A 576,716-nucleotide genomic window follows, 5' to 3' on the forward strand; every position below is an offset into this window, starting at 1 on the left:
GGACTGGGCACCCCCACCCCTGTTAGCACACCTCCCCCAACCCCACCAGCGCACCCCCGCCAGCATAGACTCCATGTAGCCCAGCCAGGCAGATGGAATTGGGTGGGAGTCCCTGGGGTTTGGAGGGCTCCCTACGAGCCTACAGGACTGCTGAATAGTCCCGAGGACTGTACCCTTGGGCAGAGGGCCAGGAACAGCCCGTATAACCCACTAAGCTAATTACTCTCTCTGCAGATGGTGTCCCCCACTAATCCTCTTTGGGTGTATAATAATCCAGCCCTGTTTTGGGAGATGTGAGGTGTCTGGCCTCAGTGCAAATGGCCTGTCTGCTTGGGCTGAGAAGGCAGGGTGGGCTGGAGTTCTGGGCTCTGGAGCCAAGGAGAGTGGCTGTGAGGACCATCCAGAGGAGGGCCCCAAGACCTGCGGCTCCTGGAAGTAGGGCCCGCTGCAGGGGGAGAGGTGACATTCAAAGCAGCCAGACATCCCCCTTGGACTCAAGGGGGCTCAGGAAGCTGGGCATGTCCTTGCCCTCCCTAGAAGACGGCGAGCCTGTGTCCTGTGGGTCACCCACCTGAGGACAGTGTCTACTGGTGCTGGGAAGTCACAGCCAGCAGGGCGGCATTCCAGTCGGCGACTCTGGGAGGTATGTCTTGAGTGGGATGCTCGATGTGATGCAAGACTGGAGCTCTTCTGTCAGTCTGCCGGGCTGTTTGGTGTTAGGTCATGTTTGAACATGGCGCGCCCTAGATCAGGCTCCTGCTCGCTGGTTTATGGGATATTAATATTACAGCCTGTCTGGTTCTCCTATTGTGCACCTGGAGGGTGAACATTACACCCAGAGAGGCAGAAGTCCCTCCTGAAGACCTCCTCCATTTCTTGGTGTGGTGGGGATGGAAGAAGGATTCCACACCTACAGGGTGAGACCAGAATGGGAGGGGTTTAGGTTGGGGGTGACATTGGCTTCTGAGAGGATGAAGACTTCAGGGAAAGCTATCAGGGACTGGGGTGAACATACAGCATGTAGTGAGGTCGGCAGTCCCTGGGAATGACCTCATAGTTTTTTCTCTACTGGCCTGAAGTTTGAGGTCACTGAGCCCATTTCTCCAAAAGAAGAAAGAGAGGCACCAGAGATTAATTTATGGGAGGTCTGCAAAGTCAAACTCGGGTCTGCCTCAAACCTCTTCTTCTTTGCTGCTCTTTTTTTGTTTGTTCCTGGGCAAGGCAAATGCCATCTTCCTGCTCAGGGCTGACTGGCCAAGAGGCCAAGGATTGGGGGCAGGTGACTCTCAGAGGGCACACAGCCAGTGAGACCACAGCCATGTCCGGTGTGATTGCCGATCACTGTCTCTGTGCCTTGCAAGGCCCTGTACTTTCCGTACCCCACTGCCAGCTCGCCTCACACTGGAGGCTCCCTCCACAGCGGAGGGAGTTCATCCCGTAGGGATGAAGAAGGGGGCAAAGCCACTGCCTCTTAGAGATATAACCATGGAGGTGGCCCTAGAAGAGACTTTGGTCCCCTCCCACAGCCCAGAGTGTACCTCAGGCAGCGAGAACACCCCTTGCTCAGGGCGACCTCCAGAGAAGCAGAACCCACACCCTACTCCCTTTACCCTCTTAGATACAGAAACATCATCCAGAAGTCCTCTTATGAATTCTGCTGACCCGGGCCTGCTCTCCGAGGCTAACCCTGGGGGAGAGAGAAGAGCTGGCTGCCATCTGCAGCACCTTAGTGCTTATGTATGTTTGGGTATGTGCGTGTCAGAGTGTGTGCCTGCAGGTGTGCGTATGCGCGTGGGTGCTTGTATGGGAGTGTGTTGACACACACGCTGGTTAGGGAGACCCGGGGCTGGAGAGACACCACTGCACCTGCAGTCACAGTGCGTAGGCTGGCTCTGGTTCTGCTCTGTGGGCCTTGGTTTCCCAGGCGGGATGTGAGCAGGTTGGACTAAAGAGGCCATAGCCTCTCTCCAGCGCGATAGCCTATGCATGCAACGTTCAGCAGCTTTCTTTGCTCCAGGTTAAATAACCCCAGTCCCGAGAACCTTTCCCTGTAAAGCACATTTTCCAATCCTTTAATCATCTTGGTTATTTTTCTCTGAACTCCCTCCAAGATGCCTATGTCATTGGATAAGTATGTTGTATAAATTAGTCAGTAAATCAATCTGTCAACAATATCTCTTGTGCAACTACCCTGTGGCTTGCGGGAGGTACCAGGCTGATACAACCCAACCACACAGGAACAAAAAGAGTTTTCACTCTGGCTCACACGAAGAGTTTGCTTGACCAGCAGTGGCCCAAGACGCTGGGGTCGTGCTGGGAAAACAGGGTTCCTTTCAATGCCATCATCCTCCAAAGATCGGGGCTTTCCCCCAGCATCAGTGTCTGAATGGTTCTAAGTAAACACGTAAGGGCGCCTGCTCTGTTCAGAGCCCTGTGTGAGGCTCTTTGAGGGTTACAAGAATAAGTGTGATGCAGACCCTGGCCCGCAGGAGGAGAGGCAGGTGCACGAAGTGGAGAGTCGGGGTACAGAAGCAGAGAGGACCCTGGGTGGGGAACTAGCCAATCTCAAGGCTGCAGAGGGGCTGCTGCTGTTAGAGGGGGGCTGCTGCCGTTAGAGGGGGGCTGCTGCCGTTAGAGGGGGGCTGCTTTGAGAGGTTTTCTGCCAGAGGCAGCATGATCAGTCATAAAGGGAAGTAGCCAAAAGAATTCAGAATTTGGAGGACACTATTTCTTTATTTGAGTAATGGTTTCATCGTTCATTAGCCGGGTGGATCTTGGGTGAGCTATTTAAGCTTTCTGAACCCCACGTTCTTTAAGAATATCATGGTAGGATTACACCCACCTGGAAGGACTGTTTAAGCTTTGATGATGTCACATTTGTAAGTAACCGGTGCATCGTGGGTGACTCATATGCATAATCTCTCTTCTCAACAAAAATTGCAGATGAGTTTCAGGAGAGTCCTCAGCTCATGTGGATGGATGGATGGTATTGACCACCTACTAGTGTGGGTTCTAAGTTCTGTTAGGCAACTGTGATGTGCACAGTGGTACCGTCTCTGCTTATTGACCCTGTTTTCTTTAAGATCAAAGGATAATCTATTATCCATGGTATAGTGTATGCTTCATGACTGTATAGTCTTAGAGCAACAGCTATAATTTTGTCTCTGGGCTTTTATCTTCATGGTTGGCCTTTTTCAATTTAGCCTCCGTTTTCCGTATTAGGGAGAGCACTTGGCCCTTGATTGGACCTCTGGCTAACTGGGCAGGGTAACTTTGGAGAAGTCACCGAAGAGCCAGCTTGGTCCACAGCAAATGCTTCTCCAACAAGCTTGTGTATCAGAATCATCTGGGAGTCTTACCGAGGTACAGACTATTGGAACCCACCCCAGAGTTTCTGATTCAGTGAGTCTGGGTGGAGCCCAGTAATTTGCATTTCTAAGCAGCTCCCAGGTGATGCTGAGGCTGTGGGTTCTGCACCGTGAGAACTGCTGGTGTAGGAGAACCAGCCCTGGAGCTTCCTGGAGCTCAACCAAGTGAGTGGACCTTCTGAGCCTGCTGTTTGTTTCGTAAGCCTCTGCCTTACAGATTAGATTCAAAAGGAATAATTAAATACATTATGATGTAGAAAGCACTTTGGATACTATAAAACACAAGATAGCTATTAATAGCTTAATATTGTCCAATTTATAGGTAAATTACCTATAAAATGGGAATAAAGATAGTGCTTTTTATTAAGATTAAGTGAGATGGTCTATATAAAAGCAATATGTGAAATATGAAGAACTATAGAGTCTTATTCTTATCAGTTCCCTGAGCCTCAATTTCCTTGTCCACAACATGACAGGATAGCCAGTGGGCTCACCTTGTGTGCCCCTCTCGGTCATGTGGCAGTTTATTATTTCAAATGTGAATGCAAGTTTGTATTTTACACACTGCTGTTTCTGCCCTGTGTCCTGTTAGCCCTTTTGGTCGGAGCTGCATGTCAGATCACTTCTGTTAGACTGCCTCGGGCTGTAAGACATAGAATTCCCAGCTAAAAGTAGCTCTAGGGTATGGGGTTTGTTGTCTTATCTAACAGGTCTAGAGGCAGGTGGTTTCAGAGTTGTTTAACTCAATGGCTTGACCAAGGTCAGATTCTGGAATTCTCTTGGCTTTCTCCTCATGGTCACAGGGTGGCTGCAGCCGTGCCAAGCATTACATCCACATACAACAATAGTCAAAAGCAGAAAGAGGTGAATTTCTAACTTGTATTCCTTTTAATGGATAAAAATACTTTCTTAGAGGCACTTATTGACCAGTATTGTATCACATGCCCTATGACAAGGGAAATGGAATTACATGATTGTGTTAGACTAATCAATACTCAACCTGTATGGCCTCTATGGGGAAGAGGCTCAAGAAACACAAGGTCACCCAATTAAACCTCTGTCAGCAAGTGAGACAGTGGTGCAGGCATGTCCATGCAGAGGGTGGGGGGCGGGGACCAGCAGCCTCTGCTGCACTCCAGTGTCTCTTTCCAGGAGGAATCCCATCCATAAGGGCTTTACTTACATATCAACTCTCCAACGCTGTGAGATCTTCCTGTAGCTGGGAGCACAGCTAGAAGGCGCCCCCAGCAGAGTCTTGAATTAGTATTTTAATGTTTAGATGAGTATTTGTGAACCTTTGCAAGAGAAACTGAGCTCTCTAGGAAAATCCAATCCCCCATCCTGGCAAGGCAGGTCTACAAGGTCAGGGCAAGACCACAGCCTAGAGGACTCAGAGGCCATAGGATTTTTCCCAGGCAAAGTGCTTGACCCTGAACACAATCCAACAACATAGCATGACTCTTGTGTGTGGCGTTTCCTCCTGAATCTAGCATAGTGCTGGAACCCCAGCAGGTGCCTGACAAATACCCACTTTTTCTCAAGAAAGAAGCTCTCACTGCCATGACCAAAGGAGCAAGTGAGCAAGTGAGGATGGGGAGAGTGAGAGAGAGTGAGGAAGGCTTTTGCAATGGCACAGGTTTTGCTGGCATTCTCAGAAATCCATGTCTGTGGGTTGTTCCAACCTCATTCTTTCTCCTCTGTCGGACCCCTGTGAATCCATTCAGGGGTTTTCTAAGGGAAGGGAAGAGCCCTACTGAGGGTTTGTTTTTTTTTTCTGAGGAGCAGGCTCCACTCTAGGCTCAGGGATGGCCACTAGGTTCAAAAAGAAGTGGGGTGAGGAGAGGAGGGGATGGCTGAGGCCTCACTGTCCTGAGTACCCACAGGGCGGTGATGGTAGCATGACAATGTGAATGTGCTCAATGCCACTGAACTATACACTTAACAGTGCTTAAGATGGCAAATGTTATGTTACGAGCAGTGCGCCTCAATTAAAAAGAAAAACAGCAACAGCTACAAAGCACACTGTCCACTGTCACAGGTTGGGTTACCCAGAAAGCAGACCCCAAGTGGGAGGTCAGGGTGTCAAGGGTTATTAGGGGGTGCCCGTGGGCCCAGTCCCTGCAGAGGGAAGAGAAAGAAGCCGGACCAGCAGAGCAGAAGCCTAGCCACCCTGTTGTCTTAGTGGAGACTCAGCCAATTTCACAGGGAGCTCCGAAGGTGGGACAGCTCTTCACTTTTGTCCCAACTTGGGGTGAGGTGACCAGGCCATTGGAGCTGGGCCTGGAGTTTTTGGACGTGCACTGCCTTGCAAGAGTGGGGCCTTGGGGACAAGGCTGCCTTCTGCTGAAGCGTCCTGGGGGCGGCAGGGCTGGGGGACAGCTGAGGGCTGCCACTTGTGGCAAATGGGTACAAAGTGCACAAGAACAGAGGAACATGAAGGGGGCCGTCAATGTCTGCGCTTTAGTCTTCACTTCGACAATGGCAGCCGGTTCTGAGGAGAGTGGCATATCCTCACTTTGCATGTAAAGCACTGAACACTAAAGCCACTCGCTGGCCACACAGCTAGTGGTAGATGAGCTGGTTGAGAGCTCTAACCTTCCTGTCTGAATCCAGGCCCCTTCCACACCTGCCACCCTAAGTGTGGGCAACAGAGGCTCTGCCTTGGGTCCTGGACATTAGAGGGGCCTCCTCTGACCCTCCTCCAACTACATCCCTTCCTAGGGGCTAAGAAGTGCAGAAGGGTATGGGATGCCCCCCACCCAAAGCTCATATCCTTCCCTCTCTTCTTATCCACCCACTGGGGACCCAGAATTTCCTGGAAGGTTCTAAGACCTGCAAAAGCTCTTCTCTTGGTCCATCGTCCCTGGTAAGGTATGCAAAGTCCTTCAGCAGCTCAGAAATGAAAGATGGTCTTAACATAACACAGAAACCAGCACTGGTGTCCACACTCTGGGTTTGAACCCAGCTTCACTCCTGAGCTGCTGCTTGCCTGGAGGTAGTTTCAATCTCTGAACCTCCATCTCTTCCATCACAACGTGGAGAGGATGACAGTGGGTCCTGCAGGGTGTGTGGGGAGCAGGCTGGCAGGGAACACGGCCCCCACACCGTGCTGATGCTCTGAGATGCTCATCGCCATGGGCTCTCAGCAACATCCTCCAGCCCGATGCCCATGGTGCTGTTTGCATGGCACCTTATGCTTTTCCTGACATGGTGTGGTCCTCACCTGTCTCCCAGACCAGACGCTAAGTTCTGGGCTCAGTCTGGGCCTGCTGAGTGAGGGAATGAAGATGGGACAGCTCACAGGGCGTTGCAGGACCAGGGCTTCCTGGGTAAGGCAAAGGGCAAGTGCGGGGGAGGAGAAAGCCAGTGTCATCAAGTGCCTCCCACGTGCACAGTGTGGAGTCTGAGTGCACTGGTGGCCCACATATGACGGGACCTGTCCTCTGCCTGGCCTGGTTGTGACATGGGGCTGCCCTTCCTGCAGGACAGGAAACAGTCTGCAGGGTGTGTCTCTGAGCACCCCCAGAGCCCATCATTTCCAGATGTCCCATTTCACAGTTGGGAATGAGGGGACCCAGGAAGCGGGAGCCGAATGCTCAAGGTCACGGAACTTCTTCCCTTTCTGGAGGCCTTTCTTGGCAGGATGTGTCCAGCCTGGAATGCGTTAGCCATGGTTCTCCAACCTGGCTGGACTTCTGAGTCACCAGCAGCCATAGCTCCTCCCCGTCCCCCATCACAGAGGTTTGCATTCAGTCTTGTGGCGTTGGCAAAATCTGTGACTTCAACCAAAACCTCATAGTTGGCATATACTAGGTGTTGAAGACTGGTGTTTGGGAACCACTGGCTGGGAGATCTTTACAGACATTAATTGAAGATTTCATTCTTTTCTATTTATTTATTTACTTACTTACTTTCTCATTCCAGTTATTTTTTCTCTCATTCCCACAAGAATCTGAAGAATTATAAAAAGCCAAGAGAGCACCGTATGGGGTCACTTGGTGTAAAAATTGAACAACATAAAGATAAATGGTCATTAGCACAAAAATCAGCCAAACTGGTTGTTATATAAGCTAACTACTGACCTGGCTGGACTTCTCCTCTTTGGTGGCGATAACAGCCCCGTGTTTACGCAGAGCGCTAGTTCAGTACAAGCAGGGGGCAGCTCAGGTGGGTCCTCACATGCAGCCGGGTTCAGAATTGCCGCTCTGGTCTCCACAGAACTCCCCCTAGTCACGGGCTTCGTGACATCCTTCGGGCAAGTCAGTAAAAGAGGTGGAGATTTTTTTATTTGAGTGGTGAAAAATGATGGGAAGGCTGAGGCCCAGAGTGGTAAGTGGACCAGCCAAAAGCTAGAGAGGGAAAGGGCTGCCTATGTGTTCGAGATGAGGTAGCCCCATTGGAGGAGACGCTGTTGTCACTGCTCTCCACGTGGTCGAGAACAGGGGTGAGTCAGACCCGTGTGGACACCAGCGCACCTGCAAAGGGCAGGGGTGCGGTCGGAGTGGGTGGGAGTGCTGTGGGCTGCCCAGCAGTGCAGTGCTGAGAGCGACAATTCAGAAGGCCACTGGCTTCCTGCGGAAGCATCACACACTTCCAAGATCAGCAGGCTCTTTAGGGGCCACCTTGTCTGGATTCTTCATTCTTTGAAGAAGAAATCAGAGTCCAGAGCAGGGGTATGAAGTACCCGAGTCATCACGGCCCAGTGAGACAGTGTCCAGCCACCTGGCCCCAGTCCTGAGCACTCCCTACGATGCCGTTGCCTGGTCCGTGAGTGGAGCCTGGGGCCTGCTGGGGAAGAGAGCCAGGGAGCAGCTGCAAGCTTCCCCAGGGTGCAGAATTAGGCCGGGTGCTCTCAGGACCCAACAGGGCCTCCTCACCTCTCAATCTACTTCCCTTATGATATACTTCCTTGTTGACAGATGCTGGAAGGTTCTACCCTCCATGACCACCACCCACTCTCCTTCTGCCCACCCCTGGCTCTGTTTTCCAGAATGACATGGACTGTACTCAGTTTTATTGCTTCATCTTGTAAGTCAGTTTCTTTAACATTCTAGCTGTTTCCATTCTCTGAATTTCCATGGACCTATCGACATGTTCCTGGAACTGGGTGCTCTGCACACTGCACCACCTGCCCAGGTGAGAGGTGGCCCGCAGGCCCCCGGGGGAGGAAGGACTGTTTTTCCAGCGCCCACATCAGGTTGTCAGCGGAACCAGGATCTCCTCTTTCCTGGTGCCAGCACCCCTTTCCTCTCCCAGGCAGGAAAGACCACATTCCAGCTTTTTCCCTTTTTTCACCTAGAAAAAGGGACAGGTGGGAAGGCAGTATTGATGTTTTTCTAGGACATTACTGTATGTGTAAATGCTTCCCCCCCTTTCTGAGAAGCCGGGAATGTGCCTCTCAACGCTGATCTCCAAGTCTCACAGCTAGCCCCACGCAGAGTGGCCATGCCTATGGAAGAAGTCAGGTTAGGAGCTGTCAGAAGGGGAAGATCTAACAAGAGCACCCACTGTGTCCAGGCATTGTCAAACACGTGCTCCCGTGTAGATCTTGGGGTCGCTGTTATCTTCTTTTTCAGCTGAGCAGACTGAGGCTTGAGGACCTTAGTTAATGTACCCAAGTTACATAACTACCAAGGGGGAGAAAAGCCAACCTTTGACTGCATGTGGCATCTCTCAGCTTCATTGTGCTTTGATTGAAGCTCTGGAAAAAAAGAAAAGAAGGGAAAAGGGAAATGAAAGACAAAGAACTTACCAAAATTTCCTCGTAAAAACCGATTTTTGTACTTTTTAAAAGTTGAGCATAGTTTTTCTAGCAGATGTTCTCTTGCTTATGCCTCCTAAAAGCACTCTGATTTCTTCTTAGCTTTCACTCAATTTATTGGGCACCTAGCTCAGGAGACCCGGGGCGCAGACCAGCCTTGTGTGACCCAGAGGTGCCTGGGCTGCCTGCTGGCACTTCCCGGCATGCTGTCAGAGTCTGAGAAACACTGTGCTGACATTTGAAAAATACTTCTCCAAAAACCAGATCTTTACTAAAACCTACCTAGAAGGAGTAATTTCATGGCAAAACCACCAACAGAACTTCTTCATCAATCTTTTCTCCCCATATTTTCCTAGAAGCTTTTCAAAAATTTTCTCTCTGGATCTTCACCAACTACATTCATTATTCTCTCTTCTTTTCCCTCACTTTCAACTTCCTAATTATTTCTGTTCCTTTTTAAATTTCTTGAGAGCTTTCTAACATAGATAAATCTAGGGTTTGTCTGTTCTTTCCATTCTGTAAACTTATTCCCTGCCCCTGAAGCACAAGCAACCCCCAGGCTGACAAATCACCTTTCTTCTCTCTTTGTGGGAGGGTGGGGATGTGGGGGTGGTAGGCACTATCTGGGAAATGAGCAGAGAAGTGTACTGGATTCCACTGTGGTGGCAAAATGGTGTCTGTAGCACCAGCCATCATGTATGTATTCCAGGCAGCTAGGAAGNATAAATCTAGGGTTTGTCTGTTCTTTCCATTCTGTAAACTTATTCCCTGCCCCTGAAGCACAAGCAACCCCCAGGCTGACAAATCACCTTTCTTCTCTCTTTGTGGGAGGGTGGGGATGTGGGGGTGGTAGGCACTATCTGGGAAATGAGCAGAGAAGTGTACTGGATTCCACTGTGGTGGCAAAATGGTGTCTGTAGCACCAGCCATCATGTACGTATTCCAGGCAGCTAAGAAGAGAAAAGAGCAAGAGGAAAGGGTTTTTAGCAACCTTGAAAGAGATTTCCTAGAAGCCCCTCCAAAAAACTTCTGCTTAAAACTCATTGGTTATCCTGATGTGAAAAGAAATTTGGGAAATATAATTTTATTTACTAGATATACTGCAGCTCTCAATAAATAGGATTTCTGTGAGCAAGAGAAAAATAAAGGGACAATGGGTATTAATAGTCCCTGCCACATATGGCAAATAAAATTAGTAAATAATAATTTTTGTCTTTGTCACTTTTGGGACTCTTTTTAGACCTCTGTAAAGAAAATTAAACCTTTTTTTCTGAGATAATTGTAGATGTATATGCAGATGTAAAAAATGGCACAGAGAGATCTCTTGTACTCTTTATCCAATTTCCCCCAATTGTAACATCTCATAAAACTAGAGTGCAATATCACAACCAAAATATTGACATTGATCAGTCACGGTACAGAGCACAGAGCACATTCACCACCATAGGGGTTCCTCATTCTGCCCTTTTACAGCTGCACCCACTTCCTTCCCTCACCGAGGTACTATTCATCCATTCTCCATTTCCATAGTTTTGACATTTCAAGGGTGTTCTATAAATGGGTCATAGAGCAAGCAACATTTTGCATCGTCATTTGTTGTGTGCATGAATGCTTTGTTCCTTTTTTATTGCTGAATAGTATTCCATTGTAAGGATGGCCCACGGTGTGTTTAACTGTTCAGTCATTGAAGGACATCTGGGTTATTTCTAGTCTTTGGCTATCACAAATAAACTTGTGCACAGGTTTTTGCGTGAACCTTAATTTTCATATCTCTGGGATAAATGTCCAAGAGAACACTGCTGGGTCACATGGTAGTTACATGTTTAGTTGGTAAGAAACTTCCAAACTTTTTAAAAATATATTTTATTTTTTTGCTTTTTTAAGATTTTATTTATTTATCTTAAGAGGGGAAGGGAAGGAGAGAAGGAGAGAAATATCAATGTGTGGTTGCCTCTCATGTGTCCCCTGCTGAGAACTGGCCCACAACCCAGGCATGTGTCCTGAAGGAATTGAACCGTGATCCTTTGGTTCGCAGGCCAATGCTCAATCCACTGAGCTACACCAGCCAGGGCCCAACCTGTTTTTTAAAGTGACTGTACTGTTTTATATTCCCACCAGCAGTGTGTGAGTGGCCCAGCTTCTCCACATCCTTGCCAGCCTTTAATGGGGTCAGTCACAGTTTTTTTATTTTGGTCATCCTAATGGGTAGGTAAAGATGATCTCATTGTGATTTCAATTGCATTTGCCAATGGCTGATGCTGTTAAACATCTTTTTACCTGCTTAGTTGCCATTCATATTTCATCTTCGGTGAAGTGTCTGCTTGTGACTTTTGCCCATTTTCCAACTGCTGTGTCTCGAGACTTCACTATGTAGTCTAGACACTAATTCTTTGTTAGACATACGGTTTGTCATTTTTCTCTTCCATTCTGTAGCTTGTCCTAGCATCCTCTTAACAGGGTCTTTTGCAGAACAAATGTTTTAGATTTTGATAAGGTTTGATTTAATCAAGTTTTTTTTCCCAGATCATGTGTTTGAGTCTGAGAACTTTTAAGTAGCCCTAGATCCTGACAGTTTTCTATACTTTTTTAAACGTTTAATTTTTTATGTTTTACAGTTAATTCTGTGATTCACTTTGCATTAATTTTGTAGAAGATAAGAAGTCGAGGGTAATTTTTTTACTATGGATGTCCAATTGGTCCAGTACCTTTTACTGAGAAAGTTTTCTTTTTTCATTTTGCATCTTTGTCAAAATCAGTTGAATGTATTTCTGTGAGTTTATTTGGGGGGATTTTATTTTGTTTCATTCGTATATGTGTCCATGCCTCCAACAATCCATTCTTGGGCTTTTAAAAGAAAATTGTTTCTACGACTTAGAGTGATATAGTACATTATAGAATATTGAAAATATATTGAAAAGCTTTTAAAAAAATTACCTACAGGTACCATCATTGAAAAAACAGAATTATAAGCACTTTGGAGTGTTTTATTCATACATTTTTAAATTTTAATTTTTAATTAAAAAATTTTTATTTACTTATTTTTAAAAAGAGGGCAAGGGAAGGAGAAAGAGAGGGGGAGAAACATCGATGTGTGGTTGCCTCTTGCACATACCCTGAAAGGGAACCAAACTTTCAACCCAGGCATGTGCCCTGACTGGGAATTGAACTGGCAGCCCTTTGGTTTGCAGGCCCACACTCAATCCACTGAGCCACACTAACCCAGGCACATGCATATTCTTTAAAATGTGTCCTTTTCCTTTGTTATTCTCATGTTTATACAGTGTATTAGTATGGATAAGCTAGGTAATGCTACAAATCTCAGTGGCTTAACCCAACAGAAATTTACTTCTCTTTTGCACAGGCTCGTTGGCAATCCAGGCCTCCCACTGCGGCTATTGTCCTACAGGTGGTGACTCAGGCATCCAAGCTGCTTTAATTGACTCTGCTGTGCCAGCCTGAGACATCCGCATTCACTGCCTCAGTAGAGTAATGACAGGGGTCACATCTGCTCACATTTCATTGTCTAGAGCTGGTCACGTGGCCCCCTCACTGTAGGGAACAGAAAGACTGGTCATGTACCAGGAAAGAGGAATATAGTGCAGGGTAGAACATACGGCCTTGCATTGGCTCCATATTGGATGAAAAATGTTGTGTTTCATTTTATAGGTTAACATAACAATTTCTTTCCTACTGCTTCTTCAGAAAATTTTAGAATGGTTTACAGCCTAGAAAAAAATCTTGGCATTTGAAGAAATAAATCTTTTGTTATCTGGAAAGTTGATTTACGTAAAATGGCTTGTTCTCTAACCGTCTGAGCTATATGAGGCCTCACTGTGGGAACAGCATCATTGCCGAGACGAGAAGGACTGAGTGGAGCACTGGTATCACGCGGCTGTACTTCCTGGACCAGTCTGCGGCTCCTCACTCTAGAGTCTCCCACTTCACATGCTGTCTTTCCTACGGCCCGCCTCATTTCGTGGTAGAGTTGTTTGTTTTTAACTAGAATAAAGTAAAATTGAAAGGCAAATAAGGAAAAGACCCAGACCATTTAGCACCCTGTAGTAAATACACTCCATGTGACATTCTACCAACACCATCCCCTAAGAGGAGAAAAATGTCATAGGGTCTTTGCTCATGCTGTTCCTTCTACTTAAAATGCTTTTCATTCTGCCTTTGCCCAGTTAAATGCCATTCATCTTTTGGATTTGTTGTGTGAGGATACCTTGAAACGTTGGTAGTCTAAGTCAGTTCAGGTAAGCTTTCCTTAGGGTCATGAAACAGAAATGGGCATGCTAAGATGCACAGTTTATTAAATAAATTGAAAACATCAGTGGGAAGCAAAGGGAAAGAGGTGGATAGGTGAACACAACTGCATTACCTGAATCCTAGGTTACACAGTGGCCATGGTCATGTTCTCTCTCTCTGTGTCTCTCTCTCTTTCCTCCTCTCCCACCCTTTCCCACTCCTCTCTCTTTCTTATATTACCTTTCCTGCTGCTGATGGGGTTACAAAGACCAGAACTAAGGGCAAAGGGCCTCTGCAGACAAAATGTGTGCTTGCTCTGTCGTGAGCACAGGTGAGAGCAGCTGGCCCCAGCTGCCCAGCTGTGGCTCCTCCATTAATCTTTTGAGCATCTACTGGGTTTATTTGTGTCTTTCTGTCTGGTCAGCCCCCTTATTTGTCCTCAGCTGTGGTCCTAACAATTCCAACCCTCAGACAATCTGAGTAGGAATTCTTATCTGAGTTTGTAAGAAAAAAATATCAAAGGAATGAATTATTGCAATTCTTTCTTTAACTTTCTTCCTTTGTGATACACTCAAATTCCTGTTTAAGTAGCCAGCATCCACGGAAAGTTCCTACTCCATCCTCCCCAAGTGCCTGTGGATAAATGGAAGTGTGTTGGCATGCATGCTTAATTTGCATAGGCCAAGTTTAGCCTGCTTTGTGTTCACATATTTAATCCACATAAGGCATACCTGAAACTGGCAAAATATTGCAAAGCAGGTATTTTCCAATTGTTCTTTCCCATCGTGGATTTAGGGCATGTTCCCTGGGCCTGTATCTGTACCTCTTAGGTTGCCCTGTCCTCTCAGGCCATCATCTCCAGGAGTGGGTGCCATTGCCACTCTGCAGAGGGCACTGGCCCTGGGGCTGCCGACGAGAGGGTGGGGCCATCCCAAGAACTAGTTCCTTATCAGGAGGATACAGAGCCCTGAAAATCCCCCCACCCCCGGAGCCTGTGTTTCCTTTTGGATCTCTGAGCATCTTTGATCTTGAAACTAATCCATTTTTCCTCTCTCTCTTCCTATTTCCCCCTTCTCTTCCCCCTCCTGTCTCAACCAATTTAGGGAAATAAGAGCCTATGTGGGAGATAAGTTCCCACAAATAACAGCTGCATTAACTCCTTCCTTGCAGGAAAGCCTAGCCAAGTTGTAATTAGCTGGAGCATCTCATATGGATCGACAAGAGTGCTTAACTACAGGGGACATTCTTTTGACTATATTTTTATTGATATGATATTTTCTCTATTTATTGCCAAAAAGACCTAGGAGAGTCTTCTGGTTGCCATATGACATCACACACAGTAAGTGCTCATCTTAAATTTATCATCCAATTGGCTTGATTTCAGTGTATTAGATAAAGAGCTCCACTCCAGGGCAAGAGGACCCTGTCACTCAGCAGATTCTGTGACAAGCTGCAAGGTTGGGGACTACAAAGCTGATGCCTCCTGAGTTGTGTGAGCACTGACTCTGGGTCCTGAAACCTGACCCAGAAAGTTCTACTCTCTCCTTACCTGCTCCATGGACCTTTCTCCTCTCCAGGTCTCAAGGTCTTGTGCACTAAAATGCTCTGTCTCAGTTACAAGGTTGCTGTGGGGTCTGCTGAGAGTAGGTGAAGGAGCTTTGTATTCTTCAAAGGGCTCCCCCAAACAGGGCCTTTGTCACAGCCTCAGGTCCCACAGCTGGGCTAGCTTGTAAGCTGTTTCCAGGATCTGTGCAGACAGACTGCCCTTCGCCCTGCTCACTCTGACTCCCCTGGCAGCTTCCCGAGGGGCATCTGTGCCCAGCCAGCCTCAGTGACAGCAAGGGTGAGCTGGTTCCGACCTGCTGCAGCATCAGGCCCAGCTCTGAATCACCCAATCCCAACTAAGAGCATTTCTGATTGCTTGACCGCTGACCTCCTGCAGCTGGATTATCAGATGTGGCTTTGGGGAATAGGCTTGTTTATAATGCCAGAGACAAAGGGAGGAAACACAGAGCAGTTAAAACAACAGTCCTTCCTGTTGCTCCAGCGCCTTTCATCCGAGGAGGTCATTTTGAAGCAGCTCCTGGGGCTGGCGGAGCCCTGAAATGCCATTCCAGGGGGAAGAGGAAGAAGGAAGGCACTGACTGCAGGAAGGGTGCAGGTAATCCTGCTACGGCCCTGCAGGGCAGGTGTCGATGTGTCTACTGTATGCGGGAGTGGTGTCAGGGTCACTCATGAGTCTAAGTTCAACTTTCTGCAGCTGCCATAGGGTAGTACCAGGGCTTTGAGGGGGTCTGGCTGACTCCAAACCCATTTCTCCTCTCTTTGCCTCATTTTGCCATCCTTATGCTGAACAAAGCAAGCTTTAAGCTACCCCACATGCCCCCAGAACCCCTCTTCAGTGCCCAGGCATGAAGTGTCCTGGAGTCTTTGTCACAGACTCAAAAATGGAGACTATTGGAAGGATCCATAATCATCACTGAGTCCAAGTAACTGGTTTTTCGGATGAAGGGATCGAGGGCCAGAGAGGTGCAGCAACTCACCCACACTCACACAGCACTCCACACCTCACCGGCAGGAGGCAGGTCATCCACACAGAGCTGCTGAAAATGTGAGGGAATTAGTGGCAGAGCTGCACGTAAGCCCAAGACCCCCTCTCCCAGTCTGGACTCAGCCTGTGTCAGCCCTGTCAGTGGGGGCAGTGCTGTCCACAGGTCAATGAGGTGGCCTGACCTGGGGTCTCTACTTGAGCCTGCTGCCTCCAAGCATTCCACCTACTGACCACCAGCTGATCTTGAGTCACCGCTATTCATGTTTTTAAAGTAACCAATACTCATTTTGAAGTAGTTCCAAACTGCTGAAAAGTTGCAAAAGCTGAACCAAGAATTCCCACCTCCTGCATCATCTCTGCGAGCGCCCATTATCCTCCCCACCTGCCTCCTTCACCAGCAGCCCTGGGCAGGGAGGGGAAGGGACGAGAAGACTGGAGGAGGTGGGGTGCTATTAGTGTTGTTTAAATCAGAAGGTTTTCCCTTTCTCTGTTTCACGGTTGCCTGGAGAGTAGAACATTAAAGAACTCTGTCCTGAGAAGTCTTCTTTCTTGTAAATGCCAAGGACCCAGTTGGTACCCAGTAGGTAATTGTAGAATGAACTGTTCTCATATAATACCACAGTTCCACTAGTTATGGTCCCTTAATACTCCCAAGAGGGAACAGGAGGTACGTGAAACATTGGATCTCAAGGGCTGGGTGGGAATGACAAGGCTTGGTGGTAGGGTGAGAAAACCCATGGGTTAACTTGGGAAGCTGCTAGATGCCTAGAAGGCGATCCTCTTAGAGGAGGTGATGGGATCACAGTCCACTGAAGCTCCAAGGTCACTTGGAAAGCGCCTGGGCCTTTGTCTCCTCCCCCACTTTCCCAGTGAGACAAAGTGACATCTTCAGGACAAGCAATGGTCATGGCAAAATTGGATGCAGAGCTAGTCTTCTGGCTCTCAAGCTTTTCTTGTCCCCCTCACCCCCAGTTCAATTGTTCTGTCCACTTATTACCATTGGCCCATGTTAATGTAGCAGAGAGGGGACAAAAAGCTCACAAATGGTGCACACTTTCACCCAGGCATGGCAGGGAAAAGCTGGCTAAGGAGGCTCAACACCACCCAGGGCCTGGGCGGATGCATTCCTGAGGGAGGTGGGCCTCTAATTCCCAGTGAGGAGGGTCTCAAGGAGCCTGGAGAGGCCGTGCCTATTGGTGTCTCTTGAGAAGGGGAAATCCCAGTTGGGGGTGGCAGGCTCATACCAGACAGAAGAGTCATAATGTCTAGAGGTGGATTTGCTCCCCCCATGGGTGGGGGTGGGGAGCCACTGGCCTGGTGGCTTCTGTGTGTGGCTCCAAGAATGCTGGAGCAACTATGCCTGCAGATTGCATTCCGATTGGGATGTCCACTAAACCCTTGGGCAGTTTCCTAATTCAGCAAGAGCCCGGGGACTGGGTACTCTCCTGCCATCTGCTCTGTCAAGTCTAGGGTCTCCTTTAGCTCCAGCCAGGAGTACCTGAGCAATACCAGTAACTTTGGAGTGACCCTGGACAATCATGAAAACCAAGTTCCCCGTGACGCAGCAGCACACTCAGTATCCACCTTCTATATGCCGACTGTCTTTGCTTCCTTTGATTTGATCTTCCTCAACTAGTCACAATCACAGAGAATGCGTTCATGTGCTGGTCAAAGCCTCAAAGATGCTGGTGAAGATAAGGTTGCCCTGTAGGGTGCCTCTTGTCCTGCAGTCCAGGTGCTGAGCATCTTGCTGTTCTTGTCAGCAGCCTCAGTTGCTGCTCCCTGTTAGATCCTGGGAGAGCGTGGATTCTGAACTGTTTGCAGAAGAGACGGGTAGACCTGTGTTTGAGCCCGTGTAGGAAGTGAGTGAGCAGAGTTGTGTCAGATAGGAGCCAAGGGTAACCTCCCCCTCAGCAGGTGCCTCCATCACTTCTTTTTTGCTCAGACAGCTGTGCTGGGGTCCAGCCTGACCCTCTGAGCCCTGTCTGCTCTGCTTCAGAACCCGAGGCTGCCTCTACCCTGCAGCTGGGACTGTGTGAGGATTTTTTACAATAATAGGAATATGCCTGTAGCAGTGGCCCACCATGAATTAGTGGTTACTACATGATTTGACATGGGTCTGGAGAACTTTTCAGAGTAATCTGGGTCACAGACTGCAGGTTTGGGGCCCCTCCTGGTGCTTTGAGATTGACACCAGATTCAAAAAGGATAAAAATGGTGGCATTTTACTTCTCTCCCAGGACTGCAGGCAACTCTGGGTAGGCTGTTGACTCCCCAGTGCCTCCCCAGAGTATGGCATATAGTAGGGTGATGGAGAGTATTTATGGAGCTGAAATACACTTAAGGTTTCAGAGCTGTTGCTGGTGCCCCTGCCCACGGTTTCCTGTGGCTGGAAGCGGAACTCATGAGGGGCATTTGGCTTGTTCAATCTCTGTTTGACTCTCCACATCTATTCTTAGTCCTTGACCTAGGAGTTTGACCTCTGTGGATTGCCTCATGGTCTCCCTCACCCTCTGGTTTCTTATTGGGTTTGCCAATGGGAGACACTGGCTGGAAATCAGAGGGCAAGAGGAGAGAGAAGGTGGGGTATGTGTTTGTTTCCTCAGCCCCTGCCAGGCCATAACTTCGGCAGCATCTGCATTCCTTTACTCAATTGGGTGGCTGTTCTGTAGCTTCAGCTCTCACTGGTCCAGCAATGCTGCTCCCCACCCCCGTCCCTTCAGGGCCAGGGGCAGTAGCAGCTCCCCACTGTTGCTGTCTCCTAGTTGGAGACAACTAGTTGTCTCCTAGTTGGCCATTCCTTGTTGGACACAGAGTGTTGGACACTCTGCCATGTTTCTTATCTAACCTCTCTCCAATTAACCTTGTGGCTGTGCCCCGTGTTTCCCACAGGCAGATGCCACCAAATGCTGACTCTCACCCTCAGAGTGACTCCTGGGGGCCAGTGGCTCCAGGCCCTGTGCTTCTGTGTGGGAGGTGGAGCCCAGCAGCATAGATAAGTGAGGGCAGTGGCTGAGGTACCACTGTAGATCCCACAGTCTCAGCCTAAGGAGGAGTGAGTAGAAGCTAATGACTAAGAGGTAGGCTGAGCCATCTCAAGGGACAGGTAGGTCAGTTTGGCCCCAAATATGGACAGATCATCAAAGGGTCCTCAAAGGCTTTTAAATCCTGACATGGACCACATTGACCCTATATCAGGTCAGCCTCAGACTAAGAACCACACGGCCATTCTTTCTAATGAATGTTCATTCACTTACTCATCCAGACAATCAACACATATTCCCTGAGCCCCTACTATGTGCTGTGCACTGTACTATGCACTGGGGACCCCAAAATAAATGGCCTAACTATATCCTAGCGTACTAGAAGAAATAAGCTGTATATGCACATGACAATTACACAGCCGGCATGAGAATGAGAGAGAAAGCGATAAAGTACTGTACAAGTTCAGGGGAGAAAGAGGACATCAGGATGAACTAGGGCATCCCCTCCCCTGATTTCGGGTGGAGAAAGCCACATAAATCAGTCAGTTGGGTCATATAGCCAAGAGCTGAGTGTTTACCAATGAACTACACCACATGGGAGACCCGATCATTATTGCTGTCTCACTATGGCCCATGTACTTCACAACCATCATTTCAAACCTGGTAAATACTTTTATCCCCAGTGTGCCCAGCAAGCTCCAAACTCCAGGTGAGGCTCCCCACCGTCTCTCCTACATGCACACATCACAGACAAACTGCTTCCACCCATCTCCCAGAGGAGAAAAGGCTGATAGAATGCTTGGTCTCCATCCCAGTGGAGGGCCATGGAGGAGAGGGCCAGCCAGCTATAACTAAACCTAAATGGGGGAACAGGGATTTCCTGCCAGGGTTACACTTCATGGTTGTAGCCCCAGGTTCTTTTTTACAGCATTTGTTAGAATCAGGATGTGGCAGTTAACTTTATGCTTTAACACGACTGGGCTAAAGGATGCCCAGGTAGCTGGTGATACGTTATTTCTGGTTTATCCATGAGTCTGGTGTTTCTGAGATCAACACTGATTCAGTAAACTGGGTAAACAAAGAAGATTGCTTTCCCAATGTGGGTGGCCTCGTCCAGTCCACTGAGGGACCAAGTGGAACAAAAGGATAGAGGAAGGGAGAATTCTCTCTCTGTTTGAGCTGAGACCTTTGTGTTTTTCTGTCCCCGGACATCAGCACCCCTGTCCTTGGGCCTTCAGACGCTAGGAGGACCTACAACAGCTCGCTTGGTTCTCAGACCTGTGGACTCCCTGGGCCCCCGCTTACAGAAGGTGGATCTAGACTTCTCAGCCTCCATAATCACATGATTCAATTCCTCATAATGAGTCTTCTGTGTATCCCTATATATCTTATTGGTTGTTTCTCTGAAGAGCCCTGATGAATACACAGAGACAGTTGTGAAAACATCACCCCCTCCCCAAGCCTTCATCTCTGCCTTGTATTTGGACAAGGTCTGTTCCCATCTTTGCTTCCTTTCCTTCCCCAACAGGACCTGGCCTCTGGTGCCCCCCCCCCCCCCACCGCAGGCCCCTCCCCCACCATCTTCCACTGTGTGAAGCATGATGACAAAATGACAAAAACATTCTCAAGGAAACGAGCTGCCCCGCTCACGGAGGCCACCGTAAGTGTCGGAGAAAGCAGGGTTTGGAGTTATTCATTCTGCTTCCATGGAATGAGTCCAAATCTGTGCTGGGCCGGTTCCCCCCTTCCTGTTTTTCAATCCAGACACTTGTCGTCACAGCATGGTTCTCGCGGCGGCGCAGAATCTTGACGGGTCGGTTATCCTTGGGTTTTATTTCATCATGAACAGGCTGTTTCTCTTCTGCCTTCAACCGGTCTTCATCCACAGAAGCAACCCCACAGGGTTGGGATGGGGGAGTGCAGGGGGAAAGAGCATGGCATTTGCAGTCTGAAGGGCCGCTGAGTCTTGCCTATCATTCATGACCCTGAGGGCAAGAGACAAACAAACCCTGGAACTATGCCAGCCCTTGGACTTCTCCTTTGTTCAGTGGGGTTCCCAGCCTCCCCTCTCCTTGTAGGTTAGCCGTCCTCAAGCATGCTCCCAGTCTTGAATCCCATGAACAGAACCATTTTCCTCTCCTGTAACAGCATAGATTCATTCTGCCTGTTTAGAACTATGTGAAAGATTACATACTGTATGATTTCTTATGGATAGTTAAGGATTCTTTAGGTGCTGGGAACTCTTGCTGAGCTGTGGTTGTGCATCCATTATATATTTCAAAGAAGTGCCCTCTCCCTATTGTGTGTGTGTGTGTGCTCATGTGTTTGGTACTGTTGCCATGACAACATCCCCACTTGGGCCTTACTCTCCTTAGACCCTCCAACCCACCCTGCTGCTTGATCTCAGGTGATCACTGTTTTCGTGGCATCATGCCCCTGCTCAGAAGTCCTCCAGGGCTCCCAACTGCAGTGTCTGCTTCATGTGTGACACATTCTCCCCCACACCAGGCAGTGCCATCACGTCTGAGATTCAGGCATCTGCTCCATCAAGCGGGGCTCCATTCCCATAGCTGCCGCAGGCCTCACCCTGCTCTGTCAGTCAGTGCACAGCTCTGCACCCCCCAAAGGCTTACCTGGAGGTTCCAGTCAAATTCTCTGGATGCCATGACCAGTCTCTCCCTTTAGGACCTTCTGTTGGACTTGGACTTGACATCACACGGGCTGGTGTGCGGTTGAGGCCAGGCGTGGCTTTAGCTCCGTGGTTTTCAGCACTGGCTGAGAGTCAGCTGGGAAGCTTTTGAAAGAAACTGAAAACATTTTTAAATACTAAAAATTGCTTGGGCCTCAGGCCAACCAAAGACTCTGAAGGTAAAGTCTGGGTGTCAGTACTTCCAAAGGCTTTCCAGGAGTCATGGGCTGAATTGTGTCCCTGTCCCCACTACACCCCACCCTGCCACGTTCATACGTACATTGAAATCCTAGTCTCCAGTCCCCAGTGCCTCCACATGGGATGGTATTTGGACATAGAACTTTTAAAGAGGTAATTAAGTTAAATGAGGTCATTTATCAAGGTGGGCCCTTATCCAATATGCCTAACTGGGTAAGAAGAGGAAATTAGGACACAGACACACACAGAGGTTCGAACCTGTAAAGACACAGGGAGAAGATGGTCATTTACAAGCCAAAGACAGAGGCCTCAGAAGAAACCAACCAACCCTCTGACACCTTGATCTTGGACTCCCAGCCTCTAGCACTGTGAGGAAATATGTCTGTTCTTGAAATGACCACACGATTCCACTGCACGTCCAGAAAGCAGCCCTTCCTCCAGCCGCCCTGATCTCCCCGACCCCACCTCCCAGCTACATCATAATCGTCCTGAGGGCTGGAGGGAGCTGTGCCTTTTGAGTCCCCCTGTCTCTAGTTGGTTATTGTCCCACTGGGGACTAATGACCTGTTCTGCCACAGTCCGTGGCCTCTACGCCCCTCTCTCCATGGTCCTTTACTCCTGATATCCTCGTTGTCCTTGGAGATGCTCCAGACTTCTTTTTCCCCAGTGTGTTTTACGCTTATCATCTTGGCCAATTTGGCATCATAAAAAATTTGTATCATTTTCTGTTAAAGGCCTTTCTCTTGCTCCAGGGATCCCAGACTTAGTTGGCATGCCTAGTATTTTCTCTTATGTTGTGTAAACAATGAGGAAACTTCAGGAAAATTAGCAGTGAGGCTACCAGGGCAGACACATGGAAGGTGCCAAAACATTGGTGACATCATGGAGCTTCTGTACCAGCTCAGAATGTCTATTTCTAGAATTCTTTTATGTGAGAAGATAAATAAAGGTCTACCTGGTTTGAGTCATTTTGGGAGCAGAGTCCCTGTTACCCGCAGTTAAGCAGTTTCTGACCCAGCAGTCATCTTGGGATCACTCTAGTTGTTTGAAATTTGTTTAATTTTTTAAAAAATTTATTTCTTTAACTGTTGTTCAAGTACAGTTCTCTGTTTTTTACTCCCATCCCAGCCCACCTCCCCCCCATGCTCCCTACTCCCTCCCATTTCCACCCCGCTTAGTTTTTGCCCACGTGTCCTTTATACTAGTTCCTGTAAACCCTTCCCCTTTCCCCCTGGAATCCCCTGCCCTCCCCCCTCTGGTCCCTGTCAGCCTGTTCTCTATTTCAGTGTCCTTGGTTTTATTTTGCTTGCTTGTTTGTTTTGTTGTTTAGGTTCCTGTTAAAGGTGAGATCATATGGTATTTGTCTTTTCCCGCCTGGCTTATTTGTTTTCTAAGTTGAGCTGAGATCAGCCTCAGTGTCCTAGGAAAAGCCTGGCCATTCTTTACTCCAAGTTCTGCCCTCTAGGGTCACCCCAAAGAAACCCAGTCCCTTCCTCCTGTCCAGCATTGACTTTTTTCATCTTGATGAAAAAAAGTCTGTACTTCATATCTTTGATGTAATGTCTTTACTTCGTATCTTCCACTTGCAATTAATTGTATATTTGTTGGACCACAGGACCCCTAGTTGCTTCCTCAGCTGCTCAGGCCCATGGGCAACCCACGGGTATGCATCCTGCTTGTGCCTTCACAGAGCATCTCAGCTACCTCCCGCCCATGGCATGTGCTGGACTTCCACTTTCCTTGGCTGTTTATATGTTCCCTCTAGACACTAGCCCATGGTCAGGCAAGAGAGCTCTCTGCCTTTGGGTTATCCTGTCCCCATGTTATTATTGTCTTATTCTTTGCTGAGCTGCTCCTCACCTTATTCTTAGCAATGCATGGTCTCCCAAGCATTATTTATTCAGCAGCAGGGACAGAACCAGAAGCACTTACAGCTTACAAGGAGCTCAGACAGCCCGCTTTGCACATTCTACACTGCATTTTCAGCCCTGTAAATTCAGGCCATCTTATTAGCCTACTTCCCCTGTTGATAAGAGCTATCTAGAGAATATTAGTAAGTGGGGGTAGGGAGGGGAAGACAGGAAGGTACTGTAATGCTGGTTTTGTTTTTGTTTTTGTTTTTTTGGACACAGTTTCCAAGGACTCTAGTTCCTGTGTCAATCTCAGGGTTCTTCCAGACTTAAGTCTCTTTTCCTGAGGTGTAATGAATGTCCCCTTCCTTTATCACCAGAAAGACAGGGAGCCATTTTTGGAAAACTTTTCCCGGCAGCTACAGGTTGAACAAGGGAGTCTATATTCACAAACACGACCTCTTTTCTTCTTTCTAAGCCACACCATCAGCACATACCGGTCAGCTCAGAGCTCCGTGGTCTTTCTCCCTGGTGTCCCTTCTTTGTTTTCTCATTTCCGAGGACTACATCAAAGGTTCTTTTCTGTGTTGTTGAAAACATTTAAGTTCTACTCTCTCAGCAAACTTCTGTTATACAGCACGGTGTTATTCACTACAGTCACCACCTGTTATTGCACGTCAGATCTTCAGACCTAGATCAGGTTTTCACCCAAGCTTTGTGGGTGTCTGGGGGAGCTCCTACCGGTGGGCCTCAGAGGTCCGTGAAGTTGTATGCAATATTTTGTGCATGCGGGAATGCGTTCATTTTTCTGCATGGGGGCATTCCTCATGGTTTTCACACCACGATTTGGAAAGTGGATAGTTTTACCTGGAGAATTTTAAGAACGGCTGCCTTTGGTATTTTCTCAAGAGGTCTTCCAGAGTCAAGGGTAATTATTCACAGTACAGCATCGTGTGCTCCCTTTTCCCACAAACTCCAACTGAGGACAGCCCTTTCATTGAGAACCTTTGCTTTATGGTTAAAGTAACTGAAGCTCAGAGAAGTTAAGTCGATTGCCCACAGCCATCAGCTATTTCCTGGCAGAGTCAGGGTGGGGGCTCCTGGCCCTGGGGCCCTCCAGAAGCCTCGGGGACATTCATGTGCCAAAGGGTGAGGAGTTCTGTTTTCGTCCCTGGATTTTAAATTCCGTGAGGCATGAGCCCACCTCACTGCATGAGACTCATTCCCTGCCTCTCGCCAAATGTCCATCCCACAATCGGTCTGTGGCTAGATTGCTTCATACCTATTAATCAGGAGTCCACTGTCATTAGCCCCACTTTGCTCTCACCGTTTATTCTGATCCCGAATCCCCCGCTCAGAGCCTCGGGCCCGAGGGTGGCTGCTGTGCCATACGGAGCCCGCGTGGTGTTTCCCGCACCCGGCCCCACTCGGTTTGGGGAGGTCTTCTTCCACCAAACTGCCTTTCTCAGAGGACAGTGCATTCCACTTGTTCTTTTTTTATTTTTCTGTTATTTTATGTTACATTTGTTAGTCTGGTAAAATATACATAACGTAAAATGTACCATTTTTAACCATTTTAGGGCACAGTCCAGTGACATTAAGCCCACACACATTGCCGTGCAGCCATTACCGACATCCACCTCCAGAACTTGACCTTCCCAAAGGGAAACTCTGTGCCCATCGAAACCCTAACTCCCCATCCCCCCCCCAGCTCCTGGCAGTTGCCATGCTACTTCCTGTCTCTGAATGTAACTACGGAGATACCTCACATAAATGGAATCACACAATATTTGTCCCCTTTTGTCTGGCTTATTTCACTTAGGATAATGTCTTTAAGATGCGGCTGTTGTAGTCTGGGTCAGAATTCCCTTCCTTTCCAAGACTGAATAATAGTCATTGGGTGGCTATCCCACATTTGGCTTCTCCACTCATCCCTCCGGGGGAACTAGGGTAGCATCTACCCTTTGGCTTCGTGCATAATGCTGCTGTGGGAACAGGTGTGCAAAAATCTGTTTGAGAGCCTGCTTTCAGCTCTTTCGTGTGTACTCCCAGAGCGGAATTCCTGGGTCATATGGTAGTTCTTTGTCTAGTTTCTTTGAAGAACTGCTACACCATTCTCCACAGCAGCCCCAGCATTTTATATTCCCGTGAGCAAAATTCCCATATCCTTATCAATATTTGTTGCTTTCTGGTTTTTTTTTCATGGTAGCTATCCTGATGGGTGTACCGTGGTATATTATGGTCCCCTCCTTTTTCTCAGGAGTCACGGTTACCCATTTGATCACAAGACAGGACTACCAGGTTGTAGCACACTGGCCCCTGGTACTGCCGTATACACAAGTCACTCAAATCAAACTTGAATAAGTGCTGTGGCTTTGTCACGGATATGTGCCCAACCTAGACTTGGCTCTTTGTCATACTGCATTTCACCGACTTTGATACATACAAGTCCCCCTCACTGCACCCGGACACCATGTTTTAATAGCTCTGAAATCAGGATGAATATTGCAACCAGTAGTACGCTTTTGTCTTAGTTTATCACTAAATGGTGGGGCTGAAAATGGCTGTAGACCCTGTGAAGCCTGTGTAGACCCATGTGGTGCTGGCGGAGCCTATGAAGGGCCAGCCACCTGCTGAATGACAGCAGCTCCTGTGCTTTCTGGGGGCTCTGCGCCACGAGCGTTTTCTTCTGGGGACACGTGCTAGTCACATGATGGCCGCTTCTCTCAGCTGTTTCCATGTAATATCAATCAACCCTTCAAGGTCTCGGCCACCACTGCGTTCCTCCCGCCCCCCTCCTGCTCACTTACTCTTAGGTTTAGCGCTGGTGTCCCTGCCTCACAGACTGTCTTTTGCAGAGCCCAGCCCCAGTCCCGCCCGCAGACTGCTCTCACCCACTTCATCCTTTTCCTGAGCCCATTGCTCTAGCTGCCTGCTCTGGCCTGCAGCTCCTCACCCTGGCCTAGCTCACTTCCAGGGCTGGTGACACAACTGCTTCTGCCCCTCAGGCCACCCTGCTCCATCCCTCCCACCACGCTGTCACCTTTTGGAGCGTTTCCTGCGACTTCTATTTTTTTCTTCTTTTGCCCCTTAATCTGTTTTTGTCTACTTCCCTCCCCACCCCCGAACAGCTGGAATGCCTCCTCTGCTTTCTTGCCCTACTTCCTCCTGAAATCCCCTGGCAACCCTTCCCCCTCCTTGGCGAGCGACATCAATCCCAGGGTGCTCTGACCGGACCCCGGGGTTTGCCAGGACCCATTTAGCAGTAGTGATTCACCCCCAGTCTCAGTGTTCCTCAGTGACTCAGGACAGCTGGACCTCAAAGCTTCCTCTAATCCACTCTACCCAGCACACCGGGATGAGGCCCTGTCCTGAGTGGGAGCAGGAGTGGTGTGGGGAGTCCACAGGGAGGTCTCCTTCAGAGCTCAGTCGTGGGGGAGGGGGCTGAATAAGAGCCTCCTGCTGTGCAAGTGTCTCCTGCCTTCTCTAGACTTTCCCCACCAGCCGCAGGGCCCCGCAGACCCCACACTGGGAGTGGAGAGCGGGGAGTGGGGACCCAGCCCCAGCTGCTCTCCTCCTGCTCCTCACCCTTCTCCCCTCCGCCTTTCTCCGGGCTCCTCGCACCCCCGACTCAGGCCTCGCCTTTCCCTCACAGCGTCTCTTGCTGTCCATACTCCCCCTAAATGTGAATGGAGGAGGGGCTGTCTCCCCTCTGCTGTGAGGGGGCCCACAACCGCGTGGCCGGCCTGGTTCATGATACGAGATATGTGGATTCTGGTGTCCTCTCTCCAGGCCAGGCCCCCTATTCAACGTAGCTTGTCTTGTCAAAGAGCTCACCCCCTCTCCTGCTCCTGATTAGGGAGAGGAACCTCATGCCTTTGGAAGGAGAAAAGCAGGGCGGGGAAAACCGATCCCCATGACTTTATGTATGAGCTGACCATTAATCTTCGTTCTGCATCTGAGGGCAGGTGTCATACCCTCCCCTTCTCCAACCTGACTGGCATGTAGGAGTAGGAGAATTGTCCCTTTAGGGGCAAAAGGGGAGGATTTGGCAGCGGCTTCAGAGCTGCATCCCCTCCCCTCTGTTCTGTCCCCAGAGACCTTCCCAACTCAGAAAAGCAGCTTGGGAATCTGGGAAAGGCAGGACACTTAGCGGTGTGCTGCCTGGGGGTCTGTGTCCTCTCCTGCCTCAGTCATATCCGTTGAGCTGAGGCGAGAATTGTCGGCTCCCGTAACTGAAGAGTCAGCTTTCCGGTTTGGGTTCTCGTCTCAGGCCTTACTGCTCCCGGCGGCTGAACTGGGTCATCGGGACTTGGCGTCCTATCCTTTGTAGTTGCATATTTTTCTGGTTCTATGAAGCAACCCCTGGCAGTGCCAAACTATCTCAGCCTCACTGCCAGCAGGGCCATTGCCAAACAGAGGCCACCTGATCCTATGAACCCACCTGGACCCATGGCAAAGGTATCCAGGTGGGGTGACTGCAACCGACCCTTTGCAGTTAGCTGGGAGGTAGCAGGAGCCGTGGGTCCTGGCTCACGGGCTTCTCAGCGCTAACCCTTGGGCAGTCCTGGACCTACCGGGTCAGCCTGACCTGCAATGACTCCTGCTTCACCTGCTTCCTGTTTCCCCTGCCTTTCCCCCTCCTCTGTTTCCAGCCTCCTCTTTTTCATTTACCTGTTCTTGGACCAGATGTAGAGACTCACCCGAGTTTGCTTTTGTTAGTCATGAGCCTTGCAGGCTTCAGTGAAGAAGGGTTTGGGGTCCTGCTGCTGGGGTACCTGGGGCCAGAGCTGATCTGATTGTGTCTGTGCTATGCCCTCCTCCCCGCAGGGACATTCATCTGTCCTCTTAACAACTCTGCATCAGGTACACTCACGTGTGTGTGCCCACCCTACGGGGAGGGGGCCTTTCCCACGATGCCCTCATGTCTGCCTCCAGAACTGTTCCCCACTCCACTCTCCTGCTGGGTGAGGAGCGAGTGCCACCTTGCCTCCAGGTCCAGAGGCTGAAGCCCCAGGACCGTGCTGTACCTCCATCTCGCCCACAGCTCCTTCCCACTGGCCCATTGGTTGGTCACCTAGCCGCACTGGTGGCTTCTTCTCAGCCTCTGCCGGATCAGTACCCCGATCTTCCTTCCGCTACAGTTGTCCTTGTTCACCAATAACTTTCCCGTTCTCCGAGGCCCAATCCTCCCTGTCGCTGTGAGGGGACCTTCTAAAATACCAGGGTGACACCCATGGAGAAGGCCCTTACTGAACGCCCACACTTGGATCCTTTGCTGCCCTTTTGCATATATGTCCCCCTCCTGAACACCCTGAGTGGAGCAAGGACAGCAAATGCCTGGCATCTGTGTGGTCCTCCTCTGCTCTGACGCTATGGTAGCGCTGCTAGCTGACCACAGCGTGCAGGGAGCGCGGGTACCTTTTCCTCCTATCCTTCCAACCCACCCCACTCCATCAGAGTGGGCTCCCAGGCCATACCTATTTCCCATGCCGGTCCTGACTTCTTCCTTCTCTGGCTAATCCCAGAATTGTCCTTTAGGTCTCTGTTTCTGCCACCTCCTTCAGGAAGTCTTCCCTGACTTACCATTTCTCTCAATTTGCTTTCAGTTATGTCCTGTATATATTATATCTCTATTTCTATTTTTATATTTCTATCTCAGAACATTTCTTATGCTGCCTTTTAATAATGTACCTACTTGTCACACAAGAACGTGAAGTTTTAGAAGGTGGGTGTATTTCCAGGATCCAGCATAGAGCTTGGTACACAATAGCTGCTCAGAAATGTTTGTGTGGCACCCAAACAAGTAAATGAGTGAGTGCGTGGATACATGAATGACCTGTTTTGAGAGTGAAAGGATGAGAAGTGTATTCGGCCTCTTTGACAAAGAAGATCAACAGGCTTCCCCTTTCTACATAGTGACAAGAGGAGGTCATACTGCTCAGGGACTCATCGTGGGGCTGAAGTTGAACCTGTTGGTTTCTAGCAATGAAGCTGGAGGGCAAGCCGCCGCCCCAGCCTCCCGCGAGGAGCGGGGTGATCTTGAACTCCCTCCCCTTCCACAGTTGATGCGCCCAGGCCATCTTGGATCCTTCAGCTCCTTCCTCTATGTCCTAAACTTTTCCCAGTTTTTGTGCATACGTGTGAGTCTCCCTGTATGTGTGTGTGCAGGTGCACCGGCCGCCTAAAGTCAATGCAGAATCTTGGCAGCTGAATGAGTGCAGGTGCATTTAGCAGCGAGGTGACCAGCAGCTTCTCTTGGGGCCATGTGCTTGGCCTCATGTTGGGAGGGAGCCTTCGTGGTGGCCCCTGGCTGTTATCAGCCTGATTTTTGGTACTTAGAATTCCTCAGGAGACATTTTTAATTTCAAAAGTCCAGGTGGAGATAGAGAATTCCAATCCAGAAAGACGTTATTTTCTAGAAGAATGCCAGGAGGGGATAGTTGGCCGCTTGAGCATGTGTTGTGTGATGTTGTGCTTTGCCTGGGTCCCCGGTGGACAGCGAAATGGCCTTGGCCTTTGCTTCAGGCCAGGTTCCTGCTCTGCCCTTGAACATGCCCCTTCACCCTGCAGACCTGCTGTCAGAGAGGCTCTAGAGAGATCAATCCTCTCCCCCCGAAAATGGGCTGTAAGGAGCAGAAACCCTGGAGGCAGCAGGGAGGCTGGGGTCCTGGGGATGCTGGGAGACACAGGGACACTGGGGGTCCTGATGACATTAAAGGACACAGCAACATTGGGAGACACCATGATGCAGGGGAATATGGTGATTGTCAGGGGCACAGTGTTGCTGTGTCCCCCCGTTGTCACTGTGCCTCCCCCACCATGTTCCCCAGCATCACTGCATGCCCCGGTGTCCCTTAGTTTTTCTCTTAGTTCCTCGGGGAGGGCCAAGAAGGATGCGCATTGTCACAAGTGAAAGTGAAAATCAAGTGGGAAGAAAAGTTAGCCCTTCAGGAAGGCACACGGAGGAACAGCACAGGCAGCTGCTGCTGTTAGTGGGAGCCCTGAAAAAGCAGCTTAAAGGGATTAGTTGAGAGGGAGGAGGCTGGAGAAGCTAATTATAAAGTTTGTGCCAGAGATGAGAGGATTATGAGGCCTCTTTGTGTATGAAGGTTTTTTAAATTTCATTATTGTTCAGGTACAGTTTTCTGTCTTTTACCCCCATCCCAGCCCACCCCCTTCAACAGTGTATGAAGATTTTGAAAACTAAGAGAACAATCCCTTCCCCTAAGAGGAACGGGGTAGATGGGAAGGCGAGGTGAGGGAGGGAGATGCGGGCGCTGGAGGAACTGTAGGCAGGGGGCAGGGCTGCGGCAAGGAAGGCCATGGTCACCTGCAGGGAGCACGCCCGTTCATGAGGGTCCTGCCTGGTCTGAACTGCACGGGAACAGGGACAACTCTTCGCCTGATCATCATTACTCAAGGGTCCGCTTATTGACAGGCCTGGGCTCTGTTATTCGGCTCTGAGAAATATCTGCCTTATTAATCAGTATGGATTTTCCGAGCCCCTGCTGTGTACCAAGCTTGGGGCTGGTGCCCCAGGAGCACAGGTTCTGCCTCCTATGCCCGGGGGTAGTTGACCAGGAAGGATACAGCTCAGGATGTGGGAAATGTCAGGGAACCATGCTGAAAGCGGGGGTTGCCCCAGACTTGGGAGCTGCAGGAGGCTCGCAAAGGAGGGAAGCCAAGGCAGGGTGCAGAAGGATGGGGGTCACCATGCAGGGGAGCCTGAGCCAGGCAGCCTCATTGGAGTGGAGAATGCCTACAAGAAAGAGCAGGAGCAGGACTTGTGGGATAAGGGACCTGGATTTTTTCTGTAGACACTGGGAACCACTTGAAGGGTTCTGCTTGGAGCAGAGGAATTATTTTCGGGGGGGTGGGGGGGGTGGGCGGGAATGGATTTCAGGACAACTTAGCCAGCAGGTACACAGAACAGAGCATGGCATGGTGGCCTGGACAGAGTCAGGCTTCTGCAAGAGTCCCAGGTGCGGCAGTGAGCGCCACCATGGTGGGAACAGAAATGAAGAGCTGGATGAACAGCTGGGTGGCTGGCCTGAACCCCCAACCTCCCATGTCAATGAGAACAGGCGGGGGGACTCTTTGGCAGGGTGCACTATGCATCTTCCAAAGACTTGGGAGGGATGTAAGGAGGAGCATTTTTTCATATGAAAGCAAACATCACTGTACATGGAGAAAGCACACAACACCCTCTTTGGGTTACAAGTGTCCTTGTCTGTACTTTGGTCCCTGAGGGGTTTGAGACTGAAGGATTCTACTCCAGCCCTCTCACCTCGTAGTCGAAGGATGCAAGTCCAGAGACCTGGGCATTCCCCAGGCCACATGTAAGTCTTGGCACTAAGAGAGACAGTGGGCAAGGGGCCCAGGCCTCCCGACTGCCTACCCTGTCTTCTTGCACTTGCATTCCATGGTCTCCCCTTTATTTACTCATCTCTTTAGGAAATAAACCCTAAGGTGTTCAAAGGCATTCAGGTGGTAGAAATGGGTCAGAGAAACAGCAAGAGGAAGAAAAGGAATCAAGAGGTATCAGTGCTTGCTCTTTGCCCAGAACTGTATACGCATAAACTCGTTTACACGTTATAATCACTCTGCAGAGTGAATATGGCTGCATTTGGCAGGTGCGTCTTCCAAACACAAAGCATGTCATTCACCTCCTGGGTCATATGGTGTAAGGCAGAATGTGAACTCAGAACTGTCTGATGCCAAACCTTTGGGCATTCCTTCTATTCCATTAACATAGATGAGCCTGCCTCTCCAGAGCTGAGTGGATCAAGTTTGGAGTGGGCAGGGAACACCTCTATAATGAGGAGCAGGGAGGAAATCTTCTGCCTGCTCTCTGACCCTCCTCCTTCGATTGGTTTCAGCTGCCTGGGCCTCCTCCACGCCATGAACAGCACCCCAAGGGATGCCCAGGCCCCCAGCTACCGTGAGTGCCTCCTGCCTTCTGTGGCCCGGACCCCCTCTGTCACTCAGGTCACGCCAGCCAAGAAGATAACTTTCCTCAAGCGAGGGGATCCCCGATTTTCCGGGGTTCGTCTAGCTGTCCACCAACGCACCTTCAAGAGCTTCGGGACACTGATGGATGAGCTCTCTCAGCGCGTGCCCCTCTCCTTTGGGGTACGCTCTGTCACCACGCCCCGGGGCCTGCACGGCCTCAGTGCCCTGGAACAGCTGGAGGATGGTGGGTGCTACCTCTGCTCCGATAAGAAGCCCCCCGAGACCTCCAGCGGGCCAGGCCGGCCACAAGGGGGAAGCCCCTCTACTCAGCAGTCTCAAGATGTTGAAGGCCAGGGCGAGGCGCCAGGGACGTCCTCTTCCCGGAAGAACCCTAAAGCCCCAAAGAGGATAATGCTGGTTAAGAATGGGGACCCTCGATTCCAGCAGACAGTGGTGCTCAGTCATAGAAACACCAGGAGCCTGTCGACCTTTCTCAGCAAGGCCTCGGACCTCCTGCACTTTCCCGTGAGGCAGGTGTACACAACCAACGGGAAAAAGGTAGGCTGTCGGGCAGGGTGTGGCATTTTCTTTAAGAAGTCCTCTGGACATCAGGTCAAAAAGCTTGGATGGCATGGGGAAGTCATGCCTTAAAAAAGGCACTGGTTGCCCCGCCCTGCTACCAATTAAAGGTGGGTAGAGTGGAGACACTGAGTCAGTTAATCAAACAATCCTTATTCATATTTTTAGCTGCCATTTAGCAAGCACTTAGTGAGCCCAGACACCACTGCCTTGGACGCTTTCATTCTTTTCTCAACCAATTCTTCTCTTATTTAACCCACTGTGGGGAGAGTTCAGTGCAGGAAACAGAAACCGCTCGCAGAACCTTACACAGAAAGTGGTTAAATACAGGGCATTCGGGGCTCCCTTTGGACATGTGGGGGCATGAAGGCGGGGTTTGCAGGGATGGGCCCCAGCATTCTGCAGAGAAGCTACTACCCCCGCCTGCAGCCTCTGTGATTATTGAGTTCGAGCAGACTTCTCGGTCGTGGAATCCAGGCCTGTACAGCTGAGACTGGGGAACTGCCACATCTGTACCTCGACACACAGGAGCAGGAACGTTGGGGCCCTGGGCCTGGCACTGCTGCCTGAGCTGCCGTGTCTCCTGAAGCCTGTTTAGGGCTTTCTAAGCCCCGGGGTCCTGGAACGTGCACTAGAAAAAGAGTGGAATTGACCTCGACAGACCAAGGGCATAGCCTCTGCCACACAAACCCATGAAGCAGTTAATATTATGCCATGTGTAGAGCTAAGAAAAACAAGGCAAAGAGGTCAAGTAATTTGCTCGTAGCTGTGTGGTTGGCAAATGGCAGGGCCAGCCTTAGTGGTTTCGGAGTTGTGACAGGAGAACCTTTCCAAACTGTGGTGCATTTGCTACGTAGCAGCATGTGCCGCCTGCAGATTTTACAGACAAATAAGCTAGGTCCCACCTGCGGTCAGTTGGCTACAGTTCAGTGGGTGGGGTGAGAGGGACAGAGCGGGTGCAATATAAAGTAATTGGAGGAAATATTAGCATATCTTCAGATAGACTTACTGCAGGGCCATGAGCGTTTCTGTAAACACTGTGGCACATCACTTCCTGGCACCAGCTGTGTCACGATTATTCGCCTGCGGGTCCTCAACTGGACGGACACTCTCACTATTGCTCTTATGTTTCCATGGGTCCCAGACCCCTAGCTCTTTGTACAAAGGGAGCATCACTGAGCCTTCAGTTCTATTTTCTCCCTTGGAAAATCCTGGTTCTCTAGAAGCATGGCTGCATCTATAAATTGATACACTTGGTCACATTTGCGTTTTTACAATGGACCAAAGATCTAACTCAAAGGAGGAATAGACCTGGTCGTTTGAAACAAACTTTTAATTAACCAGGTTGAAAGATCTGGTGGACGGCAAACTTCGTGTCATTTGGGGAGGAGAAGATGCAAGCTCTTGTTCTCTCTCTTTTCCATTCCCTTGTTCATGGAACATACCCTTCTAATTTGAGAAAATGAAAAAGAACAGATTCAGCACTTTAAAGATGGAACTGAAGTCCCGGACAGTGCTCATTATGACTTCATGCTATAAATAGGGCACACCTTCACGGAGGCAGGGGCCTCGGGGCCGGGCGAGATTTTTCTGAAAGCAGGAACCTGTTTTCTGGAACGCAACCCAGCACTGATGTCGCCTGCGCCACTCAGCCCCAGACATCCTGCTGGGGTGTGTATGTGTGCAGAGGGGTGGCCACTGTCTGGGCACGAGCTTAGAGAGCCCCTGGAGGAGGCTGGGGTGGAAGGGTCACTGGTGCAGAGAACAGTGCCTTGCCCTTCTCCACTCTACTAGGGGCAGAAGAAGAGGCAATGGGCCCAGATTATGCTGGAAAACATGCATCCAACCCAGGAGAGGATGTGCTTGGGCAAAGGGTGAGACAATGAACCTGATCTCCCTATGGAAGCTGGTTGCTTTGAAAAAAAAATGCCTGTCCTGGAGGGTACAAGTGTGGGCAGGGAAGCAGACCATAGGCTTCATGAAGTCTTTTGCACCTGAGGCCTCCAGAATAACCCCTAAACCACAGGCCTCACGCCAGGATGGTGTAGTTAGGGAGGAAGATCACAGTGGTAGGACCGCAGTCCCAAAATGGTTATGGTATTATGGCAATTGGGTCAGAAATTTGGAATGAGATGGACAAGCAGGGCCGGCGCGAGTCGATGCTTCCTCTACTGCGTCTTCCTAAGCAGAAGGGAGGTTCTGCAGACCAGGCCTCCAGACTCACACCCTCCTTCTTCAGGTGGACTCTCTGAAGGCTCTACTGCACAGCCCCCCGGTGCTGGTGTGCGCTGGTCCTGAGTCCTTCAGACCTCCGGCAGCGGAAGGTGTGAGAAGAAGTGGGACTGAGACCTTGTCGGGGCAGACTTCACAGAGCAAAAACGGTGAGCTGGTTTTTGGGTTTCCCCAATGTTATGTGCATGGGATGGTGGTTCAGGAGAGCTGGGAAGATAGTCTTTCTAGATAACTTAGGAAACCCGTCTTTGGTTCCAGTTCTTGGGAAGCCAGTTGTTTGGGGTCTGTCTTGCCTCTTCTCACCACCATCAGCCTTCACTGGGTTGAACATCTGGGGTATGAGAGAGGAGAGTCTGGTACTTAGAGAATAGGGATCAGGAGATCCTGACCTCTAAGTTTCTAGGACCTAACATAAGCTTTACTAAGGACCAGGGCCATGTGGCATTTCCATCTTTCAAGGGTCATGGCTCTCTTAGATTGTCTAAGTGGGGCCAAATGATCTAACCCTAAAGATAACTGTCGATCATTCATCCAGGAGAATGGATGGGTCATCCATCCATTGGACGGGTCATCCAACCCATCAGCCTAAACATCCAACTGTATTTTTATCCAAAGCCTACTATGTGCCAGAGTTTAGGATTTGTTATTTTTAAAAAAAGCACTTTAAAAGTACAATTAACAACCATAGAATAAGAGTTTCAGCAAAATTATTGGAATGACAATGGGCAAACTTGGGCAAGTAAACAAAATCTTATCCTCTGTGCAAAGCTGGTAAGAAACCACAATAGTTGTGTCAGTGATTGCCGCGCGCCAGGTGCTGCCGATCCAGGAGCCCGTCAGCCGCAGCCGAAGGAGCCCTGGTCTCATTTGGGGCTTACGAAGGAGCAGAGCTTCGGGAAACTTCCTCATGCTGAGACGGACTCAGGGTGTCCATTCTGTTGCTGGCCACAGGCTCACCCTCCGCTAGCTCCTCCCCCTTGTCAAGTACTAGCTAAGGAGAGGAAATGAGACAGTACTAGGGGTCTTCGTTCTTTTTTAAGGTCATTTTTTCTACCCCCAGCAGCCCCTTCTTCTCTTTTTCATGGGGCTTGATGATCAGGACCTGCTACTGTGTGTCCGGGTCCGTCCTTACAATCATTTATCAACCCCAAAGCTTGATGAGTATTAGGATGATAAATCACCACTAATAGCTGCAAAGCATTTTACAGTTTACGATCAGGTGCGTGTGCAGCAGCTTATTGATTTTGCTTCCTGTGCCGGGGGTGGGCGTGAGCAGGGCGAGGACGAGTTTGCTCTGGGTGCTGCGGCCCTGCCCGCCGCCTCTGCTGCCGTGGAGAACCCACTTTGTGCTAGCAACTTTGCAGGAAGTTTTCCTGTTTTTTAGGAAGTTTTATACACATTGCCTTGCATTTCCAAATACGTATCGTTATTTTTATTTTACAGCTCAGGAAAGAGGCTCTGCCCAAAGCTACGCAGGGTAGGGAATGTCAGGGTTCAGACTCAATTCAGACTTCAAGTTCCTCTCGCTCCGCTCTGCTGGTTCATAAACAGCCGACTGTAGATATTTGTCCCAGAGTGGTTCTGCCCTTGCTGTGTGGTTTTGGAGGTGACACGGGTGTTGAGGCTCATGACCAGCCTTTTTCTCCTGCCCTGAAGCTCCCCCAGTAGCTCACTGACTTTTCCTCTTTCCTCTTACTCTTTCTTGCCTGCCAGGGAGCTGGGGCCCAAAGGCCAAGCAGAGTGTGATCCACTCGAGATCCAGGTCGGGCAGCAGGCCTCAGCAGTTTCCCTTGCTGTCAGAGAGGTCTGGCCTCAGCGATCCCCAGGTGTCCCTGCACCATTCCTGGATGGGTCCTGATCCCAACATGCACCCTCAGGACACACCTGCCCAGCTTGGCCCGCTGGTGGCCAGTGATGACATTGAGAAGAAGGTCCACGTGAATGAGGATGGCAGCCTGTCTGTGGAGATGAAAGTCCGCTTCCACCTACTGGGCAACGACATGCTTCTGTGGTCCAGGAGGGTCAGCAGGGCCAGCGCCCTCACAGCAGCCACTGGGGAGGGCCACCCTGGGGGCTCCTTGGAGCCTGGGACACAAGCAGTGGGGACCCAAGAGGCAGCATGCAAGGAAGCCTTTGAACGAGGCAGGTGGCAGCCAGGGTCCAGATATGAGCTCTGGATGAACCCCCTGTACGCCGCCCAGGGAGAGGGGACAGCAGCTCAGAGTAGGGCCAGGCCAGCCCCCCATGGCGGGGGCCACTGGAGCAGAGGGGTTGCTGGCAGGAAAAGCAGCTGCAAGGACAGCGACAGCCCTGCCTCCAGTGACAGACCCCCCGAAGGCTCAGAGCCAAACTCCTCCTGCTGCTCCAGGTCCCCCGAGGGCAGCATGGGCAGCTGTGACCTGTATCTGTCCTCCAGGGCCACCTCCCAGAGAGGACCCGGGTGGGCAGCTGGTGGTACTCCCCAGGCCAGTGGGGGCCCAGGTCCAGAGAGAGGAGAGCTGGGCAGCAGGGACCCCTGCTGCCTGAAACCCAGGACCCGACGTGTGACAGGTGCTCTCTCGGACTCCTCAGCCAGTGCCGGGTCTCACGAGGAGCCCAGTGAAGGGAGTGAGCAGCACCAGGGCTGCCGCAGCAAGACAAGGGCCATGACTTCCCCACGGAAGGCCACCCATGCGGGAGGCCCCCATTCCTCCACCATGCACCTCTCATCTCTGGGGAATGAGGACCCATGGGCAGAAGGGAACGTACCAGGCCCGGGACATATGCAGGCCAGGGATGCGTGTGGGACGAGACAACCTCTGGCTTCAGGTCATTTTGGCTCTGGGGACACTGCAGAAGGTTGCTCCCTGTCTTCCACCTGCATCTCAGCCACAGGCGGGAGAAGAAAGCAGGAGAGCAGAGGTAGTGCTGTGGCCTCACCCAGCATTTCTGGGCTTGGCCAAAGGCCCCAGAGAGGCCACCCCAGGCAGCACAGCAGCCAAAGGGACGCCCACTGCCCACTCGACTCACCTGTGTGCAGGCAAACACAGGGGCCTCCCAGCACAGGCAGGGGCTGCCCAGTCAGCCCAGCACCGCACTTTCCTGGAAGCTCATCTAGCGCCAGAAACCCCGTGTCCCGGGACCCAGAGCTCCCCTGCTCTACCTCTCTTCCTTCCCAGGGTGCACGGGGGGTCAGCAGTGCCCCCCTCACTGCTGTGAGCAATTCAGACTGTGCTTCTGATCTCTGCCCTGCCCACTCTCCCTTTATTGAGATGGAAGGGAACCCTGAGTTCAGGGCGCACTCACCTTGCAATTCATGGGACTCTTTCAGCTCCCAAGCCAACGGCCAGGGTGAAAATGCAGGGGGCAACGTCCCCAAGCCTTCCTGGCCCTTGCCTCTGCCAGTTGGACAGCACGAGGTGGGGAAGTCAAGAGCCCAGCAAGAGGGCTACTGCTCAGAGATGGGCATATCCGGGGTCTGCAGGACCCCCTGTGTGGAGACGCACACCCAGCCTCAGGGCAGCCCGGAGCCGATCTCTGAGGCCCACCTGGTATGCATCAGGCACTGTCCCACTCCCCCCAGGGCACAGTCCTCTGTCCAGAAACATGGTCTCCCACGCAGCAGCAATGGAAACCACAGTGCAGCTTCGGGGTCTGGGGGCACTGCCCTGGGAGAGGAACAGTTTGATGCACAGCGCCCACGCCACCCCGGCTCTCAGTCAGGGGGCCCTGGTAGAGCAGTCAGAGCAGCGAGGAGGGGCAGCCCGGGGGCCAGGCCTGGGAGGATGTGCCAGGGTCGGGCTGCTGGTGGAGGGGCGGGTCTGGAGGAGCAAGAGGACAAGGGCAGTGTCACACTGGGTTCCCTGCCCCGAGCCTCTCCGGAAGCCGTGGTCCGTGAATGGCTGAGCAACATCCCAGAGGAGCCTGAGCCTGTGAAGTATGAGACAGTGGATGACAGGTTGGGTATGGCCAGGGGCGGCCTGGAAGGCTCCACGGACGCCCCCGCAGACAGACATTCCCCCCAAAGCCTGGGGGAGCCAACTCAGGCCAGACACCCATCCCTGGAAAGGGCAACCAGTGAGAAAGCAGAACCCGAGGGACCCCTCCCAGTGACTGGTGATGCTGGTCCCCAGCCAGGAGAGGGTCTTCCTCACAGCAGAGTTTCAGAAGCCCCCATGGAAGACAGAGCAGGTGAAGTGGCAGCTGGGGACTGTGCTGTGGGCCAGTGCGTGCTTCCCCGCAGGGTCTCTGCCTCCGTACAGGTCATGAAAGCACTGATGGGCTCTAAGCAGGGCCGGCCCAGCAGCCTGCCCGAAGTGTCCAGCCCGGTGGGCAGGAGGCTCAGCCACTCTGCCCAGGCCCTCATCATGTGTCTCACCAAGCTCCACTTCTTTGATGAAGAGCTTGGGTCTTCCACCAGCAAAGTGAGGTTCACAGACTCTCCTCGGTACCAGGAGCTCCTGAGCACCTTTCAGGCCTTGTGGCCCAGGTATGGCCTCAGGCCAGGTGAGCAGGACTCAGGCCTCCGGGAGCTCAGCAGGTTCCAGGCTCTGCCAGGCCTCAGGTCCCAGGCTGTGACTGAGAACTTCACACCAACATCCTCTTCTGGTGTGGATGTCGGAAGTGGTTCTGGAGGCTCGGGGGAGGGCAGGGGACCCTGTGCCGTGGACTGTGCCCTGGTCTCTGAGAGAATAGACCTGCCCTTGAAAATCCCCCACCAGAGGCCTGATTCCAGAACCTCAGAGAACCCAGAGGAACTGGGAAGGCTGCAGCTGAGTGGTTGCATGGCCTCCTCAAGTTCTCAAGAACAAGCTTGTGCCACCAGGAAGGGCAAGGCCAAGGGAAGCAGTGGGGAGCAGAGGCTGGATGGCAACTTGGACCAAGTAGTTGAGAGCACGATGCAAGAAGAAGCAGTGCAGTTAGCAAAAATAATAGAAGAAGAAGAAAGAGCAGAACTACAAGGGGAGGCTGTCAGTGGATTTCCAGAAGAGGAAAGGGCCGTGGGACAGGAATTATCAGGGGCTGGCCCTCAGGAAGGGGAGGGTGCACGGGACGATGAGAGTGTGCAGGAAGAGGAAGCAGGAAGAGACCTTGTCTCTACCATGCTTCGCCCTGCAAGGAGGGGAGAGACAAGGGCAGAGACCCTTGGGAGCCTCGTTGAGAGGGACTCAAATGCCAGAGGGAGTCAAAGCGGTCCTAACACTGAGCCCTGTTTGGAGGAGCTGCCCAGAGCCACTGGGACAAGCCACGAGCAAACCCAGGCCAAGTCCAGCCAGCAGGCTGGACAGAAGGGCTCTTCTGTGGCTCACAGGGTGTCTCTGGACCCTGACCCCCTCTGGGTGTCCAGTCTGCTGAGGAAGATGGAGAAGGCCTTCATGGCCCACCTGGCCGGCGCCACGGCCTCGCTTCGAGCCCGCTGGAGCCTGCAGGGCCACAGGCTGCTGGACCAGATGGTGGCTGAGCTGCAGCAGGATGTTGGCCAGCGGCTCCAAGACAGCACCACAAGGGAGCTGCAAAAGGTCCAGAGCCGGGCTGGGAGGAAGGCACCGGGGCCTCCCAGGGTAGCCCTCAGGTGGGAGGCGTCCCAGCAGACAGAGCAGCGCAGGCATCGCCTCCGGGGCCTGCGCAAACTCTCGGCCTTCTCAGAGCAGACCTGGGCCAGGGACACCCCCTCCCTCTCCCTGGAGGACATGCCAAACCTCAGTGGAGCCCTGGGGACCCAGCTGGGTGGCAAGGCCGAGGAGGAGGAGTTCTGTCCCTGTGAGGCCTGCCTGAGGAAGAAAGTGATCTTTGCATCCCCAAAGGACACAGTGGGCATAGCCAGTCTACCCATCAGAGAGGCCTTTGACCTACAGCAAATTCTACAGAAGAAAAAAGGAGGGTGTACTAGTGGGGAGACAGCAGACACAGCCCCCGAGAAGACAGGGGTGGAGCTGTATCAGAGGGACCCCTCGGGGACTAGGACTGTCCAGGGAGCTGATGGAGGCCCGGAGCTGGAGTTAGGTTGGGGTGCCGCAGCCATGGAGGGGGATGAGGACAAGGGCAGCCAGGCCCTCAGCAGCGGTGAAGATCCAGGAGGAGCAGAAGAAGGTGCAGCTGCTCGGAAGAGAGGAGGGAACACAGGCCCCCGTGCAGGCCACCACCCACAGGCGTCGGAGTGGGAGGACCGGGGTGTGGGGCACAAGGAAGGGAACCCAGAGGAGGGCTCCGGGGCCCGAAGTCCAGGGGGACAGAATAATGGTGCCAACACCGTAGAGGTCCAGGAAACTGAAGGAGAGGGACAGCCAGCATGGAGAAGAGGAAGTCAAGGTGAGAAACAGGCTGGCCCAAGGCAGGGCCAGTTGGGCGGGGCTTCTGGACACAGCAGCCCAGACCAAGAGAGGAGGCCCCCACCAGCCCCTGCTGTAGGTGGAGACACCCACAGCCAAAGGCCAGGCCGGAAAACAAGCCTCTCCTCGTCCAGAACATCGTCTCTAGGAAACTGCTCTCAGCTCTCCCAGAAAGGCTCCGAAGGGGGGCCTTCAAATGGAGGTATGAGGACCTTCAGCGATGAGCCCCAGGGAGTCCCTGGTTCAGAGAGAAAAGTCACAGCCATGTATCCAGGAAGCTCCTCCTCTGAGGAAGAAGGGCCCTCTTCGGGCTCAAGGACTCCAGAGCAAGGGACTGGTGAAGGTCTGACCCCTGAGCCCAGAGCAGGCCAAGGCTCTGACTTAGAAGCTGAGAAGGTGGTTAAACATCTCTCTGGTGCAGAAAGGAAGCTTAGAAACCTCACCATTGACAGGACAGATGGCTTTGGCCAAGACGATTTAGATTTCTAGAGATCCAGCTGTGACGTGCTCATGAGTCCAGAGCTCTGTTTTGTCTCATATTTTGTCTACAAACCTGAGTGTGGCTCAGCCCCCTGGTGATGTATGGACGTGGGGGAAAGATCAAAGGCGTTCGAAGGACGCGGCCACCCCATGGTGTCTGGGAGCTTCAGAGGGCCAGCTGGCCCACCAGCCTGCCCCACACTCTGTGTGAAAGAGCTTATCTCAGATCTGCCCTGTTATCGTGTTATCGTAGGTCAGTCGGCCCCGCCATCTCCCTGCAAAGCCCAGGAGGATGGGACTGACTGGAAATGTTCCAGGAGAGTTTTTGTTTGTGTCGGGTTTTTTTTTGTTTTTTTGGGTTTTGTTTTTTTTTGCTAGCAAATGTTTCTCATTCTTTTGCCTATTGATCTCCTGTTATTTTTCTCCTTGGCCTCTCTTGGCACTCACCTCGTTCGACTTTGAGGTACTTTTCTGTAGTCTTGAATATATTTGGTGAATCTGCAGACGTGAAAAAATTCAGGGAGAAGCAGATAAATTCAGGGTCACTGGGCAAAGTTTGCTGTCAGCCCCAAAGTCCAAGTGTATTTCCTTAATTTGTGTATATATTTTGGGAGTAACAGAAACACCTGGAAAAATGCATGCAGAAAAGCAGAAAGACGGAAAACTGGCCACCCGTGATCCCATCACTCAGAGACGACTTGTGTTAGGGATTTGGTGTTTCTTCTAACAAATGGTTTTCTATCCACGTGATGGGGGATGTCTCCCTTATACACTTTTTTCTAACTTTACAATGTAAGAGTTTCCCCTCTTTATCTTCAGATCTTCATAAAGCTATTTTTAATAACTGAATAATACATCATGACAATATAAAACACTCTACCATGGTACTCTTGTTGACCATTTAGATGGTTTTCATCATTTATTTAAAAACTTTTTTCTCCTGAACTGCAGATGATTTCTTTAGGGTAGAGGCCTAGGCATGGAATTTTTTTAAGGTTCTGGCTTTCTTGCTGCCACACTATTTTTCTAAAGGCCTGTCCTAATCGGCACGCCTGGCTCAACACCCTCCCATCAGTGTTTGGTCGGGTCACTAAAACGAGAAGTTTTTTGCTAATGCTATGGACAAAAACTATATCTCCTTTTCACGGGGTGCTGTTTTAGATATATTTGATCACTAGTGAGATCACAGAGTTTTCTAGGTTTTTTGGAAAGCTATGTGCAGATAAAGTACATGTGCATGCCTTTTGCCCATTTTTCAACAGCAATCCTACTTTTTTTTAAATGAATTGATTTCCGTGTGCCCTTGAAAATATTTTTGATGTTTCATTTGTTATTTTTGAGCTGTCAAAATTGCCCATTCTCTGCATCCCTCTTCAGCCAGCCTTGGCCTGGGTCCTGTGGGCTAGGGAGCTTCCTGGCCGGACAGGACGTCTCGTGCACGACCATTTGGTGTGTTCAGACTGATGGAAATGGAACTCTATGCTACACAAACAGGTGCCGTTCACTGGTTCTTTAAATGTGAATGTTAATAGTAAAAATAAAGCAGATGCTGGGCCTGGGCTGTGTCCTCAGGCCTGTAGTCATTGTTATGCTCGGTTTCTGAGTGCTGGAGGTGTTCTTAATAAAATTACACATTTGTAAAATTTCCATGGAGGTGGTATGTTAATGTTTTTACAGTAAAAGTCTCTCTCTATATATAGGAATTAGTATCTTAGCCAGACAGGGCTTAGCCATTGTGCGCTTGGTTCAGAAGTGGTGATGTGCAGAGGTGTCCTGAACTTGTCACTCTTTGTTGACATGGGACTTCCACTGTGTGTCTCTTCCATGACTTAAGTCACAGGTCATCCCCTAAGAGATGTTCCAACCGTAATCTGCAACCTCCCCAAGTGACAGAGACAACCAACTCTGGCACCTCCAATATGGCAGTTAATGGAGTGGTATTGCCCATCTCTGGCTGAGAGAATGCAGTGCAAAGAGCATGGGACTTGGGGTTAGATGACCAAGGCTCCAGTTCAATGATGGTCCCTCAGTTACGTGGGCACCTGTGACGTGGGCACAGCAATGTGTTCTTCACTGCACTGTTGAGAACTAGGTCAGATCCTATACGAAACTTCATTACACACCTGTTGGGAAAATATCAAAATTTGCATTAGAACTGCCGGTTTTTGAGGCCTGTTACGTGTCAGGCACCATATCAGACATAAGCGATCCCATTTAGTCTCTCCAGCATATCTGGGAAGTAGGCGAATGGACCTCGTCATCCCAGTTTCACGAAGGAAGCGCCCGAGATGAGGTAGCCTTACATCGGTGTGTCCAAGCTCACGCAGCTCGGTAGGGGCAGAGCGGGAACTGAGACCAGGGTGCTGCAGACTCCAAAGTCCACGTCCTTTTCCTTGTATCTCATTTTCTTCCTTTCGATTCAGGTCCTGTAAATCAGTAACTTGACTAGACGTGATCAACGCTTTGTTCAAAGAATGAATTTACTGCAAAATAGTGAAGACTTAGGAAAGTAAATACACTGGGATTTTTTGCTCAACTGACTGCATTTTGTTCTTAGTAATTGTCTGCTTATGTGCAGATATCAGGAGCTGGAGATAACTCGGTCTCATAAAGGAGAAACTTAAACTGAAGGTTATCTCCCCAGGGGATTCTCCTTCAGTTACAAACTCAACTGCTTTAAGCCCTCAAATATTTCTGAACTTTATATACATTAAAAAAACTTTTTTTGCTATTAATAACCAACTCTGTGTTTTCCTCTGATTTGGCCATAAAGAATTTCAGGGCCATCAGCTAAGGTGAGGATTTTTGTCTACCCCCCCACCCCCAGACTTTTCTATAGCAACCATATTGCACAGCCTAGCACAGGCCTCTGAAATTTAGCCCTGCTTGAACATGTTGGTGTTCCTGTCACCTCAGCCTGTCCCTGATTCCAAACTCAATTCATCTGTCCCTTCGAATGCTGGCCAAGTACTTTCGGTATCGAGAGTCATGCCAACGTCCTCAGCCAGTGCTCCTTGAAGTGGAACAGGGGAGTAAGTGGTGGTGGAAAGAAACCAAGCTCTTCCGCTGTAGCCTCTAAGCTGGGGGGGGATCAGAGATGCCAGCTCAGAAGCACTGTACTTCAGTGGCCGAGAACTGAGGCACAGGGGCAGCAGCCAGTCCCGGAGCTTCTGACCTTATTGGTCTGAATTAAGGCCCCAGCACAGCTACTTGGTCGAATTCCCAGATGTGTCCGCCGAGGTGGCCCATCACTGATGCGGCCCAGCTTCCTCTTCCCAGGTGAGGAAGCAGACCCATCTTGCACAAGAGAATTGCCCAAGTGGCCCAGCTGGATAGGTGGCCAGGCTGAGGCCAGAGAGCGGGTCTTTTTCTCTATCTCGGTTTGTAGCCCTCCTTCCCAAAGCGCAGGGCAGCCCTGCAGAGAAACGCAGCAAGCGGCACACCTGCTCCTTGGTCATCAGCCCCGAGCTCCCTCACCTGCATGCCCGCCTACCTTCTTCGTCACCCCAGTTTGCTGCTTTCACGTCTGTCCCTGAGTCCCAGGCACTGTCTCCAGAAGGCCCACCTGAGGTGTCCAGTGGAGAAGCCACCTGCCTTCAGTCCATGAAGCCCTCGTTACAGTGTAGCTTGAAAGGGGATGGTCCTGAGAGGTTTCCAAACCAAGCGTGGGCCAGGTTTTTCCCTTTACTTTAATGAACATATAAACCACCTGGAGAGCTTTGTTAACATGGACATTTCTACTCAGGAAATTTTGGCTCAGTGCATCTGTGGGTGGGCCCAGGAATATGTTTCAATGAGCACGTGGGAGAAAAAAAGCATACCCCCTACCTGGTTGCCGGCCAAACCATTATGTTCTCCCTCATTATACAGTCTCCCCGGGGGGCAGTGCAGGTCAGTCACAGCCAGCCTCTCTCTCTGCTTCCCTCTCCTGAGATGCAATTAGAGCAGGTAAAGAGAAATCGCTGTTTGCTGGTCCTCCTACCCACTCCCAGTGTCCACTCCCAGTTGGCACCCCCGGCCCCTTGCTGTCCATGTGACTCTCCTGGGGTAGACATGAACCTGGGCCACCGAAGTCCTCAAGCTCATGCCCCTACTTGCCCACCTACTCGGGCAGAGTGACCCAAACCTGATTCATGACTTTGATGAAATAAGTCAGGCATAGCCTCCTGGGGTGATAGGCCCAGGGTTTGACCCTCCATCTGCTGATCCTGCCCAGTGTCTGAGCTGAGCCCTGGCATGCAGGAGGAGAAGGCAGCTCCCCTGGTCCAGGTGTCCATTGCTTACACACCCTCACTCCAGACCTCCACCCATTCCTCCGGGGTTTATGAGGCCAACCTATGTCCTCCTGGGTTCTACATTTTTAGACCTGGTTCCATAGCCCAAGACACCAAGGGAATCAAGGAGAAGACCCGCTGAACCTCCACAGGTCAAGAAAACGCCCCACTGCCCACCCCTGCTGCCGCCCCTCTCCATTTCCCTCTGCATCCCCTTCCCTCTCAATGCACCGCTCCCACCACCCTCTCGACCATGAAATCACTGCTGGTTGCTTATTTCCACACACTGGGGCTTTGTTTTAGTCATCATCTCCCTGGATGGTGGTGGCCTACACCCCTAATGACACCTCTCTGGCCCTGGGACAACGTCCCTCCTCGTGCCCCTCACTAGCCCGGCTCTGGCTCCTCATTCTTTGCCTGCACTTTGAACCTGAAACACTGGCATCTCCACACCCTCAGCCCATTCCTCTCCTCTCCCCTTCATCTCCCTGGGTGAGTCCACCCACTCCTGCTGTTTCTGCTGTTACTTTTCAGCTCGTGACTCCTGACTCCAGGGCTCCAGCTCTCAACCACTACGTTTCCTCAAGAGCAACACACCCAGAGCAGAACCCATCCTCCTTCCCCAGCCTGTTCCCCTCCCCACACACTCACCGGCACCACCAGCATCCATCCTAACCTAATATCTGCCCCACCCCAGCACAGCAGCACGATGTGGATGTAACACTGGGGACACTTGAAATGGGCCAGGCTCTCTTCCGGTTTGGTGTCCAGGAGAGCGCCCGGTGGACAGGGACCCTGGGCTGAGTCTTGCCTAGTAAGCTTTGGTGTGAGATGACGGGAAGAGCGTTCCAAGTGGAGGTGATGGGCAATAGGAGCAAAGAAGCAGAGAGGTCAAGCATGGGCTTGCATGGTGAATAGTGAATAGTCAGAGTCCCCAGAGCCAAGGGCATGTGAACAGGAGTGTGGACACATGCGAGAACCCATAGCAAAAGGCACTTGAACCCCTAGGCTTCAGGATAGCCCCAACCTTTGACCAGAGGCATTGACACAGTCCTGGGATGAATCAGGGCTGCTGCCTTTCCTCTGGCCCGGAGTCCTTGCCTTGGGAATTCAGCTCTGCCGAGAGTGCCCTTTCGTGGAGGGACTACTTTGTTCTAGAAGCTGCCATTGCCTCCTCTCCACAAGAAAACCAGTGATCTCTAAAAATCAGCACTCCTAAGGTATATCTGGAAGAGGTTTTTATGTTCATTTTTACCTTTAATTCTTGCCACAACCTTACAAGGTTGTCTGATCGCCACTTTATGGAGGCTGAAATGGGTTCAGAGGTGAGTCACCCAAGGATGTATGAATGGTGGATGCTGAAACCAGGGTTTAACACAAGCTTGACTCTCCTGGACCTGGGGTCTTCTTCTCCACACCCTGGCACCAAGCCACACACTCCGAAGGTCCTATCATCTTGCATCACTGGGCTGGGCTTCGAGCCCCACCCCATGTACCCTGGGAGCCCCACCGCCACATGCCGGCCTGGGGGGCAGCGATCAACTGGGCTGCACCTCCGGCCACAGTGCAGTGCTGTCCTTGATCCGCTTGGCTGAGCCTTCCAGGTTCTCTCGTCTCGTCCCAGCCGCTGTCTCCTAATCCCAGGACCCACCCCACTAGGGGCCATCCCTTATCATGGAAGATGTCTCTATGTGATAAGGAACGGGGAACTGGTGGCTTTCCAACTTGGGGCAGCCTTGGGAAAACACTGAATGTCTTTGCCACAAGAACGGGGGGCATCAGTGATATTTGGCACGCAGGGACGGGCCAGGCTGCTGCATCTTGCAATACCCTGCATCTTGTGGGCCAGTCTCTCTCAGGGAGGGGTAGTCCCACCCCAAATGCCACTGGTGTTACTACTGCTGCATTTTATAATTGAGGAGATTGAAATTCAGGAGCATAGTGGCTTCCCCACAGGCACAGGACTAAGGAGCAAATAAGCATCACCTCCTGATTTCCGGCTCTTCTCAACGTACCCCAGAAACAATGAGGCTATCACAGAAAGAATGTTCCTAACATTCTAGCCGCAGGGCAAAGGGATGAACAGGCAACCTATCAAAGCTGCATCAATTGAGGTAGTTCCAGGAAAGGACAAACCCAGAGACAGACACCCTCCAGGTGTGGTGGGTGAAAGGGTGAAAGTTGGAAAGTGACTCATTTCTTGGAAAAAGCTGAATCCCACATCCTATCTTGTTCCACCCCAACACCGGGAGCTTTACCTGGGCCAGGAGACAGGCCCCAACAGGACAGGTAGCTCCCGAAAATGTTGGGGACCCGGGGGTAAAGAGAATGCTTTACGGCTCTTTTGTTCCACCATTGAGGAGCGATGATTTTTCTTCCCCTTCCGTGCACACCTGACCTTCCCAAATATATCGGAAGCAACCCCTCAGAGAGCTCTGGATTTAAGGGCTGAGGGTGAAGAGATAAAATGCATACATGGTAAACTGAGTCCATTCCTTCCTAGGTCCAGGGCTCTTTGTTAACCCCACCATGACACGAGAGAGTGTCCAGTTCATCCTTGTCCTGAAGATGGAGGTTATGAGTTCTGCCAATTTGTTCATCGCAATTGGATGTCACAACAGCACCAGGAAGTCTGGTTAGCATAAGGTTTCCCTGCGTTACTTGGACCCGCATGTCAGGGACCCTATTCGCCAGGAAGACTGACGCTTGTTAGCACTTTCATCCAACACAGGCTGAGCGGCTGTTTGCTGCCAGGCACTGAGCCAGCTGCTGAGGACACAGGGATGAACCCACTGGCCCTGACGCACCCCATTTCCTGTACCTGCCTGTGTGGCCCTCCCCGGGGTTCCCTGGTTCCTCCCCTCCTGACATGTAGGAGAAATAGTAGAGCCGTGTTCTCGGGCTCCAAGTGCCCGTTGATGGCGTGGATGGCAGAAGCTCCAGGTGGTGGCTGAGAAAACTGAGAGGCGCAGTGGAGGTGGCCTCAGCAGCCACCACAGCAGCAGAAGGCCAGGCTATAAGAGCTGTTCGGTGGGCAGTGGTACAGTCAGGCTGGGGTGAGTTTGTCATGAGTGGAGACAGAGGGTCAGGGGGCTGTAGGATGGGGTGACCGTCATTAGGAGAAACCATAGAAAGCTACTTGGTGCGGTGGCCGGGGGTGGAGGGTGACCTGTGGGTAGTGGATGTAGGGCAGAGGGGAGCTAAAACGCCGATTGGTTGAGAATGCACGCTGATGGCGCCCCAGGCCGGTGACCTGAGAGATACTCCTTCTGGAAGGCAAAAGTGTTGTGATGGAAGGAAGGTAGACAGCAGTGGGGATGGCGCTCTGGCCAATGAGGGGGCAGGCCAGTGTGGGGGTGTCCCCAGGAGGCTCAGACTTCAGCCAGCCCAGCTGGCCGCTCAGCGGTGGCCCCGTCTCAGAGCCCCAACTGGTCTTCGGGTCCCAAAGACGCAGGAAGGACTGACTGGGAGGCTAACTGAGGGGAGGGTTGCCGTCAGGCTGGGGAGCAGCCTGGTGAGGAGAGGAGCCAGGATTACCAGGACCCCCAGGTTCCAGAAGGCGGGGTCCAGCCACCACGTGGGGTGTGGCCTTCTCTGTTGCAGGTGCTTCTGCCTGAGGCCATGCACCCTGACACCAGTGGCCTTCTCCACTGCAGTCGGCTTCCAGGCCTGGCTGTGTCCCTAACCAGAATGACCCACGCCGCCCATGTCCTTACTTCCTAAGGAGCCAAGGACTCGAGAGGCCCTCCCTGTAGTTAGCGGCCATGACGCAGGAGCCAGAACAGGAAAGTGTGACGTCCCGACTTACCCAGAAACACATGGCTTTTAGGGCTGCTGACAGTGAACTGTTCAAAAAAAATCACTGCTGTTTTTCACTTCTCTTTGTCATGGAAGTGCGAGGCTTTCAGACCAGGAGGGCCATGTACCTGCTCCATTTTGGCTCTTCCATTTATATCTCTGTGTTACTGGAACTTAGCGCCTCATTTGACAGAGGTCAGGAGAGGTGGAGCCCTGGCCCAAGGTCACAGAGCAAGTCAAGCCTAGAAACCGGGGTTCCGGATTTTCAGGCCCACATCGGCCCCGCAAGCCCCGAGCGGAAGCCTCAGAGCCCAGGCTGCCTGCTCTGCTCCCGTGGTGGAGAGCGCAGGCCGGGAGGGCAGTGTCCCAGCCTAATTAGAAGCTGTAGAGGATTGGGGACATGGGGGGCCGTGCTCGCAGATTAGTGCACCCTCCATAGATCATAGGCATGCCAAGGACATAATAAATAATCTGCCCAAAGGTTTTAAAGGTAAAAATCAGCAAACCATTAATAACGTTCCCAGCACCATACATCACGCTGAAATCTTCCCATTACCGCACCCTGAGCCGATTCCCATTTTTCTAGGCTGTTTTTTTCCTCTCTCTTCCCTTTCCAGTGTGTTCCACTGCAGCCTTGACGCCCCTCCCTGCAGCCTGCCTGAGCCTGGAAGGATAGGAGTGTGAAACCTGTTCAGACTCACCGTGGAGGTTCTATCCAGGTGTGTGGCTGTGGGGGCAGGGGAAGTAGGGGTGTCCCTCCATTTCCCTTTCTTGGGACCCACGATTCTGTCTCTACTTTTCCCTTCAGTGGGAGGTATGGAGCTTGCCTACCTCTCCCTCTGGCTTTAAGTAAAAATAACTCGGTGGCCCCCTCTCTGAGAGGCTAAGGAGGTTCAGTTAATTAATGCAAAGGGGTCACTTTAAATTTAAAAAGTGCTCAGGGCTGCACTCTGCAATTCCTCCTGTCCCAGAGCTCTGAGGCGATGGCAGGGGGCCGGGGCTCAGGCTCTGAGATTTGGGGGCACTGGACGCAGTTTACAATTTTGAGGGTCGCTTGAGGTATCAAGCGAATCGAGAACCGGGATGAGGAGAGGAGGAAGGGAGAAGCCAGGGCAGCAGACTGATGGCCTGAGTGCAGCACGGGCGGCACCGGGATGTGGCGATGAGGCAACGTGGCAGAAAGCCAGGGAGTTACACCGAGTCTCCTCCCCAGCACGAGTGAGAGGCTTGGCCACTGCGGCACCCCCTTTTGGCCTCGGCCTCCTCAGGGAGCCCTTTGCCTCAGCCACGTGTCACCCTCGGTAAGTCTTTGAGGGGCACGCGGAGGAGCAGCTCCAGCCCATGCCGCAGTAACACAGTTTATTGGCTGCAGAGTCCACACCGAGGACCGAAGGATTCCACGCTGGCTCCTGCCTACAAAGGCCCCCTTAGGAGGCCACCACAGGGGGACTCTCCTGGAAGCGTGGAGAAGGGGGTGCCATCTCAGCTCTTTTGTCCTGAGCTGGGTGACCTCAGACCAGCCCTTTCACCCCTCTGGGCCTGTTCCCTCACCTACAACATTCCCAGAGTCCCGTCCCACTCTGACTACGAGGCTGAGTCCCCCCCTGACTTTCTATCCTGGAGTCGGGTTATGTGCTGGTGGTTGTGCGAAACCTCTGGTGTAGCCCTGGGTCGGGGCTTGGGACCTGCCGGCCTCAGCCCCTTTTGGCCTTGACTAAGGCATGTACCTCTCCATGCTCAGGGCTCTGTTCCCGTCCCCCGACCCCAAATCCAGCTGACCACACCTCCCACGTGAGTGCCACGGCACATTTTACAAAGCCCAGCTGGTTTCCTTTGGCCTTCAGCATGGTCCAGTGAAAAAGCAAGGTAAAAAGTAGCTCTACCCATTCGATGGACGGGCAAATCGATGTGGAAGGATAAGCCGGAGGATGGAGAAACCCTCGGTAAAAACCCTCAGGTGGTGCCCGGCAGCAGCAGAGGTTCTCCGGGAGCCCAAGGAGACAGGCCTGCTAGACAAGGACAGTCCCTCTCCCCGGATGAAGGACCTGTTGCTTGAGCATCTTGGGGTGTGATGCAAACCACACACACTGTGAACCAGAACTCACCCGGGAATCACATTTCACAAGACAGACCCCCATGCCCCAGGCCTGGGAGATCCATCCCAGGGTGACTGTGCAGGATATGTTGAAGAAGGGGCCCCACAGTCAGAGAGGAGCTTGGGCCCCAAGACCACCAAAGGTGCTGGCTTCTCTCTCTGCTGCCAGGTACTGGGGAAAGCCCAGCGCCCTCCCAGGCTGGAGGGGTGTCCCAGGGGCACATCACCTCAGCCGCCATGTCCCGAGGGCAGCCTCCCTCCGGAGGAGGGGCCCCGGGCGTACATCGGTAGATCTGGAAGGCCCCTTTGGCAGACGCCCTCTGTGGTGCCTTCTTTGTGCCTGCAGTGTGCCCATCGGCCACACCCTACTGACCAGGTGTGGCATTTGGGACGAGTTACCCCTGCCTGTGAGCCTCAGTTGACCCACCGATGAGAGTGGGCCTAACGCCCTCCCGATCAGGCAGTTGTGAGAATGAGACGGCGTAATAAATAAGTTATCGCTGTGACAGGGAGGGAATCATCTGCCTGAGAGCTGTAGAAAGCCCATTCTAACTGGGGCGGGGGGGGAGGGGGAGGGTGCTTGGGAAGGGTTTCCCAGGAGAGGTAGGCTCTTACCAGCACTTGGAAGGAAAGGTAGGGGTTTGACCTGGAGGGGTTGGGAACTGGGTGGGGAGACTCTAGGGAGGGGCCAGAAGGTCAAAAGCCCAGAGGCTGAGAAGGCAGGGAGGGTCCAGCTTGACCAGACACAGGAATATCTGGGGAGGGGTGGGTGTTTTGGCCTTGATGTTGGGCTCCAGAAGACCTCCCCTCACACTGGGCTGGGCTCCACAGCCCAGGTATCAATGCGGATGATAGAATGTACTTTGCCACCAGCTGTCCTGAGGGACTCTGGCCTCCCTCAACTCCCTGTCACTGTGACAGACCCTCGGCCCCCTCTCGGGCCTTGATGGATGGCCCCCACACTGGATTGCATACATCTCCGTCTGCCCCAGAAGCTGTGACACAAGTAATTGGTGTCATCTCTGTGGATTGCGTGCCAAATGCTGACAAGACAGTCCATAACAGGGAGCTTGTGCACTCACTGCCCTTGACTGTGTGGGCAAGGGAGCTGCTGGGAACTGACCCGGCGTGGCCCCCAGCCCTCCAGGGGCAACCAGGGAGAGGCGGCTGGCCCTGCTGGACCAGCTGTGAGCCAATGCAAAGCTCCCTTGGCCCCAACCTGGAGGATGTGCTAGAACCTTCCTAAACCGACGCAGCTCAGGGCTCGGTGTCTAGGGCCTGCCTCCAAGGCTGCACCCAGTGTCTGACACACCGCGCTGCTCAGTGCAGTCTGTATCTGCTCTGCACCCTGGGGACCTGGGGGTGGAGACCTTGCAACGTCCCCGGCTCCTGCCAGCAAGGCTGCCGCTGCCTTTCCCCTACACAGACGATGCAGCCGAGGTTAGATGAGTTTACCTACAAACACAGGTTGAGGTGTGGGCAAGGGGCAGTACTTGGGGGTGTGGTGGGGGGCACTTAGGAGGGTAAAAGCCAGGTCGCCAGCTCATGACCAGGTAGAGCTTGCATTGTGCCAGGCCCTGTTTGGCTGCTCCAGGGCCTTGACCCCTCTGACCTCCAGGGTGGAGAGGGTGGAGTGGCCTCTCAAACCTCTGATCTCTCACAAAAGGAACGCAGCCCCACCCACCCACACACAGCTCAGCGGAGAGGCCTGCCTCGACCCAGGAATACAAACCAGGTTCCTCCCAGGTGTTGCAGAGACACCTCCTACTCCCTGCGGCCCTCGCCCGATTGCAACCAGAGCTCAACCGAGAGAAACAGGGTCCTTTGGGGGTTGCCCGGGGACTGTGCAAAAAGCCTAATTCTCTTCATAACTAGAATCCTCCCCTTAAATTTTTGCCTTACAATTAAGCCAAAACAGCTGGACCGATGGGATCTATCCCAGTGGCTCCCTTCTCGGGCCTTCCATAACCAGCCCCTGTCTGACCTGCAGACGTGGTCTGGGAAGCAGGCTCCCCTCGCTGGGGACAGGGGGCCCACTCCTCATGCCGAATTCGCTCCGTGAGGACTCTGGACAAGAATTGCTCTTCGGAGTTACAATAAAAAGTAACTGTTTGGTGGCTTTGTTTGGTTTTGCTGGTCCGTGTGTTTGGTTTTTGCTCCCTGGCGATGGCTGCCTCTGCGGCCAGTGTGCGGGCTCCACGACAGGCCCTCCCTCCAGACTCTGTTGTTTTCTTTTCTTCCATGTTTTGTGTTATCCTCTTACATTCTCTGCATCCTTCCAGTGGCTTTGAGTCCCTTTCAGCATAAGGTGGGCTAAGCAATGAATCCGCAGACACGGTCTCAGTACCATCGGTCTGAGTCTCACACGGGAAGTGGCTCCCTGGTCTCCAGCTGCGGCCGGGGTGGGCTGGAGTACGCAGGGTTGGCAAGAGTCGGCTCACAGTGTTTGTATGGAAAATAGCACAGTAATTGATACACAATACTACAAGCATCCACTCTGTGTTTCGCGCGCTCGAAACTGTAACCAGGGCTACTTTGGCCCTGCCCCGTGCGTTCTCCATGCGCTTGTTCCAGACTGAACACATGCCATGTGCCACAGATAACATGCTGGTGGCACTTGGGGCACCTCAGGCAGAAAGATGATTGTGTCTGATGTTTGGCTGAATCCCAAGATATCTGTCTATCTGCTGCCTCCAACTCCCTGGCCACCAGAGTGATGGGCAGGCCCACCTGGGTATCCTGTGTGCACCCAGTTGCTCTGCACCTCCTCGGAGGTGTCCGCAAGCCCACCTGCTTGGCACAGGGCCGGCAGGGAAACAGGAGAGTGAGGTCGCAGGGCCTCCTGGAGTCAGCTCTGAGGTCATTCCAGGAGCCACTCTCTCATTCTAGCTGTGGGCACTTGCCCTCCTGACCAGGGAGGGCTGCAAGGTCCCTTCTCAGGTTAACGGTTCCCTGCCGCACCCATGGAGAGAGAGGGTTGTAAGCAATGGGACGGCTGCCCTGGGGTGGGACAGCCGCAGCCCAGCCCTCCTTCCTGGGGCCCTGGGCACCCCCCTCACCGCCCCGACACACAGCCGTCTCCAGCCAGGCCCCTGGGACCTGCAGATCCTTCCTCGATCCCGCCTGGCCTGGGAGAGTCCCTGCAGCCGGCTCATTGTCCCATTCCTGCCACTTTTCCTCTGCCGCATTGTTCCCGTTATCAGCATCCTACACGCAGCAGCGGCTGCACAGGAAAGCGTGGCTGCCGCCGAGGCCGCTGCTGAGGCCGCTGACGGGCCCAGGTGTCCTGCTGGCGGGGGCTGCCTGCACAATCAGGTCCTCCCACGCCTGTCTCAGAGTCCCGGCCTTCTGCCAGGGTGACGGAGTGCAGGGTGCATGATCTGTTTGGGCTCCCTTGGTTCTTGGTGCTTGAGACTCTGGGCCCAGGCCTCTGCTTTCCAGCTGTGGTAACAGGAGGCGAGGCACGCGCAGTTTCTCCGAGTCTCTCCATTAAGGGCCCTGCTCAAGCCAGAACCTCTGTGTCACAGTTTCCTTCTCCCTCAAGCGCAGGGCTGATTATTTTATTGACAGGACCAAATAAGGCTGAGGAAATGAAAGTGTGAAGGGCACCTTCACCCACAATTCCCGGGCCCTTTCCGAAGCGCAGGGTTTAGATCAGCGTGGGCCTAATAAAGCAGTCCCTTCACAGAGTTTTGGGGGAGGATGATCTGAGGGAAGGGGGAAGGAACCCCGTTTTGGGCCTGCACTGGGCTAGAACATTTTAGATGTCTGAGGAGAGCTGGGTGATACAGAGTTAGCAAATAAAAGGACACCAACTTCCATTTGAATTTCAGGTAAACAAAGAATGATTTGTCCAGTGTAAGTATATCCAATGCATTATTTGGGACAGACTTATACTAAAATAGAATTATTCTTTGTTTATCTGAGATTCAAAATGAATCTGCCTCCTAGGTAAGACCCCCTTGTGTGGTCCAGAATGCTGCAGAGTGGGGGGGGGGGTCTTTGGGATGTTCAGATGGGATTAGGGAGATGGGGGGAGGGGTTGTCTCCCTAGATCTGTTTTTATTTCCTAGAGTTTCTCTGAAGCACCTTTTCTAGACTCTCCTAGAGAACACCTGTGGGCTGGAGGTGGCCCTCCGTCTAAGGCATGAGAGATGCTCCAGAGTGGCCCAGGCCAGACGTTTAGGCCCAGCTCTCTTTGCAGCCTCCCCAGGTAGGACCACCTCCTTCAGAGGTGCGGGTACCCAGGGGGAAGTCTGCAGCACTGCCCTGGTGATCCCGGTGGACCAAGAACTGAACACTGGCCTTGGAGCTCTCTTCTTACCAGCGGGGATGTCCCGCCCTCTGGTGGCAGAGGGAGATATGACAGGGTTTCCCCTTCAGCAATGATCTCTGGAAGGAGCACCAGCTAAATCTCCTTTACCGCCCATCCATCTTCAACTCGTCCTTCCCTGCTCTGGGAGAGTCAGAATTGTGGCCCTGTCTGCGAAGAATAAGTTTATCCTCGTGACTCCTTGTTGTTGAAAACCCCAGTTTCATTTGCTCTAGCCAAGCAGTAACTCAGAGAAAGCAAAATATAAAGTTCACTAATCGAGTCTTCCAGGAGTCAACTCAGAAACTTTCCGAGGGAGAAAAGTACAGGACAGCCCCTGAGTGATGTCACTCCGCGTCATTAATAATGGCAGGGGCATCGGGGTGGGATGACCTCGCTGAAGGGCCTCTTAGCACCTCTTGACCCTGAGCCCCAGGGCAGACGATGCCACTGGGCCAAGAACTCAGCGCTGAAGTCACTGGTCTGCCTGGTTCACTGTTGGCATCTTTATTCTAAGACATAGATATTCAGGTGCATCCTGTGATCCCCTTCTGCTCCAGCTCAAGACCACTCCAAGGGACCAGAAATCTCAGGACAAAAGTCTCTGCACTCTACTCAGGAGGTCAGGGACACATTTCTACAGGTTTCAGCCAATGGAGTGTGAGGAGAGGGGTCTGTGCCCTCCAGCCAGGGACAGTTTCATTCTGTGTGCGTGAATACAAGAAACAGGAGACACTTCTTCACCATCAAGATATTTATCATCTGAGTGGACAATGACATAGGTATGAGTTGATAGAGCTGCAAGGATTTACTGCGTATAAACAGGTCAGACCCATGTTTTGTGGGACCTTAATAATTTGGGAGTTTCTTTAAAAACAATACACAATGGTGAATACATAACTGGGCTCAAAAGTGAATATTTATTTGAAATGAATTACAACAGATGGCTTTTTAATAGACTTGATTTTTAGAGCAGTTTTAGATGCATAGCAACATTGAGCAGAAAGTAGAGATTTCCCAAACACACCCCCCCAGGCACCACCTCCCCCATTGTCAACACCCCCACCAGAGGGCTGCTTGTGGTACAGTCAGTGAACCTTCACGGACACATCACTATCACCCAAAGTCCACAGCTTACATCAGCGTCACTCTTGGTCTTGTACATTCTGTGGGTTTAGACAAATGCAGAAAGACGTGGACCCACCACTAGAGTATCATACAGGATGGGTTCACCTCCCTGGTCGTTCTCTGTGCTCCACCCACCCACCCCTCTCTCCTCCTAACCCTAGCAACCAATGGTCCTCTGACGCTGTCCATAGTATTGCCCCAATAATAGAATTTTTAAAAGATGAAAACTCCACAAATATCACAAAATCAGAAAACTCATGCAGTCAAGCTTCCGTATATCTCAAATCTTGTGTCTCCTCTGCTTGGTATATGCTCCCATCTCTGGGAGCTCTAAGACGTGCTTCTGGCCTTGAACTTTCATCTCATGGCACCGGTGGGCCACTGGGCTGTGCCTGCAAGCCATGTCGCCACCAGGACAGTTAGAAATGCTTAACTACACAGAAGTGACCCAAGTATATATACCCAGGGCAAGTGTGATGGAGGGGAAGTCAGAGTGGAAGCAAACAGCCATCTTGACCAACTTGTCACTGAAACATCTTACTCTCGCAGACTTCACCCAAACATAATGCCTTTGGAACACATTGTCAGGGCACTACGGCCAATGATGAGGGGCCCCAGGCCTGACCTTCACTGGCCTCAGGGTAAACCTCCCCCTGTACATAAACCAAAGCCAAATCTCAGCGCTAATAAAGTTAACACTATCCACAGAAATGTGGCTACATATTTAGAGAGTAGCACTATGGACCTCTGGTTATTTTGAGTGTTTCCTGTGTCTTGGGGGCTTTTCCCAAGAAGCACAGCCTGCAAGAGTGATTCTGATTTTTGCCTGTGTTTTACAGAAACTAAGCTCTTGGCCTATAAGCCCAATAAATAATTAAATGCTCTTTATTTATTGTTTGTAAGATCTAGCTTTCTCTTGCACTCTCAGAAATGGTCAATTTAATCTGCTAATGTTCAAAGGAAGCCCAATTTTTACTGTCCCAACCCTGCCCCGGGCCCCACCCCAGGGACATTAGCTTGGTAGGGAATGCCGGGTAAACAAGAATAATAGAGGGAAGGCATCTCGGGGAAGTAACCGGATCGCTGCAACACGAACACGAGGTTCAAAGTCCGTGGAACAGAACAGAGGAAATGTAACACAATGGGTGCAGGTCAGTCTAAGGATTTCTTGAGAAGAACAACGGCTACAACGGGACTGAGTTCCCGAGTGAGACAAGGGAGTGCTTGTGAACTTATGACCTTTCCATCTACTGCGCTGGCATGGACATGTTTTGGGGGAGCCAAGAGAACCAGTTAGATGACCAGAACTAGGGCATCCAAATTCTCTTGTCCTAGGTTCATGCTTGGCTTTTAGGTAAAGAGCGCCCTCTACTGCTAAACAGCTTCCATGACAGCTCCCGGTACACTCTTCCCTGGGAACCCCTAAATGGAGTGGAACAAGGTGGAAACGACGGTTCGACGGTTCGATTCATAGGACACCAAGAGTCTTCAACCAAAACAGAGGTTTTGGAATCCTATTTAAATTCTCCGGAATCCCAGGAGACCTCACCCTAAAGAATCCAGGATGGTTTCTTGTCCGTAACTGCATCCCCAGGTCTGCAAGCTCACAGGGTCCTAAAAGTTCAGGCGGACAGGCATTCACCCCTCCAGGCACTAGGCCGGCGGAGCCGAGCTCTACGCACCCGATTCTCTGGCGCTCCAAGTCTTCGCTCTGAAGGAGGCAGCTCTCCAAGGGAGATCTCAGATTATGCCAAGTGCTCTCCATTTGATTTTTTGTCTAAGCTCCTTGGCATCTGAGGATGGAAGGGGAAGTGAGTCCATGTATTTGACCACACGCCCAGTGGCGTCCTTGAAAGTGCCTGTGGGCATGGAAGCCACCTCAGGAGATCAGGGCCAAAGGCCTCCCCTGCGACCTTCTGTTCCCTCTGTAGGGTCCTGGAGTCTGGCTTCCACGCTGACTTGAGTGTTCTGTTCTGTTGTGGGGCCTTGGTATGGAAATACAAACGCCAACTTCCTTCTCTGAACGCAAGGCACCTGGATGGCAACCGGGAGGAAACTCCCCAGGGACAGGGCCCTGGATGTCCCCCCACCTCCCACTGCAATGGGCCAGATCTCTGTCTGGGGGTTCTGAGCACCCTGATCTGTTGCTGAGGTTTAGATGGGAAACTTGGAAAGTGAAAAGCCAGGTTTAACATCCTGTGCATGTGCACGCACACACACACACCCACACGCACACACACACCCTCCTGACTGTAAGTACAGGATTCAGCCTATAAAAGAAACAATGAAGACTGGATTCAATGAGGTTCCCCGGACAAATGGAGTGTTTAGGGTTTTGTTGGGATTCTATTGTGTAGACTGGAGTTTCTTAACACAGTAAGACAGCAAGCGGCTTCCTGTTATGGAAACAGCCAAACCCTGACATTCAGAAAGTCAATCTATACAGCAACTGGATAAACAACCGAGATAATGATCAGCCATATCGGCACAATGGCCAAAATGGGATTGCTTGGAGAAAAGGGGCTGGCGCAGGCCCAAGCAATGCGGATGAATACAAGCCATCTCCTGCGTAACAATCCCCATTCAGTGCGCCCTGGGCTGGTGCGCACCACCCCGTCCTCGGCGCTGGTGCAGGGACAGGTCCTAGCGGTATTTCTAGGCGACTGGCCTGGAGCCTTGGGTCTGGCTCCCTGGTTGACCTTTGGAAGATCTGGGGCATTGTGCCAGGACTGGTGTCCCCTGTCTTTGTCACCAGCCAGACTAGTGTCACGCTCTAGGTCCTGTCACTCATGGGGGGGGTGAGCTCATCCAAGCTGGTTTTTTTTAGTCTGGGTCTTAGTTTCCCCATCATTGTAGGGCCATCCTCGTAATACGCCCAGACCACTCGCTGTTTGCTTGGAGGCTGCAAGGAGGACAGTGCCTTTGGGTTACAGGAGAAAGGACCACAGACAAGGCTCTGGTTAGCAAAGTGTTTAAGCACAGGGCTCTCCCCTTTGGCAACTGCAGCACTGGATGCAGTGAGACCCACCTGCTGCTCTCCAAGCTGCTCTGTACTGAGGGGACCCTGGTCCCCCAGGAGCCATTACTCAGACTGCATCCAGCTAGTTAACCCAATGTGGTGTCATCAAACCGGCACGGAGAGCAACTCAGTCTCTCTCACTAGGTGGGCTGGGGGGCAGCCATGTGGTCTGACCTGGAGGGCCCTGGAAGATCCTGCCGACTCCCAGAGCTGCCAGCCAGCTTCCTCCTGAAAGGAAGTGCCCGCCGTTTTACTCACTGCTGCGGGTAAAACTAAAAGCTGGTGGGCACCGCAGGTGGGCCGTGGTGGCAGGAGAGTCCCCGCCAGCTCTGACATAGCCCAGGAGGGAGCCTCGGCCATCAGGGTGCTGCATGGCATTCTCCCTGCCTGAATAGTTTTGTTTGGGAAAAGATGGCAGGTCAAACGAGGCCCAGGAGGTTGGAGGGTGGCCACTGCCAGGATCTGGGTAGGTCATTCTGGTGTCAGGGGGGACAGAGGAGCCTAGCCCAGCGTGATGGGGACTCTTAGGACTTACCCAGTGGGACAGAGGGGAGTAAGGAAAGTAATCAAGAGTTTTCTTGCCTGTAGCATTAAATTCTGAAATCTAAGAACAAAAGGTTCATAAAACGTGTAGAGTTTTTCCAAAGGGTCGGAACTTATTTTTCAGAGCTAGTATTTCGGAACCAAGACAGAGGTCCCCTGTCTTTGCCAGCACTCACACTGGTGTCCCACTTCGGGTCCTGTCACTCATGAAGATCTTCGAGATCATTCCAGGCCAAAAACAGAGGCTCAGAGGGAGGGTGTGACATTCCCAAGTTTGCAGAGAATGTAAACGTGGGGCTGGAATGAGAACCCCTCTTTTCTGAGCTTGTCCTTCTTCCCACCAGGTCTCATTGCTTCCGTCCACTGGAGACTGGGATGATGGCAGATGCCCTGGGAGCCACTGAGCTTCTGAACCCCAGAGAGGGGCCTGACCAAGGAATCTCTGCATTCAGGATTCCCAGATGCCCCCCGCACCCCCCTCCCCNCCCCCCCCCCCCCCCCCCCCCCCCGCCACCCAGCGTTTCCTGCCTCTGTGTGGGAAGGAGGAGAGCCTGGCTCCCTGGATGCTCCCTCCAACCCCTGCCCGGGAACAAGGCCTAGCCTGGGCTACAAGCAGCCCATGACCTACTGTTGGACCTCAGTCTCAGCAGCGCCTTTCCTGCCCCCCGGGGGTTGTGGGAGAGGCTGCAGCAAAGGCCAATGGATGACGCCCTTGAGCAGGAGTCTTCAGGTCAAGAAAACCAATCCTAGGACTCAAAAAGCATGGCACTCACCACTTGCACAGCGCTTTGCACTGTATAATCTCTTTCATGTTCATATCCAGTTCCACGGTGACAAGTTCCCTTTGGACCTAGTATCCCATTGTCCCATTTTACAAGTGAGAAAAACTAATGCCCACGGCCAAACATCCCCGAACCTGTGTGCCCTGTGAGTCCTGGAGTCAGGACTCCGTCAGGCCCCTCGGCTCCAAGCCCAGAGCTCATCCCACTAAATCTCCCGAACCCAAATCCACAAACCCTCCCCTTCAACACAACAGTGTCCACTGATACCAGGCTGGGGGTTTCTTTTGTTTACCTGTGTCCTTCACAATGGGTAACTTCAAACTTCTACTAGACACCACCGTTCAACTTCCATGGGTTCAGATGGACTGTCCTGTCCATCTGGAGTCCTTGAGAGTAAAATAAACGTCTGTGCTGTCTCGATTCTCAGACAAGGTGAATTTGGCTCAGCCCACTGTAGTCCACATTTCTCCGTGGTGGAGAAGGCAGCTGCCTTCAGGTATACAGAATAATAAAAACGCGACCTGAGCAAGGGGTCGGAGCAAAAGGACACCCCTCTGTCCACCAGAGGGGTACGCTCCCCAGCAGGGTATTTGCTGGACTCCGGCTTCCAACTCCTTGTGGACCACACTCAGCTCTGTGACTTGGGTGACAGATTAAGCAGTTTTTGCCCTAGGACTGGGTGTCACAGTCCTATTCTCTCTTTCCTTACAGGGCTCCTGGCCAGGCAGGGCCTAGACTTGTGACTGTGCCCTCCTCCTTTTCTTGCTGATGATCATAGACCTCGAGTCCAGTTCTCCATCCTGCCCGTGTTCTCCTGTGGTGTCATACCAGGTGTCATACCAACCTGTCTTACCAGGGGTTGAAATCAGCACCTTCGACGGCAGGCAAGTGGTGTGTTTGAGCGTGCCCAGGGGGTGATAGCATTAATACATGCAGCAGCAGGCTAAACCTCGTAAAGCTTAACTCTTCTGTTTTGTACTCTGATTCCACGGCTCATCGGTGGCTGGAAAAGAAGCTGAGCCAGGAGTGCTGGACTCCAGGTCTGGTGCTCTTTCTCCCACACTATGTGGCCCATCCTGGTCTTGACCCAAGGGCACTGCCCGCCCTCAGGCTCAGCCTGACCTACGGCCTGGGCTACAGCCTGGGCTTCTGCCCTGCTGGCCTTTGGTGCCCATCTCTCAGAATGACCAGATTTTACATTGTGGATTTCCACTCTGACTAAGACTCCACTTGCTCATCCCTCATAAGCAGTCTCTGCGCACTCTCAGGGCCACAACTTGCAGGGACTTCTCCTGCCTCCCTCTGCTTTCCTTGGCATGGGCAATGTGGGGAGAGTAATAAGAAGACCCCAGCCAGCCAAGTTCACGTCCAAGCTGCAAATACCTGTAGAGAAGTAAGAGCAAACACGAGACAACCAGGCTCCCGATTCACTCTGTGAAGAATGGACCCCCCCCCCTTGCAGGTGCTACAGGCGGGACCCTTCCCCCCAGAGCCCACAGCATGACCTGCAGTGTCACGAGGACCCTCCCAATGCAGCTAGCCTCCCTGCCCCTCAAACCTTCTGTGATTCTTTCTTGCCCACAGAGAAGTCCTGCCTGCCTGGCAGTCAAGCCTTCCGTGACGTGGCTCCCTCGGGCCTCTGACTGGCCAGGCCGCTGTGCCTCCCTCCTCTGCCCCGTCTGCCTGCAGCAGCTGCCGTTTATTGAGACCCAACTACGTATGGAGAACTCTTCTCATTTTCAATGCATCGCCCCATTTCATGCTTGTCCCCACACCCCACGTTAGGTATTATTGCCATCGAGCTAGGCATTTTCCCCACTAGGTCACCCCACAGCCATGTGAAATGTGGATAGTTATTTCTATGTTAGAGATGGCAAATTGGGGCTCAAAGGATTGCAGCTACTGACCATTGCATGTGGGGGAGCTGGGTGAGAGCCCAGGGCTGGTCATTGTTCCCACGCGGCCACTCTGCCCTGGGTGATGGGAGGTGAGCTGGAGACCCTCCGGACAAGAGTACTGTACTGGTAACTGTGACCTTGGTCGCACCTGAGTGCGTTTCCACTGTTTAACTGATAGAGGACAAGAGGAAGGAGCAGAGGAAGGCACGGCGCCCATTCCCAAGGGGATAGAGAGTACTGAGGAAGGCCCCACGCGGACAGATGGGCAAAGCCTATGTGTCCACATAGGCCCAGGGGCCCAGTCTCCAGTGCTCAGTCCATGGAATAGTCTAGAGGGAGGGAGGCTGGAGGAGAAGAGGGGCGTCCCCTCATCTAGGAACTTTCACCACCTCCTCTTCCCAGGCTTGGCATCTAAAAGTCAGGGGCCCTGACTGGACCCCGGCGACCAATCTCCAGCCTCTGCTCCCTGGAAAGAGAGACAGCCTGGAGGAAGGAAGTCTCCTCTCTGTACTTCCCTTAAAGCAGCCACAAGCTCTGCCTTGGGCCTGCAGAAAAGGGGGAATATTGTTGTCACAGGAAATAGGCTCAGGATGGGACCAGCCGAGGACCCACTGCAGAGGGAAACGACTAGGCAGGCGAGGCACCCATAAAGGAAGCAGAAGATTAAGTTCAATTCCACACAGGTCCTGAGTGGGGATGAGAGAGGCACAGACCCTGCCCCAAAGGTCTGACTCTCAGGGAGGTCCAGGGAGCCAGCCACAGCTGGGCCCAGTTAAGTAAAAAAGTTCTATTATGTGTGTGTGTTGATCTCAACAATTGTTTACTGAACTGGGTTCAAAATAGGGAGGAAAACAAGACGGCAAACTTGTAACTGAACGCAGGGCATCGGTGGTAGACACTAAGCCACGGGTAGTGCAGCCCCCTAGACTCCATTGGGCTCAGGAGAGCTAAGCAAGCTTCCGGGAGCAGGAGCGTCTGACCTGGGCCTGCCACTGCTTTCAGGGACAGTGAAGCAAGTCCCATGATGCGCGGGACATGATGCATGAGACTAGAGTTCCCAAGACCTGGGGTGGGATCTTGCCTCTGTTATTAGCTGTGTGTCATGGGCAAGTAACTTGACCTCTCTGAGCCTCCATTTCCTTTACTTGGGGATAATGATAACAAGGGTTTATTTCTTCATTCAGCAAATCATCTACTGAGTGCCTACTAGTGCCCTTCGAGGTCTGGAAACACAGCGGCCGACATGACAAGCAAGGACATGCTCCTGTGGCACTTTCTCTCTGGTGAGAAGAAGCCAGAAGTGAAACCGTGAAGGAATAATAGGCAAGATCCCTTCAGGTGGTGATAACCTGATAACTGTTATGAAGACCATGAACAAAGGAGAGGGAGAGAGAGAAACAGAGAGAATACGGTGTGGGTTTGCCTCGCCAGGCCGGAACTTTCTCACCTCTACCACTTTGATGAGTTGTTTGCCTCTCTGTGTCTCCCACTGATTCACAGGTTGAAATCCTACACCCCAAGGAGATGGTATTGGGGTGGGGCCTTTGGGAGGTGGCTAGGTCGTGAGGGTGGAGCCCTTCTGATGGGATTAGAGCCCTTTAGAAAAGGAAGCAGAGACATGAGGGCGCTGGCTTCCTCTCTCTTCCCCTCCGTGTGAAGGTGCTGCAGGGAGGCCTCTGTCTGCAAACCGGGAAGCGGATTCTTTCCAGGCCTGAGATCTGTCAAGCACTTCCATCTTGGGCTTCCCAGCCTCCAGAGCTCAGAGAACTTTGTTTAAGCCGCCAGGTCTATGGTAACTTGTGAGAGCCACACAAATGGACTAAGGCACTGATTCTTCTATCTGTCTACTCCTTCCCCCTGCCCCGAAGGCATGAAAGCAGTGGTCTCACTGGTGGCCATACTCTTGTCCTCTTTCCAAGGGGATTCCATGACTGAATTCTCAGCCTTGGGGTGGTTGGTTCGTTGCCAGCCACCTCGCAGCCCTGGCAGCCACCACAGGCCAAGTCAGAAACCCAGGTGCAAAATTACATCCGCCTGAACCCATGGTGACTCCAACTCACCTGTCCTCCCCGCCTCCCATCCTCAACTTCCAAAAGCAAGCAGATCAGAAGGAAACCCACAGCCAATGCAGCCGTACTTGAAGTGTGGTAAGTTCTAGCTGGGCCAAGGGGAGCCTGGGAGCGACAGGGGGCAGGGCTTTTCTGGTTTGTGCCTGTGAGCTTTCTGGAAAGCAAGAGTCTGAGTTCGGTTTGGAAATGGCAATAGTACAGGTGATGCGGTTTGGCAATAGAAAGGGCAGGGGAGACAGTGCTCTGGGGAAGGAGAGAGCATGGCCATACCAGCCAGCAGGAACGTGTGGGTGGTACTGGCAGGCCACAGCTGCCGCATTTGCTGCTCCGACCCTGAGTCTTGACCTGAATGGGATGTGGATGCCCAAGTGCCGATGGGAGAGACCTACTCCACACAGAGCAGCACCTGCTTCCTGCTCTTTATGTTTTCTTCTTCCAGGTGAGGGGATGGCTTCTTAGCAGCCTCCGCTGGGCTTCTGGAAGGTGTAAGTGGGCCCCCAAGGGCACTTGAGCTATTGTAGAATCATCCAATAAAAAAACTGGAAGAAACATAAAGAGTATTCAACTTAATTGCCTCGTTTTACAGATGAGGAGACTGAGGGTCAGAGGGAAGGGGCTCACCTAGAACCACACAACTAGTGAGGGGCTGCCTTGTAATACGACACTGGTTTTTGAGTGCCTCTGGCTTGCACTTCTTCCTACCATGCTCCTCATCTGCTCTGTGCCTGGTGGCCCTGGGCCCAGCCTGTGCATACAGACCGAAGGGCGGAGCAGCGAGGGTGTTAGCACAAAGCTTCGGGTCCAGCTCAGCTTCTCGGGGAGCTGGAGGAAGACCAGCATTCCCATGTTTGTTGTAAGAAGCACTGAAGTCATTCAACCTTGGGGCGGGAGCGTGTTTAGAGCCCAAAAGATTCCCCCGGTGTGGACAGCAGCATTCAGCCCAAATAGCATGTTCTGGGTGATGCCCCTGTGGTGGACAGTCCTTTGCAGACCTTTCTTGGTGGAAGAGAAAAGGATCGTGTCTGCCACTCCCTAGTGATGAGACCTCTGACGAACATACGGCCCTCCTGCCTGTACCGTGATACACAACCTTCTTGCATCAGGTAGCTGTTAGACCCCAAACAGGATATCTGATACCAAAAAGCATTCACTCTGAAGCTGTTCATCTTTGCATCATCACTGCTGCCTGGAGGAAGTGGGGTTGGGCGTTATCTTGGATATTGTGATGCATAACTCTACTTGCTGATTATCAAAGGCCTTCGGTGATGAATAAAGATAGGCTGCTCTCCTCCCCATTGGTTCTTAGCACATGTTTATTGCCCGGCTCACCGACCTGTCCTGTGGATGGAACCAAGGGAGGCTAGAAGGGGTAGGAGTTAGGGTTTCCAGTGGAGGGTCTTCTGCCCGCCATGGTGATACGGACAGAATGGAGAGATTCTGACTAATACGTTCTAGTGACCATGGGGTCAGCTATCCTTGGAGTCCAGGTAGTGAGCCCCCGGGCTGGGCAGGTATGATAGACTTCCTGAAGGGGGTGGGCCTTCCTATTTGTGATGGGGGAGGAGTAACTGATTCCCTGTGCCGGGGTCCAAGATGTCTCGTCCATCCAGTTAGCGTGTATTGTAAAACCATTCTACTGTGTAGATAGCCAACTTATTTATTTACTTACTTACTTTTAGAGAGAGGGAAAGGGAGGGACAAAGAGAAGGAGAGAAATGTTGATGTGAGAGAGAAACATCAATTGGTCGCCTCTTGCACATGCCCCGATGGGAGACCGAGCCAGCAACCCTGGCATGTGCCCTAACTGGGAATTGAACCAGCGACCATTCGACCAGCAACTAGCCCTTGTTCATTGCAGGACAATGGCCAACCAACTGAGCCACACCGATCAGGACCAACCAAGACATTTAGCATACATTTTCTACCCCAGGAGAATAAGTCCCCTGAACTCTCCCCACGCCATTTCAGAACTGAAACAGTTAAAACATGCAGCTTTGCCATTCCAGTGGCTTCCCTAGCATCTGGTGACAGGAAGGCTGCCTGGGTGGGGTCCCCCACCAGACAGCAGGCAGGTGTGTGCTCTGTGGCCTTTGTCAGGTTGGAATACACAGTCCCTCTTCTTACACCAGGTCAGCCTCATTTATCTGTGCTCCTGCCTGGTTTCTGTGGGCATTTGAGACCACAGCCTCCTTTTCTCTTTTGGTTAGAAGCATTCCTGTCTTACAATCTAACTTCCTATCACAGAAAATAGCCCTGGATGGGCAGCATGTTCCAACCTTCCCTTTGGGGAGCTAAAGGGTGGGCTTGGTGAGGAAGCAACACACCCAAGATCACAGAGAAAGTTAGTATCAGGTGAGGGGGAGGCCTCCAAGCTCCTGCCTGCGGCTGTCTCCACGCGCACCAGTGTGGCCGTGTCTCAGCCCTCCCTCACAGATGGAGTCCTTCTCAGCTTCTAGCCCAATCCTCCTTGTTGCTGGGGCTGCCTGGTTCCTGGCCCAAGTCCCACCAGTGCCTCTGTCACCCGTAGCTCACGACCACATGTCTCCACGGGCAGCTGGGTCTTCTCTCAGGAGCCTCTCTTACCAAGCTGGGTGGGGCCTGTAATCTGGGGGCCCCTCTCTTGTCCCCTGCCCTCTCCTTCACTCTAGAGCAAAGCTCACAGAGGCAGGATCCCAAGGGTGAAAGCGTGTCTATTGCTGAGATCCAGAGTCTAGGCCCGGGCAGCCTGTCGTGGAGACGGTGAGGTCAGGGGGTGCAGCAAGGGGCCGGGGTCAGGGGCAGTTTTTGGCCCCCGTGGTCATCCCCGAGCCTGAATGAATAGAAGTCCCGGCGGAAACACCTGGTGGTAACGGAAATCCAGGACAACTTTTATTATCCCTGTTCACAGGTCCATTCAGACTCCATTGGGGGCTTCCTATTTCCTCTGCTGGCACTTCACACTCATTCATAACAAGAAGAGCCATTGTACTCCTGAGTTATGGGCCGAGGATCCCCACGGGGCAGGCATTAAACGCACTGGCCCCAAGGCTTATTTTTAAAATTGTATTCCCTGCTGAGTTGCAGGGTCTTATTTTTTCCTCCTCCCACAAAGAAAACTTCGGCAAAGGGTACTTTTCTTCCAAGTCCGAAGGCGAAAAATAGCTGTGAAATCCATTTCTGGGCCCCCTCGGCCACAGCAATGGGGGCCCCGCTACCTGGAACTGGGAGCTGACCTTCACGCCAGTTCCAAGTTCTGGTCCTGGCTTTGCTCATGTCTTCACTGGCTGGTGTTGAGCGAGGGATTCCACCCAATGCTTCTGTTTCCGACACTGAAATGAGGGTGTGGGCTAGAGAGTGAGGGGTTCTTTTAGTTCCCAAGTGTCGTGAATACAAATGGATGGCGCTGCAGAGTCAAACCCTCCTCTTGGATGTGGCCCGTGGAGAGGAGCCCTTGTCTGGAGAAGGCAAGATCAGATCTACCCATGTGGTTCTCATCCCCAGGCAGGCGCCAACCAGAGCTCCTGACAGCAAAGGTTCCACAACGGCTCTTGGCCTCTGCCCCATAGTGACAGGAGAGGGTGCGGGTGGGTGGCTGTGGGCTCAGGCTCCATTGTTAAGTCCTCAGGGATCAGGTATCTGGAGCCACTGACAGACGGGTGGTCCACCTCCGCCAAGGCATCAGCAGCAAGGCCGGGACCTGGAGCTGCCGAGACTTCTGTCCGTGCCCCTGGATTCTTCTCCCTGAAAGGGAAGTCCAGCAGCCTGGAATCTTCCACCTGGTCATGACCCCGTGCATTGGTAACAATCCTCATGATGGTTCTCCAAAAACTGGCCAGCTAGATAGCTCAGAAAACTCATCTGCAAACAGCTACATTCAGCAGAGCCCCCTTACAGAGCAGATATGTTTCTTTGCCTGCTGTTAATACTCCCTGTTAAAGGGAGAATGGTCCTGACACTTGTCCAAACAGTAAGGAAGACTTCAGGACGATCACGATCAGTATCAGAAGGCCTGAGATCGGGGGGAGAGACGGGGCTGAATTCTGAACACAGCAAAGACAAGCAGGGCCAGCGGATGGGAATTACCAAGAGCAGACATGGAGAGTAGGGGACACTTGCATAAACAAACGAAGAGGATGCCGGCAGAAGGCAGGCCAGGGTGATTGGGTACCAGCTAAAGGATGGGGGGCATGAGGATCTGGGTTGGAGATGGAGGCTAATCAGACACCAAGGAGGGGGGCTCTCTCTCAACTGACGTAATGGGACTAAAACTTGCTAAAAGTGCACTCTGGAAGGGTGGGCACAGAAGCCCAAGGAGGAGGTCTAGCTGAAAAGAGGGCTCAGAGGAGCTTGTCTAGTGTGGTCAGAGAGACAGTCTTTGTCATACCTGGGAAATGGAGTCGCCATGGGAAAAACGATAACTTTCTCTTCTGGTCTCAAAGACTTGCCTCCCGGGACATGCCCTTGGTGAGTTCTACCCCTCTACCTTCTCCTGGAGGGAGGGGGCGCTGCCTCGGTGGCAGCTGGGTCTGGGTCCTGACTCAGTTACCTTCTGATCCCGAGTCCAGGATCGAAGACATGCTTTGGAAACAACACAGAGGGCTGCTGGGTTCTGCCCAGAGCCGCTTGCAGGAACTTGGCCTTTCTCACTTTGTCTCTTTCCTCTCGCTTCCTCAGTTGCTTGTAGCTGGTGTGTGTGGGGTGAATAGTGAGGGGACATGGACGATGGACAGTGGGGGGACATGGACAGTCTACTCTGTGAGAAACAGGAAGGTGGGGACTATTCACTTCGTGCCAGGCCCTGCCACCCATCCCCATAGGGACTCAGTAAGTGTGAATGAATGCCTGGGTGAAATGCGGGGAGAGAGGGAGGGGAGGAGCAGGGCAGCAGGCCATTCGCAGCCTCTGCACCATTGTTTGGCAGACCCCTGGGGATATGAAGCTCCGTGAGGCTGGGAGACCACTGGCCCACCGTGGGTTCTGAGAAGGGGCCCCATTACCCTGTATTTGTCTTCTTAGTTCTGACCTGGGATTTTGCTAGTTTGGGGCCACTGGAAGTGGAAAATGAGAAACAAAATATGCCGATTCCACCAACTTCCTCTTAGTCCAACACTTTGGAGTGTTGATAAGTGACAGACTTGAGAAAAAAACGGCTGAGCGGAGTCCAACACTTTGGAGTGTTGATAAGAGACAGACAGAGGGTGGGTGGAGAAAACGTGTTCCTGAGTGTGTCCCAGCTCCGTACTCTGCGACCCTGAGCCAGGCATGAGCCATCTTTGAAAGGGCAGGAGAGGAGGGACTGTCACACTGCAGCAAACTCCACTTCATGTTTCCTATTCCTCATTTCATCAGCCACCACAGAACTCCGGCAGGTATTAACACCCCCCATTTTACATCTCAGGAAATGGGGTTCAGAGAGGTCAACTTGACCCTAAGCCACACACCACTAAGCGGCTGAGCCAGGGACCCAGCCCTGGTCTCTCCAGCTCCCAAGCCTGAAGGGCAGCACTCCCAGCCCAGCGGCAACGGGACGATTTTCCCCTGCATTTTCAGTGCCATTGTGAGACTCACACGAAGGAACTCACGGGAGTGTGTCTTCGAGCCCCAGAGCAGCAAGGGCGTAAGGGCTTCTCGGGATTCCTCAGGATGAGCCCAGGCAAAAAGACACCCCTTTCCTCAAACCCTGATGGTCTCCATCACTCTAAAGCAAGGGCTTCCTGGGGAAAAGCAATCAGACCAACAATGAGCCCAAAGGAAGGTCTGGAAGAAGAGCGCGTTGTGGAGAGGGGTGGGTGCCCCCACCTGTTCCTGGGGGAGACTGGGGGCTCAGTGTGCTGTGGCCACTCACTGGCAAGAAGCCTATGGGCTGAATGGCAGCCTCCCCACTCTGGCTGAGCTCAAGTCCTTTCCTCACTTCTGCCACTTGCAGTGCATGAGGGCACACACATGCACACTCATGCATGCACACACAAACATGCATGGGTGTATGCACCCGCGAACACACAAGAATGTGTAGTGCACTGTGCATACACAAACATGTGTGTACAAGTGCAAACACACAGGCATGTACGTTCGTTCATACAGAGGTAAACACGCATGTGCCTGTGTCCACACACCTGTGAACACTTGGCAGGGGAGTTTGGGGTGGGTGCTGGCTTGCCTTCAGCAGCCCTGGCATACCCAGGAAGGCCTTTGCTCACCCCCCTCCTTGTGTGGGCCCTGGGGGTCAGGATTGGCAGCCTTTCTGGGCATCAGCAATCCCTAAGTGTCCCAAAGCCGTGCATCGCTTTCTGTTCTCAGTTAAAACATTGTCTCCATGTACTGTCCACCTTCCACAAACAGACATGCAGCCCATTTCTGTCATTGTCACAAATCTCATTCATTATCCTTGTGCCCAAGCCTGACCTTAATCAAAAGCCCGTAGATGACCATGAATTGGCTTTAAGTTACCCAGAATGCAAACGGGTTTTTTTCTGAGGCTGGCGGAGGGGGAGGGACACGCTTCTCCAGGGAAGGTTCCCGGGCTTTCCAGATGCTGGACTTTACCCTGTCTTTAATTTCGGACCCCACTGTTCTTCCTTTCTGTGTCTTGCTGAAGCCCTAAACCCCCACAATATTTGGAGATAGGTCCTTTCAAGGGGTCATCAGGGTAAAATGAGGCCATGCAGGCGGGCCCTCATCCAATCTGACTCGTGTCTGTATAAGAAGAGGAGATCAGGACATGCGCGCACAGAGGGAAGGCCAGGGGACAGCGAAGAGCCATCTCCAGGCCAAGGAGGGAGGCGTCAGCAGAACCCAACCCTGCTGATACCTTGGTCTGGGACTTTCAGGCCCCAGGGCTCTGAGAAAATGAACATCTTTTGTTTAAGACCCCAGTTGGTGGTACTTTGTACAACAAATACATCCAAGCCGACTTCTACACCCCAACACACAGACAAGTCAGGCCTCTCAGCCCACCGTGTGAGCAAACAGGTCGCAGGGAGCAAGCTCCGTGTGGCACTGGCTGCTGCCAAAGCACAGAGGATGCTGCTGACCTGTGGGCTCCGTGAGGGCGGGGCCTCCATCTTCCCTGCTCCCTGTCCTAGCGCAGAGCGCAGGAGCACAAGTGAGGCTTTGTCTTTGGAAAACTTGCCACGGTAACTGGAGCAGAGCTCTGAATGTCAGAAACTGCTGGGAAATGCCGGGGCCACAGCGCATCCATCTGTGGGGACAAAGGGTGCATTTCGAAGGGAGGCGTGATTGCTGCAGGCCAGGACCCCTTGGAGCCTCTAGGACCCACCAGGGAAGATTCCTTGGGGCAGGTAAGCTGTGACAAAGTTAGCAGGGGGCCTCAGTGGGGTGTGGGGGGCGTGGGGGGCGTGGGGGTGTGGGCGTAGCCGACTGGGAGAGGAAGGTGGTTCCAGAGAGGGGAATGACAGCTCATTCTGGGAGCCCCGAGCAGCCCGTGGACTTCCTGAGCCGGAGCCAGGGTGCAAGCAGAGAAGGTGTGAGGTCTGAGGGAGCAGGTCAGGAAGAAATGGGCCTGAAGGTGCAGGGTGTCAGGAAGGAAGAGCAGGCAGAGCAGCGGACAGAAGTCAGAGTTCTCAAAGCTTTAGATCTCAGAGCAGGAGGAGCCTTAAGCCCCCTCGGGATTGCCTTTTGTCTGCAGGCTTGCACCCTGGGGAAGGGGCAGGCAGCTGGGGATGGGCAGCCCTCCTCAGCGGGAACACACAGGTGGGAGAGCGCTTCCTGGGAGCCTGGGTTCTGGTCCTGGCCTGCCCTGGTGGCCCTGGGTTTGTCATAAGGTAAGCCACAGCTCCCCAGCCTTGTGGCACCTGGGCAACCTCTGGCTCAGCCACGCCAGGTTCCACTTCCAGGGCTGGGGTCACTGTTTCCAAAGGCTGCCTATTCCACCTCCAACATGGGAAGCCTCCCTTATGGATGAGAACTAGGCCTGCACTGCCTCCACCCTGAGCCCAGTTCTGCCCTTTAGTGACTCAGAGTAAACACCTCTGCTCCGTCACAGCCCTGGATAGACCAGGGAGTCCCCGTCATGGCCCCCTGGTCCTCTGCAGGGGGGAACCACCCAAATGCACTTACAGGCCCTGCTTTGACACCACTTCCAGGCCTTCATCAGCTTGTGGTCCCTGCCACACTCGCCCTGGTTTGTCAGTGCTCCTTGGAAAATGTGTTTGCTCAGGGGGCAGGAGTGTCCTTTGGCTGGTGGGAAGACTGGCCTTCTTCAGGATGGCCCCAGTTCCTGTCACTCCATTCTCTTGGCCTGGAACCTGTCCCCACCCCCTAGTACTCAGGCATTTCAGTGTCTACATTTCTGATTCCAAACTGCTTCTCACCCAAGCCCTTCCCGGGTCCTGTTTCTCTCCCCAGCAAATGCTGGGGTGGTGGAGCTGAGCCGGGACCTGTGCTGTTAGACCAGGGCCCTGTTCCCTCTCTTCCAAGGGTTAATGGCTTCAGGAGCCAACACGGCCAGGGATAGGAAGCTGGCTTCAGGAAAGGGGAAGGATATCTTGCTTTTCTCCGGGTGACAATGCTGAAAGTGAGCCAGTGGGAGGAGGGGCTGGAGGCCGACAAACAACCACCCCCAAATAAAATTATGAATGGGCCACTCCGTGACAATACCCCGGTAGGTTGTGGGCAGAGGAGGGAGCCCGGGTCCGTTGACAAGCAGCAAGGTCACGGCCCCACCAGAGCTGTAAACAAGGGCTCACAATGCCCTCCTTTCCTCCAAAAGAGCCGGCTCCTCTCCTGGCCCTGGTCCCAGGGGTCCCAGCCTGCCCTGTCCCTCATCCTTGCCGGAGTCTGTCACTGAGGAGCCCTGCTGCTTCCTCAGGGAAAACCCGGCCTTTTGTGCCTCCTACTTCCTCCTCCTGTGGGAACCACGCTGGGCCCACGACATCTGCTTCAAGGCGCCTTTCTCAGGGGGCCGAGGTGGGAAAAGAGGAGGGGCGCTGGCTGCAGGGCAGGGGGGCAGCAGCCTGTCCCGGGCTGGGATTGTCATCACTGGGCCCAGGGAGGGAGAACAATGAGGGGACCCCCAGCCCCCGCTCGGGGTCGCTGCTGGTGGGAGCTTCCTCTTCCCACAGGCTGCTCTTTTGTGTGTGTGTTTATTGGGGGGTCAGGGGAATTCTTTTGTTTGCTTTTTTCCCCTTTTTTTTTGGTTTGGCCTTTGGCTAGCCCCAGGTTCTGGAGTATGGAGGGGTGGTGATGCCGGCAGGGTGGGCATGGAGGAGCCGAGAGGGAACAGGGAAGAGCAGCTGTGGGGTTGGTGGGGACCGTGTGTGAGGGGACGCTTGGGGCTTTGTGAAGCAAAGGGATGCTGGGCCGAGATCGTCAGATGGGCCACTGCCGCGTGGCCGCAGCCACACGTGTGACAGGTGCTCGAGCTGCAGGGAGGGACGAGGGGTGCGGGGTCAAGAGCTCTATCTGGAGTGGAATCTTGAAGCGCCTTGGAGACTATGACACAGTCACACCTGCTTCCACGATGGCCTTCCAGGCAGCGGCTCCGAGGCAGCCCTGCCGATGTTTTAACACGACCACTGCCCTGCACAGGCCCAGTGGATTCATCCCAGGACACCTAAGGGAGCCCAGAAGGGTCACCCTTTCGGGAGAGAAGCCCCCCTGACTTCAGTTCTCTCGAGAGGTCCAGGGTGAGGCTCAGGACCCTGAAGGCCCGGCTGCACCGGCAGGCAGCCTCTGTCTGTAGAAGGACTCTTAGTCCCCAGGGAGGGTGGCAGGGGTCGGAGGGCACTGCACGCGGCCCGGCTGAGTCCCCAGCGAGTTGCACGTCTGCTAGTTTTCTTCCACTCGCGGAGCCTGTGTAGATGTCAGGTGGACACTCGGGGATCTGGGAGGGCCACAGGGCAGGTGGAGGAAGCCGGCCCTCGGGCATGACTCCAAAAGCCTCCCCTGGAGTTGTCCTTAAAGAAACCGGAGTGGGAGACCCGGACTCTGCCAGCCAAAGTGTTGTAGCTTCTGGGAACAGCTCAGCTGGGCTTCCAGAGCCGCAGATCTGAGCCCTGTGCTCAGCAGATCAGACGAGAGTGAAACCCGATGTCAGCCCACCGCTCTGGAAAGGGGCTTTACGGTCCTTTCTCAGAAGACTGAACGTGCACCTACCATACCGCCCAGCTAACAGCCCGCGTGGGCATTTATCCCAGGGAATAGCACTCAGGAAACTGTCCGTGACTGTTCCTAGCAGCTCCACTCGCCATAGCCGCAAACCGGAACCAGCTCGGACGTCCTCCGGTGGGTGAGTGATTAACACACTGCTGTTCGTCCACACTGCAGGCGACCGCTCAGCGACAAAACCGAGGCACCTATACACGCCTCAGCTGGCAGGGATCTCTAGGGAACTGTGCCCAGTGAAGGAAGCCAATCTCAAAAGGTTCCAGACTGCCTGGTTTTATTTCTATCCCATTCTTGAAATATTTAGATTGTGGAGGTGGCAAACAAGTCACTGGGTGTCACAGGCAGCGATGGGGTGGTAGGTGGTGCAGGCCGGATGGGGTGGCATGAAGCAGCCTCGTGGCGAAGGGACAGTTCTACGTCTCGATCTCAGGGGGAGCTGCACCAGTCTGCAGGTGGGACAGAACGGCACACACGCGTGCACTCACCAGTCCGCACAACGCTGGTGACGTCTGAGGTTTGGTGGGCCGCACCAATGTCAGCGCCTTGGTGTCGGTGTTGTCCTGCCATTCCCCGTGATAGTTTCATTGGGGGAAGCTGGATGAAGGACACATGGGACCTCTTCTGCATTACTTTGCAGCTTCCTGTGATTTTATAATGGCTTCAAAATAAAAAGTAAAAGCCATACTCAAAAATGAAACATTCCGGGCTTTATATCCATCACTCAATCAGATTCTTGTCTAGCTCACACACAAGACAAGCTCAAGACCAAGTACGATGAGTTAGTGAGTTTATTTCACACAGTGACAGTGAAGAAAAGAGCAAGCCCAGGCCATCTCCCCTCGAGCTTTGTCCCACACACCAGAAAGGACAACACAGAGACAATGGGGCCAGATGACCACACACAGGAAGTGTGACAAGACCTCAGGCAACTCATCTCAGGCTCCTGCCCATACCCCGCCCCCTGCATCCCCGCCCCCTCCAGGCTCTGGACTGTCAATCACAAGCTGCCTTGCCAAGGCCCAAACTGTGCCTCACACCTTTGCCCACGTGTCCTGCGTGGATCTGTCTGTGTAAGCTCTCAGGGCACTGTGGCAGACTCCTTTCCTTCCTACNAAGTCACTGGGTGTCACAGGCAGCGATGGGGTGGTAGGTGGTGCAGGCCGGATGGGGTGGCATGAAGCAGCCTCGTGGCGAAGGGACAGTTCTACGTCTCGATCTCAGGGGGAGCTGCACCAGTCTGCAGGTGGGACAGAACGGCACACACGCGTGCACTCACCAGTCCGCACAACGCTGGTGACGTCTGAGGTTTGGTGGGCCGCACCAATGTCAGCGCCTTGGTGTCGGTGTTGTCCTGCCATTCCCCGTGATAGTTTCATTGGGGGAAGCTGGATGAAGGACACATGGGACCTCTTCTGCATTACTTTGCAGCTTCCTGTGATTTTATAATGGCTTCAAAATAAAAAGTAAAAGCCATACTCAAAAATGAAACATTCCGGGCTTTATATCCATCACTCAATCAGATTCTTGTCTAGCTCACACACAAGACAAGCTCAAGACCGAGTAGGATGAGTTAGTTAGTTTATTTCACACAGTGACAGTGAAGAAAAGAGCAAGCCCAGGCCATCTCCCCGCGAGCTTCGTCCCACACACCAGAAAGGACAACACAGAGACAATGGGGCCAGATGACCGCACACAGGAAGTGTGACAAGACCTCAGGCAACTCGTCTCAGGCTCCTGCCCATACCCTGCCCCCTGCACCCCCCCCGACCCCCCAGGCTCTGGACTGTCAATCACAAGCTGCCTTGCCAAGGCCCAAACTGTGCCTCACACCTTTGCCCACGTATCCTGCGTGGATCTGTCTGTGTAAGCTCTCAGGGCACTGTGGCAGACTCCTTTCCCTCCTACTCTCCCAGAATGGGCTTGGGCATCAGTCACTGGACAAAAGCCTCCCTATAATCCTGCCGGGAAGCTGGGGTTGGAAGCCCAGTTGAGGGCTTCTGCCAGTGAGGAGCCGCAGGTTTGCCTCTGAGTCTGCCAGCGGCTCCCCCACAGGCGATCCAGCAGCTCTGGTGGGACCTCGGCTCCCTCACCTGTGAAAGTGGGGACAGACGCCTTCCAAGGGAAGCTGCCCGTGTAGCATTTCAGACCTGCGCCCGCTGTTACGTCTCTTCATTGCCAGAGAAGCACTTAGGATACCCAAAGGCACATTCCACAGCCGCAGGTCCCGGTGAGCCTTTCTCCCAGAAGTGAGTAGGAAAGTGAAAAAGCGTGAAGCGAGGGGGTGCTTTGGAGAGAGCAGGACGGCTGCTGAAATACGGCACAGCTGTCTGTCCACACAGAGGTTCTGGTGCAATGCTGCTCTTAGGCCACAGTCTTCGCACACATACCTCCATAAAGGGAAGAACACCACGGTCCTCACTTACACACGGAGATCAGCCAGAACGGTGCCCCGGTGCTTAGCTCAGTCGCTTCTCCTTCCTTCATTCAGCCAGTTCATTCATTCATTTCATCATTCATTCATTCATTCAACCCACAAACATTTTGAATAGGTCTCATGATTATTTGGCACTGCTTAAAGCAACTTTCAACGTCTGATTTGGAACTGCATGCTTGGGCTTGAACTCTGGGCCTCCTAGAAAGCTCTAGACATGTACTTAACATTAGTTATCAGAACAAAGATAGGCCTGGGGTCTTGGTGAAGGAGCGCGGGGAGTTGGGCATGAGGTACCTAAAAAGAAAGATCCGTATGTATGCCTGTGGCCAACCTCCCTGAGCTCGGCGGGGGCAGCACCTGTTTTTGTTTAAATCCTCACCTGATATGTTTATCAATTTCAGAGAGAGAAACATCAATCAACTTCCTCCCACATGTGCCCCGACCAGGGATCGAACCCATAACCTAGGTGTATGCCCTGACTGGGAATTGAACTCATAATCTTTCAGCGTCAGGATGATGCTCCAGCCAACTGAGTCCCACCGGCCAGGGCGGGGCTTCCAGGTTTTTGTTCTGGGCCAGCGCATTTGAAGCCATTGTCTGTGGTTCACCATCCTGGGAGGTGACTCTTCTCCTTGGTGTTATCACCGGTGCCACGCCATAGAGTGAACTTCTAGCCAGTGAGAGGGACGCACCTCTTCACCTGCTAGCTGGACCTCAGAACAGCACCTGCTCCTCCGCTTCTGCCCCAACCTACAGCATTCCATCCATGTATTCTTACAGGCAGTAGTAGTTCCAGGGAAGTTCAGTGTCTGCCTCCCCCTCGAGGTGGGCAGGACAGAAACCATGTGCTCTTGGGGACCCCTTCTCAAGTTCCTCTTGTTCCAGTTGCCTGTGGGGGTCTGCTGTGCCAGGCTGCAGGTGTGTGGCCCACCCACAGCTGGGGTGGAACTCCCCAGGCTGAAGGAAGCTTGCAGAGGTAACCTGTTGGGTCCCCAGTGCCTGGCAGAGGCCAACCCTCTGTCTGTGGGAATTTTGACCTTGTTCTCAGAGGCTCCAGTGAGTAAGTGGGGTACCCAGGGTAGCGGATGTGCAGAAGTTGTCCTGGCTTGGATCCTTGCTGACATTCCTCCGAGTCACCTTCTGGCCTTCTGTCAGGCAACAGACATGAATTCCTGTAGCCTGTGGGCAAAAGCTCTTGGAAATGGGCAGGAGGGGTGCACAGAGTGAGATTTATCTTTAGTGAGTCAGGGAAGCAGACTGACCCTCCACAGAACAGAAGGAGGTTCTAGAACTCCAGGCTAGCTTGGATCTAACTCCTGAATCCCGGTGGGCACCCTGGAATCTGTCTCGTGGTTCTGGAGGTCTTGCTTGCGAAACACTGTGGCCCCCCGGATGCAAGTGAGCCCCGGTGTGGGGTTGCTAGGACAGATGACCTTAATTCTGACAATTCCAGCCTCAGCCAGGAACCCCCACAGCAATCCGCAGGGGCTGCCCATCCCCCAGCCCAGGTTCTGCGTATTCCTGGCCTTTCCTTTCAACATGGAGAGAACCCAGAGTGATGAGATTTCAGATAGATTTCAACAAATTTGATAAAAGTCCAGAAACTCTCCAAAAATAAAAGATTTTCTGCTTGTAATATCTGCCTTTATTTTGAACATGTTGTTTTGTTTCCTGTGCATGGTTGTGGTACAGGGTGGGTTGGTTAGGAGCAACGAGAAGATTTTAAAGGTCACAGAAGTAGACCAAGCAGCTGTGGGTGGCATCTGGTCAGCGGAGACCTCAGCAGTGGCCAGGCGAACTTGCACTTGCTTCAGTGTGCAGGCCATCTGCTTCCAGCCTAGCTGACTCCTTCATCTGTCTCAAGGAACTGCAGTCTCCTCTATCCAGTAATCTAGATTGCTTCCTTGCCCCACTGACCCTTGTCCAGTCCATCAAGTCCTACAATATGACCTCTGAACTAGGTCCTGAGCCTATCAACTTCTCTGCACCCCAGAATGTTCTCCTCCCACCTACCCACCCACACCATCGACCTCTCCCCTGAACCAGGTCACAGCGCCTGACTGGTCCACAGGCATCCTCTCTACTCCTGAACCTCCTCAGTATGGCCAAGGGAGCCTCTCCCAAAATGCAGACATGATCACGTCACCCTCTGCGAGCTCCATCCCTGGCTCCACTGGCTCATACGAAGAGGGCGAAGCTGTCCGAGCCACGGCCTCTTTCATCAGTCTGCTCTGCCCCGCCCAGCTCTCCAGCCCTGTCTGTACCAGGCACACCCCTGAATTCTCTCTCCATGGCCATGTGACCCTCTTTCAGCCTCTTGTATTCACCACCTTTTCTCTTGCTGAGGCCTTTGCACAGGCTGTTCCCTTTGCCTGGAATGTCCTTTCCTTCCTCGTTCTCCTGTCTTCCTAGCTCAGCTCCTATGCCCCTTGCGCAGGAAGCCCTCCAGGACAAACCGTACAGGCCAGACCCTCATCTGGCTTCCATTTTCCCACCAGTTCCACCTCCTGCATCACACTGGTCGCAGCTGCAGCTTCCTCTCAGACGCTTCTCTCCTGCACCGTCTGTACAGAGCTCCCCCACGCATTGTCTGCTTCTTTTTGCTGGCTGCCTAATGCCCCAGAGCCTGGCCCTGGGGAAGCTCTCTCAGAAGACATCTGTTAAATGGATGAAAGACAGAACAGAGGCTTCAAGTACACAGAAAACGGGGGGTGTAGACAAGGGTGGCCATTTACAGCAAACGGATCCTCACTAGAACTTAGAGCCTTCTTTTAAATAACTTGATTTCCCCCCCTCAGGCAGTGCAGTGATATGCACTAATTTTTTTAAATGTGTGCATCTCATTTGGAAGGTCTGGCGGTCTGGAGGGTGGCCATGGGGCAAAGGCCATGAGCAAGGGCAAAAGAGGCCTCAGAGTCCCCAGAGAGGAGACCACATGGAACCCAGAACCAAAGCCAGGCTGGCTCTCTGGGGCGAGCACTTTTCGGGGGAGTTCTCAGGGTGGCCTGGAAGCGGGAAGTCTGCCACTGGCTCCCGTGTGCCCTTGGACAAGCTCCTTCCACCCCCAGGGGTCTCATTTTGTTTCCATCTGTCAAATGAAGGCAAAGAGCCGGTCGTGTGGACTGGAGATGAGATTTCACAGTACACAGTGGGTTTAACATAAATGCGTTCAGTGAATGTCAGGACTACATTCATCCTTATCCAAGGGTTCATCGAGACATGGAGGAAAGCCAATAGTGTGGCCAGAGGCCTAATTCTCCTTATCAGTGTAACTTGTTCCTTTTCCTAGCAATTGCCTGAATTTTCATGATCAGGCAGGAAAAATGGCCCTTTAACAGCACTTTGTGGCTATTTCTACCACGAAGCAAGAAGATTATCAAAATAGAAAGGCTTATCTTGATTTCTCCATTCATTTGGACAGAATAAGCCCTTGAAGATTTTCAACTTGAGACGATGCCCAAGAAATGTGTTTTCTGTCTAAAAAAAAAAAAAAAAAAAAACCTGGCTCGTGTGGAAGAAAAAGAAAAGCACAGATTTTGCCAATGAAAGCGTGAGATCCACGTGGCCCCTGTGGGCTATCTTCCTGGGCTCAGTCCTTGTCAAGTGGGAAAACAGCTTTGCTTTTCAACCCAGTGCCCAGGAGACTAGGGTTGGGGGAGGCTGTTGGGAGGAACGACCCCCCTCCCCGCCACCCCACCCATCGCAGGCTTTGCCATTATTAACACTCCTGTGACCTTACTCTCTCAAAGGAGGGGATTTCTCAAAAGTTCCAACTTCAGGGTACCTGTGAGCTATAAGTGGGGTCTCTGGCTTCAATCTAACGTTCCCTAACCTTCACACTGGGAGGAAAATGCCAGGCTGCTTCATAACCAGCAGCTCCCACCACGTGAAGATTCTCCCTTTCGGCATTCTCATGGAGGCTGACTGAGGCGAGGCAGGAGACTGAGCCCCCCCCCCCCCCCCCCCCCCCCCCCCCCCCCCCCCCCCCGCCCCGTCCCCCTGCCATTATCTCCAGTCATGTCCTGCAGCGCTTTTCACTCCCCACTGCCTTCGTCCAAACTCGCGATGGTTCTGCTGTTTGGGCAGGGACATTTAGAAGCAGCAATTTTGCAAAAGTCCTGCTTTGGGAAGTGGCTTGTTGGCCCCCACGAAACAGGTCCATGGAAAGAAAAGGGAACTGGGAAGGCTTTATAAGAGGGTCAAGTTTGAGGCTTGACCCAGCACAAAGCAATACGTGATGACTTGTTTGTTCCTTAGAAGGATGGGCTGGGGCCTTCACGCTCGTCACCAAGAACCTCTGGGGCAGTGCGGGATGAGGAGACACTGTTCCACGCTTCTCTGCTGCCCTCTTCCTTCCCTCCTGCGGATCCACTGCTCAGCGTTGCCAGGGTTAGGAAGTGAAGCCTCTCTGTCGTTCCTGAATTTTGAACCAGGTTATCTACACAGAATAAGTCACAGGAAAGCTTGTCCTCAGTCCTCTGGGACACTTGGCCTTCAGTTCATCCCTCCAATTGGGGCACTTTTATTACTGCATCCATCGACCTCCTGTTGGGAGCTTAGCCCCCCCAACAGACACCAAGCTCCCCCAAGACGGCAGCCGTGCACTGCCTGTCCACACAGAGAAGGCCCTTAACACTTACTGGAATCAATACCAAAATGAAGGGATGAATACGTGAGTGAATGAGTGGATGACTACATCTTAAAGCCAAGAGTGTTCCTGCCTCACAAGGTCATTGTCTTGTGAGAAAAGAAGGCAACTGGGAAGGAGGTCAGTGAGAAGTCCGGCGTGCAGGATTGCTTCCTGTGCCTTTTGACCTTCAGCTATGAAGCATGACCTTTGCTGCTTGTTGAGCACAGACAGCTTTTAAAGGATATCCTTCCACTGCCCTCCCAGAAGGAAGGGGAAATTGGATGAGGCTCAGAGCTCACTACTTTTAGGCTCTTCTGAGCATGCTCAGAAATAGAAGACAATAAGGGGAGGTAGCACCTGAAGGGAATTTCAAAGCATCCTGGAGGGAGGCTGGGTCCATTTTGGTTGATGGAGTAGGAAAAGTCTTAGTGGAACTAGTTGATTTATTGAGAGTCATCTGAATGTGAAAAATAGAAGATAACTGGACATCCTTCCCTCAGTCCCTCCCTCTACCCTATACAAATGTGTGTGTGCATATGCAAGTGCACACACATGCTCACATGCACACATACACACTCGTGTGTGTACATACATGGTCACATGCATACACCCATACACAGACACACCACACACATGCTCATGCACATACACATGCACACAGATCCAGTCCTTTGGGAAGTAGATCACGTGGTAGACAGAGGTATCTAATGGAAAGCTGCTTCTTTAGAAGAAGTAATCTCAATACAATAAAAACCGAAGATAACATCCTTGGCTGGTGTGGCTCAGTGGATTGAGTGCCAACCTGCAAAGCAAAAGGTTGCCAGTTCAATTCCCAGTCAGGGCACATGCCTGGGTTGTGGACCAGGTCCCCAGTTAGAGGCGTACGAGAGGCAGCCAGTCGATGTATCTCTTACACATTGATGTTTCCCTTTCTTTCTCCCTCCCCTCCCCTCTCTCTAAAAATAAATAAAATCTTAACAAGATAACACAGGACAGGATAACAGGAATTCTGATATAACAGAGTTGGCCTCAAATATTCCCATGGTGTGGGGCAGGCTGGGAGGCGGGGGCAAAGCTGGGTGAAGAAACTGCAGGCAATCCTAATCAAGACATGGGGATGCAGAGGATGGGTCCTGTGCCCCAGCTTTCTCCCAAAAGGCCAACAAAATGGCACCAATTAGGGGAGTCTTAGAATCTGCCTCTGTGTTGGGAAGTCTAGGCAGAAGTCCTAGGACCCAGAATCACCGTTGAGATTTAAGCTGGAGCAGACAGCTGCCACCAGATGGCGCCAAGCAAGAACCTGGGCTGGGACTTGTAACACGCAAACCTTTCGTTTTAGAAACTTAGATTTCTTAGCCCTCCTTTGGCACCACGGCAAGATTTTTCTACAGTGATTCTCGGTGGAATAATGATGATCCTTCGGGTATCTAAAACGGCCTGTAGTTTACCAAGCGCTTGCCGTATTGTTGATCTGGGGGTGGCAGCCATTGGGAAGATGAGGAAACACAGTGACTGTCAGAAAGTTCCAACCAGTTTTTAGGCAAGTAATTTCTTCTACCTTCTCACCCTTCAGGGATGTATGTGCTGTTCCCCTAGCCTTTCGGGCATCTTGGGGGTCCTCATTTGGAGGACAAAAGGACTTTGCTCCCAGACACCTGGTGGACCTTTTGCCTGAAGTCACTCTGCCACCTGGTGGTGAGATTTAAGAATTGCAGCACCGTCCTGGCCCATCCCATATGCGGCTTATCCAAGTGGAGAGACTGTTACTCCGATGAGATTGTGGGGGAGGTTACCTTGCAGTGTTGGCAGAGGCAAAGGGCCTGTGGTCGGCAGAAAAGATGACTCTTCAGCATTCCTCCCCCCCGCTGTGTGATCTTGGCTGCCACACTAAAGTACCAAATTGGAGGCTTAAAAACAACAGAAATGTATTTTCTCACTGATCTTGAGGTTGCAAGTTAAGGTATCAGCAGGGACGGTGTCTTCTGAGGCCTCTCCTTTTGGCTTGTCGGTGGCCACATTCTTCTCACTGTGCCCTCATCTGGGCTTCCTTCTGTGTCCTGATTTCCTCACTTTATAAGAACACCAGTCACACTGGATGAGAGCCCACCCAAATGACCTTGTTCTACCCTCATTGCTTCTTTAAAGGCCCCACGTTTAAACAAAGTCACGTTCTGAGGTGCTGGGGGTTAGAGTGTAAGCATATGAACTTTGGGGAACATGATTTAGCTATAACACTCTGCCCCATCCTTGCCCCCACCAGACAAATGTCACCTTCTTTCCCCACGGGCCAGTGCCCTCCTTGGAAAGCATCTGGGTGTCTCTCCACCTGGTCAGAACTGCCAGCGGGTGGGCCGATGGAAAGGCAAGGTGCTAGGCCAGCAGTGACTGAGAAGGTGGAAAATTCCAGAAGCCACAGAGATGCTTGCAGGCAAAGCAGCTCACATACACAGCTCATGCATGACCCCTTTGTCTGGCAACAAATTCAAATCCCGAGCAAGTGGCAGGGGACTTCCCTTCAAGGGGAAAGTTGGCTTTAGGGCCAACATCTAGGGGAACTTTCTGTTCACAAGTCTCTTGTCTCAATTCAAATGATGACTCTTGAGTCACAGTGATGTCTTCATTCCGATCCGATCTGTGTTCCTAATGTGACCCTCCTACACTTCGCCGAGCCTAGGCTTGGCACCGGGTCTCCTATTTCTTGGCTATCGAAATTTGAATCTTTTAGGGAAATACTTTTCAAAGTATGACACAATGACCACCACCGGTCTGCCGCTCTTTGTTCCTGGTCCAGGCAGAGACAAGCAGAGAAACAGAGGGTGGGTGCTCAGGAGACTTTATTGCCATTTAATGGTGTCTTTATGAGGGTTGAGTCTAATTATGAAAGTTTGTGCTCAAATATTGTATGATCATTTTTCCAGTAATTCAGTTTTCTGTTTATGAAAGTATTGGTTTGCAACTGGTTGGAAATTTAAAGCAGCAAACCAAAGGCCACCATCCTGTTTCTAATGGCAGCGTCCACAGGGCACGCAGTCGGCTTCCTGACGCCCAGTCCCAGTTACAGCAGAGCGGCAGGCAGCGATTGGGTAAAGGGGATTAAACTTTGCTGGAGATTCCTTTCACCGAGGAGGCTGCATGGTTTGACCAAGTTTGACCAAGTCGCTCAGAAAGTAAATACCAACCGATTCCCTGAACCTAGGTAGACCCAGGGCCGGTGTCCTGGCCTGAGAGTGTCCGGAGGCAGTGTTGTCCAGTGGTTAGACCCGCTGCCTCTCACTCCAGATGATCTGGGTGTGAATACCAACCCTGTCACTTTGCAGCTGCGTGACCTTGGGCCAGTCACCTCCCCTCTTGGGGCCTTAGTTTCCTCAATCTGTAAATGAGACAAAGTACTAACACTTTACAGGGTTCTTCTGCGGATCGATGTGGATCTTAATTCATATTGTTTAGAAGAGTGTTTGGCATTAGGAAGCATGATGCAAATGTTAGTTGTTATTAACAAAGAGGGCTGCATGGCATCTCCCATGTCTGCTCAAAGCCACTCAGTCATGTGATTGGAGGGAACCGAATCTGGGACATTCCTGACGTTTGCCGTGAGGGGTTGAGTCAGAACTCAGGCCACTGGGGCCAGGAGGTGTTTCAGGGGCTTCAACACATTCCTCTCCCACGGATCCTGGTTCTCAGCACTGATCGCTGTGGGTCAGTGTGTTCCGCTCTCCAAGCCTCAGTTTCCTCATCTGAACAAAGGGAGCGGCCATCTCTCCTCTGCTGCTGCTAAGGGCAACAGGGATGAGTGACAGGGTGCTTTTAAACGGGAGGAAGAAACGTTTTCACAATTAGTTTCCAAGCAAGTGAGTTGTCAGGGGTCACGGCCGCACAGTCTTGTGCTGGGAATGCTCCTCCTGCAAGAAATGGCCTGGAATCTTCTTCTTGGGAAAGCAGGTGACCTCCGGGGGCGAGCCAGCAGTTCATTTCAGTGACTCCATCTGTGCTTGCGGCAGGCACCCCCAGCGGGGGTGGCAGGCAGCCCAGGCCTGCCACCAGGACACTCGGCCGCCGGCAAGAAGCAGTGGCATCTGCGTGGGGGTGGAAGCGGATGCAGCATTTAGAGTTGGAAAACAATATGCGTTTGTCAGGGTTTTGCTCTTTCTTTTCTAAATTCAGAACATTTGGGGAGAGAACAAAGAGGGAGGAATACTGCTTTCCCCTCCAGGAAAGGATGATGGATGGCAGGAGCTGGCAGGAAACATGGACACTTCCTCCCCACCCTCCCCACCCTCCCCACCCACCCCACCCACCCCACCCTCCCCACCCCAGCGAGTCTCTTCCCTGGCTCCTGCCTGCCTTCTCTCCCTCACCGCTCCCTGCCTCCCTCTGCCTCTGTCTCTCACTCTCTCCCTTTCCCAACCAAAATGAAGATGCTGCCTGCATATGAGATTCCACCACATACCCCAGAAGGAGTTAGTCCCCCTCCCCCTCCCACCCCTACTGTGCATAATGGAATCTCTGTGATGAGAGACGTGCAGACCCCAGCACGCATCATTTGTGAGGCCCGAGAGTGGGGCGGGTGTTCCTAGGTGGACATGAGGGCCAGGTCTGTGCTGTGAGCAGCAGCAGAAGCTGAACAAGGGCAATACCGAGCTCTCCCCTGCCTGCTCACAGCCAGTACGTGGCTGGGGGGAAGGAAGTGTGAAGGCTGGAGTCTGGGGGTGGGAGTCAATGCCAGGAGGTAGTACAAAGAGAGAAGGCAGAGGAGGGGGAATGGGAAGGGGAGGGGAGGTGGGAGGAGATTTCAACCCGTAGGTTGTCAGGAGCCCTGGAACAAAGCCTGGTCTGAAATCTAGCTCCAACATCGCCTACCTGAACTTGAAGGGCCGCTCCACCAGTCCAGTGCTCAGGTAAGTGCCCGGAGTGCCTGAACCTTGCATTTCTAATGTTGGGGGCTGGATGGGTCTTTGCTGTGGGGGAAGGGGCTTGTCCGGTGCATCTCGGCATTTTTAACAGCACTCGGCCCTCGATTCCCCAGATGGGTGCCACAAAGTGCCCCAGCCCCCACTCCCAGCTGGGACAACTACGGGGGGGCTCCAGGCATTGCCAAGGGTGTCCTGGGGGGAGGGGCGGGGGGCAAAACTCCCACCTGCTTGAGAGTCTCGGAAAACAATTTCCCTTTGGAATTTTCCCCCAGCGAGACAGTGCACCTTTAATATTTTATCTATAAACATTCGAATTCTGATTCTAGGAAGAGTAATTCTGAGATTTCTGTTGTCCTTAATTCTGCACCTAAGAGCAGGTGAGAGGCCTGGCTGCCCCCGGGTGCCCACTGGGCACCATGATACATGGTTAGACCCACCCAACCATGGGTGGGGCTGCTCACATTTTGCCATTTTATTTTGTTGTTTCCTTCATACCAACTCATGTTCTAGAACTAATTCAGAAAATCAACCACAAAGCTCGTGAAGGTTGTCCGCCATCCAGGTAAACTGAGGCACAGAAGAGGAAGAGCTTTCAGCAGTCCTCGTCAGAACCAGCCTCGGGTTTCTGCCGCAGACCTCAGCCCTGTGCTGGGGGAGGGACAGACAGAAGGGGTGCTGCCCCCAGGCCCGTGTCACACAAGCCAAACATACTCAGACACCTGGTCCCAGAGAGTTAAGACAATGGAGCAGGAAGATTAAAGGGATCTGGGTGTCTGGGAGCCTCGCTGCCAGGAGCTGCCTCTCTCCAGACTTCCTTTACATATCTGGGACCATTCTGCTAACTGATGCAGTCACAGAAGCTCAGCTCGGTCCTTCATGATGGTCCTGAAGATCTTGTCTGAATGTTACCGCCTCAGCTCAGCGCTCCCTTCGGTCCTCGCAGCCCAGGGCAGGCTCCCTGTCTCCTTCTACCTCTCGAGGCCTTTGGCTGGGTCCGCTCTCACAGCTCCTTCCCCAAATGCACTGCGGTCCACACCCACAGTTCAGTTGTCCCTCTGTCCTTCGGTCTTACCTGCCACCAAAGTCCCAACCGTGGACCAGTTCAACTATGTCCTCCCTGCCTCCCTCCCTCCTGCCCTTCCTTCCTTTCTCCTCCCCCTTCTCGCTTCCTTTATCTTTGACTTAGTCATTTAGTCAACAAATATTTAGTGAGTGTAACACGTGTACTCACACACACACACACACACACACACATTAACAGGGGTGTGTCAAAGGGGCACAGGAGACAGCAGAGAGCCCCCCAGTGACTAAAACTGGCAAAGTTGACCAATACAATTAAAAAATAGTTTTGCATTATAACCCAAACTGAATATAAGTATCCATGAGTCCATATTGACCTAGGTGATTCAATAAAGTAATGTGAGAAAGAGGAGACAAATATTTCGTGAAGAAGAATTCCAGACAAATACACTCTACCCTAGGGGAGGTGCAGCATGACGCAGCACTCCTTGAGAGGGGGCTGGACACGGTGGCTTCCTTCCAAAGAGGGCAGCACGGAAAGGGGGTGAAAAGGCAACTTCTCCGTGGAGAAACCCAAGGGACTCTGCCTCGGCCAGGCAATCCGAGCCTGTGTCACAAATCCCACAAATGCTGTGTACTCGGTGTGATCAAAACGGGGCTTAAGCTCTGTGGTCTTCCTCCCCGAACCCACAACTCCAGTCTGGCCGTGAGAAACATGCCCGCCTCCAGCTGAGTGGCACTCAACAGTAGACTTGACTGGCACTTCTACAAACGGCCAAGTTCATGACCGCCCTCGTCACAGCCCAGGTGCACAGTCACTACTAGAGCCCACGCTTTGTTCTTAAATACAAAGTATTAACATCAGCCATCACCCACCAGGTCAAAGGCTCCCAGAACTTCTTGGTTTGTGGGCCCTTAGTGTCCTAGGAATTTTCTTCAGTGCACTTTGTCCCAAAGAAACACTTCAAGACTGCGTCTAGTAAGTAAGTTAAGTCCAAATAACTTAATGGTAGTTGCCCACTCAGTGTCCTAGATGCTGCTGCTTCCCTCTCCGTCCAACAGATGTCTCTGTGTCTCCATTGTGTCCCCTGAATTTGCTCGGTGCCCTGGGACACAGTCCAGGACCTGCAGCTCTGGGTATTAAAACTCTGGTGGGACGTCCGTGACTGTCCTCTGGCATGACCCAGTCATAAGTGAACTGACTGGGTGACTTTTCGCCTCGGTTTCCATATCGTGACCAAGCACAGCACAGCTCCGTGTGAGGCTGAACGGCAACGCTGCCTCCAGCTCATTATTGCAGCAGCCCCCTTCGCTGCGGCGAAGATTCTCCTCGCAGCACTCACCAGGGCTTCCGGAGAAACAGACCCGACAGAATGCATGTGTGTACACACAAAGAGATTCATCGTGAGGAATTGGCCGGGGAGGTCACGGAGACTGACAAGTCCAAGCCCGCAGGGTGGAGGTCCGCAGCCTCCAGCCCCGGGGGAGCCGACGGTGCAGACGAAGTTCAGAGGCCGTCTGCTGGAGAATTTCTTCTTGCTCAGGGTGGCTGGTCCTTTTGTTTTGTTCAGGACTCCAGCTGATTGGATGAGGCCCACCCACAGTGTGGAAGGAAATCGGCTTACTCAAAGTTTAACCATTTAAGTGTTAATTTTACTTAAAAATACCCTCCACATCGAAACATGAAATGAATCATTGCAAGTTCACCCCTTGCCTGTATACATCTCCTTAAACCAACTTGACCTCCAAACAAAGGTGATAATAAGGTCACACTTCTATCTAATGTGATATAATGATCCTGTATACAATCGAAAAGGCACTCCCCCTCCCCCCAGAAGAGGATGCAATGTCAATGTCCTTGGCTGCTGTTCGGCCATCTCGGTATCCTGCAACTTGAGTCTTATTCCACATAAAGTCCCTTACAAAGTTAACAATACTTACCTTACGTTACATGTTCAGAAGAAAAGAAAGGCAAGATGTTTAATATATCCATACACTAACATCCATAACAAAATAAGAAAAAAATGTAACAATCAACACGCCCTGTTTCTGTAACTGGTCGCGTGGTCACAGCTGGCGCTTATAGCGACCTCCTTCCACTCCCTGCTCAGCACTTCCTGTGCCCTCAGCAAGCACCCGAGCCGGTCCCGGTCCTTTCCCTGGCGGGTGGCCTAGCAACTCCACCGATGGTGGAAGGACCCGGAAACCTGTCAGATTCGTTTCCCAGCCCCTGGCATGTAAATGCATGACCAACATATCCAGAGTAGTCGCGGCTTCTTGCCGCCTTGCTGTCCCCTCTGCACCAGCGCGATGGACCAGCACCGTATCCTGCAGAAGAAAAAGGGATCTCATGACCAAGATCCCCAAAAAACTGAACTGTGACCTGGGCCTGAGAGCTGATAGACCCCTGAGGTCAAGCACTGAAGGTGTCAGTGCTGGCCCTGTCAGCTGAAAGGTAACTGTTCCTAGTGGACCTTAGGGTCAGGGATTGAGAATAAGGCATTTTCTAGATCAGTAGCTACACAGCCAGTCTGAGGAGGCGTGGTCATTTGCTCAGGCCGTGAAACCACGCCTGGCACAGCAGCCACAGTGGGTCTCACCGCCCGGTGAAGCTCACAGAAACCTTCTGTCTTTCTCAAATCCGTGTCACTCTCCTGCCCAGGCCAGAGAGGAGAGGTGGGCGGGGTCACTGTGCCTGCGTCTGTGAGGTCCTGATGGTGGCTCTGATCCCTGTGGCCCTTCCAGGAACATGCTGTCACTTGCGTTCACTAATCTCCTGGATAGGGACAGTTCTGCCTCCCACAAGGTCTTTCCCACATACTATCCCTCCTGACATCGGCCAGGGGACCAGTGTGGCGATTCTGCCGGCTGCTCGGCACGTCTGTTCCAGTTACACAAGGTCCAGCACTGGGGGTATCACCCAGGGTGGCGTTGGGGACTCAGGGGGCCCACTGTGAGATGGACTTGAGCCAATGCTCCATCGGTCACCTGATCTCCATGACCCCTGCCCTGCCTGGGGGCACAGTGACTTTGGGTGTCCCCAGGTCAGTGTCAGCTCAGAGCCAGGGTCCAGCAGCCCTCCAAGGCCTGATTATTTCCTTTTCCCCAGTATGGTGACCCCAGGGACTGCTCATAGGCCCCTTTGGGGAAGGCTGGAGGAAGAGTCACAGTGTAAATATCTGGTGGTGTCCTGGGCTCCTTTGTCAGGGGACCCACTTCCCTTTTGTTCAACGTGTGCTGGGTCAGATACAGGGTACAGCCAAGAGGGGGGCCCCAAATAGGGATTTGGAATGGAGTCCAGAACTCAGGGTGTCTAGGAAATATTAGAAAGACATGTAAGATGTCCTCACCCCTTCCCCCCACAACAGGTGTGAATTGGGGGAAGGGACACATGGATCAGGAACATGCAGAGCTGTTTTGTACACACACAGCTTTACAGCTAATCCATGGCACGGTCATTTAACATATCTATAACCTTTAACTTGTTCCACAGATATGCTAAATAGCTATGGTCATGCTCTGAGCCAGGGGGATGGAAGGGACTGCCCACCAAGGTGTAACTGGGGGCAGGTCCCCCAGGTCACGGTGCCTGCGTGAGAGCTTGGAGATGATTGGCTCCATGACGTGGGGCCACACCTGCCCAGACTCACGATGGCAGCCCAGTAAACTTGGAATAATACAGGAATGCTGGCAGGTGTAACCGATTGTAGGAGTGGGAAATGGGGGTACAGAGGAAGGTGGGCTCGGGGATTTAAACCCAGACTTGGCAGCCATGAGAGAGAGAACCACAAGGCTTTGCCAGAGTGGGGACACCCCCAGCTTTGGTGGAAAGAAGAGCCATGCGGTTTTGGCCAGAATGGGGACCCCTGCAGCTTTGGTAGAAGAGGACCATGTGACTTTTGGGTGCTCCCTTTGGCCACGCACGTGGCCTGGGAAGCAGGACTTTGCCTGGAAGAAGGTGAAAGAACTCTTGCCAGTAGGCCAAGAGAAGGTGCCACATGACTTTGGATTAATTAGAGATCCTGCCTGGACGGCGACACAGCTGATGGTGCTGGGAGCCTGAATCCTGGACGTTTGCTTCTTTTCCTGATAGGGTACCCTGAATTAGGGCAGGGGGGAAGGAAGCACTGTGGGCATCTGTGGGTATCCAAAAGGACTTTGATATTTTAATGAAGACATTAGGTCACTACTTTAAGTCTGTATAGCTTTAAATAAACACTTTCTTTCCTTGTCACAAATCTCTGGCATTGAGAGACATCTTCTCTATGGCAACGAACAACCGAACTAGTGGGGGGTCCCTTTGGTAATAGTACACGTAGCCCCTTGGCCCTGTGTGTGTGAGTGTTCTGTAACAGGTCTGCAAAGTGGTTCAGGTCGGAGAACGGACCGAGGGCCACGACTCCGTGTTTGCGGTTCAGACTGGACTTTATTCACGTGACCTAGAGCTGTTCTACTTACACAGAGCAAGTGAGACTTCAGTCGGGTGCCTTTCCATTTCAGCCCCGGGAACACCACGACCAGCGAGCTGACCCGTCGTTCCGCACACGTCACACTGTTCTGGGTGCTGCTTTGACTCTGGTCATTCGGTGACCACACCCACCTTGCCTCTGGTGGTCGAGTGCCGTCACTTGTCCCCACCCCCCTAGGGCTCCATTTACCCCACTGCACTCAGGTTTCCGAATTCAGTGCCTGCCGTTCCCACTGCGAGGTCTGGCCCACAGAGAAGGGTGATCCTGGCTCTCCCAGGACACTGGGTCCCCTTGCAGACTCACTCCCTCACAGCCGTGTGTCCCAGGGTGGGTGCCTCGGTCTCAAACGACAAACCCCCTCTGACATTCCAATCCCCCTGAGTCTTCGAATCCCTTCCTCTACCTGCACCAACCCCACGGGGTGCAGATTTCTCACCCCCTCTCTGTGGGTCTCCCTGAGGCCCACGTGTCAGCCCACCGACCACCGACTCGTCAGAGCCCTTCCTGGCTGTGGGAACAGCAACTCAGAGGCAACGTGATGCGTGACATTGGACATGGAGCTCCTCTCAGTAACTTCGCCCAAACCAAATCCACGTTCCTGCCACCACTGTCCTGCCCTTAATATCCATTCCCACGCATTGCCCGCATTTCTTTCTGTATGAGCTAGAAAACTCAAGTAGTTCTTTGTGAGTGTAGTGCTGTCCTCGCTGGCCACACTTTGTACTTCGCCTTTGGGGGTCAGCTGGGACTGGAGTCGTTACAGAAGCAGAGAGGGCAGTGGGTTGGTCCCGAGGAGAATCAGCGTGGCCTTGTTTGGCAGCTGCCTGGGGCAAGGCCACTCACCTCTCCTCAGGCAATGCAGGGTGAGTACCCTCGGAGGGGTAAAGAGGTCACTTTTCCTGAGGGTGGAGGGACTGTTGCCTCTGGCAAAGACGACTCATCAGAATTTAGGGTCCCCCCACCCATCCCCAGCTCCACGAGGGTCTTTTCACACATCCTCATTCCAGTTGTCAGGACCTCGTTTCTTCTCAGCCAACACCTTTACCAGCAGAACCCCCCGGGAGGCGGGGGGTGCGGCTCACACATTTGACTCAGCCAGTCACCAGCTGAGACTGTGACTTTGCCGTTGCAGCCCCGTGTCCTGCTAGGCAGACGTGCAAGTTTTCGGGTCACTTATGAAGCTGATGAGTCAGAAGAGTTGGACCAGAGACTTGTGCTGGAATTATCAGGAACCTGGCTCTGTTTCCATGGAGCCTGCTCGGCCAGTGGGACGCAAACGGGATGTACCGGTGGTCACGAAGACCACTGCGGGGAAGCCCTGTTTGAGAAAAGGTCCCTCTCAGCATGTGCTGAGCTCCTGGATTCAGCCACGACTGAAGCCAACACACCAGTCCTGGCTCTTCCGTCACCTACTTCTACAAACAACCCTCTGGGCTTTGGTGATGTGAGCACGGGGACTCACCTGCGGTGGAGAGGGTCCTGACTCACGCAGAGCCCAACGCCCCGTCCCAGAGCCTGGGCTCAGGGCTGCCTGAGTTTCTGGTCCTGCTTTCTTCTTATTTTTTAAATTTTATTTATTTTTATTGTTGACACTGTTATACACGTCTCCGTTCTCCCCCTCTGCCCACCTCCGCACAGCCTGCATACACCCTCTTCTCTCCATTCCCCACTGTTGTCTGTGTCCGTGGGTCACTCATGTATGTTCTTTGATCCCTTTACCTTGCATTCAGTCTCTCCCTTCCCCTTCCTTCTGACAGCTGTCAGTCTGTTCCATGTGTCCATATGGGCTTCTTTTTCTCTTTCATTTGTCACTTTATTTTATTTATTTGATTCCACATATAAGTGAAATCATAGGATATCTGACTTTCTCTGACTGGCTCATTTCACTTAATGTAATAATCTCCAGGTCCATCCACGCTGTCACAAAGGGTAAGGTTTTCTTCATTTTTAGGGCTGTGTAGTATTCCACTGTGTTACCAACCTTCGTTTCAGGCCCTCAGCTCCGAACTGCAGCCAGCCCCACTGCCGGCTGCACACTCTCGCACACCTCCCTTGGTGAAGGAACAGCCCCTCTTTTATTACCAGTAGAAAATGGCCTAGAACAGCATGTAGGCTAGAAGGCAGAGCAGGAGCCGGAGTCTGGGGCTGCCTGGCTCTGGGGACTCCGGGGCCTGGGACGCCATCGGTTTCCGTGGGGAAGGAACTCTCATCATGGGAGTTTTGTAGGGCCTTCCCTCCACCTCAGTCACCTTCTTGATCCAGGGGCTATAGTTTTCTAACAAGGTGTAGACTCCGGGAATGTCCTTCTTTCCGCAGCTCCTTCCCCAGCTGACGATGCCCACCTGGTACCACTTCTTGTCAGATTCTGTGGTACAGACGAGAGGCCCCCCACTGTCACCCTGTGGGCAGAGAACACAGTTCAGTGGCAAGTCCCATTCTACACTGTCCATTTGTCCATTAACTGTCATTGATGGAGGAGGACCCGCTGGCCTCCCCTACTCCAGGCTGCCAGAGGGACCTGTCGCTGCTGACCATCACCTGCCCCATCCCACACCCACGGGAGAAGGGCGGCTGCCAGGCTGGCTCCAGGAACCTCGGGCTGCAGGGCGTGGGCAGTGGATGGGACAGACTGAAGAGGGAGGAGGAGGAGGAGGAAGAGCCCGGTAAAAATACCTCCACCTGCAGAGGGAGCTAGGAGATGAGTGAATATGCAGAGGCTGAGAGAAGAGGGGGACTTGTTCTGTGAGTCTTAGCAAGACAGAAGCTCTGAAATCTAAAACAAAACAAGTAAAGCAAAACAAGACAAAAACAGACTCAGCAACAGAGACCACAGGGTTGGTTATCAGAAGAGGGGGTGGGACAAGGGTGAAAAGGGAGAGGGAATAGTCAACCATGTCATGACACATTTACACAGTGACAGATGGCTGCTAGAAGCAGTGGGTGGTCACACTATAAGGTTTAAAAATGTGGAGTTCCTGCCCTGGCTGGTGTAGCTCAGTGGATTGAGCGTGGGTCTGCGAACCAGAGGACCACGGTTCGATTCCCAGTCAAGGCACGTGCCTGGGTTGCAGGCCAGTTCCCAGCAAGGGACGCACGAGAGAGGCAACCATACATTGACGTTTCTCTCCTTCTCCTCTTCCCTTCCTCTCTCAAGATAAATAAATAAGTAATTTTTTTAAAAAGTTAAAAAATGTGGAGTTACTGTATTGTACACCTGAAACCGATATATCTAATATAAGGCTGTACACCAACTATACTTACATAAAAAAATAAACTTGAGAAAATCATAAAGTGCTGTATAAAATCAATGATTTATCTCAGTATATTTATTAACTAGAAGTCTAGTAGCTGTGTATGAAACATTAGGCATGGTAGGCAAAGAAAAAAGGGCCAGAGAGAGAAGGAGATAAAAACAGAGAGGAGGAGTGTTGTTAGGGCTGTGGGTGTGAATTTGTCGGGCTTCCCGAGGCACGAGGGGGTGGTTTAGCTCCCTATGTGTGCGCCCTCCAGGGCAGAATCGTGCGGGCCTGACTCACACAATGTATACAGAAAATATGAACCGGCCCTACACTGCGGCGCACACACAGGGCTTCCTTCTGTCCGTCTGATACAGGGATATGACGCTTTGGGGGTCCAGGGCTTGGGCTTCCCCAGTAGCCAGGCCAGAGTTGGAACCAGGGCTTCCTGACGCCAAAGCACGTGTTCCCTCCACCTTGCCACTCACTTCGCAGGGAAGTCCTGGTGCGGCTGCAGTCACTCGGGCAGCCTGCCCTCAGTGGACAGATGACCCCTGCCCTGGTCACACCAGGTGCCCAGGACGACTGGAGAGCTGTAACAGCTCTAACGGGGGGACGGGGGGCTAACATTTCCTGGACATTCGCAAAGCATGTGTTAGCCCTTCATTTTTCCCCTCTCGTCAACCCCATCACCTTACATTTCTGTGAGGTAGGTGTCTTGATTCTCATTTTATAATTACAAAAGTGAAGGTCCAAAAAGGCTGATTACTCCAACCTCACAAATTTTCATCGAGGGAAAACTGACTGTGAGGCAACTGCGATACAAGACCTTATGGTCTAGTTTGGGGGGGGGATGTAAACAAATAGGATTCACTGTGTTTGATGAGGCAGGAGAGGTAAGAACAAAGATAGAAGTGAGCGGGGCCGGGGGGGGGGGGAGTTCATTCTGTTGGGGAAACGTTCCGTCAGAACAGGCGTCAAGGATGCCTCTCATCTGAAGGATGAACAGGAATTTGACCGCGTTTGTAGAACCATTTAGAAGAGTTTGACAGGCGGTAGAGAGGCTGGTTAAGGGAAGGTGAAATGATGCGGGTCTGAAGGTCAGGGTGGGGCGGGATGGACTGAAACCCATACAGTCTGATGACTGGTGACACGGGACGTGGATGGTGGTCACTAGTTCCAAGGTCATGGAGTGTGGTTAGGAGAGATTCAAGTGCAGAGGAAGGTAAAGAAATTGTATTCAAGGGAGTTTGGGTTGACAGTGGAACGAATGCAGCCCCAATGGAGGGTTAAACAGAGCGGAATGTACAGAGAAGTCAGAGCTCAGGGACACCCGGTCAGCGTGGGCCAGAACCCAAATGCCATTTCCCAGTACACAGCTCCATCTCTGACCCTCATCTGTTCCCATAGGTGAGTGTTTTCCCCCACAGTAGCTCTGTCTCGGAGTCATAGGGCAAGAACCGAGTCAACTCAGATAGCTTCTTCCACATATGAGGTTGTTATCTTTTCCTTCTATTTGACAAAGGCATGATTGTTATACAATTATTATTAATATGTTGTGTTGACTACGTCCTTACTTAACAAGGACAGCACTGTCCTTGGGCAAACAATCTTTTATAAACCTCGATTTCCATGTCATTAAAATAGAGATAATTCCAACTACTTTCCCAAGATTGTCGGCAGGTGAAATTTAAAAATCTATAAATCGCTCGGCACGGACCAAACGCTATGTAGTAAGTGCTCCAGGAGTGCATTAGTGTTATTGCTTCACCCGTGCATATCACAAACGTTACTAGTACATTCAGGGAACAGAGATTCCCTCCACAGACTGCTGAGGCCCAAGGGGAGCATCTACAAGAACATGTCCCTTTACCCACAAAACCTTGACATTTTTTCTCTTCCTCTTAAAAAAAGCAAGGATTGTCCCAAAGGAGGAGCTGGTCCCAGCCAGTAAGGACCCAATACTGATGACAGTAAACCCTGTCCTCCAAGGACTAAGGCTGGTTAGAAACACACTGACCACAAGAGTCTCCCAAGTTCACGGCTGTGAGCTACTCACACCATGTGGTCATTCCTGGGTTTTGAGGGGGTGGGGGCTTGGATGGAAGCAGAACATTTGGCTTCCAGCCTGGGCCTGCCCTTCCCTAGACCGAGGGGCAATCACTTAAATCCTACGTCCCTGTTTTCTCATCTGTTTGAACAGGGAGGGTGAGACCTGCCTCGCAGCCAATCTTGCAGGACAGCGGGGAAATGAAATCTGTCACCCATATTCAGGGTGACAGAGCTCTGGAGTGATCACACCGCTTCAGATCCATTCGGGTAGGGAAGGAAATGATTGTTGATGAAAACAGCCATGTGTTCTCATCTGTGAAACAGAGTTTTCATTACATACTTTTCTATACCCCTTTCCAGCTCTGAACGTCTGTGATTCTGAAAGTCTAAGACTCTGTGGGGTGAGGTAAGACTTCATGCGAGTGTTTTGAGGGAGGCTCAGGAGACAACACCGTGGCGAGTAGCCGGGACAGTGAAGCTACCCTCTGTGGCACTGTCATTAATGATGAATACACGCCATTATACAGGTGTGTGTCAGTGTAGGTTCACCAGCTGCAACACAGGCAGCCTCTCTGGTGGCGATGCTGACCGTGGCGGTGGTACCTGCGTGGGAGCAGGAGGTCCACGGGAAAGCTCTGTACCTCCCTCTCAATTTTGCAATGAACCTAAAACTGCCCTTAAAAAAAGTAGCTCAGCTCTAAATCCAACTCGGCTTGACAGCCCCAACACCAAACTGCCCAACAGCCCGGTTGGGGGCCGGCTCGTGGCCCCTGCTGTCCCTGCAGGCCTCCACTTCCTTCAGACATCTCTCTGTGTCCTCTCCGCTGGGACTGGCTGGCCAACAGGGTGTGTTGCTGGCTTCCTTGGAGAGGTCGTATTTTCGACAAACATTTGTTGAGCATCTTTAACATGCCGAGGGCTGCAATAGGCCTCGGGAATTCACACATGGACAAGACAACATTTCTGGGAGGGCTGGGGGCAGGAAACAGACAGCACTGTCCCTCCTAGAGCCTGCTGTCCCAGAGGGCTGCTGGTCCTTCACCAAAGTGTCACGTTACCCGCTAGGGTGTGGGAGTATGTCTGATTTTACATTTTGCTCAACTATGCCACTTAAAATGAGTTATTTTTAAAACCGAAAGTTCCTTCTCATAGTATAACCTTAGTCAGGGGATTATAAGGAAGAAAAAGTTCTGGGAAAAGTAAATAATAAAAATAATCCAATTGTTTTTCATTTCTGCATTTACTTTTAATTTGTATTTTAAGCATAGCATAATCTTCCTGCCATTATTTTGAACACAGTTAAATGCCATCATTATAAAATGATCATTTCCCTTAATTATGTGATTCATGGTTTTTTAAAGTTTGCTAAATTTAAAAGTGTGATTTTACTTTTAAGGGCAATTATTTTTTAACCCTGGGAGACTTTCTGCTTGGTTCCTTTGTTTTTAAGTGATGATAATATTGAATAACTTCAGAAAAATTCCCTGGATGGGATCGCTGTCAGCTTATTGTTGACACTAGGAAGCTTTCTAAACAAGGAGCAAAGCTTTTCATTTCACAACTTAAAAAAAAAAAGGCTTACGCCTGTAACAGCACATTTACTTACAGCACTCTTGAGTCATAGAGGATTAATTTTAGAAGCTTGCATTGAAGCTTGCATTTTCCTACTGTTGAGTTTGGGAGTTCATTATATGTTGCATCATTCCCGTGGATACTACCTCACAATCTGTAGCTGGTCTTTTCATGCTCCCAATAGGGTCGCAGAGAAGAAGTTTTCATTTTAATGAGGTCCAGTTTGTCGATTTTTCCTTTTCCGGTTGCGTTTTGGTGTTGCTTTACATCCGAAAGATTTCCTATGTTTTTTTTTTTTCTCTAAGAGTTCTTAGTTTTACATTTAAGTGCGTGATCCATTTTGAGTTAAGTTTTAATTGAACTTATTCTAGGAATTAGGGTTCTCAATTTTTTTTTCTTAAAAAAAGGATTATTTACTCAAATTTTCAGCTTTATTTTTCCTTATTTTGTGCCTTTATAAATTGAATCCACATATGTTAGTGCAACTCTCTACTCTGGTTAAGACAGACACTATCTCGAGCATTGCCTTGAGTAAATTATGAGACTCTGGTTCTCATTTAAACCTTGTTTTGACAGGCCTCTTATGAAACTGGAGTGGGGGGTGGGGGTACCAACTCTGAACCATCGGGGTCGGGGTGGATGTTCAGGCTGCCCACTCAGGCCAGTGGTGACACCAAGGGGAGAGGCAGGAGGACCCAGTGACACCTGAGTGTGGTGGAGGCCCAAGGTCCTCAGGGACACCAGGCAGGGCAGAGGATGGATCATCACTCTGAGAGGGCGGTCGAAGTCCTGCTCTCCACCCGGACGGCACCGTGGCAGGCAGCAAAAGGGGGAAGTCAAGGCTGCCAACTTGACCTTGGTGGATGGGGTGGAGGGCTGTGGGGCTTCCCTGGCATTTTGCCGGAACAGAAGGTTTATTGTCAGAAAGCTCCACCCGGCTAGGTTGCCTGCTCCTGGTCCAGAAAGGGCTGCTCCTGCGTTCATTCTGTTTGGGTTGTGTTCTGCCCGTGCCCATGGGCGTTTCCGGGATGCGGGTTCCTCTGGCATCCAGTCTGCTACATAGAAGAGGCGAAAGGAAAACCCAGGGAACTCAGCACTCAGGTCATTCCTTATATATTAGGTGTCCAGGCAGTCCATCTTCTCTCCACCTTCCAGAGCCTTTGTCTTTGTCTTACGATGTAAGGTCTAGTGTTTTAGCTGTTCTTCATGGGACAGATTGTCAGAAATGTGTTTACTCCGTCTTGTCTAGAACCAGAAGTTCCCAATTCTCCTTTCTGCTTTGCAATGTTCGAATTGTCCAGAATGTGAGAAAAATACAAGGCTCCTGAGATGTCGAGTCCATCTCTCCGTTTGGTCCTCACAGCAGTCACCACATGGGGACTCCTTCTGAGCCTGGTGCCTTTGCTGTGAAAGCCCACTCCCTCTTCTCAGAGCCCCTTCTCCATTCTCCTCTCCCTCCATGCCCCACCCCCACCCCACAGTTCCCTCCAAGGCCCCGTCTCCTGGGCTGCCAGGGAACGTGACAATCTGCTGTCATTAAACGGGGGTGGATACTCTCCCTTCCACCACCCGGCCTTCCCATCACCCCACAGAACAGTGAACACCTGCACCCGCAGTTCTACGCCCACCGCCAGGTCCACCGTCCGTCAGCGAGCAGGACGGAGTGGGCTCATCAGGGCGATCCCTCCCAAGGTGACGAAGGCATCTTCGAACTTTGAAGATAAACTCCATCAATCTTCTTTAGGGCCAGAGGGAGCTAATTGCTGAAGTTTTTCTATTTTTTTTCCTAGCATCAACCAAAAAATGTTTTTTGTTTCTGATGTTTGTGACTGTGGTTCAATGAAACACTCATACATTATCCAAGACATCGCAGCTGTTTACCCACCTGCCTACCCAGGAGACTGTGGGCTCCCTGAGGTGAGAAACCCTGTCTCATCCACCGCTGAATCCCCTGGGCTTATTGTGCCCAACAAAGATCGCTAAATTAGTGAGTAAAAATGATTCTCTGTACGGATCTCAAATGCTCCTGGGCTTTTTGTTTAAGAAGTCCCCGTAATGGGAAAAGTCTTGCAGCTCTACTTATGTGGTGTACCTGGAGAAGACCCCAAATACGGACTGCTGCATACAGACTCCCAGCACACACTGATATCCTGAGAACCCGGCAAGGAGCACCCCCCACCCCATGTCCCCGTTCCCATGGCCACGCCCTGTCTCCCACACATTTCCCAGGCTACTACTCATTTATTCCCAGTGGGGAGAGGACACCCTTGCACTGGCAGCCCAGGGGCCGGGTGGGGGTGGGGAGCCCATAGAGTGAGAGAGGAGAGATCCCTTAGTTACCTGGCAGGAATCATAGCTCGCATTCTCATACCCGGCACACAGCATGTTTCTGGTAAGTTTTGGAAACACCTTTGAACATTTCTCCCAATCCATGATGGTCATTGGCACCTTCATCAGGTCAGTTCCCATAGAGTTTTTATCATCTGGCCCACAGAGAAAGCACATTGGGAGAGTCACTGGACAGCATTCTCCCCCCTCCTTGCCCCCTGCCCCCACCCCATCCATTATGCAATGACCCTACACTTGACCACCCCGAACACCTCTGTGTCCCACCAGCCCCTCCCTCTCCTTCATCCTGGTCATCCCATGCAGCTAGTTCTCAGTCGACACCCTAGGCTCTTCTGGAACAATTCTGTACCTACTCAAATTAGTCCTCTCATTCTAAATCTTATCCCTGCTTCTGAGAAGACATCTTGCTTGACTCTAACCAGCCCTACAGACTTGACCTCTTGGAACTGGCTCTGGGTCCTTTCCCAGCACCATCCTGCCGCTTCATCCTATCTTCCTATTTCCACTGTTTTGGGGGGAGTACGGCCCTTCCCTCACACACTCGCAGGGGGAAAGCATTCGCGTCCTTCAGGAGAGGGGAGGTTGGCTGTGAGCCTTTCCAGGGGATCTGCCAAGGCCCTTTCCAGCCGGCTTCCAGGATTTCTCTCCCTCTCATTAACGGTGACCACACAGACATTTCAAAATTCTTCTCCTTGTTGAGTATTTTTCATTTGGGAGGCTTCCTCCTCCACCTCCCACTTTCGAGAGGTGCCTGGAGCCCCAACCAGTCAGATGCCAGTTGCTCTCTAGCTACTGAGCTCCTGAAATACTGGCCATTCTCCAGACCCCACCTCGCTGCCAAGCATCCCTGTGGACCTAGAGTCTCCCCCAGGTCTGAGAGAGTGCGGGCCATTTCTGTCCCCCTCCTATTTGCTCTTGGTTTTGTTGTGTTTTCTTAGGGACAGTCCGGGGAGGCTTTCATAACCCCCTTCTGCCCTGGTACTGTTCCTCCTATTGGGCTCAGTAAGGATGTAGCAACAGGTAACAAGTAACAACAGATTCATTTCTAAGAGCTGCTGGGCAGCACTCCAGGGCCACCCATCCCGGCCAGGGCAGGCGTCTTGAAAGCCTATAGAAACCAAGTGGGAAACATCAATGTGTGAATCAAGGGGGGCGTGAAAGAATACAGAGCTCCTGGCAAACTGGAGGGTTGAAGTTCAATGAAACAGACAAACACGGCTGCTCGGTGCTGGCTGGATACCACCACGCTCAGGGGCTGACACGCTCGGGGCCTGTCTGAGACCTGGCCTCACAGCCTGGGGCTCCCGGGAGACCCTTCCTCGGCCCTCCGACGAGTCTGAGATCGGGCCCCTGCGGGGTCTGCTCCGACGCAAGTCTTTTTCTTGCCGTGCCCCCCAGCCCCTCTCTCTCACCCTCCCGTCTCCTTTACATCAAATGGCTCCTCCTCAGAGCCCGCCACGAGGCTGCTCCTCAGCAGGTCTCAGAAGATGCTGTGCGGTCACGTACCGGCTTTGGTCTGTCCCCATCCTGCCACCCAACATTCGCTCCACGTGGAGGGGCCGGGCCGCCTGGGCATGCAGATGGGTTCTTTCAGGCCGCTGAACGTGATGTACGAGCTCAACAGCAGCAAGGCGATGTCATTGTTCACGCTCGACCTTTCGTAGTCCTTGTGGACGACTATGCTGGTGACCTCCTTTACCTCCAGGGATGGACTCTGTAAGTCGTTGGTCCCCAGCACAACATTCAGGTCTCTTGGTCTGGTAGGAGAGAACCAGAGAGGGAAGGTGGGAGGGGAAGGAAAGCCACAAAGCACCCAGAAGTCGCTGTGCCCCCGAAACCTCCATCCCATAGGGTTCTAGGGGCTGTGCGATGTGTTCTGCTGGGGCTGTTGCTAGGAAGACGGGAGGATTTGAGGAAGGTAGAAAAGGAGGGCGACCTTGCCGCCCAGCTCTGTCCCAGAGCCATGAGGGAGGCGCCTCTGCCCACTGGTACAAAGGCGGGACTCAGCTTCGGCCGCTCCGAGGAGCCCACAGAAAACCACTTGGCACAAATCAAACCAGCCCTCAGGTAGGTCGGGTGTTATCACATCGATTTGCCTACCAGCAACTTAGAGACCCCAGAGCAAAATTTAATCTGGACATGTCCCAGATGAAACAGAAAGAATCTTCAGTATTAATTCCGAATTCCCTCCAAGCAGAAGGGCCAGGGACTGCCCAACAGCCACGGGGGCAGGCGCACCAAGCTTCCCTGGTTGCACCAGGGCGAAACGGTCTCCAGGTATTTGATTTACTCGGTAACGCCAGTCTTGCTGTGTAGGTGAAACTGTCCTGAGGTGGTGCAGTGGGGGTAGCAGAAGGCACAAGGGCTGGGCTCGGGACTCACACCCTGTTCCTGCCCTGCCAGGTGTGCACCTTGGGGGAGCCACCCAGCCCTGCTGGACCCCAGTTTCCTTCTCTGCAAAGTGTGGTTGTGCATCCTCCCTGCCTCAGGGTATCAGTCAGGCTCTCAGGATTAGGAAAAATTTCCTCCTAGAAGGACTTGCCTGTCCTGGGAGAGGTTAATGGACCAAGTCCTTTAGCTCCACAGGCCACTGCTGTTCCTGGAGAGGGCAGAGGGTGATTTCTGGGAAACCGTAGTTATTGGCCCTGGGTGACCACGAGGAGGGCACAGCAGAGTGCCGGCCTCAGGTTCACTGGCCGCTCATCCCCCCAGGGCCACCATGTCTGACGGAGGACAGCCCAGCCCAAGGATTTCCCTTAGCAGTCAGGTCTGGCTGAGTGTGGGGGTGCTCCGGGGGCAGACCGTGTCAGAAGCAACAGAGGTGGGCTCTTGATACTTACTCCAGTTTCCCACTATGTACGCAGTGAGCAGCAGTGACAATCCACCACTCGTTGATGATGGCGCCGCCACAAAAATGTTCATTTCCCGCCTGAATACTCACCAGCCACGGGAACTCACCCACCTTAGCCTCCTTCCCCTCTATGATTCTGGAGTACTGAGGTCCCGCCTCAAAAACGGGTCTTTCGCCGCATTCTGGCAGAATGGAAGCAGAAGGGAGGGAAACGACGAAACACTTAGTCAGGGGGCTTCTAAGTAGCTATCACTATGCCCATTCTAGACATAAAGAACCTAAGGCTGGCCCTGGGAGGTGCAGGACTAAGCCAACAGAGGCTTTATTTTGTCGCACAGAGCCTGGGGTGTGGGTCGAGGTTGGCTCTGTCCCCCTCCAGCACTGTGATGTCAGGCAGGCCACTTCACGGAGCTTTTGTCTGTGGTCACCCAAGAGCAATCAAAGGACAACATCTATCCAACATCAACTGTGGAGAGGTAGGCAGAGTACCACTCCCCAAAAGATGTCCGTTTCCTAACGGACTGTCTTAACGGATATCGCCTTATACAGAAAGGGGATTTTGGAGATGGAATTAAAGTGCTAATGAGCTGACTTTAAAATGGGCAGATTGCCCTGAACAATCTGAGTGGGCCCCGTGTCATCCTGAGGGTCCCTAACAGTAGTAGGGGAAGAAGGAGAGATGTGACTACAGGGGAAAAGCACAGAGGTGCAATGTCACTGGCTTTGTAGATGGAAGAAGGAACCACAGCTGAGGAACATGGATGACCCCTAGAAGCTAGAAGCTGCAAGGCAAAAACTCTCCCCAGAGCCTTGGTCAGAGATGGGGTCCTGCTGACACCTTGGTCCCCGCCCCGTGAGACACAGGTTGTATTCGTATCCAGCAGAACTAACAGTGAGGTGAGATATTTGTGTTGATTAAGCCATTACATTTGTGGTGGTTGGTTATAGCAGCCATAGGAAACTAGAACTTGAGGGAAGCCACAGGAGTCCCCAGCAAGGGTCTGAACCTTCCAGAAGCCCTGAATTGTTCTAGAACATTCTTTTCCAGGCAGAGAAGCTCCATTTTTTAAGAGGCTGAGAGCAAAGGCCACGGCTGCCTGTGCAAAGAGGAGAAATCTGCCCTCTGGACAGAGCCCCCAGCCCAGCTCCCAGGGGAGGAGACTCTGTTAATACACTTTGAGCCAACCCCCTAGTGGCCAATTAGTGAATTAATGAGCTCATTAACTGAATCTCTCCTTTGGTCCCTAATTCTCACCACTGACTGGGCGAAGGGGACAAGAGCAGGGCCACCATCACGCCTGGCTCCGCCTGGGAGAGCTGCTCTGGCCACTGTGGGAAGGGACAACCTACCGGGATATACACCCTGGGCTCGGGACAGAAGCAGCAAAACTGACAATAGGAGCATGACCTTGGCTCCGCTGTTGGCCTAGGAGGTGACGGAGGCCAGGGCTGAGGGGAGTGACACCGCCGAAGCCTCTCTTCTTATAGCCACGCAGCTGGCGATGTCACAATGGACTGTGTGTGCTTGGGAACTCAGGTCAGGCAGGCTGCTCTCCTTGCCATTCGTTTCTAATGGTTGCACAGAGGGATCTCGCCCTTGAAGTCATCCGGTCCACGATTCCCTTCCCGCTGACCTGGGCACAGCCCGCCCTTCGCCAGGTCCTTGGTGGGCACCTTTCTTTTGGTTCCTGTTGCAAGAAGCCTATTGTAGGGCTCCGTCCAATGCCTCCTCTTTCACCGAGCTTGTCATGTCACCGGTCCTCTGGGAACATAGGCCATGGGCCAAGCGAGGGGCGGCCAGGCTGGCCGCCGGAGCTGGGGAGCCACTCTGGAGGCCTGTCCCAGCACTGCCACCCACAGTGGTGGGGCTGCCTTGTATCTGCCTGGGGCTGCCGCTGCCATGGGCCTCACAGGCTGGGTTTCGAGGCTCCTGCTTCCTTCGTGCCCAGCCCAGCAGGTGACAATCCCTGCTCCCACCGGTTTCTTGGGTTATTCCACAGGACTCCCACATCTCCAGAGAAGCCCTTGACCATTTCTAAAGATGCAAAGATCAGACTCACAGATGTAAATGCCTGGCCCACGGCTTCCCCTCACATCAGTGGGTTTGGTTGGCGGTCATGAATTTGGACCTTCCAGCGTACCTCGCACTTCCAGCGCGCTGACTGGATCCAGCAGACCTCAGGACATCTGCAGGAAGGCTCTCCCGGCCACCAGGCAGGCCCAGAGGTGGGAAGTGAGTCACACGCTCCTTCCAGTTCCCAAAGTCATGTCCAGACTGCCCTGTGGGCCTCGCTGGCCTCTCTCTCTGGGGTTCCTCACTGGCAGAAAAGGCAACAACATTCACAAGTGAAGTTATGAAACTCAAAACAAGATCACGTGACTTAGGCGTGGCTACGCCAAGGGTGTGGCCCCAGCCACTTTCTCCTCACCGCGTCCCCTCCCCGCAGCCTGGTGTCCCATAAAAGGGTGGGGCACCTGTTGTGTGGCCTTGGACAGTGCCATCCATGCCTATTCTGAGTAATACCCATGTGCCTTCTCAAATAGAACACCCCAGCCCTGACAAAGGCCAAGCCTCTCTTTAACAGCATGGGGGTACAGGTCCCAAAGCACACCAGGTCACCTGGCCTAGTCCCGTGACCAGGAAGCTCGGGGCTTTCCCTCTGTGCTTCCTTAGGACTCAGTTCTCTCCCTCCCTGGCCCTACTACCCACACCATCCCCAGCTCAATGCCTGCAGCTTCTCCTTTACTCATGTTCTGTTGGTTCTGGGGGTGTGGAGGGGGGCAGAAGCCTGGGCCCAGGTCTGGTTGGGAGGATGGGGGATGATAGCTCATCTCACCCGTCAGGATGTAGGGACAGGCATGGCCACTCTAAATTGCTGCTAATATTCTGGAAAAGCTTCTGGACAAAATCCCAGCCCACCTCTAGGAAGATCCATCTCCTGCTGGGTGTGTACCTCTCCTGTTAACATGACTTGGGCCCTATTGATTGTGAAATATTCATTCACAGCCCAGCATTTCTTTGCCGAGCTTCTTCACAATAACAATGGACTGCCCCATGACTGAACCCATGTGGAGGGATGGATGGGTGGGGACAAAGCACCATGCCCAGCCACAACTCCAGAGGGCGCCATTCCTGTAGACTACAATGGGAATGGCTCCCCCTGGAATTGGGAAGACCCAGGGGCCTGGATGTGGAGAGAAGCTCTATAAGGAATCTGCAGGAATGCAAAAAGAAAAGGAGGCACGCATAACATAGGTTGCCCAGGACTGCTGCCTGGCTGGTGGTCCAGAGGCCCCCATGGTGGCATTATTATGGTGACTTTAGTTACCACCATCTGGCCAGGAATTCTGTAACTTTGGTGTCAGACTAGGAAGCTTGCTCAGTGCAGATGAAGATTGCCAGATGTAGCAAATAAATACACAGGATGTCCAGTTGCATGTGAGTTTCAGATCAAGGACACATTTTTAGTATACGTGTGCCCCATGCAACATTTGGGAGTAGATCTGCCTACTCATCCTGTATAGCTTGTCAATCACACTATTTCTACATTCACCATCTTCGTTATCTTTTAATTACATCTGTTTCTCTGCAACTTCATCGTTATGGGCTGAATTGGGTTTCCCTTAAAATTCATAACTTAAAGCCCCAACCCCTAGTACCTCCGAATGTGCCATATGTGGAGATAGGTCTTTAAAGAGGTGATGTAGCTAACAGGAGACCCTCGGGGCAGGGCCCTGATTCAATACGACTTGTGTCCGTATGAGAAGAGGCAGACGCCAGGTGTGTGTGTGTGCAGAGCACCGTGTGCAGAGGCAGCAGGAGGCATCCATCTGCCTGCCACAGGGAGAAGCCTGGAACCCACCCCTCCATCCTGGCTCTCAGAAGGAATCCAACCCTGTCAGCACCTTGATCTTGGGCTTGCCAGCCTCCAGAACTAGGAAACGCCTGTTGTTTGAGCCACCCCATGTGTGGTGTTTTGTTATAGCAGCCTTGGACATTGAAGACCCCCACCCACCCCACTCTAGGCCACCACCATCTTTCATCCGTGTTAGTGGAGCCACTTCCACTATGTGATATTCTCTTTTCTCAATCCATCTGAAAACAATCTCCATGCTACCCCCAGAATAATCTGTTAATGCACATGCGGCTGTGTGACCTGCTTTCATTGCACTGCTCTCCCTGTTCACCTCACAGTGAAATCCGAGTCTCTTAACAAGTCACCGCAGTCTGTGAGACCTGGTTCCAGAGCCTGGAAACTTGCCCAAAGACCCAGAGCTCTTTAATGCCGAAGCGGATGACAGAATGCATGACTCCTCAGGAGGCTAAGGGGAGCGTGCCGACAGACGCTTGCCTGCAATGGTGTGCACTCAGTGCCCCCCAGACTCTGCTCAGCCAGGCTACCTTGCACCCCCTGCTTCCTCTCTAACCCCAAGCTTACTATGATGTCACGCAGGGACAGCTCTGCCGTGTGTTTGTGACAGCCCCAGCGGAAGCAGCTGCAGCTGGCATTTATTTATTTTTAGAGGAGGGGAAGGAAGGGAGACAGGGAGAGAAACATCAATGCATGGTTGCCTCTCACGGGGCCCCCACTGGGAGACCTGACCCGTAACCCAGGCATGTGTCCTGACCAGGAATCAAACCAGTGGCCCTTTGATTTGCAGCCTGTGCTCAATCCACTGAGCTACACCAGCCAGGGCTACAGCTGGCATTTTATCTGCTTCGGTTGGAAGCACAGGATGGGCGATTCCAGACTGGAATGAAAAGAAGATGCTCCAGCTTCTCATTTCCACTTGCTCATGGCACTCAAGGGACCACCCAGGAGGAGCCAGGTCTGGGCCAGACACATCCGGGGCAGTGGACAGGGAAGGGCCTCAGCCTCCCCGGGGCTCCTACAGAGCTCACTGAGAGCTCAACGGGGTGCTGAGTTAGAGCAACAGACTCTGCAAACGAGGACCTTACAATCAATTTATCAAAGTAAATGTACTCAGCCAGTGAATACGTCATTTAAAAAGAGAATTACCATATTGTTTCACTCATGTGGAATCTAATGAACAATCTGAATAAGCAAAGTAGAAACAGAGTCATAGGGAGTAGGCTGACAGCTCTTGGTGGGGGGCTGGGGGTTGGAAGAGATTGAGCAAAGAAGGAAAAGAGGGAAAGAACTCATGGACTGGGACAGCAGTGTGGTGATTGTGGAGGGTAGGGAGGCGGGTGGAGGTGGAAGAGGGTATGGGGGGATATATGGTGCTGGAAAAAATGTATATATAAATTTAAAAAACAAATATATAAATAAATAAAACATAATAAAGATAAGAAATAAAATATACATTTAAAACTGAATGAAATACAGTAAAGGTGAAAAGTAAAATGATCCCCCAGGGCCTATATCCACAGTTCTGGAAGTACAGGGGCCTTGGAACGATAATTCGGCAACTGCGTCTGCTTCTCCAGCCTCCACCTCCCTCTTTGTCAAGGCATTACACTCGAGGAGAAGCAGTGGCATTGTGGTAGCATAAGGAACTTAACTTCATTTAGGCCACCGGTAGCAGATTACGTAACTTCATTCAGCGGGAAAGTGGGAGGGCTGTGCGTTACCGCGGCATTTTGCCACATGTGCTCCGGAGCCTCTGTCCTGTCGGAAGCTGCCCAGAGAAAAGCTCTGTGATTGGACAAGAGCTGGAGGGCCCCGTTCGCAAAGTCACAGTGGATACCCACCTATTAACGATTCTGAGAACTCTCACTGCAAGGCAGTAAGGAACGTGGTTCAATCATACTTAATTCGCTATTTCTGAAATGCATCTGGGCACAAGACCACCCTTTACCCCCACCCCTAGCCTTATTTGTAACATTTTCTATTTACTTGTTACCTGTTCCTATAGTTTCCCCCCCTTTTTTTTCTGGTTTGAATGGGTGTTGTAAATTGATTTGCAGAACCTTTCAAAAAATTATGACATCAGCCCTCTCTAACGTGTGCTGCCAAATCTTTTCCCCCATTGTTTAATGTTCTTCCTACTGTATTTTGGACACATAGAAATTGAAATTTGATATATGAGAAGGGCCTTATCATCCCACGATTATAAACACCATCACGCCTGTAGCACAGTGTGGACTCTAAGATCAGGAACAAGACACGGGTGGCCACTCACCCACTCAGTACAGTGTGGAAGTCCAAGCTGGAGACAAGACAAAGAGATAAAGCACATCCCCCCCACCCCAAGAAGGAAGAGGTCAAACTGCTGCCATTTGCAGATAAAATGATTCTGTGTGCAGACACATCCCAAAGGCTCACCCCAAAATTGCCTGAGTTAATCAATGACTTCAGTCAAGTTCGCAGGATACGAAATCAACATACAGAAATCGGTTCCACTTCTATAAATTAAGGATGAAACTTCTGAAAAAGAAATAAAGAAAACAATCCCATCCACAATAGCATCACAGGCAATAAAACACTTGGGAGTAAGACTAACCAAAGAAGTAGACATTTTAGACAATGAAAACTACCAGGTGTTGCTCAAGGAAATTGAAAACACAGGCAAGTGGAAAGAAAGACATCCCTTGTCTGATTTCAAACTATACTACAAAGCTCCAGTAATACAAACACTATGGCACTGCCATGAACAGAGACCTCGAGACCAATGGAACAGAATGCAGATACTAGAACCAAAGCCCTGCTTGTATGGCCGACTGATATTGGACAAGGGATCCAAGAGCATGCCATGGGGAAAAGATAGTGCCTTCAACAAATTATGTTGGGAGAACGGGATAAACACATGAAGAGCAATGAAATTGGACCCCTGTCTCATACCGCTTACAAAATTAACTCAAAATGGATCAAAGACTTCAACACAAGCCCTGTTACCAAAAAGTAAAACCCAGGGAAGAAGCTGTTTGACATTGATCATGGTAGTGATTTTTTTTGTTTGATGTGGCAACAAAAAAAGAAAAGAAAAGCAAAAACCAACAAATGAGACTACATCAAACTTACAAGCTTTTTGACAGGGTAAGAAACATTTAACAAAATTAAAAAGGCAACCTACAGAATGGAAAACATTTTTAAAAAATGGGCAGAATAACTAAATAGACATTTTTTCCAAAGAACACATACAAATGGCTAACAGGTCATGTCACAATGTCTAATTATCAGGGAAACCAAGCCACAATGAGGCATCACCTCACACCTGCTGGAATGGCTGTCATCAAGACAAGCAATAACAAGTGCTGGCGAGGATGTGGAGAAAAGGGATCTCTCTCTGCACCGTTGGTGGGAATGTAAATTGGTGGGAAATCCTATGGAGGTCCCTTAAAAAACTGAAGACTGGGACTACCATATGACCCAATAGTCCTACTTCTGGGTAGATACATTTACAAAAGAAGTGAAAACAGGATCTTAAGAGAGGGAGAGAAAGAAACATCTGTGCGCAAAAGATACTCCTGTTGCTTGTCTCTCACATGCCCCCAACTGGGACCTGGCCCACGACCTAGCCATGTGGCCCAACCAGGAACTGAACCAGAGACCTTCTGGTTGGCAAGCCAGTGCTCAGTCCACTGAGCCACACCAGCCAGGGCTGAAATTGGATCTTGAAGAGATATCTATATTTTCATATTGCAGTATTATTCACCATAGCCAAGATATGGAAATAACGTTAAGTGTCCACAAATGGGTGAGTGAAGAAGGTGGGTCCCTTTAAAAAGCCCACAACTCTTAGTCCCTTCATGAAAGGAACCCCATTTACACCTTCTCAGTGAAATTCTATTTCTTCCAGGACCTTTCATCATTGAGGTGCTCAGGGTCATCTTAACACCCGGGCCTGCGGCTCCAGAGTTATATCTCCTTGATTCGGCCCCAGAGAGCCTGGTGGAAGTTCAGAAAGTCGCGACAGGGCTCAGCAGAAGGCTGGGCAGTGGATAATGCTGCCCAGGAAGACAAGGCCAGCCCTTCTCTGCGATGTGGACTAATGGACAGTCAGAGATGGGTCAGGTCCCCACGGAACCCAAGTCCCCGGCCCCACCTTGCACCCCTGTCCAGAGTGCAGTCAGTGAAACCAGGGCCGAGTCTCTGTAGCCTTGTGCTCAAACGCTGCCAGCAGCCTGGAACAGGGAAGAATTAGGGCACAGCTGAAAGCCAAAAGGGAAAGGAAATGCACTGAGATCCATGGGGAACAGTGTCTGTTTCTTAATCCGTCTCCTGCCCCAAATAGCTCAGCTCTCCTCCCCCAACCTGTGTTTACGTGTCTGTTTCTCTCCCTGGCAGCAGATGCCACCAGGCCTTCAAGTAGGTCACAGAGGGCTGTGATGAGCCCACACGCGCCCTCAGGCCCATCCTGTGCTCACCTCACTCCCCAGGAGCCCAGGCCTGGAGTCACAAAGCCCTGACCCCAAATGACCTTTTGCTCCTCAGGGCATCCTGGCAGGGTCCCGGCATGCTGGAACCCCAGGGAGCACGTGGGGAACCGACCCTCTGTCCTGCCTGTGAGTGGGCAGGGGGCCCGCCCCTGAGCTGGAGGCAGAGGGGGCAGCCCTGGGTGGTGCTGCAGCCTCCCTGCCCCGTCCCGCCAGAGCCCCTGCATCCCCTCCCGCTGCAGCCCTGCTGAGTGCGCCCATTCTTCCCAGGGCAGCCGGGAGCCACGCGTCCCTGCTGTTTCCAAGTGCACATAGCACAAAGACATTTTTAGAAGTTCAGGTTTGAGATATGATTTGTATTTATTAAATCACCTTTCTGAGGTATACAGTTCTGTGAATTCTGACATATACAAATGGCTGTGTCCACCACCATGGTCCAGACATGACTGCGCCCCTTGAGAGCAGAGCCTTTCCACCACCCCAGAAAGTTGTCCTGTGCCCCTTGAAGCCCATCCCCTTCCCCAAACCCCAGCCCTGGGCAATGAGTGACGTGTCCTCTGTGCCTGTTGTTTTGTCTTCTCCAGAAGGTCATCTAAATGGCATCATACAGTCTGTAGTTGTGTCTGGCTTCTTTGACCTAGCCCGATGCATTTGACATTCACACTGCTGAGGGTATCTCTAGTTTTCTTTTCTTTTGCTGAATACTATTGCTGTTGTCTAATGTGCCACTGTTTATCCATGCACTTGATGTTGGACATGTAGGTTGTCACCAGTTATTAGCAATTAAGAATAGTTACTACAAGCATGTGTACTGGTTTTGGTGTCTTCATGCAATGGTATTTTGATAAAATGTGAATTCATCTCCTGATGTTCTAGGACATTCGGGGATTCTTGGGGGTCTGAATGAAGATATGGGTACACTGTGGCCCCATTCTGGACTTTGGGGTTGGTCATGGAAGCCATGAGGATAAGCAGGGCAGGCTGTGGGTGGTGTGGGATGCTTTATCTACACCTCACCCCACCGCATATGAACACACGTCCCCCAGGTCTGCAAATGCTTATAGCCACAAGGAAACGCTTTGCTCCACTGAGCTCAAATTCATGCTGTTTTCCAAAGAATGGAGGTCAAAAGGCTTGCCCTCTCGTTTCAGGTCCCTCCTCACAGAGAAAACATAAGAGTTACATAGATGAACTCTAATGCTTCGCTTACAGCTATGAGAAGTATAGTAAATATTCGCTTTATCTAATATCTAATTACATTTATTCTATATCTAATTACATGAACTAACTTCCTAATATTTCATCTGCCTTTCACTTATCTGATGGGATACTTCCAAGAGTTTTTAAGATAAATTTTAAAGCTTCAAAATAGCTAGAGAAAGAAAATTTCCATAGTCATCTCCCCTAAAATGTAAATATACTATGTTAAAAAAAAACAATTTCCCTGATAGCTCCTTGCCAATCTTCAGTAATTATACCTTTTCTCCACACATCTGTCCCATCCATGGTGATTTCATATGAGGATTACTCAGCAGCTACATAGGAGGGAAGACTATTTAGACTCAAGCTTTATTCCATAACCTGGCTCCCATTCAACCTCAAACAATATTCCAATTCAATATTTAAGTTTGAACTATCTGTATTTTCCAGTATCAGACTAAAACAGCAATCCTGCATGGTTTAACTTAGATGTTAATTTACACCTCGGCATGTTTGCACGTTACCTGTCCATCTAGAATGCCAGGTTAGTTGCCTGGGTCTGTCATAACAAAATACCAGAAAATGGGTGGCGTAGAACAACAGAAGTTTATTGTCTGTAGTTTCTGATGCTGTAAGACCAAAGCCAAGGTGTTAGCAGGGTCATGCTGCCCCCTCCTGAAGGTGTGGGGTGCAGGAGAGCTGGACCCAGGATTCTCTCCCAGCTTCTGGAAGTTCCTTGGCTTGTAGCAGTGTAACGCCAATCATCGCATGGCATTTTACCTGCATGGATGTGGCTGTATGTCCAAAATGTCCCTCCTTATAAAGACACTAGCCATGTGGGATTAGGTGTTCCAATATGACCTCGTCTTAACAAATTATATTTGTTACAACCTTGTTTCCAAACAAGTTACATTCTGAGGTACTATGGATTATGACTTCCACTGCAGACCACTGTGCCTGGTTCTAGGGATGGTATCTCGACCCCTTGTGGCTAAGGGTGAGGGATGACCTCTGGGATGTGAGCTTCAGGAGACAAAGCTTGTCTCTGGTAGCAAATGCTGCCTCAGTTTCCTCTCCCTGCCCCCAAAGCTTGGTCAGAGATCAATGACAGGTAAGACCCCTCACAGCGGGGGACAACCTAAGCCAGACTCCATCACTTGGAAGGCCTTCATAGAAGGACTCGGGGGGAGGCTGCAACAAAGAGCAATGGACTCTTGCCCCCCAGCTTTGACATAGCTCGAGTCCCCATGCCCTCTGGGAGAAGCACTTCCTGGCTCTAATCCCCTTAAACCTGAATACCTGTTGGGGAGAGGCGCAGCTCCTTGCCTTGCTAGAGCGTGTCCTGGGGAAAAACCTGGCATCACAAAGACTTCCTGATAAACCTGCTCTGCTAAGAGTGCTTTCATTCATACATTAAGGGTTCGAGCAGGAAACCCTAAAACTCTGTTCCTGACAGACTGACTCATAGTAAGTCCTCAGATTTCTTTGAAATGTTATCTACTGTTTGATCCTTGTCACCCTGTATTAGAATCCAATAAAAGGCCCTGGAGGAGGGGGCTCAAGACCTTTTTCTCCTCAGAGAAACTGGCCGCTGTTGGCCTTTTTCCCCTGTGAAACTGGCCACTGCTCACTTCTCCTCCCCAAGCAGATCACATATGTCTCGGCCACATTCATTCTCATTCATGGCACTTGGGGGGACTTGTGAGGGAAGTTGCCCCCACAGACTTCAACAGATGAATTTTGGGAGGGCACCACTCAACCCATAGCAAATGCCGTCCTGCTTACCAATGCCATTTCTCTATAGATGGACTCAGCCCAGACAGAGCTTATTTCCTCTACAGAATCCTCCCTGATGGCCTCTCCTGCCCGCCCCCCCCCCCCAGTAACCACACACCTGCGCCCTTCCCAGATGGCGTTGGACATCCCTCCACAACTCCCAATGGTACTAATACTTTATCCCACTGGATGAAGTGGTGTCTTTGCCTACATGTCTCTCCCAGATGGATGAGAGCTTCTAGGAGACAGAGGACAAATACTGTTCATTTGCACACCATCCCCCAAGCCTGTCATATAGAAAGGGCTCCATTAAAGTGCCAATTAACCTGGCAGACAAACGAATGAATGAACCGCACCAACAGAAACCACCCTGCAGCTGGTCTCTGAGTGGATCTGCACTTCATGCATCTCTTATTCACAGGGGCTGCTGATCAATGCGCCTTCCGTTGCTGGAAGCAGACATTGGCAGCGACGCGATTCGTACAGAGACGTTAAGAGAGATGAAATAAGTAGAGAATTAAAGTGATGGGCTATCACTTTATCCATCCCCCCAGTACTGTAATGGCACATTATCGCTGTCCCCATTTCCCAGGTGAGTAATCTGAGGCTCACAATGCAGTAGCTTCCCTAAGGTACCCACTGGTGACGTGAGCTCTCTTCTGTGGGGGACTGAGTCTGTGCTCACTCTACAGTATCTAACCAGACCTGTTTGGACCATCATCCTCTGACCCTCTCTCCTGGGGGTGCCTTCATCTCTTTTGTCCTGGGGCACTGTGCCCCATCTCACAGGAACCCACCTGCTGCTGCATCCTCCCACTCTGCTCCCTCTGGCCCCCAGTTCCACACCAACCTCCAAATCCCAGAGGACTGGCTCATGGAAACCATCATGCCCTGGGTCCAGGACACCAGCTGGCTGCTTCGTCTCCCCATCACCCTATTCTTTGCCTCCCCAATGGGGAGGGAGAGCTGGCATGTCCTCATTGCCCTATTGTGACCTCAGTGGTCAGGCTGGGCTGTGAGATGGCAAGCACGGAGAGCTAAGCCATGGCTCAGTCCCCCTGAATTGACTGTGCACGGTCTCAGTGGCAAATGTGGCCAACGACAGGATGGACAGCAGAAGGGCAGTGTTTCTGCTGCCAGTCACCCTGCTGCTGTCCTGGGCACACGGCTCCCTGGCACGTAGGTGTCTCATGGTGTCCCTGTGTCTGGGCCTCACGGTGCAGAAGAATCACCTGGGAGTTTTGCTCACGAGGTCGAGTCCTAGGATTCCGATTCAGTAGCTCGGGGAGGGGTCTGAGGAACTGCCCTTTTAATAAGCCCCTCGGGTGACTGTGATGTTGGGGGAGGGGGTACTGGACCAGACTTTTACGTCGTCGCTCCCACCACACCCCCAACTTCAAAGCTATTTGTGGAGGAGCCTGGTGTGTGAGTATGAGGGTTGAGTACCAGGACGAATGGCCAGATAAGTGGACCCTTTGAGAGGGGTAGCCAGAGATCAGGCTGGAGATGCCCCCCAGCCATGTCCTGCAGCCTTAAGGCCATGAATGACCCTAAAAAAGGTATTTCCCTGCTGTTTTCTCTTCAGATACGTTCTGAAGGATCCATTCACACCGACTATGCTCCGTTTCCCCGGGTCCTGAGAATTTATGGAGCCTTGTGTTACATTCAATTTGCTGATGACAAATATCAAACTTCTAACACATGCCTGGGGCTGTTTTAGGAGGTGGGCTCACAACAGAGAACAACGTATTCATTTCCTACTCTGAAGCAGTTTTACTATCTAGTGAGGGGAAGAAAGTATTAAACATATAAATGAGTCGATAAATAAGGTAATGTCAGCTCCTGTTAAATAGCGTGAAGCAGACAAAATAGGCTAGTGTGAAGGAAGGTCTGCAGGGGGTTGTCAAGGCTGTTCTAGTAAGAGGCCACAGAAAGCCTTCCTAAGGTGACGAGGCCCATCCGATGAGGAGCCATATTTCCAAGCAGAAGTGACAGGAAGTGCAAAGTCCCTGCGTGATGAATGAGCTCGGCAAGCGTTGGAGGCAGGCCCAGGCGGCACGCTTTTGCCTGATGGATCTCCCCACCTGGAGCTCACCTGGCCAAGCCACGGCTCTCTGTGTGCCCAGGGCTGGCAGCGGGCAGGAGAAGGGGCCGCTCTCCTCAAGTTACTTCCAAGCCACCCAACCATGGCTGTTGGGCCCTGGCCCTCTCTTCCCTCTTTCTTCTTTCTGCTTTTAGTGACGTGTGGTCAAATATTAGGTTCCAGATCTGAGAACTCATACAGTCTGAAAATCATGGGCGGGGAACCCGCACGCATTACGGAGTTCCCGTGGCAGGTGGACATTTTTCACCAAGGGAGCCATCTCTGTGGAGGATCGATTCTCAGTGAGTGGTGGGTTCTAACTGCGTCCCATTGCTTTATAAACAAAACTAAGTAAGTACTGCAAACAGATTTTTTTAACCCAGTGTGGTAGAGTACTTGCCCCTATATGCTTATTATTCTCCCAGAACCTCCACCCAGCCTTTCGGCCGTAGAACAAAGTACCAGGGGGCTAAATATGGGCCCACATGGCTGAATGGCACCTTTGCAGGTGGGAGAGGTGCTGCTCTCCTTCCAGGACCTTTTCCTTTGTTGTGTAGGACCCAAATGGGAGCACAGAGGTCCCCTGGACTTCTCAGCATCCTGCCGAGTGCATGGAATCCTGGTCCAAACCTCTGCAAAGTACTTTCCTAAGCATTTGCTCACACCCAAGGAGAGAATAGGTTGACGGTGGCCACAGAGGGGGAGAGTCCTATGAGGGGTCAGAACCCCAGGGCAGGGTGCTAGGCCTGGCTGATGACAGAAGCTCCTGAGGTGCTATCTTAGCCCAAGTCTTCAGTACTTTTGAAACACTTCCCAGGTGCTGGTTACATAGCTAGTCCAGTGTTTCTTACAAATCAAGAGTCAATTCCCTCAGCTACATGTGCATAGCATGGCTTCCCAGATATTTGTTGAGGGAATTTACAAGTAAATGTGCCCAAGAGAGAGGCCATCAAGTCAAGAGCTGTTGCCAACAGGGCAGAGTTGGAATGCAAGTCTGTCTCCTCGTGCCTGGTCCAGGCTCTTTGCCCGGCTCAATGCCAAGTGCATGGCCCCAGATGCTTCCATCCTCCAAGCTCTCAGGATCACAGCCTCAGACTGTTGGAATTATTTTCTCATACAGCTCACCTTTTGCTCTTGCACTACTTACCATTTTTATCCTTTTGTTTTGAATTAAGATCTACCTTGGAGATCATATATGATGATGGAAACTTTGGCACCAAGAACTTGACCAAGGTGAAAGTGGACAAGCTAATTATTCATCCCTATTTTGACAGCTGGATCTTGGATAATGACATTGCTTTGCTCTTGCTCAAATCCCCATTTAGCTTGGGTGTCACAAAAGTCCCCATCTGCCTTTCAGCGGTCACTGACCTATGGAGATGGAGAAACTGCTGGGTGTCTGGATGGGGCACTACCAGTGAGTTACTATAGCCCAACCCAGTGAGGGGTGGTACCCTGGCTGATGTTTGCCATGGGAAGCAAAAAGCTAGAGGTACTGCTGGCCCCAGGAAGTCTGCCTGGTGGATTTGGGGACTTTAAATTATTCAAGGTCCCATGATGAACCATCTCCTCAGTTCACAGGGGAGCTGTCCTTCCTGATTTCCTGTAGCAAGTTTTACGTCTATGTTGTGGAACAAGAACCATAAACAGGGCCTCAGGAATGACCCAGGCAGAAGATTTCAGAGTCCAGGGCTGGGGGTAACTTAGAGAAATTTTTGAGGGACATATGGATGGGCAAAGGAGTGGCAAAATAGATTGGGCTCCAGGAAATCCATACCAATGTCATCCAGAGCAGTTCTGCTCCAGTTGCTGGTGTCAGTTCTGTTCCCCTGGGATAAGGGCTCTGTGGCCAAATTATCTAAAAACCACAGGCCAAGAAGAAAGGGATACACTGAAAATAAACTTGACCTTATAGAGTCAACCTGCAAACTATTCCCACCACTGTTCCCAGCCAACGCACAGGATGATGACCTTTTGTCTTTCATCTTGGTACATGTGTCTTGCCTTGTAATCAGCAGAACAGAAAAAGACACAGTCCGTTTAGTACTGCTCTTCCCAGCAGGCATATGAATGGCTATACATGGATTCCCACATGGGCCCAAAGCTCAGCGCTGTTTCAGAATTCCTCATTGGGAATTGCCCTTAGAGGTCTGTCGTGAGCTCCAAAAAGGGCCACCTTCTTAACTTAGAATTTCTCACGCCTCATTCAGCACGTATTCACCAAACCTCTTCAATGGTCTAGGCCAGGTTCTAGGCTCCAGAGAGTCAGCAATACAGTCCAATGAGAACACTATCCTCATCTTTGGGGAATGAGCATCCTAGGGGTTGGGTTTACCTCCTCTACTGGCAGGGAGTTCCTCAAAGGCCCTGACCTAATTCAAGCCCATCTATATGTGTGGCAGGCCCCAGGGCAGAACTTGTCATCATGGGCACTCTGACTGAAATCCAGTAGGGGTCCGGATCTGGGGACCTATGGATTCAGAGAGAGTGGGCTTGAAAGTCTCCTGGTGGTCCCATCTACCCCTCCTCACTCAGTTCAAATTTGGGTTGTTCTCTGGATCATAAGGAAGTTCCCTTGCCATTAAGGTGAAAAGACATGATGTGGATGGGTGCTTGACCTCCACTCAAAGGGACTAGTTTGAACTCAGAGTCCTCTCCCCATCTGCTTCTTCTTTGAGTCAGTTCCTATGCAAAGTATGAGTCAAGGGCTGCAGAAAGTCAGTGTCAAGCTGGTCAAGTGGAGAACATGTTCCAATGTTTTGCCTCTGGTCACCAAGAACATGCTGTGTGCCGGTAGCCTTCAAGAAGGGAAAGATGCCTGCCAGGTAATGGGACTCATCTTTTGCTGGGAGAAGAGCTACCACAGGGGGTTGGCAAACATTCCCAGCACAGTTGGCTCCCCTCTTCGTCCTCTGGAGAGGTTTCCTAAGGCTGCTGTGAGAAGTCACCACAAACGGGGTGGACTAAAACAACTGTGGATTCTCTCACAGTTCTTGAGGCCAAAAGTTCAAAATCAAAGTATCAGCAGGACCACGCTCCCTTTGGAGGCTCTAAGGGGAAGATCCTTCCTTGCCTTTTCTGGCTTCTGGTGGTTGATGACAATCTTTGGTGTTCCTCCACTTACAGGTGCATCACTCCGATCTCTGCCTCTGTTTTCACATGGACTGTATGTGTGTGTGTGTCTTCTGTTTTCTCTTCTTAAGAAGATATTGTTGGATTAGGACCTACCCTAATCCAGGAGGCCTTCCTCTTTGTAAAAAATTATATTTTATCAATTATGCTATTATAGTTGTCCCAGTTTTCCCCCCTTTGCTTTCCTCCACCCAGGACCCCCATTGTCTCAGGCAATCCTTACATCATGGGTCATGCATATAAGTTCTTAGGCTATTCCATCTCCTATACCATACTTTGTATCTCCATGGCTGTTCTGTAATTAACTATTTGTACTTCTTAATCCATTCACCTCTTCACCCATTCCCCCACAGCCCTCTTCCATCTGGCAACCATCAAAATGCTCTTCATATCCATGATTCTGTCTCTGTTCTTTTTGTTTGCTTAATTTGTTTTTTATATTAAATCATTGATAGATATGTACTTATTGTCATTTTATTGTTCATATTTATGATCATTTTTTAATTCAGTAAGTCCTTTTAACATTTCATATAATAATGGTTTGGTAATGATGAACTCTTTTTTATTTTTCTTGGCTGGGAAGCTCTTTATTTGCCCTTCAATTTTAAATGATATCTTTGCTGGGTAGAACAGTCTTGGCTATAGGTCTCTGCTTTTCATAACTTTGAGTTTTTCTTGCCAATCTCTTTGAGCCTACAAAGTTTCTTTTGAGCAATCAGCTGACAGTCTTATTGAAACTCCCCTGAATTTCTTTTCTTTTGCTACTTTTAAGATTCTCTCTTTATCTTTAACATTTAGCATTTTAATGATGATGTGTCTTGGAATGGCTTTGCATCTATCTTGTTTGGGACTCTCTGTGCTTCCTGGACTTGCATGTCTAATTCCTTGACCAAATTAGGGAAGTTTTCTTTTATTATTTTTTCAAATACATTTCCAGGTTCTTCTCCTTCTGGCATCCCTATGACACAAATGTTGGAAGGGGTCTTCAATGTCTTGAAGTTGTCTCACTTTTTAAGTTCTTTTTTCTTATTGTTCTTATGATTTGTTTTTCGTTTCCTTATGTTCCAAATCACTGATTTGACCCTCGGCTTCTTTCAGTCTACTGCTGTTTCCCTAAAAATTGCTCTTTATTTCAATTAGTGTATCCTTTGTTTCTGACTGGATCTCTTTTATGCTGTTGAGCAACTCACTAAGTTCCTTGAGCACCCTTATAACCAGCGTTTTGAACTCTTCATCTGATAGATTGCTTATCTCTATTTTATTTAGTTCTTTTTCTAGAGCTTTTATCTTTTCTCTCATTTGCGCTATGTTCCTTTGTATCTTCATTTTGGCAGCCTCCCTGTATTTTTTTCTATGTATTAGGTAGAGCTGCCATGGCTCCCTGTCTTGGTAGCGTGGTCTAATGTAGTAGGTGTCCTGTAGGGTCCAGTGGCACAGCCTCCCTGTGTACCTCCTCTTGTAGTTGAGTCTTGGTTGCTGTTGGCAGGTCAATAGGAGGGATTTACCTAGGCCATTCAGCTGCAAGGATTGGCTGTGACCATTGACCACCAGCCTCCACCTTCTGTGGAGGATCTGCTGTGAAAGGGTAGGGTAGTAGTGCTCTGATGTGGTCTGTAGCTGCCCACAGGGTGTGCAGGTACTGGGGTTTCCTGGACGGTGCAGGCCAAGGCCAGTCCCCACTTGTGTTTTGCCCAGGGCCACCCCTGCCTGAGCCATAAAGCAATTTGAGATGGCTGCTAGTTGTGCTGGGCTTGGAGATTCCCAGGTAAAGCCAAGCTGTGAATCTAGACTGGCAACTGCTAGTGCTGGGCCTAGGGCCACTTAGCAAGAGATATGGGGGCTGGAGGCTCACTGAGGCAAGCTGTTGTTTGTTTGAGAGGATCTAGAAAGTTGTGAAGCTTGAGCCAAGACCAGCCATTCATATGAAAAAGTTCCTGTTAACAGCTGTAAGTTGTATGGAATGGAGCCTCGGAATCCTCAGGGCAGAGAAAACAGTGTTAGCTGGGTTGATGGAGTCTCAGATACGGTACCTGTGTGCTGGCTCTGTGGCTCTGTGGCTCTGTGGCTCTGTGGCTCTGCTTGCCTTTCTGTCTGGAGAAAGCTGTCCCCAGCTCTGCCTCGATGCCAGACACTTCAGTTCCTCCCTGTGTGCCACTGGTGCCTTTCAAGCTGCTACCCTGGTGCTGGAGCTCAGAGGGAATGAGTTTGAGAAAGTCCACATGTGGGTTCTTTAAGGGTAACTGCTTGGGACTCCAGAAGTTTCTTCCACTGACTCAGTCCCCTCTGGTTGCAGCCAAAAGTTATTTGGACTTATCTTCCTGAAACTGGAATCCTGGGCTGGGGTCCTGGTGTGGGGCTGGGACTCCTCACTCCTGAGATATCACCTCCTGAATTTTTATCCACCACATGTAGGTGTGCGGCCAGCCCATTCCACATCTCTGTGCCTCCTACCTGTCTGGGTGGATGCAGTTTCTCGAATTCCATAGTTGTCAAATTTCCATTCAACTCAATTTCTGATGGTTCTGAGTGATAGTTGTTCTGTAATTTAGTTGTAATTTTGATGTGGTTGTGTGAGGAGGCAAGCCATGTTTACCCATGCTGCCATTTTGACTAGATGTTAGACTCCTCTTAATCAAGCTAACTACATCTGCAAAGACCCTATTTCCAAATAAGGTCACAGCCTGGAGTTCCAGGGAGCATGCATTTGGGAGAGATGTTTGTTCAACCCAGGACAGATGCACTGTAACCAAAGACAGGCTGTGAGCAGCTTCTCTCCTTACTGCCCGTGACTTGGCTCTGTGCCCATGCCCTTTCCGATTTCATCATCTGTAAAGTGGGAACTAAGAGTTCCTACCTTTTATAACTGTGGTGGAAATTAAGTCATCACACTTAGAACAGCACACAGTGGACGAGGGTCACAGTAAATGCCATGAATATCATTCTCTCCACCACCATCTCGTACACCCGTTCAGTGCTCTGTAGCGTACAAACTGCTTCCACAAATACGTGAAAGGGTGATGAACTAGCCCTCCCTATTTCAGATGGGGAAACTCGGGATCAGGGAAGCTGCAGAGGGCACACCAGCGAGGTAAATCCCAGACCCAGAATCCTAAGGAAGGCACGCTGACCACAGGGTCAGAGCCATGGTCAGGGTGGCAGCAGAAATGGGGCCCCAACTCCAGCTTGTTTTGTTCACTCACCATCACTTCGGTGTTAGCGCATCCTGCCTGAAATATCCTTCTTAGACACAGTCATGCATATTTATGTGTAAATCTACTTATTTACACAATTATGAGTATTTTCTGGACTTTTTGAATTGAATACACATTATTCTTTGATAGAATTTTAAAAGTGATCCGAAAGGGTTGGGTAGGGGCATGTAAAGGTAGGGTAGGCCTCATTTTCAGTCAGTGAAGGCTGTTTCTTTCATCTGCTGGATTCACCAATCTTTTTCGTGATATTTCAAGATATGGAAGTTGTTTAAAATTTCATGCTTTAAACTACAATGTAACATTCTGACACAATTGGTGTACTTTATGCATTTTATGTGTACATCACTTTGTATGCCTGCTATATTTAAACCAATGACTTATTATGAGTCATAATTGTGTTTTATGTTGTTTTTTTTTTTTTTTTTTTTACTCTTTGCTATGGGGAACAATACAGAAAGGGCAAAATGGGCTGGCTGAAAGTGGATATGAAGTAAAAAGGCAGTGGATTTGAATTCTGAAAAAAGAAAAGTGCTTAGAGGCAAAACAGATTACAAAATCACATCTTCGTACATCCACAGGACCCCAACTGGATGACGATGGATATTCCTTTTTTGACTACTTTGTCATTCATCATCATTGCTTTTGACCAAATTGCTTACTACCTTTCTGACAGTCACAGATGTGAAGGCAGAGTCATGTATTTGGGAAGACTAATTAAAATTTGAAATGTCTACTCATCAATAAGACATCATAAATGCTTTTTGCGTTTTACCAGGTGCTTACACCTCAACAGGCTATAGGAGTAACTTGTCACTGTCCCTTCCATTCCCAAACAACTTTTTTCTCCTAGGGTGACAGTGGGGGTCCTCTGGTTTGCCAGAAATTTAACAGAAACACATGGTATCAGCTGGGAATTGTCAGCTGGGGAGTGGGCTGTGGCCAGAAGAACCTGCCTGGAGTGTACACCAAGGTGTCCAATTATCTGCAGTGGATGGACAGGGAGACCACGCTGTCAGGAAGGCCCTACATGAATGAGACAGACTCTGGGTATGGTTTGCTTCTATCCCCATGGGCCATCTTGTTACTCTATGCTGTGGTGCTTCTATTAACCCTGTGACTAAATACTGATGGCCTCAAAATCAAGTGTCCTTCTCAGTTTGTGGAGTACAGTCAAGGGCCGGCTGAAGGTTGTGAGTGGGGATTCTCATATGGTTAGTTGTACCTGAAATAATCACACACCTAAAAGGGTGCTTAGTATCCCTGGGGAACACAGCGCTAACTATGGCCCCCTGGAACCTGGGGGTAAGTTATCCATTTCAGCTTGAGTCCTCTCCAAAGGTTTGGATGGAACATTCTTTCAAGGCGAAGGCCACAGCAGGGATCTCTGAAACAGAAAGCCTATTCTTTCCTCATACAAACAGGTGTCCTTCCAGAGCTTATTTCATCTTCCAAAGGGATGAACAGCTCTCAATTTTCTTTTGCTACTGAAGTTAAAAAGCATTCCAATTCCTCTCTGTTCATTTGTAGCTCATCCCTGAGACCCACAGATTTGGTTTCCAGAATGATCCTTGTTCTTCACCCACCTTTGCCTCCATATCTATCACCTTGTCCAGAGACCCCATAAATACTGCTTTGGGCTTCCAGAGATCATGCACAATGATGCCAAGATTCAGAGTCAGGAAATCACTGAAGTAGAAATGTCCTAGAAGTGAGGCAGGAAAAATGCACCGTGAATGGGTTGCAGCGACCAAGGCACCTGTGCTTGCAAGGATCAGAAACTCGATCTGAAGCAAAAAAGGAAACAAATGTACTGGGTAGCACAGAATCAAAGAAATTTGTCCTGCTGCACAGACGCAGAGGCTGTTCTAGCAAACGGCTCTCAGTTTGATTTAACCCGGGCGCATTTGGGGCCACCTGGAAGAATTGGTGGACTCTCCATCCTTCATACAATCACCGGTGAGCATAATTCTCCCACCCAGGCAAGACATTATCGGTGGCATTCTTTTCTGAGGCAATGCAGCACACTTTTAAAGAGAGGTGGAAAAGCTGTAGAGTATTTAAGAAGATGTGTGTTTCTATGTGTTTGACTTTAGTGGAATTCCTTGAGCTGTGAATGGCATAAAAGAAAAAGGAGTAATCAACTTTTGTGCATATGCATTCTGAGAGGGAAGAAAAGAGAATGATATTTGTCTTTCTCTGACTTATTTCACTCAACATAATAGCCTCTAGGTCCACCCATGCTGATGCAGATGGCAAGATTTCATTCTTTTTTAGGGCTAAGTAACATTCCATGGTATATAGGAACCACAACTTATTTTTCTACTTGTCTACTGATGGCCACTTGGGTCGTTTCCATATCTTGGCTATTGTAAGTAATGTTGCAATAAACATAGGGGTACATACGTGTTTTTGAATGAGTGTTTTAGATTTTGGATTCATACCCAGAAGTAGAATTGCTGGGTCACATGGTAGTTCTACTTTTAATTTTTCGAGGAACTTCCATACCGTTTATCATGGGGATTGTACCAATTTGTAATCCCACTACTCGATGGGTACTAGAATTATCAGGGGGATTACTTCATAAATTATATAAATTTCTAACAAATGCTATACACCTGAACCTAACACAAAATAATATTAAATGCCAACTGTAACTGAAAAACTAAAAAAAGAGAGGATGAAAAGTCAGTTTCTCTATATTGGTCTTCATCAGCTGCATCAGAACAGGACAGTTTGGCTATCCTTTGAATCTAGAGGGAGAGCGGGTGCAGAAGGTGGGTGAGAGCAGGAAGAATCCGTCTATAGTTGAGTTCTGCCCAGTCTGCAGTTACCGCAGGGATTTCAGCTGTTAGTGAGCAAGGAAATGTTTCTCCAAGTAGATGGGTTAGGGTCCTGGACAAAGGTTTAGAAAGAGGCAGCAAAGGCAGCCTGGCCTTCCAGTTGAGAAGGCAGAGGCTAGAGCAGACTGAGGCCACTGCCCTTGACCTTGTCTCAGGACTATGGCTGACAGAGAAGCTGAACAGCCAGGCCACTCCACCCGGCTCCTCAGAGCAGGAGTTTGTGCAAGAAGGGGGCTGTTTGCCTCCACCACAAAGCGTGTCATCAAACTTTGCTTTTGCCAGTCCTGTAAGAGAGAAATGAGAGGCTAGAGTGGGGTTCTTTTCTTTTTTTCTCTTCAAATTGAGGTATAATTTAAATAGAAATGCCTTGATCTTAAGTATATTTTTTGATGAGTTCTTTAAAATGCTTATAGCTGTGTAAACCCACTCTCAGATCAAGGTATAGAACATTTCCATCACCACAGAAAGGCCCCTCAAGCCCTTCCCCTACCAATCCCAACTTGCTTCCACACTCCATCCATTCTGCTGGGGACCACACCATCTTGCTTTTTCACTGTATATTAGTTTTGCCTGTTACAGAATTTGCTACTGGTGGAATAACATAGACTGTACTTTTTCATGTCTGTTTTCCTAAGTTTAACAATATTTTTAAGGTTCATCTGTGTTGTTGCTCATGTCAGCAGCCCTCTCCTTGTTACTGCAGAGTGGTATTCCACACACCTCTTGATGAACCTGAACCGTGTCCAGGTGGGAGCTATTTTTTTTTAAAAAAAGGAAAACTACTATGAAATTTCTTGTAACAAATCTTTTTGTATATATTTTTTCATTTTTCGGGGGTGAATTTGAGGGTCATATGGAAGTAACCAACCATTAAGTAGGGATGTCCACATTGGAATGTTACTTGAACAACCAAATTTTTGTTGAATCAGGCTATTAAACTTTGAAGTTTGTGTTAGAGCAGTCAGTGTTGTCGTATTTACCAAACACAGCACACCTGACACCCCGTCTCGTAACTGTCCTCTGAAAACGGGGGAGGACGGTGTTAGATGCTTGGGTTGAAGTGATATTTGTTGACTAATACACAGGGAATCCTTAAAAATCAAAATCACCCTGGACACTCAAAGGCCACCTTCTGGCCTTTGACAGTTAGAAATAGGATGACCATGGCAGCTAGGGTAAGCGACAGGACCGGCAAAATCACTGTGGTGGCGTGAACAGCAGGATCTTTGGCCGTGGCAGCTAATCACGGGATCCCTAAGACTGGAATAGAACCTGCTAAGTCTTAATTAATCTGTTTAACCAAAAAATGAAGACTACATGTGAGTAGAGGCCTCCTTCAGCACAAGTCTTGAACAGACACTGAAAAAATATATCTTCGAATAGTTGATACACCTATATAAAGTGTTTTATATCTATTATTTAGGACATAGAAACTAAAACCACAATGAACTAACTAACTATAACTTTCCAGAAGAGCCAACAGGAAAAACATTGGTAACACTGAGTGTGGGCGGAAAGCGAAGACACGGGACCTCTCCTTCTCTGCTGCTGAGAGGACAAACCGGCCCGGCCCCCTTTGGAAACAGCTTTGGCTGTATCCAAAGATGAAGATAGCAGGAAGCCAACGCTGCCTCTTCTGCCCCAGGACAGAAGGCCTCGTCTACCTCTGCCTTTCCAGAGGGGGCTTGTATACCTGCCTCTAGCCAAGTTCAATGTTCTTGTCTAGAAGAACATTGAATGTTCTTCTAAAAGGGGTCCCCTTGACCAGCTCAAAGCTAAGTTAGAAAGTACGGTGTATTTGGGCTGCTGAACCTTTTCCACATGCACATTGGCCTTGACTCCTGTCTTTTCCAGGGGGACCAAAACCATCTGCTGAGGGGGATTCCAATATGTAGGCTAAGACCCCCTTGACCCGTATTTCAACAATTTCAATTGCTATGTTTGAATGATCACAAAGATGATTTGAAGATAGTCTCTCCTGGACAGTTTCAGGGTTGTGATGCTGATTAATGACAGAGATGGAAAAAGGCAAAACCCTGTGCTCTGCACTTGCTGTCCAGGCCCAGGGTGCTTCAGCAGGCTGTGGGCACAGCTGAAGCCAAGGCCAGGCCCAGGGCAAGAACTGCTGGCCTTGTGGGAGTCACCACCTGTGCCTGCCCCCAACACACAGGTTGAGAGGGACAACAGGTCTTGAGACAATGGACAATTTAATCACTGGTGTATGCAAATACCAGAGTGACAGATACAAATGGTGCTGGTGTGTGATGGCAACCACAGAGCATCATGGAGGGAGATTAAAGAAGACCTACATATAGGGAGAGACGCTTCACAGACTGGAAGGTTCAAAATGATCAAGATAGCAATTCTCCCTAAATTGATCTGTAATTTCAGTGTAATCCGTATCAACATCCCAGCAGGTTATTTTGATAGAAATTGGCAAGCTGGTGCTAAAATATATACGGAAATGCAAAGGACCTAGAAAAACAAAAACAATTTTGAAATAGGAGAACAAAGTTGGGGGCCTTATAGTACCCAATGTCAAAACTCACTATAAAATGATCAGACAGGGTAGTATTGGCACAAGAATAGAAGTATGGATCAAAAGAACAAAATTGGGAGCTCTCAAGTGTATGGTTTTTTTTTTAAGAAGGATGCTAAGATCATTCAATGAGGCAAAAGATAGGATTTTCAACAAATGGCCCTGGGACAACTGAATAGCATTAAGTAAAAAACAAAACGAAACAAAGCAAAAATATTAACATAGATCCTTAACTCACACCATGTAAACAATTAACTCAAAATGACGAAAAGGCCTAAATGTTAAAGTTAAGCCTACAAAACTTCTAAAAGAAACATGCAAAAAAATTTTCATGACCTGGTTAGGCCAAACTTTTTAGGGTCAACACCAAAAGTATAATCCATTAAAAATTGATAAATTGAATTTCATCAAAATTTAAAACTATTTTGCTTCAAAAGTCACCATGAAGAAAATAAAAAGTCAAGCCATAGACTGATATAAACTTTCGTAAATCATGTATCTGATAAGGGAATTATATCGAGAATATATGCTCTCCAACTCAATAATAAGGCAAACAATCCAACTCCAAAGAAAAAACTGACAAATTCTTTAAATAGACATTCCACTAGAGAAGACAAATGAATGGCTAATAAGCATATGAAAATATATTCAACATCATTCGTGATTAGGGAAATGCAAATTAAACCCATGACAAGATACCACTACACACCCATCAGAAGAACTATAATGAAGAAAGACAATTATTGGCAACATGTACAAGTACTGGAATGTTCCTTCCCTGCTGGTGCTAATATAATAGTTTGGTGTTTCTTAAAATATTAAAAACTTATCATGCAACACAGCAATTCTACTCCCCAGAATCGACCCAAGATAAATGTGAATCTATGTTCATACAAAGACATGCACCTGAATGTTCTTAGCACCATGATTCACTATAGCCCCAGTCTGGAAATGACCCAGGCTTTCATGAACGGGTGGCAAATGGAAAAACAAAACATTGCATGGCCATGCAATGGAATAGTATGCAGCAACATAATGGAACGAAGCTCTGACACATTGTGCACCATCGATGAATGTCAAGACCATGGCGCCAGGTGAAAGAAGCCAGACAGATAACACTGCCGACTGTATAAGTCAGTTTACACAAACTATTCAGAAAAGGCACATTAATGGACAGAAATCAGATCAGAAGCTGAGGTGGGAGCAGTGACTGGCTAACTACCAAGGAGCGTGAAGAATCTTTTCGGGTGCCAGACACATTCCCAAGCCGAACTGTGGTGACGGCTGCACCTCTACGAACCTACTAAAATTAAAAAACAAAAACAAAACATTGGGCACTTACAATGAGTAGGTATTATGGTATGTAAGTCATACCTTAATGAAGTTGTCAAAAAATGTAAAAGCTAAAATTCTCACGAGGAGATGACAATTCAGACACTGCTATACACATTTAACGGTTAACTGTCATTGAAAATTACATTAAATTTGTGCTGTCCTCCCAAATTTGAGAGCTGCGGTTGTTGTCATCCTTAGGGGCTTCCCAGGGAGCCCAAATACGAGGAGATTCTAAGCAGCAGGTGAGACCATGGATGGACCCACCCGCATCACGGGACACAGAGGAGTCACAGACCCTCCTAATGCCCTGCCATGGGAGACATAAAATGCTTCTTCCAGGCAAAATCCAAGTGCCTCTAGAATTAGACAATTTCAGAGCACAGACTTTTCCCAAATGGCCATCCAGCCAGAACGAGGGAAGCATCAGAGCAGATGGTTCGAGCCCGGGAGGTCTCACATCAGCTTTTGAATCCAGTTGGCTTCCTCCGTCAGTGCTGTCTCGGAAACTTTTATTCCCCGAAGTTCTCACTATTGGCTGCTGACTGCTAGTTGAAGAAATACTTGCAGAAATGAGAATGAGAAAAGCAGAACTCAAGTCTGCAGCAGCCAGTGTGATTTGAGCCTGGAAATGACGGGCTCTGGCTTTGCTCTCAGGGAACTTGGTGTAATTTAGTCGGAAGTCCCAGATTTGTGTACTGGTTCTGACCGTGTCATTTGCAAGCTGTGTGACGTTGGGCCAGTTAACTTCTCTAAGTCTCAGCTTTCTGACTTTCAGCATAAAGACAGGTAATAATGAGGCCTTCCTCATATTTATCCCCAACAAGTTCATTTAGAGGGTTCACATGTCAGTTCTGCTTTGACAAAGGAGAGTGAAGTCAGACAGTCTTGAGTTCTGCCCCAAATCGTGGTACAACCTAGGGTGTGTCTTTGCTTTGTTTTTGCTGGGACAACACACTTCCCTGATGCTGGTAGAAGCTTAGAATCTTTACATTTTATTAACCAAACCCCACCTTTCATGTCACTGTTGTTAGGCATTTTAGCTCTCTGTATATTTTAAATTCCAAAAGACATTAGAGTTGTCGCTTTGTAACACTACAAATTCATTTACATTTACCCACACATTTACTCTATCTATCTCGTATTTTGTATTTGCATCATTTTCCTGCCGCCGGATGTACTCCCTTTCACCATTCTTTTCATGCAGGCCCATCGGCAACAGATTCTCTCAGTTCATTTGCTTCAAAACATTTTTATTTTACCATCACTTTTGAAGGATATTTTACTGGGTTAGGATTCTAGGTTGTCTCTTGTTTTTCCTTTGTCAGTTGAGAGATGTCGTTTTTTTCTGGTTTCCATCGTTTCCACTGAGAAATCCTCTGCGTTTTTTGTTGTTGCTCTCCTGAAGGTAATATGTCTTTTTCCCCCTCTGGCAACTTTGAAGACTTTGTCTTTGGTTTACACTAGTTTCACTACAAAAGGCCGAGTTGTGCTACTTTTGCATTTCTTTTGCTTGAGGTTCTCTGAGCTTCCTGAAGATGGGGATTGACGTTCATAAGTTTGAAAAATGCCCATTCAGTACTTCTTGAATACTAATTTTGCCTCATCCTTTACTTTCCCTCTCCTTCTCAAATTGCACTTGTACACACGATAGACACTCTGAAGGTGTCCTGTGTGACTCAAATGTTATGCAGGTCCCCTTTCTCTTGTCTTGGCACGTGATTGTCTTTCCAGTTCACTAATTCTGTGTCCTGCTGTGCCTAATATGCTATGCAAAGTACCCATTTCATTATTAATTCAAGATATTGCATTTTATGAGTTCTGTAAGAGCCAGTGATTCTTTATAAATTACAATTAGTTTAAACATTTTTAATTGAATTTATTAGGATGACATTAGTTAATAAATTATAATTATAGGTTTTATTATAGGTTTCAAGTGTACTATTCTATAATACATCATCTGTATATTGTATTGTGTGTTTACTACCTCAAGTCAATTCACCTTGTGTCTATGAGTTTTTTAGGTTTTTTTTGTTGGTTTGTTTAATCCCTTCACCAAGTTTTGAATCTTTTCATTCATTCTGTCTTTCTTACCTCCACTTTATTTAACATATTAATGATTATTAATCTAAAGCTCTATATCTGGTACCTCCACTATCCAAATCCTACGTGAGACTGTCTCTATTCATACCTTAAAGTCTACTCTGATGTAAGTATAGCCTGGCCAGCCATCTTTTGGTTAATGGTTCCATAATTTCTTTCCTATTATTTTACTTTCAACTTTTCTGCATTCTTCTATTTAACACATGTAAGAAGCCTATAGTTGGCTTGCTTTTAAATCTATATTGGCAATGTTAATGTCTAGATTTTGGAGTTATATTTTCTTGCTTCTTTGCATGGTTAGTAATTCCACTTTTGAAATTTTAATTAAATGTAATTAATTCAAACTCGCAGACTTGTGTATTTAGAAAAAGAAAAGGAAAAGAGGTTCCACATGGGAAGACCCCATCCTCTGTTGCGTGATAGACTAAAGGGTTGACGGCACTGGTCCAGTCAGGGCTGGAGCTGGGTTGGGGCTGCGTCTTCAGTCAAACCTCAGACAGACACAGCCTTTCTCTCCCTTATTTTCTGGGCATTGGTTTTGCAGGTCTCAATTTAAGAGCCTGGCAGGTCTTAAACATCTCGGCCTTGAGAGTCTTCAGGAGACTGGAGCTCCCAATCTCCATCTCTAGCTTCTCAGCTCAGGCAGCTTCAGCCTGGCCCCTGCCTGGAGGACACAAGTGGTGAGCTCGTGAGCTCTTGAGTTCCCTGTTTCTCCTCCAGGCCCATGACCACTGAAAGCTTCACAGCTTCTCTCTGTTCCTGCAGATGAGCTTTTTCTGAACCAAGTCTGATCCTCAGCCTGTTCTCAGCATCAGCAAATGCCCCCAGAGAAGAGGGGAAAAAAACCTGCTGGCAATTTCAGCTCACTTCAAAAGTGTTGTTGTTGATTCTCTGAAATTTTTAGTTCATTTTTGTCTTCACTGCTCTCATAGCTTTCCTATGCTGTGATTTTTTAAAAATTATCAAGTTTTTCTGTTGATACAGTGGGAGCACTGGTCTACCACAACTTACAGCACTCTATCCAGAAGTGAAAATTGAAAGACTATCTTCTTAGTACATTGGAAAATTCCCTGCTCTCCACCCCAGTCCCCAGTGTCCATCAGGCTTTTTGCTTCAACACAGCTGATGATAATCTTCAGCATAATATAATGCTTTTCCTCTCAAATATTGGTAACAGCATGTCTTTGCTATTCTCTTAAAGGACATCTTGAGGAAAAGAAAAAAATACTGGACCTAGAGTCTTAAGAGAGGTTAGCAAGGAAGGAGAGAGGTACTTATGGGTAATGCATGTTTTAAATGAGGCAGTAGAAAGTGGGATTGTTAGGTAGTAGTTTGACCTTGGACTCTGCCCCTCACTGGGTTACACTGGGAAAGCCACGCATCTCCTGTCTTGGTCTCCTGGAATTTGACACAAGATTCACCTGGCGCCACAAACCTACTCCTTGCTCACTCACCAAGGCTGTCACAATTGCACACAGGGGACCCCGCACTTAGATCTCACCTGCCTGTTTGAAACTGCCCCCAATGTGGCGGAAGTACTAGAAAGGAAGTGGTTCACCAGCTGCTTATGTGAAAAACACATAACTGTCCTCTGACACCATTTGATCAGAGCTAGAATGGGATGAGAGGACTCAGGATTCAGGAGAGGCAAAAAGTGCTGAGGAGAGAAAAGATCTGCTTTTACTCTCTCCTCCCAGCCTAAGACGGCTGAAAGTCTGTGAGTCAACACTCCTGAAGCCTGACCAAGGATTCCCCAAGGCCAGGGTCCTGGGGCACAGAGACTGCCCTGAGAGGCCAGGGAAGGCAGACCCAGGAGATGAAGGGGTGTGAGGAGAAGGCTCGACACAGCCTGGGGGCCTGGGTCAATTCATCACCACTCTCCTGACCTACTTCAGAGACCGTCAGTCTGGTGGCGTCTACTGCAAGGGGAAGAAACCTAACACATAAACACAAATTGGGCGAGGAGAGCTAAGCTATTTGGGGCAGGAGACATTAAGAAATAGAAAGTTCTCCCTGTGGATTTTATCCCGTTCCTTTTTCTACTTTTGCATTTGAGCTATGTCCTGATTCTTTCTGCTACCAGCCAACGAGGGTAGCTGAGCACAAGATGACAGAAACTCGACTCCCATTTCATTAATTCCAGCGGGGACAGAGTAGGTAAGGCGGGTCCAGGGCTCGTGCCTTCACACAGGAATTAATTAGACTCTGATTCAGTTTAGAGTGAAGACCCAAAGTCTTCTAAGACGGCTAGATCTAGTCTCGATATTGATCTTGTTATTAATTCATTCTTTTTTCCCTGAGCACTCACATGGAATTCTAAATCTCCATTTGCCCTCTGAGCTTGACTAAAGGAGACTGACGGTCCCGAAACCAGGCAGGCCTAGGGTTATGAAACAAGGCATCTGATCGAGGCCCAAATGGGTTGAAACAAATCAGCTGGTTCCCCGGCAGGGGTTAGAAATGAGGTTGAGGAGTCAGTCATTCTAAGTGTGCCTTGACAAAAGTGTCTTTGCAGGCTGGCAAATTCTGAGGACTGAGGACTTCCCAAGGGTTCTATCATTTTTACCTCTGAGCAGCCAAACAGGGGAGGTACTAAATGGCCATCCACGTTTCACTCTCTCTGCCAGGTGCAGGTGTTGATACTCAGCACCATGCCGCCCCCCTAACCCCTCCCGGGATTTAGTGACTGACATCTTAGAAAGCTCATTTCCCGGACTCTTTCTGTAGCAGTTTCATATCAACGTCCCTGATGTCTCGGACGCCTCGGTTTCTCCCTGTGCGGAGGTCGGATTAAGTGGCCCCCAAAGGCCTCTCCGACGTGTGCCATTCAGTGACTCTAATACCACCATCTCTCCGTAACCTTGGTCTCCCCTACTCAGAGCTTCCTAGTTTCTTCAATAAGAAACACATGCAGGAAAGTGTTGTCCTTTCCACAAAACTTTCACGTAGATATCCTTGAATTCTCCCAGGCCCTTGCGAAGCTGCAGCACTAGCTCCTTTTCAGAAATGAGTAAGCGCAGGTCAAGAACCTGCCCTGGGCGTGCTTACCTTAAAGGCCTGCTGTCCACGCCACAGTCTCTCTCACTGCCTTTCTTCCTCAACCACTCCACCTCGGACCAAACCCAGAGCTCAAGCTTTGCTCTCCGCTCGTTTCCTAGGAAACCAGCTCCATCAGGGAGCTCGCTAAATTACATGGTTTCAATTACTACCTGTTGAGAGAGATAATCTCCACCGCCAGCTCTTACCTATGCGCGAGGCCACTGGTGATTTTTGTGGGCCCTCGTCACTTTTGCCTCCCTGGTCCCATGCCAATCCAGTACGCCTTCATCTTAACTCGGCTCATCTGCAAAGTCTCTATTTTTGCATAAGGTCACATTGACAGATATCAGGGATTAGGATTTAAACATTTTATTTGGAGGGAACACAATTTTACAGACTATAATAATCAACTTACTTAAAACTAGTAAGTACAGAAAATTTTGAAAGCAGCCAAATGGGTGAAAAAAGTATGTACAAGAGGGTAATAGATTTTTCACTGGAAACAACACAAACCAAAAAAGGACAAGGAAGCAGCATCTTTATACAGTCCTGGGGAACAAGGTGTCAGTCCAGCATTTTACACACTGCAAATATATGTCCCATGAACAAAGGTGGAATAAAGACTTTCTCAGGCATTCAAGAGCTGAAAGAACCTGCCATTAGTAGACACGCAGTACAAGAAACATCAAGGGGGCCCTTGGAGCAAGAGGACTCTAATCCTAGATGGAAGTATGAGTCAGCCGAAGGGGGGATGGAGACTAGAGATGGTGACTATGTGGGTAAATACACAGCATTTTCCCTATTATTTAAATAAACATAACTGACTGTTGAAAATAAAAATAATAACAATGTATTGTGAAGTTTACAACATGCATAGAATAAAATGTATGATAATAGCATAATGACCAGAAGGGGAGATATGGAAGTATACTGTGTGAGGGCACTTACAGTACACATTTCAGTGAGGTAACAGCAATTCAGTGGATGGCGGCCGATTAAAGATGTATACTGTAGACCTTAAAGCGGCACTAAGGTAATATAACAAAGAGATGGGGCTAATGAGCCAAAAAGGGAGATAAAATGGAAGAAAAAAATGCTCAATATCCCAAAAAAAAAGTGAGAAAAAGCAAGAAGAGAAACAAAGAACAGGTAGGACAAGTTGAAAACAAATAAAAATATAGGAGATTTAAACCTAACCATATAAATCACCACATCAAATTTAATGGTCTAAACACTCCAATTAAAGTCAGATTAACTGAAAAAGCACAACTCAAAGATACGCTGCATACAAATTCACTTTAAGTATGAACGTATAAATTGATTAAAAGCAAAATAATATCAAATTACTAGTATATATACCATGAACAGTAATCTGAAGAAAGCTGGAGTGACTATATTAACATGACAGTGGATTTCATAATAAAGATTACTAAAAATAAAAAGTCATTTTTAGTGAAAGGCTCAGCTCATCAAGAGAATATAAAAATCTTAAATGTTTATGTATTTAGCACAGAATTCTCAAACGCATGAAGTAAAACTGCAAGGAGAAATGGACAAATCCACAATCATAGTTGACGATTTCAAAAACACTCTTTCAATATTGATGGAAAAAGTAGACAGGATATCAGTAAGAATATAGAAAACTGAAACAACATGATCATCCAACTTGAATGATTGTCAATTACAAAACATTCCATCCAACAACAGCAAGACATATGTTCTTCTCAAGTGCACTTAAAACACTTACAATGGACTATATTCTGAGTATAAAGTAAGTCTCAGACTTCCAGCCAAGATGGAGGCATAGGTAGACACACTGTGCCTCCTTGCACAACTAAAAGAAGGACAACACATTGAAAAAACAGTCAGAACTGACAGAAAATTGAACTGTATGGAAGTCTGACAGCCAAGGAGTTAAAGAAGAAACATTCATCCAGACTGGTAGGAGGGGCGGAGATGGGCAGCCTGGACGAAGAGGACTCTCGGCAAGGCAGCTACTGGACGACCAGGGCAGGCAAGGTGAGGGCTGGTGGAGCAGGCGGTCCCACATTCACGTGCAGATAAACCAGGAGGAACTACTGCGGAGCGAGACAGACCACACAACCCAGGGTTCCAGCTTGGGAAAATAAAGCCTCAAAACCTCTGACTGAAAACACCTGTGGGGGTTGAGGCAGCAGGAGAAACTCCCAGCCCCACAGGGGAGTTTGTTGGAGAGGCCCACAGGGTCCTAGAACGTACACAAACCCACCCACCTGGGAATCAGCACCAGAAGGGCCAGATTTGATTGTGGGTAGCCAGAGGAGGAACTGAAAGCAGCCAGAAAGCGGAGCAAGTGGCACAGTTCCCTCTCGGACCCCTCCCTCACATACAGCGTCACAATGCAGTGACGTGAGTTGCCCCCCCTGGTAAATACCTAAGGCTCCACCCCTTACTACATAACAGGTATGTATGCCAAGACAAGAAAAAAAATGGCCCAAATGAAAGAACAAATCAAAGCTCCAGAGAAAATACAACTAAGCGATGAAGAGATAGCCAACCTACCAGATGCAGAGTTCAAAACACTGGTGATCAGGATGCTCACAGAACTGATTGAGGTTGGTTGCAAAATGAAGTAACAAATGAAGGTCACCAAAAGTGAAATAAAGCAAAATATACGGCGAACCAACAGTGATGGGAAGGAAAGTGGGACTCAAATCAATGGTGTGGACCACAAGAAAAAAAGAAACATTCAACCAGAGCAGAATGAAGAAACAAGAATTCAAAAAAATGAGGAGAGGCTTAGGAACCTCCAGGATATCTTTAAATGTTCCAACATCCAAATCATAGGGGTACCAGAAGGAGAAGTACAACAGCAAGAAATTGAAAACTTATTTGAAACCATAATGAAGAAGAACTTCCCCAATCTGGCCAAAAAAAAAAAAAAAAAAAACCCCTTCCAGGAAGGCCAGGAAGCTCAGAGAGTCCCAAAGAAGTTGGACCCAAGGAGGAACACACCAAGGCACATCATAATTATATTACCCAAGACTAAAGATAAAGAGAAAATCTTAAAAGCAGCAAGAGAAAAGAAGACAGTTACCTACAAAAGAGTGCCTGTGACTATCAGCTGATTTCTCAAAAGAAACCTTATAGGCAAGAAAGGGCTGGAAAGAAGTATCCCAAGTCATGAAAGGCAAGGACCTACACCCAAGATTATTCTATCCAGCAAAGCTTTCATTTAGAATGGAAGGGCAAATAAAGTGCTTCTCAGATAAGGTCAAGTCAAAGGAGTTAATCACCACCCAGCTCTTATTATATGAAATCTTAAAGGGACTTATCTAAGAAAAAGAAGATCAAAACTATGAACAGTAAAATGACAACAAACTCACATTTATTAACAACCAAACCTAAAACAAAAACAAACTAAGCAAACAACTAGAACAGGAACAGAATCACAGAAATGGAGATCACATGGAGAAGTTATCAGCGGGGGAGTGGGAAAAAGTACAGAGAATAAGTAGCATAAATGGTAGGTACAAAATAAACAGGGGGTGGTGGTGGTTAAGAATAGTTTAGGAAATGTAGAAGCCAAAGAACTTACATGTACAACCCATGGACATGAACTAAAGTGGGGGAATGCAGGTAGGAAAGAATGTGCAAGGTGGAGGGGAATAAAAGGGGGAAAATGGGACAACTATAATAGCATAATCAATAAAGTATAGTTAAGAAAATAAAAAAATAAGGCTCAATAATTTCCAAAACATTGGCAATATCTAAAGTATAAGTTTTGACAACAATGGAATTAAATTAGAAATTGCAAACAGATCTCTGGAAAATCTCCATATAGTTGGAAACTACATAACACACTTATAAATAACCCATAAGTCAAAGAAAAAATTTTAAAAAGTTTAAATAATTTTGGGCTAAGTGAGAATGAAAACACAGTATATCAAAACTCGTGAGGTTCCACAAAGGTGGCAGGACCTTTACAGCACTAAATACCTATATGAGGAAAGAAAAATGGTCTCAAACCGATGACCTTAGCTTCCAACTAGAGACCACTAAAATGGAGAGAAAAGCAAAGCTAATACAAGCAGAAGGAAGAAAATAATAAGGATCAGAGCAGAAATCAATGAGATAGAAAATATTGCGGGGGAAAATCAATGAAACCAAGAGTTGGTTCAGTAAGAAGATCAATAACATTGATAAACCTGTAGAAAGAAAGACTGATTAGGGAAAAGGAGAGAAGAAACAGCACTAGAGACTCTGTGGTTATTAAGAAGAGAAGGGACTATTAAGTCAATAATGTTGATGACTTCAATGAAATAAACTATGTTGTGTAAAAAAAAAAAAACTACCAAGCCTCATGCAGGAAGAAATAGATCATCTTAATAGTTCTATGTCTATTAAACAAATTGAATTTGCTATGAAAAACCCTCTCACAAAGAAAACTAAAAATGTAATGGTTTCACTAGCAAATTTTAGGAAATATTTAAAGAAAAACTCATACCAATTCTAAAAACTTTTCTAGAAAACCAAAAAGGGAATGCCTTCCGAATGATTCCATGAGGCCAGCATTACCTTGATACCAAAAATCAGACAAAGACATTACAAGAAAACTCAGACCAAAATCCCTCATAAACGTGGATGCAAAGGTTCTTAAGGAAACTTTTGCGGCTCAAACCCAACATTATATAAAAGGGACACCATGTCATGACCAAATAAATCTACCCCAGGAATACGAGGTCAATTTAACAAGTCAAAAATCAATGTAATTCACCATAGTCACAGGCTCGTGAAGAACATCCATACGATCATCTCCTTGTTTCAGATAATCATTGGCAAAAATCCAACATCCATTCCTGATTTAGAAAAAAACTTTCCACAAACTACGAATAGAGGGGACTGGACCAAGAGTTTGTATGAAATATCTTACATCAGACTAAACACTGCTCTGAGCAGAGCATGTCTGCTCTTACTGCTTCCATTCAACACCGTACAGGAGATCCAGTTCTCCATAAGGAACGGCGGGGAGGGAAGGCGCACAGGTTGGAAATGAAGTGTAATTGTCTCTATTTGCAGATGACACGATCACCTATGTAGGAAATCCCATAGAAGCTACACAAAAGGGACTAGAATGAACATTTTCCAAGGTGGCAGCACAGAGACTTGATGTGCAAAAACCAACTGTGTGTGTATGGACTGGCAGTGAATGATGAGAAAGTGAAACTTAACAACAATACTACAACAGCTCCACAAAAATATAAAGTACCTGGGGAAAATCGGAAAAAGTGTATGCGCAAGACCTATACACTGAAAACTACCAAATATTATTGAGAGAAATTAAATGATAAATACATAAATTAACTAACCTGAAAACTGTATTGTGTTCATAGATTGCAGACACGATATTTTTAAGCTGTAAATTCTCCCCAGATTGATTTTCTGAGTAAATGTAATCTCAGTTGAAATCCCAGCAGGAATCTTTTCTATAGAAATTGACAGGCTGATTCTAAAATTCAAGAGCAAGCCCTGGCTGGTGTAGCTCAGTGGATGGAGTGCGGGCTTGTGAACCACACGATTGCAGTTCGATTCCCAGTCAGGGCACATGCCTGGGTTGCAGGCCAGTTCCCAACAGGGGACTCATGAGAGGCAACCATACATTGATATTTCTCTCCTTCTCTCCTTTCCTTCCCCTCTAAAGATAAAGAAATAAATTTAAAAAATAAAATAAAATTCAAGAGCAACATTAAAAGAGAACAAAGTTGGAGAACTTATACTACCTGATTTTGCTTAATAGTATACACTGATTTAATACACTTGGGTAGTGTATTTATCTTTAATAAACTATTAAAGATTTTTTAAATTTAATCTTTATTGTATTTTTCCCCATTAACTTTTAGTCCCCTGATACCCTTATTAAAGCTTACATTTCCAAAGAGAGATTTAAAAACAGCTCTGTTGCCACCCGAGTTTTTATGGAGATCAGATCTCCTGGCATGCCTTCCCTAGGCCCAGGGCGCTCCTCTTCCCAGGGCTGTGAGCCGCTCCCGGTGACGGGCCCTGTGAAGCCTGCTTGGAAAATCCAGTCTCTGTGTCATGGTTTTACGTGAACTTGTCAGGGCCAGAAACAAATAGGTTCTGACTGTTCATAGCACTTTTTTTTCTTGAAATAAAGAACAAAATCAACCTTGAGAGAATATTCATGCTGAATGATAGACAAGATCATTTAAGTGCCTCATTTGAAACTAGAGAGGAGCTTGAATTTCAGAACTTTCCGTGATTTTCACCGGTCACACTCCCCGATTCTAAGACTGACCTAGCAGTTAGCATGATTGGTCAGGGAATTTCAACCACATCATCACACGACAAGGGTGTGAATGATTTTTAAAAGTCTGATTTTTCATCACTTTATTTAAAAATCAACGCATTTCTTGAGTACAAATGCTGAAATAGGTTTTACTGTTATGATGAATTTACTAAACAGAATAAAAATGTGTATTATAACATATTAATTGTGTATTAAACTAACCCAGTGACTGATCATAGCAGGCCAACAATTAATGTTTGACCACTGAGTGGAAAAAGAGACTTATCTAGTAATCTATACTAATCAAGACAGTGTAGTTCTGGTATAAAGATAGAAAAGTAATTAATAAAACAGAATAGTCAGCCCACTTGTATATTACACAACTTGTTATTTAAGTACTTGATCAGTATCAAATGGTCCGACTCCATATCCTCCCCCCGACTCGGTCCCGAGGCAATCTGCTTTCGGTCCGTACAGATTAGTTTGCACCTTGAGCATTGCAAGTGACTGGACTCATACAGCATTTACTCTCTCTGTCTTTCCCTTTCTTCTCACACTCAGCATGAGCATATTGAGATGCACTCACGTTGTTGCATGTCTTAGTGATTCATTCCTGTTTATCGCTAAGTAGTGCTTCATTGTGAAAATGCACCGCAACATGTCTATTTTCCATTGCCTGTTGATGGATTTTCAGTCGGTGACCACAGCACACGAAGCTCCCATGGAATTCAGGTACAAGTCTTTGCATGGACATGCGTTTCCGTTTTGCTTGCATAAATATCTAGGCATAAAATGGCCAGCTCATCCGAAAGGGGCATGTTTAATTTTTTAAGAAGATGACAGGCTCTCTGCCCGAGTGGTCGTAACATTTTACGTTACCATCAGCAGCACATGAAACTCCCGGTTCCTCCACATCCTTACCAAACACTTGGCCCAGCCAGTCTTTCTGATTTTAGACATTGCAACCAGTGTGGTGTGGTATCTCACTGGGATTTCACACTCTGAGAAACTGAGTCTCGGAGAGATCGCGGGACCTTTCTGATGCCATTCAACCCATAAGGGGCAGGTCTAGCATTTTCAGTCAGGTCTGCCTCACTCCAGTTGATCCCTCCATTGGCTTCCGTGGCGTTTCTAGATGTCAACCAAGCATCTGCCCCATTCTCTGATTACTCTGTTGTGGCTAAAATAATTCTGTTTAAATATTGCTCTTTTAGGTGAATTTACAACTGGCTGAAAGATTGTAACCCAAGCATTAGTCAAAGATTTGGCGTTTGCCCGGAAGAAAAGGGGTTTCACCTGGAATACCACGTCTGGTTGGTTGGCAGGGGCTGACCAGAGTCCTATGTGGAGAAGAATTCCGAAGGCATATCTGGGCTCAGCAGGAACAGGCAGGAAATCCAGCAGCAATTTCTGGTAGAGACTGAGGAGGAGGGTCAGGAGTGGCAGCAGAGTGACAAGGCGGGCCACGTGCAATAGATGCTCTAAGACCTTAAACAAGTGACATGTCTTTCTGAGTGAACTGCCTGGTTCAATATTTTGCATAATGACTTTCAAGAAGATTTTGAGGAGATGCTAATGAAGCCCATACATGACACAGAACTAGGAGAGGAAAGCAAGTATTTCAGATGTCAGACTCTAAATTAAACTATGTTAACAAACTGGAATGCAAGGCCTGAGTAAACAAAAGAAAGAGCGAAAGTACATTCCTGTAACAAAGGTTAAAATGATGCTAGATTGAGGGTCTCAGAATGGGATTGGAGAGCTCTGTCTCAGTCCATATGAAAAACACTTAGGCTTTTATTCGTCCTACGGGCCAGTGAGACGACCTGACTGCAGTAGTAACAGGAAAGCAGGAAGTCAGAGGACTACACGCCCCATCAAGCCCCTTCTTGCCCTAGTGCTGCCCAATAGAACTTTCTGTGACCGTGGAAACGGTCCACATCTGCAAATCCAATATGGCAGCTACTAGCCGCTTGCGACTGTCTATTGAATCCTTGAAACTAGATAGTGCAACTGAGGGCTTGGATTTTTAATTATATTTAATGGCAATTCATTTAAATCTAGAGTAGCCACTTGTGGCTAGTGGCTCCCATGTTGGACAACACAACTTTAGACAAATGGCCTTCATTTGGGGGCCCAGAGCACATCGCCTTGACGGCCAGCAGCTGTGAATTAGGATTTTAGCAGGAAACTAGAAAGCTGTTTAGCCTGGAAAAGGTTATTTGTGGAAAGCAAGTTCTGTCTTTACATATTCTCTAGTCTCTGTCTCCTAAAGACGAGGGTCAGGCTTCCCTGGTGGCCCTGGAGGCCAGCGGCCAGGAGACCACAGGAGGGGGTCTCCCTCTGACATGCCCGTGGGGCTCGTGGCACTTGGGTCCTCAGCTCCCTCACCTACAGAGTGAGGGCAGTCACCCGAATTATCAATAAAAGCCCTTCCAGCTCGAAACCCTGCATTTTTATATACAAAAATACAGTATTTTAAAAGTACTTTTACCTAACTGACATGAACTTAGAACAAGAGCATCTTCTCATAATAATTTTTGAAATTAATTATGGAAGAACGTTTGCCCTTCCCCTGGGTGTCTGTGAGGTCTCTCCAGGAAACCAAAGGCACACACAAAGTAGATCATCAAGGAGAGACTCGCTTGCACAGGGAGTGAGTACGAAGTCCCGGTAAACCTCGGAGAGATGGCGTTGTAGGTCACCAGGAGCAGCAGTATGGAGCAGTATGGAGACTCACCCCCATACACAGCCAGCCCACGGGGACCTGCAGGGACAGCAAATGCCTTGACCTCATCCATCTCCCACCCTCAGCCTCCCGCCAGAGCTTCCTGCTGGCCAGATCCAAGTTCAAGCCGTAGGAGCCAGATGAAGAAGAGCTGAGTTTGGATCTGGAGGCAAAAAAGAGGTATCAGCACGAGCTGCCTGTCTTTGTCAGCTTGAGCTGCTGTAACAAAAATACAATCAACTAAGTGGCTTAAATAGCATATATTTGTTTCTCACCACGCTGGAGGCTCGGAAGTCCAAGATCAAGGTGCCAACCCAAGCGGTGTGTGGTGAGGGTTTCCTGGGTCGTGGACACACCTTCTTGCTGTGTCCTCCCATGACCAAGAGAGGGAGCTCCTGTCTCTTTCTATGAGGGTTCCCAGCCTCTGGGCTGCAGACCGGGCTGCACTGAAGGAGGCGAGCTTGCATGTAAAGTGCTTGAGTCATTCCCAAACCATTCCCCCTCCCCCCGACCAGGGAAAAACTGTCTTCTACAAAACCAGTCCTTGGTGCCCAAAAGGTTGGGGACCGCTCATATTAGGCACTAATATTATAGGGGCTTCACCCTCCTGACTTCACACTATTCCAGCCCCTGGCCTTTCTGTTTCTCCATCAACACACATTTCTTGCTGTCTTCAGCCATTTTTATACCCTGGTCCTTCTACTCAGAAAGCAGCTCCTTCCAGCAACCCAAGGGGGGATGCAGACAGTGACAGACCCACCTGTGCTTAGGGCGCAGCAGAAATCCAAGAGGGAAAAGAAACAGGCCAACTACAAGGGCAGTCGTGTGTTTCCTAGCCTGTCTCCTGTACCAAGTAGCTCTGCTCTCTCCCCGCAACCTGTGTTTACGTGTCTCTTTTGCCACTTTAAGATATTCAATTCTCCAATTAAGTCTCACCACCTCACCGAGGCCTCTTCTGACCAATGCAGCTAAACTGGCCCTAGGGCGGCCCCACAGGCCCAGACACCACTAACTACCATATCCTACTGGTTACCTCCTCCTCATTTCTCAGGGCCTGCAATTATTTATTTGTGTGTTTACATGTTTATGGCTTCTGTCCCCCACCCTTGTCTGACAGGCAGGGGCTGCACACGTTTGCCCTCTCTGACTGGAACGGCCCCTGATGTGACAGCTGGAACATGCGTGTGAGAAAGTTATTATTTTTAAAGTTGCAAGGCATCAGAGGTGCACATGTTTTCCAAAGATTTCAATCTTATTTCCCATTTGGGGGAGAATGACTCTGAGGCTTTTATCTTACAATACTTAGACATATCCTACCTAAACAAGTAGAAGAGGGACGAGACATCACACAGTTTGTATTATTAGACTGTAGACTTTTATTAGAACAAGCGTTTCTCATAGCTGTGAGCAACACACTGGAATTGATTAAGCTAACTCCCATTTTCTCTGCCACAGGAAGGCTGCAGAGAGAGAGAGAGAGAGAGAGAGAGAGAGAGAGAGAGAGAGAGCCCCTTATCCAGGGACAGGGTTAAAGAACAAAGAACTTCAGTGAGTGATTCACTGAGGCTACAAATGTCTTCGCATTTTAAGGCACTGGCGGGCACAGGGCGTGTGAGGCGGGACGGGCTCCGAGGAAGGATTCCCAGCATGTTGCAGCCGGCCGACAGCCACCGCCCTCCTTCCCCAGCTTCCAGGGCAGGCTCCCAGACCAGAGAAAAGCCGACAGAGCGTATTCATTATATTTATTCAGAACCCAAATGATCCAAAAAATCTCACAGGTCTCCTCCCACCACAACTAATTAGAAGGTAAATTCCATGTGATCAATCTGCCACTTTATTCACTCCGGGTGAATTACACCTCCACACAGCAGATTTTAAGGACACCTATATGCTGTGTATGCTTCCAAAAGCCTCCGGCGCGAGCTACGAAAGAACCGCCCAATGCAGTGAAAGTGTTTCTGCCGTGACTGCAAGGGCCAAGCACGTGGGCAGAAATTACTTTCTAACGCCCAGGGGACAGGACACTCCGGTGCCCCCGAGGCCACAGTAGCCGTGGGGGTTCTTGCTCAGGTACTGCTGGTGGTAATCCTCTGCGTAGTAGAACGTCTGTTCCCCCTGGATGTCGGTGGTGATCTGGCCATAGCCATGCTTGGACAGAACCTGTGGAGAGAAAGGCACTGTCAGGACCCACTCCTGGGTAGAGATGGTCCCCAGAAGGAGGCAACAGGGGTGTCGGGGGCTGGAGGGAGGCCCACACAGGTGGCTGGAGATGTGCGGTGCGTCCTTGCTACCCGAGCTTTGCTGCCCTCCAGCTGGGCTGTTTTGGGTAAGCTATAATGTCCTCGATTTTCCAGGGGAAACAGCAGGGACTCCTGGCTTCCAGCTGCCCTGGGAAGAATGGGCGCACTCAGCAGGGCTGCAGCGGGAGGGGATGCAGGGGCTCTGGTGGGACGGGGCAGGGAGGCTGCAGCACCACCCAGGGCTGCCCCCTCTGCCTCCAGCTCAGGGGCGGGCCCTCTACCCATTCACAGGCAGGACAGAGGGTGGGTCCCCCATGTGCTCCCTGGGGTTCCAGCATGCAGGGACCCTGCCAGGATGCCCTGAGGAGCAAAAGGTCACTCAGGGTCAGGGCTTTGTGACTCCAGGCCTGGGCTCCTGGGGAGTGAGGTGAGCACAGGATGGGCCTGAGGGCGCATGTGGGCTCATCACAGCCCTCTGTGACCTACTTGAAGGCCTGGTGGCATCTGCTGCCAGGGAGAGAAACAGACACGTAAACACAGGTTGGGGGAGGAGAGCTGAGCTATTTGGGGCAGGAGACGGATTAAGAAACAGACACTGTTCCCCGTGGATCTCAGCGCATTTCCTTTCCCTTTTGGCTTTCAGCTGTGCCCTAATTCTTCCTGTTCCAGGCTGCTGGCAGCGTTTGAGCACAAGGCTACAGAGACTCGGCCCTGGTTTCACTGACTGCACTCTGGACAGGGGTGCAAGGTGGGGCCGGGGACTTGGGTTCCATGGGGACCTGACCCATCTCTGACTGCCCGTAGGTCCCCTCGAGAGAACGTCCTCACTCACGTCTGCAGAGTGTCAGGACCCCAATCCTAGTATTCAGCATGAATCACTGCCATGGCTTTTCCCCCGAGAATTTTCACCCTTCCCCTGAATCTCCACCCGGCCTCAGAGCCCGAACAAGACCGATGGAGGATCTGACCAGCAGGCTGGGATCCGGCCAGGGACAGGATCCTCGCCACAGTGGGCAGCTCGGACCTGCACGCTCAGAAGCAGCCAGTTTCCTTACAGGGGTTAGAAATAACAATGAGGCGCCATTCTGATTTGAGTTTTGACACTTTTTGGTAAACTAGCAGTTAGGGAGGGCTTACCGTGTGCTGCACTCTGCACCAAGACTTCACCCTGTCGATTTGAGCCCCACAGCAGCCCCCCAAAGGAAGCGCTGCTGCTATCACCTGTCCTCACCAGTTTGCCAGATAGTGCGTCTCATCCCCAGCATTCTCAGTGCACCCGGGGGTGGCACAGGCTGAAAGCGTTCTGCCAGCAGCGCTCGGGTGACATGCCACCCGTGGGAGAGGCGCACATGGAACCTGGCGGGCTGGGTCGCAGGAGCGGCCGCTGTTCCCCAGGCACATCTGTGAGGATGTGCACCGGTGGGTTTCGGGGGGCAGGCCTGAGGCTGCCGGCTGCTCCCGAGAACTGTCCACTCTCACGCTGTGGGCAACGAGAGTCCGCAACAATGGCTTCTAGCAATTCCTGTAACTTCTCGACACCCTGAAGTCCAGGGGTGCTTTCCCCGGGCCTTTCCTCCAACAACCTTGCTAACGATTCTGCAGGCAGGCACCAAATTCCCTTTGTCAGGTCCACCCGGCTTGGAACAGCTCGCATGCTTTCTGTTTCCGTGACGGAACGCCGGCTGGCACAGCGTTTGGTGCCAGCGTGGTTCTGAGGACGCAGAACCTCAGTGAGAACGAGAACCTGGGACAGGTTACTGTCCTGGTTACAGTCAGAGTCAGAAATGGCCTCACTGTGAAGGACAATGGAGGGCAACACATTCACCGATCACTAGTATCTGCTGTGAAGAAATGCCACTGCAGGGAGGCTTGGGGACACCTGGGGGCTGTGGCAGTGGGACATTCTGATAAAGAGGGTAAGCGAGAGGTCCAGGGGGTGTCCAGGCCAAGAGTGTGCGGACAGAAAAACGAGGCCAGGTGGGGACTTGGCATGCCTGGCCCCAGTTCAGAGAGCCAGGGAATGTTTGGGGCTGATTTAAAATCATCTCCTATTTTTGTAGCTGTGTCCAAATGCCAAATAAAAGGTTAGCTCTTAAGGTTTCTGGTTTACAAGTGCAGTTCACACCCTCACTGGGTCTGTCCACCCACACTGCTGCGGGTGCACCCACGGGGCAGGGTGGCCCTCGGAGGCGCTCTGCGGGTGGCAACAGAAGCCTTCTGCCGTCTGAAGCGACACTGGATGTTGACCTCAAAAGCCTCCCCGCCCCCGCCAACCACACTACCTGGGGGCTTGCCCGCTGCTGAGGTCCTCCACCCTCCCCTGTCTCTGTCACCCTCTGGGCCAGGGCCGACTCCCAGGTGTGCACACTGCACGCTCACACACCTCCTGTGGGCTCTGACCGCTCTGAGGGTGACCTCTTCACACTGCCCGCGGGACCTCTCTTTCTGAGATGGCCCTCCTCTGTGTTTGAAGTAGGATGGCCTTCCAGAAACGTGTCTACCTGAGGCAGGGAGGCCAGTGCCTGTGACACTACTACCCAGACTCCCCTCATGGCCCCCCCTCCAGTCCATCTCTCCCAGACCCCGTGCACCCAGCGGCCCAGATGGGCAGTACTGCCTTGAGCAGCAGCAGTCAGGGAGGCATGACGGAGAGGTCCGGGCAGTACCAGGCCTCTGCCACAAGATGGCAGACAGTTCTCTTTTATTTGAGAGGAAAACACTTAACAGTGATAAAAAACCCACAGAAACATTGCTACGCGGCCCTCCTCCACCTCCCCTTGGCCTGGGACCTTCTGGACAGGTCTTGTCCCTGTGGCAGACAGAGGCCAGAGCCACTGGGCCTGTGGTTGGTATCAGCCCCTCCCCACTGGCCGGCCAGCCCCCAGGCTGAGGCCACCGCTCAGCACAGTGCTGGTGGCTCTCAAACAGAGGGACAGAACAAAACTGCATGAAAGAAACTGGATGAAAAAGGAGAGGAAGGAGAAAAATAAAAAATCCCACCTGGCCCCTATTTTTCCTTCTTCCCCCCAGCCTGGCCCCAAGTTCTCGCTTGACCAGAGCCAGTCACTGCCCTCAGTCGCCTCCCAGGGCCCGTGGCTCAGACACCACAGCAGCTGCAGCTGGGAGGGACCCCAGTGCGGCCCTTTCTGTCTGTGTAGCTCTTGTTTGCAATGGTCAGTTCTGCAGTTGTCCTCCCTCCCACTGTGTGTGCCCTCCCTCACTGGTCAACCCCCAGGCCCAGGGCTGCCTCCCTCCCCTGCCAGCCCTCCCGGGCCCTCCCTCTGCTGGGCTCCTCGCCACCCAGGACCGGCTCCCCGGGCGGAGCTCTCAGGGGCCTCACTACCCCCTCACTCTTCTGTCTCCCATTCCTACTGACTCCAAAACAACGGAAGCTTCTGGTTTGTGGTGTATTTTTTCTAGCTGATTTTTTAAAATCCTCAACTGAGGATACTTTTTTTTCATTTCAGAGAGACAGAGACATTGACATGAGAGAGAAACATCAACCGACCACCTCCCAAATGCACCCTGACCAGGAATCAGACTCACATCCTTGAGGTGCACGTAATGATGCTCCAACCCAGCCACCTGGCCAGAGCTCTTGCTGATTTTTTAGAGGGTGTGCCACCTGGCTCAAGAAATCTCTGGAAGGTCACCCTGTGGAGTCGATCATGCTTTTCTCACAGACCCATGCCTCACCTTTTTCTTAGATGGCCCCAGGAATATGTCTTTATTCTCTTACCACTTTCTTTCCAAAAGCAGGTTTTCTATCTGTGAGGCACATACCTCACTCACTGAGCTCCTATGAAAAACCAACACACAATACACAAAGCGCACGGCGCCCTGCCATAGTGTAGCCACACAGTAGCACTGGCTCCCTTTCCCACCAACGCCCAGGCTGGAGGGGAGCTAGCCCCCCCGCCCTGCGCCCCCGCCCTGCCCTCCTTACGTAGGCCTCCATCTACATGCCCAGGCTCCCCCTGCTTCTGCAGCTTCAGAGCCAGTCTCTGTGGGGCAGGAAAAAGAGGTGAAGAGGTGGTCACCCATAAGCTGCGGCAAAGCTCCCAGGCCCCCCGACAGGCACCTGTAGCCCCAGCCACTCCTGCCGGATGCCACGCAAGCCTGAGGGAGGGGCCGGGCCACTTCATTACAGATGCTCTGCCTGTTGAAGGGCCCTGGGCCCAAGCCAGCCTTCCAGGTCTGCTGGCAAGAAACCTTTCTTTTAATAAAATTAATGACCGCGTGGCCGTTCTGCCTACTGCAACCTGCTAACAAGCTTATTATTAGCTTTGCTGAGCTTCCCCAGCGCCCACGTGCACTCAGCCCCCTGAGTGGCAGTGATACACTCTGCGTCACCCAGAGAAGGCGCAGCATGGCGGTCCCAGCAGAGCACGTGATGGTGGAGCGTCAGCAGGTAACATCAGGGGTGCGTGAAGGCCGGGAAGCCAGCCCTCGTGCTGTCCCAAACTGCAGTGTCCCCGAAAGAGTTTCCCAAAGTGTGCGACTCCCCTGCACGGGAGGCTTTGACTGGCTGCAGAGTGGGGAATTAGTGTTCTCGTTTCTCAGTGGAGAGCAGTGGAGCCCAGGGAGACGGAGGCGTGTCCTGGTCACTCTCCAGGAAGCCGCAGAGCCAGGACCAGAGCCCCCGCCCCCACTATTTCCATTGCTACTGCAAGACCCCTGTCCTAGGGAGCCAGATACAGATGCCGCCTTTCCCTTAGAGAGGGAGGGCTTATTACTTCCAAACATCCCAGAGTTCTAGACACAGATCACCCTATATTTCGATCACATCTGTCCCCATCCCTGCTCACGTCCCTGGAACACAAAATGTGTAACATCTATTTCTCAGGTCATCTCATTGATTTTTTTTTATTGTGGTTAAATACACATAACTCCAAATTTTTCATCTTAACCATTTTTAGGGCTACAGTTCAGTAGTGTCAAGGACCTTCACATTGTTGTGTTACCACTCTCCAGAACGTCCAGTTTGCAAAACTAGAACCCTGTACCCATTAAGTAACAACTCTCCACTCCTCCGCCCCCACAGCCCCTGGCAGCCCCCAGTCTATTTCCTGTGCCTGTGAATCTGACTACTCTGGGCAGGTCATGTAAGTGCAATCACATAGTATTATAGTATTACAATACTATATACTAATATATTATTGTATACTAATACTGTAGTATATAGTATATATATTAATACTGCATACTAACACAGTATTACTTCTCTGTGTCTGGCTCCTTTCAATGAGCATAATGTTCTCAAGGTTCTTCCACGTTGTGGCACGTGCCAGAATGTCTATATGTACAACACATTTTGCTCAGCCATTCAGCTATGGGTTGCTTCTCATTTTTTTTTTAGCTGTCAGAATCATCTTGCCACATGACAAGCACACATCGCAACAGTTACTTAGATACTTCATGTCAGGAGCCTCCTATCAGGATGCGAAGCTCCCTGAAGAAATGCAGAGTTCGGCGCTGAAAACACTTGCCCCAGACCTGTGGTTCGGTTATTCTTTCTCTGGTCTCACCCGAACTGATCCCACGCACCGATGACTGCATTACAACGGTAGGAGACAAACACTGAGGCCCGCCTAAGGTCACCTAACAGAGCTGGGACTGACTGCTTCCTCTCTATCCAGAGGGACAAAGGCCCCCCGACCACCAAATTCCATGTGCTTCCCAAGGACCCCTGATGCCAAGAGATGACAGAAGTGTCATGAAGTGTCATGAAGCAGAGTCTGATTTTCAGGGCCAGAGTCCACATCAAATTTGTCATGGATGTCAGAGGAGGAGTTGGCAGAGTCCCTCCAATGGGGCACATGTAGGCTGCAGGGGGCTCTGCCTTCGATTATTTTCTCATTTCATCATGCCAGCAATCCGACAGGGGCGGGCATCATTATTCTGACTTTACCCAAAAGGAAAGGCAAAGAGGTTAAGAATTACGCTCAAAGTCATGTGCCTGGAGAGTTAGTGTGGGCCTGGGGCAGGAATCCAGGTCTGTGGGATTTGGGTTTCATGTTCCTTCCCACATTCAGGCTGTCCCTGGGAGAGCAGGGTAAGGGAGACCCAGGATGCCGAGCCTGCACTAACAGCGTGTTCAGTGCGTGAAAAGATCATAGGAGCCCACCAGGAACCTCGTATTGGAATTCTACAGAGCAGGGCAGGGAGGGAGGAGAGAAGGTTGATTCTGGAGACACTGACACGTGTGCACACGTGTGTGGGAGAGGCGTGAGTGTGCACACTTGCAATGTATGCATTTCCAACCACACGAGGCTGTTGTGTGATATCCCTTCAACTCTCGCTGCAGATGGAGTGACCTATAGACACTTTCCACTTTTTAAAAAATGAAAAGAAAGAAAAACTTTCTTCTTCTTCTTTCATCAAAAGAAACTTGAATTTCTAATAGTGGTTCTTAACCTCTTGGTGGAGATCACAGTCCCTTGAGAATCCAATAAACACTATGAACACGTTTATATGTGACATCAAGCCACAATAAAATACTGGCTCACAATTTCAAAGATTTTATGACCCTGTGAAGTTTATCCATGGGCCTTCAGACAGGGAGGGCCACCAAGTCCAAAGTTACCACGACAACCACCCGTTCCCCATTCATAGGGTTCTGGAAACAGGTAGGCCTATCTAATGGGCAACGAACACTTTCACGACAGATGACCTTAATTCAACCACAGATTGAAGGCCCAGTGAGAAATGGCTGTGTCACCAATGGGAGCATCGGCAGGAAGGAAGAAGGCCTCTCATGTGCCAACCTCACCAGACTCTTGTCTTTTAACACCTCATTCGTCTAGCCCAGGCTAACTGCATTCCCTCTACACAGTGAAGGGGTTTTTAGCCTTATCTTGGGTGTTGGGTTTTTAGATAATTATTTGTCAAGTGTAAATATGTGTTTTCATTTTATGTTAGGATCACTTTTAACAAATATTTTAATGGTAAGAAATTTGTTTCCTAGAACTGAAATCCAACTTATGAGATGGCGCCCACATAAAACTGGGGTTTGACTTTTAAGAACTCAACAGGAAACTTGCCCAGGGGCCAACCAGGCTGGCTTGAGAGAGAGAGGCTCTGGGGTAGGGCCTCAGAGAAACGGATTCTGTCGCTCACTACGCCCTCTGGTGGCAGCAGAAAGCATGTACCAGGCATAGTTCACTCCTTGGTTCCTACTTTCCCAGTGTGAGCTGAGAAACCACTTCAGTTCCTTCCAGATCTAATTGCACGGAATCCCACGCTATGCCTTTATACTGCACGTGCACACACACCCCATTCAGGCTTAACAAGCTCAGCCAATGCCAGTGCCCAAGTCAGCAATTTCATTCAACTGGCAGCTTCTGGCTGACCAGATTGCCATCAATCAAAACTTCTGGGAAAGGACATAAAATGGCTGGCACGGCTTTTAAAGAAAACCACTAGAAAGAAAATCAGCGTCAATTCTGAGCTGAGCTGAGGCTCATGTGTATCGAGCTCAGGGCAGCATGAAACCACAAGTGCAAAGGGACCTCCAGGCTCTGGAACCATAGAATCGCAGTGTGAGTCAATCGGTGACTCGGCACAGCGAGGGGGACAAATCAGGTGAGGGAAAGACCCCGGGACAACTCCGCAACACCCACAGGGATAGTGCTCAAAGGGGCCGAGGCCTGTACGAGGCCCAGGCAGAGCTGAGCTGACCCTTCACAGCTTTGTGGAGCTGAGGGAGGCAAGGCAGGAGCAGAGCCAACCCAGTCAGATCTGATTTCGTCCATTTACGAAACCTGCTTATGCCCATGGTGTCCTCCAGATGGAATGGCTTTGGCTTCTACTTATGCTCTGTCCTTCCCCAGTGCAGCTCAACGCTTCCATTACCTATTCCTTTGTGTCCTCCTCACCCTCCATGTAAATCCCAAGTGTCTTCTGACCAGCGAGGATATTCTTCTTGATTTGCAACACAGAATGGCAGCTGCGAGCTGAGCTGCACGTCTGCAGAGAAGGGGGAAGAGTTCAGTTTGGCCGCAAAGGATGTGAAGCTTCACCCCTGTTCTTCAGAGTGCGGACAACGGGCCATCAGCTTGTTAGAAACGCAAGATCTGGCCCCTCCTCAGAACGACTGAATCAGAATCCTTATTTCCGAATCATTTCGAGGCAATCCGTGAGCATGTTAGAATTTGAGAAACTCTGCTTGCAGATCAGCGTGGCAGACTGTGCTGGTGGTCACCTCCATCCCTGCTCCCCCCGTTGAAGTCAGGTGGCCACGTGACTTGGTCTGGTCCCCAGGCTGTGAGTGGAAGGGGCTGCATCTTTTCAGGGCGGGAGCTGTCCAGCACCCGCCTGGGTTTCATACTTTCCTCCTCGGCCACAGTGGCCAGGGCTGCTCTAGCTAGTGAGGGCTCCATCACCTTGGTCCTGGTGTGAGGGCAATGACAACTGGCAGCAGTGCCCTCACACAGAGTGGCCTCGTTTCCTCTCCTGTAGTTCCCCAGTTTTCCCTGGTTTGGGCGTGATGCTGAAAGATCACAGGAGACGGGCACAGCTCAGTGTACGCCGATCTGGAGACTTCTGTGCAGAACTTTAACTCTCCACCTTCACACTTAATCAACTGACTTTAGTAATTGTTGCAGGGCACTTGCCATGCACCACGCACGGGGCTAGGCAGGCAGGGTGCTGGGTGCCGGAGAAAGACTTCCCTGGTTAAAGGAGTTTATGGTTTAGAGAGGGAGGCAACATGATGAGGACCCGATGGCCTGAGGGTGCAGAGTGATAGTTAAAATGTGAGAAAATGGGAGCCACACCCATACATGAGGAGTGAAGACCACTGCCCATCTATCCAGAGGCCAGAATTCAGCTAGAGGAGACAGGACAGACACGCACATGCAAGGCCAGAATATTGGAGGTGCAAACAGAGTCCTTTGAGGCCACGGAGGAAGGAAAGACTAATCCAGCTGGGGAGATAGGTCCCGAAGAAGGTGGATGTTGAACTGGGAGTGTTATAACTGGTGGTTGTGAGGACAGTGAGGGGCCTGTTCCAAGCACGTGGAGGGAGTGAGGGAGACAGAGAGAGAAAGGTAAGGAGGCATATTTGAGGAGTGCTCGAAGTCCTGGATTGGCAGGGTGGGGACAGCTGAGGGCTCGGGCGGACAGTGGGTGAGGCCTTAGAAAGCATCAGGTTTGTGGTCTGGTTGTCGTTTGCCCCCACGCAAGGTAGCCCAGCTGCACCCTCCGTGCTCACCCTCTGCCCTGTCACAGTGACATGCGAGAGGCCTTTATGCGATCCAAGGAACCACCTGAGCCCACGCAAAGCTGGCAGATGCCGCTGAGGTTCACCTCTTGCCTGTAGTAGCGTCTCTCAGACCAGCTGGGCCAGATGAAGAGGCTTAGTTATCAAGCTTTACCTCCCCGTACTTTACAAATTCCAACATGATTTCATGGGTGTAAGAAGAACAGGGCCCTTTCTTCTGCTCTGCTGCACGCCTTGAAAGGCAGAGCCCCCCCTCCACCCCCAGGCTGGGCTGGGGACCCTGCCTCGGAGCAGGAAAGGCTGCTCGGGCTCCTGCAGCTGAAAGGCGCCGATGCCCAACTGCTCTGGCCTCAGGGTGCTCCCTGCACCCGCGAGGAGGCTCAGGCCAATCACATGTTTGGGGGCTGCTGGTTTCTCCGGATTCGACCTTCTCTTTGAGGACTGTGGTTTTGAAAAAGAATTCAGATGACTTTTCCTGTATATGACTTTTCCTTCCATGGCTTTCAGTTTTACTGAAAAGGGGCTCAGTTTTACTGAGGAAGTGGGTCTCTCTCTCCTACCCCTTTGTATGTCTCTGGGGGGTCATAATCTGCTTTTTCATATCTGAAATCAATTAACTTATTTCTCAGATCTGAAATAAAAAACATTAACTGTTTTTGTTATATCCTTTGCATTTAGTGTACAAAAGAACCCACTTGTTACTTTTCAGAGGAAGCCAAGGACATGGGCTCTCACCTTGGGGATGAAATGCAGGTTTCGATAAAAGGAACGCTCCTTCAATCCAAAAGGTTGAATAGAAAGGGCTTAAAGCAAACGCCTGCGGCTCCAGGTCGGCGCCCTGACTTTGGCGAGCTACAGAAACTCCTCTGACTTCCACTGCTTCTCCTTTATGCACGCGTTTTGGGGAGAGCCTCGGGGAAGAGGATTCACCCCGATTTGAACCGCAGGCCGAGTGGGCGACCGCCCTGACTTGCCCAGGGACTAGGGGCAAAGTCACCACCTCTCGGTGATCAAAGGAGGGCTGCGGGGTCCTGGGCACAGTCCTCACTGCCTTTGTGGGGCAGCTGCAGCAGTCTGCGTCTGTCCCCGGCGGTCATCCTGCCACCCGGGCCTGGCTCTCCTCCACTGTGAAAGGAGCGGCCAGGCTAGGGGCTCGCCCTCCTGCTAATCAGGTCCTTTTGAGCCTTGTGATCCAGGGCCTTTCTACACTGTGCTGCTTTTTTTCAGACAACTGTGTTATTGAGTTTACTTATCACACCATAAAATAACAAGCGTACATGGTAATGGCTTTGAGCATAGTCTCAGAGTTGGGCAAACTTTACCGTTTCTTCTTGTGTCTGTTCCTCAGACTGAATGATCTCAAATAACTTACCCTCACTCACTCGTTCTTCCTCCTGCCAAGACAGCTCCTTCACTGACTGTTTTCTAAGTGATTGTACCTTCGAATTTCTAATATTTAGTTTTGCTTAGTCCAGAATTTCTATTTCATTCTTTTCTAAAAAAATAATTTCTATCTCCTTGTTCATATTTTTAATTTGGCGAGACACTGTTCTCGCTGTTCCTTTAATTCTGTAGACATGGGTTCCTTTAGTTCTTTCAGCATACTCACATGGCTGAAAGTCTTTGTCTAGTAAGTTTTACTTTCATGTTTCTTTGTCTCATGATTTTTTCTTGAAAAATGGGCATTTAAAATAATATTGCGTAAATCTGAAAATTGGTCCATCACTGTTGCGGCCACCACCCATTACTTAGTGGCATCCTTGGATGCAGTCTGCGGGGTTTGTCCTCCCCTGCACGTGTGGGCACCGAGGGCTCTGCCTGACCAGCAAACAGCCGACCACTGGCTGGGCGAGGGGGCCCGTCAGCTCCATGAAGCAATGCCTTTCACCCGTGGGCCCCGTGCGTGCGCTGGAGCGAACCCAGCTTCATCGCTACAGCGGCTTTTCACTCTGCCTCATCTTTCTCTCCTTACCTGCACAGGGCCTCAAGGCCGGCCAGAGGTGAGAGGTTAGGGCCTGCCTAGGTGTATACATCCACAGCTTGGACAGCCATTCGCCAGCTGAAGGACATTTGGGTTGCTTCCAGTTTGCAGCTATTATGAATAAAGCTGTTTATAAAGATTAGGGTTGAGCTATTTGTGTGAACATAAGCCTCAGTTCTCTTAGGTAAAAACTAGGAGTGGGATGGCTGGGTCACAAGACAAGTGCATATTAAACTTGACGAGACATGTCCACACGGTTTCCCAAACCATGTACTGCGCCGCACTCCCCCACGCCATCTGGGACCCCCCGCTGCTCCGCACGCCGGTCACCACCTCTGATTCAGCCACTCCAACTGGAGAGCGGTCGTCTTTCAGTGGGGCTGTGACATGCACTTTCCTAGTGGCATGTCATCTTTGCCAAAGCATCTTTCAATGTTCTCACCTGACTTCTAGATACCGTCTTTGGGGAAGTGTTTGTTCAAATCTGTTCCCTATCTCTAAATTAATTTGTTTGCTGTTATTGTTGAGTTTGGACGATTCTTTATAGATTCCACAGCTGTATTCTGATTTCAAATGCTAAACCCCTGCCCAGAGACACTGATACTGAGCATCTTGTCTTTGTACCTGTGACATAACGTTTTGTATTTTACATTGAATATAATATCTTTAGATGTCCACACAGACACACATGCAGCTCCTTAAGCAATTTTCTTTTACGGTTCTGTACGGGACGTGCTTAACCTGTCCCCACTGAGGCGTGACAGAGGTACCAGGGAGCCAGAACTGGAGAGCCCGTGGTTCCTGCAGCTGAGGAACTTTCAGTTGTAAGAAATGTGGCTTTCAATCAGATTAAATATGCAAGAATGACCGCATGCAACACACCAGCTCTTTGTGCACAGGGTGATTTGCTCAGACCCGTGGCTGAAATGCGCTCTCGAGGACTGTATCAAGGCCACTCATTAGCATCAGTAAATCCTTCCTTTACTCAGGAAAACATCCCTCGATACAACCTAAGGGAGCACATGTTCTGAAAGAGGGCAGCTCACATCAGGGTTTCTGGTGCAGTGTTGAGCGGATACTCCTGCGTCTGGGCTCGTGCGATGTGACCAGACACAAGTCGAGTTCTCTTCGAACAGGGAGCACCCCTGCTCTGTACACATCTCAGCACGCACCTCCACCCGCCCAGCACCGGGGTCTACGGACAGCTCCGCGGAGTTTCACGTCACCACCCTGCCACCACGGATCTGCAGAACCTCGGGGAGAACCTTCCTGAGCTCAGCAAAGCTTGACTGTTGGCAGTCACTGAAACGGGCGTTGCAGTTCCTTCAAATTCTCTTACACTGAGTTTAAAACATGAGACTCAGCATCCTTATGGTTTTTTTTACTCACTGATTAAGACGAGGGAAGTTGTGCTCATTCCGACATTAATAAATGCAAGCCTCCCCCATCAGCCGGCGTCACCACCCTTCCTAAGCAACATCACGGGGGGGGGGGGGGGCTCGCCTCCATGGTGCTTCTAATGGCAATAACAGAGGGAAAAGTCAAACCCATGTGGAGACAGGAGGCAGGGGGCCTGGACGAGCGAAGACTCCATCCTGGCTGCCCAAGCTTCTGAGCAATGAAGTACAGTCGGGATTTTTCTAGAGAAGAGAGGAAGGCAGGGAAGGAGGGAGGGGAAAATGGAAAAGTAAAAAGAAAGTATCCAAAACGGGCTATGGGTGCTCCTTGCCAAGGCATAATTTTAAGTTTTCTTCAAGGCTCAGAACCCGTGGAACAACTAGAACTCCCTAGAGAGATGGCAGGAATGTAAGCTAATGATACAGCTTCAATTTGATAACACAGTGTGACTGGCATGGTTACCAGTTAACAATCTACGTCCTTGTTAACTGGAGTTAGGACAATGGCACCACATGTGTCAAGTAGCACTTTGCATCGCTAAGGGTCAAAAACTCCTTACACTATCTCCAGGGGTTCTCAGGTAAGTCACGTTGGTACAGAGGTAAGCAACAGGAGGGGTCCAAGTTCTACCGCTGGTTCTACCAAACTGCACAACCTTGAGACCTGGGCTTCTCTTCTGCAAAATGGGGATAAGAGACCTACCTCTCAGCACTGTTTTAAGGAATAGATGAGATTACCCACTCAGGGTAGTATGTTCAGTTTCAGAGGCACTGCTCATCCTGCGTTAGTTATTTTTGAAGGTGTTAGGGTCTTTCTGAGCCCTTGGGATGTCACACTGGGAACCTGAGGGGGCAGGGGTTACACCCAGAGAAGGTGGGGAGACTGAGGCTCACCAGCTAAGCACTCACACTGCCCTTTCTTGGTTTTCCCCAGCACACCCAGTTGTTCACATGGCACAGATTTTTGGTGCTTTGAAGATGCAGGCTGTGGACCAGACTTCCCACACCAGAGTGCAGGCAGCCCGTGGCCCAGCTCTCAACCCGAACACAAGTCCCCAGTGTCAGGCTCATTTATTTCACTGTGGAGGGGACTGGCAGTGCCATTGAGGAGAATCGAGACACAGGTCTCAGAGGACAACCTTTTTTCCTTTGATTTTCTTCATGAAGAAATACCTTGATCATTGTCAATTAAGACCTCAGTGAAAATCCGTGTCCCTGGAAGACCGGGCGGGGTGGGGATGGAGAGGAGCGAACAGGTGGCCTTGCCTGAGCGCTTGCTCACTCCGTGCCAGGCACCGTCCTGAACGCACTAACTTACGTGACCCTCCTAACAGCCCCACTGATGAAAGAGTCACGGTTATTTCCATTTCTGTAACAAGGACATTCAGCACAGAGAAGAGGGGTGCCAGGGTTTGGACCCAGGCAGCCCAAAGCTGCCTTCTTAACTAAAAAGTATTTCATGTCCATTATGTGACAAGATACCTGGCCCATGGCAGGTAATTCACTCACATTATTCATTTGCAATATGATGAAAGAGATTAGCTTCATCTAAACACTTGGATGTTTCAATTACATATTCCCCTTTGAATATCACTATAAAGAAGTAAAATAAGACTGGTCCCAGTTAATGATGCTGACTGCCTTGATTTTTATACCTCCCATGTCTCCCCCAAAGAGATGTGGTCATTCATCTCTGGCTTTGGTTCCTGTCAGTACCCTGGCTCCCTGTTTGCGATGACACAGACTTTGCCGTGCTCCTGATCTCCTTACTCTTGAAACAAAACTAGAACTTGGTGTAGAAACTCGTCAGCCTGCCCACTGCTTTTTACTGAAAGTCTAAGAAGATCTTATCTGTTGGTTCTCTTTGCGTCCTATCAATGCACCCAGAGAATCTCTGCATTTTGCCAGAGTAGCTTCGAGATGGAAGTGATCCTGGACAAAATTCTCAGGGCTGACATCTGATCAGGATTCAGACTGCAGTCACCCTAGGATGCAGAATGGGCACTCAAATACACACACACAGAGCAAATAAGAAACACAGTAACAATGCGAACTCCATCTGGGTGCTGCACTGTTCAGCCCAGTGCTGACTCGGACTCCAGATTTTGTGGGTCCGAGCCCCTTCTCTCTATCTGCTCACCAAAACCTGCCTCTCACCCTTCCCCCACCCCACCCCCAGTCAAGCTTCAGACTTGGCACATCCAAAATTGTGCCAGGAGAAGAGGTCTTCTTCCTCTTCTCCTGCCCCCTTCTCGGTACACAGCATCGTCAGCTACATATCCCCCGAGCTATGCGTCTATACTGCCAACCCTCCCCTGTCTCAGGGCTCATAACAAATCCTGTCTGTCAAGCAAATCACGAGACTGCATCCTGAATGGTGCACGGACCAGCCCCATCCTCACTGACCCTTCCCGGGCTCAGCCATCACCGGCCTTTGCCTTGGCTGTTGCCACAACCCTCCATCTGGTCTTGCTGACTCATTTATTTCATGGCCCCAAAATCTGTCCCTGACCCTGACCATGGACCAAGAGGGGGCTGATGAAAGGCTGCCTGTGAGAGCATGGGGGTGTTACATCACCTTTACATGGTGAAATATATGTCTTGTTTATCACATTCACAAACGACACAAAGAAAATGTCACATCCGACAAGGCAAGACTCAAGGCCATCCTCAGCATGCATCTCACCTTGGTTCCCTGAACTGGATATATTTCAAGGGATTCTCAGCTGGCCCTGCAAGTGGATCCAAACAAGACGCTGCAAAGAGATAAAGAAACCCCCGCGCACTTCAAAGCCATCAAAGGAACAAGCACAGAGCATGGAAGACAGAGGTCACATGTGAAAAAAATAACACATTTTTGTGTTTAGAAGTAGGCTGCCAGCTTTATTTCCACCAAGAAGGCAAACTGGATGCCTTGAAGGTAAGTAAGCAGCGTGTGGTGGCGGACGTGGAGGAGAGAATGCCAACATGCCCCAGGCCTACTGCCCGTGGCCGCTGACTGACGTTCCTGAAGTAAGTTCTGGCCTGCCTGCCTGCTCTCGGGCATCCACCGTGACGCATCTCCCCTGGCAGGACACCCCACGTACCTGTGTGACCTTGGCCAAGTCACTTAACCTCCCTGGACTTCAATTCCTCATCTCTAAAATTAAAATGACACTATTACCTTGGAGCAGCATTTGTTGAAAGTTCACAAAACACTCTTTAAAAGGCCATCATTCTCCAGATGACCAACAGAGGCTCAGAGAAGCTAAGTAACTTTCCCGAGGTCACACAGCTGCCAAGCTGCCCTGGCACACTTGGCCTGCCCATTGGACATTCTCTCAGTCCCTCTAGCCGAGCACAGATGCCCCCGATCCTCCTGGCCAACACAAGTGGATGAGTCTGGATGGATCGGTCTGGCTGATCCATCCTGGCCCACAGGCAACAGGCTGTGCCTGTCACTGCAAAAAATCGGATACAATGACAATCGTCACTACTTCTCCTCCACACTTGGAAAGAGCAGAAAACATGGCACTTGGTTCCTGTGGTCACATTCTGGTCTTATTCAGCTCACTAGACATGCGCCCACTACAGAGGGTCTTACCCACAGCCCCCCGCCCCTCCTAACCCGTCATCATGTACGCGTGTGTGCACACCTGTGTGTGTCTTCCCTCAGAGTTTGCCCCTGCACCCTGCCACTCTGCCCCACGCAAATGTTTACTCCAATGCTTTGATCACCACTGGGTAGTGGAGTCGGCTCCCAGGCAGTTGCAGATGTTGGGCCCTTATGGTGTCCAAGTTCCAGGGAAGGAACAGTGACAGCTGAGGAGACAGGGTAAAAAGAAAAAAATGTGGGGCGTGGAACACACGTTTTTATTCCCTCTCCCTCTTTAAGAATCTGGCATGAGGACCGCACCTCCTTCCTGCCAGGGATCAAACAGGAGCGACTTGGCAACAGTCTCAAGCCAGATGTCACCCTCATCTGGTTGCCTTGGCTGCTGAGTTGTGCGTTGTGAGCAGACCAAACACAGTGGGGGTGGGGCTCCTGCGTGGCTGCAGGCACCAAGCTGGGCAATAGCCCCCGCAACACCTGATCCTCTGGGGGTGGGGGGACGAGCCAGGTCAGGAGCAGGGTTGGCAGGGGCAAAGGAGCTCACTGAAAGGGCCTGCCTGCTTATTCCGTCCTCTCTCCCAGGAGTGTGCCCGAGATCCCAGTTCCCCTGGCATGGGGGCACAGCGGCATCTGAGTGTTTGACAAAGACAGGCTCCCAGTGCATTTGGGATCCAGGCCACAGTGAAACAGCCCCTGCTCCCCAGGGTCTTTGCATCCAACATGTACAAGGCCACACTCAGGGAAACAGATGGTGGGAGCAGAGCACGGTGCCACCTCTGCACCTGGAGCCCTGTGACCCCAGCCCACTGCAGCTGGGCCTTCACCGCCTTCATCCAGGCCACCCCCACAGCTGTCGGGAAGCACTCAGGGGCACAGCCACGCTCCTGGGCAAACGCCACCGAGGAGATACACAGTCTCAGGGCAGAAGACGCAGAGAGCTGTGCCTGGGAGCAGGCACATGCCTCACTCACAGTCTGGTGGCCACATACTGCAAGGTCTCAGACTGAGGAGAATGGCCTCGGGGACCAAGCATGTCCGCCGGATTCCCGGGCATCACCTGAAACCCAAAGCAGGCGCCTTTACGACAAAGCCGAGCGTTCCGATGTGCATTTTTGCAGGCACATTGATGTGTGTGACGGGAGGGCGGCGTGTGGCCCAACCTGCCAACAAGCCCATTTTGGTCGCCATCTGCCGTGGAGAGCCCGAGCACCTGTCGCAAACAGCTGCTGATGGCAGAGCGTAGGTGAGGGAGGGGGAGACAGCCTCGCCCCTGGGTGGCCCATTGCAGGGAGCACGGGGCCTGTCCCCGCAGGAATGCCAACTGTTCACTTCGAAGCCTGCCCCACCAAGGAGTGGGTGGGGTGAAATCCTGGCTGTTCTGGCCCTCCCTCAAGGGAAGTGGGAAGAACGGCACTGTCCTTGCCTCCCAGTACCAGGTACGAGAGGTGCTTGCCCTAGGAGCTGAGGAGAAACACACTCAGTAGTCCCAGTTGGGAAGAGAAAAACTCCAGGGCAACCCCTCTCTGCAGGCGGGAGCCCAGACCCTCCCACGGTGAGCCCCCCGCCTCGCTGTCTGTGGAGGAAGGACCGTAACACCCCACTCTCTTGGCCTCGCTAGGAACGAGACACCCCCTCTGTGTCAGTGGGTGAGGTCGAGGGTCAGCATGAACACCAGACGGTGACGTGACTCAGGGCTGGGTCCTCTGAGGCACTTTGTTTTAGGAAAACAAGTTTACTTCATTATGATAAAATAGAGACCTTGAGTAGTGTAATAACTTTTAATGGAAAAACTTTCTCCTGTGAGGTATGCACTTTCCTGCCCAGTGTGTTTTCAAGTAGCCGTCACGTATTAAATTCTCATCAGCTGTATTTTACCACCTTATTTTTTTTAAGTCCTGACGGGAATCCTAGGTGAGAGGTTCAGCTTTTGTCCCCACGCACCGCCTTGGTGGACAAAGGCTCACGGAGGTAATTCAACTTGCCAGGCACACCCGGCTGGTAAGGCAAAGCTGGGGCTCCAGCCCCTGAACTTGAGACCAGTCGGCCGTGTTCCTGCTGCCTCCCAATTGTGTCCCCCAAGCAATTTCAACTGCATGAGCACTTAATGAACAGCCACAATTGTGTAAAGCACACACACACTGGGCCTCAATGGGCCACCCGAGGCACACACTGTGGGCTCTTTTGGACAGCTTTTCTGCACAGAGCTGCCTGACAGCCTTTCCATGAGTGTCAAAGCCAACCCAAAGCTCCCCTTCCCCAGTGAGCACTTTCAGAGTCTCACCCAGAAGTCCTCATTGCCAGGCTCACTAAGCCCCCACCGGGGCTTCTATATCCCAGCGCCACCCAGTCGACCTTGGGGCTGAGCCAGCCCGGTATCCACAGAACTCTTCCCCTGGCTGCAGGTTCTGGGTAGGCAGGGACCATTATCCCCACTTCTAGCCGGTGTACCCCAAGTTTCCTGGATCTCATGAGCCATCATGCCTGCCTTCTTGCACAGCACAAGGGGACTTCTGTGTGTGTGTTGGCTGGGTCACTGCCATCCTGGGACGTCACTCAGCGAAGCACCTTGGTTCTGGAATCTTTACATCTGCTTTTCCACGTCAGCTGGCTGGTATTTCCTTCCTCTCAGGCTGGCCAACTTCCAGAAGCTTCACGGGTACCTTCAGAAGGCCTTCCTGAAACCAGCCCTGAGACATTTTAATCTGTGGCTTCTACTTGCAGAGGTTGGTGAACGAGAAGCTCAAGCTTCATACGTGCGTGTGACTGAAGCCAGTGCCACACGGGGGTGGAGTGTCCTGACCTTAGTGCAGGCACTTGGTGACTTAACTTTTGGCTGCTCAGAAGCTCTTTCCTCTTCTGGTTTTCAGGTAGTTAAAACCACTCTGTTACTTGGGACAGATGTGCTTTGGCCGTGGGTTCAGTGGCCAAGGACATGGTGGGCACAGTGTCCTCTCTTTGCTTCTTAGAAATAAACTCCTCTGAATAGGTCCCTCAGGCTCCTTCCCAATGCTTCAGTTCTTGGGGACATCTAGGGTAGGAGTTGCTGGAGCATGTGGTAATTCTGCCTTTACTTGTTTGAGAATCTGCCACACTGCTTTCCACGGTGCAGCAATGTTTTCCATTTTTTGGAAAATATCCATCCTAATGGGGATAAAGTCATATCTCACTGTGGCTTGGATTTGCATTTCCCTGGTGCCTAACAATATTGAGCATCTTTTCATGTGCTTATTGGCCATTGCATATCTTCTTTGGAGAAATGTCTAGACAAGTTCTTTGCCCGTTTTTTAATTGACTGTTTTATTGTTACTGAGTTGTAGAAGTTCTTTTTATATTCTGAATATAAATTCCTTATCAGACATATAATTTGCAAATATTCTCTTCCATTCTGTGGGTTGTCTTTTCACTCTCTCAATAGTGTTTTCTGATGCACAGGAGTTTTTAATTTTGATGAAGTCTAATTTATTTTTCTTTTGCTGCCGTGCTTTTCATGTTGTATCCACAGAACCATTGCCAAATCCAATGTAGATCTGCAAGAACCCTGCTGCGAACCCAGTGAAGATTTTCTTCTACATTTTCGTCTAAGAGTCTTATAGTTCTAGCATTTAAGTTTAGGCCTTTAATTCATTTTGAGTTAATTTTTTTATATGTGGTATAAAGTGAGGGTCCAACTTCATTCTGCTGCACTTACATTCAGCCATAAAGCTGTATATCCACTTCTCCCAGCACCACTTGTTGAAAGACTATCTTTTCTCCCATTGAGCAGTCTTGGCTAAAATTGTCAAAAATCAATTGACCATATATGTGAGGGTCCAGCCTTCCTCTTTAACACTACCCCTCTCTTTCTGCCTCGTGGCACAGCCTGTTCTCAGCAGGTCACTTCCCCAAAAGGCTGGCAGCTGCCCATCCCCTACATCCCCCAACCAAGATCCTTATGGCCTCTAGTCAGCAGCCCAAAAGGCAGGTTCACGGTTCAGAGTCAGCACAGGTCACCACAATTCTCTCTCCGCTCCCCTGCACCTGTCCCCACTCCTGTCTCCCCTCTTCCAGTCCCAGCACCAACCACGCGGGGGGAAGCCAGATGCTATTCTCAGCTCCAGCCCTCACTCAGTTATTACTCACAACTACTGCCCCCCACGCACAGAGACTGAAGAGGGCATAGGCCATGAAGCCCCCGTATCTTACTTTCTCTTTAAGTCTACTTCTCCCTCCCATCCGCTCCACCACTGCCTTAATCCAGTGTCTCGTTCATCGTTTTCTTATCTTTAGCCCATCTCCTGCCCCTAAGTCCACCTGGGTCCAGCCCAGTCTCCACAGGTCCTCCAGAGGGATTTTGTAAGATGCCCATCTGCCTCTGCCTCTATTGCTTAGTTCCTCAAAGATGCCCCATTTCCAGGAGCACAGTTCACCCTCCCTATTCCCCCAATACCTTCGATACACTGAAACTGTTTCTGGTCTTGAAATAATCGACTGTGATCCTCATTCTTTTGTGTGTTCCTTTCCCCTTGCCAGGAAAGCCCTCACTTCCTGTGGTCCACATTACTGTCCCAAAGCAGCTCACCCATCACCTCCTTTGTGACAAGTCTGGATGATTCCCCAGGACCACCTGAAGCAGAACAGGTTGTTCCTTCCTACCTGCTGCATTGTGCATCCTTTGCAACTCAACGATATAGGAATGCTACTGCCACCACCACGTTCACAGGTATTTCTTGCAGGCTTCCTGTGTCCCGGCACTTTGGGGGAGACCCACAGAACTTATCCTGGTAATATCATACTCATTCATTTCCTGGCCCATTTCTTCCCCTAGAAAGTGAGAGAGCTGAGCACAGGGCATGCCCTCAGTTCATCTCTGCAGCCCCAGCACAGTATCTGGCACCCAGCAGGGGGTAACATGCATTTGCTTAAATAAAGGAATGACTTCAAGCCCCTCCTTTAAGTTTTTCAGCCTCTGGAAAATTCCACAGCTTGGGCAGCTGCTCATGTCCTCTGTGCAAACAGGCAGCTTATCAGTCCAAAGGCTGGCAGCAGATCTGCTGGGCTGAACTCAGTCCCCGGGCTTTTTCCCAGAGCTGTCCCTCCGCTCAAGGGGGCCGCACCTGACGCTCTCGATAGGAGCTTCTGCCAGGGAGCCCGGAAAGGCTCCGCACAGCCCTGCCATTTCTCACGCTATTTTAAAAGTGAACTCAGAAGCAAGGGTGCTATTTTTTTTGCCCTTAAAAGCAAGATAACTCCTTTGACATAATAAGGTTAGAAAAGAAAGGAAAGCCTGGTACTGCTTTTCCTTTCAGCTGGAATGAAAAAAACACCAAACAAAAACTCCCCAATCTCCCGGTTCCAGCTGGCAGACCACTGGGCTCCCAGCTTCCGAGAAGAAGGGGAGCAGAGAGCTCAGCCCTCCGCAGCTGAGAACTTATTTTTGGCTGAACATCTGGTGGAGGAGTTGCTGGCACCAGGCAGCGTCTCTCCCACACAGCGTGCAGGGACCAACACGATCTGGGCAGGACGCCCCTGCCTAGGCCAGGCACCCTCCTCTTACACTGTCAGTGATGAGTCTGACTCTCTCAGGGCCAAGGCCACCCCAGAGGTCAAGGACCTGCTGAGGGACCCCTCAAGGAAGAAGGCCTGCTCAACCCCATCAGACAGGATGCTCCGGGGGGTCCTTCCTGCTGCCCTCAAAGGACGTTGTCCTTTGGAAAGGGGGGAAAGGCCTGTCCTGCTCCAAACCGGAAATGAAGACCTGCAAGTGGAACAACCCAGAGGCAGAACCTGGCCATTTCATCCCACAGAAAACTTCTCTACTCCGAGGTCTCTGGTGGTGGAGGGACTGCTTCAGGCCCAGTCACATCCAGGCTGTCTGTCTGACTATTTGCCAGGAATTTTATAAGAGGCAGCCCTGGATGGAGTGAAAAAAAACCCCCAAAACTTAGCTTCTTAGAGTCAGGAAGGCCAGGGGAGACCAGTTAAGAGGGGATGAAAGCTGCCGCCATAGACAGGCAACAGGACGGAGGATGCCAAAATGTTAACAGACTCCAAGGTGGGTTTTTAGGTCACATCACGAATTTGTTGATTTGTTCTGATTAAAGCCACAGAGTAATCGGCAATCTTCTCACTTTGTGCTGAATCCACGTAACCTTTTGTAATGTTGATATTATAACTCAAGTTCAAGGCTTTCCACATTGACACAAGAGAGAACAGAGGGCCTCTACCCACTGCTCTCCTTCACCAAGCTGTCATAACGGGCTCACTTCTTTACTTCTGCCTTTCTCTCTCTCTCTCTTTTTTTTTTTAGTAATTTAGAACAACAAGAATAAAAAGTCCTAAAGACCATGAGGGAACAGAGTGTTCTTCAAAGAAAGCGTTTTCTTTTATATTCAATCCAGATAACCAGCACTCCAAAAACATCTTCATGTTCAATGTGGAATATTTTTCCATGGAAATCTAAAGCAAGAAAACATGAAGTTGGTAAAAGGAAAAAAAGAACTTTAATTTGTGCAGAGCCTTCCAGGTCAAAGTCAGAGACCACGATCTATTGTGTGCCTGGTGCCGCCTTAGCTTCCATCACAGATGAGGAAAAAGATGCGGCCCTGCCCTCCAGGGACCTTGGGCCAGCACACTGAAGCNGCCCCCCCCCCCCCCCCCCCCCCCCCCCCGAGGAGCACAAACACTCTGGGCAGCCCCTCCAGACTCTCTGAAGGTCAACAGGCTTGTTCTCTGGCTGCTTTTATTTCAAAGGAGCTCACTCCAGGAAACATTGGTTAAATTCCCACAAAGTACAAGGGTCAAGGTCAGGGCCTTGGAGGAGTAGCTTCTAAATATGTGTCTATTTGCTTGTTTATGCCTCTGCTTTATTCCCCAAGCCTTAAAGATGGCTTGCAAAAAGAAAACGAGGCCACATTCTAGGGGAAGGGCCAGGGCACAAAGGCGGAAGGCTCACATGCAGGTCAGGGAGTCCGACACAGTTGCTCAAAGAGAACCGCAGACCTGACTCCACGATGAATAGGATGCCGTCTCCAAGCTGTCTGGGGATGCGGAGCGGTCCTCATACTACTCCCTGGAGGCTGGTGCACGGTAGACGCTCTCAACGCTCACTGTTGGACCCGCAAGAATTCAAGCTTCGGAGCATGAACATCATCAGTTGAAAAACTCGGGCTGGGAGGGTACGGGAAGGCTTCACCCAAGAGGTCTCATCTAAATTAGGCTACTTTGATGGGGAGATTGCCAAATGTCCCCAAGCCAAAAATCGCTGCTGCCACTAACAGCAGAATAAAAGTAGTCCTATAATGAAAAATGCCACCTAATTCCTCAAGCAATGGTGGCCCCCTACTAAACAAGGCAGGCTGAGAGCACAGGGGTTGAAACCTCACTTTGGGGGCCACGTCCATGACCTTCAAATTCCTTTGGCTCAGGCAATTCCATTCATTGGACAACCTTGAGGTTCTAAATGGAGGCATTGGTCTTGAAAGATTTCTAATGGCAGTTCCTTTGAGTAAAGAAACAATGTCATTCAATAGTCAAAAATATGTCATCCTTCTAGAAAGTTCTAATCCACAAATTACCTTCAACCCACATGTGAAGTCCTTGTACTCTGGGGAATCTGAAATGACTTGTAATCATTCCCAAAAGGTTTAACGGACAGGACACTTTCAGGGGATCACGAGGTGAGTTCTCAATGCATCATCTCTAAACACTAATCCCATTTTCACTAGAACTCTTATCTGGTTTTTCCTCCAACAGCATTTTCCTTTAATGATACAGCCTCTTATCACACTGAAGCCCCAAATATAGGAGCGTGAGAACTTACGCAAGGGCTAGTACATCTTCTTCCACTGAAATGCTGTCTCCTTTCACAGGCTTTGCTACTCAATGTGCAAAGAAAAGGGTGTGTGGAGAGGAGAGGACTTCAGAGGTAAAGAAGGGCAGCATTGGCTCCGTGCATTAATGCTTCTTCCTGGAGGTCTGGTACTGCTACCGTCAATAGCAACACCTTCTTGTTCCTGTAATTCAACTGGCTGCAGGCACCAGTTAGTGAATGGAAAAAACACCCCGAAGGAAAAGAAGGTTGGGGGGACTGGGCCAGCCTGAGAGATGAAAGGCTGTAGCTAAGGGCCCTTGTGGGAAGGGAGTGGGGAGTGAGCAGCATCAGACACAGGTTATTTCAACAAAAACTGTGCGATACAAAGTGTAGGTGAGACATGGCCCCCTTGAGCTGGACCTCACTTGCAGGGCCTAGTGAAGATGGACAGAAACGCGAATCTTTGTGAAATGTCAATTCAGGTTTCAGCTTTGACAGAGAAAGAGGCTGTGTGCTCAGGAGCACCACTTAATATTTTTGCTCAAGATATTTGCCCCTGAGAGTCACAGAGGACACATCTTCTACAACCACAAGGGCTTCAGCATTTTCCAGGGATGCAGGCGCAGAGAAGATGAAAAACACTCTCAGAAGTAGGCAAATCCATTTTTACCGGATCAGACTGGTTTTCAAACTGTCCTGGGCCGAAAGGTAATTTCTGCAGCCAGGGTGAACCGAGGGTCAGCAGACATGGGGACATTCTTGTCTCATGGACATGGACCACTGTGTGGTGATGGCCGGGGGGTGGGGGTGGGGGTGGGGTAAATCGTAACGGGAGAAAACACAATAAAAGTATTTCATCTTTTCTGGTGGCTGAGTCGATTTCCCTTGTATATGTGCACCACATCTTTATATAGTCCTCTGTTCAAGGTCATTTCGGCTGTTTCCATGTCTGGGCCACTGCGAATAATGCCACAGTGAACACAGGGGTACATATATCTTTATGACTACATGTTTTCAAATTTTTCGGGAAGACACCCAGAGGAGGGATTGACCTCGGTGGAGCTCCTCCACCCCCTCCTCTTTTCTACAAACACCCTGTGGGTCTGCCCTGACGAACACACTGTCTTCCAGATGCAGCGGCTAAGGTCATTCCTTCTTCCTCGGATGCATCCTTTCTCTCCTGCCCATCACAGTTCTTCGTACGTGTATGTGTGCGTGAGCACTTCCACGTCTGGCTGAAAATCCTACTCATCTTTGAAGTCACAGGGCCACCCTCTCACCCCCGGGAGGCAGTCCTGGTTTCTCCCTGTCAGAACTCCACACTCCCTTCTGTGAGCTCCTCGAACCCCCTGAGATCACCTGCTGTCACACTTATCACACCTACCACACTGTTCTAGGTGGCTGTGTGTGCTGGTTTCCTCCACCTGACTGCAAGCCAACTCGAAGGCAGAGACTGAGCGCTGATCATATTTATTGGTTCCTACTCCCTACACCACACTCCAGGGCCTAAGACGGTCTCATAAACGTGGTAGATGCTCAGCTCATGTGTTGACTGAATGGAATATATTATCACAGGTGATTACTTTATCATTGATAAGTATAGACAATATTGAAAAAAAATCTGGATCCAATGCACACAGACAACCTGCTATGATGTTATACAGAAATTAGACCAGCCAATTCACATTTGTACCTCCTGGTATAGGTACAAATGATTTGGTAATGAGCTGATGTCACTTGCTGGAGTAGACTGGGGAAAGAAAGAGTCCCTAGTTCACTTACTGAGGGCAGTGGAAGGTGCAAAATGTGACCAGGTTGCAATTAACTCCATCTTGTAGCTGCTGGGTGGCTTCAGGCAGGTTACACACCTCCTGAGCCTCACTTTCCTCCTCTGTAAAATGGACGTGAGAATTCTGCTAATCTCACAAGGCTATTCAGAGAATCAGTGAGATGATACACATGAAAGAAATTTAAGAAGTAAAAATACACTATTCAAATGAGAAAACTTACATGGATATTTATGTAAATCTTACTGTGATAAGCAAATTTTTGCAGTTAATTACTTTTTGCTGCTAATCTAGGTTTTTTGGACTGTGTAAGGGAAGAATGGGGATGGGAAGGGTGGGGAGCTCTGTCATGTGCTGGCAAAGGGTCTGATACTTTGGGACAGTTTCCCTGAAAATTAAAACCATTATCTGTGAGGACCATAGGGTTGCAGCTGCCCAAAACGCAGACACATACTGCCTCGGCGTTAACTTCAGTTTCTCTATGACAAAAAGATTGAACAGCCTTTGGTTTTGCAAAGGTCAATGAGCAAAAACTTCATAACAAGATGAAGAGACTGGTAAAATATTTAAATGTGATTATAAATGTACAAGATGCAGATGCCATGTAGTAAACAGTCTGTATCCTAAGCCTAGCACCCCGACGCTAGCGCTGGACGTGCCGTCTCAGGTCCTTCCCATGTGCTGTGCACTTTGCCACCGACCGCAGAAAGCCTGCACGACACAAGGCCTGTGGGCTGGCCACGTGGCCACGCATACATTACACTGTCTTCAGACCACGTAACCGCCCCCGTGGTGTCTCCATGTGAAAACAGGAAACCTGCACAGTGGCCGTGCAGAAAGGCGCACATGATGCCCAGGGACCAGACAGAACTGTCTGCATTCAATGCCTGCACACGCCTGCCCATTGCCACGACACTGTCCGTGCACGCTGCCCACGTGCTGACCCCACAATCCGAGTCATGCTGCCCACGCGCAGGCCATAAACTATATAGGACAACACCATGCTAGTTGTAAATACTCTGGAGTGTTTACAATTTCCATGCTGCCACCAAATGCACAGTTATTTCCACATACATTCTGTGCTTCCATAACTACTAATTCTACGTGTGACTGCCACATTAGGCATCTGTGATACCTAGGTGCCGGTCCCTCACCGTGTTCACAATAGCACCCAGGAGCGCGTCGTGTCACATGGTGACCATGTGCCAGGTGCAGAATTATTGTGCCAATGCCCTACAAGATGGCATCTTTTTGCCTAGAACACAAGGCCCATTTTCACTAAAAGCTGAGAAATAACTCTCAGCTATACAGCAGGATTGCTGTAATTACTTTGGATTCAAGTCTGAAAACCCCATTATGGCTAGTTAAGTGGAAAAATAAACAGAAAAATGTATCCAACAAAGGTTAAAGAAACAAACATCAAGCTGGTGTCGTATCCACTTTAAAAGCAGAAGAGTGAGGAGAGGCTTAGGAACCTCCAGGACATCTTTAAACATTCCAACATCTGGATTATAGGGGTACCAGAAGGGGGAAAGAAACAGCCACGAGTGGAAAACATATTTGAACAAATAATAAAGGAGAACTTCCCCAGTCTGGCAAAAAAAATAGACTTCCAGGAAATCCAGGAAGCTCAGAGAGTCCCAAAGAAGGTGGACCCAAGGAGGAACACACCAAGGCACTTCATCATTACATTAGCCAAGATTAAAATGAAGGAGAGAACCCTAGAAGCAGCAAGAGATAAGGGGACAGTCACCTACAAAGGAGTTCCCATCAGACTGTCAGCAGATTTCTTAAAAGAGACCTTACAGGCAAGAAGGAGCTGAAAAGAAGTATTCCAAGTCATGAAATCCAAAGACCTACATCCAAGACTGCTCTATCCAGCAAAGCTTTCATTTAGAATGGAAGGACAGATAAAGTGCTTCTCAGATAAGGTCAAATTCAAGGAGTTCATCATCACCAAGCCCTTATTATATGAAATGTTAAAGGGACTTATCTAAGGAAAAGAAGATAAAAAATATGAACAGTGAAAGGACAGCAAACTCACAGTTATTAACAACCACACCTAAAACAAAAGCAAACCAAGAGGGCAGCTAGATCAGGGGCGGGACCATAGAAATGAAGATCACATGGAGGGTTGGCCAACAGGGGAGTGGGAGGAGGAGAAGGTACAAAGAATAAGTAGAATAGATGGTAGGTAGAAAATAGATAGGGGGAGGGCAAGAATAGTAGGGGAAATATAGAATCTAAAGAACTTGAGACACGTGGTTATAAACTAAAGAGGGGGAATGGTGGGGGAGGCGGTGTGCAGGGTGGAGGGGAATAAAGGGGGGAATAGAACAACTGTAATGGTATAATCAATAAAATATATTTTTTAAAAAGGGGGAACTAAAATAAAAGCAGAAGAGGCCTTGTCTCCTCTTCACACACTGGGGGTGGGGTGGGGCGGGGCCAGCTCTGCTCTGCATCTTCCCGTACCCTCCTATAGCCACAGGTAGCTGAGGTGGTTCTGTTCTCACTGTATAACTCCGAGCATAGGGACTACAGGACGGTTCTCTAGTGTAGGGATGTTCCTTCGAGGTTAGTTAATTCAACCCTCCTAATATCAGAGATGAAAAAGCTGGAGGCCCAGGGGTAAAGTGATGGCTATGGGCCACACTGCTGATTAAAGGATGCAGTGTGTTCACAGTGACACACTTAGCCACCAGATTAATTTTTAATTACAGAATATACTTGGCTACGGAGCACATTTACTGATAACAAAAAGAGCATCGCGACCAGATCCAGAGAGAGAGGTGGAAGCAGAGACGAGGGTGGAATGTGGAGCTCAGGACCCAGAGGAGGCTGGAGGTGGGGACCAGCAGGGAGGGACACTGAACCGTGCTGGCTCTGACACTGACCAGGCATTTGGTCTCAGAAATGCCACCTTCCCACTGTGGCTGACAACTCCTGAATGTAAATATGAGGAGTCGGCCTCCACACTCTCTTCTAACATTCATAATTCAAATGTAGGCAGTATAAGCATCACTCAATGTACGAGGAAGCCCTGACACTCAGGCTGCTGAAATTTAAGAGAGAAGGAAATGGACATCCAGCCAGCCAGCAATGGCCCACCTGGACGGTGCATCCTCATTCCCCCTCCCTCCCTGTGAGCGTCTCAGGTTAACTGTCGTAATCACAGAAGAATAAACCTTCACTGTCCCCTTCCCTTCACAGAGGTGAACCTTCTTCTGTGAAGCCAGCGGGGGAGGCTGTGACTCATCAAAGCTGCTGGCTTTGTTTTCTGAGCACTCCATGTTCATGCAGGGGGTGCTTTTGAACCTAAAAGTCCAAAAACTAAACCTAAAATGCCAACTTTTAGAAATGTAGAGAAATGTTTCAGACACTACGGCAAAACTAGGCCAGTGACCCAAGTCCCTAGTAAGTGGAGTGCAGTATTTTAAGGAAGATGCTGCCATCTGCCCACCCACTAATCCCTCACTTCCTTCTACATGGGCCACAGGAAGCCACGCACAAACGAGCCCACAAATTACTCTTCTTGGACTCAAGGGCAGACGTGTTGGCTGCGGTTGTGTAGAAGAAGAACCCGGTTCGCCAACGGTCAGATGGCCCAATGTGTGACCCTGGAAACACATCCACCTCTTGGGCCTCAGCATCCTCATCTGTATCACGTCACTGCTGGCTTTACGTGACCTCCATCAAACCCTCTTGGGCTCACTCATTGGATTTAATATTAGTGAAATGCCCACAGGATTATCAATGAGTAATGGAAATTATCTGAATAGAGTTTAATTAAAGATGTGAATTTGGTTTAATCACCCAGAATGCTTCAGATATAGTTGTGAGGCAGTGCACAAGACACCTCGTACGCAGTCTAGTGCCCTCGGAGCGGAACCATAGAAATGAAGGGCCGATCTAAATGGTCGAGTCCTTTTCAGATGGAGAAACTGGAACTGAAGCTGCCGAGAGGAGAAGCAGGCCCAGTGCTGGGGCAGGGCTGAGACCCAGCTCTCCGGCTGTCACGACAGCCTCTTTCTAACTGGGTAAGGCTGGGCTGTGTTACGACTCAAGGGTTTATGGGGGAAATAAAAGTCAAGGTAAAATTGGCTTCATATTTTTATAAAAGCGTTCCTCCTACAGAGTCAGAATATGGATCTATAAGTTCGAGAAATACTTCCCCTGCGTTTGCTTTTTGAAACCCCCCGGAACATGCGCTACATTTGAGAATGGGCAGAATTCACCGTTAAAATCTCAGAGCACAAGACATCGTGCGATTTTTAAAATGTAATTTTATGTCCTTCATTTCTGCACCTTCAAAATGGAGCCAATGCATGTCCCACACCTCTCAGGATGCCCAAGTAAAGGTAATATGTACAAAAACAGTATGATGACATAATTCACTGAATAAACATTGGGTGTCATTCTCATTGCTGTAATAACTGCTTTGACTTGGTAAATATCTATGAAGTTTCCCAAATCATGTGACCACAGTGAGACATGTAATAACGTGTTTTAACTAGAAGTTTTCGCTTTGCTTTCTTTTATGCCCTCTGTGCCCCCAGCTCAGAGCTGACAGCTAACCAGACTGGTCCTGCGGGTCACCTGCCCTTGGTGGGCCCCTTAACCAGGCCCTGGCGAGGAGCCCCTGTTTTGCACAAGGAAACAAAAGGTTGCCAACCCAAAAGGAGCCCGCCACTCAACCTGGACATGCCCACTCCACGGGGACACCTCTGTCCCCTCAGCAAGACCCTGCGCTGGGCCGACGCTGAGCCGACACTGGGCGCAGGGGCGCAGGGCTGTCTTCAGTGGGGCTGACAGCGGGAAAGTCCGCGAGTGCCCAGCTGGGAGCCACAGGACAACACAAGGAGAGATTCGATCTCACCAGGGGACACAGCAGAGGTGGCAGCTGAGCTGGCTCTGCAGCAGGAAGGGCAATGGCAGCGAAGTGACAGGGGGCAGTTTGCTACCCCACAATATGCCTTTTGGGCGCATATTGATTATTTTAAGCTGGGAAAACCCGGACCTTCCCTATAACTGCCGAAAAGCCTTTACACAGAGGACCTGCCCGGGGAAGGGAGCCGTCACCGCCGAGAACCGGAGTTTAACGTGAACCAGGTTCGAATGACAGGAGGGACCCCGCAAGGCCATCCTAGTCGGAGACCTCTCTGTGTCTCCTTGTTAAAGACGGCCCGGCAAACACCTTGTAAAGGCAAATACTTGCTTTTCCATTTCTGTGTGAATCGCCCTCCTGCCCTTTGAAACCCTTCCCCACCTTCCCCTTACCTCAAAATAACCTATAAGCTTCACCTACCGATTGGCCCTTCAGCTCCATATTCTGATGAAACCCCCCGAATGTACTCTGTAACTAAATCTGGTTCTTTTCTCCTGTTAATCTACCTCATGTTAATGTTATTATTAAATTGGCTGGAAGAACTAAGAGGAAAAGAAGCAAAAATTTTCCTCCCCTACACGGAGTAGGCACAGGTGAGTCAGAACACCAGACTCACCTGGCTTCAGCTTAGGTTTGCACACAGGGGCCTACACTGTGAGTGACCTTGAATTTCAGGCAGGTATCTGGTTGTGGGCAATGGACATGACTGAAGTCTTCTGAAAAAAGAGTAAAAGCACCAGGAGGTAGAGGAAGGTCAACGGGCAGCTGAGCCGGAGGACCCTGGAGGACAGAGGCGGGCAGACCGGGGGTTGGGGGTGGGGTCTGCTGCGACCTTCCCAGGTGAGGCAGGAAGAGAGGGAAGACAAGTTCAGAAGAAATCCCTCAGGAGCCCTTGTAACCACCTCCCACCCCATTTATTTTGAAAGAATAACTGGATTACTGAAGTAGTAACGAGAAAGTTGCAATTGGATGGGAAAACAAACAATGATACATTGATTTCACTGTTTTTGAAAGCATAATAACTCTTTAAAAAAAACACTGCAGAGGGAACCAAATCCTTTTCTTTTTAGCCCCTCACATTATCATTGTACTGTCCTCTCTCCTCTTACCACGCCTCGAAAATAACCTAAAATACTTCTGCTACAAGTATATCACTCCGCAGTTTAAAAAACTCCCTACTGGTTCTGAAGCCTGGCCACACTGGGAAACTTAACAAAAATACAAAGGCCAGGGTCCTTTTCCTCAGGGAAACAAGGATGGACTGTGTGGGGTAGGGCCCTGGGGCTTGTCGTTTTTAAAGCATACAGGGAATTTGAAAACACTGCCTGCGTTCTGAACCAGCGCTCCAGTTCAGCGGTTCTCAAATGGAGCTGAGCTGGGGACATTTGGTAACGTCTGGGGACACTTCATGGCCAGAGTGGTGGTGTGGGGGTGGGGACTGACCTTCTGGCATGGAACACATAGTAGCCAGAACAGCTGCTAAACAGCCTGTAGCACACAGGGCAGTGCCCGCCTCCCTGACCAAGAAGGGCCCAAAGTGTCAGCCGCTGCACAGAGACCCTGCCTCTGACACAGGAGATCCAGGGTTGTGCCGCATGTGCCATTCGGAGCTTGATGAATGGAAAATGGGAGGATTTGGACCCTGAGCTAATTCTTCCTCCTCTCCTATCTCCAGAAAGCCACCTGTCCTCTCCGGGTTTCCACCGCACACTACTCCCTTCTGTCACTCCGTGCTCTCTCTTGGTCTCTTTTGCAAGCTCTTCTTCTCCTCTCTCCTCAGGGGCTGATGCTCTGTCCTTCGCCTGATTTTAGAGAACACCTCCCCTGGATGGGGGATACACATCATGGTGCACCCCCCTGTTTGAAAGAACCATCTCAGCCTTCTTTAAATGCTAATGCACCCGACCCTTTGTATCTCCTCCACTTGCACCCCCAGCTTCAGACTTTCATTCTATAAAAAATACTGTGAGTAGAGCCATTTCAACACGGGGCTGGAGCAGCTGCGACTGTCTTGCACAAACTTTTTGGCAGGGCTGGAATGCCAACATTCCAAGACGTGAGCAAGGATGAAATTTTCCTGTCCAAGGGACTATTACAAGTGAACTTTCACTCTGGTTCACTCTGCCTCACCACTGAAGTACGAATCCAGCTTTGTAAAACCAGTGAACTTTTCTTAAAAACAATTTACCAAGTCTTTCTTTTTTCCCCACTAAAATCCAATTCTGTCTCCTTTGATCAGGACACAGTTTGGATTTCTACCTAAATCTGTGCAACCTGAATTGCAGTTCTTTGATCCCGAGTAAACGATTTGCCCCTTGAATGCACCCTTGTTTTTTAAGACTGACATTTCCTCTGTCTCCCAGAAACCTCCTCTGGGACTGTGCACTGAAGGCATCAGGTGCTCTCTCCCATGCCACACTCAGTCCCTTTCCCGACAGCCAGCCCCGCCAGCCCAAGGGAGAATAATCTCTGAATCACCACTGGGTCTCACTCCCCGGCCTCTGCCCGCACCAGTCACAGAGGTCCAGCCCACCCCGCCCCACCTCCCACCCTCCCCTCTGCCATACCCAGGACATACCCCCCACCCCCAATGCACCACCCACCATTCTGACAGATCCTCTCCTGGATCAAACTCTACTTTGGCTCCTCTGAACTCTTCCTTCTCAACTGGGCCCTGACTCTCGGCCTTCCATGCTTGTCTCTGCATCGTCTCGTTTTAGCAAGAATTCTGCTCAGTCGGGCCAAGCAGAGCCCTGTCCCCACCCCGGTATCTGATCACCCTCGACAACTGACTGGTTCCTCATCGCCCACCATCACCAGCTGATGTCTGATCATCCCGGCCTGCCTTTAGCGAGAATCCTGTTAGGGTGGTTTACCGGTATTTCCTCTTAGTAATTCTCCATCCACAGCCCACCCCCATCCTACTCCTTGACTGTAAATCCCACTTTCTCGTTATGAGTTGGGCACTGAGCCCCATTTCTCCTCCTGCAAAACCCCGCTGTCGTAGTCCCCCCAGAATACAGTCTTCCTTACACATTAACAGGGGTCATGAATGGTTTTATGTTTTTCTTTAACAAGTGTGAGCTTTCTACCTAGCCAGCAGTTCTCCATCCCGGCAGCATCCAGGAAACAATGGTAAGTGTCTAAAAAACCCTAAAAACCAAACCAAACCCTTCTTAGGCCTGGGTCCCCCCTCAGGAGGCCAGCTAAACACCAAGAGGCAGTAGAGGAGGAGTGACCCCACTGAGCAGCCAGACTCGAGGACCTGGGCCCTGGCGTCTATCCCTGCACCACCTAAAGCAAGCGAGCAGTTCTGTCACTGTCCCCAGAGGCTTCCCAGTGACTGTCAGCAGGGCGGTTATCACGCAGCGCTGCCGTGATGTGGGGCAGCCGCTCTGGTCTTCATGCTGTGGGTCCCCAGTACTGGCAGGGAGCCTGGCAGGATGTGGGAACCGCTCTGAGGGAGTCAGAGCCTGAAGGCTGGGGCAGAGGGAGAGTGTCCCGTGGGGCACTCAGGCGGGGGCCATGCCTCCTCCCCCTTCTCTACTCTCGGCAGGAAGCACAGGCCTTGTCACGCCGTTCTCCAGGGTTACGCGGCCCCAGCTGTCAGGGGTTTCTCATTTAAGGAACAAGCTCCGGGCTCATAGCTGCCCTAAAACTGGCAGGTAAATGTCACAGTTAGCATTTTAACGTGTGGTTTCATGGAGCAAGGGGGGGTCTTAAGAGTCCTTAATTTGGGGGTGAATCTCAGCAGAGTGAAGGCAGTCCATCCCCCATCCTCTGAGCCCCTGAGAAGGGAGTGGGTGTGAGCGGCTGAGGAAGGTTCCCGCAGCTCTTCCCATCGCTAAGGCCCTGCAGTGTTCTGACCAATGAAATCCTCTGCCCTTTGCTGTATGCAAATGAAGCAGAAGTCACCAAAATGAGGGTGCCAAAGAGCAGGAAGGAAATTCACAAAGGCAACAAGACTCAGAAATAGCCTACAATTTTATAACCCATTGCCAGGCTTTGTCTGAAAGAAGGGGGATGTCACTTGGGCTGGCCAGAAGAGTAATTCCAGTCGTGCTCCCCAGAATAATGTACTTCATATTCCTTCTGATTCCAAGGTGTCTAATATGGTTTCCAAAACATTTTTATAAATCTCAAACTCACTGTCAATCCTAAACTACCTGGAAAAAAATAACTGACAGGCAGCTAAATTAAGGAGCTGTAGCTTCACTGAAGTGTTTCATGGACCTTTTAAGCCATAAGAACCAAACTGAAATTGCTCCAGCCGAGCCCAGAAGCTGCTTGGGTTCCAATGAACCACACAAAGCTCTTTCACACACACACACACACACTCGCACACACATGCACTTTAAAGCGGAATCAAATTTCCTAAGAGGGTAGATCTTAAGTGTTTTCACTACACACACACACACACACACATGCACGCACACACACAGAGGAAATGATCTGAAGGGATAAATATATTAACTAGGTTAAAGATGGTGATCATTTCATACTGCACATGTCTATCAAATCACCAAACTGTGCCCTTTCAATATGTACCATCTTAATCATCAAATACACCTCGATGTAAAAAACTGAGCCTACACGAGATGAACTTAGCCTTTTTTCACTGTGGGACTCCAACTGAGCCCCGCCCCCGCACCACACTCACTCACAAGGGCGACCCTGTAGCAGCGCCCCACCCCCGCAGTCCCCTTCCTTTCCCGGTGGCAGCAGTCGGCTGGCACGGTTCCCCAGGCAGTCCTGACTCTGCTGGCCTGGCACATCACCAGGCTCTACCTCAAAGGTCAAATGGCTGAACCAGGTTTTCTCTCCGGGACACGTCCATGTCTCTCAGAAAGCTTCACACTCCTGCCCTCTTCAAAAATTTGAATGTCTGGGAATTCTGTTCTCCCATCCAGAGCCCCGGGAAAAGATGGAAGTTTCATGACAGACAGACACACTTAGGGAGCCAAATGCACACAAGGAAGAAGAAGGGGTGGGGGTGGGATCCCAGGCAGGCCAGGCTGGGGAAACCACCAGGGAGCCTAGTGATTCTAGTCTGCACCAACAGGGGGCAGAGCTGACCTCTCCCAAGGATGTCACTGTACTTCCACACCTGGGAGGGGGCACCACTTAGGGAGAAGGGTAGGGGAATGCCACTCTGGCTTTAAACGACCTTCAGCCCACTCAAGACTTCTGCCACCTGCAAAATGCGAAAACGGAGCTGAGCTCTCTGCCACACAAAGCTGCAGCTAGTGGACCCTAAAGGCCCGTTACCCAGATTTTCATGAGACGCTTTGGCAAAGCCTTCTCCTGGCACCACCTTTATGACCCTCCATCAGGTCTCCAAATGAGAGGCAGGTGTAGAACGACAGCTTCTGGTCATTTTGCAAATAGGGCGCTCAAGGCGTGCCTTCCTCCCAGGTCAGGCTGAGCCTCTACACCAGCTGCTACCAGCAGGTCTGGGCACGAGCAGCCGTTCAGGGGGACTGGTGGCAGGCCTCCCCTCAAAACCAGTGCGGGCTGGGGAATAACGATCAGGGAGGGCAGAGCCCTGGACGCTCATCCTAGAGACAAGAGAACCACAGTAGAGAGGGGACGGGGGATGCCTTGGGCAGAGCCGGCTTCAAGTCCAAAGGCTCCTGAGGAGGCAGCCAGAGGAGGACAAGGAGGTGGCCCAGTCTGCTGATGGGAGAGAGAGACCCACAACCAAGCAACACATAACAATCCTTGCCCCGGTCAGTGCAAGCCTCTTAGCTTCACTGGTTCCTCACCTGTGAGGTGGGCAGGAGAACCCCATGGCATGAAGAGAAATGTGGAGCCACTGACAAGGCACATGCAAGGGCACATGGCCGCCAACAGGCGAGACGATGGCACAGAAAATGCCCTAACAGTTACCCTTAGATCTAGTAATCCCATACCCAGGGATTTATCCCAGCAAAGTCATTTAAGAAGATACAGTGATGTTTACGTGACCCAAGAATGATCAGTGCTCTTGTTGAAACAAAGAGGCTGCCACCAGGGGCCCTGCCAGTCAAGTGGTGCGGCTCAGACTCTGTAAGGCCTGTGCCAGGCTGGGGAAGAAAGGGGACAAGAGGGCACACAGACGTGGGAGAGGGAGAAGGTGGCGGCAGCAGGAGAAAGAAGGAGGGGCCTTCCTGCTGGGGACCAGGATGCTCAGGAAATGACCGACAGCCGGCCTGGCACAGGGTGAGGCCACAGGCTTCCAGCCCATCAGGGCAGGGGAGGTGCCCATTCCCACCCCACACCGGGCCCCCCTCTGCTGGCGCCACCTGCGAGCAAAACGAGAAGACACTCGGGGTAACAAGACTCGGCAGAGCAGGGATCGGGCAGTCATGCTGAATCCCTGCAGATTTGGTGTCTGTTCTGGGTGTCTGTCGTCTTTGACACTGAGTAATCTTTGTAGGTAACCTCATGTTGAGGACTTCAAGGAGGTCAGAGGATGAGCTGACAGGAGGTCACATGGAACGACTAGGAAGCTGACCTCACCCTGGACGGGCAGGTGACTTCTCCCACAGAGAAGAGCGGCAAGTCATCAGAGGTCTAGGGGCAGGGCAGTCAAGCACATCAAGCCAGTCACATGAAGGGAGTGTTTCTGCAGTCACTGAAAGTGACGAGGATGAAGGTTGTAAAGCCATGGGGGATAAAAGCACTAATAATGTTAAGTGAAAAAAGCACAACACAAAAACATCTTTGTGCAATGTCATCTCTGTAAAAAACAAAATAACGTGGGCAAATCAATGAAGCCTGGAAGAGAGCCCAGAAAGAGGGAAACCATTGCTGTGATGGGACAGTGGGGCTATGGGAATCTTTCAAAGTATCTTTATTGTTGCAGGGTTGCCTTAATAATGAAATAGTTTTAAGTAAGAGACATGCAGACAATAGTTCTCAAAGTACAGATCAGGCTGGTGCGGTGGCTCTCAAACTCAAGCCCTGTGAGCGACGCCCCCCTCGGACCACTCACAGGCCTTGGTAAACGCAGGCTGCTTGGCCCACCCCAGGGTTTCTGAGTCAGTAGGTCTAAGGCAGGGCCTTAGAGTTTGTATTTGTGGCAAGTTCCCAGGTGATGCTGGTGCCCCCAGGCCCACACTCTGAGAAACACTGGACCAGTTGGTGGTCTCTGTGCAAGCATGAGCTGTGAGCTGTTGCAGAGGACATCGGTCCCCGCCAGCGTGGCGAGTCTCTAGCTGGCCCACGAGACGGTGCCAGTCTAAGTTCTGAGGGACACGGGAAGCCCTGGCACCTCTATCCTGTTTGCAGTCAGGAGTACCACAAAGCAAGGTCCCTGGGGTTGCCGCCCTGACAGGAACACTCATCAAGGCTCACAGAGACTGAGGGATCGTGACAGTCAGGTGAGCCACCGCCGTCCTAGTTTCTGGGGAGCCATGGGGCCTGACTGCAGGGCTCCCTGGTAGGCATTCCTTTGGGTCAGCTGCCTGCTCAAGGAAACCCTCTCTGAGCAATTACTCTGCCCAGTCTGCTCTTGCCTGGGTCCCCGAGAACCAGAGGGAGCTGTGGCTGATCCAAGCTCACTGCCAGCTCTCCAATGTGAAGGAACCAAGGCTCGTAGGGGAGGAGCCACACAGCTAGCTAGGGACAGGCTGAAATTAGAACCCAGGGCCCTGGGCTTCGAGGCCGCAGTGATTTATCTCCCAGTGCCCTGTGCTTTCAAGAGTAGGCAGAGCCCCCCTGCCAACTTTCAGTCACTGATGAAGACATCTGCTGGCCTGGCTACCCACAGCCATGCACCCTGAGTAGGTGTCTCTGATTGGAAGCTTCTGTGCCAGGGCCAGCACTCCCAGTGGGGAGGGGAGCACATGCCTGCTGCCACCGCCTGAGCTCAAACGAGGGCCCTCCTGGACCATGAGCACTGCCAGGGAACCTCTCCCTGGGGGGGCCGGGGGCCTGTGCTGGGTGTCTCCAGCTGGCTGTCCCTGGGAGGCACAGTGCCCCCACCAGGGCCAGCACTTGGGTGTTTATGAACCTCTTTGAAAAAGCCTTTTCCCAGCAGGAATCTGCCCTGAGAATTTGCCATAATTAAAGCAGCCTAGAGAGACCCAGCAGAGGTTTGGATCTGACTTCAGAGCCTGAAATCTGTCAGCCAAGTGCCCTGAAAGACACATGTGGCCTCCTGTCCCCAGTGTGAGTTTGCAGTTTCCAGTGGTCTCCACGGGCTGGGCAGATGCACCAGCCAAAGGTCAGAAATGCAGAGTATACTTGTAGGTAAAAAAATATCTACACCCCTTGTTTTACTCACCCCATGCGCCTTTCTCACCCAGCTGAAGTACGCTGCTACAGGGAAGCTGTGCTGCCTAGTAGAGTCAGGTACTGCTCTCAGAAAAAGCATTTGCCGAGGTGAACAAAGAATCAAGATTTGCTTAGGCAAAGAGATTGCTACTAGCAATACCAAAGGATCGGGTCCTTAATAGGTCAAACTGTGCTTCACGTCAGAGGCCCCACATAAATGCTGGCAGAAATCCGCTTGAAGGGGATTCAGGCCACCTTCAGGTTTGGGATTTTTGCCAACCAAAAATGTCAAATGCAATTAATGTAAAATCTTGCAGGCAAACTGGCCTGGTTTTTACCCTCCTGGCTGCGTCCACCTGTATTGCAGGTGAGTTATTCCAAAAACAAAACAAAAAAAACCATCCAACCTTGTGATCATTACTTGTAGTGAGATGGATCACCGTGGCCCTTCCAAACAGCCACATGGGATGAACCCCAACCGGGAGGTAGGGCCTGGCTTTGCGGCCTGTTTTACAGATGAGGAACCCGAGTCAGACCCAGCAGGCTTGAATGGCCCCACAAGGTCACAGCGGGCATGAGTCTGGGCTAAGACTCCGTTCTCTGGAGCCCCACACTTCTCCACTTCTATTTTTAAAGTTTCAGGCAAATTCTTTTTTTTTTTTTAATCTAAGTGCAACGATGCAGTGAAGAAAGCGCTCGCACATTGGTTGTGGCCGTCCCCCGGAACACCCGCATGCACTAGACTGCGACCACTTTAAGGAAAGGGACTTTAGCTCATTTTTGTATTCGGCACTTGGCGTGTGCCAGTTCATCGTATGTAGGCATTGCATGTTGGTAGTTAGAAAAGCTGAGTACTCGATGTCAACCTAAACTACAGTAAAGTCGGCTTAAAAACCCCATAAGAGTAAAAATAGGGTTTCCTCGGGGCTCCAAGTGCTTAATAATAGCTATCAGGTGCCATTCTACAACTTACACGGAGTAACTTATTTTATTGCGCACCAAACCCTGGGGGGCAGGCACCACGGCTACCCTCATCGCCCGGACTGAGACACCGCGACGGGGTGGAGAAGGTGTGCGTGGCAGCACACAGGGCGCTGCGGAGCGAGATCCCCGCCCAGACAAGGAAGACAGCAGACACGTGCCTCCGACGCCGCGCCGCTTGCCTCTAATTAGGCATTTTCTTCCTCTGCACTTGACTAGAAGCGTGGGCGCAGTACTGCAGGTGCCTGCCGTCAAGCAGTCCAAGTGGTTTTTGCTATTCCTGTCTGGACTAGAAGGGCAAGGGCTACGAGGACCCTCAGAGAACGTGCCGGAAACACCAGCGCCCTAAGGAATACACCATCTCACGTGTGCACGCTGCACTAACGCCTGCCAAATGGCTCCTCTGAAGGAATAGATGATCTACCTGCTGAGCAACCATGAGCTGCTGAGACTGTCAGAACTGCGAGTCTGCAACCCAGAAAAGGAAGTCACTAATAAAGCCTCACCACATCAAGTCAGGTTCCGGGAAGACGCTACCTCTCCAGGGCCCTTCAGGAGAGAGTCCTTAATCTGGAGTGGGAGGGAGGCACCTTTATGACTTAGGAACCCATATTAATAACCAACCCCATCTGGAAATCCACACAGAAACCTCCAATATAAAGCTGATTGGGTTGACCTAAGGTTCAATTCCATTCCAGTGCAAAGAAGGGAGGGGACCCTCCCTCCCACAAAAGGGGACAAGTCAGGACAACCCATTCCAAGAACAGGAAAGACCATGGAAAGCTCTGATAACTGAGCTTCAGGACCCCAGCTCAGTGTCCCAGGCGGGCGGGCAGCTGTAGGGTGCTGTGTGTGTGGCAACCCCGTTCCCCCGTTCCCGTGAGTGGATCGCCCTTCTGCAGGCAAAGGGACAGAGCTTGAGACCTGATTTATCAACGGGTTGCCATTCTGAAAAACCCAAACCACAGGGACCTGCTGCTGGCTAATGGGCACCTCCCATTAATTCTCTACTCCCTACCAGTCTCGAGGACGGGCAGCCCACCCTGAGGCTCGAGGCCCCAAACACGGCCCATTCCTGCTGAGATGCCCCACAGAACCACGAGCTCCACAAGACACCACGTCCTGGGGCCGTAAGAGAGAAACACAAGCATATGAATTCAGGTCGACAAGAATATTCGTGACAGGGCCCCAGAGATGAAGCTTTGCAGCCACCTCCAGGGCCAAAGACCCAGCCGTGGCAGCCAGAGGCGCTGCACGATGCCAGTAACCCCGGATCCAGTTACAGCTAACGAGGCAGACTGCTTCGGAGCTGATGCTAGCCTTATTTTCTTCTAAATGTATTCGGGATGTGGAGAAGGGAAGATGCAGAAAGAGAGGAAGAGCAGAGGAGCAGCAGAGAGGTGTCTGTACAAGCCAATTCCCAAAGTCTCTCAATTCAAACATACAAGAGATTTCAAAGGCAAAATGAAGGGGAAATGCAGTATGTTAACCTCCCAGAATGCTTCAAAGCAAAGGCCCTTGAGCCCGCCAGCTGCGCCTGCGTGATTAGTTTCCTGTCGGTGTCCAGTGGCAAGGCCACAGAGAGATCCGCAAGGCGGTTTTACTCATCATTCACTAGGTACGACCTTGGACAAGTTATCGAGCATTTCTGAGACTTTCCTTACCTGTAAACCGGACGCCTAGCACTTTCTTAACAGAGCTCTGTGAGACACAAACGCAGAGCACCGAGCCAGGGGCCTGAAGCCCGGGGCCCAGGACTCACTGAACTAATGCCTGCGCATCTCATTCCCGACACCACACAGCGGGGAGAGGGGGCACTCCCACCGACCCCACACCACGAGGCCCTGGATTTAGGGGAATGGCAATTTCCCCTACCCTGTCTCTCTCCATAATCCCCGAGTTATATTCTGTGAGTTCACTTTTGTACTTTCTTATCATCAACTCCACAGGCAAAGTGTTCTGGGACCAAAAGGATCCTAGGAATTTGGCCTGAGGAACAAAAGCCCATCAGCTCACTGCACTGAACAGAAGGAGGCTTGACTTCTCCATCAATCAGCCTACTAGCAGGGGAACCGTCTCCACTGGTGTTCCCTGCACTTGCACGTACGCCGGGAACGGGGCGTGCAGTGTGCCGGGGGGCAGGGGGCCAACACCTTGGTGAAGGATGCTGCGGTGGCAGTGACTCACGCACCTGCCCTCGGGTCTGGCTCATGGTCTTTTCCTGGCTTCTGAAAGCCAGTGGCTGTAACACTGACCCCGCAGCCGTGGCTCCACTCCAGTGGTCTCTACATGCACCCCGTCTCACATCCTGCAACTGTTCAGAGCCCCCCAACAATTCTGTGGCCCACTCTATCAGGCCCAAGCTGCTGCACCTGGCTTTGAGGTCCCACCATCATCTGGCCCATTCTTGCCGTTTCCCACTGGACCCCCACTGCCCCCACTCCCCCCAACACCTGCCCTCTCTCCTGGTGTCCCCAGAGTTCCACAAGCTGCACATGTCTTGCCCCTGTGCGGGCAGTCGCTTGGGCTCCCTTCCTGGAGCACATTGCCTCCTGTCCCCAGAAGGGCCAACCTCGAGCCAGGTCAGAGTCACGTTCCTGCCCTGCTTCTTCCTCGAGGCCCACACAGGTGGCAGCCCAGTGCCATGTCAAAGCACACAACTCCCAGCTCCCTGGTTACTGTGACCAGTTCACCTCCCCTTCCCGGTCCCTGGCTGACCTTTTGGAAAATGACAGGACAGCCTCTGCCTCACGGACTGGCCTGGGGACTAACTGAAATCCTGCTTGTGAACACTCAGCACAGTGGCTGGCACAAGCCAAATCTTTGTAGGAAATCCTATTTTTAACTCTACTGGAGTTTCTAAAGTAGTTTCAGTTGTCGGCCTCAACTTTTAAACCCTCAAAAACGGCAGCTATTATTTTAATTAGTGTTTCCTGACTACTCCACTCCTCTCTTGCAAGTTCCTGTGTGGTGTCTGTAGTCTGTCTCACATCGTTCACTGTTACTCATCACGATTTTTCGTACCTTCGCTTTGTCTAATTGGAGGCTTGCTTCCTTTGTTCACATCCAGGGAGAGGGAGGGGGAGGAGAGTCACGTCAACTGGATCACTCCTGTCACTAGGAACACAGTGGCTTTATCAGTCAGGTTCTCTGAGATCCGGTTTAGATATCCAGAAAGAGGGAAAACAGCCCTTGCCCTACTTATCTTGTAACACTGCTGCGGGGAGCGGAATAAAAATACAGCAGTATATGTGTTAATACAAGTTTAGTACCCCTGCAAAGCACTACACATGCATAAGGAATCTGTGTGTCTTATTTGCAAGTGTGGTGAAAATAATCTCCATGGAGTTCACTTGGAAAATTACTCTAAATACTTTCGGCTCAATGAGGCCTGTGATTGTAATCGTCAATTTCTTAATTCCTAATTGGACCCCTCTGGCTCCTACGGCAGCCGCTGCCCAGCAGGGCTGGTGGCGCCCAGCGAGACAGGCCTGAGCTGTGCCTGAGGGGGAGCTGGTGGGGCTCACTGCCTGGGTGGGGGCGGCTCACAGGGCCTTTCCCAGCACAGGAAGCCCTGTGTGCGCAGGCCCAGAGGTAGTGCGGGCAACCGCAGAAGCTCCAGGGGCTGGCGGAGCATGGGGGGTGGGGCCTCTCGGACAGCGGTGCCCGCCCTGCTCGGGAGTCCGAGTGCTAATGTGGCCAGGGGACCAGTCTCCTCTTCTCCCTCCCCAACTGGTGAGGGTATTTCCCTTTCTGCTCTTTACTTTCGCTCAAGCAAAAACGCTGAGAATAAGACATACAATTATGTCACTCTCGGTGTGTGGGGACCATCTGGGAAAGGCCTTTGTTAATCTTGCTTTGGTCACATGCGGGGTCAGGGAAATGGAGGACCGAGGTGCTGGCCAGGCAAGGTTTGGAGCTGCTGACCCGCTTCCCAGGTACAACATTAAGGAGAGTCCACGGAAGCAGACGCCTCCCACAATGCATTACGGGCTCCTCCAGCGTTAACTCCGCACCACCTCTAAAGGCTGAGATGGCCAATCCTTTTTGCCTTTCAAGTGCCTTCTGTTTTTTATCTCCTATCTGATCTCGTTACAAAATAATATGCCCTAAAAATACCACTGAACTAAGTTTTTTACCAGTCACCTATCACGACCCAGAGCTTTTCTTCTTCACTGGAGTTGCACCAAGGGTACAGTGCAAAAGCGTGGCTTGCAATCCTCCCCAGGGGTCATGACCTGGCCAGGTTGAGCAAGATGGTGGGTGAATGGTCTGCATTTCTAGGACGGGCCGGAGTCAGAAAAGGATGAGCATTATGGAGAGGGGGCTTGGATCATACTGAAGACACACTCTCTAACGCCGAGCCAGTGCGTGTGCACACGTGGCTGGGCGACAGTACATCCCAGAGAGCGTGCCAGCCCTTGTTTCCTCCACGGCTACTCCACAGCGACACACATTCGCTCGAAAAACATTCCCACATCGACGGGCTCCCTTGGCAGGAGAGCAGACCCACACACCCACCCCCACGCCGACCAGCTCAGCCTCGTGGCTGGGGACCATCAGGCATGTTTACCAAGTAAGGTTTCCTCCTTGTTGTTCACCCTGACAAGCAATTCCCCCGGTATTTTAGGTACCTAATGTGGGCTGGAGATGGCAGATGAAGGAGAGAAAAGGGGTCCGGAGCGAGGGAGAGGCATTTTCCAGGCCACCAAATGTGGGCCCCTCAGGCCTTTCTTCTCTGAGCTGATGCGCAGGCAATGCTATGACTGCTGTTGGATTAACGAATGAGTAAATAAAGGAGCACTGACATTTGACTAAAGGAAGAGTATAACTAACAGTTTCAGGAAGAAGTCTCTTTCCGGAGAAGCCTCAGACATTAGATGAGTCTCTGCCCAGCTGGCTATTTCTTGACTGGCCACATGAATGCCATGCTACCACATGTAACAGATTCAAGACATTCCACCTTGAGGAACAATGCCTACCTCCTCTTGGAGAGCAGTGCCATAGGGCAGAAGGAGCACACAATTTAAAGCAAGAAAGTCTAGGTTTACAGCCCTGCCTTTGCCACACACTGTTGTGTGATCTTGGGCAAGTCCTTTCATTTCCGTGGATGTGACAGTTTCCTCAGCTGTAAAACAAAGGGGCTAATTACCTGGCGGTGGGGGGAATAAAAACAACATGTGAAAACATTCTGCAGCTGCAAAACGTAACACAATGTTGGATGTCACTAAACCAGAAAGCAAAAATAATGAAAAAGCAAAGCTTCTAAAGGTGTCCCCACCTACCCCAATGGAGGACTCAACATCGAGTTTCTTCTTAAACAAGAACAGAACATCCCTGCCAAGCATCCATCCAAGGGCACTGTTAAGAACTCATGGTCTCGTAACCACGTAGGAGAACAAGCCAATGGCGGTTCCTCCTTTATCTGCTGTAAGTTATTCGGGATGATTTTAAACCAGCGAGATGTATAAATACCCATATCTTGTAATGCACACCCACGTTTGGAGCCCAGACTTTCAGGAAACAAAATCTCTCATTTTAATTTTTAAATTCAATTATTTACTTATAGTTAGGTACTTGCTTTTTTGTATTATAAAAAAATTTTAGCATCTATTTTTTAACATATTATGGTACAAAAAATTTTATGTAACAAGTAAGTATAAAACACAAGAACAGATACAAGGTATTTCAGGTACTACCCGTGTATAATGCACACCCTTATTTTTCCCTCAAAAATGTGGGCAAAAAAATGCCCATTATACACAGCGAAATATGGTAATTCCCATGAATGTATTTTTTCTTACAACTGTTTTTAAAAATGACTTTGTGATTAATTGGCCCTAATTAAGTTGAATAAATTATTGAACTATCCAAAATGCTCAAATAGTAGCTCAGCTGATTGAGCACGGGACTGTGAACCAGACGATCGCGGTTCGATTCCCAGCCAGGGCACATGCCTGGGTTGCAGGCCAGTTCCTGGCAGGGGCCAGTTTCCAGCAGGGGATGCACAAGAAGCAACCATACATTGATGTTTCTCTTCCTCTCTCCTTCCCGTCCCCTCTAAAGATAAATAAATAAAATATTTAAAATATATATTTTAAAAATGCTCAAATAGGATGACTAGCACATATTAATAATTATTTTAACCTATACCCCATTTTAATAATAGTTTTTATTCTAAAACCAAATTATATATTGTAAATTCTGTAAAAGTCCGTAATTCTTTCACATTTCCTCAGTTTCTGATGGACTTTTTAAAAACATAAAGCACTGTAAGTCAAAGGCGAGAAAAGGTCAAAAGATGACCCCCTCCTACTTGTGTCTGAGAGTAAATTATATGCTGTATATAAGGTCAGACTTTGTAGGCGGCATTTGGTTTGCTGTAATTATATTTAGTTTTGAAATTTTTAGTGTCTGCTTGTTTTAGGAACTTGGTCTGCAATTAAGGCACTCTACCATTAGGTGGCAGTAGGGTCACATCATGCTGTATTCAAAAACCGATGTCTGCAATACAGAGCTAGGAAGAATCTATTTTTCCTCTATTTAACAAAAAAGAAAGAAAAGAGCCACATTTCAATAACATTTTTAAATGACTTAGTTTTTAATACTTGATATAAAGTAACATCAAACTGTTATAAACTTAACTATTTATTCTCAATTTCTCCATCACTACTCATATAATTGTTTCCTACCCAGAACTGAATTCAGGTTCATTTCAAATTTACTAAAAACCCTGAACCTGGATTCTGGCATTCCTTTAGCTTTTGAACCTCAAGTCCACTGTTTCAACAAACCTGTGGGATGTGTGCCCTCGTTGGCACAGCTGTGCCCTATAACAATAAGAACTCTATTTTTTTTTTCACTAAGCTCACAGCAGAGACAACTAGAGGAGAAGCCTTGGTTTGCTTTTCTGACTATTAGAGGCCCTTCAGAACTGACCCATCCTCCAGGCAGAAGGGGAAAACAGTGACAGACAGGTATGAGCACCCGTGGGCAGTAAACACCAGGAATCCATTTGCTACACAAAAAGAAAGTGATGTTCCACTTCTTAGGGGAGAAACATCCCTCCTGCCCAGGGGAATCTTGAGATGTCAGCTCATTTAAATATAATCTCTCTCTCTCTCTCTGGTTCCCTTAGTAACGACGCTATCTCAGGGTCAGATACGAACTGTCTCACGACTGCTTTTTATAAAGGAGCTTTTATCTTTTATCACAGAACAGTGCCTCTTGCAAATAGCATTTGTGCCGATAGCTGGGAAGAGTTTTAAACTCAAATCTAGAAGCAACCCCGGGGGCTCTGGCCCTGAGTGGTACGGTCTTCAGTCTGTCTGTGAGCAGGGCCTGCAGCCTCCTGGCCCAAGTCCTGCAGATAAACATCTAGTCCCCGGAAGGGATCCCAAGTTCATCTCCCAAATTTGCAAAGGAAACTACTTTTTGGAAATCAAATGATCAAGCTGCGTTTAATCTTGTCTTACATTTTCAGGGTTGTTTTTTTTTTTTAATTGAGATTCTTCTGGTGAAATTTTCAAGGGAGGTAGGAGGCCTCAAAATGACTCATTCTGTGAAAATGAGTTAAGACTATTTTAAGCTTTAAAAATGTTCCCTCATAATCACCATTGTTTTAGGAACTAAACTAAGAATACAAAACTGAGGCACTCTGGAGTCGGAATGGGCCGGTTACAGCGCGCTCGTACCAAGGTCTGTATGGGCAAGGGGTCCTTTCTCTGGCTTCCTGACTCACAGTCCCTGATTTCTCCGTGCAAGGAGCTCGCTCCTCTGCCAGGTGCGGAATTCTGCTGATGGGCAGCTCTACTTACTTGGAAATCCTTTCGGTCGGGGGAACCATCTGCCTCAGTGCCACTTTCATCCGGAGTCCTCTCGTGTCCCCGCCCTCTTCCAGGTGGGCTGTGGGTGCCCGGGCACTTGAGGCTGCCCCTGGACAGAGCAGGAGCATAGAGAGGCCCCTCCAGTGCCAGGCGCCGAGCAGCGGCCTTCATCTGAAAGGAGCTCTCCCCCAGCCTCCCATCCCAGCTGCCGCTGGTGCTTGCCTCAGGGGTCCCTTGGGGAATAACACCACCTCCACACCTTGGTCGGTTCACCTTTATAGCAGTCACAGTGACTTCCCAGGAGTATTATTAATAAACAAAATCACGTCATATCGCATAAGAACGTATATAAGCTAGTAACAATAATGCTAATTGGAACACAACAAAATCCGAAAAATATGGGTAGATCAAAAGCAGCTTTCACAGGCGAAATACTGCAAGACCAGGTCTATTGATCAACACAACCGGTTAAACTCTGTATTAGCTCATTGATCCACTCATAGGTGAGCATGAGCTGAGTGCATATGAATGGTGCTTAGGGCCCTAACAATGAGTTAGATAGTCTCGACCACAGGAGCCTAATAGGAAGGACAGATGGTTCCAGCAATTAAGACTGGGTGGGGGGACAAGTGTTAGAGTTACACATAGGCTGAGGAGGCAAAGGAAATGGGCCCCTGGGTTGAGAGAGGGCTTCCGGAAGGAGAAGCCACCACCTGGCCCAAAGCCAAACAGCCCCACTGCAACCACAGTTCCCGTCTCTGACACTCACAGCAACCCAGGCCGAGCAGGCAGCTCACTGGGACCCCAGAATGTGAGTCCCTGCAGGGGCCATGCCTACCACGCTCCCCACCACCAGCTAAAGGAGAATTCCAAAGAGGCGGCATGAGGTTGGGCCCAGGGGTCACCCAGTGTCCTGCCCCGCCACAGACAGGTAACAGATACGCAGTCCTGTGCCCTCTCAGCTCAGGCTGGCAGGCCCGAGGCTCAGGGTGCCAAGCTGGAGGCAGGTGGCTTTGGTATAAATTTAGAGCCCTCTGCTTCCTCTGCCCACTCATAACTTCACACTTTTCCCCAAGCTGCCTTCGCCTAGAACAGCTTTCCTAAAAGAAACATAAAACCTCTCTTCTTTTTCTCTAAAAAAACACCCAAAAAACAAAAAACAAAAAAAAGAAAGAAAAAAAAAACTCCTTTGAGCCCATCTGCTCTGGAACGCCCTCCAGATTCGATGGCTGGTCTTCCACAAGGCCAACATCACAGGTCCCCAGTTGTTCCCTGCGTCCTGCAGAAATCCTTTCTGCCCCGCCTGTCCCGAAGCAGCAGGGAAATGGGGCCCGAAGGGCTGCTCCTGTTAGATAAGAACTAAGCTAGTCATCCATAATGACGAGACAAGACAGCGAGGACGGAGGCGACAGCAGGCTGGGCCTGGGAGCCAGGAGTTCTGGGTCCATGGCTTCATTCTTCCATTGCCTACCATATGACCTTGGACCAGGCATTCCACCTTCATGCATCTCAGCCTTCTCATCTGAGCAACCAAGAAGCCTGATGAGAAGAGTTATATATATATATATATATATATATATATATATATATATATATATATGTATGACAGGTCTTCTGTCCCTGTCACCAGGGGTTATGAGGACATCCGCTCTCCTGGAGGCCAGGACCACCGCTCCAGCCCCGTAGCCCCAGTCCTCTTCTATCTAGAGCCAGGCAAGTAAAAAGTTAATGTTCTCAGCCTGTAAGTAGTTCCTGCTATGGCCGATAAAATTAAATGGCATGGCTATTTTGGTGGAAAAATCAGGTAAAAATGCTGAAAAATAAACTCTCCCTCAAATGCCAGCCCCCTCCCCAAGTTCTTTTTTTATGCCCATTTGGTATTTGTTTTTAGTTCTGGCTGATTGTCAATTTTAAAACCTGATGCATAGAGTGGCTTGCTATTCCGGAGGCGTTATTTTAAGATGAAACAATGTAAATTCTGACTTTGGATGGCAGATGGCTGGCAGTTCGCTGTTTGGCAAACCAACTGGTATGGTATGTTGGAAATTCAGAGCAGCAGGTATGCAGTTCAATCTGAAACCACCACAGATGCTCGGAGGGAGCGGGGGAGGGGCACAAGCTGGTCAGGAAATTAAGAACAGTACTCTGAGCTCAGAGGGGAAAAAAGATGATAATTAGCTGAAAGTTTGCTTCTTCCAGTCTCTACTTGTTATTTTTTCTTTTTTTAAAAAAAATTTTGGTTCCTTCTTAGAAAATCAGGAAGGCCCTTAGAAGTCAGCCCCGTGAAAAGCTTCTAAGTTCGCTCCATCGCTGTCTGTTCGGCAGAGCTCAGCCTCCACGAGGAATTCAAAGGTGAGGGAAAAGCAGATACAGAGAGGCACCAAGAGGGTCGGGACGCAATGAGCCTACCTCCAGCTGACTTTGGAGACAGGCTTAATTAATGATGTTTCAGGAAGGAAGGACTCAAGGTTTAGGAAGGACCCCCACACATGAAATCAACACCTACAGTGTTTCTATCTGCAGGGAATTTCCCAACACCGAGTTGGAGGGAGGTAACGTCTACTACGCATTTGGGTGAGACCCTAGGTAGTGTAGATAATGGCTGGCACCCCATGGGCAGATGGGTTAAACTCTGCCCAGATTCACTCGTCAGTGAGGCCCAGTCAAAGCCAGGGAAGACACGATGGCCACAGTGTACTTTTAAAGAAGGTCACTCAGGCTGCAAACCTCCAGCTGTCAGCGTCCTGTCAAGTGGAATGTCAAAACGAGTCATTAGAGCAAGAACTCTTGATTTGTGTGTGAACACGGAGCTACTTCTCATTTCCTCCAAGTACGTATGATGTCTAACAGGCCCGTAGGGAAGTAGGGAAGTAGTACCCGTTAAGTGCTCCACAATTTTCTTCCCAGGGGGCTGAAAGTGAACATTGGACCTGGCAAAGGAGCCAGAATGGAGATCTACCAGGTGAGATTTTGAGACTTAACAATATCTCTCAAAGTGCTCTTGCATTGAGGGCCCCAGGGTAGGTTCCAGGCTTGAGGAGCTTGCTTTGATGATCCTGAAAAGCAGCAAAACTCCCACTCGGGGTGTTCATGGGCTGCAAGCCCACTACATCCAGAGCACAACAGTCCTAAAGACTCTGAATAACTCCAATGGGAGGGGATAATCCCTGTCACACTGTATTACAATCCTGGTCACTAATTCAGCCAGAACAAGCTAATTAAAATTCTATTTCATAACTCAATTGCTCATCTGGACCTTCTGCACCAAGCAAAGAGTGCCTGGGTTTTAAAATGAGGACACGAGCCTGTGCACTCCGTTTCTCCAATGCAGCACTGCCGGGAAGGGGTCTGGAGGAAGCGAGGACGGATCGCTGCTTCCTCCCCGCACACTCTGTCGAGTGAATGAATAAGTGCGTGTTCTTGCCTCCTGCCAATGTGCAGCCTCTCCAAGGTACCACCACAGGCACTGGGGGGCTCAAAGACAAATCAGACATGGATCCTGCCTTAAAGAACTTTGCAGTCCAAGGGGAATAAAAACGTGTGAAGATATATAATCACAGATGGAACATGCAAGGGCCTGGAGGAAAGAGACAGGTAAAGAAGGACGGGACCCGAGCTCCCACTGCCTGTTTGGAGGGAGGCCGGCTGACAGATGCCTCACGCGCTCCACACGCCCTGTGGGTCAAGGCGGCAACAGTGTCTCAAGTCTTTCCCTCTACCTCAAGGCCTAGAGACCCAAGCCAGGTTTGGCCATGGTCCCTCACAGTTTTCCTGAGAACCTGGTTCAAATCCCTGAGAAGGGGCTAGACCAAGAGGGATCCCCAGCTCGAACATAACCAGGAACTGCCATGATGCAGATACAGACTGACCTGAAAGACAAAGGAATCTAAGGAGGAAAGACACAGTGAGAGGGGAATGGACATTTCGGGGAGGGGGGAAGCTGTGCCTGTTATATCACCAACCACCAAATGTGAACCGCACCAGTGAAAGAGGCTGGCGGGGTCCCTGAATACATTTCTTGTGAGTGCTCTTAACACCAAATGGATCAAAAAATTTTTTTTCCCTGAGATGCCACAAAAACAGCATGTCCTTCTGTTGTTTCAAAACTGACATTTAAGCAGCAATGAAGCTGAGTGCACTGGGGGGAGGGAGGCAGTGGCAGGGACAGAACAAAGAGTTGGGGGCCAGGCGGGGTGGGGTATATCAGGGCTGGTGCAGGGAACTGTGCTGAAAACTTGACAAGGAGGGAAAGACAGGAGGCCAGGAGAGAAACCGAGAAACCAGGACTCGCACGCAGGGGCTCTATTTTCCAGTCTCTCAAGCAACATTTTGCAACAAGGCCCCCAGCTGAGGCACCTCTCCTTGGGAGACACAGACAGAGAAGGGGCTTCTCTATGGATCCTGGGCTCTAAGGGGCTACTTGGCCATGAGTCACGTCTAGGAGCCCGTCACATGTAAGAGGAGAAAAGACTTGAGGCATGGAAAACTCAGAAATGGGAACAGGGCCAAGAACGTCACAGTGATCCCTCCGGACAGTGCCACCCGCGTGGTTAAGGATGCACAGCCACTTTTCTGGCTGGGTTTCTTTGCTCATGGTATCACTGTAGATGGGTATTTCTGATTTGTTTTTAGTGGCTATAAATAAATTTGTATGGAGAAACACATTCTTAAGAGTACAGGAGGAGACAGGAATGATGTTTCACTTATGAGGACAGGGGCAAGTAAGAATAAATATCACAAAGTATTTCCCTTTGCCAGGAGGGCTCCCAATTCAGGGCAGTTACTTTGGGGACATCACACTGTGCCAGGCACCGAGTGCTTTATGTATATTATTATATTAACCCAGCAGCAACAAAGTCATGCACTGATTTTTATACCCACTTTACATGTAAGTAAACTAAGGCTAAGAGAGGTTAACCAGCTTGTTGAGTGCTCATAGCAAGGCAGGGCAAAGCTAGATGGAAACCCTAGAACTTCCCTCCCAGTTCAAGATTTTCCTCTGTTTCCTCACAAACAAGGTGCAAACAAGGTGAAACAATGAAACCACATATTTCATGTGAAGGAAACTACCAGTATTTCCCTTTCTAGGAAATGAAGGGGAAGACAGGGGGAAGAAAAGGAAGAAAGAAAAGGAAACAACAGATTTGCCTTGAAGGTTGACAGTGTGATGTTGAAAAGTGGAGATTTTAAGACAGATAAGTTAGGGAGACATTTTTCACATGACAAAAGTTGTATTTATTTAACAAAGGGATTTCCTTAAGAGTTACTCTAAGTAGATGGCTACCTAAGTGTTTTTAAGGTCAAAGCCAAATAAAATTCTTTCACATGCAACTGCTGAGGAAGACAGGTGGGTCCTGAGGAGGTGGGACGAATGTGTCCAGTGCGTCTCCCATGGCAGTTTTTATTTGCACGCAGAGTTGGATTCCAGTCTTCGGAAACCCTGATGCAACACAAGGCAGGTTTCCAAGCCCCTCACCCAGGACCTAACGGACTCCTAGTAATGGAAGATTCACAGGGAAGCTACCTGTTTCACCGGTGCGCCCACAGCCACAACCACCGAACTGGAGTTACAGCCTAAAAAGCTGAAAGGAAAAACTCAGGACCACAAGTCCCAACTACAAGGCTCTCAGACAAAAGTTTAATGACTTCAGAAACAACCCCCGAGCCTTTTGGCCAAGGCAGGAATCCAGCATTAGTAACAGGACTCATAACAGCTAAGGCGGTCACTGATCCAGGCTAAATCTTCCCCCAACACAGGCGTTGCAAAAGGCCTGTTATCTCAGGAAAGGCTGCACTAAGTGGCTCTTGTAATTATGTCTCCAAGAAACAATACTCTTCTCCTTATTAAATGTTTCAGTGGGTGGCCCTGCTGAAGGCAGCGGGAACTTAACCCTGGAGCCATTGAACCCGAAAGGACAGAGGAAGAGGCCACCAAGGAGTTTTCCAACTCTATTAGCCAGGGTGGGGCTGTTTATTGGGTTGAAAACAGCTTTAATTAGGGACCTAAGCAAAGAAGCAGATAAGTTATTGCTATATTAAGCGCTTTAATAGACCAAGACACTGCGATTCACAGTTTGCCCAACTACTTTCTGTCCTGGTCTTGGTTCCAAGGGGCAGGCTGTGAACTCTAAAGGCCAACTCAATGTTCGCAACTTATCTCCAAATAACAGGCAGCAGAGAGACACTCTCCTCCCACTAGAGGGTGAACTCCTCCCACACCTACTGAGTCCAGGTCACCGAGGAGGACGTGGGAAGTGCTGCTGGAGACTTAACAATCCTGCTGGCAGATTCTAGGAGGAGGGGGGCTGCAGTGGCCTCTTCCCAATGCCTCACAGAACGAAAGACGGAGAAACTAACTGCAAAATCAAAGACACACAGGCAATCCTTATGATGGAAGCAGGTGACAAAGAATCCCCACGAATCCCCAAAATACAAGTCAATGGGTGCAAACCACGGATAGCCACAGGAGGGAGCACTGTTCAGTTAGAAAAGCAAGATAAACCGATCGTCCTTTGAAAAAAATCAAAAACAAGTAGATTCACATAAAAATTCTCATTTTGCACAAGACCCCTCCCCCGCCATCTGAGACCACCTTCCTCTTGGGGAGATTTGGCAGGAGAACTGGGAGAAGCGGGCCTCTCTGTGGTGGTGTGCATGTAGGTGAAATCTCATCAACAGCTATTCCCCCGCCCCCCCCCCCATAAAAGTAAGGAAAAGAATTAGGAGCAGAATAGCACCCCTACAGATCACGAAGGCATGCCAGAAAAATGGTCTCAGAAAACCCAAAGTATAGCACATTATTCCAAAATCAACTAAAGGCCTTAAAAATGATGCAAAATTTGAAATAACAATAACAAATTATTTTAGAAATGAAAAGCAAACTAGAAGGAACACAGAAGCTAATACGTAAAACACATAATGCCTTAAGGGAAAGGGAAGGTAGAAACTTTAACGTTTTTCAAAGTCAAAAAGAAATGAGGAAATAGATAATAAAATAGTCCCAAGAAAGAGTCAAACATGGAAAAGAAAACCCAGTCTGAAGAGGAGTCACATGCTTTTTGAGAGCAACATTTATGCTGGAAGAAACGGGAGTATTTGCTGATATTTTTGATGCTCATCTTTATGACATGTTTTTAAAAAGTGTGAGCTTGGGATTTTATATCCAGCTAAACCGACCACCTGTATAAAAAACACAGATGAGCTGTTCCTACGTGCAAGGATTCAGAGAATATGGTTTCTAGGAGATGAACCCTTACTATGAAAATGCCAAAACTGACATCAGCATAAGGATAATGAATATTAAATATATAGCTACTGATGGAACTAAAAGTAAATGAGAGTTAAAAGGGACAGATTACTGTATATATTGGCGATCTGATCTGATAACTATAATACAACCATAAAAATCAGGAGGACAGAAGAGAATCTAGGTATAAAAAATTTAAACTGTTTAGTAGTCATGATTGATAGGAGTAGTGTTGTTACTATTGCTATTCTGAGACTTTTGGAATAATTATGGGATAGTCTCCTTGTAATTTGGTGTTTTTAAGAACTAGGGTTCTTGGTTTGGAATGAGGAAGATACAGATGCAATATAAAAGTAGTTCAGTAAAAACTCTACAGTTTGGAATCTGAGCCTGAAATAGTTTGAACTCTCAAAGTATTTAACCACACACATCGTCCCTTCCACACACACACACACTCACTACACAAGTGTATCCCATGTTTGCCGAAAAGTCAGATACAATGACTGACCCAGTAGGAATAAGCATCTGTAGTATCCACACTATGGACTTGCAATACATTTTCCCATTAAAATACACCAGGCTTCTTGGAGACATAGTCGATCTAGGTCTGGGGCAGGAAATACACAATATGAGCCTGTGATGTCTTCATATGCCAGATAGTCAGGCAGACCAAAACCTCCCTAAGTCATATTAGAAGGACGCAGGAGCCAAATAAAGAAGCTCCAACAGGCAATGGATCGAAATCCACCCGATATGTGTAAATCTATGAGATTGTAATGCTATTTAAAAAGAACTAATTGGTTACCTTTTAAGAGTGACAGGAAGCCAATTTATTACCTTGAAAACTGGGTATATGAATACACCGAGTATTTGTCCCATCTTCGCAGTAAGAACTGCACCACTGGGTAACCACGTGGCAGATGAATGGAAGCCTCCCCTTGAAAAAATGTCCCAGCTAATAAATGAAAACAAAATCACAGAGCTAGAATTGCACATTCTGCAGCTCCCAGGGGAGGGGTGGACCTAGGCACTGAGCACCACTGAGTGTCAGCAAAAAAACGTACAAACCACGTGTTACGTGCGTCCTGGTGGAGAACACCATTACCTCACCAGAAAGATGGCCCCCGAGTCTGGTCAGGCCTGTGGAGGCGGCTGCCAATGCACAGGAGAGACACAAAGGACGGAGGAAGGCGCTGAACGGCTCCACGAGCGCACAAGCTCGTGGGACTCTGCAGACGAAACATGCCTGGGCCCTTCCGCAGAAAAAGTGCCAGGACAAGAAAGAAAGGGAGGGGATGCTGCGGCTTTTAAGAGAGACTTCGAAGGTCGTACACACACACACACACACACACACACACACAGGGGTGGGGAAAGGAGGGCTTTCTGGGCCAATGTGACATTCGTTTGAGTTAACAAAGTTATTGTCATTATCATAACCTGCATGTCTTTGACATACGAACAACTGTACACCTACTTATGGTCCCCGACTGTGTGTGTATATATTTAATATAAATATATATACATATATTAAAGTATATATTTCAATGGGCAAGACTAAAAATTAGCAGTAGGGAACGTACACTGAGGTGACGAATGTACAAAGCCAGGGAGTGGCCGGGGTAAAGGTTTTGCAGGGTGGGGCTGTGACTGCGATGGGTTAATGGAGGGGCTTTCAGGGAAGGTGGCAAAGTACAGCGCAGTGGGGATGGGAGTATCTGCCTTACAGATTCACTAAGCTACAGCTTTGTTCAGCATTGCTTTCTGTGTCTGTTTTATTTTACAATAGAAAGATGAAAACAGAATTTAAAAATATAAAAAAGAGATTAGTTTGTGTGGTTTTTTTTAACATCAAAAATTACATCCTTATTGCTTCACCCAGAAGTGGCCTTAAAAGAAACAAATGGAATTTCTACACTCCTTTTTGTACTTGAGCTAATGGAGATTAGTTGTTAAGGGTGTTCAGAGTGCTCCAGGATCTCTCTATACAAAAGCCAACTAGAGTTAAGAGTAGTGAACGCCCAGATTTCTTGACTCTAGCTACTTCATCCCAGCTCCCCAGATAAATTAAGGAGCTTCAGGTCAACAGCTCAGCAGCCAGGGGTGCTGGTCCCCTTCTGACCATTGTGAACAGGCCCTTTCTTTAAATCCCAGTCCTAGCATGGGATATTAGCTTTCCCATTGCTGAGAATCAAAACCCCAGTTCCTACGGAATAAGGCCAGGCCCGTGATCACCAAATCGCTAAGAATGTGGGTTTCCACTGTGAATCCTACCCCATGACCGCTGGGTCTCCCAGATGCAGGCCATCTGCTGGGCTAGACCTCTGACAATTACATGCTTCTAGAGCACCCCGCCCAGAACCGCCTGCCATCAATCGCCTGCCTTCTGAGGGTGCCCATCAGGAGTCTGAGGCTGGTCTCCAGCCAGTCCCAACCTTCAGATGCTGCCTGATCCCGAGAGCCACCCCGATGGCCTGTCTCCCCAGAGTCACTGTCCTGCCATGGCCTGGGCCCCTCTGCTGTCATCCATGTTCTCCAGGGATTTATCCACTAGGCAGACTTCTCCAGCTTCCCTGTGGTTTCTTTCTCTTTGATTCAGCTCATGACTCCCACCAGCTTTCCCACATCCCTTAATAAAAAAACATAAATTTGCAGATCTGGAAATGCCCTCAGTCATTTTTTTTTAATTAACTCATTTGCTTTTGTTAGGAAATTGAGCATCAGAGAAGTGATAGTGGGTTTGAAAACATGGCAGGTCTATTAGTGATAAACCTTTTACCAGAACCCAGGAGTCTGGGACAGTGACCCTCCCTCTTTCTCTCCTTCCATCCTCGGCTACTGTCTCTCTCAAACAGGCATCGATCCTCAGCACATCCACGTACGTGGCCATTAGCTCTGTTCCCGGGAGGAGGTAGTATCGGAGACCTGATGAGCAAGGCACACACAGTCCTGCCCTGACACGAATAGGGATTTGTGGAGAGGACCATAATTAAGAAGTTACCGTGGATGCTGGCACAAATTTTCTTATTGACCAAACTCTACTCAGACTCTTCTTCAAGCAGGCCCGACTTCTGGGCTTCCATGTTTGTCTCCGCACTGTCCAATTTTAGCAAGAATTCTGCTGAGTCAATTTAACCAGATTCCCTCCACCCCAGCATCTGATCGCCTTTCAGATATCCATTCAGCTTCCTCTTCCCCCACCTTCCCCCAGGTGATGTCCAATCACCCTGGGCTGTTTTCACCAAAAATCCTACCTGGTTGCCTTAGCCAGAACCCCTGACCCCTGGTGTCTGCTCTTAGTAACGTGTCACTCACTGACTCCCACCAGGCTCCCTGGCTGCACATTCCCACTCGCCGGTGCTGCATTTGGAGCCAAGTCCAATCTCTCTCCCCCATGCAAGGCCTCACAGCACCTTCACCACGGCCTCCTTCAACCAAGTCTGCCGTACCATCTCCAACAAGGGTCACAGGTACTTTTTTGTGCAGCGCTGCCACAGTACAAAAAGCACACGATGCTATTCACACGCATGTCAAAGCTATGAGCATCCCCATGCCTGTCTTTGCAGCAACTCCCCTTTCTGAGAACTCATTCTGGGGAGATAATCAGGGATGCATGAAAAGATTCTGCCACAAGTGTGCTCATCCCAGTGGTGTGTACGATCATGAGTTGTCCGACACAACCCGAATGTCAAACAACACTGGACTGGTCACATAGGTCACGGGACATCCATTCACTGGGCGCCATGTACTGAAAAAAACAGCATGCTGTGGTGTGAAAAGACATTCATGAAATAGTGATCGGTGAAAACACATATTACAAAACAGAACGTACACGAAGGTTCTACTGCGTAAGGTATTTTATTCCCATGGACAATGGAAAATACCAAAATGTTTTAAAATGGTAATTAAAGGTAATTTTTATTCTCTTCCTTTTGCTTCTCTGTTTCCCACAATAAATATACATTTGTAGTATGCTAAAACTTAAAACAAAATTCTCTTCCTCCAGAAAACACCTTTTAAACTCTTCTGACCCCTCAATCGCTCATTCTCACTATGTGTTCTCGAATCTGGATCTTCCACACCATGTGGATTCCACAACCATGGAGATACAGGCCAAAGCAAATGCATTATAATTAAATTAGTGTCTTCACAGGGCCTTCAGTGGGCTGACGTCCCTCCACATTAAAAAGAGAAAGTCTTTATTTTCTGTAAAAAAAGGGAAAAATTTTATTCAGGGCTTTAAAAAAACAATAAATTTAAACTCTAGTGTTGAAGATATGAAAAACAAAATAAAGCACTATTTTATATTTAGCCTATCAGCAAACGTGAAAAACAATGACAGCACCAGGGCAGGCAAGGCTGTAAAAAGGCACATCGCAATGAGTGCCTTGAATAACTCGTACTTTTAAAAGTCAACCCATTGAAAAAGGAAAAAGAGTTACTTTCCACTTTCTTCGCAGCACTTGAGCAAATTTTCTCGCACATCAGTCATCCTGCTTTCTGTTAAAAATAGAGTTGTTTGTATTCATCTTTAAAGTCCTTTGCTTCATCTTTTCTCTTCATGAATTTTGAAATAGAAGGTTTCCCAAGACATATTACAAGACATGAGAAAAGAGCTATTTATTTGTTTATTACTGTCCTGTGGGAAATTCAAAAGAATTTCCCAAGGAGAACTCTGTCTTCTGCTTGGCACCTTGGAACATGGAGGGGTGGGCACGAAGCAGGTGCAGACAGAGAGGGGCGGTCACTCGTCACATCTCCCTCGATGGGCAGCGCAGTCTGTTCATCTTCTTCCATTAAACATGCATGGGTGCCTTAAAGAAAACTGCAGAGCCAGAAAGGCGGCCCTTAGGAAAGCACTAACGAACAGAGGCTGCCCAGAAAAGTGCATCTCATTACAGAAAAGTCAGCCGCGCTGCTCTGCAGTGCACACTGACCACTAGTGTTCAATACACTGACCCTGGCTTCGAATACGAGCCTCGGAGACTCTGAGTTGGGAGGAAGCCTCCAGAAGGCCCCCAGTCCCTCCCGGGTCCTTATCTACACACCATGGAGGGGTCTGGCGGCCAGCAGAAATGACTCAGCCCAGGCATTTATTTTTTCTTTGTATTTTGGTGAGCACGCTTCAACAGAAAGCCAGCCAATGCTGTGTGGTGTTTTATTAGCAAGGCTGCAAGGGGCACTCACTCTCTCCTCCAGAAATGGGCTGTTTGCGGAAGGCAGTTCTCCTGAGGATGCGCTGCAATGTGCCTGCTACCCTGGGTATTTGCTTTGCTTTGCTTTGTCTCATGGTGAGAATGTATGTGAGTGCACACGCATGTGGGTAGCTCTGGCCTAGAGTTACAGGGAAGTGTGGGGACAGGGACACTAATGTTCTCATTCTCCTCCCCCGGCCCAAACGGAGACGGTGACGGGAAAATGACTTCATCTGCAGAAGCACACCCCAAAGACAGCTCAGATGGGCAATGAAGAGAAGCAATGTGGCTCGCCAGCTGAGCAGCGCGAAACGCTCTGATATACTGCACAGCGGAACCGATTTTTAAAAATAAAAGGAAGGGAGTCGAGGCCCTTTTCTCCCCCTGGTTGTTGTTGACTCTCCAAAACACTGGGTCTGGCACGGGTTCTGATCCCTGGAGTTTGATGCACGTTCGACTCACAGACTGCTGCGTGTCTGCACCAGATGGCCTCGAGTTAATGAACACAAACTCATCACTTTTGCTCACCAGGGAAATGTGCAGCTCAATCTGATTTGTACTCTACAACTAAAAATATTTGAGTATTTTTAGGGAGCATTTTACTGAGACAAAATGGCACTTCGGGAAAGCATTAAAAGAACAGAGACTAACCAGCAAACTGCAACAGCAACCCCATGCGCAGGGCTGAGCCGCCCCTCAGGTCACTCTGCGACCACAACTGAAGTGACCTGCTGTGAACCGCACGGGAATGATGGCCCTGTTCTGCCCTCCTCCCCGTCCTCTCCTCCAACCCCTCTGCCTTGACCCAGGCTGAACCTGGGTCCCAAAGCACAGCATGGCTCGCGTTCCAAATGCTCGATCTTCTCCCGTAGGTAACGAGCAGAACTATTTTTCCTGGGGGACGCACATACAGGCACGCAGAGTCATTTATATTCTTTCAATGTGTTCTTATCTCCAAGTTCTTACAGATAGTGATACTTTTAGGATTAAAACAATATTCACTAGGTCAAGTCTACAAGATCTCCACTGTGGCCAACTGGGAGAGAACTCTGTTCATCTGGGTACGATCTGGTCATCAGCACCAGCAAACAAAGAGCTGACTCAGTGATGAATCCTGTTTCCTATAGCTCACTCTTTTCCTTCCCACATTTCTTGCTGTTTTACTAAATCTTAGTGATCCAGCTCACGAACAGTAAAGACACAGCTTCACAAGTCAGCTCAGGTCTCATCTCTGTTCCAACAAAGCCAACAACCACACAGCCAAGTTCTTTTCTCATGGACTGTGACCGTGGGAGATCCAGGGCCCGAAGTTCCTCATAACCTTGAAACCTGGGTCTGCTCTGGGAGCTGGTTAGACACGCGGACTCTCAGGCCTTACCCCCATCCCACTGAATCCAACCTGCATTGGAAGAGGACCCTGGGGAGCCACAGAAGGCTGAACGTTTGAGAAGCATCTCCTTCTCGTCCCCTAATCACGTATAACACTTGGACCCAGACCACCCGTGTTCTTACAGGTTGTACCGTCTTAACGGGGAAGTCGTTTAATCACTTAGAACTCTTCCCTATAAAGATATTTTATAAGTAGCAGGTTTTAACAGAAACCTTTGACTTTTTTCATGGTGATCATCTTTACAAATAGACGTCACTCTGCTTTCTGTTTGGAAGGCAAAAGAATCACCATTCCTTACAAAACGTTCTTTGTACAGATTAGCACAAAGGAGGAAAAGAATGCTGTTTCCACTCGCACGGAGGGGCCTGGAAACCCAGCGTCACCACGAGAGATGAGCTTCCGGTGAAGCATCGCCAGTTGCCTTTGGCAAGATGTCTTCTGACTCACAGCTTTCTCCTGCTTCGGCAGCTGAAATGAGGTTCTCTTTCCAGCCAATTCTAGAGCAACTGCGCAGAATTAATAGGAAATAATAGTCTTCTGGGGTGGTTTTGAAAAACACATTCTTTGTCACCTTAAGGGAAGCCGAAGGCAGGCAGCGGCAGTGAGGCCCCTGGCTGTTCAGGGTGACCCCCCTTCACCCTGGCCTGCAAGGCTGCGTGCAGGCAGTGGGCGAGAAAGTCTGACACAATCCCTAGAACCGGAAGCCATCCAGAGAAGGCCTAAGTGTGGGGAAAGCTTGCTGCTGTGGAGGTGGCAGCAGAGGCCCCTATGGGTGCTGTGTCGGGAGTGAGTGGCTGGGGGGATGCCCTTGGTGCTGCCAGCCACAGGAACAGGCTGTCTTGCCCGGGGCCGGGACAGAGGGTGAACCAGCTCCAAGCACATTCAGCCCGAGGGCCCACAAAGCTGACCTTGGGAATCTGAGGGCTGCTTCCTGGTTCCAGTTCAAACACTGCAGCTGCTGATAAGTGAATTCTAATTCTAATTCTAATTTGGAACAACTATGGTGGTTCTGGATCAACTTAACTCAGAAATTCTCCCCGACAATAGATTCACAGGATGTCTGAGCAGGAAGGACCTCTTATGACCTTCTCATCCAGGGTTTTCATGTTCTAATGCCTTCAGAAGACAGTGGCAGCAGTAAGTGAGGTAAGGAAAGTCTGCACTGCACACTGCCCAACGGGGCCCCCACTGGCCAAGGGTGAGGCCTGAACACTGAATGTGGGGCTCCTTCAAACTGAGATGCACTATAGGTCTAAAATACAAGGGAGAAAGCAATGTACAAGACCTCATTCGTGTTGTACATTAACTTTATATCGAAAAGAAAATATTTTGGATGGACCAGGTTATACAAATTATTAAAATTAATTTCACCCATTTGTTTTTCGCGTTTTCAATATGGATGCTCGGACGTTTTAAGATAACATGCGACCCAGAGTTGTGACCTGCCTTCTCGTTCTACGGGCAGGCAGGTCTGGAACTGCAGGGAGGAACGGCGACCATGCTAACTGCAAAGTGCGTGCCTTTTTGAAAGGCATACGATTCAAGCTTTGAAAAAAGAAAAGAAAGGAGACTCTACAGGCCAAATGCCACTCACAGGTGCTGGTCTGTGACAAATGCTTGTTTTCAAGGGGTGGCCATACCCCAATTATGCAGCTAGTTAACGTAAATCCTAAAGTGGAAACCTAGGTCTCTCCTGGCTCTCAGAGCCCAACAATTTTTCTGTGGAGGCTTGTTTAACAAAATCAAAAACTTAAATGGCAGTTTGAAAGGAACCTGTGGCCTTCACATAGTCCCTTTACTTGTCTGGGATTTGTACCTGTAAAGTGAGGGGTCCTACGGTCTGATGTTTGTGCCCCCCCAATTCACATAGTGGAAACCTACCCAGCAAGGTGATGATACCTGGAGGTAGGTGTTTTGGGAGGCGATGGGCTCCTGAGACTGGGGTCCTCATAAATGGGATCTGTGCCCCCTTAAAGGGGGCTGACAGACCCCCCTTGCCCTCCTGCCATGTGAGGACACAACAAAAAGCCTGCCCCTGGAGGGGGGCCATCACCTGCCCCATTTGGCACCCTGATCTCCAGAGCGGTGAGAAATGAATGTCTGTTGTCGATAAGCCATCCAGCATGTGGTGCTTTGTTGTAGTTGCCTGGACAGACCAAGACAAAGGGGAGGTAAGAAGGCCTCTTGGTCTCCTTGGGCTCTAACAATCTAGCATTCACAGTCCTCACAGAGAGAACTCAGGATGAACCTGCCACGGGCTGTACGGGCGCTGAGGCTGGAGGGCTCAGAGCAGCCATGGGGAGACAGCAGTTCTCCACAAACTGAATCTTATATTAGTCCAATCTCATTCCATAAATATGTACTAATTTCCAGTGAATGTCAGGCCCTGTGCAAGGCATAGCGTGGAGGGAGTTTACAAAAGCCACTCAGGCAAGGCCTCCTTACCTCTGAGGAGTTGGAGGCAGAGTGAGAGTTCAAGGGACATTACCAGGGAGCACACATTAGCAAATGGGCAGACGCCACGTGGCTGCAAAGGAGAGAGCAGAACCACAGGGGGTGAGGGGTGGCGTCAGCCAAGAGTTGGGGTTTTCATTAAATCTGAAGAATAAAAAAATGAAGAATGGGGAAAGATATTCCAGGCAGATGGAGTAGTGTGCATGAGCTGACGAAACCACAGGGAGTGGGGAAGAGCGCACCGGTATTTGACTGCACAGAAGCACTGGGGGTGTGTGCTGTGGGGGCCAGCAGCAATGGCTGCCTCGTGCGCGGTGACAGCAAAGGTGGAATCTGCCGCTCGTGTAAACGCTGATGCTACCGAAAGCAACTTCTGAATATACATGCCAGCAACCGAAACAACAAATGTATTCTGTTTTATTTGTAATTGTTTTAATTCATGATGATCACAAATAATTTGCATTGTGTCATCATGTTTTAAAACTAATAGATGTATTGCATATGATTATTCAGATTTGGTAGGCATCGTTTTTGCTCCATTTTCTTAGGTTGGCATTGTACATGGTGCTGGCATTCTCTTCACCAGATTCAAAAAATCCAAGAACCGAAATACCAGGTTGGCCAGCTTTTTCAGACAGAGCAAGCCTGAGAGCAGCCATTTCCCTCTTTTCCTTCACGCCGGCCCCTGGGACTCGTCACACATTCCTCTTTTTAGCAAGCCTTCTCTCTCCCAACGCCTCCCAGATCCAAGCTACCTGTTAGACCCAATTTCTGCCAACCTATGGCTCTTTCCAGTATGACATATGACTGCAAAGTGTTAATGAGTAAGGAAATCAATATTTTAGCTGCCTCAGTAGTGTGAACTGAACTTTGAAAGAAAAGCCAATTATCCTGGATGTAAGCTGGGAAATAGGCTTTTGGCTACAATGCTGGCATAGACCTCAAAAAAAGAAATCTCCCGGGGAGAGGGCCCTAGCACTTACTCAGATACAAAGCAATTTACTAGCCCTGCCAACGCACAGACTAAGCAAATGTTGTTAGTTCAGACACGTAAGTATCCTGATACTCTGTCTACATGATCACACAATTTACAAGCAAATTCTTAACTGCAGAGTTGAATAAATAAATCATAAATCAATCTAAATAGGAGCCCATTTTATATGAAGGTTATTCTAGATGCACAGACCAGCTTCATCATCCATCCATTCAACAAATATTTATTTTGTGCTTCCTCTACAGACAAGGCAAAGACCAGCTAGGGGAGTGTTTCGATGAACTCAGTCCAGTAAGATAGAGAAGATGTCTGCTTTGATAACTACAACATAGAACAGATATATGACAATAATTTATTGACTGATCAGAAAGTCAGGTATGTGTCAAGGCGTAATGAGCACTACGGTGGACCCAATCACCCAAGATCATATTCTGTAGGGCTCTGAACGACAGGCTCTGCAACCTTGAGTCCACAGAAGGGTTTTTCACTAGAGAAGCGTAACCAAAGTGAAACTCTGGGACAAGGTGGAAGATGAGTTAGAGAGGGTGAGACTGGAACCCAGTGACCGGGTAGGAGGCTGGGGGAACAGTCCAGGCCAGAGCAAGTGTTAAGGGGGAATGAGAAGAAATGGGCAGAAACAAAAGGGACAAAGATGAAGGAAACCCCCTGGTGAGTCAGCTGGGGGGGACAAGGCAGAGTGCTGGGGAGAGTGGCAGGGAGGAACTGACTTGAAAGAAAGATCAACAATGTTGGTTCAGACATGTTAATTCTGAGATCCAAATGGGATATCCCGTTGAATATACCCATAAAGCAGTGGGAAAGGTGGACCAGAAGGTGAAAGAGATACATGAACTGGGCTGTGTTGGATATCCATCAGTCATTTGTGCAGTCAACATGTACATTTACTATAAGCTGCCTGGGCACCAGACACTGGGCTAGGGACTGAAGGTACAGTGATGAACAAAACATAACCCCTACCCTAAAGGAGTTTTGGGACTGAAAGAGGAAACAAACCAGTAACAATAAACAATAAACAGGGTAAGTGTTATGAGAACACAGGTGCTATAAAACACACTGAAGGAGACTTACACCAGAATATTGGAGCCAGGAAAGCAGGTGTGTGAGGAGACAGAACAGGGAACCACAGACTGGTGACTTCGGTTGGGGGAATGGTGAGTGACTGAACATACAGATGCACTAACTAGAAAGAGGGAATTCTGAACCACAGCTGGCCCAGAAAGCCAAACAAGAACCCCTGAAGCAATTGGTCCCAAACAGCCAGGACTTTGTTAGTAACTGACAGCTTCCCAATTTTTGCTTCCAACCCAGGAACAAGCAAAGGAAGCCAATATGTACTCCTAACAAACTACATAGGCCATCCTTCGTCTAGCTAGCCCACCTGCAACTTCCTCATTCTCCAATCAGGGCACACCTGAAGCCTTCCCTTTTTCTCACTCTAAATCCTTCCCACTCTTTCTAGCCTCTGGGTTTCTGCCAAATGTAACTGAAGGTGGCTGGCTGCCTTGTTACAGTTGGTTCCGAATGAATAGCCATTGCTTGTTCACATTAGGGGGACTCCGTTTACTTCACAATATTTGCAGGGGGGGTAGCAGAACTCAGAATGGAGTTTGGGCTAAGGAGAGTCAATGGCCACATCAGACATGACCTAACCCTGGAGAAGGAGCCTGAAGTTCATGCTGAGTGCAAAGTCGTCCACGCAGAGATGAGAGCTGACTCTCACTCTTGAGTCCCGTCTTTTCAGAATTAGTTTTCAGAGACTGAACAAAGGAATGAGTGGGGACAAGACTACATTTTCGGAGTCAAGGACCCAAAGTCACCCATTCTTTGCCTGTCATATAAGAAATAGAAGGTCCATGGATACCCTGGGACCCTTAGGGGACTTTATGAATTTGGAGCATTGAGCAAGAGGTGACACTTGAGTCACCCCTAACACACAAGTAGACACAAACACAAAATGACAAACCAAGCAAATAAACAACACACAAGGGAGACAGGAGAGAATGGCTGAATTATGACGCTGTGTCAGAGTAGGCTGTTCAAAGGTTAGAGTAAGTAAAAACTTGAATTAGCTAAAATGCCTCCATTTTGAACAAAGGCTGCAACTGGACAGTGCATTTGACCTTTAAGTCCCTCCTATCGCGCTTAACTTCATGCAAACACACCTTGATTTGCTGAACTTCTTTACAGTGAACTTAACACACCAGAAAAGACATGGGACTTTGAATAAGATGCTTATTTTCATTATGCTATATCTTAATTAAACACAGTTTTATTATATGTTTTTGAAAATATGTTTATCAGATTTTTCATAAGACCCTCCAAGCACACTTGATTTTCACATTATGTGGGAGATGAAAAAGGGAGTGTGAATGTGTGCGTGTGTGCGTGTGTGCGTGTGTTGAGAGGTGGGCCCTGAGTCACTTGCTCCAAGACTTTCCCTTTTCTCCTGAGAAAAAAGAAGCCTGTGATCCCACATATATTTAGAATTAAGTTGGACATTTAAAAAAAACACATCTATTCACTCGCAGGCTGGCCCTCCACTCATTCTTACTAACCTATTCCCATCTCACGGACCAGAAAGAAGACTGAGACAAAAGGCGGGGGGCAGGCTGTACACAACCAGCCTCAGAGAGTCGTGTCTGCTGACACCCACACTCCTGAGCAGTCACCTCCCACATCAGCTTTGGGCTTGAGCACACGACTTACTTTAGGCAGTGGGATGTTGGCAAAGTGAGCACAAGCTTGTAGAGCAGTTGCTCATCAGGGCTCAGCACGCGGCCCCGCCCTGTGAGGCAGCCTAGCCCTGGGCTCAGGCCCTTGAAGAGGAAACACCGTGTGAAGACAGAGTTCCAGACGTTGCAGCTGCTCCAACGCAGCCCAGGCTCCAGGTGACCCACCCACTAAAGGTAGTCACCTGAATGAGCCCAGGCAAAATCAACAGGATGATCCAGCCCACCCACTGAATCATGAGAAATAGAAAGTTATTTTTGTTTTAAGGCACTAAGTTTTGCGTGGCTTGTTACACAGTGACAGCTAACCGATATACTAAGGAAAAAGAAATCTGTCCATGGCAGTCATTCACAGACCCTAGCGTAGACCTGAAGTCTTTGCATCCACCACTTCCCACAGGAACGGAGGATGTCTTGGTGAACTGAATGATCCCTGACTTGAAAGCCTGAGATTCCAAGTTCTAGATTCACTCGAAATCACTGTGGTTATTAGCTCAACCATTTTCTTCACGATTTTTGACTTTGATTCTATGCAACATACTCTTTCCCTCAAAGACACAGGCTATGGCTGGCTTTGTACACTTGAGGGTAGAGGAAATCAGCCACCGCTCCCTAGATCAACGTTAGAAGTGATGGCTGCTGAGCTATCTTTGTACCATGCAACAGAGAGCAAAGCGACAGAGAGACAGAGACACTTGACTCAAGGACATACACAGCTGCTGGTACAAGGGACAGGAAAAGAACCCAGGTCTTCTCACTCCGAAGCCAGCATCTTTTAGGTGATACATGCTACTTCCTTAGCAAGAGGGGAACACTCCAGTCCCACAGCTCAGAGATAGTGATCAAGCGTCAGCTCCAGGCTTACAGCTGCCATTCAGGAGCACAGGGCATTCTGCCTTCAAAAACTTCGGGGTGACCAGCAGAGCCACAAGGGGTGTCTCAGCAAGACACTCAGCAAGACTGAGGATGAGTTAATTTATTAATTCATTATTGATAGAGCAGGATCTGAGAGAGCAGGGCCGTGGATTGCAGATCATCTCATTTGACTGAATATATAAAATTAGATACACAAAACTTGTTATTTATAGGACATTATTTTAAAATCTCTGTCTTTTGTTGTTCTTTTGCTGGTGAAGCCCTTGAATTCATGCATACTGTTTAAAAACAATAGTATAATTGCAGTAGAAAAGCCGTTGGCTGGTCTATGAGGGCCCCCAGGGCCACCTCCCCTGCCCCACCCCCAAGTAAGAGTGTTGGATTTACATTTACTACATAAGGAGAACTGGCTCACCTACTATCACTAAGCTCTCCCACGCACTGACTGGTAGGCAATGGAAAAGTGACTTGGGAATGCAGTTTGCAAGTGGATGGAATAGAGTTTGCAAGTGGAATGCATACTTCTGTAGCATGCTTTCCACTTAGGAGGAAAGAAAAAAGAAAAACGTATGCCACAAACAAATTTTAATCATCATAAATCATGCTTCAGTTTATTCAACTGTAATACTATTCTGTTGGCTCATTATGAGGTTTCGTACCACCTTGAAAACACTGAGTGCGCCTGCGTAACGTACAGCATGGATTGTTGTGTCTGACATGTAAGCTAATTACATCCAAATTTCGCTCTGCCTTCATTTCAGCCTGTTGGGAAGGCACACAGACACGGCGCCCAGCATGCGGCCTGGAACCCCGTGCTTCGCCCAGTAGTCACCCAGCCCAAAGGTAGTCAGGAAAAAAGAACAACTGAGACCACAAGATGGGAAAAACTGGTAGTAAACCCCAGGAGTGGTGACTGCTATAATATCGCAGATGTACACCTCTAAGAGCTAGTTGATTTGAAGCAAAAAGAGGAATATAAAAATGATGAACAAGTCAGGGGGTCTATCAGAGTGTAATGTGGTTAACATTTATTGAATGCCCATATAAGATGCTATTCCCTTTCCATACATGGCCTCACTTTATTCTCCCAGAGAGCTAAGAGGTAGATATTTTTATAGTCTACATTTTAGGTATGAGGACACTGAGGCCAGAGAAGTTAAGAAACTCAACTTCTGTCCATGGTCACCCAGTAGCACAGCTGGGATTGGAACCCAGGCGTCTGTCACTGCAGCGTGTGCCCGAAGCCACTGACCTAAAGACAGGGAAGGCCCGGTGGTCCCAAGCTCTGGGTTGTGAGCCCAGGTTGGCAGCTGAGCTCTGAGGCCTTCTCTGAGGCCCCTTTCCAGTGACATTGGTGAGTGCACCACTGACCTCTGCTTTGACCTCTGCGCTTCTCTGTGAGACACACCAATGCAGTAGAACATACAACCTGTGTCCTCAAGGTCAACAGTTCAGGGTGGCTGGGAGACACCTGAGGGTCCCCAAGACTGTTTTCAGGGTCCACAAGTCAAAACTGTTTTCATGGTAATACCGAGGTATATTTCCTTTTTTCGGTCTTATTCTCCCATTCGTATAGATAGAATTTTCCAGAAGCCACATGAAGTGTGACGGCATCACTCTGATGGCTAATGGAATGTATGCTTGTGTTTTGAAAACCTCAGTTTTGACTTCTAATATAGTAGATATCAATAGATATAACCCTCAAAAAACAAAAGTCAGTTGGGGTCCTCGATCATTTTTAAGCATTTAAAAAGGTCCTGAGGTCAAAAAGTCTGAGAGCCTCCACTCAAGGTCACGCCCAGTAAACCAATGGAAACGAAGTCACCTGGAGTCTCAAACACCGAGGAACAGAACCTAAGAACGGAAAGACTGGCGCTTTGGTAGAGCTGATCACTAACAAGCCACTTCATCTCCCTGAGCGGAGCAGACCTGCTGACTCACACAACGCAGAGGGTGAGAGTGGGAAAGAGGGTGGCCCTCATGGGTTAACTCTTCCCTAAAATCCTCACCCATGAGCCCACCACTGAGGAGGTGTCGCGCGTACATGTCAGGGGAAGGAATGCGCTGTTAGAAGACTGAGTCATAAGCACACCTCAGGGAGCAACTGTCGTGACCCAGGCCTGCCTTCCTCATTAGCAGCTGAGTGTTCAGGGTGGGCTACCCTTGAACAAGTCACTGCCTCTGTGTGCAAGATGCTGATGAAACTGTGGCCTTCAATCAAACTAGATGTGGTGTGCCAGGATGGGTAGGAGCCTGAACAGCAGAGAACTAATATTGACCCAGCTCTCCTGCAAATCAGGAGCTTGGTGCATATTTCCTCATTTGTTCTACACAATAAACTTCTGAGGCCCATAGGATTAAATCCATTTTGGAGATTAGGAAATCGCAGCTGAGTGATGGAGGTAGTTATCCAGGCTCAAACACCCAAGACTTCGTCGTAAGACCAAGGACTGACTGCCAAGACTGCAGACTTGTCTGCTGCACTGAGGTCTCCAAACCTAGTTGTGCATCAAAGCCACTCAGGAAGTTTGAAATGCTCCAAATTTCTTGGCCCCACTCCTACAAATTCAAATTCAATTGATGTGAGTGGGGCTCCAGAATGCACAGAACCCTACAAACAATCAACTTTTAGCTTTGACTTTTAATAGCTACATGATTAGTTGGATGAGTCATTTCATATTTGAAAGCTTTTTCCACAGCAGAAGTACTGGTTGGCTTTCTTTTCAGGGCCATTTTTTTCTGTTGTTCTCCAAAAACCAGTATTTTTGTTATGTTTTGAGTGTTGCTCTTCACATGAAGCTAAGCATAGACTCGGCCGCAGAGCAGTGATGGAGGTGCTCCTCTGAGCTCCAGCAGGGCCGTCCAAACCTTTGGCATCTCTGGGCCACACTGGAGGAAGAAGCATTGTCTTGGGCCACACATTAAGTACACTGCAACACATAATCACACACACACAAAAATCTCATAATGTTTTAAGTAAATTTACGATTTTGTGTTGGGCTGCATTCACAGCCATCCCGAGCTGTGTGCAGCCCGTGAGCTGCAGGTTGGGCACCCCTGCGTGGTCATACATACGCATTTCTGGATTTTGATTCTGCCTCTGGGTCTCCGCAATATGCTCCCCATCCCAATGTGCAGGTACTCAGTAAATCCTGCTGCAGTGAACTGGACTGTGAACATACACCATGCTCACTCTGCAAAGTCGGCTTCACACGGACCTTCTCCTTCATGATTGTGTAGAACATTTCTATTTTGACAATACCCAAACCATCCCAAGATAAAAAAGTGACCACAGTGAGTTTGAGAGAGAGAGCAGCAGGGCGGGTGGTTTAGGCATCTCACTGGCTCTGGCACACGTCTCCTCCAGGGCCTCAGCCAGGAGCCTCTGCTCAGCAAAAGCGCATTGTGTACGGAGCTTTCAGGCAGACCAGACCCACGAGCGGCCACCAGAAGCAACACAATCTTCTCAAGCCATTAGCCCCTGACCTCGACAAGTCAAACACTAACGACACATTCTCATTATTGGTAAATGTAAAGCGGACATGGTAAAGCATGAGTACAAACAGGAAGAATGATCTCTTCATGGTCCACCTTCCCCATGCACAGCCCTATCCAGAAATCTGCCCTGTGACAGCATGGAAACAGTATGCCTGGAGTTGGCAACCAAAGAACCAGCATCTGCACCCTGGGCTCAGCCTTTACGAGTTGTGTGACCTTGGAAACAATCAGCTTCCGGCTCCCGCAGAGAAGGGATTCAGTGGGACCACCTCGCGCTCACTGGAAGAGCAGACAAGAGCGTGCCACGAACGTTCCTTCCCACCCTCAGCTACGCCGGCTGGTGCCCTCAGTGTGGCCAGGGAGCAACTGCCAAAGCCCCGCGGGTGCTCCGATCTGAGGTTGAAGGCCCTGGATGAAGCTGGTGCACGTGTGACCCCGTCACTCATTGGTGGGGACCTCCAGCCCTGCCTGGAAAAGGGAACCCCAAAAGGCAGGTGGGGTCCAGCCAATGATGCTATACCCGTCTGATTTGCCAGGGGCAGGATCAGGCCTTGGGGGCATCGATGCAGTTGGCCAGGGTAAGGATACAAGCAGCCTAGAGCTACGAGGCTGGAGCAGTGACCCCAAGGCCACTGTTGAATTCAGAGGCAACTCCAACAAGGGGGAAATGATTTGGAAAACAATCAGGTTCAGGTGTAAATTTCGAAATGGAACACTGTCCTCTTTTCATTTTAGACTGACAGGGTAACGGTCAAAGTAAATGGAATCTGATAGAAGCTTTTATTCTGACAGCTTAACTGAGGCCCAGGCCCTCTCGCTGTGGGGTGGCTGGGAGCAGAGAGGGTCATCTCCAAATTTCAAATCCAAATACTAGAAACGGAAAGGAGGAGTTCAAGGTGAAGGAAAAGGCAGCCCACGTTTCTTTACCTGCCCTGCTTTTGTCCTCCACACACTTCGCACTTGAGGGAGAAACTAATGACATTGACCTTGGGGCCCCCCTTCCACTCGGTGATATACACAGCTGTGGTGGGCAGTCCCTGCGGGCCTCTGCCCGCTGCAGCACGCTCTGTTAATGTGGCCCAGCCAGCAGCTGACTGAAACAGTGGCAGGCAGGCACTAGGCACACGACCCCTGACACTGTGGGCCTTTTTTTCCTCCTCTCCACCAGCAGCCAATGGGCGGGCTCTCTCCACCAGCTGCCATGGCAACAAGAAGACTGCTCTGCAGTGCCCAGAACAGATGTCACATGAGCGAAGATGAATGTGGTGGGGGTGGGGAGCATGTGGTGGGGGCAGAGGGGGATGAGGGACACATTTCGAGTTAAATGGTCGCACCAGAGGGAGTAAGGCACATTTTTGAAGCAAGTGCAAAGCGGTAACATCTATTTTCTTTCTTCTCCCTGTCCTTTAAGTTCTAAACCCACATGCATGCACACACACACGCACACACACACAGGTCCTTTCATTTCGGCTTCTGAGGTGCTGCGGCTCTCTGGCTTTCACGGCAAACATGAAGGCTCTGATTTCTCAAAGCCTTTAATGAACATTGCCTCCATTGCAGAAAGGCAAGCAGGCACCAAGGAACTGGCTGGATGGCTCTGTTGTGGTGAACTGGAGAAACTCAGAACCACACAGAGCTGAGACAAAATCCCTGGGGATTTTAATGGCCAGCGCACGGCCTCTGTGGGCAAACAACAGACCCTGTTTCACTCTTGTTGCCTCTAAAATGGAAGGGCTCCTCCTTCCCTCCCCCCTGGTGTAGATCATCTGATCGTACCACTCCTAAGGCCATTCTGTATAGACTAAACCAGGGCAAGGCTTATAAATCTACCTGCCTAAGCAACAAAGGCTCTTTTGTTGCCTCTAAAATAGATCCTGTCCTTGCTGAAATACCGAGTTTAAAATGTTTCCACTGCCTTCCATTTATCTTACCCTGAAATTAACAAGCAGAGCCTGTGCACGCAGGCGCACTCACTAAACCTATATATTAGTAGGTAAGATAAGAGTGATATTAGCAGCAGGCAGGCACTAGACACTGCAGGCCCCTTTTCCTCCCTGCTTGCAGCCAGTGAGCAGGAACCTAATCCTGTTCCTGTTATCAGACCACAGGAATCAGTGTGACAGGAGGAATGATGTACAGATCCTGTCCTAATCCGACGGATGAAACGCACTGAAATGTGCCAGAGGATGGGAAAATGTTGCTAAGCATTATTTTGCACTTGTCCTTAATTCCCCCAACGAACATTCATGGAGTGCCGGCTTTGTACGAAGCGCCACACCGACGGATGCAAAGCAAGGGAAGGTCCCACTTATAATCAGGAGGGAAAAGAAACATGGGAGTTCTCAAAACAGGCTGCATGAAATGAGCAGAGCCAGCTCAGCAGGACGAGAACATGGGCGAGGGCGGGCTCTGAGAAGTGTCCTGGGGTGTGGGGAGACGAGAGCGCCAATTCTGTGACAGACACTTGACCGACATACCATTATCACACAATGCTTACGACACCCTAAGAAGTATTCATTATTATCCCACGTAACGAATCAGGGGATCCAGGCTTAGAGGGTTAAAGTCATGCCATCAGCAAGCAGCAGCGTCACCGCTGTCCCAGTCCTCCCCACACCGCCATGGGGTTTGCTGCATCGACCAAGCGGCATGTTGCCGCAAAGAATGCAGCTGTGTGTGCCCGCACCACACCCTGGTCTCCACTTCAGCAGTAACATCAATGCAATCGTGGACTTGGAACACACCCTGCAGAGTTCCTAATACATGTTGGGACAAACACATAATTATTTAAATTTAAAAGGGTCACCTGGATACACCCCAAAGTCATTTTGTGTACCGCATGGGCACATACATCACCCTTTGGGAGCCCCTGCATTTTCCCATGCTGGCCTTGAAAGATGAGTGGGAGCATGGCCCATGGAGAATGTGAATTCACTCAAATGTCACTCCAGCTCAGTCCGGGTTATTCTGTGTATATGCCCCCCCTAAAATGATAATGTCTCCTTGGTCCTCAAAAAAATGCTTTCTTCTATCATTATTTTGACCAGCAAGTGGATCCTAAGGTGCCTGCAAAGCACACGAATGAAAAGCAGTGGACCTGAATAGAAGGCTGAATGAAGGTCGGCAATGACCTCGTCAGCATTGCTCCTGGAAGCTGCCCTTGCAGGGCAGACTCCACCCTGGATGCAGTTCTGTGCCACTGCAGCAACAGGCTACCACCACCAGAGGGCAGTGGCACAAACCAGATTTTTCATTTGGACCCAAATGTGGATGCAGTTTAATAATATGTAAAGCCTATTATTACAAGCTTTTCCTCTCCCCACTCCCTATTAATGAACAAATGCCCAGGGGTAATGCAGATATTTCTAAATACAGTGCAAGAAAGGGCAATCTGTACTCATACACAGAGAGTCTAACACACAGTAATGAGTGCGAATGAAAATAATCACCTAGATGCAACCAAACCATTAAGGCTAAAGATTCAGCTGCCTGTATGGCCGCGCACAGAGAAACAGAGACACCTGACTCCAGAAACGGACACTTGTAAAACATTTCTTTCACAAGTTCTTATTCTGAGTTCACAACGATGCCTGTAATGATAACCACAAGGCTACAAAAGGGGCACAAGGGGAACTGCCCCTTTACTGCTGGGCATACAAGGGGGGAGTTTTCTCTCTGACTAAGGTACGTGAATGAATTATTCAGGGCTCTTCCATGGTCATTTAAAAATCCTAAGTCCATGCTTTACACAACAGCACAAATGAAAAAATTAAAAAGAAGAACTGGCTAATCCCCCAGCCACAAAATATCGACTAACATTTACCCATCACTACTCAGGGTCCTACTATGCAAATACGCGACTTTTGGTGTTGGTGAACAGAGTCTCTCAGCGCTCCTGCTGGTTTTAACACCATAGCAGAGAACACAACAGACTGCAAGAGGGCACTTCTGGTAGGCAACCCACCCATTTGCCTGGGAACAAAGGCATGGAAATAGCCCTGCTATCTTCTCAACTCATGACAGAAAGGAAGATTCTTTGGTCCTGTATGCGCACAATGGTTTGAAGCCTAAGGGCCTCGGGAAAAGCAGGATGCAGGCAGCCTTGTCTGTGGAGTCACCCCATGAAGCCCTGATATTTGTAAAAATTGCTTGACAGATTACTAGGTACCTCCACACAGTGTGTGCGAGAAGCATATGAAATTCAGAGTCAGATAACTCTGGCTCCCTGAACGTCCTATATGGGTTATAGGGTGTGACCTGGGGGTGTGACTGGACCCCTCGGAGCTTCGGCTCCTCCTCGGGGCAGGTGGGAAAACAGGTCCTGAGCCATCTCCTAACATGAGGGTGAGGGCCACTCGTGGCATGTGGGACAAACCACTGAACACTGCTGAGATTTATTTTAAAACATTTTGCTTTTATTTCTCTCATTTCATACACGGAACTAGAGCTTTAAAGACCTGTCCAAGGTCATGGTCAGTAAAACGGAGCAGGACCCCAGCCAGCGGTCCTCATCCAAGGCCGTGGTACTTCTCACCCCTCCACGGCATCTTGGTCGGCTTGAGCTGCCCTCACAAAGTACCCCAGGCTGGGCGACTTAAAACAAAAGGCAGTCATTCGTCATAGTTTGGGAGGCTGGGAAGTCCCAGATAAAGGTACCAGTAGGGTAGGTTTCACTGTGAGGACCATTCTGACTTAGAGATGGCCGCCACCTCACTGTGTGCTTACCTGACCCCTTCTTTGTGAGCACGTGGAGAGAGAGAGCGCTCCAGTGCCCCTTCTTATATGGCACGGATCCCATCATGGGGCTCCACCCTCGTGGTCTTATCTAGCCCTAATTAGCTCTCGAAGGCCCCATCTCCAAATGCCATCACACTGGGGGTTAGGGCTTCAACAGGAGCATCTGGGGAGGCGCAACACAAATATTCAGTCCATACAAAGGGTAACAGTGGCCTTCTGTATCTGGTTACACCTTTTCAGTTCAGGCCAACAAGTATTGCTGACAGTCTGCTAGGTGTGAGCACAGCACCAGGCCTCAGGGAAGGCGGGGACGAGTAAAAGAGCTCACTGAGGGCCAGGAGCACTCCCGGGAAATGGTCTGATTTCCTGGGAGGAAGGAGCACTGTGACATGTGGACGTCTGGGGCTGTGCACAGCGCAGTTTGTCAGGGCCAACTTCACGAGACCATCTTCGGATAGGTGTGCCTGAAACAGCTGTAATGCAAATCTGGCAACTAATCAGTATGTAATAGTTGACAAGATAATTAATGCAGGAAGGTGGGGGAAGGTAAGGAAGAAGGGCCATTTTCAAATTTTCAGCCTGTGGATATTTACAAGAAGACACAAAGGATCTGTACTTCTTGGTAGGAAATGATCAAGTCCAGTTATATTATGATAATTATGCGTATATTTAATTTTTCTTAATTGAGTTGCCAAAATTAAAACTACTTTCTAGATTGGAAAACTGAAGGGAAAAGTGGCTTTTTCAGTTACTGTATGAGTATATTGGGCGACTTCTACATGGTAGCAGTATGTATGTATAAGCTAGTATTTGTGTATACATTGAGTCCACAACAAGTGGTATATTTCATATGTATATATAATCTCATTTAATTCTTACAACAAATCTATGAGGAAATTTTGTTATCCACACTTGGGTAATTTCAAAATGAAGACCAGAAAAGTCGGGGGTTCACAAATAGTGACTAAGTACTAGAATATTCTTGCCAACCACTCAAGCATTATTTTGATTACTTACACACCAACACATAATTTCTACCCCAACTCCTCCCAAGTCTGGCTCTCAGGATTTTTTTCTGTTGTTATATTTGGTACGCTACGTCACCTTGGTAAGTAGTATGGGGGTGGGGCTGGGCCTTTTTTGAAGGCAGAGATGTTTGAAAGGGGATTAGCTTATGTGGATTCCCCCTTCCCTTCAAAATTAGACACGGACCCCGAGAGACTTGGGGTCCATCTTCTCTGGAAGCCAGGTGGGCACCCTCTTGGTGAGCACAGCCAAGGTCTCCTGAGCAGCCCAAGAGAGAGTTTTCCAGTCCCCATCTGAGGCAGTGACAAGTAACAGTGGCATGCTGGAAATCAGACTGAATAATGGTGACCCCAAAATGGCCATGTCCTAATCCCTGGAACATGTGAATCTTACTCTGTATGGAAAAGACTTGGTGGATATGATTAAATGAAGGGCATGAGATGGGGAGATTACCTTGGATTATCCGGTGGGCCCTCAATGATGTCACACGTCCTTATAAGACAGAGAGAGGTAGAGGGAGACTGGACACAGAAGAGGAGGAGGCCATGTGCCCTCCAACACAGAGACTGGAGTGATGAGGCTGCAAGCTGGGCAATGTCAGCAGCCACTCAAAGCTGGAAGAGGCAAGGGAGGGATTCTCTCCCAGAGCCTCTAGAGGCAGCACAGCCAGCTGAAACCTTCGATTCCAGCCCAGGGAAACTAACGGTCAGAGAATGAATTTCTGTTGCTTTAAGCCACCGGGCTTTTGGAAGTTTGTCACAGTAGCCATAGGTAACTACAGTAGGGGCAAACAGAGATTTGGCGAATTACAGAAAGGACAGTGGTTTCATATACCAGCCACTGACTCCATCTCACCAAATAGTGTTTTATGGCTGTGATATTTAGCAACTTCTTGTGTCAAGAGAGACAGCAAGACCGGCACTGCGGTACGGAATGCCACGGTCAATGCAGGAGTCGGTTCCTGCAGGTCTGAAGAGCACGCTGAACAAAGCAGCCGTTCCCCGAACCGCTGAATTTGGGCTCCTGGTGGCAGCAGCGAGTCCACGCAGGAGTTGACTTGGGAATGTACAAAGAACTACAGAGCCACGCTTTGTGACGGCTGTGCAGCTGTACCATTTTCCGTGAGTGACTGCAGTTCTCGTCCTGAGTTCCCAGACCCCTTTAGCTTCAACAGCTCTGAGACCTGAACAAGAACTGGACGCGGAGATACTTCAGCACTCTGGCTAGCAGTTATACATGTCTTATGGGAAGACAGCACAATGATCGTGTGGAACCTTGTAGGCTAAGGAGTTTGGGCTTTACCCTAAATGTCATGGGGAAGCCACAGGCCGTCGACACGGAAGGAAATGACCGGGGTTCGACTCAGGAAGAGTCTCTGACTGCCCTGTGTGGAGAGGTGGTACACAGAGAGGCCAGCAATTCAGTGGCCCAGGAGTTAGGGGACAAACACCGAAATGAAAGAGAAGGCACTCTGGAGGTATATTCAGAGGCAGAATCTAGAGTAATCTGATTACTCGGAGGTGAGGAGTGAGGAAAAGGTGAATCAGGGGTGACTCCTAGGAGCTTTGCGTGAGTTAAAGAGGATGGCGGGTGTGGTGGGAAGAGCTGCGGGGCCTGTTTCAGGGAGTGTGGGGGTGGTAATGAAGCCTCCAGTTTAGGAAATATTATGTTAACAAACAGAAGTAACAATAAAGTGGTGAATTATGGGGATCTGGAACCCAGAGGCTAGTTCTAGCCCTAAGTTTTGAGCATCACTGACACAGAGATGATATTTAAACTATGCTAGAAAAAAAGGAGCAAAAACTTGGTAGCAACAGTAGGTAGGTTATTTCAAAATGAAAGCTGTTTCTTTCTCCCTCCACCCTCCCCCGCCCCCCCCCCCCACCACACACACACAACACACACAGAAGCCAAATATGAACTTGTCAGGACTTTGCTGGAGAGCTTGGGGAGTCACTAACTATTTGGCTGCAATCTGAGTGCTTTGGGAAGAAAATTAAATAATCAAAGCTGAACAAAATGATAAAATACAAAGCTGAACAAAATGATAAAATGATAAAATTTAGGGAAGACAATCAAATAATCAAAGCTGAAGCAATTCTGAAAAATGCTTGTTGTAATCCAATCATCGCCTACTGCTTTTACCTTTCACTTTGGGTGCCTTTCTTTAAAATGACACTATACGGAGTATAGATGTCAGGTTGTTAGACAAGTGAACTTGAAGGTAAACTGTGGTAAGTTCTTAACGATGACAGCCATGTTGAAGATATGGCTGGATGAACAGATGGATAGGTGGCTGGGAAGACAGAGGGATGAATGAACAAACAGACTGAGGGACTGAGAGAAACGGATTTTTAAACAATTTTATATTTGGCACATAGTGGGTTATTGAACATTCACCTAAAGTTTATCCAGAGGAGAGGCTGAGCTTGCCGTTCCTGAAGCTCAGAGTCGTCGAGAAGGAGGTGGGGGCGGGGGAGCGGGCCCAGCGGCCGGGAGAGCAATCTGTAGACTGACCAACTCTCTATCCAATTTCAAGAAACAGAATGTATCAGTGATCAAAATATTTAATCCCCAAATGAAAAAGAGTCACACTTTCGGGATGTAAGAATCACGTGTGAATATCCCCCACCCCACGAAAGGCCACGGTTCAGTGTCGAATATTAGAAAATGTTGGCCGTGACAGGTTCACCTGGGAGGTAAACTATCTACACTCGAAAATCTGAAAATAATTAATAATATATCGAATTATCTCCTCCAATTAATAATAGCATTAACATATATTTCACCACGAAACTCTGAAAAAAATTTACCAAAACGCAATCACAAGAAGATTACGAAGTCTTGGTCCGAAGGCGAGAGCAACCCCCGAGTCTGTGCGGGGTCCGCACTCTTCCGTGAAGCAGCGGTCAGACGCAGGGAGCAGAGCCCGGCCCTCTAAGGCCAGTGACCTTGTGGGAGGCTGTCCTCTCACTCTGACCCGCTTCTGAAGGCGCCCAGGGCTCTAGTCTGGATGGAAACGAGCAGAACGGAAACTGCTCCAGCCGCTCTTCCATTCTGGGCTGTCGGTGAGCCTGGCATCTGCAACCCAGCCGACTCCGCACAGAACCACAGCTAAGATGGAAATCACTTTGGGTTTCTAGCTCCTCAGCAGTACTGCACATCTAATTAGCTCAGCAATCGGTCCCTGTGATAAACTCAGCCAGTTTTATGTCCGTGTGGCTGCTCTGTGGGAAGCAGCACCGTCGCTCTAAACTTCACGTGTGAAGAAGTTGCTGAAGAAGCTGGTTACCAGGAGGTCACTGGGGGGGGCAAACTAGTGAAGACCATTAGATTAGGACCCTAAGTCAATGTTACAGTTAGGACGTAGGGGTCCCCCCAGGGCCCGAGTAAGATGAATTCCCAGAACGCAGTGACAGGGCCAGAAACGCCACCTCTTAGAGGGGCAAACGGTACGCAGACATGAAACACACGGCAGGGGTCATCTGCAGAATCTCCCCGTGCTCAGGAATAAACCTAGACGTTGATGAGGCGATGACAGAGGCCTACACCCTGATCTAACGTTGCTAAGAAATGACTCTTCCTCCTGAAGACCTCTGCGTTTTCAGGAGTTTGTTCAAGGCTACACGAGGTGGAAAACGCGGGAAAGCCGAGGACCCTCTTCAGTGTCCTTGTATCCCTCGCCCCCGGGGAAGGCACCGGGTGCTGCCTGAGACTCGCTCCCTGCTCTGCGGGAGCGTTAGAAACGACGTGATGTTTCAGGGTAAATGTAGGATCACAGGCCAGCTTCTTTACGGTGTAAAAGCTAACAATATCGCCTCTCATAGGCACTGCAAATGGTTGATTTTGGGGGGAGATGGTATATTATTGATTATATCAATTGAATGGACAGTTAGACATCTATACAAGTTTCAAAAGTAGAAACAGATACACGAATGAACACAATTTTACACAAGGAGAGACGCATAAATACCTCAATCTAAGCATATCCATTTTATCTATGTATGCACAGAGGTAGATATAGCCAGTGATATGTAAATGACTTCATTTACATAAAGGGCTTTAAACAGTAATTAGCATGTAGTAAGAACTCAGTTGGTACTGTTGTTGCCATTCTATTATTATCAGCATCATTATTACTTAGTTACATATATTCTATATATAAATATATTGTATAAAGTACATACAGAACTGTATATTATGTAACTGTGTAATTGCAGCAGGATCCCTGCTGAAAATTAAACTTGTGTTTCTCTTTCTCTGTTCAAACAGAGGCACCAGAAAGTCACTGGACCATGGTAAACCATCCCTGAAGCACTGTGGTGGGCTGCCCGGCCTGGCCTGGCCTGGACCTCCAGAAAGAGGAAGGAGAGCGTGATTCCTGTGCAGCAGCTCTGCCGGCCACGAGGACCTGGGCTCTGTGGCAGCCCCACGTCCTGGTAACAAGCCAGAGCGAGAGTAAGAGGCCAGCAGTCTTGAGGGTCCCAGCCAGGGAGCCAGACTGATGTGCCCCTGCCTCCAGTGCCCTCCGAGGCCAGTGTTACCGATGTGATCAAGTCAAAGACACGGGACAGGATTTGTTCTCTGAGTCGGTGAGAGAGCAGTTGTACGTGATTATGTTCATTAACGGCGATGAATACCTGGATGATGGAGGTACATCTGCAACCCTGATGTTTATGCAGATAAGACCCTACTCTCAAAAACCAAGCAAAAAACGTACATATGAATGGATGTTTGTACTTAAGTCCTGTATGCTTCCGTATGGAACACCCAAAAAGCATTGGGTTAGAACGACTGTCTAGAATGTAAGATTATAAGATTAACATTGAGCAAATAGACAAAAAAAACCCCAGAGGAATTATTAAAACAGTTGACTAATACTCACTATATAAATTTTATCTCATTTGTGTACCAGTTGTCTGAAATCAGTGTGGGTTCCACTCAAAGCCAAGGGCAAGAAACTGTCCTGGGGTAGAACTCGGAATATGAGGGGTACGACAGCCCCTCATCATCACGGGAAGGCGCCGACCTTTCAAACGTAAAATTCTAACTGTGAAACCCAACATGCCATCTCATTCTGAGACATTTTGGAGGGATATTAATATCCTTCCAGAGTGTCTTAGTGTTACTATATTACGGGACTGTGAATCATTACAATACTCCATTTATACATAGCATGAATCACAGGTAACTTTACGTATTAACTACTAAGACTGCCTTTGTAATTACATGTTGTGAGATTAAACCATACAGCGCCGTTTTTAAGTTCTGGCTCGGGGCTGTCTCTCTGCTGCGCCCAGACCAGTGTCCTGCCTGGCACAGGCATTTCCCCGCCCAGCGCTCCAATGCTCCTGCTATTCAGGCCTAGGCCTTCTCCACCCACCTCTTACCACTCTTCCTAAGTGATTCGATCAGCCACTTGGGTTCCACTTACCAAGGGTCAGTAAACTCCCAATAGTAACGAGGGCTGCCATTTGTTGAGCACTTGCTACGCGCCAGGCCCAGTACTTCCCATGTGTTGACCCAGTTAAAGGTCAAAGCCACGCTCCCTGTGAGGCAGGAGCAACCACGGGGAGGCCCACATCAGGGGCAGCTCAAACTCCAATCTCCGAATTTCCCTTCCCTTCCCTGAGCATCTGCTTCTGCTCTTCCACACCATCACACAAAGCGCCACCATCCAGACACGTGTAAGTCACCCTGGACTCCTCACTCCCATGTGTCGTCTGCTTCCAATCAGCTCCAAGTTCCAGGAGCTGCACTTCCTGAGGACCCCTCATCCCATTCAAACTTTAACCATCCTGGAAGAAGCCCCCTCATTTCTGGCCTAGAGTCTTACAACAGCTGCCCGACCCATCTCTCTGCGTCATCTTATTTTTCTAATTCCAGTTACTCTACTGACTTAACCTTATGATGCCGGGCATCTGAAATGTGGGGATCATAATGAGGTCTCTCGCCCTTATAGGTTTGCTTGAGTAGATAAGTAGATAAGCTGGCACTGGCTTCTCAGTGTCAGGCACTAGATGAAAAGCTACTCAGCTGATGTGCAAACTAAGAGGATGTGATGCCAGAGGCTCCATGCTTAGTGGCCACCACGTAGGCCCACCTTCACCAGACAAGTCACGATGAAAATTCACCAGACAAGTCACGATGAAAAGGGACAGGGGAAAGAATAATTTATAATTAAGAGTGTTTTAGGATAGACATATCAATATACTCAAATTACTCCTAAACTTAGCTTAAAACAATAAACATTTATTATCTTGTGGTTTCTATAGCACAGCTTAGTTAGGTGCCTCTGGCTTTAGGTCTCCCAGGAGGCTGCAGCCACACCGTCAGCTGGGGCTGTGATCTCATCTGAAGGGCTGACCGAGGCTGAGGGGCTTCCAGGCTCGCCAAGTGGTTCTTGGAGGCCTCTGCCCCTTGCCACGTGAGCCTTTACACAGGGATGCCTGGTGACACAGCTGCTGGTTTGCCCCTGGGCAAGGGATCCAAGAGACAGTGAGGGAGAAAGGGACCCCCGGATGGAAGTCACAATCTTTAATCAACTCATCTCAGAGGTAACATCCCAACCCTTCTGTCACTCAGTGGAAGAGAGTCACTAAATCCAGCCCATACACGAGGAGAAGGGATTGCATGTGGCCAGAGCCCACTGAGGGCCATGCTAGAGGCTGCCTACGACTACCACCAGGTAGACAGCCCAGCCCCCCGAGGTGGGGGTGGATGTGCTGAGGGAGGAGTGGGGCCCCGGCAGCATCTCCTTAGCCCTCTCTGCTTTCAGAGTGACGCATGGCCTCCTAACTTTTCGTCAGTAGATGCACTCTCATCCCTGCCTCTGTCCCACCGTCACCTCTGCTGCCACGGGGGATGGGGGGAGGACCCACACATTCTTGGAAATCACTGCACAGACTATTCATATAATTGTAAAACAGATGAGCAACACAGTAGCTACCGGCTCTGTTGTTAAATGTGAATCCAGATCAGGAGGGTTCGGGGCTGGGTGGAAAAAGTGAACAGACTGAGAAGCACAAATTGGTGCTTACAGAAGAGTCACAGAGATGCAAATTTCAGCATGGGGAACACAGTCCATACTATTGTAATAACCACGCACGGGGCCAGGTGGGTGCTGCGGATACGGAAGGCACCACTCCGTGAGGTGCATGACTGTCTGACTACCATGCTGTACGTCTGAAGCTAGTACAGAATAACATTATCACGAAGTTCTAAAAACTAAAGCAACTCAACTTATTTTTACAAGAACTAAATCTCTATTGGAGGGGATTTAAAAAATACAATGCAAGTTAATAGGGAAGATAATTATTTTAGGATATAATGTCTGTATTTCAGAGAAGTATTTTTTATTATCATTCGAACTACTGTTATGAGCAAGGCAGAGAGTTCTCCAGGCTGAACTGTGTGAAGAGACACAGGAGAAAAGGCTGTCCACCCACGAGCCTAGGAGGGAGGCCTGGAGCCCCAGAAGGAACCCGAGTCTGCTGACACCTTAATCTTGGACTTCCAGCATCCAGACTCTGAGAAAACACATTTCTGTTGCTCAAGCCACCCAGTCAGTGGTACTTTGTTATGGAAGTCCATGCAAACAAATACAGAAAGAAAAAGAGAAATTCAAAGAGAGAGAGGCAGAGAAGGACAAAGAGAGAGGGAGAAAGACTATATGTTAAGTTGATTTTTAAAAAGAAATGCGTAAGGGCCTATTATTAAAATCTCATTTATCACATTTATGGAGCAGAGTGGCTCTATTTCAGGAGGCTGACAGAAACTTCCCCCAAATGTGCAAACAGAACACAGCGCCAGGTGAAAAGAACCAGACTCTCCCTCAACAGGTGGGGCCAAACCTGGTGGGGGCAGAGGGTGGGGGCAGACGGAGGAGCCCAGGAGGGCGGGAGACCTTACCTTCTGGTACTCTTCTCTGGACTTCAGGGCCGCCTCCAGGTGCGTGGCGGAGGTCGGGTAGATGGCTGAGCGGTACTGAGAGCCGTGATCGTTGCCTTGGCGCATGCCTGGGAGAGTGGGAAGCAGAGAGGACGACTGGGGTCAACTGGGCAACACGGCTGCTTTCCATTTTACCCCCATACCTCTCTTCTTATATACGCATGCCTGTTCTGCCCTGCCTGTTTCAATGATAACCAAGATCATTGAACTTAGGTAAGTTTCTCACAGGTCTTGGGTCACGGTAGAAGCTCTATAAATATGCATTTTCCTACGCAGATATTTAAAGCATAACCTAGTGCATTTATCCCTTGCAAAGCACTACGGTACACATTATTTCCTAGGATCCTAATGAGACGCCCTCTACGGCAGGTATTGTTGTCCCTCAGCTGGCAGATAAGGAAACGTGAGGATGTTCATGTCAGTGCCTGGAGAACTGCTCGGCGCATGGAAGGTGCCTCTAAAGGACACAGTCACTGATGTTCAGGGAATGTAAAGCATTTGCCTAAGCTCACACACGTCATCAGAAAAAGCCCCAGGACGTCACGTTAGCCCAGTACACTTTCCACCCTGTCACAGCTGCTGGGGTGTAGATGGTGGTCCATTCCTAACTGACTGATTTAGTCCTTGAAGCTAAATAGCCATTGGCATAATACAGATCCCCTATTGATCTTCATCTATTTACTGCATCATTCAGAAACCAGTTTCAGTTTGTAACAAGTGTCCCGAAACTCCAACCGAAGATTCAACCTTCCAGAGAAAACCAGTTTCCTAGTTCACACGTGAATGGCCACGCGTGTCAGCTGGGCACGTTGTTGAGGTGCAGATTCTGATTCCTCAGGGCTGGGGCGAGCCTGACGTCCGCATTTCCAAGCTGCTCGTGGGTAGTGTGGGGTCAACAGACCAGACTTCGCAGAGCAAGGGCTTAGTGTTTGCCCAGCGATTTTCAAGATTCCTTTACAGTCTGTCAGCAATGTTTTTAGTTCCAGTGATGTGGTGAGGAAAACCTGAATCTTCCCAACTACCCTTCCGAGGTATGCCACTGACAAGCCTCCCTCCACCCCACCACGCCATGTGCCTGCTCTCACACACACCCCTTTTCGACCTTTGAGACTTTGTTCAAGCATCTTCTCTCTGGAAAACCTCCCACAATTGCTCCTCCCAGCTGTGACAGCCACTGATTCCTTTGGATCCCTCGGGCCTTGCAGGCGCCTCTCTTAAAGGTTTTATGGCACTGCACTGTTACTGAGTGACTGCCCCACTTGCTCCTCTGGGAGCCTTCCAGGGGGCGGGGCTTCACAGACCAAGTACCCGGTACAACGTCAATCAGTCAATACACTTCCACAAATGCCTGTCCTACGAGGAATGCATGAGTTCATACCTTGTGATCCAAGGCCCTGCAATCAATACTGGAGTGCTCTGTCACGTTCGCTTTGTAAATGTAAATGTACGTGCAAGTGCAAATACAAGAATCTTTCCTAGGAGCTACAGGAAACGCTACAAATGACTGATGTGTTTGATGTTAGAGGTAAGTGTGGTAGCTGCAGACTCTGAAGGGTCACTATGGCTATTTTGGACAGGCAAGCTAGAATCCACGATCCAAACTGCAGGAGAGGACAGAGGGTTAACTCATAACAAAAGAGTAGGATTTAGGGTCAGGCCATAGGCTGTCTATGGTGCACATGTGTGTATGTCATGTGGCGGGGGGTGTTTCTGATGCCTCTTTGTTCACACCCCAGCTTAGCTGATTTCTTGGAAATCCCGTTCTCCCACCTTCAGAGTCATTCCTGTCCTCAGTGCAGAAGGGTCACATGGGGACCAGGAACTAATTAGTAGCTAAAAGACCAATAATGACACAAAAATATTAATTTAGTAATGTATAACAAAAATAAATCATCTCATCCCTCCAATAAGTAAATGCCAAATTAAAATAGCTATTTCAGCCCTAGCTGGTGTGGCTCAGTGGATTGCACACCAGCCTGCAAACCAAAGGGCTGCCGGTTCAATTCCCAGTCTAGGCACATGCCTGGGTTGCGTGGACCGGGTCCTCAGTCAGGGAACACGCAAGGGGAACCACACAGTGTAGTTTCCCCCCCCCCTTTCTCCCTCCCTTCCCCTCTGTGTAAAAATAAATAAATAAAATCTTTTTAAAAAATAAAATAAAATAGCTATTTCATTTCTGTGTGAATTACATGTTCACATAAGCATTCTAGTATTATTAAAGTATACAATATATAACTGTCTCTATAGTATATATAATACTTACAGTATATACTACATAAGCATTACTAGAGTATAAGTATTTTTTAATATTTTATTTATTTATCTTTAGAGGGGAAGGGAAGGAGAGAGGGAGAGAAATATCAATGTGTGGGTGCCCCTCATGTGTCCCCTGCTGGAAACTGGCCTGCAACCCAGGCATGTGCCCTGACTGGGAACTGAACTGCAATCCTTTCGTTGGCAGGTCTGAGCTCAATCCACTGAGCTACACCAGCCTGGGCAGAGTATAAGTACTAACGAAGTGCCTCACAGGTACCGAGTACTTTCCCGGATGCCAAGGATACAGTGATGAACGCAAGCAAACCCCCCCCCCCCGCCCCTTCACAGAGCTCACGTAGTAGCAGTGGGCCCCGAGGGACTGCGCAGCAGACATTCCAGAACAGCACTTCGGCAATCCCTTCACTTTGCCTTCTTCAATCCGCCCTTCAGGCACAAGTAGGGCTCTTCGTGCCTGGCTTCCTCTCACCCTTCTGCGCGTAAAGACAAGATGGGAGCGGCATCACTCTCCACAGAGAAGACAGGCTGCTGGATGGCTGGTGTTTGGCAAGAGCTGACCCCTCCCCATTTAGCACGAGACGCAGAAAAGCAGGGTCTGCATGCAGAGTTGATTACATCTATTGAAGGGTTTTCTTTTAAAAGAGAAATCAGTATGGGAGTAAAAGAGAATCTGCAGGTGTGACATTTCTATTTTCAACAAGTTTTTCTAAAGACTCCATATGTCTTGTACAGTGAAGACAACAGATACCTGTATGTTTGGTTGAAGATCTTTGAACTGTCAGAGGCTCGTGAGAAATTGTTGCTCATGGATAAAAACCAGCTTTTTATCAAACAAAAGGGGAATGATGAAGAATTATTCCAAGTATATGGTACAATACTGGGCTCTCCCACTAATCATATCTGCACAAATAATCTGACAGAGTGCATAATGAAACCCTTAAGCTTACACCCACATTTAGAACACCTCTTGTAGTCACATGNCCCCCCCCCTTCACAGAGCTCACGTAGTAGCAGTGGGCCCCGAGGGACTGCGCAGCAGACATTCCAGAACAGCACTTTGGCAATCCCTTCACTTTGCCTTCTTCAATCCGCCCTTCAGGTACAAGTAGGGCTCTTCGTGCCTGGCTACCTCTCACCCTTCTGCGCGTAAAGACAAGATGGGAGCGGCATCACTCTCCACAGAGAAGACAGGCTGCTGGATGGCTGGTGTTTGGCAAGAGCTGACCCCTCTCCATTTAGCACGAGACGCAGAAAAGCAGGGTCTGCATGCAGAGTTGATTACATCTATTGAAGGGTTTTCTTTTAAAAGAGAAATCAGTATGGGAGTAAAAGAGAATCTGCAGGTGTGACATTTCTATTTTCAACAAGTTTTTCTAAAGACTCCATATGTCTTGTACAGTGAAGACAACAGATACCTGTATGTTTGGTTGAAGATCTTTGAACTGTCAGAGGCTCGTGAGAAATTGTTGCTCATGGATAAAAACCAGCTTTTTATCAAACAAAAGGGGAATGATGAAGAATTATTCCAAGTATATGGTACAATACTGGGCTCTCCCACTAATCATATCTGCACAAATAATCTGACAGAGTGCATAATGAAACCCTTAAGCTTACACCCACATTTAGAACACCTCTTGTAGTCACATGACAGCCTGAGGGCAGAAACATCCGGAGGGTTGCACAGAAGTATGCAGTTGGGAAGAGAGGATGCACACGCCGCCATTCTAGACAAGTATGTGAGACAACGCATTCACTTCGTGACTTTTTTTAGATTTTTAAAGAAATTTATTTTTCAGTTATAGGCGACATACAATATTATATTAGTTTCAGGTAAACAACACAATGATTAGACATTCATCTGGCACCATGCCTAGTTATTACAATATCACCGACGATATTTATTTTGCTATACTTTACACCCCACGACTATTTTTACCCCTGTAATTTGTACCACTCCCTTCACCCTCTGTGCCCACGCCCTGACACCCCTCGCATCTGGTGACTATCGGTTTGTTCTCTGCATCTATGAGTTTGTTTTCGTTTTGTGAGCTCATTTATTTTGTTTTTTAGATTTCACATATAAGTGAAATAACACAGTATTTGTCCTTCTCCATCTGACTCATTTCATTTAGAATAATACTCTCTACCACTCATGGTGTGGCAAATGGCAAGATTTCATTCTCTGTGTGTCTGAGTAATATTCCACTGTATATATGCAGTACATCTTCTTTATTCACTGAATAAAATACTATGAATAAATTTAAACAAGAAGGTAAAAGACCTGTACTAGAAAAACTGTAAGATACAGAAGAAAGAAACTGAAGAAGATACAAGTGGAAGAATATACCACAGTCAAGGATTAGAAGTATTAATATTGTTAAAATGCCCATATTATCCAAAGAAATCTACAGACTCAATCCAGTTCCTATCAAAAAACATCAATGGCATTTTTCAAGGCAATGCATTTCTATAAAAATTAATCCATGTATTATTTATACAATTAGAGACTATACTACGGCTGCAATCCAGGATGCGGATTTAAACTCTTCCCTGAAGCTTGAAACTCTTGAGGAAACTTGAAGAGTTCCCTGAAACTCTTCCCTAAATTGTAACTTGATCATCTGTTCATTGTAATACTACAATACTGATATAGTTCTCGCCACTGTTGCCCTTGTCTTCTTTGTGCAGATTTGGGGTGACCCCACTCACTCTGGGCAGCTTTGAAGATGAGTGACATCATGGGCACAGCCCACAGCTCTGCTGCAGACTGCCTGCACCTTGCCCTCTGCGGAAACCTAAACTGACTGCTCATTCCCCGGAAAGATGAGAGTTATTCACACCATTACAGCCAGCATTTGCAGGTGGAAGTCTTACAGATTTGAATTTACAGCTCTGACCTTCCGACCTCTTTTGGCTGTTCTAATGAAACTAGAAGTTCCCCCGTGTCGGAAAAAAATACAAACTCTCTTCCTGGTCACTCTGGCTAAAGCCCTATCTGGCCAGGAAAAAGACAAGAAAGTGCTAAAGAGATAGATACAGTCAGGGATGGAGAGAAAACATCGGTGACTTTATTTAGACTTCCCTGAATCTGGTGACACTGGGCAAGACATTAACCTCTCTCTGGTCTACACATGAACAAATACATTAATTTCATTTATTTTTCCCCCATAATGTTCATCTTAAGGAGAAGGTATAATATCTTAAAACAAAACTATACACACACATTCGCACACTTGTTAATTCCAGTGCGTGTACCTTTCATTTCACTGGTGAAGAGGCTTATTAAACGGATAGGAGCTTGAAATTCAGAAGCAGATGGTTCATTGGGAAATATGATTTGATGCTCAACAGACTGAAAAACCCATAGAACTATGGATTTTCTGTTCTTGTTATTTTTTAATACATTGCACTTACAGATGCTTAGCATCATTAAACTTTTCACCATTTCTTTCAACCTCCATTGGTTTATGTTATGAATGCAAAACAGTAATTCATGTGTGAGGAAAACTTGTTTACTAAATCTTTTGTAAGAAGCCTAGGACTTGGAGCTGTAAGATCTTGTTTTTAAGTCCAGCTTTGCCACTGACTTGCTTAATGCAAAGTACCTAATCTTTCTAAGCCTCAAACCTCCCTTGTAAAATAGGCATTATAAAGGCCTAACCTATGGGTTTGTTGTGAGGAACAAATCAGATGAAACCTGAAAAGCACTTTGTTGAATATAAAAAATTATGTAGACGTTAAATACTTTTATTTGTACAGCTTTTAATAATCTTAGAAAATTTCACACCTACTTTGGAAATAAAAATAACAAATGACATCACACAAGATATTCCAGAAGGAGCCATTTTTCCCTCTGAAAAGCTTTATTTACATGAATCGCTCAGATACTCATGCACACAGCGGTCACATGGATAAATCCAATGAGAAGATCAAAATTCCCCCATGTGTGTAGAAACATCCTATTTTATTTTTAACTGTTCATTACAACTTTTATCAGAATTATCTTCCTTTTAAATTTTCACTCTGCTAACCTCCAGCCCCTCTTCAATTCAATGGAAAACAGCCCTAAGAAAGGGAAGAGTCTTGAGTGAATTCTCCTGCCCCTGCTCTTGCCCATGAAAAGCTTTCCGATGCTCGTTACTACTGGTCTGTCATCTGAAGTTTGGGAGAATCAGACCTGTTTGCATTATCTCGCATCTCCTGAGCTCACACCCACTGGGGTGCTGGACAGAGGGACAGAAAGATGTGCAGAATGGTGGAAAGAAACAGAAACAATTAAAATCACTGGAAAACAATACTGATAAATGCCCTCACTGGTGACCACCTGCCTTCTTTTCTTCCTTCCACCCATTCATCCATCCTTCTCCACCTCATGCAAGGTGTTAAGTACTGGGATTCAGAAATAAGACACAGTCTCATTTTTCTGTGAGCTCATCTTCCTAGTCAGTAAGGGGAAATGAATGGAAACCAACAAGCATAACCAAGTGCTGGAGGCGTCTTTAGTCAGCTCAGGCTGCTATAACGAAACACCACACCCCATAAACCCGTGGCTTATCGACAACAGAAACTTATTTCTCACAGTTCTGGAGGCTGGAAGTCAAGATACCAGTGAATCCAGTGTATGGTGAGAACCTCCTTCCTGGCCCTCACATGGCAGAAAGAGTGTGCACTGGCTCCTGGACCTCTTCTTACAGGGGCACAATCCCATTCATGAGGGTGGGGCCCTCCTGACCTCATTACCTCCCGAAGGCCCTGCTTCCAAATGCTATCCCATTGGGAATTAGATTTCAACATACGGACTTTGGGGAAACGCAAACATCGAGTCCACTGACAAGATGCTATGGGGGAAAAATCAGTGCAGGTTAGAAAAGCAGAGGGACTTGGAGGAAAGAGTGGGTAGTTTGCCTGTCAGTGTGGAAGGGGGCTAAGTTCTGCAAGGCTGCATAGAGGTCGTGACTCTTGTCTTGGAAGAGAAACTGATAGACCTGAGCAAGACATTCACCAGGAGGTCAAAGGTCAGGATTGCAGAATATCGCGGTGCCTTCAGGGATGGGATAGGAACCCGGACTATTTGCAAAGGCAGCAGGGTTAGCATCTTTATCAAAGCCCCAGGGCTTCTCTTCTCTAGCCAGCTTGAAGCCGGGATGAGAAAACTAACATCTAGGAGCAGATAGACATACAAGAAGTGACCTTGCTAACCCACTGAATTGCAAAACAAATGAGATATTTATTTGACTGTTATAAATTGATCTAAATAGCCTTTGTATTGCTGTTATTGAAAGGAGAGAATTAACCAAAGTCATAACTCAAGGAGGGACAAAATGATGTCACTGAAGGGCAAAGAATCCAATTTGTCTTTCCGATTTTCTCAAACAACTATGTTCTCTCCAGCATAAAGTATTCATGTGGTGCCAACTGTGTGCTCAGCACCATGGAGGCTACAGAAGATTTAGGTCATAAGCTTTGATCTCTTCAAGAAATAAGATTTTCTCTCTTCAAGAAACAGCCTGAAAACAGGAGGGAGGGAGAGTAACCAATACGAGCTTGACCCTGTATTTACCTGTACTGGGTCTTTGCCAATACTTCCCATTTAATTCTCACATAAGCTCTGTGAAGTAGGTATTCTTAACCTTCTTTGACACAAAGAAAGCAATGGATCAGAGACTTCAAGTGACCCTACCGAGGTGGCACAGCAGGTAAACGGCCATGCTATGATGTAAACCTAGATCTGCCTGACAACAGAGCTCTTTCTCCTTTCAAAGCTGACACAGAGAAGCTAGAGCAAAACGATCAAAGATAGATGAAGGAGCAAAGTGCCCTGTAGGTAGCACATCCGGTAGGCAGAGGGGATGAGACTGGTTTCTGCCAAAGGGCCTGGAAGGAAATGAGGCCGGTCAGTTGAGCATGAGGCCACACAGGATCCTGTGGAACTCTGGGGGAGCATGAAAATTCCAGAACTCTCTTTCCCACAGATTTAACAAGTGCTGCAAAGTTCACTGTGCCCTCCATGGAAAATCTAAGGGAACTACTGACATTCCCTGGCTGTCTTCACGTCCCAGGAAGGCAAGCAACGGGCTTGCTGCAGTTGGTGAAAGAGAATGCCTGGCTCAGAAACATCATCTTATGTTTAAAATTCTTCCATGACATTCTCTAAACTGATTAGCGAGAACTGGGCTTTGGGGCATTCTTGACCTCTTGGCACCCAACAACTGCTTGAGATTTCTCTACCCACCTTCTCCAACTAGGATCTGAAAGGAACAAACCATCCTGCGACCACTGTAAGATTTCTCCCTCACTCAGCAAAGCCGGAGAAAGCACTGGAAAAAGGAGAAATGCTTAATCTACAATATAATGAAGGGAAAAGATGAAGAGCTCTCGTCTTCTCACCGGAGCTTCTAACCTTCAGCTCACCTCTGGGTGCTAGCCCCGTTTTGGACATTCTGCCTGCATGGGGGAACTTTAAAGGGAAGTGCATGCTCTGAGTTGCTGTGAGGCGATTACTTTAAGAAATTCCTGGAGCCAGCAGCTCACAGTGAACAGCAGGCAGGCACGGACACATTCCTAAGGGCCTGAAATGACTAACTCTGGGTCAGGGAACTGCGAAGGAACAGTCTCATTAGAGGACGATCCATGTGGGTTGCATAGGCAGGGTGACTCCCGCCAGGACGAACCCATATTCTTCTCTTCTCCAGACTGTGGTTAGGAAGAAGCAGAGATTGCTGAACAAAGCCGTCAGGCAGGCACGCGTTTTGGCACAAGACAGTTCTGGATTCTGCTTCCAGCTCCGCCATTAAGTGTGTCACCTCGGCCAAGGTACTGGACCCACCTGAGCTTCAGTTTCCTCATTTGGAACAATGGGGACGGTGACATGTACCTCCCAGGGTTGTCGGGCATTTTACCTCACAGTGAACACATCTGCCCCACCTTGTGACAAAAGTGTCCCCAGCTGAGACCCACTGCTATACATTAACGAATCGTATCTTCTGACATTGTCGCTTTTAAAGCCTACACACTGAGGCAGCTAGCTACATGAAATGACACGTGAGAAGTGAAAGCGTCCAGGCTGGGTGGAAACCAGCAGTCACGAAAGAGTACCAGAGGCCTTCGGTGTTCATATTTGCGTATGTACCCAGTCATTTCAGTGGTTACCGGTGTGGTTTCTTTTCCTTACTTTTTAAAAAATGCCCACATTTAAGAGAATGGAGATTTGCAATAGAGAACACAAGACCTTTTTCTTTCTTCTTTTTTGGTAAAACAGCATTTTAAATTACACACCCAAAGTCTAGAAAGAGGGGAAGAAGATATTAAGGACTTTGGGTGAATAAGCATAAATTAAAATCAACATGTACACACAGTTTGAAAGAGGTAAGATTCTCAACTGTATGAAGGAAGCGAGCAAAAAGTCTTTTTTCCCTTCTTCTTTAATAGTTTGGGCAGGAAAACAAGGAGAAGCATTAAAGTTATCACCACAATGTGTTTCCTGGTGACTACAGCACCTTACCACATCTCCCAGAAAGTCCCGTATCTCTGCAAACTCCGTACAGTCCCATCTCACTCTGCCAATGAGGAACTGCAGTCAGTTTAACAGAGCAAAACTGAGAGGGACTTAAACGAGAGAGAATTGTATTTCCTCTTGCACTTTAAGTGGAAGCTGCTGAGGTAGGTGGTTGAGGGGTGACAGGGTGGCTTCACAGTCCCAGGGACTCAGGTGTCTTCTTTCTACTCAAGTGTCCTTAGCATATGCCCCCCATTCTCAAGGGCCTGAGATGTCTCCTAGTACCTAGTGCAGCCGTCACGTCCAAGTCGTGGACTAGAAGGAGGGAAAAGGGAAGGGCATTTCCTCCCACTTCCACTGTCTTTAAAGAGTCTTCCCAGAAGTTCACTCGTATCTCATTGGCCAGCACACCGTCAGATGCCACACCTCCAGAACTTCCCTGTCCCCACTGGGTGCAGGCCAAGGCCAGGCTGACCGAGGCCACAGCCTGGCTCAGCTTCTTCTCCTTTCCTATCCTGTCTCCCTCCCTCCCTTGAAGGTTCTTTCTTTTTCTTCCATAAGGCACGGGTACTGAACTCCTGTCTCAGACTCTGTGTCTAGGGAAGCTCACTTCAAGCTTTTTGACTAGTTCTGCTCTCATTCAAGCTGTCCGTTGCTCACCTCTTCTGCTCCGTTGTTTTTCACATTCTATCACCTCTGTTGTTTAGGCTTCTGGGTGAACTGTTATTAGATATGTTTATTAAAGTGACATTAGACAAGTCTGTTAAGCTGCTATAAATTAAGAGATCAAACTTCTTCTCATGGGCAGCATATGGCTTACATACACCCGAGTGGTATCATTCTCAGGCGAAGACCATCAGTCTACGTACTGCACTGGTCTCACTCAAGGCGGAACGTCCACGTTATGTTCTCTTTGTGAGATAAGCATGAAGAGAGGCTTAGCGGCTCTGTCTCTACTGGGTTTTGAACACTCCCACTTGCTTCTCCGCAACGTATCTCAATGAAAATGAAACAACCAATGAACTGCTCAGAGTCACAAACATTCTAAGCGCGTAAATAGAGTTAGTCCCTCTATCCCTTGCTTCTTAAACTGGTCCCACCTCCACAGAGATGGCACCAAGAAGCCATCTGTGTGCTGAAGTGGCACCGGAGCCACCACGGATGACTGGCCTCCGTGGGGAAAAACATCGCCAGGCACTGACGTCCTCCACCAGGTAGATGAGCCGACACCCCTCACAGTGAAGGCGGCACTTCCTATCATCGCCCATGTGACCCTTCCTGGCACACCTGGCCTTTGAATCAGGTGTCTGACAGAAGCCTGATTAATATGGAACAGTCTCACTTTACCTGACTGAAAAATTAATCCTGTCAGTTTTAACTGACATCTCATTTTAAATTTAAAACACTGAGCACACAGATGGATAGTCCTTGTGTCACCAAGAGAAAGTAAGAAGGAGGGAGGGAGGGAGGGAGGGAGGGAGGGAGGGAGGGAGGGAAGGAGATGTATGTTATCTGTTTCTTCCACTACCTCTTTTCTTCCTGTGGAGTGTGAAAGTAACTCTCAGGGGAGAAAAGCTGGGCTGGAGAAACTATGATGAACAGTCCGCTACGAAACTGGCCAGCCCAGATTTAACAGAATGCCAATGGCCCATTTCAGCCTCTGCTAGGAGGAATGTAAGCCATACCAGCTAAGAAAAATGAATTGATCCTTTCCCCTTTTCATGTCTCAACATTACATTACACATAACACTTAGTTTTCCCAGTGAGTTACAATTACACACATACATGTGCCTGTAAAAATGAGCATTCCTTACCTACAAATGTAATTACTGTTTGATTCAGGTGAGCAAGAAAATGACTTGAGCAAGTGAATTCAAGTGAGCAAGTCAATGACTCTAAAGCCCTTTTATGCATCGCTGTATTTTATTATGTTATTCATCCAATTCCTCAATGACATGGAGTATTATTATCAAAGCCATTCTTCTGAAGATAAGACTGACTGATACCCAGAGGAATGTTGAGTGTCTGCCCAAAGCCAGTGCTGGATCTGGAACTAGCAAACTCCAAAGTCCACACTCCTAACCACAACTCCCCAGTGTGTGCACGGCATGAAGTTTGAAGGAAAGAGTGAAGTGGAACGCAGTGAAATAGGACAGATACTATGTGGCTGTCTTCTAAAGGAAACACCATGTCTCCCCTATCATTTTCACAATCTCCTTCATATTTTTTGATACAAATGTAACTCAAGAAAGATAAAAGAATGTTGCTATATAACCGAGGTGCTAAGTGTTCACTCTGTCACTAACAGGAAGGTCTGATTTTCCAGTAATGAGAAAACTACTTATAAAATCATAAATAATTTTTAATCGATAAGGCAATTTAGTCCTAAAAGCTAAAAAAGTATCTTAGTATAGAATTTTCTTCCATAAAAGAGAAATTCTATTTATGGCTGGTGAATGGAAATATTTTATTATATCTTTCTTACGATATCTGAGACTCCATACATGTTTATGCTATGAACTTATAAGTTTGACCAAATAACGAGTCTTGAAATATTCAAATTATCAGAAAATGTATAAGAAACTTTCAAAATAGTAAAATTTCTATGTCACTATCTCTTACCAAATCTTAAAGTTCTGAAGCAACGAGTCAGCCAAAATACTTTATTATAAAACATTAGGCATGTATGTGATACTTATATGATGTTTACATTTGAGTCGGCACTGAGCACACACATTCACAAAGCTAGTCCTTCACCCTGGACAGTGTCCATACTATGAACAGGAGTAGGAATCAACCTACTAACCTTTGTCATGTCTAGATCTCATTACAGAAAGGTACCTAAATGTATGGAAGCACATAAAGCAAACCTCAATTGACTAAAGTGTTCACATCAGTATTAGTATTTCTATATGCTGCTTCATGCACTATTAAATTGCTGACCGTCAAGTGAACACAGGTAACCGCCGCCCATGCCGGGCAACGGAGCACGGCCAGCGCCCTGCGAGCCCTCCACACGTCCCTACTGGTGACAGCACCTGCCTCCGCTGAGTTACAGCCACACCTGATTTTTGTGACAATAACTGGCATAGGCACATCCAGAAAAAAAAAAAAACATAGTTCAGTTTTGCCTGGTTTTGAAATTTATATAAATAAAATTGTACTGTAGTGTTTTAGTATTTTACATACAATTATAGTCTTGAGATTTCTTTATTGTTTTCATTTTTAGGGTTTCATAATATCCCGTTGCATAAACAGACCACAATTGATTTACGAATTCTACTGTTGATGAATATTACCAGCTTGGGGCTGCTAAGAACGTTTTTGACATGTATCCCCCCTTATACACAGCAATAGAATTGTTGGCTCATGGAGTTTGCATGTCTTCAACTTAACTGAATGCTGAACCATTTTCCAGAGCAGCTGTACCAATTCGTAAAACCGGCATCAGAGCATGAGCGATCCCAGAGCTCTGAATGTTTGCCAAGTCACTCAAGTCCGGTAATGGCAGACGGCACTTTTTGTTAGTGTGCTCGGTCTGTAACAGAATCTCACTTGAACTTGATTTGTCTTTCACTGGTTAATAATGGCATTGACTGATTTCATGTTTTCTCACCACTAGTTAAGTACTTTGCCCATTTGCGTCTTCAGTTTTCTTTTTAAAAAATCTATTGGAGATATTATTATATATCCTGGATACTAACCTCTTGTCAAATATAACCTCTCTGTTCTTACATTGTTTTTATGAGCCAAGGTATGATTTTAATATAGTTTGAATATAGCTTAATATAGCTTACCAACTATTTTCCCCCATGGGCAATGTCATTTTGTGTCTTGCTTCAGAAATGCATCTCAAACCCAAAGTCATAATAATATTATTGACTTGGAGTTTTGAAGGTTTGCTTTCATACTTGGGTCTTTAATATCCTTGGAGCTGGCTTTTATGTATGGTGGAAGTAGAAATCCAACTGAATGGTTTTTTGTTGTTGTTGTTTTTTAAAGATTTTATTTATTTATCTTTAGAGGGGAAGGGAAGGAGAGAGGGAGAGAAACAACAATGTATGGTTGCCTTTCGTGTGTCCCCTGCTGGTAACTGGCCTGCAGGGAACTGGCCTGCAACCCAGGCATGTGCCCTGACTGAGAATCGAACTGCGATCGTCTGAGTCGCAGGCCCGTGCTCAATCCACTGAGCTACACCAGCCAGGGCTCCAACTGAATGTTTTTGCATGTAAAAATCTAAATCATCTTATCACTATTTATTACAAACTTATTCTTTCCCCAGATATTTCAGCTATGACTGAAATACTGTCATGTCTGTGTATGTGTGGGTCTTTTTCTGGATTCTCTACTCTATAGCACTGGTCTAGTCATCTGTCTCTACACCAAACTCACACCATTTTAATCATTGCTGCTTTATAATAAATCTTGATATCTAGAAAAATAAGCCCTCCCATTCTCCTGTTCTTATGCAAAAATATCTGCTTCCCATATAAACATAAGAATCAGCTTTGAAGATCCACAAAATAAATAACAACAAAAACTGCTGGGATTCATGAATGAACTGTTCATTCATTCATTGGGGTTTGCAGCGAATTTATAAAACAATTTGGAGAGAACTGACACCTTTACAAACAAACCAAAGCAAGACTCAGTATTGGACCTCCCAGCTGCCCAACCACTAAGCTAGTGCCACCTTTCAAAAAATTTTTGGTAGCACTATACTTCCAAGGTACCAATTCCCGGTAAATATATAAACTCTGAAATTCCTGTAGCTTAAGTTACTAGTTTATTTCTTGATTACATAAAATGCAATTTGTAAAAAGGGAGGTGGAAATGGTTCTGTTTCATGAACTCTTCAAAGGCCTTGGTTGATGGAAGCTGTACCATCTTCAAGATGCTACTTCAAAGGGTTGCCCTAGCCTCCACATTTAGTTGGCAGACAGATGAAGAGAGAAGTTCAGAGATCACTAGGATGTACTTATTGGCCAGACCTATAAGTATCACATGTCATATTTGCTCACGTTCTATTCGCCAACACTCAGCCCTGTGACTACTACAGAAGGATGGAAAATGTTGCCCAGGTGAGAACAGTAAACAGGCACATGCCATATTTTTTAGTCATTTTACATTTTGTTTCATTCCTTGACCCACTGCATGAGCCAGAAACAACAGTACAACGCTGATAAGAAACTGTAACGGCACCACTGGAGTTTCTCAGTGTTTCACCGGTAAGTGTCATGATTGCTACAGAGGTTCGTATGTGCTGTTTATATAGTTAAGAAAGTCACCATTTATAGTTATATTTTTAAATCATTTATGAATATCTAATTATATTAAATAACTTTTCTGCACCTATTTTGATAATCATATGGGTTTTTTTCTTTTAATCTGCTAATGTGGTGAATTACATTGGTTAATATTAAAATGCTAAGAAGCATAACTGGGAGGAACAAAATAGACAGGGAGATGTTAACAACAGTATAGGAAAGAGAGAAGCCAAAGAACTTACACTCACGACCCATGGACACAAACTAAAGAGGGGTTGCTAAAGGGAAGGAGGTACTGAGTAGAGGACGGCAAAGGGAAATAGGGAACAACTATAAAAGCATAATTATTAACATATATTTTAAAAAATAAAATGTTGAACGAAGTTGCATTTCTTGGAGGAACCTAAATTGGTCATGATGTATTATACTTACTACATAACACTAAATTCAGTATGCTAATACTTTTGTTTAAATTTTCTGCATATATGTTCATGAGTGAAGTTGAACTATAATTTTACTACCTTACACCCTTAGGTTTTAGTATCAGGATTATGTAAGCATGATAAGATGAACTATATCTTTCTTTAGTCTCTGGGTGTGTAGAAGATTGCAATTATTTCTTTCTTCAATGTTGGTAGAACTCACTGAGGAAGCCATCTGAATTTAGTGAGGTTTTCTATGAGAAGCTTTTTAAATATTGGCTGATGGTCTGAGTGCCAGCCTGCGAACCAAATGGTTGCTGGTTCTATTCTCAGTCAGGGCACCTGCCTGGGTTGCGGGCCAGGTCCCCAGTAGCGGGTGTGAGAGAGGCAACCACACACTGATGTTTCTCTCCCTCTCTTTCTCCTTCCCTTCCCCTCTCTCTAAAAATAAATAAATAAATAAAATCTTTTAAAAATGAATAAATATTGATTTGATTTCAATTTATTATAGGCCTGTCTAGTTTTATTAAGGTCCTACTTTTAAGGAATTTGTTTGATCTAACTTTTCAAATTTTTTGATATAAAGTTGCCTATCTGTAGTGATACCCCATTTTTAAATTCACGATACTGGATATTTGTGCCTCCTCATTTTTTTCCTTGATCAATGTGGCAAGGTTTTATCAATCCTATCAGGCATTTTGAAATATCAACTTTTGGTTTCATTGATCCTCTCTACTACATATTTATTTTCCATTTCATTTATTTCTGCTCTTTATTATTTTTTCTTCTACATTATTTGTTTTATTTTGTTTTTTCTTCTGCATTGCTTGGTTGTTAATTTTCTAAGTTCTTGAGACACATGTTTAGCTCAGTCTCTGTCTTCTTATTTATAAATTTAAGGCTCTATATTTCCCTCTAAGAACTGCTTTAGCTATGCCCTGTAAGTTTTGATATATCGTATTTTCATTACCATTCAGTTCAAAGTATTTTCTGATTTCCATACCGACTGACTTTGATCCATAAGATATTCAGAAAATTTCTCATTTTCTAAAATAAGAGGATTTCTACATATCTTTTTGCTAGCATAATTACACTCTTACACATAATTGGAGATGTGTGTGGCACCAAACCCTTAAATCCTTATAGCACTAGAAAGGCAAAGGAAAATGTTAAATATAAGCTCCATAATATTATATGAGAGAGGGATTTGAAAGTGCAAATGGCACATTTGCAAATAGCAAAGAAACTATATGCGATATTCGCATAATTGCATTCTGGTAAGAGAAACATAAGCTCTATAATTTTAGTCCCTTTGCAATGTGCTGAGACGTTACGGCCTAGTATATGTTCCACGTGTGATTAAGAAGTTGTAGGGTACAGTGTTTAATATGTGCACAGAGGCCAAGTGCTGTAATTGCGTTGGTCACACCCTCTACACCCTTAATGAGGCTGCCCAAATTAAACTTTTCTGGAACTGGCAAATTCCCTAGAACAACGGTATTTTCATCTTCTGCTTACCTGTCCGCAAATAACACCTGGCATTTCCTCATCATCTTGTTGGCAATTGATGTGGCATGTTTACTATATGTTTTTATACCTAATCCATCATTTTCAGCTGCTTTTGATGAGGAAGTTGACCTAAATAACCTAGCTTGCCCCTTCCGGCACCTGGAAGTTCTAGTTCCTGCTGAAGTTATCAGTTCTGTTCCTGATCAAATTTAGTAGTTCGATGTGAAGTAATGTAATTCTTCTGATTTCATGTCTTTTTATTGATCTTATATCATTTCAGCAATTTATTCAAATTTTAAACAACCTAACCATTCTTATCTAAAATATGTGGCATTCTTCCTGGTCAAAAATTTTCAAAAACCTATTTGAACTTCCTCTTCAAAAATCCTTAACAGGATTATAAAATCTTAATGGATATTATAAGGAGCTTATGAGGACAGAAACTCTTTGCTGGTCAATGTGCTGCTGTTTCTAGCCATGGGGTACTGTGTTTTCTCTGGGCTAATAGTATCGTGCAAGAACTTGGGATCATGTACTACAGATGGGAAGAACACAAGGTTTGGAATTGCGCCCTTCCGTCCAAATCCCAGCTTTCTCTTATAATGTACTAACTGGCTCACGGCAAATCGCTTCACCTCACTGGGCCTCTTTGTTGATCTGTAAAATGGGTCTACAGCCACTCACTCACAGGCTACTTTAAGAATCAAATAGCACCGCATGAATGTAAGCACCTGGCACCACACCCAGCCCAGAGAAACAGCCAGTAGGGAGGGAGGGGTCTTTCATTCAGTTTGGAGGCACCAAACCCTTAAACCCTTACAGCACTAGAACAGCAAAGGAAAATGTTAATATAAGCTCTATAATATTACACGAAAGAGGGATCTGAAAGTGCAAATAGCACATTTGCAAATAGCAAAGATACTATGTACATGCATGATAATGTTATACAAGGAAAAGTGCAACTGCAAGAACAACTAATAAAGGAAAATATCGGTTAAATTCTTTGTTTCATTTTTTTTTCTGTTTCTGAAATTCTTAAAAGAATAAAGTCCCTTTCTGAATTCATAATGCCAGTTTTGGGTCGTTTTTGCATTTTGTATGTGTGCAGCTGTTCCTCCACCACAACTGTGCACATCTGCTCATTAGCAATACAATATAATTTCTACTGTCTAATTATTTGCAGATGATAGATTCCTGGTACATGGTCTAAAAAAAAAGACAGTCCTTCAAAACTGGTGACTTATTTAAAAAACTAACTCAGAGGGGTCAGCCCAACAAAGTTCAGATATTAATTTGGCAAGTTCAAATATATGAACACTACTCTTAATTGCCAACTTGATGAAAAACAGGAGGAAAATAGGATTTTCCTCTCTCCAATTAATGTTTCCCAGTGGACGACAGGGAAGGGGGCGCTTGCTCCTCCACTGTGCACCTGGAAAGAGGTTATGAAACGAACCTGCTCAAGATGGAATGGACCAATCCACCCCTGATTCTCTGAGGGCCTGGTGAGAACAACTCGCCTAAACTGATGCTTCATGGGGGGTGGGGAGTGGAGATATGGGATCAAAGGGCATTGGATGGAGAAGAGCCCTCGGGGATCTCTAGTTCCAGGCAGGGGCTGAGGAGCCGCATTAATCCCCTACACATAGATCTAAGGGCTAAGGCAGCAGACCAGGTGTGTGGTCCTGGGGCGCCATGAGACCTAACACCACAAGGAGGATGGCTCATTGGGCAAGGCAGACAGAGCTTTTGGAGGACAGCTCACCATGGGNGATCAAAGGGCATTGGATGGAGAAGAGCCCTCGGGGATCTCTAGTTCCAGGCAGGGGCTGAGGAGCCGCATTAATCCCCTACACATAGATCTAAGGGCTAAGGCAGCAGACCAGGTGTGTGGTCCTGGGGCGCCATGAGACCTAACACCACAAGGAGGATGGCTCACTGGGCAGGGCAGACAGAGCTTTTGGAGGACAGCTCACCATGGGAGGAGATGGGGGGAGGGGGGGACATGAGAGGGAAAGAGATGCTGAGGAGTCGACTGAGGATAAAGGGTATAAACCACATTTAGGATGATCAGAATTATGGAGAATATTTGCTAGGGGGGAAGTAGACAATTACTGGGGTTCAGGAAGGAGCAAGGCAAATAAGCAAGGGTTGGTTCCACAGCTTTTACACAGGCAGGGCGAGTCCAGCGGCTAGTTTACTATACGGTGTGCTTCCACTCTGTCCAGCACTGGGCTCTGCCCCACAGACTACGTTCCCTCATACATCCCGACATATTTTTATGGGACAGGAACTGGTTTTGGTTTTGTTTTCTAAGATTTTATTTAATTTTAGGGAGAGGGGAAGGGAGAGAGAAAGAGAGGGAGAGAAACATCAGTGTGTGGTTGCCTCTCATTTGCCCCCCACTGGGGACCTGACCCAAAACCCAGGCATGTGTCCTGACTGGGAATTGAACAAACGACCCTTTGGTTCACAAGCCAGCACTCAATCCACTGAGCCACACGAGCCAGGAAGGAACTGTTTTACTGATGGAAAAACTGAGGTTTACTCGTTAATTGTTCAATGAGAAAATATTTAATGTGAAGCTTACTTTCTAGAAGAGACAGTTAATAAACAAGTAAGCAAACAAATCATTCCACCTTGTAATGTGTTAGGAAGAAAGGAGAGAGCGGTGATAGAGCCACCAGGGAGTGGAGGCTGGGGAGGACCACTTTAGTTAGGGTGGGCCGGGGAAGGCGTCTCTGAGGACAGAACACTTCAAGCTGAAGAAAAGGAAGGAGCCAGTCATGCCAAGAGCTGCGGGCAGATTGAGCGGTAGATACAGGCCTCAAGGAGAGAACGCGCTTGTGTCTTCTAGGAATGGAGTGAACAAAGGCCCAAGTAACAGAAATGCAGTGAGTGGGGGTGGGGAGAGGGAAAAAGAGTGGCAGGAGCTGAGGTTGGAGAAGGAAGCACCAATCAGCTAATGCCTGGCCATGCTGAGCATTGTAAACAGTCTGCACTATTATCCCAAAGAGAATGGGCCACAGCTCTGTGCTTCAAAACAGCAGAGGGACACACTTTTGTGGTTTTTAAACAGGTCATTACGGAGAATGGATTGGAAAGGGCAAGACGGGTCAGGTAAGAGGCTCCTGTAGCAGTCAGATGAGAAACAATGCCAGCCGGGACCCAGGTGGTCAAGTAGAAATAAACAAGGCTTGGCGAGGCTGCCCAGCCTTCCCAGGCCACACAGCTAGTGAGTGGCAGCCCTGATTAAAGCCCTGTCTCCTCTAGCCCCAGAGTCTGCACTCTTAACAGATATCATTAAGATGTTTTAATTAGGGGAATGTTTTAATTAAGATCTTCAGAGAAGTGACTGGGAGTTCATCACCAGCTTAGAGTGGAAGGCTATTTTAGTAAGGATATAGGTTCATCTGTCATAGAAAAGGAAAGGCGTAAAACAAACTAAAATAGCAGTAGCTTAAAGAAGATGGTTTCTGTATAAAGAGTCCCCCTGGAGACAGTAACTCTGGAGCCTTCTGTCTTGTGGCTCCTCAGCTACAAGGGTAACGCCCCGATCTCTGTGGTCCAGACAGTTCACCACCACAACCACATTCAACTGGTGGAGAAGGAGGAGGAGGAAGAGAACACCTCTTCCTGTCAGTGCACACAGCCCAGGAGTTGCACGCCGTCTCTTGTATTCATGCCCATAGAGTCAGGATTTTGATACATGGCCAACACTTAGCCAAGAGGATTCTGGGAAATTTAGTTGTTATTGGTAGATGCAGATCCAGCTAAAATTCCAATACTACACAAGTAGGGAAACTCATATGGGTTCAGTGAGCAGTCTCAGCCAGAGGCCTCTGCAGGAGTGCACTGGAGCAGTCCCCACCTGGGGCCACAGTCCCCTGGGAAGGCCTGGAGCCACTGCAAGAGGTCCAAAATCCAACCGTACAGCAGGTGTGGCCCAGAAGCTGTAGAATACATTGTGTAAGAATTTCCATTTCTATTTTCCACAGTAGCATGTTAATAAATTTGCTTTTTAAAAGATACTATGGGCTCAACCATATCACAGGGAGATCCATGAAAATGTTTTTCCTTGGAACAGGCCCTCCCAGTCAGGAAGCCTGGACCACTCTGGAGCAGAGGAAGGAAAATAGACTTGAGCTTTAGACAGAGCTGGGTCCAAATATTGCCATCAACACCATGCAAGTCATTTGGAACTTTTCTGGGACCTCTTTTGGTCTTTTGAAACCTCATTTCTTCTCTTCTGTTAAATAAAGACAAGAAACCCCACTTCAGAAGGTTATGGTGAGGATGAAATGGAAGGATAGATACTAACACCAGTCTGTAAGAGATGCTTAATAAATGTTGTGATCCTTTCCAACAGGTTGGAATTGAGAAGTCAGACTTATGGGATCAAGTGAGACAAAGCCAAAGTCACTCCACTGTGCACTTATGTACTTGTGGCTTGGCCCCAGGTACACGGTCTGTGCCCTGCATCCTTATGCAGGAATAGGAAGACTGAAACAGGCTCAGAATGAATAAGTCTCTTGGCAAGGTCACAAGGTTGGGAAGAGGTCCAGCTGGGGCCAGAACCTAAATATAAATCTCAGACTCTGCCCTGTTGCTTGAAGAGCAGGGGAGTGTGAAGGACACCAGGTCAGGAATGGGCCTGCTCTGGTCTACCCTTAGGAGCCTGGAAGAACTTTATTTCTCCCATGAATAGGAAAGACAGACAGTATAGGATGCACTAGCTTAAACAGTGGTATCCGAACACTTCAGCAAAAGTACAGGTTTTGTGGTGACTGGCAAATTAAGAGAAAAGACGATCCCATTTACTGGCCAAATGTATAACGATGCTCTTCTGAAGGTCTGTTACTTCACGTGGCACTGGTCCACTGAGTGGCACTCCTCAGGACAGACTGCACTCCGCTGTGGAATAAGACGTCTCTGGCCCACCCTCATTCTTTAAAGACCTACACTTTCTAACAGCTCTCCTACCAGCTGTGCTCCCTTCCAAAGGGCACACCACGGAGACTTTCTTCTCATCAGGACAGATACCGTGGGAGCTACACTCAGTGCCTTGAAGCAGTGAAAACATGCAGGATATTCTCTGTCTAGTCTATGCCATGAAGATCTGATGTAATACAGCAGACTTTAATTAAGCTTAAATTCTTGCTGTTTCTTCGACAGTAGACACTTGACATTAACAAGAACCCAGGTCTGTAAATATCATTGTAGGAGATTGCTTCTCGCTCCCAAAATGAATTAAATTATAACTAAAAAATTTATGGGCCCCCTTCAAATCGCTAATGATTTTATAAACAAAGTGCTAAAGTCTTTCAGCATGCTCATTAAAATACATTTCTCTTGAGGCCTATTTCTGTGGAGAATCATGTGTTTGGGGGCATAAGTTCATATCAAAGGTCAATACCTTCTCAACTTTTACTCAAGTTTTGTCTTTCTGATGACAAGCAATTCTCATATAGCCAAGGCATTCCTCAAGAAATTTTAGGAATCACTCTTGTTTCTGAAAAAGACCGTAGCATGAGCTATTGCTTCATAGACCAGAGTCTCCACGAAATCCAACAAGGGGCTTGCTGCTTCTGAAACGTCCATTTTCTGAGTAAAAGCAACGCATCTTACGTGCCTCTGTACATGTCTGCTCAATTGGGTACTTTTCTTTTCTGGGCCACTTTTCACTGGGAAACATGACAAGAGTTGCCATGTGCCTTCAAGTAGAGCATTGAGAAGCTGTGGTCAGATGGTCAAGTTCACATGCAGTTCAGCTATCTTCTGTTGCATGTCCCATCATTCAGGGAGTGGCCTTCAAATTCCTGCCTCTGAAAGAGTACAGGTGACAACGTGTTTTAGAACTTCAGGGCTCCCTGGGAAGGACAAATCCACTGATACCAGGGTTCTTCTGAGCTTATGTTTTTTTATTTTCAATGTTCCAGTTTTAACATACCCTTGTTTTAATGATTTCATGTTAATATTTTGGTCTTTGGTCTTATATACATTTATCTGAATGCTCATTTGACCTCAGTTTGTTGGAATTAAACTGTTTTCTTCCCACAGGAAGAGTTTTTCCCTGTGCATAAACCAAGAGGCTGAATACTGCTGCTTATCCCAGACCTTTAGCGATTCAGCACCACTTAGCAGAGTGACTGGCTAACACAGTAGAAACAAGACAAATGTCATTACTGAATGTCTTTCACAGTGATGTTCAAATACTGAGAGAGGATATGGATTATGATATGTTCTCAAGACATATATCCCACATCATAAACCCAAGAAACCCTTTAATTAAACCCCCAATCAATCTTGAAGAAACAATTTTTATGTCTTCTATTCCATGTCGGAGCCAATGGTAAAACTGCTGACCAAATGGCTTTAGGCCTGAGCTGCAGAACCAAATGAACATGGTGAACTGACAGTTACTGAATATAATGAGCACAATGATTAAACTGAGTAAGGGATTATTCAGGACTTTTGTTACTGCAAATAATAGAAACCCAACAAACTAGCTTAAGTTAAAAAAAAAAAGAGGAGGGTACCCAGTAGCTCCCATTGCTTGGAATATACAAGGAAAGGTCCCAGAATTGAAGGAAGAGCTGTAGGAACATGAGGTTTCAGGGTCCCAGGGTCTCCTGAAGTTTCTCTCTTCCCAAGACTCATCTCTCAGAGTCTCTGCTCATCTTCCTCCCTTGATTCTGCTCTGGACAGACTCTGTCCACATACTGTGTGCCATCACCCTGGAATCCCCAGCAAGGTGAGAACATGTTTTTTTTCTCATGCAAGAGTCCTAAGGAAGGATTCTTAGGGTCACATGCCTGTTCTTTGGATCAAACACTGTTGACAACAGGACAAGATACTGTGATTGGCCATGCCTGGGTCATGTGATCAATCACCTGGCTTTTCTCCCAGAAGGGTCATGGAAAACCTTGCAAGGCAGATAAGGAGTTTTACCATGGCCCATTACATCAAACTATTCCAAAAAGTAATTCTAATAATAGTGTGGGAAGATCAAGTATGTGATTTAATATATGCAACTGTGTATATTGCATATTGCATTGAGCACTGTTCTCAGTAAATACATGCAAGGGCAGAGGAGTTCCCCTCCTACATGCATAATTTATCCAAATATCAGTGTAAAAAATGTCCCTCAACAAAGGGACATTTTAGCAGTGAAATTCCACCACTGCTAAATCCCACCACTAACAATTTCATCTTTGGCTTATAGAATTGAAGCTAAAGTTTAACCAGATGACCTCTAAAGTCTTTTCCAGTGTATGAACCTCCAGTTAGAACAAAAATACCTCTGAAAGAATGGCACACCAATCTAATATATGATTGGACAGTGTTATGGGCTAAACTGTGTCTCCCTATGACCCAAATTTATAATTTGAAGCCCTAACCTCCAGTACCTTCCAATGTAACCTCATTTAGAGACAAAGTCTTTAAGGACTAAGATTAAGTGAGGCTATTTGGGTGGGAACTAATCCAATCTGAGCGGTGCTGTTATAACAGGAGATTAGAACATGGAAATATACATGGAGAAGACTACACGAAGACAGAGAGAAAAGACAGTCATCCACAAGCCAGGGTAAAACTAACCCTGCCGACACCTTCATTGCTGACTTCCAGCCCCCAGAACTGTGAGAAAATAAGCTTCTGTGGTTTAAACCACCCAGCCTTAGGTATTCTGTTATTGCAGCCCTAGCAAATTAACACATCAAGAATTTCAAAAAGGACTAAGGCACGGTTGAGACAAATTTGGTATGTGGAATGAAAGACCAAGCAGTTCTTTCAGTTCTTTTTCAGGGTAGAATATCCTCTTGAGATCCAGGGGCCAGTACTAGTGATCTGGTTAACTGAGGTGTACTGGTAAAAATATGATAAAATGGGCAAGAAGTTAAGAGAGGTAAGGAGAAAAGACTAGATGACAGACTTCACCCTCTTCAAAATTTTACCAGGGCTTAGCATAAGGTGATTCTTGCAGAACATGGCATTATGGTTGGCAAGGCCAAAGGGCTGATACCCAGCCTCGTGGGCCTATGGGGAGCCTGTCTCCCACATGGCTTCAGGCTTACCTTGGCTGGTGATACGTGTCTGCACTGAGGATTTGGGAGCTCTCAGCATCCTGCCCCAACCCATCGGCTTTGAGAGGCACATGACTGGATGGCTGTTCCATCAGGGTCAAGGTTTACCAGCATGAGCGCCTAGCCATCACCTTTGCAATGCTCACTAGGCAGAGCTTCCTACTGAGCCAAGCCTGTCTAAGGCATTAGGCCTGCCATTCTCATATGACAAATGACAGTAGTCTGGAGGTCCAAACTGGGGTGACACTGACTGTATCCTTGCCCTACCGGCCCGCTGCTGCCCTTGTCCCATTCCTCCTTGCTCCCCGACCAGGGATTCATCCCCATGTCAAACCAAACTTCAGTGGAATGGAAAACCTATTTCTGGCCTTCTTCCTAGGTCTTCACCCCCTCTGGGGGATTTGCCTGGATCCTGGGCTTGTCTTGCCCTGGCTCATTTATCCTTTTGCTATACTTGTCTCAGCTCTGACCTTTGCCCTTTGGCAAATCACTGACATTGGGAGGTTCTCAGAACCATGATTCAGAACCCACCAACCTGTGCTACTGAATCATATTAAGGTTCCACTACAAAGCACCCTGTGCACTTGGAAAAACACATCCATTCATCAGGAAACAGCCAACATGGCACACCTGCTACTCAAAAACCTGACACTAAAGGGAAATATTTTTGTTAAATAGACTGAGTGCTAAATGAACATGGTTTGTGAAAATCACATCTATTATATAGGACTTTTCAGTTCATAAGCCTCATAATATCAGATCATCACCCTGGCAAAGCAGTGCTTCCTGAGGCTGTAGGATGAAACCTGGAAATTGCTCCACTATTGAATATTACAATGATATTTGCCAACATGGGATTTTCGCTTGTGTGTACATTCAAATAAAATTTCTGGCCATCATTGTTTATAGCCCAAATATATTAATATCTCCATATAACAAATTTCACAGAAAACAAATGAAATATTTAAATAACACAAGCACTGTGGATCTACTGAACATTCTATTTTACCTTTATGTTCTTTTTCCTTTTTTTTAAATCATCCACAGACATTTAAAAAAAAAACTGATAACGTCAAAAGATGAAAAAGGCTAAATTCAGGGAAATAAAGGAACCATAAATCAGGAAAACTTTGAAGCCGCGAGAAAGACACTTTAATTTTGTAGACAAAAGACTGCATTAAGGAGGAATAATGCAATAATAAAGGTGAACGGATCTCCATTGTCTGTCGTCTTTCTCTGTGGGAATTTTCCCACCCCTGACAGCTGTAAGGGGGGAGGGGCACCAACAGTGGCTGTGCCTTTATTCTCTCACCCTCCCCCCCAACCCCTCCTCGTCTCCATCAATAAATGTCTGCAATCATATTCTTGAGCTCCTGTGTGATTTCAAGGTTCATCTCTTCCATGCAGCTCAAACACTAATTATCCCAGCTGTAATTAGTAAGATAATTAAATACTGGCTCGCTCCTCTACCTTGGGTCGGGTCATGATTCTCCCAGAAGACCTTGAGCAGTTCCTCGAAGCTGATGCGTTCTGGCTGGTACACCACTCGAACTACTTCCGCATGGCCAGTTTTTCCTTGAAAGAAACAGAATGTACAACCAAAATTCACTGACAACATCAATTTATTACAAGCTATTTGTTTCAGAAAAAAACCCCACCAGACCGAGGCTAAAATTCTTCCCTCTGAAGGAAGGGTGGGGCATAATTGTACTTCAGCTGATGGTTCTGCTCTAAGTCTCTGTCTCTGGTTCTTTGTCCCTGAAAGCGCACAGTTGTCATCTTGCAGGCTTCCCGAGGATGATGACTTCATTGTGCTCTATTTTTTTTTAATTTCACGTGAAAACAAACTCTGGTTTTCATTTTCCCAGTGTCACCCTTATGAAACCTCATGGAGCCCCTCCGCCACAGTGCCTGAGAACTGAAATTCTGCAGTGGGGAATGGGCCAATTTATTCTTACCACCACCCCGTGCCATACGTGGTCAGCTCTGCTTCAACACAGAGCGAGTCAGCGCCAGACAGAGAGACCTGTAAAACTCAGGCTTCTCTACCTCATTCACGTTAGATAAATTTGTTCACAGAGGGACAATTTGCTGTGCTGTTCGCACCGAGGCAAAGGTCAGGCCGATACACCCCGTGGGGTGGTAAGTGCTTTCTCAGCCTCATGTGTCTCTGTGGTAAACAGCAACTGTGGCAGACATCACCGTCCAGCACCCGTGCCCATTCTCCAGGGTGGCCTCCGAGGTTGGTGGATCGGTGAGGTGGGTGTTTGCCACTTACACCTATGGAGTTCATGCCCTCCTTTATTAGAACATGCTGAACAGTGTTAGAACATGCTGAACAACAGACCACTCCATACACACACCATCTCTGTATTTAACTTTGTTTTCCATTCCTTGTTGATCATCCTGTATGTAGTAAACAATTCAGCCTTGCCTAAAGGGATACCTGGCCTTTGCCTCGCCTGTGGAAGGTAATCTATATTATACTTGATAAGAGTGACCATCCTGAGGATGGGACTGACCACACCAATGGTCTAAAGATGAGGATTGGTTACTTTGCATCTTAGGGTAAGGTTGGTTACCCCCAGCAGTGTGTGAGGTCGAGGCTGGTTATGCCAGAAAGACCGACCACACGACAGGGTCGGTGTAAGTTTCCCTGGAGACTGAGTTCAACTCCATGGACAGTCAATCAATCAATCAATCAGTCAATCACATCTATGTAATGAAGCCTCAATAAAGACTCTGGCCAGCAAGGCTTGCATGAGGTTCCTGGTTGACAGTGCTCTCTGCCCACGGTCACATGGGGATGCCAGGAAATGACACACTGACTGTGCAGAGAGGCACAGAAGCCTTGTGCCGGGACCCTTTCCATCTCTGCCCGATGTGACTTTGACTTTGGTTGACTTCGATCCGTATCCTCTGCCTGTAATAAACTGTAACTCTGAGACTAGCAGCTCTCTGTGAGTTCTGTGAGTCCTAACAAACTATCAAACCGCACGCACTGCTTTCAGGAATCCCTTGAATTTGCACCTCAGTGTGCAAAAGTGTTTTCTATATGTTGGTGGTCTCATTTAATTCTCACAACCACCTTACGGTGTAAGCAGGGAAGGGAGAAACCCCCATTTCACAAATGAAAGGCTGAGAAATGTGTAAGTTAAATCTGCCCAAGGTCGTACGGCTAACGACCTTCCGTAGCATAAATAATTCCAGAAGAAAGTGCCTTCTGACTTCTAGTCCGGAACCCTGTCTGATACGCAAAAGCAAAGACAGCAAAATGGACATGAGTCCAGAAAAGGAAAGAAATCCATTCATTATCTTTAATCTTTCTTAATATTTAAATTTATTTTTGCTTGTAGAAACAATAGTTTTCAAACAATATGATGCTTAGAAAATGTGAAGTATAAAAAATAAAAATTGCCTATACCATGTAAGTACTATCAATGTCTTTTACTCATCTTTCTAGACCTGTACCAGATACACACACACACACACACACACACACACGTGTGCACACCGCCACATACCATCTGTTTCAGTGGAACCACTGCTTCACACTCTACCCATGTGCCTGCATACTTTATTTCCCCACACACTGACATTTTAAAAAAATACCATTTATAGTGACTATATAATACTCCAAAGGGGATTGTACTATTATTACCTATTTAATCATTGTTTATCATTGGGCATTGAGACTGGATCCTCTATTTATCTATGAATGAAAATATTTTTTCACATTTCTGTGCCCCAAGACACAGTTATATAAGTGGCATTTCTAAGTCAATGTATATGAGCATTTGTAAGTTTCTAGACGCCCAACGTCAGAGTGGTGATTTCCTCACCCACTGGCGGCGTGTCTGAGAGCCGGTCTCAGTCCCCGGTACAATGGCTTTGGTCACTACCAGCTTACAGCTAGCATACAATATCCTATCGTTTTATTTTCAATGAATTTAAATATTAGTGAGTTTAAAAAGTCATGTATATTGATAATTTTAATTTCTCATTTGCTCTAATTTTTGTAATGTCCTTTTCATATTGGGTTATTAAAATTTTCTTATTAATTGGTCAGCCTACACGATTTCAATTCAAATGTCACAGTCATGTCAGTTAAACATCTAAGCAGATTTGATGCTGACAGATATGAAAAGGATAGTTATATAGGAAGGAGATCCATTAAATACAATAATCGTGTTATTGTAAAACCACTTTTCATCCACTTTAAACTATTACTATTCTGTATTATGAAGTGATTAAAGAAATGATTTAACTACATAAGAATTAAAAGCCTCTGAATATTTAAAAACAGCAGCCACACGTTACCAACATGGCACGTACATTAGGTAAGGAAGGCATAGAGAACCGCACTAGAAGGAGGCAAACAATGTCAATATTCAACATGCATCGGAAGATATAAATGCAAATCAAGATTTAAAATGCTGACATTTTTAGTGATAAATGGAAATCAATGCATGTTGAAACACCATCTCTTACTCACTACATTTTGTAAAACTTCTTAAAAGTGCGCCTAGTGCTGACGAGGCGCCTGTGAAACCAGCGCCCCAACATGGCTGGTGGCGTGTCACCGACCACCGCACCATCTCGAAACCCCTCTGGCGTGTGTCGAAGAAGCCACAGAGATTAAGATTAATTCACCCTAAACGATCCAGGAAATACATCTCAAAGATATAACTCCCAACAATGGCCAATGGCAAAGATACATGCATACACAGAAAATTCACTCCATCATCATTACAATGGTGGGATATTATAATAAATCCAAAAGTCAAGCCAACAAAAAGAAACAAACTATGGCAGAACCACAGCACGAAATATCGTGTAACCATTAAAATACAATGTCCTAACCCTAGTAAACTACTTATTGAACGTTGATAAAATGGTGGGGGGGGGCACTTTACCTACTTGCTGTTTTTTTAATGCTTACAACAAATTTGCACATCACATAAAATTTACCATTTAACCATCTTTGACTGTATAACTACTCACTGCCATTAAGTGCATTCACATTGTTGTGCAATATCACCACCACCCATCCCCCAAAGTTTTTTCAGGTTGGGAGAATGAAACTGGATCCATTAAACGAACCCCCCATCTCCCTCCCCACCCCCCAGCCCCAGCCAACCACTGTTCTACTTCTGTCTCTTGAATTTGACCACCCTTGGTATTTCATTTAAGTGGGATCATGTAGTATTGGGGTGGGGGGGGAGTGACGGGCTTATTTCACTTAGCACGGTGATTTTCAGTCTTGTTCATCTCATGGCACACATAAACTAATTACTAAAATTCCAGGGCACACCAAAAATACATCATATTTTTTGTCGATCTACAAAAAAGTGGCATGTGGGTATAATTCTGATTCATTCACACTGGATGGCTATTGTTGTGTTGGTTGCTGTCATTTTTTTATTTGACAAGTGCTCAGAGAAAGGAGGCCGGTGCCCCTGACTAAACAGTCATGTGTCCCATGTTTTAAAAATTCTTGCAGCACACCAGTTGAAAATCACTGACTTAGCATAACACCCTCAAGGCTCGTCCATGTGGAAGCATGTGTCAGAATTCCCTTCCTTTTTAAAGGCCAAATAACACTTCATTGTATGTGCACACCTCATCTGGTTCATTCACCCATCGTGGACACTGGGGTCACTTCCACCTTTCGGCCATTGGGAATAGTGCTACTATGAACGTGCGCACACAAATACTGCTCACAACAACTTCACAAGGGAGACAGAGTCCCCATTTTACGTGTGAGGAAACCAGGACCTCCCACAGGTTTCCTCACACAACGTGTCATGGCCAGTAAGAGACAGGAGCCAGTGAAGAGCCAGTGAAGAGCCAGCGAGGTTTTAATGGGAGCTGAAGCTTGGGCTCAGTCTATGACCCTGAACCAGGCTCCTGAAGGCAGTACACACCTGAAGTCACCAGGTGACAGAAAGTGTAACACAGGCGGCGGCTCAGATGAGAAATCACAGCTGAGGGGTAACCAACACCCCAGCTGTCAAGACTGTTTTCCAAGACTAGGTTCTTCTTTCGTGGCGGCAGGAAGGGCTCGGGAGGGACTGCCCCTCACTGGAGCATTGACACTATCTGTGGGGTGGTCTTAAAAAGCTCAGTTGTTTAAAAGAAACTATTGCCATCAAAATTCAAGATCCATCTGCATTAACAAACAGTGTGGAGAAGCCGTCGTCAAATTCACCTTTAAGTTTCTTTATTTTATTTCTCCAAAGTAGAGGAGCCTGGGTAAAAACACACAGTGCAAATGATCAAAAGGATTAAGGGGCCAGAAACCACTTACAGAAACGTCCACGCCTCTAGGAACCCGCCAATGTGCCAGGCTAATTTGATTCTCAAAACCGACCTGCAAATACTTTCTGGGGGTTCCAGAGATAAAAGGCTGTATCTTATAAATACTTCGAGATGTTTCTTCACATAACTTCGTGCAAATAGCATAATAGATGTGACGTGCAAACGGGCTGGTTAACAATTCGCAGCAGCCTAAGTGCTTTCACATTGTTGTTCAAAAACAGCTTGAAAGGAAGAATGAAAAAGGGAGAACGTCCTCCCTGAGCATTTCCCTGGGTCACCTTGCCCAGTGACAATAAAGGAAGGTGAACGAATGCAGAGGGGTAGATTACGGGCAGTCATTCCCTACACAACAAGACATCCCAGAAGAGACATAGGGCAGCATTCTGATGACAGAGAAACAGGGCATTCTGGAATCATCTACAGCTTTTTAGAAGCGAAGTCACCCATAGAACCAGGTGTGTTTAAAGAGATCCCCAAGATAAATCGGCCAGTTTTTAAAGCGCTCTGTCACCGCTGTCCATCCGATGGGGGAAGGCTACCTTCCACTCTTCCAGGTCAGCACGATTGATTGTTGCTGCGTCGGGCTGGCGAGAGGAGAAGAGAGAGCAGGCAGGTGGCCTCCCCGGTAGGATTGGGCGAGTGATCCAACATCAATAAATCCATACGGGTCAGAGAAAGCCTTGTGCTGAATTTTTCTACTGCTTACTTAGCCTTCACCTGGATGAGTGTCTGTGCTGAACACCCCCTCACTTGGCTCACCTGCCTGAGGACCAGGCCCCTAAATAGAATCACACTTATAGGCTCTGCTCTGCTTCTCTGTCCCTAACTGCTGCGTTCTGTGTGAACATCACCGTATGTCTTCAAATGGACACAGTTACTACCCAGAGAAAGGTATTTATTAGATACAGTTAGGACAACTTCAATATTTTATTTTATGGGTCAACACTACATTTCATTGACTCATTAATTAATAAATATTCACTGAATGCCTACTAAGCTACGGGCACTGCGCTAAGTGCGGAGGATTCGGTGGTTGGCAAATGTTAAGACGGTGACAGCGAAAGACCTGCAGGATGGGCATTGCCTACAGTCTGGGCCTGGGTAAGAAACGACTGTTTAAAAGAAAAGACCTGCTCTATTTTATTTATCCTACAGACAAGATGGCAGGTAGAAGTGAACTATGGTTATTTTTTCATTAAATAACAACCATTCTTCAACTCCCCTCATCTTTCCATCCAGTAAGGCCCATCCAAACCGTTAAACCAAATCAAAGGGCACGACAAAAAGGCCCAGGTGTCTGCAGGGAAGAGGGAGGAAGGTGGACACTCCCCTTTTCCCCATCCAAGATTCAAAACACCACTTCTCCCTTGCTAATTAACTACAAAGAGGTAAGATGTCAGCTCAGTTTCATCTCCAGCTCCTGCAGATAGAAAATGTGATTTCCAACAATGTACTCATTATAAAAAAAAAGTCCTAATACATCAAAATTGGATGCCCTGTGGAGTTCATTATAGGATTTGAGGAGTGTCTATACTGTCATTTTATCTTGGCTTTTTTCCTTTTGTCTCATCAGTCACTTAAAGTGTCCAAAGAGAAACATAGGCTTTAAAAAGCATCCTATTGATTGAAAAGTAGAATACTGTTAGGTAATTGTAATTTTTTTTTTTGGTCCACCATGGGGAGGCGTGGTGGGGAACTGACAATCCTCTGATGTGTATTTCATACAGACACACCCTTCAGAGATTATTCTCTCGGAGGAATGCTGCAAACACAGTTGAGCACTCGATCAGGAAAATTCTTCAAGAAAACAATAAAAGACAACCATTACTTCACGCTACTAGAGGTTTCTTACTGCTACAAAGCTAACTAGTAGGTAATGCGTCTAGGAGTGCGCAGCTCCCTAGTTTCGGTGTCCAGCCTGCCGATCACAGAGGCTGGCCTCCACGCCCTCCAAGCTGCTTTTTCCAGAACACGAAGAGTAGGAAAAGATCTACATGGTTGGGCTGATCTATGCCTATTTCCTAGACCAGCACCAGCTCCCATGCAACCATGAGTCAGGCAGGTATTGTAAGATATCAGCAAAACTAACCTGCCAGGTAGTGAGTCACAGTGCCCTTGAAGCCAACAGAACAAGCATATGTTTATTAAGTGGCCTGATTAAAGTCTAAAAGGGTACTGCACACTGAGAAACAACAACTCTTTGATGCTGTTAAATGACACCACCAAGTCCAAAATGAGTCCTGCCTGTATCTTGTTATCGGTGGGCTACACAGGATGAATGGTCCCCAACCCTATGCCTTAGAGCGACTTGTGAAACTTTAAAAAATGCTCACACCTCACTCCCCCCACACTGGGATTCCAATACAGGGGCTCTGGGGTCAGTCCCGGGCACATGTATGTTCACAAAGCTTGAAGAGTGCTTTGGATACAAAGTTGGGAAAGGAAACCATGAAACTGGGCATTTGATAACTGCAGCCACACCGAGGAAGAAAAACAGGCAGGATTTTTTAAACACCAAGGCTCAAGGCTGTAAGGTACTGGAGAGGACACGTAGCAGAATGCCTCACTGTTTCACCCACCCCCACTGCGACATTCAGATGGCCATCTCATGTGACAGGACGCATGGTACTTCACAAAGCGACCAGTGCCACTGTCAGAATGTTCCACCTGCTGGAATGTTCCACCTTTACCAAGTCAAATCCACTCTTTCTACGTGTTTAGGCTGTGCCTTTGGGGTCTACTCACTCCAGTGACTCTGGTTAAAGGGGCGGAACACCACGGGCCAGATAAATAAGCACTGACTTTGGAGTCAGAAGAGCTATATTTGAGGGCATAACCTTCCACGTAAGCTACTTTGCTTCTCTTAGTCACAGTCGTTTGTCTGTACAATGCACATACAAATATCTGCCCTACCAATCTTGGAGTCTGGCAGAGAGCACTCATTAACAGATATAAAAGGGAAAGCACTGGGGAACTCACTGATAGTAATCAAATCTGTGACGTCAGGACTGGTCTTTCCATATCCCTATGCTACTGATGACGAGCCGTGTTGTAACAGAACTCCTCTCTGAAGTCCCAGTGAGAAGGCAGACACTCTCGAACACTCAGGATCGTCAAAGGTAGCTAGGCGACCCCTGGCATCATGGAAATGAAGTGACCTTTAAAACCAAACCAGATGTTTTTTCACGTTCTTCAAAAACCGTTCGCATGTCTGAATGACACGGATGGGGAAAGGCACCGCTCGCTGCAGAAGCTCATCGCTGCTAACACTGCGTGCGGCTGCTCACACAGAAGCTCCAGCAGAGCAGCTTCCGGTCATCCAAAGATACTGGGTGCCTATTCATCTGGCGCATCACCCACATCACAGTTGCTTTCTAAGTGGAAGTGGAAGTAGCATATTCTCCCACTTTGCACGGGACATTACCTATAAATACCCCGCCCAGGAATGATATGGCAGGATCATCCAGAAAGCATGGCTCTGACTTGTTTAGACATCTAAATTCATTAACAATACGTATAACTTCATGTCTAGTTTCAATATTTTCGAGAAGAATGGAACTAAGAACCAAGCATTTAGATTTGCACATAGCTTAGCCCCAAACTGAAATACTGTTGGTGGTCTGGGATATACACACACGCACACAGATTTTGTTCATTATAAAGTCCTCCCCTCATTCTCTCTGTCCCATCCTGGTGAGGCCAGATGAACATGAGCCTGAGTCCTGGCTACATGCACCAAACTTTGATACGAGAAATCCAAAGACACGCGACGCAGAGTCTGCTCTTAGAGAATTCAACTGACAACGCAAGACAGAAAGTGTCAGGGGCCACGGCAGAGATACAGGTAAGAACTTCGGGAGTTTGGAAGGGGGAAGAACAGGGAAGGGTTCATAGAGGAAGTGCATCTAAACTGGACACTGAAAAATGGGTGTAATTTAGACCTCCAGAGTGGAGTGGGGGGGGTGTTTCAGACCATGGAACCACAGAATGGACGTGGCCCAGACTCACGGGCCCACAGCATCCCCCTGGCAAACACGGTGCCGCTGCCCAGGGCGCCCGCTTGTGCCCCTGCACCTCCTGCTCCCTCCGACTCAGGGCTTTGGTGCCACCTCAGTTGTGTTCGTCCCCAGGCCTATTTAGACCACGTGTACTTTACATTGTAATCACAAAGTTTAATTAAATATCACATACCCAAGAAAAGAAACAGTTTCATTTCTATTAAGAATTGAGTGCTTTCGAAAAACTCAATTTAAAAAGTTGTTTAAAAATACTATCAAAATAGGTGTGGGCAAGACCTCTACATAAGAATGGGATGGTGACTGTCGGGAGCTGGGGGGAAGGAGCAGTGGGGACCTGCTGTTCCAGGCAGCGGAGCGTCAGTTCCGCCAGATGAAAGGGCTCTGGAGACAGCGCTGGCGCTGGCGAAGGCTGCTCAGCTCCGGGAATGTACCTCGCCCCAGTAAACTGTGCATTTCAAAGGTGGTGAGTTGGTAAATTTTATGGTGCACATATTTTGCCACAAATAAAAAGAAAAAATCAAATTAGAAAGAAATAAAAACCTAAATAAATTCAATGTTCAGATTGCTTCACAAGTCTTTAAATTTTCACCTGATTTTAAAGAAGCCAAAACTAGAAATCCCAGACAATAATAATGACAAACACTTTGTGCTTACTCTGTATGAGGTACAGTTCTAAGAAGTTTACATATATTAACTTATTTAATCTTCTTGAAGAGCCAATAAGGAAGGTACTATTCCACCCCTTTTAAAGATGAGGACAGCCCTGGCTGGTGTAGCTCAGCACACTGAGTGCGGGCCTGCGAATAAAAGGATCGCAGTTCGATTCCCAGTCAGGGCACATGCCTGGGTTGCAGACCAGTTCTCAGCAGGGGACACATGAGAGGCAGCCATACATTGATATTCCTCTCCCTCTCTCCTTCCCTTCCCCTCTTAAGATAAATAAATAAAATCTTTAAAAAAAGATGAGGACAGTTAGGCACGGAGAGGTTAAAGAGCATGGCCAAGATCACAACACTGAAAACGGGCAGGGTCAGAGTCCACATGGAAGAGTCTAGCTCCAGGTTGTGTCCCCACTTTTAAAGATTTTATTTATTTATTTTTAGAGAGAGGGGAAAGGAGGGAGAAGGAGAGGGAGAGAAACATCAAGGTGCGAGAGAAACATGGATCAGTTGCCTCCAGACCACTCCCAACCCAGAACCCATTTGCAGCCTAGGCATGTGCACTGACCAGGAATTGAACCTGCAACCATTCTGTCTGCAGGACAATGCCCAACCCACTGGGCTATCCCAGTCAGGGCCAGGCTGTGCACTCTTAACCCCCACTGCGCTAAGAAAGGAAGATAAGGAAGCACTCTAGGGGCATGGCCCTTCATAAAAAAAAGACATTGATCCCAAATCCAAAGGTTGCCACAAGAAGGTACATTTATGTTTTAGAAAAAGGTTCTGCAAGCCTTTTCTTTTCAATGATTCACCCTCCCTTTAATCAATTTCCCTAATGAACCAATTATCATCCAAGAAAAGCAGTGGATAAGACAATTTCTACTCTATTCATTTTAACTAGAGCCAAGGATACTCCTGCCGCCGGGAGGCAAGCAATCAGCCCTCACTGGTAATGCACATGAAGGGCCGTTGCCGCTGCCCAAGCTCACAGGGACGCAGGAGTCCTCCAACAATCACGGACATGGCTCTGAAGCACGCTGATAATAACATGCAGTTTTATATGACGAAATGTAGGCTTTGCTGCGTGTCACTGGAACCTAAGAGAAAGTCTAGATGCATCACATGTGGCTTATTAGAATAGAAACTCTTTCAAAAAAAAAAAAACCTTCCCAAGCAGAGAAAGCTATGTGTGTGTGTGTACGTGTGTGAGTGTGTGTGAGTACATGTGTGTGCATGCACATCTGCTGATGCAACACAATATAAAGGTACATACCTAGGCACATAAAATGTGTCTGCATCTATAATTTGAACTAGCTGGGCTTTCAGGGAAGTCTTCTGCACTAGGTTTAAGGAAGTTCCTGGAACTAAAAATGTTATTTTCCCTCCTTTTGTCTTCAAAGGCAGTCTCTAAGCTAAATGCATTTTCTAAGGGTCAGTTCTGATCTCAAATTTTCTTTTGTTTCTTTTTTTTGGGGGGGGGGCATGGGTTGGAGGGAGAGGAGGCTGGTTAAATTAATCCAAGTCTTTTGCTCAATCCCTATAGAGACAGAGGAGTTGGAAGCAATCTGCTTTTCTGTTTTTGATGGAGAGCCCAGAACCCCAGGATCAAGAGCTGGTGGCAAGGAAGAGAGTTGATGAGAGCAGTATTGTTTCGAGATTAATTTAGCCGTTTTGGTGGTCATGGGTCTGGAGGCAAAGCCAGTGCTGACAAGGGCATCCCCGCTCTTCTGGGCTTGCCTTCGCCTGCAGCTCCACCTCGCACGGAGCAGAGGACAGAGGAGGACGTGCTGCTGGCTCCGTGTCGAGCACAGCGCCACCGCAGCTGCTTCTCCCACCTGGGACCGCAGCTATCCCTCTGGGCTGGACACCAATGGGGCCAGAGTGCTGGCAATGTGCGCTTCTCCACGTTTGTTAATATCAAACACATCTGGATAAATGAATTTTATAGTTTTCACTTCGGAGAGAGACGTGTTATGTAGGTCAGTATAAATTATATTCCTTGACCATCAAAATAACTAATGAAAACAAGTTCAAAGTGACTTGCAAAATATAAATTTGAAGCTGCAGATACATCAATATCTATTTCCGTACTATGTTCTCTATCTTGGCCCTTCTGCAAATTAGGGATAATTGTACTTGCCCGACACTTACTTCAGAGGTTGGTGAAAGGATGATGTGTGTAAAGCTTGTTGGTTTTTGTGGATGAAAGGTTTTTGATTAGTACAAATTATAAATTATTACTACTCATTAGAAATAACAAATGAATTATTTCAGCTCCTAATGCATCTCTGACATCTGCATGCTATTGTTGTACACAGGAGCATGGTCCGGAGAACACGCCCTGAAGCGCCGCTATTAAACAAAACTACATCCCTCCACCTTAAAAAGAACACTTCAGAGCAGCCTGAAAAACCTGAAAAGTAAGTCCCATATTTCTTTGTTCCTTTATCTAAAAAGCAGGAAAAAATGTATAATTAGAAATGTGGACAAGAAGCCTTCGCCATTGTGCTTGTTTATAAGCTTCAGATGTTTGGATCCCAGCTTGATAATGGGCATCGTCTTGATCAGGGCTCCTTCACAAAGCAGGCTCCTACTTCACACACAGGGTGGGGTCAAGGTCTCCGGCACAGAGAATAAAGTGAAATTCTCCATAGAGCAGCTACTCCATAGAACCTGACTATTGTGTAGATTTGATACCATTTTCCCCTGTGGCACATGCCAGAAATCATCACTTAAAGACCATTTCTTATCTACAGCATCTTTCTAACGTATGTTATATAGGGTCTGCTTGCTCCTACATTCACTGCCCTTGTATTGTTTCAGGTTTCTGCTTTCTCAAAACCATGCAGTCTGAGCCTGCGTGCTGGTTGGCCAGCACTGACACACTCCCCAGGCTGTGTGCACACACCATCTAAGAGGGTGGGAACTGGAAAAGGATCTTCATGTCAGTGTTCTCCACTAATCTTCATCACACTGGTCCTTTTTAATAAATAAGCTAAACTTTGTTATGCAACATTTCGAATGACAGAGAGGGAGAGAAGGAGACAGAGGAGGGAGGTAGAAGGGGAGGAGAGAAAACAAGAATCAGCAACACCAATTGAAACCAAGCAGTTCAGAGCTGTTGTGATGTATAGCCAATTTCAGCAGAAAATGCTTTCTTTGGTAATAACTTAACTGAGATAAAATGCATACATTATACAATGCACTCATTTAAAATGTTCAATTCAATGGCTTTTAGTTTATTCACAGAGTTGGGCAACCATCACCATTATCAATTCGGAGACATTTTTATCACACCAAAAGCAATCTCCATACTCTTCAGCTCTTACCATCCAAACCACCCAAACCCCCCAGAGCTGCCAGTCCTGGGCGGCAACCACTAATCTATCTAATTCCTGTCTCCACAGATTTCCATACTTTGGCCATTTCAAATACATGGGTCTTGCATGTAGACCCACTATCTGGTCTTTTGTGACTGGTTTCTTTCACTTAGAATGTTTTTGAGGTCACCATGTTGTTGCCTATGTCAATATTTCATTCCTTTCTTCTGTCAAATAATATTCCATTGCAGGCATACATCACGTTCTATCATCCATTCATTAGGTAATGGACACCTGTGCTGTCTGCACTTTTTGGCTATTATGAACAGCCAAATAATGCTGCTATGAACATTCATGCATATGCCTGCGAACACGGGTTTTCATTTCTCTTGGGTATATATCTACGAGTAGGATTACTGGGAGATATAGTAACTCTGTGTTTAACATTTTGAGACTATTACATATCAGTATCAAAAAACTTTACAAAATAAGTCATTCAAAAACAAGAAATGACAAATAAAAAATTTTAAATACTTAGAACTATAGTGAATACCCTACTATCAAAACCATTAGGAGGCAGCAAAAGTGGTTCTTTGATGAAAATTTATAACTTTAACTCAATTATATTATGAAGAAGGAGCAAAATGTAAAAATATCAAAGAACAAAGTAACTTGTTAGAAGGAGAACAACAGAATAACACAAAGATATTTGAAGGAAGGAACAAAAAATGAAAAGCATGAACTAATGAAACATAAAACAAATATTCAATAGCAAAGGATCATGAAGCCAAAAATTTACCAAGGAAAAAAAGAGAAAGCACAAATAAGTTATATATAAGCAAATAAAATGAGACCATAACTACAGATTCAACAAAGATTAAAAAGATAAGAAAAACACTTTAATAACTGCATGCAAATACAAGTCTTAGAAAAAATATAACTTTCCAAAACTGGCCTACAAAGAACGAGAAAGGCTAAGTTCTCTTTAATAACCATTTTTAGAAACTAAATTATTAGTGTTTATTTAAAGCCTTTCCCAAAGGAAAACATGAGGTTTAAAGGGCTTTACAGGTACATTCTATAGAACAGTCAAAAAACAAATTATCCAAATCTTATACAAACTCTTTAAAATAACAGAAAAAGGGGGACAGGCAAGATGCAAAATGCACAAACCATAAATAAAAAGATTAATAAATTCAACCACATTAAAATGAAGAATTTATCATCAAAATGAAGAATTTATCATCAAAATGAAGAATTTATCATCAAAAGACACTATAAAGACATTTGAAAAGGAAAGCAACCAAAGATAAGTATTTGCTATACATAGAACTGTCAAAATATTAGCATCTGTTGTATATAAAAACTCCTTAAGAATTTCCAAGGAGGAAAAAAACAAAAACCAAAATTCTCAGTAGGATAAAAAAATATATACCCTGAAACAAATAAATTTTAAAAAACCCAAAAGGTGGCTTGGAGGTTATTCAGTGACTCTCAGAGAGGGTCTGCTAAGAAGTTAAATAGGATTGTCCTTTTCAATAAACCTTCAAATTAACTTTTCCTACCACAGGCTATGCCTTCCCTTCCTGGAACGACTGGACTGTTAATAACTCAGACCTTGAGACGTGAGTTGTGGTACTGTCTGTGGCTGATAAAGTCCGAAGAGCTCCCAGTGACGGCCTTCCGAGAACACTGCAACCCTTCTTCCTACCTGGGGTGCTTCAGGCCGGGAAGCTCGAAGGGAGGGGAGGGTGAGGCCAGCTTCTTCATGTTCTACTTTGCCCTCCTTCTCTGTCCTTCTGAGCCGGCCATGGCTGGCCCGAGAGAGAAGACAGGGGACAGAGAGCCTAGACTTGTCAGTGATCTATAACCTGTTCTGGGCTGAACTGTGTCCCCTCAAAATTCATATGCAGAAGTTCTAACCTCCAGGACTCAGAATGTGACCATATTTGAAATAAGGTCTTTAAAGAGGTAATTAAGTGAAAATGAGGTCGCTGGGGTGGTCCCTCATTCCATAGGAGCGGTGTCCTTATCAAAAGAGAGGTTAACACAGAGGCACACGCAGAGAGAGGGTGGCATGTGAGGACACAGGGAGAAGACAGCTGTTCACAAGCCCAGGGGGAGGCCTCGGAAGAAACCAACCCTGCTAAAGCTGATCTCACGCTTTCAGCCTCCAACTCTGTGGGCAAATGAATTGCTGTTGTTGAAACCAGCCAGTCGGTGGTACTTGGTTATGTCAGCCCTAGAAGATTAATGCATTTGGTGTCGGGGTTCCCTCTATATGTGATAGGGAGATAAAGCTGCTTTTCCTCCATGGCCACGGCCAGTGGGAGGGGAGCTGGGTCTCTCCATCCACTCCAGCTGGCTGCTTATAACCACGCACCCCTACCTGCTCCCTAACCACTGGGCTTCTAGCGATCCATGTCACAGACTTTCTCTCTGCCCCTCCAAGTGGTCCTCTTGGTGGAGAGAATTTGTAAAAGACCCCAGGCTGCCCCTTAGCACGGGGTCCAGTTCTGGAAAACATGCGTCCTTGTCGCACCGGCAAGGACAGGGGCAGGGGTGGGCACACAACTAGAAACCAGTCTGGTCCTGTCTTCTTTTCATTCCAGACAGCTCTTGCGACAGCCTCAGCCTTCACCCTCCAAGGGCAGGGATTACACCCAAATCCCTACATTTCCCAAGTTCTAGGAGCAGAGGTTAAGTTCTCCCTGTGCTCTCCTTGAGGCCTCCTGAGTCCATCTGATTGCCCTCAGTGGCTCTGAGTGCATACCTTTACATTGGGATTACCTTCTCTGCTGTACTAGATGAAGATGAAGATGAAGTACCACCTCACCAGCTCTCCTGGGGGCCTGGGTATGGGAGGGTGCCTCATTCCCTAACAACTCCTCCAGGAAAATCCCCTCCATCTCATGCTGCTATGAAGCATTTTACAGTTTCCCAGAGTATCCCACAGGGGGCGATCATCCCTGCAGAATGCGGGCCTTGCCACCATCTCCCAGGTGCCAAGGTTCTGGGCTCTGCTGACGTGGGTGAGCAGACTTAATCTCCAGGCCCTGCTGCCCACTTCCCTATGTGGAATGGAGGAATCTATCAGCAGAAGTGACTGAGGCAAAGGGGTGTGCCGGGCTGGCTCTCCACATCCCCAGTGTGAAGTGGGTCCAGTCCCACTTCAGCTGGGCTGGATCACTTATCCCCAGTGCTGCTCTGCCCTGCTCTCCATGGAACAAGGTAGAAGAGCGAGCCTGCTCAAAAAAAGGAATTTTAGACTAGCCCCAGAGGCTAGAGATGGTAGGACCTCGGATTCACTGATGGGAGACTCCCGAGACCCCAACTCCTGTCCCACCTGGGGACAGGAGCTGAATCTCATCCTGCCTTTGGCCCCCAAGCATCTAAGATCTGATTTCCACACAGCAGGTGACCACTGGATGGGCCTGAAACTGAATTCTGAATACACAACCCTTGGACAGCCTCAGCTGGGGCTCATGGAGAAGCTCATGAAAACTGAAGGCAACTGATAAAATTTTATTGCCCTCCTGAGCATTTGAAAACACATTTGAGTATCCCTGGGGAATCTGTCAATGCAAGCAGGTTACAGTCATGCTGTGTGTGCGCCCTTTGATTTACCGCCTCCTCCCATCCTGCCAGCCTTCCCCCGCTCCTCAAGGACATCACAGCGTGGTTCCTCACGGCCCCATGCTCCAAGCCGGGCTGGACTCGCCTTCCTTCCCCCATCCCTCAGTCTGTCCAATCAGCCCCTACGTGACACCTTCCTGATTCCCAGCCAGAAGTCCCCTCGCACACCTTTGAGTTCTCAGAGCTTCCCGCCTGGATCTGTCTTGTGACTCGGAGCGCATACCTTTAAATTGGGATTACCTTCTCTGCTGTACTAGATGAAGAGCTACTTGAATTATAATTTACTTCACAAGGACCTTTGTACCTCTCACAGCACCCAAACTGACAAGTATGTTGAAAGGCACTTAGCAAGTATTGAAAGAACTTTTGCATCCATGTGTGTTTTAACAATGCACATAATTTATTCTTTGGTGATAAGAAAGGCTGACAAAAAAGGTTAATTCGAATTTTTGATTTAGCCCTGGCTGGGTGGCCCAGTTGATTGGAGCCTTGTCCTGTACAAGGCTGCAGGTTCACAAAGGTTGCAGGTTCAATTCCTGGTCAGGGCACATACTTAGGCTATGGGTTTGAGCCCTGCTTGGGATGCATACAAGAAGCAACCAATCAAAGCTTCTCTCTTACAACGATGTTTTTATCTCTCTCTCTCTTCCCCTCTCTCTTTCCTTTCCTCTCTCCCTAAAAAGAGTCATGTTTATTTTTTCAGAAAGTAAAAATACACATGGAGATAACTAGAAATATTTTTAAATCTGCTATTTATCCGTTAGCAAATCATATCTTATATCAAGTCTACAATAAGATAAATTTGATCATCCTACTGTCTCCTCAACCACCTGCCCAGCCACTGCATACACACGTCCCTTGCCTGTGGAAATACCAGTTCAGCTTAGGAGCCAGGCTGCCTGGCAACTGCAGACGGACTGGAAGCCTCTGATGTGTCAGGGGCAAAGTGTTTTGGGGTTTTCTTTTTCTTTCTTTCTTTCTTTTTTTTTTGCATTTTTAACCTTTATTTTTCAATTGCAGTTTACTCTCGGTATCATTTTATACTGGTTTCAGGTGTACGGCATAGTGGTTTGACAGTCACAGACTCTACAAAGTGTCCCCCAATACTCCCAGTACTCAGGGGGAACTTCTGACTGGCCATTGTACTCCTCCGTTTGGTGACTGTTACAGTCACAAGCACGTGAACAATTCTAGCCAGAGAAATATAAGGGGGTGTCTCCTGAGGGAGTTCTAGGAAACTCTTCCCCTTCTTACAAAAAGACACAAAAATGGCGCTTTAACCCCCTTTTCTTGACATCGGATGTTGAAGCCGAGGATGCAGACGCCTGAAGTCATGGCAGCCACCCAAGGCCAAGGCAGGAACTCTGCCAATGCTGAGAATAGCAGAGTAGAGAGCTGGGAAGAACCTGAGTCCTTGATGGTTCCTTTTCTCGAGTCACTGAATTAACCGCCCTGGAACTTCCTGACTTCTAACTAGGTAAAAAGTACACATTCTTATTTGTAAGCCAACTTTAGTTGAGACTTCTGTTACTTTCTGTCAGAAGTACCCTCAATAATCTACATATTGGATCTCATTACACCCTCCCAACAATGGTGCGAAGCAGGCATTTTACAAATGCAGCAAATGAAATAGCGGCAGGAAGTCACATGGCTATGCCAAGGTCCTGCATCTATCCACGGCGCGACTGGCTCTGAAATCAGGTCTGGCTCCAAATTTGGTGCTTCTCCCAAGAAACCTGATGACGTACACAGAAAGGCCTAGAGCAAGAAAACACACTGTCAAGTCATCCTGACACCCTTAACGCGTCTAGCGAAGGTGACGGTGCCTTCATGGGAATAAAGACCAGCTGCAGAGGGCGCGCACCAACTCTGTCCAGCACCCTGGGATTATGATGGGACCGCTTCACATTTCTCAATTAGGAGGCTCATATTCTTCCACTGTGACTTAAAACAAGTGCATTCAAAACCAACCTGAACCTGCTCAGTGCCAACTATTTTTATACCACTATTCGGCACCGTGGGAGATACAATACACAATAAGCCAGACAACCGCCCATCCTCAGGAATTTGTCCCCCTGAAAACCTGAAAACCTGAAATAGCTGGAGGTACGCACACGAGGATGCCACATACATTAGCCCGTGTGGCGTCAACAAGGGCACAGCAGATGCGAAGCACAGCGTGAACCTCGAAAGTAATACGGATCCACAGGCAGGCATCAAACACCACTCAATAGCCAATAAAACATCTCGTGCCTCCTATGGATTATACAGGGCCATATGAAATTCCTAATATCCAACCATTTTTTTTCACTACAAAAATGGCAATTTGGGGGATGTTTCAACCTTGCTAGGCCCAGAGATGTGGCAGAAAATAAAAAGCACTTGATGTTGTGGGAGAGTCAGAGACAAAATCCGGCAACAGCAAAGCTCAGCAAGGGCACAGGCCCAGACAGGGCGGGCTTAGGGCACACGGGGAGCCGCAGACTCCAGCACCGTGGGGGCAAGGGGGGTCGCCCAAGACAGGAGATGACTACACCAGGTTCTCCGTGGGAGTTGGCTTTGATACGACGGATTTCTTAAACCTCCAAGGATATTTATTTTTAAATAAATGTTCACACTCCCTATTGTTCACCCATGACATGTGTCTAGAGAGCCAGTGATTTTCTATTAATTAATTCTCTCTACGAGGTTATGTTGAGTGACTGACACAGAAGACACATAACGTGTGTTCTAATCATCCCGCCATCCATCAAGGTGAGACTCAGAACCCCGACTTTTACTAGTGGAGTCGCAAAGGCACAAACAGATACCCAAGGTCATGGAGCCCCTTAGTAGCAGAGCCCGGAAGGAATTATGGTAGGATATAAGGAAAAAACAACAGCATGACCCCCATGTAATCATAACCTAAATGCCCTTAAAAAACTCAGCCACCAAAGGAAAAAACTATTTTAATTTCTACTCTAAGGCAAAAATCTATTCTAGTTACTGAGCATGCTCACAAGACTACCGTAATGCCCTGACTACCACCCAAAGACCGGGCGTTCTCCGATAAACTTCAAAGGTCCAGGCCAGAGTCAAATTAGTCAGCAGGGGCTTTGGAGACAGCTAGGTTCTTAGAAATCAACTTTAAAGGCCATTTGAAAGGTTTAAAATTCCATCAAAAGCTGTACTCACAAATGATAACCATTTGAGCACTTTCTTCCAGGAGTTACCAAGAGACGGCAGGAAGATGGGGCTGAAAATGAGTTAGGTATTGCAGCAGATTCTGCAAACTCTTCAACAGAAGGCTACTTCCACATCTTCGCCCTCAGAAGCCCACCTGCACTGCCTCTCCTGGCCTCCCTGGCAGCTGCCGTGGCCACGTGATTGAGTCTAAGGAGAATGCAAGCAGAAGCGTTGTATGCCGTTTCTGAGCCAAGGCCTCTGCGCAGCAGGTCTGCCCTCTCCGTGCACTCTCTGCCCGCCTGACAGACTCAATGGAGACGACAACAGAGTCACAGACATAGCAGCAGAGCCACCAATTGGAAGCTGTCTGGCTCCCTGAATCACCACGGAAGGAAAGTGGTTCGTGGACCAGAAAGGCCCACTTTGGTTGTTACATGAACAAGAAGCAAATCTGCATTGTGCCGAAGCCACGCACATTTTGGGGGTCTATTTGTAGAGCAGATAATCCAACCCCACAGACAGTGGCATAACCAAGTCAAGAAGCCAATGTACATGCTGCCTCCTGTGTCATGAAGTGGTTTATGGAACAGATGGCTCAGACAGAGCCCCAGAGGAACTCCACAGCACATCTCCGCACTCAGAGCAAGGGGCCACGCCCTGCAGTACCTGGCACTCTGGCCCAGTACCCCTCAGCCCAGGGTTACTACCACAAAGCACATGGGGAAGTGAGAGCTGAAGAGTAAGTAAATGAATGATTCAACTGACAGTTTAACAAGACGGGGAACACAGAGTTACAAAGGATATCAAAACGTTGGGCAAAATGGCAGGGAGAGATGGAAAAGGTTTCAGAACGTGTCCCTGGCATTACTCCTTGATAAGCGTTTTCATTGCCCATCTAGAGTCCTTAATGCAAACAAAATTTATGTAAATAAGAGGCCAAAGAACTATATGTACGATGAACATTTATTTATAAGAAAGATGTCTCTAAATATTAATCCTGTTACATCTTTACAGCTTTCTTAATAAAGATCTTTTTTAGACATATACCTACATATGAAACAGGACTAAGGGACAAGAACCTTGATTTACCTGCGCATGAAATGAAAACTGTAGAAAAGGAACACGTCTGGGGTTTTAATATAATTAAAAGTATTTGCAATAATACTGAGTTATTTCAGGCTCTTTGACTTCCAGAAATTACCAACTTGATCCAAATATAAATCAGTCTGGTCCTTTATACTTTATACTTTGTAAAGGGGAAAAGCAAGAAGACAATACTGGTATTAGATGCAGTGAATCATATTTTTTAGTGGGGTAAGAAACCTTAGAAGTTAGATCTATAGAATAATAGGACGTGATGGGACTTTACAAAGCTTCCTGCTCAATTTACTAATTTTATATATGAAGAGATTTAAGCACAGAGAGGCTGAGTCACTTTCCCAAGGTAATACAGCCTTTCGGTAACAAAAAAGTGGAATAACTCCAGGTTTACTGACTCCCCAGACCTGATTCTTTGACTCTGATAGTACAAAGGAAAGATCAAACTTAATCCCAGAAAGACCATCTCAGAAAGTATAGTACAAAGACCATTTGTACTATACTTTCAATCAGTTGAACCATATAAGAGGAAAAGATATGTGACCTAGAATTAGTAGCATCTCCAATTGGCAAGGATACATTGCATGAGAAGAATTTCACTGATCTTTAAAAACTATTAAAAACATTTTTAAAACATTGCTTTTATTTCTTCCACTGTCACCCACCACTGTTATAAAAATCTAGGTCTCAAGTAATGAGGCATATACTTTCTTATTTAGAAAAGCTAACATTATTTTTCATCATCATAATCATTATGCACTTTCGATTATACTGAGAAAAAAACCATCAAATCCCTTTTAATTCTACCTTTCTTAACCCAGAAGGATATTTCTTCCAGATTTCACCAGCTGATATAATTCAGATAAAGAAAGATCCTTTCTTTATTACTTAAAGAGAGCTGTAAATCCAATGCAGACCTCAGGGGGGTGGGGACAAAGGAAGAGAAGGAGGGAGACTCATTTGCTTATTAGGTTTCCATAAAAAATTAAGAATAACAAGCAGATCTAAATCTGCCACAACTGAAGCCTGTATCAGTTGCTACCGAAACATTAAAGACTTTTCTTTCAAATTGCAATCACCCTGACTTTCTGTTGTCTCCTATACATGCGTGCTGCTCCAACTGATGAGATGTTATTAATAAAGGAAGAGATGGCTACAAATTAAAGCAAGCCCTGCTTAATCACATTAATCCAGAGCAAGTCAAAGGCTTCAATTTTCGAAATAATTTTGGGCTTAATGCCTTGGAGATGGGCAGACTGCTCCATTGAGGCAGCAGCTGGTCCAATTTAAGCGGCATTGTGAGGCCGGAATTGTCAGGTCCTTACGGAAACAAGGAGGCCTGACAGCTTTCAGGATGCAACCAAAACTGCTGAGACAAAGGAAACTGCAAGAAACTGAAAGAGCCCTGTAACAATTACAAGGCGGCCCACTGTTGGTGGGTTGTGTGTGATTAACCAGCTCTCACTGTTGGGTGGGGCGGCATGCACTCACTGTGGCTGCGCCCCCAGCCGCTGAGCCCCGGGCAGCTGCTGCAGGAAGTGCTCGCGGAGCCACTGCTGGGGCTGCACGGTAGAAAAAGGCCTGTCCGCAAAGAAAGAAGCGAGGACCGCTGTGGAGGCCACCTGACCCCGGCCGCCTACCTCCTCCGCAGGGACGGTGGCTGCGCCGTCTGGAGGGGCACCGACAAGGCAGCACTGCCAGAGGGACCGAGGGACACCCCGAGTGCCCCAGAGCAGGTTTTCGAGAGAGGGATTTTTATTTTCCTGGGCAATCTGCTTAATGATTTCCTAACTGCATGGTTTTCAAAACTAAAAAGTAGGTTTAAAAAAGTTCTGGGTTGTGAGTGAAGGTATCTCATTTCTTTTTTTTAAATTGAATTTATTGGGGTGACATTGGTTCACAAAACCATGCAGATTTCAAGTGTACAAGTCAATAAAATATCACCAGCACACTGTATCCTGTGTCCATCGCCCCAAGCAAAGCCTCTTTCTGTCCTCCCCTGCCCCTTGACTTACCCTCAGCCAGACCCCTTTCCCTTTAATTTCTAATTCCAGGCGAGTAACTCTGGCTGTGTGAGGTTAGGCAATCCACTTTATTCTCTGGGCTCTGCTTTTGTCAGGACTCAAACCAAGATTCCAGCTTTGTAGTACACAGCTTATAAACAAAGCTGACCGACTCCAAATTTCCTACAGCATACCTAACACGTACGCGTTTTCCAGGGTCCTGGGAGACGCCACTGCACAGTGCTGAAGAGCACGCCATTGTTAGGGCTTATTTCACCATGGAACAATGGAGAGGCCCTGCCCAGGAAATGCTCTGCATGATTTCACTTCTGTTTAGCATTCCGATTCTTTAAAATTCCTATGCGCCACATCCAGAAAACACATCCGGTTTCAAACAGTAAAATTATACCATTGCCTCTCAGACAAGGCTTGAACCAGGGAAACGAGCTGCTGCGGCAGACAGACAAGACCTGGCCCCCGGGGCCCAGCTCTTCCGCTTAGACAATTATGGGCTAAATTCCCCAAACTTCAGTGTGGAGCTACATCGGAGCCACTGAGTCCATCATACAATGTGCATCTTCTCATTTTAGTGCTTGGGTTGTATGTGGTTTTATTCGGTCTCTTTGCTGACATTACTCTGACCTTTTTGGCATATTACAAGAAAATTTTATAAAAAGGATACCTAGAATATAAAAAACCAGCAAATAAAATAATTTTAATATTTAAAGCACATACAAATAATGCATTCAGGACTTAATTAAGTCCTGAATTAACGTTAATAGCCCTAGGAAACCAATCACTAAACACCAGTCCAAATAACGAGTTTTAATTGAGTGAAATAACTTCACTGAGCTTTAAAGCAACTCAAAAGAGGACGGATGGATTGGCAGATGGATAATGCGTAGACAGACAAACAAATGGACTGCTGGACTGACCGGAAGGTGCCCCTCACTTTAGGTAACACAGGTGTTCATCAGAAGTCCACAGCCTCTCCGACTGAAATGGACCTTCAAGACCACCCAGTTCAACCTCCTGCCACCCAGCTGAAATCCCACAACTTGACAGAGAATCACATTAGACTCTGTCTCATCACCCTTAGTGTCAGGATAATTGCTAAACTGGGAGATAAGCATCCAAATTCCTTGGGGAATCTTCTAAATTCTGCTTCCCTGTACCTTTCACTAGTCTTGTGTCCCCTTCCCAACATGCTCCCCCATCCCCCACCACGCACACCCAAGCCTCTGACTTAACAGTTGGAATGCAACCACAACTGCACGTTAGAAGCCTTCTGACTTTACCGGACATGGCAGTTAAGTCATTGCCTCTCAGCTCCAAATCCATCCTTCCTTCCTGCTTTGTGATCATGGAGGTGGGCTGTGCAAATTTTCTTCTTTGCTAGATGCCACAGCAGACAGCCTCATCACTAGAGGGCACTGGAGGGACACTAGAGGAGGAAAGGGTTTTCTCTTCCAAGGTGCCCTGTGTTCCCCTCACCCGGCTCCTCAGGGCTCAGCTCTCTCCAGCCTTCACCTCCCGTTCAGCATTCTCCCCTCACAAGGCTCAGAAGGCCCTACCAGGGTGACTGTCGCATCAACCACGGGCAGGATGCAGCGAAATCCAACTGCTGGCTCCTTGCTGTCAGGCCCCAATTCTCTTTATCAGCTGGCTGTGCTTAATGTTAATTTAAACATATGTGTTATCTTCGAATGAACCTTCACTTACACAGTATATTACCTACTTCAGAACACATTTACACAGTCATAATACTATAACATGTTTTGGTGCTTCATTGAAAAACTTACATTAGAAAAATGAGAGGAGAGGAGAAAGTGGGGTGGTGGTACAAGAATTCCCATCTGTTCCTGAAGATTATAATAATTATCATTATTCTATTATAGTTAAAACTTATATCACTGTAACTGCGCACCAAGCACTTTACATATAGTAACTAACTTAATCCTTACAATAATGTTGTGAAATACAATTCAGACATAGCGAAGGCAAATAACTTGCCCCACGTTGTACAACTTCCAGGGGGTAGAATTAATGTCTAAAATGGGCTTGTGCAGAAATGGCCGTACAAGTGTGTTATTTTAAGATGTGGAGGCCACATCTTAAGTGGAAGAAACAGTTGAAATACACCACAGATTTCTGAGGAGCAGCATTTAAGGCAGAGTAGTGTAAGGAAAAGGAATATTTCTTTTATCCTAAGTAGTAGTTAATTTTTAAATCTGTGCATATAAAAATGGATAAAATAATTCACCAAAACATAGACTAAAACAAAATTCTAATAGATTCTATCTAGTTATAACCTGCTCACATCTATTATCTCAGATCTGTACCTGAACTGTTTTTATTTTAAGAATGTAAGCTTTGCCTTAAGGAATTTACAACCTAGAACAGATAACATAGAGACATATAAATCTATGTAGAACAGACCACTGGAGGCTTTCCAACAGGATCCATATTGGAGCTGGGCCTTACAGCACGTGTGTCATAGCTAATATTATGTGTCAGCTTGGAGGGGTCACAGGGCACCCGGACACATGCTCAAACATGGTTCTGGGCGTGCCCAGATGACAGTAACGCTCGAATCAGGAGCTGAGTAAAGCAGACTGCCCTTCCTAATGGGGCGGGCTTCGTCTAACCCACTGAAGACCTGACCAAGAGGAACACCCCTTGCCTGACTGCCGTGGAGCTGGGCCAGCCATCCGTGTTTCCTGACGTCACACTGCACCAAGCCATCAGCCCTTCCTGGGTCTCCAGCCTACCGGCTTTCGGACTGATGCTCACACCACCAGCTCTCTGGAGCCTCCAGGCTGGCAACCTTAGATCTGGGACTTGTTGGCTTCCATCATCTTGTGAGCTACTTCCTTATGATGAATCTCATAGACAAATAGCTAGATCACCATACTGTTGGTTCTGCTTCTCTGGGGAACCCCGATAAATTCAACACACTTTTCTGAAGTACAAAGTGAAGGAAATAAGCAGAGGACATTTTCTCAGACAGAGGAAATAAGCTTTCACAGAGTTTTGGAGGCACCAAAGGACTCAACATGCTTAGCTGGAGAGTAGAACAGACTGAGGAAAGAAAACGCTGAAATGGTGAGAATGTAGAAAAAGAATACTCATGGAGATTAAATAAATCATTTAGTGGCCTTCCATGATAAACCACTTTATAAAAGAAACAATTTCCTTTGTAATGCAAATAGACAGTGGATAAATCTGAATTTTTCTAATAGAGATAAAACTGTTTTTAATTAAATTTATGGGCAGGGATTTCTTGCATGTAAAATGCACAGTAATCTATTCCTAAAATTATATCTATTTACTTATATTTCAGTCAAAAATAATTCCTAGACAGATGGTTTTAAAGAATTTTTATTATGAAAGTTTTTAAAAACACACAAAAGCAGAAATAATAGCAAAATAAATCCCAATTACCCACCTACCCTCCAGATGTAAAATTACCAACACTGTAACACACTTCATTCACCAATCCCTTTTTTCTTTGTTCTTTTATTTTGTAGTATGTTTAAGCAATTTTTCACATCCTTTCACATTTAAATACTTTGATATACAGTTGCTAATAACAGAATATTTTCATTCATAACTGTAACACCATTATCTCATCCAATAAAATTACAGTCAACTCTTAGCATCATCTAATTCCCAGTCCATATTCAAATTTCCCTATTACCAAGAAATGTGTTTTTGAAGTTTTTTTTAAATCAATTTCCATACGGTGGTCCACACATCACATATAATATTTATGTCTCATAAATGTTATGTAATCTAACCATGCTTTTTTAACTCACATATTTCAGCAACCAGGTCATTTGTCCTTCTTAGCATCCGCTACCTTCTAGACTTGCCTTATTGCTTCCACATGGGGAAGCATGTGAGGTGTCTCTTACCCCTTTGTTTCCTGGTAACTGAACGTGGGACATAAGCTTTTGACTTTATTTAGGTTCTACTGTTTTAGCAAGAATTCTTCATATATGGAGCTCTTTCACCTTGCACCACACCAGTGGCTATGCGATTGTGGTGGTTCCACTTTCGGTGCCTGATCGGTGGAGTCAGGTGGCGACAGCCATCTAACCTATTCCCAGAAACACGCATCCTAAATGTTTTAGCAGGGTGAATATGGCCTAAAGAAATTATTTCATTAGAAGTTGCAAAACGGTAATTTTTCTAGTTCTACAATTACTGTCACATTAATAGCAAGAATTCTTCTACAGAAATTAGCTTTGGTCCATAAACTAGGGCAATTAATGTATGAAATAGGAGTCACTACAATCGGCATACAATAAATTGCACATATTTAAAATGCACGTGAGAAGTTTTAACACATGTATCCACTCTTAAAACCATCACCATGATGGAGGAAATGAACAGGAGCCACCATCATCCCCAAATGTTTCCCCGTTCACCTTTGTGATTCTTCCTTCCCATCCCCCCTGGTGGGCCCCATTCCTGTGCAACCATTTCTGTTACTGTTGTGTGTGATACGTTATGCAACTTGAATAATATACAATGTGCTCTCTTTTGTTTGGCTTCTATCACTTAGCACAACTGCTTTGAGATTCATCCATAGTGTGTTATGTCTCCTTTGTTCATAACTTGGTATTGCTGAGGAGTAGTCTGTTGAATGGATGTACCACATTTGTTTACTCGTTGACCAGCTGTGGACGTTTGAATTGTTTCTCATGATGAATAAAGCTGTGATAAATATTTTCCTACAGGCTTTTGTATAAGTACGTTTCCGTTTCTCTGGGGTGAATATCCAGGAGTGAGACTGCTGCCCCACGTGGTAAATGTATATCGAACTATGCAAGAGGCTTCCAAATGGCTTTCCAAAGTGCAAAATGCCACTTTGCACTCCCACCAGCAACACGTGAGAGTTTCGGCTGCTCTGCTTCTCACTAGTCCTTGGTATTGCCAGTATTTTTCAATTTCATCCTCCTAATGGGTGATAGTGGTTGCTCAGTGTGGTTTTCATCTGCATTTCTCTGATGACTAACAATGTAGAGAATTTTTAAAAGCCACTTTTTATGTCTTCTCTGGTGATATATTTATTCAAGTCTTTTGTCCAGTTTTTAAAAGTTGTTTATATCTTTATTGCTGAGTTTTAAGAGTTCTTTAAATAAAAACTTTTATTCTTTTATGGCATATGAAAAAAGAGAGAGTTCGTAAAGGAGCTTAAAGCTATTTACCGCCAGAACAAAAATGTGCACCAGGCAGCTGGGGGGTAGAAATAAACGAAAGCTCTTCCAGGGATGAAGTGAAGGCACTGCTGCTCTGAGTCCCTGGGTGGGGAAGCCACGCCGAGGGGAAAGCTGCCTGGCTGGCTGTCATGTTCGGATGCCGAGCTCCTTCCTGCAGCTCAGATTCCCACACTGCAACACCTCGGCCTAGTGAAACGATTCTCTTCTTCCTAAGAAAACCATGAAGCCCATGGCATCAACCTTTCCTAAACTCTTCTCAGGGTCATATGTAAAATGAGCTAATGACAGACATTGCGTCAAGACCCCATATAAGTGCTCATAAAATCAAAGGATCTCACATACACCCACCCTGACGATGCTCGGTTCCCCCGGCCAGCACCCCTCACAAGCATCTGGAACTGAGGTGGGTGCAGTGTGGCGTCAGTGACCCTGAGCCAGCCCCTGGGGACCATCCCTTCCCTCCTCCAGCAGTCCATATGAGAACCTGGTGTGGGGCTGGCATCGCACTGCCAGACTTCAATTTGCAAATTTCTCTTTATTATTTTTTACAATTAACTTTGATTAAAACTCTACTGCACGAATAAGGCAACCAGTCGATTATATATTATTTTGCTATGTTTTCTTAAAAAAGACATACCACTAATTCCATGCAGAATAAATAGAAATGTGACCCTCTACCAAAGGACATTATGTTACCTCTTACGTAGACTTTTGTGTCTCAGTGCATTACCTTGAAGCACAAACAGTTACTGATAGGCATACGTTCTATGACTTGTAATAGAATGTGGTCTATAAGTAAAATTCCCAGAGACAGACACGTACCAAAACAATTTTTGCTGACAGCACTGCATTAAGGAGAGCCCAAACCAATGCTGTGAAACTTGAGTTTTTCGTTTGACACAGAATAAACACACCATTTCTATAGTAACCAAGATTTTTTCTCCCTCACTATTCTAACAATACCATATACATCTGTATCATCTCCTTTAACACAACAAATCCCTGAGGTAGCTAAGAGAATAATTTTTCCATGATCACACAGAGAGCAAGCGGGAGCAACCAGGCTGACAGCTTAGGTTTCTGCTTCTAAACCCCACGGTTTGGTCACCGTGCCCCCTGACACCCCACAGGAAACACTTTGGTGCTGTCTACATGAGTCTGTGCCTTATGCTTGCAGAAAACCCACATTAACAATGCTGTCCCAACCTCACAAAGGAGGTCATGTCATCATCACTGGTAGCCTTTTCCATAAATGGGTACGTGTCCTGACACATTTCTGATTCTGCTCTAAGTTCTGTTTCTTTAAGAAAAAGAAATTCCTTTAAGCCTTTATTTTCCCACTGAAAAATAGTTGACAAAGAGTTTCATCTCACAATGAAACCATTTAAATGATTCAGAAAAACCGAGAATGGCTCCCTCTGTGGTATCACTTCTCTGAGCGCAATTGTTTGGATGAATTCTACTCCTTCCCATTATCTGAACACACCGTGCGGCAGCAAATTGCATTTGGTGGGAACAATGCATCTACATTGGCTAGAACTCTATTTTCAACGGCCAATAAAGACTCCAGAGAAGCATTCAAACCTGGAGACAAATGGCTATGCGAGGAAACAGAGCACCTGCAAATGGGTGCGTGGGGTGTGCCTTATCTATTTGGAGCAACTGTGTTCAAATCTGCATTTCCTCCAGAACAGTAAAAATAAAGGTCCAAAGAGGCGGGAAGAGATTCCTGCTATAAAGTGGCTAGACAACAAGAGGTTAAATTGTATTGAATTCCAGGAGGATAACATGAAATAATTCTCTTCAATAGGTGAGCTCAGTTAGGCAGACGGAGATCCACTTAACAGCTGAGTGTGGCCGACCAAGAAAATCGGCTGGTGCTATGGCTCAAAGGAATACCCATCGTGGACCCATATTAAGATCCCATGTTGGTGAAAGAAGGACTCACGGCCTTAAAATTTCTGAAATCAGGGTTATTTTTCAAAAAATTCTTTATGATGCAGAACTTGTTTGTGCATACACTTAATTATTCAACAGCAATTTATGAGGAGATCTTACTACAGGTCAGGCACTGTTCTAGCTGACAACAGAGTAGTGAACAAGACAGTTACTGCCCTGGCTGGTGCTGTCCTGCGAACCAAATGGCCGCTGGTTTGATTCCCACTCAGGGCACATGCCTGGGTTGTGGGCCAGGTCCCCAGTAGAAAGCACACGAGAGGCAACCACAAATGAATGTTTCTCTCCTTCTCTTTTTCCCCTCCCATCCCCCTCTCTAAAAATAAATAAATAAATGAACTCTTTTTTTAAGGAGTTAGAGGTGCACGTTAAACAATAACTTGCCAGCACAGAGGACAGTACTGTGGACCTACTCAAGGATGCAGAGTGGAGGATGTCAAGGCTGCAGACTGACAGGTGGGTGGTGACTGGGACGAAGGGCTCATCTTTCTCCTGTCTTCTATTCTTTTTAGAAATAATTTTTCAGCAACACACTTTCTACCCAAACGCCTTGAGTGCCAATAAAGGCCACTCTGTTAGATGAGAATGATGTGTTCCCACTTCGCTTAAAAATAAATAAATGAATCACTAGTTGTAGTTAGAACAATGTGCCATAAGTATCCAGATGCATGTCCGTTGCCTCCATTAGGCTATGAATTTCTTTAAGACACTGAATGTCCCCCTTATCTTCATATTTATTCCTTTTGTCGTTTATTCACCAAACATTTCTTAAATGGCACTGGGGTTGTGAAGATAAATTCGAGATCTTGGCCCTGAAGAAATCCCTGCTCCCTGCAGGGAGAAAACAAGCATTGTGATGTAATAAGTGCAATGAGGAGATAGGCAAGGAGCTCGGGGAGACCAAACTGCTAGCCTGGCTCAGAGTCTGGGGATGGGGCTGGGAAGATCCCTGGAGGAAGTAAGGTCAATTTGCAAGGTGCCTGCAAACAAAACAAGTACAAGTGATTTTCTTCTGCATAAAAGGATGAAAGAACGCACGGCCCCCACCCTTAATAGTGATACGGTGCAGGCATAGAACATGTTCTCCCAGCATGCCCTTGGGCACACTGAAGAGACAGTCTTCCCCTCCTGTGGCAGAAAAGGAAGTGGTGCTGGGAGAGGCTAAAGGACTTGTTCCTAGTCCCTAGGAGGTGAAAGGGGCTGTCAGAACACAAATATTTCCATCTTCTGACCCCCGTGCCAGGGTCCTTTCTGCATCTCTCTCCTGCCTTTCAGAACGCCCGCCTGCCCCTGGGGCCAGGAGTGCAGGGTAAGGCTGAGCAATGGGGCCTGCAGGAAATGCCCAGGAGGAATGGCTAGCGCCAGTCCTGGATGACTGCGTCGCGGAGCCCACGTCATACGCTTATAATACCACGGTCAACAGGATGGTGCTAGGAATTCCTCCTCTTATAATTACAAAGACAAGCACAGACAAAACCCCAGATCTTCCTACTCGGCCTTCCTCAGTCTCTCCAACTCCTTCCCTGTCCGTGAGCTGACTTTTCCGGCCACTGCAGCCTCCCCTCCCACTGCGCCTTCACAGTAAAAGCCCAAACAAGCTTCTTTTTTGGCTGCTCCTATGAACTGCAGAGAGGGGGCCCCACATTGTTTGGGATATAATTACATGATTAAGCACTGCATCCTCTCCAGGAATTCTAAAGTGCCATAATTACCACAACAGGAAGGGGTGGAAGGTAAACAATGTGCAATCATTGCTGTTGACAAGGTTTTAAACTTGAGTCCAGGACTACGCTGGTCCCCACTAAGGGGAGAGGCATACACCTTACTCCAACTACGTCCATACCAAGAAATACAACAAGCTACAATCAAGAATATAATCAAGAATATAACAAAACACTGATTGCCCTTAATGACCTTGTTATTCTTTCATTAAATGTATTATGAAAACTGGGCAGTGTATTGTAGTGGGTTTTGTTCTCAAATGATGTACACATTTAATGTATGGTTGGCCTTTGCATCCCAATATGACGGTTCGGGTAGGAGATCCCTACAAGTGTGTGCATAAAGAGACCATATGCCTCTCACTACACTGCACCTGTGTCAAAAAACTGGGTGTTCTGGCACCATAAACAAAAAGTAACTCAAAATGGACTACAGACCTACATGTACATGTTAAAATAGGCAAATTCTAGAGAAAAAAAGGAGAAAATCTCTGTGAACTGGACTAGGAAAAGCGTTCTTCGATATGCCGCTGTATCTAAGAGGACGAGCCATGAAAGAGCACTTGACAGATTGGGCCTCATCAAAATTCTGAAAGATCCTGTTAAAAGAATTCAAAGACAAGACGAGACTCAAAGAAAATAACTGCCAATCATCTATCTGATAAAGGACTTGTAATCATAGTATTTGAAGCTCTTCCCAAACTCTAAAGTAAAAAATATAGATAATAAAAATGTACTAAAGATTTGAACAGACATTTTTACAAAAGAAGAGACATAGAGATGGCAAGTAAGCACACAAAAACTAGTATCATTTAGTCATTAGAGGAACGCAAATAAAAGCACAAAGTGATGCCACCCCACATCTCCCAGAACGGCCACAGTGGAAGAGGCTGACTGTTCCAAGTGTCCGTGAGGATGTGGAGTAACTAGAACTCTCCTACATTGCTGAAAGGAACATAAAATGGTTCAAACACTTTGGACACAGCTTAGCAAGATCTTTAAAAGTTAAACACACACCTACCATATGACTGGGTCATTCCATTTCTACATATTTATCTAAAAGAAATTAAGGTGTGTCCACACAAAGACTTGGACCTGAGTATTTATGACAGTGTTACTTAACCCAAAACTGAAAACAATCCAAGTGTTCACCAATAGGTGAATGGATGGTGTATATATACACAACAGAATACTATTCAACATTAAAAAAAATGAACTATTGATAAATACAAGGACATGGATGAATCTCAAAACAATTATATTGAATTAGAGAAGCCAGACATTAAAAAGTACATATTCCACATAAAATTCTACAAAATGCCAATTTATGTATAGTGACAGAAAGCAGATCAGAGGTCACCTGGGCGTGGGGGGTGGAGAAGCTGCTGGCAGGAGGGGCAGGGAGCAAGGGGGCAGGGCGTGAGGAAGGCAGGAGAGGATTACAGAGGCCCATGAGAAAACATTGGGGGTGTGGGTGTGTTCAATATATTGATTGCGATGATGACTCCACAGTGTTACATGTGAAAACTTACCAAATTGTATATTTTAAATACACATATTTTACTATATATCAATTGGACCACAATGGAACTGTTTCTAAAAAATTAGTATATAAAAAAAGCCCAGGGTCCTGACCTCGTCCCTGCCAGAGGCCGGCTGTATGGCAACTGGAAGCCACAGTCCAACAAGCACGTTAAAGCATGTCTGGAAAAGCTGCAGAATAGGAAGCTTTCAAAAAAATTCAATGCTGAATTTCTGAAAACCAAAACAGTCAAATATATTTTGCAATCATTTAAACTATGTACAGCTCATTTATAAGAAGTTCACAACATGATAAGGCTTTTTTGTTTTGGACAATTAAGGGAGCAGCATTCTGTTGTTACCTGGGTAAGATGCTGCTTGCTGATTGCTGGAGTCCCCATCAGGTAGTGAAGAGGAGAGGAAGGCCATTGCAGTAGCAACTTAATGACATGGGAACAGTTTCTGGTCGAATAACACACTCTAGGTATAGTCTGGGGTGAATTGTAACAAAAGACTGGCCTTCAGAAGAGTAGCTCTCTAGTGAAAGCTTTGCGGTACTTTGGAGGCCTTTGTTTCCTCTCCTGATAAGTCACCATTAGCCCATTACGGTAAAATGTATTTTTCATGACAAGCAGCCTCACAGTACTGAAAAAATATATATATCATACACACACATACATATACAAACATATATATATACACACACACACACATATATATATATATATACATATATATTCAAATAAAGAAAAATACAGAATGGGGCAAAAGTAGGCTTACAGCTGTTCAAATGGAAAATAATACAAGAATACAAGAATAAACGCCCTGGCTGGCATGGCTCAGTGGGTTGAGTGCCAGCCTGCGAACAAAGGGTTGCCGGTTTGATTCCCAGTCAGGGCACATGCCTAAGCTGCAGGCCAGGTCCCCAGTGGGGGGTGCATGAGAGGCAACCACACACTGATGTTTCTTTCCTCTTCTCCCTCCTTTCCCCTCTCTCTAAAAATAAATAAATAAAATCTTAAGAAAAGAATAAACTGTGTTTTATATACTCACAACTATAAACCTACTTTGCCCCACCCTGTATATTCGAATCATTATTTACCTGACTTAAAAGGAAAAAAACCATGGTATGAATAAGCAAATGACAAGGCTTTTAAAATTATTTAAGCTTCCTTTTGTAACGTGTTTTGTGTCTACATTTGATTCCTTAAAGAATTGGCTGTTCTAAGTATTCACTTCCAATAGAATAACGAGATCACATTGTAACGATCTCTCAGATGGGGTGAAAAGTTATCTGGTCCCCTCCCTCTTACTCCCCTCCTAGGCTCCTTCTCCAGTCTGGCCTCTCAATGGGCCAGCCATAAAGCCAGAGCCAGGCCCTCAGGGTAGCCGCTGGAATAAAAAAGAGAACAGACTTGAGAAGGATTTCAGTGTTAAAAAAAAAAAGTCAAAGACTCTTTCCAGATTAGAGCACTAAAAAGTCTGGCGAGGCTGTCACAGATAGGAAGATACAGGATTTTCAGAAAAATGTGCACAGTGGTAAGAAAATGCCTGAACATATATACATGTTTTCCTGGGATGAGACCTCTCTCTCTCTCTCTCTCTCTCTCCCCTACCATGGCAGAACCCAGGTTTTTGACAGAGTGAATGGTGGCCATTGAAAGACCTGGGCTGGTGAACAGGGCCAGTAACTGCCTGCACATGCAGAAGGCGAAGAATAAAACAAGGATAACCCTGCAATTTCTACTTTGAGTTGCTACTAGAAAGGTGAGGCTACGAATGGAAAAAAAACCACAAGAAATCAGAAAAGTTAATTTAGGAGTTGGAATGATAAAGAGTTTGGGTTTAGCCATGTCAATCAATAAACCTCTAACTAAAAGTAGTTTTATAATCAACCACTGAAAGTACTTCTCTAGACACATCAGGGTAGGGCCAGGTGAACTGTATCAAGAGAGCCGAGACATAGTCTCGGTACGTAGGCAGTACATAGGCAAAACAATCAGCACCAGGGGTGGGTGGGCGGCCACAGGCAGGTACCAGAGTGAACGTAAGTCAGGGAGCATGGCCAGGGTCAGTTGCCACAATCAGCAGGAGCACAAGATGACCAAGGGAGCAGAAAATGAAAGACAGAAACCATGGGTGCAACCCAGCATCAAGGCCAACAGGCTCAAGTGAAAAGAAAAGGTGTGAGTGCCAGGATTCAGGCACAGTGCAGACCAAACTGACTTTCGAAGACAGTAACAGAGCCTGCTTTGAAGGTTCACGACCCACCTTCCAGACCCACTCTGCTCTACAATGCCTGACATAAGCAATGAAAAAGTATTAGGTGCTCTGTGAAAGAAACCGCTAAGAGAATAAAAAGACAAGTCACAAAGTAGGGAGACATATTTTCAAGTCAAATATCTGATAAAAAAACAAAATACTCTTAAAACTTAGTCAGAAAATAAGCAACCCAAATGAAAAATGGGCAAAAGTCTGAAGAGACACCTCACCACATATAAATGGCAAAAAAGCACATGAAAAGATGCTCAGCATTGTATGTTATTAGGGAGCTGCAAATTAAAACAAGGAGCTATAACTCTATACCTCAGAATGGTGAAAATCTAAAACACCAACAACATCAAATACTGGTGAAGATGTAGACCAACAAACAGAAGGTTCCATTCATTGCTGGTGGGAAAGCAAAATGATACAACCTCTTCGGAAGACAGTTTGGCAGTTCTTTACAAAACTAACATAATCTTACCACATAATCCAGCAATCACATTCCTAAAGAGTTTACTCAAATGAGTTGAAAACTCCTGTGCACAGGAAAACCTGCATACAAGTGATCAGAGCAGCTTTTTTCAAAACAGGCAAGAAATGGAAGCAACCAAGATACACCATGGTAAACTCATACAATGGAATGTCATTCAGTGACAGAAAGAGATGAAGCCACACACACAAAAAAACCCACAAAATAACCTTAAGTGCATATTGCTAAGTGAAAAAAGCCTGTCTGAAAAGGCTATATATACTTTTGATTCCAACTGTTTGGCATTCTGAAAAAGGCAAAACTACAGATAGTAAGAAGTTGTGGTTGCTAGGAATTTGGAGGCGGGAAGGGAGGGGTGCACAGGTGGAGCACAGGAAATTTTGAAGGCAGTGAAACTGTCCTGTATTACACTGGGGAGGTGTCATTACACATTTGTTTAAACCCAACACGAACCAGACTTTACTGAATGGTAATGTGCTGATGTTAGTGCGCCAATTATAACCAAGGTGCCACACTGATGCCAGATGTCGATAAAAGGCGAAATGTACGGGGGGTGGACAGGTAATCTGGGAGCTCTCTGTTCTTCCTGCTCATTTCGTCTGTGAACCTGAAACTGCTATAAAAATTAAAACCTATTTTTTAAAGTAATGGATGTATGCCTTCACGAAAACAAAAACCACCTGCCCAGCTCACCACTCACTGTGTCTGGCGCCTGGCACAGTACGTGGCTTTCACAGAGGAGGTAATTAATTTTAAAAAGCTTTCAACAGAGAACTCCTAACACAGGTGGTGTGCACTTACTAAATGCATAGAAAAGTGCTGTGTGTGTGGCAACTCAAAGACATGCCAATTCATTCATTTTCTCACCAAATGAAAAGGTCGCCAGTACCATTAGAGCAGACTATAGTTGCTGTGGTACACTATTAAAGTGACCTAAATATAACCAGAAAGAATGATTTTTGTTTGGTTTAACATTATTTGGTTTTTACATGAATGCTTCACATTGCATTTTTATGCTGTATTTTGAGAACTGAATCACATTCTAGAATTAATTATTTTCAAGAAAGTTCTTATTTTGCAGTCTGTGCTTAGAGTAAAAATTGGGCATTAAGCAAACTCATTTCAAATATATGGTACATTCACATCACATATCCACATGCTGTTTCCTTTCCCAGTGCCCTGAATGTCATGATTCCACATTCAGAAGTGACATGACATCAGGCCTTACAAAGATGAATGAAAGACAGTAAGTTCTCTTACAAAAACATTTGTCACACACACACAAACCCACAGAGCCAGTGGGATTTCCTTTATCTGCTTACTGAAGTTCATTTGTATTTCTCCCCACCAGTGTATGCTCCCTTTCAGACCATGGGCTCCCTGGTTTCTACCTCTGCTCAGGTATGTTGTCACTGGGTCAACCTGATGTGTCCTTGGGTTTCCTTGCAGGCACCGCAGTCCCTGGGTGTCCAATTTATGCAATGAATCATCTATCTGTTGCCCTAACTCCAGGCTACCTGACCAGTCCATCTGTGCTCACTGACACTAGGGGCTGCCTGCCTCTCTTAAATGCATGTGCTGCTGGAGTTGTGGGGTGTCCTCTCTCTCTCTCTCTCTCTCACACACACACACACACACGCACACACACTTTGGAAACTCTGCCCCTCCTCTGTTGCACTGATCTTGGACTACCTGCAGCTTTTTCACTCCATTTCATCACTGACCAGAATACTGTGCCCTGTTCAACTGGGCAAGGTGGTAATAAACAGCTTTTGCTTGCTGGTCATGTGAGAGTCTTCATCTAGAAGTGGACCTTTTACTCTGCTGCAAATGGTCCTAATTACAGGGTGAGCAGCTCCCGATCAATTGTTCACCTACACATGGCCACTGATATCTTCCATTTCTTTGCCATTTATTCTGACAGATCACACAGTTACTGTAACCCTTTTGTCTTGGTTGTGCGTGTTTCCAACCCAAACATGGAGACAGGCCTAAGCAATCAGGATGCACCTTATAGAGTCTCAGGGAAACAGGTTCAGCCCCTCGAGTGTCTGTGGTGAGGTCATCAAAGGGCACAGCCCCAAAGCAGAACCACAGGCAGAACCTTGAGGGTGAGGGCCTCCAGGTGGAGGCGGGGTAAACACAGCCTGTGGGAGCCAACGTCAGACACATAGGTGAGCGGCGCAAAGCTGTAAATCCACAGGGACAAAACCAGGGGGACAGCAGTCACCATTCTTTTTTAAGTGGAAGACAAGATCCAGGAAAGATCTGCGTCTTGGTCCTCTCCTTGGCACAGTCAGATCGTCTCCCTTTAGTCCTGTGTTCCTACCACGGCATATACTCCCAGAGTAGGATAGTCAAGGCATTCTTAACTTTCCCAAATGCCCAAAGGAGCGCTTCTTACCTAGTGGATCCTCTGTAGGCACGGGAAGGGAAAGGAGGAGGGACCGTAACTCACGAATCCCACACAGGCGAGGGAGGAGACCGAAGCAGGTCACTGCAGACTGGAGAGTGAAGTCGGCCCCTACGCACCTGGTTTCACAGGAAGCACACCCTTTGCCACCTACTGCATGACTAGGAACCACCGTCTCACATTGTTGCAGGTCCCTTTCACCAGTCTGCGAATCAGCTCTTCTTCGTGTAACTGGATTCCATTGTGTACGTTCAGTGTTTCAAACGCACTCCAGAAGCTGTAAGTCTATTTATTTCACTTCTGGAGTTCTCCAGAAACTACCTGTGTAACTTGTGTCACCCTGCTACACTCTGAGAGATGCTGATACAGGGACCATTTTAAAATTCGCTCGCCGCTGACAGTAAGCAGCCACAGTCCACTTTCCAGGGCACTGAGAACTTCATTAGATTGGACACGGTCAAAGATAACAGATGAACATGTATAAGTGATTTTTACAACTTTTCTTCAATAATTGACAGGTCCTGTACCGAATAATCTGAGGCAAAGTATGGTTTTATCTAAATCTCTATTCCATCGGAAGAGTTTCAGCCTATAAGAAGGGAGAAGCATCTTTGGACGTTTTTTGCGGTATTTTCCCATTGTTCAGCTAATCAAGAAGCATCACTCAGGGCTCACTGCGAGTGTCCCAGGGTCTTCCCCAAACTGTCAAGTTGAATCTTCAGCCTCTGCCTCACTTAACACACGCGGGTACCCAACAACTCTGACTCGCTCAGTTGACATTGACCGGGGACCTGCTGCGTGCAAGGCGCTGCTCTAGGAGCTAAGGGAGCAAAGACATAAGAAGCCGCTGCCCTCCAGGAAAATACCAACTAGTAGGAGAAGAGCCTGCATGTAATAATAACACCTGCTTCCCAGTTAGCCAGGAGTTTCGGGTGAGTGTTCAGTTTTTCTTATTCTGGGAGGCGGCTATGCAGCTTTCTGAACATACAGTTCTTTTCACTGTAATCATGTATTTTCCTAATTCTCTTTTAGGGAAATCTAATTAAAAAATCTAGACACAGACGTTCACAGACCGTCAAGGTGTCTGTTCTGGCTTTGTCATTTGCTGGTTATATGGGGTTAGGCAAGCGGATGATATCCTTGTGCCTCCATTTCCTCATCTGTAAAATACCAACACGAACATCCGCCTGATACAGATGTTACAAGAATTCAAAAAGTCACACATAAAGGATTTAGAATTATGCCTGGTAAGTACCAGCCACTATATAATATAAAATATCAGCCACTATTTTCTTTCTCTAATCTCATATTGTAGGGCCACCAACATGTATTGGTAGTAACCTCATAATTTCATCTCCTACTTCTAAACAAGAAATAATAAAGGAAATAATTTGCTTTAAGGAAATAGTAAAGACCAGAGCAGAAATAAATGAAATAGAGTCTAAACATGTTTGTACAAAAAAAATCAGTGAAACCAAGAGCTGGTTCTTTCAAAAGATAAAAAAGACTGACAAATCTTTAACCAGACACATCAAGAAAAAAAGACAGAGAGCACAAAGTAATAAAATCAGAAATGAAAGAAGAAAAGTAAAAACTGACACCAAAGAAATACAAAGGATTATAAGAAAACATTATGAACAGCCCTGGCTGGTGTAGCTCAGTGGATTGAGCGTGGGCCTGCGAACCAGAGTATCGTGGTTCAATTCCCAGTTAGGGCACATGCCTGGGTTGCAGGCCAGTTCCCAGCATGGGACTCATGAGAGGCAAGCATACATTGATATTTCTCTCCCTCTCTCCTTCCCTTCCTCTCTAAAGATAAATAAATAACATTAAAAAAAAAGAAAATATTATGAACAAATAGGTGCCAACAAACTGGACGATCTGGAAGAAACAGGTAATTACTAGGAACACACAATCCTTCAAAACTGAATCAGGAAGAATCAGAGAATCTGAATAGACAGATCACACTTAGTGACACTGAAGCAGAAATCAAAGAACTCCCAACAAACAAGAGTCTTGGACTGGATGGCCTCACAGGTGAATGTTACCAAACACTCAACGAAAAACTAACACTTGCCCTTCTCTAACGATTCCAAAAACCTCAAGAGGAAGGAAGACTCGCAACCTCACTGTATGAGGCCAGCATTAATTCTAAAACCAGACAAGGATACTACAAAGAAAGAAAATTATGGGCCAATAACCCTAATGAACACAGACACTAAAATTCCCAACAAAATATTAGCAAACTGGATCCGCAATACATTGAAAAGATCACACACCACAGTCCACACCACAGTCAAGCAGGATTTGTTCTGGGGATGCAAGGTGGTACAATATCCACAAATCAATAAACGTGATATCCCAAATAAACAAAATGAAGGACAAAATCACATGATCATATTGACAGATGCAGAAGAGGCATTTCATAAAATCCACAACCCACTTATGATAAAATCTCTCAGCAAATTTGAAATAATGGAAACATACCTCAATGTAATAAAAGTCATATATGACAAACCCACAGCCAACATCATACTCAATGGGTAAAATTCATAACCATTCCCCTTAAGATTGGGAATAAGACGGGGACATCCACTTTTACCGCTTTTTTTCAGCATAGTCCTGGATCTTCTACCCAGAGCAATCAGACAAGGAAAAGTAATAAAAGGCATCCACGCTGTTGTGGAAGAACTGAAATTGTCATCATTTGCAGATGACATGATACTGTCTACAGACAACCCTAAAGATTGTACCAAAAAACTACTAGAACTGATCAATTAATTTAATAAAGTCGCGGGACACACAATAAATATCCAAATATCAGTTGCACTTTTATACGCCAACAATGAACTATCAGAAAGGGAAACTAAGAAAACAATCCAATTCATAATTGCTTCGGAAGAATAAAATACCTAGGAATAAATTTAACCAAGGATGTAAAAGAAAAAACTGTACTGAAAAAACTGTAAGACACTGTAGAAAGAAACTGAAGAAGATACAAGTAAGTGGAAGCACATACCATGTCTATGGATAGGAAAATTAGTATTATCAAAATACCCACATTACCTAAGGTTATCCATTGACTCAACAAAATTATTATCAAGATACCAATGGCATATTTCACACACCAATTTCAATAAATTATTGAAAAATATTCCAATAATTTATATGAAATCACAAAAGACTCTGAATAGCCACAGTAATCTTGAGAAGGAAGAACAAAGTTGGAGGAATCACACCACCTCGTATCAAACTATACAACTAGGCCGTAGTAATCAAAACCCCATGGTACTGACACAAACAGCAGCAATGGAATAGAATAAAGCCCAGAAGTAAACTTATGCTTTTAGAGTCAATTAATATTTGACAAAGGAGGCAAAAACACACAGCGGGATAAAGATAGTGCATACAGTATATGATGTTGGGAAAACTGGACGGATACATGCAAAAAACTGAAACTAGACCATCTTCTTACACCATACACAAGAATAAACTCAGAATGAATTAAAGACTTACATGCTAGACCCCAAACCATAAAAGTCCTAAAAGAAAACACAGGCAGTAAAATGTCGAACATTTCTCGGAGCAGGGGAAACAAAAGAAAAAATAAACAATCAGGACTACATGAAACTAAAAAGGTTTTGCACAGCAAAGGAAACCATCAACAAAATGAAAAGACAACCCACTGAACAGGAGAGCATATTTGTTGATACATCTGATAAGGGCTTAATATCCAAAAGTTATCTGGACCTCATATAACTCAACACCAAAAAAACCCCCAAGTAATCCAATTAAGAAATGAGCAAAGGACCTGGATAGACACTTCTCCAAAGAGGACATACCGATGGCCTGAAGATACTCAACATCACTACGCAAATTAAGGAGTGTTTTTCTTACACACAGAAAAATAAAATTATATCCTAGGGAAGGAAGTATATTTTTGGACCAAGGTAAGTCCACATATAAGTGGTACTGTACTTTTCATGAAAAACTTGAGAAATTAGCCAAAGATTGAGATGAAATTGTATATGTTTAACACTTATACACAAATGATAGGTCATTTGTGTAACGGTTGGGTGCATTAACTTAAAATAAGTGAAGAAAGCCCATAAACAAACAAAACAGAACACATGGACTAATGGGAAATCTAGGCTGCCTGGTACACTGAGACCCAAGGTCTCTCAAATCAAATTTTACTGAGTTAAGGGTATTCCACGTTTAGTCACATTGTTTTGCTTTTAGCTGGAAACAGCCTTCCTTCTCTCTGCCTCTCACCTCTAGGCTGCCCAAGCACCTTTCAAGCTCCTCTTTCCATCTGTACAGGCAGGTGTCTAATGACACCTGAGGGCAATGTCGTTCCCATCTCTCGCAATGCTGCATTGGTCTCTGAGCACTCACCCACCGCTATGCAGAATATCCCCTGGCCAAGAACACGACAGCTCAATACCTTTTCTCCTAATTAATTAATGAATTTTCACTGAGATAACACTGGTTAACAACATTATATAAAGTCCAGGTGTGCAACATTATCATTTGATATCCATACACCATACTACTGCAAGCTCATCACCAAAAGTCTAGTCTCCATCTGTTATCATATATTTGACCCCCTTTACTCATTTCAGCCTCTCTGACCCTCCTCCCCCTCTTCCTGTCTGATATAATTAAAATGTTGAGTAAAATGTGTTTTCTTATCCTTTAAAAATTCTTCACAAAGCTAACATGAAAGAAACATTCAGTAGCCAAAGACAACGTGAAAATAAAAACACCAAAGGAGATGCAAGAGCCAGAGTTCTGAGGTTTCTTCTGAACCTACTTTGGCAGATTCTTGGGGTGGGGAAGGAAGGGTAGGAGACGAAGCCCAGGGCCTCCCACAGGGGGGACTATAACAGGGAGCACGCCGAGGAGCTGTGACTCCAAAGAGCTACGCCCTCAGCCTACAATTAAACAGGGAGAGACAGCTGGCCCATTGAAAGGGCAGCACAAACACATGCCTATCTGAACACAGGTACTTAAGGAAAGAAGAAAGCTACCTTCCTCTAAGATCTTATCACCACCCACAACCCACTTACAATTTCTTGTTACTTACTGGCCCCTGAACACACACACACACACACACACACACACACACACAAACAAATCAAGTGGAGAATTCAAGTTAAAGTGCTACTGGTGGACAAAGCCCCCGAGTTCCTGGCATTGGTTAATAGAAATCCTCTCTAGGGGATGTCCCTTCAACCCAGGCCACCTTCACACAGAGTCCTTATGTTGATCTCTCTGCTGTGTGGTGGAAAACCAGCTTCCTAGCTATATAGCAGCTTTATTCACAATTACCCAAACTGGGAAGCAACCAAGATGTCCTTAAGTAGGTGAATGGGTAAAATGGTCCACCCAGACAATGGAATATTAAGAGCCAAAAAGAAGTGAGCTATCGAGCCATAAAAAGACATGGAGAAACCTTAAATGCATATTGCTAAGTGGAAAAAGCCAGTTTTAAAAGGCTACATACTGTATTATTCCAATTACATGACATCTGGAAAAGGCAAAACTCTGAAGATACTAAAAATATCAGTGGTTTCCAGGGCCTGGGATGGGGGGTGGGGAGGAATAGGTGGAGCACAGGGGACTTTTAGGGCACTGGAACTACTCTGTATGATGCTATCACAATGGACACATGCCATTATACCTTTGTCTAAACTCATAGAATGATAACATCAACAGTGACCTCCACTGTACACTATGAACTTTGGGTTCACTGACTGTAGTAAATGCACCACTCTGGTGGGCGGTGTAGACAGTGGAGGAGGTACTACATGAGTGGGGGCCGGGCAAACATGAGAAATCTCTGTATCTTCCTCTTAATTTTGCTAAAACTAAAAAACAAAATGTATTAATTTTAAAAAGGTGTTTAAGATTAAAAATACGCTTCTTTCCAATGCCCATCCCCAGAATGTAACTTCGCCATTTTACAACTTGACTTTTAAAAGTGGACAGATGGTGTTCCCCGGGGCATTTTCAAACTATCAAATACAACCTAAAAAGCCTTAAACGAGGTGGCAGATTTTTTTTCTTGTGCACAAAGATATACAAGTTCAGGAACCTATGACTTTTTGTCAACCCACTCTTCAGGAGCAAAGCAGGTCTGCTGACAGGGTCAAGCTCTTATAATAGCTAACAATTCCTCACCTCTCATGACTGAGGAGCCGGGGAGAGCTTTAAAATAAATACACTCAAGGAGCCAGAGCTGAAGCTGAAACTGGGAGCAGCACAAGTAAGAGGGAGACACTGGATGTTCTGGGCCCCTGGCTAGGAGACCTGAACTCATGCAAACACTCCCACGATGAGAGATTCCAGGTGCATTTATAAAGATGCCTGGGCACCTTTCTAAACAGACAGGGAACAAAAAGGCCCCTTTCTCATGCCTTCCAGCGTTTTTTCTCTGGATGTGCCTCTGCACGATCCTGGGGATTCTCCTACTTCCAGTGCTCAGCCTCCGTGCGGACACAAGTGTTGAGTGAAGTGGGGGGAGCTCCGCCCTTCACCATGGGCTTCAGCCAGACCGCAGGGCCGGTCCCTGGCCTTCCACCGCTTTCCAGATTAGCTCCTAGGCGGCACCTCCTTGGCCTAAGAAATTAGGACAATGTAAGAAGTGGCCCTCCACCCATTTCCAGTCAGAGTATCTTGGATACTGTTTTTTATATTGACTTCTGTACAAAATTTTTATCTGAAGAAAAAGATTCTAATGCTTAATAAAAATTTCAAAAATCACTACAACAGGAAGTATCTAAGATCCAGCCAACTAAAAGGCAAAGAAATCCATGATCCATGTTCCTATAAACCAAGTAAATTCATCTGAACATTCCAGACCATCAGACATTCTTTATAAACCCCTTTCAAAATTCTACTTTATTCCTACAACAACTTCACAGCTTAACTCATTATCTTTTAAAGGATTCTCCAATGCTGGAGACGGGCACGTGACATTATCTGAACAATCAGAAATGCAACCCTGTTTCTTTTCAAAAGAAACAGCCTCCAGAAGAGACCACTGGTACCTCTGATAAGCCAGCCACACACCGGGCAGCTTCCCGCTCCCCAGCGCCTTGCACTGTGGCCGGTGGCAGCAACCGTGCTGCTCTGTCTCACAGGCCTGATGAAGATCTGCCTGTGAAAATGCTGTGTAGATCTCACAAACTAGTAATTAATGTAAACTGCAATTGTGATAGCTGTTGAGAATGTCATGTTACAGACGCTAGCTGTTCTAACCCTAAGATGGGCAATGTACACTAAGGCACCAGTTCTTGTGACTTTTTGCGGGGGGACCATAATAACAATAATAATACCAAAGCAAAAAAGCAACATTCCCTTTACTAGAGGAAAGAAGGGAAAAAAGAGGGGAGGGAAGAAAAAGGGAGAGGAAATGACAAAAAAGAAGGAGACAAGTGCAAACTGAAGGGTTCCCACTGCTCCTTGTGGCCAAGTGGGCCCCTCAGAAAGCTTCCGCCACAGAGGCCTCGCACCAGCCCTCATCTGCAAAGGCTGGAGACATGGAGAGCAGTTCTGTCCCTCAGTGCCCCCTGCCCTGATAAACCCCACAACTCCACGCATCAGAGGCCAGGATTTACCAGGCACATCCCGGCCCACAGCTGAGGGACACACGCAGGGGTTTCTAACTGACTCACACACTGATGCGAGCCAGGCAAGTCGGAGCCTGGGGCCGGCCGACAGCCGTGACCTCCCCCAAAGCCACTCCATTCCGACTGAGCCCTCTGGTCACACACACAATGGGTGCCGGGTTTTCATCTGAACCCCTCTGCTGCAACGGGAGCTTGGCAGATGGGGCAGTAATTGACCCAGATATTTACTTTTAATGTAACTTACAAAAGAAAAAAGAAAAACATCCTCATTCTAAGGCTCTAAAAATTGTCAGTCATTATGAAGTAATTAAGACCTAGAGTATCACATAAAATTCCTGGAGAAGCTCAACCCCCTATAAGGTTATTTTCTCACAGTCCATTATGGTTCCATTATGTGTGATTTGAAAAAAAAATCAGTGTAGGCACATTCATCAATTGCTTTTGCAATTATGTTTTAAGAACTGCTTGCTATAGCAAATTCCTCTTAATCTCCCTTCTAAATCACTGAGAATATAATCCTGAAACAATGAAAGCATAACCTCCTTCTAGTGCTGAATGAGTATAAAGAAGAATGTTTTTTATTGTCTCCCTGTTCATTTAATTTTTTTCCATGTAAATGCCCTATTAGAATTTTACCATCAGACGTGCTGAAATATTGACACATTTGAGTACTTAAAGGTCTGTTCGCCTTTGACCACCATACCTGTGCCCGGCAGCAATTGAAGCTGCTCAAGGAGAGAGGTGAACAGAACAGCCAAACAAGCTAGAGAATGTGAAAATATCAAAGTCACGTGAAGAACACACTGAACACGCGACTTAGTCTGCAGAGAATCCATAAACCATCAAACTTCATTCCCCAACACTCCCCACTTCAACGACGACATCGGCCTAACTGGAGTCTTTGGCCAGTAGGTCTGACAAGCAAGGAAAGGCAGGAATGCTTCCCCTGCCCCTGAGGGTGCAGGTTTGGTGGCCTCAGGTTTTGGTGCTGGCCAGCGTTCTGCCCTTTGCAGCTTATAAAATCCTCTTCCTCTGATGTCTGATGCTGGATTGAAACATTCAGGCAACCTCGATAGATCTCCAGTGGTATCAAAGTGTACTTCTGTGTATTCTTTTTCAAGAATACACAGAATATTCTTATTCTGTTTCAACTTTGGGAACTCTGAGGGTTTGGGGTTTTTTTTCTTTGTATGAAATGTATTAGATGATGCTGGTTCACAAAGTAATAGAGGTCTCAGATGCACAGCCTACAGCACATCTGTACACTGCACTGTGTGCTCACTTCCCGGGGTCAAGCCTCTGAACAATCTGAACAACAATTTAGCTTGGTAGTTCCATCCCTGCATGAGCATGAGAAACCACGTGGTTCCGTCAAGGTGCTGCAGGAGAGCCCCCAGTATATACATCACTCTAATGTCAGCATCCGGGGATGGACAATGTGATGAGAAAAAGCTGCTCTGGGTTCAGTAACATTGAATGAATGTATACTTGTCACCGTGCCATTTCCCTTACAGATTGAAAACCGGAAAAAGATGTGAGCGAGGTGCTCATGAAGGTCTCCAGGCCATGTTCTGTGGCTAAATCAATTTGCAGACTGTTTGTCCTAACTCTGCAGGCCCTGGGGATCCACAGCCCAGGCTGGAACTCAGATCTGCAGAAGCTTTGAGAAGAGAGTAAGGCAACAATTCTCTTCTCTTCTCTTCTTTGAGAAGAGAGTAAGGCACTCTTATTTAATGACTTCCCTTTCCACTCTGAGGACTGGGGCAGGTGGGAGATGCCACTGCCTTGGTTAACAACAGAGGCTCCTGGAGGCTCTCGGTGGGGCCTGTGGCCCTGCTCCCGACTACCGTGGGCAGCACCGAGAGCACCCGGCTGCTAGACTCCAGCAGACATACGAACTGTCTGGAAAACCCTCAGTATTCAAGTTTTGAAAAAAAATCCAGCCTAACTGAAATGATAACCAGGACCTAGTTGACAAAAAATATTGTCTTGAAATCTTAACATTTCAAACTCAAAAGCCATCTCCACTCTGAATCCTTGATCCCCATCCTTAGGTAAAAGGGTGTACTAGCCACAGATTTTGATTCCTTCTAGCATCCTAGCAATAGTATGATCTGGGAAGACAAAAAAATTTTCAACCCTTCTTAAATCAATCTCCCAAATCACTTACTCTCTCATCCTGTTTCCTCATCTGACACAGAAAGTAGTTTCAGTGGTGTTCAAACATTTTAAAGTGCTGTCTAAAATAAACTAACTCAAAACAACAACATATAATATAGCTAAAAGGGTGAATGAGTTCTCCAAGCAGCTTAAATCTTTGTTACTTAGTTGAAACATTTCATCACTGGTGGACCCCCTAAAGCACCTTCCTGGAAGCGAGTGTTCGGTGGTCCCCCACTCTGAAAACCCCTGGACTAGAAGAGGGGTAAGCCCTTCCCAGGTCTGAAGTGCCTTCCTTCCCCCTCTGTGGTCTATGCCTCAGGACTCCCGATGTCAGCTCTTCAGAGGGTGCCCCTTGTCAGGAGGTCAGGCTTATCTTTTCTGGTAACTGAGGCTTAGAAACCAATTTCCCCATGACCTACATTTTGTCCTTCAGTCAATGGGTCTGGTCACTGAACATGTCTGTCTTGAACAGCTACATGGATGGGTTGGGTGGACGAGCTATATTTGGTCCTAAAAGTTGTAAGTCATAGAACCCTTGACCTCAGGGCTTGCTTTCTGTCTGGTGGTTTAAGAGAAAGAAGCATTTTTCATTTTGCTTGCTGCAAGTTCAAGGTCAATTTTATGTCTCATATGAGGGGAACCAAAAAAAGATCAAATTGCTTATAGCAAGAACTGAACATCAGAATTCTTGCATTTTCAGGGATGTGTCAATAACTTAGTAATTTACCTTGACTGACAATGAAATGAGTACAATAAGACTTACTATGCACTAAAAGGAGATTTAATGTAGTCTGTGAGGAATTTACAAAGAGTTTTACCTTGCCTGGTTAAAATCTGCTAATAACAACTCATCACGACGTTGAAGAAGAATGGGATCATTAATTTCACATAAGGTACGGAGACATGTACATCCACCCAAACACTTCAGAAATTAAGTCAAACTAAAAAAGTGCACTGAGTTGCTCTATATTAGGGAGGAAATTATTCACTGCTTTGTTAGAGCTCTTAAGCACCAAGGAAATAAGGATATGCCTTTGGAGAAGGGGGTGGTCATGACCTGCAAACCCAGCAGGAAAAGAAGACAAAGGCTGCCGGTGGAGCCCGGGCACATTCTGCAGGCTGGCCCAGCAGCGCTCCATGACCCTTCACCTTCACCGCTTACATGCCCAAGAGCAAGAGTGATACAAAGTGCATGTCCTCTGCTCTCTGACTTGAAGCAATTTTATTTTCAAGTAAAAACCTCACCACGACTTCACTGGCTTCATTCAGCGGCACTGCCCCCCTTTTACAAGAGAGGAAACGGAGTCCCACGAGTGAAACAACCTGGGCACCTACACCCCTGGAAGGGGACCCGAGGGCTCCAACAGTTGGCTCTTGCCAGACCCTGGCTCCTGCTCGGGACTTCTGTTGAACACGTTGCCTGCAAATCCACTGGAGTATTCAGTTGATACCGAAAGTATCTGGGCCTCAGATTTTCTGCGACAACAGTATAATCTCACTCACGAGAAAAAGTTGTACGGTCCCTTTCACGCTCCTGGTTTTGGTGCCACTTGGCTGTGCAGATTTCTAAAAGCCTTTGAATAGACTAACAAACATGGAATTGTTCTGAACATCTGTAAGCAAAATGCAAAAATACATTACCCAGTGAATGAACATCCTGGGTTTTCTTGCCAGAAGTAGGGTTATTTGTGTATTAGGCTAATGCACTGAAATTAACCCAGAATGCTTATCCATTGCAGAATGTCTTTTCATATTTTCATCTGTATAGTCATTATTATAAAATGTAAGAATAATTCTCTATCAGGGTATTCAGGAATGTGAATAGCTCAATTACTTCTAAAATCAGTGTCGTAAAGCAACAGCATGCCAGTTAATCAGTTAGTTTGCATAACAAATGTTTGGGGGAGTGTGTGTGTGTGTGTGAGTGTGTGTGTGTGTGTGCAGAAAACCAGGGTCAGCGTAATTCTTTAAAACAAATGTGAAAAATCAAGCTTTCATTTGACTATAGAGGAAGAATTCTGGAAGGCAGGTACTAGTGTTATTCAACTTCGTATCTACAAACAACCTTCCCCTAACGCCCAGAACAATCTATGGGTTACATTCCCAGTAAATGGCGTACTTCATTCATTCTAGAAAGGCTACGTGAAATCCAGGATCCTCGTGGCTATTCCATTCCAAGTTTCTGTGCCAGGCACACACCAAGCTTTTAGGGAACACCAGAGGAATAAATGAATCCTTGGAAATCATTTTAGGAACAGAATGGTGGGCACTAAGTCTTCAATTACTTCTCAGCACAGCCCTTAGAGACAGATCCGAAACACAACAAGAAACAGTAGCCAAACAGTGGCTGTGAGCAATGTAACTGCATCCGAGCTGAGACGGGTCCCTTGCACAGAAGCTGGCAGCTCTCGGAGAGCTCAGGATCCGGCCCAAAACACCTAGGAGGTGCAAGTCTCTCACCCTGTGAGCTTTGGGTTCAGTGCTAACTGATGAATCCAAGGAAGGAAAGTTTAAATGCCTGTTACAGGAGGGTGGTCACTTTTAAAACAGGTTTAATAAAATGATGAACACGTGAGGGACGAGGAGTCTCCTGCAAGTGCAAGAAGGCAGTCACAGCCTTTAGAAAATCATGGTCGTCTGGCTTCCAACACTCAACTTCCAAGGCCAAAATTCCATTTTTACCACTTAATTCAACCCAAGGTTAATCCAATATGCAGAGAATGACAATTGTAGACTGAACTCACAATAGACTGAAATATACATTCAGAATGGCATTTAAGTGAATTTGAAACAAGAATGACTAATCTGGTCTCTTTATTTTCTTTTCTTCCACAGGGGAAAAAAGATCAGAAGTTTCTATAGAGTGTGGATCAGGACGAGACAGAACTTAAAAGTGTCGTGGTGTCAGGCTCCGGGAGTCTGTCCAACAGCCAAACCTTCCAGGGCAGCCCAGGAGGTGTTGGCAGGACCTCCCCTTTCCCAGGCTGGCCCGGCCTCCCTACTGAGCTCCTAGTTTTTCCTTTCCCTTTTCAGGTCACTCCATCAGGTTCCTTGGAAGTCTTACAGAGCTGGAAGCCAAGCTCTCTTCTAAGTGACCACCAAGCTCTCTTCTAAGTGACCGCCTTTCTCTGCTCTAAATCATCATAAGCTTACTTTATACTTTCATTCCCAAAGGGCAACTTTATTGCAAATTCTTGAGCTACCATTGTCTCCTTGTATTTTCTACATATGTTAGGCTCAAGACCCACCCAGATCACCCAGCATGGAACAGACCTACTGGTGAACCATTCATAAATGTTCTGCCTGTATGTCAAAGTCAGCCCTACCCATGTGTCACCATGGGGCTCTGTGACAAACTGTGTATCTTTTCTATGTGCCTAATTGCAACTCCAGCTCAGGTTTCAGAATCACAGGCCCTTCAATAGCCACAAAGAAAAACCATTCAGATGTTAATATGCATCCTGTCTTAAAACACAGTTACTTTTACACTCACATCCGCATCGGCACATTCATTTATCCCCTGAGGCCATGCACACCCACTAGCAAGTGGGCACGATGAACCAGAGCCAATGGTTCTGATTCCACGCTTGTGACACTGATCGGTGTGCCCAGGCAATGCTTACAGAAGCTCTGACTTTTGTCATCATGTCATGGGGAGGGAGGGAATAAGAAAGGTTGCCCGATGGATTTTGAGAACCCCCTCCTGAGTGCTACCCCTCTACTTCTGACACTTGCCCCAAGAAACCAAATGGTACCTTCAGCTCAAGTATGCTGATGAGAGGAGGAATCTGGCAAACAATCCAGGTCCCCAGGCTTCTTTTCTTGAATGCATTAATAAATTAATGAATTAATACATACACACACACATACATACTTTTACAAAGATTCCTGGGTTGTGACCAAAGTTTTACAGACTGAATTACAAACATGTAAGAGCAAGCAATTTTGAAATTAACTCTAACATTGGAGCACAGACTAGTATTTCTCTCGCTTGAAACCTCAGGAATTACTGTGCATCTCAGTGAAGACGTGGGTTTTCTCCCTCCGAAGTCAGACCCCTCCGGGGCTGACTTGTTCGACAAGGCGGTGAGCACCTGAGGCTTCAGTGGGGGGGCCCCACCTGTATAACTCGCTTCTTGTCTTCCCCATCCTCACCCCAGTCAAAAATCTTTAACTAGCTGGTTACCATAATTTCTCTAGCTGGAGACCTTACTTGTTGTCCTGCCTGCTGCTCCCAGGGATGTGAAGACTCCACCACTTCCGTGCCCAAGGGACCTTTCTATCACAGCTTCTCTCTGCTTGTTTTGTTTTTCCCTTTCATGATCAAACAAAAAAAAAAGCCCAGGGAAAGAAATCACCTGTCCTTCTGTGTCCAGGTAAGACCTTATAACTATGTTTTCCCAATAAGGAAAAAGTTTCCATGACAACCATGCTTCCTGATACCACTGATAACTCAATGTTCACATCAAATAGTCAGTCTTTACCACACTTCATGGTGTCTGTACTTCACCAGCTGTTTGTGTGCACTGTATCTTAAAAGGGTTTTCCTCACAGTAATCATTAAAAAGCACACCAGTATACTAAAAAGTACAGTAGAGACACAGACTTGAAAAAGAGCATGTGATCTGGTGGAGGGAACTGTGACAAGGCGAATGGAGAATCCCTGGGGCACAATGACAGCTGTGTGACTTACACCACAGTCAATGGCCTAAACTTTGAGCTCAGAGCTAATGAGGCTGGCATTCCTGCTCTGTGACCTTGGACAAGTGACTTTTTCCTCGCTGAACCCCAACATTCCCTCCCTGAAAGACGGCAACTGAGACACTCCACGGGACTGTTTGGAAGATTAGATGGTAAAAAAGCAAAGATGCAAAAAGTGCTCATTACAGTGCCTGGCACATAGTAGGAATTCAACAAAGGGGAATTATCATGTTGTCATTGTGAAGGTGAAGAGTGGAATTGGAATGCGTCTGAGCAAACAAACAATCGCAATGTTCTAATTGGTTATTAACATTTGCTAGTGGAAAATAATAGTGTAAGCAGTAGATATTTGAAGATTTTCTTAGCAACCTTTTCTCTAAGTCACATCTGCAATTATGGGAAGGAATCTATCATTTTCATTCCTGAGACTTAAGAGGATATACTTGGGAAATCTCCAGGGTCCATCTAAATCTCTCTATTTATAGCTTTGCATAAGCATTGGTTTAATTTTGAAACAGAAGCGAGGAAAAATGAATTAACCATTAAATTATTTGTTCGATATTCCACATTTTCAACAGCAATCAAAATATTTCAATTCTCTAGAGGCAAGAAAACAAGAACACGTATTTTTATAATATTTCCGCTGTGGCAGAGCTCAAATTTCATTTCAAAATCAGAATTCACATTGTAGAAAACATTCAACGTGCCCATCACTGAACACACTCCCTGTGCCAACTCCTTTCCATCTTCGTTCACCCTGTCCTCAGAGAGCTGAAAGAGTTCTCCCCCACCAATAAAAATTTCAAACCTTTATTTTTAAAAGATAAAACTCCTTTTGCATTTTAAAAACATCATTTCTGTCAATATGGAGGACTATATATCTAGTAAACCTTTCCTATTAAAGAACTCTTAAGATGGTGAATAAAATAATCTTTAAAAGTATGTTTTACAGTACAAATATTCCTCGAAAAATTAAAAATAGAATTATCACATAATCCAGCAATCCCTCTTCTGGGTACATATCCAAAGACAATGAAAGCAATACCTTGAACAGATACCTGTGCCCCACATTCGCCGCAGCCGCTATGCTCGGCAAGATTGGGGAAACAGCTCAGGTGGTTATCAACAGATGATTGGATAAAGAAATTGATATATTTTATACATATATATATTTATAAATTTATTTATAAATATAAATATTATATATGTGTGTGTGTATATACTAGAATACTATTCAGCCTTTAAAACGAAGGAAATCCTGCCTTTGCAACAACATGGATAAACCTGGAGGTCATTCACACTAAGTGAAATAAGGCAGCACACACACAAAATAAATCAATAAAGTGCTGCACGGTGTGTGGAATCTAAAGAACTCCAGCTCAGAGAGGCAGAGAGCAGAATGGCAGCTCCCAGGAGTGGGAGCGGGGAATGAGGATACGCCGGTCAAAGGACAGAAACTTTCAGCTGTGTAGGATGAATCAGTTCTAGAGGGCTAATGTGCAGCACGCAGACTCCAGTTAATGATACGGGACTGCACACCTGAAATTTGCTAAGAGGGGAGATCGCAGGCGCTCTCGCCACAAAAACAGCGCGCAGGGAGACGGAAGTGTTGATTGGCTTGACTGTAGTAATCACTTCACTGTAGGAAACACCACCATAAATATATACAATTTTTATTTTTAAAGTGAAAACAATGGAAAAGAAAAAAATGTGTTTTAAATGGCAACTGAACTGGCAGGAAAGTAAAGGAAATAAACCACTGAAGGCCAGAAACAGAAAACAAATCCACAGAGGGTACCTGTTTTCCAGCTAGAATTTGCTACAGGGCATCTGCCTATCTTGGTCAACAATTTTGTTTTCTATAAAGAGACAGATCATATATATTTTAGGTTTTTCAGGGTATAAAGACTGTTTCATCCACTCAACTCTGCCATTTTGGCATGAAAGCATTCAGAGATAATATAAAAATAAATGGGTGTGGCCGTGTTTCAATAAAACTATTTCTATAAAAGGTAGCAGGCAGGACTTAGTCTTTGAGCCTAGTCTGCCAATCCCTTCTTTATGGCCAGCCTTTACACAGTGTTCTCTCAAGAAACCATGCCTGATACATGACTTATTTGGCCCCATGTGGTAAACTGCTGCAGTAACAGTCCCAGTTTCTTCGTACCTCCCTGTACACGTGCCTCTGGGGAGACCCTCCCATATTGACTCTACACTAGACAATATGACTTGGTTTGGCCAATGGGAGAATGGCAAATGTGATACCAAAAGAGGCTTGAAAAGTGCTGGCAGAATGGGGCTTGTCCTCTCTTGCTGGTGCTGGAATCTCTGTAGCCACCACCATGTGAACTACCCAGGCCAGCCTGCCAACGACACTTGTCTATCATTCCCATTATCCCGGACAACACCAAGCATTAGCCAACAGCCAGAACAGTTCCCAGACATATAGGTGAAACCATTAAACCAACTGGCCCCCAGGCAACCCCCTAGTTGATTGGATAAGTCTAGATGACACCTGCAGAAGAACCACCATGCTGAGCACAGCCTAAATTGCTGAATCATAAGCCAATCAAGGATCACTTTAATGACTAAGTTTTGGGGTGACTGTTCTGCAGCAAAAGCTAAATTATACATTACATAGGAAGTTTATTATCTCCTGAAAATATAAAGTGAGAAGCCAACAAGCCTGTTTACAGAAATGGGAAAGGGAAAACTAAGAAAACAAGAAAATTATATTTCCATTTTAAAGATCCAATTACCTACTAGCAGGAACAAGCCCTGCCTTCTTCCTCCTCATAAAATGATGGCGCAAACTCTTCCTACCTGAGCAGACGTCTTCATAAGTAGGATTGGGAGTGTAGCCTCCTGCATAACCAACTTGAGTTGAATACACTCCTCCCAGGGTCCAGAATTTCCTCTCAGCTCCCCAGAAACAGCCCATTCCTAAGAAAAACATAAGATGTTGATCAGTCCTTTGTCAAAAGTAAGATAGCCATTGCATTGTACAAGCTCTGCTACACAAGAAAATTTGCTCCTGTCATTTGGTAATCAAAAATCACTAAGATTTTATCTTTTAAAGTAGAGTATCTAACATTTAAAAATAATTTTATTTAAGATTATTTGCATAGACTCTTTGCTTTAGTTGTGCAAAAACACAGAAAGCCTTACCTTTTAATGAAGTTAGTAAAGCTACACTTTTCCAAATAACATAGTAAAAGGATAACTACATTTGGTCAATTACTTCCACACTTTATTCATTATGGGATTGTCAAAATATAGTAACTTGTATCAATAGTAAAAATTTATTTAACAATCAGCATCCATATCACAATTTTTAAAAAATTCTAACGAGGAAAGGTAACACTAAAATACCAATTTAAAGGGGGAACTTTCCCAAATCAACACAGATTGACAAAGTATTCAGTTAACAACTTCAAATATATGCTCAGTTTTTTAAATCACCATAAATTTTCACATCACTGCCCCCCCCCAAGAACATTTTTTCTGAGTTCTACTGCTGATCATTACAAATGGAAAAGAAGAGAAATGCAGGGAAGGAGGGAACAACAACAAACAAAGAAAGTCACAAGAACAGCATGTCATTCAACTAGCAACCACGGAGCTCACGGCAGCAGTTACTGCATCTCTCTGAACACGTGGAAACTAAGACCCATCTCCAGAGAACTTACATCCTTACACACGTAGAAAATGATGACCTGCATTTCCCTGGGCTCCAAAGAACCCGCATTTTCTACCACGAGTTTCTAACTGCGCACAACTGCTATTCTGTGGCTACTTTCTAGATGTGAACAAAATCACTGACTCACTCAAGTTCTATATGGCGCTGTTACATCATATATAATTAAGACCTCAGGTGCAACATCATTTGGCAAACACATGCATCCTACTATAATTGCTAGATCTGTTAGACTCGATGGCACAGCTGAAAGAAAAATTAGAAGTTTTCTGAAATTTTTGACACTTGTTAATATTCTATTTTAAATATTCAGAGCAACAATAGCCAAAAAGCAATGTGCATAATATTACATTTTATACTATATTAATTCAAATGTGAGGGGAAATATACCAACCAAAACCAGGTTAATGCTTAAAAAATATAATAGAGCCAAATGATGAAATTTAATGCAGTAAAAAATTACTGTTGTGATAACAGTGCAACACAGAGATATGTATATGATTATGCCATTATTGCCTGAAGCTAAGTCTAGAATGAAAAACAATTATGTGCATGTTTTTATTACAACTATGAAAAAATACTCATACCAAAGTAGACCAGAAAAATACATAAAGTTAATAACCATAATTCTATTACAGTGGTAAAAATACAGAAATGCTTTTTTTACTTTTCAAGCTTTTCTGCAACAATCACATTTCTTTAAAAATTAAAAATGTATACATTTTAAAAGGAAAGCAAAAAAATTCAAAGAAAACATAAGCATATGTATTATTGAGTAACACACCACTAGATACCATCTTCCTGTTTGCAAGGGAACTGTCTGCTGCTAATGAATATAACTAAACAGTTACTGAGTATTTATAAAAACTGAGCATCGTCAAGTCCCTGGAACAGGATGCACAATTAATTTTACTTCATTGCATTCCTGGGGTGAGGGAATTATGTTAGTCAGGGTTCTCCAGAGAAACAGAACCAATAGAATATATATACATATATAGAGAGAGAGGTTTATTAAGAGAATTTGGCTCCCACAATTATGGAGATTGAGAAGTCCATTAGCTACAGTCTGAAAGGTGGAGACCAAAGGAGCTGGTAGGATAATCCCAGGCCAAACACGACGGCCTGACAACCAGGGGCACCAGTGTTTAAGGGCAGGAGAAGATGCATGTTCCAGCACAAACAGAGAGTGAGTTCTCCGCTCCTCTACCATTTTGTTCAGTCCTGGCACTCAACAGGCTGAATGATGCCCAGGCTTCCAGTTCAAACGCTGACCTCCTCTAGAAACACCTACACAGACACACCCGAAAATGATGTTTTATCTGGGCATCCCTTAGCCAGCTCAAGCTGACAGGTAAAATTAACCATCACAGGAATGGTGACAGGAAATCTCTGCAGAAGGCTGGGTGAAAAGTGACCTGGGCAGCATTTCTGAGCATAAAAGGCCACAAACGCATCCAGGAGTTGTACAGCGCACCAAGCTGAAGGCACTCTAGCCCCTGGAGTTCAGAGTCGGCAGTGTTCATTGAACAACACATATCTCAGTCCCCCAAAGACTAACAGTGATGGTCCAGCAGGTATGCTACATACGGGTACCTTCCGGGCTACTTCAGCAGCGGCCTACCCTGACCATGTCTACAGCCCCATAGAGATGGCTCCAGACTCTGTATCCTCTGCATATACCTTCACTACACCCACGTGGTACAGATTTGTAACGCTTACATGATCTTGGCCAAGCCAAACAAAGTATTTGCTGCAAGAACAGAGATACTTTGTCCCCTTTTGATGTTTAACAGGAATCAAGACAAGACTCCTGGTAGAGAGGAAGGAAGGAAGACCCAGCTCTAGCTGGGCAAAGGCCTCCAGGAGGACCATGTATGGCTGAAATCATGTCTCAAGGACCTGGCGTATAATCAAGATTAAAATTTCTGGAGAGGTACTTAACTTAGGATAGGAGTTGTTGTCAGAATAAACTTTTCCTTGAAGCTATAAGGTATTTCATCTAGTGGCTTCCAGTATAACCTAAACATTCTATTCTTATTTGGTTTTGAGTGTGTGAATGGGGGCAGGAGGGTTGTTTAAACAAACAAACAAAAAAAACAGGTTTATTTATGACAAAGTTCTCAGAACTTACAATTGTCTACTCAACAATATGAATATCATCGAATAAGATATAGTATGCACTATTCTCTTTAAACATTTCTTTAACGTATTTTAACCTTTTATTATAAAGCAAAACACAGATACACAAAAACCGCACAAAATAAATGCACATGTCAATGCATCATTATTAGGTGAACATCCTTGCACCCACCACTCAGGTCAAGATACACAGCTTTGCCATCCACCGAAGACTTCCCTCTTTGTATCACTCTCCAACCACAACGCTTTCCTTCCCCTCAAAGTAACCGCTACATGACTTTTACTATAATCACTTCCTTATGCATCTTTGTATTTTTATCACTCAAAGTATCCATCCTAATACTATTCTTTGGTTGCGCTTAGTTTCAAAAACTGATGCCTTCAAGTTCTTTTAATTGGCAAGTCCCCCCTCCATTCTTTTCCTTTTAATTTGTCCAGTGAAGAAAACAGGGGCTGCTTGACCTGCAGAGGTTCCCGCAGTGTGGTTTTGGTCATCTGCAGTCTCATGGGGCAGTTCAACTTGTTTCTCTATCCTCAGTATTTCCTGCAAATCTGTGCTAGTTCCAGAGGCTTGATCAGACTCAGATTTCATCCTTTGGCAAAACTATAGGTGGTACTATGCTTTTTTTTTTACTTTAATTTTTTTCCAGCTTTAATGAGATTAAGCTGACATGGCATTGTGTAAGTTAAGGTATGCAATGTGACAACTAGACACACATATGTTTTGTGAATTATTACAATGAAGATAGTTAACACATCCATCACCTCACATCATTACATTTTTGATAGTGAGAACATTTAAGATCTACTCTCTTAGCAACTTTTAGAAAGTACATTAACTATAGTTGCCATGGTGAATGTTATGGCAATCACCATTCTACCCTGTTTCTATGAATTTGACATTGTTTAGATATCAATATAGGTGAGAGCATAAAGTATTTCTCTTTCTCTGGCTTATTTCACTTAGCATAATGCCCTCAAAGTCCCTCCGCCTTGTCACAGATGTAAGGATTCCCTTCTTTTCCTATGGCTGAATAACATTGCAGTGTGTGGCTGTGTGCTTTTGTGTGTGTGTGTGTGTGTGTGTGTGTGTGTGAAAGAGAGAGAGAATTCCCCACATGTTCTTTACCTGCTAATCTGCTGGTGGGCACTTAGGTTGTTTCCACGTCTTAATTATTGCGAAAAAAGATAGTGATTTCATTTCCTCTGGATAAACCCACAGCAGTGGAATTGCTTGATCACATGGTAGTTCTAGATTTAATTTTTAAAGAAACTCCATACTGTTTTCCATAATGTTTATACCAACTTACATTCCTACCCAATACAGTTTCCTTTTCTCCACATCCTCACCAACACTTAGTGTCTTTTGTCTTTTTCACAAAAATAACAGGTGTGTCTGTGGTTTTGATTTTGCACTTCTTTGTGTCTTCAATTTCTTTCATCAATATTTTATCATTTTTAGTGTACAGATTTTTCACTTCCTTGAGTAAATTTATTCCTAAGTATTATATTGTTTTTGATGCTATTATTAGTGAGAATGTTTTCTTTTTTTTTTTAAATATAATTTTTATTTAATTCTTGTTCAAGTACCGGTTTCTGTCTTATATTCCCAACCCTGCCCGCCCCCATTTTCTTTATTTTTCTTTCAAATATTTCATTGTTAGTGTACGGAAATGCAACCAATCTTCCTACATTGATTTCACATGCTGCAAATGAATTCATTGATTAGTTCTAACAGTTTTATTTATGAAGTCTTTAGGGTCTTCTATACATATAAGATCATGTCATATGCAAACGGAAACAGCTTTACTTCTTCCTCTTTGATGTTATGCCTTTTATTTGTTTTTCTTGCCTAATTCTGACCAGGACTTCCAGTACGAAGTTAAGGAGGAATGCACTCTTGCCTTGTTTCTGATCTGAACAGAAAAGCTTTCAGATTTTGACTACTGAGTATGATGTTAGCTGTGGGTCCGTCATATATGACCTTACCGTGTGAAGGTATATTCCTTCTATGCTTTCTCAAATTTGTTGACAGCTTTTACCATGAAAGAATGCTGAATTTTGGCAAAGACTTTTCCTGCATCTATTGAGAGTCATGCAATTTTTATCCTTCATTATTTTAATGTGGCGCATCACATTTATTGATAATCATATGTTAACCCATCCTTGCATCCCACTTGATCATGGTATATGATCCTTTTAATATGCTATTAAAATTAATTTGCTAATGTTTTGATAAGAATTTTGCATCAGTATTTTCCAGGGATGCGGGCCTGTAGTTTTCTTGTAGCATATTTATTTGGTTTGTATCAGGGTAATGTTGGCCTCATAAAATGAGTCTAGGAGTGCTCCCCCTCTTCAATTTCCTGGGAGAGTTTGAGGACTGATGTCACTCCGTCATTAGATGTTTGATAGAATTCAGCAGTGAAGCCATCTGGGCTGGGCTCTTCTTTGTTGGGAGGTTTTTAGTTACTGCCTCAATCTCCTTAGTTATTATCAGTTTGTTCAGATTTTCTATTTCTTCATGATTTCATCTTGGTGGGTTTTATGTTTCTAGGAATTCATCTATTTCCTCCTGGTTATCCAATTTGTTAGCACATAAGTTTTCATTGCAGTTTCTTATGACCCTTCTGTGGTATTTCTGGTGATATCAGTTGTAATCTCTCCTATTTCATTCATACTTGTTTCCCTCTCGCCTTTTTTCTTAGTGTAGCTGAAGGTATCTCGATTTGTCTATCTTTTCAAACAACTCTTAGTTTCATCGATTTTTTCCCTATCGTCTTTCTGATACCCACTTCCTTTATTTCTGCTCTGATCTCATTATTCCTTCCTTCTGCAAACTTTGGGCTTAGTTTGTTTCTCTTTTTCTAAATCCTTCAGCTGTAAAGTTAGGTTTTTTATTTGAGATCTTTCGTTTTCTTTAATGTAGGCATTTATCAAAATAAATGTCCCTCTTACAACTGCTTTCCTGCATCCTGTAAGATTAGGTATTTGTGCTTTCATTTCTGCTCTTTTGTGAATTGATTTGTCTATTCTTCTATTGGGTTATTATATTTTCTTGCTGATTTGTTGTTTTTATATATCCTGAATACTAATTTTGGGTCATTTTTATGTACACAGATATTTAGTTTGGATTTGTCTTTTACCTTCATTTTTAGGCCTGTCATAATTTTAATTGTGGTTAAATTTCTCTATGTTTTCTTTTTATAATTTGTGCTTTTGGTGTATCATACATAAGGGCTCTTGTCAAATATTAAAGTTATAAAGATAATGTCCTACATTTTCATAAATCTTAAACTTTTGATCTTTATTTTAGGTTGCTTTTTCATCTGGAAATACTTTTGTGTAGGGTATGAGGTAGGGATTCAATTTAATTTTCTTTATAGTTATCTCAGTTTCAAAAATTATTAAATATTTTTTATATTTTTTCAAAAGTCATTAAATAATCAATTATCTCTCCACTTATCTCTAATGTCGTCTCTATTATTTGTCATTATAAGTGGTCCTATTTCTGGACCTACCTATTACGTTCCACTCATTTGCCAAGTTCAGCACCAATAACACTGTTCTTCAGTAATTTACTCATCAGATATTTACTCGTTGCCTATTACTGCCTACTACTCATTACCTACAAATATTTATTCATGTGCCAAAAAGTGCTCTAGGCATGTGAAACACATGAGTGAACCAATCAAAGATCCTACCCTCTTATAAGTGCTTATACCCTACTGGCAAAGGACAAATATTAAGCACTAAAAGTAATAAAGAAGTACAATAGTAACAAGTTAAAAATATAAAGAGCCATTTTTTTATAATGTAGGGCAAGGTCAAAGTGGTCAGGAGTGTGAGGGAGAGTCCAATACTAATAGGCCTCAAAGAGGCAATGACTTCAAACAAAGACTTGAATGCAGAGAGGTGGTCACCCATTCAGATATCTGAGGTACAGGATGTTTCAGGCAAAGGAAACAGTCACTTCAAATGCACCAATATGCCTGCTGTGTTTAAGAGTCAGGAGAGAAGCCAGTGTGGCTGGAGTGGGGTGAGCATGAGAAAGCAGGGAGACATAATCAGTAAGCCAGATCACGTAGGGCCTGTGGGCTTTTATAAGGACTTTGGATTTCACTCTGAGTGAAATGGACGGCCACTGTTGAGTTTTGAGCAGGAGTGGAAATGACGTATAACTTATGTTTTACAAGGATCACTCTGGTGTTCCTCTGCTGAGAACTGACTAAAGTGGACCAAGCAGAGAGGTGAGGAATGGCCCGATCAGGTGGTAGCAGAGGAAGCTACGACACATGGTCAGAGTCTGGGTGTATTTTAAAGACAGAGCCAAAAGGAGGTCCTGGCAGATTGGAAGCAAGGTCTGAGAGAAAGAGAGAGTCCAAGATGATTCTTAATATTATTGCCTTGAGTGGAGAATAAATAGCGTGGGTGGAACAGGTTTGTAGGGAAAGATAGGGGGCTGTTATCCCTCTAGTTTTAATGAGTCATAGTATCTAGTAGAGCAAGTCTCCTCATTTTACACGTCTTCAAAATTTTCTTTGCTATTCTTGGCCCATGACTACTCCAAATTTAGTTTAGTATGAGCTGGTCAAGTTCCATAAAATACCCTGTTAAGATTTTTAATATAATTACATCAAACTTATAGATTAATTTGAAAATATTTGTCACACCAATAATAATGAGTCTTTCCATCAATGCACATAACTGTCCATTTATTCAGCTCTTCTTGGATGTCCTTCAATAATGTTATTATTTTCTCCATAAAAGTCTTATACATTTTTATTACATATAGCTCTGTGTATCCCATGATTTATGTGGCTGCTCTAAACACTATTTTCTCTATTACACTTTTTTATTGCTTATAGCTGAGATATAAAACAGCATTGATTTTAGTATGTTTTTCATATAGTCAGAAAACTTAGAGAATTCTCTTTTTCATTTTAATGAGTTGCCTCCATCTTCCCTTTGATTTCCCATACAGAGGATCGTATTTTGTACAAATGACAGTTTTATACCTCTCTGTCCGATTATTATTCTCCTTTCTGTATCTCATTTTACTGCACTGGCTGGGGCCTCCTGGCCAATGCTGAATAACAAGGGTGATGGTGGGAACCCTTGTCTCGCCCGAACATCAGTGGGAAAGTGCCAGTAAGTGTGAGGTTGACCTCATGTTTTAACAGGTACCCTTTTCCAGACCAGGAAAGTTTCCTTCCATTTCTGGTTTGTAAAGAGCTTTTTATCGTGCATGGGTTTTGAGTTTCAACAATGCTTGCGTTCTTTTGAGATGGTCATATGGTTTCTCCTGTTTAATCTCTTAAGTAGTTATTACATTTACAGATTTTTCTGACCCACCCTACAGTAAACCTGACCCACTCGCAGTGCATTTTAATATTGAAGAATTATCTTTGTTAACATTTCATTTCAAAAGTCTTCACTTATGCTTGTAAGACAAATCTGTTATAATTTTATTTCTTTGAATGATCCTGTCCAGGATTAGTATCAAGATTATACTGGCCTCATAAAATAAACTGGCTGACTTTTTCCCCCTCCTATGTAACAATGCATTAGAAAAAAATTATTCATTCCTTGAACCACAATAAAAGTTACAATAAAACTTTCTGAACCACCTTGTGTCTTTGGAGAGGAGAAGAGAGGGATTAGGGGTGACTTTAAATGTTGCACTATTTTTTTAAATTTATTCTTTTTTCCTATTTCTATTTTACAGGTTTACATCACAGAACAAAGCTTGGCTTTCATTAATCCTCATTTTTGGTTTCTATTTTGCTCCTTCTTTGCTTTTATCTGGTTATGCAATTTCCTTTTAGTCTGTTCTTTTCCTACCTTCTCCATGGGGAATACTCAGCTTATTTATTTTCAAGTGTCCTCGTTTTCTGATAAGCATATTTCACTACACATTTACTTCTAATTTTTACATTAGATAGATCCTGCGTATTTAGATACATAGGACTTTACTTGCCATTCTTTACCAAGTATTTTTAAATTTTCATGTTACATTCTCTATAACCCAAGAATTGTTTAAGTTTGCACATTTTAATTTTCAGATGTATGGCCTGTTTTTTATATTGTCTTTTCATTTTTATGCAATTTTATTGTATTGTGCTTAGAGAATGTGGTATTCATTATGTTCGTTTAAAATGTTTTGAAACTCTGGCAGGCACTAGACCCTGCTGGGGAAAACTCCACTTCATGACAGCAGCCTATACACTGTGGGCATGGCCGGTCCTCACAGCCAGCGAGCCTGAGGGTCTATCCAACCCACGGGCGCACCATCACCAATCAGGACTCACACACAAGGGGCAGGCTCACATAACCCCTACTGTTGGAGCACCTCGCTCCTGTGATCAGGAGGACTGCACCACTGGGCCCCACAGAACACCTACTACCTAAGGCCACCCTGCCACCACCAGCAGACACAGCAAATCTATCTACTACACAGAAACAAACACAGAGAGGCAGACAATATAAGGGTGCAAAAAACAATGCTCCAGATAAAAGAGCAGAAGAAACTTCCAGAAAAAAACAAGTAAACAAAATGGAGGCAAGCACTGTTACAGAATACAGAATTCAAAACAATGCTTATCAGGATGCTCAAGGAACTTAGGGAAAGAACAGATGAACTCAGAGAGAACTTTAACAAAGAGATAGCAAGCATTAAAAAGGACATAGGAACCACACAAAGAACTAGTCAGAAATGAAGAATACAACCTACTGAATGGAAGAAGACATTCACCAATGATATATCCAATAAGGGTTAATATCCAAAATATATAAAGAACTGACACAACTACATTCCAAACAAAACAAACAATCCAATTTAAAAATGGGCAAAGGACCTGAATAAACACTTCTCCAAAGAGGATGCACAGATGGCCAACAGACATTTGAAAAGATGCTTAACATCACTAATCATCAGAGAAATGCAAATTAAACCCACAATGTGGTATCACCTTGCACCTATCAGAATGGCTCTCATCAAGAAATCAACAAACAAGTGTTGGTGAGGATGTGGTGGAAAGGGAACCCTCGTGCACTATTGGTGGGAATAAAGATTGGTACATCTTCTAAGGAAAACAGTATGAAGGGTCCTCAAAAAATCAAAAATGGAACTGCCTTTATGACCCATCTATTCCACTTCTTTTTTTTAATTTCAATACATGTATTCTTTTTAATACATTTTTCTTTTTTATTTATTTATTTTAAAATATATTTTATTGATTATACATTACAGTTGCTCTATTCCCCCCTTCATTCGCCTCTATCCTGCACACCCCTCCCCCACCATTCCCCCCTTTAGTTTATGACCATGTGTCACAAGTTCTTTAGATTCTATATTTCCCCTACTATTCTTGCCCTCCCCCCTATCTATTTTCTACCTACCGTTTATGCTACTTATTTTCTGTACCTTCTCCCCCCTTCTCCTCCTCCCACTCCTCTGTTGCTAACCCTCCATGTGATCTTCATTTCTATGGTTCCACTCCTGATCTAGCTGTCCTCTTAGTTTGCTTTTGTTTTAGGTGTGGTTGTTAATAACTGTGAGTCTGCTGTCCTTTCACTGTTCATATTTTTTATCTTCTTTTTCTTAGATAAGTCCCTTTAACATTTCATATAATAAGGGCTTGGTGATGATGAACTCCTTGAACTTGATCTTATCTGAGAAGCACTTTATCTGTCCTTCCATTCTAAATGAAAGCTTTGCTGGATAAAGCAATCTTGGATATAGGTCCTTGCCTTTCATGACTTGAAATACTTTTTTCCAACTCCTTCTTGCCTGTAAGGTCTCTTTTGAGAAATTCGCTGACAGTCTGATGGGAACTCCTTTGTAGCTGACTGTCCCCTTATCTCTTGCTGCTTCTAGAATTCTCTCCTTCATTTTCATCTTGGCTAATGTAACTATGATGTGCCTTGGTGTGTTCCTTCTTGGGTCCAACTTCTTTGGGACTCTCTGAGCTTCCTGGATTTCCTGGAAGTCTATTTCCTGGGCCAGACTGGGGAAGTTCTCCTTTATTATTTGTTCAAATAAGTTTTCCACTCCTGGCTGTTTCTTTTCCCCTTCTGGTACCCCTATAATCCAGATGTTGGAATGTTTAAAGATGTCCTGGAGGTTCCTAAGCCTCTCCTCATTTTTTTTGAATTCTTATTACTTCACATTTTTCTGTTTGGGCCTTTCTTCCTTCCTTCTGGTCCACTCCCTTGATTTGAGTCCCAGTTTCCTTTCCATCACTATTGGTTTTCTGTGCATTTCCCTTCATTTTGTTTAGTTTAGCTTTCATATGTTCCTCTAATTTGTGACTATAATCAACCAGTTCTGTGAGCACCCTGATCACCAGTGTTTTGAACTGTGCATCTGAGAGGTTCACTATTTCTTTTTCGCTTAGAGTTATTGGCTCTGGGGCTTTGAGTTCTTCTCAAGCCATATTTTGGACTGTTCGTGCCTATTACATATGAGGAGCGGAGCCCTAGGTATTCACCAGGGTGGGGCAACTCAGTTGCTAGATTGTGACACTGTATGTGGGGGCAGGGCCAAAGGGGAACAATGGCAGCCCCCTCTGCTCCTTCCCGCCGCTGGGGCCTGTGCAGTCTGACTCACTGCTCACTCCTTTGCTAGTTTATCTGCACTCGAATGTGTGACCGTGGTCAGCCTGCCGCCTTACGCCCTCACTGGGTCAGCCCGATGCTAACCCATGCCTGGGATCCGTCCACAGCTGCCTGGATGCCTAGGGTTGGGGGATCTTTCCTGCCCGACCCTGCTCCACTGGTGGCTCCGCCCTTCTTACTGGTTCGGTTGAACAGTTTGTTCTTGTCAGACTTCTGTATAGTTCAATTTTCTGCTCTTTGGCTGCATCTTTGTTTACTAAACCTTTGTTGTATTCAAACTTGGTTGTGGGAGAAGGCACAGTGTTTCCACCTACACCTCCATCTTGGTGGAAGTTGCCATCTATTCTGCTTCAGGAAACCCAAACCACTAATTTGAAAGAACACACGCACCCCTGTTCATTGAAGAGTTATTAACAATAGCCAAGACATGGAAGCAACCCAAGTGCCCACCAATAGATGAGTAGAGAGAAAAGTAGTGGAACATATATATAGTGGAATAGTCCTTGGCCATAAGAAAGAATGACATCTTACCACTCGCGACAGCATGGATGGACCTAGAAGATATTGTGCTCAGTGAAACAAGTCAGTCAGAGAAAGAGAAATACCACATGATTTCACTTACATATAAAACCTGAAGAAAAAACAAATGAATAAACAAAACAGAAACAAACTTGTATTTGCAAAGAATAGACTGATGTTTGCCAGAGGGGAAGGATGCTGGGGGTCTGGTTGAAAAAGAAGAAGAGATTGAGAAGTACAGATTGGCATTTGCAAAATAGTCATTGTGATGTAAGTTACAGCATAGGAAATACAGTCAATAACACTATAATAACAATGTACGGGGCCAGGTGAGTTCTTGAAATATCAGGGGGGAATACTTTATAAAGTATATGATTGTCTAACCACCAGGCTGTACACTTGAAAGTGATACACAATAACATTGTACATAAACTGTAACTGAAAAATAAAATTTTTTAAAAAAGGGATTTGTTGAGACTTACCTGCCTCCGTACCCTGCACAAACTGGCTGGGCTGCCTCTGCTGACTGCACTCCCTGCTCCCTGTTAACTGGCACACCCCATTCTCCGGCTCTGCCCGCAAAAGGCGTCACTGCAGAGCAACGCCCCCATCTCCGACAACAGATGGGGTAGGAGGGGCGGCCTGTCCTGTCAGAGTGGAAACCAACAGGGAGGCTGAGCTTTCGGAAGAACATGCGCAGTAACCACCTGTTCCTCCAACATTGTATTCAAATGTTCCTTCTCTCCCTGCTCGAAAATCCCCCACCTTTCAACTTCGCACAGAACACAGCCATGTTCACAGTCACTGGCAGGGCCACCCCCACTGTTAGAGTCCCAGAAAGTTAAACTGGATGGTGAGAATGACACAGCCATCCCCCAACTCCTTCCCAGGCTCTGACAGCTCAGGGACACAAAATCATTCTGCCTCTTTAGCCTCCTTGTAAGGTACAGGCTTACTTCCCTTTTTACACTTTGAAAGCAGCCTTTTCTATAAAACTCACACCACATATCTATTTGAAAACCTGTCCAACCTAGCGGACTACCCCTTACCCACCCACACTGCTTTCAGGTGGATCTTTATCACAGACACTTTCAAACACGCCATTTGTCTCCTTTAAAAACACAAAGAGGTAATTTGCAAGAATCTTAAAAGTAATAACACCTTCTTATCCGATAATTCCACTGCTAAGAAACACTTCTAAGGAAGTAGTTTTTAATTGACAAATACTGATTTCTCAGAAATATTATAACAGCATTTATAATAAAAAACTTAAAACAAACTAAATATTTAATATTAAAGTATTTCATAAATGATAACTTATTTGTATATAATTTGTAATAAATTTGTGACAAAGTATTGTGCATCCATTTTTCTAAGATTATTTCATTGCATAGACAACTATTCAAATATTATGTTAAGGCAAAAGCAGGACATTAAACTATATAGAGAATTTGTTCATATTTGGTTTAATGTACACACTTTGAAAAACAGACTCAAGAGGAATAAACTAAAATGTAACAGTGGATATTATCTCTGAGTAAGATTAGCGGTGATTTTTATTTTCTTATACTGTTCAGTATTTTCTAAATTTCTAGAGATGTGTGTATTCCAACTGTCATAATCAAAAAGAAGGTCTTTAAAAAAAACTGTATAGATTGATTAATAGTCTGGAAAGAAATGCAATAAAATGTTAGAAGGATAGGTTCCTCTGCTTTTACATATTTTCCAAATTTTCTCTAACACTCATATCAGTTTTATACCCAACAAAGTTAAGGTCATTTTAAATTTTGACACCCATTCTCTACCCTCAGCCAACTAACCAGTCTATCCCGTTACCACCCTCCCTGACGGTCCTGGGCCTGGCCCTGCCCTACATCGCCCACCCCCACCCCTGCCTTTGGGAATCCTGCCTGCCCACCCGGAACAATTTCAGAAATCACCATCTCCCTAGGTCTTTGGAGAATGCTTTCAGATACAGGGCTTCTCTTCTCCGAACCGCCCTCAGAACTCAGGTCCTTGTACAGTCTACCCCATGGAATAGCCGCAGCTTCTGTGTTGTGACCCCTCCCTGCACCGCCAGCTGAGAGCGCAGAGCCAGCCTCTCTGGACTCGGTTTTCCCAGCGTCACTTGGCATGGCACCCTGCATACGTGCATCGGACTCTTCTGGCCGGGGCGGGGGGGGGGGGGGGGGGGGGGGGGGCGGCGTCTGTTGAGTTGGGCTGGAGTTCTTTGACAATTTAATGGACCATCTTTAATAATTATGATGAGCTTCATAATGGAGGTGTCCCTAGAAATCATAATGCCATTTTATAGAGAGCTCAGATCTTCCTTTGAGGGTTCTAAAGTGGAAACTCAGTGATTACATCCAGGAAAAAAAATGCAGTGCTGAACACAGAATAGAAAAAGTCCTCATTTCACTGCCATATCCTTTACCAAATCCTGGGTTCTTCGTAGACATGGGTTCCGAAGCACTGAATGTTCCTGGCACATTTCAACCAGGCCTGTGTTGCTGGAACCTGTGCAGCCTGAGGGAAGCTCCTTATATTTTCTGAGCCTCGGTTTCATCTATAAATCAGGACTAGAAATAATACTAATCACAGAGTCATTGAAAGAATTTCATGGATGACCAAAAAATGTGTCGAACACACAGTGGGTGCTCAGTAAGTGTCTGTTTCCATTTTCTTTTCTCATTTTCCCCGCTTGCGCCACCTTCACCCTCCCCACATACCTGAGCGTGCTCAGGGTCAGAGCTGCTGCTCCCGCCACCCTTGCTCACATCACCCTGTGGTAGATCCCAAGAGGCCACGCTCAGTCCCCTCCCACCCCCGAGTGAGACGGATGGCACTGTGGTCTAGGACGCAGCCTAAATGAATTCTTTTTTTAAAATATTTTATTTACTTATCTTTAGAGGGGAAGGGAAGGAGAGAGGGAGAGAAATATCAATGTATGGTTGCCTCTGCCGAGGACACACAATGTATCTATCGTGTGTCCCCTGCCGGGAACTGACCTGCAACCCAGGCATGTGCTCTGACTGGGAATCGAACTGCGATCCTGTGGTTCGCAGGCCTGTGCTCAATCCACTGAGCTACACCAGCCAGGGCTACCTAAATGAATTCTGCCTACAGAATTTCTCTGAGCCAGTGTCTCCATTTCCTCAGCAGGTAACTCACCCATTACCATTCAAATCATATATCCCCTCCCTAACAGTGACTTCTGAACCTATCATATTTTTTAAAAGCTTAACATCTTTTCCCATCTGTGCATTCTCACTGCCTCCTTCCTGCTTAATGTAACCAGTCAGGTCTTCATCACCCCAAACCACAAAGAACCCCAGCCTCAACCAGGGGCACGGCGAGGCCTGCATCTCTGGGCCTCTCACTAGGGCGCTTTCAGCCTCAGTTTGTCATCTGGAAAATGAGTAAAACTGAATTATCTCTAACATCCAGCTTGACTGTTGAGGGCTCTCGGGAGAGAACCATAAGAATTGAAATCTATTTTCCTCTTCTCCTCAACTTTTGTGACTATAATAAGTGACCAAATAATTTCTGTCAAAACCTGGTATTCATTTCTTCATGTGATAAAAAAGAAAAAGGAACTACGTGTTGTACCAGGATCTTCGTGCAAATAAAATCCACCCATAAGCCAATATGGAAGACAGTATTAGCCCCACTTAAAAGAAGAGAAAATAGAAATTCAGAGGTTTGATCACTTGCCCAAAGAAACAGAACCAAGGAAGACCCAGGATTCCGACCCAGGCATGCCTGGGTTTCAAAGACAGTGTTCTTTCTGCTATGCCAGGCTGCCTCCCTAGAAACTGGAAACTAGTCTGTGGAAAGCTGTGGAGACTGGTAAGCAAACTGAATTAAGAGGCTCCCCATTACAAATACAGGGTTTGAAGGATAATTCTGTTGTAGCACATTATCCATTGCCGAGAATTCAGTGGCACCTGCTAAATAAAAGGCAGTCCATGTGGATCTCGAGCAAACAGCAGGATTTTGTGGAGCACTCTGCTGGAATGACATTTCCTGTAATGGGATTTTACTGGATATAAATAAAGTACAGAGAAAGTCAATGGCAAAGACACTGCACTGTTCACAGCACATTTCCAAGGCCCTCCTTTCCGTGACCCCCTGTCTTCTTTAAAGGCACAGGAGTGACATCCAGATGGTGTCACTTTTGGTGATGTCACATCTGGTTGAGGAGCTAGCTCTGACCAGGGAGAAAAATGGGAACCCAACTTCCAGCCACAATCTAAACAGTGAGCCCTTTACCAGAAGGAGGACCAGCACAGAGCAGGGGAAGGTCCTGGGTTAAATTCCAGAAATACAACTCAGTAGACCTGCGACCAGGGGTGGTCAGGCCCTGGTCACAGTCACACATTCACAGATGCTTGCTGTGTGTGACCTGTGCGACCCCCTGCTCAGCCATCCTGCAGAGGAGGGGGCAGGAGAATGGGATTTGCCAATAGTTTTCAGCTCTAAAATGCTATAACTCTTCCAAAGACAATGGATACAGGAGGCAGAAATGAGGTCTCAGTATATTTTCTTTGCTAGCTTTACTTTTTAGCAAACCTACATCATGTTAAATGATTCCAGACAATACTTTCCTTATCACTACTTTTACTGGAAAACTGCAAAATTTTCAAATACTTTCTGCTAAAAACTAAACATATAGCCATTAGAGTGTGATTGATGTTTTCGGTATTTGATGACAATGAATTGCCTTCTGTCCACATGAATTCCTAATGCTGCTTTAATTTGATTAATTACTCTTTGCAGTCTCTGCCCTAATTTAAAACCTACCTATATGGACAGTTACGCTCCACTGTGCCTTTGCACTGTGATTAATGCGGTTCCAGGTTCTTTATACACACCCTTTACCCTGGGAATAGTCTCTGAAGAGTACAGGGTCCTTAGTCACCAAAAGGGTTCAAGAACAGGTCCAAGGTTGGAAGGAACCTTACCTCTACTCTAGCATAAATACCCTGCTAATAGGAAAAATTCCCTTCGCATCACAGCAAAAAGTCATCCAATCAAAGCTTGAATTGCCCTCAACTTCATGTAAGAGTCCAGTCCACCTCTAAGGACCTAATGACAAGTAAAAAGCTCTTCCCTCCATAAAGCTGAAACCCTGGAATGTTCCCTCCTCTGCTCTTTTCCTCTCCCTTGAGATCAGAAAGAACAAATGTAGCCCCTCTTCCTCATGACAACCTGTCGACCCCCTGACCACCTGAAGACAGCCCAGGTAACTCCACAGACCTCCTCTGGTCCAAGCTGAATACGGGCTCCTTCATCTGCTCCTCATGAGACATATTTCTGAATCCACTTATCTGCTCCTCGGAATGTGCACCAATGTGTCTGTATCCTTAAAAGGTAGTGCAGCCGCGACTGCTCCCCAGGAACGGGCTAATAAGGCAGCTGGTTCCCCGTGACAGGAGGGCCCTGGGATGGATATGCCAGCACTGTGAAAAGGCCAGTCGGCAAAACCAGCTTGCTGGAAACAGCACAGTTCTCTCAGCTTCTGGAAAGCGGTTGCTACCTGGACTAGAGCTTAGCATGTGACTACATAGACAGCAGCCCCTCAGTTCAGGAGAACCAAACTCCTCCTGAGGACGTGAGCAGGAGGCTGGACATGCGGCAGGGTAAGAATGAACTATTGGGATGTTATCAGGGTCCAATAAATAGGTGAACAGTTTGCCTACAGCAAAGAAAACAAAGCCATAAGATAAAACTAGCATTTATTTTTTGTAAGAGGCACCCTATCGCATTTTTCTATTTCCCAGATGGGCCTGTCCATGGGACCTGCCCTCTCTAAAGTACTTGCACGGAAGTGAGAACAAGGATGGTCGTTGAACACAACAGACCTTCCCCGTTTTATAGCCAACAACTTTTATGCCATCGACTTTTATTTCATCTGTACCCCCACTCCAAACTCTTTGTTCTTTGGTCCTGACATGATCCTCACCTTTGACCTTCCAGATTTGACATTCAAATGGGACCCTCTGACACCCAAATCATACACATATTAGACAAACTGACATTATCCCATAATCACCAAGGCTTGGTTCATTGTGTTAAAAATATTGTTTTCCCCGGCTGGTGTAGCTCAGCGGATTGAGCGCGAGCCTGCAAACCAGACGATCAGGGTTTGATTCCCAGTCAGGGCACATGCCTGGGTTGCAGGCCAGTTCCCAGCAGGGGACACACCAGAAGCAACCATACATTGATTTTCTCTCCCTCTCTCCTTCCCCTCCCCTCTAAAGATAAATAAATAAAATATTTTTAAAAAATATTGTTTTCCGCCCTGGCTGGCGTAGCTCAGTGGACTGAGCATGAGCCTGGGAACCAGAGGATTGTGGTTCGATTCCCAGTGAGGGCACATGCCTGGGTTGCAGGCTGGTTCCCTGCAGGCCAACTCCCAGCAGGGGACACACGAAAGGCAACAGTGCATTGATGTTTCTCTCCCTCTCTCCTTCCCCTCTAAAGATAAATTAATTAATTAATTAATTAATTAATTTAAAAAAATATTGTTTTCCTCCCACCCTCAATTTGGATCATTTCTACTGACCTGGCTTCAAGTTCACTGACCCCTTCTCATGTAATGTCCAATCTCCTGTTTGGTCTACCCAATAATAATTGTTTTATTTCAAATACTATATTTTTTTATTCCTAGAAATTCCATTTCACTCATTTTTATAGGTTACATTTCTATATCGATATCTCCCTATCTATTAATTCATCCTGTCTACCGTTTCCTATAAATTCTTTAACATATTTATATCTGTTTTAAGTCCTTATCTACTAATTTCAACATTTGACTCTATTTTCCTTTAGTCATTAATCATATTTTCTTGTTCCTTCACATGTCTAAAATTTTTATTGTACACTAACACTGTGAATGATACATGCTAGACTGATTTTTCTCCAGAGAATATTGAATTCTGTCCTGCCAAGCAATTAAATTACTGGTGGGTTGTCTTGATCTGGGGAAGCTTAGTTTTAGATTTCACAAAAATAGACTTATTTTAAGCCAATGAGAGAAAGACAAGTATCATATAATTTCACTCATTGTGGAATCTAATGAAAATAAACTAACTAATAAAACAGAGAGACTCATAGAGAACAGACTTAAAGCAGTCAGAAGGGAGGGGTGTTACAGGGCTGGATGCAAAAGGGATTAAGAAAAAAAAACCCTCATAGACACAGACAAGAGTGTGTTGGTTACCAAGAAAGGGAGTGGTGGGGTAGAAGAGGGTACAGGGAGGGTAAATGGTGATGGAAGGAGACTTGACTTGGGGTGGTGGACACAAAATACAGTGTACAGATGACATTACTGAATTATAGACCTGAAACCTATATGATTTTATTAACCAATGTCACTCCCATAAATTCAATAAAAATATAACAATTTTTTTAAATGGGCTTATTTTTCCCCCTTAACCCTATGATGTAACCTTTTATCCTGGTTTGACTCCTAGAGTTTCAAAGAAAAGCCTAAATGTTTATGTCTAACTTAGCAGGACTTGAACTCTAACTCTCTAAGAACCAAGCAGCTGCTGAAATCTCATCCCTCCAGCAGCTGCCTTCTCCTGGTTTCCTTGGAGTCTCAGTCCCTGTGCACAGGCAGAAGCAGCCCCAGACTCAGGGGAAGTTTGTGTGGAGATGTTGGAGCTCCCCTCTATCGCTCCTTCCTTCCAGAATGTTCCCCATCGATTTCTATCTACTCTAGCGGCCCCTGGGTTCAACCTCTGCCTCTTCAGCTCCGTATGATCGCCTCTTCCTATTTTCTCTCTCATTATAAAAGCAGCGGGAAACTGAACTCAAGGAAAATGCTGGTCGGAAGTGGTCACCCCACTTACCAAGTTTATCGTGCATTCAACATGATTCTGAGTGATTTAATTCAATTCATTCCATCCAAAAATGCAAGCAGTATTGATCTGTAAGGACAGCAATAATAATACCTAAAAAAATAATAATAATACCTAAATACTCTCCACAAAATACTAGTATCTGTTTTTAGCTAATGTGTCATTTAGAAGAATCATTAAAATGATTAATGCACAGGGATAGAAAATATAGTTGATTCTTGAACAGCACAGGTTTGAACTGCATGGGTCCACTTACATGTAGATTTTTCCAACAAATACATACAAAACTATAAATGCATCTTCTCTTATGATTTTCCTAATAACATTTTATCTTCCCTAGCTTACTCTATGTAACTTACCAAGTTTCCTTATTTCAAGAACTATGTTTCTTCTAGGTTCTGTCCAAAGACCCATTCAGTTGTTCTCCAGTTCCTTCAGAAAACTGAATTTTGTAAAAAATATTTCGTCCAGAGATAAAATTAACCTCATCTGGAGGTTTAGGAACTTATTCAAGTTCAGGAATCAGATGAGTTAGGATTTAAATCCAAATTTGTCTGATAATAAATATGTGACATTCCATTTAAACAGTTTTTGGAGCTAGAAGAATTCAGAGATTAAGGCAAATGCTGATTTACTTCACTGACAAATTCTAGTCTTATTTAAAGTACTGACTTCATATTTTAAATCACGCCACTACACGCCTTTGCCCTGTGCTCCATCCCACATTTTGTGTGCACCTGAAATACAATTTGAGGTGCTTCTAAACTGTTCAGTGTATTGTGAATGACCCACTTTGAATGGAAGCAATGCATGCATTCAACATGATTCTGAGTGATTTAATTCAATTCATTCCATCCAAAAATGCAAGCAGTATTGATCTGTAAGGACAGCAATAATAATACCTAAAAAAATAATAATAATACCTAAATACTCTCCACAAAATACTAGTATCTGTTTTTAGCTAATGTGTCATTTAGAAGAATCATTAAAATGATTAATGCACAGGGATAGAAAATATAGTTGATTCTTGAACAGCACAGGTTTGAACTGCATGGGTCCACTTACATGTAGATTTTTCCAACAAATACATACAAAACTATAAATGCATCTTCTCTTATGATTTTCCTAATAACATTTTATCTTCCCTAGCTTACTCTATGTCAGAACACAATATATAGTAATATACATAGAGTAGATGTGTTAATCGACTGTTTATGGTATCCGTAGGGCTCCTGGTCAAGAGCGGGCTATTAGTAGTTAAGTTTTAGGGTCAAAAGTTATACATAGATTTTTTTCAAGATTTTATTCATTTATTTTTAGAGAGAGGGGAAGGGAAGGAGAAAGAGCGAGAGAAACATCGATCATCTCCCTCCCACATGCACCCTGACCTGGGACCGAACATACAACCCAGGCGTGTGCCTGCCCTGGCATCAAACTGGCGACTGCCGCTTTGTGGGGTGATGCCCGACCAACTGAGCCATACTGGTCAGGGCTACACAGGTTTTTTTACTACACAAGGGGTCTGCGCCCTTAAACCCTGCATTGTTCAAGGGTCTACTATATTCTAAAACTATGAACATAGAGTATTTGAGAAAGACACAAATGGATGTAGTTGAAAATTTTTATTATTGATTAAAGGCAATGCACATTCAAGCCAAAAGCACTGGACTAGGAAGCAATAGCAACCTAAATGGTATCCCTGCTTCTTTACTCACCATCCTAAACATTTTACCTTCAACATAGCAGCCCAAATGATTCTTTTAAAAAATAAGTCATATTACGTCACTCTTCTGCCCAGAATCCTCTAAAGGCTACAAATAAAAGTGACAGACCCCAGAGGTAACACAGGTATTTCATGATTTAACTCCCTCTTAATCTCTGACCTCAGCCACTGTTCCTTCCCTCCTTGGTTACTACACCCTTATTAGCACACAGGCCTCATGCCAGGCCTATTCCTGCCTCAGGGCCTTTGCACTTGCATTCCTTCTGCCTAGGATGCTTGAGCTACGTATCCCTGCATGACAACCTCCCTCACCCCTTTTCCTGACTACCTTTTTAAAATTGCAGCCCCCACCCCAACCCCAACCTGGCATTTCCTATTCTCTGCTCCTGTTTTATTTTAATCAGCAGCACTTACCACACTCTGAAATTCCATTCTATAGACTTTACATATTTATCTCACTTACTGTCCTATCCTACTACAGTGCGAATTCCTTGAGAAGGAGGTGCTTATTTCTGCTTGTCTCTTGCTGCAGTAAGTAAACAATCTGACTAGTGCTTGAATAAATTATCTGAGTGCTAGACCCAGTTCCACTATTAACTAGTAGCCTGACCCTAAAGTAATTTAATCAGTAGGAGCCTCAGTTTTCTCATCTCAGAGTTAATATGAAGAACAAATGAAACTACATATATGAAAATACTTCATACGTGAAAATTACTAAACAAGTATAAAACTTGGTTGTTGGTGGTGGTATTTTTACAAATACTTCAGCTGGGTGTTAATAGATTTACAATGTCCTACATGGAAGAAAAAAAAAACAGGGACAATTTTTTTAGTCCAGTTCCCAGTGTATTAACAGCAACTGAAAAGCTACTTGTCACTCAGCTGGTGCACCTGCCCAGCTGTTTCTTTCATGTCACCGAAGACCTATGTACTGTAGGACTAACGCACAGGCTGTTTGCGTGGGAATCCGGCTCTTACTTTTTTTAAATACAGGAGAGCAAGGCTAGGTGCTGAATCACCCCAGGCAGGACTCTCCCATCTTGTGGTCACCCATCTGCACATTTCCACTACAAGCTGTTTAGGTAAGGCCTGGCCAAAGGACACACTTATGAACCACAATCAATTCAGCCAGAAGAAAGGAGTACCAGGAAGCCATTCCCAGGCCCTCACGACAGCTCATTGGCTTCTCAGGTGGTCCTTGCTCTGAGTGCCCTGTCATCCTGTTCCTGAAATCCTTCTCAGGTGGTCTTCCCCAAACCCTCCCCCATTAGTGCTCCCTGTGTGGTGAATACAAACCAGTCCACCCTTCTCTATGCAAATGTCACTGCCACTGAACAGAGGTCACACACCAAGGGGTGGAAAAGAGAGTGACACTGGTTCTCCCAAGTACTGCACAGACACACGGGTGCTAGAGGCAAGACGGATGCAGGCTCCCACTGGAGGTATTCTCATTGCCAAGTGACAGCTTGACAGCAATTAAGAAACTGGAGAAGAGTCATCACACAGAAAGACATTTGAGAGTCCAAGGATTGCACAGCGCTTTTTAAGAGAGATCAGAAATGTGGTCTTTTCTTTCCCCACAAAAGGAACAGCACTGATTCCTGAGTGGGTTTGATTCTGGAATGTAATAAGTGAGGGTGTTTTTACTCATCTTATGGTAAGCATGTTTTTAAAATATCTTTTTGAATGTGTTCATGACCAGGTCTACCACCAGCTCTCATGAGTTCCTTCCACACTGTCATGAGCCTAGATCACTGCTGAGACCTGGAAGATTACGTGGTGGCACCTACACTGGAAAGACATCCAGCTGGCCAGCACCACGCTGATGCCGATGCCACTGGGCTCAAGGAGGAGCCTTGGTCTTCGTCAACCATGACCCTTTGTCTAAGTCCTGGGGCCCTGCTGACATAAGAGAAAGAAAGAAGGTGTTTTGTTTAATAGCTTTTGGTACATATATGGACACCTGGGGCTTTACAGACTCTAAATTCTATAGAATTTAGGAAAAGTTCAGAGTCTTGCACCATTGTTTACACTGTTTGGGCCAAAAGTATGCTGGGCTAAACGACTGTTTCTCGGCATGGATCAAACACACTGCTTCGACTGAAGCCCGGCTTCAGTGATAACATCTCCCGTATAACATCTGCCAGTTCTGAAAAACAGAACTGGCACTGTTGGATTGTGATTGCCCTCCAAAATAACTGTCCATCATATTGCACTTAAGTCTCCTTCTTGGAAATTATTTTACTTCTGTTTACTTTATTGATACACAGCATCATTCCAAAAGGAGAATTTGAGATAACTTACCAAAAACCTATGTGAGATAATAAAGTAACATTTAAAAAAATAAGTGGGTCAGTAAATAGCTCCCCTTATCCCAAAATGCTTGGCGAAGAGAGCTGCGGATACTTTGACCCACTCAGCCTGTGAAAACAGGAGGGGAGAGAGTGCGAAAACGCACTCAGATAAATGAGCCTCCTGCTGCCCTCTACCTCCCTCACAATAGGCAGCCAAGGCGGGCAAAGGGCCCCGGGTGAAACAGCCCGGCTGCGCATCTTCGAGGTAGGCACCACTCCTGGGAAGGCTTTGTCCTCTTGGCCGCTTATCCATTTCCATCATTTCAATGTTTAGAAAGCATTCCACCTCTAGAAGCAAAATGGCCCCCAGCCCTCAGGGCCTCTCTGGAGTCGGCTTTTCGACCCTGGGCCACTGAGGTCAGGACCGGGCCCCACATGGTAACATGTGCCCTGGTCACAAGATCTCGGGCAACAACAAGAGACAATCTTGCTGCTCCTTCAGTATAGCTGACTGTGTGCTGCTTCTTTGTGGCACCAAATCTGCAGAGGCAATCTGTCTATTGTGACTATATTTTCAAGCATTTGGCCAAACGGTTACAAATATCAATAATTTGGTTAAATACCCAAGTAAAAATGGCCTTTCAGTCAAATTAAAGAGGTTTCCATCACTTACTAAATCACTTTTGACTTAAGCAGCTATACTTCCACATGCTTATGAGCCATGAATACACTTTAAGCCATGCTCAGATACATGGAGCAAAATGGTCACCACAGGGAAAAGTAAAGCTGCGTTCCTAATCAAACTGGATGCCAAGGTCACCAAATAGTGGAAAAAGGGGAAGCTTCTTTTTATAGAAATACTCCAGCTCATAAATACAGGAAAACGCTAGAATTAAAACATTACTATCTTTCAGCCTCTAATAATGGATCTAGAAAATGGTCATTAAGGGCTGATCACTTCACCAAAAGAGAAACAACTGACTATTACAGGCCTCTGAATAGTTTACACACGATGGACTCCCATCAGGCTCCCGACTCCCAGTGTATAGAAAATACAGAGACCTGAATAACACAATCATTCAATCCCGACCGAAGGAACCTGCAGAATAAATCATCTAATTTCTTGAACAAATAAATTGCAAGGGAAAGGAGAGAGATGAACTTACAGATCAAAATAGACTGAATACTTATGTCGATGAATTGCAATGTATGGACTCTATTTGGATCTTGATTCAAACAAACAGTTTGAAAAGTATTTATGAGACAATAGTGGAAATATGGACTCATGGGATAGTCAATGATATCAAGGAACTATTATTTTTTTAGGTACAATAATGGCATTGTGATATGTTTTCTTAAAAAGTTGCTCTTTTGGAGATACGTAGCAAAATGTTCATGGTTGAAATTATATCTTATTTCAGATTTGCTCTGAAATTACCTGGGGTGGAAGAGAGAGAATGAGTGGAAATACAGATGAAACATATCCAGGCCAAACTGATAATTACTGAAGCTCGCTGAGTGGGCATCATTATACTGGTCTCTGTTTTTATACATGTTTGAAATTTTTCACAATAAAGAATTAAAACATAAATATATTTTAAAATCCACTGAGAAAAATAACATTGGTAGAAAGTTCCCGGAAGGATAACTAGTCCATTGACTGTTTCAGCTACAAGTGACTTCTGGGTTAGGCCAGAGCCCTCGTGCCAGGGAAACACCTGCTGGCTCCGGTGACAGCCTGTTGAGCCACAAGGTCCCGGGGGGAGGTCAGGAGCCCGAGGAGAAGAACAGTGTGACCAACAGCTCACTTACCTCCTCATGCTGCTCCCTCTAAGGTTACAATCAGCCACACTGTTGACTGTCTTACAGTACAGTGTCTTCCTTTCAAGGATGTTTATAACATCCTTGAAAAAAAGGTCTTTCTGGTTCTAGAATCAGGAAATCTCATGATTCCATCAAGCATGTAGACTTTCAGTATCATTAAAACCAATCACCTCTTTCTTGAAACCAATCACCTCTTCACACCCATTAGGATGGCGATGAACAAAATGACAAATGTCGGCAAGGGTGTGGGGAAACAGGAAGCCTTGTGCTTTGCTGATGGGACTGCAAAATGGTTCAGCCATTTATGGAATCACCATATGATCCCGTGGTTCCCCTTCTGGGTATACAGCCGAAGAAGCAAAGGCAGGGTCTTGACGAGATATCTGTACACTCATGTTTACAGCAGCGTTACTCACAAGAGCCGAAAGGTGAAGCAACAGCGTCCACTGACGGATGAATGGACAAGCAAATGTGGTCTGGACACTCAGCGGACTATTAGCCTTGAAACAGGAAGGAGGTTCCGACACATGCGACAACATGGACAAACTCTGAGGGGGTTAAGCTAAGTGAAATGCAGCAGTCACAAAAGGGGACCTACTGAATGGTTCCACTTAGAGGAGATGCCCAAGTAGTAAACCTCACAGAGACAGACAGTCCAAGGCTGGTGGCCTAGAGCTGGGGGAAGGAGACATGAGGCATTATTATTTAACAGGTGCAGAATTTCAGTTGGGAAAATAAAAAAGTTCAGGAGCTGGATGGCAGTGGTGATGGTAGCACGACATCGTGAATGTACTTAATGCCACAGAACTGCACACTTAAAATGGTTAAATGGCAAACTTTATATCATGTATATTTTACCACGATTTTTGAAAACTGAAACCAATCACACAACTAACTTATTTTTATAATATGGCCACAAAATATAGAAGCGAATTTTTGGCCAACTTCTATAAATTATATTAAATTATGGAATGCACTTTTTGTATATTTCATTTCTCATCTTTTTCTCTGGTCTACTATTTACCTAAATCTAATTAATGTTATTTTGTCATGTCTTATATATATTTAATTTTCCTTTATTTCATTTTATAACCAATATAAATGGTTGGGGAGAACAAGAGGGAGAATATTCTTTTTTATGTCACCTGCCACACAGGGCTCAGTATTTTTCTGAAAAATTCTAGTTGAGTTGAATTGAATAACAGTGAACTCTTCTAGTCTGTGTTGTTGGCCATGCCTGTGTTTCTCTCCTAAAAAATGCTGGCTAAAGAGAAGCAGTAGAAATATGGTTGTTTCTCCTGCACATCCTGCTGAGCATATTTTCTCTGTAGAAATTTAAGAAATTTCTGCACATTTGTAAAATAAATATCTCATTCTCATTTTCAAAACTTTTAAAAACTTGGTCAAATGGATAGTCACTGTGCACTAGTGACAATAGTAAAAAAAAAAAAAATAGCCCACACCGACCAACTCCATAGTTCGGGCCCTAAGAACTCCACACTGATTCGGAAGGAAGCAGTCAGCTGAACTGACTTTAGACCAGTGGGGAGAGTGGCCCTAACAGAAAGTTTACCGAGGGTGGGCCAGCACCCAGTCAATAGCAGATCACTTCTCAACTAATGCTGTCTGTTACCTTCAAAATCCCGGAGTGAAAGGGCCCGTCGGGTCTTACGCAGGATAGACTATGGATCAAACAGAACAAACCGTTGGAGGCACCAGCTGGGGCCTTGCTCACCGACAGCTCCTACGTGGGGGAGCAGGCGGCCCGGCCCTCCGGTGAGCACCTCACAGGCTGGCCCCGTGAGCAGAGGCACCTGAGATCTGACAGCACACTCTGTCGCCCCTATCCTAAATGCCATGATAACCTCCTGACACTCTGACAACAACCCTATGAGGTAAATGTTCTTCCCCTCACTTTACAGATAGGGACTAGGGCTCAGTCAGCAACAAACTTGGCTGAAGTCACACACCAAGGTTTATGAGACTGCAATGACCTCTGTGAATTCTGAATTTTCATTAGAACTTCTTCACCACATTTTATTTGTGGGGAGGCTTATTTTCTGTGTCTCACATGTCTTCCAAAAGGTTCAGGCTGATGGGTATGTGATCTCTAAACAAATGAAGTATTACTTTACCAAACATTTGATTTACTCCTTTCTACAATGGGTTTAGTGCTCTAAGCATAGTAATCCCCGGGCACATTCCAGCTTCCATTCCCTAAATATTTCTCCCCCTGCCACCTGCCACTCTCCCTCCCCCTCCCCACACCAGGATACCCTCTCCAGCTCCAGCTGTGTTCTCCAGGACCAGGTGGGCCGCACCATCCCCAACAATGCCATGCGAACCCAAACAGGTTTTCAATATAGGCTTAGAAGAACCCCCTCCCCCTTCCTTCCCCATATTATCTGACCTCTGCACACTCAAAAAGAAAATAAAAATTGAGATCATCACGCACATGAAAAATATATAAAACTGAATATACCTTAAAACATGGCTCCAGGTGACCAATTATTCTTCCTGAAAGGCGTTTGAGCTTCCCGTGGGAGGAAGGCCTATTTCCGTTTTCCCAAGTACCTCCTCACTTGAGAAGTTTGCACCAGTGAGCAGCCTGCTGTTCTAACAGCCTGGTGCATTTAGATTGTTTGGTTAATTATGAACACATTTCAAAGTCATTCTTTCTGGCCTTTTTCCTAGAATGAGTGACTGCCACTCCACAGCTCACAGAATAGTCTTCAATAGTTTTCAGTCAAGGTTCAGGGAGAAATATGCCACACCGGGATTTGATTATTTACCAACATAATGTTGGATTCAAGCCAATGAGACACCAGTATATTTTCCTTTGAAGTCTGACATATTGCCTGCTGCTTTCAATGCTGTTTTCTTGGCTAGCAGACAAAATAACTGTGGCTGTTTCAGAAATCACCTCCAGTTCAAGTCAGGGGCTGTCTTATCATTGGTTCCCCTTACAGACAGTGAGCTCATTCTCCTTTGGGGTGCCGGGGAGGAGTCCCCAGAGTGAGCTGCATCCACAGGCCCCCTAGCAACCCTGGTCTGGGATCAGTCCCTGACAAAACTATTCGAGAAAGAGTCTAGCAAATTCTTGGCACCTTGGCTATACAAAGGCATGTGTAATGAGATCATCAGCACATTTCCATGGTCTCTCTGAGGGTCTTTTGCTCCCTCTTGTTTGGAGAGCCCCAAGAGAACCTGACAGAGAAAGAGGTTTTGTAGGGACTTGAGTTCATAGAGCCACTGCCCTCAGGCCACCGGGAGCCGAAAAACCTGCGACAGCCCTAAGAATTCATGGAGGAACTTCTGCTGCTGACCCTCAGAATCAACTCCTGAACATCACGATGTCTCACGGCAGAATCTTACCTCTCACCAAACAACTCAATGTGGGTTGCTAAATTATGGGATTGAAGAATTTCAGTTAGAAGTGATTTTTTCTAAAAGGCTTAACATTCTGAAACAAAGTAAATTTTCATTGATCGAGAAGAAAGATCTTAAAGGCTACTTAGTCCTACTTCCTAATTGCTTAGGAATGACCTCTCTATCATTGGAATACCTCTAATGAGGGAGGGCTCATTAACCTACATTATTGGGCAGTATTAATACAATACTAAAATTGCAAGAGTATAATCAGATCAATTCCCCATCTCTTATTAAAGTGCTATGGTTTTATAAATACAACTTACCAAATATAACTTACTTTTTCATTTCAAGTCATTCAGAAAAAAATATAATGATATATATTGAGTAAAATCTTGGAAGTCAATAACTACTGGTGTTGATGCTATATTATATATAATATAGTTCTATTGCATTATAATTTTTCACTTGTTTACTTCATTTTATGTATCTAACTTCATTACTTTTCAATTCAAGTTTACCCAATGTGTATTTATTATGCTTGGCACAATCTTTTATAATACACATTTTCATAAAAGGTGACATGATATCCTAATTCTCCAAAAACCTCCAGGTTTATACCACATCATCATCATCATCATTATTATTATTATTATTCCTCAACTGAGATATGTTTGTTGATTTTAGAAAAAGAGGAAAGGAGAGATAGGAGGAGAGAGTGAGCAATACTGATGTAAGAGGGAAGTAGTTGCCAGGGTGCCTCTCGCACGGGCCCCGGCCGGGAACCGAACGTGCACAAACCCCATTATTTTAGCAACACTGTTTTCACTCTCAAAAGTACCTTAGTTTAGGTGACAACTTTATGGTCAAGCACCATACTTTAAGGTTTTAAAATACTGTATTTCATTTTTTACAACTGTTCTAAAATCCTTCACAAATCAAGACTGGAATCCCAACCCCCAACTTCTCTGCACTCTTCTCAATGAAAAAGATGTCATTTTGTTTTAAAATGATAAATCTCCTTAACTGTGAACTGGTTTTTAATAAAATGAATAGCTGCCCCGTGCTCAAGAACCACCACCACGGAGAGGCTGGAGCTTGTGCTGTCCGCATGGATGGGGTGGTGGCCCACTGCCAACAGGATGTCACTTCCATTAAGTTATCGAGAGCCAGGGAGACCTTTCTAAGTCAGGCAGAGCATGCTGGCAAATGAGATGTGAATGTCCTCATGCCTGAGAAAGCATTCCCTTTACTTGACCAGATTTCTTTCATCTTTGGGTGTCTCCATTTCTCTGTCTCTGAAGGAGCACAATAATGCCCACTTCACAGGCCTGGTGTCGGATTAAAGGGATGCTGGCCATAGGGCCCTCTCAGCTACCAGGAACAAAGGCATTAAGTAATTGCAAAATGTTCGGTTCCGCTTCTCCAGCTTGGGAAAAAGGGGCTCCCACTGACTTGAAAGAGAGCATCATGCCCAGACAAGGAGAAACCCACGGGAGAGCAGAGCCTATTACCTTCATTACCATTGCCCCGAAGTGCAGACAGAGCAACAAAGAAGCTAAAGAACTGTGGTCACGAAAAAAAAAAAAAAAACAAGAAAAGAACTAATCAATGGGCCGCAAAGAAAAGCTGAAAAGATGAACATCTTGGTTTAAAAATAATCTGTGAAGATTATATGCCAGAAACTAGGGAACCACCCATATAGTCTCTGGTCACGTGATCCAATAACACACCCATGTATTCTTCACAACGGACTGGGCCCCGGCTCTTACTCTACCCTTCCTTCCACCAGCCACTCTAATATAAATGCCGAATGGCAGTTCAATGGCCACTTTCAGAGTGGATTAAACTTCAAAGCTCCTATTTAAACGGTAAGGTACATTCAAACAATCAACCAAAAGATAATGAAATTGAAACTAGTGATACAATTTTAGCATAAAATATTAAGACCTCCCAGAGAAAAGAATGAGTTCAGACAAGCAGAAAGTACTATTGTTGCTTTGGTGAATTCACAGTCAAGTATATGGAAGACATTCTCCTGTGCATCAATACACGCTACTGAAATCAAATGAGAAAAATGAAGAGTAGGCGATGCCACTCCAAGCAGTATTTTCCCAGCAAAAGCTGTGTCTCAAGAGTTCTTCAGAGCACCCTGAGAATGCATAGAAATTCACAAACCAACTTGCCAAATCTCTTGGCTGGAAATCACACTTTTGTGCATGATCAAGCTGAAAGGCACTTCAGAATCGACCTGACTCCCAGGGCTTCTTCAGCCCGTCCCAAGAGTCAGGGGCCCATCGTCAAAAAGAGTGTGAACTTCAGGATCAGCCACACTTGGGCTACAATTCTAGCAGCATCACCTCACTGGCTGAGTGACCTGGGATAAGTCATGTGGCCTCTCTGAGAAGGGAATTACATAATCCTGCCAGTCTTGCAAGGGGTGTGGAGGATTACACGCCCAAAATATGTCAAAGAACTAAGCCTTATACTTAGTTTGACCTGTGGCGTATTACTATAAACAACCCAGAATGAGAGAAGCCCACCCCAAAACCAACTGCTCCCTCACACCACAGAGGCCAGGCAGATAAGTAATATAAATGAGAACAGTTTTAAAAACATTAACATAAAATGCTTGAGTATATACCTGACCAAAATAGGGGCCTTAATTTAAGTATCTGGAAGAGCCAAGGTGCAATTCTAATAATGTAAAAAATTCTTAGATGTCAAAAGGTATTCTAGGTTACAATCTGCAAGATTCTGCACTTGTACAAATCATGCACACGATTCACCTCTTTTCAAACCACAGCCCTCAGGCACTCACAGGGGGCATGACCTGTCTGGGGCTGCCTGCTGCGGGATGAGCCTTTGGCCCTGGATGCGGAAACTGCAGAGGCAAAGGGAAGGCTCTCGAAGCAGCCCACCGCCCTTCTCATTCCACAGGTAAAAAGCACTGAGACTTGGAGGGAAGTTGCTTCCCTGAGTCAAACAGTAAAGGCCTTGGGTTAGGATTTGTGGGGGAAGCCATCATAAACCAAGCTTGTGACAATAACAATAATAATAATAATAATAATAATAATAATCTCATCATAGAGCTTTATTCAGTTATTGCCAATTCTGTGGCCAAACATGCCATTGGCCTGCCTGGTACTGGTGCCGCCCTCCAGGAACAAAGTTCTCTTCCAATATTGCAACAGCAGAGGGAAGCCTGCTGAGAGAGGTCAGGCTCATTTCCCATTTCTCAGTATGACATGAAACCTAGTTTCTAACACGTCTCAGGATTGAAAAATCTAAAAGACAAAAACAGTCATCAGAAGAACCCTTTGCATATTGATGTGGCACTTGCTGTCCCCTGGTGACAGACACTCGCGAGGCCTCCAACAGGTGGCGTGGCATCATCTGCACATCACTCCGCAGAGGGAAGTTGACACGTCAAATATGTGGCACACAGTTTTAGGGTGCCCATTATGCTTTTTCTGCAAAAATCCAATTCTCCATCCACATTTCCAAGCATGATAATCCCTAACCACTGACCAGTATATTTTAGGAGGTGATAGCCCGTACAGAGCAAGACTCACAAACACCTAGGCAGGGCCAGCACCCTGCTTCAAACTCTTCAGCTGCACACCATCACCGCTCACTCGCTCTGGTTCCTCCTCTGGGATCCCAGAAACATTTCATCCTGAATATGCTAATTGAGAGACGGGTCGTCTGAGGCTAATTTCCAACACAAAGAAAACTTCAATGCTTAAAGCTTCGATACAACAAAAGCCTGTGCAGGAAACTACCTGCAAGAGCAGGGCAGGAGGAAGCCAGAGGAGGGGTGAAGTCAGGGGACTTGTGGGCCCTTAGGATGGGAGGGATCACAGAACCGGTCCAAGGGCCGAGGGGAAGGAAGCAGAAGAAACAAAAAGCTGAGAGTCCAGAGGACAGAGGACAGGGATGGAAATCCCTGAGAGGGTGATAAGGGGTGGGTCCCATGACGTGGTTGGAGGGAAGAGGAAGGGAGGAGAAGGAGAAAAGGGCAGAAAGGGGATACATGGAAGAAAAGGGAAGAAGAGGAAGGGGAGGGAGGAAGGGAGGAAGTGCCAGGTGTAGAGACATTTTGAAGGACAAGGACATTGGGGTGACATTAAGACACCATGAATCAGAAAGGACCTCCCCACCAAAAGGTTTGGACTCCAACAGAGAAGTGCTGCTCAGCCATGTAACTGCACATGGTAAATACACACTCAGGGGTTAGATGTTATTCTTAAAACATTTTAATTGCTGTTTTCTCCTAAGGAATATGCTCAACTCATAATGGAGGAGACAGAGGTCATTCAACTAGATTGATTTTTGTGGAATAACAACTCAAAATGACTTGAATCCCACCCAGCCTTCAACAAAGTTGTGTGTGTGTGTGTGTGTGTGTGTGTGTGTGAAAAATCCCTCCTAAAAAAGAAAAACCCAAACCCCAAATTATCAGGTTAATTCACAGGGTGGACCTAAAAACATAGCAAATACATAGTTTGATATTTGGTCTGCAAGGTGAGAGGAAGAAAACATATTAAATTCTACAGAATAAGCTTTTCTGATCCCAGAAATACTAAGAACTCGGTAGTTGGGTTTGGGGGGGGTTGGCTCTGCTGATTTGTAAATATCTAGAAAAGCCCTGATTTTGAAGCCCCAAGGACACTTGCCACAACTCAGAAATTTGGCACTGGTCCGTGCACATGATTTGGGTTTTCTTTCAGAATTGATGTCTTACCAAATACAGCCATCTGTGTTCCCTCTGGGAAAGGCTCGACTGTTCTGTTGCCATTGACATGATGTTTGGCTATAAAAATAAAAGAGAGAGAGAGAAAGAAATGTAAGTTAAGTGCAAAGTTCTACACACAGACTAACACATGTCATTAAATGTGTCAAAGAGCCTATTTCTCATCTTTAGTTAGAAATGGCACCTCTGAAGAGAGTTTCAATTAGTTTGTTTTTAATCTGTGATAGAAGAGCCCAGAGATGGGCTCGTCGGGCATGTCACTTTACAAATGAGTGTGCTGCGGGTGGGGGCCCAGCCAGCCCAGCCCGAGGGTTCCCACCGTGCCAGGCTGTTGTCCCCTGCAGAACAAGGGAAGCTCCAGGTTCCAGGGTGAACTGGGGTGGCTTCCCCTGAAGACTCCTGATGATCATAACATTGACCCAATCAGTGAAGTGAGTTGTAAGGACGGCAGGGTCACATTGGGACCCATTTTTCAAGTACACATCATTTCACAGCAATACAAGTACTGTTGCTAGGAGCCAAAGACACTCACCTTCTTATAGAATAGACAGATGCTCTAGTGCTTGTTACTACTCTTCATCCACCCTGGTTCCCTCCACCAATCATCTGTGCCACCTTAGTGCATGGCAAGGGCTTAGAAACACAAAGGGACCAGGCTACGGTTTCCCAGCATTCATTTGTCCCCATAACTCCCAAACTGCAACCAGATAGGGAATATCTGAATATGTCCATCTGCGAGTATTTGGATAATATCCTCAGCAACTTTTGAATACAGCCATTTATGTTGAAAATGCATAAGACAAGAATGGCTGAAATGCTTTGACACTGCACCATGTAGCACATACATTTTCATGTAACGGGCCATTCGCTGAACTCTGGCAAAGGACTCAGCACTCAAGCTAGGCTCGAGGGGTCTAGAGGGGAGAGTGTAACATTTTTCCTGCCCTCTAGGAGAGTAAAAACTTCAGAAGCCAACTGTACCAGAAAACTTACAATTTTGTGCTAAGTCCCGGAATGGGCACTGAAGGTACTGACTGTAAGAGCTCGCAGCTGAGGGACAGTAGTGGGGATGTCGGAGCCAGCAACCTAGATGAACTGCAGCTAGTGTAGGGTGTTGAAGGAGAGGCGGGGTTCACAAAGGCTGAGGATGAGGAAGCACCTTGAGTGAGAGCCAAGTGTAGAAGTGACCAAGGCATTGCCCTGGGCCGGAACACAGTCTAGTCTGGGGGTACCTGAGGTGATAAGCTGAAAAGCAATGGCAATGTAAGACAGATGCGCAGGCAGGGACCAGGGCATGGAAGGTCTTAAGAACCCCATCCAAATCCTGGGGAGCCCTAGACAGCCTCGGCAACAGCACTGTGGTCTTTCAGAATGTGAAGGCTTCCAAAGCTCAGTCCCATTCACACGATCCCTTTAGTTCAGTGGCTCGCACTGGTCCTCAGGTATTTGTGGCACTATCCTGAGAGAACACCTGGAAGGAGGGAAGGAGCCAGCCCAGGTAAATGAGAGGGCAAGGCTTAGTCATCTCTAAGCATAACTGACACCACTGGCAGATGCAAGAGGAAAGGTTCCAGGTGGCATGGGACCTTGCCAAGCACTCACTCATATGGTTAGGGCCAATGGTTACTGAATCCAAAGAAACGTGAGGATGCCCTACATGGAGGTCACAGTTCTTGGTTCTGTTCTATGGTGAGCCCTCCATAGTCCTGCCCGTGGCTTTAAAACATCTTTCTTTACACATATTGGGAGTTATAAGCCCTTTCAAACACTTTGAACCACTAAACGACCTAAGAAAAATGCAAGAGGAAAAAAAAAGGTGACATGCACAACAATGTTTATTGAAGTATTACCATTTCTAATAATGAAATCTTAAACTAAATATCCAAAAATAAAGGAGGGGCTTAGAAAGGTACAATCCAGGATTCATGAAAAGCACAGACTACATGCAGCACATCTGGACCACGGTGTCTGAGAGACATACAGGAGTGCGGGGCGGAGCATTCGGGATAACGGTAAGGAAAAGCCACGCTCCTGCACACTGGATGCAGATTCTAATGACAGCTAATTAAGACGTGAATGCTTATGGTAAAAGACTGTCATAGAAACGTGAAAAATGATAATAACTAGGGAAATTATACAAGATGTTTGCCTTTATTAACTTCCTTGGTCATTGTTAGATCCTTATTTTCTAGATGAAAATATGTTTGCTTGGACTTTAAAAAAATCAACAAATTACAGATGTGAAAAAATTCTTCCCCAGGACTTGGTTTCCCAGGACAGTCCACCAAGCCCTATTTATAACCTAGTACACATTTACAGTAAAAATGTAGCCTGTTTGACATCAACTCTGAGTCAGCTCAAAAGCGCCTCCAACACATCATGACCGTGCACTCCGAACTTGACCCTCCTGCAGCACCCTCACCTCTGGGAACGGGACTGCCATCCTCCTCCGTGTTCTCCCCTCCCCACCACCCACATCAAACCCACCACCCAACCTAGGTAACGTTGCCTTGCAAACATCTTCAGAATCCTCCACTTTCCCCCTTCACCACCACCACCACTCCAGTCCCAACTGCTATGGCCTCTTTGCCTGGACTCCTCCAAGTGTCTCCATACCCGCCCCTCAATTCGTTCTTTCCAGCACAGTCACATTACCCTTCAAAAAGAAAGAATAGTTCTGAGTATATGACACAAACTCCCAACCTGCTCCCCACCATGGCTTCTCACTACGCTGAGGCCAAGTCAAAATTCTAACAGTGTTCAAGATACCATGTGCTCTGGCCACGCCGCGCCCTCCATTCCCTCGACGATGTCCCCTCGGGACCCACGGCCTCACTCTGCATCGCTCACCAGAGCCACACCTCACCCTCAGTCGCTGTCTGGACCAGTGGACTGTACGCTCAAGGAGGGCAGGGCTCGCGCTTGGCTCACCACAGCCACAATCCCAACACAGGATGGGCCACAGCACAGGTCCTCAACACACAGTTGTTAATTAGTAAAGGAAGACATAAACGGTTATAAAAAGACTGTCTTCAGCCATTATGATAGATGTATCATTTGATACACTAAATACGTATCTCTCTTCATATGTTCTTGTGTCCTTCATACAAAAGGACCACTAGAAAGGGCGGCCCAGAAACGGTTTCCCTAGCCATGTGGCCTGGAGACAAAGGCACTCCTCTGTTCCACTCCTTACATGTCCACCCCCTTCCCTTCCCATTCACCTAGTCTCACCTGAGAAGGCGGCGGTGCTGGTGGGCATGCAAAGACTAGAAATGCTACCTAAACTGGAGAGGAAGATGGAATTCAAATGCAACTCTCTCCTCACTACCAAGGTTAGCCTGGACCTCATCTTATCTTTTATCCTAGAGCCTGAGGCCAAAAAATAACAGGTGTCTGTAAACTCAATTTTATATTTTCTTCTGAACTGCAGCTGAGTCTTACCTCAGCCCCTAGAGAACAAAGACACAGCATTAGCCAACAAAAAATAGTGCAGTTTCAGCAGTTAAGGACATGGGCTCTGGAATAAGACTGACTGAGTTGGAATCTCAGCTCTCCTGTTTCCCAGCTTAGTCCTTTAACCCCTCTGTGCCTCAGTTTCCTCATGTGTAAGTTTCCTCATTTGTAACAACCTCATGGGTTGCTTTGAGAATTAAAAGAGTTAGCATGCAGAAAGCACATAGAACAGTGCTTGGCACAGAATAAACAATACTTAACTGTTACACTAGCAGTGTCTTCATGTGGACTTTATTTTTCACAGGATCTTGATCAGGAATGACAAATACGTGGCACTTACTTACCTTTCCTCCACTTCCATGCCCGTGACAGGCATCACTAATCAACGACAGCATGCTTTCTCTCTCCACTTAGAATCTCTCGGTATTTAAAGAGCACGTGTGTGCTTAAATCGTTTTGTCATTCCTGGTCTAGGTGAATAAAACTGAAAGATAGTACGAAGAAAGAGGCCATTTTCCTTCTCAATGCTACATAATAAATTGTATTAAGAAGACAGACCCACTGAAATCTCCAAAACTCTATAATAGACAGCTTTAGGGGTAAAAAAGAATGGAGGGAGATCTGAGTATTACTCTGTACCCCACAAGGAGGGAGTCAGGCGTTCCTGAAAACTAAACAATGGCAATTCTATTCCTGGAAACCAAGGCTGAACTTCTAAGGGCATCTCCTACTGAAACTCTGCTGAGGCCAGCATCCGGGAGCCGAGGAACCAGCGGTCCTTTAAACACATTATACAGGTCAAGTAAGATTTGGGGGTAGGTAGTGGAAGACTAACCTGGGAACCTAACAAGCATTTGTAAGTTTTTTTTCAAAATTGATCGTACATTTCACCACAGAAATAATCAAACCGATTAAATTAAAAAGCCACTCGTTGATTGGGTACTGGCTATTGATTACCAGCAGGGCGTGAAATGAAGACAGGAGGGCTCTCTGACAGGGACATCTGTTGCCTGGCCACAGCAGGGTGGATGTCTCCAATCTGGCTGGTTGGACAGATGTCCCTGCCCCTGCTCCATGGGGACACGTTCCAAGGCCACACGCTCTAGGAGGACAACCTCTGATGATGGTCAGACGTGTCCTCCGTCAAGGGTATGTGAGGACAAGGAATAGATTTTCATTTATCTTGAAAACCCAGTGCTTGAGGTGCAGCAAGGTTAATTAGGGCAAGTTTGGGTCAAAGTCAACTGCTGGAAAGATTTTGAAGGGGATTTGGGAGGCATGTTCAGAAGCTTTAGATGCTGATACTGTCACTATTCTTTCTTTTTGCTTTGTTTTGTGAATATATAATACACTTCAAACTTTATGAATGTTCTCTTCCTTGAAAAATATAACTGATAATGAACCTATAATAATGCAAATTCAGACATAAACCAACCAGTGAATAGCTCCATGTCCTGTACTCAAACTGAGAGAGCTAAAATTCCTATCTTCCAGGGGGGGGGGGGGGGGGTAGGTCAGATAAGTATATGGCAGGGAATGGGGGACTGAAGGGTGGGCTTGCAGACCCTCAGTATTCTCCTGTAGGTCCAATCTCCTCCAGTCTGGGTGACTATGGTGATTCTACCTCAGGGAGATTCTAGGCACTGCCACCGTCGTCCTGGGAGTCACGGTCAGCTGCTGGGCCTCGAAGCAATGCTGACACAGCCTCAGACGAGACCAAAGCTCAGAGCTGCAGGTCGGCTAGCAGTGCAAGCCCCTCCCAGTCACGCTACCAACTCCATAGAAACCTAACCCGCACTTGACATTGTTACTCTCAGTCATTCATGCTGCTGTGAAGCTTATCAGTGATTAGGTTCTGTTTGGGACTGAAGTAAAAGTGTATTTATTCCACTAAAATGGCAATTAAAACCTGTCAAGCCCCAAAACAAAATATGGAGTCACAGTCCCTAATATTGTCTGTTTCTTTGTGGCTATTTCTCCAGGTCACGCACTCCTGGTATCTCAAGTTAAAAGACTGGAACTAAGTAGGGTGCATATCTGGTCCACAGCCCAAGCTTTGGACCAGCCTCTCCCATTCCAGCAGAGGGGCCCTCAATCACACTGACCGAGCATTCTGGGCCCTGATTCTGCCAAGGTGCCCTCCTCAGTGTTCGGAGGATGATTTGATGACTGTGCACATTATTTTTGTAAGCAAAGAAGAGCAGGAGTCCTGGGGATGCACCTGTCACCAGGTCACTCAAAAATGGGGCAGGTGCACTGGGAGAGAATATATAATGATGCTTCTCATCACCTTTGCCCAGAGGTACTTTGGGTCTATGTTGTTTTTGTCCTTACAGTTCCTATCATTCTGGGCTATGTTGCTTTAAGGTGAAACTCAGCCCACAGTGGGTTTTGCTCCCAACAGTGTGCTCTGCATGTGAGGAGAGGAAGAATGGGAAGTTACATGCCGGTGGGCAAGTTACTGGGAGAGCGCTACTCAGCTGAAGGGCCGACTGAACCTGCTCTCCAACCATCCTATGTCTGAGGAAGTCTGTGCCATCCTTACTGATTGATGACATGCACAACTACAGGCAGATGGAATCTGTGACTAGGAGAGGCTAAAAGGAGTCCCCAGTAAAGGCAAGGGTGAGAATGAGACAAAAAGTCCCCAATTCCTGTGGGCGCCCAGAGGCAAGCATTCTTCTCAGGGCTCAAGAAGAAAGAGAAGGCCAGCCTTCATTGTAGGGAAGTGAGGCTGCCCTAAAAACAGAAGATTTGCTATGGACGAAATAGAGAAAAGTTAGATGGCAATAGTTTAAAGACTGCAGCACCCCCAAAAGTCACATATTGTTCAGGATTTTAACCTTATGCTCTGACCACTGTCCTTCCTCCAATTAATCACACCCACCACCACCACAACTCTCCCGTTTTCCCTTGCTCCAGGTGCAGCAACTTAATAAGATGCATCTCTTAGCCAGTTAAAGGAGCCAACGCCCCCGCTCAGGCAGTCTCCAGACCTCCCAGAATCCTTCTGCAGAAGAGCCTGAAACTTCACCATGTGAAGTTCACAATATGAGGTCAGGCAAGGGCGGTGCAGAACAAGGCCAGGCTTAGAGCCCAGCCTAGACTGGGGTTTTGGAGAGACATTAAGAGACATAATACTTATGGGTAATACATACATATGTTACATACAAAGATGTAACATAATATATCTCTGGCTCATATCTACTGACAATTACATTTTGAGTTGTGGGGGCAAAGATAAATTTCATAGACCCTACAAGCAAAGAGATCCATTTAATCAACAAACTTTTTAGAGAACCCTAAGGGAAGATTTCCAGCTAAAAGAGTGAGATGGTGAAAATGGGAAGTGTTTTAGAAGAATAAAGCATTGTGTGAGCATAGGGCCTTTTCAGCGGCATGCTATGCCTGCTGTATTTTCAGAGGTGTGCTCAGCGCATAGGCCACAAGTGGGACTGCAAACCTGGAACAGCAACGCCAAGTGCACACACCCTCATACACAAGCCTTTTTCTGTTCCTAAGAAAAACACCAGAGACAATGACCCTACTGTGTCCCTGTGTTGCCTAAGGCCAAAAGATTGCCCTGGATAGGGTAGGAAAGTGACCACAGGGGTGCCTACGATTAGGGTGCAGGAGGTTGGCCAGCATCCCTAACGACCAGCATCGGCATTAGTTCTGCCTGCTTCTCGGGCAGGCTGCCACGCTTCTGTAAAAGACCGCGGTTCCACTGCCATAGAGAAAGTGGGGGACAGCAGGAACACACATTACACATAAAAAATGTAACTATCTAAACAACAAATAAATACACGAAGAGATGCTCCACCACACAATGAGATGCTGTTTTTAATTCATGAAAATGGCCAAGCTCACAGAGCCAATGCTAGATGCCAAGGAGGGTGGAGGGAGATGGGCTTTCTCGCACATGGCTCATGGAAATGCGAACAGCTGAACTCTAGTGGGAAAGCCACCTGGCAATATGCATCGGGAAGGTCGAAAGCATTTCAGCCCCTGACATAGTAATTCCAAGGATAGTAGGTATGTACCTTAGGAAATTATCAGAACCACCCAAAGATGTTTACAACAGAACTGTTTACAGTAGTGAAGAACCATAAACTACCTAAATGATCCAAAAAGGGAGATAATGAAGTCATTGTGACATGGCCCCAAGGTGCAACATAACATAGTAATATTTTTGCACAGTAACTTTAAAAGTATGATCATAAAAAGGTTTTTTTGTATGCATGAAGAAATAGTAATAATACAGAGTGGAGTGGAAAAGGCAAGATACAAAAAAATGTATCCAGTATTCTAAAAGAACAAAGGCACAGAAAAATGACTAGAAGGAAACAGGGTAAAAATGTAATAGTAGCTGCTTCTATATGCTGAGTGACGGGTGATTTTTCTCCCTTCTTTATACATTTATGTACGTTCGAATTTTAAAGCAACTCTTTCTTGGATAATCAGTCAACTTACCAAAAGAAGAAAAACTACAAAGTGAATTGAAAAAGAAGAAATCGAGACCCTAGCAGGTATATTTTCAGGTTGTAAAACATCTAAACATTCTCCTATGAGTCCCATTCCTGTTTGTTTTTTAATAAAAGGAACAAGAGAAAGAGTAAAAACTCTCTTAAATGAAAACAGCCAAGGAGTAGATTATTTCCGCTAGACCACATAAGCGACTCAGTAGAGGCCCTTTTTCTTTCCAGGGTTTCACTTCTTTGAACCCCAAGGCTTCCTCCTTAAGACTGCCCCCTGGGCAGTAGCAAGGGAGCTTTCAAGGCCTCCCAGGCTGACTCAGCCCCGCTATTTTGCGGGCCTATTAAACCCCGTCCGATGAGGGCCATCTCAGACACGGTTCCAGACTTGGCCAGGGTTCCTGGGCTTATGAAGTCATAGGGAGGCAGGTGTGTCAGGGAAAGGGGCATGAAAGGTGACAGAGGAACTTGGGAGGTGGCTTATTTCTGCCCTAGTAAGTCAAAATGTGGGACACAGGGACCCACATTTTGCCCAAATAACATCACAGTTCAGAAAATAGTTACTGAACACCGGTTTTGTGCCAGGCTGGGGATAAAAGATAGTAAGACAATGCCTTCCCTTCATCCTTCAGCCAGCAATGACCATGCTGCTTAGGTACAGCTAGGCAAGGCTTCTGTGTCAGCAGCACTGCCAACAGCTCTTAACACCCCCTGCAGCCCCGCTATTATCGGACTAGCATGAGCTCCTGGTTCGAAGGACATTATCCCCGTAAAAGCATTCCTTCATTGTTCATTTCACTTTGGAAGAATTCCATATTCACTTTCGCGATACAACGGTATTAATTACCACATTTAAGAACCATGTGTAACTTAGGAATCTGTGATAAGCAAAGAAAATTAGCTGATGGAAAATTTCCACCTGACTTTTATAAAATCTCCCCACCCCCCCTTAACACGTGTAATTGCTAATGACTACCAAAATTAGATAATCTGGAGAATAGACACTCCTTTTAAAATAAAATTCTTGTAAGGATTTAAATCTTTATGTCAGTTTGATAAACGTGATGTCCCTGCGAATAACAGCGTTGGAAACGGCTGCACTGACAACGTGCCTGCAAACCAAAATGATTTTCTTTTATTCTAAGGTCCATGTTTCCTATTGCTCCTAAGCCATATTTTAGGCTTTCCATTTTTAGATGACTACTCAACATATCTATAAAGGAACACACAGAAATCACAGTTTTTAGTATTGTTTTTAAAAACACTGCCCTTCCAAGACTCATTGGGGGCCCTGGCTTCCCTGGCCCGCACTGCGTTCATCCCTTCCACACGGATGAAGCGAAGTTACCCACGTGCTTTCCAGCATCTGTCGATGTCACTTCTGCCACATTCAAATGATCAGCGTTGTGCAGTGCCCCAGTCCCGGGAATGTAATTAAGGCATGAGACCCACAGAGGCGTTTTCTCATCCTATCCTCAGTGTTGCTATCACGCTGGAGGCTAACTGTATGCCTGTACTGACACCACACCCGCTTTTTACAAACGGTTCTACACACTGCACAGAAAGGTAGGACCTAGCTCCTGCAGAGCCTCTTAGCATGCAGCAGCAGGTCTCCTTTCTTCTTCTTAGTGAACTTGTCAGCGGCCTCCGGCAGGAAGCGCGGGGCGCCTCCATGGATGTGGTACGAGGTGCCATCAGCTGTCAGTCAGGCAATGGGCAGGAATGGTCCAGTGACTCCTCCTTCCCTCCACCCCCAACCCCTCTGACAGTGATAAATGATCAGGCCCTCTGCTCAGCTGAGCCTGACGGGCCCAGACCTCCCCTTGCAATCTGTTCCAGACCAGCACCAACCTTCCCCGCCTCCGCCCCCTCGCCACATCCCCTGTCAGCACCACAACGCAGGCTGCTACAGGGTAAGGCCGGATCTATCTGCTTTCTTGTTGCTGTTCTTTCATGAAGAGGAGTTATGACTTTATTTTGACATGGAAGCTCCTAATCGAAATGGAATGTGTTGTTACAAGCCTTACAGGAAACTTGTCTTGATTCTCTTTTTACATTACAAATGACAGAGATACCCCTAAATATGGGCCTTTAGCAAGAAAGAGAAATAGTCATAGATACAAACAAATGTCAATTTAGCTTTCATTAAAATCAGCAAGCTCTCAATTTATTATGTCATTATCTGTTGTTGGGGATAAAGAGAAGAAAGACTCTAAAGGAAAATAAAATATTGATAAAGAGGTGGAACATTAACATTGAAGACTGAGGTTCATCAGAGATCAGCTCCTATAATACATTTTGCTCATCTACAAAGATAGTCCTTTAAGGCTTGTAAAAAAATTGGTACCAACCTCTCGTACAACATATTCTATGCTGTGGAACAATATGCACCCATTACAAAGAATGAGGCAATGCTATAAATACAGACATGGAACTACCTATGACGTGCACTGTTCACTAGACAGGATAAGGTGCATAAGATGCTACGGTTTGTTTTTTTAATATTCTGTTTTTACTTTCCAAAGTTTTTTCCATGGATGTATTACTTTTTAAAAAATAGAAATAAAGCAAGAGTTTCATGTCCCCAGTCTTTGCTGCCTTGTGATCATCCCTTTCATCTCCAAAGCCTCCTCCAAGGGCCAAGTGTGGCAGGAGCGGCCAGCAGTGGGCAAGCAGCCCCGGGCCTGGATCAGCCCAACAGGCACGTTCCCCCAGGTCTAGGATCCACACCAAAGGTGACCCTGCCTAGATCTCGCAGTAGCAGAACTGCAACCTGGCGCTAAACCCCTGGTAGTTTACAGTCTCCTGAAGGGCCTCAGGACAGAGACACCACTGCATTTCCTCTCCAAATGACCCGTTTTCTCCAAAACAATGTGGTAACCGTCCTCTTTTTAAGGGAGTAAGGAATTTAAAAGGATCAACCATTCCAAGTTTTAGATGGAATTAAAGCATTATTTACTTAAAATAAAAGTTGTGTGTGGGTTTACATTTATTTTTCTTTTAGAGAAAGAAGGGAGAGGGAGGGAGGGAAACAGACTGGTACGTAGGCAGGCATTTTGCTTTTCTGGAATTTGGCATGTATTTTAATTATTTCTCTGTCCCTCTTGCCTTTTATCCTGTCTGTTTCTCTAACTCTTGTAATTGCCCCCCACAATAGAAGATAAGAGTATCTTTAAATCTATTTAGATTTACTGAATATAGATTATGTTCACCATTTCTAATTTTAAAAGCAGCTGAATCATTTTACATTTCTCAAAAAAAAACATAAACCAAGTTTTTACTATGAAGCCTGCGACTGATTCTCATTAACTCGGTGAATTTTTTTTTTTAAATCCAGCTCTTACAAGAGAAACACCACATGTAAATCATCTACTTTGAAAAGTTCCCTAAGGACCCGTCGTTCTGGAAGAGCAGGCTTGGTCACGTGGCTGAGTAAGAGCAGTTGGATAACCCAGTACCCAATTGTATTAAGAAACATCATGGACAAATCTTCAATTACAGCTCTACAAACGGGACAGAAAGGCATTTAATGATGTTTTTACGCTGTGTCTCATGAAAAGAACAACACAAAACTGAACATCTTCACTCAGGAAAGTCCAGTGGAGATAGGGGCGGTTCTTAAAACGTGCTAGCGGTTTTCGGACTCAGTGACGGGATGGAGGTTAGAGGCAGCAGTGCAAGGCCTGCCTGGTTGCCTCCCCTGAGTACATGCTCAAGCACCCTCCTGGACATTCAGGCAACGGGCTGATTCCAGGATGAACGCTCTAGCAAGGCGGGGACTGGCGCACTGCTGAATGAAAGGGGGGCCATGTCTGAAAATGTCCAGCAGGCGGGAGGCCAGGCCAGGGGTCTTCCCCTGCACCCACCCAGGGGCCTGAACAGTAACCTTTCAGCTGGAAGGCCACCAGCTTCCACAGACACGTGTATTTGGGCTGAACGGGGGCGTAGGCAGGCCAAAGCTGTTTCTCACGTACTAAATCTGATTAAGTGTTTTTGGAAGTACCTGATTAAGACCCTAGAATTCTACAAAAAGGAAAAGATGACTGTGACCTGGCATAATGCAACTCTAAAGGGACTTAGGTGTAAGCCCTGCAGAAAATCTGATTTTGAGTAAAATTATGTCTTGATAGGTCTGCCAGGCTCTTAGCGCTAAATTATAGCAATCTCTATTTTCTGTCATTTTATCTTCCCAAAAGGCTGATAGCTCAAAATGTAAACTATTGTGGGGAAAGTAGCTAGAGAGGACCTAATGAAATATGGACGAACCCTAACTTAAAATGAGTCACGTTTCGAAAGTGTGTTTATAAGATGGACGTCTGGGGCATAGGATCCATTTTGTCATGTACATGCCATTGTATCAATAAATGGTGGTGAGCCCGCCCACAGGGCCTCCTCAACTTATAATGAGTCTCACATATCACTCTTGCCTAAGATTCTAGCCACCATTTATGGGACAGTGTCTCCATGTGAAAATATAGCCTGAGTTCTAGCCTTCAACTTCAAGAGCACGCCCTTTCCTGCTGGTCAAGGTGGTTGCAAGCTACAAGTAGAGAAAAAAAACCCTCTCCCTCCTTTCCCAAGCTACTCAGCTACTAACTCCACCACAGAAAGGAAGCCCCACTGTACCGGTCACTGCGGAAAGCAGGTACCTCCCCCCAAGAAAAGAAGGAAATCCCTCATTACACAATAATGCTTGTTCAAATGCGGGTTCGTTCTAAATTCAGTGGTCTCCTTTACCGTGAGAAAGGGAAGCTGGGTAATTCTGGCTCAGGGTCTCCCATGGGCTGGAATCTCAGTGTTCACAGGGGCTGCAGTCTCCTGTGACGGCTGGGCTGGGGGAGGCCTGCTCTCCAGTTCGTCTGACAGCGGGCCTCGGGCTCCCCAGAGACCTGCCCCCAGAGGAACCCAGCTAAGTCACACCCAGGTCCCTGACCCCAAAACTGTGACATAATGATTGTTCTTTTAAGCTGCTAAATGTGGGGACAATTCATAGTAAGTGGTAGGTAACTAATACACTATTGTGTTCTAATGAAAAAAAAAAACCAATGTAATTTTTAGCAAAGAAAAACTGATGGCATAAGCCAGGAAATCAAACCATCTTTTAGCAAACTGCCTTCCAGTCTAACTGATTTACGAATTAACACCTGGAAAATGATCTATTTCTAAGTTGAAGACTAACCTCTCTGTGATTTATTTTCTCCACAAACTTTGTTCCCCAGTGTGCTGGCATTGCTAAAACAGGCACTCCTGAATGGCTGAAGTCTAGGAATAGTGTATAAAAGATCAGAGGAAGGCTTTTAGCACTTCTGCAATAATTCTGGCAATTTTTATTCATTTGCATTATCCAGAGAATTGTTCGTTGCTTTTCCTGCTGTGTTGTTTGGGGAAGTTACATTTCTGCCTCACAGGGCTACAAAAACAATGAAGAAAAATGGTTTTCCAAAATTCCCAGGGAAGCTAACTTTAAATTCATGCCAAAGGCCTTAGCTGAAATGGAGAAAATTTCCTGAACTTTGATGGGATTTTGTTTCATCGTTCAGTTGGTTGGTTGCATTTAGGGGCTTTTTTTTCTTCAACTGTGTGGAAGTAAGAATATGGCAGGATTATTTCTATTCATACTGGTAATTTAAGAAACATCCTTTCCCCCTTTTCTGTGGGAATCAAAATCAAATCTAAAAATCAGAATTGTTGCTCGTATTAAACCAGGTTTGTTTGGTTTTTTAATGAGCCTGGATACTTCATCCATAGCATCTTTAGGTCACAGTACCTCTATTCTAAGCATCAGAATAGTGGGATTCTATTATATCCTGTGATTACTGTGCCTGGAGAAATTCTAAGCCCACCGCTACCACCATGAAACACTGGGAAGGTCAAGCTGGAGCTGCTCATTTCGGCGACATAAGAAACGGGGCTCCTGGCTCATTGTTTGCTTAACTTCAGTTCTGGCAGAAATGTCACTCGGCACCCCCTGGTCTTCCCCGCCCTCGCGTCATTCAACCCCAGGGTAAAATGCATGAGAAGCGGGGTGAGTGAGGAGGGAAGAAAAAAAAATACTGGTTGAATACATAGCAATGTCTTCTACCTTTCTTGAAAATGAGAAGAAAATCCACAGGTCACAGAAGTCTCAATTCTAATAGTGCTTATAAGTAATTCCTGTGTAGCAGTTGGGGTCCAATCAGGAGACAGAAACCACACAACAGATTATAAGTGAGAAGTCTAACATAAAGAATATTAACTATGGTTAAACAGTAATTATACAATCTAAGGACACTCTCTATGCTGAAAGAATTAAAGAATATCTAAGTAAATAGAGAGACATACTATGGTCTTAGATTGAAAGACTTGGTATCCTTAAGATGTCAATTCTCTTCAAATTAAGCCATAGTGTAACACAATGCAAATGAAAACCTTAGGAAGTTCTTTTTTTAAATTAACACTTTATTCATCCATTTTTAGAGAGGGGAAGGGAAGGAGAAAGAGAGGGATAGAAACATTATTGTGTGGCTGCCTCCCTACGGGGAACCTGGCCCACAACCCAGGCATGCACCCTAGATTAGAATCGAACCAGCAACCCCCTGACTCAACCCACTGAGCTACACCAGTCAGGCAGGAAGTTCTTGTACACACTGTCAAGTTGATTCTAAAATTTATATGGAAAGTCAAAAGTCTTAAAGTAACCAAAATAAGCTCTGAACACTGAAAACTTGAAAACATGATGAAAAAAACTAAAGACACAAATAAAAGATATTCTATGCTCAGAGAGTAGGAGAATTAATACTTTTAAATACCCATACTACTCATGCAATCTACAATTCAATGCAATCCCTATCAAAATTACAAAAGCATTTTTCACAGAAATAGAATAAACAATTATAAAATTTGTATGGAACCACATAAGACCCCAAACAGCCAAATTATCTTGAGAAAGAAAAACAAAGCTGGAGACATCACACATCCTGATTTTAAACTATATTACAAAGCTACAGTAATCAAAACTGTATAAAGTACTGACATAAAACTAGATATATACATCAGTGCAACAGCATAGAGAGCCCAGAAATAAACCCACACATACATGGTCAAATAATTTACAACAAAGGAGCCAAGAACATACAATGAATAAAGGGTAGTCTCTTCAATAAATAGTACTGGGGAAACTGGAAGCCACATGCAAGAGAACAAAACTGACCCCTAACTTTCACCAAATACAAACATCAACTCAAAATGGATTAAAGATTTGAATGTAGGGCCTGCAACCATAAAATTTCTAGAAGAAAACATAGGGGGTAGGCCACCTGACATTGGTCTCAGCAGTAATTTTTTTTTATTTGACACCAAAAGCAAAGGTAATAAAAGCAAAGTAGGACAAGCAAATAAACAAGTAGGACCACATCAAACCAAAACACTTCTGCACAGAAAAGGAAACCATCAACAAACATTTAAAAGTCAACATGCTAATTTGGAGATAATATTTACAAAGTATATTTTAGATAAGGGATTAATACCCAAAACATGTACTTTTAAAACACTCAACTCAATAGTCAAAAGAAACAATTCAATTTAAAATGTTTTTCTTTTATTGATTCTAGAGAGAGGGGAAAGGAAGGAGAAAGAGAGGGATAGAAACGTCAATGTGAGAGAGAAACATCAGTTGGCCACCTCCTGCACATGTCCCAACTCGGACCTGCAACCCACAACCGAACCTACAACCCAGGCATGTGCCCTGACCAGGAATCAAACCTGTGACCCTTCAGTTTGCAGGATGATGCCCAACCAACTAAGCCACAGCAGCCAGGGAAACAATTCAGTTGAAAACAGGGGCAGAGGACCTGAAGAGATAGAAGAGATAGAGATAGCCAACAGGTACATGCAAAGGTGCTCAACACCATTAATCATCAAGAATAAGCAAATGAAAACCACAATGAGATATTACTTCTCAGCTGTTACAATGACTCTCATCAAAAAGACAAGAAATAACAAGTATTGAGGAGGAGGTGGAGAAAAGGGAGCCCTTGTGCATTGTTGATGGGAATATAAATTGGTACAGCCATATGAAAAATAGTATGCAGCTTCTTCAAAAACTAAAAATAGCGCTACCATGTGATCCAGCAATTCCACTTCTGAGTATATATTCATGTAACAGATCCTGTATCTTAAAGAGATTCTGTACCCTCATGTTTATTGCAGCATTATTTATAATAGCTAAGATGTGGAACCAATCTGTATCCATCAATAGATACATGAATAAAAAAGATGTGGCATGTATATACAATAGAATATTACTCAGCCACAAAAAATGAAATCCCACCATTTGTAACAAGGGATGAACTTTTAGAGCATTATGCTAAGTGAAATCAGTCAGAGAGTAAAAGACAAATAGTATATGATCTCTTTTGTGGAACTAAAAAAAAAACAGAACAAACTCATAGGAACAGAGAACAGATTGATGGTCGAAACATACAAACTTTGATTTCTAAGATAAGTAATTTCTGGGGATGTAACGGACAGCATGGTGACTACAGTTTACAGTGCTGTGTTGTGTATTTGACATTTGCTAAAAGAATAGATCTTAAAAGTTCTCATCATAAGAAAAATATCTGTAACTGCACAAGATAATGGATGTTAAATAAACTTGTGCTAATTATTTCACAATATATAAATATATCAAATTATTATGTTGTATGCCTTAAACTAAAGCAATGTTATAAGTCAAGTATATCTCGATAAAATTGGGAAAAATGAATAAAATTAAAGTAGTCAAACAATTTCGAAATGTAAGTTGGAGTACTTTTATTACATGATCCGAAGATTTACCCTAAGGTTACAGAAACAAAGCAGTGTGGTGTTGGCTTAGGGTAGTTTTATAAGTGAACAGAACAGAACAGAGTAGAGAATTGAATTTTGATAAAGGTGCTGAGTCAGTTTAAGGAAAGGATGGTCTTTTCAACAAGTGGGGCTGGAACCACCAGACACCCACATGGGACAAAAAGAACCTCAACCCCCACCTCACGCCTCACACGGTCATCTCGAGAAAGACTGCAGATGGAAATGGGAGGGGCTCACACCCTGAATACGGTTCTCCATTCTTTTTTTCTCCTTCACTTCAGATGTTCCACTGGGGAAATCAAGTGAAATCTAAACACTTTCCCCAAATCTACCTCTGCTTTAATTGCTAATTGCACATCTTAAAAAGCAGTCTGAACAAAAACTTATGAGGGAAAAGCGATTATATTAAAGGGTGACTTGAAGTTTTTTTAAAAGTTATGGAAGAGTTCTATATGCTGATTGTGGCGACGGTTCCACAAATCTAAACATATGATAAAATTTCAGAGAACTAGACAACCCCCCCAAAGGTGCATGTAGTAACTGGTGAAATTCAAGTAAGGTCTATATTTGAGTTAATGTGTTATACCAATGTCAATTTCCTGGCTTTGATAATGTACTATGACTATGTAAGATGTTACCATTGGGGGAAGTTCATTGAAAGGCACAATGGAACTCTGTATTATTGTTGCAACTTCTTGTGAGTCTTAAACTATTTTAAAATAAGTATTTTAAATCTTGTGATAAATCCTAAACATACCAATATTACCTAATTGTCTGAAAATATAACTTAAAAATAATCAAAGGTCATAAAGTACATTGAAAATATTTTCCTCCCCAGAACATAATTGTCAAAGTTCCAGAGTACTAATCCATTCATTTAAGATAAATTTCATGTGTTTGTAGTCTACATGTATAATCATTTCAAAGGATTGAATAATTGATAGCTCTATTTATATAGTACAATGGAACTACTATAGCACTGCCTCTGAATAGAAATAGCCAGAGCATAAGCCCCGTACTGGTAAGTAACATGATATGTATCTAATATACTTAAAGGATCCTCTATACTTACTTTAAAAATAATAATAGCAAGCAACTATTATTTGCTAGTAATTCTTAGTGTAATCAAACGGAAATCCACTAAACAATCGGGCTCCAGAATGGTCACCTCAAGGGGTGAGTGTTTAAGTCAAGCATCTACCTGGCGTCCTAGGTACAGCATTCCTAGTAAGCTTCCTGAATTACAACACAGGGCGGCAGGGAGAGGAAGACAGATCAACTACTAGTGAGAATCCAATTTCTTAAATCTCTACTTCCCTGCTCATGCGTCTTTCCAAATTCCACAGATAGGCATAACATTTTGTGAAAGTTTTCACTCTAGAATGCACCCGAAAGTTGGTAAAAAGCAAGCCCTTCAAGTCACTCTAGAGATCACCGACCCCACGTTTCAGGTAATGCGTGGTCGCTGTAGTCACCTGGAGACCAAATGGAGACAGCTCAACCATGTGGTCTTTGTAGCCAAAAGAAGACAGCTAGCAGCTGATCATACCCTTTGCTGAAGCTCTCACATTAAAGGATTCCAAAACAGTGGCCATGTCTTTAAAGTCTAGTTGGCATGGAAAACAGAGCTAAAGTAACATTCAATGTAAGTCCCTACCGAAAGGAACACTTCAGGAAATTGTTCGGAAACAAAGGCAACCCCTCTGCCCGCCCAAAAAGCACGAATTTATAAGATCAACAATCAGAACAGCTGATGACAGCTCACACAAAAAGATCTAAGCCTGGAATTTTTACAAAAACCAAAGCAAGACCTTTTTTCTCTATAGAGAGCTCAAAGATAAATGACATATAGAATTTAAATCTAACATTTTCACTGAAGAGACAATGGGAGCCCAGCAGGACTGACTTTATTTTACGCAGAGGCAGCTCTCCCCCCCACCCCCCAGGACCTCTCCCACCCCGCCCCCATCCCAGCCACAGCTGTCCAAATCCTGGTAGGAGGGACAAAGCCTTCCACCTGCAGTTAAAGGTTTAAATTGTCAGCGCTTCCAAGAGAAACACCACGGTGACAATTTTACCAAAATGTAAATGATTACTACCCAGTTAGTTCTAGAACAGGGGTTGCCAACCCACAGCCCACGGGCCAAAGTCTGCCACTTATTTGTGTACAACCTGAGCTACAAGTGGTTTTCACATTTTTTAATGGTTGAAAACAATTATAAGAAGAAAACTATTTTGTGACATGTGCAAATTATATGAAATTCAAGTTTGAATGTAATCAAATTAAGTTTTATTGGAACACAGCCATACTCATTCACTTTGTCATTTTCTATGGCTACTTTCACTCTACAGTGACAGAGCTAAGTAGCTGTGACAGACACTAAGTGGCCTTCAGAGCCAGTAATATTTACCACCTGTACCTTGAGAGGAAAACTTTCCAGTCCCTGTCCTGAAAAAAGCTCTAAGAGGAAGAACAAAAGAGGATGAGAATGAACAGTCAGTCATGGAGAAGCCATATCGGGTAAATATGGGGCAGAAAAAGGGCTACATGATGAAGGACCAGAGACACAGAAGCCAAATGTGGCTATTTTGCCACTGTCTCAGGGCCAGCACGGTAATAGAGGTCTGTCCAGAAACCATGCACTATGAAAAATAGAGACATTTACTGAAGAAGATACAAGATGCAGAAAACATTGTGCATAGGACAATGATGGCTCAGTCCCCTTCAAAGTAGGCACCTCGGGACCTCACACAGTTCTCCCAATTGCCGTCAGCTGCCCCATCATATTTTCTGAAATCTCACCTACGATCTGAAATCACTTCACTTTCAAAGGTGATTTTAGTTCTGGGAAAAGCCAGAAATCCCCGGGCGCCAAATCTGGGCTATAACACAGGCAGTGCATCACCTGGGTGATTTTACATTTTGCCAAAAAACTCTACATGAGACATGATGCATGATCAGGCACAGTGTCCTGTAGAAGCTGCCAACCACCAGTTGCCCACAGCTGTGGCCTTCCGAATCATCTGAATAGTTTCTGTGGAGGAATGTTCAAGCTTAATACAAAATTTGATGCAGATTCATTGCTGTACTCAGTCATTTTGAATGTGATGACCACACAGTACACGTGCTCACTCAGTGGTGTCTACCGCCCCCACGGACTAGTACAGTGAAGTCACCATTGTTCACACACGTGCATCCCAGTCCACTCTCCCTGGCTGCCCAGTTGCATCAAGGTCATGCAAGCCATTCTTCTCACAGTAACGATGGCTGGACTTTTTCCAGACAGTCGCAGCCCAGTCACGATGCTAGTGCAGTATAACACAGAGGAGCCACAGCCAGAGCACTCCGCTCCCCACCAGAACTGCGCCTTTGAGCAAACTGCATTACCTTTCTGTGTTTCAATCTCCTCATCTGAAGAAGAAAACAATAAAAATAACACCTGTCTCATAGAGCTATGGTGAGAACTGTGAAGGGATGATCCACAGGAAAGTACTTGGCCCACAGGATAGGGCTGGGCCTTGAAAGATGAGTACGTTTCCACGGGCGGAAAGCTGGGAGAAAGGAAGACATCTGAGATAAGAGGGAACATGGGGCTCAAAGGTCCAGAGGATGAAGTGAATGGTCAGTAGCAGCTGAAGCAAAACAGGCAATCAAGGACCAGATCTTGAAGGTCATAATGTACCACATACAGCTCTCCTTCAGTCTCCTTTTGGTTATTTCTCTCCCTACTCTGTTCATGTCCCTCTTCCCAATGACTTCCAAAGATACTCTTGAGTTCCTTGGCCCATCAGAGGTACCAAGGCCTAACACGTGCCCACAGCTCTCATTATTTCCCCGATGGCATCTTCAGAGCATCTATTCTGAGGAAAAACAAGCCGTTCTGTTCTACCCTCACCTATTCATCATCAGATCATTTGACCTATTTGCCCCCCATGCTTAAATAAATTCTTCGGGGAAAACCCTAGATCCACAGCTGGTAGCACCTTCCAGCTTCGGAGTGAGAATTAAATGAGATTCTGAGTAATTTATAATGAATCCTAATGACTGCCAGGCTTCGGTCATGATGCGTAATGATGAACTGCCTCTTGCAGCCAGCTGTCCCTCAATCACCGATTGTCCACAGGGGGATTCTTAGTCACCAAGGGCACAGCCAACCTCCAGAGATGAGAGGGCAATGAGAGGGCAGCAGGGTTTCCGCAGGAGCGAACAACAGCTCTGGAGCCTTCAGATAGAGGGTTTCGAGGTAAATGCTGGGAATATGTACAAAAGGCAGAAGGCAGAAGGAAAGAACAGTTAAGAACCAGGTCTCGGCCCTGCAATAAAAATTGTAAGGCTACCAATGCAAACTACTTAGGCTCATGTTTAACCCAACATCATCTACTGTCTTTCCCTTCATTCGCTCTTGCTGTCTCTTCTTTCACGGGCTGGGTGATAAAGTCTGGCTATTCTCTCTTCAATTTGAGCCCTGGATTTTGAGTGGGAAGGTCCAGGTAGGAATCTTGGCTGCACGCAATTAGAAGTTACGTGATCCACAGCTGTGGGTCCCTTGACACATGACCTAACTTTTCTAAATCTATAGCTCTTCATGCATCTGATTTGGGTCGTGCCTGCTCTACCTGCCTGCTGAGGTGGGTAAGTAGATCAGGTGAAAAAAGACAGGAAGAAGGACATGGCATCTAAGGGATTCTTAATATCCTTTTAAATACATCTTCAACTTTAAAGATTTCTTGCCAGTGTCAAAAAGAACTAGGCAGAGAAGTATTTAAAGAAAAAACCTAGAATCCAGTGTGAACCACGCCATCCAATCCCAGCCTGGAAAGAAAAGAGGTCTTTTCCATTCCAATGGAAAGAGGCCTGGAATCTATGAAGCTCTAGGGAGAGGGGGGACGCTTAGACATCGGGCATTGTTTCAGAGGCCCACAGTGCAGGAGAAGAGTGAAGGAACCGGAACTCCACAACCAACACCACCACCAGCAACGACACCCCCAACTCCAACAGTGCCAGCCTCAGCTCTGCCTCCTGTAATGCCACACTCCTCCCCACCCCCCACCCCCCCACCGTTAGCAAAAGGATGGAAGGCCTCCACCTCTGGCCCTGGCTTGCACTGAAGCATCTTTTTTTAAAAGAAAGAAAAAAAACTCTAGGAACAAATACCCCTGCCATGGACTGGCCTGCCTCATCCATGTTATTTTACTCAATCTGAACTTCTCTGTTTTAAACTGTTTCTGCCTTGACTGCCACTGCTTCAGGCTCCCAGACCTTCGGTCCGCCACTGATGGAGGCTGGGCAGACTGCCTAGCCCTGCTCTGCCGCTACATCGTAGGGTCCTTCCCTGGCTCTAAACAGTGGCCCCCAGGGGGCACCACAGCCAGTTCCTGACCCTCTCACTTCCTGACTCAGGTCTCACGTTTGTCCCTGTAAGGACCAGGTGACAGGCTGCAGGTCTATGTTCTGCCAGTACTCACACATTCCCAGTCCTAAGCACAACGACCCTGTCTCTATCGCTTCCCACATCTTAGAGTGACAATGGCCTAAAATGACAGGCTCAGGGCCAGAACGGAAGGGGCCAAGCTAGTGCCAAGTCCTGGGAAGCAAGCAGGCTTCGAGAGCTAAGAGCTAACAGAGGTAAGACTTAAGATAGACTCTAGTATTGAGGGGTCTTCACATGGCAGTCTGTAGTATTAAATGAGACTTTAAAGAGGATGTTAAAAATAGGCAAGATAGCTAGTGAGATTGTGGTGTGTGTTGTTTTAAAGACTCACTCTAACCTATATTATATGATTTAAAGACATATTGATGTAAAGAGGAGAAAAGGCCTAAAAAACACAGGTATTAAGTTAGATAAGATTAAGCGGAGCCTGTGTACCTCAGGCCTCCAGCCCAGATGGGCCATTTACAGCCCATACAGATCTGGGCCTGAGATCACCAGGCAGTGAGTGGCAGTGCATGGGATCTCATCAAAATTAAAAGCTTCTGCGTGGCTAAGGAAAACAGTATCAAGATAAAAAGAGAAGCAACTGTTTGGGAAAACATATTTGCCAATGATACCTCAGACAAAGGTTTAATCTCCAAAATATACAAAGAACTCACTCGACTCCAATCAAAGAAGACAAGCAACCCGATTAAAAAATGGGCAGAGGACTTGAACAGACATTTCTCCAAGGAGGACATACAGAGGATCCAGAGACACATGAAAAGATGCTCGATATCACTAGCTATCAGAGAGATGCAAATTAAAACCACAATGAGATACCACTTAACACCAGTCAGATTGGCTATCATAAACAAAGAAACAAACAACAAGTGCTGGAGAGGTTGTGGGGAAAAGGGGACTCTAGTTCACTGTTGGTGGGATTGCAGACTGGTACAACCACTATGGAAAACAGTATGGAATTTTCTAAGAAAACTAAAAATGAACGTGCCTTTTGACCCAGCAATTCCACTCTTGGGAGTATATCCTAAGAACCCTGAAACACCAATCCAAAAGAACCTATGCACCCCGATGTTCATAGCAGCACAATTTACGATAGCCAAGAGTTGGAAGCAACCTAGATGCCCATCGGTAAATGACTGGATCAAAAAACTATGGTACATTTACACAATGGAATTCTATGCTGCAGAAAGGAAGAAGGAACTACTACCCTTTGCAACATCATGGATGGAACTGGAAAGCATTATGCTGAGCGAAATAAGCCAGGCGGTGAAAGACAAATATCATATGATCTCACCATTAATAGGAATCTAAACAAACCAAACAAGCAAGCAAAATACGACCAATGACATTCAAATATGGAACCGGCTGACAGGGTCCAGAGGGGAGAGGGGAGAGAATCATAGGGGAAAAGGGGATGGACTCACATGAACAAGTATAAAGGACACATGGACAATAACTAAGGGTGGGGGGTGGAAGGGGGAGGGAGGTGGGGAGCAGGGGGCGGGGGGCGGGCAGGGTTGGGAATATAAGACAGAAACCTGTACTTGAACAAGAATTAAATAAAAATTATATTAAAAAATAAAATAAAATAAAATCATAGCATAATTTAAAAAATAAAATGTGCAGGAGAAGAAATCCCTTCAGGCTGAAACTGCAAACTTACAAACAACCATCGGCCAGCCCGCCACCCAGTCTGTGGTATTTCGTTACAGCAGCCCACACTGACTAAGGCAGTAATCATCTTACACGTAAATACAATCTTTATATCCCTTATTGTGGAATCTAAAAAGTTGAACTGGTGAAAACAGAGAGTGAGACAGTGGTCATCAGTAGGCACAGGGCAGTAGGACAGCTGTTGTGTAGGGTGCAAACTCGCAACAGACACACACGTAACTCCTGGGGACGGAAGGCACAGTGCAGCGGTCACAGTCAGCAGTACTGCATCAGAAACTTCAAAGTTGCTAAGAGACTAGATTTTAATTTGTCTCATCACAAACAAAGATAATTATGTGAGGTGCTAGCTAATGTGCTATAGTGGTAATCATACTGCAATACATAAAAGTATCAAATCAACACATAGCACACCTTAAACTCACACAATGTTATATGTCAATTATATCTCAGTAAATTGATAGAAAGTAATTACAATCATACCGTCCCAGCTTCAGAGTTTCCAGAGGCTGCCCATCACATTTAGGATCCATTCCCAAGTCTTCGCCTGGGCCTGAAGACGCCTCGGAGTCTGTCCAGGACTGCTCTCAGCCTCATTTGTCCCTCTGTCGCCCATTCCTCCCGAGCCACACCACATGCTGGTTTTTGAACATGCCAGAATTTTTACCCCCTCTAGATCTTTCTAGAGACATTCTTTCTGCAGATATTTACTTGGCTCCTACTCTCATTTCACTCAGGTTTCCATTCAAGCCCGGCCTCTACAGCGAGGCCTTCCTGACCAGCCATTCCCTCTGCTCCCTGCTCACACTCTCTCCTGCTTTCTTTACTTTGTGACACTTAGCATTATATGAAATTATATAGTTGTTCGTGGGTTATGTTCTGTCTCCACCTCCCGTCTGCATACAAGTTTATGTATAGACATTCCCCATTTTGTTCTCACCTATCCCCAGTGCCTACGTTTCAATAAATATTGACTAGATTAACTGTGCATTTGATAGGGAGTCCCAGAGAAGAAGACTGGAAGAGAAAGATATCAAGGTAGAGGCCACAGGCAAGAGGTCAAGTTTAGGAAGTCAGCTTCAAAAATAAAAAAAAAGTGGCAGGAACAAAATTCCGGCAATATTTGGGAGAGGCAGAGCGTATTAGCACATTTTTCTATCCAGTGTCTTCTGAAAATTTCTGGCTTCCTGTCCATTTCCTCAGTGCATTCAACTGAAGGAAGCCACAGAAGAATTACAGACAACATCTGATGCTAAACAAACTCATGAAATGTATAGGACTTAGGGGTTCACACTTTTACATATGAAATCTGCACCTGCGAGGAGGGTGGCAGGGAGCCCTGCAGGCACGGCCAGGCACCAGGACCTGTGCTAAGGGCTTTACCAGGGGTATCTCATTAAATCTCACTGCAGCCCACGAAGTCAGCGCCCTCCCTAATCACATGTCAGGAAACCAGCTCCACAGAGATTTAGATGCAGGACTCGAACCCAGGTTGAATTCCTGTGTTCTGTTCCAAAGCCCGTGTTCCTAACCAATATGCCCCATCAGCTGGTGGCATATTCAGGCCTGGACTAGAAACCAAGAATGTCAATATAGAAGAAAGCAAGACAAAAAATGCCAGAACCAGGCAGAAAGCACCCATTCAACAAAAATACATATGCCATTTCAAGACAAAACCGTGCCAAGACAAAACCTTCTTTCTTTTCAGAATGACTGAAATGCACAGATGCAGCATGCATTATAATTATAAATGATTGACGGCTTGAACTGAAAGTAACCATAGAGATCAGTCCGTCAGTCCCACCCCGTTACCAGAAAGATGATGAGACCAACTCCCAGAGCCCCGAGTCCCACCAGTAGAGAAGATGAACCCCCATCTTATGTCCTTGGTGTCCGTTCGGTGGGCAGATCCAGTATCTCCAGCTTCTACAAGAAACTTGATGGAGCCAAGCTTGAAAAATTTGCTGTAATGTCAAAAATAAATGGATTATGACCCTATCTTATCACCATACCACTATAGAGGCAATAGTAATAATTTTATTAAAATAAAATACTATAGAGAAAAAATAATAATTTTTTCCAATTATTAAAAGACACCATTGGCCTGTGCAGCAGCCACGACAAAGGACAGAATGTGATTCACCATGGTTTTATCACAGTGAACAGATACCACCAAGGGGGAGCTTGGGCTGAAGAGGGGGTTTTGACTCTTTCTAATGCCCCTGAATCCACAAGACGTCCAGAGATTTACAACCAGATGTAAGCACTAAGAGTCAGGTTCCTCTAGCAAAACAAAAAACAGAATGGCGATGAAAGAAAAGCCTTAATGAAGGTCAATCTCTTCCCTGGGCAGCAGTTCTGGGCAACAGGTCCAGTCCTGGCACCGTAACAGCCTTCCCAAATCACAGAGAACAAGTCACCCCCTGCTTCTTCATCTAGTAAAACACCCCAGAGCATCTCAGCTTGGTTCCAACACTCGATGAAATCAAGGGCTTCCTTCCAAATCCTTCAACACCAGAGCCTTTTTATCTACCTGGGTTACTTTGAAGTCCAGCTGAAGAAACCAAAGCTGAGTTACTAAAATGGCCGTTATTGTCACTGGTGTCTATGCCAAGGCAGTAGATGCCTTTGCATCTTTCCCAGACAAGAATAAGTCTATTATATCTTCAACACTACACTTACAACTCTGGGGTAGCTTCTGTAATATAAAATTAGCAATATTACAGTTAACAGGTTTTTTTAATTACTTTCCTGCTTGGAATGTTATTATTGTTGTTGAACAGCTAAGATTCATTTCGTTTTCACTGTCAGAGTTTGTTAAACTGAGTGAAATCTATCAGGAAGTGTACACACCCCTGAGTCTTCTGTTTGTCACACTCTTAGCTCAAGGACAATGCAGACATTTAAAATGTCATGGGTAATTAGTCAGTCTCTTCACAAATAAGATCACTTGCTCTGGAAGAAACACAAAGTTTGCCAGTTCAGGCAATAGCTGTTCTCATTAGGCGGTGATCAGATGGAAGACATTTTGTTTACGTTCCCAGAACAGAAGTGGGTGAGGTGGTGGAAAGGATGCAGGCCTACAGGGAGGGACGCCCAGGTTCTAGACCTACTCCTGGTGAGGTCACTTTGCCTCTTTATTTCTGTTTCTCAGTGAGGGAACCCAGTAGATTTCCTCTAGTGCTTTCAAAAACAAACACAAAAACAACAACAAAAAAACCCATGTCATGTGCCTCAGCTACAGATAGACCTATCTATAAATGAAAAAGGTACCATGCTGGTAACATGAACTTCCAACTAAGCATCCATGGCATCCATAGCTTTTTTATTTCCAAAACTGGCTCTAAGAAATGTCAGGACCTGGTGTGGCTCATTGGATTGAGTGCCGGTCTGCGAACCAAAGGGTCTCCGGTTCAGTTCCCAGTCAGAGCACATGCCTGGGTTGCAGGCCAGGACCCTGAGAGGCAACCACATGTTGATGTTTCTCTCTCTTTCTTTCTCCCTCCCTTTCCACTCTCTCTAAAAATAAATAAAATACTTTTTAAAAAGCAATGCCCCCTAAAAAAAGAAATGTCAGGGCTATTCATATAAACTCCTGCTAGAGAAAGTTCACCAATTTATAAAACGTCAACAAATAGGATCTTAAATGTCCTCAATGGCACACATGGTGTCACCAGAACATGTGGCAAATACCCATAGGCAACGTTAAGTCAATGCTGATATGCCACATAAAACCATTATTTCTGTGGCCATTAGGGCAAGTACTAAAATATGACCACTTCCTCCCAAACTAGGGGTTGTTAAAAATACACTGGTAAAGCGCTTTGTACCCAGCAAGCTCAGCGAACTTAAAGAAATTTACCAACAAAAAGTTTCAAAGCTCAGGAATTTTTTTAACTAGTACACACGTAAATATGGTATAAACCTTTGTTTAAATATGAACCTTTGTTCAAATATGAACCTTTGGTCCAAAGAATCCTATTTTTCATCCCTCACTCTGTTCATTAGAGCACCTCGCCAGTTATGTCAGGTGTACTGAGTTGTAAAGTGCATAGTAACTGAAGTCATGGGATCCAAACAAATCCCTCACCAGTGAATCACGATCCATCTGTCTTTGTGCATGAACGCTACAAAGTGTTTTCAAAACCAGAAGAGGTATATCCTTGGTGCAGCTCCCTAGTCAAGTTCAATACTGCAGTGACACTACTTAGGATATCTACCACTTGCAAAGATGCATGGGACTCACTGAGCCAAAAAGAAGAGCAGCAGATAAACTGGCTGACTCCACCAAACCACGTCTCACTCTAAGGAATCCACTGAAAAACAAGGGCCCCATCACTTAGGAAATACGGTGTGGTTACAGATGCCACTAGTAAGTCTCCAGTTAAAACTATTCTGAGAGGAAGCTCAATTATCTAGGCCCATTTCCCAGTCAAGGAGGACAGAGGTCAGTGAAAATAACCTGAAAACACAGCTGTTGGGTTGGTCACAAGGCTCTACTGTGACCACACGGGACATACTTCTAAAAATGACAGCAGGGGCCCTGGGGAAGAGCTGGAGCCACCTCCAGCACCCAGTCGCAGTGGCAATGACACATGTCCTCGGGAGAGCCGTTTGTCTTACTGATCTGGTCCTCAGGTCTGCAAAACGAAGAGGATGGACCATGATTACTGAGCCCCTCTCACAGAAGTTGCGTTCTCAAGTCAGATTTCACCTATCTTTATCCTTCACATGAAACAAAGAACTCAGTTTTGTTGAAGAGCTGAAGTCTCCCACAGCCGCAACCAGGGACAGCTAAGGATACACAAGCGTTGAGCCGTTAGTCCCGAGGCCCCCCTGGACAACTGAGGCAAAGGGACTCTTGACCTGGCTACGCTCGCTAAACTCAAGCCTTAGGCTCCTGGGGCAGTCTTCACACCTGCTTCATCTCCATCCTGTCAGCGCTGTGTCCTCGGGAACTGAGACCTTATTCTCCCTGGTACCACCCCGCCCTAAGGGGACAGCTCCCACAGAGCTCACTTTTCTGAAGAGGCTTGATTTGAAACGAACAAATGCTTCTGAGTTTTAAAAGGGCATATTTGAGAACTTTTCCACAGGCAGGCTTCTTCTGAAACTTCAGTTTCTCATCCTGAATTTTAAAACCATAATGTGACATTTTGACATATGGCAAAGAGAGATGAATTTCAGATTGTTTCAAACTGCTTAAAAGATCTGCATTAAACACAGATTTCCATTATTACAGATCTAATCAGTCCTATTTTCATCTGGGCTATCAGCAAGAGTAAGTAATTGCCATTCAACTTGGGCCGTCCCAGTCCATTAGCCAGATACTGATGACTCCGGCAAAGTTCTATATGAAGAACAAAACGCTGACAAAAGACCAAATGGAGTGGAAGAAAATGCCACTGCCTTGTTCCTTTCTGTCACATCAATTATAAGGAATGAATCAGGTATAAATAAACTTGATAGAGTGATAGGTCCAGATGTAAATATTAACAATATAAAACAGAGTTGTATCTACCCAGATAAAAGGGGAAAGCAAAATGCCTCCTTGAATACACCATAGGTCTGAAGAACTGTCAATCAGCAGTAACCATGCTTATCTAAGTGCTAGGACCAGGTCTAAATGGTGCCAAAGACCTTAAACATGCAAAGCTGAAATAAGCGAGGTTTTCATTCAACCAACTTTTGCCAATAGACCAGGCTCAGTGATGGGTACTAGGGAAACAAATGTTAATGAGATACTGTACCAACCAGCAAGGAGTTTCAGGACTGTTAGGAACATAAACAAGTATATCGACTATTATAACACAATGCAATGCATGTCTGATGCAAACAGGTGCAGGGTGGAACTGGGCCATATCAGGGCATTGCTGTAGCCACCAACTCAGAGCAAGTGAAGTCACAGAAGGATTCTGGAAAGATGCCTACCAGAGATGAATCTTGAAAAGGAGAGGCATGAAGCCAGGTGGAGAAGAGGGCTACCAATATCCCAGGCACAGGGTGCAGCGTGTGCACGGTGGTGAGACAGAACACGGAGGGTGGATCACCGACAGGTGTGGCTGGCTGGGTGAGACAGACAGTGTTGGGCTGGACAAAGCGTGGAGTCTGGAAGAGCCATGATCTGGGGCAGCAGAAGCCAGATCATGGAACGCTTTAAATACCATAACAAAGACTTCAGATCATATCCCGAAAACACTTGGTCTTTGAGGAGGGAAGTGACATGGTTGCTGGAAACATCTACGTGTTCAAGTGGGCAGACAGGAGCGGTCATACAGGGCGGGGAAGAGACAGTCAAGATGGTCATCTGAACCACAAACTACGGTATTTTCCACCCAGGATTTTAGGCTCATTAAACTAAATTTTTTTCTTAAATTCAGAATCTGAGTTACCAATTAAGTGACATTTGTTGAGCCTGTGTCACATTCTTGGCATGTTAGGGAATTACAAGAATAATGATCAGTGTGATCTGATAACAGTATATGTCCAAGTGAGGGAAATAAAACTAATGTACTTGAAATAGAAAACCCTGAACGATATATGGTTGCATATAGAACTATCCATTCTGGGGGAAGAAAGAAAAAGAAGGAATGATCAATATAGGCTGGGAGAGTTTCTGGGAGGCAGCAGGGCTGCCCCCCGAGTGCCGAGGGCACCCCAGCACAGTCTGAGTATGGGGCGGAGCGAGTGCAGAAACACTGTAGGGAGAAGGGCTCCGCAGGTGGAGAAGACTCCCGTCACGCAGACGGTGAAAGCGGCATTAGAGGGCACGTGGGCTGAAAGGGTAGCCACAGAAGACCAGGTAAGTCAGAGATGATGGGATGTCCAGGGATAAAGCTCAGAATTGATGATGACTGTGTGGACCACGGGGTGAGCCGGACTCAAGGTCAACAAGACAGTGAAAGGGGAGCTGAAGTTGACCAATCTGGTGATGGTAATGCTACCGACAGAAAGAAGAAACCAGAAGGAAATGTGATTGAAAGAGGCAAATGTGATGCGTTTGTTTTGTGACATAAGCCATGGAGATCCAAACCTGGAAGAGGCCTTAGAGGTCCCTTAATTAGACTCCTCCAATGAGGTATCTGAGAATACCACACTGAGCCTAAGGAGACAGTGAGACAGCCAGGGGAGACGTCTGGTAACCAATGAAAACCAGGAGCAGGACTAAAGGACAGGTCAAGAATGCAGACACCAATTTTGGGAGTCTGTCACCACGGGGGTACAAACTGAAGCTAGAAGCAGGTAGGAGCTCCAGGGGTCAGAGTTCAAAAGGAGCAAAAGGGAGAGGTGACCTGAAGGTGTGTGGAGAAGCAGCAGTCAATGGGGACAGAAGGACCGGGATTGAGGGAAAGAATGGCGGCATGATGCCAAACACACTGGCTTGCTACCAGGTTTTCTCCATCATCTCTTCTCTCACCTACAAGCCCCATGCACCACTTGGGGCTACTCAGTCCACACTATCTCTTTGCTAGCTGCCACTCTAAATTTTTCCCTTTGTGCTCCCTCATAGCCCCTCTCCTCTCACAGGGCTGGGCACAAGCCCCTACTTCTACTGCTCCACACACTCACCAATATATTCATTAATGAGTAACCAAATCCCTCTTTGTAATGCACAGAGAGCTAACATGGCTCCAAACTCCCTTTCCCAATACCTTTTGTAGATTACCATGTGGCTGGGAGTCTTCCATCTTAGCTCTTGCTTTGGAAACCTGCCCAGGCTAACCCTCTTTGGATTGGATGTTGAGCCCAGTTGATCAAGCCCACAGCACCCTGGGATGACCAGCCCAGTTCCTCCATTTTCTGTGCAGTCCAGGTGTATTTCTTTGCGACAAAAGCTGCCTCCTGCGAGTTAAATGCAAATGCAGTCATTTGCAAATGCAAATGCCTGAGATGGGACAGACTCTGAACACAGATGACTGCAGGAAAAACTTAAAGAGTGACAAGAAAACAGTGACAAAGAAGGGGCTGCAGATTGAGTTAATCAAGGCAGGATTTGGAAGACAACATCTTGAAAAGTTGAGCCTGGCTGCAAGCCCAGAAAAGAGACAAGCGGAAAGATTCCTCGGCATGGGGCCCGTGGAGGGCTCAGCTCGAGGTGTCAGGGAGATGCCTGGAGAGCAGTTGTAGCCTCAGTCTGTGGGCAATGCCTGGAACCAGCCAGAACGGGTGATGCTCTCAAGTGCAGGAATGGAGGGAGACTACTTGGCTCAGGGTGGAAGCAAGATGACGCAGACGGCTGAAACACGACCCCTCCCTTTGGCTGGACAAAGTCGAACTATGACAGTCGTTGGTTTCCACTTGTCCGGTCCACACCCTCAGTACTTCACCAGAGTGATTTCTCGATTTCAAAATCACTGGGTGTGACATTGCTGGTACCGTTTTTTTATCTCTCACACGGCAGAGAACAAAGACTCTAGCCAGTCAAATACAGACAGCCTTCAGCTCAGAGGGGCCCTGGCCTTTGTCTGCCTTCTTCAGGAAAAGTTAAAAACCACATATAGGAATCAAAGGTGCTAAGATTGTAAATGAAAGTTTGGAGCAGGAAAGACTTTGAACAGAAGAAGGGTTCACACGGGACAGAGACTGCTGTGAGAAAAACGCGACTCTCCTTCTGTGCTCACCTACTTGCATAAGTAGTGTGCTATTTTAAAAGGCCTTTCTGCGTGCTTGCTTTCTGTCTAGAATGTTCTTTCTTCCCCTTCCTCTCTCTCCCTCACCTTTCAAAGTCATTAGAGACCCAACTCAAATGTCAGCCCTTTCTACTTCCACCTTTGTTGTAACTTCCGCTTCGCACTGTATTTATAATTACCTGTTCAGTCTGCCTGTTCCCTTCTCACACAGAGCCTCAAGACTCTCCACTCATCTTTGTAACACGGCAACGATGCCTGGCACAGGAGAGGTGCTTGATGTATCCCTGGCCCGATTAATTTAATGAGCAAAGGTTCCCACTCAGGAGATGGTGGGCTGCCGGTGTCCAGTCTCCAGCTGCTGGGTTACTTTGACTCCAAGCGCAGCACACCCTGTTGCTCCAAGTGGTTCCCCACTCCATGATCCAGTTCTTCCTACCGAGTAACACTTTGGTCCTACCTTCTCTCTCAAAAGTCCATCTTAACACCCATTCTCAACTCCAATCTGGGCTATTTCTTTTGCCTCCTTGGCCTAAATTTTCATTCCTCTTCTATTCCAAGTCAAAGATCATATTCCCTCCATCAGCTGGTTCCTTTAACTGGCACATTCCCTAACCTCCACTTCTCAGTTAATACTTTGCCACCCAGCCTGTGTCCTGAGCTCAAAGTCTTAGGTCATCCTTATCTCTTCCCTCTTGCCCCATCTGCCCCCTCAACTGACCACTACTGGGCTGTTCTTCTCCGGCTTCAGAATCAGCCCCAGAAATAAGTCCAGCAGCCATAACCTTCCAGCTAGTTCCACTGCTTGCCTGTTCTGTCCCTCCAACCTCATTCAGCACTTTCTGAGTTCCCTAAAACGTTATTCCTTTGCTGTTCTGAATGCATGAGCTCCTCTGGGAGCCCGGCATCATCTGCTATGCAGGGCGAGCATCACTCAACCACCCCTCCTCCCCAGATCCCTTTGTCCCTGTTGACCCCCTTTTCAGACACTGGTGGAAGAGGTGTAGGTGGCCCTGCTGCGCTTCCATCCTTCTGGCCATCCTCCAGAGCGTACTCCCTAGTCTAGGTGGAAACCTGGGAGAGAGGTATTAGCAGCCGCGGCATTACATTCAGGACATGACCCACATACCCCTGTGCCACAACCCGAACTCCTCTGACTCCATTGCCTACTCCACACTTCACACACTGCATTATCTCTTCTAACAAGAAACATGTAAACACCTTATAACATCGTAAAGAAGTGCTTAGGAAAATCTAAGCAATAGATATAACACTTTCAGATTTCACGTAGTTGTTAACAGAACTATAATGCTATTACAATGATTGATACTTTGCACAAATTCTACTACAGGTGAAACAAATTGCAAAGACATTTTTAAGATGATTTTAAAAGTGTTTTCATGTGCTTGAGCTGATGATTTAGCTTTTTCCGGTAATACAACCTTTATTTAATTAACTAGGTAACTCTGTGTCAGGGGTTTGCTGTTGCTGCCGGTGCTGCCAAATCCGTAATAATTTAGTTACTGGGGGAAGAATGGTGCTGACAAATTAGAAAGTATATTTCTTCTCACAGTTTTGTTCATTAATAATGGTTACTTGATGTCTTATCAACAATGATAAAAGGACCTTGTTTTCTCTGGCAGAAACTAAAAGGTGAAAAGTTGACAAAAACTCCTGTTTCAAATACAAGAAAATGTCGAGAGCTATTCATCTTCTTAAAGTTCTGTCTTCAAAAAGTAAGCTTTAAATTGGAGTAACGCTCATAAAATGTTGGCTCTGACTCTTTTTTCATGGCTAGAAAGTAAAGGGGGGAAAGAAGAAGGACACACTGGGGGGAATGTGCCTGCAGCGGACCGCAAGAGAAAGATCAAGTGTCTCTAAAACAAACTAAGGCTGATGCTCAGAGAGCGGCTTTTTCCAACCAGACGTCATCTGGTCCCAGCCTTTCCTTTCCTCTACCCTTTACAGGAATGTTAAAGATACTGGGGAAAAGTCCGTTGGAAGACTGCAACCTTCCCACCAATATGCCTAAAATGAAAATAAATGGCAGAAACCCGAGCTACATGCTTGCTAGCAAAAAGCCAGCATGGTTCTCAATAGTGAAAGACTAAGGACTTTTCCCCCAAGACTAAGAGCCAGGTGAGGCCCATCCACTGTGTCCCATCTGCCGTTCCTGTTCAACACCAGGCAAGAGGTCCTGGCCAGCACAATCAGATAAGAAAAGGAAATAAAGTGTGTTTAGATGGACAAGAAAAAAAATCAAACTATCATTATTCACAAAAAGACAGGATGGGCCACATAGAACATACTAAGGAATAGGCAAAAGGTTACTAAAACTATTAGGTGACTTTAACAGACCTTAGAATAGGAGGTCGACATACAAAAAGCAAGTTAATTATTATATAGTATCAATAAGCAATTAGAAATGGAAAGTTTTTAGGTGTTATTTATAATAGCTTCAAACAAAATGCAACAGGAATACATATGTGCGAGATCTGTCTTTTCATTTTCTTAATGTTTCTGGAAGAACACTTTTTTTGAAGTCCATTAATCAGGTTTTTTTCTTAAATGGTTTATATTTTTTGCATCTTATGTAAGAATTATTAGCATAACTCAAGGTAACAAAGATTTTTCTCCAATGTTTTCTTTAAGAAATTTTATGGTTTTATGTTTATGTCTATGGTTTATGATTCATTTTGAGTTAACTTCATAAATAGTAGTTCTGAAATAAGCAAATGCTAATGAACAAAAGTGACACTAATACAGTTAATTGAGAAGTGGATGAAAGTCAGCAGCTAAATAACCCTTTCTGTTAACTTTCCCTGGTTGAAGTGAAGTACTGCGTTTTTTTTACATAGGAATGCAGGTTGATGAATACACTAAGGGGTTGTTGGTTTTTTGTTTGGGGTTTTTTTTTCCCCCGTTTTTCTATTGTATAAATTCTTCAGGTGGACAGACAGACCAATAAAGAAGGGAGAGAATACATTAGGCCCTAACAACAGCCACAGACACCACTGCACCACTGTCTTGGCCACATCGTCATCCTGAAGCCCCAGGACATCCTTACAGCTGAGGTCCCAGTTTGAGCATCTGGATAAGAGAGCTATCTCCTGCCACCACAAGGGACAGTAATGAGGAAAACTACACAAATGTAAAAGCACTCATAACATTCCCTTTATGAGGTTCCACTCAAATCCTGCCCATAACACATAGTGATTAATAACAATTTGTACATCTTTTGATCGTAAATATCTATACAGGCCTTGAAGTCAAGCGACATTGCCTGTGACTGGAAACAGCAAATCAGGTGCACTGATACATACCTGGCATATTCAAGCAAGATGCCATGGTCTTCTAAGGTTATGGTTTATTCAAGCAGAGCCTGCGTTACCACCTCGCAGGTGTGTGGAAGAAAGTATCCCTGCATGGGTGGAAAGTTGGACTAAGTGAGCTTGAAGCCCCTGAAGTATCTGAAAATAGACTCATGTTTGACCCTAGCCTGGTAGCTCAGTTAGTTAGAGCATTATTCCAATTCCCCAAGGTTGCAGGGTCGATTCCCCAGTCAGGGCACATATTGAGGGGGAATGCAAAAACCAGAATTTATTCATTAAAAATTGTGTATTTATTCTTACATGTTTAAACTTCAGTTGCCTTCAAACTACTCTCCATCTGATGCAATACACCTATTGAGACTTTTTTCCATTATTCAGAACAGTTTTTGAACTGGTTGATTTTGATGCCTTTTAGTGTTTCTGCTGTTTTTTGTTTCACCTCTTCCACATCAGCAAAATATTTCTCTTTGAGGACTTTTTCTATCTGGGGAAATTTAAAAAAGTCACTCAGGGCAAGATCAAGTAAATAAAGAAGATGGGACACATGGGTCATGCCGTTTTTGGTCAAAAACTGCTGAGCACTCAGCATGGTGTGGCCAGGTATACTCATCAATCACCCATCATGAAATGGGCAAATGTGTCAAAAGAGTCTTGAAAACAATTCGCTGAAGCTGAACGCAGCCTCTCACAACAACACCAGCTGGCACACTGCTACAGATGGGTTCCTAGAACACAAAAGTGGCACTAATACGGTTACCTGAGAAGCAGATAAAAACCATCAGGTACACAAACAGCTAAATAACCCTTTCTGTTAACTTCACCTTCCTAGGGAGGCCTGTACTACAAGGGCCCTCTAGAAGATAATTCCAGTTTTTCTGGGTCCCCCCTTGTACAAGAAGAAACCAGTGAATACATAAATAAGTGGAACAACAAATCAATGTCTCTCTCTCTCTTTCCCCCTTCCTCTCTCTAAAATCAATAAATAAAAATATTAAAATTGACTCATGTCCGATTCCCAGCTGAACCTCTTCCAAGCTATGCGACACCAGCCGGTTGCTTGCTTCACTTCTCTGGGCTTCATTTGCCTAATCTGCAAGATGAACTCAAAGTACCTCCTCGCACAGGTTTCTTTTTCTCTAGGGTTCAATGGCACTGTTCAGATATTCAGTCATTGCTGGTTCTTTCCTCCCTACCTCCAAGCAATCACGTTCATGCTGCAGAATTCTCTTAGAAATTCTTTTATGACAAGTTGCACTGTCCTTCATGGAAGCAGAGGGAGAAACAATGTGCGTGCCTGAGACAGCTGAGCTTGCCGGGGATGGCGTCACCCCAGCGATGCGGGTGGACCAAAATGACATAGAAATTCATGTTGATATTATTTGCCAGACTGAGAACTGCACACGCAAAATTCACACAACTATATAGAACCAAGAGCATGAATAGTAAGTAGTAGCAGCCGATAGAAGGCATATATGTGCCTGACAAAGTTTTGAGCATTTTACATGTATTAACACACTTGATCCTCACAATGATCCCATGAGGTAGGTACTTTCATTATCCCCATTTTACAAACAGGAAAACTAACGCACAAGGAACACAAGGGTCCCGCCCAAGGTCACAATGATGTGAAGCCCACAGTGGGGTTCCAGAATCCCTACCGCCCCTAAAGATCAGAAAAAAAAGGAAACACCTTCTGCTTCAAGAAGCGGCATTGCCAAGACCTCACAGAGTTGTTCCATTCCTGGTCACTCACGTGCCTGCTCTACATGCCTCGTTTTCTTAACATCAGGGTAGGGGGAGTCTTCTAGGGCACTGTTCATAGGGGGTGGGGGCTACACGGGCATCTAAAATTACTGGTGAAATTCTATGCATCCTTCAGTTTGTATGTCTCACTACCTTACAGTCTTACAACATGAGAATGTGGATCTGCATCCACGCAAGGACCCACCTCTGTGGTCACTGACTCTGTGAAGGTCCCCGATGGGCACCCAGGACACAGCACAAAGGGTGGGAGGTGAGGAGCCGCACACGCCACACACGCCACACACCTCCGCCGCCTGCTCGGCAAACTTTGAATTTGCATGCTGGAATTACTGGAGCACAAGCTCAGCTAATCTCCTGGCTGGTGTGATTGCTATTATCATGCAGTGCACACATGCATATTCATCCAGACTTAAAGGGAAGAAATAAGCCTCCCTCATGGCACTGCTGATAAACAACCCCCCAAAGTCTTTTTCCCTATGCTCAAATGAAACACATTTTGAAGCCTTGTCATACTTAAAAGTGATTTGCCCATAAGTCTTTTATATGTTAATAACATTGTTCGTTGAATATTTCATTCCCAAGATCATTATTTGATTGGTTTCCACGTGATGCTCAGCACAATGGAAATGGACATGGCTACATCAGGTGCCTTTGGACACGAATCTCCGTGTTCCGGCTCGCTCCCTGGCATCCAAACACGCTGAACCCAGCTGCGGTGAGAGCCCTGGCCAGGTCTGTCAAGTCCGTGTATTTCCAGACAAAACATTTTAATTCCTTGCGTGGGAGAGGAGGCTTAGGGGCAAGGGGCAATGCTGGAAGATGATGGAGAAAGAAGGAGGAGGATAAAGGGGAGGATAGAAAAGGCATAATAACCCGGAGTTAAGGGGTTTGGCCTGGCCACTTTTCTGCGGCTACAAGAAGATTAACTGCACAGTGTAACCCTGTCTTCTTTGCACAGGTTAGGTGTACACAGCCAGGGCTTGTCAGCCCGGGAGCACTCTAGATTTTCCCAAGACCTTTCTGCAGAGGACCCGGTTTAATTAGACCAAAAGGTGCACAGAGGGGCAGGCAGGTTGGGAGCAACCTGGACACCAGTCCCAGATGACGATAACATGTACCCAGCACTGCGATTTGGGAGTAAGTCCGTAAGACCCAGGCAGGCCACCCAGCTGGCAGGCAGAGCTGCTCGCAGACTCCAAGAAATGGGCGGAACACATCATTTATTGAGGGCTCGGCAGACATGGCAAAAATCACATCCAGCTCTGCGAGTATGATCAACTTAATGATGGGGCTGGGGCATACAAGATTCCAGAAGATAAAACGTAGATCCCCAACTCAGAGAATGCCAAGTTTAAGGGTGAGGCCAGGTCACTTGTCAGGTAACTCTCTGACACGCAAATACAGACTTGCACAAACACACATGCAAACACAAATGTTCACAAATACACACACAGACACAAATATGCATAGCACATGCACATACACATCATTATGCTAAAACACATCCATACATTTCAACTTCTGAAAGACAGTTTTGTTAATTAGTAACATTCCAAGTTTACTCTCCCCAGCAACTTAGGTAACCAAAGCCTCAAAAAGCTCTAAAAAAGCATAACCCACACCTCTGACAGCCTGCCCAAGACCCCTGCCCCAGGCGGAGATGCCTCAGCTCCTTTGAGAGCAGACTGGATCACCGCTTCTCCCTCCAACTGATCAGTCTCAGGATCATTCACTTCCTGAGGGCCTGGCCTACACTCAGCCTTATCTCAGGCACCTTCACGAGCCCTGAGCAAGGCAGCACAAAGGGGATTTTTCATTGTTTTTTTATTTAATTAAATATATTAGGGTTACATTGGTTAATAACCATTTCAAGTGTACAACTTTAGAATACAACATCTGTATTACAACTCCATTGTGCCCTCACCACACAAAGTCTGGTCTCCTTCCATCATCTGTCCTTGACCCTCTTTACCCTCTTTGCTCTCCCCCTGCCCCCTTCCCCTCCGGTGACCACCACTCTGTCATCTGTATCTAGGAGTCTGTTGGTTTGTTTTGTTGGTTCATTTGTTGCTTTTTCAACAGATGATTGAATAAGAACATACATACGATGGAACACTGCTCAGCCATTAAAAAGATGAAATATTGCCATTTGTGGCTGCATGGATGGATCTTGAGATTGGATTATGGTAAGTAAAATAAGTCACAGAGAAAAGAACAAGAACTGTATGACTTTACTCATACGTGGGATATAAAAGCAGAGTTTTTTGCATGCAAATCTGGAATTACACTGCACAGGTTCAAATCCCACTACCCCAGAGACTAGCCCTGGAATCTTGGGCAAGTCACTCAGCTTCTCTGTGTTTTAGTTTCCTCAACTGTAAAAGGGAGATGATGATGGTGCCTATTCACAGAAATGTGTTGAGGTTTAAATAATTTAATACTTTTCTAAAACTTAGAATGTTGTTTGGCACATAGTAAGCACTCAGCACACGTCAGCAATTATTTAAGTCCACCTGCAATCCCAGGAGGCATCCTCAATGCCTCCACCCTGAAGATGAGGCGACTGGGGTTCCAGTTCCAATGGCCAGGTCCTCTACACACTCACTCACGTATGGGACTGTTGTGTCCTGGACTGGGAGTCAGAAAGCAGACTCAGCCTACAAAAACCTAAAGAGCTGGGTAAAGTGTCATTGGAAAACCAAAGCCACCTGTGCACACACTGGCAAATAATCCAGGACATTCACTGCTGGTCCCCCTTCCCTGCCAACCCGGTCTTAACCCCTGGCCTGTCTTCCACTTGGATTTGCTGGGAAACCAGTTGAAATCCATGATCTATTAATACATTTTGTTTGAATACAGTTCAAAGGTTCTGCTCTGGGTGAGTTTGGGTTTTTAGTCTGAAATCTCAATTTTTTAAAAAGAAGTGCTTAAGCCAGAGAAAGCTTATTGTTATCGGAGAGAGAGGTGTTAGTTCTCATTAAGTTTAACAAAATAGATGCATTATACTGTAATGGTATGAACCCTAATTAGAAGCCAGAAGCTCAAGAAATATAAAACAAAAAGAAGGCCAGTTGCATTCTTCCAAAAGCTGAATTTGGAAGAATTCAGCCTAGGCTGCACATTAAAATTACCTGGGAAGCTTTCTAAAGACATAAACACCTAGGCCACACCTCTGGAGGTTCTGACTTCACAGTCAAGGACAGAGCCCAGCTATCCATGTTTTTTTAAGCTTTTCAAGTGATTTATATGAGGTTCGCTCCTCTAAAGGGGTGGGATACTAACATTTGTTAAAGTCTTACTATGTTCCAGGTATTGCATGCTGCTTTAAATACCTTTAAAAATAAAAATTTTATTTCAAGTATGTAATCTCAGGAGTTTTTCCATTCTCTGTGACACGGTGGTTGCTTATTAAACATTTTAGGGGTTTTTGGCCTATTGAGGAGCACTAGAGACGAAGGGAAGGGTCAGAACTGGCACAGCATAACACTTCTAGGAAGCTGGAGCAGCGCCCCAAGGCCATCCCTCTGACTGCCCTAAACAGCAGTGAGATGGGGGACACGCCAGCGCTAATGGAAGGGGCCTGGTGCCAAATATACTGGAGCCCAAAGGCTGTAAGCAGCCCACGGAGGGATTTCTCGCCCAGGGCGGTCATACAGAGCTTTCATAGGAACTGCAAATGAGGAAGCAGGTCAGGAAGCAGAGGACTGGTTTTACATTAAACTGTGGATGGTAACAGTCAGGGCTAGTGGGAAAGATCTCTACTTACACCTTAGCCTCATTTTCTTTCTGTCCAGTTAAAAGTATGACTCTGAAAGTATGATATAAGTTTAGCTGTAGTAAGTATATGGTTTTAAGAAGAAAAGCATGATTTCTTAACAAGAGAATCACAGAAAGAAAGAAAAAACTTAAGAGAAGGACCTCAAGAATCCAGTACAAGACAGATTGAGAAACTGCTGTCCCTTCGTATTTCCAGGGGTGGCTCTGCAGTGTTTGTCTCCCTTGTGCCTCCCAAACACAGAAGGCAGAAGGGGCAGTTCTGTACAGTAACTTCAGTGCTCAGATTTAAACAAGCGGCAGCTCACCACACCGCCCCGAGGCCGAATGGCGGGGGGTGCGACGACGTTGGCCACCGCTCCCACCTGCTCCCCTCGCAGTGGGCCGTCTGCTGCCTTGCGGGCGTCCAGTGTCCATGGCACTCGGGTCTGTGGCCCCACTGAGGTTCTTACCCAGGCCCAGCTCCCCACCGATGATGCCTCTGGCCCCCAGTTTACCCATCCTGTGCCTCACTCTTATCAACAGCTACAAGGTCCTTTGATCCAGACTGCACTAGTATGTGATAAAATACAATTTTTATCTATGCCCTCCTGATTTTACACATACTCTTTCAACTTCCAGGTATATACTGGCTTTATCTGACTTTCTGATGTGGCACCAAGACGCGGATTTCTCTCTACGACTCGTAAGACACAATGCCCCGCCTCCAAGGTAAATGGCAGAATAACTCGCTATGGTTCAGTGATCATCAGCTTCCTGACATTTAACAGAACAAGCATCTGCATTTGCTGAACAGTATACACACCGTTTCATGCACTTGGCCTCCCTTCCTTGTCATCGCAGCCTTGAACAGTAGGTACTGTTTTACGGAGGAGAGAAGCTGAGATGACGGGCGACAAGTTGAGTAACATAGCTACGGATCCGCCCTAGGTGCTTAGCCCAACAGTCTCCTGACTCCGAGGCACCATAATATACTCTGGGAATTCCTGTTACACGGAGCACGAGCGTGGTTACCGGTGTGAGAGCTCCAGTCAGTGGCCCTGCATTTGATCCTAGTTTCCCTCCCTGTATGACCTTGGGGAAGCCACTTCACCTCCCTAAACTTTAGTTGCCCCTCCTACAAATGGGACTGGTATTACTACCTGCCGCATAGGTAGTTGTAAGCAATAAACAAATGTATATTAAATACTCAGCACAATGCCCCAAACATAGCAATCAGCCAATAACATAAGCAACTCTTACTGTCATTGTTACCTTTACTTTATGGTCGTATCTGCGTATACATGTACGCCCATGTATGGTTCGCAGTTGGGCTCTCTGGAGCTCTTTTTTGTCATTTACAAGTGGCCTTGACTGAGGAGGTGAATAGATTCTGCATTCCTTTTTGTTGTTGTTCTCTAGAAGCCCCAACATCGCCTCCCCTCAAATCCCACCTGCAGGCCAACGCCTCCATCTTCCCCCTTCTCCAAGGCCTCTGGGGAAAGCAGGGCACAGCATCATGGTGGAAATAGTGGGGATCGCCCTGAAGCCAATGACATGCCAGCAGCTCCCAGAGAGTGACTCTTGCTAGGGCAAAGGAAGCCTCTGGGTCAGAAACAGACAGACTCACACACTAGATGGTATCTTGTACTCGGGACCCTCGAGGGAGATTAATGCTGCTGGATCCAGGCCCGGGAGTATAAAAGGAAATGTTCTCCTAGTCTGTCTTATCTTGTACTTGATTCTGTAGCCCAACCATCATGATGGTTTAACAAGGCTTGTAATAAAAGCCCCTCAGGCCCCTGCACAGTGCTGGCCAGGTCCCTCCATTCATCACACATCCAGCTCCGCAGGAGGGGCCTGAGAGCATCCCCAGAACCTGGACGCTGGCACAGCACAAACACTAGTGAGTTAAAGGAGAAGCATGGTTGGCTCTCGGCGGGTGCTGAATACCAGCCACAATGATGGCAGGATGCACACAAGACCACACACCAAACCCTCCAAGTCCAATCCTGCCAGCACCCTTTCCAAGGAAATTAAAAAAAAAAAAAACAGCTTTGGCTCGGGGCTATACAAAATAATTCGGGCATTATTCCACTGCAGACCCCATTTCTGTCTCAGGCCAAACTCTGTCACTTCATTATTCAATCACCTCATGTTGAAAGTGCTAAGGCCCTGCTTCAAAGTTGCCTTCGGTGTACCTTGCAGACGCTGGGACACAAGAGAAGGGGAGATCAGCACCTGGTCAGCACCTGTGGGGAGCTGGGCTCTGTGTTGGTGCTTTGCACACATTTTCCTGTTGGGTCCTCACATCACCGCCCCTGTACAGGGAGTGCAAACAGCAGTGTGTTCCCGTTTTAAAGATGCAGAGCCTGAGGCTTGGAAAGATTGGGTTGCTTCCCCAGGAGCCTGCTCTCAGCGCCAGGGGCAGAGTTCACACACACACATCTGTCAACCCCAAGCCTGGCACTTGCTGGGAAGGGAGCCACCAATTCAGTTCCCTGCTTCTCAGACAGGGAAACCGAAACGCCCAGAATGTGAGCCTAGGGTCAACATGTCCCCTAGCTCAGGCACTCGGGTCGCCTGTGTTCTCGGGCCATCATGTTCTGTGCTTGCCTTTTCTTTATCAAAAAAGCATTTTCAGTATCACCACTTTGTTGATATCATGTAAAGGCAGCTCTCCTAGAAGAACAAAGTATGTCCAAAAATTGTTCCCTAAAAGAACAACTTTACTTTTTTTTCCTCATCTTCAAACAAACCAGTTTAAAGCTGCATAAAACCTGCCCTACTTACAGCTATCGCAAAAGGGTCGGCTTTTGCACGTGGCAAATCAAATTCAGCGTTACTCGGGGACTCATCTCCCCAAGTAGCTAATGAAGACCATCCATCAGCTCTGCGGCAACATTATCGGCCGCTCCTGCCCAAGGAACCAGCAGAAACAGCCAGGGGAGAAAAAGCCACCAGGAATTAAATGGGGAAACAGATGATATTTAATTATATAAATATTCTCAGCAATGCTCTGAGGAATGGAATTATTGGCTCGCTAGGCAGCCCCTCAATGAGCAGGCGGCAGAGGAGATTTATACGACGGAGTTCATGTTTTCATTAGAGTTCATGCAGCCTGTATTTAGAAAGTGGGTGTTTGGGAGCCCGATGATATTGCGCGTTCATAATTTGACGCTGTAATGCGGTAGCGTTAGGAAGAGGAGGCTCTTCTGTAGTCACTTGATATTTACATTTTATTAGTGTTATTATTTGACATAATTACACACAAAGAATTAGCAATGTTAATTAATGCTGCACTAATGCAGTCCTAATTACTTCTATTTATTCTAGAACATAAGTGAATTTATAAATTTATATATTTGGAATTCAAGTGACTTCTTGTATTTATATTTTTAAAAACTAAAATCCATTTGCCCATCCTCTCTAACCCCGCAGAAGAAAAATAGTCCCTAGGATTTTAGCTCAAAAGGACCCTCCGGCTAAATTCGTGAAATGGAAAAATAAAGTCATTTGAAGGCTAAGCCACTGATTCACCCCAACTACATTTCCAATCGCCTGTTGGGTTTGTTTGATATTATTTTATCCCACTTCCACTGTAACGAAGCTGAATTAAGGGGCCCAAAGAGAATTTCAGATGGACGTCTTTGCACATTTTCAACAGACAAAGTGCAAAGAACTAAAAAAAGAAAAGCCCTGGATTCCAACAGCCTGCTAAGCATTATACTGGCCAGTGTTTCCAAAGGGTTTTTAAAGATTTCTAGTATAAAGGTATCTTCCCGAGGAAAACCAAGGGAAACTCTAGAAACATTTTCTGTCAGATTTAACAGTGAAACATCCATTAAGAATAATATCCCAAAATTAGGAAGGTATCTCTCAAATATAGTTTAAGTATTTAGAGACAGTTTTCTCCCAGTGTGCCTCTTCATGAAATGCGGCCCACCCATCATTAAAATCCCAACAGCATGTTAACAGATTTTTGCAGAAAATACAGATTTTACGAGATAATACCAAGCAAATTCTGCCTTCAGAGAGGCAGCCTCTCCCTCCTCCTCACCGCCACACGCACACACACACAATCTACTGTACAGGAAAGCTTTGAGGAAGGCAGTGACCCGGAGCAAGTTTCAGTGAACTGAAGGGCATTCGGTTCTTTCACCACATTCTGCATTGAGAATACTCCTTTTATGCATTTTTAAAAGGAAAAAAGCATCACAAGGCCCCAGAAAGGAAAGTCAAGCTCCCTGCACACACACAGCTGGAGAGGGGGTTTAGAGCCCCCGCCCCAGTTCCTGCGTCTCAGACGTAGGAAGGGTTCGGAAGCCACCTTCTCTGGCCTGACCCTGTGCCAGCTTAAAACCGTCTCTGATTGGTGAGGCGGTGGCAGAAAAAGGACGGAGGAGCCGGCCCTGCGGTCTTTCTAACATTCTTCCTGCAGGGAGCACGTCCCATGTGCTTCCCACCCACTAGAACGCTGTGGGCCCCCGAAGGCACGCACCCTGTCCCCGTCACCTCTGCGCTCCAGCACTCGGTGCCCCAGGCACCGAAGCCTGGCACAGAGGATGCCTCGATTTTCCCTCCACATCTTCCCTCCTTGAGGTCAGAAAGAGGGTCTTACACCGCTGGTTCCCCTTGCACTTCCTGAACCATAAAGCAGATACATCACACATTTTGTCAAATTAATTTGAAATGTTTCAGGCAAAACGAATGTTTTGAAGTAGGAAGAAAAACTCTATTGGAGTTTGTATTTGAGATTTCACGTCAATATCTAATGAAGAGCCTCTATTCACCTTATGAATTTACAAAACCATTTAGTTAAATAGTGATACATTGAAATAATGAAGCCAGTTGTATATCACTGGCTTCACCAGATTTAGCTAATTAATCTGGATCTTCAAGACAGTGGCTTTCAGCACACTTTTGAAGCCCACCGTTCGAAACACTAAGTTGTTTATATTACCAGTTCGTGTTCATGACCCAAAGCAAAACATTCGTGGTTGCTTGTTACACTGTGACAACAAAAGGCAACTCCCTCCTGGCTAAGAACACGCGGGTACTGGATGCTACGCCTTTTCCCTCCCATGGACCCCACCGATGGATGCTGCCTTCTCTCTCTTGTACCTTCAGCGGCTCCCGTGCTGCTAGGTTCTTCCCGTCAGAACATAAACTGATGCTCCAACAAATCCCCAACATAAAAATAAATTAACACATCTCCTTCCAGCTACTGTTCTGTTTTGCCTTCATTCAAAGCCAAGTTCTCAAAAGGGTGTGTCTTGCCACACTCACTGCTTCGTGGGCACTCATGCCCCAGTCCAATGCCTGCCTCGCCTCAATCACTCGGCCAACATCAACCAACCTTCCCTGTGCTAAATCCAGTGAAAACTTCCACTCACATCTTTCGTTCAACCATTTAATGGTGCTGACCACCCGCTCCTTCTTAAAGTGTTCTTTCCCTCCCTTCTGGGTTTCTAGAGCAAGACGGTCTGTCCAAATCCTGTCCCTCCTCGCCCTCACAATCTCGTTCCCTCCCAAGGCTTAAGTTACTTCCCATACACGACAATTCCCCCCACGCATGAATCCACCCAAAGAGCTCTTCCGATCCGCTCTCCTGACAATAACCACTGTCACCCCAAACTCGACCCACCCAAATCTAAACACACCGCTGTCCCTTCTCCTCTCTGTTAGGTCTCTTATGTCAACGAGCGGCATCACCCTCCACCAAGGTGCCCAGGCAACAAATGTGGTTGCAAGAATCCCTCAATCCACACACCCAACCAATCACAAGTTCCCACAGACTGTACTTCTTAGATACCCTGGTAACCCAGCTACCTCTCACTCTCCTCCCCTCCACTAGCCTGGTCTGTTCACTGTCATCCCTCCCCTGCTAACCTCTGGTCCTCTTCTAGTCCAACTTCTACACTGCGGAAGAGTGGCCATTCTAAAATCTTTATCCGCTAATGCCACTCTTCTGCTTAAAACTCCTCAAGGACCATCAGGGAAAGGCAAATCAAATTACAGTTAGGGCACCCCTCCGTACCTAAGGTCCTACTAGGATGGCTGTAATCTAGGCAGGCGGTAACACACGTCGGGGAGGATGTGGAGAAACTGGACCCCTCTGCTGGGGGAACACACCGCTGCAGGACTCTGAAATGGTACAGGAACTAGTCTGGCAGTCTCTCGAAAGGTTAAGCATGGTTACCCCATGCGCCTTTCCATACCCAAGATAAATTCAAGCAAATGTGCACACTAAATCTTGTACATAAAGATCATAGCAGCACGATTCGTAATAGACAAAAAGTAGAAAGAACCCCAATGCCTGTCAACTGATGATGGGTTAAGTAGAATGTAGTACATCCATACAATGGACCATTATTCAGCAATAAAAAGGAGTGACGCGCTGACACATGCCACCATGTGGACAAGCCCTGAAAGGTCTGCTAAGTGAAAGAAGCCAAAAGACCACATACTGCTTTATTGCAATAAATAATAGATATTTTTAAAAAATACCAATATTTTATTTATATAAAATGTCCACTGCTGACAAATTCACAGAGACAGAAAGTAGGAAAGTAGGTACCAGGCTAGGGGAGAGTTGAGAGAAAATGAGGCACAACTTCAGTATAGGGTTTCTTTTTGGGGTGATGAGAACGTTTTACAATTGATTGGGGTGATGGCTGCACAACTATGTGACTACTCTAAAAATCACTAATCAGCACGCCTTACATAGGTGAAGCATATGGTATACGAAATGCATGGCAACGGAGCTCTTATTAAAACAGAGCAAGGAAAGAGAGAAGAAATTACTCTTAAAGTTCTGGAGTGAAAAGGAAAACCCGACAGCCTTACAGAACCTCCAAGGCTTGCGGGGGGCGGGGCGCCCCCCGACGACCCAGCCCCGCCTCTCTCGCAGCCACGCCCCCCCGCTGCGCTCCCAGNGCCCCCCCCCCCCCCCCCCCCGCTACGCCCCCCCGCTGCGCTCCCAGCCCTTCTCTCGCCCCCACCCGAAACCTTAGTCCTGCCACAGTGACCTTTTCAAAGCTCCTTTCCAAGTGTCTGCTATTTTGATTCCTCGAGTCAACTGAGATGCCAGCTAACCAGACCAGTGACTGCCCTGAAGAACGCTGAGGACCTCCAGGTCCCACCGTGAGCCGCAGAACTGGAACCAGGGCCAGGACCCCTTCGTCCCAGGGCAATGCTGCTGCCATTGCCTGCTCGCTCCCACTCACACCCGCATTCAGAGCGGCGCTAACGCGATCTTTCCTTGAGTCCATTAATCGTGATGCTTTTCCATGATTCTATTAATCATAAAATTAGCTTGTTCTCTCAAAATATGAATTTAATATAATATGAATACATATATACATATAAGAATCAAAGTATCTATTAAAATTAGCCTTCACATTAAACTTTATGGTGCCTGCAGTATTTAAATAGGTAATGTTAAGCTTTTGTGAATCAACACGACAGAGCATTTAAAGACCATAATTCCAATTTCCATAGAAACAACAGATCATTATTTCCAAGAAAAAACTTAAAATATTTTCCAATACATTAGTAATTTTCTTAAGATGACCTTCAATTAATAGTTCTGGCCTATGCTCTAAAATTATTTCACATGAAATAAGTGAAATTGTCCTATTTAAAATGGAAATTGATTGTTCCCACAAACAAATATGGCCTTGAGGCTTTCATTTTATTGCAGCAGATTTGGGTAGCACCTTGCTAGCGGGTGCCTGTAATTGGGTGGTCACATCTACCGTAACCTGGGGGAAACAGATACTCCTCTGCAAGGTTCGAAAGCACAGAAGCAATTACTGAGTCTGTTCTGACCATATCTCGTCCCTTGAGAAGATCGGATCTTACCCCTCCTTACTTGCTACATTCAGCAAATACAACCTACATAACGTGTTAAGGATCTTGGGCTGTTATTGTCGCTCCTCCATGACTATTTCTGAAAGTACAGATACCTTAGCCCAGAACCACAGTAGTTATGATTTAAACTTTGACTAAAAGGCATTGACTATATACATGAAAACAGTCCAGACACCATTGCTGTGAGTTCTTCTGTGTCAGGTTAAATAATTCAATAATTTGCAATTAGTGATATCAACAAGAAGCATCCTCAAAATCAAATTGAGAATACAAGATTCAAAAACCAATATCGTGTCCTCTTTCTTGATTTTTTTCTAAATTTCTTTCACCTGCCTCTTCGAGATGCACACTTAGTAACACAACAGCCCACTCTTCATTGTGGAAAAGCAGCCAGTGCACTTCCCATTTCTCCGACAGTGGGCAATACCCCCGCTGGTGCTAAGGGGGCCACTGGTTGTTTGGGGAGTGACCAGCACCCAAACCCTCACATCCAGCCAAAGAATCACCACTAGATCCCTACCCCGACTGTTCATCTTACGCCTTCAAAAAAAAAGAGAGACTTGGAGACTGAAGCAGAAGAAAGATGTTTATGTGAGTGTTCTCCAAGGATAACAAAGACTCAATATGAGAAAGTAGATCGGGTGAATGAAGAGGTGAAAGGGGAAAATACATGTAGTGTGGAAGTGAGAAGCAGACAGGGTAAGTTACTGGGAGGGAAATGAAGGTGGAAGACCTGGGAGGGAAATAACTCCGTTGGAAGAAATACTAGGTGCCTTCTTTCCTCTCCTCACGCTCATCAGTGTTTCCATATCAGACAACAGTCTTGTCAGGCCAACTGCGCAGGCTTCTATTTTTTCATGCCCTCAATAAAATGCCCCGTTCATTTTTCAAATTGTGCTAAAATACATGTAACACAAAATTTACCACCTTAACCATTTTAAGTGTACAGGTAAGTGGTGATACGTACATTTCACATTGTCTTGCAGCCATTGCCACCATCCAACTCCAGAAAATTGTCAACTTCACAAACTGAGACTCTGTTAAACTCTGACCCCCCCATTCTCCCTCCATCCAGCCCCGGAAAGCCTCATTATCCCAATGAATTTGACGACTCTGGGTATTTCATACAAGTAGAAGCACACGGCATTTGTCCTTTGTGTCTGGCTGATCCCACTCAACACAATGTCTTCTAGGTTCATCCATGTTGTGGCATGTGTCAGAATTTACTCCCTTTTTAAGGCTGAATAATATTCCATTATGTGTACACACCACGTTTTGTTTATCCAGTCACCTGTCAACGGATGTTTCCATCTTTTCTGGGGGGCTGTTTCCACCTGTGGGTTCTTGGGAATAATGCCGCTATGAACATGGGTGCTCGTGGTCCTCCTCTCACTTCTAACTAGCCCCTTCGGAATGCACGGACAGCATTACCCCCTTTATTAATATTTTTTAAAAGATCCTTCTGTACTCAGAAGGAGATCCACAGAATCTGAAAAAATAAAGAGAAGTCTTTGTTTTGATGATTTCCCAATCCACCCAGACACCCCATCACTGACTTAGCCAATGTCTCTACATATCCAGCCTGAAATAAGTCTGCCCCGGGATTGCTTACCGCCTTGTGATTCAAGCCCAGTGACTCATCTTCCTGTCAAGAAGAGGAGGAATCAGGGGAAAAAATTGACAGGCACTAGTTCTTGGCCTTAAAAATACCTCTTTATTATATCTCCCTTCTGAGTCACAAAAACAAACTCTCTAATAGGTTTTATACTTGACATATTTATGTTTGTATGAGTTAATTCAATTTTGTTTTATTTATTTGGATATACCTACATATATGTGCTTGTGTGTGTGGCTGTATTTATACTTCATCACACACACATACACACATTTATCTACACACAGAGTCCTATGCTCCATCCATCCTTTTCAAGCTGAAGTCCAATTTGCTGAATTTTCAAGGGGATTTTCTACTTCAATACACAAAAAAATATGCTCACAACTTAACTGCACATAATAAAAATTGCCAGTGCAGTTCAGTGAACCACATTTCAAAGTGGAGGTATACACAAGTTAAAATAAATAACTCTTGTAGAAACGCCCCCAGTTTTTTTTCTAAATGAAACATAGTCTCACAATAAACTGGTCATAAGGAAACGAGGGTCAAGAGACAGCACAGGGCTGCTGTGAAGTCGTGTCCACGCTGTAAGTCAGCTAAAAAGGCCAGGCAATCTCTTCAGTGGCCTCAGTCTTCACTTCAGGGTTGAAACACGGCCTTCTCATCCAGTGTCACAGGCAGGACAAGAAAGCAGATGGGTAGGGCCATCTTCCCAGTCTAACTAATCTCACTCACCACGGCCTTTCTCCAGGGATTTTAATTCCAGCCAAACTTGTGTCCTGACCAAATCCAAACATCCCTTCCTCCTTCCAGAAGGTTCTCTACCCCCAATCTCCTCCTGTCTAAATCCTTTCCACTAACCCAGCTACACCCACAGGCCCTTCCTGACAGCAGGAGCAGGCCCACATAATCCTTCCTCCTCTGATCCTGGCCCTGGCTCCCAATTGGACAAAGGGCGGGTGAGGAATGACGGCTACACCTTGCCCCCCACCCTCCAAAGGCACCGGTGCACACCAGCCTGGGCTCCTTGACATCACCTACACCAGCTGTGCCCAGGCAGCTACGTGAATCTGTCCATTCCCTACTTTGCTGATCCAGAAAAATGAAGAGATCACAGTGAAGGTTCGCCGGCCACTGAAAGGAGGCTCAGAGGGACAGGGCAGGAGAGAGGCGACGCAGGGGCTGAAAGAAGATGGCTGTATCTAAAACCCGTGAGCTTTTTATGCAGCGACTTCAGAAGAGAGGAGAAAATAGGCCGGCTTTTTTTGATATAAGTCAAATTACCAAGTCAGACACAAAAACAAACTCAGATACCTGTCAATCAAATAAAGCAATAATTGCCATGGGAGGCTGCTTTTTTGTTGTTGTTTGTTTGTAGAGATTTGAGGTCATATATTAACACATTAATTGAAATTTTGGTCATAATTAACATGTATTAAGCTGTTGATTACATGGTTGCATTTTGAAATTTTTAATTGGTTTGTTTCAATTGATAAAAGGTAATTTGGGGGGGATGATGTTTAAAATTATGTATTTAATTATCATTGAATAGATAATTAATATAGTGTAGCAATAGCAAACAATGACTATGGTAATTACCATTGAAGTGCACATATTTATACAAATATGACAGAGTGATTTTCTCTCTAAAGTTGCTCTGGTCTTTGCTCTGCTCTGGTTGCACCGTTCCACTTCCTTCACAGATGTGATTAGCAACATCTCCGTGCCATCCACTTGCTTCGATTTGAAAGGAGCTTTGAGAAGCTGTAAGGACAAAGGACACCCTAAAAGCCGGATGGAGCTGCATTTTCTCGTTTGCAGAACACTCACTCGGGTGCTGCTCCACGTCTCCAGTCGGCTCTCGGCATTCCCGCAGCACTGAACTGAACCTCACTGTGAAAGCACGNATGACTATGGTAATTACCATTGAAGTGCACATATTTATACAAATATGACAGAGTGATTTTCTCTCTAAAGTTGCTCTGGTCTTTGCTCTGCTCTGGTTGCACCGTTCCACTTCCTTCACAGATGTGATTAGCAACATCTCCGTGCCATCCACTTGCTTCGATTTGAAAGGAGCTTTGAGAAGCTGTAAGGACAAAGGACACCCTAAAAGCCGGATGGAGCTCCATTTTCTCATTTGCAGAACACTCACTCGGGTGCTGCTCCACGTCTCCAGTCGGCTCTCGGCATTCCCACAGCACTGAACTGAACCTCACTGTGAAAGCACGCCCGTGTCATCAGGGCAGTCTTTTCCCCAGTCCAACAGAGTTCAGCAGTCCCCCTTATCTGGGGGGTTACATCCCAAGATCCCCCCCCCCCCGGCGGGTGCCAGAAAGTGCGGGTGGTACCGAATCCTATATATGCTACGTTGTTTCCTATACATACATACAAATGATAAGATGTAATTTTTAAACTTGGCACAGTAAAAGATTAACTATAATAATAATAATTAACAATAATAAATTATAACAATATACTGCAATAAAAGTTACATCATTGTGATCTCTCAAAATATCTTACTGTGTACTGTATGTACTCTTCACTTACAGGAAGCACTAGATGGCTTCTCTTTGGCATTTCTGAATTGCCAGCATCACTACCCTGGAGCCTTAGGGCCCTTAGTTAAGTAAAATAAGGGAGACTTGAACACAAGCACTGCGATCCCACGACAGCCGGCCTGATGACCAGAAGGCTAAATACATAATGCGTGGGGCAGGGGCACAGTGTGGAGACACTGGACAAAGGGATGATTCACCTCCCCGGCGGAATAGAGCTGGATGGGTGATTTTTCATCACACAACTCAAAATGGCATGCAATTTAACTTAAGAACTGTTTATTTCTGGAATTCTCTATCTAGTATTTTGGTATTGTGGTTGACTGCAGGTAACTAAAACCATGGAAAGCGAAACCGCAGACAAGGGGGGGCTGCTGTCATCGTAATCCAAGAGTAGTGAAGCCTCCCACGGTCACGTCACTGACACAGCACTTGTCGGTGGGCTGAGTATCACTATTTGCACACAGACAGATGAAGGTGGCAAAAACCTCAGTGCTTCCTTATACTGCTCTCCTTACAAGGAAAAAAATCCCCAACTCATGAGGAATGATCATAAATATTATTACAGGCTTAGTTTCAAAGTCCTGCCTGTGTGTCCATCAGCAAAATTGCTATTGCAGACCGAGGTCCCAGAGATGCCCTGCATGTCCAAGAAATCACTCGGCCCAAGGTGCTTCGATTCGTGAGGGCTGTGGGGGCTGTTCCTGTACCTCCAAAGGGCAGCCAGATGCTACCTGGGAACCCGCCCCCAAGCTTGCCCTCCGGCACCTCCTCTCTGCCTTCCCTTCTCCCCTCTCTCAGCACCTCCTCTCTGCCTTCCCTTCTCCCCTCTCTCAGCAGAGCGGGAACTCAAAGGCAGCCGCAGTGGAAGAAAGAAGTGACCCCGTGAGCTGATGCCTACCAGCCACCAGTCCTCAGAGGCCCCAGAGCAGGGGGAGGGGTGGTCTGCCACCTCCTGGACTCAGCGCCCCAGACAGCACACGGCACATACTTTAGGGACGCCTCCATTGGCAGCTCACCGATTTCACAAGATTTGTTTTCAATGAGCGAGCATGAGTAAATTCCTGGCTTAATAAACTTAAAGCTGGCGAGAAGGGGATATAATTGGCCAGAATGCAAAGTGAACCCTAGAAAAAGCCAGGGGTGGGAATGGGAAAGGAGCCCGTAACTTTTTCCTAATTTACATGGAAAGGAGTTAGGCCTGGAGATCAGTGACATCGTCTGAAAACTAAGGAGACAAAACTAAACTATGGTTTGTTTGATCTTACTCTGAAATGTATATGTTAATATTTTCCAAACTTCTATTAAAAACAGAAAACAGTCATCCTGCATATGTGAAAACCTCGTTTAATGGCGGGGCATTTGCCCAGCCCTGAGTGACTTAAGCCGCACAAATATGACTTCATGTGGGCCTCACACCACAGTCCTGCGAAGGGAGGAGAGGAGCGGTTGTGATCCCATTTTAGAGATGTGGAAACTAAGGCTGAATGATCTGCCAGTAGCTCCCAAGATGTGATGAAGCCAATCTCAGCCCCACTGACAGAATGTCACTTCCCATGACACAAAGATATCGCTACACCTACTATAAACTGAATATTACACCCCCCCCTCAAATTCTTATGTCAAAGCCCTAACCCCCCAGTGTGACAGTATTAGTTGGTGGGAACTATAGGAGGTGATTAGCTTTAGATGAGGTCCTGAGGATGGGGAACCCCGTGATGGAACGAACCCCAGTGTCTTTATCAGAAGAAGAGCCCAGAGCTCTCTCCCTTGCAAGTGAGGACACAGCGAGGAGGTGGCCATCTGCACACTGTTTCTGGTGAGACGTGGGGTCTCACTGAAAACCGGACACTGTCGGTCCCCTGACCCTGGACTTCCCAGCTTCTAGGACTGTGAGAAATCACTGTCTGTTGCGCGTAAGCCACCCAGTCTGTGTTCTTTTCTCATGACAGTCCGGGCCAACTGTTTTTTACTAAATAAATTAAAGCCAAATTAACGTGCCCTTAGGTAGTGTTTTCTACATGGTAGTCATTTCACTGCCACCTTCATATTAATTTTATTGTTATTGTAATATTATTTACATAATATCTTTCCTGCAAACCCCTTTTTAGGTATACATCCATTTAATCCATTTATTTTCCCAAGAGAACGCCATACCACGACTATAAGTGGAGAGCCAGCATACACTGCCAACAAGCGGAAAGTAGCTACAGAATAAATACAGTGAAAACCAGACAAGGTCATTAAATTGTTAGCCTCCCCAAGGTTTCTGAGGCTTCCTCTCCTCTTTGGGGGGGGGGGGGGGAAATTAGCAAGTANCTCTTTGTGGGGGGGGGGAGGGAAATTAGCAAGTATTAGAGAGGTGTTAATGTGGCGGCGTTAGGGTGAGACCTCCTTCCATTAAACAGAGGGACTAATGGAGACCTAGGAGTCTAGGAGGACAGGCAGGACCAAAGGTGGTGCAAACAGCAATTTCCCACCAGCACTTGCACGCCTGGATCACCTGCTCCCTCACTCCTCATCCATACAAAGTCCCCGGTCTCTGACTCAGTCTTCCTGCCTTCTCAACCTCAGCTTTTCTTTAATTACCTCTCCTCAACAAATTATAAATCAAACTAAGTACCTGGAACTCGTTACTTTTTAAATACAATTAAACTCCAGTTCTTAACTTTAAAAGCAACATTTTCCATCTCCGAATAAAAACAAACTCTTTAGCCCCAACCTCAAAATTAAAATAGGGTGGATTTCATTAGGGGATACATTTTAATGTACTTTTTAATAGATCAGAAGCCACATCATCTAAGAAGGTTCACCTCCTCGTGTTCCCAGAAATGGGATTATTCTCTGTAACCTTTACTCTAAAAAGACTTCCCCTTTCCAGCTTCATGGAATAAAATCAAATATGCTACAGAGCCGCAAAAACTGATTTCTGTCCACTCCCACCTGGTTCTCAGTTTCACTGAGCTTAGATCTGACCTTGTCATAGGATCACTCATGCAGCCCAACCTGTGGCCCCTACGCCACTGTCCTTGGAGAAAGTCACTTTGCAATGTTGCTAAATGGGTAGATAGTGACAGCGACACTTCAGATGATGGAAAACTTCCTTTTATAGGCCCTCCCCCTGGAGCTCTGCATCACAGCCTGGCACTGGGGACAACTGTGGGGTCAGGAACTTCTATCCTGTCCCTCTGCCCCATCAGAGTCTAGGGACAGCCCAACTCCCAGGGGGAAAGTCCAGCGAGAAAAGGCCTTGTTTTGTTTTCTGGCCTCTGGCACAAAGGAGGGCCTCCAAATGTGAGGGAGTGAACTCATCCTCCAGGCAACACAGACTTCCTTGAACTTGAGGTTGAACCTGCCTAGTTGCTGAAGGCCCTTCCCTTCACAGATTTTTCAGGGTCAGTGACCACTCTGCGTTGTTTTTTTTTTTTTTTTTTTACTACACTCAGTATAGCACCAGGAATCAGCAAACGGCAGCCAGTCTCCAGGAAGGGCTCCGTGGTCCCTGATTCTCACACCCCCACGCAGGCCTCTCTGTCCCTGCATCATGGTTGGTCTGTGTGACCAACAGCAATCTGCAGAAGTGACGGAATGTCACTTTCAAAGCTAGGTCACAAAAGACACTGTGACTTCTGCTTTGCTCTCTCATTTGCTCAACCTCAGATCACTCACTCTGGGGGAAGTCAGCTGCCACGCTGTGAACACACTCAGGCAACCAAGGGCGAGGCCCCAGGCCTTCCTACCAATAGCCACGTGAAGGAGCCATGGTGGAAGCAGCTTGTCCAAATGTCCTGTCTGCAGACTCTCCAGTCTCAGTGCCCAGCCTCTTATCTGCGATCACAGCCAGATTTCCATCTCTTTGCTGAACATTTGCTTGTGGACGGACTGCCGGTCCCTTGAGTCCAGCATATAGAAAACTACACGCCATTTCTTACAAAGCTGCCCCTTCTCTGCACCTCCACCTCCACATCTGATCTGGCTCCCCAGTGCCCTCAGGGACGCAGTCTGCACAGCTGAGCATCCCTCAGGCCCTTTCCTCCCACTAGCCCATGTCCAGGCAGCCACCAGGCGCTGCTCGGGTTCTGCTTTCTCAGCATCTCTCTATTGTCCCCTGTTAAACATTCTCATTGCTACCACCCCCCCCATTTGAGGGCCACTTTGCCTCTCTGCTGGTAACCTGAAATAGCCTTAGCTGGCGTCCCAACTTCCAGAAGCCATCCTCCATAAATCTGTGAGTAGCTTTTTAAAGAACAACCTGAACGTGCCAAGCCCTTACTTTCAAACTTTCAGCAGTTCCTTTTGTCTGGTAGAAGCATAAACTTTTCAGCATGACCTTCAAGGCTCTCTAACATAAAGCCCACTGACTCTTCCAGCCTGCATTCCCCCTTGCTCCTCTGTCTACCCTGTGCTGCAGCCCAGGGGAGTTGGACACAGCACAGTCACCTGGAAACCTGTCACAGACGGTTTAGGTCCAGGCCATGCCTGAGATTCTGATCCCGTGGGTCTGGCGTGGGAACAAGGGTGCAGCAATTTTTTATAACAGCTTTAATGAGATATAATTTACACGCTATGTAATTGATCCACTTAAGGCACACAATTCAATGATTTTTAGAACATTCATGGAATTGTGCAGCCATCACCACACTCAATTTGAGAACATTTTCCTCACTCCAAAAAGAACCCCCATATGCATTAGCAGTGACGCCCCATCCCCCTCCCCGCACCCCCTCCCCCAGCAGGCAGCCACTAACCTACATTCTGCCTTAGAGATTCCAGGCAGTGGTGCTTCTACTACCCGTTCTCCAGTGACGCAAAAGCACAGCCAGGGGTAAGGACCTCCAGCCAAGCCAGACCTCTCACCGTCTGGCTCCCAGCTTCTGCTTGTATGTTTTACTCGGCTTGGGATGATTTTCTTCCATTTATGTTTAAAATTCTACCCCTAGTTTAAATGCAACCTCCTCCATTAAACCTCCATCAATCCCTCCTCTTCCTCGATTTACCTCTGCAGCCCCCGAAGAGCTGAATGGCAAAGCAAACACCACCAGCTCTTCCTCCACAGTCGCACCCTGCTGTGCTCCAGGAGGAGTCGTTGAACACACACCTGTGTTCTCTTCCGATCTAGACCGCACATCCCGGAACTGCAGCAGCCACTGCGGTCCACCTCCGAATCCCCACAAGAGCTGCAGCGCAGCCTCCTGCACTTAGTAGTTACCGAAAACGTACATTTCAGATAAGTAACAGTATGTCTACAAATGTTCTCCTCCCTTATAAGATTTCAAATTGGAGGACACTCTCTTCCCTCTCCCACCCACACTACATCTCCATCTTCCCCTTTAGTAACAGTAACAATGAAACAATGGATGAAAGAACCTATTAAGTCACTGACAATGTCCAAATACCTACATAAGAAACACACACACCCCGTGCATGTGTAAGTGTGTGTGTTTGTGTGTGTATGTTCACATAATTTTTAAATTTCCACCACAGTGAGCACGGACAGTGATGATACAACACATTATTATTAATCTACCATCATAGGAGGCACCACTCCTTAAAACATGCCAGGAAGCCACATGCAAAGAACCCCTTTTAAATGAAGGATTTGGAAAATTAACAAGCCACATGTTCACATCATCAGAATGTATAAACAGCAGAAGTACCACAAGGGCACTCACCCTGCAGATTGGGTGATCACAAGCACGCATCTTCAGAGGACGCGTGCATGGGGAATGTGGCAGTAGGAAATGAATTATGCAGGCAGCGAGCAAAATAAAAAATCAAGAGAGCACATTCTTCAGCTAAAACACAGGCTGACTCAATCATCGAGATGCTGCCTTAAAATGAATTAAATACACTCGAAGATCACACATGGTGATTTCACAAAGAACCTTATCTAACCCAAATGTTTTAGTTCATCCTTGATCAGTTGGTCTTTCTTTTCCAACAAGATCTTCTGCACATTAACTCTTGTGGTCTTAGTGTTTGTTTTAAACAAGGCGCAGCCCCCCACACTGTTACGGAACGGGGGACCCCCGTCTGACCTTTCTTCCCTTGCCCTGTATGTCTCATCTCTGTCACTTGAGTTTTGACTCAGCTCCGTCAGTGAAAAATTAGACTTCATTTCAGTATGTTAATAGCAATCCCTCCAAAACAATGTAATCAAGGCCTCATGTGCACCTATAATTTCATCCTTGACATAAGCCTGACAGCTATTTATTGTCTGAAAGGGAAAGGGGGGAGGGGCGGGGGAGGGGCTCCTACATGCCCCTTCCCCCAAAACAAACCCAGCAGCTTATTTTTGAAGGCAGCGTCTTTGCAGAGTCCAAACAAATGGCAATAATCATGGGGTTTACATATGTCTTGTCTTAAGCAATCAAGGCAGAGGGTTAACAGAGAAGCACATTCAGACGCGCCAATTCCCCAACTGCCCACCTCTGATGAGCCAGCTGTGAGCTGCAATTGTCACATTATAATTTAGGCAAAGAGGGGGGAAAAAGGCATCAGAATACACACTGGATCAACATAATTATTCACAGCAGGATACTGCGGAATTAATTTAGCCAATCAGAATTATACGTGGGGGCTGGGCACATTGCAGAGATGGAGAGGAGAAAGCCAGGGAGTGGAAAGGGGGGCAAGATGAGAGGGGGAGGGCAATGCTGTTTTCAACACCTCACTAATATTTGGGTAATCTGATCTGGAAGACATTTTGAATACATGTAAGCACAATGGTGTCTCCTTTTCATATATTTACAAACACCTACACAGCGCTCACAATGTGCCAGCCACTAGTCTGAGCATCTTTCAAAGACCAGGTTATCGAACCCTCATGACCATGAGGTACTACTACTACCCTCCTCTTACAGAGGGAAGCTCAGAGAGGTGAAAAGCCTGGTCGAGGTCACACAGCTGGTTCTGGGGGAGCCAGAAATGGAACCTGGGCAGACTGGCTCCAGAGGCTATGCATGAACCAGTGTAGTTTGAAGATTTCTGCTCCAAACAAAACCACCCCTAACCCATAACACTAGAGCCTCATCATTCCCATATTCCCTGAAGCTGATTTTCCTAAAAGTGGGGGTGTTCTGGCATGGAACTACTAAACCTGGCACCCTGTACTTCGGGGCTGTGAACTTGCCCATCCAGATAATGTCATCACCCAACTCCCCAAAGTGAGAAGGGCAAAGGGTCAGCCCGCAAGCCCCGGGCAGAACAGCAGCAGCAACTGGGGTAGCAGCCTGGCCTCCAGCCTTGATGCAGTCTTCCTACACAAGAGCAGCAGCTAGGAATCCAGAAAATCAATCAGAAAGGAAGGGAAAGCAGACGGCTCCAAGAACAAGAGCTCAGTTAAACGCCAACACGCACACATGGATAAAGGATTAGAAGAGAAGTCAGCAGTCACACAACTGATACAACTTCCAGCCTGGGTTTGTGTCTGCAGACTCAGGTTTGCAATGGCAGGAGAGGACTCTTGCCTCTGCTTTCCCGTAGGCGCGGGGAGTTTAAAGGAAAGTAGTCCTCATCCTCTTGGCATTCTGTCACGGGGGTAAGGTAGCAGAGGAGCCGAGAGGGGCCCTGATTTCCTTGTAAAAGTTAGACTTCAGCTGGCATTCACAGCTTCTGGTAATGAGGGGAAATGACAGGGAGCAGCCCATTGTTTTATGTGGGGCAATAATGTTTGATCTATGCCATTGTCAATGAGAACTGTGATTTAATCCATAAGGATATAGAGCCTCGTGATGAAAGGGGAATAACGACAAATCCTGATTAACAATCACTGCTACACTAAAGCAGGTTTCCATAGTAACAGGGCCGAAATTATACAACAAACTGTGATGCCATACCAGGCAAATTACTCCACGAAGGGGCCCTTTTCTGAAAGCATTTGGCTTTCTGTGTTCCCTCAAAATTAAGATGCAAGCATCTTCCTTTCAACTTGTATTAGTTTTCCTCTCTTTTCTCTAAACACCCCCTCTTCAGTTGGCCTCAGATAATATGAGGGATGAATATGCGCACACAGGAAACGTAGCAAACAGTTAAGCACATTTCAGTCCCTCCTCTCCTTGAGAGGACAGAACAAAACTATGGCAAAGGGAATCTTCCTCTCACATTATTCTTTTGATAAAAATCACGTTTCATTTCTGGACTTAGGGAATGTGTGTAAGTGTTGGGGGGGCAAGGGGTCACCAAAGCATGTCCCAGTACACACTCCACCTCTCACACCATAAAACGAAGATCTCTCCATGTGCAGGGGGGAGGGGCCAAATAAGGAGTGAAAGTCCAGAAAGAGAAGGTATTTCCTTTGTTCCCAGGATGTTTAGTTTTCAACTCAGATTGTCAAAACTAAAAACATGGTTTTAAAATAATGCTATTTTCCAACGCTTACTTAAAATAATTTCAAAAACTTTGTGATGGGAAAATATGCATTGGCAAATATTTTAAAACTCTGATGGCTATCATTGCAACTGCCTTGGGCAGCGAACCTTTATAAGAGGGATCTTATTGTGTAGCCTGGGAAAAATCTACTGCATTAAAGCATCATAACCAATGCCCTCCTTCAGCTGCAGTGGAATAAAAGTGAGACATTAAAAATAAACAAAAAAAAAATCATAGTCCTAAATACTCTTTTAAAGGGTTAAAGATTTGAAAGAAGGTTCTAGAATTTAAGCACTGCATACATGCTTAATATTCCTCCTTTCCAGACAGAAAAAAAATAGAGGTTCACATTGTTCGGAAATAGTGCAACTCCAGAAAAAAACACATTTCCCGTGAGATTTATCCTTGGCTTTCAGTTTAGATTATTGAAGGGCAGTCTGGCCCAGTGGAAAGAACCTGGATTTAGAAGCAGAAACCTTTGGGTACCAGGACCATCACTTGCCCGCCGTAAGCCCTCAGCCACATCACTTTGCCCTCCAGGTCCTGGTTTCCTCATCTGTAAAATGGGCATAATAATATCAACCTGCTTACTCAAGGAGGCTCTGTGATAATTAGTAAAATGCTGCATGTAAATACTGCCAGAATAGTGTGAGAGTACTATTGTTAAATAACGCTAAATTTTGTGATTCAATCAGTTCAACACTTCTGAGTGCCTGCCACAGGCTAGGCAAAACACAATTGTGATAATCCCCCTAGAACACCATTTTCATCTGGCAAAAATAAAAACTTTAAAAAACTGCTGCCAATGGTCTCAGGCAAATTCATACTGTCACTTTAAGTTTACAGGAAGCCAAAACAAGGAAACAAATACTAGCAATACATTAAAAAGCAAGCATCTGCCAACAAGTGAATTCCTTCACCCTGGCCCATTTACCTATATTACCTTTAAGAGGCAGAAAACGGTGTTAATGCTTTAAAGTCATGATACAAATTATGCATACGGTCAAAGTCGGAAGGTGGGGATGTCACTCACTCTATGGAAGCCCAGCTCGAAGGTTCCTGCCATTCTCTTTGTTTCTGCCACATCTCAGTGTATGCTTCACCGGGGCTAAGTCACGGGGCAGGGAGGTGGCTGGGCCCCTGTGCGTGTCCCTGTTTGTCTCCTGCCTCTGTGTGAATTTCCCTCTTTGTGCACAGCTCTTTCCGGAGCCAGACTCCTTGGATTCAAATCCCAGCTCCACCACTCACCAATTACGCAGGTCCTGTAACTGCTTGGTGCCTCAGGTTTCCTTAGCTCTGAAATCGGGATAATGACAGTCATGGCCTCCAGCGATGGGGGATTGTAGTTGTTCAAGGTGAGGCACATGGAGCAAGGTCTGATACACAGTAACCTCTCAGCAAATGCTAGCGCTTATTTCTGTGGGTGTTCCTCACCCAGGAGTCTGGCCTGGTGGCCATTTAGAAAATACATGGATTTCCTTCCTCTGGTCAGCACACTGTTCTGTTAGATTTGAGTTCCATTAGGGTGGACAGACGCTCCAAGTTCATCATATTTGCCACCACTTCTCATTATGCTATATAACTCCATGCCTAGCCCCCCCAACCAAAAGATTTCCGTTTTGGAGCCTTGCATGTGTTCCTGCACGTTCACTTTCGGCGTCTGCTTCATTTTCTCTCTGCCTCTCACTCTAGGTCTTTGCATTTTCCTTTGTGTCTGTTTGTGTACATGTGTGTGTGCATTTCTCTGCGATCCCCCTCCTCCTTTTTCTTTATTTTAATCCTAAATATCGCTTAATTCTTATCTCTATCACTTATTCAATAGAGTTTTATGTCCCCTGTTCTTATTTGTTAAAGGAAAACGGAGTATATTTCTCAAAGAAATTAAGCTGTTCTTTATTTAGAAGACCTTGATTCATTTTTTCTGTGGATCAGTGACTTATGATTACAAAAAGTGCCCTCCCCCTCTGCTGTAAGGAAATGCAAATTATAACACATAGAAACTGGGAAATTATGTCTATTATAAAACAGTTCACTTAGAGTCCTTTTGTTTGTTCATTTTCTTGTTTGTATTACCAAGCCCTTATACACTGAAACATGAATTTACTACAGACCATTAAGTACTAAAGCTGACAGACAGAGAAAAGTAAACCTAACCATTTAGGAAAAACTACTTGAAAAACCTGAAAATGGAACAAAAATAAAAATAGAAGATCTTTGAAAACTATGCCAAAAAAAAAGGAAAACATGGGCACTTCATATACAACCTTCAGGAACACAGTTCCCCTGTATGTTTTACTCTGGGGACACATTTATGTGTCCCACACCAATGTCACGGTAAGACCTAAAAGTATGTAGACTATTGTTTTATCATCTAATAATCAGATCACTTTTTTATCCACAGATGACATGTTCTTCAAACATATTAGCAAATCTGGCCCAGTTGAAAGCACAACATTCTCCGATTCTTTCGGAGAAATTTTCAACAGCCAGAAATTCACACACCATAAGAAACTCAAACCTAAGTGCTTTGCAGCATTACCTATTGAAGTGCAAAAAAGTCGCATTACTCCTTCTGATGCCATAGCCCAATGGAAACCTTTCAAGGAATCAAATCTTGGATGTCAAAAGAACAAGTGCTGTGGGCCCAGAGGCTGAGGCTCGTGCCTGGGCCTGGCGGGCCCACCTCCGCGTGTTCTCAGGGACGGAGAGCTGAGGACCTCTAAGCCGCCTGCTCCTGGTGACCAGCTCTGAAGCAGCAGCTGCTGCTGCTGCTGCTGCTGCTGTCGGTTGAACCCAAATCTGTCTCACTGAATTTTCCACCCTTTGGGCTCCATTCTGTGCTAGCATCACTGCACTCAACACAGTTGAGTTTGGTTTTGGTTTTTTTCTCTGCAAGTGCCTTTTACCCAGATAAAAATTATAAGAGCAACTTCTTTTTTCCAAAGATGATTCAGGAGGGAGAAAAAAAAATTTTAAAGCCTTTTATTCCATTCAAAATGCAAATAGCTTAATTTAGTCCCATGGGGAAACATACAATATTCTTAAAATTCGGATTACCTACTACATTGAATAAAAGACTGTCACTGAAAAAAAAAAACTGACATATTGGAGAAGTGGAAACATGAAAGCAGCCTTCTAATTTTTACCCTGAGAAAGGAATGAAGGCTGTATTTTGAAAACTGGTGGGCCGCACGCGTCCCCTGGGCCACTGAACGCCCATCTCTGAAGTTACGGGAAGTTGACGCCTCCCTGTCTTGCGCTCTCCCTTTGCTGTGACGCCTACCCCTCGTTAAGGCTCCCAAGCCTTCAGAGCCTCAAACCCCTTCTTACCCTTGGCCTCTCACACTTTTACTGAAACCAGTTCACACCAACAGATTACCTTTCAAAGAGATCCGCATTTTTAAATCTACTGCCAGCTAAGATTTGAAGGGCCACATCCCCGCCGCTCCCTTCCAAACATCTTCCAGTTCACCATCCACCACGGAATAAAACATTCCAGAAACAGTGCCACCAGCTCACAGAAGCCCAGGCTTTTTGCTGTGCCTGCAGATAATCCGATGATTCCCTGCAATGAGCCCTGAACAGGCAGTCAGACAAATTACAGTCAGATCCCCTCACACATTGTCAGTATGGCCTTGGACCTGTCACTAACCTCTCTGCTCCTTGGTTTCCTTTGACGAAAACTGGGGGAAATGGGGATAATAATGCCTTTACTGTCTGTTCCCCAGGGCCCAATGAAATGATGTACAGAAACATGCCTCTAAAGTAATAACACGTCATGTTCACTTAAGAGATTACTATACTGCCCTGGCTGGCGTAGCTCAGTGGATGGAGCGCAGGCCTGCGAACCACACGATCGCGGTTCGATTCCCAGTCGGGGCACATGCCTGGGTTGCAGGCCAGTTCCCAGCAGGGGCCGCATGAGAGGCAACCATACATTGATATTTCTCTCCTTCTCTTCTTCCCTTCCCCTCTAAAGATAAATAAATAAAATCTTTTAAAAAAATCTCCTATTAAAAAAAAAGGAGATTACTATACCTATGCAATCAATGCATTACAACAATGGTTTTCACATTTCTGAGGAGCAGGTTGCCTAAGAAAGCCAAGGGGAGAGCAGGCTGCACGGTCCCCATCCTTACCCCCCAGTTCCACCCAGCACTTCTGTGTGTTTGAAGGACGGGGTTCCAAGATTCTCCGTGAGAAAGGCGTTCTTCCACTGCCTTAACTATTTTAGCTCCAGTATCACATGACTGATTCTTATTAAGTTTACGGTAAGTTTTTTCTAATGGTTTTGCTCATTTACTATGGCATGAGTTTTCAATGAATTCTTTTATTTCGCAGAATACCACAATCCTCTTACAATGAAACAGTCACAGAACAAGTTAAGTGCTGGCACCACGTGTGTATTTGAGGGAACCTGTGGCTCTCAAGACAGGCAGTGAACCCCTGGACGTCCGGAAAACCTTCCCGATGATCACGTGGAAAACGGCGAGTGCCTCCGAGTTCCCAAGTTAAACAAAACCGTAATGTACTTTCTCTACGCACAAATACGGAAATCCATTTTTAAAAAACATACTGTTAACTACGGTTGGGAAATAAAGGCATAAATGCTATTTTCTAAATTTGGTATCAAAATGAAAAAGATATCAATCCTAATTGACTGAGCTGCCCATGAACTCAGCAAACAGGATGAGTTTTGTCTTATAAAATGTAAACCCTCTTTGGTGTACAATGAGGATTCCAGAGGGAAGCAGATCATCTCTGAGGCCAAGGCTTGTGACAGGTATTGTACAAGAGAAGTACATGTCTGATGTATCCAAAAAAAAGGGGCAGACGATGTTGTCAGGCCCCCAGGAATGGTGGCTAGGGGTGCTCCTGCCACGCCTGTGTGCCTTCCACAGCAGACGGTCAGCAGGGCAGATTTTCAGTGGGGGAGGAAAGAAGAGATGATTTCTAATTTTGAGAAAGACGTACAGAAAACGGTAGAGAGAGGCAAAGCCGTGGCCGCAGATGAACTTGCAGAGGCAGCATGGGGTGTGGCCGGGACTCCTGCTCTGCTGGTGGATCCCTGCCCCAGCGGTGCAGTCCCAGAAAGACGTGCGCCCCCAGCTCTCGGAGTCCCTCCGCATGGTGAGCACTGGCTTCCACTATGTAAAAAGAAACACGCTCGAATTTCAGACAGGTTTACATTTGTTCAAATTTTTTAACTTACTGCACTTTTAAAACTCACAAGCCCACAGTCCCTGCCAAGAGGTGTATGTTCCATATGGCTACTTATTATCTACACGTTTTAATTTACTGGTCTAGTCACGTGGAAGTCTACCCTTGTGCATGGGAGTGAGTAACGACAGACATGGAGAGCTTGGGGGCTGCTGGACACAGGGTGAGCAAATCAGCAGGAGTACAGAGGCCCCTCAGAGAGAAAAAGATGGTGGGCCTTAAGCACTAAACCCTTTCTCCTCAAAACTTCAAGTTACTGAAGCCTGTGGAGATGGGCAAGGATGCCGCCAGGGGCACTGGAGGACCCTAAGACGCCGTGAGGCAAAACCCTCAAGAGGAAAGAAAGCTGAACTGTGGGACCACTGCCAAGCAGCAACATGACACAGGCCTGCATCACGGCCAAGTGGCCGTGGGAAAGAACCTCAGGGTTTCTGACAGGGAGGCAGGATGGGAGCAGGGAGAGGCTCAAGGTGGTCATTTCACCTGCCAGGCTCCGCCCTCAACCCAGCACAGTCTCTCCTGCAGTCCCCCACTCCGTGATGGCCCAGCCTTGCCCACCTGACCCCGACACCACCTGCGACTGACTCCCTTGGCAGCGAATGCCAACTCCCTGCCCCACGGCTCGTCTCTGCACCACGGAGCTCCTACTTACTGCCTAGAACCCCTGTGCCTGGTGTAACCACAGGTCCAGCTTATTCCTACGTCAGAGACATCACAGGCAACGCTGGCTTTGATGGCCCATCACTGAAAATCAACAGAAGGCTGAACACACAGGCCTAAGTCCCAGCTTCACGAGGTACTCACTGACCCCATGACCACAGGCAAAGCCCCCTACCTCTCAGGGCCTCGCTTTCACAAAACGAGGCCGAGCCACCAACAGCCCCGGGATCCTTTTGGCTGCTCAGTTCTTACCAGATAAGATGTGGAAAGAGTTTTACTTTCCTGCATGGTCATTGACATAACTGTGCAAAAGCCCCCGTGTCTGTGTCTGTTAAACATGGCGGGGAGGTCCCAAGGAAATTCTAGAACGATGTCCACCAGTTTGGGCATATGCAAACACGCTCTGTGCTGAACTACATGAAACTGATGGCAGTTAACACTGACATAGCTACGACTTCATACGGTTCACTCTGAACATATTTAGTCTACAGGCAGATGAATGCAGGAAACACCACTGTCATCTCACATTCAGCCGCTGTGCATTTTATATACTTTGGACACACATTTGGCCTATCATAGTGTGCATTTAAATGCAATAATGTATATAAATTCCTAATACCAGCACATTAATCATATCCCAATATTACTAATATTACTAATGAAGTCATTAATACCACCCACTGAAATTGCTTTGACGATGTTTTAAGCGCAAGAAAACTGCTTCTTTCTATCTAGTCTATAACACAGCAAAACATCATTTGAGGTAGACTGGAACTGGCCGAAAAAAAGGTCGCACTGAGTCAACAGTGCAATTCCCAGAGACTGAGGTCTCAGTGGTGGCCACCCTCCAGTGCTGTCTTCTCCACCATGTGCGTCTCTCTGAAGTGAGCAACACGCACCCGTGAGGATAACTGCCCGCGCTGAGGACCCAGCCTGAACGGCAAGGCAGCTTTGCGGGTGCCGCTTCTCCAGGACCTTTTTAAAAAGAACAGAAGGTCCCACGAAAAGAGAGAAACGTGTGCACCAGCGCGAAGGGCCCTAAAATGACAGCATCCACCTCGCGGCCTTCGCCTGTTACGATTCCTGCTCCATCTTCCTCTCCCCTTCAGGTAGAGCTTGGGCCAGATGTTACGTGAAATTTAAATACAATAGCAAGATTTAATTTAAATTCTTCAGTTGATTCCCTTAGCAACAGCTCTTTCATAGCCTGCCTTGGATACGGAAGATGCTCCGGCCAAGAGTTCTGCAGGACCGATTTCACGGCAGTCGGAACAATGCTTGGGAAAGGACATCCGAATGGAAAGTGTGATAGCATTTTTAAACAAGAGAGAAACTGGGCTCATCACAGACACATTCCAACCAAGCGCCTGGTTTTTCAGGGCTCTATTCCGCCACAGGAAAAGACCTGCCTCCTGACACCGCTCTGAGGCAGGGAGGCTGTTTCCGTCAGAGCTCGAAGTCTCATCTGGGCCCCCATCCAGGAAATGACAACAGGCCACAGGCAAACTCAGGTCGGAGATCGTGCAGAAAAACGCACATCTCAGCAGAAGGTGTCTGAGCCAGAGCAAGCGCCAACAGTGACTCGGTGTGTGTGACACAGGCGTGGATATGTCACACTGGCACCTGGATTAGAGAGCAACCCTGACACAGCTACCAATTCAAATGCCCATTCTGGACCAGCTCATTGGGCACAAAAAGATTTTTCCTCCAGTTTGAAGGCTGACTCCACACGAGCTCAACGCTTCGAGAAATTTAAGGTGCTGTATTGAGTTTTTTCCAATTGGTAAACATCAGGAAGCAGTAAGCTATCTTCTTCTCAGTTTTTATATGGTAACAGCTATTGGTTTGCACCTGGAAGTCTGTGCAACTCACCTATGAGATAACAATGGAAAGGTGGAGAGAATGGAAGAGCGAGCCCAGGAAACCAGATGGCATGGGAAAGACATTGTATTAGGACTTCAGTTACTTCTGCGACAAGATCTAAAGAGGTAGATTTATGGCTCAGAATATGTATCTAATTAAGATTCATCCTCAAAAAATCACAATAATAACAGCCGCTTCCCTTTCTTGAGTCCCTCACTGTTTTGAGGCAGTCACTTTCTCAAGCATGAGCCAGGCCACACGCTTAGTACTTTATAACAATTTTCTCATTGGAGCCTCATGATGACTCTATGACTTTGGGATGTTTTCTACCTTTAGGGATGATAAAACTAAGGTTCCGCTTAAGTTTAAGTCTTAAAAGGCCCCCTAACCCATAGGCAGCAAAGCCCAGATATGAACCTTGGCTAGTTGGCCCTAGTCCAGACTGTCTCTAAAATCTCTCTCCTGAGGGGCCAGAAACGAGAACCCTAAGATCGAGCCATGCCCATGGCAAGGGCCCTGACCCTGAAGCACTGAGGTGAGAGCAAAGCAGGACCTGGCTCCAGCGCCTTCCTCAGTGGGGAGCTCCCAGCACCACCCTTGTTTCTAAAACATGTCAATAATACAAACCTTACAAAGTGGCCGTGGGGACCCAACGAGCTAGTGCAGAATGGACTGCACTCGGCACCATGCAGCCAATGCTCAATTTGCAGTAATTCCTCCCCTCCACCCACGCTCGCCCCTTCCCCACACATTCCGTGACAAACGGGATTCAAAATATTGGTCTTGCTGACAATGCACCCGGGGGCCACAGGAATCTTCCTGGACTATCCATGCCCCATATGGCTTTGCTTCCCTGAGGGGTGGACAGTTCCAGGCCTTAAAGACAGGTTTGTGGGGCTCAGCCCCAAGGCAGGATCGCATATTGTGCCCATTATAAGTAAAGTGCAATTCACGTGAGGCCAGGCCTGCTGTGGAGACTGCCAGCCTCCCAGCCCAAGTGGAGTTACTAAGTCGCCAAGGCCCTGTTCCTCTCAAGTGTGAGATCCATCCAGACTGAAAGTCAGAAGCCATGTCTTAATGTATCGAGTCGTTCCTAGTTACTTTGTGACTCCAGGTAAATCATTTCACCTTTCTGACCCTAGCACCATACCTGACATACAAAAGGCACTCAGTAAACAGTCATCAGTATGCTTCTCACTATTGCGCATCTCGCAGGACTGTGGTAAGGCTTTCAAGTAGATGCGGGAATGCCTTGTACAGCAATGTCAGGAGCAGGCGAGGGGCCGGTGCAAGCTGGGCAGCAGGCAGTTGCTAAGTCAAGCTATTCAACAGCAGCCCCGAGGTGTCAGCCACAACTGCATGGCTCATTGGCTAGCAGAACGTTCTTCATACTCAGGTGGGCTAAGCAACCCACGCCACAACAGCCAGACCCTGGGCTGGAGTGAGGCCAGAGACGCAACAGGAAATCCACTGATAAAAACACCAGCCAGCAGCCTGGGCAGGACCACAGCAGAGCATGGATCTGACATCATTCCTGTCAGATCAGCGACTGTACAGCCCAAATTCGCTTGTGAAGGGGGAGACTTCATTCACTTCCTCAGGTAAAATTCCCTGTTTACAAAGCGGTCAGGACCAATGTCACTTCACTGAAAAGCACTGCTCAGATAAATTAAAAACAGCAATCAACCTTGAGAATTTTATTGGCAAACTGGGAATAATTTCACTCTATCTGAACCCTGATAGAATATAACACATGTCAGTCTTCCCTCATTCTTCCCTTTATTAATCAATTAGGAGACCAAAAAACTCAATAAAAATCATATAAAAGGCTTATAAACATCATTCAAATCTTCCTTACCAATTGCTTACTTTCATTTAGTATAACAGGTTTTTCCATTAAAAGAAAATTAAATAAAATATGAGATGTTATTGTAGTTGCTTAAGAGGAGATTTGGGAATTACACTGGTTAGAAAAGTGATTTCCATTTCCCTCCTGTTCCCAGCATCCCGGTGCTGGGTCCCAACTTGGCGACACACGCGGCAAGTCTCCAGTGGCCGGCTGCTGGGTATGCCACCGCAGGCGGTGAGAGGCAGCAGGATCTCTGGAATCTTCTAAACACCAGTGTGTGGAAGGGCTCCCAGGCACTGGGATTTTTAACAAGCTCCATGGGAACTTCTGTGGCACATCACAATGTAAGGACCAGAATGTCAGATCATAAATGAATGCCCAATAAATACAGGTTCACTCTCTGAAGGATCAGAAGTACATACCAGGAGCCTCCTACCCTTACTTGTCCCCTGTCATGCCACTCCGGTCCTAGGCTTTGCATGCCATTCCTCCAGCTTGCGTTGCCCGCCCTTACAATAACCTCTCCTTTCTCCCTACAGGCTAATTGCTACCTGCCCAAATCTTACATATTCTTGAAAACAGTTAAATGCCATTTCCACTCTCTCCTCTATGTAGCTTTCTTTGATCCTATCAGCCAGAAGTAATTTCTTCTGCAGCTAAATTTCCATTTAATTTGTGCTTTGTTTTGCATCATTATCGCCTTCTACCTTGTGCTGCAGATATTAACGCACACATTTCTCCTGTATTAGATGGGAGCTTCCAGAGAAAAGAATCCACATCGGATTCACCTTTGTATCCACAGAGCCCAGCACATGATAGGTGCTCTATTCTTACAGAGAAAGAGAAACAAACAACAAACAAAGGAACAAAGGAAGGAAGGAGAACGTGTGTCCTTTCGGATAACTTTCATAGTTCTGTAGTTTGCAAAAACAAGCTGAGCTTGCTCCACAGACCATTAACATCTCCATACACACACACACAGCCTGCTAATAAAAGCACACTGAGGATTCTTAAAGGCCCTATAAGAAAGGTTTTATATCCTGGCTTTAGCATTGCTGGCATCTGTGGCATCTAAAACCTGGGAACGCTATTCCTCTGAGGTGTCATTAGCTTTCTGTGTGCTTTCAAAGGCTCAAAGACAATTTCCTGGACTCCTATAAGAATGCCAGTTTCTATCCAGCCACTGCAAAATATATCTTAGCTACCGCTAGAATTGTCATTTGCTTTCCATGCCTTCAAAAGCACCATGAGAGATACAGCCCTGTGCTATTATTGGCACTGCCGGTCTCCCTGGGTCGTATCAAAAGGGCCCTCCAAAGTTCCTTTGAGTGTGTGGTCTCTGTGTGTGTGCAGAGCGATGCTAAGATGATTTTTACAGTGAAATGCTTTGTCCACAAAACCTACCCAGTTTTTATCTAGTCCCTTCCCTGTGAAAGAATGTCGGGGGGGGGGGCAACAGTCCGAGTGGTACAGCCCCGATTTCACTCGTTCCCATGTAAAGAGAACAATGATAGCAAGGCCCTGACATCTGAAGTGGTATTGACACATAGACAAGAATTTAACATATCTAGAATTTCACAGCAGGGATCAAGAGGCAGTCCCCATTCTCACCGAGTAATACCATGAGTCAAGTCAGAGGCTCTCTTACTTCCCCTGGAAAGCTGTTATCCTCTATGACAGTATTATAAACAGTCTCTAATTCACAAAGTTGCTGAGGGGTCGGCCACACCATAAATGTGCGGTGTTTTTCAATGGCATATCACGTCCTGCTACTGGCCTTCTGGGCAGGACAGTTCCCTGTTGTAGGGGACTGTCCTGCACTCTGCGGAATGTTTTGCATCCCTCAGAGTGCTGGTGGCCACCCCAGTCACTGTGCTTACCCCAATATTCCAGTCACCCAGTTACTCCTAAGGGAGGTGAGTACTGCTACTTTCTGGACCGATGGGGACACACACACGCACATGCACTTAAAAATCCATACTGCTACTGGGCACGATCATATTACATCACGGGTTCTATACGTATGTATCACAGGAGAGAGAGAGAAATAAAAGGGAAATGTGGAGCAAGGCACGAACATTTTGTCAAATGCCAACTGTGAGCGAGACAGACATGCCCTGCTTCCACAGTGTAGCGGATTTGGACACAGACTCAGCTCAGCCGTTTACAAAGACAGGGTGACTCTGCTGTTCCTGATGACTGGTGTCTGCTGTTTTGAGGTTCCTGGAACTTGGTGACAGGGGAACCAGGACAGAAAACCTAAAATCCCCAATTAGCAGCATTTCTACTCCTTCAGATGCGTGGGGTCCTATCCGGCTTGTACTCTAGTTCTATTATGAAAATCAGGTTTCCTTCTTCCAGCGCAGTCTTGCTCTTACAACTCTTCCAAGTCCTGCTTCTCCGTGTTCAGGGTTCCCCGGGCTCAAGGCCGGGGTTGGACCTTACTTTCCCTGGGGTGGGGACAGGCATTTCCTTGGGGGCAAAAGAAGTAAATCTTCATTTCAAGCTATTGCCACCGCAGTTTCTTCACTTCATCATTGGATACTTAACTTTTTCAACAACCTTGAAAGATGTGTATTTTAATACTCATTTTCAAGGTCAAATACATTTTGCAGGTAGGGGAGCCAGTCTGTTCACTCTGAAGCTGTGCTTGCTTCCCTTTAAATCTCTGCCTCCACAACACCCCACAACCACCACCACCACGAAAAATGCTGACAAGAATGGCAATGAGGCCGAGCACCCACCGCGGGACAGCACATGCAGCAGGACCGCATCTGACCGTATGAACACACGGTCTCAGACAGACAGAGCTAGAGGACGAGGTTCTGGCGGATGGAACCCATCACCCGGCAACACGGTACTCTGTGCAGAACGGAGGTGGGAGAGGGTTACAATGCAGCGTGCTCTCCTCGAGGGGCTGGCACACCATGGAGAAACTTAAGACCAAGGGAGAGGACACATTACATTATGTTGCTGCCTACATAGGGCTAACAGCAAAAGCATCTGTAAGTTTACTGAGGAGCCCTAAATGTCCTCCTCAACTCCTGCCCTGGAAAAAAATCAGTTTAATTATAATTCGCATAACAAGCGTTTAATATGATTTATCCTAACATGTCCATTGCATAGTAAACATTTAGTAAGTATTTGCTGGATGAATGAATTAATGAGGTCATTACTAGTACCTTTGATAAAAAGGAAAAGTTGAATAGCAAAGAACTTTCTGGTGGGCTTTTAGCACTGTCTGAAAAAAAAAAAGGTACCATACAGTAGCCCCTTCCCATTCTGGAGACTGGCCTAAATTTGGAATATCACCATGGTCATTATTTCCCTCCTAAAATGCACTTGGACAGACAGCAAAACCAGACTGAGAAGTGAATACTGACTAGCTCAGCTTCTAGGTTCAGCCACCAGCTAAGGGCGCCATGCCAGCCCCAACAGCAATGCCTCGGATTTATAAATTAATGTGACTCATGGAAGTTCAGATACACTAAAAAATCAAACTCAGAAACGGCTGACCCAGCAATGCCACATGATCTTGAAAAAGTTTATGTTGATGTTTATAACCATTGGGATTAAAATAGAAACTTCTTAAAAATCTCCTGAAGAACAAATCAAGAGGAAAAATCTATCTATTTCTGTCCGCTCCCCCCTCACCCCACAGTCCCCAGGAGGGCCCCTCACTCGCTCCAGCGGGGGGGGGGGCACTGCCCTGATGAAAAGGCTGGCATGCTGCCTGCCTGTAAAGAGAGGTATCCCACGTGTTACTGTGGGCCTAAAAAATCCATTCTTCCTGAATGCCTGAAGAAAATCTGAAATTAAGTAAGATTTAAATTTCTGCATCGCCATAGAGATAATAATACATGGTATTATTATCTGAATTTCTCTACCTGTACTTACTCAAACACTGACATTTTTAATTGTGTAATTCTACTTAACAGCAACCTTCTGAATTTTAATCAAGTCAGCTAAAGTACATGAGAATTTACTCAATCTCTTTTATCAATAAATGTAACAAGTGTCCTTAATTCCAGTATCAAATATTCATTGATTGTTTTCATGCTAAATAGTAAGCTTCAGGAAAGATCACGAGAGATATCATTTAATATATCGCCCTCTGTTCATTCCTCACGGGTGATGTCTATTGGCATCTACTCTCAAAAAATGACCTCTAAGCAGGAGAATGAACTCAAACCAAATTCAAAAAGTGGGTTATCCAACAAAACACATACAAGGTATTATTATACCTTGGTATTATTCCCTGGTATACACATCCAAGGGAATATTATCTGGCCTCTTTAAAAAAAGAATAAAATTCTGACGCACCCTACAACATGGGTGAACCTTGAAGACACTATGCTGAGTGAAATAAGCAAGTCAGGCATAAAAGGACAAAGGCTGTATGATTCCACTTGAAGGAAGCACCTAGAAGAGCCAAATTCATAAAGACAGGAAGTGGAACAGAAGTTACTAGGGTCTCAGGGGAGGGGCAGACAGAGAGTCACTGTTTAGTGGGTACAGCTTCCACCTGGAATGATGACAAGTTCTAGAAATGGAGAGAGGAGACAGCTGGACAACGCTGTGAATGTACTTGATGCCACTGGGTTGGCTACAGTGGTAAAAATGTACCATTAAACTGTTATGTGCACTTTACAGAACAAAAAAGTGGATTATCCAAATCAAGGATAATTACAAATGATGCAGCTTTTTTTACCCACATTGCATCCTATATGTATTTGATTTGTTTGTTTATAAAGCCAAGGACTGTGAAGAGAAGAAACAAAATTGAACAGGGTCCCCAATTTAAGAAATTTGAGGAGTAAAAGAAACTAGACAATTAACAACGTATATCCTACAGAAGAGATAAAGATCTCTGGAATCTGTAAACTGAGAGTGACAGAGATCACACAGCTACGAATTCTAGAGCAATGCCTGGAAGTTATATTCACCAGAATGTCATCTGTGGCTATCTCTAGGAGATGAGATTTTTCAGTGATTTTTTTTTTACTTCCTTTGTACTTTTGGGTACATTTAACATCATAATAACCATGCGTTGCTTAACAAAAACAATACAGTTAGGACATAAAAAGTGATGAAGACATTGGACAATGCAGTCCATTCTGTCTGTCATCTTCCTTGATTTTGTCTGGCTTCAACCACTTCGACGCGCCCCACTCGGCAGTCAGTGTCCACTAATTCGTTAATACGGAAGCCTTGGATTCCCACCCAGGGGGAGTCTGCCAAGTATAACATGGGAGTAAAATGATTTCCAGGACTTCCCTTTCCTCCCTTCTAAACATAGATACACAGCCTTATTCCAAAATCTGGCCAAGTTCTATCGAAAACCTGACCCTTGATTAACCTGATTAATCTCAAATAATAAAAGCTGTGGCAAAGGCCTTGTGAGGGGATGATGGTCGTCTTACTATAAAATGGCCAAAAGGTTCCAGCAGCCTGAAGAGGGACAAGACACTCTTGTAAGTAATAACCCTGATTGGTATCAATCTCTATGAGTAAATTCTTAGTCATCTTTAAATGATGGCAGGGGTAAAGATACTGCATCATTATTACATAATTCCTATGTAATAGGAATTGCGATGCTGAATTAAGATACTAATTTCTGCAGACCAATTAAGATACTGAATCATTATTATATAATACCTTTGCAGACCAATTAAGATCATTATTATATAATACTTTTGTGGACCAACTGAGATTAGGTCAACCAATAATTTTTAGGACGAAGAATATTCATTGGAGACTTTCTGATGACTTTAAAGCCCACAGAAAGTATCTCTCTATCATTCAACATCACTCAGTGGTGGCTCCCGCTTTGCCTTCGGGATCAAGTTCAAACTCATTAGCCTGGTAGCCAATAACCTGGCCCTGCATGTTCTCCAGCTTCATCCCCTACCACACTCCTCCTGCCACCTCCCTCCAGCGACAACCAGCAGGTCCAGACTGACTCCCTCCTACCGTCGTACCACGCACAGGTTATCAGCACCCCTGGAATGCCCCCTCATCTCTCTCCTCTCCTTCTGCTTAGTTAACTCCGACTCCCTCTTCAAGGCTCAGGCCAAGTGTTCGACTCTCTTGGTTCACTTTTCTATTAAAACTTTTATCTGAGCCTCCCAGCTCCTGGCCCCTGGCCCCACTCCACCACCCCACCCACCCCTGTGAGAAACTCACTGAGCCTTACTCACCCAGATGCCCCAGGACCCTAGGCCACACACAGGGCAAGCACAAAGTACACACATGTTTTTGATCATGAGTCATGTCACTGAGCTGACGACTCTCCAGGTTAAGAGGGACAACGACTCCCACGGAGTCCACTTTGCTAACCGGCTACCCAGGCAGCACCAGATGCGAATCCCAACAAACTGTGCCAAAGACCGGCAGGAGTCAGCCTGGCGGCCCAACCGTATGCTCTCCCCAACTGAGGACTTGAAGTTGAACCAGAGAGAAGAGGCCCTCTGCCTGCCACCGGGGAGGGGAAACAGGAGTGAGGAAGTCCCCATGCCATCAGGAACCAGCGGGCCCAGCCCCAGTGGACGGACCTGGCCACGAGGTGCCATCGCTCTTTATAGGAAATGCCTGGCAGCCTTCACACCCTTAGAATGTTCTGGCACAATTACTGGACTTCCCCTCAAGATCTAGAAGGCTACGGATCTTCTGAAATCACCAATGGCCGCCACACTGCAACTAGGGGGTCATCAAGTGGGTGGTGGGGACTGGCATCAAAGCCCCTCAGCTCCAACTTTACAGTTTCTTTCAGGCTTATAACTTAGTGTCTCTATTTCATCATAAACTGAATTATCTCCCCAAATAACAAATGTTCGCTACCTTTCTAAATAATAAAATACATTTCCCACCACATAAACCAGTAGCTTTATTTTTATGCTAGCACTGATGTGAAATTACATGTCATGAATTATTCATGCCATCCAATTTAATTCAATTATTTTTACTGAATTCATATCTAATCCATAAAAATGTTTAACTTGATGAAAAAATCATCTCTGTACCCTTGAATAATAGATTTCTTGCAAAATTTGTGGAACCCAAAGTGGATATTTGGTTTGAAATCACAAGGCATGTTATCATTGTAATGATGAAAATAATTTTAATTATTTAACCATACATTCTGTTCTATTTACTGACTGATGTCTCATAAAGGAAAACTCACTTTGTATCAAAGGAGACTCACAGGAGCAAGAAGTGAGTTTTAGTTCCAATTACGGCACCAAAGTAACTCACAGGTTTCCTATAAGATTAGCAACCTGCTAAGAAGTATAGCAGGTAGATGTCCCCTCAAATGATAGCAGATACCCTGTCCAATAAAAGCATAAATCTTGTGCTGACAGAAGAGATCTCATTTGCCGCATAGAAATGGGAGGGAAAATCATTATTCCCTCCCTTAGAGAATAACCCTTGGAGGCTCATAACTCTCACCTTCTGACATCCATGGAACCACCTCCACTTCAGTCAATGGCTTGGCCAACTGTCTCCCTGTCTCCCTCTCCCTCCCAAATCCTGGCACCATTTGGGGGTCATCTCAATGTCCCCAAAGAAGGCATTAGAACTCCCTTGCTTCAAAGTTCCTATATCTTCAGTTCCATTGACCTCCACCACCACTTCCCTTACAACACCCACCCCCACCGACACACTCAAGCCAAAAACACCCCTCTCCGTACACGCCCAAATGCCAATGACCGCTTCTCTGACCACAGCCTCACAGAACTTCCCCTCTCATCACACTTGCTCCCTAATCTCTTCAAGACTTCCATCCCCTGGCCCCACTACATTCTCTGCCTTAACTTACATTCTAATAAGACTATACATGACAATTCACCATTTAAACCACTTTTTTACAAAAACACCTGGTAGTCTTTTTTAATATCCCTATAATGCCATGCATTCATGAGGAACAGGCTCCAGCAGCCCAGGCTTTTCCACTGGTTCTCATAAGCTGGGCTTCTCTGGGCGGAGCAGACCGGTCCTTCACTTGAACCCAGGTACCTCTCTCTCTTTGGCTTCCTTCTTTTCTGATTATTCTCATGGGCTTCAAGAAGCCATCTGGGCTCTTAGAGTGCTTTAATATATTCAATACATACATTAATACTCTTGGCAATAATCATGCCCTTGCCTTGTTTGTTTACAACAACGCCAACAGCGTGCTGGGTCCACTCTTCCCATTTCTCCGTGGGCACACTGTGGGCGTTTCTTTTTGAACACTGCCCATTCCCGTGACGCCCACAATATCACCTGTCCTGTACACTCACATGTATGCTGCCAAAAGGAACAGCTGCATGTGTTCTAAAGGCCTAGTGGACACCAGCAGGTCCCTTTCCTCTTTCCCTTTGTGATCATTATCGACAAATTACAAGGATTCCAAATGAAAGGCTTAAATCACTCTTGGCCCCAACCTTCCTCTGTCTTTTCCCTGTAAACCACTGTCACACCTGCCCACAAAAATCCCACACCTGGGTCACTACAAGCATCTACTTTTCCACTCCTGCACCAGCCCCCCGAGCACTGCGACAGGAAGTCACATGTCATTCAGGTTGGTGCCGTGACGAAGTCACAATTTCCAGCCTCGGGCAGGCCATCAGTGCCATCAAGAAGTCCTCGTTATGATTTTTTTTTAAAGTCCGTGTATACACCTCCAATGAGCTTCTTCTCCCACTCTTCACAGCACCTATTGCAAAATGCCTTTATCTTCAAGCCCCCACCCTCTCATTTCACTGTCTACTTCCACCTCACAGAAAAATCTAGAAACCATCAGGAAGGTACTGTCTTAATCATGTCCACCATCAACACAATTATCTGTGTCAATACCCTCTTCACCGCCAGGTTGGAGGGAGGAAAGGCTGCCTTACCCGGACTATTTGAATGGCATTTTAAGTGACTAGTCTTTATTTAAAATTTCCCAAAATGTTTTGCTTCATTTTAATGCAAACAAAAGCTTTTTCACACTTATATTCCATTGGTTTGCCTAGTATATAATTGAATTGTGTGAACTTAGTAACAAGCACAACCGACATAAAAAGGTTTGGGAGCAAACACAACAGACTCTTGGTAAAGCACATGTGTTTCAGGGGTGCACAGGCAGACAAAGACAGAGTCCGCTTGCTGAAAGCATTCAGTCTGTCAACCCATCAGCCACAATGGTCTGAGGGAGAATAAGGCTTACCAATTACTACAGGGTCCAGTAGGTGGAAATCAGGCAAGAGGGCTTCTACTGTCCCATTGTGCACTGGCCACGCTCTATTTTAATTATACAACTTGTTTACCTGTTCATTCCCCCTATATTTTAACTCCCTGAAGAGAGGCTCCATGCCTTCTCATTTTGGTGTCCTGGCCATATCTAGCACAGGTCCGAGGAAATTATAGATGTTCAGCAAGTGTTTTGCACTGGAATGAACTAAACCGAAGTGAAGTAATGTTGGTTAAAATATATAGGAATCCAAAGTTTTCGATGCATTTTCTGTGTGACTGAGCCATACACAGAAAGGTAGGTCTCTAACCCTTGGTGTCACTATCCCTTTATACACACTCCACGGTGCTAGGGTCAGAAAACAGGCACCAAAGAGCAGATTACAAGTCTTAGACAGTGCGGCACCTCTTTCAATTAACAGAGAAAGTCCTCCTCAATCACTCCATAGAAATCCCACACCCTTCCTATTCAGTACAATCACAAGCTCACTGTTTCCAACCACAGCAGAGCTGTTAATGTTGCTGAATATTACCTTCACCTTGTGCCTAATAAGTTCCTCAGCTGGATATTCTGTTTGCTCTTTCCGAACCACCCCCCACTCTTCTCCGCCCTATTTGTGTGCCCTGTACGGACTATGCATCAACAGGCTCCCTTGATTTCGGGCTCCTGGTTGGGTTTAGCCAGTGAGAGGCGCCGGTGGGAGACTGGAGGGCACAGAAACTGGCTGGGCATGTATTCCCTGACCGTCTCTCCCTGGCAGGCCACAGTCTGGCAGTGGTTGTGTTTCTCTGCTGAAGGCCGCAACTCCTGCAGGGTGATGCTCTCCTACAGCCCGGGTTCCATTCTCGAAATCGCTCCCTCGTCTTGCTCCCTTGGCTCTAGGACTGGTAAAGCTGTTGCCAGCTCCTGGGTGCTCCGCCAACCCTGGTGGTTTCTTTTAAGCCTGCCACACCTTTGTCAATACTACCTTCATTCAACTTTCTCCAATTACCCTTGAGCCCATTCCTGCCAGGAGCCTGACCAAGAGAGTCTCTTTGCCCAGTAGGCACAGAGATAATTCCAAGACATTACTGTTCTTGGTATTCTCTCCAAGGCCAAAACTCTGGGAAGTCTATCAACCCCATCTCCTCTCCTACCCCAAGTCTATTCTTTTTTTTCCAGATACTTAGTAAGCTTTTTATTTTTTATTAGAGTTAATGGAGTGACACTGGTTAATAAAGCCATACAGCTCCAAGTGTACGGTTTGGTAACACACTGTTTGCATACTGCACTGTGTGTTCACCACCCACAGTCAAGTCTCCTTCTACCCGCTTTGCCCTCTTCCACCTCCCCTCAGCCACCCTTCCCTCTGGCAATCACCATACTGTAGTCTGTGCCCCTTTTTTTCTTTGCTTAATCCCATCACCTTTTCACCCAGCTGCCAACCCCCAATCCTTCTGACAGCTGTCAATCTGTTCTCTGAATCTGTGAGTCTGTTCCTACTTTGTTAGTTTATTTTGTTCATTAGATTCCACATATCAGTGAGATCATACAGTGTTTGCCTTTCTCTGACTGGCTTATTTCACTTAGCATTAATACTGTCCAGGTCCATCCACGCTATCACAAAGGGTAAGATTCTCTTCTTTTGTATAGCTGAGTTCTATTCCATTGTGTAAATGTACCACAGCTTTTCATCCACTCATCTACTGACAGGCACTTGGGCTGCTTCCAAATCTTGGCTATTGTAAATAATGCTGCAAGGAACATCAGGGTGCATGTACTCTCCTGAATTAGTATTTCTGGTTTCTTCAGCTATATTCCCATTAGTGGAATCACTGGGTCATTAGGCATTCCCATTTTTAATTTTTTGAGCAAACTCCATATTGTTTCTCACAATTGCTGCACCAATCTGCATTCCCACCAACAGTGAACTAGGGCTCCCTTTTCTCCACATCCTCACCAGCACCTGTTGTTTGTTGATTTATTGATGATAGCCATTCTTATAAGTATGAGGCGATATCTCATTGCAGTTTTAATTTGCATTTTCTGATGATTAGTGACACTGAAGATCTTTTCATATGTCTATTGGCCATCTGTACGTCCTTTATAGAGAAGCGGCCATTCAGGTCCTTTGCGCGTTTTTTTAATCGGATTATTTGCTTTCTTGGTGTTGAGTTGTACAAGTTTTTTATAAGATGGAAATTAACCATTTATCAGATGTATCACTGGGGAATATGTTCTTCCTTTCTTTTTTCATGAAAAAATGAAAAAAACTTTTCATGACTGCTTTTTCATTTTGTTGATGGGTTCTTTCACTGTGCAAAAAGCTTTTTCATTTAATATAGTCCCATTTGTTTATTTTTTTTGTTCCCCTTGCCCAAGGAGATATACTAGAAAAAAATATTGCTATAAAAATGCCTGACACTTTACTGTCTATGTTTTCTTCCAGGATTTTTATGGTTTCATGAGTTACCTCTAAGTCTTCAATCTGTTTTGAGTTTACTCTAGGAGGCGGTCTAGTTTCATTTTTTTGCATTAAAGTAGCAGGATACAAAATTGATATTCAGAAATCAGTGGCATTTTTATACATCAATAATGAACTATCAGAAACAGAAACTAAGAAAACAGTCCCATTTACCATTGCAACAAAAATAATAATAATAAGGCCCCTAGGAATAAATTTAACCATGGAATAAAAGACCTGTATTCAGAAAATTGTAAGTTACTAAAAAAAGGAATTGAGGAAGACACAAATAAGTGGGAGCATATACCAACTTCATGGATAGGAAGAATGAACTTTATTATAATGTCCACACTACCCAACACAATCTCTACATTCCTATTAAAATACCAATGACATATCTCACAGAACTAGAACACATATTCCAAAAATTTATATGGAATCACAAAAGACCCTGAATAATGTTGAGAGAAAAAAAGAACAAAATTGTAAGTATTGTGTTACCTAATAGCAAACTGTTATACAAGCCCATAGTAATCAAAACAGCATGGTACTGGCATTAAAACAGGCCTATAAATCAATGGAATGAAAGACAGCCCAGAAATAAACCCATGCTTTTATGGTCAATTCATATTTGACTAAAGATACAATAACATACAAAGGGGCAATAAAAATCTATCCAATAAATAGTGTTGGATCAACTGGACAGATACCTATGGCTGTTCTTTACTAATAACCCGCTACTACGCAATAATCAAGCACAGGCCTCTATAAGAGCACTCAACACTTTTTTTCCTCATGCACTTCTTTGAATGTGTTTCTCTCCTAAAGGGCAACGGTATATATTAATCATCTCAGTAGCCCTAGTGCTTATCAGAAAACCAAATACATATACAGAAATACCCTGTCATGTTGCTTTTCCATTTTAGAATAACTCCACACTTCAATCACTCAGCCCACTACAAACCACTCCCAAGTGTAGGACTTAATCACCAGTTCCCTGAAGTTGCAGTGGAGAGCACACTAACCACATGGCCTTCATACTGCCTCCTCTTAATGCTAAGGAAAGTGATCCAATGAAGACTGAAACAACAGGCTCCTGCAGTGTCTTGTCATCCTCTTGTTCATCAAAAATCTTTTTCCTTCAATAGACACCCATTCACATGTTATTATAAAGACATGCATTTAATGGAAATTACACAGAAATATTAAAACATACTAGAAAGAATATCCAAGATAATGGATATCCACAGAGTTAATAGCTGTGACTCACTATCATGCTCTTAGAGAGAGCTTGTGTAGATCCAAGCTATGAATTACAAGGAAGGAGAGCAATAGCCTACATAGATGTCCGAGACCTAAAAGACACATTCCAGGTCCCCCACATTCACAAGGGATCCCAGAGGTCTTCAGAATAGGGGGGGTTCTCCTCAAGGGTCTCTAGAACCTGCCTTACTGAATACTGATATCCTTCTGGAGGGGGCCAAGCCAGCCTGGCTGAGCCAGGAAAGGAGCGTTGCTTCTGATACTTCTGACATGAATGACTTCTCCCCAAAGAGCCCCTACATCCCAGATATTCAAGCATACGCCCAGAGACCCGCTCGTACACTGAGGGAAGGGAAGGAGTATTGAATAAGAGTTTCACAGAAGAGGTCACAGAGGAGCTGGGTTTAAAGAATCTGTAGAAGTTTCCCAGCTAGTGACAATAAGGGAGGCAGTCTAAGCGGAGGAGAGAGAAGGTACAAAGACACAGAAGTAGGGAAAAGCACAGAACTGGGGGACAGGGCAAAAAGATCAAGCACAGGGCATGGGAGGAGCAGGAGGTGGTAAGGATACCAAGCTGATTTCGGTCAGGCTGTACAGAACTTTGAGGACTGGGCTGAAGAGTCTGGAATTCATAGTGGGAACAATGGCCAGTCACTGAAGGTCTCTAAAAAGATTAGACATAAACAGGCCTATAGTTTTTCCTCAGTGAGATTATAAGTCAGTTGGTGTAAAGATGGGTCTTCTAGGATTATTTACGTCATCCAGAGCCCTTTACACAGGGTTGGAACCATGATTTGCACAGTTTCGTTGCCCCTTGGCATCCCCCGTAGTTCACTACACGTAGTTAACCCACAGTCAATGTCTGATGAATAAACAAATAAAGAGGCCCTCATTATAAAGTCCCTCCTATAATCAGGGATGTACACCAGTGACTGATTATACCTCCGAGGCCATACAGGCACTGGAGTAAAAACCACTCCAACGCAGGAGCGAGCGGACAGAGCAAACTACAGCTAATGCTCAGGACCTGCCAATGAGCATCAGCCCAGGGGGACAGTTAAAACCCAGGGGAAATCAAATAACCAGAAGCCTGCACTAAAATCCAGTAAGCACCTTTGATTCGGTGTCTGTACCTTTCCTGAGTAGTAGAAATTAAACATCTCTTTAGAGCGATAAAGTGTTTTGTATGTCTTTATGTTCAACCACTGGCATCATCTGTGTTAACTCAGGCAACAAAGTAGGACCCCAGGATTTTTTCTTGATCACTCAGAGACCCATTCATGACTGAAACTACTGTTAGTAAGGTTAGGTTTCCTCTGACAACATTTCTAACTGGTTCCTCAGAGAAAAGAGAGTTCCCATTACTGAGAATTAAAATATCGTTCTACTAGCGCCTACCATCCAAGAGCCTGAAATGCCGCTGCTTGCTCTTGAGGGAACTGGGCGAGCACATGTGTTGATTACACTCCACTTCAGCACTACCAAACCACTGCCTAGTCACACACACAGACCCTCTATTGGATTCATAAAAGACATGACCCCCACAATTAACATCCATTCTAATACCCAGGATATAGACACTTACATCTACAGAAAGCCAGTCTCTGTCTCCATTCCCAAAGGGAAAGCCATGCGTTCACACTTACGCAGGACAGCGCAGCCACGCTCCCCTTGCCGTGCATGTCACACCCAGCCAGAGTCCCGGGAAAGAGCGCCAGGCAGACCCAGTCCAAGGGAAAGCTCTGGATTTTCCAGACCACCTTTGGTGCCCATCCAAGGCACTCTCTCCTCTCTTCTCAGCAGTCTTCTTCTCAAATGCCAAGTGCGCTCTCCCTCTTCCCTCCTCCCTCCTCCCTCCTCCCTCTTCCCTCTTCCCTCTCTCCTCTCTCCCTGTCCAGAGAGCCCTCCTCACTCGAGACTTACCCATCCTGTGTCCCATCCTTTGCCACTGGCTCTTTCCTTGAAAACTGAGTTAGGAAATCAATCCCAAACAAAGTAGGAACTCCTCATTAGAATGCTTTATGAGGTCCTATAGAGAAACCCATGCTCTCACAGAGGATTCTTAATGCCTGGAAGGCATAAGGCAAAGAAATAATTGTCGAAGGTAGAATTTCAGGCATCATGCAGCCGGAATTATTTTGGGCAAGGGCTGAGATTCAGCACCCCTCCAAGTATTCCACGAGGCAAACCAACTATTTTGCCAATATCCAACCAAGCTCTGTCTCTCACATACAATCAAATAAAAGTTAATCTTTTTTAAACTCTGTGTTGGCTAGTTCCACCTTAGCAGACCTTGCTCTAGGCCCCCGAAGCATCCTGGGTTTATCACAATGACGTGTTTATAACGTGTTATCTATTTTGCCCCCAGCATCCTATAGGGACTGCATCTTTGAACTCTGTGCCCTATGGCCTAGCACCATACTCAGTGCACAGCAAGTGCCCAGTAACTTCTTATCAAATGGATACATTTTTATGCAATAAGGGAAATCAATGAATTATGATTTGGTGCATTAGTTCTAAAATCTAACTTGGGACTTAATGCCATTAGTTGTAAGCATGGTTCCTTCCTTTTTGGCACTCAGCTTTAAGCTGCAGTCTGTGAGAGCAGAGAGAGAGGCTACTACTTCAGCAGCGCCAGCTCTCGACAGCGGGGCCGGCCATGAACTGACACCTCCCTCCCCTCCAGTCCCCACAGGTTACAGGTTAGTACATGTGCCGTGTCTATGGACCCTGAAGCTACTCTGGTCCTACTGTCCCCATCACAGCCCAGCTTTTTTCTTTTTTTCAAACTAAATGTCTTCGTTGTTTTAAAAATTGGCATAGTTTGTATTTTTGTGTATTTTTGCTTATTAATTAAATCATTAGAGAGCCACTGAGTATCAGCTCTCCACCGTTCTCACTGTTCTAAATGCTGGGGAAGCAGTGGAGACTAAGACAAAGTTCTTGTCCCCACGGGACTAGTTCCGATTTTTCAAATTCCTCGTGCAAATCTGTGCGGCCTTCTTAACCATGAAATTGAACTTCTCGTCTACCCAAGAACTGAATAATCAAATACAACTCATGTTATCAATCTTTTAGAAAACTCAAGTAATGTTTCTAACTACTCGTATCGAATTAAATCTGATTTGTCACTTTATTCATTTCATAGGGCTCTGGTAACAATTTACCACAAATTTGGTGGCCTAAAAACAGAAATTTATTCTCTGAAGTCCAGAAGTTCAAGACCAAGGTGCCAGGAGGGCCATGGTCCCCCTGAAAGCTCTAGGAATGAAGCCTTATTTTGCCACTTTCTCGCTTCTGGTTGCTTCTGGTGGTCCTTGATACTCCTGTTTGTAGCTGTATCACTCCAGCCTCTGCCTCCACATACACGTGACCTTCACTTGTCTGGGTGTCTTTGTGTGGTCTATCTTCCCTGCGTGTCTGTCTTTGCATGGCTCCTCCCGTGTGTCTCTGTATCTCCGATCCAACCATCTCACAAAATCTCACCCCCATGTGACTGCCAAAGCCTCCCTTCCACACTGGATATAATTCTACTCATCATTTCAGATCCAATTCCAATGTCAGTGTAATTACAGAACAGAATTGGTCGCTCCCACCTCTGTGTTTGGGTAACCCTGTGCTCACAGTGATTCTCATAGGACTTCTCATATTGTGTCATAATTACTGACATTTCTCTGCAGCTAGGTTTGGAATTCCCTGATGGCAGACTGTGTCTAATTAAATTTCTTTTCTTTTTTAATATCCTTACTATACATAACCCTGGTACTTAGCAAAATGCCTGACACGTAGTAATAGCTCAATAATACGTTTCCGCGCACCCTGCAGCAGCTGTCCTTCGCCGTTTGGAGGGATATGGTACACACACACGTGTAACACGTGTTTTATCTGTGCCCCCACTACTTTGAGGACAGAAATCTGAATGTTTTTGCTCTCAGCTGTGTCTTCAGCCCGCATCGGGCATGCGGCCACTACTCCAAAACTATCTGTTGAATGAATACTGTTTCAGGTAAACTAAATAGGGCTGAATCTACAACAAGCAACTATTTGAGAAACAAAAGTATTGATCGAAGCAGCTTCAGGACATAACCTGCTACCAGAGAGTTCAGAGATCCTTCTGCCAGAGCCACCCAAGTGTGACAAGGACCCATTACGAGGCTGTGGTTGAAGAGAGGGTGCCACTCTCGTGGCCTAACAGCATTCCAACAACACTGGCCCCGATGTGGAACAAAAGCTTCTGCCTCCTTCATTCACTTAACAAACATATACTGAGTGCCCACTGCGTGCCAGTTACCTCTAGCGAGAGTGAGCGTTTCCACATGAAGACATTTCCAACCCCAATGGCATACTCTTCCCCTTAGAAATAAGGTCTGATGTGTCAATGCTATGTTTTGAGAAAATCTCCCCAAAGCCTGCCTGACAGTCCCTGCCTGTGATGATTCCACTTGCTGCAGGCAAAGAGATGAACAAACCAAGACTGGAGCTGACCTGGGGATCTCTTATACATACTTGGAGAACCGAGCATCCTACTGTTTTGGCTTTTCCAAAGTATTTAGCGGGAGACAAGGTTAAGCGGTCCTGTGCGAGAAAACCTGCAGTGGCGTAACTCTGCAGTGAGGGCAGGGGCCACGGGGAGGCGCAATGATCCACGTTCACAGGCCACATAAGCATTCCAGATGGCCCCATATTTGTCATTCGGCACCCCATTTGACATCCTTCGCCACCCATTCACACGCCGCAATCACACGGCCGTGTAGTGGGTACCAAGGAATGACTGCAGCCAGATCCACACAGTGAAAGTGAACCCATCACCGTCCAGAAACGTTCCGCCTGCCCCTGGATACAAGAGCAACCCTGCTGTCCTGCTGGGAAAATAAGATGCTGCGTTTAGTCAAGTCAAGGGAAAAGGAAGCTGTCAGAATTGCTTGACCTCTAACTGGGACAGCGATGGTCTGGCTTTCCTTGGACTTGTCAGACTGCACCATATAAATGTCGCTCTCCTCCCCGCAGGCCACTCCATAATCAAGAGGCAGTTAAACTGGGGCAGGTTAGAGGACAGGTACGGAACTAAATCATGTCACATATAAATGCTTGAATGCAGAAGGCACATTTTTCAAATGTGGGAAAGGGTGCCACATGTTGGAATTAGATTTTGCTCGGTATGACCCCAAAAGGCAAAAGGAGGCTCAGCAGATGAAAATAATAGGAAGAAAGACCACAGCATCACAGCTCAATAGAATAACTTGCCAAAGATAGCACGGGCCAGCCAGCCTGTGAAAAAGTGAGCTCTCTATTGTGCAAACCAAGACAGTGACTCACACAGATTCTGCAAAGGAGTCCAGGGATCGGAGAAGTGATTTCGCTGGATAATATTTAAGTTATATCCCCAAATACGAGAGCCCATTTTTTAAAAAGTGCAGAACATGCCTAAAGGGACTCTTCAAATGCACTCATCAGACAAAAACTTAAGTAACAAGTAATGGCTCTTGTTATATATTTTTCCCCAACTAAACTACTCATCCTACTTCCAGCCAGCAGTGAAATTGACTTGTTACAACCTCTTGGCTCCAGACACCCCCTGATATAACTTTTAGTGTGAAAATAAAATGGGAGAGAAGCTGAAGATCAAGCCACAAATCTGGACAATCTACATCCTTGAAAAAATTATCCAGAAATAATTAAAAATTGAGTAAAAATAAAATAAAAGAGTAAAATGAAACAGAGACAGGGGAAACCTGCTTCTATCAGAATCTGAACATTATAAATACATATACAGGATGGGGCAAAAGTAGGTTTGTTACAGATTGGAGGGGGGAGAGAGGAGCCCGAGTCAAGAGGCTCCCTCCCCACCTTGGTTCTTGTCTCACTCAGGAGAGAATAATTCAAGCGAGAGACAAAACACATATAGTGGAAATGAGATAGCAAGTTTATTTATGAAACACATAGGAACACAAGGCTGCAAGCATCGCACCCAGCTGGTCTAAATGTCCCATATGTAGTGGAAATAAAGTTGTAAGTTTGTCAGTAAGTTTGTTCTATACACTTGAGCCGAGGCTAAAAGTGGACACTGAGCTAATCTAAGTATGCTAACTACTGGGGTTCAGGGGTTATAGACCTTAGTCAGTTTCTAAGGTTCTCCCTCCTTCTCCCTCTTCTAAATCTTGGGAATAATGGACAGCTACAAAGGCTTTCCTTCTCAATTAGCAAAGGCTCTTTGTCTTAGTGAAATTGTTACAGAGGCCCCCTCCCCCAGCACAGGCCCTCCTCTTTCTCCTGTGCAATTCCTGCCTGTGATGTGTAGAATGCCCACAATCTCAGCAAGATTGTTACAGAAGCCCCCCCCCCCCGCCCCCGCCTCTCAGCACCTCAAGGACTCTCCCCTCCTTCTGTGCTGTCTTGTTTGCAATGTTCCGGGCACCTGGCAATCTTATCAAACCGAGCTCAGGATGCCAACTTCATTGGTGAAACATGTCTTCCTTGTGCTTCTCGCCTCCTGTACGAAGTTCTTTCTTAGATTGTAATGGCAAGGGCCCTGAATTTATTTCCCCAACTCATTCCTAGTTGTTACCTAAGAGATTTATAGTTGTGAGTATGCAAAACACAGTTTATTCTTACATTATTTTTTATTAATTACTGTATTTTTCCCATACAACTGTAAGCCTACTTTTGCCCCACCCTGTATAATGAAATAGGCCAAATCTTGCTTGTTTCAAATCCAGCTTCAAATAGTTATTAATTAAATAATTTTGATGGGGCTAGAGGGAACAAAGTAAGGCCCAGATGTGGCGTGGGCCTCATTAAAGCAACATCATGACACCGGACAGGAGCTCAGGGAGTGTCTGTGGAATGAATGGATCCCCCAATGAAGCAATCAGGCTTGGCCTTGAGTCAGAGAGCCAGGAACTAACTGAAATCTAGGATCTTGGGAACAAGAGATGATACACCCTACAAAGGGCAAACTCGGTAAGTAAAACATACCTATGTATATGCTGAAGTCAGAAATTGTGGCACCCTATTTTTCACTGCTAGTGATGTTAAAACCCAGAGCTAAGAAAGGTCACGTTCAGACTGGTTCTGGACTGTGTGCTACCGTCTGATCACTATCCTGGACAAGTCAACTGTCAATGTCAAATGAGCTTCATGGAATTGATGATTTCAGCTCCTCATTAAAATTCTCCAAGCCCTGGCTGGTGTAGCTCAGTGGATTGAGCGCGGGCCTGCGAACCACACGATCGCAGTTCGATTCCCAGTCAGGGCACATGCCTGGGTTGCAGGCCAGTTCCCAGCAGGGGCCAGTTCCCAGCAGGGGATGCATGAGAAGCAACCATACATTGATGTTTCTCTCCCTCTCTCCTTCCCTTCCCCTCTAAAGATAAATAAATAAAATATTTAAAAAAAAATTCTCCATAATATGCTCTGAACTACTACCAGAGACAAACTTTTTCTTCAAAACTAGGGTAGTTCCAATATGTGTCAGTTCAAATGCAAAAAATACATCATAAGAAAAAAGAAAGCATTTATATATTTTAGCACTGAAAATATTAATTTAAATAACATTAAAATTAAGTGCTAGGGAGAAAAGGGTTAAAATGGATATATCATTTGATGTCAAATGTGGCTCCTTTGCCAAAGTATTTATATTAAAGGCACACTCTATAAGCACTTTATCTCCTGGTCTTAATTTGTGTTTTGCTATGCTCAACAATTTTAATGCCAAGAGGAAGAAACTGAAGTGAGAAAGGGAATGTACTGGAGAGTTTATCTAATTGAACTGAAAAAATTAAAACCCCTCTCCATCTGTTCAGTACACCTGCCGATGGAGCAGTACCACAGGTAGGGAGAAAACCCATCAGAGGCCAGTTATAAATAGAATTTTATTTCATCTGCTAAAAGCTTGGCAGCCGAGGTGGGAGGGCTGCCCGCACTGGCAGCCAGGCAAAAGCTCTGAGCTGCTTTCTTGTTTAGGTGAAAGAAGTGAGGAGACAGAAACCGAAAAAAAAAGAAAAAATGAAGTAAATTTCCCAGCACCTCATTTGACGACCAACCAACAGTCATTAAGGTTTGTTTAGAACGGGTCAAGCATCTCTGAGAAGTGCTGGGGAGACACACAGGTCAATCACGCCCCCTCGTGAGGATCGTGCGGAAGTCTGATGGGACGCAGACATGTCCACCCATCACTTCTGGGGCAAAGCTTCTATGTCCCAGCTTCCTTTGTGGCATTGATAAAATGAAATCAAGAGCACCGATGCCACACCATATCTTTCAGAGGATGAGGTCAATGGAAATCCTAAATGTACCAAAACCGTAATTCAGAAAAAAATGAATTCATGGGCGAGAGAAACCAGCAGGCCCACCTCAAACACCAGCACAAGTGCCATTCATGGCAAGAGGTATTCGGGCCCTTCCCGAGCCGCCGGGAACCCCTCCTCACGTCCCTTCGGCCTGTGCAGCGGCACTCACACCGAGAGTCACTGCAGCCCAGCAGCGGCAGCAAAGCTGAACAAACCAACAGCAAGGGGAGTGACAAAAGAAACTTGCCCTTTGAGTACAAATGAAACCGATGGACGCCTCAAGAAAGCCTTGCTGTGAATACTCGGATCAGGTACTTAAGAGCAAAATGTCAGAGATTCTATTTCCTAACAGTACCCTTGAGAATGGGGGTGGAGAAGGAAGAAAAGGAGTATGTTCCTTTCAGTGGGGGAAGTGTAGGGCAAGGGAGAACTTCCAATGCCCTTCAAGAACATTAAGGATATTATCAAGAAGATAATGACCAGCTTTTCCGTCGCCACCAAGGACAACAAGAGAAATAGGACTGAACTGTGGCGAGGGAAAACTGGGTTAAACACAAGAAGAATTTCCTGACAGCAAAGGTTATTAACCACCGAAAGGGGAAACTAGAGGCGATTAGGGATGTTCTCTGGGGGCACTTTAAAGAGCAGAATAGCTTGGCAGCTATTGGGGGCAATTCAGGTGCAGTTCGGCCGGCCCCTCTGGCCTCCCTCGTCACTCTAACTCACCCCCTGGTCCGGACAAGGCGCATTCACCACAGTAAACTGCTGTCACCCTCTGCGCAATAATGAGCTCTCTGAAGGAGAATAAGCATTTAAAAAATGGCAAAAGCTCTCTTGAAAGTAAAATTCGTTTTTCTTTATTTAAACTGCATTTTAGGGTTTTGTGGTTTTCTTTTTTTTTTCCTAACACTTACACTCAGAAATAGCCAAACAAAGCTCATTTCCACTGATCTGTTTATTCCAAAGCTTTAAAAGGAATCCAGGTAGAAGATTAAGTGTGGAGAATGTTACGAGTCAGAGACACAGTAAATAATTCATCATGTACTTCGTTGCTAGGTACTATTCAGCATAGAAGCAGAGAGTCTAGAATCTGCTTCATTCTCAGTAAGCTAAGAAAGGAGATTCCCACTGCTTAGGCTACAAAGAGGCAAACTAAATGTCTAAGATTCTATAATTCTAGAGTTTTTGTTTATCTTATGGTTCTATGCTTGGTATTGTATTTCTAAAATAGAGTACTGGAACTATTAGGGCAAACACTTTGTAAAGTATATGACTGCCTAGCCACTATGCTGTAACTAATACAAAATATATTAAATGTAAACTGTAATTGAAAAATAACTTTAAAAAAAACAGAACAATCAAGACTGATTTCAAAGAAAATACTTGAAGATTTCTATAAGTAGATGAAGAATCTCCTATATAAAATCTCCACATAAAAATCTGTACTATTTAGCCCTAGTGATTTGACTAATACTAAATGTAGTAGGAAAATAAATATTTCAAACTTAAATAAAAATCAGCGGAGTCTCACATCCCAAGAGGTCCATATTATCTAAATACATCATGCTTATTCTCCCTCTGTGTTGAAGACGGAAAGGAAGCTTGTTAAACCAGGACCCTCTTCCCCTGGCATACCCATCATTACACAGCGTTGCACTTACTCGTTCGTGGTCTTTCCTCACCACTACAATGCAAGTCCCACGAAGGCGAGTGGTGTTTGTGTTTTGTCCATCACTGCACCCTCATCACGTAGCTCTCATACACCCTCAGATATTTTTTAAAATTATGGGCTGATTGCTTGGATGAATTAATGAATGGATGGCAGAGGATTTACCTAAGTACACAGTGCCAGCTCGCTCTTCTCCCACTGACCCCATCACACAGTGAACAAATGCCAAATAAGGGGACGAACAGGGATTTAGAGGAAGAAGACTTGATTTTAGCGCTAGTGTTATCACTAACTAGTCCAGGTACTTCACCTCTCTGAGCCTCGATTTTCTCACCTGAAATGTGTGTGTGCGTGTGTGTTCGTGTACATGAGAGAAAGAGAGATACAGTAACTTACTTAACAGAAAACAGTGTGTAATTAAATAAATGACAGTCATATTTTCACATGTTCTTTATTAAAGTTTTCCATAGCATTTTTTAAGATTTATTTATTTATTTATCTTTAGAGAAAAGGAGAGAAGGAGAGAAATATCAATGTATGGTTGCCTCTTGTGAGTCCCCTGCTGGGAACTGGCCTGCAACCCAGGCATGTGCCCTGACTGGGAATCGAACCTCGATCGTGTGGTTCACAGGCCCGCCCTCAATCCACTGAGCTACACCAGCCAGGGCTACCATAGCATTTTTAAACAGTGGAGGAGTGGTACAGAGAGAGTAACTGGTGCCAAATGCTGATTCCAGGGAAGAATTCAGTAACTGGAAGAAGAAAGACTTATCAAGCTCAGCCTATGAGAAGACATCTAGCTGGTTTCCTTCTGAGCAGTTGGGAAGTTCATTCACTGCACTAGAGAGCGAGGAGGTATAACAAGACAAACGTGCATTGAGCAAAGCACGGGGCTGCTGCCCTTAAGAGGGGCAGGTCTGCGAAATCCAGACCAGGAGGTTTGCCCTACAGGTTTGGATTTGCAAGTCCAGTCTTCCATGGGTTATGAGTTTCCACCTGAAGCTTTACCCGTGGTTACGACAAACTGTCATCCCGCAGGCAGCAGTGCCTGGCACCGTGAAGAGAGCATAGGGTCGCACTCAGACTTTACAACAGATACACAAGCATAACAATTAACGCAGTCACACACAAATAGTAGGTAGCTGGGAAAGGAGAGGGAGGGCTGCACGTACACTATCCAGCATCCGCCACAGTCCTCCTCGTTTCTGTAATCTTCCATGTTCTTTTGTTTTGCAAAGTGATTTGGGAGATTAGGTGGGTTTTGTTTGGGCTGGACAGCTGAGAAAAGTTGGTGAATAAGTGCTACTTGATTGCACAACAAAAGATACACAAGGAGCCTCAGCCACAACTCCATTCCACTTGCCCCAACAGTTTGAAGTTCTCAATTAAGTTATTTTGTTAGCAAGACGACTGGGTAGGGAAAGGAGAAAGTGCCCACTGCATTGAGATTATTCACTGTATAGAAATCACCGTAATCAGATCAACAGAACAGTCTAAGGGCCTAAGAATTCTTATTCGGTCACGCTGCTGACACAATGGGAATGCGCCCGTGTTACTGGTGTGCTGTGCACCCGGCTCTGCGAATGACAAAACAGACTTGGCACAAGTCATTAAGTCGATAATTGGTGCTCAGGAACTAAAAATCTAACAAAGCTTTCCAAAAGTCTGTATGGAAAATAAGAAACTTAATCCTCTAGGATATTAATTAAGGGGGGGGGGGAATTCTGGTATGAGGAAATATTAGCCCCACTAGTCCTCTCTGCCACAACCAAAAAAATGAATTATAAGTATTGTCACTAAAATCTTTGAAAATAAAAACTGAAAGCATTCCAATTTTACAAACTACACCACAGTTTATTTCAAAGGTTAATGAAAAAAAAAACAAACCAAAGATTGAGAAAATACTTTCAATCCATATAATAAAGGACTGGTATATAAAATATACTGTAAATTAATAAGAATAAGACAAAGCAAAAGAAAAATAAGTGAAGAAAAATGTGTATATGAATAGACAATGTACAGAAAAGGAAATCAAAGTTGTCAATAGAAAAAGATGCCAGATCTTACTAAGTAAGCAGGTGCACAAATAAAAGTAATAGCAAAATAAATATCTGTTGTCCACCAGATTTATGAAATTTTTCTAAGTCTAACACTACCCAGTATTGTGGAAGATGCAGAAGATGTCAGGATATGAGAACTTGGATGAGAACTTTACCACCCTAGTGCAGGAATGGAGACAGGTGCAGATGCTTTGAAGAATACTTGGGCATTGTTGAGTACGGCTGACCCAGGTGGCACCTCAGAAATTGACCATTTCTAGGTAATCCCTCTAGAGATCACAATATATGTGTGGAAGGCATCTAGGCTGGCCATCGCAGCAGGGGCAGCACCGGGCAGAAACCTAACTGTCCGCCCACAGAAGAACAGATGCACTAAAACCACCTCCTCTGTAGCATTAGACCCACCTGTGGTTGATGGAGAAAACGGAAACCTGGCACAGGCAGGCCTTTACCTCCTTTTAAAAATAAAATTTCAAAGCTAGTAAAATAGAAAATGCAATCTTATTTCTTCACCTAAAATCTTTTCTTCAAGGGGCCAATGGTAAACCCACACTAACCTTAGGGGAGCTGGTGATTAGAGAAGGTTCAGTCCCGAATTTGAGAACCTGACTCTCATTAAGTAAGTTGTTAGACACAAGTAGCACCAACAGTATATGTGTAAAGAACACACAGATCGGGAACTTTCCAGGTTATTTTACCAACTACAAAACTAAAAATAACGGTGTTGCCTAAAAGGAACCTGAACTTCGCTCCCACCCCAGGCTGCACATAAAGGCGGAGGAGGAGCTTGGGCTTCCACCCCACCTTACAGTGACAAGGGAGTGCTCCCATTTTCCCTGCGGGCAGATGTCAGAGGAGGGCTGTTAAAACAGAAGATTTAAATGAGACCCAATCTTGTAACATAATTACCAAAATGTCCAGGATATAATCAAAATCGCTTGTCATGACAAGGACAAGGAAAATCTCAACTTGAACAAGAAAAGGCAATTGGCTAATGCCAATACCAGGATGCACAGATGTTGGAATTATCTGACAAGGGTTTTTAAAACATTCATCATAAAAATGTTTCAATAAGCAATTATGAACACATATGAAACAAGTGAAAAAAATAGAAAGTATCAGCAAAAAAGTAGCAGATAAAATGTGATAGCTGAAATTAAAACTCATTAGCTGAGAAGACAGAGGAAGGAATCACTGAGCCTGAAGATAGGAACAACAGAAATTACCCAGTCTGAACAATAAAAATTTTTTTTTTAATGATCAGTGTCAAGAACATGTAGGACTATACAAAAAGATCTATCATTCACGTCATCCAAGTTCTGGAAGGAAAGGAGAAGTCAGGCAGGCCTTTAAAAGTACTAAAAGAAATTATGGCTGAAAACTTTGCAAATTTGGCAAAGGATATAAACTTACATACTCAAGAAGCTGACTAAACCCCAGAATAAGTCCAAAAAAATCCACACCAAGATGTATCATAAACTCTGAAAACTAAAGCAAAGATTCTGAAAGCGCTGGGAGAGAAACATCTGACCCAGAAGAAAAAAACAGTTGGAATAAGCTTTCTCATAAGAAACCACAGAGGCAGAAGGGAGTGGCACAACATTTTTCAAATGCTTTTAAAAAGGAACTGTCAGCCCACAATTCTATATCCAGCAAAAATATCCTTCAGGAAAAAAGGAAAATCAACACACTGTCAGATGAAGGAAAACTTAGAGGCTTGTGGCCAATAGACCTACCCTAAAAGAACGACAAAAGAAAGTTCTCCAAACCAGAAACAGGAAGAATGCTAAGAAACCACTTAGTGTTAAAAATAGACTACGACTATTCCATTACACAATCCATAAATACTACTTCATGAGTGACTAGTTTATTGCCCTGATTAACATGAAAAACTCCATTGTGTAAAATAACCTAGCGATAATAAATGTGCTGTTTAGGTTATTTCCACAAAAAGGCAGACCGAACAAACTTTCATCAAGTCTATGATCTCGCATTTATTATACCATTATCTAGGCTGGAAAGTACAGAATTTCAGCTTATAAGAAGTTTTTCAAAAATGTAACCAGCTATGAATGCTAACACCGCCTATTAACCCAGCAACCCTACTACTGGGTATATGCCCTGTGCTCCGAGCAGCTTTATCCACAACAGTCAAAAGGGGAAACAACCCAACTCCCCACAGAGACACAGGGGCAAAAAAAATGGGAAAGATACATGCAGGGAATATTATTCAGCCTTAAAAAGGAAGGACGTTCTGATGCACGCTACAACGTGGACGAACCTCGAGGGCATGATTCGGAGCACAGGAGGCACACAGCGCCGTCAGACTCACAGAGGCAGAAAGCAGAACTGCAGCTGCCAAGACTAGGAGAAGAGGGGATGGGAAGTTGTTTAGTGGGTCGAGTTTCAGTTGTGCAAGGTGAAAGGATTTCTGTGGCTGGATGATAGTGACAGACACACAATATAAATATATGTCCTTAGTGATATTGAGCTATACACTTATAAATGGTTAAAATGGGAACCATTTTAAATGTATTTCTGCCACAATTATTTTAATTTTTAATTTAAAAAATAACAATATCTACCATTTATTGAGTACTTACTAGGTACCAGGCACTATGCTAAGAGCTTTGTATGTATTTTCTTATTTCTTCTCCCCAGAGCCTTTGAGAAGATGATCTCTGTTTTACACATGAGGAGACGGGGATTATGCACTTGGCCAAGTTCAGTCAGTTAAAACTGAAGTCAAAATTCAGACTGAGGTAGGTGAAACTCTGCATCCCATTCTCTGTACCCACTGATGGTAAGGGATGATTTGTTTCAAAAGCACTAGAATAGAGCACTCCTGAGTCTCTGAGAACAATCCAATTGAGTTTTCAAGTAAGGGAAAATAACTTACAGAGACTGGTGGGAAAAGATACAGATGGCACTGACATGTGAGATGAAAAGATGTCATCACTACAGAGGGACTAGTTCTTCCAGCACTAAAACTCTAATACCAAAATGTTGTCCACACACCTCAGGCGTATTCTCATTACAGAGCATCAAGATTCTTAACTATAAAACAGAAAATTGTAATACTTACCACATTGCGGATACAGAACACAAACAGGTAACTTTTTTTCCTTTTCTACACTTGCTTTAGAGAAATAAAATGATCTTAGCACAACCAGTGGCCAAACGAAGACATGCCCTACAGCAGTGATATTAGCCACAGTCTGTTGGGTTTCAGAATAAACTCCTGACTTCTGTATTCTCCGCACCTTTTCTTTCACTTGACCACAACTACACACTCACCTCTCCCCGTTTCACCACATTCTCTGGAACTCTCCGGAGAACTTCTCCTAACCCCACCTGAACCCATGGTCACATACTGGAATGCTGCTCCTCCCCTTCCCCGCGCCCTCTGACCTTCCATTGCTTCTATTCCAGTTCCAAACTAGACTCAGCCCCTGCCCAGTCTCTCCAGGGCCATCACTCACACCCATGGTGACTTTAGACTTTCCTCTAGCAGACCAAGGCACAGGGCTTGAGGAAGCAACTGGAGACTTAATTTAAGCCCCACATGTCCTTGGTACCCAATAGTACACAATGGTCCTGACTCTGGCCCTCCCTCTCCTGGTTCTCGAAACACCCATGGAGAAAGACTTAGACAGATGCTGGTCATGTGAACTGGCCCCAGAAACCCAGAAACACTCAGTGCTGGCTGCTTCTGACACACCAGTGTAACCCCAAGATCCCACACTTCTCTGCACTCTTAGTGAAGTTATTGATTGGACAGTACTCTCACCTCTCCACAGTTTTCCTTAACATCTCTCTCTCTTTTCCTCTCTCTCCCTCCCCTGTTTCCCCACCCCGCCCCCTAAATCCCCTCAGCATTCTTCCCATGCTCATAAGAAAGACTTTGACCTTGCTAGACAATCCACTGGTCTGCTCCCTGCTTAGACCACACCACCAAGCACTAAGATACAGCTCTGGGATCCTTTGGGGATCCTTTGGGAAATGCAAGACCATAGGGGGCCAGCTGTGGGAGGAATGGGTCATTGTCATGGCCATTGTAGTCCTTATTTTTTATCATCCCCAATAGCCGGCTGGAGGGATTCTAATTTGGTCACAAAGAAAGTGGCCCTAGTCTGTGCCCTATCTAAACCGATCACCAGCAAAAAGATTCGAGATAAAAGCAAGCATGATGCTCTTTGTCAACCATGAGGGGAAAAGTTCTCTTGATCAAATGAGACCCAAGAAGAGAACAGCTGGTTCACAACTTGGTTTATCCCTTCAAGGAACCTTTATAGGGTGGCCATTATGTTCCAGTTCCTATGCTGGGCACTGTTGTTAGGATTAAGTGAGGTAACAGGTAAACTGAAATGTATCAGTTATTCTTATCCTTTCTCCTGCCACCTCCAATTGTCCTCTGAGTTCCTTACGGGCTGAAATTATATCTTCATACCCCCTACCTACATCCAGCACAGTGCCTAGCACAGAGCGGCCTGCTCTGGGAACATCTGCTGAATTGCTTCAGCGGTCTATTCCTACGGCTGAAACATTTCTCAGCTATGACACGACAGGCCTGGGCCCCACAACAGCTTCCAGGCTCGCCTCCCTGGCTCATGTGACTTTCATTGCCTCTTCAGAATCTGAATGTATACATTCTTTTTATATTAAAGAATAAGCACATGGAGTAAACAAGTTAAATGTTCATTTACATCTAGGCTCATCTGTATTACGCCTGTAACTCTTGTGTTAGGAAAAAAGCTAAATGAAACAAAACATTGGAGATTACCAAAAGTGAACTGATTGGTTCATTTAAAATACACTTCCCCTAGCAAACTTACTTTCTAAGGGCCATGCTGCCTCACTGGCATGGGATTGGCCTCTTCTTCTTTTTTCTCACAAAGGAAAACAAAGGAAAGAAAAAAAATTCCTCATAAACAGGCCTTTTGTTCTCACATTGTGGCATATCTCCGAAGGGTCAACGACACCAACCTTGACATACGTCAAATCTAGAATGTGAGCAGTGGTTCAGTCTTCCCTGTTAAATTTCTTCCTCACACCAAGAATTTTTCATTTCACAGGTCAGAAGACTTCAACAACTGAAGCTTTTTAAAAATGCAGCAACCCAAATAATGGTTAAACAAAATTTTATAGGTGTATGGGCTACAACTAATGCCTTATTTGTTATAACACTCGGTAATGCGTACGCTGTGCAGTAAAAGTTAACATACTTTAACCTACCGAAATAAATATTATTGCAATAGTGCTCTTTCCTATCTAGGCTTTTATTCATCTACCTGAAATCTTATTCCCTCTGCCGTCCATGTACGTGGCTTTCCTCCCTGTTACACAAAATAACTCTGTCAATAAAATACCAGCACACTCAAACGGGGCCGCAATAAACAGTCGTTTAAATGAATAAGTGAGTGAATAATTATAAAATGCTAGGCTAAGGCCTCCTGGGAGGTTTGCATTAGTTTATAGAATTATGTGCTTGTAGGTTCAGGTATGTAGGTCTAAATGGGACTTAATAATAGGTATCAAGTAGCAGTTAAATAGTAATTCATTTCTGTCTTAATCATTTTACTTCAAAATATTATATAATTCAAACTGCAATGAATATACACTGAGATAGAGTTCATTTACAATCATACCACCTAGTAGTTACATACTCGAAAATAAGACTTGGAATATTAAAACTAACATGAAAATAATTAATGACCTAAATGTCAACGTGTTTGAAAAGTAAAAAGTTTAAAAGTAAAGAAAAATGCATTCTGTTAAGTCTAAATGTATGTGTTTGAAAATGGAATGAACACAACTTCTTACACATACCTCTGAAAAAGCGTTGCACGACGGAGTGTCTGTTACACCCACTTGATGAGGGTCTTACCATAGGACTTTTTTCATTTCAAGATATGTGACACATAGGCCAGAGAGAATACATTGGTAAGAAACTTTATTGGGTGTTACAGCCGATATTTATTATCAAACCTTAGGTCTGATAAACACTACAAAATGTAGCTTCACCAGTATCAAAATACGTATTATTTCTAAAGGTTTGTTCTGACATCTGTTTTTAAATTCACTTATTTTTTATTACACTATCAGAAAATAATGAGANAAGTCTAAAAGTAAAGAAAAATGCATTCTGTTAAGTCTAAATGTATGTGTTTGAAAATGGAATGAACACAACTTCTTACACATACCTCTGAAAAAGCGTTGCACAACGGAGTGTCTGTTACACCCACTTGATGAGGGTCTTACCATGGGACTTTTTTCATTTCAAGATATGTGACACATAGGCCAGAGAGAATACATTGGTAAGAAACTTTATTGGGTGTTACAGCCAATATTTATTATCAAACCTTAGGTCTGATAAACACTACAAAATGTAGCTTCACCAGTATCAAAATACGTATTATTTCTAAAGGTTTGTTCTGACATCTGTTTTTAAATTCACTTATTTTTTATTACACTATCAGAAAATAATGAGACATAAAATAGCCTGAATATGTAAAAAAATATGTTTACTCTTACTGAATTCGCTGCAAAGAAGTTAGGCAATAAGCTAGCAAATAATTTTCACTCTAAGGGCAAATGGTTCTAAATAAACTAAAGAAGCTGCATGTTTAGCAAACCTGTTTAAGAAGTAAATTAAATATAAATCGGTAATAAGACCGTCAGTATTAAAATGTAGGTGTAATTTAATTTACTAATTGAACTTTCTTGTTTGCGTCCCATACTGCTGGTGTTTAGTATAGGCACAAACGGTCCTGTGATCAGCTCAAAAAGGAAGACAGTAGCCACACACCCACCTCCTTCCCCGTGCCCATCAGCATGCCTTTTATGTCTTGGCGTCCATTTTAGGAGGACCAACGAGGTGGTGTACACAGAAGCTTATAGAACAAAGGGCGTCGTTTTGGCAGCAAATGACCATTAAGTGACTTCGTTTTATGAAAGATCAAAATGTTGATTAGTAAAAAAGTTGAAGGAAATACTTGAGATGAACTGCGCAAATACCTTTCCAGATATTTTTAATTGTATTTGTATATTAAATGCCACTCTCAAAATTGCTGATATGCCATTATAATCCTATAAAAAACATTTCAAAAATGGATTACTTAAAGCACGCTACAATATAAAGCTATAAACACAAACAAATTGTGAAAGAATTAATTACTCCACAATTGCACACTCGAAACAAAGGCACAGATCCTGGAGCAGTCTTTTCTATTGCCCAGAATGATCAGCACTTAAGTGAATGGATACGATCTTCCTCTATCTCTTAGTGTAGAAAATAAAATAAAAATATACTATCACAGGAAATCATAACCTACCACAACTCAAACTCTCTTCCCTAGAAACAGAGGACTTGTGACAATGAGGGTGGCCCACAAAAACAAACAAACAAACAAACACACAACGTGTCTTACAACAAACCTGTCCTGGAATAATGCTGATTTTTAAGAGGACAGCTATTACAGTCCGACCATAACCAGGCCTAACAGGAAATATTATTGTTAAGAAATTAGATATAAAGTGCAAATGTAAATAAAATACTGGGTAATATTGAAAAGAAAATCGATGACCTTTCTAGATTTTCCTTCTACTGAAAACATTTTGAAAGAGCCAAGCTAGAGTAATCGTTTAATTATACAATCTAATCAACTAAAAATAATAGAATTTTTCTCCAAATACTTCAAAGACAGCTTATTCTTTCTTAGCCCAAAGATTTAAATGTCTATTCCCTACCATTCCCAGCCATTTCTGCCAACATCATAAAAATTACCTTTTATCATTTCCTTCTCACAATGAGAATTCCCTAATCGCACACATCTTTTAGACATAGACACCTCCCCACCCACCTCCCCACCCACCTCCAAAAACTGGTTCGGAGCAAAGACACACACACACAAATAATGACCAAGCTCACATTTCTCGTTTGCCCTTCAAGCGAAGTCGAGTGTCTTCAGCGTGCCTTTCTGGTCTTCGGTGTTGTCACTCATTGCGGGGGGATGTAGTTTAGGATAGCATGAAGCAGCAGAAATAAAAGCTGTTGCTTTAAGAAAACGTTTTCTTAAACACATGGATAAAACAACTTTTACTCTAACTTCCTGGCTGGGTTGCATAAAATCTTAGAAAGGCTCCTTGAAAAGTGAATGTCTTACAAATGGGAAAAAAGTAAATAAAATCTAAAAACTTACGTTCTGAACACATTCCGAAGGATGTCTGATTTGATTTGAAAGCAGGTTTGTATTGATGAACAAACTTTATTTTGTAGAAAATTAATATTCTCTCTAATTAGAAATTTGCCTTGCCATCTTCTCTATTAATCCTGTCTCTCATGGTATAATCATACATGCAAAAAATCAAGTACAGTATTTCCCAAATGCATGGACACTGTGGAAGCTTCATTTTGAAAAAGGCTTTTATTTCCCTTAATACTGGTGACCAAACGTCATTGAATGTACCAACACTTTCAAATAGCCCAAGAGACTTAAAAAGCCTTCTAAGTTTGAAAACCAAAAAGTTCTGAGTTTTTCTGTACCCCAGGACGGTTTTCTTTCCTGAAGCTCAAGCCGAGAAAGCAGACAAAAGAAGCTGATTTGACTGAGCTGTGCCAAGTCTTGCCTTTTTTTCTTTCCTCAGCTCTCCCTCTGCCTCTCTCTCTCCCTCTCTCTCTCTCTTTCTCTCTCACTCTTTGCTCCCAGTATGGCAACCTTCCGAGCAGTCTTGGCGGAGGTCCAGCCTGTGCCAGTCTGTCTGAATTCTTGTCTCCAAAAGATGTCCTTTGCGGATCAATTAATACATTTGAAAACAGGAAACTGTGGTACGGTAGCGAAATCCTGGCACCAACAGCATCGACTTCTGCCAAATCACCTTACAGATTTCATGGTATCCTACCTTTCATAATCATTACTAACATGTTCGCGGAGCAATAATGGGCTGCTAGAAGCCATTCACTGTTCGGCAATAAGGAATCTGTTCCCTAGAAATGTCCATATGCGACATACACACAACCTGCAGTAAATCAAAATTCTCCTCTGAGGAGTATGTAACTTTAATAAGCACCACATACTGTATTTCTTTTTATAAGCCTTGCTTTCTCTTGCCCTGGTGCAAAGAATCATGGGAGAAGAGAAAAAGAGGCATACAGAATAAAATTAAAACTCCATACCCAAATAAGTAATGCTTTACTCTGTGGGAAAAGAACACAGTTCTGATTGATCAGCAATTCCTATTATTGAGGGAACTCTGATTTATAAACCCAACCTATCCAAAATTTTACTGGAGGTAAAGGGGGAAAAGAATTCTTCTCAAGACATAAATATCAATTAAGAGGAAAAGAAAACACAGGGTAGACTTAATAAAATTAAGTCTATTTTAATATTTTGAACCTCAATTTTCAACATAGTCATTTTACTAAATTCATACTAGTACAGTCTAATAAATATAAATAAATACTGTTTATTTTTATTTGTAGCATGTGCATCTTTTGAAGCACAATAGCCGATCTGTGCTTCTGTCCTTTGCAGATCAATTAATACATTTGAAAACGGGAAACCGAGGACAGTAGGCAAATCCTGGCACAAATAGCATCAACTTCTGCCAAATCATTTTCAGCCATTCCATTTAAGAAATCACGTTTACCTTCAATGCTTGAAAATGCAGAATAGCCATACTCTATAATCATCATTGTTTCATAAAAAGAACCCAGAATAGTAGGGTCTAGTCTTTGGCCCTGTCTTTCTACAGTATGTAACCTCATGGTCTCAAATTGCTCAATCGATATATTCTTCAGTTTGCTTACCTATCAAATATAAAGACAAGTAACTGCCTCCTCTGCGCTCCAAAAACACTCTGTCTATACTCAGTATACCTTCATTCCATTGAATGGTAGTTAGTTGAGTTTGTGTCCTCTACCAACCAAATGTGTCATCCTCACAGGTAGAACCATCTGTCACTTACCTAAGAAAATCAAGTCTTGCACGGAGCTTTCTTATGTGAGTGCTCAACAAATCTGGTAGGTAAATGAATTACGGCAATGGATAACACAAATTTCACTTTCTAAAGCTAGGAAACATAATGATGAAAACTAAAACCATACATGACTAAATCATAAATTTGACAGATCAGAGAAATGCTACAGAGATCTATAAGGGTTGAATGAAACCACTAACAAAAATGTTCTGTGCTACCCTTTCAAAAAGAGATGGTGAAACACAGGCAGGATGACAGTGGGCTTACAACTTAATCATAAAACTACTGAAAACTACAGGAAAATAGGGAACCTTGAAAGCAACAAGGGATATGACTCCTCCTGTACAGGGAGCCTTGAGGAGATTAACAGCTGACTGCTCACTGGAAACCATAAAGGCCAGAAAGCAGTGGGATGACATATTTAAAGTACAGAAAGAAAAAAAATACACCAAGAATTCTATATCAGCAACACAGCAACACTCTCCTTCAAAAATCAAGGAGACATGAACAAACTCCCAGACAAGAAAAAACAGAGCTGACTGCCAGCAAATCTGCCCTACCGGAAATACTAAAGGAATTTCTCTTTCAGGTTGAAATAAAGGAAAATTAGTAACACAAATCACATGGAGAAATGAAAAGCACAAATAAAGGTAACTCTAAACACAAATATTAAAGATAGTATAAAAGTATGTTTTTGTTTGTAACTCTCTTTCTCCTACCTGATTTGAAAGACAAGAGCATAAATCAATAACTATAAATCTGTGTCAATGGGCACACGATGTATGAAGATGTAAACTGTGGGAGCAGGATAAAGGCAGGTGGAAAAACACCACACTGGAATAAAGTTTGTGAAATTTAGTGGTATTATTCTAAATTAGATTGTTACAAATTAAGATATAAAAGTAATCCTCAGAGCAACTACTTAAAAAAAACAGGAAATTAAAATGTTACCACAGAAAAATATTTTAAAATATTTATTTAACACAAAAGAAGGCAGTAGTAAAAGAACAAAGTAACAAAAAAATCAAAGAGAAAGAGAAAATGAGAGAAGTAACTCCAACCTTATCAATATTAACATTAAAATTAAATGAACTTAAGCTCCAATTAGAATTCAACCAGCAGAATAAATAAAAACAAGTGATTCAACTATATACTATCTGCAAGAGACACACATTACATTTAAAGATACAAATAAGTTGAAAATAAAAGGATGAAAATGTATACCCTATGCAAAAGAAAACTGGAGTGGTTACACTAACATCAGACAAAACAGACTTCAAGGCAAAAATTGTTACTAAAGACAAACAATGACATTTGACATTGATAAAAGAATCAATTCATCAAGAAGATGCAACTATTATAAACATATATACACATAACAAAAGAGCCCCAAAATACATAAAGCAAAAAAAGGAAATAATTGAAGGAAGAAATAGACAATTCTACAAATAGACAATTTACCAAGAATAGTTGGAGACCTCAATATTCCACTTCAAATGATAAACAGAACAACTATACAGATGATTGGGAAGAAAACAGAAGACTTGAACAATACTACAAAGCAACCAGACCTAACAGGTGTCTACGGAATATGGCAGAACTGCATCCACGGAATACACAACAGTACAGTATAAAGAACGTACACAGAACTCAGGCGTACACAGAACATTTTCCAAGCAGGAAATATGTTACGCTATAAAACAAGCCTCAATAAATTTAAAAGTATTAAAGTCATACACAATATGTCTCCAATCGCAATGGAATGAAAGTAGAAATCAATACCAGCATAAAAAAGATGAGGAAAATCACAAATATATGAGAACTAAATAACAAATGAAGCAATAATAGAGACCAGAGTGGAAATAAATGAAATAGATAATAAAAAATAATAAATAAAATCAGACATACTGCAACAAAAGTACAGACCAATATCCCTTATGAATATGGATGTAAAAATTCCACACAAAAATACTAGCAAACTGAATCTAGCAACATATAAAAAGAATTATAAACCATGACCAAGTGGGATTTATCTCACTTGGAATACAGGTTACTTGAACATACAAAAAGCAATCAGTGTAATATACCACAGTAATGGAATAAAGGACAGAAACCACTTCATCTTCTCAACAGACACAAAAATGCATTTAAAACAAAACCCAGTATCTTTCTATGATTAGAAATTTGGATCTGCATAAAGAAAGGAAGACCACTAAGAAAGAATAAGTGAAGGAAAAACAAAATGTTTTACTTTTCTTATTTTTAAGTAATCTAACATATAACAGTTTATTCAGAATAACAGCAGCCCTTGTTGGTGTGGCTCAGTGGATTGAGTGCTGGCCTGCAAACCAAAGGATCACAGGTTTGATTCCCAGTCAGGGCACATACCTGGGTTACTGGCCATGTCCCCAGCTGGAGGCACACAAGAAGCAACCACACATTGATGTTTCTCTCCTTCTCTTTCTCCCTCCCTTCCCCTCTCTAAAAATAAATAGATAAAACCTTAAAAAAATAACAGCAGCAATGTACTCAATTATATGCTTTGTGTGTGTGTGTGTGTGTGTGTGTGTGTGTATAAACACTTATGAATGCTTATACATAAGTGAAGTGAACGACAACCATAAAACAGGGGGCAAGAGGGAGAAATTAGGATTACTTTGTTATTATAAAGCATTCAAACTACGTGTGAAGTTGCACGCAGTGTTATTTGAAAATGGATTTTGATTAGTTGTAAATGTATATTGCAAACTCCAGGGCAACCATTAAGAAAAGTAAAAATAAAAGAAATATAACTGATACTGAAAGAAAAAATGGGATCATATAAAGTGCTCAATTAAAACCACAAAAAAATAGAAGACAAAAATAGGAACAAAGAACAGGGCAACAAAAAGCAAACAGTAACAAATCTGGCAGATATTTTTCCAACTGTATTACTAATCATTGTGAACATCAGTGGTCCACATGCACCAGTTAAAAGACAGAGATTATCAGAGTAGATCGAAACATATGTCTACGCAAAATTTGTACACAAATGTTCGTAGCAGTATTAAATACCCCCAAGTGAAAAACATCCAAGTGCCCATCAATTGTAAACATGCGGTCTGTCCATACAATGAACTATTAATCATCAATAAAAAATTAAGCACTGATACATGCCCTAGCACGGATGAACATTTGAAAAAATCATGTTAAGTGAAAGATGTCAGACACAAGTCCATGTATTATTATATGATTGTGTTTATATGGAGGGTCCAGAATAGGCAAATCCATGGACAGAGAAAATAGATTAGTGGACGCCAGGGTCTGGGCAGAGAGAATGGGGAGTGGCTAATGGGCACAGGGGTGCCTTTTAAATGCTAAAAATGTTCTGGAATTTGCGGTGACAGTTGCACAACCCTATTGACATACTGAAACTGCTGCATTTTATACTATACCATGGTGACTTTTATGATATCAGAATTGTATCAATACAAATAAAGTTGCAGTCATCCTCTCCGGTATTTCCGAGGCTTATAACTGATTACTTCCCAAGGTAAACCCACAAAAGCCCTTTAGCCTCTTACATGAGCTAAAACCTTGTCCGTGAATCTGCTTCAGGAATCCACCCAGCAAATTCTAATGCCTTACTGTGTTGCCTTCTCAGTTCTATCCCAGCCAACTCCAGGATTCCTGGGCCCATTGAAACACCACTCCCTTAGGCCTGCTTTTGGCTCTGATTCCTAAGAATTCCTGCTCTTCTGGACTGCCAGGCCCTTCTTGAAGCACTCAGTCACCCTGTCTCCCTCCCTAACTGCCAGGCCTTAATGAATTCAAAATTTTGACAGTCATCCTCCTCTACACGTTAGCAAATGTCTTCCCATGACTCACCTTGCCCTTCACACGCGCCCTGATTCCAGCAGGCTTACGAAGGCCTTCTCAGCACCAGCCCAGATCTGACTCAACCCTTCAATCTCTGCCTCTCCTCCAACCCCCTGTGGTTCCCTCTGCCAGGCCCTCCTTGGACCAGACACTACTCTCTGTTCCCACACAGGACACTGCCGGAGGGGCAGTAATTTCACAATGGTACATTCACAAATACGAAGCATCTTCCGTCCAGCGTGCACTGTTTACCAGGTTTACTGGGAGCCTCAAAACCTTTTGAGTCAAGCTTCACACAGAAAGTAGAATCAGAAAAGACGGACTCTTAGAACTTTTAAAATAGCCTAAAAGCTAGTGGTCATAGATGGTAGCATGGTTAAATTTCTCTACAGAATCAGAAGAAGTCTACTGAGAATAGCAGGAGAAACAGGCGGCCAAGCATACAGAGACCTCCTCCAAGCCGGTGGTTTCTCAAACCTTCTACCAGGGAACCCCACAGTCCCCTCAATGCTGCAGGGCCTCGACAGAAGACAGAAAATGATGAACAGGCGAGGTTCTAGGGCATCAGCCCTGCACCAACTAGAGTCTCTCTGTTCTTATGAACTGTATGTATGGGGTTCACACACGATTTTTGTTCAAATAACAAATTTTTCTTTGAAAAAAAAAAAAAGCTTAAAATCCTTTGTTTTAAACTCAAGGAAAGCACTCCCTCATGAGCTAACCAGACAAGAACTTTTGGGGTTGTGGCCCTCTCAAAATATTTACAAGTTAATACTGTCATCTGAGATTTATGACAATAATAAGGATCCACTCCCTAACCACATCAAGAATATATCTAACAAGATAGAAAATGGGAGGAAAGAGAATTACTTGACCATCTCCCCACTTTCTTTCCTTCCTTCGATTTGGATCTTCAGACCTATACTCTGAATCCCCAAAGAGCACAGATTTGGTCTTTCCTAGCTCTTCATTAAGTCTTGAACACAGTTGCCCACTAAGAATATTTCTCTGAACAACCACAGTGTGCAGGCATGTCCTGGGGACATGGAGCCCCCGCCATTATGGGGCAGGTATGTACATAAGTGATTACAATGACAGGTCATCCATTAGCTCTGACAGAAGCGTGGCCATGACATCCTAGGAACACAGGAAGGAAGTAACCTGCTGAGGGGGCATCTCCCAACCAACCAAAAGTTAAACACATGTCACTTTAATTAGAATAAAGAGAGAAGTTTAAAATTACACTTATTCATTTTACACACTTTTGTTTGTTCACATTATGCTTAAAGCAGTAAGCAAAGGAAAATCCAGAGACACATTAGAAGTCACCCCAGCTCACAAGAAGCTTAAAGTCTACTATGAAAATACCTAAGACACTTACAAAACACTACACTTCGTGTGATATGTTATTATTTAAATATCTTCCCATTTGGAGTTTTCCATGTTTCTTCCTGGTATCACAACACGAAAGATAAATTACCTTTCCACAAAGCTCCCATGTGGAATCGTGATGGCCCACCCAAATTACATCTACTCTCTTGCTCCCTCCTCCCCTCTCTGCCATTACACATTTAGTCATTTATCTGCATTCATTTATTTATTAAGTCAGGCTTCACTGAGCACCACTTATGTATAAAACATGGGGTCAGAAGCCACCATGAGCACAAAAATGAAATAAACAAAAGGCAATCATGCTTTAATAATAATAACCATGATAATAAGCATTTCCACATACTTCAGTTCATTTACTCCTCAACCAGCCCTTGGAGAAAGACGGGTCATTTTACTTTATGGATGCGGAGACTGACATCAAAAGAAGTGATGTGATTTGTCCAGACCGTCAGACACATATTGTGAGACACGGAAAACTGAAGCAACTGCTCCACACTCCATTCTTCAATGAATTCAGCAAGAAAGGAAGGACACAGGGGACCTCATATATCCCACTACTATTTAACAGTCCCTTCCAATGGTTGATAAGCACCCCAAACTTGAACTTTTGATTTCTCTCAAAAAAGTCCATCCTTCTTCCAGCCTCCATTGAATGGTAGCACTAAACATTGCTCAACCTGAAAATCCAAGAGGCATCCTTGGTCCACCCCTCACCCCCACCAGGAAGGAAAAAGACTGATAATATCAAGTGTTGGCGAGGACGCTGCAAACCGAAACCCTCTAAATTGCTGTTGGGAACATAATATGGTAAGCAGTCTGACAGTTTCTTTAAAAGTTCAACTTACACTTGCCACAGGAACCGGAAAGTCCACCCCTAAGTCTACCTGGAAGAAAATACATGTCCACACACAAAGGTTCACACATGAACATTCATCACAGAATTATCCTTAACAGCCACAAACTGGAAACAACCCAAAGCCCACCGCAAGGTGAATGAAGAAGCAATATGTGATCCATCTATCACTACTATGCAATAAAAAGGCACAAATTACTAAACTGGAGGTGGTAAGTATAACAGTAACTAATATTTATTTAGTACTTACTATGTGCCAGACCTTGTTCAAAACACTTCTCATTTTACTTCATTTAATCCTGATAATTATAATGCCTTCCTCATAAGGGTATTATCAACCCATTTTTCAGACTAGGAAACCAAGGTATACAGAATTTAACTAACTTGCCCAAGGTCATACAGTTAGTAAACGGCGGCACTGGAACCGAACCCAGGCAGTCTGCCTCCAGTCTGTGGGCCTAACCACTACAAATGAGCTGATTCTCATGTGAAACGACACTGCAGGAAGATTTATCCGGCTTTAATTTGTTTGCTGAACTAAAGGCGAGAGGGGCCACAAGACTCTGGAATGACCCAAGCATCAGATCCCGTGGGCCAGCCAGGCTTGGAGGGTTAATCGCCATTTGCTGCAGGCAGCAGAGGGCAGCAACAGGCTGTGGAGCAAGAGCTGGGCTCCTGCCCAGGTTTCTGGCCAGCAGGGCTTCCAGTAGTGAAGGAGCTAGGTTCAAATCCGAGGCGGGGCACCTACCCCTGGGAAGAGAAGGGCTGAGCACAACACTGCCCTTAAGGGGCCAGAAGATATAGATTCCAGGAGTTGGGAAGAGACTGGAGAGAAGTCAGCAGCACTGAAGGGGGTAAAACAGGGGCCCTGACCCTCCACTCCTGTTATGGCTACACAATGTTGAGAGCAGGAAAAGTAGAACCAGCCCCAAGAGGCTTATGAGAAGGAAAATAGTAACCTTTGTTACAAAAGTGGGAGGAAACAGAACAAGAAGTATGAGATAAGGTTAAGCAAAGATTCTGTGTTAGGTAGGCATCCTGTTCTCTCTAAGGTAAGATAAGTGATTGAAATGTGCTTAGTGTTTGAAAAGTTTTTTTTTCTCCAGCTAGGCACCAAACTGCTAACCGCCACGTCAGCTTCTGTGTAACGCTTGCTTGCTGCCATATAAGGACTTAGCTAGGCTTGTTTGTTCGCCTCTATATAAACCCTTAGATGTAAGTGCTGGGCGAGACTCTCGTTTGCAGCCCCTGCGGGCACCATGTCTCTGGACACTTTGAGAGTTCGCCCCTGCGCAGGTTAAACTTGGCCAATAAAGTAACATCTTTGAACCCCTGAAAGTCTCCGACATTTGTTCTCGTGGTTGGTGGATGCAACACCCAAGATCCTCTTAGAATCCGGTACTGCCCAACTTCTGCCACATTTCACTTCTGAAACATAATATTGACTTCATGGTCTCTTCTTTTATTTGTAAATGGATTTGGGGTCTTTTAAGAGACAAACTTTGGCTTTACTTTTTTACCTAAACCTTCTCTTTTAAATTCAAAATAGTCACTTAGGAATGGTATCTGCTTCTCATAAAGTGCTTTAGAATTATGAAATACATTCAATGCCATTTCAAAGCTTCTGACAGGTCTAAAATGTCTTGAATACAGATACCATTAATCCACAGAAATAAAAATCATTTTTATTACTTGAAATCTTCCAAAAATTGTTGTTTGGAAAAAACAGTATAGCAGATAAAACCGTCAGAATAAGAAAAAAAGAAAACCTCAACAAAAATTTCCTATGCATGCTTTTGAAAGAAAGACTCAAAAACTGAAAACTAAAATAACTGATCTGGACTGTCCAATTGGGTGCTTCACTCAGGCCTCCTTAAATCAGCAGAAAAATTAGGTTTGTGATTTACTCTTGGAAAAAGTAATTTCTTAGTTCCCAGGAGAAAAGCTTTGAGAGCATCAGTAGATTTCTCTGATAACAAATATTTCTCCATTATTGTGAGTAAATTCTATTTAGATCAAAATGATATGAAATAATTTTCCCTTAAAATACTCAAGAGATTACAAAAATACAAATGTGTCACATATCCAAAAATATGTCTCTCCACTAAAATAATTAGCCAGAAAATAAAACTAACCTGAGTTTCAGATGTATTAAGTTCAAAATAACTTATTAAAATTAGATTGTCATTTGCTGATGCTAAAATTTATCATCTTTTTAAAGATATATTTTGATTATGCTATTAATTGTCTCATTTTTCCCCCTTCATTCCCCTCCACCCTGCACAACCTCTCCCACCCACATTCTCCTCCTTTAGTTCATGTCCATGTGTTATAAGTTCTTTAGCTTCTACATTTCCCCTACTATTCTTGCCTTCCCCCATATTTTCTACCTACCACCTATGCTACTTATTTGCTGTACCTTTTCCCTCTCCTCCTCCTACTCCCATTACTAACCCTCCATGGGATCTCCATTTCTGTGGTTCTGTTCCTGTTCTAGTTGTTTGCTTAGTTTGTTTTTGTTTTAGGTGCAGTTGTTAATAATTGTGAATTTGCTGTCATTTTACTCTACATGCTTTTTATCTTCTTTTTCTTAGATAAGTCCCTTTAACATTTCATAGAATAAGGGCTGGGTGATGATGAACTCTTTGAACTTGACCTTACCTGAGAAGTACTTTGTCTGCCCTTCCATTCTAAATGAAAGCTTTGCTAGATAGAGCAATCTTGGATATAGGTCCTTGCCTTTCATGACTTGGAATACTTCTTTCCAGCCCCTTCTTGCCTGTGAGGTCTCTTTTGAGAAATCAGATGACAGTCTGATGGGCACTCCTTTGTAGGTGACTGTCCCCTTATCTCTTGCTGCTTCTAGAATTCTCTCCTTCATTTTAATCTTGGCTAATGTAATTATGATGTGCCTTGGTGTGTTCCTCCTTGGATCCAACTTCTTTGGGACTCTCTGAGCTTCCTGGACTTCCTGGAAGTCTATTTCCTTTGCCAGATTGGGGAAGTTCTCCTTTATTATTTGTTCAAATGACTTTTCCACTTGTTGCTGTTCTTCTTCCCCTTCTGGTACCCCTATAATTCAGATGTCGGAACATGTAAAGGTGTCCTGGAGGCTCCTAAGCCTCTCCTCATTTTTTTGAATTCTTGTTTCTTCATTTCTTTCTGTTTGGTTGTTTCTTTCTTCCTTTTGGTCTACTCCTTTGACTTGAGTCCCAGTTTTCTTCCCATCACTATTGGTTCCCTGTACATTTTCCTTTATTTCACTTAGCATAGCCTTCATTTTTTCATCTAATTTGCAACCAAATTCAACCAATTCTGTAAGCATCCTGATCACCAGTATTTTGAACTGTGCATCTGATAGGCTGGCTATCTCTCCAACACTTAGTTGTATTTGCTGTGGAGCTTTGATCTGTTCTTCCTTTTGGGCCATTTTTTTTTTTGCCTTGTCATGTCTGTTACATATGAGGGGCAGAGCCTTGGGTGTTCAATAGGGCACATCAATCCAGTTGCTGGGTTGTGACACTGTCTGTGGGGGTGGGGTCCGAGAGGGAACAATGGCACTTGCTCCACTCTCTGTCAGATTTCAGTCCCTTCTGTCACTTCCCACAAGCAAATTAGGCCCTTCTGGTGCTGGTTCCCAGATGGGTGGGATTGTGTACATTCTAGGACCCCGGGGGTCTCTCTCCTGTGAGGCTGGGAGTCTCTCCCAGCACCTCAACCCCCACAGGTGTTTTCAATCGGTGTTTTGAGGCTTTATTTCCCTGCACAGGGACCCTGGGTTGCACAGTCTGTCTCGCTCCCCAGTTTCATCTGGTTTATCTGCATAAATGTGGGACCACCTCGTCAGCCAGCTGTTTTCATGCTGTGCCCTACTTCACAATTGCCGCCTTGCTGGGTCTCCCCGTTCGCACCTGGCACCCAGGGTCCACCTGCTGCCATCTTGCACACCGGGGTTTGTCAGCTGCTGCCTTGTTTGCCCTGAGCCACTGGGTTTTTTGCTGAGACACCTCTCTACCTGGCCATAAGACTCCACCCCTCCTACCGGTCTGGATAAATGTGTCTATTTTAACTTCTTGGTTGTTGGACTTCCATACAATTCAATTTTCTGTCAGTTCTGGTTGTTATTTTGTTTCTAAATTGTTGTCTTTATTTTGGTTGTGCGAGGAGGCACAGTGTGTCTACCTACGCCTCCATCTTGGCCAGAAGTCTCCTTGAAGTTTATAATCTTTGGTGTCCTTCTAAAATCCCTGGAAATATGCCTTCACATGTTTTAATCTAGAAAATAAATTTATCTGAATTAGTGATAAGTTGGGTAGGAGCCCAAATTTTATTTAAATGCTCATACACAACAAAGAATATAACTACGGGTAAGCATTTCCAAATTCTTGAGAAATTTGCCCTCTTGTTCTTAGTCACAAGGTTCATGGCTTAGTTACTCTCATTTGTTATTTTTGTCTTCCTAACTATATACTATAAACTCCTTAAAAGAAGATCATTAACTTTTTAAGCCATCCATTAATATCACACTGAGCACATGTATTTGTTTGGTAAATATTTACCGAATACCTATTATGTTCAAAGGTGGGTGCTCCAGGAATAAGATAAAAAGCTGCACCAGTCCTTGGCTTCAAAGGCGTTACTGTTTAGTGGGAAGTGGGCGGAGTAAAAGGTATCATGTGACAAGATTAAGGAAGTCACAAATAACCCCTGGTCGAAAGAAGGGCCTGCAAACCCAGTAACTCATTACCATCCCCTCCCCCAATTGTCTCTTAGTTTGGCATCCAGTTCAAGCTCCAGTACTACAAAATTCATTCCTAGGTCAATGTAGGAAAAATCCACCATCTCTGAGAAAATGATTTGAAATAGTTTTTGAAATACAAAGTGGGGCCCCTGCAGCATGGATATCAGCCAGAACCCATGTCAAGAAGAAGTGCTAGATCTGTTTTGTGTGAAAAAAGATTTAAATTTTCTTAGAAAAGGAGGAGGAGCAGGGAGGGAGGTAAGTGCAGCCTGAGAGGCGCATGGCTGTGTTTGCCGTGAGTTGGTAAGGATGGGGGAGAACCCGTGAACAAAGGCTGGCCAGCGGTGCTTGGCATCAGGAGTACCTGGTGGAGGATTTTCACTTCTTTCTGTGCCATGTGCAGTCCACCCACCCTCTACCACTCCTGCCCAAACTTCAGTCAAGTCTAGGGCATTCTCACCTGTGTTATGGAAAACAGAATGGTTAAATTCAGTGCGAAAAGGAGATAGTACCTGAGGATACAGAAACCTAGAGGCAAAGGAAACTAAGAAAACAGAAACATCCCATACACATGCATGTTTAATTTAGAGAAATCTTAAGGATAGCTTTGGATTTCCACAGTTTGGAACTGAGGTTTCAGCCAAGAGCAGGAGGCCCCGAATAGCAAGTGCATTATATGGTTGGCTCTGCCAGGTTCAGATGACCAGAGGGGTGCCAGATGAGTCCACATGGCCTCATGCACACTGGCCATGTTTTCACTAGTTCTCACGTGACACTTCCTGATCAACCCCTTCCTGAAAGTGATCTGGGATTGCCTTCAGCCTGGATCTTTGTGCAACCCTGACAGACCCTGCCCCGCCCTCTGTGCTGACCTGGTATCTGCCCCTATTGCGCCCCAGCACTACTTCTGCTGCAATCTGTGTTGTGACATCTTGCCCAAGCATTGCCCCAGCACGCTACCTCAACCTGCTTCCACACTGCATTCCATTTGCCATTTCTGTCTTTAGGCTGACAGTTTAGAGGACTATGGTTTGCTACATGGCCACTGTGGAAGACCTGGCACACGGTATTAGGGGACACTCATCCCTGAAGGGGAAGCTATTGACAAATTTTACCTTTAGATAAGACTTGCAGGCTGATACAGAACCAAGAGTCTCCAAAGAACAAGAAGGTTCCGATGTAGCCCACATGGAAAAAACTTTGCTCGTGAGGCCATCACAGCACGGTTCTGCTTCCAAACCACCTGGTGTATGCTTCCACTGTGCTTTCAAATATTCAGATATAGGGGGGGAAAGTCTCAAAGAAATTTCAAGAGGAAAATCAAATTTTAAAAAAATCTGTAAGAAGTCATCCCACAGAAATGAAATAATAATGAGGAAAGATAAAGTTAGCTCAGTAGCAGAGAGATGGATTCGTGGTTGCCAAAGTAACTTCCTCCAGATGGAGAAAGTGACTATCAGGAGAAGTAGTAACTATATTTGCAACCATGTTGCATGCCTCCATGTTCCTTCTCTTTCTCTGTCTTTTAAAAGGGGAAAAAAAGGAGGAAAAAAAAAAGCAAGTGCAAATGTGCAAGAAAAGATGCAGGGCTTAGAGCTCGAGTTAATACGCTTCTGAGAAAAGGAGATTAATTCTGAAGGGAACAAAGGAAGTGGTAAGCACAATACAAAGAAAGACTTAAAATCATGCATGAATAGAAAAAGAATCTCCAGGAATTTTGCTTTCCAGCACGCTTTATATAAGCGAGTGGACAGCCAGAGAAGGTAAGTGAATGGCACAACGTTGCACAGCGAATCAGTAGCACGGCCAAAGCCCAAAACTTGCAAAGCCACCCTCAGTGGTCATTCCACAAGTCCACAGTGGCTTTTCCCCTCGGTTTTTCTGAGCATAGCAAGACTGGACGTAGGGGGAAAGCATTAAGTGGGTTATGGAAGCTGCTACATAGGCCATGAACCTTGTGATTATTAACTTCTGAAATGCCAAACAGAGAAGTCTAGTAAAAGTTTACCTTGACATAATAGCCTGAGTTTAACAACAAAGCTTGCATATCTGTCAATGTTATCCTTTCTAGTGTGGAATGCTATAATTGGTGATACTAGTTTAATAGAGAGCTTTGTTTTTCTCGGAGGGAAAAAATAAGTACTGGATCATATTGCTGAGCCAGGTTGGACCACTCGCCTGGTTCTTGCAACTTAAATGTGTAAGTATCATGCACTTGGAGGAAAACACTCAAGGGCAAAGCCATGAAGAAGCAAACCGGCAGCCTCCAGGGCACTGTCATGGATGCAAGCAGGTAGGAATCTCCACCAGTGGCAGCAGAAAATGGGAACAGTATAAATGTCTAGTGAGCATGCCTGCAGCCCTATCTATCACAGCCTTCTAAATGTGGTTCTCGTGTAAAACTAACTAGAGACCACTGGCTTGAAATTGGTGAATCTTGTTTATTTTCTATAAAGCCAAATCCAGATTTAAGGGTAAGGAAGGCAGGTACCTTTGGTTACAAGTGACAACATCCAACTTGAACTGGAAGGGAGGGAGAGGAGGAGGGTAGGAGTGGGGGAGAGGTGAGAGAGAAACAGCGAGATGGAGAACCTGATTTTTGTGTTAAGCGTTCCAAAGAAACGAACAATGAAACTGAAACTGTAGGAAGGGCAAGAAGGTGCTTAGATCTCAAGAGCAAACAGCGAGGACCTGAAGGCAGCCAGGACTACCCACCGCCTCTGCCTCCTTAAGTGTGGAGCTTCCTCCTCTCCCAGCAAAAAAGGGCCTTCTCCAGAGAAGGGGCAACTCCAGAGCAACCACGCATCCTGTCCGCTCTAGAACCGTACATTTACATCCCCTCTCTGGAGTACAGGCACCAAGCCCTGGGAGGGACACTTGACCCAGAAGGGTCAGATCCCACCCCAAGTAATCTGTAGAGCCGGGGGGCTGTCACAGGAGAAGGTCTGCCTCTTGCAGGAGCCAAGTGAGGGGGGCGGAAGCAGATCCCAGGCAAGGGTGCCAGGCAGAAAATCTGGGCGAGCCCACCGCGCCCACCATCTCTGTCACACAAGTCCCAGGTCTGCATGTGAGCATGCCCACAAACTGCCCATACACAGCATCTCTCAAATATCTGCTTCCATTCTTGTCTCCAACGTGGCTTATTACACTTGATATTAAGTTGGCTGAGAAGAGGAGGGAAAGAAGGAAGCAGGAGGAAGACGGGGGAGGGGGGGAGGGGGAAGAGAGAAGGGGTTGGGGAGGAACAAAAAGGAAGTTTCAAAACTGCAGAGACATCTTCATTCCACTCACTTCTCCTAAGGAAAAAAAACCCACCTATGATATTCTTATTGGGCAATAGCACCTCAATTTTCCATATGTAAATCAGTTCTCAATTTTAAAAATACTATTTTGTACATTTAATTTCCTATGCTACAGTTCTTGATGAAACCTGGTTGGTAGCATTCCAAAACCTTAAAAAAATTAAAAATAAAAGTGGAAAAATTTAGGCAACACACAGCAATAAGCCGTTCCCTAAATGTCCCCACTGGACACGTCCCACTGCAAAAGAAACATCCTGCATGTCTGCCAGGAGCTGGGTATCCCTCCAGGCTCTCTCTCCATTATCTCAGCTGTTCTCAGAATGAACATCCATTTGAGGCAGCTGCCACTGTTTCCGTTTTACAAACGAGAAAACTCAGGCACATTTGCTCAAGGTCACGCAGCTGGTAAGCATAGGAAGTGAAGTTGAGAGTCACTGTCCAGACATGAAATGCCTCTGCTTTCCACCAAACCAACTCGTCCCTCACCAGAGAGTACAATTCTGAATGCTGCTTATTCATACTGAGGTGGCAAACATCTACCTGTGGTCATGAAAGGTCCTGCAGAGAGAGATAATAAACAGGCATCCATTTCCCAGCATCATACATCACAGCACAAATGAGTTTCCGTATCTCCTTATTAAGTCAAGGGAGGACAGTGGTACCCTCGGGAGAAAAACATAAACGATCCTAAAGGAATGCCACAAACTCGATAAGTCCAGAGACCAGGATGCTGTGTTATCTCTGTAGTAGTTATGCTGGTACTGATAACCCTACAACAGTTTTTGGTGGAATTTGTTAAATCAAAAAATCATCTCTTGATTTTGGAACATACACAATGTCTTTTTATGTAAACACAACCTTGGTGAAACTACAGATAACTGCAGCTCTTTTTAAGTTATTTTCTTCTGTCACATTGGGAGCCATTTCCTTCACTCACTGATAATTTTACATATTTGTAGAAAGACTTCCATAAATATTAAACACAAACTGTAATACAGCAGCTAAGAGCTCAGATCTCCTCTAATAACTATTTGGAAAGTCAGCCATTGGGTTCGCACAAGCAGTCATAATCAAATTTCTACAAATGCAGAGTTTGTGCTGGAAAGTAAGTTAAAAACACAGCATCCACTTATCGAGATTCATTAATATTAATACCTATTGACCTGCACCACACTAAGAGGATTTTACTGAGCAGACAACTTCCAAACATAATATTATACAGAGTATAAGCTCAATATTCTTTCATTCATTTAACTAATAATTATTGTAGAACATAAACACATACAGGCATGGGAGATACAAGTAAATAAATAAACCCTCACTAAACTTAAAATGCAGTTGTAGAGAAAATACATACACATATGAAAGTCAAATCATTATTACAAATTTAAACAATAATAAGACAACAATACAAACATCTTCGAACAATATGCTTGCATGCCAAATGAGTAGTGAAGAAATGCTATAGATTTATAGGAGAGGGGGTCAAAATGGGTTGAGGAGTAAGAGAAGACATCACAGAGATGTAACTGAGTAAAAGGAGGCTTGGCAAAGAAAAGAAAAAGAAATTTTATCAGCAAAGGCATGTTCTAAAGAGAGCAGATGGGGCAAGCTAGAACAAAATGCGTATGTAGAGATGCAGCACTTAGTATCTCTACCTATTAATGACCAATGAGCACAAAGCCACAATGGTTTACCTTTCGATGTTCAGAGGAGCATATTCACTTATTTCCTAACTAAGGACTCAGTCCACCATTTACCCAGCTTCTCATCTTCAGCCAAAGCAACAAACGTGTCAAAGCTAAAGACTTTAAAACTCCCTTAGAAGAACAATTAGAACAGGAACCAAATCACAGAAATGGAGATCACATGGAGGGTTATCAGCAGGGAGGGGGGAGGAGGAAAAGGGGGAAACGGTACAGGGATTAAGAAGCATAAATGGTAGGTACAAAATAGATAGGGGGATGTTAAGAATAGTACAGGAAATGGAGAAGTCAAAGAACGTATAAGTATGAACTAAGGGGGGGTGTGATTGGTGGAAGGAAATGAGGTACCGGGCAGAAGGGGGCAAAGGACAAAAAAATTGAGACAACTATAAAATATACTTTAAAAAGACTCCCTTAGAAAAAAAATATAATGATATTATATTTTTACAGTGTAAAGAGTTATGGAGTTTTTATTGCAACACTCCTCTGGGTCCTGTAGAAACCCCTAAAGTATACCTCGACATCATGTAAACACTTCAAAACAGCAATTCAGACTACAGTAAGAGTCAGGGAACCCAGGCAGGAAAGAAAGGTCAGGCCATGAAGTAAATGCAACGCAAGTAATTTGCCCAGGTTTATGGTCAAGGTAAGGCGTTAACAGTAGTTACAAGGCTAACAATTACCCGACGCACTACTGCTGACAGAAACACAGACATAGTAGAGCAGGAAGGGCCCTCAGAAGTCCGCCAGATCTACACACACCCATACTCTTTCTTTGGCAGTGGGTAGCAGCCAACAACTCAGGGTCAAGGTCTCGGGCAATTGAAGATGAAACTGTGGAAGGATTAAGAGTTTACAACCATTTCATGATATTAAGACACAGGAGGAAGTCTAGCGCCCCCCCCCCCAAAAAAAAACCCTAAAAGAAAGACTTCAGGAAACTGTAGCAGCTATTCCAAAGCAGATGTATACATAAAATGAAGCCTAGCCTTCAGCTCTTTCATTTTATTCTGAAAAAAAAAAATAATTGTGGGTTTTTTATGAACCAAAATGAAATCCTCTGGTTCACATCTCGTCTCCCCTGGAGATTCATATTTAAATGTATGTAACATTCCTCAAATCCAGGATGTTTCCCAAAAACTACTGTAGCAAACATATATTCATCCAACTCCTAATTTACACCAGAAAAATAATATTCCCTTGTATTCTGCTTATCAAAATAGACCCACAGGGCCTCACAGTATAAGCATAATCCTGAAGAAGGAAAAAATTAATTTCTTAAACTAAAAGTTATGTGCAAGTGGCTCCTCAAACCCCCTTTACATTCAGAGGCAGTGGGGTGCAGTTCCTACTCTTGGAGCTCCACGGTTCCCCAGCAACCAGCCTCGTGTTGTCAGGGCGAGACCGCTTGGCGTGGGCTGTCTCGGGCCTGCTGTGGTCCTCAGCGCCAGGAGCAGCAGCTCTGTGCGGCGCTTCTTCATGCCTGGGCACACATCTCCTGTGCGAGGAATGCTAAGTGTTAGGTGGGAACTCCAGGGACCTGCAGGAGTTGCTGCCGAGGGCTTACTGCTAGATGACGTAGCTTTTTATGAATTGGTCCTTAAGAAGAGACGAGGAAATGGAGGTTTTCAGCAATACGGTGTTTCCTCGGGGGCTCTGTCCAACAGCTGGTTACTCCATTCCGCAAACTCTAACACGGTTTCCTTTTTACCTGCTAACTACAGCACATTCAGGGGTTTTTACCTGAGGTTTCATTTTCTCCGGCTGGAAAGCTATGAATTCCCTTGTAGCCTCTCATTTTCATGACGCTTGCCTTTTGGGTAAAATCTGTTAAAATATCCATTTTTTTCAGTTGTCCAAAGAATTATTTTTGGCTTCATGTGACCAATGTTTTTAGTTTTTCATAGTGTATTTGACCTAAGCAAACTATAAATTACCTACCTGTAAACTACAGGTAGGTAATTTATAATTTTTTAAACATTTTTTTAAAATCAAAGGTAAAATATGAAAAAGGTATGGAGGAGAATTCTATACTGATGTTACTACCTTACCACAGCAACACCTTCAAAAGAATTTATTTACACGTTCTGGAAAGATATTCAGTGTCTTTAAATTTTATATAATGATAATATAGTCATAAGAACATTGTAACTCTACCTTTCTTCCAGTTTTCACTGTTGCCAATCCTGGCTATATTACACTGTAAAGTTAATACGCTTACTCAACAAGCAGGTGGATCAGAAACACACCACGCTGAGAAACGCTGCAGGTTTGCTCACGTGAACTGATACAAAAGCCCCGCAGAAATGTAAGGAACTGTGTCCTTCCGTGTGCAGGGCAATAACCTTCTCCAACCTCTGGTAAGAGATCCAGTTTACAGAAGAGGTACCCGTTGACCCGGACGACAGGACTATCTCTGGTCAAGACAAAATCAAGCATTTGGCATTGCTAACTCCTTTCCCCGGCCACACACACACACAGGATAACAGGCCCCAAATGAAGTCGCCTATGTCAATTCCCACATCACAAAAAACAAGACTTCACTTAGTTACAGTTTTGGCTCTCCCAGAAGGGAAATCTTAAACAAGTCACTCAGGAATCACCTGGTCAGCAACAGTTAGGTCACCTGCCAGCAAACCCCTGTTATCCCCTAGAGGGAAGTAACCTTGGGATAACCACCCGCCTGTATTCCTAGCATAACGTCCTCATTCTCATTCCCTTCTGCGTACAAGAGTCTCTCACTTTGTACAGTTTCTCAGAGCTCCTTTCTATCTGCTAGACTTGATGCTGCCCGAGTCTAATAAAGTTTTGCTCTATTAAGACCTTAATTTTTTTAATACGCCTCACTTTATCTTTTCACAACATCATGAGTCAGAGCAGTCAAGTATCTCACCAAATAGGAAGAACATTTCCCATCTGGTCCAAATAGGACCTCCAGGAGGAAATTACTGGAAGACCAGGCTGCTTAGCCATTACAACCCAAGATCCCCGGCCATACCAGCTGGGCACGACAAACTGGCCAGGAGTTCAGGAAACACAAAGGGGAAAGACAGCAATCACTGAGCTCCAAATGTATTAATGCAACTCAACCCTCACCTCCCTAAGGAGACACAGTGGAATGAAAGCATGAAACAGGTCCCCCAAACCCTGGCTCCACCTCCAATTCCAAGAGCAATCTAAGCTGAAATAGTCCCTGAACGCAGCATGGGAGGGGAAGAACTGAGTTTACACTTCAGAGGCCCAAGAAGATTGAGATGAGCAGTGAGGAAGACAGCACACATCTGAGGGGAGGGAGCCAAGAGCTGGAGACGGCCTCAGGGGCAGGAGCAGAGACCGGACTCGGAGGTAAGCGGTGCGTCACAGAGTCTCCAGCTGCAGGTGGACAGTGTCATCGAACAGACCGCACAGAGCTCCCACCGTTCCCTCGGCTGTGATAGAACGGAATGGGAGGTACCATTTGTGCCAATCCCTCATAAAGAACCTCTTCCTATGTATCTACATACATCCTGTTGGTTCGGTTCCTCGGGAGAATCCTGACTGATACAGAAGGCAAAAAATGATCAAGACTATTGGGGGAGGAACATATCAAATACAGAGTCAAGGATCACAGATGGATGCAGCTAAGGTTTGGGGGACTTGAGAGAATAGTAGTGCCACTAGTAGGAATGGACAGATTAAAATACGTATCTAATGTTTTGAAGAGAAAATAGTAACTTTGGTCTCAGAACTGAGTTTAGGGTTACAACAGAACATATACGTCCTGTACTATTTGGTAACAGAAAAGTGGAAGTTTTGCAAGGTTAGATACAGATTTCAGGAGCCACCCACAGACAAAGTGAAAGGGAAGAAGCCAGCCACGAGAAGAAGGGTAGAGAAAGTAACGCAGTAAGGACAAAGGAGGGGAGAATGCTAGCAAACCCCAAAATCCCACTTATCCAAAGATAAGGCCACTGTCAGACGCCCCCAACCTCTCACCATCTCTTGGCTTAAAATGCGGTAAGGAGATAGACACTAGTTAAAATGACTGAATGGCTATATGATGACAAACCCCTGGCCCACTAGAAATCTGACACAACCAAAGCTCTGGGCAGCGTGGCAGAAGCTCAGTCCTCTTCAGCCACACCTGTGCCGATGCTCTGAAACACAGGAAGGAGAGGAAGTGGCAGATAAAGAGACTGCCAGCACGCAACCGGACAGACTGACACTCCATTCTTCAGATACAACCCACTCCTTATTACACAGGCATCCATTTGGCTGCGGAAATTCTTTTGCACTAATGCAGTTTTCTAGTATGATAGGAAAAACCAGTAACGTGGAAACCAGCAAACAATGGCAACCCCGAGGTCCCACCCCCTCCCCCTCCTATCCTCTTCGATCCACTGTTCTACTGCTCCTTCAAACACGCATTGACTATCTATCGTGTGCCACAACACATAGAAAGTGTTTGGTAGTATGTATGGTTCTGTTCAGAGGGGACCACCTCTCAAAGAGCTCACAACAGAGGATGCTGGAGTTATTTAACAAATATTTATTGTCAGCCTACTGTGTTCCAGGCACAAAGAATAAAACATTAGATATTGTGATATGAAATTTTTCTTTTTTATCTCAGCAATTTTTAAAAAGTTTTTTGTTATAATTCTGTTACAGTTGTCCCATTTTTCCCCAATTTCCCTCCTCCGCCTAGCCCAACCCCTGTTCTCACAGTCAATCCCCACACTGTGGTCCAGGTCCACAGGTCATTCCTACATGTTCTTTGCCTAGTCCCTTCCCTCTTTCCACCACTATCTCCCTCTCCCCTCCCCTCTGGTTGCTGTCAGTCTGTTCCAGGTTTCCATATCTCTGGTTCCATTTTGCTCATTAGTTTGCTTTTGTTCATTAGGTTCTTCTTATAGGTGAGATCATATGGTATTTGTCTTCCACTGACTGGCTTATTTCATTTAGCATACTATTCTCCAGTTCCATCCATGCTGTTCTGAAGGGCAGGAGTTCTTTCTTTCTGCAGCATAGTATTCCATTATGTAAATGTACCACAATTTTTTGATCCATTCATTTACTGATGGGCACTTAGGCTAAACTGGGAACTTATGATGGAAAAAAAGCTGAAAGAATAGGATATAGAAGATCCACATTGCCCCTTGCTGATGTAGCTCAGTGGATAGAGCTCAGGCTGTGAACCAAAGGGTTGCCAGTTCTATTCCCAGTCAGGGCATATGCCTGGGTTGCAGGTCAGGTCCCCAGTGCAGACCATGTGAGAGGCAACCACACATTGATGTTTCTCTCCCTCTCTTTCTCCTTCCCCTCCCCTCTCTCTAAGTAAATAAATAAAATCTTTTTTAAAAGATCCACAATGTCCATTCATCACACATTGACACCTCAAAACCATCTTTTGCAGAATTCATTCCTTCATACACCACCAGCGTTCAATGATTTTGGTTGGCACGGGATGGCAGGGCCAGGCAGCTTCTGTGGCATGGGAAGGAGCCTGGCCATCTGCCAAGGCAGCACGGTGATGGTTGGGGCCTTCAAAGGGGCTGGATCAAGCTTCCCAAACCGGCCTCCACTGTGGTCCTTGCTGAGGGCCTCAAGGGTGCTGGGGGCTCTCTGGGGGCTCATGACACAGGCTGCTGACTCCTCACCCAACCAACCTCCCATTCCTCACCTCAGCTGTCCTCACCTCCCCTACCTGAGGCAGGGGCACACTGTGATCCTTGACCTGGGGGAAGCAGGCCAAGGCCCTACATGGATTGTGCTGACAGCGTAACACCCCTTTCCCCACCGCTGTTGCAGATTCTTAACAAGTCCCTGCTCAGAACTTTACAGATGAGCAGCTCCATATCACTCATCCTGGCCAGTAGAAAAGTTGACCATTGGTCATAAGGGTGATTCAGAGGAATGTCTGAAATCAGCACAAATCCATCACCACCAGTGAAAAAACAATTAAGAGTACATACCCCATGGGCCTAAGGTCACCCACGTCGGCTCCTCTGTACACAGCTCCATTGGCTACACAGTGGCCACACAAACAGACCACCAGTTTGGGTCCTAGCTGTCAGACATCAACCATATGCTGCCTGACATCCACCAACCCTACTGAGTGCCTGAGGCAGGCAGCACCCTTTATGAAGTGCCACAGACCAGAAGGTAAAATAAGTATCAAACACAGCCCAGCCCCTTCCTTCACCTCCTCTGGAGAGCCATCTTTCTGGAGAGATAAAGCATAACTTTAATCAGTTGGGTAGCAACAAAACATCTAAGTAACAATGAGAGGCCCAACAGAAGGATTCGTAAAACAGTACATAATTGTTTGCTCAGGGGAAAAGAAATGGATCACTTAGGTCAGAGAGAAAAGGGATGGGTTTATTGGAGAAATGGGATTCTAACAGGGTAAGTTTTAAGAAAGTGTATATGGAAAGCACAATATTTTACCTAAGCAGGCATTCAATAGTCATTTATTGAATGAGTAAATAAAAGACTGGAGTGTGAAGTCCAAAGTGGAATCGCATAAGCAATTCCAGAAGCAAAATACTGAAACCAATGTTAGCCTAAAGATGAGGTTCTGCAGGGGCACAACGGAAAGACAGGCTGGGAAGTAAGGGTTAGATCACGGGAGGTAAGGAATGCCCTTACTCCAGGGACTTGGGGGAAACTCTGAGGGTTCTGAAACACAGGCAAAACAAAGACCTTTAGATAGGCTGCAGGGAGAAGAAGTAACAGTTCTGTGTGCTACAACTTAAAAATTAATCACACACTAGGGAAAATTTTTCGGAAAATTGTTTTCTTTCATTTTCTTTTAAAAGTCTATGTACATCACTGGAAATAAAAGAAACACACATAATGCCTTCTACATAATAGTGGAAGGAATTTGTCCCCAAAGATCTTTTCTTTGTATAAATGATGCCACCACAATTGCTGCTTCAATGAAAATGAATATTTATGAAATGTAAAATGACTTGGATTAACTTATTCCAGTTTCACCCTCTAAATTTAGATTTTTAAATCATGCCAAAATGTAGATTTTGATTACAAAAGCAAATTGAGGCAGGAAAAAAAACCCACTTGACAAGTAAAAGAGCAACATTTTTAAAAAAAAGAACTTGAAGTAAAGCTGACAAAAGATGATCAAAGGTTGGTCAATTTGACTAAAAACAACAGAGAGAGATCATCTCCAAAGTGGAGTTATTTAATTCAATAAAGCAGTCATATTACAAGAATCAAAAGTTATTTTTAAAAAGGAGTAAAAAGTCTCCCACCCACCCTCAGCTGGCTGTATAGATTCCTCTCCAGCTACTAGTTTCTTAGCCATCCTTTCAAAGTTTCTTTGTGCATATATCTTAGCACCTTCCTCTCTGCTCACACAAAAACTAGCATGCTATATAACACTTTTCTGACCTTGCTTTTTTCACTTAACACTGTATCTTGGCAATCTCTCCATACCCATTCATATAGATTTTACATGTTCTTTCTTACAGCTGCATATTTTATCGTGAGGACAAAACGTGATTTATTTAACTAGCCCCCACTGATGGGCAATTTGGATTGTTTCCAGTCTTTGGCTATTGCAAACGAAGCTGCAGTGAATAACCTGGTACTGTTATCACCTGGCACGTGTGCAAGTGGATCTGTAGGATAAATTCCCAGAAATTGCATTCCTGGGTCAAAAGGTATATGCAATTAAATTTTTGATAGATATTGCCAAATTGCCTTCCCCAAGAGTTGAACCAGTTTTCCACGCTCACCAGTACTGTACAAGAGTATCTTTCTTCTGAGGCAACAGAGGGTATCATCAGAGTTCTGGATTTTTGCCAGCCTGAAAAATGAAAAATGGCATTTCCATTCTCCTCATAGTGAAGTCAAGTATCTTTTTATACGTTTAAGAGCCGGCTGCACTTCCCTTTTTGGAAACTGCCTGTTCATCACCTTTGCCTATTTTTCTAATGGATGTTGGTTGTTTTCTTATCACCATCTAGGACCTTCCTGTATGTTAGGGAGACTAGTCTTCACCTAAGATATGAGTTGTAAATATAAGCCCCAGTTGGTCTTTTGAATTCGCTTAGGGTAATTTTGCCTGTAGAAAATTCTTATTTTGATATGATCTAATTTATCAGTCTTTTAAGTCTTCTGATCTTCAAGTCATGGTTAGAAAGACTTTCCTCTCACCAAGATTACAAAGAAATGTTCCCTTCCTCATACTTAAATTGTTTCATCTTTTACATCTAACTAAATGGGAAAAAATGGTATGGTAGTTAACACCACAAACCCTGGAGACAAAGTGCCTAAATTCATGTCCTAAGTCTATCACTTATTAGCTCTATGACCTTGGATAAGTCACCTAACCTCTATGGTCCTCAGTTTTCACATCTACAAATTAGGAATAATAATAATTACTACTTTGTCAGGTTATTACAAAGATTAAATATATCAATAACTCATATAAAGTAATTACTACAGTGCCTGGTATAGTAAGCATTTAATAAGCCTGAACTGTTATCATCATATATTTTTTCAGGACTTATCTTATTTTAAGATGTAAAGTAAAAATCCAACTTTTCCCCCATATGGCTACCCAGTTGTCCCACACCCATTTAATGAATATTCCATCTTTTCCCCACTGATTTAAGACATCACCTTTATCATAGGCTACATTCCCATATGTACTTAAGATTTTCTGATCTGTCCATTCTGCTGCATTGACCTATCCATTCATGGACCACTACCACGCTGTTTGGTAGGGTGAGATACCCCTCTCTGCTCTCCTTTTACAATTACCATGACTATTCCTGTTTATTTTTCCATACGAATTTTAAATTAGTATATCCGGTTTAAGAACAAAATTAAAATATCAGTAGTATTTCCCCCTGGATGGTGTGGCTCAGTGGATTGAGTGCCAACCTGTGAACCAAAGGGTCACTGGTTCAATTCCCAGTCAGGGCACGTGCCTGGGTTGCAGGCGAGGTCCCCAGTGGGGGATAGGTGAGAGGCAACCACACACCAGTGTTCTTCTCCCTCTCTTTCTCCATCCCTTCCCTCTCTAAAATTAAATAAATAAAATCTTTAAAAAATAAAATAAAATATCATAGTACTTTTATTGAAACCACATTAACTTTACAAATACATTTAGGGAGAACTGATATGTATGTTTCCTCTTCAGTCTTCTATCCAAGAACCTGGTATACCCTGCCATTTGTTCAAGGCTTTTTTGCATCTTTCAGTAGTGTTTTCTACTTCAGTAGGCCACAGTTTATAAAAGGCTGTAAGTTTTCTTAACCATACCAAAAAAGGTAGGGTTCAAGCTTCGATGATAACTCTTCGCACCAAAAGTATTTGCTAATAGTGGACACCTCATAGTAGGCTGAGCCAAAGGCACAAAAGACTTGGGTTTAGAAGACAGGCCTTGTCTTCTAAAACCAAAAGGTGATGATTTTGTCACAGAACTTTTCAGAGAGTCAGGATGCAAATAACAAAAGACGTAGAGGAAATATAGAGAAGTGAATAGCTGTTACACATACTGGAGGCTGAATAAAGATTAAATTGACTTTCAAAACAATAATAAGTTCAGAAGCTCTTATCTTACAATCACCAAAACCAGCCAAAGAGGTAACACTGCCCATTTCTGGGGCCAATGAGAACTTTCAGCAACTCACCAAGGCAAGAGTAGTAGCAGGAGTGGAGACTAGATAGACCACCATCTCAAATTTGAATATTGGTGTCCGGGGGGTAGTTACAACAGCCGCACAATAAGGACAATTGCATTGTAGGTTTGGCCCTATACACACACACACAAAAAAGCAGTTTACGGGTCCAAATACAGAGCAATGTACACGTGGCTATACGAAAAGAGAGAGGAGCCTGGAATAGAACAAGGTCCTGAGATTTCGCAGTTATTAAGTGGATATGAAAAAGAAATTTTTGTTTGGTTTCTGTCATGTTAGTCTACCTTTTACCAAAAGTGTCGTCTATATACTGGTTCTGTTTGGGTTAAAACAGAACTAAATTTTGGTCAATCTTGATCTTGAACCAGTTTGAAAATCTGATGGAAGAGTTTTTGGGTTGTTTGTCTAAGAGGACATATCAAAGATTGTAGTATGTAAAAAGGAAGTTCAGTACAAGCCGGGGAAGTTCAACACTGAGAAAGCATTGCCATTAATATACATTTATGTACCCTGCTTTGTAAAGAGAATTTATTTTTAAGATAAATAAAGTTTAGATAATTCAGTTAAATAGTATAGAGATACTTAAAGGTAATCTGGATTCTTCTTTTCAAAACTCATTTTCTGTATCTGAGTTAAAAATAAAACAAAGTTTTAGGGCCAGCAATGAGGTGAAGGGATCACAGGCCCAGGAAACAGAACTGCTAGTGCAGGTGAATACATACGGGTCACACAATCACTTTCCAAACTGCACCAAATCCAAAAACCTCAGTCTCATCTGAGTAGTGTATATGATCATGCAGACCCTCATGATGACCTCCTCCTTCCTATAAATACTCAATATTTCTTCAAGGAAAAGAAAAACATAAGAATTCCTGGAAATTTTCAAATGCAGGATCTTGGCAATTGTTTGTAAAAAAGTAATCATCGCTTAATTCTCCAAGCTCTAAAACAGTGGTTTATAAACAACGAATGCATTAAAATCGCCTGAAGGGCTTTTTAAAAAACAAACTGATGGACACACTTTGAGAAACACCGTGCCAAAGGTAATCCGACTTAAACTGCGGTCCTGGGTTTGGTGGACCTGTGCTGTCTGCAAACTGCAAGAAGTCTACGACAGAAATGGAAAGTTAAGCTTTTGAAAAGTTTGGGTAGTTTAACATTACTTGGCATCCAAGCAAGTAATCCCTTTTCTAGCATTTCGCCTTTAGTGTGTTTTCCAAAAGTACTGGTATGAGATTGGAAAATTATTTTACAGTTTGGGAAGCCCAGCTCTAAAACAGGACTGACACATAAGGGCATACCCGGGATCACTGGGCCAGTGGCAGCTCCTACTAACTGGGGGGAACAGAGCAGTCCTGGAATATAATGGAAGCCTATGGATAATGCCTTCAACGAACACCGGACTGACATACAATTTCAAAACTGCAGTTTTCATCACTCTGTATCTTTACATTGGTTCCAGGGACCACACAACACCGCACCATTGCTGCAAGTGGTCGGGACCCGGTGGCCGGAGCAAATGAGAAAGGAGAGGACGCAGCAAACCCCCACACTGCGGGCGCGCACGCTCAAAGGGCAGAAACCAGATCAGCGCTTTTCCTGCCCAGAGTTTGGAGCCGCTGAAAATTTGCACTCTGGGTGTTACAAGAACATGCTAGACTCAGTCAAAGAGTTTCGTGGTTTTTAGGAATGAAGGACACCTCTCGCCACCCCCGTCACCAGCGCCTCTCACAGCGCCTGCGCACACACCAGTCTAAATCTCGGGGAAGCCGGTCCCCAGCTTTCCTCTGTGCTAGCAGACCCGCCGATTGGCCCTGGCACGCATGCGCAGCAGTGACTACCGCGCCCTCTGAACTTGCCCTTACCCGCCACATGGATCGGTTCCTTCCTGCCCGGCAGGGCGTCTTCAGGGCTGACGATCTTAGAAGCGGAATCCCCCATTCTCGGGACAGGAGAAAGGAGGTGGAGGAGCTGGCGAGCGCTTCTGGTGGCTGAGAGCATGGGCGAGCCTCTGGCCAAGGGGTCTCCAGCGGGACCGCGCGGTCAAGAGCCGATCCGCAGCTGCGGGCTCTACGAGCACTGGACTGCTGGCACCCAGCGGGGACACGGTTGTACTGAGCCGCTGCCGCCCCGGAATCGAGGTTACCTAAGGCGCAAGCCACACGCGCAGTACCTGAGGGCGTGTCCGCTCCCTGAGGGTTGCCTGATCCTGGGAGATACCAGGGACTTTGTCTGGCCGGGATACAGTGCTAAGTTCCCAAGCTGAGAACAAGAGTATTAATGGCGTTACGGAGTACGTAAAGCGTTAGGGGCCAAAAAAAAAAAAAAAAAAAAAGCCTAGCCTTTGATTTTTACGTCCATTCTCATTTCACGACCTCCTTAGCAATTGTTTGGTATTCCCAGTAAGATACAAAACAGCCTACCTTACAGACAGCTAACTAGGATGTATGTGTATTTCCATTGCTGCCATTATGATTAATTACCGAAAAGATGAATCCAAAATGAAAACTAAGCCCAGTTTTCAAAAATGGGTAAGATCACTCAATATAATGTGTGTGTGTGTGTGTGTGTGTGTGTACACACACGTGTATAAGTAATAGTATACCGAGCCCATTTTACAAGAGGGCAAATAGAGGAGCAAGGCACGAATGCCACCACTAAGAGATCAGGTGAATGTGATGGCGCTGAAGGAGCATTCTTGTTTCTCAAATCATGGAAGGTAACATTTGTTCTGCGACAAAATTTCAACCACAAAAATATGGTGGATGGAGCCAGGTGGGTGACTTTGGTGTTCCATGTGTGAAATTTTGGTTTTACACAAATGTTCTGCCAAAATGGGCAGAGCTACATGAGGGAAGGAAATGAGAAGGCTTTGACCCACCCTCTTCCCCCACCCAATGGGTTCATTTACCTCTTGATTTTAGTGTGGTCTGGACTGTAATATAAGGGGGACAGAAGGATTAGCCCTATTATAATGTAGAATATAGCCAGACTTGTGGCATTAAACTTAAAAGTGTTTATTTTGTAATTTACATTTCCTCTGGGCAATTTTGCCTCCATTTTACATTTGATTTATTTGCTTTTACTGTGAGATTATACAAAATAGGTTCTACAGGCCTTTACTGAAAACACTCTCTAAGGTATTCCTTCTCTGCTTGTGAAGGCCTGGTTACTGCTAAGCATTTGAAAAAGTAAGAGCATTCCTTTGTTAAAGAAAATACTCTGTCGGTTGATTTTTTTAATAACTGCCTTTTGATACATATCAATTTGCTTTTTCTGGTTTAGTGGTTGGTTGTATGAAATTAAATATGTTAGAAATACTCAGCAACTAAAAACTGAAGCATTTTCCATGTCAGGAAGTACTTGTGTAGCATTAAGTGAGAAAGCACAGCAGGACTCAGGTTGTACGTCTGTGCCATGTAGTATATGTATAAAAATGCATATGCCTCCATTTGCACACCCACTGAAGAAAGACTAGAAAAAGTAAAACAATGTTGCAGTTTTGTTGTTGTTCAGGGTAATGGTCTACTGATTTTCACTTTTGTAAACCTCTGTTTTAAAATGTTCTACATTGCCATCGTGTTCTCAGGCATTCCAATGGCTGCTACTTTTATTGTGACAAAAAATAAACATTTTTAAAGCAAACTACCTTAATTTATTTCAAAGGTTTTTTTCACAAAACAATAGTTTTTTCACTTACTAGAATAGTTGTAAGAAAAGTTACATTGAGTTTTGTTTACTTTTTGAGGAGAAAATTAAATATTTCTGCCTTCAGTGATACCATTTTCACCGCTGGAACTTCTTTTCTCCAAGCTCTTCTGGTCCTTCTGAGCTTCATTCACATAGAGAGGGCCTTCTTTTTCCCTGATGGGCATACACTGCTTTGATTTTTCATTTTTGTGATCATGGTGTAGTTTTCCAACAAATTCCAACAATGTATGTTCTTTAGGAAGCAGACTAAACACTGTCTTTGGTATAACAAAGACCCAAAGTACAGCACTTTAAACAAACTCGTAGTGTATTTCTCTCTTATGTAACAGTCCAGAAAGAAGTGGTTCTGCACTGAGCAGGCCCGTGTCTTTTCTTCCGTACTACCTCATACTGGGTTGGCTCACATTAAGTATTTAGTGGTTATGTATTTGATTTAATTACATAATTACGCCAGAATCCTAACTTAGATTAGCAAAAGTTTCTTTTTATTTGTTCAAGGCTCTACCTTGCCCCTTTGAAACAAGAAAATGTAATATCCCAAAATGAAGCCTAGGTTGTAATTCAGGTGCAGATTAGGTGGCTTTAAAGGCTATGTCTGAAACAGGATAGTTTTGGTTTTTTGTTTCACTTACTGGCCCAAAGATAGGTGGTCTGGGACAAGTAGTGCAACACTGCTGTCCTCGGACATGACCATCCCAGAGTAGCATCATTTCTACTCACTCCCCTGACCTGATTAGAGACGTGATCTTACTGTTGGAAAGGAAGGTGAGAGGCCAAGTTCTCTAGCTGAGCAACCACAGATTCAGCTAATATTTGGCAGTTCTAGTAATAAAGGAAGAAGGTAAGAGCCTCTGTCACAGGTCATTCTCTGGCCACCAAATATCCATATATGACCTAATATACAGGACATGCCCTATTCCAAAGGGAGAAAAGCCAGTTTCAAGCAGTTCAGAGTTCATGGTCTGAAGAGGACATGTAATCCTGTGCAAGTCTGGACGTAACTCTGCATGGTCTACTGACCTCTATAAACTAAAAGCTGAGGGATATGTTCCCCTCTCCCATGCCCTTTCCCACACACACCAGGTGTACAATGGTGACACATGAATATGAAAACTAATTTGGAAAAAAGAACAAGGGAAAACAATAGTCACTGGTACACAGTCCAACTCACAGATGCAAACACAAGGCTCATGGGCCGATCCATCCCTCCGCCTTGGTTTGTCTGCCTGGCACATTGTTTCCACCCGGCGGCACCGCCGAGTTCTCACTTAACTGTTAAGGAGTCGTTACATGTATACAGTCCTAAAATTACATTCAGCCCTTTGAAGGCAACCACAGGCTGATATGGCCCCTGGTGAAAATGAGTTTGACACCCCGGTCTAACCAAATGTTACAAAGGGGAACTTTCAAAAAATGCCTAGGTGGTAGAGTAAATTCTTGGGCCCCCAGTTCCACTCTCTACGAGGAATTCCCTTGTCGGTTGCATCTGAAAGTACTGGCTTTACCCACTGGGAGGTTCTTAGCCACGATCTCCTATGATCCCATCAGAAGGGTATGTTGAAGAGTATGCCCTCCTGGGAGGCTGTACATCTCTTGTGCCCAGTTTCTGGTGTAGTTTTGAGTGACTGAAGGTTCTTTAGACAGACACAGGCATTTGCAGGCTAGGCTTATAGCTTCTTTGTCAATTCAATTTTGAAAGATACTGAATTGATTTCTGGTCTATTTGTTCTTTTTACAATTCCTTGTACAAATAATCAAAGCTAAAGATCTCCACTAGCCATAGTTCTTATGCCTAACAACTCTTCATTATTTTTATTTACTAGGCTCTATGTTTGTCCCATATATCTGGCATCTATTAACTTAATGGCGGCGTCCTTGCAGCCAGAAAAAAACAGCAGGCTTGGTTGGGAAGGCAACCCAACCAGTCCCTTTAATATGATCCTTACTGCATGTCATCTGCGGACAACACTTTGCCATGGCCCTTGAGAAGGGCTTTGGGTCACAGTTTTACCTTCTGCTTTGGGGAGTATAATAGCTTCTGGCTTTTTCAAAACTAGAAGGCCCTAAATAACCACTCTTAGTCAATTTGTATTATGGACTGCAGGCAGAGAACTTCAGTCTTAGCAGAGCTTTATTTTCTCCCATCTCCGTTAACAAAATGGCTAGCTTTTACCTGAGTTCATCTCTCTCAAAGGACTTTGCTAAAGGATGCAGAAAACAGCGAATGCTCCCTGATTGGCCAGAGAATCATCTTTCTGATCATTTTCCTGTAGCCACAGATTCAGAGAACATGGGGTCTGCCTTGCAAGGAACTAAGTTGACAATTTTATCAAATGTCTTGTGGTGGCATAAAAAGGATCACCAGCTTCCCAGCCTTTAATATCTGTGTCCTTGCTGTTTGCTGCCTTCCAGTTAAACCAAAGCCACATAATTTAGGTTAATGCTATGGAGTCTACAGAAAAGCTACTAGAACTGACATGTTGGTTTTGCAACATTGCAGGACCCAAGACCTGTATACAACAGCCTATTGTGTTTCACAGGCCTACCTCAAGGAACGAGACAAATCTCAAATAAATCGAGCCCAAGGTTAATGGAAGGAAAGAAAGAATGAAGATCAGAGCAGAAATAAATAAAACCGAGGCCAAAAAGACAATAAGAAAAGATCAATGAGAAAAGCTAGTTTTTTGAAAAGATGAACAAAATAGACAAAACTTTAGCTAGACTAACCAAGAGAAAAAGAGGGAGTGCTCAAAAAATAAAGTTACAAAAGAAAGAGAAGACATTACAACTGGCACCACAAACTACAAAGGATCATGAGAGAATAGCGCAAACAATGATATGCCAACAAATTGGACAGCCTAGAAGAAATGGGTGAATTCTTAGAAACATGTACTCTTCTAAGACTGGACATTGAAGAAACACAAAACCTGAACAGACCGATCACTACTAAGGAGATTGAATCATTAATCAAAAACCTTCCAAAAATGAAATTCCAGAACCAGACAGCTTCACGGGTGAATTCTTCCAAATAGTCAAAGATTTAATACCTCTCTTTTTCATGCTCTTCCAAAAAACTAAATGAGAAGAAATGCTACCAAACACATTTTACAAGGCCAGCATTACACAAACACCAGACAAGGACACCAGAGGAAAATAAAATTGCAGGTCAATATTCTTGATGTACATAGAACCGAAGTATGGAGAACTGGCCTTAAAATAAATCCTAGACCAGAAAGGAGAAAGGACATGACTTAAGAGATGAGAGAGCAAACATCCTTATTTCATTTTCCCAGTCTGGGATGAACTTGGTTAAAGAATCTTAGAAACTTTACTGTGAACTGGGGAGTAATATGAAGAATTGAGAGCTAGTTTCACTTTCTGGGGCACATTCTAGTACAGTGACCTACTGGCACGTGAAGAAATCAAGCTAGTGGATTAGATCAGCATGGTTTTTAAATGACTTCGAGTATACTAGGTTAGAAGACACCAGAGTACATCCACAAGTAGTAGGGATAAAAATAATTCGGGGAGATTTTTGTTTCTTTTACACATATGTGTACTACATGTGCACTATTGTCTAGACACAAAATATATTTCCTACTGTGGCTTCTGGTCAAAACAAAAAGTTTGAAAGCCATGTTCAAACATACTGTAAACCTTTCAGAAGATTCTTGCTTATGACACGGCATGCAACGAGGTGTGTATGTGAAGGAGAAGCCATAGCTGATAGCAAAGGCTAGTGAACCTGAGGGCAGCCTCATAGGGTCCTGCACAATTGTGTTGAGTGTGGAGAAAGCGGAAGAGCATTGCCTGGTCTCCCAGGGGGTGGGAGTATGGAGAGAACGAGGAGACCTGGGGACTGAGCCCCTGTAAGGAGATACGACAACAAAGTCCTCAGTTATCAGTAGCAGGAGCCAGCATGACATCCAAAGGTTAGAGAGGGAACAGCTCTGTATCAGCATTGGGGAAGCACTGTGGCCAGGAGGCCAAGCCACACCAGAGCAGACACCCTAAGGACAGAGGCCAAGGTTGAAAGATAAACTCAGTGGGTGCCCACAAGACCAGGAGGACACATAAGCTCTCCCAGTAAACAGACACCATCTTGGAAAAAAAGACAGGAGTAGGGAAAACCCTGAAGAGAATCCCAAAAGACTAGGAAGTCACCCAAATAGGCTATTCAAAACCGAAAGCCACCAAAAAGCTACTTTTATTTGGCAAGATCAAGTGTTTTCTTCCATCATTAGGAATGATGTGAGCAAGATGGAATCAGTTATAGAAAACAGGGCAGTTAACATTTCTTGTACGTCGGAGTCATGTTTAAGTTTTGACCTCGTTACCCGTGGTCTATCAAAGCACACAGAAGGGGTATTTATCCCAGCCAGGACTTAGGGATCTCCTACTTCCCAGGATGTTTAGGGAGACAAGCCAAATACTGTATGGCACCAGTCTACAACCAAAAATGGAAAAATTAGAGAAAAGATCATGTAATAAGTTTTTCATAATGCTAACTATCTTCAATTTAAAAAGCTACCCTCTATTCTAAAATAATATGCCTCCGACTATCCTGGTGCCAATGTCCTTCCATCTCACACATGGTGATGACAGACAGCAGTGACCCTCCAAGGCCCTTGTTTGGCAAAATCGAACATGGACAACCTATGCTGGTTTCCAAAATATTTGGTCCAGTTCAACGGCCCTTGACATGCAAGTGCGGGTCTCCCCAAGGCAGTGTGTTTGACAGTCCCTGGCACACGGGAGGCAGGCAGTACAGCAACGTCAGTAGGAGGGAGAAAGGGAACTTTCTGTTTTATAGAAATCTACCCTTCGGGAACAGCTTTTGCGTTCTTTCCCACAGGCGCCATCCTGTCCTCCCTCTCGGCTTTCCTAACTACACATCGCTCCTAGCAGCCCTCCCCAGGTAGAACGGAAAGAGTGAAAGACAGGACTTACAGGGGGAGAGAGAAAGCCAAAGGCCTTCTTCCCACTTCCCACCATGGGATGAACCTGGGGATGAATCTTAGAAACACTTACACAGACTGGGAAAGAATCCAGGCTTTGGGGACTAGTGCTCAGCAAAGAGGAGGGTGAGGAGAGGCGTCTCTCGGGAAGAATTTACAAAACTGTGTCACCACTCAATTTCTAAGCTCCACCATACTATTAGATTGTATACATTACTGATAAAATGAGCCAATGACATACTGATACCTTTCCATAAACTTAGAAGCTTCAGTGCTTTGTTATTTTGTTCATCAATTTTCTTTCATGAAATCATCTGTGTGCCAGGGTTATTTAATTTTTAAAAAACCCTAAGGAAGAAAAACATACTCGCTGAAGAGTCAGATGACACATGACATTTTTATTGAGTAGGGATAGGGAAATCAACCCCGCCAGACCTCTCCACCCTTCCTTTCCCTGCTAGCGACAGCCCAGGGCAGATCTGATGGCGTCAGTGACGCCAGTCAGCACAGGCGTCAGGGACGTTTCCCATGGGGGAAGTGCAGCTGTCCGGTCCCCTAGCTAGAAAGGAGGGCTGCTGGAGTCCTCCCCGTGGGAGTCCACCCTCGACTCTGACGCTTCCCTCTTTCCCCCTCCAGCAACTTTTTGCTTACCTGCACTGGAGAGGTTTGGCTACCCCTTAATAAACTCCGGGTGAACAATTAAACCCCATCTGTTTGAAGATCTCTTTGGACCAGGGGTACTTGATGGCTCTCTGCCCAAAGTTTTGGGTCCTGTTTGCCAACTCCAGGAAAACAGGTAAAATTTCCCTCAACATCCAGCTACACACATGTCGTAATTTATAATGATAGGAAAAAAGAATGAAAGAAAATGACTCAGATGCCAATAGTGGTTTTCTCTCTGTAGTGAAACTGTGGGTAATCTTTTTTCCCCTTTATACTTTCCTATCTTAAAATTTCCTGGAGTGTATGTGTACCACTTGTACAGTCAGAAAGTAAACACTTTAACAGAAAATGATTAGTGCAAAGATCAACTGCAGATTGGTAAGAAGAAAAAGTAAGTACACTGTTTTAATCAGTTTAACTTTTCTCTTTTAATCTCAAATACTGGATTACCTCATTAAATTATATTTTTATCTTTCTTGGTTTATTCATACAGAGCTTGCATAAAATGATTAAGTGTCTGCTTTATCAAACAAAGAAAATGTTCCTTCTACATCTTCAGAAAAAATGATTTTAAAAGTTAATCACCAATTTTAGATTATGTTTGAAAATGGGCTAGTTCTCTATTGGGTTTCTTTTATTAAATTCTCGTTAGCAAATTAATAATTTTAAACTGCTAACCAATAATTATACAATGTTTTGTGCCCTCAGAAATCTTTGCTGAATTCCTTTGTACCTAATTCAACTTTTGTTTAAAAGTTGTAAAATGATCTGATATTGAGGCCCAGCCTGGTGGCTCAGTTGGTTTGATCGTCATCCCATACACCAAAAGGTTACTGGTTCGATCCCCAGTCAGGCACATTCCTGGGCTGCAGGTTCAGTCCCAATTGGGGCACATATCTAAGTTCTGGGGTCGATCCCTGATCTGGGCACGTAAGGGAGGCGATCGATGTTTCTCTTTCCCTCTCCCTTCTTCTCTCTCTAAAATCAATTTTTTTAAAAAAACATATTCTTGGGTGAGGATTTAGGAAGAAATCTGGCATTGAATATTTCAAAAGAGGTTTTTAATATGTATTTTTAACAGGCATTTAAAAGGTATATTTTAATGTATTTTAATATATACTTAAGATATATATTAAAAGTAGGTATTACAGACAGACAATATTTTAAATTTTTTTCTAATTACTATTTACATTTAATGTTAGCTTGTATACATTTCAAGTGTACAGTACAGCAGTTAATCACATACTTTTCATGTGTTCCCCCCCATATTTCCACTACTCACCTGGTACCATACATAGTTAGTACAGTATTATTGACTATATTCCCCATGCTGTACTTTACACCCCTGTGACTATTTGGTAACTACCAATCTGTACTTCTAATCCCTTCACCTTTTTCATCCAGCCACCCCCCCCCACCTCTCTCCACCCTCTAGCAACTATCGGTCTATTCTCTGTATCTACAAGTCTGTCTCAGTTTTGTCTGTTCACTTATCTTATTCTTTAGATTCTACATATAAGTGAAATCATACGGTATCGGTCTTTCTCTCACTGACTTGTTTCACCTACATAATACCATCTAGGTCCATCCATACTATCACAAATGGTTAAGATTTCATTATTTTTTTATGGCTGAGTAATATTTTATTGTATATATGTGTCAGCACTTTTTTATCCACGGGCCTATTGATAGGCACTTAGGTTGCTTCCATAACTTGCCTATTGTAAATAATGCTACAATGAGTGTAGGGATGCATATACTCTTTCAAATTAGTGTTTTGGGTTTCTTCAGCTACATACCCAGAAGTTGAATTACTGAGTCACAGGCAGTTCTGTTTTTAATTTTTTGAGCAACCTTCATATGGTTTTCCACAGTGCTCACTTAATTTTTTAATAATCTAGAAAGGTTAACAAAGTTTACTATCTTAATGTTACTATAAATAGAAATTAGAAATTCAAGTGTATGACTCTACTTCCTTCATAGTGCCTACCCCATAACAAATTTGTCAAGTAAATAAGTGGAATTATCTTAACAAGGACTATTTCATTCTTTACATTTTAAAATTATAAATAAACATGTGTTTGTTTTTAAAATTTCATATAGTACATAGCATCCAGAATATAAAATAAAAGGGCCAGGACTTCCACCAAGATGGAGGTATAGGTGGAAACACTGTGCCTTCTCCCACAACCAAGTTTGAATACAACGAAGGTTTAGTAAACAAAGACTCAGCCAAAGAACAGAAAACTGAACTATACCAAAGTCCGACAACCACGAACCGTTCAACTGGGACCAGTAAGAGGGGCTGAGCCAGCAGCGGAGCAGGGTCGGGCAGGAAGGATCCCCCGACCCGGGCGGCCCAGGAGACCCAGGAGACCCAGGAGACCCAGGAGACCCAGACGAGCAGGCAGCCAGGGTAGCATCGCGGACCCAGTGAGTGTGCGGGGCAGGCTGACCACGGTTGCACATTCTCGCACACAGATAAACCAGCAGAGTGAGCAGTGAGACGCACCACGCAGGCCCCGGTGGCAACCACGGCAACCAGAAAAGAATAAAGAAACAAGAATTCAAAAAAATGAGGAGAGGTTTAGGAACCTCCAGGACATATTTAAAGGTTCCAACATCCAAATTATAGGAGTACCAGAAGGGGAAAAGAAACAGCCATGAGTGGAAAACATATTTGAACAAATAATAAAGGAGAACTTCCCCAGTCTGGCAAAGGAAATAGACTTCCAGGAAATCCAGGAAGCTCAGAGAGTCCCCAAGAAGTTGGACCCAAGAAAGAACACACCAGGGCACATCATAATTACATTGCCCAAGATTAAAATGAAGGAGAGAATCCTAGAAGCAGCAAGAGATAAGGGGACAGTCACCTACAAAGGAGTACCCATCAGACTGTCAGCGGATTTCTCAAAAGAGACCTCACAGGCAAGAAGGGGCTGGAAAGAAGTATTCCAAGTCATGAAATCCAAAGACCTACAGCCAAGATTGCTTTATCCAGCAAAGTTTTCATTTAGAATGGAACAGCAGATACAGTACTTCTCAGATAAGATCAAATTCAAGGAGTTCATCATCACCAAGCCCTTATTATATGAAATGTTAAGGGGACTTATCTAAGAAAAAGAAGATAAAAAAATATGAACAGGGAAAGGACAGCAAACTCACAGTTATCAACAACCACACCTAAAACAAAAGCAAACCAAGAGGACAGCTAGATCAGGAGCGGAACCATAGAGATGAAGAACACATGGAAAGTTAGCAACAGGGGAGTGGGAGGAGGAGAAGGTACAGAAAATAGCATAGACAGTAGGTAGAAAATAGATAGGGGGAGGGCAAGAATAGTAGGGGAAATATAAAATCTAATGAACTTGAGACACGTGGTCATAAACTAAAGGGGGGAATTTTGGGGGAGGGGGTGTGCAGGGTGGAGGAGAATGAAGAGGGGAATAGAACAAGTGTAATGGTATAATCAATAAAATATATTTAAAAAATAAATAAAAAATAAAAGGGCCAGATAAATATATTCTACCAATGGTGTATATCCTCTCAGATCTTTTCATATATAGGTTATTCTTAAATTACCCAACATGTTTTAATGCAGCAATTTCAACTCTGGTCTTCTTATACAAAGGCCGCATAGAATACATGTTGATTTATAAATACTGCATATTTTTGTTCGGGTTTGGTTTGGTTTGTCCTTTACTTATTCTGCCTGCAGATCGTATGCGCACATTTTCTAGGTCACAACTGTGTTTCCACCAGCATCCCTCCTGGTGACAGTAACCAGCACCCACGCGCACGGAGGACAGACATCCACTGCTGCTTCCAATGCAGCGAGCATCTTCCACGTGTAGGGAGCCGGGCTTTGTGTGGCATATGTTTCCATAATCCTCTCATAAAGTTTAACTGAGACTTAGGCACTCCATAAATATTTGTGGGATTGAATTGAATTTCATTAATTATTCTGTAATTATTCAGGCTTGTGGACACTGGAAGGGGGGTGACATACAGCTCGGTTTCTCACTTCGGAGGCTGCAGAACCTCTACAAACCCATTTCTGAATCAGATAACACTGGCACGTGGGGTTTTCTTGGTTATTTGGGGTTCACTCCAGAGAGCCTTTTGATCTCCCTCTGTTGAGGCTTTTTCTCAGATCCCAGATTTCTAAGCTAAAATCTCCATTGGTAATAAACACATTTCCTTAAGCCATCTGGTGGCTTTCTCTTGTAACTACAGCATCGACGAATGGCTGGACGGAATTATCCTCGACACACACAAGGACTGTCATTTCCTTTTTGTGTCCCTTACAAGATATGTCACAATGAAGTGATAACCTAAGTATTGTATAGATGTTGAAAACCCAAGAGAAATCTTCATGACTCTAACCTCAAGGCCACTTTAATACCAAGAGCAACATAATAAAGGTGATGGAGTAAGAGAAACTACATTTTTTAAATAGTAATTACACAGTAAGACAAACTTTACTGAGTACGCGCTATGTGCCAGGCAGTGTGCCTAAGCTGTAAAAGCCAATGCAAGAGGCTCCTGTTCTCAGGAATAACAGAGCAATACGTGAACAGATACAGCAGGGTGTTGTCATCGACATGCCGAGGCGAAAACGGGGAAAACCCAGAGGGGACTTCTTTATCCCACACTGCACATCAGGGACTAGTCCCGCACCCTTCCAGAATATGCAAAATACCAGAAAATAAAATCCAGAAAGAAGAAAAACTTCGGGATCAGCTCAAAATAATGATTCACAAAATAATGGAGTTGTAAGTGCACAGTGTAAGTTTGTACCCTACTTTCTACAAGTGCCAGGAATGTTCATGTCTTTGTGTAATGAATACCCTTCCTTCAAAACTATGTTACCCCAAGTTGGGTTTCAATGGGGGGCCCAGGGACCCCAGGGTCAGTAGGTAAGCTTCCAGGTGCACATCTAACTTAGCCCAACAGTACCTCCACCTCCAGCTTTTGGAGGAGGTCGCAGAGCACAAAGGAGTCAGAGCCTGCTCTCCAGGTTGCAAGTCTGTCCCCTCTAGCCCTCTTCCATTACCCCTGAACAGCAAAGTATTGCTGGAGAAGATTCTGCTTCGGAAGGTCAGAGAACGTTCCAGAGTCTGCAAAGGCATGAGCTTGATGTGGAAGAGTGGGTGGGAATAAAATAGATAGACAGAGGGGCAAGGACAGTGGCTTCATTTGCTGGGGACATGTGCAGCAGTACAAAGTATTAAAATGCAAGGCATATTTGGGGACCTGCAGGTAATTCAGTATGGCCAGAAAGGACATTGCAAACAGAGAGTGGTGAGCAAGTGGTGGCAGCTGGGAAGCAAGTGCCTCCTCCCGAGGGTGGCACATGGCAGGCTCAGATGGGCCTCTTGACCTGCTGGTGGAGGGGCCACTGAGAGATTCTAAATAGGGCAATGATATAATCAGATGCATTTTAGGTCATTCTGGAAATGAGATTGATACTAGGTTGAAAGGGCACACAACAAGAAGTAGAAAGTCAGTGAGGTTGCTGCTCCAAGCAAGACCTTATAAGGGTTTCCAGATGAATTTAGTGGCAATAAGATGGAGATATGAGGATGGATTTGAGAAATATTTAACAGGTAGAAGCAGCAGGTCTTTGTGACCTGGATATAAGAGATTAGATATACAGAGGAGTTCAGGATGATTCCCAGATTTCTGGCTTATGGATGAATGTTCCACAGAAGCAGAAGGTATAGGTCTGAAACACAATGAGACCTCAGGGCTGAAGATAAAAATCTGCGACTAGTCAGTATCAATGCTATGGGAAAGGACCGGCTTATTCCTCACCGAGATATTAAATGCCCACACTCTAAAGAGATGTGTTGAATAAATATCATCAGAATAAATACACATTCGTTTTTTCCTAATCCTCACCCAAGTACATGCCTACTGATTTTAGAGNGAAGCAGCAGGTCTTTGTGACCTGGATATAAGAGATTAGATATACAGAGGAGTTCAGGATGATTCCCAGATTTCTGGCTTATGGATGAATGTTCCACAGAAGCAGAAGGTATAGGTCTGAAACACAATGAGACCTCAGGGCTGAAGATAAAAATCTTCGACTAGTCAGTATCAATGCTATGGGAAAGGACCGGCTTATTCCTCACCAAGATATTAAATGCCCACACTCGAAAGAGATGTGTTGAATAAATATCATCAGAATAAACACACATTCGTTTTTTCCTAATCCTCACCCAAGTACATGCCTACTGATTTTAGAGAGAGGGGGGAAGGGAAGGAGAAAGACAAGGAGAGGGAGAAAGAGAGAGAAACATCAATCGGTTGCTTTTCCTACACAATCAGACCCTGGGACCAAGCCTGCAACTTAGTCATGTGCCCTAACCAGGGGTCAAACCCACAGCCTCCCAGTTTGTGGGACAATGCCCAACAAACTGAGCCACACCAGCCAGGTTAAATACATGTTCTTATATATGAAAATAAACATATCTTGGCAGGTTGCATAGGGAAAAGCCTAGCCTTTTCTGTAGACCAATGCCCAGAAATGAGATTGGGGTAGGGTGGGTGAGAGACCCAGAGGTAAGTGGATATCTTGATTTACACAATGGAATACTACGCAGCAGAAAGAAAGAAGTGACTCCTTTCTACCCTTTGTGACAGCATGAATGGAACTGGGGAGTATTATGCTAAGTGAAATAAGCCAGGCAGTGAAAGACAAATACCATATGATCTCACCTGTAAGTAGAACCTAATCAACAAAACAAACAAACCAGCAAAAAATGAACCAGAGAGGTGAAAATAAAAAACAAATGGACAGCAACCAGAGGGGAAGAGGGAGGAGAACAATGGGGTAAAGAAGGGGAAGGGGCAACTCAAGGAACATGTACAAAGGACCGATGGGAACGAACAGCAGGGTAGGAATTGACTGTGGGAGCCAAGCTGGACAGGACAGGGGAGAGCAACAGGGGTGGGTCTGGGCAAAGGGAATAAAAATGAATGTCTCCTCCTAGTGTGTGTCTGGCGGCATTGATGTCCTATAACTGACGTCATAGTGCTGAGTCATTCTTGTCCAGCCAAGCTCACTCCTTACCTTTAGCCTCAACTGGAGCATTGACCCTTGGATCCAACCAGCACTACAGGATGGAAAACAAGGAGGGATGAGGGAGCCTGCGGGCTCGGAGCTATAAAAAATGTACTCTGTCTTTTCCCAGCTCTCTCGGGCTGGGAGGAAATTCCAATCAGGTTCACTCTGGGGAAACGGCAACATTATTCATCTACTGGAACTCCCAATTAAAAAGCTACCTAATTCTTTAGGGGGAGGAATTGTTTCTCCTTCCATCAATAAGTCAATTTTTCCCCTCTCATCTTCCATCCTATTATATTTTAGAAGAAATTCATTCCAGTTAATATGAAAATGAGGAGAGAGGAAATTATGAAAGATGCTTATGGATGCAGTTGTAGTGATTCAATAAGTTTATCTTTTAATCTAAGTATCAACAATACACTTATTTTTCTGTCATTTGAATGCTCTCAGTATCTATCTGCTCTTGGAACCAATCAGAACATCTTAACATTATGTGAATGCACTAATGAGAACATACTGAGCCCTCTTTATTAATAATAAAAGCTCCATGTCATTTCCAGGCAATCAGTGGGGACAACCTAAAGAAAATCATGACTTCCACACAAGGATATAACTGGAATGAATTTGATCCTCGTGGGGACAAAAAAAAAACACCTCAGCCCAAACAGAATAGGTTCCATTTTCCCTTACTGCAATGTTCAAAAGTTATATATATATATGTCACATTTATATAGATATATAAAGTTATTATATATATATATATATATTCACCACATTTCTTCTCCAACATTCATTGTTGTCTTCAATGAATGCTAGGTAGTCAAACAAAAAATAGAGATTTCTCAATGAGACCAGGCACTTTCACTAAAGCGTTCTGGCTTCTAATGAGGCAAGCATTCCTTGGTTAATACTGTCTTTCAAAATTATGTCAGTTCTTCTTCCTATTTACTTTTGTCAATACATTTTTGAATGGTTGTCAACTTCCCCCAGAAAAATCCTTCAAGATTTGGACTAGAATCTTTTCATACTTATGTCATAAACTGGAGAACACAGACATCTTCAGTCTTCCCGTCCACGAAAGTGATAGGTCTCTGCATTTGTGTCTTTTTTTCCCTCTGCCTCAGTGAATGTTAGCATTTTCTTTAAGTACATCCACCTACTTCTGAAGTTCCTTCATTATCATTTCACAATAGCTCACTGCACTTAGAATGTGCCCCCAAGTGCAAGACGGAGTGTCACCAGGACACTTAAGGAACTGAAATATTTCTATTATGCTATTTTAAGAAATCACAGAAAATAGAGGAAAATGCAGTAGTTTTCTTCTGTTATGAAGAAATGGTTCATCTTATAAATTATGGTTTGGTTGCTTTATGGAAATACCTACAAAGCCACAGTGTGACTGCAGCAAATGTTTTGTTTGTTTGGTTGGTTGGCTGGTTTTTGACAAGTGCAGCCTGTTGATCACGCTAGCTTCCTTCTGGAGCAGGGTAGCTGACTTCTCAATAAGGGTAAAGCTTTCTATGTGGAGTGAAGTGCGATGACTGGATTTCAGGAAGTGTTTATTCTAATGAATATGATTCTGCCACAAAGAATATAGTAAATAGAATTTGAAGCTGCCTACATTGTTGAAGTTGTACTTGAAAGGGCTATTTTTAATTTAAAAATTTTAATTTATTTTTTGACTTTTCAATTACAGTTGAGATTCAATATTATTTTATGTTAGTTTTAGGTGTACTAAAGTGGTTAGACAATTATATAATTTATAAGGTGTTCTCCCTAATAAGTCTAGTACCTCTCTGGCACCATACATAGTTATTACAATATTATTGACTCCATTCCCTATATTTTACACAACATCTCTGGGACTATTTTGTAACTATCAAGCTACATTTCTCAATCCCTTCTCCTTTTTCACCCACCCCCTCAATGCTCTCCCCTTCTGGCGACCATTAGTCTATTCTCTGTTTATAAGTCTGCTTCGATTTTGTTTGTTCATTTATTTTGTTCTTTAGATTCCACATACAAGTGACATTATATGGTATTTGTCATTCTCTGTTTGAGTTATTTCACTTAGTATTATACTCCCGTAGGTCCCGCCATACTGTTGCAAATGGTAAGACTTCATTTTTATGGCCAAGTACTATTCCATTGTATACATGTACCACTGCCTTTTCATCTACTCATTTATTGATGAGTACTTGGGTTGCTTCCACAGCTTGATTATTATAAATAATGCTGCAATGAACACAGGGGTGTATATATTCTTTTGAATTAGTGTTTGGGTTTCTTTGGATATATCCCCAGAAGTGGAATGGCTAGATCATAAGGCAGTTCCATTTCTAAATTTTGAGGCCTCCATACTGCTTTCCACAGTAGCTGCACCAGTCAGTGCATGAGAGTTCCCTTTCCTCCACAACCTCATCAGCACCTGTTTGTGGATTTCTTGATTGTAGCCAACTCATTCAAATGGAGTTGGGAGACTAGAAGACAGAACTCTCACACATGTCACTCAACACACACTACTGACCCCAACAGGCAGAGACGTACCCTGCATCTCTAACAGGAAGTGACACTACTTTCCTACTTCTGCAGGAAGAAGAACAAATTTCTTGCCAGTAATAGCCTAGCCAATGGGAGGCTGCCATAACTCAGCCAATGAAAAGTCACTATATTTCAAACTTTTAGTTTCCTCCAATGAACTCTTCCTTCACAACAGCCCCTTTCAAGTCCATGAAAGAGCATTCCTCTCCATTGTTTCTCTGGAGTTTAGTGTGGTTCCCATGAGACCACATGTCTCCAGTTGCAATTCTTTGTGGTTTCCAAATAAACCGATTTTGCTAGAGAAACATCTGGCCATCTATTTGCTAAAGATCAATGAGACACAAAGGTGGTCACAGGAAGGAGGGCTCGGAGAAGCCCTGACAGGCCCTCACATTTGTGCATCCGCCTTATCTCCTTATTATGGGTTGAATTGCATTCCCCAAAAAGATATTTTGAGGTCCTGATCCCCACTTCCTCAGACTGTGAACTTTGGAAATAGAGTTATTGCAGATATAATTAGTTAAGATGAGGTCACGTTACAGTAGGGTGGGCCCTTGATCCAATATGACTAGTGTCCTCGTAGAAAGATGATGTGAAGACACAAGGGAAGAACAGTGGAGGCGGACTGGAGTTACGCAGCTACACACCAAGGGACACCAAAGATCACTAGCCACCACTAGGAGTTAAGAAAGAACAAGAAGAGTCTCTACCTACACAGAGTCTCACAGGAAACATGGCCCTAATGACTCACTTCCTGAACTATGAGAGAAAAAAACTCCTGTTGTTTTAAACCATCCAACTTATGATAATTGGTCACAGCGGTCCTGGAAACTACTGCACCCCACTACACTGTGAGCTTCTGGAAGACTCCTTGCTCAACTTTCCCCTCAGTGTCTCTCTCACAGCAGGTGCTGGGCAAGAAGAAGTGAAGCACTTATTCTACTCATACGATTCCCAAACTGTGCCCTGGCACAGCTGGGAGGTGGGAAAGAGGTTAACTTTCCAGAGAAATTAGGAACCTTTGGCTCCCAGACCTCCATCTGTTATATCCCCGAAGCTCTTTGGGAGCTTCACTGGGGTATGTCTATCTGTTGGTAACGTCAATATTTGTCAGCCCAACTCTTCCCAGTGAGAATCAGCTGAACATCTTTCCTTGGGTTCCCAGAACACCCTGGGCAAATTTCACCCTGGTTTGGCCACAGACTATTAGAGCGATCTGCCAGATCTCCAAGACTGAGGGCCTTGGCAGGAGGGCAGCCTCACGTATTTCCAACCCCTCAATACCCAGTGCCTGGCACAGTGGGATTCCCCTGCAAGTGCTCACTCAACTAAACAGACCTGGTTATTTCAGAGTTTAGCTCCAGGTTCAAGCAAATTTCTGCATAATCCTCCGCACTTCTTTCCTCAGTCAGAGCAATGAGGTTTCTCAAAGATCTTGGATTTTGTGTGCTTTATATGCGCAGCACACTCAAAAATAGGTTGCAAAGCTGACCTGACTCATTTCCTCACAGTCTATTACGCTGGGGGGCAGGAGGCAGGGGGCAGGGGAAACCATAAGCCTTCTGGGTTTTTTTAAGTTATTTATTTAATTTTTTATTGTACTTTTTAAAATTATAAGCCTTCTGTTTTCCTGGGCTGCTAACGTGGCACCTCATCTCATGTATACAACTTACATTAAAAGGTACTATCTCTGTATGTTAATCAGCCATAAAAAGATCAAAATCACTTTACAGTATGAAGAGCCCCCAGAGCTCATCCTCTACGAGGAACGACTTTATAGGCCAGGTAAAGAAGACTGGGGCCCAGTCATTATTCCTCAAAACAACGTAATGAGGTTGGCATAGGACCCATTTCTAAGACAGTGAGATTGAGACTCGAAAAGGTTGAATGAGGAGCCTGAGATCGCACAGCTGCTAAGGGGCAGAGCCCAATGTCTCCGACTCAAAGTAGCGGGTTTTTAAAGAACTCCATTCAGACTCTCAAAGTGATAGAATTTTAAAGAAAACAGGTCACTGTTTTTCACAAGAAAACGTGGAACTACTCATTCCAGTGGGTGTTGTTCTTCCCAGCCATTCCTTGGAAGGTTCAACAGCAGTCCTGATTATTTCCTTGTTTCATTTTGGAAACACTTCTTTGAAGATTTGGGTCTTTCTAATATGAAGGACAATCTTTTAAGTATTCTCTCTGGTGGCAAACCTTTAACTTTGAAGTCTTTCTGGGCAAAATGTGGAAAATAAAACGAAGGACTGAAGTGGGCGCTAATGTTTTAGGTCAAAAACACTGTTGGCTATAAAGACACAGGGTAGATCTTCAGCTTGGACCCGGAGGCAGACAGACAAGTTCCTGTGCTGGATTTGGAGACTGGTGAAAAGGGCCTGCAATTTGCCTGATCACATACTAGCTGACCCTCAGCAAGCAGCTTGACCTCTCCAAGCTGATCCCCTTCTCTATAAAATCCAATCATCACCTATCCCACGAGGTGGTTAAAATGAGATAACACACAGAGAGCAGTCACCTGGAGTTAGTGCTTACCAAGTGATAGACATTATTATTGATCAGAAAGGACTTCCAAAATATAACATCATTGAACGTATAACTTCAAGAACCACCTTCTACATGTTCAGTTCTGGTACCTGTTACACGGGTCCCAGGGAAGGACAAGAAGTTCAGTGTGAGTGCTTTGGCGTCTTCTGCATCCTCACGGTTGAATGCATTCCCACACTTGGCAGTGAACTTGGCCCTTACGATAGTTACAACAATAAAATAATGCCATATTCAAGGCCCGATCATTATTTATCTATTTATTACTGATTTGTAGCACAAGTTTCCAGGAAAAAAAGAAGTTGGCTTTTATTGAAATAAGAAAAATCTCTCTTTAAGAAGGACTGGGAAGTAACTGAGCATGGCCTCTTTCCCTGAGCAGAGCTGACTGTACATCTGAAATGATTGGTTAGATATCTATTGCAGAGTTTTACACACTCAAATGGCTGACTGGGACCCATATCCTAGGAGAACTTTTTTCATACAACATATTCTCCTTTTTCATTACACTGGAAATATATGTTCCTTGTTGAAAAACTAGAAATTGCTGACAAGCAAAAACAGTACTTAAATCACACAAAATCCCACCACCCAGAGATAAAAACTATCAATATTTTTGATGAACATTCATTCAAGTGCCACTGTATATTTATTTATTACACAGATGGGGTCACATTATATATGCAATGTCATAACATGGTTTGTTAACTAAGCAACACCATGAACATCTCTCTACGTCAACAGTTGTACAGTGCAGTTTCCATCAAATGATGCATAGTGATCCAGTTAACAAATAACCCATATTTACCCAATCCTATAATGCAGAACCCTTGAGTTACTTCAAAATCATGTTTTTGCTATTCAAAATGATACCATGACGAGGTCATTCATCATACGGAAAGAGTGTGTTTGGTGAAAAGAGGACAAACAGGGACACAATGGCCCTAAAGACAAGGATAGGCCCCTTGGGATGAAATGGACGCCAAAGGACAAGAAAGAGCACCCAGAAAACAGACAGTAGATGCTGGTTGGCCGGGGTGTGGGGAGGGGGAAGTGGGAAATTGATGTTCAGTGGGTATAGCGTTTTAGTCACACAAGATGAAAAATGTCTAGAGATCTGCTATAAACATTGTGCTTTGTAATGAACAATTCTGTGCTGTACACTTAAAATGTTGTTTAGAGGGCATATCTCATGGTATGTGTTTTCTACCACATTAAATACATATATTTATAATCTATCTATTTATATATAATGGAAAGAAGGAATAAAGGAAGGGAGAGAGGGAGGGGAAAAGGGAGGAAGGACATTGAAGGTATCAAGGATCACCCCTCTGGGTCTGGCTTGGGCAGCTGAATGAACAGAGGTTCCTTGCTGCCTGCTTTTCCTGCAGGTCCTGAAAAAGCCCATTTGCTTTCTGGTCTCAAAGTGTTCCCGGTTGCCATCTGAAACTGCTCAAAAGTCACTCCACCTGCTTTGTGCCTCAGAAACACAAAGAGCATTTTTATTTCTCTAGTGATTTCTGTCCCCCTCTGTCTTTCACAAAACCAGGAGATACAGCAAATGCCGTGGAGGTAATTGGCTTCCATCGGCAAAGGACCCTATTACCAGCCCTCACCCTCCGCAGCCTCTGACCGTCCTCAGGTAGTGAGTGTAATGGCCTTTACCTCGGAGCACAGCCTGAAAGACTTCCCCAGCACGCAGGAGCTATTTTTCCTATGATTATGCCCTGGCTCCCCCTGTGAAACTCACTCCCCACCCTACCCCTTTCCCTGACTGCACCTACAGTTAAAAGCATCCCCTCATGGGGTTTACCTACTTTACTCTTTCATGTGTGTGGTGCGCATGAAATGTTGGAATATTTGCTTAGGACTCAGATCTGTATGATTGGCTACAGTAATACAAATACGAATGGTTTGAGTCCTCTACTATTGAATACCATGGCATATAATGTGTCACCTCCATGGGTCACTTTGCTCGTCAGGCTGATCAGGTCTGAAGGATGAATGGGGAGATATAATATATTGATGGTTTAAACATGGCTACTCATATATTGCCTGGTGTGAAGCAAACACATTATCATTCCCGAACAGTTCTTCATTATCTTGCTCACACTATGTACAGCATATCCGGTAATAGTTCCAATGAACTCAGAAGGTAGAGACTATGCCACATGTCATGAAACAGACTTTGTAGCCAAAAAGTTAAACATAAAGGTTAAAGATGGTAGACATTGTTCAACATAGTCCTTGATGGGCAGCAAGTCTTATCGAGAAGTTACACCAAAATCTCAAGTTTCCCCAAGTATTTTGCAATCTCATCCCAGAAGTCTTCCAAGATTATCATACACTTCTTGTATTGACTCAGAGTCTTGCTAGTCTCATTTCAAACCTTTGAGGGAAGTCATAAATCTCTTTTTGGCCATACAACAAAGTACGAATGGACTGGTCTAGCATCCCAGCACATGTGATGGAGATGGCTGGCCACTTACTGATTAACGTCTTTTCTTAGTAAAAGGAGAGGAGAGCTCCACTTGCTAAGGGTCACAGTCATTCATTCTGCATGATTTTGCTCTTCCAGTTTCTTGAGCCAGACATTGTTATGGTGATACCCATTCTCTTGAGTTAAAGTGGCCTGGGAGTAGTCAGTGATCACATTCACAGAAATACTATTTTTGTCTCTTTTTTTTGCCCTCTGTTATACAACCTCCAATGCCTCTCAAAACTTTCTCAGTCACTGCTAGGAATTTCCAGATACCAATAAGGTACCTGCCTTTTTTCATTCTTTTCTGATCTAGTAGGGATATCTGCTACCCAGCCCTCACTAATTACAAGCCCACGTGAAGTTACAGTCTCCTGCCTTCCTCTACCCTCTTCTTCTACTTCCTCTGGGGCCCACTAAGAGAGCATGAATGTCAATACCATGTGCACTATCTCCTGATGCTACTTAGTACTTTTACAAAATAATCAGTCAGCTAAAGTGGGGAAAATTGGGAAAACTGTAATAGCGTAATCAATAAAAATACTTAAAAATCATTAATCAGACATTGTATTTCAATACTTGAGATTTCTTAGAAGGTGTAATTTTCTGGTAAGTTTTTTAAATAGTGCAAAAAGTTTTATTCATGAATTTCCATTATAATGTGGTTTCATGGATAACAACATAAATCTGCTAAAAGGAGAGGCACACTCCTTGCTGCAGACCAAGGCATAGTTTAACAAATAACCTTGTTCCACTTCTAAACACACTTGCTTACAAAAACTAAAATAAAAAGTTATTTAGCAAAACAGATGTGCCCACTTGATGAATCCACAGAGGTCTAGGGGTGCTACGGAGTTAATATTTGTCAGTGTTTACTGCAATTTGCAGGACTTTATTGTGCCCGCCTTGCAAGTGGGAACTCCGGAGATAAAATGCTCTATAGTAAATACTGAGGAATAATACTTCTCTAAATTCAAGGTTATTACCACCTTTCTAATTAGGACACTATTTCTGTAATGGATAAAATATTGTCTTAGCCCAGATTTTCTAGAAAGCAGAGCCCGAGGTGAGGACTGAGTCTTCCCCTGGCAGGTGCAGCCCCAGGGCAGTGGGAGTGAGCAAGGAAGGACATGAAGCTAAGAGGAATGGCGAGCGCCACCAGAATCTGTGTGTTTCAGCACTGGCCACCACTTCACAACGATCTACCTGTGAGGATGGAGTCGACTACTCAGTAGATGTTCCCACTGGGCCAGAGTCCCTGGCTATACAGAGAAATTGTGGCCTGGGGACTAGCCACGGGGAGAAGCAAGGACAGGACTTTATCTACCCAGCCCTTTCCTGCCTTTTATTTCCCTTAGTCAAAGTTTGCCCCCGTGGGAATTTAATTCCTCTGCATTTCTGGCCTGTATCATCTAGACCCTTTGGCTATTGCTCCAGAAATGAGATCCTAGACCCCGCCACACAGCATCTCATTGAAGTCCTACAGAAGGAAAAGAGGCCAGAAACTCAGGGTGGTGACTGACCTGTCTGGCCATGCAGCAGGCGCCAGTGACTGGTCACCTCCCGATGGTGACACCATGCAGGCCAAAAAGAGCAGGAAGGCCAGAGCAGCAGCAGAAGCTGAAAAGGCAACTGCGGATCTGGGAGGTGAAGGCATCAAGAGAATCTTAGGAGCATAGATATGCCTGATCTGAGTATTTCATATCAAAGCTCCAGATATTGTTTTTGACAAGGTGTTACAGGCTGAGGTAACATATGTTGAAGTTCTAACTCCCAGGATTCCCTCAGAATGTGACTGTATTTGGAGATAGGGTCTTTAAAGAGGTCATTATGATTAAGTGAGGTCATTAGGGTGGTCCATTATCCAGTACAACTCGTGTCCTCATAAGAAGAGGAGATTAGGACACAGACACACACACTGGGAAGACCACGTGAAGGTACAGGGAAAAGGGCATCTACAAATCGAGGAGAGAGGCCTCAGGCAAAACCAGCCCTGCCATCACCTTGATATTGAACTTCCAGCCTCCAGAAGTGTGAGAAAATAAATTTCTGTTGTTTAAGCCACCCAGTCTGTGGTATTTTGTTATGGCAACTCTAACAGGATAGATTGGAAATCAACCAAATCAAATTCCACCCTGACTCCCAATAAGTCTATCACTTATTCACACTACCTGGAGGTCAACTCCTGGCGCAGCCAAATTGTTAACTCTCTGAATCTACTAGAATGGGTGGGCCATTTTAATTTTGAAATCAAAATGAGAGTCTCCTACAAAGCATTAGAAGCTTTTGCTAGTAGAATGCAGGACTATGTTTAAACAGGCACCTTATGTTTAAATGAATAATTTATACATTGCACTATAATATAGCTCTACAGCTAACTTGCTAAGACTTACTGGAATGTAGCAACAATTATTCATATATTAGTGTACTGATTATTGAGATTATGATTAATTGAGTCAATAAAAGAAATGAAAAAATAATAGAGGTTATAATGTATTCAACAAAAACAACAACTAGATTTGTAGAATCCACACTGAAGCCTGATAGAAAAAAATGAACTGGAAAAGCAAAATTGACTGAAATACCAAACATCTACATGACTGTGATGAATGTCAACTTTATATGATCTTTGGGTTATTCTGTTCAGTTGCTGCTTTGGGGATTGAAAAAATCATGCAAATAGAACAAAATACATCTAAAATGGTCAAAGATGGGAGGCCAAGGGAAGTTGCTGTGCAGTGAAGAAGAAAATAGCAAACCAAAGCACTGTTTTATTTATATTTTATCAGAGGATTTAATAGTGTCCTACACACTCTGTCTCATTAGGCTCATTTACATGATAGCAAGATAGCTAAAAATTGCTTTGTGCTGTTTTATGTCATATCTTCTTCCCCTTTCTCTTTTCTTTAGCTGTCTCTTCTTTTGGAAGGTCCTGCACTATTTTTCTCATGTCTCAGTTTTATATCCTCTTAATTGCATTTTATTGTTTCTCCATTTGGAAAAGCTATGTTGAATCCTGTCAACCCTCACTTGAGTGCCGTTGCAGAAGACCCAGAGTTAATGGGGAAGAGGAAGATAAGCAAAGCTAGTCCCTGTCCTCAAGGTATTCACTACCCAAAATGAATGAGTACCTAGAGGGTAGAACCAAATCTATTTAGCTAGCTCATAATTCCTGCCAAGAGAGTAACTGGTACAGGATATTAAAGGTGGAGCCACCTGACCCCTCCTTCAGTGCCTTCTTGCCCTAACTACCCCCAGCTCCACAGAAAGCCAGCCTTCAGTGGTAAAATCGATAAATAAATTGTTATACAGTCACGAGTGGAAGACTACAACATAACAAGAATGAACGTCTACAACTACATTCAACAATACGGATGAATCTCACACACACAATGTTGAATGAAAGAAGCTAGACATTGAAGGGTGTATCCTGTATAATTAATGTATATAATGCACAAACGCAGGCAGAACTAAGCTATGCTATTAGGAGTCAGGAAAATGGTTACTCTGGGGGAGAGTTTTGGGGAGCAGTGACTAGTGAGAAGCATGGGGGCAGGGTGTTCTGAGCTGCTGGGGGTATTTTCTCTCCAGGTCTGAGTATTGGTTAAACAGGTGCGTTCAGCTTGTAAACATCCATTGAGCTATGCATTTACAATATGTGTGCTTTTCTCTATGTGTTTTATACTTCAACCCCAGATTTTTAAAAATATTGCCTAAGTGTGCCCAGCAATACAAATTATTCTAATATTAACAATAATTTACCTCCAAATTTTTCTAGTTTTCATTGGAAACAGATAAGAATAATACTTCTTCAAGACAAATCTCAGAAAGTGAGGAATTTGTTCAAAAATGCTTAAAAGGGTCTTCATAGCAAAGCCCCCTTTGCATGTGGGCTAAAAGAGGAATCCATGCAACGTAATTGATCTGATTTTGTATCCTTTGCCCATCCCAACTGATAGGCTAAAAGCCACAGGAAATTATGCTAAAATAATAAAAACAGTTAAGTCCATTTTTAAAGGCAGCAAAGGGCACATGGCTAACAAGAACTCCTAGTAGAGTACTAGCTGAATAAAGTAAATGTGCTTTTAAATCATTTCTACTCGATGGTGAAGAAAAATGCTCTTTAAAAAACACATCTTTTATGCTAGCACCCATAAAGCAATAGCCATCTAATGGATGCTCCACTAAGTGGGAAATTAACAACTTGTGAATACAAAAACAGACAACAAGTACCTTCAACGCATCTACACAAAAGAAACACACAGAGTCTATTGGACCAAATGAGCTTCAAAAAATTCCCCTTAAGGAACAACTGAGCAAAAAGGGAAATCCATTGAATTTTACAAAATAAAAAAATATGTTCTATAGCTTAATATCTATATTTAATTTGTAGGACTGAATGTATTTGCATGTTACTTCTGTATATCTATTCTATTAGCATATTGTATTTAAAACAATTTCATGGGTCCACATTACAGAAACACAAGAAGAAGAATGTTGAATTATAACAACCAAAAGTAAGCATCTTACAACTTGGTTGGATGCGTACTAAACCATGGTATGACAGATATAAAATGAACCCATAGTCCACCCTTCATTTCAAACAAGGACTTATGAAAATGGGTGGAATACAAAATTATGGAAACCATTACAGTACATCAAAGCAAAGCAAGTTTAATTGCGCTTAGTTTGATAATGGCTGAACACAAAGAACCTGCCTCACGGCAGGGCTGGGGTAAAACCCAGTGGTAAGTCCAGTTGGTCCAAATTAAAACCACCCTATCTAGCATCCTACGTGAATCCTTTTATCTGAAGTCGACAGAGAACAAAGAATTACAATTCAGCTCAGAATTATAGAGGGCCAGTCATTTTTATCAGGATTTGCTTTGGCTGAAACCTGACTATGTATGTTTCATTTCTCTATTTTAAAAAAATGTAACATATAAGGACTTCAAGGTAAAAACCAAGAAACTAACCAATACTAGCAAAAACCAGGAGTTAATCAGTGTTACTTCTTCCGTGTGTTTGGATCCACAGAATCCATTTCCGCTTTTCCTGTGTGAGGAAACAGAATTCATCATCTTGCAGCCAGATTGTTTTCCAAATTGTTGATTCTTTAGACGGCAAGTGTTGAAATGGGTCTCTCAGGAGTATTATAAAATCTCCTCAAAATTTGAACAGACTAGGAACACTGTGACATTGATTAGGTCATGTATTATTGCTGTGCTGATTTCTCAAAGGGGAAGACACAACAGGGAATCAGGAAGCTGGAGGTGGAGATAAAGTGTGGTCAGATCTGGTCCCTTGCCCCCCCGTCAGGCCCTCATCATCCACCGGCGGAGCCAGCACCGAGGTCTCGTCCCTGGTGCCCCTGACATCTGGCTCTGCCAGCCATTTGCTTTTAACACTCTCACCTGAATTACAGCTCTGAAAAATAAATATGCTCATGTTGTCTGCCCATGTGTGAAATTCCACTGAACTTTTAAAAATTCAATTCTCATTTGAAAAACATTCAACTTCACCAATACTAAAATGCTAATTAAAAGAGCAATTAAATATCATTCTTGCTTATCAAATAGGTACAAATGTCAAACAAAAATGATTAGTGCTGGCAAGACAGTTATGTAAAAGGCACTTTAACACATATTTCTAGTGAAAGTATCAATTAGTATCGCCTTTTTGAAAATCAATCCGGCTATATAAAATTATGAGCATAAAAAAGCCATGAAGATATTTTTTAAAGATAGTCTATTTAAAAAGTCATACACTCTGACCTGACTTTTAAGATTTTATTGAAAAAGGGATCTAAAGAAAGCTATAAGGAACAAACAAAACAGAAACAGACTTGCAGACACAGAGAACAGGCTGACAGTTGCCGGAGGGAAAGAGGAGGTTGGGAGGACTGGGTGAGAAAAGGTGAGGGGGTTGGGATGTACAGAATGGTGGTTACAGAGTACTCAGGGGTTGTCGTGTGCAGCATAGAGAATACAGTCCATAGTATTGTAATAACTAAGTATGGTGCTGGTTGGGTACAGGAAATACGGGGAGGGGACACTTTGTAAAGTATGTGACTGTGTGACCACTATGCTGTGCACCTGAAACTAATGCAAAATAATATTGAACGTAAACTGTAATAAAAAAAACTATGATAATTCAAACAGTGTAATATGAGCATGGGTATAGCTATTTTTAAATGAAATTTTATGGAGTCTGATAACAAAACCCTACATATATAGATATTTGAAATATGCTAGAGATGGCATTGCAGGTCAACTAAGAAAATAATGCTTCTCAGAGAATTGGCTCTGAGTGTGGGAAAATACAACTGAATCTCTATCTCACGTGCTACATACACATTTAATTCCTGATGATACACTTAACACTTTAGAGTAAAAGGTAAAGAATTAGTTTATGAACTTTGGGAAGGGCAAGACTTCTTAAAATACAAAATAAATACTAACCATAGAAGAAAAGCTTGAATAATTTAACTACATTAAAATTAGAAACTTAATTAGGTAATTAAAAGAAACATAAAGAAGTGAAAAGAGAAACTATAAACTAGAAGACAACATTTGCAACTTACATGATTGAGAGGAGATTAGTATCCAGAACATATAAAGAATTCCTTCAAGTCCATGAAAAAAAACAAACAGTTCAACACACAAAGGACAAAATACAGGAACTTGAATTTCACTTAAAAAAAGACAGAAAGTGAATGAACATGAAAAGACGCTCACCTTCATTAATAATAGGACAACGTATATGATGACCACAAGCCAGCACAGCCAACGACATCCAGCATTAATAATGAGGTGCGACAAAGTAAACTCACAAATTATCAATGAGAGATATAAATTATAACCATTTTGGAAAAATTAGGCATTATTTTATAGAGTCAAATATGTTCATATCTTATGACCCAGCAATTTCACTCTTGGGCATATATCTTAGAGAAATTTTTTTCATGTTTGGTTCAAATGCCCATAAACAACAGATAAATAAATAACATTGCACTGTATGGCTTGCATTGTATGGTGTAATCGTATAATGCAATGTTATTTTCTTCAAAAATAATGTTCAAAAATAGTTTAAACTAACCAATACATGTAAGTTTTTCTTGTATGATATCTTCAAATATGTTTTCTGTTGCATTTGTCGAATTCGTTGAAGTCATTGATTATGTTTGCTGGGAGAGTCTTTGTCCTCCATTTATTACCTTCTCTCTATTACCTCACCTGCGGATTTTCCTTCTGCACGCACCGTGATTACCTCAGAACTCTCTTTTATATCAGTCATGTCAGTGACATATCTGTTTAGTGACTCTATTCTGTTTATTGATTTTATTTGTGTGTTTGTTTGGACATGACTCTGTCTCACTCGTCAGTTTGCTTCTCGGTCCCTGTAACCTTTCCTTTCATGTCTTTCTGTTGTTCCCCATCTTCCTCTGAGTCCTGCTTTCACTGGAGTCATGCTCGTAAGTTACTCTGTAATATGCAGCATTCTTGACAAATGTGTGTCTGTTCTTCGGGGTTTGTGAGTTATATTTCCTTCAACTGTGTTTTTATGCTACATTCTTATTTTTAGGATGTCTGCATAGTGCCTGTGCCATTCCTTTTTATCTTTCTCGTGCTTAGCATGGACATATCCAAACTCATTCACTCTAGACTGCATTTTTCTCGGCTCCCTTCCCAGGTATGTCAACCTGTATAATTCCTAGAGAAATTTCTATATTCCTTTTCCCCTACCAGCCACAGTCTGAAGACAACGTATTTTGTGATCTGCCTACCTTCTTCTAACCTGAGGGTGAGAGGCATGGTGGACAGACAAGGCTCAGTTGATTCTGAGTACAGTCTTTCCTAGGGAATCTTGAATACATTCCTCCTTCTGCCAAATTTGGGGTAAATCCTCTTGTCTGTGTCCCCATCTTCAGTATAAAAGAGCCTTTGAGGCTTCAGTTCTAACAGAGTTAGCCCTACTTGCTCAGTTCCCCGCCCCCCACCCTCTCTCTGCTTCCTTGATCCCAGGTATAGAAAGTATAAAGATATCTCCTCCATTAGATTGTCTCCAGATGTGGGCATATTTCAATTTATAGCACCACCTTTGAGAAGATGTATATAGGATCAAGGCAATGTGCCAGGATTTCCTCCCTTAGCTGAAATGTCTTGATGTTTGTGTTATTGGCTGATACCCTTTTTCTGGTTTAAATGCTGCTAGTGACTTTTTAAAATTTTTGATATTTTATTTTGTTTTTATTTTTTTCCAGTTGTTATTTCATTAGCTATCATGAGAGGATTCTGTGATCTAGTCTCACTCTTTCTTCTTTATGAAGAGTCTCCCGTAGTTGTAATTTTTAAAAATTCTGGTGCTGGATCACTCACCTCTAAAACCAGCTAAAACTGATTAGTGTTTCTAACCTGCCCCCCCCCCCAAATAACTCCCTTTATTAGGGACAAAGACAGGCACACTTCTGTATCATACATTGTCAGGGCTGAGACCAAATAGAATCAGTGTTGAGAAAAGAGCCCTATTTATTTACTTAAGCCCATTCTTTACAACAACAAAATGGCTTCAAGATCCCTAAGGTAGCAAGTGCTGTCTGTGGAGCCCCCCTGAGGAGCCCACTCAACCCACTGTATAATGGCTCTTAAAGATCATTACTTAGAGTCTTCTGTTGATCTGCCCCAACTTTAAGTGTCTCTATATTATTAGCTCCTGCAGTTACAAAATCTTAAATTAATCCATCAATTAGTGTTTACTGAGTACCTACTATGTGCTCAACTTTGCACCCAGTGCTTTGGGAGACTGGTGAAAAGTAAACAGTTTCTGCCCTCGCAGAACTTACCAGTTGGGGAGATAAGATGTGTTCCTCGAAACGCAGTGGTGTAACGGCTCCAAACAGGAGATAAGTGCTCCACTCTGGGCTCCAACTCAGTCTAAAGGTGTGATTAGATTGATTAAATCCATGGGGAAGCCCCCAAGAGGTCGATTTGTCCAACTTCTCACATTGAAACATTCTTCATAAATATCTGTTTGTTGAGCAGCCATTGCCAGTCATTAACTGATAACTCAAGTGACACTTTAAAATGGAAAATTATTGAGCTCTTTGTGTGCGAAAGGTGTTTTAATTACCTATTAGTCAACCAGTTCTCCCTCAGAAGCCCATAGAACGATCATCTTGAGTCACACTGAGTCAACTGCAGGCTCGTGGATGCTGCCTGGACTTGGAAACAAAAATTAATTTACACGAAGCAAGATGTTAGCTGTGCCCATTTCTGCTGCCATTTAGTTTCTCTACAACTTAATATGTACTTGTCACCCATGAGTCAAAATCAATATTTTTTCATACACATTTCAGCTTAGGTGGCAATCCAATATAAAATGAAGTATGGAACTGACCTTGGGTCCAAAATGCACATCTGGCATCGTCCAGCTCTGCGACCTTGGGCCAAAGCCTTCGCGTCTGTAAAACAGGACAACGAAGACCTCCCTATGGAGATCGTCGGAGGATTAATGTAGTCAATGGTGCAGAGAAAGCGCCTGGCACACAGGAACTGTCAGTGCTCTTCCCTCCTCTGTATGGGGGGTCCTAGACATGTATGGCCTTATGGGGCCTCCACATTGTAGTGTTCAAAGATTTCATTCATTTGGTAGCAATTTAGAAAGTGGAGAGAGAACTAAGACTCATGAGGGCTTTATGAAGGATATAAAAAAACTAGAACTGAATCTTGGCAATACACGGGCTTTGGGTAGGTGGTGAAGAGAGAGAAGGAGAGAGCAGAGGTGGGAATGAACGTGGCGATCACTTGACTCCTGCAAGAAGAAGAAAAAGGAGTAAACATTTTTACAGAACCCGCTATGTGCCAAGAACATCTGTGGGTTCATTTAAGAAAAATCATTCATTGCATTTAATCCTCCTGACAAGTCTATTAAGTAAATAGATGTGTTTATTGGTTCCATGGTTATTTACTGAAAAGCTACAAGGTTGATGATGTGTTTTTATTAAGGAGTTGAGAGAAGTAAAGAAGCTTGCTACAGGCCATGCAGTCAACTAGCAGTAGAGCGAGAATTCACACTCTGCCTACCCCAAGCTTATGTTTTTGAGCTACAAGTTGTTGCCCCCACAGAGGAGCCACGTGTAGATAATTAGATTGAAGGCCTGTTACAGAGTACTGAAAAGCCAGTATATGAGTTTAGAATTGTTATTATGGGCAGTCAGAAGACATTAAAATGTCTGTACATATTAGTTATTCTGGGGCCCTAGTAATTGAATTATAAATATATTAGTCAGCTATGTATAGGTATATCTTTTATCAATAATCAAATAAATGGGAAGATATGTTTTTTATTCAGATTAAAGGAGACACAGCAACTAAATGCAATAACCAATCTTATGCTGGATTCCATACTGATAGAAAAAGAAATGCTTTATAAAGGACATTACTGGGTTGATTACAAAATCAGAATTATGGTGGTAGGTTAAAATATTCTATAACGTTAAATTTGCTGAACTTCACTATGTGGTAAGATAAGAGAATATCCTTGTTCTTAGGGACTACACATTGAAATATTACACGGTAAGTTCTAAGATACATACTATTCATTCTCTAAAGGTTCAGAAAAACTTATATTTATATCTATCTATAGAGAGTTGTAGTGATAAAGACAAATGAAGTAAACTGTTAACTATAGCTAAATCCATATAAAATAAAATGAAGTTTTCTTTGTATTATTCCCAGTCTTGCAACTTTTCTTCAGATTTTCAGTTATTTCCAGTATGTGCTTTTAGTCACATATATTTTTAAATTTGGGGGATCAGTGCCTTAGATAAATATTTAAGATCTAAAGAGAATTTAATTTTGAACCAAAAATCTAATATAACATTTTTCTCTTCTAAAAATCGAATTTAATTTATCTAGAATGTTGGAAGGATAAGAAGGGAATTTAATGCATGCCTAATGTGTTCTAGGCCCTCTGCAAATTTTCTTTCTTTAATCCCTGTAAACCCTGAGAAAGAAGATAACTGCTAAAAAGGGTTCCTGATGACTAACAGAGCTCAAATTTTAAAAAACAGAGCCTAGCAGCCATTTCTACACAAAAGCCTCTCATGCAAACTGCACTCCATTGTGAAGCCTGCTCTGAGCTGCCTGCCTGCACTGTATTTTTGCCATCTAAGCCAGCCCTTATAAAAAGAGTTCCTGGAATCCTATTTCAGCCAATAAGACTGAGGCTTTCCCCATCCAATCAGAGCTGTGCAGCTCTGATCAACTGGGGCAGTTCTATTCTGTCCTGATTGGTCAAAATAGACTTTTGGACCAATCAAACTGTGAGAGTTTGGAGTCCTCATTTGCATGATTACAGACCAATCAGAGACCAGGGACAGGTACTTCTGTCTATATAAGCCAGCTCCCCTCTGGCTCTGAGAGTGCACTTTCCCTTTTTCCCTTTTCACTAACAACTGGAGACTGTATTTCACCTGGCTGAGCTGAAACACCAAAGATGTCTTGCTGGAATAGAGTGGAGCAGACCAGCTCAGGCCAAAGCAGACTGGCATAGAACAAAACAGACCAAAGCACAGCAGAGCAGACCAGAGCTGTCTAGCTGGAGAGGGACCTGGCTCTAGGACCCCCTGACCCCAGGGCTGCCTCGAGGTCATGCTGTTTTCACAGCCATGCTGTATCACAATTTAGCTGTTCCAAAGTTCTGATGTTTTTACAGCCATGCTGATTCACAACTGAGCTGTTTTGTACTGAATAAAGCTTTCTTCTTTAACACACACCAAATTAGGGTTTCCTGTTGGCATTGAATTGGCACCAATGACCATAGGTTGACATCCTCAAAATAAGCCTTCAAGGTAGATTTTATCCCCATTTTTCAAATAATAAAATCAGGCTCAAAGATCACACAGTTCCCAAGGTAAGTGGCAGAAACTGAATTTGAACCCAGACAGGTCTACTGAATATTTATAATGTCAAACCAAACACCCATCAGTAAATACTTATAAGGTATGACTATACCTCAATCATATCATTTCTACATAAAATAAAGACTCGTTGATATCAAACATACTATATTTGATATTAAACACAGAGGGTTAATGTCCATCCTTTTCCTAGCTTATTCTAAAAGCATAGTTTGGCTTATTTGTAATGAAATGCATTGCCTTACACACGTCCTTTCTGAAGCTTTGATGAATCACCAGCTACAGAAGCTAAATCAGGAAGCAAGAAAAAGAGATGAAAGAAAAGAGAAAGAGATGAAAAGAGATGCTGCTACAGAAACTACTGGCCAGAATTTCACCCGACTGCAACTGCTCACCCCATCAGTTACGCTCTATCCACACTTGCCTATGTGCATGCACACACACAAATCCACGCCCACCAAGTGATTGCACTTAATCCCTGACTCCTTACCAACTGAAACCTACAAACCTATATACTCCCAACTTGGGGTTCTGTCCTTCCCTCCTCATCCTTCCTGCCCCATCAGCACATTATTAGAGAAGGACTACAGCAGTTCAGGGCCCCCTGTGAAACAGGACCACCCGATGTCCCATCTCCAGGTTACTTCACCCAACAATGCACTTCACCGATTCAATTTCCCTTGCTGCATTCTCTATTGTAATTCCAAGCAGACCCAAATGATTTTAAACCAGGCCAAAAGTGTGTTTGAGGATCATAAAGAATGAAATTGAATGGAAGAAGAGGTATCAATTATCAACAGACTTGTTCATCTTTTCCCTGACATGGTGGTATTTGAAATTTTTCTATTACTTATTTAGATTCCAATCTCTGAGCTCCCCTCTCCTTTCTTCCAGCTTTTAAGTCAAACAGATTTTTCTCAGCAAAATAACCCTTCGGTTACTATCAGGGACAGACTGGTATGTGGGCTACAGCAGATGTACAAGGCAGGCTCTATAGGCATGTTAGAGGGTTCAGTGTCAAGATAAAATTTATCTAATGCAGCATTTCCTATCAAGTGCAATTTATCATCTCTTAGATGCTGAACCCCTTATAAATACTAGATTCATTCTCTCTCTCTTTCTCTCTCTTCCCCTCTCACACACACACACACATAACCTATTTGTAATGTTACCCTTGGTTCAGGACAGGCTTTGAAATTAGATTAACTTGTTTCATTTCTGCTTGTAAATTCACTTTCTTTACTTCCAATTCTGATTTTTCCTTTTGCCTTAAAATTCCATTTATAGTCTAAAAGTCTAAAAAACAATGTCAATTATAATTTGGCATTTTCACAGAAGCTGTTTGTTCCAAAATGCCTTTTAGCCCATCCACATCAATGCAGTGTCTGCCTGTTGGTGGACCCACATCCTAGGAAAACTGATGGTGACTACAAATCGCTCAGTGTGTGCCTCAGGTGTGACAATATCTCTTATGCCATGAAGGCTTTGCTGTGACTGAGAAAAGAGACCCAGTTGCTTCTAAAATGATTAAGTCTAATGATGATAGACTGGTAGAGCTTGAAGCTATCTGTGCCCCCTGATTCTATGGCAGTGAGATTGGAGAAAGCAGCTGTAGTTACAGGGCATAATCCTGGAGAGTGATTGCCCCAGAGAGAACACCAGGTCATGTCACAGCAACATGTCCAAAGACGTTGACAAAGCCAGGGCTTAAGGTAAGAATTGGAAATACCAACCAATGTGCAACCAGTAGACATCAGAAATCAGAAAAAGATGAGTTTGATGGACAGTGCATTAGAGAAGCAAGCTCAATTAGGCATATTCTTGCAATAGGGCAATGTTGTCTGGTTCCCTTCTTCTTATAAGGGCTTAAGAGGGCCTGAATTCAGAGACTTTCAGCCCAGCACTTGTGCTGAGACCCACAAACATGTAGCTCTGTATGAGGCATTCTGTGGTTTCCCCAACTGAAATGAATCACTCACTTCCAATACTCCCACAGCACTTTGTTACCTTATTTACAGCCTTTGAAATAATGGATGTGCAAGTGCTTTGTAAACTGAAAAGCACTATACAAATGTCAGATGTTGGGAGTTTAGCAGGGGAGCAATAGATAATACATCTCTTCCATTCCTGAGTCAGGAACCGAGTGAGAGAGAGACACGGGGAGTCAGCCAGACAGAGATCCACTTGTTGTCAGACTTATCACTGATAACAGCTGGTTCAGATGCAGTGCCACCGTGAACTTCCTTCCGGTCAAGGCCGATGTCATGCATGCTTGTGGCAGGCTAACCAAGGAGTCTAAGCTAATCAGAGGAGTCATCCATCCTCCCCAGGAAGACATAAGTGAGGGAGCAGAGCAAGGAGTGGCCAGATGTGTTATTCTAAGTCCCTCCACATAGAAACACAAAAAAGAAGAAACAGAAAGTCCATTCACCCTAAAGGATTTTCTGTACTTCATGCTCTGGTCACTCATGTGTACTTGGCAGATTTTGGAATAGATGTGCAATGAGATCTCAGAGAGTTTATAATCTAGTAGAAACTGGCAACAATCCCATGTGATAGCCATACATGAAGAAGAGTGGAGTTCATTCTGCTTGCATGAGCTAGGGAAGGTTTCACAGAGCTGCTGATAATTGAGTGGCTCTTGGAGTACGAGTAGGAGTTCACCAGATAGAGAAAAGGAGGGCAATTATTCCCAGCAAAGGAAGCAGCAGGGCAATGACAATAATGCTCAAGCATGGAGCTTTTTTATGAAATAAAATGAGACCCAAGAAAACAAACTCACAAAGGCTTTTGAGAGTACAAAGCTGTACATTATTTATTACTTTTCTATTATACTTAACTTTCCAAGGTTGAGGGCAAAATTTTTTTTATTTTATTTATTTATCTTTAGAGGGAAAGAGAAGGAGAGAAATATCAATGTATAGTTGCCTCTCGTGAGTCCCCTACTGGGAACTGGCCTGCAACCCACGCATGTGCCCTGACTGGGAATTGAACTGCAATCGTGTGGTTCACAGGCCCACACTCAATCCACTGAGCTACACCAGCCAGGGCTGAAGGCAAAATTTATATTAATATTTATGCTATTTTTCTCAAGATAAAACAAAATTATTTTCTAATCATATTTAACATATCTAATGAAAACTTTTGGTATTTGCTTTTGTAATTTCATTACCCAAGATTTTAAGGAGAGAATCTTAAAAGCAGCAAAAGAAAAGAAGACAGTTACCTACAAAGGAGTTCCCATAAGACTATCAACTGATTTCTCAAAAGAAACCTTACAGGCAAGAAGGGGCTGGAAAGAAGTATTTGAAGTCATGAAAGGCAAGGACATACATCCAAGATTACTCTATCTAGCAAAGCTTTCATTTAGAATGAAAGGACAGATAAAGTGCTTCCCAGGTAAGGTCAAGTTAAAGGAGATCATTATCACCCACCCCTTATTATATGAAATGTTAAGGGGACTTAACTAAGAAAAAGAAGATCAAAACTATGAACAGTAAAATGACAATAAACTCACAACTATCAACAACAAAGCTTAAAAAACAAAAATAAAAACGAAAACGAACTAAGCAAACAACTAGAACAGGAACAGAATCACAGAAATGGAGATGACATGGAGAGTTATCAGTGGGGAGAGGGAGAGGGGAGAATGAGGGAAGAGGTACAGGGAATAAGAAGCGAAAATGGTAGGTACAAAATAGACAGGGGGATAGGGGAAAAAAGCCAAAGAACTCATATGTATGACCCATGGACGTGAACTAAGGTGGGGAAATGCTGGTGAGGGGTAGGATACAGGGCATATATATATGAATACAAACTGCCGTTCAATATATAGAAAATTCTTAGTCATTCAAGAATAAAATCCATATCCAAACATATTTCCCACTACATTGAAAAGCAAAACATTTTGGCTGCTTCCTCCAAGTTTAATTTTTTTAGAATCCTCTTACATGCATTTGTCATAATTTTGTTTTTGAGCAGCTTCCTTCATCCTAGAGAATGTACTTGCACCCATCTGTCTTCAGAACCTTTTCAAATAAGCTTTCCCCAAAGTCTGAGGACAGTCCTTGCCTATAAACTCTAATATGTCAAAGTCACTTTCTCCAACTGTTCCCACTGCATCCACTTCACCAGACGCTCTTCTCAATTCTGAGGATGCCCCGTGGCAGGCGCCCTTCCTTCACCAGCCTCAGCCCCTACCTGGCCTTGCTACTCCACTCAGGGGTTATGGTTAAACCTAACGAACAACTCAGCTGGGCTTCGCACCCGCATCCTCAACAACCACCACCACTCAGAACTCTCGACCAGAATGCTCCTAAACGTCAGCCTGTCCCCACCCTCCGCATGCACCCACTTTTGTTCCAGGGACCCATTGTTCTGGCTAGGTTATGATTCAGAGTGCCAAAGCACTCAGGAAAAAAAAACTGTGAAAAATGCCCCAGAGTTAACATTTAATATAGTAAAAGACAATAACAAAAAAATTAAGGCCCTCAATTGATAAGTGGATAAATTCACCAAAATTAAATACAAATGATTGCCCTGGCTGGTATAGCTCAGTGGATTGGGTGCGGGCTTGTGAACCACAGGGTTGCTGGTTTGATTCCTAGTCAGGGCGTGTGCCTGGGTTGCGGGCAGGGTCCCAGGTGCAGGGTGTGTGAAAGGCAACCACATATTAATGTTTCTCTCCCTCTCTGCTTCCCTTCCCCTCTCTCTAAAAACAAATAAAATATTTAAATGCAGATGATGAACAAACTCCGGTAAGAAGTTAATCCTCTCAAGTAATCAAAGCAATACAAAATAATATGATGATATGATAAAATTTGATAACAAAGATATTTAAGAGATGATATCTAATGCTGTCAAAGGTTTAGGAAGACAGTTAATCTCACGCACTTCTGTAAATTGGTATAATATTTGTTGAAAACAACTTCAGAGCATTTGTTTCCAATTTTCAGATTCTATAGTAAGAATAAAATGGGAATAAAAATGTATGCACAAGGATGCTCATTATTATTTGCATTACTTGGCATTATTTATAGAAGCAAGAAAAATGGAAATATCCTTAATGTCTATTTATAGACAAATAGTTGAATATTTATGATGCTGATAAAGATTTTAATGCATAAAAAATATTTATGTATGTATGTGTAGTAAAATTATGGAAATCTGGGTAGGTGCATAGGGGAAAAGAATTAAAGGAATACACTAAAATATTAACAATGACTCAGTTTAAATGATGGGAGTATAGGTGGGTGAGCTTTTATCTTACCTCAACTTTCCTATGTTATTGAAATTTTCATGAATAAGAATGTGTTATATGTATAGTAAGGAGGAAACTTTTAAAAAAGTATTTGAATTGAGAGTCCATAGACCTGGTTTCTAATTCAACTTATGGCACTAAAAATCTTATTGAGCTTTGGATAATTCATATCATCTCTCTGAGCCTAATTTTTGAATCTGAAAGTGTGGTGGTTTTGCAATCTGTCAAGCTGATGAGACTGAACTGGTTCCTAAAATCCTTTTCCCTGTAGGTTCTCAGCTCTGGCAGGTCCCTGAACTGGGGAGAGTAGCCGTAAAGCATCAGCCATAATGTCCTCATGCCCAGCAGATGGGTGCAAGCGACCAGGCAGCTCAAGCACATTATCACGTACCTCCTGACTCATCTCATTGGCATGGGACGGCCTTTGTCTTCCCTTAAATCCTCATCCAACTTCTCTGCATGCTAGACTAGATATGTGTTTACCTCTGTGATGAAGGACCCCAACTTTTTCAGCAGGCCATCTACACCATTAAGACCAAAGGCAGCAAAGGATAGACACAGATTTTATACCATCCTCATGGGCTCTAACTTGTGCTTCTGTGCTTTACATTTGTCTTTCCTGCCACCCCCGCAAAATTCAAACCCCAGGATCAAACACAAGGACAACAGCCACAGAGAGACTTTCTAATCACCTCTCACAATTGTGTAAGGTCAAATTCCTTTAATAATAAACAAATATCTGGTGGTCGTGCTTCTCTAATTGAACCATGACTGATATACAAAGCAAGAGGCAGGTGGGATGCATTTGTTAAAGTCCAAATTCCTTTTCAGCAATGGAGGATTCTACAGTAATCTCAACGTCTCGTCCCATCCATGATCAATTGAAAATCCAGAGTCATCTTCCTTACACAAAGTTAACAGCACAAAGTTAGACGGTTTAGGGTGAGGAGCCGCGCACACATGGAGATCTCTTCGCCTCTCAAAATCTCATGAAAAAGATGGTGATATAATTTAAGGATATAAACCCACAAGACTCAAGAGAAGAGCCAACAGTAGAAGACTCTTAATCACTGGAAGACGTAAAGCAGATGGAATAATGGTGACTAACGAAGGAAAACAAAGGAGGTGGCAGCATACAGCATAAACGAAAGGATGTAGAAGACCTGAAAACTCCAGACACTGCGCTAACAGGTGACCCAGGCGCAGGTGTGAGAAGTGGTGCTGAGAACACCAGGAGCAACTGAAGTCCTGCCTGTCGTGTGTATGATCCTTCCACCCCCAACTCTGCCCTTCCACCGAGATCAGAACAACCACAGCCAGGCACGGCTCTCTGGCCAAAATTAAGTTGTTCTCAATTTTTAAAGAACTGTTCTCAGCTTTAAATGCTACCTGAGGAGAAATTACGGTACCCTCTAAGCAGGAGCACCACAGAGTAGAATCTTCCATTTAACTCCATGTGGAGCTCCCCCAGCATACCAGCCCGCTCCCCACCCGTACCGTCGAAAAGCCTGACTGTGAACAACCCCAGTTCTACACACAGAATCCCCCATTTGGTCTGTCTTCCTTTGGTATTAAATGTAGACAAAGATGTGCAGATGTTATTGAAAAAAATCAAGCAGAAAAAATGACCCCCTCCCAAGAAAACCTAAAGATAATCCAGGGCACAGAAGAGAACTAAAACCACCAACAGAACAAAGTCTGTAAAACCAAAAACTATTGCTATGAATACACGAGCCATGAGGGAATAAGAAAGAGCTCTTTGAATTAAAAAAATCTGGCTGTACAATTGCTGAGATTTTAAAAGTGCAATAGAGTGGATGCCTGAAATGGCAGACAGTACCAAACCCTTTATATACTATGTTCTTTCCTGTGTGTACATACCTATGATAGAGTTTAATTTATAAATTAGGCACACTAAGAGATGAACAATTCTTATTAATAATAATATAGATCAATTATAACACCATGTTATAATAAAAGTGACTTTGGTCTTTCTCTCTCTAAAAATATTTCATTGTATTGTACTCACCCTTCTTTCTGTTACATGAGATGATAACATGCAGTGAGGAGATGAAGTGAGATAAAGGAGACAGTGTTGTATTAAGTAAAATCAGTGTTGCCTGAAACAAGCACTGTGGTTCCTCGACAGTCCTTTGGCAACCAAGATGGCTACTAAGTGACTAACAGGTGGAGACTGTGCACAGCCTGAAGCTGTAAAAGAATGAGTCCCATTCTGGGCGGGATGGAGCAAGACTTGTGGGCTTTCATCGCACTACCCAAAACGGCATGCTATTTAAAACTTGTGAATTGTTTATTTCTGGAATTTTTCATTTAACGTTTTCAGATCATTGGTAACTGAAACTGCAGAAAGCAGAACACAGCCCCCACCCCAGATACCAGGGGCATGAGTCATCCCTTTGTCCAGTGTCTCCACCCTGAAAACACTCCCTACTTGTTATCCAATCCACTCTTGCTGTATTGCCATGCTTCTGTTCAAGTAAGGTCTATTTTACTTAATAATGCCACATTCACATAACTTTTATTACCGTGTATTAAAATTGTTCTATTTTATTATTGGTTAGTGTTTTTAATCTCTTACTGTACCTAATTTATAAATTAAACTTTATCATAGGTATGTACCTATAGGAAAAAACATAGTATATATCGGGCTTGGTACTATCTGCTGTTTCGGGCATCCAATAGGGATCTTGGAAAGGAGGAACCGCTGTATCTCTCTGAACTCAGTGTTAGGTGTACTGTCCATAATGGCAAAGTAGCAATGACATTAGACCCATGGAGAATAAACCCGAGTGTGGTACTTTGATAGTCAGTGAATGATATTTATAAGATCATAATAATGTAAATAACACTTCTTGATTTTAAGCTTATACAATCGACAACTAGAGAAGTCTTGGAAAAGTCCACAATGGTTTCAGAATACAATACAGTTGTTATCAACTTTGATGTGGAAGGAGGTGGAGGAGCCCTAGAAGGAAGGTGAGAGCAGAGGTGTCCTCATCTTATAAAATGAAGAGTCAAGATACAATGGCTGAAATAAAAAATGAAGGAAAGCATGTTGCTTATAGAGGCACAAGTCATCTGAGGAAGCAAAAAAAAATTTGCTAGGCCATACAGCATAGGGACAATAGAATCTTCTACTCTCATGAAAAGAAATTGATGTTGTTAAAGAAGCAGTGATGTAAGCCCATTTGTGTTGTTATGTTTTCATTTGTTTTAGAGATTATAAAAGTGACTAACCAAAAAAAAAACCTCAAAAAACTAACCAGGAATGGGTGAAGAAAGCGGTGGCCCTAGGGAATGAGACTGACAGTGACACACGCTTGGAGCCACTAAGCCCACCACCTTCAGAAGAGGTGACACACCTTCAGAGGAGGTGACACACCTTCAGAGGAGCACTGCCTACAGAGAGGAGCCAGGACTGGGAGACAGAGACAGGGGACAATCCAGCTCTGATGCTATTGTCAGAGTCCCTCGAGTGGAATATGGAACTGGAGTTTTAATTATGCAAGCTATCTTGGTGAATTCAGGCTGCTACAACAGGATCACATAGACTGCGTGGTTTATAAACAATGGAGATGTATTTCTCACATTTCTGGAGGCTGAGAAGTTTAAGATCACAGCGTCTGGTGAGGACCTGCTTCCTCAGAGTCTTTTCAGCGTAAGCTCATGTTGTGGAAGGGACGACAGAGTTCTCTGGGGCCGTATATACATATATTGGTATTAATTCCATCCATGCGGATTCTGCACTCACAGCCTAATCATTTCCCCGAAGGCCCCACCCCTAACTACCATCACTGTGAGTGTTAGGATTTCAGCAAATGAATGGGAGAGGGGTGGACACATTCAGACCGTAGCATAAGCCAATAAAGTCTGCTTTTGAGTTAGGTTTTTGGAATTTGTCCTTAAAAATGTTCAATATGCACCCACAGTTTCTCTTCTCTGTCCCTTCCCCATCTCCCCTGAAGGTCCTTGTCATTGTGTCTTCATAAACCTGCGCTGGTGGACAGCCTTTGTTCTGTATTTGCATAACAAGTTGGAAGCTCCTAGCTATATGAATTACTAGTAGAATTGATAAGTCCAAGTTTATCTAGCAAAGCTGTCATTAAAAATAAGGAGCCATGCCCTGGCTGGCATGGCTTGGATGGTCGGAGTGTTGCCCCATAACTAAAAAGTTACCAGTTCAGGGCACAAGCCTAGGTTTGGGGCTTAATCATGGGTCGGGGCATGTGCAGGAAGCAGCTGATTGCTTGCTCTCTCTCTCTCTCTCTCTCTCTCTCTCTCTCTCGCTCCTGTCTCTCAAATGAGAATAAAATGAACCTTTAAAAAAATAAGGAGGTACTGTTGATTTGAAGAGACTAGATTGGGTGTCAAAATCAAGTTTCTGAATTTGGGGCCTCTCTGGTGGCCACAAGAATATTCTTGGATTGAGCCCCAAAGCTCTGCCTAATGAGCAAAATGCAAGACTGTCTTCTTTTTTTTTCAATTTTTTGAATCATGGAGTCATAGATTACCAGAAATGAAGGATCTTAGAAATCACCTAGTCTAACCTGCCCATTCTTACATCTTGGCAGTTAAGTAGTTTGTTCAGAGGGCATGCTAACAGTTAGTGGCAGAACCAGAACAAATACCTGAGTTTCTGCAAACTCTTTGTGTTAAATGTTTTCTGTTGGGTGGGGGGAAAGAGAAACAATAGCAAAATGATACCATCAAGTGTGCCGAGACAAATAAGGGACATAGACAGGGACACAAAGGGGCCTTTGTTGGCAAAATCTGACCACTGGGCCTCCCCCAAAGACCTGCTCAATGCTTTTCTGACTGAGGTCAATTGCAGGGAATTATGAGGCCCTTCTGAGGCTGAGACCCTGGACCTGAGAGGCCAGGGCCCCTGGGGCAGGCAGATCCTTCCTGTACCCTCTAGGCATCTCAAGCACGTTCCAGGACACCCTTGGTCTGTGTCACCGAGGCTGGCAGCACCCTGGCACTGGTCAGTGCTCTCCATGTCATTCTGTTGGGTTTAAAATCTTTGGCTTGTTTAAGAAACTTTTTAAAAAACCTAATCAGTGGCAAATTATGTCTTGTATTAATGTTAGATGGTAACATAAAAGGGACATCTAAGGGAGAGAAAACACTACCGTTAATCTCACTGTCCTCACCCAAGAACTGATTTCCTTTTGTTTTTTTGTTTTTGGGGCTTTTTTTTTCTTTACGAGACTTTGTCCATGTGCACACAAAGTTTTTGCTTGGTTGTAATCAAAAGGAGCATACAATTTTGTATTAAGCAATAAAGTTTTAATGATACATAGATATAGAAAGCAAGTGGCTATAAAGCAAAATTTATGCAGGTTTATAGGGAAAAATCCATTTCAAAGGGGAGAGTATAGGATAATAGCACATATTAGAGCAGTACCTTTGGGACAGAACTTATAAAAATTTTAATAAAATGTCTTCTCTTTTCTTTTTATATTGTTCCTTACCCAAGTCATGATGAAATAAATCTAATATATATTCAGCCTATACTTGTACCATTTGATTTTTAAAACAATTATGGTAGTTAAAGAGGGGAAAAAAATCATAGATCTGAGTCCTGGAAGGGAACCCAGAGTATTGCTTCCAATGCTGTAAAAAAGCAAACTGTCCGTAGCATTTGGAATTATGTACGGGAGGCCCAGGTTCTATATTCATCTTGCCATGCAAACCCAGCCGACCTCAAGTGATAAGTCAGCAGGCACTTATTTATAACTGGGTGCCATTAGGGAATCACAAAATTATAGACTATTTGCTCATGTTCTTAAAACTCCCTGAAAAAAACTGAGGCAAGCGTATATTAAACTGTCAGTAAATTGACCTGACATATTATTATTTAATTGTCATTCCTGTCTATATTGCCCTACTTGAAGGTAAGCCCCCTGAGGGCAAAAACTTTGTTTGCTCATGCTGTATCAGTCACACCTCTGTCCCAGCTTGGGCTCCTATAACAACAATACCATTGAGTGACTTAAACAACGAACATTTATTTGTCACATCTCTGGAGGCTGAGAAGGGCATGACCAAGGTGACAGTGGATCTGGTGCCTGGTGAGACCTTCTTCCTGCCTTAGAGACACCTGGCTGCCTTCTCTCTGCATCCTCCCATGGCAAAGAGAAAGTTCTAGTCTCTTTATCTTCTTGTAGGGGCACCAATCCCATCCTGGGGGGCTCCACTCATGACCTCATCCAAATCCAATTACCTCCCAGAGGCCGAATCTCCAAACACCATCTTATTGGCAATTAGGACCTCAACACATGAATTGGGGGAGGGGGAACACAATGTTCAGTCCTTAGCACCCTCCTACAGTCCCCGACCACTGTGGCTCCCAGTGCGTCACCTGACTTCTACTCTCTGTTGCATTCTTACTAGCCTTGAAACCAAACAGCCTCCTAGCAGATTTCTGCAGTTCAAAACTGTAAGCCAACTGATCTTCTTCATCTGTGTATCTCAAATAACACGTCAGATTTTATTATTTGAGAAGATGGGCAGTCTTTGTATCTCATAACTATTTCCCATGGACATAGTGATGAGAAGGCTAATCATCTCACGTGAACGCCACCGGCTCCCTAAACTTGAAACAGTGTGCCACCCGTCCCTGCCTCAGTGGGTGTGGGTCAGGGTGTCAGAAAGAACATGACTCAGTCTTGCTGCTTTGAACAGAAAGGAATTTACAACACGGCTCACAGTATCAGAAAGGGAGAGCTTCAGAGACAGTGTCTACACTGAGCTTCCAAAAACAGCTGCCAAAGCCACAGTGCAGAACTGAACTGCCAAGTTTCCTGCCCCAGTCAGAAAATCCCTAGTCAAATCAGGAAGCTGCCATTACACTGAAGGATCCAAGCCCCCGCTATGTCTGCTGCGACACCGTCTCCTGCCCCTCTCAGCTCCAACTGTGAGTCTCCCTCTAGTGCAGCTGGTTGGTATCATCTAAATCACACCCAGAAACGTAACTGCAAGGGAGTTTGGGACTGTTCTCCTTGGCTTTCCAGACTCTATCATAGCAGGCACTTCAGAGAGGAGGAGGTTGAAAGCGGGGCTGAGGGATCCCAGCCACACTGGCTTCAACACAAGAGGAAGGGACTACACTGAAATTAACAGGCTTGCCTTTGTGTGCTCCTCCTTTCTACTCATTTTAGTTACAGCAATGGATTTTCTTAGTCAATCATTTTTTTCCAGTTTTGTTGAGATATGACTGACATACAGCATTGCATTCATTTTAAGTGCACTGTGCAGGGATTTGACATACGCGTGTATTGTGAAATGATCGCCCCCATCAGTGTAGTTAACGTCTCTCACTTCACAGCTACAAATTTTGTCCTTGTGATAAAAACTTTTAAGATCTGCTCTCTCAGCAACTTTGAAAGATAGAATACAGGTCTGTTAATTAGGTATCTTGCTGTACTTCACATCCCCCAAATTCCTTATCTTATAACTGGAAGTTTGTACCTTTTGACCAGCTATACCCAATTCCCCTACCCCGTCCGCCACCTTTGGCAAACATAAATCTGATCTCTCCTTCTATGACTTTGGGTTTTTTCCATTTCACATAGGTGAGATCATACAATATTTGTCTTTACTTGTCTGATGTATTTCACTTAGTATAATGCCCTCAAGGCCCATCCAAGTTGTCTCAAATGACAGGATTTCCTTCTTTTTCATGGCAGAGTATAATTCCATTATATATATAATCATATACATATCACATATGATATATAATGGAATATGCGATATATATGTGAATATGTATATCACATTTTCTTGATCATTCAAAATATCACTCATATTGATTAATCAACAAACATATGTTGAGCCTCTGCTATGAATCAGGCATCGTGCTAGAGACGGGGAACACTGAGCCACCATGACCCTGGGTGCCGTAAGAAACTCACCATCTGGTGGAAGGAACAAATGGATAAGCTGGTGCTGACAGCAAAGAAAGGATTTCCCGTGGAGACCTGCAGAAAGGGAGCCCAGATGAAGCTGTTCACACTCTGGGTTCTTCTCTCAGAGAATCAACCAGATTTTTATTGCCTCTTTTGATGGAATCCCACTTTTTCCAAAGTATTTCCTTTGAATGAGCTCTGCTATAAGAGTCAAAGCAATCAAAGTAATAAGCCAAGCAGACTTCCAGCCAAGATGGAGGTGTAGTTGGAAATACTGTACCTCCTTGAACAACCAAATTTAAGGACAAGAAAGATTTAGAAACAAAACACAACCAAAACAGACACAAAATTGAACTTTACCGAAGTCCGACAACAACGAACCATTCATCCAGACCAGTAAGAGAGGCAGAGTCAGCGGCCAGTGGAGAGGAGTCCTGGCAGGAAAAGGCAGTGGTTAGCAGGTGTGGGCGGGAGCAGGGACTAAAGGAGCAAACCCAGTAAGGCTTGCAAGGCAGCTGGCTGACCACGGACACACATTCGTATGCAGATAAATCAGGCAAAAAAAACAGGCAGTGAGACAGACCATGCAACCCAGGGCCCCAGTGACAGGAAATAAAGCCTAAAAGCACTGATTAGGAAAACTTTGAGGGGTTCAGTTTTCAGGAGAGGATCCCAGCCTCACAGGAAATTTCATTGAAGAGACCCACAGGGTCCTAGAATGTACACAATCCCATCCACCTGGGAACCAGCACCAGAAGGGCCCAATTTGCTTGTGGGAAGTGGCAGAGGGGACCGAAATCTGAGAGAGAGTGGAACACCATTGCTCCCTCTCTGGCCCCACCCCCAGTCACAACCCTGCGACTGGGTTGACCCGCCCTGGTGAACACCTAAGCCTCCATTCCTCATACATAATAGGTGTGAACAGACCAAAACATTATGGCTCATGCAGAAGAACAACTCAAAGCTCCAGAGCCAAAACTTCTAAGTGACAAAGAGATAGCTACCCTACCAGGTGCACAGTCCAAAACACTGGTGATCAGGATATTCACAGAATTGGTTGATTTGGGTCACAAATTGCATGAAAAAATGAAGGCTACCCTAAGTGAAATGAAGGAAAATGCACAGGGAACCAATAGTGATGGGAAGGAAACTGGGACTCAAATCAAGGGAGTGGACCAGAAGGAAGAAAGAAACAACCAAACAAAAAAGAATGAAGAAACAGGATTTCAAAAAAAAAATGAGGAGAGGCTTAGAAACCTCCAGGACATCTTTAAACATTCCAGCATCCAAATTATAGGGATATCAAAAGGGGGAGAGGAACAGCAACAAGTGGAAAACTTATTTGAACAAATGATAAAGGAGAACTTCCCCAATCTGGCAAAGGAAATAGACTTCCAGGAAGTCCCAGAAGCTCAGAGAATCCCAAAGAAGTTGGACCCAAGGAGGAACACACCAAGGCACATCATCATTACATTGCCCAAGATTAAAATGAAGGAGAGAATCCTAGAAGCAGCAAGAGATAAGGGGACAGTCACCTACAAAGGAGTTTCCATCAGACTGTCAGCTGATTTCTCAAGAGAACTTGCAAGCAAGAAGAGGCTGGAAAGAAGTATTCCAAGTCATGAAAGGCAAGGACCTACATCCAAGATTGCTCTATCCAGCAAAGCTTTCATTTAGAATGGAAGGACAGATAAAGTGATTCTCAGATAAGGTCAAGTTCAAGGAGTTCATCATCACCAAGCCTTTATTATAGGAAATGTTAAAGGGACTTACCTAAGAAAAAGAAGATAAAAAATAGGAACAGTGAAAGGACATCAAACTCACAGTTATTAACAACCACACCTAAAACAAAAGCAAACTAAGAGGACAGCTAGATTGGGAGCGGAACCATAGAAATGGAGATCACATGGAGGGTTAGCAACAGGGGAGTGGGAGGAGGAGCTGGTACAGAGAATAAATAGTATAGATGGTAGGGATGGTAGGTAGAAAATAGACAGGGGAAGGGCAAGAATAGTGTGGGAAATGTAGAAGCTAAAGAACTTGTGACACATGGACATGAACTAAAAGGGGGGAATATGAGGGGAGGGAGTGTGTAGGGTGGAGGGGAATGAAGGGGGGAAGATGGAACAACTATAATGGCATAATCAATAAAATATATTTTAAAAAAACAAAATAAAATAAATGATAAAAAACATAATCAACCACTTGAAATATGGCCACATTTCTGTGAGTATTTTCATCATTGTCATTATTCAATAAAGCACTAAACTGACTTTCCTCAAAAGCACACAGTTATGCAAATACTAATACAGCTTTTTTATGTGTGTATTTATGTAGTTCTGCTTATATCTTCATATACATGTTGTTACATAAACTGTACCCATGAATGCTTTGGAGCAATATCACTTCATAAATATGTATCTGCATGTATGGTCCTTCGGTTTGCTCGTGGTTTATAAAAATGTGTGAATGTAAGTTCAATGAAGGTCAAATATGAATAAATAAATTCAAGGAGGAATCAGAGAAGAGAGGGAAAGACATGTGTAGGAATCGTATGTAAGTGTTTCTCATTCTGAATTCTGAGGATTGCCTTAAAGAGCATCTTGCTTTATTTCCAGAGTTATCTTAGTTATTCTCTTTATTGTTTCCATGTGAAGAAGAACCCTTGAATCAAAGACTAATCCCCCAACAGGACCCAAACTCCTCCCCATCTCTTCTTCTCCCTGCTAAAGGTTCCTGGAGGACAGAAACTAACCTTTTTCACCTGTGGATCAACAGCATACAAAGTCCTACACAAGGGTGGTGCTTAGCAAAGAAACGAGGAGAGAAACAAGCTGGTCCAGGAGGGAGAGAAAACAGAGCAGAAGGGAGGGATGGAGGAAAGAGGAAGGCGGGGGAAAAAGAGAGATGGAAAGAAGGAGATGGAAGGGCAGAGAAAAAAAAGGAAGTCGGCATTATTCATCATAAGTAGACAGTAGCACATAGTAATAAAACTGAATTAGTAAGCCAGTGGATAAGATGGATAAGATCTATTACTGGATTGAAGGACCACTGAGAGAGTCACTCACTCCCTGTTCTCTGTCTCATCTCAGTAACTTCTTGGTTCACAGAGTCTCTCCTGACCCACCCATGGACTCTCAAGCCCTTGAGAATAGCAGACAATCCTTGGTTTGACCTCCACAAAGTCATCTCGTCTACCCAGATGCCTGATGTGTGGTACCATGAATAGAACACTAGCCCATCAGCTGTGACACCTATACTCTCACTGACGCTGACACCTATACTCTCACTGACTTTGGACAAGTCATTCTTAACCTCTCTGGGTCTTATATTTAAGGGTGTTTGTCCATAAACAACACACTATGTGATCTCTAAGATTGCCCCTGCCCCAGAATCCTGTGATTCCATGCCATGCAGCCTAGTTCTATGTGCCATCCTGTCCCCAAGTTTCCAGTCTTTGTTTGTGACTGTGGCCCTTCACCTTCTCCCAGCCCCCTCCCTGGGCTGGTCATCAGTTCAGAGCACTCACACAGGTCTCCCATCCTGAGGAAAACAGCAGCTACCTCACCTAGGGCCAGACACATCAGTAAACAGGCTAATGCTATTTATGTTAAGCTCAGGCAAGCATTGAATCTCAGGCTGCATGCAGAGGTCAGCATAGAAACAGCTCCCGCAAGGCTGTACGCAATCTGATTAAGTATAGCCAATCCCATATGATCCAGCAATTCCACTTCTGTGTATGTACCCAAAATATTGAAAGTAGGATCTTGATGAGGTATTTGCTCACCTATGCTCACAGCAGCATTATTCAAAATAGTCAAGAAGTAAAAGCAACGCAAATGTGCATCAACAGATAAACAGATAAACAAAATGGAGTATATACATACAGTGGATGTTATTCAGCCTTAAAAATGAAGATAATTCTACCACATGCTACAAGATACATGATCCTTGAAGATACTTTGCTAAATGAAAGCAGGCAGTTACAAAAAGGAAAAGTCTACAGTTCCACTTAGATGAGGTATCTAGAGTGGTCAGAGCACCAGAAACAGAGCGTAGAATAGTGGTTACAGGGGGTGCGGGGAGGGTAGAGGGGGTTGTTGAATGGGCATTGGGTTTCAGATGAACAGGATGAAAAAGTTCTGGAGATCAATTTCCTCACAGTGTATAGAGACTTAACACTGCTGAACGATACACTTAGAAATGGTTAGGGTGGTAAATTCTACATTATGTGATTTTACAGCAATAAGAAAATAAGTATTTTTAAACATGGAAAACACAGAGTCATAAAAGCGCAGGGAACTCAGTGACCTTCGGGGAACATGGTGGAGTCACAGTGGGATGCATGCAGACAGGGGCACAGAAGTGAGGCTGAGGAACTAAAAGAAGCCCATGAAAGACCTTATTTGTATAAGAGCTTTCTGCGAAATGTAAAACACGCCACATATTTAGTTTTTTTAATTTTTCATTTATTGATTTTTTAGAGAGAGAGAAGGAAAGAGAGAGGCACTGGTTTGTTGTTCCAGGTATTGATGCATTTATTAGTTGATTCTTGCATGTGCCTTGACCAGGGATTGAACCCACAACCATGGTGTATCAGGATGATGCTCTGACCAACTGAGCTACCCAGCCAGGGCAACAATCCACATATTTCATAGCTTTGGGAATCATCAGTCAGCTTTCTAATCTCTGAATTATCAGGCTTCTGCTTTATCAGAGAGTTTCTCAACAGTAAAAATGTCAGTTCAAAAATTAAGCTGGGCCCTGGCTGGTGTAGCTCAGTGGATTGAGCACGGGCCTGCGAACCAGGGGATCGCGGTTCGATTCCCAGTCAGGGCACATGCCTGGGTTGCAGGCCAGTTCCCTGCAGGGGACACATGATACATTGTGTGTCCTCGGCAGAGGCAACCATACATTGATATTTCTCTCCCTCTCTCCTTCCCTTCCCCTCTAAAGATAAATAAATAAAATATTTTTTTAAAAAAATTAAGTTGGGGCCTGTCTAGTGACTGTCTAATGAATTATCGTGTGACCTATAGAGAGTAGAAGGAGGTTGGATTTGAGATATATTAAAGAAACAAAATTAATAGGATGAAATGAATAATTGGAGGATAGTGTATTAATACACTAAGAATAGTTTTGATTGTCAGAACATCCAATGCAAACTGGCACAAACAATAAAGGAAACTCACATAATGAAAAAGTCCAGCAGCAAAGGGGCTTCAGAGATGCTTCAATGAGTGAGACCCTAGGCTGTGACTTTCTTTAGAATTTGCTTGGCTCTGCTCCCCTCAGTGAATAGGCTGTGTCCTCACACTGGCTTTCTTCCTGGTAGCAAAACAGGCTCTGGTTCTCTAGACCTGACATTTGCATACCACCTCATTCAAAAACAAAGAGGTTTCACTTCCTTCAAAACTATATGTGGGTCCCGCCTTTACTCTATATATTCATATATGATCACAGCTATAATCACATACTCTAATTGGGCCAAACCGAACCAATCTCTGGGCAAGGGTGATTGCCTTGGGCCTAAGAGCTGATCTCTGGGGCAGGAGAGATAGAATTATGCTGGCTGACTCTAACTAATCAGAGCCCACGGTTGGGCGAGGGACAGAGTAAGTTTACCCAAACCACAGAACAAATACAAGGTGGGGGTGTAATTCCCCAAAGGAAACCTGGGTTCTGAGAGCAATGGGAGAGGGAGGAATGGGCCTCAGTAAGAAGACAAGCTTTGGTCATGAGAAGAGTAGGAAAGGAGGCACGAAGACCAGTGCCCAGGTTACTGGCTCAGATGGCTGGGGACATTGACACCCTTAAAAAGACTAGAAACACAAGAAAAGAAGCAAGTTTTGGGGAAGGGGCAGAAAGGTGGGGGGGTCACATGAAATTGTGGCTAAGTTTAGAGTGACCAAAAGACATCTCAGGGAGATGTTTGATACTTGATAGTCAATTCTGGATCTTTCCGGTAACCCACATAAGTGAAACCACAACTAAGTGGTCCCACTGTTGCCACAACACTATGCCATGTCTCTCTAGAGTTTTGAAATACTGCATAGTTATTGATTAGCCATTAGTGATTCCCTCTGACCCTGCCTAAGTATTTCCTCTTCCTCTTTAATACTACAACCTACAAATCACTAGAAATGGGGTTGAGCAGGTGCACACTGGAAGACAAAACATTCCTCTTAATATGAGAAATTAATTTGTGGCTCTAATTGCCTCAAACTCTAAATGCAAAAAAAAAAAGTCTACATTCTCCAAGCATTCAAAATAGAACACAGGTTTTATCTGAATAAAGAAAATAATCTGTCAGGAAATTTTACAAAGGACTTAAGCTGCTAAAAATGTCAATCTTACCACATTGTTAAGGAAAAGCAATTTTAATTACATTCAAATCTACGTAGAATCATTTTTGAGTGGTGTGCACAGAAACCTAAAGGTCTGGGATTTCAGAATCGACAAGATACATTGAACAAAGGCAATGGGGAAAGAGCAAAGGATAATGGGAGTCAGGGGAGACATGATTCGAGAATCAGAGGCCTTGAGCCCCAAAGCCAGCTCTGCCCTGAAGCATACTCTATGAGCTGTGTGAAGTCAGATTCGCTCTCTGGACTACACTTCTGTCCTAGGTAATAGAGGATGCCCAAGAGTAAATGCTCTCAAGTTGCCTTTCACATCTATGAAAACATCACAGAAAACTGAGTCTTTTCCCAGAACTACTGGGAAAAAGAAAAGAAGTATATTTTGGGTTTCATTGTATAAGACATAGTATTATGGGTTGTTTTATACTCCTGTGAAGTGCACAGAAAAATGACCTGGAATTTTCCAATTCACAGATGCCAAAACAGAGGCTAAGGTGAATGTTCCATCTGAGGTGATCCAGAAAACCACTGGGGACTCAGAACTCAATGAACAAAAACCATATGGCATCCCAGAAGCCAGGTCCTTAAGCAATCAACTAAAAATAGAAGGCACTTGACTCAGGAGCCTACCCTTCGCCATCTTCCCTTTCTCCCCTCCCCCACAAGAAAGAATTTGGGGAGAAAGGTGATGTTAAGTGTCTCTGTGCGTGGAAGACAGGAGGCATGCCGGCTTCTGAGGGCAGTGAGCACAGGAGACGTCTGCCGGTGCTGATCAGCCCTGCCAAAGGGACAGGTTACCTTGGCTGAGCACTGCTCCGCACCTGGGTGTGTAAACAGGCTTTGGGAGGAAAGATTCAGACAACTCCAAAGGCTAATAGCTTTAATAAGTTTCAAGAGGCAGCTGTTGACCTGCAGGCAGCTGTAGATGTTCTCTGCCCCGTGTTCAGACTGCGGCATTATCATTGCAAATGGCCTCTACCCCATTTCCCAGCGTCAGTCTAGTGATTACTAGCCTCACTAGTGTTTTCTTGTTTAATATGCAAGGGTGAAGCCATTCGGAGAGCTCAGTTCTTAGTATGGTGTGTGTCTCCCCATGCCTATGTTTCATCTCCTGAGAGCTTTAGGAATATCAAGGGAAAGCTGGGACAAAAACCAAAAAGGATAGTAGAATACAGAAATCTATGGAAGCAGTAAACTGAGGCTAAATGAGCATTTCCATAAATAGTAGCCCAGTAAGGTGCAGCACACACAGACAGGAATACACCAAGCGAAGGTCGTCCTCCATCAACCATGATGCTCAGGACCAGAATCTCGCCTGCGGAAGTTAGAAGCCTGAAGCTGGTGCACAAATCAGTCTGCAAGAACACCTGAAAAGACTCTCTGACTCAGGGCCTTACAAAGACAACACAAGGATTGGTTGGAAATCAATGAATCTGCCCTATGGAATGAAGACTACACTAAGCGGTTAACTGAAACATAATTATACAAATAACAAGAACAAGAAGCATACAGCAGGGCTCCGATATGAACAACCAGTCTCCCTTCTCTGGGGAACTAGGGAAGAGCCTTAGTCAGTTGTGACTGGGAATCGCCTTTGTCTGGTCCTGTAGGGATCTATTTTCTTCTCACATAATCCAGGCCCTGCTGATGCTCTGTGGCCCAGGCTGTTCTTGTTCCATACCATTCTGTGCTGGAATGGTAACTTCCTGATATCAGTGTCATTATTACTAATTTCAGAAAATAGCTGTCTCTTGGCCTCAGATTTTAAAAAGGAATCTTCCTCTATTGTGGTTACAGAACACTGCTTGCCTTCCTTTTGGTGCTCTCTGTTGAATGCCTATTTGCCATTATTTATCACCTCAGGACGGGCTTTTTCTCCTGTGTGACTGTGGCTTTCTGTCTCGGCCTGAATACCTCTGTGTTCCCCCCAAATCCTAGAGGGAGATGGGGAATTTACAACCGTGCTCCTCTGAACAGGAACAGGAACTTGCGAATTCAAAGAGAGATTGGTTCCCTTCCCCACCTCTGCAAAAGCATTTCTGGCTTGCTTCTTCTGGCACACTATCCCTCGCTGTGCACAGGGACCTACATTGGATTTTTAACCATTTCACATCCTCTGTGTATTAGTACAAACTTGTCAAATTTGCCCCAGACCAAAGTGGGTTCTCCCTGCATTCTGACTCTGGCAAAACACTGTGATTGTATCAAAAACTAAATTAAGATCATACAAGTGTCAAAGATAGATGATCTTAAAAAATTAATCATATTTTTTGTCTTAATATACTTTTTACTTTCTAAGGATTGGTTGAGGGTAAGTTACCACAGGCAGAATCTATACTTGGCAATCAAGTATATTTTAATAACAGAAGTGTTGCTGCCAGAANGGCTTGCTTCTTCTGGCACACTATCCCTCGCTGTGCACAGGGACCTACATTGGATTTTTAACCATTTCACATCCTCTGTGTATTAGTACAAACTTGTCAAATTTGCCCCAGACCAAAGTGGGTTCTCCCTGCATTCTGACTCTGGCAAAACACTGTGATTGTATCAAAAACTAAATTAAGATCATACAAGTGTCAAAGATAGATGATCCTAGAAAATTAATCATATTTTTTGTCTTAATATACTTTTTACTTTCTAAGGATTGGTTGAGGGTAAGTTACCACAGGCAGAATCTATACTTGGCAATCAAGTATACTTTAATAACAGAAGTGTTGCTGCCAGAATGTTTTGTCCCGGCCTTGGTTCAGACCTCAATCTGAGCAACCTGTCTATGATCATACGACTGAACCCTGTGTCTACAGAATGGCATTCTTATCAAAGTCTATCTGACGGCTCCATGCAGCAAACTTAAAACTGCTTATCTCTATGAGTCATCAGTCAATATTGGTTCTCAGCTAAAAACATTGTTCTAAAAGCCATTTTCCGGTGGAAGCAACCCAGTGCCCACCAGTGGATGAATGGGTAAACAAAATGTGGGATATCCATACAATAGAATATTATTTGGACTTAAAAAGGCAAGAAATCCTGACATGTGCTGCAACACAGGTGAACCCTGGAGACACTACGCTAAGTGAGAGAAGCCAGTCACAAAAAGACAACTACTATATGATTCCACTTGTATGAGGTATCTAGAATCAAATCTATAGAGACAGAGTGTGAAATACTGGTTGTCAGAGGAAGGAAGGGAGAGCGAGTGTTTAAATGGGGACAGAGTTTTAGTTCGAGAAGATAAAGTTCTGGAGACGGATGATGGTGATGGTTACACAGTACTGTGAAAATTGTTAAAATGGTGGGTTTTATGTTACGTATAGGTCACTACCATTTTTTGAATATAATATAAAATTTGTTTTCAAGTGGGAATTTTTAATATTCCCCAAAATATCTGGCTCTGAGGGTTCTTGCCTCTTAATCTCCATCCACACAGGGTCACCTCGCCCTGCCAAAGCTCTCCACTTGAAGTATCTATGGTCTGCTGACCTCACTGAGTGAGAGTGAGAAAACGTTTTATATCAGTGGCCAGTTACCCAAGGGAATACAATGTATGTGTGTGTGTATATGTATATGTATATATATACCTATTCACATTCAAAGAGAGATCGCTAAAGGCCTGTTTCATAACTGTTGACAATATCCATTTCAAATAAGGTACATGTTCATTACCACATAGAAGCTGAAGTGAAAATAAATCCTAAATTAAACCCTAATGAAAAGAAATCCTTAAAATAAACCCTTACTTTTTTGTTTTTTCAGTCACTTTGCAGATGGGTCTGCATTCGGGTCCTTCTTCCACCTCTGACTCTGTTCCTGGAAGGAGGATAATGCGACAAAAGGAGGGGGGTGGGCTTTGAAGCCAGAGAGATGGCCCAGGCACGCACCAACTATGTAGCTCTGGCTCTCTCCAGAACCCCGGCTATTGATCTGCAAAAAAAAATTATAATACAGGTATCTGTACTGCAAGGTTGTAGCAAGGATGAGAAATTGTGTATGGGTAGCATTTGAAGCAGTGTCTGGTACGTAGTAGGTGCTTAATAAATCACAGCAGTGATCATGCTGTCTGCATCCCAAACACACCGGCCTATACCACACACCAGTATCATTACACAGCTCCTTCGCACCTCCCTCACCATTCATCAGTACAAGGTGTTCTGTTCCTAGTCACAAGTAAACAGCACACAGAAGCTTACCCCAATACTTTCTCCACATACTATTTCCCATTTTATCTGTGTGGATAAGTGGGGCAATAATACAAATACACTAAGAATTTCTTCATCAAAAAATGCTGCACCCAGCTTTCACATTCAAGATTTAAACATGATGTAGCGTTACCTGTCTTAGAAAAATTACATGCCCCCTTTCATGAGACAGGGCCCAGGTCAGAGGATTGCTTAATATTTTTCCTCACTGCTATGGTTCCTTTTTGTCCAACCCATCCCTCACTGTTCTATTTTCTTTTATTTTGAATGAATTATCTGAAATATGAACATTATAGATTTTAAAAAGGGTTGATTTTTTCTTTAATACAATTCATTATTGTCAGAGAGGATGACTATGCACATTCAAGGGAAATCTAACAAACACGGTATGTCTTGTCCAGATTTGGCACCCTCACCCCTCAGTATTGGCACAAACACCAAGGGACACCGATGCATACTTATCACAGACATTGTAGTCTAGTTGCCTTCCTGCCTTGCTTTGCCCCTTTGTCAGAGAATCTTCTCCCAATCCTCTTTCTGTTGAATAAGCAATGGAGACTGACCGCAAGCTTGGGCTGAACCACAGCCAGCTGGACCAAGGATGACCACCTGATCCAAACTGCCCATCAGGTTCCCTCTTCCAAGAAACAGTCATTGTTCCAGAAATTCTAGCTAGCCTATTTTGAGTATTTAAACTGGGACATGGTCAAGACTAAGTAAATAATATTAGGTCCATATGAAAGTAGACCAGAGAAGTGTGGTCAGCAGAGACTCAGATAGAAGCAGAATGAGAACAGGAGAGAGGAAGAGGTAGGGAAAAAGAGGAAGAACCTTCTGATTGCTAGTGACAAGTGTCCTTGGGTTCTTTGAGAGACACACGTACCCTTCTGTTGACTTTCTCTTTTTGCTTAAGCCAGCTTCACAGGGTTTTGCTCCCTGAAAACTCACATCCAAGTGTGGATGTGAGTTTTTCACCCACCCAGGGTGATGCCATCACCATGGACACCATCAGCCGCAACAGAAACCATGTCCCTGAACATGGGGTGCTGAGAGGCGGACCTCCATGGACAGCAGATCCAAATGCCAGAAGCACATTTTGTTAGCCGTAGCACAGTCCATGGCTCAGGGTGCTGCTGATAAACATCTAATAACCAGCTCTCCTGGAGGAAAAAAAGCCCTGGTCTGAAGTGTTTGCCAATTTCTGTCGTGTAAAGACTCCCACCACTGTTATTTCCAACATGATATCACTGAACACGGAGTTTGAAAGAGATATTCACAATGGGCTCTTAGGAGTCAGGACTAACAGCTATTAGCCTACATTTTCCATTTATAAGTGCAAATGCTCCCCGATTTACAACAGGGCTATGTCCTGATAAACCCGTCATATGTTGAAAATGTCTTAAGTAGGAAATATATTTAATGCACCTGCTGAACATCATAGCTTAGCCTAGCCTACCTTAAAGATGCGCAGAACACAACATCCCCCAAAACACTGGCAACACAGTAACGCTGTAGACTCTATGGTGTGCAGAATATCAGTTGTTCACCCTCGTGGTCACGTGCCTGACTGGGAGCTGCGGCTCACTGTTGCTGCCCAGCATCACGAGAGAGTAACAGTCATAATAGATATCAGGAGCCCAGAAAAAGGTCAAAAGTCAAATTTCAAAGTACAATTTTGACTGGATGGGCATCACTTCTGTACTATTATAATTTTAAAAAATCTCAGGTCGAGCCCTCATGAGTTGAAGACCATTTATACTTCCTGGCTCCCTTTTCTTACTTGGTCCTTGTCATCTTACTTTTGTTTTATCAGCTCCATGTCCTTTTTTTCTGACCAATTTTAATTTCTTTTGGCAAGGACATACTAAAATCATTTCAAAAATACAAAAAATTAGTGAAAAATACAAATTTAATGTCATTCCCCTCTGATATCTGTAGTTTCATGTTCTCTCAAACACTAAGAGAGTAATAATAATAATGATAATACCTCATATTGTATAGTAATTATATTTCCTAAAGGACCTCAGTGACATGCTATGACCATGAGAACACAGGCACTGCCATCAGACTGGCCTGTTTTGAATCCCTGTATAAAGGATGCATTTTGGTAAATGTTAGATTTCCTTTACAGTCACTGACTCATTTATTCCAAGCATCCATGCTAGACAAGGTGGTAGTCACGTGCTTGACAACCAGAATCAGTAAAGACCCTTGAACAAAGGTCTTAACTTCCCCAGGGTAGTGCACACCTGACTCCGGCTTTGGGAAACCTCAAGTGCGTTGTACCATAGACCAGAAGGAGATTTGGGGAACAGATGCCTCATTTCTTGTGTTCTACTTTGAACTGAGCCGCTGCCATCTTCGGTTTTACTTGTAAAACACAAATGAAACAAGTACTCACCAAACATCCTTTCCTTCTCTAGACTTTCAAAGCACATCACTCTACCAAGAGCAAGGGAATAAAATGTCACCTTTCAGTGGTTTGTGGTGGGGGCTCTAAGGGACTCCTTTTTCAGATTTCAGCTTCAGCCCAAACAATTTCCCCTGTTGCCTCTCCAGTGATTTCGGTCAAGTCAACCAGTGTTTCCTTTCATTTTCTTCACTGGCCTCTGCCGCCTCTCATCCCCAGATCCTTCTAGCCTTTGGGAAGCAAACAGCGACTTACATGAAAGGATTCTCAAACCCTCCCTAAAGAACTTTTAATCTAGACTCAGACTCCATCTTACAGTTTCTTCTGCAAGGTCTGCGATTTGGACTAAGGTTTTCAAAAAGATCAACAGATTTCTCTGAGTGAAATCTCACACAAAAATCCTACAGCAGATAAAAAAGTAGAGGTGATCCTCTATGGCTTTTAAAGTCTTTTCAGTTTTCAGATCTCAAAAACATTTGAAATTGCCCTGGCTGGTGTAGCTCAGTGGATTGAGCACGGGCCTGTGAACCAAAGGATAGTGGTTCAATTCCCAGTCGGGGCACATGCCTGGGTTGCAGGCCAGTTTCCAGTGGGGGATGCACGAGAGGCAACCATACATTGATGTTTCCCTCCCTCTCTCCTTCCCTTCCCTTTTAAAGGTAAACAAATAAAATCTTTAAAAAATTTGAAATTGGAACTGGTTCAGTTGCAATGAGGGTGCTCAGAGACACCTTCAGACCTGTTGAAAAGGCTTATGGCATCTCTGGGAAACCCTAGGGCTCCTCAGGGCACAGTCTGAAAACCTGCAGGAAGAAAAGCTGCATTAGGAAGCTCTCCCTGCCTGCGTGGACAGGGGCGAAGTTGATTGAGAGCCGACGTCAGGAAAACCGGTTAGGAGATTCCCATAGTTGTTCAAATGAGAGGCCATGCCTAAGAGACATTCCCCAGATAAAGTCACTAGAATGGGCAATTGATTGGACAGGAGACTCAGGAAAGAGGGCAAAGATACCTCTGTTTTTTCAAGCTTATTTACAAAAATTAAGGCACCATTAGCGCTCGTAAAGAAAAGGAAATAATCAAAATGGTGGGGGGGTGCCATATAATTTGTTTGGAATACTCTCGCTTCTCTCTCTGAGGCATCTAGGAAGACTCATCTGCCCCAGAGAAAGGAAGTGACTTTTCCACCAGTCCCCACTGGACACCAAGAGCAAGCAATGACCCCAGTGTGACTCCAGAGCTAACACCCATAAAACATGAAGCACAAAAATATAAGCCAGTCACAAGAGAACAGGACCCCAGGCTGTAAGCTCTACTCACCCCAAAGTCACAGGCCAGTGGTCGAGATCATTCTTTCCCATAAAAATATTTTTTTTCTCCCCCGCTCAGTCCTTCTGAGGACAAGGGCCAGCAGCATTCCCATCAGCTGCAATGCTGTCAGATCAGATAGTCAGCAAATGTTTACTGAGGGCCTGTCCTGCTGGCGTTAGCCTAGAGAGGTGAAATTACTGACTCCCTTCAGGGTTCAACCGCTCAAGCACACAGATGGGGTCACCGGGACTGCTGTTTTCCAGAGTAAGTTCAGTTGTTTATCTCGGAGTGATCCACACATAACTGCTTCCTGCAGTGATGACCAGGGACTCCCTGGGCTCCACGACCCAGGCTGGAGACACTTGGCTGTCACCATCAGAAAGCTGTCATGGAAAGATCTTCCAGTGCCAACCCGCTTTCTCCCTCTGTTTGCCACTGGATCACCAGAGAAGGCAGATGGTGCATGGCAAACACATTCATAAACCAGGCAAATGTGAACCATGTTGATAGTGGAAATCCAGCACTGGGCACGGCAGCCCCTGGGCCTGATGACAGTAGTGAGGCCACTGGGTGGGAATGAAAGCAAAATGCATGTCAACAAGGAAGAACATCCTCAACAGAGACAAATATACTCTACAGAGTAAGCCTCCTCCAGTTACCAGCTGTGAAAACTGTGCCTTAGTTTCCACATCTTTAAAAGGAAATGATGCTTGATACCTCCCTGGTTGGACATAAGCACAAAGAGAGATATATCACAAGGAGATTTCAGCACAGTGACTGGCATGTAGTAAGCACCCACTAAGTGTTGACCGCTGTTAAATCCCAGTCCATGAAGGAGTGGGCTGCCTCCAGGGTCAGAGATGCCCTATCACATGATCTTTTTACTCAAAATTTAGACTCTGTTGTCAACACTATTGGAGAGGAGATTTCAATGTGGTGGGGAGTAGATCCAATTTTCTTACTCCATTGTTTGGAAGCAATATTTGCTGCCAAGACTGAAATATGGAGTCCAGTCCATCATTGCTTCATGGTTGTCTGCATCACCCCCTGTTCACTTAGCCTTCATGGGACTTACTAAAGCCTTGTGGGGGCCGTGGGGAATTTTAACCACAAAGACTAAGCAAGCTCGTTTGCACCAGCCACTGTGGCCATACCTGTAACGACCCAGGAGGAGGACGAGGACGCCGGGTAGCCTACGTGCACTAATCAAGCCAGGACCTATTTTCTATTTCTGCCTTTGGGATTAGTGAAGGGATTGGCAGGTCTCTAAATCGCTCCAAGCTGCTTGACCATGACGCCAGGTTTGCTACAGAAAACACTCTGCCAAGCGTGGGGCTGTTTATCAAAACAAGGTTTAAAAAATATTTTTTTCTTTCAATTTCTACTCTATTTTCTAATCAAGAAACACATCCTCCCAGGAGAAAATCATCTTTTCTCTTTATTCTCTCTCTCTTTCCGCCCCCACACCCCCACCCTCAATATCTCCCTCAGTCTCCCCTAGTCTCCTTCTCTCCCTCCCTTTTTCCCTCTCCCCGACCCCCTCCAGCTTTTATCATTTTAAGCTGTGTGCATGCCATTCTTCAGGGGATTAAAGTCAAATTTAGTCTTCTGCAATTGTTATTACCTACCCCTTGGCTTATGAGATGCATTTGCCTGCATTTGTAATGCATCAATAACTTCCACTCTCCTCTACTTGTAAACAATGCATTATATTAAATAGCCTGTGTCTAGCCTTGTATTGAAACAGACAATAAATTAGGACTTCCAGTTCTTGGTTTTTACTGATTCCTAAACCTGCCAGTTACATGCCTGTCCGCCCCACTGAACATTCTCTCTGAAGCTGAGAAAGCACAAAGCCCTTGTTCATCGTTCTCCTGTCTCCATCACTGCTGCCGGCTGTCAGTTTCACACCACCAAGCAGATTGTAATTGGCAGGATGAGGTGCAGAAATAGGGAATGGTTTGAATATGTGGTTCTCATCACACAGGCGCACGCACATGCACACGCACACACATTCACACACCAACCCTGTCCGGCTTACAACATTTTGCAAATTTAGGGCTTGATATATGAAGCTCCTAATCCAGACCCTCAAGGGCCACCCTCATTTGCTAACCCATGGATTGGAAGCAGAGGAAGGAAACCCAAGGCAATCAACACCTAGTGCTGTCCTCACCCAGAGCAGTCTGCTGGGTCCTGGATTGATGCTGCTTTGGGAAAGCGCCCTGCTGGGAGCCAGCTCTTATGCTTTGTTGGGCAGCTTCCCTGGGACCTGAGATCCGCAAGCTTCCCAACAGTCACAATTGTCCTGCTCAGCCTTGACTGAAATCCTGGAGCAAGGAGCAAACTCTAGCTCACAGAGGGTCAGGTAGACCTTCTCCTCAGGGGAAGTGAAAAAGTTAACATCCCACCATTCATATGCAAATTCAAATCTAGCTGACCCGGATCACTTGGAGTAAAGTTTTTCAAGCTAGACTGATGTATTCAGCCCAATAATTCTTCACTGTGGGGGCTGTCCTCTGCATTGCTGGATGTTTAACAGCATTTCTGCCCTCTACTTAGAAGATGCCAGGAACAACACACCCAGGATCGAGACGATCAGAAATGTCTCCAGACATTGCCAAATGGCCCCTGCAGAGCAAAATCACCATCAGGTGAGAACGGCAAGAACTGCAAGTTACAGCGAGTCCTTGGTTACAGAACTCCCAACTCATAAGGACCAGAGAGTCCCTCTGCCTCGCACTTCTCACGGCCTCCCCCCCTTCCCCCCCCCTCCACCTGCAGCAATAGCACCACCTAGAACCTCGTTAGAAGTACAGTTACGAAGCCTTGCCCCACACAGGCTGAGTCAGGAACTCTGGGGCTGCTGCCCAGCCACCTGCTCTAATAAGCCTTCTGGGTGATGCTGACTGAGGCTAAAGTTTGAGAATTACCATGCTATTCCAATACTCATCTTTTACCGATAGAGATACAGAGACCCAGAGAGCTAAAGTGACTGCCCCAAAGTCACCCAGATACTTTCGACCCAACCTTCTAGTCCCCAGACCAAAACACCACTAAGCTATTCCCACAGACACCCCCCTAAGGAATTTCCTCAGCCCAGGCTTCAGCCTGCGTCTTACCCTGCCTCCTAGTGCCTCCCTCTGGCCTCTTTGCACTGTTCTGTGTGTTGCTCTTCCTGATCCTTACCCTGTCGGAGACACTGTCGACTAACAAAGCTGAGCTTGAGTTCACTGTCTTTCTGTTCGTACTCCCCTCTACAAGCAGTGGGCTGTGTGGCAGGACATGCGCTGCGAGTGTGGGTCTGTATAGTTTGTGAGCAGTCTCTGGGTTTGTGTCTACGTGTGCGCGTCTCTATGAACATGGCTGTGTACGAGCCTGAGCGAGTGTGTGAGTCTGGAAGACACATGAAGGAACGAGGCTGTGGTTCCCACAGAATGGCCGTGCTCCGGCACGCTCAAGCCCACTTCTCTGAACACGAGACCCGTCCCCTGTGCCAGCCTCTGGCAGCTGGTCCCTCGGCTTCAGAGCCAGGGGCAGCGTGCAGATTTCAGCAGGCGCAAACTGCCATGTTCCTTCTTTCTGAAAGGATGATGATAAAAATCCATCTTTTGAGGCTTTCCGGAAAACATACATGTTAATCCACAGTCAATAGGTTGACTATTTTTGACTGGAATTCTAACAGCCCGTTGTGATTCTTCTCCCCACAGAACTAATCAGTTGTTAGAATTAAAAACACTTCTTTTCACATCAGATGCGAAAAGAAGAGCCTTGGACCCATAGTCTCATTTGAACATTAATGGTTTAAAAATAAATAGATTTTCTAGCTCAGAAGCAACTCTGAGATACTGTTTCCAATCATTTTCAGGACTGGAAACTTTTGAAAAGCTCCTTCACCATGGACATCTGAGAAAAACTGATACTCAGAAAGATAGACATAAGCTTGATGTAAACAATAGCATCATCATAATATTTATTATGTACAAGGTCCTCTAATAAAGTAAACTCATTTCACTTGTCACAGCAACTTTGTAAGGCAAGAACTACCCTTCCTCCCATTTTGCAGATGAGGAAAGCAGAAGGGAAAGACGATTTATCGGTTTCCCAGTATCGCTCAATTGGCATGTGACAAGTGAGATGAGAATCCAGGGAGTTTGGCTCTGGAGTTCATGCTAGTAACCTCTGTCATGAAACTCTACAATAAAATATGAAACAACTTGACTCATATCTTTGTATGTTACCACTTGGTAACATGAAAGGATGTTACCTTTCACGTTACCTTTTCCTATGAAAATCAAGGAACAATTAACACCAAAATTACCAGAGGAGAACACCCCTGGGAGGAAGGAACACTGGGAATGCAGCCAGAGAGGTACACATTCTAAGGGTCAAAGGTCTGATCATGTTTTATGACTTAACCTGAGGAGGGACCGACATGAGTGTTCACTCTATTGTTCTTCAACTGGGCACAACACAACTGTTCTTTTATGTGCCTGGTACATTTCACAGGGTTTTTTAGTTTAACGTTTTATTGTTTACGCTATTACAGCTGCCCCAATGTTTGCCTGCCCACCCCGCCCCAGTTCCCTAGTCAATTGCCACACTGTTGTACATGGGTCCTTTATATATGTTCCTTGATTAATCCTTCACGTTCTTTCAAACTGTCCTCACTTCCCTCCTCCCCTCTTACAGCTATCAGTTTGTTCCATGTTTCCACGCCTCTGGTTCTGTTTTGCTCATTTGTTTACTTTGTTCATTAAATTCCTCTTATAAGTTGAGATCATATGGTACTTGTCTTTCGCTGACTGATTAACTTCACTTCACCTAATAGTCTCCAGTTCTATCCATGCAGTTGCAAAAGGTAAGATTCCTTCTTTTTTCTGCCGCATAGTATTCCGTTGTGTAATCATAACAGGTTTTTACTCAGCTCATCTACTGATGGGCACTGAGGCTATTTCCAAATCTTGGCTATTGTAAATAATGCTGCTGTGAACATAAGGGATGCATAGTTCTTTTGAATTGGTCTCTCAGGATTCTTAGGACACATTCCCAGAAGTGGAATCACTGGGTCAAAGGGTAGTTCCAGTTTTAATTTTTTGAGGAAATTCCATACTGTTTTCCACAGTGGCTTTAAAAAAAAACGTAAGGAGTAACTTGAGCTGTCAACCAATGGCACCCACAGTCTCTGGAAAGAGTGAGCGCCCCCTAAGGGAGCAGACAAGTACAGCCACTCTCCTCCATCAAGCGCAGGGCAGGTGGGGAGGTGGGAAAAGAACCTCAGGGTTTCTTTCCTTGGCCAGAGTCTAAGATTCTTCTTTAAGTCATACTCTAGAACTGAATGGAAGGAAGAAACCCACATTACCTGAGAATATGAACCAACATCTTTATAAATCGGTGAAGAATTAACATTTAAGGCTGACAGAAGTGCCACATTTGAGAAAATACATAAGAGCACAATTTACAGTGAGAGAGGGTATCAAGGAATTTCTTGATATATCCCAAGAGTTTTCACTGTATGTGATTTATACAGTAATACTGGGTAATATGGGCCCCACTTCAGCAAACAGGTGAAGCTACTTGCCTCATAAGAGACTGGAGTGGAATGGATGTTCGTGCTGCACAAGAATTCTTCCCGACGTGTAGAGGGTTGTTGTTGCGAAGGAAAGGCTGGACTTGGAAGGTTTGAACCATTTTCTGGTGTCCCGACGACAGCCACTTAAGATGAAGACTCACCAAGATGCCTACTCTGCAAGAAAGCTGGGTCAGCCTGTCAGGCAATTCAACAACTCAGCATGTGACTGGGAGGCTTCAGACCCCTGGGTGTCACAGCTAACCGATGGAATCAGAATCTTGGGAGAGTCAAGCCAGAAATCTGCGTTTCTGCAAATTGCCTCCCCCACCTCATGACTCTAATGGAGATGTTCCTGGGACCATTTAAGATACACCAGGTGAATTAATAGCAAGTATTTTATAATCACACAAACAGAGACTGACTCTTCTTGCTGCCACTTATTAATTGCTTGGCCTTGAGAAAGTGAGTCAACTTCGCTGAGTCTCAAACCCCTTCGCTGAGTCTCTTCTGTAATGCTGGATGATGTTATTATTTACCTCTCTCAGCATTACTGGGAAGATTTAATTAGAGGTTGTATATGAAGTGTCTGGCATAAAGTAAGCACTCGGTAACTTAGCTATATTTATTTACTATCATTTATGAGTACCCATCATATGCAAGAAAATGTGGGGGAGGAGTAGAGGGGAGAATACAAAAATAAACAAAATGAAAGCCCTCTGCTTTCAAGGAAATTATATCAAGTAGGGTGGCATTTGAAGCTTTCCTATAAACTTAGCAGGAAAAAAAACCCTCAGCTTTTTTTTTTTTCTAGGATTATCAAGACATTACCATCCTGGCTCAAAATCACTTTAAAACCCTTGAAATTATTCAGGAGATACTTTTATAAGTTGAAGGTGGGAAAACGGATGGAAACAATTATCAACCCCAAAGTTAACCTTCCTTTGAAGGCACCTTGAGTCACTTTAAACTACCAGTTGTTGACAAAACATTCACCACCGGCCTACACCCTGTCCCTCACGCTGAGCCTTTGTACCAATGGGGTCAATCAATGGGCTCAATGCTGGGAAGCATTACAGCCTCAGGAAATGTTCGGTTGTGCTCTCGGTCACTGCTGATCCCTCTCCTTGAAGTCCCACGTAATAGAGTTGTAGTTCCCTGGATCCCCTTGGCCTGTATCTGCCAAGTGAGCAGAGAACAGGCAAAAGGGAGACCTTCCCGGAACAGGCCCTTACAAAACCCATCCCTTCTGAAGGGAAAACGGGCCCTCTGTGAAAGTACCACTGCTTCTTCCAGGCTCCATGGTAACGTTCAGTAAGCACTATTGTCAATTCTCTACACCAAGGGAGGAATGTCATTAGCAGCTTGATTTCAAAATTATAGCTAATTCAGAAATCCTATCTGGAGGCTCTGAGATGGCACAATGCTTCAAAAAAAAATCACTTCATCCAAAATGGCTCCAGGAAAGCTAAAAAATTGTACCGCTGTCCTCACCTGAGCTCCTCCCCCATAGCTGCGTCCATTCTAGAGGTAAGCAGCGACCACCTCTGGGGTTTAGGTAAAGCAACCGGAAGCTGATTCTCTTTCTCTCTGATTGAAACCCAGCTGGAGTTGATAAGCAAGGGTTTTTATTGTTTGGTTTGGTTTGGTTTTTTGTTGTTGTTGTTGTTTGTTTTATAACGAAGGAAAACAAAACAAGCTTTCTATTATATTTATCTCCTCTTTTAACACAAGTTGTATAAAATAAGACCCTAGCCAAAAAAGTCATAACTATTTTGTTTCTAGATAAACTCAGGTCGCCTAGGAGTTTCTTTTCTCTATCAGTGTACATATGTTCCCATTTTAAGTAGAAAATGCGCACTTCTGGGAACTCAGCGTAAGCAATTGACTGGCTTCTTAAAAGCCCCCAAATGACACTTTCTACATCTCCTCCGGCATCCACGGCCTGCACATGCTCAGCCAGACAGACCATGATAAGCTGCTGCTGCTGCACGCATTCAAGTAGATGAATTTTCTTTCTTCACATCTTCTACGTCTTTGTTACAGATCACTTCATTCATCACTGACAAGCCCCTCACCTGCAGAGAGGAATCTGATGACTGTACATAGAAACCTCACTTTCGGGGGGAGTAACGTGCCCAGAAAGGCCGGGATTTCTGATCAATAAGGTGAAGAAAGCTAAACGTTAAGTCAAAAGTCATCCTAATGTGACTAAGACTTTTGTCTAAATGATTTACTGGTCTGTCCAGCACAATGATATCCATACTTTTCATTTCTTTTTTAAAAATATTTTTTATTTAATTCTTGTTCAAGTACAGCTTTCTGTCTTATATTCCCAACCCTGCCCACCCCCACCCCATGCTCCCCGCCTCCCTCCCATTTCCACCCCCCACCCTTAGTTATTGTCCATGTGTCCTTTATACTTGTTCATGTGAGTCCATCCCCTTATACTTTTCATTTCTTAATTCATAGATTTTAATGAAAAGGAGAAAAATGTATACTTTAAATACGGTATCTCTTAACCCACAGACTCCTTTGAAAATCAAGGTTGACATTGAAATAACACATCCCCTATTCCATTGGGACAGAATTCCAGACCTGATGGTTTTCTGACAATTGCTGAACAAGGACTGCACCTCCACAGCAGACTGATTAAAGGTACTGATTTTCCCTGGCTGGTGTAGCTCAGTGGATGGAGCGCGGGCCTGCGAACCAGAGGACTGCGGTTCGATTCCCAGTCAGGCCAGTTCCCAGCGGGGGACTCACGAAAGGCAACCATACATTGATATTTCTCTCCCTCTCCCCTTCCCTTCCCCTCTAAAGATAAATAAATAAAATCTTTTTTAAAAAGGTACCAATTTGTGTCTCTTTAAGTCCAATGGTTATTTGACAACTATAGCCAAAAAGATATTTTTGTGTAATAGATAAAATGTGTAGCTTATTTTAGGATAAATTCTCCGTTCTGAAAAAGGCAAGCATTTCTTTCCTTTCTTTTTTTGTCTTTTGACTGCATGAAACCACCACATTCCCTTTTATCTTTGAAGTACAAGGTATCTCTCTCTCTTTCTTACAATCATTTTTTAATTGTTCATTTAAAAGTTGACATAAAATATAATATTAGTTTCAAGTAGTACACCTTAGTGATTAGACATCATGATAACTTACTAAGCGATCATCCCGACAAATCTAGTACCCATCTGACACCATACATAATTATTACAATGTCATTGACTATATACCCAGTGCTGTACTTTACCTTCTCATGACTGTTCTGTTAGTGCCGATTTGTGCTCTTCAACCTCTTCCCCTTTGCCACTCAAACCCCCAACTCTCCTTTCATCTGGCAACCATCAAATTGTTCTCTGTATCTATGAGACTGTTTCTGCTCTTATTTGTTTGGTTTTTAGATTCAATTGTTGATAGATATGTATTTATTGCCATTTTATTGGTTTCTTTTTTCTTCTCTGCTTCTTAAAGAAGATCCTTTAACATCTCATGTAATACTGGTTTGGTGGTGATAAACTCCTTTAGCTTTTTCTTGTCTAGGAAACTCTTTATCTGTCCTTTGATTCTAAATGGTAGCTTTGCTGGGTAGAGTAATCTTGGTTGTAGGTCCTTGTTTTTCATCACTGTGTTTGTTTCTGTGTATTAGCTGCTATGTCTCCCAGGCTTGGTAGAGTGGCCTATTGTAGTAGGTGTCATGTAGGGTCTAGTGGCACAGCCTCCCAGTTCACCTGAGCAGGGAGCTCCAGGTATGTCCCTCCATGTGGGCCATGTACACCCTTGTGTCATGGATGAACCACGTTGCTGTTGGCACGTCAATGGCAGGAATTTACCCCAAGGCCCACCAACGGCAAGGACCAACTATGACCATCGTGGAAGGTAAACTGAGCAAGGACCCACCCCACAGAGCAGGACTTACGTCAACAGGGCTCAGGTGCCCACAGAGTCTCCTCCTTGAGTGTGTCACTTGTGGAGGTGGTCGTATGGTGCTTCAATGTGATCTGAAGTCACCTGCATGTGTGCTGGCTTTAAGGCCTCCCAAGAGGTACAGGCCAAGGTCAGCTACTGCTTTTGTTCTGCCGGAGACCACTCAGCATGAACTACAGAACAATTTGCAGATGGCTGCTACTTGTGCCAGACTTGGAGATACCCAGGAGAGGCCAAGCTGAGTACTAAGGCTGACTGCTGCCAGTGCTGAGCCTGGGGCAGGGCCACTTAGCAAGAGGTATGGGGCACGCTAAGGCCAGATGCTGCTTATTTGAGAGATTTTAGGGAAAATCTCAAGCACCAGCCAAGTGAGGCCATTCCTATGGAAAAGCCACTGGAAACAGCTTGGGTGGGCTGGAGGGATGGGTGAGGCAGGGCCTCAGGGAATCACCAGGGCAGGGGGGAAGGGTGGGAGGGAGGAAAAGAGATAAGATACTTGCCTACCAGCTCTGTGTGGGGGTGGGGAAGGTTCATCAAAGAAACAATGGCCTCTGCCAGCACTTCTGTCTCGGAGAAAGCTTCCCTCCAGTTCTCACTCTGATACCAGACACTTCAGTTGCTCCCCATATGTCTTGGTACCTTTCAAGCTGTTGTCCCAGCACTGGAGCTCAGAGGGAGTGAGTCCAAGTAAGTCCATGCATGGGGCCTTTAAGAGGAACTGCCTGGGACTCCAGAAGCACTCTGTCTCCCTCGGCCATAATCCCTGCTGGTTTTTACAGCCAGAAGTTATGGGGACTTTTCTTTCCTGCACCAGAACCTTGATCTGGGAGGAAGGGGTCTGGTGTGAGGCTGGGACCCCTCACTCTTCGGGGGGGGCCTCCACAGCTGAGCTATACTTCCCGATTTTTATCTACCACATGGAACCAGCCCATTCCTACCAATCTTGATGCATCTTCTTCTTTATATCCTTACTCGGAGGACTTCCATTCAGCTACATTTCAGGCAGTTGTGAAGATGGCTGTTCTATAGTTTAGTTGTATTTTTGATGTGGTTGTGGGAGGACATGAGGACTGCATCTGTCCATGCCACCATCTTGACCAGAAGCCTAATGAGCAAGGGCTTTAATTCCAAAGGCCTCTTAATAAAATTAGAGACTACATAGAGGAATAACTATATTTAAGAGCTAGTAAATAAGTTGAAATAAGAACTTTATCACCTTTGCTAATTATGTCAAGAAGAAATTTAAATCAAGAGTTTTCAAGGAGGAACAGTAGTTGCATAATCCATCACCAGATAAGTGGTAACTCTTTATTAGGAAAGAGTTATGATTGTTGGTTGTAATGTATCTTAGTACAGTGATTTTCAGTGGTAGTTTGTTTTTTTTTAATATATTAATGTCAGACTGTAGCTCCAGATTAATTAATCAGAACTCCTGTGGGTTGGACCCAGGCATTTTGGGGTCCAATAAAAGATTCCCCAAGCCATTCTAATGGGCAGCTTGGGTTGAAACTCACTGCCTTAGTTAACAGGACTTAATTACCTGATGAGGAAAATGCTGCTTTTAAAACAGTTTGACTTTTTCCCTTGAACACCAGACAAATTATGTTGATTAATTAACATTTTCCAAACAATGGCAATGAATTAACTGTTGCAAATGTTCAGATCATAGAAGCATGACTCCTAACCATCAGATTCATCTCCCCAGATAGAAGGTTGAACATGGATTTCTGAGAACAAGGATTTGGCGGACAATAATCAGAGGAAAGTTGACCTTGGCTGAGGAAGTACTGTGTAGGGAGAAAAAAAGACAAAACTGTTAAGTCACTTCTACTTTTACTCAAGCACTTATTAAGTGTACCAGGCACTGGTGGCTGGATTGTCTGAAGTTAAGAGAATATGCCCAATGCCCCCAGAGAAACTGACAGTGTAGTGGAGAGAATAAATGTAGACAAAACTTTCCAGCTATACACTATGTAATCAAGGTACATTGCAGGTACTTGGGAAGCACAAGGCGGAGGCACAGAAACCTCAAGATGACAGGTGAGGATTCACAGAGAAAGTGAGTGTGTGCTGAGTCTAGAATGGTGGGTGGAAGTCAGCTATGTCAGTGGGGTCTATATAACCTGTGCCAAGGTGAGGAAAGCATGACCAGTTCTAGGGACAACACAAGTGACAGATGAAGCTGGGAAGGTAGTGAGGGAGCTCATTCTAAGACCTGTGTGTGCTATCTAAAGATTTTAGCTTTAACCCTGGAAGTGATGAGGGTTACTGATGGATTTGAAGTAGGAAAGTGACGTGATGGGATTCATATTTAAAATGACTACCCTTGCAGTTTATCTGGCCCTACTACTTGAAAGTGCGGTTCACAGACCAACATCACATGGGAGCTTGTTAGAAATTTAAAAATATCAGACCCCACCTCAAATGTACTAAATCACACTCTGCTTTTTATTCAATAACAAGCTTCCAAAATGATTCACATGCACATTAAAGTTTGAGACACACATCCAAAGAGGAGAAAATATTATGAAAGAGAAGTGAGGAGGCTATGGCAGCAATTTGTTAAGTTATCCCTTTAAACAGCTCTTTGACAACCACTTATGGATAGGTGCATGTTTAGACTGTCCTCCCAAATATCCAATGGATAAGTAAAACATTCAAGCAATGCTTGTGTAGACAAGTTCATGTAGAGTTTTATCCTCATGTTGCTTCACTTTCCACAGGTTTTCCAGAGCCCTACAGACATAACCATAACACAAGAACCACAGCTCCTTCGTATGCCCTAGAATACGCAGTGGTATCAATTGTGGAGTCTCAGGAACAGTTTCAGCAGAAAGGAGGAGAAATCCCTTTGTCTAGTATTGATGAGGGTCTCAATGCCCACATGTGGGGTGAACATCACCTTGGTAGTGGACCCAGAGACACAGACTAAAATCAACTGTGATTTTTACAATTACCGATTTGGTGTTCTGAAGAAGAGCTAGAGCGAGAGCGAGAGCGAGAGCGAGATAGAGATAGAGATAGAGACAGAGATAGAGATAGAGATAGAGGGAGAGGGAGAGGTAGAGGGAGAGGTAGAGGTAGAGGTAGAGATAGATAGAGATAGAGATGAGATGAGATTGGGATAGGGATAGGGATAGGGATCAAAAGAGAGATGGAAGAGGCTGTTTACCTTGGTGTGGTCTTTGGTGAAGATAATTTCCTCTCTTTAATCATGGCAATGGAGATGATGGGGTTAGCCTGAGGCACTCTTTTTCATAAGAAAATGGCTTTCTCATAAAAAGTAAATCTTAAAGAATTTGAAAGGATTGTGGTCTACTAGATACAAAGTAGGGGGGTTAAGAGGACAGCAAGCAATTTGTTCATAAATAAGCACAAATGTACCTCTTCTTTACCAATAAGAGCCGTATTGAGCTGGGTATACAAATTGAACTGGAGTTAAATTAAACCTATTTTAAATCCATACTGGGAATGTACTATCTAAAGGAATCCTTGTACAGTGAATAACCACTCACTAATGAAGCTTTTGTTAAATTTAGAGTTCTACAAACTGAAGTTCCCAAACAGACTGTGACTGTAAGATCACCCCACAGATATCTGCTAGGACACAATTTGTCTTTGCACCAGAGAACCAAGCTCTGTAAGAGAGTTCTGTGGTTATGAAACCCACCCTCAAAAAGAAATAGAACCCTACCTTCAGGGAAAGTGGTATGTAGTTAAATAAAAGAACACAACTTGCTGACTGAAAAAGAATTTAAGACCCAGAGGTCAAATGAAACAAGCAGATGACTGACAAGGAGAAAACAGATAGATTATCTGCCAGCATATCAGAGATAGACAGAAGAAAGGGTGAATGACCACATCCAAAAAATCTTGAGATTGTACTTAAATTATGATTAAGTCCTTCTTTACTCATCTCAGGATTTCTAGCACTAGTATCCAGAATATTTCCAAATACTGCTAGCTCAGGTACTTGAGAGAAATCTGTGAGTACTTAACTAGTTAAAGAGTTATGGAGACATTTTGGTGGGGCTCAATGTAATATAAAGGAATTTAGTGTTATTTGAGTGGTCTTGACTCTATGTGCTAAAAGGAGATATCCTTCTGTGCTGGACTTCTTGGAATGCCTTCATAGAAAAAATAGAGCTTGAATGGTAAATTAAAAGATGGGGAAAGTTGGGTAATTTGGAAAGAAATATAGGAAGAGGCAATCAGAGTTAAATACAGAGGTATGGCTATTTAAGACTATCTCTTTAAATTACCAAGTGCAAGTCGTGGACTGTCAAGTAAAGATGTTGAGCTGTAAGCATGGTTTGGGACTCCAAAAAAGAGCTCAGGATGAGGAGATAAGACCCAAGTATGTCTTACTTCCCAATAGTTATCTGGGATCATTACATCCCCCTCAGCACCTCCCACATTTTATAAAGTAGAACACCCCCTTCCCACAGCCCACAGCTGAGTGAGAAGGTGGTTGGGAGATACAGAAGCACCAGTTCAGTGAATCAACAGAGAATTCAAAGTATGAAAAAAATTCAAGAGATGGGCTGGTGAATGGGTCAAAAAGGGTTAAGTAGGTTCAACAAAGAAAAAAGCTCCGTTTAGATTTCAACCAAGATCAGTACCTGCTATTTCTCAAAGGCTTTTAAGACCTTATGTAACTTAGCAACTGACTTGTTTGGGTTTTGTTTTGTTTTCATCCATGTCAGTTTCTTTGTAGTTACTATCAGCAAAAAATGTTTAAGACTGTGCATTTGCTGGGGGATGGGAGTCAAGCAATCAAAAGTATGTACTACCTCATTTTTGACAAGGTTTTGACAAGAGAGAACAGCAAAAAAGAGGAACAAAAAAATGGTCCAATCCTTAGGATCCTCAAAAGAAAAATCAAAGCCTTGAGGCTGTCCCTGGGATTCAGACATGCTCTGAAGAAGGCCTCTCTCATGAGACTTTTTTTGAGATGCCTTAAGATTTTTTTTTTATCTATGTGAAAATCAAAATCAAACCAGGAAATTAGTCTTCATAGACTAATTGTATCCCACATACCCTTATTGTATCAAAAAAAGCTGGGAAATAAATGGTTGACTTGGGGTCCTCACGAGAACCCTAGCTCTCCATCTCAACCAGATTCTTGTTCCCTCTTCTTAGTGAAGAATATTTGGAACTGCCATGACCAGCGAGCTCTCTCAGTTGTCAGGAATGACTACTGGAATGGTTCTCTCTCTCTCTCTCTCTCTCTCTCTCTCTCTCTCTCTCTCTCTCTCTCTCTCTCTTTCGCACACACACACTGTCCTCCTCCTTGCTGCTGCCATGCTGTGGCAGTTGCAGGGACAGCTCCCAATTTCCTCCCACACTGGCGTATGAAATATCAGCACCACCCGGGTGGACAGCTCATGGCAGAGCTCTCTGTGGAACTTGGCCTACAAACTTGTTTTAAAAAATCTCAGTAACAGGGACTTCCGCCAAGATGGAGGCATAGGTGGAAACACTGTGCCTTCTCCCACAACCAAGTTTGAATACAACAATGGTTTGGAGAACAAAGACACGGCCAAAGAACAGAAAATTGAATTATACGGAAGTCCGACAACAACTAACCTTTCAACCGGGAAGGTAAGAGGGGCGGAGCCAGCAGCGGAGCAGGGTTGGGCAGGACAGGGCCCCCGACCTAGGCGCGCAAGTGGCCCGGACCCAGTCAGGGTGTGGGGCAGACTGACCACGGTCGCACATTTGCGCAGAGTGAGATGGACCACGCAGGCCCCAGGGGCGAGGGCTGACGGCGGTGGCACACTCGAGTGCAGTGGGACGAAACTCTCGGGCCCCAGTGACGGTGGCAGCTGCCGCACCTGTGGGGGCCACGGTGGGAAGCGGCAGACGGGTCGCCATTGCTCCTCGTTGACCCCGCCCCCACATACAGCGTCACAACCCAGCGACTGAGGTGCCCTGCTCTGGTGAACACCTAGGGCTCTGATCCTGCTACATAACAGGCATGAACAGTCCAAAAGATGGCGCAAGAAGAACTCAAAGTCCCAGAGCCAATAACTCTAAGCAACCGAGAAATTGCCAGCCTCTCAGAAGCACAGTTCAAGACACTGTTTATCAGGATGCTCACAGAACTGGTTGATTATAGTCACAAATTAGAGGAACATATGAAGGCTAAACTAATTGAAATGAAGGGAGATGCACAGGAAACCAATAGCGATGGAAAGGAAACTGGGACTCAAATCAATGGAATGGACCAGAAGGAAGAACAAAACATCCCACCAGAAAGGAATGAAGAAATGAGAATTCAAAAAAATGAGGAGAGGCTTAGGAACCTCCAGGACATCTTTAAACGTTCCAACATCCGGATTATAGGGGTACCAGAAGGGGGAAAGAAACAGCCACGAGTGGAAAACGTATTTGAACAAATAATAAAGGAGAACTTCCCCAGTCTGGCAAAGGAAATAGACTTCCAGGAAATCCAGGAAGCTCAGAGAGTCCCAAAGAAGTTGGACCCAAGAAGGAACACACCAAGGCACATCATAATTACATTAGCCAAGACCAAAATGAAGGAGAGAATCCTAGAAGCAGCAAGGGATAAGGGGACAGTCACCTACAAAGGAGTACCCATCAGACTGTCAGCGGATTTCTCAAAAGAGACCTTACAGGCAAGAAGGGGCTGGAAAGAAGTATTCCAAGTCATGAAATCCAAAGACCTACAGCCAAGATTGCTTTATCCAGCAAAACTTTCATTTAGAATGGAAGGACAGATAAAGTGCTTCTCAGATAAGGTCAAGTTCAAGGAGTTCATCATCACCAAGCCCTTATTATATGAAATGCTAAAGGGACTTATATAAGAAAAAGAAGATGAAAAATATTAACAGTGAAAGGACAGCAAACACACAGTTATTAACAACCACACCTAAAACAAAAGCAAACCAAGAGGACAGCTAGATCAGGAGTGGAACCATAGAAATGAAGAACGCATGGAGGGTTAGCAACAGGGGAGTGGGAGGAGAAGGGGGGAGAAGGTACAGAAAATAGCATAGACAGTAGGTAGAAAATAGATAGGGGGAAGGGCAAGAATAGTGTGGGAAATATAGAATCTAAAGAACTTGAGACACGTGGTTATAAACTAAGGGGGAAGAACGGTGGGGGAGGGAGTGTGCGGGTGGAGGGGAATGAAGGGGGGAATAGAACAAGTGTAATGGTATAATCAATAAAATATATTTAAATAAATAAATAAATAAATAAAATATTTTTTAAAAAGTAAAAAAAAAAATCTCTGTAACAGAAAGAAAGCAAATGTCCATAAGGAATATAGTTAGTAACATTGTGATAACTATGTGTGGTGCCAGCTGGGTACTGCAAATATTGGGGGGAACACTTTGTAAAGTTTATGGTTGTCTAACCACTATGCAGTACAGGTGAAACCAATACAAAATAATATTGAAAGTAAACAAACGAACAAAAAGCCACAAAGAAAGCGAACTTCCTAGCTGTGCTCTCAGTCCCCCTTTTGCTCTGCCCTGCAACACAGCCAAAAAGTTCTGTGACCCTTTCTTAGTTTAAGGAGGCCTCTCACATTTGCCATCTCTGCCCCCCCCCCACCCCGTAGCACCCCCCACCAGGATACCCATATCACTTCATTTTAGAGAGTTAGGCACTTGGAGGTAGGTGGTTATTTGTACTGGTTTAGACCTCAGTGATGCCGCCAGAAATTCCAGGTTTTTTTAGCATCTCATTATGCCATTCTTAGCTTGTCATCTAATGGTCTCAGGATAGCTGCCCCTGCTCCAGGTATCACATCCACATCTAAGAAACATGAAAGGGAGAAGGATGTCCCTCTAGTAACATCTGTCCACTTTATTAAGAAAACATTGGTTTTTCCTAAAGCACTCCGAGATTTCCATTTAGGCCTCATTGACCACTACTGTCAGACGACCACTTCTAGCTGCAAAGGAGGCTGGGGAAAATGAGTATTTAGCTTTCCCACACTTTTTATTCAGTAGTTAAGGGGGGCAAGGCAGAGGGGCAGTAACATGATCGGCTAACATGTCTGCCGTAAACTAAAAAATAAATAACACCGTGAAGCTACTTTCTCATTATAAAATTATGTGATTCTCACATCTATTTCATTGAGATAATATAAAGTTGTATGGCACGGTTCCCATAGGACATAGGACACAAGGCACATCATGTCCACGAGCAAGCACTGAATATTCCATAGTCATTCAAACAGAACTCTGGGTTACAATGTGATGCTAATGTCTATGAAGAACTTTTGAGGCAACAAAGGTGCACATCAATACAAAAGCAGTAAGAACCCTGAATCTACATGATCTCAGAGGACAAAACAATTTCTTTTTTAAAGCGCTGACAAATTTACCTACATTAAAGTTAAAATTATCCCTAATTTATGGAGGAGATATGGGTACTCAGAGAAGTTAACTAACTAGCCCAAGATCACTTAGTTAATAATATTCATGATAATAACTGCCATTTATGGAATACCTAGTGTTCATTACATTGAATCCCACAACAGCCCTGCAGGTGGGTAGCATTATTCCTACTAAGGAATCTAGCCAGTGGGCCAGGAGCGCCAGAATGGGAACCCAGAGCTGTCTGATTCCACATCTCTTCCTGCTACACCTCAATGTGGTATGTACCAGTACTGTCTACGAGCCAGAGAAGGCACTTCAGGAATTACCAAAAAAAATATTAAAACAGATCAGTTCTGGGAACTGTTCTTTCCATTAAAAAAAAATCAAATTACTGCAGATCAGCAGAAGGAAGAGGGTTATTCAGCATAAACTATGCTAGGCCAAAAACTTTGACACACCCTGCCCCGAAACCTTCAGACGAATGATCTGGGCTTTCAATTCCGGGGAGCATCCACCCACCACAAGTTCCTGTCCGACTTCCCAGCTGTCCCACAGGTCCTTCTCACCCCCTCAGGTAGATTCCTTTTCTTACAAAAACGCTCCCCATCCACCCTGTTGTAGCACCTCATGCTGCATTGTGGTGGCCTTGAAAAGTGGGCATATCTTTGGAGGTGTTATTCATGCTCACAGTTTCTTAGAAATTAATTTAGTTCATTCTCTTTGTAATAGACAGTCGATTAAGAACAGAATAAAGTGGACCCTCATGTGGGTTGCACATTTTGAAAGGAAGTAAAGAGCTAGATTAGGTAAGAATGGAAAGAGGACTGGATTGAGAGTCTGGAGCCCCGGGTTCTGATTGCAGCTCTGCCTCTCCATGTCGTTGGTTGACTGGATAAGTCTTTTCAGCATAAATTCAGGCTCTCTTACAACTCAGGCCTGAAAAGGCAGGAAGCAGGTCTATAAAGACAGCTTTGTGAAAGAGGTGTAAGAATCTTGCTGAGCCACTAGGTATTTTGAGGTCTCTGGGTGAAATTCAAGGCCAATATCTTGGGGGCAGCCCATTAGGCATGGAGGTAGGTGGCTGGAGATGCAATGCAAGGAGCAGCTAGCAACACACACTGAGAAATCCAGGAAGACTGCATCCACCTTGGATTTCCCAGTGAGGAGAAAATGGAAGTCTTGTTTTGGCAGACAGCCAGCCCCATACTACTGTTCCGTGCAGTGATATGAGTGGCTGTGCTTCACCTTCCTGGGGAAAAGGTGCTCTTAACTAAAAAACATCTCTGAACAGCCTGTTTGCTCGTTTGTCCAATGGAATGGAGCTTCTTTATTCAGTCACAGGATTGAATCCAGCATCAGCTTTATGCCGGGCACTGTGGGAAATGGAGAGAAGTCTAGAATAAAAGATGTATATGCAAGGAAACTTGTTGAGCACCAACTTTGTGTCAAGCCCAGTGCTAGGAGCTTTGCATCCGTTATCTCATTGGATTTTAGAGGTCACTATTACAAAGTGAAAAGGAATGAACTGCCCCGTGAAATTCAGATGATAACAATAATCATAACTCCTAATATATATTAAGTGTTTACTATGTGCCAGGTACTGTTAGAAGCATTTTGCATGTTTTGGCTTGTTGAGATAATGTGCTATGGTGGGGTCTCTTAAACCCCCTCCCCTTTCTTAGGATTCCTGATCATTGTGGCTTCTATTTCCTGAGTTTCCTTCCTGTGCTGTGTGGGGCCTCTGAGCCTGTCTTTGCTCTCAGTCCATAAAGTGATTCTGGGAAAGAGAAGAGTTTAGTCTCAATAAGCTGAGAGCCCCCAGGGTGGCCCTGACCCAAATGGAAGCTTCTAGGGAGAAGAGCAGGAAATAACAGTTCCTCAGAGAACAGGTACATTAAGGAAGGGGCACCCCTTAGGAAGTGATCTGTCACTCGTGGCATCGTAAATGGAGCTGGAAAGAGTCAGAGGACAGGGACCGACAGAAAGGAGCTCCCTAGCTAATGACCACAAAAATGAAACTGGATGAATTCCTTCCAGTGCTTGTCTCTCTGACTCCCTGGCTCCTGCCCTGCAGCCTCAAGAACCGGGCGGTGAGCTCAGCCTGGCTCAATGCAAGGACTCCCAAGTTTTAAGCCCAATTAGACTCTCCATTTGCTGCTTGACCCTTGATCTCTTAAGTAGTGTCTACACAACCTCAAAACATCTTATCAGTGGAAACAGAAAATTCAGCCAGTCTTTTACCTAGCGATCTGTGCTCCAAATCTTTTGGACGGGTTTGAAAGGATGCTTTTATTGGATTGATTAAATTGGCCAGATGTTTTCCCTTCATTTTGGCATGGCCTTGGGTATGTATCTAGTTACAGCAGTAGAGCCTGAGGGAAGGGTGAATGAGGAGCAAATGTGCATTTTTTAAAACCCAGGGTTCTGCTCACCGTACTTTGCATGAATAAATTAAAGTGAGTACACTAGGTTTCTGCAGACCAAGTCTATAGAAAGAGCCCCCTCCTTGGTGATGACCCATCTTTGGTAAAAACTGTAATTCACAGGGCACTTTACAGGTTAAGACTCTTCTTCCACATACATCATTTCATTGAAACTTGATGCAAAACAAGATATTGTTTTCCTTATTTCACAACCAAAAATCAACGTTTTCTCACCCATAAGAATCACTTCCCTCTGGTATAATCTACATAAAGTCCAGTCTTCTTGCTCCTGCCTGTCATCAAGCTCAACTCTTGGGATCTGTGATTTTGGGGATTATTCATGCCTAAAATAAAGCAAATCTGTCTCCAAAAAAGACTTTACAAAAATTTGCAGTCAAGATGATATAGTAAGTTCAAATTTTGATGGACTTCTCTTCCCTAACACTGATAGATAACACATATTTTCGAAAACATTTCAACATAGATAACTTGACTTGGAAGCCAGATAAACACTCCCACATGCCACAAAAAGAACAGAAGAACAAAGGGTGACTGAACAGGATTGAAGCCACGGCTGCCAGGCCCAGGGACAGGCAGTGGCAGTTAGGAATTCCACTCCTGAAGACAGTGGGCACTCACAGTGTTCCTTGTGAGACTGAGAACCATATCTGGGTTTCTCCTTGTAGTTACAAGCAGAGTGGTCCACAAATCCCTCCAACAAATTTACTTCCCCAAATCCCCCATTTTGTTCTTAAAGAGTTTAAAACTGCAACTGAATCGAGGATTTTGGAGCAGTGAAAGTACTGGGATGATGTACACATGTCATGATACATTTCCCAAACCCAGAGAATACACAACACCAAAAGGGAAGCCTAATTAGCCCTAATGTGATGCACTGGACTCTGGGTGATGATGCTGTGTCAATGTGGGTTTACTCATTTGCAACAAATGCACCACTCTTTTGGGGGATTTTGATAATGGGGGCAGCTATGCATATATGGGGACAGGGGGCATACAGGAAATCTCTGCATCTTTCATTTAATTTTGCTGTGGCCCTAAAACTAATCTAAAAAAAACTCAGGCTTTTTTTTAAACTGCTGCTGAGAGCTCCCTGGGGCCATGCTTATTCTGAAGGAGGTTCTGGAGGCTTCAGGTTGGCTGCAGGAAGACCCAGAGGCAGTCTCTCAAAACCTGGAGCTAATCGAATCAACCACTGACCTGGCTGGGTCGAATGTTGCTTAGAGACAAATGAGATAAGAGTTCCCCGTCTTCTTGGCTGACTAATCCACCTCTTCCCAATCACTATGTATTGAAGTGCCCAGGGCTGTGTCTTCAGCCCTATTGGACTCCATCTACATTCACCCTCATAACATTCCTATAATGTGAGGTTTCCAAAATTTATACTCGTAGTAGCTTTGACCTCCCCCTCTAAACTCTAGACTCGCATAAATAAATCCCATGAGGGTAGAGATTCTGTCTTAACTCATCTGGGCATCCCTGGTGTTACCTACAAGCAATACTGAGATGGCAGGTCTCAGTGAGAGGTGCTGCATTAAATTCTCTGCCTCCTACCCACAAAGGCAAGGTTGGAGATTGGTCATGCAATCTAGGAAGTTCAGGGCTCATTTCTCAGGGCCCTAGTCTCACTCTCCTGATGCCCTAGGGTGACGTGTTCTCAGGGGAATCCAAGAGATTCCATCCACCTTTGCTCCCACATGAATGCCATTTTTCTCCCAACCTTGATCCCCCCCAAAAAACAGCCCCACAAAAAAACCCACTTTACCAACACAGATAGGAGAATTAGGATTTTCAGACCTCACACAACTAGAATCAAAAACAGCAGAAATTATTCAGCTCAATCAGAATAATTTCTAGAATAAATACAAGGGGGTTCTGGGACAAGACCCGACAGAATGTCTCCAAGATTCAGCAGAGACAACTGGTACAAGTCACAACTGGAGCAGTTGCCTCTTGTAGTTGGTGGCCTATAAAACAACCTCCAGTCATTTCCCATTCCAGGTTCCACACTTTTGTGTGATTCCCTCCCCTTGAGTGTGGACTGGAATGTTGACTCATTTCTAAGGACTAGAATATGGCAGAAATAATGGAATGTCACTGGGAAGATTCGGTTATAAAAAGGCTGAGGCTTCCTACTGAGGTTCTCTCTTGCTCTCTCCAGAAGCCAGCAGCCACATTGCTAGGCTGCCCTGTGGACAGGCCCACATGGTGGGACCTGAAGATTTGCCAACAGCCACACCAACAGGACAATCTATATAAGCAGATTCTCCCCCAGTTGAGCTGTGAGCTCTGGCTGACAACTTGACTGCAATAAGGGACCTTGAGCCAGAATTGCTGGCTAAGCTGTTCCCAGATTCCTGACCCACTTAAGAACTGTCAGATAATAAATGTTTGCTATTTTCAGCTGCTATAGTTTGGGGTGATTTATAATACAGCAATAAATAACGAATACACCAATTTTTTCATGCATTGACCCCACAACCTCTGATACCAATTTAACTGTTTCCCACATTTGTTCAGATGTTAACGCACACATTCAACTTCATTCAAGTCCAGTCATTTATGCCCATGTTGGTATCTCATTCATATTTGGAGGCTAAACACAGTTCTTAAATATAAAATATGCACTTAAATGTACACAAAAGATCTTGGATGCTGCCTTGCCCCAGATGCTGGAGAAAGTAGTTTAAAGCAAATCTTATGTGGCAACACATCACTAGCAATACAGTCCCAGGGCTATCACGACTAGAAAAGTAAGGTTGGGAAGGAGAGACAAATACAAGATGGTATGTTACTGAGCTGCCTACAGCTTTACAGAACACAGCCACTTGCTTAGTCATGCCGGAAGTCTCCAGAAAAGCCAGATGGCGTCATGGCACCTGGAACAGTCCATTAGGGGGAGTGAGAGAGTCATTTACTTGTTGGTTCCATTCTGCTTCCTGTCTACCCTTGGTCAAATTTCATCCAATTGGATGTTAAAACTACCTACCCTCCTAGGATATATTATCCAGCTCCTCTGGGCTGCCACTGGGGAAACCAGTCCTATGCCATGGTCTGCTGCTTCCCTGAAACCGGACGTGAGGGAGCCGAACCCTCTGTAGGATGTCACTCCTGGGCGCTGGACCTGTTGTGGCTACCACCACAGCAGACGTTACAGAGACCTTGCCAAAGTCCGGCACTCACTCAGGGGGGCTGAGACAGATGGCAGTGTTAGGAGATGAGGTGGCAGAGGAAGCAGCTGGGGTTCTTTGCTGATCAGGCAGCCAAGAACTAGAGTGTAGGTGAGGCTGAGCAAATGGAGGAGGAGTATAAACTGGGTCTGGAGCAGACCTTCTCACGGGTGAACACCAACTCATCGGGAGCTACTTTTATATTTGAATTGTATATGAAGGTACACACATTCAGGTGTTATCTGTATGAACTCAGACTTTTTTACTTGTCCCCTGAATGCAGGGATGAGCCACTTACTCAGTTCTGCAGCTCTGAACAGTTTTGTTTCGTGGGGCATCCTTATTCCTCAGGAGAATTCCACTTGCCTGGAAACTTAATATCATTTAATTCCTTTCTCTGGTTTCACATCATGATGTCACCAAGAATACAGGAGATTGGGAGGTGACTCAGATGAGATTGCAACTGTGACCTGAATCGATCCTACAGAGGGCCCTGGAGCTGGGACTGCCCTTCGGGGTGGTCCCCAGTCAAGCCTCCGTATTCCTGCATTAGCCAGTCATCAGCAGGCCACACCCTGAGAGGAATGTAGCCTTGGACAAGGTAGTTCCCTACTGCCAAGAGCAAATCTCAGAAAGAGATGCAACTCAGCCTTTGCAGCCAGTTTTCCTGGTAGCCGGGGGATGGGGCTCATTAGTCTGAAACGGATCTCGGTAGAATGCCAAGGTATCCACTCTAGTTGGCTACCATCTGGACAAAACTTCTCATGTGAAGAATTACAACTTAATTTAACGCTGGTTTTCCTCCAAAATTAAGCACATGGATTCATTCTAGACTTTTTCCCAGAGTCAAAAGGCTTCCAATTAGGTGTCGTGAAAGAGTCCCAAGAATGGTTTAGAATGATCATATGATGCTTCTTTCTGGGCCCTGACGATTTCCTGATTGGTCAGAATGACAGGGACAGAAACCAGGGCACAGGTAACTCCAACCATCAGGAATCTTTTCATTTATAAATACACTGAAGTACAGAGTCCGCCTTCTTAACCACCATGACCATGACTGGATTTCCTTGCCCCTCCTGAAGCAACGGGCAAACCAAGAGAACACTGGCCTGTTGCCTCCTTAAATCTAAAGAAACTAGTAAAATAAAATAAAATAACCTCACTTCTAGGTCAGAAACCTCATGACCTCTCTACCCCCACCCCCCTTTACTCCCTCAACCCCAAATAAGTTCAAGGTCACTCTTCCTCACCTGCCCCTACCCTTCTCCTGCAGACCCTGCTGGCACAGCATCCATCCTGTCACCAGGCTCCAGCCCTCAGACTCTGTCCACCCACCAGGCCCCCAGGGCTCCAAAGCTGGTGCTTCTCAAAGTGCAGTCTGAGGGCTTTGGGTCTGACTCAGCAGGGAATGGGCCCCCGTCCTGGTTTTCTCAGAGCAGCTGTTTTGTTTGTTGCATTGTGGGTGGTGGTGGTGGTTTTCATCTGTTTTACATATTGGTCTTTATGTAAGAGTCTTTCTGAAGAAAGTGAAGAAAATAAATTTTAGAATCTCTCGTCTTATTCAGCATTCAAGGGTTTAGCATCAATGACATCAAACGGACTCCATTTCTGCCACTAGGGTTCTTCTTTCAGAGTACCAACTCCCCTCTAACACTTGCTAATTTCCCACTTTAACAAAAAAAAAAAAAAAGAAGGAAAGAAGAAAAGAAAAGAAAAAAAACAAGCTGGGCTCCAGCCTTAGCAGTATGTAGCTGGCATTACATAAGGTTTTCTTTTCTCCATTGTGTTCCCTTTACAGTTGCCGTCTATCATGGCAAGCAGTATTTGCTTACCATCTACAATTTATGGCATACAATTTTCATCTTAAATAAATGTATTTCAAATCTTTAAATGGCCAAATTTAAAGAAAGGTATTAAATAATAGAGCAGGCGCACCAAGTTATATGTCAAAGAGCACCAAGGTGGCACAGGATGAGTGCCATCCTCCGTGGGGCAGTTACCTCTGGCTGGGCATTCCATCTTCGGTGCATCAGCACCGTCATCCAAACACAGCACAGCAGGAGCTTGCCACCTTACTGTGGGTAAGAACCGGAGGATCTAATTCAATATGTTGAGGTGCACTCTCAACTGGCACCTCAGCTTGTTTTGGTGTCTGATGATCCCCTTGCCAGCATATCGTGTCTCCAGGTCTACCAGACTGGAACTTTCTTAAGGACAAAAATCATGTCTCACTCATCCTTAGCTGTGCCAAGCTCATAATCGGCCCTCAAATCCTCAAATTAGTGTTTGGGGAATACTGTCAGGCAAGTACAGCAGAAATTCCATGAAATCAGAAATGTCAAGGCCTTCCAATTGTACAAATAGATAGTGAAGTTTAGAGACATTGAATCCCTCATGTCCAACCCTTGGCTAATGAAAAGAAAAGCCACACTGCAGGCCAAATATCTGGGCTCCCGGTCAGGGTCCTTCCCTCAGAGTCCTTGACTGCTGCCTCTGGTGTTGGCAGGCCTCCTGGGATTGGAACAGGAGTTGACAAGAACTTACAAGATCACCCTGGCTGGCATGGCTCTGCATTGAGTGCTGTCCTGCAAACCAAAGGGTTCACAGGTTGGATTCCCAGTCAGGGCACGCACCTGGGGTTCAGGTCAAGTCCCCAGTAGGGGGAGTGAGACAGGTGACTGACTACACACTGATGTTTCTCTCCCTCTCTCCCTCCCATCTCCTCTCTCTAAAAATAAATAAATAAAATATTTTTTTAAAAAAGATCTTAGAAGATTATGGGCATATATTCAGTTACTTTGAGTCATTCTGTTCCACAGTAAATTTAAGCCCTGAATTTAGCAAAAGTATAAGGAAGACTAAGTGAGAAAATCTGGGGAGGTCTGCATGACTGGAGGATAAAAAACAAGCAATGATGGGTGGTATGGCTCAGTGGTTGAGTGCTAGCCTGTGAATCAAAGGGTCGCCAGTTCGATTCCCAGTCAGGGCATATGCCACAGTTGTAGGCGAAGTCCCCGGTAAAGGGCATGTGAGAGGCAACCACCCATTGATATTTCTCTCCCTGTCTTTCTCTCTCCGTTCCTCTCTCTAAAAAATAAATAAATAACATCTTTTAAAAAAAGAACAAGCAAATCTACTTTAAGGAGTCAGTTGCAACTTCTTCAAATGCAGGTGCCAGGCATTGAACACACCCTGGAACCAAATAAATGAAACACTTTAGTCACATAAGGAAGGTGTATCTTCCCAATATGGAGAATGTGAGGTTCTGTGTGGCCATCTGTGTCCCTTCTGTTATTTCCCCACTACAAGTGTTCACTGTAGACCAAGAGAACACTGACCTGTGAAGAGGGGTAGCTTGGGGAGCAAGATAACAAACTCTAAAGACAGCAAAAATTTTACAGCAAGAAACATTTCAGGAGCCCAATTAAGAAAAGCAGACCAGGAATTAGAGATGGAGCTACCTGTCAAAAATATTAGAATGGGTATGAAATCACTGTCACACTATTCCTAGTCTATGAGGTTTAGTACACTGATAGGAGAAACTGTAGTAATAGTCTTACTTTAAAACGTGTCCTGGCTTCCTCTATCTTGTAAGAAAAGATCTCGGCTCTGCACAGCATGAGCTGAAATAGACTGGAGAAATCTACAAGCATGAAGCAAAGGAGAACTGAAGTTCCCCATTCCTATGCAAGGAAGCACATGGGGTGGGGGTGGGAGAAGCCAGCTTGATGTGAAAGGCTTCCTACAGTGATCAAGTGCAGGATGCAGAAATGGGAGCCAGTCTCTGAGGCTCCAGTATGATCTGCAGGGAGATGTGAGGCTTCCAGTGGCAAACATAGGTTGTGGAAGGGCCATCCATTCCCGACACCTTGTGAGTTTACCCAGGTGCAGTGAATCACTTGGTATATAAGGTGAGCTGAGTGGAATGTTACTTTTTATCAGTTGGAGTCCTGGCAGGAAATGGGTGACTCCAACTTGAACCTGCTCTCTCTTTTCCTCATGCTCTCCAAGCAAATATCCTTTATTCCAGCTCCCCCGGACCACTACCACACTGGTCCCTGTCCTCATCCTGTTTTTACCTCTCTGTGGCACGTGCTCCCTCTGCCCAAAGTGTTTTCATCTCTAGCTGTCAAAATCCTACTTGACATGCAAAGACTTGTACACAAATCTTCACAGCAGCTCAATTGTTAATGACCACCAAATGGAAAACATGCAGATACCCATTACTAGGTGAATAGATGTATAAATTGTGATATATCCACACAATTGACTTCTACTCAGCAGCAAAGAACACGCCATTAACACATACAACAACATGGATTAATCTTAAAATCATTATGAAAACAGATAAAAATACATGCTGCATAATTCCTTTATGTAAAATTCTAGGAAATATAAACTGACATGTAGCGGCAGAAAGAAGATCATGTGGTTGCCTGGGATGAGGACAGAGAAAGGAAGGATTACCAAGGGCCTCAAGGACTCTTTGGAAGGTAATTAAAATGCATTTTGGGGCCCTGGCTGGTGTAGCTCAGTGGATTGAGCTCGGACCTGCGAACCAGACGATCGCAGTTCGATTCCCAGTCAGGGCACATGCCTGGGTTGCAGGCCAGAGGGGACGCACGAAAGGCAACCATACATTGATGTTTCTCTCCCTCTCTCCTTCCCTTCCCCTCTAAAGATAAATAAATAAAATATTTTTAAAAATAAATAAAAAATTAAAAAAATGCATTTTGGTGGGACTTCCAGCCAAGACGGAGGCATAGGTAGACACACTGTGCCTCCACGCACAACCAAAATAAGGACAACAACAATTTAGAAACAAAAAACAACCAGTAACGACAGAGAATTGAACTGTATGGAAGTTCAACCACCAAGGAGTTAAAGAAGATGCATTCATCCAGACTGGTAGGAGGGGCAGAGCCAGCTGGGCAGAGAGGGGTTGCTGCAAGGCGGCAGCAGGCGGACCCAGCAAGGCGGTGGATTGTGGAAGGGCGGGCGCACAAGGAAGCTGGTAGACTGAGTGGTCCCACATTCACATACAGATAAACCAGGCGAAACTGGGGATTGAGACAAACCGTGCAACCTAGGGTCCCAGCTCAGAGAGATAAAGCCTCAAACCACCAGTTGAAAACACCTGTAAGGGTTGAGATGCCAGGAGAGATTCCCAGCCTCACAGGAGAGTTCGATGGAGAGACCCACAGGGTCCTAGAATGTACACAAACCCACCTACACACGAATCAGCACCAGAAGAGACCAATCTGCTTGGGGTAAGCGGGGGAAGTGACTGAAATCCAGCAGAGAGCAGAGCAAGCACCATTGTTCCCTCTCTGACCCCACCCCCACATACATCACTACAATGCAGTGATATGGGTTGACCCACCCTGGTGAACACCTAAGGCTCCGCCCCTCACTATGTAACAGGCACGTCAAGACAAAAAAATGGCCCAAATGAAAGAATAGATCAAAGCTCCAGCAAAAATACAATTAAGCAACAAAGAGATGGCCAACCTATCAGATGCACAGTTCAAACTACTGGTAATCAGGATGCTCATAGAACTGGTTGAATTTGGTTGCAAATTAGATGAAAAAATGAAGGCTACTCTAAATGAAATAAAGGAAGATGTACAGGGAACCAATAGTAATGAGAAGAAAACTGGAACTCAAATCAATAGAGTGGACCAGAAGGAAGAAAGAAACAACCAAACAGAAAAGAATGAAGAAACAAGAATTCAAAAAAAATGAGGAGAGGCTTAGGAACCTCCAGGACGTCTTTAAACATTCCAACATCCAAATTATTGGGGTACCAGAAGGAGAAGAGGAAGAGCAACAAGTGGGAAAGTTATTTGAGCAAAAAATTAAGGAGAACTTCCCCAATCTGGCAAAGGAAATACACTTCCAGAAAGTCCAGGATGCTCAGAGAGTCCCAAAGAAGTTGGACCCAAGGAGAAACACACCAAGACACATTGTAATTACCTTAGCTAAGATTAAAGTTAAGGAGAGAATCTTAAAAGCAGCAAAACAAAAGGAGAGAGTTACCTACAAAGGAGTGCCCATAAGATTGTCAGCTGATTTCTCAAAAGAGACCTTATAGTCAAGAAGGGTCTGGAAAGAAGTATTCCAAGTCATGAAAGGCAAGGACCTACATCCAAGATTGCTCTATCCAGCAAATCTTTCATTTAGAATGGAAGGGCAAATAAAGTGCTTCTCAGACAAGGTCAAGTTCAAAGAGTTCATCATCACCAAGCCCTTATTATATGACATGTTAAAGAAACTTATTTAAGAAAAAGAAGATAAAAATATGAACAGTGAAAGGACAGCAAACCCACAAGTATTAACAACCATATCTAAAACAAAAACAAACAATGGAACAGGAACAGAAACACAGAAATGGAGATCACATGGAGGGTTAGCAACAGGGGAGTGGGAGGGGAAGAACGGGGGTGAAATACAGAGAATAAGCAGCATAGACGGTAGGTAGAAAATAGACAGGGGAGGGTAAGAATAGTATGGGAAATATAGAAGCTAAAGAACTTACAAGTATGACACATGGACATGAACTAAAGGGAGGGAAATGTGGGTAGAAGGGGGTGTGCAGGGTGGAGGGGAGTGAAGTGGGGAAAACGGGACAACTGTAATAGCATAATCAATAAAATATACTTTTAAATGCATTTTATTTTGATCATGATAATTATTTCACCAATGTATACATATTTCAAAACACAAAATTGAACAGTTTATTTTTTTATTTTTTATTTTTCAGTACAGCTGATATTCAATATATTAGTTTCAGATACACAGCATAGTGGTTAGACATTTGTAGAACTTACAAAGTGATCATCTTGATAAGTCGAATATACTTATTGCAATTAATCTTGATAAGTCGAATATACTTATTGCAATTATTAATATAATTATTGCACTTATTGCAATTATAATTATTGCATCTTGATAAGTCGAATATACTTATTGCACTTATTGCAATTATTAGTACAATATTTCCTATGTTGTACTTTACATCCCTGTGATTATTTTATAAATGCCAAAATTGAACACTTTAAATATGTGCACTTATTGTACATCAACTATACTTCAAGAAGCTGTAAAAAAGTGCTATAAACAAACTTAAAATACAAACTGGAAAAATTACTGGCAGCGAGCCAATAAAGAATATTATTCATAATAAATTAAGTGTCCCAACCGATTTTTTAAATATAAATAATGTAATAGAAAATGGGTACAGATCACCAACAAGTAATTCAGAAATAAATGCAAATAACAAACATGCCTGCATAAAATTGCTTTGCCTCAAAGACATGAACAATTTGGGGTGTAAAAACACCCCTGTTCACCAATGGGTCTCCCCTGACCATCAGTGAAGATCAATCCTCCAGGCTGGGAGACGGCTTCTCCCCAAGCCTCCTAATCACATCCTCAACCTTGTCCCCATCATCCTGCCAGGCTCAGCATCCTTCATGCTACCTGGCATATCAGCTCACCCCTCTCACCTGTACATATGCCCTT

At 45.6% G+C, this 576,716-nt stretch overlaps 3 protein-coding genes and 1 long non-coding RNA gene across 7 annotated transcripts; 1 reads left to right on the forward strand and 3 right to left on the reverse strand.

The window, feature by feature from the left end:
- The first annotated feature begins 289 nt into the window (after positions 1 to 289).
- On the forward strand, positions 290 to 43,421 carry RP1L1 (RP1 like 1). 3 transcript variants are annotated; one of them, XM_037042187.1, is made up of 5 exons: positions 290 to 643; positions 20,438 to 20,569; positions 32,529 to 33,159; positions 35,420 to 35,561; positions 37,126 to 43,421. In XM_037042187.1, exons 3-5 carry the CDS (start codon positions 32,551 to 32,553, stop codon positions 42,207 to 42,209), a joined length of 5,835 nt encoding a protein of 1,944 aa, XP_036898082.1. In that variant the 5' UTR covers positions 290 to 643; positions 20,438 to 20,569; positions 32,529 to 32,550; the 3' UTR covers positions 42,210 to 43,421. The 3 variants fall into 3 exon arrangements, with proteins under 3 accessions (XP_036898082.1, XP_036898083.1, XP_036898085.1); XM_037042188.1 differs by lacking the exon at positions 20,438 to 20,569; XM_037042190.1 differs by lacking the exon at positions 20,438 to 20,569 and having other exon boundaries at positions 290 to 543.
- A 52,252-nt stretch (positions 43,422 to 95,673) lies between these two features.
- PRSS55 (serine protease 55) lies at positions 95,674 to 105,242 on the reverse strand. The gene is made up of 3 exons (XM_037042730.1): positions 104,401 to 105,242; positions 102,886 to 103,028; positions 95,674 to 96,084 (listed from the first exon to the last, which is right to left on the reverse strand). Exons 1-3 carry the CDS (start codon positions 104,741 to 104,743, stop codon positions 95,782 to 95,784), a joined length of 789 nt encoding a protein of 262 aa, XP_036898625.1. The 5' UTR covers positions 104,744 to 105,242; the 3' UTR covers positions 95,674 to 95,781.
- Positions 105,243 to 147,712: 42,470 nt separating this feature from the next.
- Positions 147,713 to 484,618, reverse strand: MSRA (methionine sulfoxide reductase A). 2 transcript variants are annotated; one of them, XM_037042191.1, is made up of 6 exons: positions 484,239 to 484,618; positions 350,599 to 350,667; positions 316,623 to 316,742; positions 260,954 to 261,058; positions 234,394 to 234,500; positions 147,713 to 148,516 (listed from the first exon to the last, which is right to left on the reverse strand). In XM_037042191.1, the coding sequence occupies exons 1-6, from the start codon at positions 484,372 to 484,374 to the stop codon at positions 148,352 to 148,354; spliced, it is 702 nt and encodes a 233-aa protein (XP_036898086.1). In that variant the 5' UTR covers positions 484,375 to 484,618; the 3' UTR covers positions 147,713 to 148,351. The 2 variants fall into 2 exon arrangements, with proteins under 2 accessions (XP_036898086.1, XP_036898087.1); XM_037042192.1 differs by lacking the exon at positions 484,239 to 484,618 and adding an exon at positions 455,095 to 455,122.
- A 44,777-nt stretch (positions 484,619 to 529,395) lies between these two features.
- LOC118984584 (uncharacterized) lies at positions 529,396 to 535,032 on the reverse strand. Its single transcript, XR_005065944.1, has 3 exons — positions 534,979 to 535,032; positions 531,456 to 531,521; positions 529,396 to 529,508 (listed from the first exon to the last, which is right to left on the reverse strand). It is a non-coding gene; the product is annotated as an uncharacterized LOC118984584 (long non-coding RNA).
- Between the last annotated feature and the right edge of the window lie 41,684 nt (positions 535,033 to 576,716).

Source organism: Sturnira hondurensis, unplaced genomic scaffold (genome assembly GCF_014824575.4).
Source record: "Sturnira hondurensis isolate 20B ecotype Veracruz unplaced genomic scaffold, ASM1482457v3 Scaffold0003693, whole genome shotgun sequence".
Classification (NCBI taxonomy): domain Eukaryota; kingdom Metazoa; phylum Chordata; class Mammalia; order Chiroptera; family Phyllostomidae; genus Sturnira; species Sturnira hondurensis.

Excerpts from the sequence above, each read along its gene's own strand:
- RP1L1 (XM_037042187.1), top strand. The coding sequence starts at position 32,551 with ATGAACAGCACCCCAAGGGATGCCCAGGCCCCCAGCTACCGTGAGTGC. Across the intron at positions 33,160-35,419 it reads ACACAACCAACGGGAAAAAG|GTGGACTCTCTGAAGGCTCT; the intron begins GTAGGCTGTCGG and ends CTCCTTCTTCAG. Across the intron at positions 35,562-37,125 it reads GACTTCACAGAGCAAAAACG|GGAGCTGGGGCCCAAAGGCC; the intron begins GTGAGCTGGTTT and ends CTTGCCTGCCAG.
- PRSS55 (XM_037042730.1), bottom strand. The coding sequence starts at position 104,743 with ATGGGATGGAGGTTTCGGGGGCACAGCGACTTCTGGGTGCTTTGTGGC. Across the intron at positions 103,029-104,400 it reads ATGGGGACAGACCAAAGCCG|ATGATAAAAACTCTATGGGA; the intron begins GTACGTGACCGC and ends TCTGTGGGCCAG. Across the intron at positions 96,085-102,885 it reads CGAGCTATGATTCCTGCCAG|GGTGACAGTGGGGGGCCTCT; the intron begins GTAACTAAGGGA and ends CTCTGCCCACAG.
- MSRA (XM_037042191.1), bottom strand. The coding sequence starts at position 484,374 with ATGCTCTCAGCCACCAGAAGCGCTCGCCAGCTCCTCCACCTCCTTTCT. Across the intron at positions 234,501-260,953 it reads GAATCATGACCCGACCCAAG|GCATGCGCCAAGGCAACGAT; the intron begins GTAGAGGAGCGA and ends CCACTCTCCCAG. Across the intron at positions 148,517-234,393 it reads CCAGAGAAGAGTACCAGAAG|GTTCTGTCCAAGCATGGCTA; the intron begins GTAAGGTCTCCC and ends TTCTCTCCACAG.